The sequence below is a fragment of the Lissotriton vulgaris genome, chromosome 3_1 (assembly GCF_964263255.1).
Source record: "Lissotriton vulgaris chromosome 3_1, aLisVul1.2, whole genome shotgun sequence".
Classification (NCBI taxonomy): Eukaryota; Metazoa; Chordata; class Amphibia; order Caudata; family Salamandridae; genus Lissotriton; species Lissotriton vulgaris.
In genome coordinates, this window is record NC_141689.1 from 145,987,962 (window position 1) to 146,564,677 (window position 576,716).

General features: G+C 47.9%; 1 protein-coding gene across 1 annotated transcript; it reads right to left on the minus strand.

The window, feature by feature from the left end:
- Nucleotides 1–792: 792 nt before the first annotated feature.
- TESK1 (testis associated actin remodelling kinase 1) lies at nt 793–468,354 on the minus strand. The gene is made up of 10 exons (XM_086960220.1): nt 467,962–468,354; nt 197,257–197,378; nt 151,283–151,331; nt 146,128–146,274; nt 141,808–141,890; nt 85,928–86,018; nt 84,378–84,461; nt 17,666–17,755; nt 9,264–9,408; nt 793–5,470 (listed from the first exon to the last, which is right to left on the minus strand). The coding sequence occupies exons 1-10, from the start codon at nt 468,205–468,207 to the stop codon at nt 4,329–4,331; spliced, it is 2,199 nt and encodes a 732-aa protein (XP_086816346.1). The 5' UTR covers nt 468,208–468,354; the 3' UTR covers nt 793–4,328.
- Nucleotides 468,355–576,716: the final 108,362 nt, after the last annotated feature.

Sequence of the window (576,716 nt, forward strand, 5' to 3'; positions counted from 1 at the left end):
TTTTTCAATGGCGTTCAGCAAAACAGCAATTTATATGATGTATCATAAATTCATCGATATTATGCATGACACCATTCAGACTTTTTTTTCCTTAATTCATGATTATTCTTCTTCACAATCGGTTAAAACACGTAGCCAACACGTTTCGTCCTCTTGGACTTTTTCCAGGGCATTCGATATAATCCCTCCTATCTTGACTACACAATGTATATAACAATTCCTCTCTTTTGAACCCGTATTGTTTTAACCTCATAAGTTGAAGTATGCCCACTAATGAGAAGGGAGTTCATCCAGAAATAGGAGTTTCATCCAACATATACAGAATGGGTATTTCACTACAGTTGATGGAGTACCATAAATCCAGATTTAGGTCTGGCGATCAGTATGTGCAGAGGGTTCCCGTAATCGTGTAAGGCGCCTTACGAAGAATCATAAATAAAGGATCATAAAGTAAATATGTCTGAATGGTGTCAAGTATAATAACAAAGAATTTATGATATATCATCTAAACTGCTGTTTTGCTGAACTCCGTTGAAAATTAAATCATGTGTATACTATAATGATGGATGCTGGACCAAATTAGTGAATCTACCTGGGATTATTAGAGTGTAGCTAAGCACGGATCTGTTGTTAACACCATACACCGAATTCTACCATAATAAATGGGAAATTATACATGCTGTGATGGATAAACTAGGTGAATTCTTCTCTATATGTTTCATACCCTCTAATGCAAAGGACCAATGCTATCTTTTCTATGTCAAACGTATGATAAAAAAGTTACTCAATAAACATCGTGATACATTCATTTTTATTGAAATATCTTAAATAAGCTTTATATATTACTAGCAATAGTCTTTTCTGTAGCATTTAAAAAACAACAAAAAGGTTTGCGTTCACCAGTGCATTATATACGTTGTTTTTTTACAGATTCTTTTTTTTCCAAGAAACTTTATTTACAACTTTTAGAATTAAAGAAAACAAACCAGCAGCCATATTGGAAAAGGGACAAACCTTAATTCTCTTTTGGATTACCTAAAATTACATCTCGCCTGCTTCAGACTATGATGGGCCCTTTATGAGCAGAAAGGGCTCAGATTGTCCACTGGAACTCATTGAACATGGTGCACTGATCCGTCAGTCTGTTATTGTACACATTCTAGGTTAACTTACCTCACCTAAATCTCAAATCACGTATTAGCAGTAGACCTAATATGGTTTCCAGTATTTCTAATATACTTTTTAACCGATGCAAGATACAGTAACATGAAAAAACTTCTTGAAACATTTTTAATGGTCCTCTCTAGGACATGGGTAGAATGACACTTGGACTTGCTGTATACAAAACAAACAAATATATAATAAAACATAAAAAACACAGAAAAAAACTTGGTAGGTTAAACAAACAGCAAAACAGTGAAAGGAAAAGAACACCTCAAAAATAGATCGCAATCACTTGCTCAAAAAACGATGCCACACAGGGTCTTTTTTAATGGCATCTCTAGGGAGCTGAAAGGGTTAACTGAAATCAGTTTCACATTTATGGACTGGATTTCCACACTCTGCAAGAGATGGTTCTGTGCTACGATGGTAATTCAAGTTGGGAGCCTGTTTTAATGTGCACTTTATGTGACAATGCAGGCGGACGGCTAAAGGGTACAACCTTTGCTCAAATTACTGCATATGCATGGTAATTTCCTTGTAACAGGAATAAGCACACTGTTTGCAGGTACTCATGAGGGGCAAAATGTGGGTTCCAAAGCAAAGACAGGAAGAGTTTGCTGGTACTGGATTAGTAAAAGAGAACCAATGAGACTAGGTTGACTCTTTAGATTCTTCTGGTTGAAGATTGGCTGCAGTTAACTACAAAACACAGTCATTACCCAAGACACCATGGAGTCAGTGGAAAGAGCGGCTCCCGCCTTTACTCCTAGTGAATGTAATGAGTGGTTTACGAAGGCCCGACTGTAGACCTTGATTCAGAACAGGCACCGCGGGCAATCCTCTACTTCGAGGAGCATCTAGTGGGTAATGCTCGTCGACAATAGGCTTGTCTTCTTAACAAGAAAATGAGATGGCTTTAGGTACACATGCTGACTGAGTGACTTTGAAGGTCTTCTCCTTTGTTACCTAGTACGGGTTATGCTTCCAGTGCATTTACAGTTTCTAGCTTTTAAGCCTAGTGCCAATCACCAGTGCAATTTACTTATCAGTGCATTCCATCTATGCCTAATCGCACAAAGGTGCCCTTTCAGTTCTTCACCGTTAAATACAGGCACATAAATGATGCTATGCATGTAGCCATGGTATAATTGTATGTCTATAAATTTCTCACTTGGGCACAGTGGATAGAAAATTGTGTAAGTTAAATGCAAACTTCCTGGCCCCTTGCCAACATAAGGTCGATGGTCCCACATTCTTCACAACTTACTGACACCCCTCACTGCACCAAACACCAGATTCGCAAATCCCGCATTCGACCTCCAGAAAGCGATCAACTCAGAGTACTCTGTACATTTCCTCAATCCACCACGTTTCCGTACTAATCCGGTTGCAATCAATGAATTTATTAGGGTCTCGTATTGGCATGTTACTGCTGCAAACAATGGACCACGCACTCTTGTGAGCAACTCTGCATCCCAGTCCACAGTTAGAAATACTATGAGCTTAAGTGGACATGAGCAGAGCACCTCGGAGTTACTGAATACAAAACCAAATTATTGTTCTAATGTATTCACTTTTGTTTGGGGATTAATCCGCACATTCCCTCCATGGAAGTGGATAGATACAAATATCAGATTTATCGGGAAGAAACCTAGATCCAACTCACGTAGATTGCGATTAAAGCTTGACCCTTTCTCTTTGTGTTAATGCCGATAATCACAGCTTGAAAGATGGCAATTCTACTTATTTTAAATCTTACCTCCGAATACCCAAATTGAGCAGTACATTGCACCCTGGTGTCATCAGCTTACAGAAGCCTCAAGACAAGCCCAGAGGATGTGACCCACAGCTCCCCAATGATCCAGACAAAGCACAGGAGGCAGCAGCCACACATACTGCGATGCACTGAGTGCATGGATGAGGAACAAGCCATCCTTAGAAACAGGCATCGATATCTGGCAGGCAGGGGGTGGTTGTGACATTCAATTATCAGCTTTAAGATCACAGTGTGGGTGAACACTAGCACCACTTGGTGGTGCAGCAGAACAAAGTCACAGACTAATAGTGTGGCCAGTGGAAGAGGCCCAACATCTGTAAAGTTTAACAATAAGCCCCAATATGAGGTAGCCATAACCGCTAGTGAAGGGACGGTCATGTGAACCAAGGCCACCGCTGTGCCATATGGCTACATTGGTGTCAGCGAGAACAAAAGAAGTGTCAGATGGTCCACCTGGGCCTGTGGCAGAAGGGCCATCTGTGGCCCAGGCAGGTTCTAGCTCCTTATTTAATTGTTACGTTGATTTATGGTGGAATAAGTAATGAGCTTGTTAGAATAAATCTGCTCCCTCAAAGATCCCCTGTGACCAACTCTGTAGTGTGCTGTGCTCATTCATAAGAAAAAGAGAGAACGAGAGACAAAGACTGTGTGAGAGACAGAACCAGCAAGGAAGAGAAAGCAAAACCCAAACGTTTTCCTTTTCGTCTAGGTCTAGTGCTAAAAAACAGGACTCTCTGAAGGTAGAAACTGTTGGTGCTGTTTTTGTTACCCTGGGATTTATTGCACTTTCCAGTGAATCTAATGCGATTTGAAAAGGCTCTTTCGGAAGTTCCATAACTTTCTCTAACTAATTAGAACACAGTGGCAAACAGTTTATTTTATCTTCTCATCAGGGAGTTCACGAATCCCAAAGGCAGATCACCAAGCACCAAGGCTGAAACCACAGAATGACAGTAACACTGACGAGTTCTCCACCGCTTCCATGCAGATCATCAAAGCTGTGATGCAATATCTTCAGGCTGGTGACCTAGCGCCGGGCAACAGGCACTGGGGGGCAAGAGTAGAACCCTATCCTGGCAATGGGGAAAACACCAGTTTACAAACCTCTGGAAAATAAGTAAAGTGAACTTTTTTTTTACAAGAAAAGGAAAGCAGGCCATTCCCCTATCAGGAATTAAAAGCAACACCTCAAACATTAGGAGCGGTAACCAAGTAGAAGTACCATGCACCAAGGTTGGACCACCTCTCCATCTTTGGCTTCACCTCCAGAGACCCTCGCTACTCACACCAAAGTAACTTCAGGAAAGGCTGCCATATCATTGAGTCTGTTCCTTTTCATTAAAGCAAAATAAATCCCAAGCAGGTGGTCAATGCACTGCCGCTCTCCCTAGGACTGCGCCTCGGGCAGCTTCAGACTGGACTCTGCAAGGGGCCTGCTGGCTTTGGAGTCCAGACTCTTGTCCGTGCAGATCAGGCTCTTGGACTCACAGTTTAGATTTTGGTACCGGGAAGGGTTGGGAGAGGGCCGATGACACACAGACATGAAGCTGAAGCTGCCCAGGCAACAGCCTGGGCACGTGATGACCTCGTCTTGGTCCAACACGGAGGAAGAGGCATTGAGGGGGACTGTGCTGGAGTTCTCTGTCCGCTCAAACACCACTGAATTGGGGATACTGATTTCTGAGAAGCTACAATCCAGCCCGCCAACACCCGGCCTTGGATAGGGGAAGCCACCCCACTTATGTGGTTTGCTGACAATGACATTGTTATTATTGTACATCAATCCATTGGGAGGAACGACCTCTGGTGGCCACAGATTGGTGGCAGAGGAGGAAGTAGTGATGAACGCTCCATTCGTCAGAGGCTGCAATGGACCATCCAAGAAAACATTTCCCTCCACACTGTCGGGGCTGCTGGAGCAGTCCATTGGTTCCACATCTGCCAGTCCCCTGGGAGTCATGGAGTCCTCTGCTGTTCCAAAAGAGCTGGAGTCTAGGAGGCTTCCAGATTCAAAGTGCAAGCAGTCTTCCTCCTGGCGTCCACTCCGCGGAGGAAGGGTCTGCCGCCAGTCATTATTTGGTGGTCCAGGGTCCATTAATAGATATGCCTTTCGAGGAAGCTCGGGAGAGGATGGCAAAGAGTGGCACCTTCGCGGAGTGAAGTTCGGCTGGGAGAAGTCACACTGTGTTTCCATCATTGGCTCTGGGGTCACTGGACTACTAATCTGGTAGGACGGTGGCTGGGGCAGGTCAAAGGTCAGCGAAATCACGGATTTGCTAGGTGTATCAAAGAGTTTAATCCTGCCTCCATTCAGATCTTCACGCTGGGAGAAAGGGTTGAAGCGTGCTGGAGTGTCGATGTTCATCCCAATGCCCTGGTACGGATACCCCATCCGTAAAAGGGCCGGTGACTTTGGAGGAAACATGTCAGACTGGCTTCGGGACAGGCGCTGATCAGGCTGCAAGTGCGGAGAGCACAGGCTGCTTTTCCATTTATGACCAACTGGCGTTCCCTCATTGTCGTTCTCGCCTGTTCACAAAAAAAACAAAGAAGAATAAATTCAGCAGGTATTGCAATAAATATAACTATATTGTAATCTCTTACAAATATTAAGAAATTATTTTACTGTAACAATTTGTAATATGGCATCCTACACACAACACCTGGTGTCATGGAAACATCAGAAAGACATTTTTACATGTAAAGCTCTTTTCTGTGTAACATTTAGTTGGAATGCATGGCCCTAATGCCCTCTGCAGTGAACTGGCAAATGATGATTCGGCTAACAGTGGGGCAGATGTTCCAGGACTAGCTATCAGCAAACTGCCGACTGCCAGAGGGCCCCGGGCACCATTACCGGCAGAGAGCAGTCGGTCTTCACCCTTTTCCACATGCACAGTTAAGAAAATTAATATTTCTGGCACTAATCACTGATTTCTAATCAGTTTGTTACACACAATGTTACTTTCCGCTCTAATTTTAGTTGGTCTCGGAGTTCTACGAGAGCGTCAAACTCTGAAAGAAAATTAAAAGAGAATTAAATGTTTACACATGTGATGATGGATCTGCAGGTATAGAGAAAAACTTTGGGCAATAATTAAGGCACTGGCTTGAAAAAAACAACGCAGTTGTTCAATGTAACACGCTTAGTGTTGGGCGGTGAAAGAATGTCAACTGAGATGTTTCAATACCCAGATAAGCCATTCTTTCAACTCCTTTATTCCCCTGATTCGGTATCAAACCTCCGGTACAAAGAAAGCCCCCTTCCTGTCCCTGGAGTAGAATTTATTCAACGCTGAGGTACAGCACACCACACACAGTGGCGGGATATGTATGCAGTATGCAAACAAAAGCACCAATGAATAGATAAAATAATACGCTCTACTGACGTCAGTCCTGGAGTCAGCAAAGATGCACTATATACTGGTTCCTTGCACTTCCTCTTTCTGGTACTGTATGGCTGCTGTGATGCTTAGCTGGAAGGAACAGCTGCTCCCCTGAGAATTCTCTTCAAAGGGGTGGATGAATCAAAGAAAGCAAAGACAGACTCCCTGCACTGGACCATACCACAGCTTTGTGTGTATGTGGATGTGCCCATTGGAGGAGTGCGCCAGCGATCCTGTATGACCAATTCCTGCAGCTCCTGCTTTAGTTGCCGCAAACTCTACACACTTCCTACTATCACTAATCTGAGCAGAAGTGGGACAAGAACTAGAGTGGTTCATTTTGTTCCACCTGAACCTCCTGCTGAGTGAGGAAGGCCTAGGAGGAGGGTTGATCTTCCAGTTAGCTGAAGTGAGGAGACTGAATGTGGCCCGGTCTCTGCTGATCCCTCCCCCTACTCTGCACAGTCAGAGAATCTTGCAACATTGTTATGAGTTGTAAGGGATCACCTGCTCATGAGAGGGAAGGAAGCGCGACTCAATAGCAGGAAGCAATGCTTACCATGATCAACGGCCGAGTCTTTATGTAGCAATGATGATTTTAAATGACTCCAGTTGCCAGGCGAGAATCCTGAACGCCATTATTTAAAACACTTCAGTAGCCTCTTGAAAGTCTACCTGCCCGGATCAAGCTTGTGAGCGAGTCCGTGGAGGATTCCAGATGTCTGTACTTTTTTTTCATTTTGCTTAAACAGTGGAGGTCAAAGAATCAGCCTCATGGCCGAAACTCCATATTCCCACATGTGTTCTTTGACTAATATCGATGAACTGACTTCCATTAATGAGCTACAAACTGTCCTGTTGGGTGAACGAAAACTCCTCAAGGGGAATTGTAAAATAATGTTTTTCATTAAACACAGCCATTAACTTATTTTAAATATATTATTGTTTTGATATATGAAAAATATGGTTGTGTTGGGTCAGTGGTTCTTAGATATCATTTTTGTTTAAAGATTTGTGTTTTTGAGTAGAAGTTTCACACACGTTTGAGGGATCATTTATAGGCCCTTCTAGTATTGAATGTTTAATGAAAAACATTATTTTACAATTCCCCTTGAGGAGACTTCGCTCACCTGACAGAACTGTTTGTAGCTCATAACTGCATACCCGGGTCCTGAGTGACACAGGGTAACCCCATTACCGACTTCCATGGCATCTCTTTAAAATCACAGAGAAACACTTTCCCTTTTATTTCCTGCCCTTTTCATTAGCAATTGTAACATTACACGGCTATCGGATGGAAAATCACAGCAGCAGCTCAGGGAAACACCGGCAAAATGTAATTCTATTCAGTACCAGGAGTACAAATGTCACCTGTGTGCGCCGCATTTCTATCTCGTTCATCCAGATCTTTCGCATCTGAAGGAGTGGGTGAAGAGGTTTTGTTCACACCTTCATTGACTTTTCCTGTGTAAGGTCAACTAGACCAATGTCAAAGCATACCTAGTCGACATGAGGTGTGTTTGGGAGGAAGGTGCTCCTTTGGCGGTGCTGTGCTAATAACCTGGAAATCGGATACAAAGGCTTAGGTGGCACCAAGGTCACCATAGTCCATTAAGAAGTTGAACTTGATAGACAAGTAATGTCAAACAAGGTGTGAAAATCTCCTATAAAACTGATCTACCAGTGTAGTGATGCCAAAGCAAACTGGAAGTTGCCCCACGGGAGGGAGCGATACCTACAAAGGAAGGCAGGCAGAAATCGTACTCAGATACTCTTCTTCATCAATAAAACAATATCCAAGTCCACACACAAGGATCTGAGATGACTGGTGGTTCAGGTCCTGGGTTCAGGTCCTGGGTTCTCCTGCACCTCGGCCTCCACATTGATTGGAGACCGGTGCAGCATAATTGTTCTGTAGGTGGTACAAGACACAGATGAAGGGGCAGAAACCGAAGTGGCAGTGGACAGGAGGTTTATAGGTCATCGAAAAGAAGAAAGTAGTTGACTTGAGACCTCAATGTAGAGCACACCAACAAGAGCCTGCCAGACAACAAAGCCCTCAACAGTGTAGCAACTGAAGGGAGCGACTTTAACAATATGGTGGCAGTTGTTGCAGGAGGATTTCAAGGACTACGAAGCCCTTGCCGATCAGGCATTTATCAAGAGCACAGAAAGGTAGCTTTGAATGCTGCAAGACGTTTGGTGCCTTTCGGAGGAGCCGCTGACTTTGACAACAAGGAAGGGTGCTCTGAAAAGAGAGTCAGAAATTCCAAGCCAGGGATCCGAGTCATGTCAGCATTTTGTTAGCAATCGTTTAAATGTTTGAATCCATTTGCCATACTGACCATCCACAAAAAGGCAACATGTATTGCGAACCTCCGGATACTGTTCAGAGTTGGCGGAGCTACTAAAAGGTAGCAAAACAGGCTTTGTCCTCGCCTGCAGTCCAGAAATAAATCCTGAAGAAGCCCTTAAAGGCTGCAGCCGGGAGAAGGAAGACCCCGGAGCGAAGACGCCTACGGTTGAAGTAGAGGACACGTTGCAGCAGTTGTTGTGCTTGTCCGAATGCCGTCGACCAGTGCATGGTCTCAATATGAGGTAAATGACCTCTAGCTCATGGGCCGCCAGATGAACGAGCTGGCGAGGTGCACCAACACTACTACCTTAAATTGATGCTCAATAGGTATGACACGCTATACCAGTGGATCCTGGACTTCAAAGCATTTCAGTTAATCAAGGATCTAATGATGTACAATGTGTGCCTTTCTATACAATTCAAGAGCCTAACTTCATTGATGAACCATGCAGCGTAAAATACTTTGATTGTTTACAGTTATAGCGATTCATTTTTAGGCGTCAATTTATGATTATTTGCAAGCTTATTTCTGATGGCTCACATTCTTCTACTAACAGTGTACTGATGAATCTTAATTTACCCTTATCAGTCGCCACAGCAGTAGTTATCCCCTCGCCTGCATCACTGATTCCAAGGTCTAGGTCTGCACCCTCGGTATAGCGCTCAAGGAAGACTTCCAACCGCTGGACAACGTCACAGAACGAGGGTCGTGCTTTCTGGTCCATCTGGGATAAGGAAAAATCAGATCAGATCGATTAATGCGGTCATTTTTCAAATAGGTACCATGTATTTAATCCAGCCTTATCAAACATACAGATTAATTTTGGTTGATTATTGCTAGAGTGATTAATATCGGAACCCTTTATATGGGTTTTTCCCCAAAACCCTTGGGGCATTTGTTTCGGAAATTTCGAGTTTCATTTCACAATTAACTTTCACTTTAATTAATGTAATTAACCAAGGACAGCCTCTCCATCCTTTCACACTTATTCCCACTTTTTTTCTCCATTTTATATTAACTGAATCATTTCAGTGTTTCCATCCACATGCTTTATCAATTTTATTTTCAAACTTACCAATACTTTTAGTTTATGTTTTACACTATTATCCTTCATTCCTAATACTCCAATACCTGCCTATATCTTTTCTCTTTTTATGTTTAGAGTGTTTTTACCTCCAAAGTGTTGGTATCCGGAGGACAATGCCCTGACAGAACACATCAAACAATCACTTCTTAGTGATGAGCTCAAAGGGCAGAGGAGAAGGGACATAAGTACAGTATCCCTCTCTGGTCATACTTTTACTAACTTTGACTTACCAAGCCTTTGTTGCATTTACCTCTACTTGAAAGCCTCAGCAAAACAAACTCACTCAAATACTTTTTCTAGCTTCTTTCTGTAACTTAACAATTTTCAACAGTCCTTGCTGGTTCTCTTCCTAGTCTTCCAGTGCAATTCATGCTCAACCACCAAATCATGCTGTTGTATTCGATACACACCAGCAGCATGCACCGAAACCTCTAAAAGCGTTTACTTTTTCAGTGAATATCCAAGACGACTGATATAACTATTAAACCTAATGCTGTTTTGCTGCAGATACTCAGGAGATCGCTTACACCTCTCGGTACTTTTATCGCCAGGACACTAGCAAGGGTGGCCGGAACCAGCAGAGTTACCCAAACAGTCCTCGAATTCCAAGGAGGTCTGCCAACAGCCACAGATGGACACATTACACTTTGATTTGGTGCCAGCGGACTTGCACAAGATTCCGCTGACTTCAGCCAGCAGCCGCAGATAGACAAGTTGTGCTGTGATTTGGTGCCAGCAGCGTATTCCGTACTGTAAAAATCAGCATGAACAGCGCCGAAACTCTAGATGATTTTGTTGCTGCTCAAATAGATTTTCTACTCGAGTGTCAGCATACTGACCTCAGAAAGTCGTTACCGCCTGCGTTAGACAAATCTCACAGGATGTCCTCCTACTGACTGGAAATCACACTGGGGCACCAAATCTCACTCACCTATTTATGTTTTTGGAGCCCAAGAAAAACTTCTGCCAAGCGGACATTGGAGGAATTTGGTGTGAAAAATGTTACAAGAGTAATGTGGAGTCGGCAAAATTATCAGAATATTCCACCCACCCCAAGAAACTAGGTATCAAGGGTTGCTCATGCCAAATTTGAACTTTGCACCCAATTTAAAGGCCAGGTGTGTAGGTCGCTAAAGGCACAATGGACTTCCTCTCTGGTGCTCATTGTTTCAGGGCAGCCAGCCGTGGATAAAGCTTATTTGGTTATTAAGCACCCGCAATGAGCCTCTTCAGCACTTATGTTCCCAGGCAATGGGACTACACCCACAATGGAGGTTCAAACAAAGAAAGGGATATATAGAGGAAAAGCTCTGCGGTAAAGGCCTAGAAGAGCAGAACAATATGGAGCATTTTATTAAAATGAGTTTGAGGATACAAATTGTTGGAAACTGGCCCTCTTCATAGGGACATCCCCAAACATTTTGCTTTCCTCCTCCATTTTTTACTGAATTTGTTTTGGATGGCTTTAGGACTCTGCTAACCAGTGCCAACGTGCATGTGCTCTCTCCTCTAGACATGTAAACATTGGCTCATACCAAATTGGAATATTTAATTTACTCATAAGACTCTAGTAATGTGCCCAGCCACTGCAAATGAAATGCTACTAATTGGCCTGCAGCATTGCTTGTGCCACCCACTTAAGTCCTGTACTACTGCAAGGCAGATCTCTCCCATAGGATAACATTGGGCTCACCTTATTACATATTTAAGTGTAATTCCCAAATGTGAAGAGATAGACTTTTCAAGTTTGGTGTCTCTGAATTCACAATTTAGAATCACAACCTGTGGTGCAGTTGGATTTTAAATTGCAGTTCCAAAAGAGCAACTTTTATAAAGTTAACATTTTCTTACTTTAGCCATTGGGTGCCTGCTGTCTGTCTCCGATACACGCCTGGTGAGGGTAATAGCTGGGCTTTGTGCATTTTCCCCTAGACAGCCTCACAGAAAGTGAGCCTAGGGTTGACTTGATAGGCCAGCTACATCCTGATGGGATATCCTGGGCAGGATGGGAGGGAGGAGCAGGACATATTCTCACACTTACCACTGAATAGGCTGTGTCTTGTCCCCACACAAAGGGCTGCATACCCCCTGTAATGAGTCTGGAGTCAGGGGAGGAAGGGAGTACCTCTGTGTACCTCAAAGACTCAACTTCAAAGTTACAACTATATATATGTACTGGAACTCTGACACCACTTCAGTACACTTGTGGATCTGTAAAGAATTTGCCAGGAAAAGAACTGCTGTACTGCTGAAGGACTGTTACTCTGCTGTACTGCTGCTTTGCAGGACTCCAGCCTTGCTGATCTAACCCTTCTTCCTGCTATTCCCCTGGTTGAATGAGAACGACCAGACCTGCATCAATTTAACCCAGAGTGACTCCAATGGCATGCTGCCTGATCTGAAGTCTCAGGGACATAAAAGACTTCCATCCCTCCTGCACCTACACCTGGGCCATGCAAGCGTTGAGCCCTGCCAAGAGGTGCCACCCTAGTCCTAAACCCTTAAAAGTGGGCATAAGGAGTTTGCGCTATCGGAACAGACGCATCCTCTGCTACATAAGCAGAATCAACGCACCGACTCAAAGATCTTGGACAGGTTGGATAAAAAACTCTGCCTCTAAAGAAAAATAAATATACACAGAGGGGCCAAAAGCTTAAACCTTCATCAGCTTCGTAATGGAACCCGAACAAAACCTGAAGCAAACAAGAAAATGGGCCTCGTCTCAACCGGTTCCTTGATTTATGAAAGAGCTACACCTGGGTTACAATGGGCCCCTGACAACCATCTGGTATGGTGTAACTGTCTCTGCTGCACTTGTAAATGTATCAATCGCATAAGTTATGGTACACAATAGTGTTATATCTTTGTAGGTATTGTAACAATACATACTTTTCTCCTGGTGGTAGGAGGGCCATCATATTGCAACCTAAGTGCTGCAATGGATTTCCTTTAATAACCCATCTTTGGCTACTGCCCTGTTTCTAGCTGGAGATCTTGACAAGTGGAGACAGGAACACGAAGGAAAGTTCCCATAAATCTGAATTTGCGTTTAAGCCTAGCCTACTAGGCACTGCATTTGCTGACTGTTGCGAGGCATATTGTTGCTTACCATTAACATAGAGGGGCTTTGAGCTCGCCCACCAATATTTGGCTTTTATAATTACTCTCATTTGTCTGCTTCCTATTCATAGCCAGGCATATCAAGCTCATGTCCCTCCCACGGAGCACTGCCCGTTTTCCGTGTGTGTTTGCCTAGTCTCTGTGCTAAATGCCCGGGAACTACATTATTCTTTTTATGTAAGCAATCATCGAGAGTGCATGTGTTTTTGTGTCATCTCCCTCGTGTACTTCTCTACCCTGTCGTGCTGCTGAATGTCCCCGTCAGCTTCTCTATGCACCCTCTGTGCTGTCCTAAACATGTGTGCTTTTCTGTATTGTATTCGCTGCCTGCACTTCCAATTGTTGCTGCTGTGTCCCCCTGCCCTCCCTCTTTCACATCCGTGTCCTCCTGCCATCCCTGGTGTTGCTTCCAACCACACTGTTGCTTCCGCAAACACAGGGGCGCAACTAGGTCTTAATTTCGGGGGGGGGCTAACATGGCAGAGGAAAGGGCGTGGCTAATGTAAATTAATGGGGCGGAGCTAAAATGGCAGATAATCAGGATCGGTTAATGCTCAGGTCAAGCTGAGAAAAAAATGTGGTGAATTCTGCATTTGAAACTGGACAACAATTAAACCACACATTTTTGTTAGTTTGATGCATTGCCCCCCAAAACCCATACTCACCCTGAATCTTAAAATTACCACTGGCACACCAAAACACATACCCACGCTGAACCCTAAAATTAACCCCCTCACACCCTAAAACCCATACCCGCCCTGAAATCTATAATTACCCCTGGCACCCCAAAACCCATACCCATCCTATCCCTAAAATTATCCCTCCCCGGCACCCCAAAACCCATACCCACCCCACACCCTAAAATTACCCCCTGGCACCCCAAAACCCAATACCACCCTGAACCCTAAAATCACCCCCCTGGAGCCCCAAAACCCATACCCGCCCTGAACCTTAAATTACCCCTGGCACCCCAGAAACCATGCCCATGCTGAACCATGAATTCCCCCTTGCCCCCCAAAATCCAAACCCACCCTGAACCTTAAAATTACCCCAGGCACCCCAAAACCCATACCCATGCTGAACCATAAATTCCCATCTGGCACCCCATAACCCATACCCACCATGAACCCTAAAATAGCCCCCTGACATCCCAAACCCAAACCCACACCTGCCCTAAACCCTAAAATTACCCCTGGCACTATAAAACACATACCCACGCTGAACCCTAAAATTAATCCCATGGCACCTCAAAACCCACACCCACCCTGAACCTTAAAATTACCCCAGGCACCCCAAACCCAATACCCATGCTGAACCATAAATGCCCCCCAGCAACCCATAACCCACATCCTCCCTGAACCATAAATTCCCCACTGGCACCCCATAACCCATACCCACCCTGAACCCTAAAATTGCCCCCTGACACCCCAAAACCCACACCTGCCCTGAACCCTAAAATTACCCCTGGCACACCAAAACACATACCCACGCTGAACCCTAAAATGTCCCCTGGCACCCCATACCCACCCTGAACAATAAATTCCCCGCTGGCACCCCATAACCCTTACCCACCCTGAACCCTAAAATTGCCCCCTGACACCCCAAAACCCACACCTGCCCTGAACCCTAAAATTACCCCTGGCACACCAAAACACATACCCACGCTGAACCCTAAAATGTCCCCTGGTACCCCATACCCACCCTGAACCCTAAAATAGCCCCCTGACATCCCAAAACCCACACCTGCCCTAAACCCTAAATTTAACCCTGGCACCCCAAAACCCATACCTATGCTGAACCATAAATTCCCCCCCCCCCCGGCACCCCATAACCCATACCCACCCTGAACCATAAATTCCCCCCTGGCACCCCATAACCCATACCCACCCTGAACCCTAAAATTGCCCCCTGACACCCCAAAACCCACACCTGCCCTGAACCCTAAAATTACCCCTGGCACACCAAAACACATACCCACGCTGAACCCTAAAATGTCCCCTGGCACCCCAAAACCCATACCTACCCTAAACCCTAAAATTGCCCCCTGGAACCCCAAAACCCATACCCGCTCAGAACCCTAAAATTACCCCCTGGCACCCCAATCCGTAACCCACCTGTAACCCACCCTGAACCATAAAATTACTCACTGGCACCCTAAAACCCACACCCACCCTGAACTCTAAAATTACCCACTAGCACCCCAAAAAAAAATGAACACTACAAACTTACACTACATTTGCATATTTGGAGGGGACTGTCCTCTTTGACGTTTCTATGTATGTAAGTCAAGAACAACATTCACAGTAACCTAGATATGCAGGCAGTAGGTAATGCTGTGCTGAAAAATGCATTAAAGTTACTGGAACTTACACAAAAAACTGCTGCCTGCTCTTCTGATACTATACTGCGGAGTCTGGCTGATCAGCAGCACTGTGTCCTGGCATCCAGCCCCTCGAAGGTCTCACTGTGTAGATCAATGTGGGTCAAATGCACAGACAGCAGGGGGAAAGGGATGGCCAGTGCAGGTGAAGCTTTTCCTTTGCAAATTAATTCCTGCTGGCGTCATAGCCCAGGGTTTGCTGTCTGTGCACTTGTATGGAATACACATCTATACAAGTGCTCAGACAGCACACCCTGGGTTAAGATGCCAGCAGAAATTCCTTTACAAAGGAAAAGCATCACCTTAACTGGCCATGCCTTCCCCCTGCTGTGCACATCATCACACCCCATGCTCACAACCCATCAAGTGCTTAGGTGAAATCCCTGCCTTCAGGCAAGGATTTCACCTCTGCGCCCCTCTAAAGGAAAACAAGAGGTCAGGGCAGGGGGGTTCGTTCACTCGCTGAAACTGTTCAGTGGCTGTCTGGCTCGGGCTGCTGGGCCTCTCAGAAAGCATTAAAAAAATCACATTCTCGGATGCGCAGCCTTCTTGCACCATTTCAGTGCGTGTAATCTTAGCCCGGGCAGAGGAGGCGACGGGGGGGGGGGCTGAAGCCCGGTGAGCCCAATGGGTGTTGCGCGCCTGCGCAAACACCATGCCCAATTCAACTCGACTGATAAGCTGCACCGGCATTTGGTAGGAGCGTGTGCATTGAGAACGCTGTGCAGAGAGGGTATGGACACCAATCAGCACCAGGCCCTTGTGCTCCTCGATCTTTTAGCCGCCTTCGACACGGTTGACCATACCATCTTGTTGTCCCGTGTCGAGGCGGCGGGGATCGGGGGGACTGCCCTGGTCTGGTTGTCCTCCTTCCTGAGTGACTGCACCCAGGCTGTCCGTCTGGGTGATTTCACGGCGGACGTCCGGGGAGTGCAGTGCGGGGTTCCCCAGGGTTCTTCCCTCTCCCCCCTCCTGTTCAATCTCTATCTTGCCCCCCTTATCTTTTCCCTTCAACAGATGGAGGTCGCCGTATTTAACTATGCGGATGACCTCCAGCTTGTTTTCAATCTATCCTCTTCTCCCTCTTCTGTGCTAAATTTTCAATCTGTCATGCTTCACATCAGGGACTGGATGAACCACAACCACCTTAAACTCAACCCTGATGAGACCGAGTTGGTGTTGACGGGTGGTTCATCCAGCCCCTGGTCCTCTCTCTTCTGGCCCCCCTCTCTTGGTACTTCTCCTGCTCCCTCCTCCTCTGTTAAAACCCTGGGTATAAAAATCAATTCACAACTCACCCTTCACTCCCAGGTTAGCTCCGTGGTATCTTCCTCCTTTCTTTCCCTGCGAACTATTCGCAGAGTGTCTCGCTTTTTCACCTTCTCTGCTCTTAAGCTTATAATCCTGGCCATGGTGGTGTCCCGCCTGGACTACGGCAATGCTTTATATGCCGGCATCCCCGCCTACAGCTTGCGGCGTCTACAACAGATTCAGAACCAGGCGGCCCGCCTGGTCTTCAATCTCCCTAAATTCCACCACTCTTCCCCCCTCTTGAAATCTCTACACTGGCTCCCTGTGGGTGCCAGGGTCCAATTCAAGCTTGCAACCACGACCTTTCTGGCTCGACTTGGATTGGCTCCGGCCTTTATCTCGTCCGAGATCACTCCATACATTCCTACTCGGGAACTTCGCTCGTCTTATCAATCCCTACTCACTGTTCCCCGTTTCCGGAGAAAGAAGTGGGGAGGATCTAAATTCGCCACCCTTGCCCCGACCCTTTGGAACTCCCTTCCCCTTGAACTTCGTACCATTACACAGTACCCTCAATTCCGTAGGCACCTTAAGACTTATCTGTTCAAAAAGTCTTTTGACTAATTTTCCCCCACCCATCTCTACCTACTAGCTTTGGATCCAGTTAGAGTCAGCGCCAAGAAACCGCTGGTATACATGCGCTATAGAAATAATTTTAAATCAAATCAAATAAATCATGTGCAGAGTGGCTAAGAACCATTGGCAATGCCAACAGCAGCGGCGGCTTCTCCAAAATGGCGAAGGAACGTCACCCCACTGGCTTAGGGCCAGCAGGTAAAAAAGTTAAACAATATCTTATTATTGTTTTATTTTTTTAGCTGCGTGTGCAGGGAGGGGTGGGGTGGGTCATGGGAGGTGGAAGGAGTGGTATGTGCACTTGTAAGCCAGCATGTCAGTTTGGCAGGCCGTCTCAGGCTGGCCAAACTGACATGCGCACTTTGTTTTCTCCACCCCGGCTGTCCTATACACTTAGCTTTGCTGATGCTTGTTTTCCCCAGTACCTCCGCGCGCCCCTTCTTATAAGTGCCACGTGAGGGGTCTTTGATGATGCCACTCCGAAGAGCACCGCTCAGTCACACTTACATTGCAGCAGTGGAAAGCCAGCAGCAGGAAGGCGGACGGGCAGTCGGCGTTCACCATGTTCCGGAAGGTCTGCACGTCCAGGCCGAAGTCCTAAGAGACAAGGGAGGCAGAAGAAGAGATAAGTGGGCAGAACTGCTGAACATGTGTACCACTTTACAGCTCTGTCGCTACACAAGTGAAGCTAGAACACAAACACAGGGCTCTCTCGAAAAAAGACTCTCGCGACAGTACTGGATCTTCACCAGCAGGTGGCGATAAAGGCATGCAAGTGTACTCTATGGAGACAAGGTATCGGCTCTTCTCACAGCGCCAGAGTGGACGATGGATTCTTCGTGTTTACACTTCAAATGCACAGGTATGCTACATCTAGAGCCCTATACACGAGCAGGGGTCGTGGATATCCCAAAGTGCATACCTTATTAATAGGCAGCTAGCTCTGGATTCCTTTGGGGTGGGGCACTCTTCATGAAACAACCACTTGCAAGGCCAATAGGTCTACGTTTAACATGGTAGTGCATGCAAACGCAGTCAGCATGCACTAGCATATAAAAGCCAACCCACTGCCTGGCCTCTGCCGCATACTTCCATACTGTCCCAGGCCCAGCTCTCTGCTTCCTCCCGTTTTACCTAGTGCTATATCCTGCTTTTGCCTCGTTTCTAACTGCTTTCTCCATCTATTCCTCCGTTTTATCTCTCTGAATGCTTTTCCCCTGCTTTTGCCTTGTTTTCACTGCTTTCTCCCTGAAGCAGCTAGCAACTCCAGCATCTTGAGACCCTTATGGGTGATTTACAGCACTGTATAAACCCTGATCGATTAGTTGAAAGTGATAGTTTGCTTCAGGATTTTTCTCACACACATTTTAAACTTTAGTCTAGAAATGCTATTTCTGTTGCGGCCTGGCAATGCAAGCATTGGCAAAGCCAATTGATCTGGCTTTAATGCGCTAACGAACGCAAAAAAGGAAACGCAAAATGCTATTCGCATATTAAAGGCAGAACATTTGCTTCGAAGGGAAGGAGCCATGCAGTGAAACAGCCTATCAGGGTCTCATTCACAAGCTTTAATCATCAGCAATCATAAATAGTAAGGGTTCCAGAATGTCCCTTAGTGCAGCGATTGCAGGACCCTGCTGCCTCATTATTCACTGTCGCATCTTCACTGTGACAAGGCGTGCACACACATTCATGCACAAGTGCCATTGGCAGGGTTTACTGCAATCAAACCAGACCTAAAGCTCTACCAATGCTTGCTTTACGACTGATATTACACACAACGTCTCACACACTGACATTATACTCTGCTCTCTCTCTCACACACACACACAGATTTGTACAACACTGTCACTGTCAAACATGCAAGGCTCTACATGCAAGCATGAAATTCATCGCACTAGTAGAAGTATTAGTAGTCGGGACAGTGGTGGTAGGTGGGACGTTAATGGTGATAATCGTGGTGGTGGGAGCGGTGATAGGACAGTGGGGGTGTTGGGATAAGGGTGATATCATGGTGGTGGGAGCAGTGATAGTCGGGATGGTAGAGGTTAATGGTGATATCATGGTGGTGGGAGCAGTGATAGTCGGGATGGTAGAGGTGAAAGGTTAATGGTGATAATCGTGGTGGTGGGAGCGGTGATAGTCGGGATGGTGGCAGTGGAACATTAATGGTGATAATCTTGGTGGTGGGAGCAGTGATAGTCGGGATGGTAGAGGTGAAAGGTTAATGGTGATAATCGTGCTGGTGGGAGCAGTGATAGTCGGGATGGTGTCAGTGGAACGTTAATGGTGAGAATCGTGGTGGTGGGAGCGGTGATAGTTGGGACAGTGAGAGAGTTGGATTAAAGGTGATAACCGTGGTGATGGGAGCAGTGTTAGTTGGGATGGTAGAGGTGAAATGTTAAGGGTGATAATCGTGGTGGTGGGAGCGGTGATAGTCGGGATGGTGGCAGTGGAACATTAATGGTGATAATCGTGATGGTGGGGGCAGTAATAGTCGGGACAGTGGGCGTGTTACTTCAGTGGTGGTGGTGGGAGCAGTGATAGTCAGGATGGTGGCAGTGGAACGTATTGGTGATAATCGTGATGGTGGGGGCAGTGATAGTCGGGAGTGGGTGTGTTACTTTGGTGGTGGGAGCAGTGGTAGGACAGTGGGGCAGTTGGGTTAATCGTGATAATCGTGATATGGGAGCAGTGTTAGTTGTGACAGTGGCGGGGTTATGTTAGTGGTGATAATGGGAACAATGGTGGTTGCAGTAGTAATGGTAGTGTTAAGGAAACTGTGGTGGTGGTAGAGATGAGTTAACCCACCAAGATAGCTACCTTATAAGTGTGAAGGCAGAGTCAGACAGGCAGGGACTGAAACCAATGATCCGCAGCTCACACTTGGGCTTTTGTGGCAGGTGCACTAACCCACAGAGATACCATTCATAGGCATGGTGTGTATGACATACTACAAAAGACAATGTACATACCGCAAAACACACAAGCATTTGATTCAACAATGGGCCACTCTGGGTGCTGAAAAGGAGGGGGCATGCTGATATCTCCATGAAGATTGTTCTGTAATTAAGTTTGGAGGCAGATGGGAGAAAAGCAGAAAAATGCAAAAACAACAAATGATGGGCAGAATGCAGAACAAGGTCATACATTCAACCCAGTACAGAGATCTGGGCCTAAATCCATCTTCCAGTTTACACCCAGCCATATGCAAATCAGTCTTGACCCTGTGCCCAATGGGAACAGTCCTGGTCCTCCCTGGACTGCAAACAAACATCCTAGGACCGGTTTCTGGGTTTCACCGCTCATCAGCCAGGTTAGCTTGACTCCAGTGGTATGGAGAGCTCAGAACCCACGTCTGGGTATACCCGTCCCACTCTGGGTGACTAATGCAAAAACAATAATTGATGGACAGAATGCATAACTATGTCATACATTCAACACCAGTACAGAGATCTGGGCCTAAATCCATCTTTTTTTGCTCACCATGCCATTCCAGATATAACCCAGCCATATGCAAATCAGTCTTGACCCTGTGCCCAATGGGAACAGTCCAGCCCTAACTGCCAGACCGGGTCCTCCATGGACTAGAAACAAGCATCCTAGGACCGGTTTCGGGGTTTCACCCCTCATCAGCCAGGATTGCTCGACTCCAGTGGCATGGAGAGCACAGGACCCACATCTTGGCATACTCATCCCACTCAGGGTGACAAATGCAAAAACAACAATTGATAGAATGCAGAACAATGTCATACTTTCAACCCTGGTACAGAGATCTGTGCCCAAATCCATTGTTTCTTGCTCACCATGACATTCCAGTTTGAACCCATCATATGCAAATCAGCTGACCCTGTGCCCAATGGGAACAGTCCAGCCAGAACTGCCAGGCCAGGTCCTCCCTTGTCCTGATGCTTGTTTCCGATCCAGGGAGGACTTGGCTTGGCAGTTCGGTCTGGACTGTTCCCACAAGGAACAGGGTCAAGACTGATTTGCATATGGCTGGGTCCAAACTGGGGTGGTGTGGTGAGCAAAAGAATGATGGATTAAACCCAGATGCTTGTGAGCGGGGGGTGAATGTTTGCATTGTCCAGCATTCCGTCCATCAATTGTTTCTTTTGGCTAGGTCGCCCTAACTGGGAATGGTATGCCCGGAAGTGGGTCCCATGCTCACTACACCACTGGATTCAAGCTAGCCTGGCAGATGAAGGGTGATGACCTGAAACCGGTCCCAGGATGCTTGTTTTCGGTCCTGGGAGGATCTGGCTAGGCAGTTCGGTGTGAACTGTTTCCACAAGGAACAGGGTCATGAATGATTTGGGGTGGTGTGATCAGGGGCGGCTCTAGGGTCATGGCGGCCCTGGGCAGGGAGCGTAGGTAGGGGTCCAGAGAAGAGGAGGCCCCGCAAGAGGCGCAGAGGCCAGTGAAGAGGGGGGGTCAGGGTGTTTGGAAGTGGAACAGAGACGGAGGCCGCCAAATCCTTGCCACTGGAGCCGCCACACAAATATGTATCCATCCTCAGAGGATTATTATGTTAAGGATATATATTGGTGTGGGGGCCCCAGGGGTTTGGTGGCCCTGTGCAGGTGCACAGCTTGCACATGCCTAAGGCCGGCCCTGGTGTGATGAGCAAAAGAATGATGGATTAAACTCCGATCCTTAAAACTGGGGGTGAATGTTTGCATTGTCCAACATTCAGTCCATCAATTGTGTCTTTTGCATATAGAAAAGTAGAAAAAGACAGCCAGAAAAAGTTCTTAATGTGTCGTCTTGAACAGGACCTTCATATTTGTTGTTGTTACTAGCTATGCTCGTATTTAGGCACTTTCAGCCAAGCCCTGGCTCGACCACCTCTAACAGCAGGGAGGGTTGCAAGGAGAGCTCCCTGGAGTCAGGGGAAATGTTAGTCTTGGTACCCGAAGGGATGTCATCCGATAAAATAAAAAATATATATATATATATAATTTTACCGCACCAACGTAGAGTATAATCCGCTCAGCCCAGAGCTCCCTAACCACCGACTACGCAGCAGCATGGACAGAGCTGCCTGGTAGGACCCACTGCTCCTGGGAGCTGTGAGCAGCACTGTGGCTGCATCTCTCAGCACCGTTTCAGGCCAGTGACCATGTGGCTGCAACCAACAGGGCAGCAACTGCGTGGAAGAGTTGGGGGGCACTAACATAATAGGGTCTGGGGCATTGGTGATGCAAGGGCAGAGCTACACAATGTAGCAACACAAAGGACACATGCTGTTAACCTGTCTAAGTCACAGATGGATGTCCCGTACGAGCACTCCCATAAACTGCGCTACAGCAGCAAAAGGGATGCAGCAGATCGAGTTCAGGTCAGATTGGTCGGGTCTGCGAAGTGATTAATAACTGAACCCTCGAAAAACTCGGAAACGAACTCTGAAACTCCCTGAGCTCTCGCTTCTGGCTGCCAGTGCTGACCGATTTGCTTTCCTAATGCTTTTTGCTGCTGCGGTTCAGCTTCGGCAAAAAGATAAACTTTTTTCTCTTTATGTAATGAGTCATCCTGTAAGGACATGCAAGTGTCATAACGCGACAGCAACTCAGTGATGACAAATGCGTCACCACGCACGCACATGCCATAAAGCGGCAACCATTTTTTTAATTTACTGTTACAAGATGGTGGAAACAAATCTTGGCGCAGTATGTTGTAGCTTGGAAGTTGTGCGCATTCGTTGCCGTGTTTTGTTATATGGGGCCACCATATATTCTATGCATTGCAATATTTGTATATGTGCGTCTTCTGGGCGAAGTGTCAAGTTCTGTTCTCCTGCGTACCGACTTACTGCTCGCTGTCGCTTCGGCCAGTAAGTTGCAGGACAGCAGATTTCGAGGAACGATTGGAGTCAGGGCACGAGTCGGGGTACACGCGGGTGGACGGCGCTCACTTACTTTTTTCACAGGGTGAACGCCCTACACCCTGCCAAGAAATTGGCCCGCTGAATGTGCTGAACTGGTCCCGGTTTAATTTCCAAGCACTGGGACACTCAGCAGCGCCTGCATGTTGTCTACTTTCCATCTGCAACAACGTGAAGGCGAGGGCGGGGCTTTCTTACTTCACCTCTTCGCTGCTGATGACGAGCTCAGCTCGTCATCAGCCACGGTGGTCGTGTGCGGATGACGAGCTGAGCTCGTCATGTAAGGCAGCTTTTTCAAATTTGCCGCACACAGCGGGAAAAGCCGCCGCAGCGATGCGGTTAAGATTCTTGCTGGGCTCATAACGAAGGCCGAATTGAGGGGTTATCAGGCCTCCTTTTGTTCGGAGTCTCTTGGCTGGGAGCAGTCAGGAGCCTTACACCTGAATGCAAATGAAGTGGAGGGGAAACAAAGGATCACACCTTGTTAGCACTTCACATATACCGGAGAGGCAGCTTTTCACTTTGTTCAGTCCCTGTTGAGGAGATATGCATGCACTTTAAGAATTTCAGATTTGTTGGTCTTTCCCAGTATTTACACAAAGCAAACTGCATTTATATAGAGTTTACTACGCCTGAGGAGGTGTTGAAACAATTGAAGTACCACCTTTTTGTCTTGTATAGTCCTACTCATCCCAATGCTAGGTGTCAGAGCGCTTTACATCAACACGTGCATATTACATGTACAATAAATTATATACGTTTATAAATGAATGTATAGGATGTTTTACATAAAACTGGGGGATTGCAAGGTGTAGAAATCACATTATCATCTTCCAAAGCTCACTGTGCTATTATCCTCACAATGCGCTCAACCGCACACATGATAAACCTTTCTAAACATATATATGAAGGCTTTAGAACTGATATCACTTCTTGTGATGCCACTTCCTGCAAAGTCATGGCTTGCGATGCCACTTTCTATAATGTCAATTCCTGTGAAACCATGTTTGATGTCGTGCGCTGTGATGTTGTGGGCTGTGATGTCACTTGCATACTGCCTAATTAGGTTAGTTCCCCCACTTCTTTTTTTAGGATTGTGCTCTGAGATTGTGGATGGGCTTTTCAATTGAACCTTAAAAAGAATAAACTTCTCTGTGGATTATTTTTACCTTAGATCTGCTTCAATTATTCCCAAAGTATTTGCTACATATGTGGCGACAATAAGGGTTTTTGCTCTTCTTTAAGCGTCGGGAGCTCTACATCTGTAGTTTCCCGGGCGTTGATGGATTATTTTCGTGAATTAGCTCATCTGTTGTGTCTCTTCTCCTTTCTGCCCGCTTTTAATGTTGTGTTGTGCTTACCTTCTCAAAGCGCCAGGACGCCCCTTTGCTGGGGCATCTGTGCGCGGTACAAATAAAAATAACATAACAAAAAATAACCGCCACACAGGATTCCGGCTGCTGTATTTGGCATACACTTCTGCCAAATAAAAGACCTGAAATTTCAATTGTTGGGTGTTGGACAGGCCACATGAAGGGCTCGCTCCCTCCCCGCCTGACAGGGCCCGGACACCGGCTCGCCAGGTACGACCCACCGAAGCAACCCGCAAACCGTCCCCTACGGGACTTCTGCTCCCGGACATCTCTGTATCACTGTCCCGGGCCACCGGCAGCATCATTGCCCGGCCCAGCCGCCATCTTGGACACTGCACCACGAGGCCGCGTGGCCTCAGCTCGACCCCAACCCTGGGCCTGGCCAGGCCCCGAAATCCCGGCACCACCATCCACCCAGGAGGTGAACGGACCACTTGGCAGGTCAATGGGAGGAAGAAGTGTCGATGGCTCTCCCCCGCCAGGTGCCGATCGCCCCCAGCCTCCCCGGGCGCTGGCTCCACCCCCCTGCTGGGTGTCTGGACTCCCTCATCCCGGACCCCCCGACCTCCAAGTGCGAGGGTCCGGACATCAAAGGGCGCCAGACCTATAACTGGGGCAGCTCCAGAGCAGGAAGGCAGTTGTATCTTGGAGTCGAGAGACACCGTGAAGAACTCATCCTTGACGGACTGCTGGCGCTGCCGCAGCCCTGCCTTGTGAACTATCGTCCTGCCTGCTGGCGCTGCCGCAGCCTTCTGCAACCTTCATCCTCGTTGGACCTGCTGGCGCTGCCGCGGCCTTCTTGCAACCTTCATCCTCGTCGGGACCTGCTGGCGCTGCCGCGGCCCGTTCCTATCTACGACCACCTCGGGACCTGCTGGCGCTGCCGCAGCCCGTCCCTCTCGAACGCCGAGCTCGAGGATTGTGAGCTACCATCATCGCATCGCAGTACCAGATTGGTAACAAAGAATGTCCCGCTACCCCTTTCCCTGTCAAGAGACTAAAATTAAGAGGATCATCGTGTCCTGCTTCCATTGTATCATATCACCGTACTTCAAGAATTGCTTATAAAGAACGTTAACCTTATCCTTGTGTGGTGTCCATCTGTGGGGGGGAAGTTACTTGTCTGTACGATCGCTGGAGACGGCCCTCACCGGAGGCCTCTCCCCTTGTCCTCGGCCGACCCTCCCGGTCCCCGTCTAACATTGGTGGCCAGCGGCGCGATCCGAACCTACGCGTAATCGTACAGAAAGCAACTCACCCCACGACTAAACCACAATGTCGACCAAAGAGAGCGGATCTACAGAGAAATTCCAAATTGAAAAACTGGAGGAGTACAGCCATCGAGAATTAAAACAATTTTGTATGGAACTGGGCATTGCTACCACCGGTCTGAGCATAAAAGATGACTTTAAACACGCCCTGGAATCATGGGCAGAAGCAAATGCCGCCGGTCCCCGGGACCGACACATCGAAGCACCGGAGACGAGCACCGCTCCGTCCGAAGAAAGGAGAGTGGGTCTCTCCCAGGAAGAGATACAAGAGCGAGAAAAAAGCAGACTGCACGAATTAGAGTTGGCACGGCTCAAGTTGGACGGAGAACTAAAACTAGCGGAACAAAAAATGAACCTAGAACACTTACGGCTCCGAGAAGAGCGGGAAGAAAAGCAAAGACAAAGAGAGCTCGAAGAAAAAAGACTGGCATACGAACACGAGCGCAAACTGGCAGAGATAGAACTACGGAAGCAAAACAAAGACCTGGGGGTGCCCGAGCAACCGCGCACCCCAGGAGCTACAGAGCCAAAGGTCCACATCCCCAAAGATGTCGTCCGAGAGTATTACCGAAACGACGACATACAACAGTGGTTCAAGGCCTACGAGATCGCCATGACCTCCCACCGGATCGATCGAAGTGACTGGGGAGCCGGTCTAAGGGGGAGGTTCGTCAATGAAGGCCGCGATGCCCTGTTACAGCTCCGGGACCATCAAATGACGTCCTATGACCACATGAAGGCCGCCCTCCTCACTCGATATGGGCTTACACCCGAAATGTACCGCCAGAGGTTCCGCGACTGCACCCGAATCCCGGGTACAACTTGGGTGGAATATGTACACTATTTCAGCCGAGCCTTCGAGGGTTGGATCAAGGGAAGCCATGTAACGACCTACGAGCAGCTTTTTAACCTCATCGTGTGGGAGCACCTCTCCAACAACTGCTTCGTCGAGCTCAGGCAGCACCTCCTCGACAGTAAATTGACTGATCCACGGCAGCTCGCCGCCGAGGCTGACCGATGGGAAAGCACCCGAGTGGGCCGGGGTGGGCCGAACGAGCAGAACAGGAACAACCAAGGTCATCACCGTCCCCGAGGAGGAGGCCAGGGCCGGGGGAAAGACGCCGTCCCGGCCGCTCCCGTTACCAGCACCCCGCCCCCGGCCGGCCGGGGCAACCCCCCGATGCGCCCGGGATTCAGAGCCAACGTCACTTGTCACCGATGCCAGCGAGTCGGCCACTACGCCAATGACCCGAACTGCCCAAAGAACCAGACTCCGGGGCCCCGCCAGGTAGCTGCCGCCGCCCTAGGAGAAGAGCAAGTCTACGAAGAGCATGAAGAATACGAACAGGAGCAACCAGAGTGGGAACCGGCCGCCATGGTCCTGGCGTGCCTAGGGGGAAGAGACATGATCCCGCGGGCTCCCCTACCCGCCAACACCAGAAAATACAGTCAGTGGGTGAATATAAATGGGCACAAGGCTGAAGCCCTACGTGGCACGGGGGCCAGTGTGACGGCCGTCCGCTGTCACCTGGTGACCCCGGAAAAAATCCTACCGAACGTTCTCTGCCCCGTCCGTTCAGCCGACAATTCCGAGAGCCTGTGTCGGATGGCCTGCGTCCCATTTGAATGGGGAGGAGTATCCGGCCTGCTGAAGGTGACGGTCCGCGATGATGCCCCCGTGGACTGTCTCCTGGGGAACGATCTCGAGAGTTCCCCGCGGGCCGCCGTGGAAAGAAGAGAGCACCTGGGGATGTTGGGCCTCCCGGACTGGGCGTGCGTAACCACCCGGTCCATGGCAGCCCGCGCCATCCCCCGACCTGAAGAACCCGAATGGCCGGCACCTCCTCCTCCGATCGCTCCAGTGGGGGACGCCGACCACGCCGACCCCCCGGGACAAACCCAAGAAGGGCTCGCTCAGCCCCAGGACCTTCCAGACCTGGCTCAGTGGCGTCAAGAAGGGGAACCCACCCAGGAACAATTCCATCAAGAGCAAAAGACCTGTCCCTCCCTCGAGGGACTACGACAGCAAGCCCTCGCCCAGAGCGCGGGAGATAACGCCGGGGCCCACTGGATCTATTGGGACAATGACCTATTGTACAGCGAACAAAGAATCGCGGAGTTGGGGGCCAGTCGAGTGTTGGTGGTGCCCCTCCGTTTTAGAGACTTCCTGTTGAACTTGGCCCACGATGTCCACCTGGCTGGACACTTGGGACAGGACAAAACCTACAACCGCCTGGTGACCCACTTTTACTGGCCAAAAATGCGAAATGACGTCCTCAACCACTGCCGGTCCTGCCCCACTTGCCAGGCCAGCGGGAAGAGCGGCCGCAAACTCAAGGCACCCCTGCAACCATTCCCGGTGGTTACCACCCCGTTCGAAAAGGTGGGAATAGACATTGTGGGGCCCCTGGACCCCCGAACAGCACAAGGGCATCGATTCATCCTGGTACTGGTGGACCACGCCACCCGCTATCCCGAGGCCGTTCCCCTTCGAACTGTAACAGCACCGGTGGTCGGCCGAGCCTTAATGGGGATCTTCTCCCGGGTGGGCTTCCCCCGGGAAGTCGTCAGCGACAGAGGCACGAACTTTATTTCAAAATATATGAAATCCCTCTGGCAGCAGTGCGGGGTCACCTACCGATTCACAACCCCCTATCACCCGCAAGGAAACGGACTGGTTGAGCGGTTCAACCGCACACTCGAGGGAATGATTATGGGGTTGGAAGAGCCCCTCCGCCGCCAGTGGGATGTGCTACTCCCGTGCCTCCTCTTCGCCTACCGAGAAGTCCCCCAGAAGTCCCTCGGCTTCAGCCCCTTCGAACTCTTGTACGGACACCCTGTTCGAGGGCCCCTCAGCCTAGTCAAAGAAGGTTGGGAGATGGCCCCCCTGAAAACCCCTCCAGACGTCTACAAGTACCTCCTGACCCTACGCAATCAGACCAGACGATTCAGAGAGATCGCCAAAGCCAATCTTGAGGCCAGTCAGGAGGACATGAAGAAATGGTACGATCAGAACGCCTCCTCCATAGAGTTCGAACCTGGCCAGCAAGTATGGGTGATGTCCCCCACCGAACTGTGTGCCTTGCAGGATAAGTGGACAGGGCCCTTCAAGGTGATCGAGCGCAAGAGCCCCGTCACCTATCTCATCGACATGGAATCTCCCCGGAACCCCCTCCGGGTCCTCCACGCCAACAGACTCAAACCCCACTTTGTGCGCTCGGAGCTCAGCCTACTGATGGCTACAGACAGTGGAGCGGAAGAAGACTCCGAGCCCCTCCCTGACCTACTGAGGACCCGTGAAAAAGATGGTTCAGTAGACGGGGTCCGACTCTCAGATGCCCTAACCCCGGAGCAGCGCCAAGCCTGTCGGGCCCTCCTGCTGCAATTTGCGACCCTATTTTCCCTCACCCCAGGGGTCACCCCCTGGTGCTTGCACGACGTGGACACTGAGGACAGTCCCCCTATCAGACATCGGGCGTACCAGATCGGGTACGTGCCTGCATCCAAGAAGAAGTGTCAAAAATGCTCACACTCTGAGTCATCGAGCCCTCGGACAGCCCCTGGGCCAGCCCAGTCGGGCTGGTCCCCAAGGCTGCTGCCCCAGGCACCACCCCTGAGCTACGATTCTGCGTCGACTATCGGGGTCTGAACGCTGTCACCCGAACCGACGCTCACCCCATTCCCCGAGCAGATTAACTGATCGACCGCATGGGGGCTGCCCGCTACCTCAGCATCTTCGACCTGACAGCGGGCTACTGGCAGATCGGCCTCACCCCCAGGGCCCAAGAACGATCCGCTTTCTCCACCCCGGATGGCCACTACCATTTCAAAGTGATGCCATTCGGCATGAAAAACGCTCCAGCAACCTTTCAACGACTTGTGAACCAGGTATTGGCGGGCCTCGAAGAGTTCAGCGCCGCCTACCTGGACGATATTGCTGTGTATAGCCGCCACTGGTCAGACCACCTCCGCCACCTCCGAGAGGTCCTGCGGGCCCTCCAACAGGCCGGCCTCACCATCAAGGCCAGCAAATGCCAGATTGGCCAGGGGTCCGTGACCTACCTCGGACACCAAGTGGGAAGCGGTCTGGTGGCCCCCCTCCAGCTCAAGATCGCTGCCATCCAGTCCTGGCAGCCACCCGTCACCCAAACCGAGGTCCGAGCCTTCTTGGGGCTCACCGGATACTACCGGCGGTTTGTGAAGGACTATGGCAGCATTGTGGGGCCCCTCACGGCACTTACATCCAAGAACCAGCCAAAAAGAGTCGACTGGACTCCTGACTGTCAAGCGGCCTTCGAGAAGCTGAAGGCCGCCATGTGCACCGCCCCTGTGCTCCAGGCTCCCGACTACAGCCGGTAGTTCATCGTCCAGACTGATGCCTCCGACCATGGCATTGGGGCCGTCCTCTCCCAACTGAACCCCGAGGGAGTCGACCAACCAGTGGCCTTCATCAGCAGACGCCTACTGGCCCGGGAACAGCGCTGGAGCACCATCGAGCGGGAGGCCTTCGCAGTAGTGTGGGCCCTCAAGAAGCTCCGGCCCTACCTCTTCGGTACCCACTTTCGGGTGCAAACAGATCATCGCCCCCTGCAATGGCTGATGCAGATGCGGGGGGAAAATCCCAAGCTATTGCGATGGTCCATCTCCCTGCAGGGGATGGACTTCACTGTGGAGCACCGCCCTGGCCAGGATCACGCCAACGCGGATGGCCTGTCACGCTTTTTCCGCCTCGACGAGGAAAGTCCCCAAGAGGATGGGTGACTCTCCCCGCCTTCAGCTGGGGGGGACGCATGTTGGACAGGCCACATGAAGGGCTCGCTCCCTCCCCGCCTGACAGGGCCCGGACACCGGCTCGCCAGGTACGACCCACCGAAGCAACCCGCAAACCGTCCCCTACGGGACTCCTGCTCCCGGACATCTCTGTATCACTGGCCCGGGCCACCGGCAGCACCATTGCCCGGCCCAGCCGCCATCTTGGACACTGCACCACGAGGCCGCGTGGCCTCAGCTCGACCCCAACCCTGGGCCTGGCCAGGCCCCGAAATCCCGGCACCACCATCCACCCAGGAGGTGAACGGACCACTTGGCAGGTCAATGGGAGGAAGAAGTGTCGATGGCTCTCCCTCGCCAGGTGCCGATCGCCCCCAGCCTCCCCGGGCGCTGGCTCCACCCCCCTGCTGGGTGTCTGGACTCCCTCATCCCGGACCCCCCGACCTCCAAGTGCGAGGGTCCGGACATCAAAGGGCGCCAGACCTATAACTGGGGCAGCTCCAGAGCAGGAAGGCAGTTGCATTTTGGAGTCGAGAGACACCGTGAAGAACTCATCCTTGACGGACTGCTGGCGCTGCTGCAGCCCTGCCTTGTGAACTATCGTCCTGCCTGCTGGCGCTGCCGCAGCCTTCTGCAACCTTCATCCTCGTTGGACCTGCTGGCGCTGCCGCGGCCTTCTTGCAACCTTCATCCTCGTCGGGACCTGCTGGCGCTGCCGCGTCCCGTTCCTATCTACGACCACCTCGGGACCTGCTGGCGCTGCCGCGGCCCGTCCCTCTCGAACGCCGAGCTCGAGGATTGTGAGCTACCATCATCGCATCGCAGTACCAGATTGGTAACAAAGACTGTCCCGCTACCCCTTTCCCTGTCAAGAGACTAGAATTAAGAGGATCATCGTGTCCTGCTTCCATTGTATCATATCACCGTACTTCAAGAATTGCTTATAAAGAACGTTAACCTTATCCTTGTGTGGTGTCCATCTGTGGGGGGGAAGTTACTTGTCTGTACGATCGCTGGAGACGGCCCTCACCGGAGGCCTCTCCCCTTGTCCTCGGCCGACCCTCCCGGTCCCCGTCTAACATTGGGCAACAACTGTGCCAAGCAGGAGTTGGGATCGGCCTAACTGTTCTGGGCCAATCAGAGTGCAGCATTCTGTTGACATGCCATTCAGGGACGTGTCCCTGGATTTGCTGACTTGGTCAACACGCTGTACATGTCAGTACGTATATGGCGAGCGTGCCGCCATATTGAGATCAGCTGTTCTGACAAGGAGGTACCAGAAGGAGTATGCATCAAGTTTGCAGCGTGCCAGGGGATGTACGGTATTTTCTGCAGTCCATTGCTCGCTGAAGGATCAGCCAGAGGATTTGAGCCAATTGCTCTAAGTTGACAAATTTAAAGTATTGTTTGTAACTTTTGGCTAACATTGAATGGCAGTTTTTGGATCATATAATTCTGAAGCTACGCTTCTATTTTTTTCTCCTTGTAGGGAATTTGCTAGTAAAACAGATTGTAATAAAGTGGCATGTCGGGTGGTGGCAGTGGAAACATGCAACAACCTCCACATTTTCAAGAATTTCTTGTAAAAACCCATGTTAGAATGGAAACATTGGTAGTTCGGGCTGGACTGTTCCCATGAGACACAGGGTCAAGGCTGATTTGCATATAGCTACTGTCTGACCTAGGGTGGTGTGGAGTGCAAAAAAACGATGGATTTAGGCCCAGATCTTTGGACTGGGGTGAATGTAACATTAACAGTATCCTGAACGATTGGTGGACAGCAGGATTTCAACACAGAGCTGGCCTCCAGTCCAATGATGGATGGTGCACGTGCACTGATATTTCTCAACTTATCAAGGCGTGCTCCCTTCCTTGACTGCTCGAAAGAAGTGAAAAGAAGAGAGCAAACGCAGGTTGAAAGACAGGATTACTAGCGATGAATGGAGCTACGAAGGAGGATGTTTTCCTTGGCTCAGGCCAGGGTTCTACCTCGCCCTCACAGTGCTTCCTGGTGACATTCGGTATAGTCAATTAAATTACCACAACGTATCAGTCATTGAAGGTTATCCCAAAATCTTTCATTCAGTGGATACGGTAATCATGTTTGGAAGGAGTGCCAGCGCGTGGCCCTGAGAAAGAAAGGCGGGCTGATGCACTTAAGCATGTGGCAGGCGTCGCAGCTAAGCTGGGAGAGAGGATTAGGCAGCAGCCTGCGAGGGTGCCAAACCTGTGGAGCAGGCAGGGAGGTGTGAACGTGAGGCTGCACTTCTGGAGACAGCACCTTGAGGGAGAGGACACTGGGCTTTGAAAAGATAGGCACTGGGGAGCACGGAAGCATGGGGCCGCACCCTAGGATGGAACCACGCTTCCTGAGAGGGGGACCAGGGGTAAAGTGCACAGAGTTCAAAAGCCAGAAAACAGATAAGGCAAACATCTGTGAAGTGCTTGCTACATAAATCTTTTAATATAAAATATCTTAACTTAAAATTTCTCTTATTCTAATATATATATTTCTAAATTAACACAACATGCTTAATTGCGTTAAATATAAACGTCACATTAGCATTAAATATATTTAATTAAATGCAATCTTTAAAGATGAATTAATTTAAAGTTCTATAACTTAATTTTAATTCACACCTCACTGAACCCTAAAAAAAACCCTACTAGCCCTATACACTACTCATCGCTGGACCCTAAAACTCCCTACTACCCCTACCTACAACCCAATCGTGAGCCCTAAAAACTCTTCATTATCCCTATTCCCCACACGTCCCTACATCTAAAAACACCTTAGTGTTCCTATTCACTACACAACCGTAAACGCTAACAAACACTACTCCATTTCAGATTTAATTATATCAAAACGATTATAAAACTGAAATGATTAACCCATCTTTTATCCGAATTTTGTATTAAAAAATAGTACTTATTTAATAATGATTTACATGAACTTAAAATTAAATTAATTTTACTCACTCAAATTTAAATAGCACGAAGCAGGACGGTATATGCCTAAAAGTGAGTGACTTGATACTGAAGTGTTTTGACAATTCCCACTAAGGATTTTAATGCTTGGATATTGGGACACATGATAACACACACTTTGGAAGTAATGGGGTGTTGAGACTGCGAAGACCATAATGCTTTGTTGCATACACCCACTGAGGCAAAGGACACGTCCAGCCGGGCTGGATTCTTTTAAATAAACGCAGGTGATCCACACATGTTGTCCTTAGCTGATGGCTTTTGAACAAGGGTCATTCCGAAACGCGTCAAGCCAGCTATTGTGTAACGGAATGTCATGAATGCTGCGGTCTTCACTTTAAGAGGCTCTGGAAGGGCCTCCTCACACTGGGTATATATATATATCTATATATATATATATATATATATCTATATATCTATATATCTATATATCTATATATCTATATATATATATATATATATATATATATATATATATATATATATATATATATATATATATATATATATATATACATATATATATATATATATATATATATATATATATACACCCAGCCACAGGAACGTTTCTGTACACCCACTGTTTACATTGCGTAGTTTGCACATTACTGCAGCATATGCTTTGGTTATACAACAGCTGCTATTCATTCGGATGTTTTTAAGCACACTGAAAAACCCAGTATTAGAGTTTTTTATTGCTATACATTTTTAAACATTTGAGTGTAATATATGAACAATGAATATGTCAATATTTATGTATTTATTTATTTATTGACTGTTATTATTTATTATGCGGCTAATGTGGGGTTTACAAATGATGTTTTTAATGTTAATTTAACATTGAAAATAATTACGTTCCTATTAGTGTGTCTTCTGTTTCCATGCTAATGATACACAACACTGTTGCTTTAAAAGGGTGGCACTCCTCATGCGCGTCATGTGAGCAAGGGCACTGAGTTGCCCGAAACGAGTCATGGCGGTGGTGCAGGGCGAAATTGAATAAAACATATCTGCACCTAAATCTGGGTCTGCGTCCGTCCTTTGCATGGAAAAACTGCGAGCGGAACATTGAGTATATATAGAACATTGAGTATATATATATATATATATATATATTAATTACCTACTGGCGGTCGCCAGTAGGTAGTTATAGTTAGGATTGTTTTCCATAATAAATCCGCAACAATCTATTGGGAATAACTTTGGCGCCGGTTGAGGAATCTGCCTGAAAATTTCCTGACATTTGCCTCGCTCCACTCCTTCCCTGAAAGTTTGGGGGGGATTCGTTAAGCGGGGGCCGAGATAAAAGGGGGGTCCCAAAACGTGTTTTCCCCATGTTAATTTCCATAGGGCAGTTGGACTCACTTTTAGCCCGAAAGGCTGACTGGATTTCCACCAAACTTGGCAAAATTGTAGGGACTGGTAGCCCGATGTGCCTTTGCTATGTCTCAAGATATGTGCTCCAGTGGATTTTGAGTGATTTAAGTTCAAAAAAATATATATATCTATAAGTGCGCCCCAGGACGCGCTACGCGAGTTCGCGCGCGGAAAGCGGATTGGCTCTCGGGTGTGTCAACATTCCAAACAGTCCGGAGCGGCCGCCATCTTGTGTCTCGGTAGGATCGAGACACAAGAGGTGGCAAAAACAAAGGGGGAAATGATCAAAAGGGGGCAGAGTAGACCCCTCCTGACCCCCTACGTTTGATGTGGGGGCCATAAAAGGACCCCGCGGGGCAAAACATTTTTTTTTTTTAGATTTGCGCAGGGGGAGCGCCCAGTACGCGCACCGGGGAGCGAACCGGGGAGCTTACCATGGGGAAAAAAGAATGACAGATTTTTAAAAAAATGTAGCATTTTTTTTATAAATTGGAGGTAGTTCTAAAAAGAACTGTTTTTTAATTCTTTTTGTTGTTTTATATTTTTTTATTGTTTTTTGGAACATTTTGTACTTTTTTTGGCTTTTATGAACGATTTTATAATTTTTTGGGAGTTTTTATGGGGACAAACAAAAAACAGGGAATTGTAAACGGCTCAACTGGAGCAAAAAAAACTGTTTCTTTGGGCACTTGTGGTTGTCACCAGCACGGTTGATGAGTTTAACACTTTGCTCACCATAGCAAATTGTAGGCCCACAAAATATGCACACTATTTTGAAATTTCCAAACTGGGTTTGGATGTTTGGGACCATCCCCCTTGCCTATGGTCCCAATGGAGTGGGTTGGGTAATTTGGGAGGTGCTGGGAGAATATTGGCGAGGGTTTCTGGTCATTTCTCTGACCTCTGCCGCAGTATAGTTGTTAGGGTACCGGCGTTGCATGTGGCGAATCATGGTGTTGTTGCCAAAAGAATATTTTTTGGCAGGGTTCCGCCTGGAAAGTACAGTGCCACAGATCAGACAAGTAACCAATGGCGCATTCACTTTCTTGAGGTCCTTTGGGATTTTAAAAAACTCCCAGACAATGTGCTCCTTTGGCTTGTAGGGGGTAGTATCTTCAGGCAGGTACTGCCTCTGCTCCTCTTCCTCCTCTTCTTCATCTCCACCACTGTGGTGTTGTGGTGGTCCTTGTGGTGGTGGAGGTGGTGGCTGAGCTGCTCCTGATGCTGCTGCTACTGTAGCCATTTCTCACAAAAAGGTCTTCCTCAGTCAAAGAAAAAAGTGAGAATGAGGAAAACAGGTGGGGGCTTTCATCATTTGGAAAACAAAACTGTCCTGAACCAATGAAAAGTGTTATTTTCAGGTCACATGACCCGGGCTTTCATCATTTGTAAAGCAAAACTGTCTTGAACCAATGAAAAGTGTTATTTTTAGGTCAATTGACCCGACGCACTTACGCTACGCGCCCCTTGGTGCGCCCCGACGCGCTTACGCTACGCGCCCCAGGCCGCTTACGTAGCGCGATCGTATGCGCTCGAGTGCTTCCGGGTGCGCTTACGCCGTGCGTATCATGCGGACGCGGCTGCGCGATACGTCACGATGATGTTTTCCTTTGCGGCAATAGCGCAAACAGGACTCTCACCGGTACGCGCACCGGGGCGCGCCGCAAGACTGCGCTTTCCGGGATCGCTCCAGGGCAAAACGAAATAATTTTTTTTTTTTAAAAACATTAAGAATATACATAAAAAAGGGGGGCGTGGCTAGCAACATGGCCGGCTGAGACGTGCCCTGCCGGAGCTCCGGCCAGGCTGCCAATTGATCCATCGTTTATACCCCACACCGGAGGAAGAATCTCGCAACAGGTGGTGCCTATAAGCGCTCTCTGTCAGGGGCTTCCTTTCTGGCGCTGAATGTAGCGTGGATCTCCCGCAAATCCACCGAAATCGGCACCAGATCGGGTGCGCTCGCTCTGGTCAAGATGGCGGCGCCGGCATAGGCGGCGGCCGCGGACGAGAGAACCAGACCACAGAGTTCTCACCGGGTGCGGAGGAAGAGCCGGTTGCGGAGCGGAAAGGCTAGAACCCGACCCGAGGCCCGGGGCGGACGAGTGGAGCCCGCCCAGCACCAGGGAGCCCGCCCAGCACCAGGGATCCCGAGCCAAGCACCGGCAGCCTTTACCAAGATGGCGGCCGCCTGCAGAAAGAGCTGGTGAGCGTCGGCGGGGAGTGGGGCAACCTCGCCGGCAAACTGAGGCGTTGTGCGGTGGCGTGGCACAGGAGCGGGAGAAGTCCGGGGCTGTCTCCCCCCCTCTCCCCCCCCCTGCCCGGCGGCAAGGACCACGACCATCAGGAGCGGTGGAGCTCCCCCGCCCCCGCGAGGTGAACGGAAGCGGGAGCTGAGGAGGAGGTGAGCCCAGGGGGAGACGTCCTGGGGGTGAGGCCAACCAGAGAAAGGATTTGCAGTGGGAGCCAGATATTCCCCACCGGGCGCGAGACTGTGTCATCGGCGCTGAGGGCGACGCATCCTCCCCCCCCCCCCGGCACCCGCTCCGCCTGGTGCGTGGTGCGGCAGTACCGTGTGGCCCCCAGGTAGCGGGCCCGACGGCAGACGGCGGCAGCGGACGACAGGCAACGGCAGGCAGTGACTGCAAGCATATACTGCACCTGGGGAGGCGCGGCCCAGTAACACACCTCACAGTCGAGGGGACGGCGGGGGAGCCGGGCCTGGGGATACACTCTGGTCCCTGAGTGCTGCTCCCTCCCCGCGGACCGGAAGCTGAGCCCTGCGCTGGGGGTGGTGCAGTAGGGAATCATCGTGATTAAGTGTATGAGGAGAGGAGAGACCCCCCAGCGAACACCCCACTGTGGTCCTTCACAGGCAAGAGAGTACGCCTCGGACACTCTGGATGCCACAGAGGGAGCGGCAACCTGCTGTGACGCTTGGGATCTGACCCTGACATAGAAACTTCCCGGGTGGCTAGGAGGGGGCAGGACGAGGTGCCCTCAGTGGGGACGTGGGGTGCACAAACCAACAGCCACACGACGCTCACCCTCCCCCCCCCCCCTCCCTGGGAGCGACCCCCGAACTAACGGCGGCAACCGAACAAAAGGTCTACACGTGCTGGGGACAGCGTTAGGGCTACTGGCGCTCATCTCCAACAAGTCACAGGCGCCAGCAGGGATCGCGCCGAGATCACAGCCGGATACGCGGCGAGGGCAGCCATGGGGAAACGAAATCTGATCCCCAAACCAACCAAGCAAGGCCCCATGGACAACTTTGCGACATCTAGGCCAAACACGGAGCAGAGGATGGACACGCCGGGACCGCTCACAGAAACGGCAATGCTCCTGGCAGCCATCCAGGCATCAAGAAGTGATATCCAGGAATCGCGGGCGGCGTTGGAGGTAAAAATCGGAGAAGTGGGCTCAGAGATAACGCTGCTACGCCAGGACTTTTGCAATTTAACGGAGAGAGTAACACTGACTGAGAACAGAGTCACAGACAATGAGACATCGATTGCAGCGTTAAAAAAAAGGACATGGCAGAGTTACAGGCCTAATCAAGTATTGAGGTTAGAAACACTAGCCTCCAGACTGGGCGCCAAATTCACAACGAAAACGTCGTTTTCTCTTTAAAGTTCATATGTGTTTATTCAGTTCATTCAATATATTTCGAATCAATTCATTTATGCAACATTACATTGTCTTCCTTGCCAACATAATCGTCTTCTTATGTCGCAATGTTATTAGTGCAATAATCCACTTAATCGTGACACCCAATGCATTTCGGGTCAAACCCTTCGTCAGGGGTCTGCAAATGGAAATCAAACAGGACCAAATTAGTCACCCTCAATAATCCACAACTGTACAATGCTCTATGCCGCAATATCACTAACAGAAAAAACGGAAAGGAAAAGGAAAATAGAGTGCTGTTTCAAAAGTTTCAAATCACCAAAAGCAAAATACACATTATAATTATTTCACTGAGCAGGAGCGTACTACACCCTCACGATAAGTGAACCCATTATAATAATAGCGCTTACTCCCCTCCCAACTGCATTGCTAACCGATGACCCACATGTAAATAACTTACGAGTATTCGGACGCGTTCGCGCCTCCGTGGATTCTAAAGTTTTACCAACATAGTAACTTCGACAGTTCTAATAGGATAGAGACTAAGTCACATGATCGCGACCACAACCAATGGTGTTGCAGCACTCCGGTCATGTGAGATGAGTGCTATGGCTTCATAACAAGAATAATGATCACGTTACGAATGGAGATTGACAAACAAATAATCACAAAGAAAATTCCTCGTGTTTTAGCAACACGCTAAAAAATACACATGAAAAGAAACAATGCATGAGCATTAATACTAAATGTGCAATACGAACAATATACAAGTAGAAACTTGCCATCATCAACACCATACTATGCCAACATAAATGGGGAACAGGAATTCGCCAAAGTCAATGCTGTAGATCAGTGCATTATAAAACCCATGCATGTTCAATACGATCATTCAACCCACAGGATGGGTAGAGTTGAGTTTTTTGATCCAATAGAACTCCGCTCTCAGTCTCTGTTTTATAGGATCCATGTCAGGGCGCTGCTGGATTGACTCGATCACCATGAATTTCAGCTGCGAAATTTGGTGATTCATCTCTTTCCAATGACTCGCCACAGATGACTTTAAATTATTGAGTCTAATGTTACTCTTGTGCTCCGTTATACGGACCTTCAATTTACGTTCAGTTTGACCAATGTATATTTTGCCACATGGGCACTTGATCAAGTAAACACAATTAGCGGTGTCACAGGTGCTTGAGTGTTGTAATTCAATAGGAAAACCTTTGGTTGGATGCATCAATGTTTTACCACAAATGACATTATTGCAATGGGTGCAATTAAAACATTTAGACATTCCTTTCCATATTGTCTTCTCCTTAACAGGAGTGTTGAGGAGTTCTTTGAGATTTTTCGATCTTTGGTAAGCAAACAGAGACTGAGAGCGGAGTTCTATTGGATCAAAAAACTCAACTCTACCCATCCTGTGGGTTTGAATGATCGTAATGAATATGCATGGGTTTTATAATGCACTGATCTACAGCATTGACTTTGGCGAATTCCTGTTCCCCATTTATGTTGGCATAGTGTGGTGTTGATGATGGCAAGTTTCTACTTGTATATTGTTCGTATTCCACATTTAGTATTAATGCTCATGCATTGTTTCTTTTCATGTGTATTTTTTAGCGTGTTGCTAAAACATGAGGAATTTTCTTTGTGATTATTTGTTTGTCAATCTCCATTCGTAACGTGATCATTATTCTTGTTATGAAGCCATAGCACTCATCTCACATGACCGGAGTGCCGCAACACCATTGGTTGTGGTCGCGATCATGTGACTTAGTCTCTATCCTATTAGAACTGTCGAAGTTACTATGTTGGTAAAACTTTAGAATCCACGGAGGCGCGAACGCGTCCGAATACTCGTAAGTTATTTACATGTGGGTCATCGGTTAGCAATGCAGTTGGGAGGGGAGTAAGCGCTATTATTATAATGGGTTCACTTATCGTGAGGGTGTAGTACGCTCCTGCTCAGTGAAATAATTATAATGTGTATTTTGCTTTTGGTGATTTGAAACTTTTGAAACAGCACTCTATTTTCCTTTTCCTTTCCGTTTTTTCTGTTAGTGATATTGCGGCTTAGAGCATTGTACAGTTGTGGATTATTGAGGGTGACTAATTTGGTCCTGTTTGATTTCCATTTGCAGACCCCTGACGAAGGGTCATGGTTTTGTTTGACCAGAAATGCATTGGGTGTCACGATTAAGTGGATTATTGCACTAATAACATTGCGACATAAGAAGACGATTATGTTGGCAAGGAAGACAATGTAATGTTGCATAAATGAATTGATTCGAAATATATTGGATGAACTGAATAAACACATATGAACTTTAAAGAGAAAACGACGTTTTCGTTGTGAATTTGGCGCCCAGTCTGGAGGCTAGTGTTTCTAACCTCAATACTTGATTGATTTGTAAAGGCACGTTTTGGCTACGTGCGGCGACGAGGGTACCTTCCTGTAAATTTCTAAACTTGGATGAATATGGTTTAAAGAGTGCTCGAGATAACATTGTTTTTAGAGTTACAGGCCTCCCATCGGCACCTACAATGGAAGGTGGATGATGCCGAAAATAGATCCCGCCGCAACAACCTTCGCTTTGTGGGTTTTAGGGAGGGACTTGAGGGGAGGGATGTGGCCTCCTTCCTCCACGCGTGGCTCAAGACTACTTTCCCCGCAGCTAAGTTCTCCGAATGTTTCGTTATTGAGAGGGCCCACAGGGCGCTGCTGGCCAAACCGCCGGAGGGCGCAAGACCAAGACCGGTCATCGCTAGATTCCTAAATTATGCTGACAGAGACTTATTCCTTAGGGAAGCCAGGAAGCTGGGGGAGATCCGATTAGTAAATACCACCATTATGATCTTTCCAGACTATAGCCAAGAAGTGTCAAAACAACGCCGCTCCTTCGACTTAGTGAAGATGAAACTACGTGCCTTGAAATTAGACTATATGCTTCTTTTCCCGGCAAAACTTAAAGTCATCTATAAAGACAAAACCATTTTCTTCACGTGTCCGGAGGACGCCTGGCAATGGCTTGAGGAACGCCCGATTTTGAACAGTAGGGAAACAGCGGGAAGAGACGCCATGGACAGATCACTGAGGGAAAGGGCGCGGTGGGAACAGCCGAAGCCACAAAGACGAAGGTCCGGAAAGAACAGAGGACGTAAACCAGCGACGCTCTATCAGACCCGAGGTGCCGGCGGGAGGAGAGGGGGTAGATCGACGTCCCCGAATAACAACTCTGTGGAGGGCTCCAGGTTCAGCAGCCTACGAAATGGTATCCGCTCGGAGGGAGACGAGGACTCGGAGGGGCGGGAATCCGGGGGAGATGGAGAGAACAGTCGTGCAGAATCAGTCCACCCCTTGGTCACCGAGATACAGCTGCTGGAACAGGACTCTTCGGGTCTAGGTCCTGCGGCAGACACTCAGGACTCGCACTCATGAACATGGACTTCTGGGGGACACTGAGATAGCAGCCCGGTACCGGGAACACGCAAGTTGACACGCCTTCATATGTTGTTTTTCTTGTTTTTACAGTTGTTTGGTATGTGATGGGAGGGAATTGTGGGAGGGCGACAGGCCTTCTCCCGTGGATGGTTAGGTCCCTGGAAGGGCCGCGACTGGAAGGGGAGGGAGGTGGGGTGGGGGAGGCAGGGGGGACATGGTTTTTCTGCAATTGGGAGTTGGGGGATCAGGGGAATCGGGAAGGGAGGGGGACACAAGTTGAGAAACAGCGACTGCATGCCACTACGCACCTTACACTACACCACTTCAAGTGCCATTCCTGGAAATACGGAGGGAACACACAATGGCAGACCCACTAGATCACAATCACACTGGTGACACAGGCGTCACGATACTCTCTTGGAATGTGAATGGCCTTGGGTCAAAGATCAAAAGGGGCCTAGTGAATGCATATCTTAAGAGGCTAGCGCCGGACATTATATTACTCCAGGAGACTCACCTAAGAGGCACTCAGTGCGCTTTTATAGCAAGAGGCAGGCACGTGGTACTAGCGCACACAGGTTACACGGCAGATTCCAGGGGGGCGGCAGTCCTTGTTAAAAAATCCACACCGTTTGCTGTCACTCGTACATGGTTGGACCCACAGGGAACATATGCAGGAGTACAGGGAACATGGAGGAGGCGCAGGTACACAATCGTCTCAGTCTATGCCCCACCAAAACTACAGGCACGCACCCTCACTGCAGTCACTGCTATCCTTCTAGACACAGCAGATACGATTCAGATTGTGGGGGGGGACTTCAACGATGTAATGTGTGCCATAAGGGACAGATCGGGGTCCTCGCATGCAGCAGGACATGGTACGGCGCTGGCAAGACAGATGCACACTTTGGGCCTCACAGATGTCTGGAGATGGCTCCACCCGACACAGGAGGCATACTCCTTTTACTTCGGGGCTCACTGGGTCTTTTCCAGGTTAGATTATATATTTACTTCTGTGCAAGAAATCACGGTCAATGACTTAGCGGACTATAAAGCACGGGGAATCTCGGACCACTCCCCCCTGTATGTACATTTGGGACGAGGGAGGAAGGAAAAGACCATGGAATGGCGCCTCGCGGCATGGGACCTGCAATCACCGGATCTATTGAAGGGAATTAGAGCAGACATAAAGGTCTATGTGGCGGAGAATGAGGGCTCAGTAGAATCAGGGATCACGCTCTGGGAAGCATTGAAGCCAGTCCTTAGGGATCGTATATTGGGAGCGGCCAGGAGGGAGTTACAACATGAGGTAACGGATGAGGAGGCCACGATCTTAGCCCTCGAAACAGAATATCACCAGGGGAAGGAGGAAAGAATACTTAGGAAACTACTAGACACACAAAGGCACTATAGGGAACTTGTCACGGGGGAAGCGCGCACACAGGCTCTAGCGACACTCCACCGCCTATACGACGTGGGTGACAAATCGGGCAAACTTCTAGCATGGCTGAGCAGGAGAGAAAGGGCGGCACGATGGGTTGATAGGATTGAAGTGCTAGGGAACAGATCAGCCTGTACGGACGAGGCTATAACAGAGGCCTTTGCAGCATATTACGAGGACTTTTATAGAGCTAGGGCCTTGGGTGGCGAGGCGGAAGCCAGCCAATATCTGTGCGACATGGAGGTCCCGACACTGTCCCAAGAGGACGCTACGGACCTGGAAGCAGAGATTACACTAGAAGAAATAGAAGAGGCATTAGTGTCCCTGAAGCCGGGGAAGACGCCGGGACCCAATGGCTTCCCGGCGGATTTTTTCAAACGTACGGCGGACCTGCTGCAACGCCATATTAAAAAGCTATTTGTCGAGGCATTCCAAAAGGCGAGCCTGCCACCTGATCTAGCCACAGCCACTATTGTCCCTATACACAAGGAGGGTAAACCCAGAGACAAGTGTGCCTCCTACCGCCCGATCTCCCTCCTTAATATGGAGACAAAGATTCTGGCTACGGTACTTGCTCGGCGCCTGCGGAGGTTAATTTCTGATTTAGTGCACGCAGATCAGTCCGGGTTCCTCCCAGACAGGGCAACCAAATTAAACCTCCGCCGCACCCATAACTGGCTGCAGGAAGTCAGAGAGAGGAGCGAGCCCCACTGGTTCCTCTCGTTAGATGCCGAAAAGCCCTTCGATGCAGTCCACTGGCCCTTCTTGTTTGAGACGTTGCAGAGGTTCGGCTTTGGCCCTAAGTTTCTACAATGGATTAGACTCCTATACTCAGCCCCAAAGGTACGAGTGCGCGTGAATGGACGACTGTCGCGCGAATTCCGCATTAACAGGGGAACACGTCAGGGGTGCCCACTGTCCCCCCTCCTGTTCACATTGACGATAGAAATACTAGCAATCCGGATCCGACAGAATCAAGGGATTAGGGGGTTCACCTGGGGAGACTCGGAAGCTGCCCAGGAAAAAATCTCATTATATGCGGACGACGTCCTGCTGTTTGTGACGGAACCGGATGCCACGATCCCGGTCCTGTTCAAAGAGTTGGATGACTTCGGGGCGAGAGCTGGTCATACTAATAATTGGCATAAATCGATTCTGTATGACCCACAGGGCCGAGAGCGGAGGGAGTGCCTACCTGAACTCCTCATTCACACCACAGAGGGATTCCAGTATCTGGGGGTATTCATAACGCTAGACGAAACACTCTCCCTTAACAATAATGTGACGCGCATCGTGGCAAGTGCGAAGCTAGAAATGGACCGGTGGAGGCAGCTTCCGCTCACCCTATTGGGGCGCGCAGCACTCTATAAAATGGTTCTGCTGCCAAAGTTCCTCTATGCACTGCAAAATGAATACTACCCGCTCCCTCCCACAACCTTGTCCAAAATTCACGGTGATCTGCGAACATTCTTATGGTTGGGGAAACACCCGAGAATAGCCTTAGCCACACTACAACGCCACCAGTACAGCGGTGGGATCTCCCTTCCCAACCTAGAGGCATACTATTGGGCAGAACACCTTGCCCCGATAAATGAATGGTTGCATGAAGCGATAGATCACCCTCCTGCCAGCTCAGCGAACCCCAGCCAGGCCGCCGTTAACATCACGAAGTGGATCAGCAACTGCGCGGACGAACTCGCCCCGCTGAGGACCCCGCCCAGCAGACCCGGCAGCAAGAAGGCCCCATGGTTCACCGACGAACTCAAGAGCTCCAAGAAGAACTGCCGAGCCCTCGAGAAAGTCTGGAAAAGGGACCCGACACCGGACAACAGGACCTCCTACAAACTGGCCACCCGGAAACACCACCAGCTGATCCGCGCCGCCAAGAGAACAGCATTCAAGGACCGGTTGGACAACAACGCACACAACAGCAAGGAACTCTTCAACATCGTGAAAGAGCTCTCCAACCCCAGCGCAGGAAACAACGACATCACCCCATCGCAAGACCTCTGCAACTCCCTCGCCTCATACTTCCACAACAAGATCACGGACATACACAGCAGTTTCAACAACCAACCAACGCACACCACGACCGACCAGCCACCCCCCCCCACCACCACCCTCCACGCCTGGACCCCGATCAGCACAGAAGACACCATCCGCACGATGAACTCCATCCACTCCGGATCACCAACCGACCCCTGCCCTCACCACGTCTTCAACAAGGCCGACGCTGTCATCGCACCCCACCTGCGAGACATCATCAACACATCCTTCGACACCGCCATCTTCCCCGAAAGCTGGAAACACGCCGAACTCAGCGCTCTACTCAAGAAACCAACAGCAGACCCCACCGACCTCAAGAACTACCGCCCCATCTCGCTTCTCCCGTTTCCAGCCAAAGTCATCGAGAAGACCGTCAACAAGCAGATGGCCGCCTTCCTCGAGACGAACGGATCCCTCGACCCCTCACAGTCCGGCTTCCGAGCCAAACACAGCACCGAGACCGCCCTCATCGCCGCCACCGATGACATCCGAGCCCTGATGGACAATGGAGAAACAGCGGCCCTCATCCTCCTAGACCTCTCCGCGGCATTCGACACGGTCTGCCACCGCACCCTAATACGGCGCCTCAGCAACATCGGAATCCAGGACAAGGCGCTGGAATGGATCATCTCCTTCCTCGACGGAAGAACACAGCGAGTCCGCCTACCACCGTACAAGTCAGAGGCCTCCGAAGTCATCTGCGGCGTCCCCCAAGGATCATCACTGAGCCCCACCCTCTTCAACGTCTACATGAGCCCCCTGGCGGCCATCGTACGCAAACACCACCTCAGCATCATCTCCTACGCCGACGACACCCAGCTGATCCTCTCCCTGACCAACAACCCCGCCGCCGCCAGAGCCAACCTGCACGAAGGGATGAAAGAGGTAGCCGAGTGGATGACGACCAGCCGCCTGAAACTGAACTCGGACAAGACGGAGGTCCTCATCCTGGGCTCTTCACCCTCCGCCTGGGACGACTCCTGGTGGCCTCCCGCCCTGGGCACCGCACCCAAACCGACAGACCATGCACGAAACCTGGGCTTCATCCTGGACTCCTCCCTCTCCATGACCAGGCAAGTCAACAGCGTCTCCTCCGCGTGCTTCAACATCCTACGCATGCTACGGAAGATCTTCTGGTGGATCCCCACAGAGACCAGGAAGACCGTCACCCAGGCCCTCGTCACCAGCCGACTGGACTACGGCAACGCCCTCTACGCCGGGACCACCGCCAAGCTCCAGAAGAGACTCCAGCGGATCCAAAACGCCTCAGCCAGACTCATCCTCAACATCCCACGATCCAGCCACATCTCCGGACATCTGAGAGACCTTCACTGGCTCCCCATCAACAAGAGAATCACCTTCCGCCTCCTCACCCACGCACACAAAGCCCTACACGACCAAGGCCCGAGCTACCTCAACAGCCGAGTCAACTTCTACGCTCCCAAACGCCACCTCCGATCAGCCAACCACGCCCTCGCCGCCGTCCCCCGCATCCGAAGAGCGACTACAGGAGGAAGGTCCTTCTCCTACCTGGCCGCCAAGACCTGGAACTCCCTCCCGTCCGACCTGCGCCTGACCCAAGACCACCTCTCCTTCAGGAAGAAGCTGAAGACCTGGCTGTTCGAGCAGTAGCGGCACCCCCCCTCCCCAGCGCCTTGAGACCCAACGGGTATGTAGCGCGCTTTATAAGTGTCACTGATTGATTGATTGATTGATCACCCTACTTATGCGCTAGAAAGATCAAAATGGTCTCACACAAACGTTCTGTACTACCTATACGGTGGTCCAGCAGGGAGACACCTTCTGCCGGCTACTAAGATCATGCTGGCCGCGTGGAACAGGGCGACCAAACGCATGGGATGGGACAAATGACCCACCCGACAGACCCCACTATGGCACTGCAAGTGGCTGGGTGAACTCAACAAACTGACAGGCTTTAGACAGTGGGACACCATCGGCATCTCAACCATAGGGGACGTGATTGCCAGGGGAGAACTCAAAACATTCCACGCTTTACAGGAGGACTTTGGCCTGCACAACACTCAGTACTACAGATACTCACAGCTTAGACACGCCTGGAGGGCACAGAACATCGATCTGGCAGACATCCCAGAATACGCCCCGTTGGAGGGTAGATTACTGCAGGAGCAGATTGGGAGGGGGGCGGTGTCCCTTACATACAGAAAGCTGACTAACAATACATTAGGAACTCTACGAGACTTGCGTAACGGATGGGAGGCAGACACGGGGAGATGGAAGACCTGGACTGGGAGCTGGTTCTCATGCACCCTCGTGAGGTCGCGATTAAGTCCAGACTCCGTCTCATACAGCTGAAAGTGCTGCATAGAGCATACTACGATAGGGTGCGACTGTACAAAATGGGGAAGGTCATGGATACGTTATAGCGGGGGTTTAGTAGCGTGGCGCACAGCGATTTGGTTAGTGGTAAGAAAGCATTAAATACAAAAAAATCATCTTGAAACACTGGCGCATTTTGGCATCGGAACCTGACTTTGGCAACTTATTTGAGAATCCACCCATCTTCGCATATACTAGATCTGAAAATATAAAAGAAATCCTATGCAAAGAACCCATTCAACAAACCTCCCACACTGGCACGCGTCCGTGCCATAATTGCAACAATTGCAACAATGTCATCATGGGCAATAACATTAACCATCCAATGAGAGGATTCAACATCAAACTCCACGTCAATGCCACGTGCGATTCCACTAACCTAATATACCTACTGAAATGCCCGTGCGGCATGGTTTATGTTGGTAAAACAACCAGAAAAATAAAGACTCGTCTAAACGAACACAAGTCAAACATCCGGACTAAGAACCAAAAATCGAACATTGCCATCCATTTCAATGAACTCCACCACAACGTCGCCCAACTTAAGTTTTTGGTGCTTGAGCTGATCCAAAAAAAAGAAGGAAAAGACAACAATAAACTCCTTCTCCAGCGCGAAACCGCTTGGATATATAGACTACAGTCAATGAAGCCACACGGTCTCAATGACTGGTTAGAACCGAGTGCTTTCCTATGAATACCCCCTGCGGTACATGTGTTTCATGCCTCACCTTTTGTGTATGCTGTTTTCACACCTTCATTGTACATATTTGTTATTGCTACATTGCTACCCACCTTTCACTTATTTCCCTTCTTCAAGATGGCCGCCATCTTTACATCTCCCTAGTCCCTTCTTTATATCCATCACCCAACTTCGCGTAGTGTCATATACCGGCGGCCTCCACCGCCACTCTGTGAACTCTCCAGTCTACGTTCCGAGAATACATCAGCCGCCGCTGTTTGCATTCAGTCCCAAGTAAGTTGGAGCTCCTAGTGAGACCCGCGTTACCACGCTTAACGTCGGGCATTCACCCTGCTTAACCCACCTCTTCTTGTCTCCCCAGAGAGCCAAGCATACACGACCGTGACACGTAAGTGTTTCACGTTTACCTTATTACGTTTCCCCGAACTTTCACCATCCCTCACCCAGCTCACGCCATCACATGGGTTCACTTCTTTATATAAACCACCTGCTTGTTGCTAGTAACTATGCCATGTCGCTTGTTATGCAATACAAATATTGACGTTCTATGTTTTACCGTTTATGATTCGGAAGGTAAAAGAGTTTGTTTTGCTTTCAGAACTCCTTGATAAAGGGCAACACCAGCCCGAAATGCATCGGAGTATGGAATATCTCTCTGGAACATTTCTATGAATATGTTTGAAATTTTTGTGAAATCATGAACAAAAACTTCCTTTTGCAAAATTGATGAATAAATAATCAACTGCTAAAAATCTCATTGGAGTCTGTGTCCTAACGAACCATATTGTGTGCCCAAGTGCAAGGATGCGTCTACTCCCCATGTAACGCACACAACCAGTGAAGGTCATGGATACGACATGCTTTAGGTGCCACCAGCCAGAGGGAAATTTCTACCACACACTTTGGGGCTGTAAAATCATACAGACATACTGGGAGGACATATTTGGGGAATTAGAGGAGGTCCTGGAAACTACTCTACCACGTGACCCAAAGCTAGCGCTGCTGGGGTTGACGACCGAAGTCGACTTGGCCCGCCCTCTGACCATATTTCTAGTGCTGGCCCTAGTGGTGGCCAAGAGAGACATTGCTCGGCGCTGGGGAGCGGCCGAGCCGCCAGAAGTGGAGGAGTGGGCTCGACCTCTATATGGCGTCGGAGAGAGTGACGTATAAGGCCAGGGGTTGCCCAAAGAAGTTCCGGAGAGTATGGACAAAGTGGAGGCAATACCACGGACTAGAGTGAACCTACAGGAGCTCTAAGGGAGAGCGCTCCTATACCTGATGATTAATCCATGCATGATAGTGGGGGCGGAGGTTGGGCCTCTTAAACTGTATCACTGTGGAACCCTGTGTTTGTTCGATGGTGGTAATCTCATCAGGAAAGGGTGGACGGACTCTGGAGTGGGGGTGGGGGGCAGGCAGGGCAGGAGCTGTTTGTTAGGGGCTGTTTTTTCTCACTTATCTGCGTTTGTAACATGCTTTGCTTTGAATTGCACTGTCGCTGTTGATTGGTGGGTAATCCTCATGGGCAAAAGAAAAGTTGCGGAACTGACGGATACTGGCTGAATGTTGAAGCCAGCCCGTGTCCTCATGTATTCTCATATGATGCGCCTAGTGCAACAATAAAAATTTATTTGAAAAAAAAAAAAGAATATACATAAAAAAATAGTGTTACATAAATATACAATATAGAATTCATTATAAAAAATATATTACATAGCTATAGAAATTTGCCATAAAGAAACCTTTGAAACTCACTGAAAAAAACATAAGTTTGAGGCCCTATATATAGTTAGGAATTAGCATTTAAAAAACCTATGAAATTCACTGAAAAATCTATAGGTTTCACACCAGTTATAGTTAGGAATTTGCATTTAAAAAACCTATTAAATTCACTGAAAAAACCATAGGTTTGACACCAGTTATAGTTAGATGGAAATTTTACTGACATAAAACCATTGAAATTCCACGTTATAGTTAGTTGGACTCACCATAACTTGCACGCCTGCAATGCACTGCTGATGACGTCACATATTACATCACTCATGACATGGTCAGTGACATCACTCATGACATCACTGACTACACCATCCTTGTAACAGAGTGACGGACCTCCTTTCAGTGTAATGTAACCCTTGAAACACATATTCAAAAATAGAAACTAACATTTTCAAAAAAATGGAGATACCCATACCAGTTACAACAACCAATTCAGTAATTCCACCACCTATATACACATCCACTCATTCACCAACAGTTCTATATAGTCACTCATACATATACTCACTCATCATATGTAGTGATACACCTATACATCCTGTTACACACCGACAGTCATCCAAATGTTACTCACACACATACTCACACATGCAAATAAACTATTGAACATCCATTTATTTACATATACAGCTATACACACACTACCACCTTACGTCTAAGGAAACTTACACATACTTACTCTCTTAAACAATCACTTATAGAAAACATACTTATTTAAACAAGAACTCTTTCAATCTCTCACTCTCACAAACTCACTTATATACATCAATACTCACACATACTAGATTAAAACGTATGTAGTTACTGATAAAGACACTAGTGAGACAGTCATTCACTCACTAACACACACATATACACACTCATCCACCCATACAGTCCTGCACATATGCGGTCTTCAAAACACATACAAACAGTGAGTTAGTCATTGATGCATCTATGTGCTAAGTAACACCCCCACCAAACCATACAGACACTCATACTGATACTAAAAAACATCTAATAACACATTTACACACACATGTAGCTACTCACCAACCCATGCAGCCACTTATACACAAAGTGAAACACTGATACAAACATTTAAATATTTAAACAATACTCGCTAATTTATGTATTCACTAAGATACACTTAATAAGCCAGTTAACCAATCAATTTTTTTTTTAAAACCCATTAAGACACTTATTTAAACATTTATTTTTCCATCGACCTTTACAAATACATATATAAAACATTTATTTTTCAGAAAGACACACATTGACTGGATGGTGTCATGAGTGATGTCATGAGTGATGTCACTGACCATGTCATGAGTGATGTAATATGTGACGTCATCAGCAGTGCATTGCAGGCGCGCAAGTTATAGTGAGTCCAACTAACTATAACGTGGGAATTTCAATGGATTTATGTCAGTAAAATTTCCATCTAACTATAACTGGTGTGAAACCTATTGTCAGGTCCCAGATTCTTCGCAGAGGCAGAACTGATGCTGGCTCCCAATGCCCTATCCCTAGTGACGCCGCTTCACGAGCAATGGCACCAGAGACAGGGAAAAGGGAAGTGGACAGAAAAGAGAGGCACTCCAACGACAACTGGCACCCACTTGTCCTTCTATATTCTATTGGTGGTCAGGACTGCACTTGGGTTTCTAATGCACAGAGGAAAGAGAGAAAGACAATGCAGTAACTCCAACTACGCTTCCAGGACATATAATACTCAAATCCAGTTTATCCTACCAGTTGTCTTTAGAGCCTTGCCCCTCTCTGTATGTGATTGCGAGTGGTTACCATGAAGGAGTGGACAGTACTTCTTCAATGATAACGTTCCTTTCAAATGGGAGTCTGTTCACAAGATTGTGGAATTGGTCATGCAGTTCCTAGGAGACAGTCTTGATTACTTGGAAGATGCGCGCAAAAAGGAACCGGGAAGGAGAGAGAGGGAGGGAAGAGATAGGGCAGCGCAATGGGGGAGCTCTGGGGAAAACTAGAAGGTCTTCCAGGCGATTGGAAAGTTCTTACTTGGTCCTCCGGTGTATGCAGGCTTACTGTCACCGACGTTCGCAGCCTTGTCCACGCTGAAGAGATGGAACTGCAAAGTTGAGGATAATTCTCCTCAGGAAAAGTCCAGAAAAGTCTCTCACAAGAACTCCTCAGACTCTTGCTAGAATAGCTGTCAAAGCGCAACCTGCTTCTCGACGGACTTCTCTTCACTGAAACGTCGAAAGACGAGAACCGTTCACAGTCTTGGTTCTCACAGCTTACAACCAACATCGACTCTGGACTAAGATATTCAGGAACGGGACTATGAATTATTCTCACAGAAAACACTGAAGCTCGAAATTCCTGTGAGTGCCTTGAATTACGGCCACTCACGGTAAAGTCTATTTTGAAGTGCGCAGTTCTCTGCGCTCTCGCTCTTCAAGATTGCTGGAGACTAGAACGTCGCCGATATGTCACCACGGCAATAGCGGCGACCATCTTGAATTCCCAAACTAATTCACATTTACCCAGAAACTCACCATCCTAGGTTTCACCACAACCCTGGATGTCTTCTTGGAGCGTAAATGTCCTGCGTTGTATAGAGAACTGACTGAAAGATTCCTGACACCTATGGTTTTTTCAGTGAATATATATATATATATATATATATATATATATATATATATATATATCTATATATTACCTACTGGCGGTCGCCAGTAGGTATATATAGTTAGGATTTTTTCTCTATGGGATTTTTGAAAATTCTATGTCTAATAACTTTGGCGTTTGTGGACGGAATTGGCTGAAATTTTCAGGAAAATGGAACATTTTGTTTCTGAGCAGCCCCTGACAATTTGGGGGGGGGGTTTCATCAAGGGGGGGCCGAGAAAAAAGGGGGGTCCCAAAACGCGTTTTTCCCATGTTAATTTCCATAGGGCGGTTGCCCTCACTTTTAGCTCGAACGGCTGAATGGATTTGCACGAAACTTGGCAAAATTGTAGGGACTGTTAGCCCGATGTGCCTTTGCTAGGTCTCAATATATGTGCTCCAGTGGATTTTGAGTAATTTAGGTTCAAAAAAAGATATATATCTGGGCGGAGCCTAACCACACATCTGATCTGATTGGCTGTCAGCACTTCATCCAAGAAGTGTTGGCAGCCATCTTGGGACCAATATACATGATAGCACCTCATTAAAAAGCATTGTAGTTAATAGAGGGTTTTAGGACTTTAGTTACATTATAAATCATTTGTTGATGGTACCATACTCGTTTTAGGAATTGTGGTGGGTTCTAAGGTGATTTTACCATGTGAAAAAACCTTCTGCTGTGATATGAATATTGTTTGAAAGAAAACTAATCTCATGATTTTCCCACAGTGGTTTGGAAGGGGATCTATAAGCTAAACTGAAAGCATATTTTCTGTAAATTCACATTATCTTTCTCAGTCATGTGAAAATGAAGTCTGACATTCTCAGTAAAACATGTACATCCAACAAGGACAGAGACTGTCAGTTGATTCCTTTGTGTTCTACTGCAGCCTCCTAGAGTGTTCTAAAGAACAACTAGAGCGCTAACAGCCCTACTTATTACAAAGGTATGGCACACCTGAAGCCATCTTGATTGGAATAAAGTGGTAACTCTTAAAACATTTAATTTAAAAAGGAACAAAATGAGGGGGTATATTATGCAATAGAAGGTATTATTAATGCTGCAGAAAGAAAAATTAGGGCACATTTTGAGTGACTTTTCAAATCCTCTTCTATTTCATTAAAAAATTCTGACATGCAGTCTCCCAAAATGGCCACCAGAGACAAAAGAGCCCAAATGTAGCCCAAATATCACCCAGATGTAGCCCAAGTATAGCCCAATGACAGAATGTCCCAGAGTGTTCTAAAGAACAACTAGAGCGCTAACAGTCCTACTTATTACAAAGGTATGGCACACCTGAAGCCATCTTGATTGGAATAAAGTGGTAACTCTTAAAACATTTAATTTAAAAAGGAACAAAATGAGGGGGTATATTTTGCCATATGAATTATGATTAGTGCTGCAGAAAGAAAAATTAGGGCACATTTTGAGTGACTTCTCAAACCCTCTTCAATTTCATTAAAAAATTCTGACATACAGTCTCCCAAGATGGCCACCAGAGACAAAAGAGCCTAAATGTAGCCCAAATATCACCCAGATGTACCCCAAGTATAGCCCAATGACAGAATGTCCCAGAGTGTTCTAAAGAACAACTAGAGCGCTAACAGTCTTACTTATGACAAAAGTATGGCACACCAGAAGCCATCTTGATTGGAATGAAGTGGTAAGTCTGAAAACACTCAATTTAAAAAGGAACAACATGAGGGTTAATTTTGCCATAGAAAGTATGATTAGTGCTTCAGAAAGAAAAATTAGGGATCATTTTGAGTGACTTCTCAAATCCTCTTCTATTTCATTAAAAAAATTCTGACATGCAGACTGAAACATGCACTTTGAATACCAGCAGCAGACGTCCCTGGTGAGCAGTAGCTTTACTACAGTGATCTAACGTGCAACTAGAGTGCTAACATTCAGAATTTATGGCAAATGTGTGACACATCTGAATGCCTTCTTGATGGAACCAAAGTAAACAAGCATTGAAAATGCAATAGATCTCGCCCTCGTTTAAGTTAAAGCCATTCTGTTTGTAATGAGGTGGCTTTTTAGCTTTGCTTTTAATAGTGTTTTTTCAACTTTCATGTAAATAACATGCATCTGTATGCATATAAGTATATGTATGCATGCATTTATGTTTGTATTTATATAGATATACAGATATATGTTTATATATGTATGTATATATATATATTCACTGAAAAAACCATAGGTTATAGACCATATATAGTTAGGAATTAGCATTTACAAAACCTAGAAAATTCACTGAAAAAACCATAGGTTATAGACCATATATAGTTAGGAATTAGCATTTACAAAACCTTGAAAATTCACTGAAAAAACCATAGGTTATAGACCATATATAGTTAGGAATTCGCATTTACAAAACCTTATTTTACTCACACAAAACCATTGAAATTCCATATATAGTTAGTTGCACTAACTATATATCGCGCACCCGCAATCCACTGCTGATGATGTCACATATTACATCATTCATGACATGGTCAGTGACATCACTGATGACATCACTGATGACATCTCAAATGACATCACTGATGACATCACTGATGACATCATTCATGTGATAATACGATGAACCTCTTCAGACTCTAATATACTCTTCACATATATATTGAAGAATGAGTGGATGTATAAGTGTCTGGATGAAGGATTTAGTAGGTGCATGACTGACTGTATGAGTGAGTGATTAAATGTGTCTCATTGAGTGCATGGGTTAGTGACTAAACTGTCTTAATTTGTGAATCATTATGTCTGTTGTTCTGTAAACTGTTGCATGTGATAAGTAGCTATATGAGTAACTATATGGGTTATTGATTGGTTGCCCAAGTATTTGTATGGGAGACTGAGTGTGTGTGTGGGTGGCTGGGAGGTGTATGACTCTGTGCATAGATGTGTGAGCAGTTGATTCACTAGATGTATGGTTTCAAAAGTGCATGTGGAAACAGCTGTATGGGCGGTTGACTGTGTGCATAAGTGTATTGGTGAGTGAATGGATATCTCAGTGCTACATGTCAAAGTAAGTACATATGTAAAACACAGTACATGTGAGAGTTGACATATATAAATAACTGTGCATAAGAGCCAGTGAATGTGTGAGTGGCTGTATGGATCATTGTGAACTTGTATCAGGGATTGTATAAGAGAGTAAATATGTGTTAGTATATGTTTGAATAAGTAAAGTTTGTATAACTGTATAGTAGAGGAAATGGAGGTGTGATTGATTCTTAGCATGACTGACTAGGTGTGTGAGTAACTCCATGGATGAGTGACAGTCTGTGAGTGTCTGTTTACACTGATTGTATCTAAGGTTATATTAGAGTCTGAAGAGGTTCATCGTATTATCACATGAATGATATCATCAGTGATGTGATCAGTAATGGCAAATGAGATGTCATCAGTGATGTCATCAGTGATGTCACTGACCATGTCATGAATGATGTAATATGTGACATCATCAGCAGTGGATTGCGGGTGCGCGATATATATAGTTAGTGCAACTAACTATATATGGAATTTCAATGGTTTTGTGTGAGTAAAATAAGGTTTTGTAAATGCGAATTCCTAACTATATATGGTCTATAACCTATGGTTTTTTCAGTGAATATATATATATATATATATATATATATATATATATATATATATATATATATATATATATAATATATTATATATTTTTTGTAAAATTGATTGTATAACTGACTTATTAAATGTAACTTAGTAAATACATGTATTAGCGAGTAATGTTTAAATATTTAAATATCTGTATCAGTGTCTCACGTGGTATTAGTGGCTGAATGGGTTGGTAAGTAACTACACGAGTGTGTATATGGGTTATTAGTTGGTTTTTTGAGTATCAGTATGAGTGTCTGTATGGTTCGGTGGGGGATATTACTTAGCGTATAGATGCATGAATGAATGACTCACTGTTTGTATGTGTTTTGAAGACAGCATGTGTGCAGGACTGTATGGGTGGATGAGTGTGTGTATGGGTGGATGAGTGTGTGTATGGGTGTGTTAGTGAGTGAATGACTGTCTCAAAAGTGTCTTTATGAGTAAGTACATATGTTTTAAACTAGTATATATGAGTATTGATGTATATAAGAGTATATGTGAGAGTGAGAGATTGGAAGAGTTCCTATATAAATAAGTATGTGTTTCTATAAGTGATTGGGGACCGCAACGCCAACCAGATGGGAGGAGGCATCGCCATCATCCACAGGAACACCATCCGTCTCACGACCAGCACCGACAACACCTTGACCACCGCCGAACACCTGCATTTCCAGATCCACACCAACCCGAACACCACCCTCAGAGGCACCCTGATCTACCGACCCCCTGGACCACGCACACAATTCAGCGAGGACATCGCCGACTTAGTCAGCCCGCATGCCCTCCCCTCCGCTGACTACATCCTCCTGGGGGACCTCAACTTCCATCTGGAGAACAACAACGACCGCAACACCAGCACCCTGCTCGACAACCTCGCCAATCTTGTACTCAAGCAACTGGTGTCCACCCCCACCCACCTCGCCGGACATACACTGGACGCAGTCTTCTCCTCCAGCACAGACATCGACTTCAGCCACGCCACAGAGCTTCAATGGACGGACCACAGCTGCGTCCACTTCACCTTCAAGAGAACGACGACCCACCACCACCAGCAACAGGCCGCCCGCAGAAGCTGGAACAAGATCACAGCAGACCAGCTCGCCACCTCCCTGAGCCAGCACCCTCCTGCCAGCTCAGCGAACCCCAGCCAGGCCGCCGTCAACCTCACGAAGTGGATCAGCATCTGCGCGGACGAGCTCGCCCCGCTGAGGACCCCGCCCAGCAGACCCGGCAGCAAGAAAGCCCCGTGGTTCACCGACGAACTCAAGAGCTCCAAGAAGAACTGCCGAGCCCTCGAGAAAGTCTGGAGAAGGGAACCTACACCGAACAACAGGACCTCCCTCAAGCTTGCCACCCGGAAGCACCACCAGCTGATCCGCGCCGCCAAGAAAACAGCATTCAGGGACCGGTTGGACAACAACGCACACAACTGCAAGGAGCTCTTCAACATCGTGAAAGAGCTTTCCAACCCCAGCGCAGGAAACAACGACATCACCCCATCGCAAGACCTCTGCAACTCCCTCGCTTCATACTTCCACAACAAGATCGCGGACATACACAACAGCTTCAACAACCAACCAACGCACACCATGACCGAACAACCACCCCCCACCACCACCCTCCACGCCTGGACCCCGATCAGCACCGAAGACACCATCCGCACAATGAACTCCATCCACTCCGGATCACCGACCGACCCCTGCCCTCACCACGTCTTCAACAAGGCCGACGCGGTCATCGCACCCCACCTGCGGGACATCATCAACACCTCCTTCGACACCGCCACCTTCCCTGAGAGCTGGAAACACGCCGAACTCAGCGCTCTACTCAAGAAACCAACAGCGGACCCCACCGAACTCAAGAACTACCGCCCCATCTCGCTCCTCCCAGCCAAAGTCATCGAGAAGACCGTCAACAAACAGATGGCCGCCTTCCTCGAGACGAACGGATCCCTCGACCCCTCACAGTCCGGCTTCCGAGCCAATCACAGCACCGAGACCGCCCTCATCGCCGCCACCGATGACATCCGAGCCCTGATGGACAATGGAGAAACAGCGGCCCTCATCCTCCTAGACCTCTCCGCGGCATTCGACACTGTCTGCCACCGCACCCTAGTACAGCGCCTCAGCAACGTCGGAATCCAGGACAAGGCGCTGGAATGGATCATCTCCTTCCTCGACGGAAGAACACAGAGAGTCCGCCTACCACCGTACAAGTCAGAGGCCTCCGAAGTCATCTGCGGCGTCCCTCAAGGGTCATCTCTGAGCCCCACCCTCTTCAACGTCTACATGAGCCCCCTCGCGGCCATCGTACGCAAACACAACCTCAGCATAATCTCCTACGCCGACGACACCCAGCTGATCCTCTCCCTGACCAACGACCCCGCCTCCGCCAGAGCCAACCTGCACGAAGGGATGAAAGAGGTAGCCGAGTGGATGACGACCAGCCGCCTGAAACTGAACTCTGACAAGACGGAGGTCCTCATCCTGGGCTCTTCACCCTCCGCCTGGGACGACTCCTGGTGACCTCCCGCCCTGGGCACCGCACCCAAACCGACAGACCATGCACGCAACCTGGGCTTCATCCTGGACTCCTCCCTCTCCATGACCAGGCAAGTCAACAACGTCTCCTCGGCGTGCTTCAACATCCTACGCATGCTACGGAAGATCTTCTGGTGGATCCCCACCGAGACCAGGAAGACCGTCACCCAGGCCCTCGTCACCAGCCGACTGGACTACGGCAACGCCCTCTACGCCGGTACCACCGCCAAGCTCCAGAAGAGACTCCAGCGGATCCAGAACGCCTCAGCCAGACTCATCCTGGACATCCCACGAACCAGCCACATCACCGGACATCTGAGAGACCGTAACTGGCTCCCCGTCAACAAAAGATTCACCTTCCGCCTCCTCACCCACGCACACAAAGCCCTACACGACCAAGGCCCGAGCTACCTCAACAGCCGAATCAACTTCTACGCTCCCAAACGCCACCTCCGATCAGCCAACCACGCCCTCGCCGCCGTCCCCCGCATCCGAAGAGCGACTACGGGAGGAAGGTCCTTCTCCTACCTGGCCGCCAAGACCTGGAACTCCCTCCCGACCGACCTACGCCTGACCCAAGACCACCTCTCCTTCAGGAAGAAGCTGAAGACCTGGCTGTTCGAGCAGTAGCGGCACCCCCCCCCCCCCCCAGCGCCTTGAGACCCTACGGGTATGTAGCGCGCTATATAAGTGTCACTGATTGATTGATTGATTGTTTAAGAGAGTAAGTATGTGTACGTTTCTGTAGAAGTAAGTGTAGGTGTGTGTGTATAGCTGCATATGCAAGTAAAAGGATGTTTGATATTTGCATGTGTGAGTAACTATGTATGAGTGTAGGTGTGTAACAGGATGTATAGGTGTATGAGTACATATGATAAGTGAGTACATGTATGAGTGAGTATATAAAACTGTTGGTGAATGAGTGGATGTGTATGTAGATTTTGGAATTACTGAATAGGTTGTTCTAACTGGTATCTCCATTGTTTTGAAAATTTTAGTTATTTTTGAATGTGTGTGTTAAAGGTTATATTGGGGTGAGAGGAGGTCTGCCACTCTTTCACAAGGATGATGTCATCAGTGATGTCAATTGAGATGTCATCAGTGTTGTTATGAGTGATGTCACTGACAATGTCATGAGTGATGTAATATGTGACGTCATCAACAGTGGATTTTGGGTGCGCAAGTTATATTTAGCTGAACTAACTATAACGGGGGAATTTCAATGGTTTTGTATGAGTGAAATGTCCAGCTAACTATAACGTGTGAAACCTATCGTTTTTTCAGTAAATTTGCAAGGTTTTTTAAATGCCAATTCCCAACTAAACCGTGCCTAAAACCTATTGATTTTTCAGTGAATTTTATAGGTTTTGTAAATGCCAATGTATTAATTGGTATATTTATTTTTTTGATACCAACGCGTGATACCAATGAATGAAAAAAATAATTAGCATTTCACCCATATGATGAATATAAAAGACTCAATAAAAATATTTTGAAAACTTGTGCATATTTTTAAATACCTTTACAGTCAACAAACTTGTAAGCAGAGTACACAGTTTAAGTTAAAAACACCCTACCACAACTAGTTTTTGAAACGCATTGTAAAATAAAGTGCGTCACAAAATGGGCTACATACATGGTTAGTGTATCGTAACGTCACATAGAAAAAAAAAAGCTAATCAAAATTAGAATCAGGAAGGTAGACGTAACCACACAACAGACAATCAAATGTTTTTCAAAATCTGCGAAAGGAAAGGGATTGGTCACTAATATGTCTTCTTACAATGCTTCACAAACAATCAAAAAGAGGTGTTGAAAGTTTCTGTTTTTAACATACAAGCAAATCAGATAACCTTGCAAGTACATGCAGCTTGAGGCAATTATTAAAGATGACTTGCTTTCGCAAGACTCCGAAAGACTTCTTCCAGAATAAGTACGCACTTCACTGCCAGACCCCATTTAATGATTATCCAGGCTCTCAAGCCTAAACAAGTCACAAATCATCTCTCATCACTTTCTCTTCTTTTTTAGTGTATTGTGTGAGGCAGACCTCGTGACCCTATGCCTAGAGCCCTCGAAGGCCTTTGGGACTGCCACGCCCCAGGGCCAGTTCCTGCAGTGTCCGGAGCTGCGCAGCACTCCTCACAACATTTAAAAGCCCCGAGGGGTGGTGGTAAATTAATCGAGGCTGAATAGGTTAGTACAGCCCACTCCGCGTACAGCTCACTCCACTTACGCTACCAGGAAAACACAACACTACATGGCCCAGGTTTCCATTGTACTGATTTCTTAGTTCCAGGTTTAGTTGTCCGATCGGCATACACAGTCCCTCATGGCCGGTATATACCCAGACCACACTCATACAGCGTATCGGTGACAACACACGTGACACTACCTATAAAAAAGACGGGGCGCACGTGCTGTACGCCATTTTAGAGTTGCTCCCATCGCAAGCGCTGTGACGGCCCGTCCTGGTGGTTCGCACGCTTCATCTAGGCCCAAACTACAGAACAAGGGGGCCCACTACCATATGCATGGCCTCTTTGGTCACTTAGTGATACCTGAAGCACTGAGCGGGTGAAGAACCTGCGATGATGATGATGAAGGGAGCACGAGTATGATGTATTAACCATAGAGATATCAAGACTCGGCACCATATATGAGACTTCTTTGTGGCAGATCGAGACTACATGATGCAGAAGGAGTAGTTTCTGTCCTGTAACTCCAGTTCTGAAGTAGGGGTATCTCTGTTATAGTCATAATCTAGTGAATAGTCGCGCCCATGTGTGTGGACCCTGGACCAATCAAAAATAATCTCTTAAGTTGTTAAAAAATTGCATAACTGCAAAGACACTTAAGAGAGAATTTAAAGACAGATAATGCAGCCTATATCCACAGGCTACATTGTCCGGTACTTCAACTAGAAATTCCACCCAAAAAAACACACAAACAGCACAGCCTGCCCAGTTTCTTTCACAGAGAAACTTGCCTCTACCAGCAAAAGCCTCTGGAATGATAGAGAGGAAGATGGGGACAGACAAGCCCCGTAGGCTGCCATTGTGTGGCTCAAACAGGATACTGTGCCTTTAAGAAAACTTTCCAGAACTCTCTCAGTATCCCAGCATGCACAGCAAGTCCCTTTTACTTTCAGTTCTTTTTGAAGGCGTAACACGCCAGACCTGTAGCATTCCTTACATGAATATCTTTCTCCACTGGGGAGGAGGACGGGCGCTTATGACTATAACAGAGATACCCCTACTACAGAACTGGAGTTACAGGACAGAAACTACTCGTTCTGTAGTAGGGGATCTCTGTGTATAGTCATAATCTAGTGAATAGAATGGCAAGCCCATCCCCACACCAAAGCGGCGGTGGAGAAGCAAGACATAACACCACTACTGTGCGAACAGATTTCGCAGCGAAGCCTGCCCAACCTGAGCGTCTGTCCTGGCATCAGTATCCAGACAGTAATGCTTAGCAAAGGTATGGACTGACTTCCAAGTGGCCGCCTTGCAGATTTCTGCAATTGGAACATTACGTAGCAAAGCAGTCGTGGCAGCTTTGCCCCTGGTGGAATGAGCCTTAGGTTTACCTCCTAAGTTCTAATTAGCTTTTTGGTAACACAATTGTATACAGGACACAATCCACCTAGAAATGGACTGTTTAGAGGTAGCAAGACCGGTCCTGACTGATCCATAATTGATAAACAATTGGTCTGACCTACGAATATCTTTGGTTTTATCCCAAAAAAAATTCAACACACTCCTAATATCCAGGGAATGCAAAGACCTTTCCGCTGGAGATGAAGGATTCTGAAAAAGTAGGCAAAGTTATGGTCTGGTTGACATGAAAATCAGAAATAACCTTGGGAAGAAATTTAGGGTGAGTACGCATAAAAACCTTAGCAGCATGAAATACAGTATAAGGTTCTTGGCAACACAACGCCTGAATTTCACTCACCCTGCGGGCCGATGTAATGGCCACGAGGAACGCCGCCTTCCAGGACAGGTGCTGCAACGAAGCCTTATAAATAGGTTCAAAAGGCTCCTTCATCAATCTGGACAGCACCACATTCAATTCCCATGAAGGCGAAGGAAGCCGGACCGGAGGGAATACTTTCTTCAAGCCTTCCAAAAAATCTTTGATCACAGGGATCTGGAAGAAGGAAGTCTGTGAAGGGCATTTCCTGTAGGCAGTCAATGCAGCGAGATGAACCTTAATGGAATGAAAATTAAGGCCAGACTGCGCCAAATGTAGAAGATAAGGAAGGATGACATCCTCCTTACACGTCGTAGGGTCATAGTTCTTGGACTTGCACCAGCTGCAGAATCTCTTCCACTTGTAAGCATAAGAAGTCCTAGTGGAAGGTCGCTTAGCCTCCTTCAGTATGTCCATACAATCTTCGGGCAGATTCAAATGGCCATATTGCACTATGTCAGGAGCCATGCCGCCAAACTCAAAGACGAGAGGTTTGGGAGCACCATCTGTACCCCGAACTTCGTGAGAAGGTCCGGCCTGCACGGCAACCGTATGTGAGGAAAGAGAGACCGGTGAAGCAGTCCGTGAACCACCACTGTCTGGGCCATTCCGGGGCGATCAATATCATCCGCGCCCTGGACCGGGACAGCTTGATGAGCACCGCCGGAATCAGGGGAATGGGTGGAAAAGCGTACAGAAAGCTGTTCGACCAGTCTATCCATAGGGCATTCCCCAACGTCCCCTGTTGGTAGTACCTGGAGGCGAAGTCTCTGCATTTGCTGTTTTCGGCGGTGGCGAACAGATCTACGTCTAGAGTCCCCCACCTTGCGAAGACTTCTCCTATGGCCCATTCGTCGTTTTCCTGAATCAGTCTGCTCAGTGCGTCCGCCTGAACATTCTGCACACCTGGCAGATGGGTAGCCGTTATCGTCAGTCCTCTGGCCAGAAGCCAGTGCCAGATCGCCTGCGCCTCCTGCGACAGAGTGCGTGATCTCGAGCACCCCTGCTTGTTGAGGTAATACATCGTGGTCGTATTGTCCGTCTGTACAAGCAGAGAGTTGGTCTGGAAGGACGGATGAAAGGCCTTCAGTGCCAAGTGAACAGCTCTGAGTTCCAGGAAATTGATGTGGTACGCGGACTCCGACGAAGACCACGTCCCTTGAATCTGCAAGTCTCCGGAGTGCGCTCCCCAGCCGTGGAGAGACGCATCCATCACGATCGTCTGTGCGGGAATGTCCTTGTGGAAGGGAACCCCTCTGAGGAGATTCTCCGCTGAACACCACCACTTCAGAGACTGAAGAGCATGCAGAGACAGTCGTATCCTGTCGTCCCAAGAACCAGTCCTCTGATCCCACTGATCCTCCAAGCACTCCTGCAGTGGTCTCATGTACAGCCGTGCGTGAGGAAGATACAAGAGGCCATCGACCCCAGTAGAGAAGACACCGTCCCCACTGTTGTAGATGGAGCGGTCATAAGAGCCTGAGCCCTCCGAAGGAGTGATAATCGTCGCTCCTCCGAAGGAGACACGCTTGCTGACACCGTATGGATGGAGGCTCCCAAGTAATGTATGCCTTGGACCGGAGTCGGGACAGACTTGGACATGTTGATGTGTAACCCCAGCTTATTCAGTAGAACGCACGTCTTCTGAAAGTGTGCTTGAGCTTCCGAGAAGGAGGAGGCCTTGATCAACCAGTCGTCCAGGTACGGGTAGACAAACACCTTGTTCTTCCGCAGGTGTGCCGCTACCACTGCCATGCACTTCGAGAACGTCCTGGGCGCAGACTTCATTCCGAATGGCAGTACTGTGTATTGATAATGATTGGGGCCGACTTGGAATCGCAGGAACTTCCTGTGTTTCTGTGCAATGGGTACATGGAAGTACCCATCCTGTAGGTCTATAGCACAAAGCCAGTCTCCCTGCTGCAGCTGAGGGTAAATCTGCTGCAACGACAGAATGCAAAATCTCTCTCTGCGAATCCACTTGTTGGCTTGCTGCAAGTCCAGAATGGGCCTGAACTCGTTCTGGTCCTTCTTGAGGACCAGAAAGAACCGTGAGTACAGACTTCTTCCCCTTTGAGACAGAGGTACGTCTTTGATCGCCCTTTTCCTTAATAGGATGTCGGCCTCTGCCTGTAACTCACGCAGTTGAAACTGCGAGCTCACCGGCAGAATAGCTGGAGGTCACCTCTGCCCCTCTGGCGTTTCTGGAAGGGCTTCGGGAACTGCCGCTGCTGTTGTTGTTGCTGTCCGGAAGTCTGCCCTCGCCCTCTGCCTGAAGCTCCGGACCGTCTCTGGAATGGGCGGTAGTTCTTCTTCTTCTCAGGCTTCTCTAACCAGACAGCCGTCAAGGTTTCGGCTTCTGCTTTCCTACGAGCCATTTCATCGTCCGCATGCTTGCCGAACAGGGTTTCCCCCGAGAAAGGCAGGTTGGCCACCCGCTGTTGCGCCTCCGGTTTGAGTGAGGTGAGGCAAAGCCAAGCGTGACGCCGTTAATTAATGCCGTGGCAGTAATTAACGGCGAACGCCTCCTCGACGGTGAGGATACCCTCGACGCCGATTTTCTCCTCGCCGACAGCGAACAGTGGTGTCGCCTCGACGGCGAGCACCGACGCCGGGCCTTTTTTCGGACGTCGATGACTCGACAATGACATCAGCGATGATGCTGTTGACTGTCTGTTCAGCTCCTTCGACGCTGCTTCTCCCCAGAGCCCCGGGGAGATGGGGAACAGACCGTTGTCATACCCCTCGACGCCGCAGTCGACGCAATCGACGCTGGCGGAGTGTGGGGACGCTTGCTGGCCTTCCTGCCCCCGGGGAGCCCCCCAGAGACCTCAGCATGGGCAGATAAAGCATGCCCTGACCCACCTTGTGCCTTCTGACGTCTTTCCTTGAGGCCTTGAAGCCTGATCTTCCTCCTCTCTCTCAGGGTCCTGGCAGAGAGGGTTTTGCAGATTTCACACTCCTCTGGGATGTGAGAAGAGGGGAGGCAGACGATGCACACTCCATGTGGGTCGGATTTGGCCTTTTTTCTATCACACTCTGGGCAATTGTCAAATAAGCCAGGCATTTTGACAATACAGAGAAGAAAAAAGGGGCTTAGTACTTAACCACAAGCACTACACACAAGAAAAAGTGAAAAAATTAACAAATAAACCCTTGAAAGGGAGAGCTTAATGCTCCAGGGTCCTGCTTGCAGGAGCCGGATAAAAGAACTGGAAGTAAAAGGGACCTGCTGTGCATGCTGGGATACTGAGAGAGTTCTGGAAAGTTTTCTTAAAGGCACAGTATCCTGTTTGAGCCACATAATGGCAGCCTATGGGGCTTGTCTGTCCATATCTTGCTCTCTATCATTCCATAGGGGTTTGCTGGTAGAGGCAAGTTTCTCTGTGGAGGAAACTGGGCAGGCTGTGCTGTTTGTGTGGTTTTTTTGGTGGAATTTCTAGTCGAAGTACTGGACAGTGTAGCCTGTGGATAAAGGCTGCATTATCTGTCTTTAAATTCCCTCTTAAGTGTCTTTGCAGTTCTGCAATTTTTTGACAATTTGAGAGATTATTTTTGATTGCTCCGGGGTCCCATCCCCTACTACAGAAGGTGTCCTGTTCACGAAAAGGTGAGCAATGAGGCCTGGGTGCGCATCGGAGGGAGTCGAAGGGCTGTAGCAGACTGGATACAAAAAAGCTACGCAGCGATTTAGAAAAACGCAGTCCTATATAGTGTATCAAATTACATGTATACATTTTTTTTTTCCAATAGCAGGAACGTTTTTATAATCGCTCAAACGTCCGGAATATAAATAAATATGAGAAGGAACGTGTGTGAAAGGGCGATGTTATTCAATTCCACATTAAGATAGTAACAATTACAAATCATAACATCTTTCTTTTACTATCTTTTAGATATAGAGCTTCAGGGTGCATTATGTCCCGGCACGTAGTGAAAAATACACTGGTGACAGAAAGTTGAGCTGCGAATATTCTTTGTAGTCACTCTCTCACTTCCTTTCTCCTTTGATAAAAAAATTACACACAATGTTCACTTCCTTTTTATCTTACAGGTAGTGTTTCACAAACTCAATGTTCGACGATTTTGAGATGATGCGTGGCCATCGTACCAAATTTGGCACCGAGATTGCCCGATCACCTCACTATCCATTTCCCCTTGCCTTTGGTCAGATCATTCTCTGATCGCCTTCTCTCTATCCCCCCTCTCATTACCTAAGCTCACTCCTGCGAGAAATGTCTGGGCACGATCATGGAATCGCGTTGATGTCGAGGCCCTATCTACCACCCTATCCTCTTCCAGCCCCGACCTTACTGGGCTGCCATCCTCTGGACAAGCAGAAGCTATCAGCAGCTGGCCGAGAGCGGGCTGCGACACCATCGCCCCTTTAAGGCGCATTTCGTCCAAACGCCCCAAAGATGCTAACCGTTGGTTTTCGGACGATCTGAAGACCCAAAAACTTAATCTCCGCAAAGCGGAACGACAGTGGAGACGGAACTATTGTCCTGTTTCCAAAACCCGTTATACTGATCTTCTTGTACAATACAAGAAATCCATACTGGAAACCAAAAAAACCTACTTTTCTTCCAAAATCCAGTCCGCGGAGAACCGGCCAAGAGAAATATTCGCCATCGTCCAAGATCTCGCGTATTCTGACAGAGCCTCACTCAAACCTTCCCCTTCACAACCACTATGTGATTCCCTCAATTCCTTCTTCCTAGACAAAATCAGTAAGATTAAAGCTAAAATCCCCCTGCCTTCCCCGGCCTTCACCGACCCCTGCTGTCCACCAGCTACAGCACATCTCGACTCAATTCCTCCCTTCACGACCGATTCACTTTCCTCTATCCTTCCGCTGGTTAAATCCGGCTCCCCGTTGGATCCTTGCCCTGCTCATATTTTGAAGCAGATCCACTCTCACTGCCCCTCACCGCCCCTAACGCTTCTCAATAGTTTGCTGTCCCAGTGTATTGTTACCCCAGCACTAAAGTCGGCAGTGATCGTTCCGATCTTAAAAAAAACAGGGGCGGATCCTTCGGATCCAGCCAATTACCGCCCCATCTCTCTTCTGCCTTTCTTGGCAAAGGTATTGGAACGTCATGTAGTAAAAACCCTGAGTGAGTTTGTGGAAAGACATGGTGTTTTGGCCCAGAGACAGGCCGGTTTCCGCCCAGCTCACTCAACTGAGTCCGTAATAATATCTGTTCTGGATAACCTGCGACAAGGAATGGACACTAATCAACCTCAGGCCCTGATCCTTTTGGATCTTTCCGCCGCATTCGACACGGTGGACCATACCATCTTACTTTCACGTGTCGAGGCGGCGGGAATCGGAGGGACAGCCTTGCTATGGCTATCCTCCTTCTTGAGCGGTCGGACTCAGGCAGTTCGCCTGGGTGAGTACTCAGTTGAATTTCGACCCATCCAGTGTGGGGTTCCCCAAGGATCCTCTTTGTCCCCCCTCTTATTTAACCTTTACATTGCCCCCCTTATTTTTGCTTTACAGCAACTGGAGGTCTCTGTGTACAACTACGCAGATGATCTCCAGCTCATCTTTTCCCTCTCTTCCTCCCCCGACTCAATATCTAATTTTCAGTCCATCATGACTTTCATCCAGGACTGGATGAATTTCAACCACCTGAAACTCAATCCCGATAAAACGGAGTTGGTGTTGACAGGTGGTTGCTCCAGTCCCTGGTCCCCTTCTTTTTGGCCTCCTTCCCTAGGTTCCCCACCTACTCCTGTTTCTTCCGTTAAAACTCTTGGGTTCAAAATTAACAATCAACTTTCCCTACACTCTCAAGTCTCCGCCGTGGTATCTTCAGCCTTCCTCTCCCTCAGGACAATATGCAGTCTCACGATTCTTCTCCTCCGATGCGCTCAAGCTAATACTTCTGGCCATGATAACATCTCGCCTAGATTACGGCAATGCCCTCTATCATGGCATGCCTGACTACCTCATGAGGCGTCTTCAATTGGTCCAAAACCAAGCCGCTCGGCTGGTTTTTAACTTACCAAAATCACGTCACGTAACACCTCTCCTCTCCTCCCTGCATTGGCTCCCTGTCCGGCAGCGTGCCTTATTCAAGCTGGGCTGTACCATCTTTAAAGCCCGGACAGGCTCTGCCCCTTCCTTCATCAACTCAGCCATTCAAAACTACATTCCCTCGAGAGATCTCCGATCTTCCTCCCACCACCTCCTTGTGGTTCCCCCGTTTCAAACGGAAGAAGTGGGGGGCTCCAAGTTCTCGACCACAGGCCCAGCTTTTTGGAATTCCCTCCGAACCTTCCTGAGAACCTGCACCCAGTACCCTTTGTTCCGTAAAGGCCTCAAGACCTTTCTCTTCACCCAATCCTTCCCATCTTGAATGGTCACACTCCCCAACCTTCCTGCCCCCTGAGTAGCAGTAGCCAGGTAGCGCCATGAAACCGCTAGGTGTACAAGCGCTTTACAAAACCTTTTAAACTCAAACTCAACAACTTCTGAGAAAGCTGATTCGACACATAGTGCACCCTCTTTGTATCAGGCCAATGGCACAAGGTGACCAAAGAAGCTTGTTTCTGAAACAAAGACAAGTCATCAGTGAAAGGAGAAAGTGGGACTATACTATTACTAACTCTTTATACTATCTTTCAGATCACTAAACTGGAGGGTGCACTATGAACCAGCACGTGCTTGGACACACAACGGAGGCAAAAGGTGAGCTACGAGTATTTCCTCCAGTATTAACTGCTCCATCTATAACTTTCTCTCATCCATGTTTTAATGTCGTGTTTTCTCTCTTTCTCACATCGTTTCTTTTTCTCTTTTAAAGTTATGGACGCTGCTGTCCACTCTGCCGTGCACAACCTTAGCTAAGTACAAGTAGTGAACTCTGTTGGCTACAGCGAAGCCTGCTTCGACACGTAGTGCACCCTCTTTGAATCACGCCAATGGCACTAGGTGAGCAAAGAAGCTTGTTTCCGAAACAATAACAAGTTATCTGTGAAAGGAGAGAGTGGGTAGTGTCCAGCATATTCACTGCATCAAAATATACAATTACCTCCGAGCAGTGAGAATAGATAGGTTACAACAGTCTGACGAAAAGATCTACAAGCTTCTTGCGCCACCTTCTGTGTCACTTTTAACATGGGAAAAGCAGGGCAAGGAGCTTGTAAATCTGCCTCTGACTTCTCAAGAAAAACACTCACCTCCAGACTCTGCGAGTCAATGAAGTGCAACAGTCTAGGTACGCAGGGGCAGGTCTACAAGAAAGTGCCGCAGCGTGGCACCGTAAGCCCTTTGGCTGCACCACGCTGCGGTACTTTCAGGGCTTAGGAATGCGTCCTATTTACAAGAATATGTTGCATTCCTGTGCTTTCCCCTCCGCTGGTGCACAAACAGTGCCATGCACCGGCGCAGGCACCCTTGTGCAAGAATGCCTGCGCCAAGGGGAGATTGTTTCTGTGCAGGAAGGTGCCCCTTCCTACACAAAAACAATCACTAAAGCTTTTTCCTCTTTCAATGCGTGCGTCGAATGCAGCACGCATTGAAAGAGGAAAAAAACGAGGAGAAATGAAAGCATTTCTCCTCGTTGCGCCTTGCTACGCCACCTCTAGGGTGGCGTAGCATTCAGACGCATCTCGAGATTTACGATTTCTCGTAAATTTGGAGATGTGTCTTGTTCCATGGATGTTGCGTTGGAACACCCACAGCAACACCCATGAAACGTCCCTTCACCGCAAAGTGCTGCGCGTGAAGGGGCCATATTTACAAGGAGAGGAAAAGTCACACAGGGTGGCTTTTCCTCTCCTTGTAAGTATGGAGGAGTCCCCTGCGACACCAGTACGTCACAAAAAGTGACGTACTGGTTGCGCAGGGGGCTTGTAAATCTGCCCTGCAATATTGAGAACTCACCGCTATGCAGTGGGAGTGTATGTGATATACTACTATGGAAGAAAAACAGCGCACAGGCACCTCCTTACAGTGGAAGTTGAAAAAATACATTATTCTGAGTATACAAATAAATAAAGCGAAAATACGTGTGCAGTTGTAGGTTCTATGCTATTACCAACTCTATATACTGTCTTTCAGATCACTAAACTGGAGGGTGCACTATGAACCAGCACATGCTTGGACACACAACGGAGGCAAAAGGTGAACTACGAGTATTTTCTCCAGTATTAACAGCTCCATCTATAACTTTCTCTCTCCCACGTTTTAATGTTGTTTTTTCTCTCTTCCTCTTCCTCACTCACTCTCTCTCACATCATTTCTCTTTTAAAGTTATGGACACTGCTGTCCACTCTGCCGTGTACAACCTTAGCTGAGTACAAGTAGTGAACTCTGTTGTCCACAGTGAAGCCTGCTTCGACAAGCAGTGCACCCTCTTTGAATCACGCCATTGGCACTAGGTGAGCAAAGAAGCTTGTTTCCGAAATAACAAGATATCTCTGAAAGGAGAGAGTGGGTAGTGTCCACCACATTCACTGCGTAGAAATATACAATTACCTCCGAGCAGTGACAATAGATAGGTTACAACAGTCTGAGGAACAGACCTACAAGCTTCTTGCGCCACTTTTGTGTCACTTTTAAAATAGGAAAAGTGGCGCAAGGTGCTTGTAAATCTGCCTCTAACTTCCCAACAAAAACACTAACCTCCTGACTCTGCGAGTCAATGGGGTGCAACAATGTAGATACGCAATATTGAGAACTCACCGCTATGCATTGGGAGTGCATGGGATATACTACTTTGGAAGAAAAACAGCGCACAGACACCTCCTTACAGTGGAACTTGTTGTGATATAGTATCCTGAGTGTACAAAAAAATAAAGCAAAAATATACATGTGCAGTTGTATGGACTATTCTATTACTAACTCTTTATACTATGTTTCAGATCACTAAACTGGAGGGTACACTATGAAGCAGCACATCCGTGGACACACAACGGAGGTAAAAGGTGAGCTATGAGTATTTTCTCCAGTATTAACTGCTCCATCTATAACTTTCTTTCTCCCACGTTTTAATGTTTTTTCTCTCTTTCTCACTCTCTCTCACATTGTTTCTCTTTGTCTTTTGAAATAATGGACGCTGCTGTCCACTCTGCCGTGTAGAACCAAAGCTGATTTCAAGTGGTGAATTCTGCTGGTCACAGCGTTTACACAAGTTAAGCAGAGCGGCCTAGATATACAATATCTCCAATTAAATGCATTAGAAATAAGAGCTTATTTACAAACCCCTTGCGCCACTTTTGCGTCCCTTTCAACATGGGAAAAGTAACACAAAACTGTTGCAAGAGTCTTGTAAATAAGCCCTAAAGAATATTGTCCTGCATAATGACTTGATCTCTCACCTAATTCTGTATTATCTCTGAATCATTTTAAAGACCTGTTGATCTGTAAAGTAAAACTGACGCAGTAAGCACTTCCATACAGACACCGCTTGATTGCGGGCCTAGAACACAAGTGAAATGTACCAGGTACACTGCACACGTAAAAAGAAGGAAATATCGTCAAGTGTTACCTTGACTTGTAATTTTTGATCTCCTTTAGTCACATCAATCTAATTTTAAACACCAATTTTCATTTTTGTTTTGCAGATTACCTACAGTACGTCTATTGGAGGCCACATCACATTTTGTTTATTATATTGTTTTATTAAAGTTATGTTTCTAGTTCTTTATAGTATTATCCTTAAATTACGTTTCCGGTTATTTATTGTTGTTTTAATAAAAGTTTATTTTTTCAAAAAGTAGCGATCCCCAATAGAAATGATATTTATAATTTGAAGTATAATTCTGAGGCTAACTCTTTACCAGAGTCTATAGCTACGACTAACTATTCCAATTAGAAAAGTTTTAAAACTCCACAATAGTAACTTTTTTCAATTACCAACATAGTGTGGTGACCTTCTAACCTCTGTGCCCACGTAAGTGTTCCATAAACTGTTACTATGGTAACAGGCAGAAAGCCGTTTGGGGTAGAGTTGAAAGGTACAAAAACCGTTGTATTTACCCCTGGATCCTTTACAAGAGAGAATGGAAAGCAAAGTAACACAAAACACTGTGTACCAGATATACAACCCCCTTCCGCCACTTACGCGTCCAAGGCCCCCACCCCTACAAATTTAAAAGTGTGTGGGCCTCAATGAAGCCTCTCAAACCTCAGGAACAACCATACCCCGGAGAAATCTATATTGTGTGACGGGGGCTGCGTGTCCCTCCGCCTGGTGCCCTCGAGAGCCCTGGAGTCCGCCACGTCCAGAGCCGGATCCTTCAGTGTCCTAGGGTGCCTACCCCCGGGACACTGCTGTTTGCTATGAGAAGGCGGAAGTCTTCTGGCTCCCGCCCTCCCATAGCAAACTTGGGGCCATAATATCAAGAAAGGGTGATACATTATCACCGCTTTTATCGGCAGGAAACTGCTGCTAAAGCGGCGATAATGGGCTTGATAATATCTCCTTGTGAATTCCCATTGAGTCCCAGGTTCTGGTGAGCCCCCCGCACATATATTTTAAAAAAGCCCCCGGATGCTAATTATCACTAAAGCGGGCTTCGGTTTTTTTTTCACACGATACGCGTATCCCACGCCGATCCATGTTAAAAAAAACATTGGGGGTCCTTGTGGGACCCCCTGAGCAGGCCTAGGGGGTCAGGGTGTACCTACCCTGCCCCCTTTGCGTCTTTTGCGCACTTGTTTTTCATTTCTCTTGTGCCTCGGTTCTACCGAGACACAGGATGACTGCCAACACTTTCTGGTTTGGATTGTTGACTGACAGTTGACAGCCAATTAGCATGCAGCTCGAGCTCGTAAGGGTACGCGTATAATCCTCGGACGGTACTTCGTCCATAGATATATCTATGATTTTACTTTTGATTTTCTCAGGAACACCTGCACGAATTTACACCATTTAACAATAAGCGTCATCTGCGAACCAAATTCTACCTTTTTGCCAAATTTGGTGTAATTCCATTCAGCAGTTCGGGCTGTAGCCAGTCTTAAAGGTCCCCGGGGAAAACACGTTTTGGGACCCCCCTTTTTTCTCTGGCCCGCTTCACGAATCACCCCCAAACTTTCAGGGAAGGACCAGAGTGGAGCAGGCCATGTGAGAATTTCACGAAGATTTGTCGACCGGCGCCAAAGTTATTCCAAATAGAATGTTGCGGATTTCCGATGGAAACTAGGTCCTAACTATAACTAGCTACTGGCGACCGCCAGTAGGTAATATATTTCTATGAACAAAAACACCCAACTCCCACAGGGACTCCATGGAAAGCAGGCACGGACACGAAGTGGCATTGGATTCGGCATTTACTTTTCAGTGCAGGTCGCCTCAATCCTGAGCACGAGGAGATCTATATCTAGGAGTCCCTGGTCATTATTCAGAGCTGTGTGATCTTCAGCTTTACCCAAGGCTTCGTTACCCTTCTTTTAATCCAGAATTGGGGAGGAGAGCTAAGGGAGCTGGTCCTTATCCAGACGAAGGGGGCTGTGGCCTTAAGCCAGCTCTGAATGAATCTACGATTTAGCTACAGCTCTTTCATCCTGCTAATGAGATTGTGCTTGGTGTTGGCGGACAGTACATAGAGCAGAGTGGGGTTTGCCATTGTCAAGCGTGCATGTTCATTGCCTTTTATTTCGAGGAACAGTTTTTAACCTGTCATCTGGGGGCCCCTGAGAGTCTGCAAACCCGGGGGCTCATTAAGATCTCGGTGGACGGGTCACTCCGCGGCAGAGGGACCGCTCCTAAACCCGGGGGCTCATTGAGATCTCGGCGGACGGGTCACTCCGCGGCAGAGGGACCGCTCCCAAACCCGGGGGCTCATTGAGATCTCGGCGGACGGGTCACTCCGCGGCAGAGGGACCGCTCCCAAACCCGGGGGCTCATTGAGATCTCGGCGGACGGGTCACTCCGCGGCAGAGTGACCGCTCCCAAACCCGGGGGCTCATTGAGATCTCGGCAGACGGGTCACTCCGCGGCAGAGGGACCGCTCCCAAACCCGGGGGCTCAAAGATCTCGACGGACGGGTCACTCCGCGGCAGAGGGACCGCTCCCAAACCCGGGGGCTCATTGAGATCTCGGCGGACGGGTCACTCCGCGGCAGAGGGACCGCTCCCAAACCCGGGGCTCATTGAGATCTCGGCAGACGGGTCACTCCGCGGCAGAGGGACCGCTCCCAAACCCGGGGGCTCAAAGATCTCGGCGGACGGGTCACTCCGCGGCAGAGGGACCGCTCCTAAACCCGAGGGCTCATTAAGATCTCGGCAGACTGGTCACTCCGCTGCAGAGGGAGCGCTCCCAAACCCGGGGGCTCATAAAGATCTCGGCGGACGGGTCACTCCGCGGCAGAGGGACCGCTCCCAAACCTGGGGGCTCATTGAGATCTCGGCGGACGGGTCACTCCGCGGCAGAGGGACCGCTCCCAAACCCGGGGGCTCATTGAGATCTCGGCGGACGGGTCACTCTGCGGCAGAGGGACCGCTCCCAAACCCGGGGGCTCATTAAGATCTCGGTGGACGGGTCACTCCGCGGCAGAGGGACCGCTCCTAAACCCGGGGGCTCATTGAGATCTCGGCGGACGGGTCACTCCGCGGCAGAGGGACCGCTCCCAAACCCGGGGGCTCATTGACATCTCGGCGGACGGGTCACTCCGCGGCAGAGGGACCGCTCCCAAACCCGGGGGCTCATTGAGATCTCGGCGGACGGGTCACTCCGCGGCAGAGGGACCGCTCCCAAACCCGGGGGCTCATTGAGATCTCGGCAGACGGGTCACTCCGCGGCAGAGGGACCGCTCCCAAACCCGGGGGCTCAAAGATCTCGGCGGACGGGTCACTCCGCGGCAGAGGGACCGCTCCCAAACCCGGGGGCTCATTGAGATCTCGGCGGACGGGTCACTCCGCGGCAGAGGGACCGCTCCCAAACCCGGGGGCTCATTGAGATCTCGGCAGACGGGTCACTCCGTGGCAGAGGGACCGTTCCCAAACCAGGGGGCTCATTAAGATCTCGGCGGACGGGTCACTCCGCGGCAGAGGGACCGCTCCCAAACCCGGGGGCTCATTAAGATCTCGGTGGACGGGTCACTCCGCGGCAGAGGGACCGCTCCTAAACCCGGGGGCTCATTGAGATCTCGGCGGACGGGTCACTCCGCGGCAGAGGGACCGCTCCCAAACCCGGGGGCTCATTGACATCTCGGCGGACGGGTCACTCCGCGGCAGAGGGACCGCTCCCAAACCCGGGGGATCATTGAGATCTCGGCGGACGGGTCACTCCGCGGCAGAGGGACCGCTCCCAAACCCGGGGGCTCATTGAGATCTCGGCAGACGGGTCACTCCGCGGCAGAGGGACCGCTCCCAAACCCGGGGGCTCAAAGATCTCGGCGGACGGGTCACTCCGTGGCAGAGGGACCGTTCCCAAACCAGGGGGCTCATTAAGATCTCGGCGGACGGGTCACTCCGCGGCAGAGGGACCGCTCCCAAACCCGGGGGCTCATTGAGATCTCGGCGGACGGGTCACTCCGCGGCAGAGGGACCGCTCCCAAACCCGGGGGCTCATTGAGATCTCGGCGGACGGGTCACTCCGCGGCAGAGGGACCGCTCCCAAACCCGGGGGCTCATCGAGATCTCGGCGGACGGGTCACTCCGCGGCAGAGGGACCGTTCCCAAACCCGGGGGCTCATTAAGATCTCGGTGGACGGGTCACTCCGCGGCAGAGGGACCGCTCCTAAACCCGGGGGCTCATTGAGATCTCGGCGGACGGGTCACTCCGCGGCAGAGGGACCGCTCCCAAACCCGGGGGCTCATTGAGATCTCGGCAGACGGGTCACTCCGTGGCAGAGGGACCGTTCCCAAACCAGGGGGCTCATTAAGATCTCGGCGGACGGGTCACTCCGCGGCAGGGGGACCGCTCCCAAACCCGGGGGCTCATTGAGATCTCGGCGGACGGGTCACTCCGTGGCAGAGGGACCGCTCCCAAACCCGGGGGCTCATTGAGATCTCGGCGGACGGGTCACTCCGCGGCAGAGGGACCGCTCCCAAACCCGGGGGCTCATTAAGATCTCGGTGGACGGGTCACTCCGCGGCAGAGGGACCGCTCCTAAACCCGGGGGCTCATTGAGATCTCGGCGGACGGGTCACTCCGCGGCAGAGGGACCGCTCCCAAACCCGGGGGCTCATTGAGATCTCGGTGGACGAGTCACTCCGCGGCAGAGGGACCGCTCCCAAACCCGGGGGCTCATTGAGATCTCGGCAGACGGGTCACTCCGTGGCAGAGGGACCGTTCCCAAACCCGGGGGCTCATTGAGATCTCGGCAGATGGGTCACTCCGCGGCAGAGGGACCGCTCCCAAACCCGGGGGCTCATTAAGATCTCGGTGGACGGGTCACTCCGCGGCAGAGGGACCGCTCCTAAACCCGGGGGCTCATTGAGATCTCGGCGGACGGGTCACTCCGCGGCAGAGGGACCGCTCCCAAACCCGGGGGCTCATTGAGATCTCGGCGGATGGGTCACTCCGCGGCAGAGGGACCGCTCCCAAACCCGGGGGCTCATTGAGATCTCGGCAGACGGGTCACTCCGCGGCAGAGGGACCGCTCCCAAACCCGGGGGCTCATTGAGATCTCGGCGGACGGGTCACTCCGCGGCAGAGGGACCGCTCCCAAACCCGGGGGCTCATTAAGATCTCGGTGGACGGGTCACTCCGCGGCAGAGGGACCGCTCCTAAACCCGGGGGCTCATTGAGATCTCGGCAGACGGGTCACTCCGCGGCAGAGGGACCGCTCCCAAACCCGGGGGCTCATTGAGATCTCGGCGGACGGGTCACTCCGCGGCAGAGGGACCGCTCCCAAACCCGGGGGCTCATTGAGATCTCGGCGGACGGGTCACTCCGCGGCAGAGGGACCGCTCCCAAACCCGGGGGCTCATTAAGATCTCGGCAGATGGGTCACTCCGCGGCAGAGGGACCGCTCCCAAACCCGGGGGCTCATTAAGATCTCGGTGGACGGGTCACTCCGCGGCAGAGGGACCGCTCCCAAACCCGGGGGCTCATTGAGATCTCGGCGGACGGGTCACTTCGCGGCAGAGGGACCGCTCCCAAACCCGGGGGCTCATTGAGATCTCGGCGGACGGGTCACTCCGCGGCAGAGGGACCGCTCCCAAACCCGGGGGCTCATTGAGATCTCGGCGGACGGGTCACTGTCGCAACGTGGTGGATATCCCACCTGCCAACATTTAAATCAATAGGATATCATGGGATTTATATTTCGTCGGATGGGATCGATCCCCGCTGGGACGGAGTGACCCGTCCGCTGAGTTCTAAATCGGGCCCTGGGTCTGTGACATCGGGCCCGCACCCATGCGCTATGAATGATGAGAAGCTGCACCTCAGCTCAAAGCACACGCGTGGAGTCACCCGGGCCACGCCTTCCTTCTACAAGCTTTAAAAGTCTCGCCATGACATCATTAAAATTCCAAGAAGAAAATGATTTTTTTACGTTCAGCTGCACGGAATCCCCCCATTTCTCACACACCCTATATTCAGGGACACCCTGGTACAGAGAGCTTCGTTTTCCATTTGTGGATTTAGTGCTGTAAATATTTTATACGGATACAAAAAATCGAAGCTTCCCTTTTAGGATTTAGTTCTATAAATGTTTTATAAGGATTTTTTAAAACACTGAACTTCTGCCAAGTACACGAGTCAAAAGTGCCGCGACGCGCTCTCGTAGGCGCAGAATAATGGGCCCGAGAAACAGTCACAAACAACGAATCACGCGGTACCGTCTAATGCAACTTGGAAAGTTACAACCCCAGTGCCCCGAGTGACCCCAGCAGTGAAGCGGGGCCGTCCACTCGAGGTAAGACTCAACAAGCGCATCTCTCGGGTTTTTGAAGGCACTATAGCAACAGTGTCTTCAATAAAAGGGAGCGCCGCCTAACATTTACAATACCCGAGGCTGCTGCACTTCATGAGTAAATGACTCCTGCTTACAGCACTGTTGGACAATGAATGCGCAACTGTCAAATGCCCCGAGGCCGGCAAAGTGTGACTCAGTTTAGTTCATGATGTTTTAATACAAATCTCGCACCTACGAAAGAACCAGGCTGTGTGCTCCACGCTCCCTTCTCGTGGAACTGATGGAGACGGGACGGAATAAGAGTGCTTTTACAGCCGGGAACCTTTTGTAATGAACCATTTACTTACTTTCGGTAACGCTCTTTCTGGCAGAGTCTATCCAGCTGCAGACTCCTCCCTGCCGGAATACTCCCCACGCGTCAGAGACAACTTTTCTGCAAGAAGGGCGCATCACTGCTCTGTGAACGGAGGGCACCTCTGGGAGACGAAGAGAGCGCACAGAGCAGACACCCACTGGTGCAGCCGGGCTCGGTGCCAACACAGGCCACAGGGCCCTCTTGACTCACCCTCCAGGGATGCAATCAATGCCCTCTGAGGAAGGGAGCATCACTGCTCTGTGTGCACGGAGGGCACCTCTGGGAGAGGGAGGAGAGCACAGAGCAGACACCCACTGGTGCAGCCGGGCTCGGTGCCAACACAGGCCACAGGGCCCTCTTGACTCACCCTCCAGGGATGCAATCAATGCCCTCTGAGGAAGGGAGCATCACTGCTCTGTGTGCACGGAGTGCACCTCTGGGAGAGGGAGGAGAGCACAGAGCAGACACCCACTGGTGCAGCCGGGCTCGGTGCCAACACAGGCCACAGGGCCCTCTTGACTCACCCTCCAGGGATGCCATCAATGCCCTCTGAGGAAGGGTGCATCACTGCTCTGTGTGCACGGAGGGCACCTCTGGAAGACGGGGAGAGCGCACAGAGCAGACATCCACTGGTGCAGCCGGGCTCGGTGCCAACACAGACCCACAGGGCCCTCTTGACTCACCCTCCAGGGATGCAATCAATGCCCTCTGAGGAAGGGAGCGCCACTGCTCTGTGTGCACGGAGGGCACCTCTGGGAGACGGAGAGAGCGCACAGAGCAGACACCCACTGGTGCAGCCGGGCTCGGTGCCAACACAGACCCACAGGGCCCTCTTGACTCACCCTCCAGGGATGCAATCAATGCCCTCTGAGGAAGGGAGCATCACTGCTCTGTGTGCACGGAGGGCACCTCTGGGAGACGGAGAGAGCGCACAGAGCATAGACAACCACTGGTACAGCCGGGCTCGGTGCCAACACAGGCCACAGGGCCCTCTTGACTCACCCTCCAGGGATGCAATCAATGCCCTCTGAGGAAGGGAGCATCACTGCTCTGTGTGCACGGAGGGCACCTCTGGAAGACGGGGAGAGCGCACAGAGCAGACACCCACTGGTGCAGCCGGGCTCGGTGCCAACACAGACCCACAGGGCCCTCTTGACTCACCCTCCAGGGATGCCATCAATGCCCTCTGAGGAAGGGAGCGCCACTGCTCTGTGTGCACGGAGGGCACCTCTGGAAGACGGGGAGAGCGCACAGAGCAGACACCCACTGGTGCAGCCGGGCTCGGTGCCAACACAGACCCACAGGGCCCTCTTGACTCACCCTCCAGGGATGCCATCAATGCCCTCTGAGGAAGGGAGCGCCACTGCTCTGTGTGCACGGAGGGCACCTCTGGGAGACGGAGAGAGCGCACAGAGCAGACATCCACTGGTGCAGCCGGGCTCGGTGCCAACACAGGCCACAGGGCCCTCTTGACTCACCCTCCAGGGATGCAATCAATGCCCTCTGAGGAAGGGAGCATCACTGCTCTGTGTGCACGGAGGGCACCTCTGGGAGAGGGAGAGAGCGCACAGAGCATAGACACCCACTGGTGCAGCCGGGCTCGGTGCCAACACAGGCCACAGGGCCCTCTTGACTCATCCTCTAGGGATGCAATCAATGCCCTCTGAGGAAGGGAGCATCACTGCTCTGTGTGCACGGAGGGCACCTCTGGGAGAGGGAGGAGAGCACAGAGCAGTCACCCACTGGTGCAGCCGGGCTCGGTGCCAACACAGGCCACAGGGCCCTCTTGACTCACCCTCCAGGGATGCAATCAATGCCCTCTGAGGAAGGGTGCATCACTGCTCTGTGTGCACGGAGGGCACCTCTGGAAGACGGGGAGAGCGCACAGAGCAGACACCCACTGGTGCAGCCGGGCTCGGTGCCAACACAGACCCACAGGGCCCTCTTGACTCACCCTCCAGGGATGCCATCAATGCCCTCTGAGGAAGGGAGCATCACTGCTCTGTGTGCACGGAGGGCACCTCTGGGAGAGGGAGGAGAGCACAGAGCAGACACCCACTGGTGCAGCCGGGCTCGATGCCAACACAGGCCACAGGGCCCTCTTGACTCACCCTCCAGGGATGCCATCAATGCCCTCTGAGGAAGGGAGCGCCACTGCTCTGTGTGCACGGAGGGCACCTCTGGAAGACGGGGAGAGCGCACAGAGCAGACATCCACTGGTGCAGCCGGGCTCGGTGCCAACACAGACCCACAGGGCCCTCTTGACTCACCCTCCAGGGATGCCATCAATGCCCTCTGAGGAAGGGAGGGCCACTGCTCTGTGTGCACGGAGGGCACCTCTGGGAGAGGGAGGAGAGCACAGAGCAGACACCCACTGGTGCAGCCGGGCTCGGTGCCAACACAGGCCACAGGGCCCTCTTGACTCTCCCTCCAGGGATGCAATCAGTGCCCTGAGTGCAGGGAGGGCACCTCTGGGGCGATGGAGGCACACGGACCCGGGCAGAGAAAAGAGGAGACTGAGCAAAACTGACCAAAGGCTGCGAGTTAAACAATATACAGGAGACCCAGAGGGAGCCGGCCCGGCCGGACACACAGGGATGTGGGGTGGGGCGCTGGGACTGTGCCAGATGTAGGGCTCGAGTCGGGGTACCACGAGGGTGGATGGCGTCCCCCCACTTCTTTCGCCGGGAGCTTGATAACAAACTACTGCCAGAGTCTTAAGGTGTGTGCTTGTTCACGGCCGTAGTGACACCTCCTTTGATCTGTAAAATACAGTGCACATTCAGTGTCTCGGCTGTATGTCACGCACTCGCTTCTCTGATGCAATCGGGTCTAAGGGGTGAGCGAGGGGAGGCAATGAGTCAGCTGGTGCAAGCCACATTTTGTGACGTCACTTCTGGTCGTGACGTCAGCGTCCCCCACTTCTTTTTTCAGGACTTGTGTACATCTAGCCAAGACGTACACGCGCGGGGAGGGGTGGGACTGCACCGATCCGGGGGCAGGTGGACACCCCTCAGAGTCCGGGCTGCGAGGTACCGAGGGCTCCTGGGCAGCACTGCTGGGGCGCGGGGCCCTCTCCGCAGCTCACACACTGTCCGTGGAACGTGTGCGCGGAGCCAGAGATCCAAGTCTGCGTCCAGCATGCAGCTGGATCCAAAGCGTGGAGAGCCAACAGACTTACAGGGAGAGCAGTGCCGAGCCAAGCCAAGAGCCCTGGACGAGCCGAGCCCGGAGATTGTCGGCCGTGTAAATCACACAGCAAACATCACATACAATACGATAAACCGCTTCAAAATTTAAGAAATGTTATTTCCTTAACAGGTGAAACTTTTACCATAATAAATCGCCTCACAGCCAGGACCACTGGAGTTATGCGGCAGGGGAGGGCCAAACTGGGAGCAGGGCTGAGTAAATTATGCAGCCAGGAAAGTCTAATTATGCGGTGAAGTGCGCCATATTTTGTGATAGTATTACTTCATTATTTTGACATTTTTACACGTATGAACAGTATCTGGACATTGGATGCATCACATTAGTACCAGTTTACACCCAAATACAGTGATAAGCAGCATAAAGGCGGCCAGTCAACCTTTGCAAAGGGCCTTCCACTGCGCTGCAACACGCGATGCTGCACTCTTAGTAACTTTAAACCGTTTGAGCTGGAAACAAGCCTGTTTTGGTAAATTCCACATAATTCTTGTGGCCCTAATTATATTTTATTAAAAGTGATTATTTTAAATTTGAATCATTAATAAACAAAGGCTGCAAAACAGTTGTCATAAATACTGTACACAGCCCAGGTTATTACAGAGCAGCATTACAGTCTATTAAATCAAGCACACTAGGATTTTGTACAACTGGTATTCTGAACCCACATATTTGAATGTGCTTTCATACACATTATTGAAGAAAAAAGGTTTGGTGAAATAAAATATTTGCCGAAGATCACACAATTTAAGCGGGTAAGCTGTAATTCATCCAGGGTTTCTGTTTTCGCTTTGTACAAATCAGCCAGCAAATGGATATCTATTTTTATTAGGTAAAGGCTTTGTTTTTACCTCTTTGTGCATTTTTCTGAAATTTTTATATAGTGTGAACTGGAGCACAAAGGTGTTGGAGTGCTTTATATGAATGTTAGTTGCATTACACCAGGTCACCTTCATTGTTTATGCACAACTTTCCAAACTGTGTGTCGCAACATGTTAGTGTGTCGGCTGCCATGTATACGTGTGTCGGCTGCCCTGTGTAGGTGTGTCGGCTGCCCTGTGTAGGTGTGTCGGCAGCCCTGTGTAGGTGTGTCGGCAGCCCTGTGTAGGTGTGTCGGCAGCCCTGTGTAGGTGTGTCGGCAGCCCTGTGTAGGTGTGTCGGCAGCCCTGTGTAGGTGTGTCGGCAGCCCTCTGTAGGTGTGTCGCGGGACGTGGAGTAGGCGTCATGCAGGACAGTACTGTGCATGCTACAGACGCATTACCTGTTCCTGCGGAAGAGGAGGGGTCTCATGTGACGGGCAGCAAGCTGTGGTTGGAATTGGAGCATGGCTACTGCCGCTCTCCTGCAGACCCGTTGAAACATTTGGCTGCGGCTCCGAGTAAAGACTGCGGCTCCTACAGCCAGCGGCTACTGCAGTGCAGCTCTCGTTGCTGCCCCCCCTCCACCTCCCTGACCCCCACAGACCACTGCCAGGATCGTCCTTCTAGCAGTGAACTCCAGTGACATTGCAGGGCAGCAAGGCCCATGATCCAGCCCTCTTTGTGAGCCAGTCCTTCTCCTACCCACCGCACCCTCCATCCGCCCTCAAACTTCTGAACTCTGTCATGCAAAAACCATGTGCTCCCCTACCCAGGCCTTAAATGTACTCTAGGTATGTCAAGAGGGCTGCAATACGACAGACGGCCGATAACTGTAGGTGTGGTCTTCTAAAGAACCAGGATAAAGTGTGGAAAGATATACAGGGTTAGAAATAAAAAAACATTTCTGGTGGCAGACTCATGCGTATGGCAACAGTTTCAGCCCAAACCCATACATACATACATAATGCTGTTAATTGAGGACCCAAGAAATCTACTTTCAGTCTCCCACGAAACTGCCTAGCAACCATAAACTCATGAAAGCATCATTAATTTTGTTGCAAATGAAAACTAAAAGTGCTCTACAAACATGCCAGAGAAGTGCTCTGCGTAAGAGTAATGAAGGGTGGTACCTCTGTGCGGGGAAGGTAGTCCGGGTCCGCAGGTATCCGGGCGATCATCTCACACAGGATGATTCCGTATGCGAAGACATCTGCCTAGGGACGACAAACCAAGGGTCAGTACGACATGCACAATGAGGACCATAAAATGCAATAACTTCGACTCAATCATCAATGCCGCACTAAAACAAAGCAATACATGCAAGGAACTGGGATATGCGTCCAGGTTGACGAGAGCGCAAGCACGCCTGTCACTTCATACAATAAACTGACTGTTGGTGACAGACTTATTGTTTGAGGCTTTCTGATGGAAGATTATGTGGCTGAAGGAGATCGCTTCCAGACTTCGGCCGGATGTACATATTGTCGGGAATTATTCCCCTTGCAAGAGTGATGGAGTATGCTTATCGTCAATACAATGGTCTGCCTGCTGAATTTAGATGCAGGCGGATCTTTGATGTAACCACAGCAGAGACCACTCTGTCTCTGCCATTTACAGTTCCTGTAAATGACTAAAAGGGGCACTATTGGTTTCTAAACACTAGAAAGTGACTAATCTTTAAAAATTCACATCTCTGGTTCCCTATAGTGGATTTTTTTCGTTTTGGTGTCATTTAAAAGATAAAAATAATTCCTATGGTTATAAATTGGTGTTGGATTTATATTTTGTGTTGTCTTAATTATTTACTGAATTGGTGTTTTTAAATTCTTTACATACCTGTCTTTGAAGTTACACCAGTCTGCTTGCAGCCACGTTACCAAGGGTTGAGCATGGGAATAATTTTCCAAGACCTACTCTGAGCCCCATACTGTGTTAGTGGCCTTATTGCCAGTGGCAGACCTACATTTGCCCCTACCAATAATCCACTTCTCAATTGTAACCCACTGTAATATCAGTACATGATCGCGGAATGAAGAACTTGTCCTGAAGCATCTCCTGCATTACTCGCTCGCCTGCACCAGACCAGTGTACCTGCTTCACTTCACACCCACTACACTCCTTGCCCAGACTACCAACAGGGGCCATGCTGCGTGTAAAGATGAGATGGTGCAAACTCAAAGAGAAAGACAGCAGAGCACTGAGCCCTAGCCATACCCCGCTCACATCACTCCACATTCATCAGAACTCCCCTTCGTCTCCCCAAACCCACACAGGCCAGAACTGCATCACTCAGGCCCTGGTACCTATCCTCATCATCTCCATGACTCGAGCCTCACCTGTGCACACTGACTCACAATCTCACCAGAGGTCAGTGCCTTCCAAGTTAAGGATCATCCTACTTTGTCAAATGACAAGCTCAAGCCTATACAAAAAACGGATTTCCAGAGATTGTACAATCTTTGATACACAATACAAGGTATAAAAAAAAATCGGATATAATTTAAGCAAAAGAAAAAAAAAAAGCGCAAATCAGGAAATGTCCACCAGCGAGAAGAGCCTGACGGTCTGAGTGTACCCTACATGAACAGACTAGACACGTCCTCCTCATACCCGCAGACAGACAGAGAACTTCAAACCTATGGCTCCTTCACTTCCCAACCACCCTGCATGGAGTACTTACCTTTTCATCATACAACTCCCCTCGGAGAACTTCAGGGGCCATCCAGTATGGAGAACCGACCACCGACAAGGGCTCCTTCTCACCGCCTTCACTGGAAAGAGAGAGAACCACAGTTACAGCTAAAGACCTGCTGAACACAAGGCACGCACACACACACACACACCCGCCAGCACAGCCTTCAAGGCACTCTAACTTGGCTCCCACCAAACATCAACAGGAAAGTACACAATATTTAGTCCTGCAAACTGCACCTTTGAGTGTCGGCTGTGCCAACTCTATCTTTCATTACTCTGCGGAAGATCCACTGAGCGCCATGACCCTGGCTCCCAGTGAGACCTGTGTGAGGACATTCATCTGCCTCGTTCCCCACATATTTCACTCAAGATATCTCTTGGTTCAGATCTCTAGAGGAGCTCCGGCATCATACACAGACCTCTGGAACAAACGCTTTAATTAAAACGAACACAAACGTTACTGTGCTTGCCACACTGTAGGTGTGCCTAGGTTTAACATCAACTGTAGGTGCCAAGAGGTTTAGTATCATTATACACACTGAGGTTATGTGGTGTCAGGGTGAAGGGGAAACAACTGTCCCCTAACAAGTAACCAAGGGCTTTTGAAGCACAAGCACGCGGAAGCAAAGCAGCAGAAACGGTTTCCAATGTTAAACCTGGATTAAGTCCTATTAAAATCAGATCTACAACATATAAGCAACCAGGCCACAGATGATAGCTTAGCTTTCCTCTGAAGCTTTCTGGGAGTAATGATCAAGTTACCTACCTTGGGCAATGCTCTTTCTGGTGAATAGTCTCTCTAACTGCAGATTCCTCGCGGTAAGAGTCCAGTAGTGGAGCAAGAGTGCAGTGGGGCTGCTGCCAGCAAGATAAATGGGTGCCAATCCACTTGTTGGACAATAAAACACAGACATAATTTAGGTGCAGTGAGACCCCTAGTACCTCAAGGTGCCACTGAACCTGCAGCACTATTAATAGTCATGCCCCTGACTGGATCCAGAAAACGATTCTGCAGCAATGCTTGTGCACACCACTAACCGCATAACAGCACCTCCACTACACGCTGAAGTCAGGTTCTTGCTTCTCTCTTTCCATGCCCTCAGACGTGGAGCATGAGCAATTGTTAGTGTCAGTGTGCAGATTCCTAGCTTTGGAATTCTTTAGATGTTAAAAATAATCCACTCCACAGAACGGAGAGGTGGGAGGGCAGTCAATATTCTGCGATAAGACAGAGTAACCTCCAGAAAGAGCATTACCAAAGACAAGTAACTTTTTTTTCTGATGGACACTTCTAACTGCCGATTCTTGACCTTACACTAGATACCAGAGAGGGAGGGTATGTACGATGGACTCACAACCACCAAGTCGTGCAGAATCGAGGGGGTGAAATGTTCTTCCACCAGACCTGGCTGTCAAGGCAGTAGTGCTTTGTAAACGAATGCATAGATGCCCATGTCGCAGCCTGGCCGGTTTCAATGGCAGACACTCCATGTGTCAAAGTAGAGGTCAGAATTGTGGTGAAATGGGCTCTGAGGCCTTCTGGTGGCTGCTTAATAGCCAAAGCACAGCAAATCTTAATGCGGAGGATTATCCACCTCAACAGGGTCCTCTTCTGCTCAGCCGTCCCTTTCTTCGCCATGTAGAACACCACAAACTGATGATCACCTAGACTATGTTACTTGGCAAGATAAATATAAAAGCTTAAAGACTTCTTAAGATATAGCCGATGAAACCTCTCCTCTTTTTTTTATGGTTTTTGGAGGGGCTACGGTTGTAGGGGAGGGGCAAAGAACGTACACAAGGTGATAGATTTCCCGCCATGGATAGGAGTCATAACTTTAGTGAACAAGGTCGTCCGAGCTCTCAATGTTTGTCTGGATAAAAGATGGTGGGCAGGTCCACCGAGAGCACCTGAAGCTCAAACATGCAAAGTAATTGCAATGAGGAAAACAGGCTTCAAAATCAAAACAAACAGCAAGCGGCGATGGATAGGCTTGAAGAGTGTGCACTTAAGAAATGGTAAGACCAAATTAAGGTCCCAATGTGGGCATCCCACAATGTTTTGGGAGAAAAGTGTGTCAAACCTCATAATAACAGGTGATTTAAGCAAGGACAGGTGGTTCGACAAACTTAAAAGACCAAAGGGGCAGACAAATAATCTTTAGGAGTGACCACAGTAAGGCCTTGGTGGGCCAAAGGCAAAACAAACAAAACAACATCCTACAGTTTGGATTGTATCAATCTTATCAAAGGTCACTTTTGAGGTTACCACACCAAGCCACAAATCTGTCCTATTGCCCGGCTCAAATGGAATTTGTGGAAGGGTGTATGGCAGGGGGAAAGACATTTAGCACTTCCAGCAGCAGAACACACACAGTCAACTACTGCCGCTCAATCTCCATGCACAGAGGTGTAGATTGCATAGATTAAGATAGACAAACCTGCCCTGTTGCGGAGCCAGAAAGTACTCCTGATGTGGCAGTCAGATCAGAAGACGTGCTCATGCCCAGAAGCTCCGGAGGCCAAGCTCTTCTGGCCAAATCTGGGGTCCTTACAACGACTTGTACTGCATGATTCCTGATCTTTTTCAGAACTTGCAGCAGGAGGGCAGAGGCAGGAATGCATACAGGAGTCTCGAGTCGCATTCCTGTTGGAACGCATCTCTTAGTAAGTGCTCTTGTGGAAACTAAATGAACACCACTTTTGGCACTGTGTGTTCTAGCCAGGATTCTGCCTACTTCCAGAAGATGCCCAGCACCACCTCTGGATATAGTAGCTAATCATGAACTACCAGACACCATCGGCTGAGCAAGTCAGCTCTGGCCTTCAAGAACCCTGCAGGTGGTTCACAATCCGGAAGGTGCCCTGACGCCCCAACAAATTCCAGAGGCACAGACATCTTGGCACAGCGCCGCAGCCCCATTCTTCCCGGTCTGTTCCAATTCCACATGGCGGTGGTGCGGTCTATGAGAATTTGCACCAGCCTTCCACTGATGGATGGTAAGAAGGCCTTCATGACCAAGCAAATGGCTGGTACCTCCAGCAGTTTGATATGGAGTTGGGCTTCTATTGGAGACCAGTCCTCTGATCTCTACCCCCCCAGGTGACCTCCTCAACCCAAGTGTCACTACTGTAAACTCTGGCTGGAACAGGGAGAGGGGCTTTTCACAAGTACAACTGTGGTCGAGTAGCCACCACCGTAAATTGTGAGCAGTTTCCTTCGAAATCCGAACGGTATACAACAGATTTCCCCAGTGCTGAGTCCACTAGAACTTCAGGCTCTATTGCAGAGCATGGATATGCCACCTGATGTAGTGGGTAAGGAGGATACAGGAGGTTAAACGGCCAAGAACCTTCAGAGCAGCTCTCACTGAGATACAGGATGAGACGGAAATATCAGGATCTTAGCTGGAAAGGCCAGGACTCGTTGCAACAGAGAGGCCTTAGATTGTACCATGTCCAGGACCGTTCCGTTGAAAGGATGCCTCTGCAAAGTAGTTAAGTGTGACTTCAGCTCATTGATCCTGAATCCCAACAATTTTAGGAGGTTCACTGCCATCTGGTGGTCTACGACTGACTGTGGAGAGTAATCCTCAACAACCAGTCATTGAAGCAAGGGAAAACTGGCATCCCACCTTCGAAGATGGGCAGAGACTGCTTCCTTCCACCACACTTGTCGCACAACTTTGAGTATTCCACCGAGCCCAAGCATCAGAGTCACACGTTATGTGGGTGTGTGACCGACATTTGTTTCATATAGTTGCTGCATGGTTTGAAACCTGTAGTCTTAGGTAGGGACATCTCTCAGCTAGAGTCACCTTACAGGTTACAAGGTAGGGTCACAGATTACTCAACGGTGTCAAATGGACATCAAAAAGGAAAGCAGGGAATAAATGGTGCAAGTGAATGAAAGCATGAGGGCGAGAATCGGGAAAATAAATAACGTAATTGCTAGGGCTGAGCGGAGAACGAAAAGCAGGACATCATTCAGGAAGTGATTGTGAAAAGGCAATTAGAAATAGTATTATTAAGGACAGAAGAAAGGAAGAATGAAAAAAGATTTAAGACCTATCTTTGGACGCAGCAGTGGTACAACAATCCTAAAAGACCAATTTCAGGCGGCAAATGGAAGAGGATCGAGCCATGGAAGACATACTAAAGGAGAAAAGGATTAGGGACGAGAGATGAACCCAAGAGAGGGAGGATAGGTACCTCGAAAGAACAGAACTTTATCGACAAAAGGAAGACATGCCAGTCAGAATATGAAGATTAACAGAACCAAACACCACTAAAAGTCCCAGGAGAATGAAGTGAGAAGAATGAGCAGCTTTAGCCAAGCCAGAGGATCAGCTCCCAGGAAGTGGAAACAGCGATGGCCACAGTGGGACGGAAGAATGAGGCAGAAGGCACAGAGAAGAATCGAAAGCTACTGATGAACTGTGAGCATGGGGGAAAGGGGCATGTTACAAAGAAGCAGTACCAAGAGAAGACTTCTAAAGCCAAGGGATGATGATTCACATAATTAGGAAGTGGTCCAGAGGAAAAAGAGCAGGGCCCGTGATGACATAAGAAATGTGGGTTGAAACTGGGTACAAAGAAGTGGAAAGAAAACAGTAGGATTAGGCCTTTTCAAGAAGAACGGAAGCTCAGAATCCGAAACGAGCATGACAAGAGTGAGCGGCCAAGAAGTTTCAAAAGAGGGAAGCTGAAAAAGCAGAATACACAAGTACAATTGTAAAGGGGAAATCATCAGCAGTCAGGAGTGCAGGGCTTGGACACAAACCACTGACAATTGGTCCATAAATGACACAGCCAGAACAATCAAGGGACCTGGAAGAGAAAAACTACAGCAAATCAAACTGCAAACTAAGCCCACTAAGCTAGAGGTGAGGCTCGGCAATGCAGAGGAGACTTCTGCCTAGCAGAGAAGTACGGAGTGCAGCTTGTGAGTGCTCATTCCCAAACCATGGGGACCTCAGTGTGCGCTGCACCCAGACTGAAGTAGTAGTCCAACACCAGTCCAGCTCCAGCTCCAAGATCCTAGCCCTCATGCCTCAATCCGACACCTAAATGAGGACCAAACATTGCTCGACATGCAAGGACATGGCCAGCAGGCACCCGGCCACCCTCTTACATGGTGTGAGGGTGAGAAACGGTATCAAGGAATACCTCTGCGGTACTGGCAATCGTGGTATCTGGCAGCCTGCTGTGACCAGTGAGGAACAAGCGGCCATCTTTAGAGGACATGGGGAAGGTTTCAAGTCTCCTAAATGAGGAACTTGCAGACACTCACTGCCAAGACACTGAAGGCATTAATTATAATGGGGTGACCCAGTGACCCTCAGAACCTGGGTATTACGTGATATGCAAATATTGGTTCTGTCGGATTGTACTCAATCTCTTTGATTAAACAATTACTTGGCTCACTATTTTCTCATATGTACTTTTTCATGAAAAACAGAGATACTTTAAAGAAAAATGCACACACCAAACGTTTTTTTCTTGTACGCAAGTTGTAATTATTCAATCACTTTGCAAAAGATTTGTTCTTTTTAGATATTTAAAAAAAATTTCGGTTGTCCATATACATTGAAAATATAATGACAATAAATAAGTGCTGCAGTGAATAAACGTGATCTGTGAGTAATGGTGACTGTTATAGTGATTCCAAACCAAAAAGAGGAACGTAGAGGTACTGATAGAATCACCCTCCAAAACAGGATTCATATAACCAAAAGGATTCTATCAAAAAAAGTGAAAAGGTGATAGTTTTTTTATTTTTAATATACTTATAAGTGGTACTAGGCTCTCTCTTAGAGGTGGAAAGATGAGAGCACAATGTGCTTGTTAAAATACCCCTCACACACTAAAAACCGTTAGTGTCATGCTTCATCATAGGGGTCTTCCCGCCCCTATAACGGGACGAGGCGTGCTACGACCAGACGAAATACGCGGGAGCACTTAGATTGTGACAGAGGCTATGTGTGGGTGCATAGGTATCAGTGAGAGTGTAGGGACCTAACACTAGTGAGTGTAAAAAAGTGAAAAAAGTAGAAAAAGTTAAAAATTCCCTGGCTTAGTAGAAAAAAACAGATTTATTAGCTTCTCTAGCTGGGAACATTAAGAAGGGGTTGTGTGGTAGAGCATTAGCTTACCACCTAGTCGACATGTTTCGTAAGCAGTCCCCTACTGCTTACTCATCAGGACCAAATGACGATCCCTACCTATAGTACTCAGTTCTATAAAGTAATGCCTACTCTCCTACAAACAATCAGCAAAAATCGGCTGGCTGTTTGGGCTTCGGGGCATGAGTTGGCCCAGGTGAAGCAATACAATTAGTATAAAAAATGGACCTAATATGGTCTCTGTAAGGGAAAGGAAGAAAGAGAAAAACCAACATAAATGCATAAGTAAGCATCACGATCTGAGTGAAAATGCAGACAGATAATCATGTACCACACGCTAGTGGAAAAACCGCTTTGTATATCTGAAAGCGACAAAGCTCCTGTATGAAATTCAACAGGAAAGTGCGTAGCGTCTATCGAGGTTGGCTGTCATATTGCCAATTTATCTCGCTCCACACATTGTAGTGACCTCAAACTCTGGGTTCCACTACCATCTCCTCATACACACCAACATTCATGACTCCATGCACCACTCGCGAACCAGCAATTGAAAAAGAGAAGGGTAACTTCTATTGCAAAATTTTACACGAAGGGGAGAAGAAAACGATAAGCGTTTCAATCAACTCGAAATACTGTCAATACATTCAGTACATACTTATCTCAGTATTTTGTCAAAGCCCCATGAGTTTGCAGGCGAGGGGTGTTCTGCGCGGTTTACTGTAAGGAAAAACCGCACCTCGTGTTATTTGCTTAGATATATACGAGATCTTAGGATTGCTTTCGTTCCCCCGTGACCCATTATTTAAAGACTCGAGGTCAGAGTCTGTAACTCACGTGTCCGGCAGCAAGGGAAATCATTGTTCCTACCCCCGAGCTCCTCCGAGGATTTAACCGGGCTTGAATGTCAGTTGTATTTAGAGCCCTGCGTTTCCGCATTGTCATCTCCGTGGGTACCGCCTACTATAGAACGACTGAAACGCTGACTAACAAACATGGCCGCCCCATCTTGGCGCGTTCAGTGTGCAAAAAACGGAAGTCTTTCCGCTATGTCTATTCCTCTCATTCACAAGATCCCACAAAGTTTGATATTAATAGTTCTTTGGTCATGAGACTCTAACGATCATGGACATTCCACAAAGGAGTATCCAAACGACCATGGAGTCATCGTGGTACAAACACTTTTCCTCGCATACTCGACGCCACCTCTCCACGGTGAATGGCCCTCCCAGAACGGGACCCACAATAGCGGCCCACATCACCGGATGCAAAACACACAGATCACTCCATGGGTGATGACGATTAGACTTGACAGGCAAAAAGGAGTCCTCACAGCTGGCTCCACGGTATGTCGTCATTTAATCCATTTTTGTGCAATTGAATGCGGATGGAGGGAGGTTTAAAAAAACAGATTATTCTATGGGTGATGATGATTAGACTTGACAGGCAAAAAAGGAGTCCTTACAGCTGGCTCCACGGTATGTCGTCATTTAATCCATTTTTGTGCGATTGAATGCGGAACACCCATCTCTGTTCCTTCTCCAATAAGAATCTTTCATTACTGACTAGTTCTATTACAGTCCAATTGATTTCCTCTGGTTTATGGTTTTTTTCTAGGAAATGATTCGTTAGTTTTGTACTTGATTTCCTGCATTTTATAGTGCTCTTGTGTTCACCTATCCTGATCTTCACTGCCCTGCTTGTCATTCCCACGTATTCAAGGTGGCAGGGGCAGGTGATCAGGTATATTACGTTTGCGCTATTGCAGTTACTGAAACATCTCTGTTCCCAGACGGTGCCGTTATTGAAAGTTATTTTTTTGCTTTTCTTAGTAAGACTACAGGCCCTGCACCCTCCACATGGGTAGTGTCCCTGGACAAAGGTTGGATCTCTTTGTATGTTATTGTTGTAGGTTTTTGGTCTTGTATGAACCAGAACATCTCTCAAACTCTGTGCCCTTTTATGCGCAAACATAGGCTTTGGTATTTGCAGACCGCCACTGTTCAGGATTTTCCAATTTTTGTTGATAATCTTGGTCACTACGTTGGAGCTGGTATTATACGTAGTCACGCAAATTGGTCATTTCTCTTCCTCCTTTTGAGTTTTTTCTTCCAAAAGGCTTTCACGGCAGTTGTTCCTTGCCCGTGTGTAAGCCTGATTGATGATGCGGTCAGGGTACATTCTTGCTTTCAATTTCTTTTTGAGATCGTCTGATTGGGCTTTGAAATTCTCAATCTCTGTGCAGTTCCTGCGTAAACGCAGGAACTGACCGTATGGGAGGTTGTCCCGTAAATGTTTTGGGTGGAAACTATTGTACATTAGGAGACAGTTCTTTGAGGTGCTCTTAAAATGGGTTGTGGTCATCAATCTCCCATTTTTTGGGAATATGTTCAAATCAAGAAAAACCAAGTTACTTCTAGAGGTTATGCTGGTAAACCTTAAGAATTCATCTTGTAGATTGAGCCATGTCAGAAATTGTTCAGAGCCTCTTTCATCTCCATCCCAGAAGATAAGGATATCATCGATGTAACGTTTCCATAACTTGATGTTGGGTCTGAAAGGGTTGTTAGGGTTCAATATCTTGGTCACCTCTAGATGGTATACGTACAATCCAGCTATACTAGGGGCAAATGTACTTCCCATGCTGGTCCCATGCTTTTGTAGATATAGGGTGCCATTGTATTCAAAGAAATTTTCTTTCAACGCAAGTGAACAACAATTCATTACCACATTGCGTGGTGTTTGGTATTCCCAGAATTCTTCAAAAAGGACATCCTCTATGATCTCTAAGGTGGCTTGATGTGGCAGGCTAGTGTAAAGGCTCTCCACGTCACAGCTAATTAATAGCTGGGTATTTGGATCAAAACTCACGTCTTCCAATAGGTTTAGAACTTCTTTGGTATCTTTCAGATACGTAGATGTCTTTTGGACCATAGGTCTGAGAAATGCATCCGCAAATCTCGAGACCGGCTCTAAAATGGACCCAATCCCCGAAACTATAGGTCTACCAGGGGGGTTTTGGAGGCTTTTGTGGATCTTAGGAAGAGTATATAGATAGGGAATTTTTGGGTCTTTTTGACAAAGGAAATCCCCCTCCTTCTTAGTGATCCAATCATGGGCTAGCGCTTCCTCCACCATTGTACCAATCTTTATTTGTATAGTTGGTGTGGGGTCGGTATGGAGAACTTCATAATTTCTTTTGTCCTGTAACAACCGCATACACTCATTGTCATAGTTCTCTATAGTCTGTATGACAGTGGCGCCACCCTTGTCGGCAGGCTTGATTATCAATCTTTTGTTGTTGCTAAGATCTCTTAGTGCTTGCCTTTCTTCATTGGTAGTGTTGTGAAAAACACGTTTTTCCAGTGGGTTGATGTTTTCCAAATCTCTCATCACTGCCTTCTCAAAAGTTAGTAATTCGACTGGGAGGGTGTTATCCATGGGAGTGAACTTTGATTTGGGTCTTAGGTTTGTATCTCCATGGTCAACTTCATCCTCTTTGTCTTTGAAAAAAACCTGCAGCTTTAGACGTCGCATGAATTCCTGTACCTCTTGGCAGAGATGGAATTTGTCCATGCTGGCTGTGGGTACATATCCCAAACCTTTTTCCAAGACTCTTTTCTGTGGAGCCGTTAGTTCAATGTCAGACAGATTCACAACCAGACTTATTTCTGGGTCCTCGTGGCGCCTGTCATACTCCTTGTTGACACTCGAGGAGTTTCTTCTTCTTCTGTATTCCAATGGACTGTTGTCCCTCTCCGGTTCCTCCCCTTCGTCCGTCCTTGGCGCGCGGGGGGGGGACAACCTTAAAGAAGGAGACTGAGGTGTCTTATTCATAACCTCTGTGGGATGATTGTTCTCTCTTTTATCGAAGCGTGGTATCTTCGTAAAAGAATTTATCACCGTCCAATGACTCGTGAACGGGAGAGAGATACAGACGTCTGCTGTCATGCTCCTCAAGTGATCGCGGCTGCGGCACTTCAAACCCGAATTCGTCACCGGACGGTGATAAATTCTTTTACGAAGATACCACGCTTCGATAAAAGAGAGAACAATCATCCCACAGAGGTTATGAATAAGACACCTCAGTCTCCTTCTTTAAGGTTGTCCCCCCCTTTGTCCTGATGAAGACCCGAAACGGTTGCTAATAAACCGGCACCATACCGCTGGGTCGAAACATCGACACTAATCCACCAATTGGTCCTCACTACATCTCAATAGAAAAATATGATTTACAATACTGTTTGAGTACATTGAAGTTATTGCTGGACCAGTGTATCTAATTGGATTCTTCACGAAACTGTATCACTATAACAGTCACCATTAGTCACAGATCACGTTTATTCACTGCAGCACTTATTTATTGTCATTATATTTTCAATGTATATGGACAACCAAAATTTAAAAAAAAAATTTTTTTTAAATATCTAAAAAACAAATCTTTTGCAAAGCGATTGAATAATTACAACTTTGCGTACAAGAAAAAAATGTTTGGTGTGTGCATTTTTCTTTAAAGTATCTCTATGTTTTTCATGAAAAAGTACATATGAGAAAATAGTGAGCCAAGTAATTGTTTAATCAAAGAGATTGAGTACAATCCGACAGAACCAATATTTGCATATCAAGACACTGAAGGAGCAAAGAATCCAACTTACTGAACGATTGATGCCAACCATCACCAGCCCTGAATAACTGATGCCAACAATCACCAGCTAAGACCACGAAGAGGAAGTACAGAGGGCACCGGTCCCTGCTGAGAAACTGAAGGAACAAAGAATCCAACTCACTGAACGATTGATGGCAACAATTGTAGGAGAGTAGGGTCTGCTTCCTATGGTTACTCCCACTTTTTGCTGTGATTCTCTGGTTTTTCGACTTTAGTGTGGCTGTGGGCCTGCTAATCAGGCCCACCGCCCAGCCCAGCCCAGCTGTTCTCTCTCTAAAATGATACCATCTACTTTAGGTACATACCAGATTGGTTACTGGGTCACCCTTGTGAGCCCCTGTATGGTGTACCATAGGTACCAGGGCATAGGTACACCCTAGGCCTACCAGAGGCTGCAGCATGTATTGTGCCATCCCTGGTTTGCCTTCCAAACTGACACCACAGGTCTGTTCATACAGCCTGGGTAAGGTGGTGTAATCACCACTTACTTTGATATAGTATACCTATATCTATATATACATATAGACACATATACACCTATAAGTCACTCCTATGGCAGGCCTTAACAATCCTGGAGGCAGAGTGCTTGGTTTTATGTGAGAGGGTGCCCTGGCATGAGCTGAGTCCCTCTGCAGCTTTCAGAACCATCTCCTTATAGCTGTTCTATGATATAGCCATACCATATTCTCTTAAGTGCATTATAATCCTTGCGGTTAATGCTAACTTTGGTTTGACTTTATCAAAACATGTCATGTAAGGTGTCAAACACATTGGAATACTACCCCCCCGGCCAGTCCTGGTGGCGGGGGTAGCATTCCACCCTTCTAGAGGGAGAAAACATGTAGTTACTGGTTTACCCGGTTAAAGTTAAACAGAGCCTCAGCATCACAAAATGGATGCTGCCACAGACCTGTTGCTGGACGAAACTCCGGCAGGGGAGGCCTAGAAAATAGGTTTCCTGTCCAGGGAGGTGCCAGCACCTTCCCAGACAGGCTTTAATGTATTGGGGCAGGGAGGGCTGCATTCAGTGAATGCTTTCCAGACACTGCCTGGGGCACACAAGGTGCTCCATGCATTTCCTGGTTCAAACCGGTTGCTGGGGCACTCTTCCCCAGCTCTGGCGTTTAACTGGACAAAGGGAAAGGGGTGTAACCACCCCCTTTCCAGGTCTACCCATAGGAGGGACCTTTAGGGTAGTCCAGCCCCTAAACTTAGTATAAGTATAGGAGCCCAGTCACTAGGACTTTAGATTACCCTGGACGAAACTTTGAAATATAAATCCTGGACCTTCAACATTCCATTTCGACTGAAAGACGGAAGACATCTCCCTTGTGGTCAAGGAGTGACCACCCTGTTCAAACAGGCACCAACAGCAACTTTGCCGGTATGCATTTTCGAGGCTCCCACCGGATCCCGAAGAATCTGCGACACAGGACAAGGACTTCCAGACATCTCTGACCCCGACATTCGCTCACAGCAAAGCTGAGACTTGTGGCGGACACGAGAGAAATGGGTCCGGAACTCCTGGACATCCTGCATTTTGCAAGCTGTACTCATTTTCACGAGGTAACTCAAAGTCGTGCATTGTTGTGCTTGAAGCCCCAGACCGGAACACCATTTGCACCGAAGCTCAGAGGCCCCCACGCCACACTCCATGAGTGACCCGTGGGTCCCGCTTTAGCATTTCAGCTCGACGTGTCTTTGCGGTTCCTAGTCTGTTGGCTAGTGAGCCCCCCAAAGACTTTCTTTTGAATCCAACTTGCTTTCCTGGTTGCTCCAGGCTTGCTCCATCTTCCCTGCAAAGGAGAAGTTCCTCAGAGCTTGCTGGTCTGCACCAAAGCCAATGTCGACATCCTGCGTGGGTGGCGTTTGCCAAGACTTGTTGGGTCCAGTCCGGATACCGACACCGCAGTCAACTAGATCCTTGGTGGGACAGCTCTAATCCAGCTCCTGGTCGTCGTCGACCCCTCCTAGTCCTCGTGGCTGAAGAGATGAACTTCACATCTTCACCTGAAATCACCTGACATGTGGTGGCTATCTTTCTATCGTCGCCCTGGTCACTGTCAAGTGACCCAGACTCTGTCCCTTCTGCTTTCAGGTTATACAGATATTCGATCCACCCTTGGATCCACCCGGACACATTTTCTCTGGTCGCCTGCAGCACTTCTTTGCAGCTCTCCATTGAAAACGACGACGAAACCAGACACGAAAAGACACCTATGCACCCGGCTTCCTTGGGTGAGGTAACACGAGTACTCCGGTGCTCCTGTGGGTCTTGACTCCCGAAGTGTCCTAGTTTAAAAGGGTTCCATCGTAGTCCATCCGGAAGTGTCCTTAAATTGTATATTTGTAACTTCTAAGTTTCCCATAGAAAGTCAATGGTAATCTGCATCTGTGTTTAGACACTGCACGCGTCTCCTGTGGGCCTCCTACTTCCTAACCTTTCTTTGGTTGTTTAGAGTAGCTCAGCGATTCCACAGGCACCAGGCCTGCTTTCTAATTCTCTCGTGGTTCTTATACCACTATTTTAGTATATGGTTTGTGAGGCCCCTGGGGCATAACGTATACTGTGCAACTTATCGTATAGTAACTGAGTAACTTGTATTGTAGTTTTACCTCTGACCTCATTTAGAGTGCAGAGGGGTTGTGTTTAGAATAAATACATATATATTTGATATATACCTTGTGTGGTGTCCTTTCCTTTGATACTCAAGGTATTATAATTGGTAAAACAACTTGCTTAATACACTCTCTGAAGTCTTAGCCTGATGACTGCTGGTCCATGCTACCACTAGGATAGCTTTCTATAAGGTTGACTTTACAACCACCATCAATAAGGGTCGATTAGACTGGTGCAAGGTGCCCACTAGAACTAGTGGACATCATATGCCAGGCTAACGTCTCACAACAATCACCAGCCCTGAACGACTGATGCCAACAATCACCAGCTCAGACCACAAAGAGGAAGTACAGAGGGCACCGGTCCCTGCCAAGACACTGAAGGAACAAATACTCCAACTCACTGAACGACTCATGGCAACATTCACCAGCTCAGACCACAAAGAGGAAGTACAGAGGGCACCGGTCCCTGCCAAGACACTGAAGGAACAAATACTCCAACTCACTGAACGACTGATGGCAACAATAATCACCAGCTCAGACCACAAAGAGGAAGTACAGAGGGCAACGGTCCCTGCCAAGACACAGAAGGAACAAACTCACTGAACGATTGATGGCAACAATCACCAGCTCAGACCACAAAGAGGAAGTACAGAGGGCAACGGTCCCTGCCAAGACACAGAAGGAACAAACTCACTGAACGATTGATGGCAACAATCACCAGCTCAGACCACAAAGAGGAAGTACAGAGGGCACCGGTCCCTGCCAAGACACTGAAGAAACAAACTCACTGAACGATTGATGGCAACAATCACCAGCTCAGACCACAAAGAGGAAGTACAGAGGGCAACGGTCCCTGCCAAGACACAGAAGGAACAAACTCACTGAACGATTGATGGCAACAATTACCAGCTCAGACCACTAAGAGGAAGTACAGAGGGCAACGGTCCCTGCCAAGACACAGAAGGAACAAACTCACTGAACGATTGATGGCAACAATCACCAGCTCAGACCTCAAAGAGGAAGTACAGAGGGCACCGGTCCCTGCCAAGACACTGAAGAAACAAACTCACTGAACGATTGATGGCAACAATCACCAGCTCAGATCGCGAAGAGGCAATAAAGAGCACACTGGTCACCATCATTTGGCCACTGTGGCCTTTCAGTAATGAAGGGGTGACCCGCCAGCCTGCCTGTCCATCGTTACGATCAGGGTGACATACATAAAGCAGTATTGGCATTTCTCCTCGCTTCCTTCCAGGCAATAAAGCCCCTCTTCTTAATAAACAGACTTCCCGGAGGAGACGTTTTAATGGGAGCTGTAAAACGCGATGGCCTTTCACCACAGAGGGGGGTAGAAGCGAACACTGAATGCAGGGAAGGAGGCGGCGCAGGGAGGGAGCAGGGGAGACACCAAGCAGGGTTAGGAGCCAAGTACTGCGGTGGCACAAAGAGAGAGTCCATACGGAGAGGAAGGAACAACGACAAATAAAGGGGGAACCAGGGATTGTCCAGTTACAACCATGAGGCGCATAGCATCAGTCCTGCGCTCATGGTGGCCGAGTCCAAGGACCTCGAGGAAGGAGCTTGAATAGTGTTACACAGAACCTGAACTTTTGACAGCCTACATGCTACCACCCAGAGTGGCTCCCTGTCCCCATCTTGTAACAATACACACTCCGCCTCCTCTGCTGGAGCAGGGGGCCATGGGTTTGAGGAGATGGGAGGTTTTCATGAAGGCGGTGCCTCTGCAGGTGTGTTGAACCCTCTAGCCTCAAATGACCAGCTTGATTCCCATGGCAGTGCCCAGAGACCTCAGTGCCACGGGGGCAGGATGCAGATACTACTTGGAAACCACCCCGCGCCTGACTGAGTGGACCCTCAGCTCCTGGCCATAAACCTGTAAGCAGCATGTCTCTGCTGGACAGTGTGAGGGTGCTATGGACCTTCATGGAGCCCTGATGGTAAAGGCTTCCTCTGGCTGGTACCTCAGCCTCCTTCAGTCAGTACCAGCACCCCTCTCCACTCCCGAGACTACTGCCCAGCATTCCAGGCTCGTCTGCGGTATGACTTCAGATGAAGCTCTGAGCTCGCGACTGTTAATCATTGAAGCTTTTAATGTGGAATATCTCGAATGTGTCCCCAGGTATAGTCCTTATCTCGCCTTCTACAGGTGCCAGCACTAGGTGGAGAGTCTTTCCCTGCTCCTGCCAGAGCTGCATCTGTTCCATGCCAAGGACACATGCATTGAGGGCATCTTTCAATGCTGCGGCACATGCTTGATGCCCGGTCTGCCTGTGAAGGAAGCTTGCAATGATGAGGGTATGGGATTGGGACTGAGCAAGAGAAGACAGGCTGGCCCTGCTGCTGTCTGAGCTGCAAGTGTTCTGACTCATGGAAGCTTCTAAGGATCTGTATCAGAGAAGCTTGCGCTGTTGATGTACAGGTTCACTGCGTTTTCTGCCAGTGAGGGAAGCTTGCACTGCTGCTGTACAGGTTCAGTGCGTTTTCGGCCTGAGAGAGAGGCTTGCGCTGCTGATGTACAGGCTCAGCGCGTGTTCCCCAGTGAGGGAGGCTTGCGTTGCTGCCCTACAGGCTCAGCACATGTTACCCAGTGAGGGAAGCTTGCGTTGCTGCTGTACAGGCTCAGTGGGTGTTCCCCAGTGAGGAAAGCTTGCGTTGCTGCCGTACAGGCTCAGCTCGTGTTACCCAGTGAGGGAAGCTTGCGATGCTGCCGTACAGGCTCAGCGCGTGTTACCTAGTGAGGGAAGCTTGCGTTGCTGCTGTACAGGCTCAGTGGGTGTTCCCCAGTGAGGAAAGCTTGCGTTGCTGCCCTACAGGCTCAGCACATGTTACCCAGTGCGGGAAGCTTGCGTTGCTGCTGTACAGGCTCAGTGGGTGTTCCCCAGTGAGGAAAGCTTGCGTTGCTGCTGTACAGGCTCAGTGGGTGTTCTGCCTGTGAGGGAAGCTTGTGCTGCAATTGCTGTACAGGCTCAGTACGTGTTCTGGTTGAGAGAGAAGCGTGCACTGCTGCTGTACAGGCTCAGCGCGTGTTCATCTTGAGAGGGAAGCTTGCGCTGTTGCTGTACAGGCTCAGTGCATGTTCTACCTGTGAGGGAAGCTTGACCTGCTGCTGTACAGGCTCAGTGCATGTTCGCCCTGTTACGGAAGCTTATGCTGCTGCTACACAGGTTCAGTGCGTTTTCTGCCAGTGAAGAAAGCCTGCACTGCTGCTGTACAGGTTCAGTGCGTGTTTGTCCCGTGAAGGAAGCTTGTGCTGCTGCTGTACAGGCTGAGTGCATGTTTGCCCTGTGAGGGAAGCTTGCACTGCTGCTGTACAGGCTCAGTGCATGTTCTGCCTGTGAGGAAAGCTTGCACTGCTTCTGAACAGGCTCAGAGCGTGTTCTGCCTGAGAGGGAAGCTTGCCCGGCTGATGTACAGGTTCACTGTGTTTTCTGCCAGTGAGGGAAGCTTGCGCTGCCGATGTACAGGTTCAGTGCGTTTTCGGCCTGAGAGAAGCTTGCGCTGCTGATGTACAGGCTCAGCGCGTGTTCTGACAATGAAGGAAGCTTGCGCTGCTGCTGTACAGGCTCAGTGCGTGTTCCCCAGTGAGGGAAGCTTGCACTGCTACTGTACAGGCTCAGTGCATGTTCTGCCTAAGAGGGAAGCTAGCGCTGCTGCTGTGCAGGCTCAGTGGGTGTTCCCCTGTGAAGGAAGCTTGCACTGCTGCTGTACAGGCTCAGCGTGTGTTCGGTCTGAGAGGGAAGCTTGCACTGCTGATGTACAGGCTCAGTGAATGTTCTGCCTAAGAGGGAAGCTAGTGCTGCTGCTGTGCAGGCTCAGTGGGTGTTCCCCTGTGAAGGAAGCTTGCGCTGCTGCTGTACAGGCTCAGTGCGTGTTCTGCCTGTGAAGGAATCTTGTGCTGCTGCTGTGCAGGCTCAGTGGGTGTTCTGGTTGAGAGAGAAACTTGCACTGCAGCTGGACAGGCTCAGTGCATGTTCTGCCTGTGAGGAAAGCTTGCTTTGCTGCTGTACAGGTTCACTGCGTTTTCTGCCAGTAAGGGAAGCTTGCGCTGCTGATGTACAGGTTCACTGAGTTTACTGCCAGTGAGGGAAGCTTGCGTTGCTGCTGTACAGGCTCAGTGTGTATTCTGTCAGAAGGAAGCTTGCACTGCTGCTGTACAGGCTCAGCGCATGTTCATCCTGAGAGGGAAGCTTGCGCTGCTGCTGTACAGGCTCAGTGCATGTTCTACCTGTGAGGGAAGCTTGACCTGCTGCTGTACAGGCTCAGTGCATGTTCGCCCTGTTACGGAACCTTATGCTGCTGCTACACAGGTTCAGTGCGTTTTCTGCCAGTGAAGAAAGCCTGCACTGCTGCTGTACAGGTTCAGTGCGTGTTTGTCCCGTGAGGGAAGCTTGTGCTGCTGCTGTACAGGCTGAGTGCATGTTTGCCCTGTGAGGGAAGCTTGCGCTGCTGCTGTACAGGTTCTGTGCATTTTCGGCCTGAGTGGGAAGCTTGCGCTATTTCTGTACAGGCTCAGTGCGTTTTCGGCCTGAGAGGGAAGTTTGCGCTGCTTCTTTACAGGCTCAGTGCATTTCGCCCCGTGAGGGAAGCTTGCATTGCTGCTGTACAGGCTCAGTGCATGTTCGCCCTGTGAGGTAAGCTTGTCCTGCTGCTGTACAGGCTCAGTGCATGTTCGCCCTGTTACGGAAGCTTGCGCTCCGCCCCTCGCCCTTTCACACACTCTGCCTCTTTACACACTCCGCCCTTCACACACTCCGCCCCTTCACACACTCCGCCCCTTCACCCCTTTAGTTTAGTTTAGTTTAGTTTAAGGGGGTTTATAAAGCGCCTGGTGACGCCTCCCGGCGTGTCCCCGCGCTGTGGAGAGAGCATTTATGAGGAGAGAGAGAGGAGCCATTATGAAGTGAATAGAAACGTTTTAAGCCTCTTCCTAAAAGAGGCCTCATTGGTCTCAAGCCTGGTGTCCATGGGCAGGAGATTCCAGTGCCTGGCCGCTAATGAACGGAAGGATCTTCCTCCCATTCTGGCTTTCTTGGGGCAATAAGTTCTGAGCAAACCCATGCCTTTCGATCTGAGGGATCTATTAGGTTCATATAGGGAGGCGAGATCCGCCAGATAAGCCAGCGCTCTTTGGTGGATTATCCTATGGCACCATAACAGGGCTCTAAAAACAATCCTCTTGCTAATAGGTAGCCAATGGAGGGATGCTAGAGAGGGTCTCGAGGGGGCTCTACGAGGGAGCCTCAGCACTAGACGTGCCGCAGCGTTTTGAAGAACCTGTAATTTCTTGACGTTTTTGGCAGATGTTCCTAGGAGCAGCACATTCCCATAATCCATACGGGAAGTTATGAGTGCTTGCGTCATGGTACGTCTGGAATTTACACTCTCCGTCCATACACACTCTCTGCCCCTCGCCCCTTCACGCCCCTTCACGCCCCTCCACACACTCCGTCCCTCGCCCCTTCACTCTCCGCCCCTTCACACTCTCCGCCCCTCGCCCCTTCACACTCTCCACCCCTCGCCCCTTCACACTCTGCTCCTTTACACTCTCCGCCCCTCGCCCTACACACTCTCCGCCCCTCGCCCCTTCACACACTGCCACTCGCTCCCTTCACACTCTCCGCCCCTTCACACTATCCGCCCCTTCACACTCTGCCCCTCGCCCCTTCACACTCTCTGCCCCTCCCCCTTCACACTCTCCGCCCATCGCCCCTTCACTCTCTGCCCCTCGCCCCTTCACACTCTCCGCCCCTCGCCCCTTCACACACTCTGCCCCTCGCCCCTTCACACTCTCCGCTCCCGCCCCTTTACACTCTCCGCCCCTCGCCCCTACACTCTCCACCCCTCGCCCCTACACTCTCTCCGCCCCTCGTACCTTCACACTCTCCGCCCCTCGCCCCTTCACACTCTCCGCCCCTCGCCCCTTCACACACTCCGCCCCTCACCCCTTCACACACTCTGCCACTCGCCCTTCACACTCTCCGCCCCTTCACACTCTCCTTCCCTCGCCCCTTCACACACTCCACCCCTCGCCCCTTCACAGACTCCGCCCCTCGCCCCTTCACACACTCCGCCCCTCCACACACTCCGCCCCTTCACACACTCCGCCCCTCGCCCCTTCACACTCTCCGCCCCTCCACACACTGCCACTCGCCCCTTCACACTCTGCCCCTCGCCCCTTCACACACTCCGCCCTTCACACACTCTGCCCCTCGCCCCTTCACGCCCCTCCACATACTCCGTCCCTCGCCCCTTCACTCTCCGCCCCTTCACACTCTCCGCCCCTCGCCCCTTCACTCTCTGCTCCTACACTCTCCGCCCCTCGCCCTACACACTCTCCGCACCTCGCCCTACACACTCTCCGCACCTCGCCCTACACACTCTCCGCACCTCGCCCTTCACACACTGCCACTCGCCCCTTCACACTCTCCGCCCCTTCACACTATCCGCCCCTTCACTCCGCCCCTCGCCCCTTCACACACTCTGCCCCTCGCCCCTTCACACACTCTGCCCCTCGCCCCTTCACACTCTCCGCCCCTCGCCCCTTCACACTCTCCGCCCCTCGCCCTTCACACTCTCCGCCCCTCGCCCCTTCACACTCTCCGCCCCTCGCCCCTTCACACTCTCCGCCCCTCGCCCCTTCACACTCTCTGCCCCTCGCCCCTTCACACTCTCTGCCCCTCGCCCCTTCACACACTCTGCCCCTCGCCCCTTCACACACTCTGCCCCTCGCCCCTTCACACACTCTGCCCCTCGCCCCTTCACACACTCTGCCCCTCGCCCCTTCACACACTCTGCCCCTCGCCCCTTCACACACTCTGCCCCTCGCCCCTTCACACACTCTGCCCCTCGCCCCTTCACACTCTCCGCCCCTCGCCCCTTCACACTCTCCGCCCCTCGCCCCTTCACACACTGCCACTCGCCCCTTCACACATTGCCACTCGCCCCTTCACACTCTCCGCCCCTTCACACTATCCGCCCCTTCACACTCTCCGCCCCTCGCCCCTTCACACTCTCTGCCCCTCGCCCCCTTCACACACTCTGCCCCTCGCCCCCTTCACACACTCTGCCCCTCGCCCCTTCACACACTCCGCCCCTCGCCCCTTCACACACTCCGCCCCTCGCCCCTTCACACTCTCCGCCCCTCGCCCCTTCACACTCTCCGCCCCTCGCCCCTTCACACTCTCCGCCCCTCGCCCCTTCACACTCTCCGCCCCTCGCCCCTTCACACTCTCCGCCCCTCGCCCCTTCACACTCTCCGTCCCTCGCCCCTTCACACTCTCCGTCCCTCGCCCCTTCACACTCTCCGTCCCTCGCCCCTTCACACTCTCCGTCCCTCGCCCCTTCACACTCTCCGTCCCTCGCCCCTTCACACTCTCCGTCCCTCGCCCCTTCACACTCTCCGTCCCTCGCCCCTTCACACTCTTTGCCCCTCCACTCTCCTCTCCGCCCCTTCACACTCTCCGCCCCTCGCCCCTTCACACACTCTGCCCCTCCACACTTTCTGCCCCTCGTCCCTTCAGACTCTCCGCCCCTCCACTTTAGGCCCCTCGCCCCTTCACACTCCCCGCTCCTCGCCCCTTCACACACTCCGCCCCTTCACACTCCTCGCCCCTCGCCCCTTCACACTCTCCGCCCCTCGCCCCTTCACACTCTCCGCCACTCGCCCCTTCACACTCTCCGCCCCTTCGCACTCTCCACCCCTCCACACTTTCCGCCCCTCGCCCTTCACACACTCTGCCACTCGCCCCTTCACACTCTCTGCCCCTCCACACTTTCTGCCCCTCGCCCTTCACACTCTCCGCCCCTCGCCCCTTCACACTCTCCGCCCCTTCACACTCTCCGCCACTCGCCCTTTCACACTCTCCGCCACTCGCCCCTCCACACACTCCGCCACTCGCCCCTTCACACACTCCGCCACTCGCCCCTTCACACTCTCCGCCCCTTCACACTCTCCTTCCCTCGCCCCTTCACACACTCCACCCCTCGCCCCTTCACAGACTCCGCCCCTCGCCCCTTCACACACTCCGCCCCTCCACACTCCGCCCCTTCACACACTCCGCCCCTCGCCCCTTCACACTCTCCGCCCCTCCACACACTGCCACTCGCCCCTTCACACTCTGCCCCTCGCCCCTTCACACACTCCGCCCTTCACACACTCTGCCCCTCGCCCCTTCACGCCCCTCCACATACTCCGTCCCTTGCCCCTTCACTCTCCGCCCCTTCACACTCTCCGCCCCTCGCCCCTTCACTCTCTGCTCCTACACTCTCCGCCCCTCGCCCTACACACTCTCCGCACCTCGCCCTACACACTCTCCGCACCTCGCCCTACACACTCTCCGCACCTCGCCCTTCACACACTGCCACTCGCCCCTTCACACTCTCCGCCCCTTCACACTATCCGCCCCTTCACTCCGCCCCTCGCCCCTTCACACACTCTGCCCCTCGCCCCTTCACACACTCTGCCCCTCGCCCCTTCACACTCTCCGCCCCTCCACACTTTCCACCCCTAGCCCCTTCACACTCTCCGCCCCTTCACACTCTCTGCCCCTCGCCCCTTCACACTCTCCGCCCCTCGCCCCTTCACACTCTCCGCCCCTCGCCCCTTCACACTCTCCGCCCCTCCACACTCTCCGCCACTCGCCCCTTCACACTCTCCGCCCCTCCACTTTCCGCCCCTCACAAACTCTGCCACTCGCCCCTTCACACTCTCCGCCCCTCCACACTTTCCACCCCTCGCCCTTCACACACTCTACCACTCGCCCCTTCACACTCTCCGCCCCTCGCCCCTTCACACTCTCCGCCCCTCGCCCCTTCACACTCTCCGCCCCTCGCCCCTTCACACTCTCCGCCCCTCGCCCCTTCACACTCTCCGCCCCTCGCCCCTTCACACACTCTGCCCCTCGCCCCTTCACACACTCTGCCCCTCGCCCCTTCACACACTCTGCCCCTCGCCCCTTCACACACTCTGCCCCTCGCCCCTTCACACACTCTGCCCCTCGCCCCTTCACACACTCTGCCCCTCGCCCCTTCACACACTCTGCCCCTCGCCCCTTCACACACTCTGCCCCTCGCCCCTTCACACACTCTGCCCCTCGCCCCTTCACACTCTCCGCCCCTCGCCCCTTCACACTCTCCGCCCCTCGCCCCTTCACACACTGCCACTCGCCCCTTCACACATTGCCACTCGCCCCTTCACACTCTCCGCCCCTTCACACTATCCGCCCCTTCACACTCTCCGCCCCTCGCCCCTTCACACTCTCTGCCCCTCGCCCCCTTCACACACTCTGCCCCTCGCCCCCTTCACACACTCTGCCCCTCGCCCCTTCACACACTCCGCCCCTCGCCCCTTCACACTCTCCGCCCCTCGCCCCTTCACACACTCCGCCCCTCGCCCCTTCACACACTCCGCCCCTCGCCCCTTCACACTCTCCGCCCCTCGCCCCTTCACACTCTCCGCCCCTCGTCCCTTCACACTCTCCGCCCCTCGCCCCTTCACACTCTCCGTCCCTCGCCCCTTCACACTCTCCGTCCCTCGCCCCTTCACACTCTCCGTCCCTCGCCCCTTCACACTCTCCGTCCCTCGCCCCTTCACACTCTCCGTCCCTCGCCCCTTCACACTCTCCGTCCCTCGCCCCTTCACACTCTTTGCCCCTCCACTCTCCTCTCCGCCCCTTCACACTCTCCGCCCCTCGCCCCTTCACACACTCTGCCCCTCCACACTTTCTGCCCCTCGTCCCTTCAGACTCTCCGCCCCTCCACTTTAGGCCCCTCGCCCCTTCACACTCCCCGCTCCTCGCCCCTTCACACACTCCGCCCCTTCACACTCCTCGCCCCTCGCCCCTTCACACACTCCGCCCCTTCACACTCTCCGTCCCTCGCCCCTTCACACTCTCCGTCCCTCGCCCCTTCACACTCTCCGTCCCTCGCCCCTTCACACTCTCCGTCCCTCGCCCCTTCACACTCTCCGTCCCTCGCCCCTTCACACTCTTTGCCCCTCCACTCTCCTCTCCGCCCCTTCACACTCTCCGCCCCTCGCCCCTTCACACACTCTGCCCCTCCACACTTTCTGCCCCTCGCCCCTTCACACTCTCCGCCCCTTCACACTCTCCACCCCTCCACACTTTCCGCCCCTCGCCCTTCACACACTCTGCCACTCGCCCCTTCACACTCTCTGCCCCTCCACACTTTCTGCCCCTCGCCCTTCACACTCTCCGCCCCTCGCCCCTTCACACTCTCCGCCCCTTCACACTCTCCGCCACTCGCCCTTTCACACTCTCCGCCACTCGCCCCTTCACACACTCCGCCACTCGCCCCTTCACACACTCCGCCACTCGCCCCTTCACACACTCCGCCACTCGCCCCTTCACACACTCCGCCACTCGCCCCTTCACACACTCCGCCACTCGCCCCTTCACACACTCTGCCACTCGCCCCTTCACACTCTCCGTTCCTCGCCCCTTCAGACTCTCCGCCCCTCCACTTTAGGCCCCCCGCCCCTTCACACTCTCCGCTCCTCGCCCCTTCACACACTCCGCCCCTCCACACTTTCCACCCCTAGCCCCTTCACACTCTCCGCCCCTTCACACTCTCTGCCCCTCGCCCCTTCACACTCTCCGCCCCTCGCCCCTTCACACTCTCCGCCCCTCGCCCCTTCACACTCTCCGCCCCTCCACACTCTCCGCCACTCGCCCCTTCACACTCTCCGCCCCTCCACTTTCCGCCCCTCACACACTCTGCCACTCGCCCCTTCACACTCTCCGCCCCTCCACACTTTCCACCCCTCGCCCTTCACACACTCTACCACTCGCCCCTTCACACTCTGTCCCTCGCCCCTTCACTCTCTCCGCCCCTCGCCCCTTCACACTTTCCGCCCCTCCCCCTTCACACTCTCCCCTTCACATTCTCCGCCACTCGCCCCTCAACACTCTCCGCCCCTCCACACTTTCCGCCACTCGCCCCTTCACAGTCCCCGCCACTCATCCCTTCCTTGTTCTTTTCACACTTCCTCTGTCCGCGGGCCATGGGTCAGTGGAAGGCTGAAGTAAAACTTGTGAACAGAGTACCCAATGAACAGCAGATGTAGCCTCAGGATCGGTGAGCACATGGTGCACGGCGCAGCCAATGAACAGCAGATGTAGCCTCAGGATCGGTGAGCACGTGGTGCACGGCGCAGCCAATGAACAGCAGATGTAGCCTCAGGATCGGTGAGCACATAGTGCACGGCGCAGCCAATGAATAGCAGATGTAGCCTCAGGATCGGTGAGCACATAGTGCACGGCGCAGCCAATGAACAGCAGATGTAGCCTCAGGATCGGTGAGCACGTGGTGCAAGGCGCAGCCAATGAACAGCAGATGTAGCCTCAGGATCGGTGAGCACGTGGTGCAAGGCGCAGCCAATGATCAGGACACGTAGCCCATCCATACTCAGGTGGCAGACTCTACACACAGCATGGCTCACCCGTCCACGCTAAGGTGCAGACTTGTCATGCTGCATGGCTCACCAATCCTTCCTCAGGTGGTAGACTCCGGTCACACTGCATGGCTCTCCCATCCATGCTCACGTGGCAGACTCCTGTCACACTGCATGGCTCGCCTGTCCATGCTCGGGTGCAGACTCCTGCTGTCACACTGCATGGTTCTCCCATTCATGCTCAGGTGGCAGACGCATGACACATTGCATGGCTCACCCACCCATGTTCCAAAGTCACTGCGTACAAAAGATGAAAGGCAAGCCCGGGGACTGCTCAAGCTGTTTTTTTCCGCACAGATGAACACAGGACTCTACTCCGCTCTTCAATAATTCAAGGATGGCATTTGAGTCCAACTCCTTCGGTGCGCGTCACCGCTGCACTGCCTTTCAAAGCCTTAGAGGCAGACAGCTCCTGCCTCCAGCTAGCTCACCTTTGCCTGGTCGGGTCTTATTAGTAATAACCTACACCTGTCAGGGCTGCACGCGCACATCAAGAGATGATCTGCTGCTGACTAGTAAAACGCCAAAGGATGTCATCATCATGATCATCATCCTCCGCATCAGCATCATCAATGTGTTTTCCGCAGCAGGCACATACCCAGTGGGTGTGTGGTGCTAAAGCACAGGACGGAAATGTTCAGCTGAAGAGTGATGCAAGTCTGAGAACAGAGAGCTCTTCAGTAGTTCTCAGACTCGGATAGTAAGACACCAGTAGGAAGCTCCAGATCTCCGCTACCGCAGAGAAGGGACCGGTCATCCCCTGTGCTTTTGTGCACCTCCGGCAGGCCTAACAAACGAGCACAGCAAAGGGAGTGCAAGGTTTATCAATGCCGCCGGACTCTCTGCATCTACTACAAGCCTTTATATGGCCATACTCTTGAAAACAACGCAATTCGCAAATGAGGCAAAGGATGTTTCCCAAATTCAGCTGTGCAGCTTCCTTTATCACTGAAGGCGAGGCCTAGACTGAAGTCCACAAGGTAGGCCAGAACCCAGCGCAGAGATCCACCAGTCATTGGATGACACAGCTGAGGGTCTACCAGTAATCAAGAACCCAATCTAGTCTCCACCTAGCTTTAGGAACCGGCTCCTCAAAGTAGAAACCTTGGCCAGACAGGAACAACAATTACTTTGGAGGTAGGAAGGAGCCTGTCGAGCCGAATAATAACCTGGTCTGTGTCTGCGCAAATCATGACCTGCAAGCCACATGCGCTCATAATCTTAACCAGTGGAGCTGCGCATATGTTAAAAGGGGCTCAATGAGGAACCCTAAGCGAGCTCACTGGATTAGGAGGTAAAAAAGGCAAATCATGTCCCTGAAAAAACTATGATATCCATCCAGGCGCATTGCCAAGAGCTGCAGAGAGGTCCACAACACAGAAAGCCCAATGCCATGGTCAGCACAGGAACCTGCCTGGGCTGCATTCGAAACCAAGTGCTGGTCGTAAAAAGCAGACAACTGCCTGCTAGCTATGCTTTTAGTAACTGCGCCTGTTAGCTTCTCCTCCTGACAATGACTGTTAGGAGAGCAAGCTCAGGGCCATGGCTGATAGTGAAAAGTGCCTGTGCCTGTTATAAACCCCCAGATAACTGATGGTGAACTACCTTTTCAGTCATGTTGGCCATTACGGCTAGCAGAGATATGGCCCTATGATTGCAGAGGGCAGGTAGTTCGGCGTTTGGTTTGTTTTAGCAATTGAATCAGAATAGCATGTTTCCAGCAGGCCGGTACCAACCATGTTGAAAAAGAAGCGCTAGTAATACCTGTGACGATGGGCTCTAAAACGTCAATGACCAGGTGAAATAACATAGCAGGACACGCGTCCAGAAGAAAACCAGACCTAATAGTCGGTGCCACTGCCAAAGCATCAACTGGTGGAAACTCTTCATTCTGAAGTCATTCTTCTGCAGGCAGCCTGGCTAAGGCTCCATCAAAGGTGTCAACAAGGAGTTTAATTTTTAGAAGAAAAATAGTCCTGGAGAAAGGGTGAAGGAAACAGAAGAAGCTATAAAACATATTTCCTTGCTACTTTTAAACTCTTCCTTTCTGTGGTGGTCCACTGAGTGACTGCACAAGACAGGACAGCATGATAATAAGCACAGTAGTCCGGTACTTATTTATTGTACTACTTAAGGGCAACCTTACTAGAACAATCAAAGACTGTACACCAAGCTCCTTCAATGCCTACTCGAAGCACATCTGTATCCCATGCAGCAGGAGTGTTCCTGCAGGACTTTACAATCTTTAACATGCCAGTATTCAAAATGTTGGTCTCTCTGATAAGATCTTCCAGGTCATTATTCAAAGAAGGGGTCCCCAATGCACATTGCAGTACTCACGCTGGACCCCATCTTCACAGCCAGCAACAGAATTAACACCACACCACTGACCTCAACTGGTCTGACCACACCATCGTCGACTTCACCTACACACTGGCACCCAGACCAACCAGCACCACTCACTGCAGTTCAAACAGAATATCCAAAACCCAATAGACCAACGTATTCAAACCCCGCCCATCCCTGGATACCTCCTTAGACATTTAACAAGGCGTCATAAACTTCACCTCTTGGATCTCCGATAGCGCTGACAGAATGGCCCCAAGCAAAACCAACAAATCTAACAGACATGCTAAAGTAAACAGCTGGTACACCACTGAACTAACGATATCAAAAAGCAACTGCAAACAATTGGAAAGGAGATTGTGCCTCACCATGGAGCCCACCCATTGAACTGCCTGCAAGAACTCTCAGCTGGCACCACAGATTCCTAAGAGAAACCAAAAGGAGTGCCACAGCCAACCGCATCCAAGCCAGCTCCAACCACAGCTAGGAACTCTTCAGCATGGTCAAGTATTTGTCCTGACCCTCAGTGCTGGAAAATAGCCTCACCCCTTCCAAGACCTCTGTGACAACCTCACCAACTACTTCCACACAAAAAGATATCCAATGTCTACAGAAACTTTGCACCCCAACCTTCCACCAACGACAGACTCTTTGACCACACAGGCACCCCCGGAAGCCACAAGATAACCAGATGGACCCAGCTCCTCACCCAAAACACCATTGACATGCGCTCCATCCACTCAGAATCTCCTAAGGACCCTGGCCCTCACAACATGTTCAAACTCATCAGCAGCAAACTTACCAACATCTTCAACACACCCATCACTTAAGCTACCTATTTGGAGCACTGGAAACAAACCCCTACTCAAGGAACCCTCTACCGACCCCAACAAGCTCAAAAACTACCAACCGATCTCCCAACTCCCATTTACTGGCAAAGTCCTCGAGGCAGCGATCAACCAGCAACTCACAGAATACCTAGAGAACAAGAATTTTCTGGACACTCCTCAAACAGGCTTCGTCTCCAACCGCAGCACCAAAACCACCCTCATCTCCGCTAAAGACAAGATCAGATCCCTCCCGGATCAAGGAGAAACAGCGGCCCTCATCCTCCTTGACCCATCAGGTTTCAACACCATACCCCACCACACCCTAATAAAGAGGCTCTACCAAAAGCATCCAAGACAACGCCATCGAATTGATCGCATCTTTCCAATCCGACAGAACCTAAAGAGCCCTCCTGCCTCCCTTCTCATCTAAAACCCATCATCTGCGGCATCCCTCAAGGCTCATCTGTCAGCCCCACCCTCTTCAACCCCTACATGACTCCCGTTGACCAACATCGTCAGGAACAACAGACTCAACATCATCTCATAAGCCGACGACACTGACGGAGCAAGGTTTCGTAAATAAAGAAACTTGCTCGGATTCAAAACTCTCGAGTAATAAGTAATAATGTAAGCAACATGTTTTGTCAATACTAATAATTGCACCACACAAAATTTATTTCATCTAGGGGAAGCTTGTAAATGTGCTTTACTAACGAGTAATTCGAGTGTCTAATATGGCTGTCGAAAACACAGGAATCTTCTGCGCATGGTTCTACTGCATCTAGGTAGTATGACGTCTTTCGCTTTTGGTGGGAAATATTTGCAGCTGCGCAGTAGTATTAAAGATGGCCACTTTGAACCTCACATGCTAATGTACATGGTTATGCTTAAACTAAACCTTGCATGTCTTACTAAACTGCTAATGCAATAGTTTAAATTACTTAAGGGGATTAGAGTATGAATAAGTGGTATACAGTGTGTTAGACGGACCGGGAGGGTCGGCCGAGGATAAGGGGAGAGGTCTCCGGGGAGAGCCGTCTCCAGCGATCGTACAGACACGTAACTCCCCCCCCCACAGACGGACACCACACAAGGTTAAAGTTCAACGAGACTTTATAGGCAATTCTTTAAGTTACGATGGAATGGTACAAGGAGGTCTGGACTCAGGGGTCCCCTCGGTTCTGGTCTCTGGCTTGGGAAAAGGGGTAGCGGGACAGTCTTGTTACCAAAAGATGAAAGTAGCTCTCAATCCTCGAGCTCAGTGTTCTAGATGATCGGGCCGCGGCGGAGCCAGCAGGTCCCGAGATGGACGAAGGAAACGACGGTCCGCGGCGGAGCCAGCAGGTCCCGATGAAGATGATGGTTACAAACGGTCCGCGGCCACGCCAGCAGGTCCCGACGAAGATGGTGGTTACAAACGGTCCGCGGCCACGCCAGCAGGTCCCGACGACGATGAAGGATATGAAGGTTACGAAGGTTGCGGCAGCGCCAGCAGGCAAGACGATGGTGCACGAGACAGAGCTATGGCAGCGCCAGTAGTCCGTCAAGGATGAGTTCCTCTCTGCGTCTCTCGACTCCAAGATACAACTGCCTTCCTGCTCTGGAGCTGCCCCAGTTATAGGGCTGGTGTCCTTTGATGTCCGGACCCTCGCACTTGGAGGTCGGGGGGTCCGGGATGAGGGAGTTCAGACACCCAGCAGGGGGGTGGAGCCAGCGCCCGGGGAGGCGATGGGCGAGCGGCACCTGGCGGGGGAGAGCCATCGACACCTCTTTCCCCCAGTGACTTGCCAAGTAGCCCGCTCACCTCCTGGGTGGATGGTGGTGCCGGGATGTCTGAGACCTGGCCAGGCCCAGGGTTGAGGTCGATCGGGGGCCAGGCGGCCTCGTGGTGGAGTGTCCAAGATGGCGCCCAGGATGGGTGCGCAGGCCGGCAGTGGATCAGGCCCACGAGGTCGACATGTTCGAGGGTAGGGGTCCCGGAGGGAACGGAGGACGTGTAATGGTGGTGTGTGATACCTGCGTGACCGGGCTCGGGCCTGGTCGGGCCGGGGGAGAGTGGCCCTTCATGTGGCCTGTCCAACACAGTGCATTCATTTACTTTTGTATTCTAATATGTTTTTCTTTGAATTTGTTATTAGTTCGTATTTGGGCCTGGAGAGTGACTAAAATCTCCATCCTGCCTGGTTGTGCGCAGGTGGGTGGGAATCAGTCAAACTTCGAGCTGTGACATTGAAGCTCTGCCAAGTACAGTTTCACGAGAAGAAGCTCCTGGGAACAGCACCCTTTGACCCGAAGAGGGGAAGGAGAAAAACCTAATTGTGCATACAATGTTAAATACTAATGTGAAATATGGGTGGGAATTAAAGCATGGGAAAATAAGTAAGGGGAGGGAACATAGAACAATAAAGTCTAAGAAGATGGCATTACATTAGTATGGTGTGATGACCTCTCCCCATCTCATTGTCCAATCACCAGTAGGGGATTCACGAACATTGAAACATTGGGGGGTGTACATACACTCAGAATAGTATGTTTATGTTTATGTGTTTATTTTTATATAGCGCATATATCAACGTTCGGTCTCAGAGCGCTTGCGGGGAGCTGGACTAGAGATAGACAGACAGGGGGATTTTATCAATTTAAAAGAGCCAAGTTTTAAGATTTTTATGAAACGTTTTTTGGTTATGGTCAGTTCTGATAGACAGTGGTAAGGTGTTCCAAGTGGTGAGGCCTACTTTAGAAAAGCTTCTATCCCCATTTCTGACTGTCCTAACCTTTGGGACTTTTAGAAGATGTTTATTGGATGAACGTAGGATCCTTCCCGGACAGTAACCCTGAAGCTTTCTCTGGAGGTACTTGGGTCCCAGTCCATTTATAGACTTATGCACCAGGCAGCATATTTTAAATTTGATGCGTTTTCTTATTGGGAGCCAGTGGAGTGTCCTAAGGCCTGGGGCTGAGGGGGTGCGGGGTCGGAGGTCAAGTATCAACCTCGCTGCAGAATTTTGCAGGGTCTGAAGTTTCGTTAAAGAACCTTCGTTCACATCAGCCAATAGCACGTTGCCATAGTCAAGGCAACTGATTATAAGGCCCTGAATAAGGGGTTTCCGAGAAGCAAGTGGAATCCACTTGAAAAAATGTCTGAGGCTTCTCATTAGCCCAATGCTAGTGTGAACCACTTTATTTATGTGTTGGGACAAGGACAGTTTGTCATCGATAATGACTCCCAAGTTCCTAACTGAGTTTTTCGGGGCTGGGCAAGGGCCTAAAGACGGTGGCCACCATTCGTCCGTCCAGATTTTATTGACCATACCAAATAGAAAGATTTCTGTTTTTCCAGCATTTAACATTAAATAGTTGTTGGTCATCCATTATTGAATGGAGATCAAACACTGTTGGAATCTCACTTTGGCATCTAAGTGGTTGGGGCCTAAGGTTATCAGAATCTGGGTATCATCGGCGTAGGATAGCGTATCAAAGCCGTAGGCTTTGATTACCTTGGCCAGAGGTGATAAATATACATTAAATAAAGTTGGGCTTAAGATTGAACCCTGCGGGACACCTTTATCATTTTCCACATAAGGCGAGGAGAAAGGACCAATTTTAACCTTTGACCGCCTCCCTGTCAGATAGCTCTGTATCCATCTGTGTGCTTGACCTCTAAATTATAATTAAGGTAGGCTCAGTCAGTTAGATTGTCAGACTTGTCACCGACCCATCATTGCAGCAGAAAACGGCAGATGCCACGGAGGTGAGAGACCCTGCTCGAGCACTGACAGAAGAATCGAGAATGGAGAGATGGAGACAGAAGAGTAGGAGAGATTGCTGAGGGAGAAGAACCTGCCCATCTAGAAAGGGAAGAATCGAGGAGAGGGGTGCAACGCTGACGTTGCACTTAGAAGAGGCTACCTGTCCTGATCTGTTGGCTCCTGACTACTCGGGAGTCCCTTTCCAGCTCCTTGGCCAGAGGTTGGTCCTCACACCATTCTAGGTAAATATGAATCTGTGTGGTATGTCCTCGTGCCGCTTCTATTCACTCTTCCCAGGTACCAATGTCATGAGATTTTACTAAGTTTTTCATATTTTACTTTGATCATTATTTCTCCTTGAAAAGTTGGTGTTTGATATGTATTGGTATTTGACTCACAAAATTATTATCTATAGATAAAGTTTTTAAAACTCTCCTGAGTCTGTGGTCATTCAAAGAAATAAAGGTAAATGTTATTTATGCCTAATATGCTAACAATCTGATCTATCGACCAGAGGAAATGAAGAACTAAGTGTTAAGGATTGGTAAGAATTGGTGTACAGGTAAAATTATTTTACACGGTAAACTGAGTCCTGTTCTCTAGCAGATGATTGCCAGTCTATTGTATGAATGATTTATGGGCCCAGGTGAGTATGGTATTTTAGAATAACCCAAGCTGGTAATCTCGCTGCATCAACACCCAATTCATCTTCTCGCTATCCAAAGCCCCATGCACTGCGAAGGCCAACTTCCACCTCTGAATGACCAGCATCGCCAACTGGATGCAAGACAACTGCCTCAGACTCAACACACACAACACTGAAGTCATGACATTAGGAAGCACCACCTCACCACTGTACTCCTCCTTGTGGCCCGCCACCCTGAGGACCCCCCCTCAATCCCAGGGTCCAAGCCTGAAACCTTGGCATTATCCTGGACAACAAACTCCTCAAGGAGAGTCAGATCAACGCAATCTCCTTGGTGAGTTTGTTGCAAGATCTTCAAGTTGCTCCCAGTTTCCACTAGATGCACGGTCACACAAGCCCTCGTTACCAGTCGCCTGGACTATGGCAATGCTCTGTACGCCGAATTACATCAAACCTCACTGAGCGACTACAAATGATACAGAACTCAGTGGCTAGACTCAACCAGAAACCTCCCCTGAAGGACCCACATCAACCCCCACCTAAGGAAATTCCACTGGCTCCCTGTACACAAAAGATGCCAAGTCAGGATGCTGACACACGCCTGCAAAGACTTTCACTATAAAGGACCAGCATACCTTAACGACTGCCTCAGCATCCACCTCCCCTCCAGACTCCTGTGCTCCGCCTCCCTCTCCCTCACCCCCGCATCCATCACTGCAAGTGTGAAGCAGGCCCAGACTGGCCGTTGCGGGCACCGGGCAATCCCCCGGTGGGCCGCACGGGTGGGGGCCGGTTTGGGGCCCCTGGGGGCCGTTTTTGCAGCATAGCTGCAAAAACGGCCCTGTAACAAAATCGGCTGAAAACCGGCCCTGGCAAAGAGCGTGGCTGGCCCCCCCTCCCCCCGGATGGAGGGGAGGGGGGGCCGGCCGAGCACTTTGCCAGGGCCGGTTTTGGTTCCCAGTCCGGCCCTGGTGTGAAGGCCACTCCTTTTCCTCCTACCTTGCTGCGATTTCCTAGAACAAACTCCACATCCACCTCCGAACAGCACCAGTTCTCCAGAAATCCAGAAAGGGGCTCAAGACCTGGCTCTTTGACTGAAACACCAAGCAGCCTGACCCAGCGCCAGGATACTCTTACAGGTGATTAGCACGCTATACAAATCCTCATTGATTGATTGATTGAGGGATGAAGTAAACTTATACGGGGGAGCCCTAGAAAAGAAAACTTTCTTTTGATGACTGCTACCAGGCTTTTATGTGGGGGCTGACCGCCCCAATCAAAGAAACCTTAAACATAATTAGGTGATGGTCAGTTCAACATGGAGGTTTATTAGTCAAAAGAGTAACAAAATAGAAATTGGTAAAAATATAAAATCTATACCTATAATCTATAGTTGGAAAGTTGATCAGATGAGATAACCATGAGCTATTACAAAAGTCGATAAGACTTTGTGTTTCAGAGACAGACAAATCATCTACCTTGAAGATGAAATCACCCAAAATTAACAAATTCGAAGCGGAAAGAACTAATAAGGCTATATGTTCAGTAAAATCAGAGCTGAAGGGAGCCAGAGGACCCTGCAGCTGACAGACGACCACCACTTCCTCCGTAGTAGGTGATAAAGTGAATGATGACGGCAAAAACATATGCCTGAATACCTTAAGATGGTGCTGAAAAATGACAGCTAGACACCCGTCCCCTTGTCAGTGTGTTCCACTAACAAGCAGGGGGCATAGTAAGCTGTTCACGGAACCTAACATGTTTGCAATTCACAACTAGATACATTACTATGCAAAATATAAATGATTAAAACCCTCTCAAATAATCTGAATAGACAAACGAGATGCACACAGAATAATCACTATTGAATTTCACCCCCAGTTTGCGTCCTTGCCTTCCCCATCAGAACACATTTAAATGACAAAGGCAGATAACAGTCCTTAATGCTAAACTCCGCAGACAATACCTTTCATTAGTCACAGCTACTCACAAGAGCAAGCAGACAACCAAAAGAGGACAGCCAAAGAGCTGAACAAGGGCAGACCGGAAGGCTGGCATGCAGACTGGCTGCGCCTAGAGCCAGGACCCTGTGTGTGGCAGGTGGCTGCCTGGGGAATCATGCAGCAGTCAGGAGTACCAATGCCAGGCAGAGGAAAACATGATCTACAGCAGCCAGAAACACTGCAATGAACTCATGCCACTCACATGGCATTCAAGTGCTGCACCAAAATGGTGGAAGGCCAGCCATGAGATGCACACTGGTACACAAAGTTCAAATAATTGTGAGATACTCATACTTTCTTCCCTTGTGCACGTCCTCAATCATATGTTTAACACTTTGTAAAAGGGTTTACCTAGATGTGTCCGTTTTTAACAAACTATAAATACGAGGGTACCCTGTCCAAGACGATGCCTTTGCCTTTGTACATGGTCAAAGGCAAGGTGAGTGAGAACATAAAGCTGCGGGACCATTTCTCCCCAGTGCCAAATCATGTATTGGGCTTCATCTAGTTATCGAGTTTCATGGAAGAGGTGTTCAGTGTCCAGAAGGTGGTCTACTATGGGCCAAATCTTCAATTGCTGCGGAGACGCTGCTATGTAATGGGGTTGAGTTCCCCTGGTAACCATATACATATTTAAAGAGCTTCCAAAGAAGGTTGGTGGGTGTAGAAAACATGTTGCTGGTGGTGGAATCCAAGGGGTCAAATTCTTCCACCACCCTTTGTTTCTTTTATTTAGAGTGTTTTATAAAGTACGTACATGAACCAGGGGTATCAGAGCGCTGCACATAGGCTTGAATGAACAAAATGATCGCTATGGACCGGTACATTACAAGTAAAGAGCCACGGTAGGCTGTTGTAACAAATATCACATAAAAAACCCGTCGTCAATTAATATTGCCCTAGTCTGCATTGCTCTAGCATCTTCATGGTGGTTATTTGCTGCTGCTCTGAAACCATTCACATCCAGGTACCCAGGGAGCAACGTTTAAAGGGTTCACCTGTAAACTACGTGCTTCTGACTGATCTAGAAAATGCTGCCATTGGGACGACCCTTGCGCCCTGGAGAGGGGCTCTCCGAGAGCCCATGCAAGGAATCTATTCATTAGGATCTTTACACAGATGATGGGTTTGAGCGCACCTTGGGTGGTAAGAGGTTTCAGATCCTTGGGGTCGCCCTGGAGAAGGAGTGTGTAAGTTTTTTGTTTTGGGAATCTAGGAGGTTCAAGCCTGAGAGAGTTAGCACTTCTTAGGTGGTGGCTGCCACCGCAGATTCGAATCTTTTCTGCCAGGTAACTTAGTTTGTTAAAATGTAGGGCTTTGTGTGCGAGGCGGGCAATTTTCAGATGGGTTCTTGCCTCAAGAGGCAGCCAGTTTAGATACCTAAGTGAAGGGGTGAAGTTGTCAAAGTGTCTGGTTACTGTTACTAGACTCGCTGCAGCATTGAGCCGATTTGAGTGGAGCTGTTCTCTCTTTGGGTAGCCTTTTTCTAGTCTGGAGACCACAAGTGATTGTACTGCTTGATTGAAGTCTGAAGGTGGCAGAAATGGTTTCAATTTCTTCAGTAATCGGAGTTGGAATGTCACACTGCACGTGGTACCACTGATGTGAGCTCTGATGTTTAGATTCTTGTCTAGTGTTATTCCAAGGGATTTCTTGGAGTCAAAGATGGTAGGTTTGCAATCGAGGGCGTGTAGGTGCTTTAGCCAATCTTGGATGAATGTGGAGCGTTTTACAAGTAGAAAAGAAGGAATTAGGTTTTCAGAGTTCAGCTTGAGGTTGTTTTGAGATAGCCAGGACTGAGTTTTGACTAGTGTGATATTTAGTTGAATGACGTCGTCCAGGGAGGAAATCTAAGTATAGTTGAGTGCCCTCTGTGTACATGTGGTATGCATTGTACGTTTGATTGTGGATTTCAGTTAGTGGCTCCATGTATAGGTTAAAGTGTGGGGGAAGCGGTCGACCCATGGGAGACTCCGCACCTCACTGGTGAGGCATTAGAGAATGAGTTGCCTAGTTTGATGCATTGTGAGTGATTCTGCAGGGAGGAAGTGAACCAAGAAACAATTTCCCAGACAACCCCCTTCTGTGTTCTAATACTTTTAGTAGGATATTGTGATTGACGGTGTCAAACGACGATGAGACGTCTATGAGGAGGAGTAGGCACAAGTCATTGTCTAGTATCTAAAGGGTGTTGTCCAAATATGTGCACAATGGCTGATTCAGTGCTGTGCCCTGTTCTAAATCCTGCTTGAAATTTGTTGAGTAGGTTGAATTGGTCAATGTGTCCATGCACGCCACCATGCAAAACTAGCTTCTTGTCACACAAACACTGTTTCTTCAAGACAGTTTTGTCTATCCCTTCATAGAGCAAAACATAGAAGAAAGGCTACTATAGACAACGTGTGGTAGGAGACGACTCACAAAAGCTTCCAGATCAATTTAATACAATAATGCAGTATTTTATGATTACAATATGGACAAAACACTGGGGATTTCTTTCAGTAAAGAGCACCAACTCCAGGCTGTCTTTTGACAGGCCAGAGGGGCTGGAAGCGAGCCAGTCATCTTATGAAGGCAGAGTTCACAGGTTCTCAACTCCACAGTAATTGTGAGGGTGTCTGTCGCTCGCTTGGGTCTCCATGGCAAATAGAGCCTCTGGTACTTCCAAGTCTGACTAGACCACTAGATGCTCCCTTCTTAGCGCCATGTACGGTTCTTGTTGTGGACACCCACTTCCTTGCCTTCAACTAGGGAGCTTTTGCTCCAGATACCACTCTGCAGTGAGTGGAAGTTGACTACGTCACTAACTTCACCGTTTGTACAACAAAACTTGTCCAAGTGCAGTGCCAGACCAGTTACAAGTGATATGCTTCAGAAAAAGAGACTTTCAGGTACTTTGGTAGTCTTTGGGAGCTACCAGCAGATCAGGCCACTCTGATCTTTTCGCCGACAAAACACACTGTTCTTGATTAGGGGTTGTCACATTTCGTCCCACCGATCAGCAGTCTCTCATCACCTCCAAGTCCTGCACCAGGTAAGTTTGAGGGTCTACATAGCTTCGTTATGTGTTCCGACTTTCAGCTGTGTTGTGCCTCTTGGGAGCCTCGTTAGAAATGCGGGTCTCTAGTTGGTAGTGGTGTGCACCTTGACCAAGTAGGGACCCTTATTCTAGTCAGGATAAAGGGATTACACAGCTAACATAACCTTTGCTCACACGCTTGATAGCTTGGCACGAGCAGTCAGGCTTATCTCTGGGGCAATGTGTAAAGCATTTGTACCAACACATGGGGTAACACAGTGAAAACACTACAAATAGGCATCACACCAGTTTAGAAAAATAACCAATCTTTATCTAAGTGAAACAAGAGCAAAACAACAAAAATCAAACATACACAAGCAAAGATATTACTTTTAAAAGGTTCGAAATAGTCGATAGGAAACTATGGATGAGTGAGTTATCACAAAGTACCTGGGATGCATCAAAATCAAATATGAATGCAAGTGCAGGGGAGGTGAGGCAACGGAAAAGCATAGCGATGCATTGGTTCCTTACTCCTAGAGGAGAAGATGTGTTGGTTCCTTACTGCCATGGGAGGTGATGTGGTGGTTCCATTCTGCCAGGGGAGGTGAAGCGTTGGTTCCTTACTGTGAAGGGAGATGATGCATCGGTTTACGGACACGAGGCCTCTGTTTTTTTACTGCTGTGCAACGTCGAAGTAGAAATTGTGGCACAGGTGCAATGTGTTGAAAATCCAGACCCACTGAGTCGATGCAGGGTGGGGAGAGGAATTCATATCTGTGCATAGATCGCCGCCTAGTGTTGGGTCCGGATGATTGCACATTGTTGTCCTGGAAGAGTCTTCGAAGTATCACGAGATAGGTGGCTCCTCCCCTGTACTACAGTGCGCATGGGCATCGCCTCCATCCCCAGATTGTTTTTAGCCATTGGCAGAGATGGAGTGAAGTATGTGAGTGATGACCATGCTATGAGCATATACATATATACATATGAATGAAATACTGCAGCTGCTACAGGCACCGGGGAGGAGGGTGGGCCATATGAATGTCCCACCCTCTCGTTGCATTCATAACATTTCTCTTTATGTGCTAAATATTTTCTCGCTGTTTTTTGTGCCAGAGTAATCCCTGTTTCTGATCTCTGCATCTCTATGGCCACTAAAATCTGTTCAATAGGTTCTTGTTTTTCTATTGCTTCTACTAGCATGGGTCTACCTCTGGAAGGCTATGGAGTGGGCTGGTATAGGGCGAGGATACATAAAGGCAGTCCAGGCATTATATAAACACCCTAGTGCAAGGATCCGTATTAATAGATCTTACTCTAATGCAGTGCAGATTAGACGAGGGACCAGGCAGGGCTGCCCAGTCTCACCATTACTATTTGCAATATATCTTGACCCATATCTGAGAAGATTGTCAACAAATAGGAGGATTACCCCAGTTATATTACACGGGAAAGAATATAAATTATTTGCCTACGCAGATGATGTGGCTGTCATAACACCGACGCCAGAGGAGTCACTGGTTGAAATCGAACAGGAGGCTAGGAAATTCGGTGAGGTGTCTGGATATTCAATAAATAGGGGGAAAACACAGGTCGTTCAGAATATATACACTACATTTGTAGACGCAAGGGTCGTCTCAGATACAAAGTATTTGGGCATCAGTGTGACGGCAGACCTTGAAAAACTAGTAGAGATAAATTTGGAACCACTGCTAGCCAAAGTTAAAAGCAATCTGGAGAGAGTAAATAACTTACACTTGACTCTCATGGGTAGAATCAACTTTATCAAAATGGTTACTTTTCCGAAATTTTTATATTTGTTCAGGGCAATCCCACTCTTCTTTGAAGGGATTTGGTTTAATAGAATAGAATCGGCTGTAAATAAGTTAATTTGGGCACAGGGGAAGACACGCAGAGCATATCGGTTTTTAACATTACCACGTGAGAGAGGAGGCTGGGGTGCACCTGATTTTAGATTTTATTACTGGGCGGCAGCTCTACAATACTCCAAAGGTCTATTAGGTGGAAGTGATCAGGAGGAGGGGATGGGGAGGAAAGGGCCGGCTATTGTATATAAAGCAATCCTTGGTGACGCGGCGGAAAACGCTTTGGTAGCAACGGTGGACTTTGCATATTTTAAGCACACAAGATTCAAGACACTGACTGCGATATATAAAGTTTGGAAAGCGATAAGGAAAAAATTGGGACTGGGAAGGTACAATCGATATTTAAGACTTTATAGAAATGATAGCCTCCCGATAGAAATTTTTTGGGATACAGTTATGAAAGAATGGGACGAGAAAGGGATTAAGAAATTGGGAGACTTAATGGATGAAGGGGGTGCAATCTTAACGTTCCAAAATGTACAGCATAGGTATAAAATAGCTGGACATAGCTTCTTTAAATACCTACAAGCGAGGAGCTACTTCTATACAAAAACGGGGGGTGCAGGAGGGATGGCGAGATGTAAGATAATGGATTATTTGGGAAGTAATTTATCATGCTCAATAAGACAGCTGTATGCAGAATTACAAGTCTATAAATCTGATGACAGAGAGAAATACAGCAGTAAATGGAGAGAGCAGATAAATGCAAGACCTGAAGATTTACAGTTCTCCTTAGATCTTGGTAGAACTATTTTATGCTCCGCTGCACTCCAAACCCAACACTATAAAACAGTTTATTCATTATATTATACACCAGCCAGAATTGCCAGTTGGGGAGGCTCCACGGGAATAACGTGCCCAAGGTGTAATTCAGTTCAAGCTAATATAACACATATGTTCGTACAATGTCCACAATTATATACTTTAAAACTGGCAATAGAAGAGTTTCTGGAGAATTCACTGGATATAAAAATTAAATTATCTGAAGAGTTAATAATCCTGGGGGTTAGCTCAGAGGATAATATAGCCTTCCCAGAATTCTTATTCATGGCCGCAGCAGTATACAGGATAATTGTCGCAAAAGCATGGTAGGACAAATCTGCACCGTTATTCCAGACATGGGTTGCAAGATTATTATCTACGTATAATTTGGAGAGGGCAATTTATGACAGAAAAGGAAGGAAGGCAAAAGCTATGGGGTGCAAGATATGGCTTCCCATTGAACAGTGGAAGAATAGGAAAAATGAGGTGCGGCAATAATTGAGAAATGTGTTGAATATATTAGGTTAATAGAGATGTTTTGTTATGTGCCATATTAATGTCTTTGAATTTACGCCTTTGAATATGAGTACTTTAAATCTGCATATTACTATCACTATTATTTAGCAGTACAAATCTGTATTCGTTATAAAAGAATATGTAAATGTATAAAAACACACTGGTTGTAACAGAAAAATGGGGGGGGGGAAATTTTATGAATAAAGATATTTAAAAAAAAAAAAAAAATCAATTGAAAATGTGCTTTTAATAGCAGTGCATTACCCACCAGCCATGCTGAACAGCAGCAGTGCTTTTGTAGAACATGGCTAAAACACTTTGGCAAAGCTACTTGCTGAACGGTTCTGTCAGCAAAACTCTGGCTGGAGTAAACTGGCAGTGGGTGATCATCCAATGGACATTCCCACCACCTCTGCTAGGTGTTGTACATGATGGTGTTTCAGAATTGTCAGATTTTGCAGAGGCATTCTTCTGATGTCTGGCATGTGCACTTCCGCGACACAGACCAACCCGACCAGAAGGAAGTAGTAGGTATTTGTGTGTGACCACCGAGCCCAGCGTTATGAGGCTTATTGGGCCTGGCACTTTTTGCACCGTTATCCCCACATTTTTTGCCTTCTTGCTCCTATTTTCAATGACCTATTTTTGTTGGCTTTAGAACTCTGGGCATTATATCACTGCTGATCAGTGCTAAAGTTGATATGCTCTCTATCTAAATTGTAATGGTGATTGGTTTATCCATGATTTGCATACTTGGTTTACTAGTAAGTCCCTAGTAAAGTGCGCTGCGTGCGCCCAGGGCCTGCAAATCAAATGCTACTAGTGGACCTGCAGCATTGATTGTGCCACCCATATCTGTAGCCCTACAATCATGCTCAAGCCTGCCACTGCAGTGTCTGTGTGGTCAGTTTTGAAAGGCCATGTCGACCTGGCAAGTGCACCCACTTGCCAGGCCCAAACCTTCCCTTTTACTACATGTAAAGCACCCCTGAGGTAGGCCCATAGTAGTCCCCTGGGTAGGGTGCAGTGTATTTAAAAGGTAAGTGACATGTACTGGTGTGTTTTACATGTCTTGATGGTGAAATACTGCTAATTTCGTTTTTCACTATTGCAAGGACTATTTCCTATAGGTTATCATTGGAGCTGCATTGTAACATCTTACAAGTGTAACATCCAATTGGGACAGATAGAATTTTTGAGTTTGGGGTCTCTGATCTCACAATTTAAAAATACATCTTTTAGTGAAGTTGGTTTTTAAATTGCACATTTGAAAATGCCACTTTTAGAAAGTGGACATTTTCTTACTTTACCATTCTGTACCTCTGCCTGTGCAATCCACATCAGTGGTTGGTTGACAGTTGGGCTGTTTGTGCATTCGCTCTAGACAGTCTCACAAAGGTAGCTGAGTTGTGCCCTGCATATCTTGATGGCCCATCACCAGGCTGATTGGTCTTCCTGCGCTAGACTGGTGGAAGGAGTTGTCACTGACTCCTGAATATGGCTGTGCCTTTCCTCACACGAAGCTGTCTCCACCCCCGTAGTGTGTCTGGAGCCAGGTCATGGAAAGGCAGGGTCTTGTGAACTACACAGACTTTCCTTTGAAGTTTGCCTACGTCAAAGGCAGAAACTGGTAGAAGTACTGGAGCTGTGACACCATTACTTCAGAACACTTCTGGGCTAAGAGGAGATTCTTCCAAGAAGAGCTGGAGAAGCTGTAAGAGGGGAACTACCACTCTGCTTGTTGCTGTGTTGTGCCGGCCTACTGTTTGCTGCTTCTGTCTTGGGCAGTGGAAGGACTGGACTTAGCTTTCAGTATCCTGCTTGTATCCTGCTTGCCAGGATTCTTCAAGGGCTTGTGGGTGCTTGCCTCCTCAGGGCATCAAAGACTTCACCTGCAGCCCAGAACACCAATGCTGGGTGTTCTGACCTGCCAAGTGGTGCCAATTCCAGTTCTGGACTCTTCGCGGTGGCTTTGTTGCAAAGGACTGAATAAAATCTACGCATCGACCTTCAGCACCTGTTTTCCCTCCAAAACAAGGATGTGCTGTTGAAAAACGAATGCATCGCTGCAGTGCGGCTGAAGAATAGACGCAGCGCTTGCCGTGCAGCTGAAAGATCGCCGCAGCCAGAGTCCTGAGCAGCAAATCTCCAAAGTCTTAGATACCCACTCAGACTCAGGGCCTGCTGTACAATTGAGGGAATCAGCACATGACCTGCTTCACGGCTAGAAAATCAACGCGGCGCCTGTTCCATATGAATGTCAGCAGCCCTACATGCCAAGAACAGATGCATACTGGTAAGTAGCATTTGCAGTTCGAGGCATGTGGGCTGCTGAATTCATATCTGTGCATAGAATACATAGCAGTCCCTCCATTAGCGGCGGCCGCCCGTGCCAGCTGCAGCAGTCTGAAAAAGTGTTTTGAGAACAGCCTGACCAACAGCTGCCTGCTGTTTGGAATGCACGTCTACACAGTAGTGTTTAGTGAAAGTATGTGTGGTAGACCATGTGGCTGCTCTACAGATATCTTCTAAGGGAATGTTACCTAGGAAAGCCATAGAGGCCCCCAACTTCCTGGTGGAGTGGGCCCTTGGTGGGATAGTGAAAGTGCGCTTAGCTTTAGCGTAACAGATCTGAATGCATTTCACTATCCACCTAGCGATCCCAGCTTTGGAGATAGCGTTTCCCTTGTGATGTGTGGCAAAAGCAACAAAAAGCTGCTTGGTTTTGCGAAAATCTTTTGTCCTGTCTACATAGTACATCAAGGCTCTCTTAACATCAAGGGTGTGGAGCATCCGCTCCGCCAGCGTTTCTGGGTTTTGGAAAAACACCGGCAACTCAATTGTCTGGTTTATGTGGAATTGAGATACTACCTTGGGTAGGAATTTAGGGTTAGTGCGGAACACCACCCTGTTAGCATGTACTTGGAAGAAAGGTTCTTGGATGGTGAGCGCCTGCAGCTCGCTAACCCTCCGTAGCGATGTAATTGCTACTAAGAACGCAACCTTCCAAGTCAAAAACTGAAGCTCACAAGAGTGCAGTGGCTCGAAGGGAGGACCCATCAGCCTTGTAGGAACCACATTGAGGTTCCATTCTGGAGCTGGTGGGGTCCTTGGTGGAATGACTCTTTTGAGTCCTTCCAGAAAGGCCTTGATAGCAGGGACCTTAAAGAGTGACAGGTGTTGCCTATTCTGGAGGTATGCTGCCATAGCAGACAGGTGAATGCGGATGGAAGAGTACGCCAGATTGCATTGATACAGATGGAACAGGTAACAAATGATGTTTTGAATGGAAGCATCCAGCGGGTCAATATCGTGGTTAACACAATAGATGACAAACCTCTTCCATTTAGCCGCATAACAAGCTCTCGTAGTGGGCTTCCTTGCTTCCCGAATGATGTCCATGCAATCGGGAGGAAGATTGAGGTAGCCAAACTCTAGGACTTCAGGAGCCAGATCGCCAGGTTGAGCTGTTGCGGATCTGGGTGCTGAATGTCGCCATGGCTCTGCGTCAGAAGGCTGGGAGTGAGATGAAGCCTTTGATGCGGTACCACGGACAGTTCTAGAAACGTGGTGTACCATGGTTGGCGAGCCCACGTCGGAGCAACCAGGATGAGAGTCATCGAGTGCTGCCGGAGCTTGCGTGCCACCAGCGGTATCAGAGGTGCTGGGGGAAAAGCGTACGCAAATCTGCCTGACCAGTTCATCCACATCGCATTGCCCTGTGATTGCGGGTGTGGGAATCTGGCGGCGAAGCTTTGGCATTTTGCGTTCTCCTTTGTGGCGAACAGGTCTATCTCTGGATGACCCCACCTTTGGAAGTACGGTCGGAGTACTGATGGATGTATCTCCCACTCGTGCATTTGATGACTGTGCCTGCTGAGCAGGTCCGCCATCTGGTTGTCTTTGCCCGGGAGATGCTCCGCCATGAGGAAGACGTTCCTCTGAATGGCCCACTTCCACATGCTCTGAGCCAGATGAGACAGCTGCGGAGAGTGTGTGCCTCCCTGCTTCTGAATGTAGTACATGGCCGTCATGTTGTCCGTCCGGATCAACACGACTTTGTTGCACAGATGTACTTTGAACGCCTTTAAGGCCATGAAGATTGCCATCAGTTCCAACACATTGATGTGCATCTTCCTTTGCTGTAGTGTCCAGAGTCCCTGCACTGTGTACTGGAGTACATGCGCTCCCCATCCCTGGAGAGAGGCGTCCGTTGTCAGGATAATCTGTGGCACAGGCTCTTGGAATGGTCGGCCCTTGCAAAGGTTTTGTGGATTCCACCAATGCAGAGAGTTGTATGCCCGACCGCTCACCAACACTAGGTCTGTCAGTTGCCCATGAGCCTGAGTCCACTGACGTGCTAGGCACTCCTGAAGCGGACACATATGTAGTCTCGCGTGCGGGACAATGGAGATGCAGGAGGCCATCATGCCTATCAACTGCATGAACACCTAAGCTGGAAGCGAGTGCTGAGGTCTGAATCGTTGGATCAGCGTCTGGATACTGGCGATTCTCACTGAACTTGGCTGCGCAGTGGCCGCCAGAGTGTTGATTGTCGCGCCCAGATACTGTCGCACGTGGGCGGGCTGGAGATGGGACTTTGGGTAGTTCAGAGAGAATCCCAGATCGTGCAGGAGATGAATGGTGCGTGACACGTGGTCGACGCACTGCTGTTCTGTCTTTGCTTGAATGAGCCAGTCGTCCAAGTAGGGGTAGACGTGGACGTTCTGGCGACGGAGATGCGCCGCCACAGTCGCTAGGCACTTTGTAAACACCCTCGGCGCCGTGGTGACCCCGAACGGCAGAACCCTGAACTGGTAATGCTGGTCCAGAATCGTGAATCTGAGATACTTCCTGTGGGAAGGATGCAGGGGGATATGAAAATAGGCATCTTTCAGATCCAGCGTAGCCAGGAAGTCCCCTTGCTGAAGCAGGGGAAGCACTTGCTGTAACGTGAGCATATGGAAGTGCTCCGAGAGGATGTACCAGTTTAGGGGCCTGAGGTCCAGGATGGGCCTGAGGGATCCGTCCTTTTTGGGGATCAGAAAATACAGGGAGTAAACCCCTGTTCCCCGCTCTTGCAATGGAACGAGCTCTATCGCCCCTTTTTGCAGCATGACTAGAACTTCTTGCTGCAACAAGGTCAAGTGCTCGCCGGACATAGGACAGCTCCTTGGGGGTATGTTTGGTGGAATGGAAGTAAGTTCCAGACAGTACCCGTACTGGATAAGAGACTTGACCCACCTGTCCGTGGTGATGGATTTCCACGCTGGCAGGAACTGCTGGAGTCTCCCCCCGACCGGTGTTGTATGGTCGGGGAGCAGTGACAAGGCGTCACTGCTTGTTGTCGGTGGCGGACCTGGAGCTGTTGTTTCCACGTCCCCTGCCCTTGACGTTATTGCCTCTGTAACCACCTCTACCCTTGTTGTTGTACGAGGTTTGGGCGTTACTTTTGTAATACTGGGTGGACTGCGATGCCTGACCCCTTGAGGTGCCTCTGGAGGTGGAGCGGCGAAAGGAACCACCCCGAAACTGCTGACTTTGTAGGGCCCCCATAGACTTGGCAGTTTCCGTATCTTTTTTCATTTTTTCCAGTGTCGCATCCACCTCAGGGCCAAACAGGTGGTCAGGATTTATTGATTCAGTATTGTAGTTTGGATGTCGGGTTTGAACCCTGAAATTCTAAGCCAGGCATGCCGTCTAAGCAACACACTGGTATTGATCGCCCTGGAGGCCGTTTCTGCCACATCCAGTGCACATTTTATGGATGCATTTGTAATGAGCTTTCCTTCCTGAATCAGCATTTCTCCTGCCTCCTTGTACTGGTCAGGTAAGTGTTGCAGTATTGCCTCTAAGGTGTCATAATGAGCCCTATCATAGCGTGCAAGTAGGGCTTGTGTGTTAGATATTCTCCAGATATTAGCTGCCTGTGCAGCAATCCGTTTGCCTGAGGCCTCAAAGATCTTGGACTCTTTGTCTGGGGGAGAAGCGTCACCAGTAGTTTGTGAGTTCGCCCTCTTCCGAGCGTTGGAAACAACCAATGAGTCCAATGGCAAGTGTCCCTTGATATATGTTGGATCCGAGGGCGCTGCCTTATATTTCCTGTCGATGCGAGGGTTGACCACACGCGCCCGGGTGGGCTCCTTGAAGACCTCCGTTGCATGTTTAAGCACCCCTTTAAGCATCGGCAGCGTTTTGACTGACTTTTCAGCTACTGAGAAAGTGTCAAATAAGAAGTCCACATCCACGGGGTCCGAGTGCAGCTCGACGTCGTGGTTAGCCGCAGCTCTCTCGATCAGAGCGTTAAAGGCCGCCGAGTCCTCCGTCGGGGACGTTTTGGCCGCAAAAAGTTGCGCGTCTTGGCCCGACTGAGGGTCCTCTGGGTCGCCTCCGGCGGACCAAGGTTCGTGCTCCTCCTCCGGATCCGAGTACGCCGGATAGTTGTACTCAGCGTCTTCCTCGTCCACATCGCCTGCGGCGGAATGCGTCGGCGAGTGTCCTAGGGCTTGTGGGGACACAGGTTCCACCAGAGCCGAAGAGTCCGCAGAGTCTCTTTTGTTTTTGAGAGGGATCTTAAAATGTTCCAACGCCGGCTCCGTAGTGATTTTCCTCTTAAGGAGAGACAGTTTCCCGGTGTTGGCGTCGATGGTTACCTCACGACGTTCCTCTTCAGCAAGCGGCTGGAGCCGAAGCTTCGACACCACCAAGGCAGCTTTCGGTGTCAATACCTCCTTCGAGGTTCCGCCCTGTTTCGGCGCGAAGGCCTTGGGCGCCAACTTGGGTGGTAGGGTAAAACGGATAGGCATTTGCTCCTTCGCAGGCTTAGGCGTGAGCTTAGGCGTTACAGTGTCCTGAGCGGGAACCACACTGTCCTTCCGTATCCGCTGCAGGGATTCCGCTACCTTCTTCGTCAAGGCCGGAGAGGGCTTGACCGGCTCGAGCGACCTCTCGGCATCGAGAGCCTGATCGCCTGCAGGCACTTTCTTCGAGTCCGACGCCCCATGCCTATGCGCGTCGTCGCCCTGACGCTTCTTTGGAGCCATCTTCGGGTCCACGACCCCTTTCGGAGCCGACGCAGCCGCGTCGGACGACTTCGCCTTCGGCGCCGACCCCGAGTGTTTCGGGTCGGCCATCTTGGCGTGGCTCTTCAAGTCGGCCATCTTGAATTTCTTGGAAGTTGACGCCTCCAGAACCTTCTGCACCAGCGTAACTTTCACTTTCGGTTTCGCATCCCAGGGTGCGTGGCCAGACGGCTTCACTTTCGTTTTCTTCAACGTTAGTGGCTTCTCATAAATGTCCGTGACCGGGCCCGGAGGCGGGGACGTAGGACTCATAAGTAGATCTTGGGTAAGGCCCGAAGGCGATCCCTCGACCTGGGCCGTATGAAGGGGAATAACCCCTGAGTCTGATTGGGGATGCTCCTCCTCCGAGCTATCCCCCACAGTGGCAAAAGCCAGATCGCCGTCCCCTACCTCGTCGGCGACTTAGTCAAAGTTCTCCTCACCCACGTCGTAGGTCTCCTCCTCGGACGCGGGACTAGAGTCCGAACCTTGCACATCGTCTTCGCCTTCAACAGATTCCTGGAATATGTCGTCTGGTGGGGGCGCCGCAGTAGCCGATAACATAGCCTGGAGCCTATTGGCCCGGCGAATCTTCAGAGTCTTCTTGCACCGGAATTTCGAACACGCCATGCAGCTGTCTTCGTCGTGATCCGGTGACAAGCATGTATTGCACACAGGGTGCACGTCGAGGTGTGAATATTTGGAGTTACACACCGGGCACTTCTTAAACGGTGTTCGCTCCATAGCAGAAGTGTAGTGTAGGCCCGTCCGCGCCGAAAGCACGTGGAAGGGCAGCAAGAGATCAGAGCTGAGAGTCAGACAAGAAACCCGTACGCAACTATACCGACGCTCAGCCTAAAGACCTTTTGGTCTCGAGTAGAAGTAGAACAACTATCGGTTCCGACAGAGGGAACCGAAACACATCCGAACCCAATGGCGGAAAAAAACAATCTGGGGATGGAGGCGATGCCCATGCGCACTACAGTCCAGGGGAGGAGCCACCTATCTCGTGATACTTCGAAGACTCTTCCAGGACAACAATGTGCAATCATCCGGACCCAACACTAGGCGGCGATCTATGCACAGATATGAATTCAGCAGCCCACATGCCTCGAACTCAAATATTTAGTTCCACCACACTTCAGAATGTTTAAAAAATTTGCATAATTTGTGCTTTCCTAATCCGGATATATTCTGAAATATTAGCATGGTTAATTTATAGACATTTAAATTTTGTTGTGTGCTAGGAAAAAAACTTTTTCTTTCTTGTCCCTAGTATCCAGCAAGATTGTCACATAAATCCTCTCACTTGAAGTCAGCAAAAGAAAAGTAAACACCAAACTCCTTCGGATGACAGAGCCTGACATTTGGTATATGTCTCTGAATTCATAGCAAATTTAATTGGCAGTACTGAATCACTAGGCAACATAGGTCAAAGAACAGTGAGAACAGACCTAAATTAGAAAACTGATGGAAAAACAACTTAATGGAAAAACAACTTAATGTACAAACCAGTTATAAAAATATATCCTTTTAATATTACAAAATATTTAAAAAGGTGGCTAGACTTCATCAAACAGTGAGTCAGACATTTAGAACAATGGCAAATCAATATACCAACGGCTTCTCGGATTGGATGCCTGTTAGTGATTTTCTAGATCTCAATGTTGTTTTAAGAGTCTAGACAACACCTGATGTGCATGAAAATATTCATCACAATGCAGTAGATATCACAAAATATACAGACAGTACACACAAGTCTTCCGAAATACCCTTCATTTGTTACTCGAATAATTAAGTATCCGTCTTGGCCCTACGATTTCTACCACCGACCACACCTATGCAAGGCTTAACGACTGCCTCTCACTTTATTATTAACTTGCCTTCGACGAGTTACAGAGGCCTGATTCTTGGCAGGCATTTACATTATACGCCAGTCAATGTTCAAATTTTAAGGGACCGTTTATAGAATTGTTGATTCGCCCTACACGATCCTGTGCTTGGTACCTTAAGTTGTTTTTCCATCAGTTTTCTAATTTAGGTCTGTTCTCACTGTTCTTTGACCTATGTGTTTTCTAGTGATTCTGTATTGCCAATTGCATTTTCCCTGTCCTAGGAACATTCATTAGTTACAAGGGGTCCTTCTTTTTGCGCTATACATAGCAAATGTAACAAGATAAGAACAAAATGTAAACAGTTGTTTACAGAAAGAGTGTACTTGCGGAAGAATACAAGGAGTAATAGTAATCTGGCTATAGTCCACAAGAGTGGCAAAGATATGATGGACAGCCTAAAAAATATTAAGCCAACAAATAGAAAGCAAACAAATGTGAGTTACTCAGGACTGTGCAGAGTGAATAAAAATGTGTACAACTTTCTAAATATATTTAATCTTTTCACAGGTTTTGCATTAACCAACAGCACGCTTGCTTCAACATTAAACAAAGATAAATAGACGCCTATTAAAGAAGTATAAATTGTGAAAATACATTCTCAGCTTGTTTTGCGAATTAGTCCTGTCATTTTTTATTTGAGGACAAACAAATTCAAAGTACCGTCAACGTGGCTATGTTATAAGGAAAAATGTTATGCATTTCGTACAGCTTAACATAAAAAAGTTACAAAAATTTGCTAAATTCCTAAATGAAACAAAAATGGCCTTAAGCACTTCCATGTTTATTTTCTTCACATTTAAGCACAAACTCTGGTTCTGAATTGAAGGACTGTCTTCCGCCCAAAATGCCTTACTCTAGTATTAAGAGCTGTGCAACACAGAGGGGTCTGATCATGCTGCCCCATGTTGACTCCCTTAATTAGTGTTGCGGAGCCGGAATGAGAGGACGTGCAGGAGACATGTCGCCCTTTCTAAGCTTCTACCTGACCTTCGCTAGAGCACGCCTCTTCATGGTTATTTCTACGCTTCTACCGGAGCATAGTTAGAGCACGCCTCCTCATAGTACTTTCTAAGCTTCTACCCGACCATAGCTAGAGCACGCCTCTTCATGGTACTTTCTAGGCTTCTACCGGAGCATAGCTAGAGCACGCCTCTTCATGGTAATTTCTACGCTTCTACCGGAGCATAGCTAGAGCACGCCTCTTCATGGTACTTTCTAAGCTTCTACCCGACCATAGCTAGAGCACGCCTCTTCATGGTACTTTCTAAGCTTCTACCCGACCATAGCTAGAGCACGCCTCTTCATGGTACTTTCTAAGCTTCTACCCGACCATAGCTAGAGCACGCCTCTTCATGGTACTTTCTAAGCTTCTACCGGAGCATAGCTAGAGCACGCCTCTTCATGGTAATTTCTACGCTTCTACCGGAGCATAGCTAGAGCACGCCTCTTCATGGTACATTCTAAGCTTCTACCCGACCATAGCTAGAGCACGCCTCTTCATGGTACTTTATAAGCTTCTACCCGACCATAGCTAGAGCACGCCTCTTCATGGTACTTTCTAAGCTTCTACCCGACCATAGCTAGAGCACGCCTCTTCATGGTACTTTCGAAGCTTCTACCGGAGCATAGCTAGAGCACGCCTCTTCATGGTACTTTCTAAGCATCTACCCGACCATAGCTAGAGCACCCCTCTTCATGGTAATTTCTAAGCTTCTACCCGACCATAGCTAGAGCACCCCTCTTCATGGTAATTTCTACGCTTCTACCGGAGCATAGCTAGAGCACGCCTCTTCATGGTACTTTCTAAGCTTCTACCGGAGCATAGCTAGAGCACCCCTCTTCACTGTACTTTCTAAGCTTCTACCTGACCTTCGCTAGAGCACGCCTCTTCATGGAAATTTCTACGCTTCTACCGGAGCATAGTTAGAGCACACCTCCTCATAGCACTTTTTAAGCTTCTACCCGACCATAGCTAGAGCACGCCTCTTCATGGTAATTTCTACGCTTCTACCGGAGCATAGCTAGAGCACGCCTCTTCATGGTACTTTCTAAGCTTCTACCGGAGCATAGCTAGAGCACGCCTCCACATGGTACTTTCTAAGCTTCTACCGGACTATAGGTAGCGCACGCCTCCTCATAGTACTTTCTAAGCTTCTACCCGACCATAGCTAGAGCACGCCTCTTCATGGTAATTTCTACGCCTCTACCGGAGCATAGCTAGAGCACGCCTCTTCATGGTACTTTCTAAGCTTCTACCGGAGCATAGCTAGAGCACGCCTCCACATGGTACTTTCTAAGCTTCTACCGGACTATAGCTAGCGCACGCCTCCTCATAGTACTTTCTAAGCTTCTACCCGACCATAGCTAGAGCACGCCTCTTCATGGTAATTTCTACGCTTCTACCGGAGCATAGCTAGAGCACGCCTCTTCATGGTACTTTCTAAGTTTCTACCGGAGCATAGCTAGAGCACACCTCTTCACTGTACTTTCTAAGCTTCTACCGGAGCATAGCTAGAGCACGCCTCTTCGTGGTACTTTCTAAGCTTCTACCGAAGCATGGTACTTTCTAAGCTTCTACTGGAGCATAGCTAGAGCACGCCTCTTCACTGTACTTTCTAAGCTTCTACCTGACTATAGCTAGAGCACGCCTCTTCATGGTAATTTCTAAGCTTCTAGCGAAGCATAGCTAGAGCACGCCTCTTCATGGTAATTTCTAAACTGCATAGATAGAGCACGTCTCACCATGGTCCTTTGTAAGCTTCTCCCGGACCATAGCTAGAGCTCGCCTCTTCATGGTACTTTCTAGGCTTCCACTGAAGCATAGCTAGAGCGCGCCTCTTCATGGTAATTTCGAAGCTTCTACCAGAGCATAGCTAGAGCATGCCTCTTCATGGTACTTTCTAAGCTTTTAACAGACCATAGCTAGAGCACGCCTCTTCATGGTACTTTCTAAGCTGCATAGCTAGAGCACGTCTCACCATGGTCCTTTATAAGCTTCTACCGGACCATAGCTAGAGCACGCCTCCTCATGGTACTTTCTAAGCTTCTACCGGAGCATAGTTAGAGTACGCCTCTTCATGGTACTTTCTAAGCTTCTACCAGACCATAGCTGGAGCACGCCTTTTCAAGGTTCTTTCTAAGCTTCTATTGGACCATAGCTAGAGCACGCCTCTTCATGATACTTTCTAAGCCTCTACCGGAGCGAGCATAGTTAGAGCACACCTCTTCATGGTACTTTCTAAGCTTCTACCAGACCAAAGCTATAGCACGCCTCTTCATGGTACTTTCTAAGCTTCTACCAGACCATAGCTAGAGCACGCCTCTTCATGGTACTTTCTAAGCTTCTACCCGACCATAGCTAGAGCACGCCTCTTCATGGTACTTTCTAAGCTTCTACCGGACCATAGCTAGAGCACGCCTCTTCATGGTACTTTCTAAGCTTCTACCGGACCATAGCTAGAGCACGCTTCTTCATGGTACTTTCTAAGCTTCTACTGGACCATAGCTAAAGCACACCTCTTCATGGTACTTTCTAAGCCTCTACCGGACCATAGCTAGAGCACGCCTCTTCATGGTACTTTCTAAGCTTCTACCAGACCATAGCTAGAGCACGCCTCTTCATGGTACATTCTAGGCTTCTACTGAAGCATAGCTAGAGCGCGCCTCTTCATGGTACTTTCTAACCTGCATAGCTAGAGCACGTCTCACCATGGTCCATTATAAGCTTCTACCGGACCATAGCTAGAACCCACCTCTTCATGGTACTTTCTAAGCTTCTACCGGAGCATAGTTAGAGCACGCCTCTTCATGGTACTTTCTAAGCTTCTACCAGACCATAGCTGGAGCATGCCGTTTCAAGGTTCTTTCTAAGCTTCTATTGGACCATAGCTAGAGCACGCCTCTTCATGGTACTTTCTAAGCTTCTACCGGAGCATAGTTAGAGCACGCCTCTTCATGGTACTTTCTAAGCTTCTACCAGACCATAGCTGGAGCACGCCTTTTCAAGGTTCTTTCTAGGTTTCTATTGGACCATAGCTAGAGCGCGCCTCTTCATGGTACTTTCTAGGCTTCTACCGGACCATAGCTAGAGCACGCCTCTTCATGGTACTTTCCAAGCTTCTACCGGACCATAGCTAGAGCACGCTTCTTCATGGTACTTTCTAAGCTTCTACTGGACCATAGCTAAAGCACGCCTCTTCATGGTACTTTCTAAGCTTCTCCCGGAGCATAGTTAGAGCACGCCTCTTCATGGTACTTTCTAAGCTTCTACCAGACCATAGCTGGAGCATGCCTTTTCAAGGTTCTTTCTAAGCTTCTACCGGACCATAGCTAGAGCACGCCTCTTCATGGTACTTTCTAAGCTTCTACCGGAGCATAGTTGGAGCACGCCTCTTCATGGTACTTTCTAAGCTTCTACCAGACCATAGCTAGAGCACGCCTCTTCATGGTACTTTCTAAACTTCTACCAGACCATAGCTGGAGCACGCCTTTTCAAGGTTCTTTCTAAGCTTCTATTGGACCATAGCTAGAGCGCGCCTCTTCATGGTACTTTCTAGGCTTCTACCGGACCATAGCTAGAGCACGCCTCTTCATGGTACTTTCTAAGCTTCTACCGGACAATCGCTAGAGCACGCTTCTTCATGGTACTTTCTAAGCTTCTACTGGACCATAGCTAAAGCACGCCTCTTCATGGTACTTTCTAAGCTTCTCCCGGACCATAGCTAGAGCGCGCCTCTTCATGATACTTTCTAGGCTTCTACCGGACCATAGCTAGAGCACGCCTCTTCATGGTACTTTCTAGGCTTCTACCGGACCATAGCTAGAGCACGCCTCTTCATGGTACTGTGCTGTCAGCCAGCCGGTGAGGTGGACCACCAGGCACTTGCCACCCCTCGAGAAGAGATGGGCCTGCTTTGAATCTGAAGGACAAGCAACTTAAAGGTGGTTACTGCGAATTGCCCTGCTGGTGCCAATCCTTCCACAGAAGAAGTTGAACTGACGTCACAAGGTTCTCGTTGTAGGTACTACTCTAGTGCTCGACTGTAGCGCTACCTCCTGCTGGCCGGGGATCACCTACTCAATTCAGCTTACCTCCCTCAGCCACAAGGTGGTTACTGCTGAAGTCATAAGTCGGTGGAGGCTCTGGGTCTCCATTATGGGCTCAGTTCAAATCAATTGGGACAAGGAGTAGATACTACAGACAATGACAGATATGCAGGGCTTACTTCTGAAAACAAGCACCTTAAACCCATCCTTTGTGAGCTCACATACTGTACCAAGGGTAGAAGAGTCCTTCAACAATCGCAGTAAGAACACTACTGAAGGTATCAATGAGAAACGTATGAGAACTTATATCAGAGGTTTAAGATGAGGTATCACCTAAGAAAAACAGGCAATGAGGGTCTCCTATGGAAAGGAAGAACTGGTGCATGTGTGGTGATGCCAGCAGCATGACATACCCAGGTACTGTACTTCTAAAAATGGATCAATGTCCCCTTAGCATGAAAAATAATAATCATGAATGAGGATTCACACCAAAACACCCCCCAAGGAGAGGCAAACCTCCAAATGATCCTGTCTAAGGCCATTGTTAGTTAATGGAGTAGCAAAACGGGTCCAAGTCCACAGCAAACAAGATAGATCACTTGCTTTGTCAAAAGATGCTTCTAGAGGTGCAGCACCAGGCGCACTCTAGGCACCATTCGACCGCTACAGAAAAAGAGAAATAGGATATAGAGCCTTATAATTCGATAGCGAGAGGTTTGATTCCCCCACCAGCCCAGAAAGATTATTACAGAAGCAATGCTCTTCAGGAAAGTACCTCCAAATGCATCTTTCCAATGACCAGCGAGGAAGGGAGTCGGGCACATCTTTGAGGCCAATAAAAATATCCAACCCATTGTTTTGACTCAGATTGAACACAGTAACAGAGCAAGAGAGATGTGTGTCTGTACCTCTAGAACTATTAACTGCTTACAGGACCCTGAAACTCCACCCATGAGCAGTCACAGCAGAACCCAGATCCATCAGGCAGCTCTCGCTTATAATGTCCACCCTACTGCACAGACAGGGCAGGTATTAGATTAACATATAAGGCATGGAACATACCACACCAATCAGCCATGCACGTTTTTAATCTGCACACAGTGGGGTCTTGGGAGGCCCAGGACGGCGCAGCACGTTCATCACTTGTGGACTGGGGGGGTCTCAAGTCAGCGGCCGAGCACTCGGGGCTCTCACTCTCACCTGTAATCTGGGATCTTTTCTGCCAGTCCGAAGTCTCCCACCACCGCCGTGTAGCCGTCCTCCTCGCACTTCACCAAACAGTTCTGCAAAAAGAGAGGCCATCGCAGTGGATCAGTATGGGACCACCATCGCAGTAGATCAGTAAGGGATCCTGGGACCACCATCGCAGTGGATCAGTGGGGGATCTTGAGACCACCATCACAGTGGATCAGTGGGGGATCTTGAGACCACCATCGCAGTGGATCAGTGGGGGATCTTGAGACCACCATCGCAGTGGATCAGTGGGGGATCTAGAGACCACCATCACAGTGGATCAGTGGGGGATCTTGAGACCACCATCACAGTGGATTAGTGGGGGATCTTGAGACCACCATCACAGTGGATTAGTGGGGGATCTTGAGACCACCATCGCAGTGGATCAGTGGGGGATCTTGGGACCACCATCACAGTGGATCAGTGGGGGATCTTGAGACCACCATCACAGTGGATCAGTGGGGATCTTGGGACCACAATCACAGTGGATCAGTAGGGGATCTTGGGAACACCCTTGCAGTGGATCAGTAAGGGTTCTTGGGTTCACCTTTCCACTGAGGCTTCACTAGCAGCACTAGGGCGTCCACTTAGGGGTACAAACCCTGAAGGTAAACACAGGGCTCGTTATACCTAACCCACAATGGGTCCATGTGTGAGTCTTTTCACTGTTCCACCCTACGCTAACTAACATTCAGCTCCCCGCACCTCTGACTTACACTATCCGCGGAGAGTCTAGTTGGGGAGCTCTTCCTGGTTAGCGTGCTGGCACTGCAGTTGGGGGAGCTCATCCTGGTAAGCTTGCATGCACTGAGGGGAGCTCTTCCTGGTAAGTGGGCAGACAGAAGTGAGGGGAGCTCTTCCAGGTAAGTGTGCTGACACCAGTGAGGGGAGCTCTTCCAGGTGAATGTGCTGACACCAGTGAGGGGTGCTCTTCCAGGTGAGTGTGCTGACACCAGTGAGGGGTGCTCTTCCAGGTGAGTGTGCTGACATCAGTGAGGGGTGCTCTTCCAGGCAAGGGTGCTGGCATCAGTGAGGGGAGCTCTTCCTGGTAAGCATGCTGATACTGCACTGAGGGGAGATCTACCAGGTGACGTGAGCTCTTCAAAGTAAGTAGCCTGACACTGCAGTAACGGGAACTTGGTACGCGTACATGTAGTGAGGGGAGCTCTTCTAGGGAAGCGTGCATGCAGTAAGGGGAGCTCTTCTAGGGAAGCATGCATGCAGTAAGGGGAGCTATTCTTTGTAAGCATACTGATACTGAAGTGAGGGGGCTCTTTGAGGTAAGCATGTCCACACTGTAGTGAGGGGAGCTACTCTTGCGAAGAATGCGGACGCTGCTGTATGGGGAGCTCTTCCCAGCAAGCATGCTGACACTGTAGTGAGGGGAGCTCTTCCAGGTGAGCATGCTGACCCTGCAGTGAGGGAAGCTCTTCTTGGTAAGCGTGCATGCAGTGAGGGGAGCTCTTCTTGGTAAGCATACTGACACTGCAGTGAGAGGAGCTCTTCCTAGTAAGCGTGCCAACACTACAGTGAGGAGAGGTCTTCCAGGTAAGCGTGCTGACACTGCAGTGAGGGGATCTCTTCCTGGTAAGCAGGCTGACACTGCAGTGAGGGGAGCTCTTCCAGGTGAGAGTGCTGATACTGCAGTGAGAGGAGCTCTTCTGGGTAAGTGTGCAGACACCAGTGAGGGGAGCTCTTCCAGGTAAGCATGCTGACACTAGTGAGGAGAGCTCTTCGAAGTAAGCATGCTCACATCACACTGTAGTGAGGGGAGCTCCTCTTGGGAAGAATGCAGACACGACAGTGAGAGGAGCTCTTCCAGGTAAGCATGCTGATACTGCAGTATGGGGAGTTCCTTCAGGCAAGCATGCTGACACTGTGGTGAGAGGAGTTCTTCCTGGTAAGCGTGCTGGCATTGCAGTGAGGGGAGCTCTTTCTAGTAAGCGTGATGCAGTGATGGGAGCTCTTCTTGGTAAGCATGCTTACCAGGAAAAGCTTCCTAGTAAGCGTGCTGACACTGCAGTGAGCGGAGCTCTTCCAGGTAAGCATGCGGACACTGTAATGAAAGGAGCTCTTCCAGGTAAGCATGCATGCAGTGAGGTGAGCTCTTCTTGGTAAGCATGTTGACACTGCAGTGAGGGGAGCTCTTCCTAGTAAGCGTGACCACAATTTACTGAAGGGAGTTCTTCCTGGTAAGAGTGACCACAATGCAGAGAGGGAGATATTACAGGTAAGCATGCGGACACTGCAGTGAGGGGAGATATTCAAGGTAACCGAGCTGAAACTGCAGTGAAAGGAGCTCTTCCTGGTAAGTGTGCGGACACAGCAGTGAGGGGAGCTCTTTTAAGTAAGCATGCTGACAATGCAGTGAGGGGAGCTCTTCCTGCTAAGCATGTTGGCACTGCAGTGAGGGTAACTCTTTCAGGTAAGCGTGATAACACTGTAGTGAGGGGGCCTCTTCCTGGTAAGTGTGCTGACACTGCAGTGACAGGAGCTCTTCTGGGTAAGCATACTGATAACGCAGTGAGGGGAGATCTTTCTGGTAAGCATACGGACACTGCAGTGAGGGGAGCTCTTTATGGTAAGCATGCTGACACTGCAGTGAGGGGATCTCTTCCTGGTAAGAACGCTGATACTGCAAGTGAGGGGAGATCGTCCTGGTAAGCGGGGTGACACTGCAGTGAGGGGAGCTCTTCCAGGTAAGAGTGCGGATACTGCAGTGAGCGGTGATATTCCAGGTAACCGTGCTGACACTGCAGTGAGTGGAGCTCTTTCGGGTAAGCATGCAGACACTGTACACTGTAGTGAGGGGAGCTCTTCCTGGTAAGTGTGTTCACACTGTACACTGTAGTGAGGGGAGCTCTTCCTGGTAAGTGTACTGACACTGTAGTGAAAGGCGCTCTTCCTGGTAAGTGTGCTGACACTGCAGGGAGGGGAGCTCTTCCTGGTAAGCATGCTGACACTGTACACTGTAGTGAGGGAAGCTCTTCCTGGTAAGTGTGCTGACACTGTAGTGAAAGGAGCTCTTCCTGGTAAGTGTGCGGACACATCAGTGAGGGGAGCTTTTTTAAGTAAGCATGCTGACAATGCAGTGAGGGGAGCTCTTCCTGCTAAGCATGTTGGCACTACAGTGAGGGTAACTCTTTCAGGTAAGCGTGATAACACTGTAGTGAGGGGGGCTCTTCCTGGTAAGTGTGCTGACACTGCAGTGACAGAAGCTCTTCTGGGTAAGCATACTGATACTGCAGTAAGGGGAGATCTTTCTGGTAAGCATACTGACACTGCAGTGAGGGGAGCTCTTTCTGGTAAGCATACAGACACTGCAGTGAGGGGAGATCTTTCTGGTAAGCATGCTGGCAGCGCAACGAGGGGAGATCTTTCAGGTAAGCAGGCTGACACTGCAGTGAGAAGAGCTCTTCCTGGTAAGCATACTGACACTGCAGTGAGGGGAGCTCTTTCTGGTAAGCATACAGACACTGCAGTGAGGGGAGATCTTTCTGGTAAGCATGCTGGCAGCGCAATGAGGGGATATCTTTCAGGTAAGCAGGCTGACACTGCAGTGAGGGGAGCTCTTCCTAGTAAGCATGCTGACATTGCAGTGAGGGGAGCTCTTCCTGGTAAGCGTGCAGACACTGCAGTGAGGGGAGCTCTTCCTGGTAAGCATGCTGACACTGCAGTGACGGGAGCTCTTCCTGGTAAGCATGCTGACACTGCAGTGAGGGGAGCTCTTCCTGGTAAGCGTGCAGACACTGCAGTGAGGGGAGCTCTTCCTGGTAAGCATGCTGACACTGCAGTGACGGGAGCTCTTCCTGGTAAGCATGCTGACACTGCAGTGAGGGGAGCTCTTCCTGGTAAGCGTGCAGACACTGCAGTGAGGGGAGCTCTTCCTGGTAAGCATGCTCACACTGCAATAAGCTGATATCTTCCAGGTAACTGTGCTGAAACTAGTGAGGGGGGCTCATCCAGGTATGCATGCTGGCATTGCAGTGAGATGCGCTCTGCTGGGTTGAAGGGGTGGCTGCGTGCTAAGGGGATCAGGGTAAAGAACGATGAATGTATGCAAGTGATGGAAAGGTGGTATGCTGGGTACACTTGAGACCCAGGATGCAGTGGCTGCAGGCGGTCATATTTAATTTTGGAGGAAGCCACTGTAATTACCTTTACATATCTGTGTCATTTCTGGGGAGTTTACAGCAGCAAAAGTCTACCCAGGGACAGAAAAGGAGGAGTACTGAACAGATGTCTGCTGTTAGTTGAGATGGTGATGTGCGAAGGACGCTACCCTACCTTGGAGGTGAGATCCCGGTGGAAGACACCTTTGGAGTGCAGGTACCGTAAACCCTTCGCAATGTCCAGTGCCAGGTTGATGCGCACAGACCATGAGAGCGGCTCTGGGCTGTCTAGAAGCTGCTCCAGGTTCCCTCCGTTGATGTACTGTGAAAACAAGCATGAACAGTGAGCTGAAGTCTGGCAAGCAATGGTCAGAGCTCTGAAATTAGGCATCAAGTGTCAGCTAATTGCTATAGAGTGCTCGGCATTATTTAGAACTCTGAAAACAAGCCTAGAGTGAGAGCTGGAGGCTGGAGGCTGGTTAGCATTATTAATGGCTCTGAAATTAAACATCAAGTGCAAGCTAGATGCTAGACAGTGGGCAACCATTTTTAGAACTCTGAAAGCAAGCATGGACCAGGAGCTGCATGCTGGTCAGGAAAGTTCAGAGCTCTGAAATCAAGTCAAAAGTAAAGGCTAGCGTGAGGGCAGCCATATTTATAACTGAAAATAAGCATGGAGTCTGAGCTGCAGGCTGGCCAGCAAGGATCAGAGATCTAAAACCATGAATCAAGCAGTGAGCTAGATACCAGAGCACGAGCATCCAGATTTAGAATTCTGAAAACAAGCAAAACGGGTGAGCTAGAGAATGGCCATCTGTGTCTTCGAAGCCGACCACAAGCATAAGGAAGTGCTAGACACCTGCCAACCAGGTTTACAACTAGGAGAACAAGCTTAGAGGGTGAGACAGGTCAGCATTGTTACAACCCTGAAAAGAAGCATCTAGCATGAGCAGGACCCTGGCTAGTCATACTCATAGCTATGAAAAGATGCATCGAGCGGGAGCTAGATCCTGGCTAGTCATATTTATAACTATGAAAAGCAGCATCAAGTGTGAGCTATGCACTGGTTAGTCATGTTCATAACTAAGAAAAGCTGCATTGAACATGAACTGGACCCTGGCTAGTCATATTCATAGCTATGATAAGTTGCTTCAAGCGGGAGCTAGATCCTGGCTAGTCATATTCATAACTATGAAAAGCAGCAACCAGTACGAGCTAGACATTGGTTATTTCATGTCCTTTAGGCTAGTCCGGTCATGTATATCCCATTTTACACACATTGTCCCATCCACACAACAATAACAATTCTGAACCGATGACCTTTTACCTAGTAGCTTGCTCCTGTCTCTTCCACACCAGGCTCTTAATATTCTATTATGATCCCTGTACCTTACATACATAAACATGTCCTCAGGCACGGAATAATTGTTCTGCATACGGGTCACCACTTTTTTAATCGATGGCCAACAGCCCGCTGTGCACGATCGCATTTGTTTGGAAAAACACTCTGATTGTTTTCAAAATATTTATGATGGTTTTCAAAACATATTGATTCTAGAAGAAACCCTGGAGTGACCACTCTAGTTTAACCTTTTCCATGCGTCGGACAGCCCCCGGCCGTCCGACATCACAGTGGGCGTCCGATCTGCGCACCCGTCAGATTCAGCTGGACCCCGGTGGAATGTCTGCCACGGCAAAGCGGATATAAGACCTTTATTTCCCCTGCAGATCAGAGGAGAATTCCTTCCAAGCTGACACAGGGTCCTGCATGCCGAATCTTCAACAAGCAGCGGTCTGACATCCCTTGTGTGGTGTCATCTTTGAAGCAGAGACAGGGACTTTCATTACCAACCATCAGGTGAGGGGGATGGTTCATCCCTAGGGGTTTCTTGGCTACATATACATGCTACATATACAGATCTAGGCTAGGTACATTTAGGCAAATTACTTAGGGCGTGCATTGTAGGAATATACAAGTGCTACTGTTTTTATCTGAACTGCTTCTGTTCAGCTTATTAGCATTATGGTAAAAATGTAACTACTGTTTACTATATTGGTACTTGCAATCTCTTTCATATGCTTCTGTCACCTAATGGTCACAGCAAATACGTTTTACACAAAACTGACGCTGGACCAATAAATACTTATTGAAACGCCCAAATCGCTATCTTGTGTATTTTCTGAGAATAAGCAAGCATGAGTGACTGAGCGAAAAGTACTGTACTGTTTTCCAAGATCCTGGAAGAATCAGGGTTGTCATGTTCAGTGGTTGCCAGAAACTACCTATACCGCTGTAAGATACGGGGTTGGTAGTGGCACTATAGAGGCCAGCTGGTCTAACGGCTGACCTATCCTGTGGGGGTGTTCGGAAGCGGTTGGGACACCAAACCTTCAGTTTAGGTCATCCAAAACGTGCAGGTCCTAGGGATTCCTAGGAAGTACCCAACAGTTAGTCATGTTTATAACTATGTAAAGCAGCATCGAGAGCTGGACACTGCTTACTCATGTTCAGAACAATGAAAATCAGCATGGAGTGTGAGCTAGACCCATGCTAGTCATGTTCATAACAATGAAAAGCAGCATCGAGTTTGAGCTAGACCCGTGCTAGTCTGGTCATAACTATGAAAAGCAGCATCGAGCATGAGCTAGATATTGGCTAGTCATGTTCATAACTATGAAAAGCAGCATCAAGCGCAAACTAGACCCTGCCTAATCATGTTCATAACAATGAAATGCAGCATCAAGTGCGTGCTAGACTCTTGCTAGTACTGATCATAACTATGAAAAGCTGAATAGAGCGCGAGCTAGACACTGGTTAGTCATGTTCAGAAATATGAAAAGCGAAGTCGAGCGCGAGACGACTATTGCTAATTATGTTCACAACTATGAAAAGAAGCATCTAGTGCGAACTAGACATTGGCTAGTCACGTACATAACAATGAAAATCAGCATTGAGTGTGAGCTAGACCCATGCTAGTCATGTTCATAACTATTAAATTCAGAATCGAGAGCGAGCTAGACAATGGCTAGTCCAGTTCATAACGAGGAAAATCAGCATCGAGCGTGAGCTGGACCCTGGCTAGTCATGTTCATAGCTATGAAAATCAGCATCGAGCGTGAGCTGGACCCTGGCTAGTCATGTTCATAGCTATGAAAAGCAGCATCGAGCGTGAGCTGGACCCTGGCTAGTCATGTTCATAGCTATGAAAATCAGCATCGAGCGTGAGCTGGACCCTGGCTAGTCATGTTCATAGCTATGAAAAGCAGCATCGAGCGTGAGCTGGACCCTGGCTAGTCATGTTCATAGCTATGAAAAGCAGCATCGAGCGTGAGCTGGACCCTGGCTAGTCATGTTCATAGCTATGAAAAGCAGCATCGAGCGTGAGCTGGACCCTGGCTGGTCATGTTCATAGCTATGAAAAGCAGCATCGAGCGTGAGCTGGACCCTGGCTAGTCATTTTCACAGCTATGAAAAGCAACATTGAGTGCCAGCTAGACACTGGCTAGTCATGTACATAACTATGAAAATCAGCATCGAGCGTGAGCTGGACCCTGGCTAGTCATGTTCATAGCTATGAAAAGCAGCATCGAGCGTGAGCTGGACCCTGGCTAGTCATGTTCATAGCTATGAAAAGCAGCATCGAGCGTGAGCTGGACCCTGGCTAGTCATGTTCATAGCTATGAAAAGCAGCATCGAGCGTGAGCTGGACCCTGGCTAGTCATGTACATAACTATGAAAAGCAGCATCGAGCGTGAGCTGGACCCTGGCTAGTCATGTACATAACTATGAAAATCAGCATCGAGCGTGAGCTGGACCCTGGCTAGTCATGTTCATAGCTATGAAAAGCAGCATCGAGCGTGAGCTGGACCCTGGCTAGTCATGTTCATAGCTATGAAAAGCAGCATCGAGCGTGAGCTGGACCCTGGCTAGTCATGTTCATAGCTATGAAAAGCAGCATCGAGCGTGAGCTGGACCCTGGCTAGTCATGTACATAACTATGAAAAGCAGCATCGAGCGTGAGCTGGACCCTGGCTAGTCATGTACATAACTATGAAAAGCAGCATCGAGCGTGAGCTGGACCCTGGCTAGTCATGTACATAACTATGAAAATCAGCATCGAGCGTGAGCTGGACCCTGGCTAGTCATGTTCATAGCTATGAAAAGCAGCATCGAGCGTGAGCTGGACCCTGGCTAGTCATGTACATAACTATGAAAATCAGCATCGAGCGTGAGCTGGACCCTGGCTAGTCATGTTCATAGCTATGAAAAGCAGCATCGAGCGTGAGCTGGACCCTGGCTAGTCATGTTCATAGCTATGAAAAGCAGCATCGAGCGTGAGCTGGACCCTGGCTAGTCATGTACATAACTATGAAAAGCAGCATCGAGCGTGAGCTGGACCCTGGCTAGTCATGTACATAACTATGAAAAGCAGCATCGAGCGTGAGCTGGACCCTGGCTAGTCATGCTCATAACTATGAAAGGCAGATTGGAGTGCAAGCTAGACCCTGACTAGTCATGTTTATAAGTATTAAAAGCAGCATTGAGCCGAGCTGGACATAGGCCAGTCATATTGATAATCCTTAAGGTATTAATTGTTTGCTGCACAATTTTGAATATACAGGTTAATAATTATCCCAAGAAAACACAACTACCGCCATGATGGAGCGCATTACCAGTTTTTAAAAAAGCACACAGACATTGAAAAGATGACCGTAAAACAGAAGCACAACAAACAGCAGTAGACAAGGCAGATGATTATATAAGTGACAGGCTGCTCTTCCGTTCTGGGTCTGCCTAGCTGTACAGATGTCTGCTGGACTTACTGTTTCCAATATACAGAGAGTGGTCCTAGATCAGCAGTCTTCAGCCATTGCTTTGAGACAGTCTCAGTACCTTCCAGGATCAGCCGCAGCACATACATGACTCGCCACAGGCTACTGGCTGTTTAGCTTTTCACTCCACCTCCAACTAGTTCCACTGGAAAGCACGAGGGGCATTTTTTTTTCACGTAAAAGTACACTCGAACTTCCCTCTTCTTCACATTCACTTATTTAGCGCATACACACAACGGGCTGGACAAACCTAGCACCCAGGGGCAGCGCACCCAGCCCCTGCATCCGGGCCCTGGCCGAAATACAGATTCAGCAAGGCCCACAGCTCTGGCAAAGCCAACAGGTCTGGGTGAGATGTCAATATAAAAAACAGTTGGATAAAGGCGGCTAAAACTTCCGAGCAAAGGCAGAGACAAAAAGACCTTACAAGCAGGAGGTGGGGAACCACGACAGATGCCGGGCCTGCTGTTACCCCAAACTTCGAAGCGCCATCTCACCTCTGTCAGAGCGTGCAGCTGCCCCTGGTGGACGCAGACCCCCATGAACCTGCAAAGACAAAACGAAACGTGTGGATACCGTTTCTGGAACCCATCATCTGTCCACTCACCCCAGCCACAAGTCACAGCAGTGATGCTCAAAGTACGGCCCCTGGGGAACAGCAGCACCGGGCTGTTAAACTGACAGAGCACTAACATGCAGACAGTTCTTAAATAAATAGAAAAACATTTCTTCATACATTAACAGAAGTAAAAGAAAAGAAGCAAATGGAGTGCTTAAGTTTGGAGACACGTACATTTTAAAAGTCCTCTTGCAACAAACATGTAAATATAATATAGGCGCTACACATTTTTAAAAAGTGCATTTCATCAACAAACAGAAGCGATTCATCTTAGTACATCATACTTGATCAGTGCATCGAGAAGTAGTTTTAAAATGCTCGTTTTCAAACATTCATGCCCCCGACTCTGTCTACAACGTCATGGGGAACAAAGACAAGTTGTCCCGTGGACCCCTCGGGGTACCTGGGTTGTTATAGATGAAAACATTAGAGTTTCCTAAATCAAACACCAGAGAAGGGTTTGTACAGCACACATCCCCAACTCGTGTATTTCCAGGCGCTCTCGTGTGAGAATGGAGAAAAATGAGGCAGAGTGAAATTAAAGAACTACCTGTGACCACACAGTTTGATCTTGAGGGGAAGCCAGGAATTATTGCATATTTTGTAATTACACATTATGCAATTCATCCACTGAGAAGACTACCGTAGGGTCAAATCGATGACTCTTCTGGCACCAGGGGTTTCAATTGTAGGGCAGGATGCAATGAACCTCTCAATAACTCCAGGACAAAGAGTCCACTCATACACATGCATTGCCCCCTCATGGTATCAATGCAGGAGTCGCTGCACCCTGCTGGCACCGAGGCAGGTGTGGCCGCACCCTGCTGGCACTGATGCAGGTGTGGCCGCACCCTGCTGGCACCGATGGAGGTGTGGCCGCACCCTGCTGGCACCGATGCAGGTGTGGCCACTCCCTGCTGGCACCGAGGCAGGTGTGGCCACTCCCTGCTGGCACTGGTGTGGCCACTCCCTGCTGGCACCGATGCAGGTGTGGCCACTCCCTGCTGGCACCGAGGCAGGTGTCGCCACTCCCTGCTGGCACCGAGGCAGGTGTGGCCACTCCCTGCTGGCACCGAGGCAGGTGGCGCCACTCCCTGCTGGCACCGAGGCAGGTGTGGCCACTCCCTGCTGGCACCGAGGCAGGTGTGGCCACTCCCTGCTGGCACCGAGGCAGGTGTGGCCACTCCCTGCTGGCACCGAGGCAGGTGTGGCCACTCCCTGCTGGCACCGAGGCAGGTGTGGCCACTCCCTTCTGGCACCGAGGCAGGTGTGGCCACTCCCTGCTGGCACCGATGCAGGTGTGGCCACTCCCTGCTGGCACCGATGCAGGTGTGGCCACTCCCTGCTGGCACCGAGGCAGGTGTGGCCACTCCCTGCTGGCACCGATGCAGGTGTGGCCACTCCCTTCTGGCACCGATACAGGTGTGGCCACTCCCTGCTGGCACCGAGGCAGGTGTGGCCACTCCCTGCTGGCACCGAGGCAGGTGTGGCCACTCCCTGCTGGCCCCGATGCAGGTGTGGCCTCTCCCTGCTGGCCCCGATGCAGGTGTGGCCACTCCCTGCTGGCACCGATGCAGGTGTGGCCACTCCCTGCTGGCACCGAGGCAGGTGTGGCCACTCCCTGCTGGCACCGAGGCAGGTGTGGCCACTCCCTGCTGGCACCGAGGCAGGTGTGGCCACTCCCTGCTGGCACCGAGGCAGGTGTGGCCACTCCCTGCTGGCACCGAGGCAGGTGTGGCCACTCCCTGCTGGCACCGAGGCAGGTGTGGCCACTCCCTGCTGGCACCGATGCAGGTGTGGCCACTCCCTTCTGGCACCGATACAGGTGTGGCCACTCCCTGCTGGCACCGAGGCAGGTGTGGCCACTCCCTGCTGGCACCGAGGCAGGTGTGGCCACTCCCTGCTGGCCCCGATGCAGGTGTGGCCTCTCCCTGCTGGCCCCGATGCAGGTGTGGCCACTCCCTGCTGGCACCGATGCAGGTGTGGCCACTCCCTGCTGGCACCGATGCAGGCGTGGCCACACCCTTCTGGCACCAATGCAGGTGTGGCCACTCCCTGCTGGCACCGATGCAGGCGTGGCCACACCCTTCTGGCACCAATGCAGGTGTGACTAAACCCTGCTGGCACAAATGCAGGTGTCACCTCACCCGGCTGGCACCAATGCAGGTGTGACTAAACCCTGCTGGCACAAATGCAGGTCTCACCACACCCTGCTGGCATCAATGCAGGTGTGAGTAACACCACAATCCATTCCTCCTGGCCCCTGTGAACATGTTTGCGAGGAGCCATGTACCAGAAAATGCGCGGGCATCCATTCTTCACATGCTCAGTGCGGTCTCCGTCACTTCCTTTTCTCAGCGCAGTGCAGCTTCTGTGAGCTGTTCTGGGCTTCCTTCCACTGCGAGGAGGAGTAATGCTACAAATACAGAGCATTAGCACTTCGACACGTGCCCCACACTGCATAACCAAACACCACATACCTTCCTTACCAAGCGTGTACTCTAGCCTAGAGCACCCTGCAATGTCTACAGCACAGAAACAGCATCAGCCATGCACCCTCTGATCCCATCTGTGCACCCAAGGATCCAGAACCCTGCGTCCTAACCACGTCACTTCCTGAGCGCCGCCGAGGTGCTCAGAATCACACTGCAAATGCAACACTACAGTGGTATGTCCCCACAACACTGCAGTGATTCGGTTCATCACAATTACAAACCTGCATTCATCAATGAGACCAAGAGACATGCTCCTGGCTATAGAACCTTCATCTAATTCTATTTATATGATATACTCTTATATCCATGGGCTTCACAGAGCTAGGAGGTTGGTGAAGCGAGCACTGTTCAGTAGCCATGTAAGGTAGGAAAGGTGTGATTTACAGAGTCACATGGGCACAGCTCATGCGTAAACTATTCCACAGTTCAGGGCCCTTCACACGACATGGCCACCAACAACCACAACGGGCCTTTAACAGAGGCGGGGAGGAAAAGAATTCACTGGACGGTCCGGGCCAGGGTCCGGCTTGGCTCTAAGGGCCCAAATACAAGCCGAGCCCAGAAAAAAAATCAGCATGGAACCACAAAAATTTAACTTACAGCATCCAGCCCCGCAAAAAAACTAAGAAGGAGCAGGGCAGGCTGATTATAATGTAAATAACACAGCCGTCCCCCTGGGGCACTGGGCTAGGGCTTCGGGAGTCCAGTAAACGGTTTGCCCTGCTGATGTGCTAGAAGGCCATGCAGGCAGATTTGAATGTAATTAACACTGCCCTCCCCGGAACATTGGGCTGAGGGTCCAAGGTGGTCTACAGTTTCAGCACAATGCTGCTTTTCAGACGGTAAAAACCAGCATTTATTTTTTTTGCAGTTTTATAAAACGCGAACTCGACCAGAAGGTATTGGAAGGAGCGCTTTACATGAGCACCGGTGACATCACACAAGTTGCCATCATTTTTTGAAGTGATTTTCCCAGAATCCCAGGATGTTGAGCGACGCTGGAAGGATGGCAGGTGTCCAGTGAATCGGCCGTTCTTGTGTTCTGTACCTTCGTCTTGAGATCTATGATGTATTATTTGGAATACCTACGCATATACAGCTGTGCAACCCTTGTTTGGCCTGTTAAACCGGCGGGTCACCACTCTACAATGTACAAATGACAACATGTTTGTAATAAAGAGGGACTAACAAGCCTCATAATCAATCAGAAGACAGCATTTACGAAGGACAAAGACAAGCCAATGAAAAATATAGGCGTGGCACACCTCACGTGCTGAACTACAGCAGATCTTCACCAGAGCCGCGCTTGCGTGACGACTCTAGGCTCGACCTAAAAACACACTAACACAGGCCCACTGTCTTTTAGATAGAGTTGCTAAAAGGCACTGCATTTGTGTTGGGTGTTTTGAGTAGTAACAAGGTCCTACTTTTCACTGCTCGTGAAAACCAATAAGCTGTTGCAACCTTAAAAAACACCAACAGGGTCACATTGTCTATTGGTAAAAGATGGCAATAGGCAATGTCAGTGTTTGATCTCCTTGAATCAGGGGGAGGGGCTGGGCCCATATTTTGTTGGGCTTGAGAGTCTATGAGGACCCCGAGCCACACTCGAGAATTAACAGGCTCGTCCACCTCCAGCATTTAAAAGGGACACTGAGGGGCAATTAACGCTGAGCCAGGTCACACAGGTCATTTCTGTACACATACTCACTTACCTGTCATATGCCACGATTCCCTTTGTAACTTATTCCATGTTCTAGCATCTTGGCCTTTGAGTTCCAACCAACACAACTAGTGGCAGTTGAAACTTGGAGGTCACAGGAGCTGGACCTGCTGGACATGGGCTCCTACACTTAAAGAATAAAGTCACTTTCTTAACCTGCTTGTGGCTTGGAACTTCTATCATAACAAACCGCTGCAGTGCTGGGTGTAGCATCCTCCCCAGCCCAAGAGCATGCAACAGTCCAAGCCACACAAGGAGCACGGGTTTGCACGTTTTTATTCTTCAGCATACAACTGTTAACTGAACGCACAGTCACAAACTTTATTAGCCACACCCAACAGATTACGTTGTACTTATAAGGTGTCTGCTGTGGATAATTTGAGGGCGCGTACACACAAACACAGGACACATATCCCCCGTTGTTGAATAAAAAGTACTTACGAATATATACACATTATAACTTCGACGAGTCGCCGAGGTGCTCACACCAGTCTTCCAGATCTAGTTGCTCGAGAAAGAGGAAGGGGCGCCTTTATCTGGCATCTCTGGAGAGGAGTTGGATGCTTCCCTTGAGCACTCAGGTGGATTTGCCTCACTCGTGAGGTCTGGAGCCGACAAACATTGAGGCAAATGCTTAAAGTGTGACGAGTCTCAGGTTATGGATTTTCCGGGTTGTTGGGTAGTTACCTTATGTCCTTTGCTTGCAACAACTCTTAGCGGTTCAGCATCAAATCGAGCATCAGTCTTGCATGTCGCTTTTGCTTGACAAGAATTCGGTCTCCTTTATCTAAGACCGTGCTTATTAGTGTAAGCCTTCATTTTGCATTTGTGGGAGGTGTCAGTGACAAGAATCTTGCCAGGTCTATTGACTGACCGGTGATCCACTGTGGTATCTTTGTTCCAAGAGCGCTCCCGAACAGCAACGTGGCAGGATTGGAACAGTAGGCACAAAGGGCTGGTTGTAAGGCTGACTTGAGGTCGATTCCTTCCAGCGCAGCACACTGACCACCCTCTTCAAAGTACTCATACATTTTTCAACAATACCATTTGCCTGTGGCCAAAGAGGTATACTTTTCTGATGTTTGATGTCCAAACAATTAAGAAAGTCTTTGAACTCTCTGCTAGGGAAGGGTAGACTCTTGCTAGATTTGAGAATTGAAGGAACACTCCAGTTTGCGAAAATGTAATCCAGCCTCTCGATGACGGTCATATATGGATGATAATTCTTTTACAAGAGGAAAACATGAGTACTCATTGTCAGCGACCATGAGATGAAGTCCATTATCGAGGGTTGCAAAGAAGTAAACCGCAATCCTCGCCCAGGCCGGCTTAGGAAGATCAGACATGTTCAGCAGGTGCAGAGTCATTTTGGGAGACAGGCAGTTGCACAGATGCCAAGCTTTAAGCTTCGTTTCAACTCGTTCATCAAGACGCAGAAACCACACTTGATCCCTGAGGGCTCTTATAGTTGCAGCAATGCCACAATGTCCTTCACGTGCCAGTTCAATAACTTGTCGTCTGAGGCTTTAAGGGATAACTATCCTTGCACCTCTTCGTATGACACCATCATGGGGGAACAGAATGTTGTTCCTGAACATGCTTGAATTTCTGGTACTCATCATCATCTGTAAGAGGTCGAGTTTGTTTCCTCCACGATTGCATTGCAATGATTTCTTTAAGCTCAAGCATGTCTTTGCCAGTACAAGTAGTTGTCAGAATCTGTTCAATAGAAAGAGCTGCATGCGCACTTGATGCAGGCCTCATCCGCTTTGGACATTGAACTATGACGCTGCAACGGCACTTGTCCTTCTCCAGTTTGTGCACAATAGTGTAATCCTATTCCTGCAGATGAAACCCTCACCTCTCTCAGCACAAGGGGGCTTCCTGGCTTTTGGATTTCCAAAAATGGTGAGCAACGCCTGATGATCCGTGACAAGGGTAAAATGCATTCCGTAGAGAAACGCATGGAAGTGTTCACATGCTCAAAGTACAGATAAGCTTTCTTTCTCAGGTTGATAATAGGCACGTTCAGTCTAAGATAGACTCCAGCTAACATAGGTCACAATATGTCTCCGAGCATCAAGCTGTCCATTATCGCTCTAAACCCCATAGGGCTTGTATGCACAACAATCTCGGTATGCAATTGGGATCAAAGTAAGCCATTTCAGTTGCATTTTCAACTGTTTGTTTTATTTTCTTGAAATTTCTGTCACATTCCGATGACTATTCAAATGGAACATCTTGCTGTGTTAGTTCTCTTAACGGGGCACTCAGTGACAAAATCATTAATGTACTATAAGCAGTAGATGGCCATGCCTAAGAATCATCCCAGCATGGCCAGATCTTCTGGAGGGCAAGTAGATGACAATGCTTGTACCTTTTCAGGGTCAGGAGTTATTCCCTTTTCAGAGAAAATATGCTCAAAGAATTTAAGTCGGTGTTTATGAAACAGACTTAAATTCTTCTGCATTTAGTTTGAGGCCTGCATCAGCAAGCAGACAGCATACTTGTACAAGTGCTTTATCATATTCCTTTCGTGTAGCCCCAGACTTCGGCATGCATCACTGAAGTTAAAAGCATGATTGACAGGCTGAATTATTTGACAAATGGCATTCTGAAAAGATTTCTGTAGCAGACAACACAAAAACTGAGTCTTTTATATCTGAACAAGCCAACATCAATTGAGAAAGTAGTAAGGTACCTACGGTTTTTTTCCAGTTCAAGTTGATGGTAGCCTTTGTTCAAATCAAGGCAGGAGAAAACGTTGGCACCATTCAGCTGCATGACCATGTCCGCAGTGTGTGCACATGGATGTCTTTCTCTTTTGATTGCTTTGTTGATGTTGCACATGGCCCCTTCTAAAGAGAATTTAGCTTTTTTCTCCTAGTCTTCGCATGTCCTTCGGAATCTGGGCCCCTTCACACTGTACTGCAGAGGGAAGGTGCGCACAACTGCCTCGCACGCATTGCACTGGAATAGCTAAACTTGAGGGGGGCCCTCTGCAAGGCACGCGGAGGGGTATCCTACAGACTAAATCAGGAGATCTCAGACCAGAGTACTGTGCTGAAGGGGGCCCCTCGGAGCTTGGTGGCCCCCCCACACCGCAGGGGCTGCGGGGGCCTGTGTTACGCAACTGCTGCATTGGGCAGGGCATGCGTATGCAATGTGTTTATGTGCCCTGTAAACACGTACCACACGTACGTGGGGAGGGGTACGGCGCTGGCTAGTAGTGGGACGCAACACTGAGTGTACCACCCACCGGATAGCATGTCTACACTGTATTGGGCCTGCCATGAAAGGCCTGTGGGGTGCCATTGAGCCCCTGACCAGGTTGGCATCACTTACTCTTCAGCCAACTCTGAGTGGGTTGTCCCAATCATGAGAGCGCCCTCCTCCCAGGGAAACCCTGACGGGCACCAATAGGCTAATGGCTGGGCCTGCCCAGGTACTGAGGAGCCCTCCATGTGAGGCTTCCCCTGCTTGAGAGTTCGGCCTTTTCCCAAGGGATACTCCTGGGGTGTTGCAGGTTCTCCTGCATGGCCTCACGCCCCTCAGCACATCCTCACTGTCAAGACAGTGTAGCAGTGCATGCGCCATCCTACACAGGCAACGAAGAGTCGCAGACCCAGTGGTCGGAACTATGGGCTGGTCTGCCATCGCACACGAGTGTGCGCCACGGCCTTTATGCTGTTTTGAATACGTATCCTGCCGCTGCAGGCTGAAGGATGCGCCCTCGCATCTTTGGAATTTTGGATAGGTGCCCGGCTTGCCATCCCGCGCTGGTGAGCGTATACCTGCAACCCCGGTGTTCTAACCTCCAGGTCAGGCCTGCTGGTGCAGGCCTTTGTCCACCCGCTTTCATCCATGGTGCTTTTTCCCATGTGCCCGGTCTGCAGTTGCTCGCTGGGAGTGTGCAATGGTACCTGTAAGGAGGTTCATCCATGTCCAGCTGGTCCAGGCAGGGTGGTGTGCGAACACTTGCACCATAAGTGCTAGGGCCTGGATAAGTCCGGTGCCAGGTCTGTCCTTGCCGCGTAAAGGGTGTGTGCCCTTCCTACCCGTGTGTTGGGAAGTGGCGCTGATTCATTGCTCTTAAACCTGGGCCGATCTGTCATTGCAGATAGGTGGCTGCCCACTAGTATCTACAGTGAGTAAACTCATGAGCAGCTTGCCATTATAGGCCGCTGTATGTGCGCACCCGCACCTATAGTGCCTGAGACTGCATGTGCCTCCTGCAAACGCAGGCTTGTGCATGCACAAAGGCACAAGTACTAATTAAACCCGTGCCCCGTCTTGCTGTGCATACTTGGGCGGGTGTACTGGCACCCCCAGTGCTGGGAACTATATGTCCAAATTGCCAATGTAGGTCTGTGTGCACAATAGCGCACGTGAGCCCTGGTAGTGAGGGATACCTATGTGTTTTCATTACCTCTGAGGCCTGCTCTTACCATATGTTAACATGGGGAAGTGGTTGACATTACTTCAAGATGCAATAGTGGATTTGAGTGGAGCAGCCTCATGATGTTTCCTCTCAATGGATTCTCCATGCCAAACCCTTTGCATAGGTAAAGGGGTTTTGGCATAACTTTCTTAGAAATGCAGCTTATAGAATAGGACTCAAATTGGGCAACCCAATAAACCCTTGGAGGCTTGGGTAACAAGAAATAAGTATCAGGTAACATTCCCTTCAAGGGATTCCATTTAAACATAATCCTGCTTAATTTATCAAAAACAAATTGTGAGAGCCCAAATTAGTGGCCTCAGATATATGAATGATTGAAATGAATTAAGGAAATCACAAAAGAATATATCAAAAGAACAAACTACGGGTGTATACTTTTTAGGTAAAAATTTATGTAATTAAATAATTCAGAAAAACGGTATAAAATAACATTCACATAAACAAAAATGAATGAGATAGATTGTATTATGCGGTTTTGCTTCAGTCCGGACGCTGATCTTCAACGGTGTTACCGACATTTGACAACACAAGTGTCGACTCTCTTAAATAAAAACTGTACAAACTCTATCCAGATCGCCAAGTCAAATCTAAATATATCATTGGCAAATTTTCTTCTGAGGCATCCATTATCGATCCGGACTAACTGTTCAAAGGTCAGTAGCTAATGTTATCTTGAGGGTCTTCAGTCTATATTGAGCTTTTAGCTCCTAAAGATGGTCTTCTAGATGTTTCACAAAACAAGACCGAAACGTCGACATATCTAACCCATTTTCCCAAAAATTGTAAAATAGGAATTAATCACTGTATGTACAATGATAATTTATTTTTGTCATTAAGTGTAAGAAATGGGTTACTCACAAAAGTGATTATGAGACTAGACTATTCATAAAACAATCGATCTCATTCATTTTTGTTTATGTAAATGTTGTTTTGTACCCTTTTTTCTAAATTAATTAGATAAACTTGTAAAAAAAAAACATACACCCACAGTTTCTTTTTGATATACTCTTTTGTGATTTCCTTAATTGATTTCGATATTTCATATATCGGAGGCCACTAATTTGGGCTCTAACAATTTTTATTTTATAAATTAAGTTGGATTAATTTTAAATGAAATCCCTTGAGCACAGAGGCAAGATGGCGTCCGTTGCGGACGCATAGGAGGATCGTTCTTTTGCCCCTACTCATGGCTACTTTCCAATGATCGCTATTCTGTTGCTGCATTGAAATACTGTTGGGTTTACTTACGGCGACTCTGTGTCCTTTGGAACTGCGACAGGGGGGGGCTGTGATGACGAGCGCGGACATGGACGCTGTGTGATCGGAGGCGCTGCGTGATCGGAGGAAAGCTCGGTGTGCCGGAGCTTGGTGCTGGCGTTTCGGGACTTGGAGGCTAGTATTTCACTCCAGGCGCTTCCAGCGGTCACCGGTGGATGGCTTGACTCTCCCGCTTGGCATTGGATTCACTTTGTCTGTGGGGGCTGAGTGTGGACGGCGCTCTGCCTTTCAGAAAGTTCTAGGAGGAGTTGTTCCAAAGTACTCGGCAGAGTCAACGGACATTACGGTGCTTTCAGACGCCTGTTTGTGATACCCCTGTGATACCCTTGTGGCGGCGAGATCGACTGTTGGGAGTTAATTTCTATATAATATTTGAGAGGAGGTTAGAATAAAGATGCCCCCAAGGGAGTGCGAGGAAGACCCCGGGCACCTGATATAGATGATGTGAACACTAATGGCAGCAGTGCTGGTGTGGAGGCACTTGATACCACAGGTAAATACTCTGGGAAAGCGGGGAAGAATCTCGGTGCTGGTATGGGGTCTGGATCAACTAAATGTAAGGACAAAGATAAAGTGGGTGCAGAGAAGAAAATACCAGCAATCTTTTTCGCTACAAAGGAGAAGCGCAAAGGTAAATTATCCTTCCCCTTCCCAATGACTATGTACAGTTGAATTTAGTTGTGGATTCTAGTTCTGAGACCTGTCTGCAGGGTAGTGATCTTCTTAGTGGCGCATTGATAAGCACTGGACAGGGTAATGATGATTTAAATTGTGTAGGCGATACAGTATGGACAGAAGGGGTCAGTGCAGAAGTGGAGGAGACTACGGCTTGTCTCTTACAAACTTTACCTGATGATCAAAATGTGATACCTGATACAGAGTCTGGCGACTTTTTTTCATTATCCGACCAATCTAATGTATCAGAGGATGAGGCGGAGTTGCAATACGCAACTCAGATGAACATTAATAATGGTATCTAGCAGAGCAGCTCATTCCTTGAGGATGCTACCGCCCTTAATGAAGGACAATCTTTGAACGAAAAAAAATTACGTCAAATGAGGATAGGGGTCCAGAGTACTTTGAGAATCCACAGCTGTTAGGGGAAGAGAGATGATCTTTCTGTCTCTTATTTAACAATCCAACAGGTCTCACCGGGCCGAAACTCATTAAGAGAGTCAGCGAGTTCCGAATATATGTAGGAAGTTACAGAACTCTGTACGCCAGATGTCTAAGTCACAGGCTGATTTTGTCTTCAGGGTAACTGAAGCTGAAACACGGATATCCAATTAAGAAGATTAATTGGCTCAGCAAAAATCTAAAACTGCTGCTATTCAATCTGTTAAGCCGATTTACAATGGAAGATGTCCGATATTGAGAATCGCGCTTGGCGTAATAACCTGAGTGTGATTCAGGTTCCCGAGGGGAAGGAAGGACATGACCCACGGCGCTATATAGTTGAACTTTTTACAAACTCCTTCCCTGAACTGTCCAAGTGGGACTGGGACCGTGAAATTGAGAGAGCGCATCGCTTCCCATTTAATAGGCGCTCTGTGGCTGCTGTTAGTAACGCTCAACCGGAGGAACGTCCAAGAGCTTTCCTAATTGCATTTAATAGTTTTTTAGCACAAGAGGATGTGTATCGCTCTGCACGACTTAACAAAAAAAGATCAGGGGGTGATTGAGTTTCTTTGTACAGCCAGATTTTTGTAAACAAACAGTTGAGCTTAGATGGCAGCTTCGCGAGATGATCCCTAGATTGATAAAAAATGCACAGGCGTATTTGCTGAATCCAGCAAAATTGAAAGTAATTTTTAGGGATCGCACATATTTTTTCTCCAGTGAGAGCTCCGCCAATGAGTTTTTTTGAATCAATTTAGTGGCTGGTTCACTTTAATAAATTGGTAACAATGTAGCGTTAGTTTGAATTTTGGTTGGTTGATCGAGCGATGTTGAAATTTTAAATTTTCTGTATTACTGTATTTAGATACAGTCATGAATAGGGACAAGGAGGAGTGCGATCACCTGCATCTACAGGGCCTTGTTCAGGGGGTGGTGGGTGAGTGGGGTGGTCTGGGTAGGAAGGGGATGGGCTGATGGGGGTGTGGGTCACAGAGGTGGGGAAACAGGGATCAAAAAATCACAGCAACTCAAGGAGATAATAAAGTTTAAATTTATTAGTTTGGTTTTACAAGTAAAATGTAATGAAGGCTTGGTTGATATGACAGTGTTGAACTATTATTATGATGTCTAAGGAGGTAAAGATTTGCTCATTTAATGTCAGGGGCCTAAATAATTGGCATAAAAGAAATGGAATTTCTGCAGAGCTGCGTAGTATCTATCCAGACTTGATTTGTCTCCAAGAGACTCATATCCCTTGGTCACAACGCGTAATTTTAGAAACGTTTGGGTATTCATAAATAGTGGCTTCTAAACAATCCTCACTGATCACGGGGGTAGCGATTCTGGCTAGACTCAATTTAGTTACAGTAGGGCGAAGCCTAGCTGATAAAGCTGGGAGATGGGCCATTGTGGATTGTTTGATCGGGAAGATTATATTTACTCTCTGCACAATATATGGCTCCAATTTAGATGATGCTTCTGCTTTAATAGAACTTAATAATGAATTAGCAATGTGGGGGACGCCACTCTTGGTTTGTGAGGATATTAATATATCTTTATCCATTTAACAATACCGTCGAATTGGAAAGGGAATACGCGCCGAAAATCACTTTCTTGTGAAGTTGATCTGGAGCGTCTCGATCTTCATCCGAACCCGATGGCGGAAAAAAACAATCTAAGGATGGAGCCGATGCCCATGCGCACTACCAACCAAGGGAGGAGTCACCAAGAGACAAAAGACTCTCCAAGAGAAAAACAAAGTGCAATCATCCGAGCCCAACACCAGATGGCGATCTATTCATAATGTACCATCTGCAGCCCATATGCCTCGAACATTAATATATCTTTATCCATTGGAGAATTAAAGAAGGGGCCTGGGTTTACAAGGGACGCAAGCCAAAAGTGTTTAAAGCTTTGTATAATCTGGTAATGGATCACGGTCGAGTGGACGTCTGGGGGCATTTGAATGTGGTATATCCGATATACTTAGTACTCTTTTCCCCATAAAAAATGTGTGCGACTAGACTATTTCTTTGTCTCGGGTTCATTAACTGCTGATGGGGCTTCAATGCAAACTTTATTAAGAATTACATCTGATCATTCTCCAATCATCCTTGGAGTTCCAGCTCTTGCTTTTTTACCTCCAATTCAAATATTTTCCTTCGATCGGAAATTATGTCTGAATGAAGATTTTTTGGGATGCATGTCGGAGTGGATCAGGGAATGTTTTTCTATTAACCGTTATTCTACACAATGTTCTACCGTATGGGATTCATTCAAGGCATGTTTTAGAGGGGAGGTATTAAGTTTTGTGAGTCATCAGAATAGGAAGAGAAAACAGGAGATGTTGGAGCTACATGCAAATTTGAGGGACGCGGAAAAGAAATTAATTCAGGGGATTCTTTCATGCGCAGGCAATCTGTAAATACTAGAGGAGTCTGTGGAGGTAGCTAGGTCTAAAATTAAAGGAGTCTGAAATGTCGATAATGCCAGGAAATATCTGGTTCATAAAAAACAAATTCATGAATTTGGCGAATCTGTCGGCAGGTGTTTGGCGCTTCGCCTTCGTATGAAAGAATCTGGGCGGTGTATTGTGGGTCTTAAGAACAATGCTGGAGTACGATGCCAGGACCCAAAAGGGATCTTAGCTATTTTTCAACAGTTTTATTCAGAACTATATACGCAAAAACTATTTTCAAGTGCACCTACTTTATATAGTAGGGATTAGCCTGTATTACAGCTTGATAATAATGAAAGTTTGAGGCTAGATGACCCAATTACTATGGAAGAGCTGGAAACAGCTGTTAATGGACTAGCTTTGGGGAAAGCGGCTGGACCCGATAGACTTCCGGTAGAAATTTATAAGGTATTCTTCAATGTTTTAAAAAATGTTATGTTATGTACGTTTAGGGCTGCCCAGAACGGTTCCGCCCCTAAATCATGGGCAGAAGCCACGATTGTGGTTTTTGGGGAAAAAGGTAAAGACCCTGAATTGTGGTCTCTTATAGGCCAATTTCATTAATAAATTACGATAGCAAGATATATTCTAACATTTTAGCTAATCGATTGTCCCAAGTCATAACTCCTTTAGAGTCACCAAATCAACATGGTTTTACTCCGGAGCGCAGCACAGTATCACACGTCAATAAGGTGGTGACGTTGTTTGATATAGCGCAGACCAAGAAGCGGGAACTAGGCCTTATATTAGCGGATCCAGAAAAGGCGTTCCACCGTGTGGAGTGGTCTTACTTGTGGCAATTGATGTTAATGATGGGGTTTGGTGCACGGTTCATAAAAGCCCTACAAGTTCTGTACACTTCACCGGTCGCCAAGATTGCTGCAGTGGGCCTACTCTCTGAAACGGTTCGAATTACCCGAAGTACAAGGCAGGGTTGTCCCTGCTCCCCCCTCCTTTTTGCGTTATCTATAAATCCATTTTTAGAACAACTAAGGAATAATTTGTTGATCAAGACTTAAGGTTTACAATATCTCTTATTCAGTATTTGCATACACAGACGATATTGCTGCAACTACTTCTGACCCCGTTGTAGAGCTTAAAGAGATTGAGCGGATTGCTTTTTCATTTGGGCAAGTCTCTGGATACAAATTAAATGTTGCTAAGACTCAGGTTCGTATTACTAATCAGGTGAATATGCAGGACCCTCGTGTGGTAAAACAAGTTGTGTATCTTGGTATCAAAATCAGGGCATCTATGGATGAATTGGTTACGGTCAACTGGGTCTCGCTATTACGTAATATTTATGACTCCCTGGATAGATGGTCCAGAATGCAATTTACTTTGATTGGTAGAAGTAACATTATTAAGATGAATGTTTTACCTAAGGTGTTGTATCTATTTCAAGCAGTTCCGCTGGAAATCTCTGTGGCACAATTGCAGCACCTGCAGTCTATCTGCTTTAAGTTTCTCTGGGCCCCTGGTAAACCAAGACGAGCAATGAGATTCATGACTCTACCTATTGATCGGGGGTGCTTGCTATTCCGGATTTTCCCTTCTACTTTTATGCTTGTTTTTTGTTAAAAATGTGTATTTTAATAACTGGAAAAGATGTTAGTAATAGGGCCGAGGCCCAGTCTATGATCCAGGTTCTGTTGGGACCTGTGGCACGTCAATGCTTTTTTAAACAAATTGACGGTAGTTATTACAAGCGCACAAGGTTTAAGTACTTATATCAGAATTTAATGTCTGGAAAAGAATGCGTAAGCTTTGCTCAGTTGAGAAAATTTCCCGGTATACTCCAACAAATGCTGTAAATATTCTTCCTTCTATCTTCTGCGATACTACTGCTTATGGTTGGAGGGGAAAGGGCGTTGTTCAACTGGGGGATTTTTTTTGTAATGATGGCTCGTTGATGTCTTATGAAGCATTATCACGAAAGCATAATTTGCCCAAAAAACAATTTTTTACGTTTCTACAATTAAGAGATTTTTTTCTCGGAAAAAAGTTCGATCGGATTCTAGTTTAGTAGTCACTGCTGTTCAAAAACAGGTTAAAATTGGGGTGTTGTACCAAGTACTGTTATCCTGTAGAAAGGATGATCTAGATAAACACAGTGTTAAATGGGCCGCGGTCCTGGGCATGGAGAATTTGAGCTTAAAGGATGCTATTATTAGATCCAGGGAGACTCTGTTGTCCGCGAACCTGAAAGCTTAATGTTTTAAAACCTTTTTCAATGTATATTATACCCCTGCACAGATGTTAACATGGGGGAATGGGCAAGATGGAAAATGCTTTCGATGCCGGGGGGATGATGCAGATATGTTACATATTTATTTTCATGTGTGTGTTTGTCAAATTATATCCAACATATGGAACAATTTCTGTCTAGAGTAATAGAAGTTCAATTTGTTATAACACCTATTATGATGTTTTTGGGTATTGGACCAGATGTTGGCAAGGGCACCCCTTTATACAAACAGATATCTTTATTGCAATGTTGCCCGACTCTGTATTGTGGCCGAGTGGCTACAGGCCGAACCTCCCTCCTTTGATCGATGGAAGGCTAAGATGTATAATCTATTTTTGTTAGAGCAAAGCTTGTATTCTGTTAAGGGGGTTAAGAAACGTAAAATTGGGCTTGGAATTGGGGGGGGGGGGGGGGGGGTTCTGATTATATGTCTTCCTGAATCGTTTTTGTTATTTCTGTACTGACTCATTGGATTGCTGTGGAAAAAACAAATAAAAATAAATGAAATCCCTTGAAGGCATGGTTAACTGATGCTTATAGAATGTGGACATTTCTATGCCTCAAGAGATTTCTGGATCATGGTGCCTGGCTCCAGTGAACACAAGGGGTTGAGGAGCACATCTGTGCATTCCCCAAGCAACAGCCATAAACCATGGGCATCCCACAAGAACAGCAGAACTCTGCCATGTGAGGGCCGAATGGGACATACTGGAGAGAGAGGTTTTGACACTTAATCTTTAATGGGGCCACGGTCCGGTCCCTAGAGGCTAAGATCTGCATTCCAGAGTCCCACGGCAGACAGGCCTACAATTTAAAACACAAAATGTGGAATCCGCACCCATCAAAAAGTATCTTCCATAGTCTTTAGTATCCTTCAGTCAAAAATAAAATTGATTCCAAATGAACAGGTCCGAACTTGAATGTAGTTAGCTTTCAATTCTTTATTGTAGTATTCAACAGTAGACAAAAATGATCCAATGTTACAGCAGATTTTTCTTTTTTAGCCTCTTTTTTAGCCAACGCGTTTCGTCTCATGAATGAGACTTCTTCAGGGCTTATAAAACTGTCATAATGGAATTAATACAAATAGAAAGGACCCTTAGTTCAAGCACAATTTAGGTGATCTTTCAATTCAGATTTGTATCCTGAAGAGACGAAAAAAGGCATGGTAGCCTAAGAAACTCGATCAGCAAACGTAATGCAGCATTTCAAAGTCACAGACTAGAACAGGTGCAGGTCTCTTTGCCTCAACCCTTGTGTGTATAGGCCTACAATTTAGGCGAGAAAACTTTGGATCAAAAGAAGACCCCATGAACCAGCCCGAACTTCAAAGAAATATGACAGTGGAACTATGGGTGCCATCTTTCAGCAAGGGGTGAGATACGCTTGCCAGGACATGGGAACGGAGAACCTAGACTGCATGGTGCACACTACCAGAGAACTCTGTTTTGCACATGGAGGATAACTGTTTGAATAGTGGCTGGCCTGGGCCGAGGACAGCTAAAGTGTGGGACCCTGAAGTGTAATCTCCAAGAGCCAGACGAGGCTCGCGGTTCACCTGGAGATCTCAGGGGCATATAACATCTCATGCGAGGGACCTACACCATCTACATCTGACAAATAGAGAGTGGTGCCCTCTCAAGTGCTCACATCAGCTACTGAATCCCAACTGGTAGCGTGATGTGAGCATGGAACTAAGACTTGTGTCTGGAGACAGGATTGTCCAGTGTGGAGCTCCAGAAATCTTGCCCGCATTCAAGGCGTGTGGTTCCTTTACTGCAGGGACCCTGGCACTCATGAGCGTCTAGTTGGTGGTGAGCAGATTCACCAATTGTGGGACCCTGCGTGGCCCGTTTCGTTGTTCGTGCCACATCTTCCTTGTGCAACATGCAGACTTCATACTGATTATGTGTGGTGTTAGATTCACAGGGTCCTCCGAGGTAGGAGTCTATCCATAGTAGGGGTTCATTCTACCTCATGTGGCTCTGTTGAACTTGTGCCTGTGTGTGCACGACCGTACTTGTCTGGGGCAACCTGATCATCATGCACCGGACAGGTTGCCTCATTTTCAGGGAGGTAATGAATTGAAACTCTTTGCTATGTATGGGACAGGAATTGCCTGGTGCAACCCATCTCAACGTGCACTGGCCATTGTGCCTCATTTCCAGGGAGGTGCAGAATTTGCAGTTCATGTTTGAAATCTGAAGTGCCTGGTGCGACTCATACCATCAAGCACCAGACGCTGTGCCTGGATATGACCCGGATCATTGCATACCGATCCGGGCACCTCCTCCCATTGAGAGGCTCCTCTGTGTTACTCCCAATTCATCTGTTAATCCCTTTTGACCCTCATCGCGGCGGACAAACTGCCCTCTCCACACCTGGCCCCTCCCAAAGACATATTTGCACAAGGTAGTAGCGACAGATTGACTGGGTTGAAGGAACGCCTCTGAGACAGTTTAAAGGAGGGCCCAGAGACGGACTCCTTTGTGTTTTGAGACCTGTGGGTGAACTTCCAGAGTTGCTAAACTAACCTCGTTTACATCGACTTCCTAATTAGAACTGCTACATATTCCCACCTGCTTTCCAAGGAACCAGACTAAGTGTGACTTTGGTCATGTGCGGCAGAGTGCCCAGGATGCGGGGTTGGTTATCCTCCATCCGGTGGTATAGGACAATTGAGGTGAACTAGAGGGTGGAGTGAGGATTGGGCCACTGAGTCTGCAGATTATGAACCATTGACCTGTTGGGTACCAGTGGCACTGCATTAGGGTGCAGAGTGCATATGTATGTATGAGTCTTCCGTACAGCCTGGATGATACCTGCCGCAACACGTAACGGTGCAGATTGACAGTGTATTAGTGATTGTGTGTGGACCGCCTGTGATTCACAACACTGGTCGGTGGTGCCACTTCATACATTTATTATACGCCAAAAGCACAATACATTTGACATTGGGTTTACCCACGTGGCTCCGGCCCGCGGTGCTGCCAAAAAGGGTTCTACTTTTGTATAAAGACATATTTTTTTATATTGTGCACCGCTTACAGGTGCTCTCTCTCAATTGGGGGAGGGGGGTTAGATTGGGAACTGTCAGTGTGCATACTATTGACATAATAGCAATGCAAGTTGGCCTAGTAATGCTAGTAACATTCCCAAATGCGTTTTATGCCCAAAAAGTATATGATGTTCATGTCATAAGGACTGATTACGAGTTGAATATAAACACGTTTACATATATCCTGCATGAAGTCTTTTTTGTGACCCTCCGTGTATTTATCGCGAGTGACTGCTGCGCCTTTGCTTTACACATTGCCTCTGATATCAGCCTGACGGCTCAGTACAAAGCTACCCAAGGGTGAGCACAGGTTGTACAGTAAGTGTAATCACCTTCACTTGACGGGAGCGGTAGGGTCTGCATGGCTGGGGGCATCCCTTCAGCCAACTAGATACTGCCCATTCCAACAGTCGGCCTGTCTCATATCAACACAAATGCACACTGAACTTCCATTGTCCTTTTTTGGCACAACCACAAAGGGTGAAACTCTTGGCAGCAGAACAGTAGAGTGCTCGATTAGGTCATGTGTTAACAGTGTTTCTAGTTCTTTCTCAACTGCTTCCTGTAATTGAAAAGCAATTTGACTGCGTCGCTGTGCAACAGGGCGAATGTCTTCATTAATGTGAAGCTGCACCTTCATTGTCTTAAGTTTCCCCAAGTCAATGAAACAATGCTGGGAATTGACTCACTATTTGAGAATGGGAATTAAAGTTGTAGTTAATAGGAATCAGTCCCATGTCAGCAGCAGTATCGAAACTTAATAAGCATGCACTCAAAGACGTACCTTGGAGGATATGAATTGCACAGTTATTTTCTTGTGCGACATGGTCGCTACAAAGGATCCTGGACTCTGAAAGGGTCTTGAGGCTGCCCAGGTGTGCACCTTTGTAATAGACGGTGTGAGATGTGGTATAGGAGATAATTTATTATTTTTCTGCCAGCATGTTGTTTATAGATGCACCACTGTCTATGATAAAAGTCATAGAGCAATAATTCACCTTGAGCGTGATTGTAGGACAATGCCCAAATGAACTTTGTTGCTTCAAGTGGTGATTCTTTTTATGTTCTTCTTTGCAAGCGGCCAATCCTACATGCGCACATCGGTCTCTGACTGACACCCCTATCGGACATCTATCCTTCTCACTGTCACTGGATATTAACGAACCTTAGGAAGATGAAGTTAAAAACGATCGACTTAGTATTGTTTCCACTTGCCTTAGCTTATACTGTTGTTTGGTCTTGTGGAAGTGACTAGAGTGCTTCTGGTACTTTCTGGTGTCCATCTTCTAGTCTCTCCGTGACGCACTTATTTTCTCTATTGATCTGCAAATCGTCATGAAATTATTTTCTTTCCTGTAGACTTTGCATATCTGTCAGATGGTGGGACATTTACCTTCATGTGGAAAGAAGAAACCACAGCAGAAACACAATTTCTTTTTCTCACATTATCTTTTTCTATGGGTCTCTGCCTTGTGTTTTTGCTTACTTTTCATACTCAACTTTGGGTTGTGCCAGCTTCCCTATCAGCAACTGGTCGATCAACAAGTTCCTACGCTCTCGCAGCCATAAGCACTTTCTCCAAACAGAGCGTTTCTCACACCATGCTACGTCGGAATGAATCAGAGAGGCAACCATCAACGATGCATAGCTTCTTCATCTCACCCATCGTCTCATCGGGTTGCTGTCTGCCTTAGTTGAAAATGTAGCTTTCATAGTCTACATTCAGCTTTGGATTAAACGTAGCTTCCAACGTCTTCCTTGATTTGACGTATGATACTTCATCAGCCTGTGATAGCTTTTTACCACTTTTTTTACTTCGCCATCTACAAGGTTCTTTAACTATATGATGATCTTTTTGTCATCAGCTTCTTCTATAGCATCTATGAAGTAACTGAACGTTTCAATCCAGGCTGTCCATCAGCTTTTTGGCTGTATCAAAGGGTGATGGTTTAAGGAATACAGAAGTATTGTATTTTGTGCTGTTTCCAATAGATATTGAGAGCATCTGCTGTTCAGGCTGCGTTTGACATTTAGCTGCACTTGGCCCGGTGGCACCTCTGCAAGCATAAGCCTGCTCACTAGTACTCGGGTCATCGCGCCCAAGATGAGGTCGGCAGGTACCATCTTCCTTTTTCACAGTGAGTAATAGTTTCGTTTCATGCACGTGCTCTTAACCGCTCTCGACTTTATGCATATTACCTGGCAATCACCGCTTGTTAGACCTGGCATCATTGGTGTGAGTCTCCCTTTCATTGTTGACGGATTGCCTCCTCTGTTTTGATATGTTTTTGCTGGTTATATGCTTTGGGCACTGTGCCACTGCTAATCAGTGCAAGTGTTCCCTATGTTAAATTAATGTACTAATTGGTTATTCCATGATTGGGTTACTTGGTTTATACGTCAGCCCCTAGTACAGTGCACCATGCTTGCCCAGGGCTTGTAAATCGAATGCTGCTGGTGGGCTTGCAGCACTGGTTGTGCCACTCACATGAGCAGCTTGTAAAGTGTGTCTCAGGCCAGCAATTATATGGCCTGTGTGCAGTCTAGCACTGCCATGTCGACTTGGCCAAGTGCACCCACTTGCCAGTCCCTAAACCTTCCCTTTGCTTCATGTTAGACACCCATATGGTAGGCCCAAGGGCAGGGTGCATTGTAAGTATAAGATAGGACATGCCCTGATGTGTGTAGCATGTTCTAATAGTGAATTACAGCCATTTTCGTTTTTCACTATTGAAGGCTACCTGTTCTCCATAGGTTAGAATGGGCAGTTAGATTATTACATTCTTATAATCCTAACTGACTCCGGGAACATGGTAGAAACTCGAATTTAGTATGCCTGAACTCAGAATAATAAAATACATATTTTAGTAAAGTTGGTTTTAATATTCTGTGTTTGAAAATACAACTTTTAGAAAGCAGATATTTTTTGCCTAACTATCCAGGCCTGCCTCTGCTAGGTTGTGTATTCCTTGTCTGGGTTTGTGAGTGACAGGGCTGGGGGATTCCAGGAGACAGGCTGGGGCAGCCCGGTGGTGAAAAGAGGGATCTGCATCTAGATGGGAGGGAGGAGTTGCACCTGGGACCTGAATAGGGCTGGGCCTTCCCTCTACAAGGCTGGCTCCAGCTCCTGTGGCTTGTCTGATGTCTCTGCCCTGCACTGTGAGAGGAGGAATCATGTAAACCGAGTGATCCGGAGTTGTATCTTCCCTCCCCTGTGCTGGCTCCACCTCCTGTGGGGGGGGCTGATGTCTCTGCCCTGCACAGTGAAATGAAGAAGAGAGTCATGTAAACTAAGTGCTCATGAACTGTTTTGGACTAGGCAGAGGCCTCTCTGCCTTCAGAGAACAAAGGATTTTGGGGTATAAATATTGGGACCCTGATCCCAAGAAATTAGATCACTTCTGGATAAGAAACCTTTCTGCCGAGGAGAAGAACCAAGGAAGCTGCAGGAGTTGGACTGCCCCTCTGCCAGTTGCTGTTTGCTGGGTTGGCCTGCAGTGGTTGCTTCATTGCCAAGGGAAAGGAGAAGGAACTTTGTAAGGACTTTCATCTGCAGAATATTCTCCAAGGGCTTGAAATGTGCGTGCCTCCTGCTGAAGTCTCAGGGCCAAAAGACTTCACCTCCCGCTACCCAATGAATTTCCTTGCTGAGAAATCTGAATCCAGACACTTGCGTGCCGCTGGAAGCGAGCCTTCACCGCATCTTCCTGAAAGCGTGTGTTCATCGTAGCTGCCTGCTGTCGCATCACCGGAGAAGCATGACGCCATCGTGAAAGTCGCCATCGCATCACCGAAGAAGCGTGTCGCAGGGCATGTCGCAGGTCCAAAGTACAGAGTTGTTGCAAGGCTGCCAGGGCGTCATCGCATCAAGGGCGCCATCATCCGCATCGCAATCGAATAGCATCGCATCAAGGCGTCATCTTGCGCACTGCAACGGGCCCGCAGGCCGAGAATCCATGCATCACCTTCGCACCAGTAAGAATCACGACATCTCCTACTCTGGGCAAGCATTGAGTCAGAACACATCCTCTCCCCCGGATCACGGAACCGATGTATCTCCCATTTTGCGAGCCTTTTGTTTACTTTGCATTACGCATCTAGGTACTTTGTTGAGAACTTTGCCGCATTTATCATCAACTTGAACTACGTAACTTTAATCATCTTTTAAGTAATCTTAAGTGTAGTATTGTGGATTTTTGTCGTTTGTGGTCTTGTGTTTAAGTCTATATAAAGAATACTTATTTTTATAAAAGCTGTAGTCTTTTCAATGTATTTCTGTGTATATTCACTGCCTCTGAGATAAGCCAGTCTACTCGTGCCGAGCTACCAAGGGGTTGGAGCAGGGGTTATTAAGAAGTGTAATCCCCTTATCCTGACTTAGAAGTAAGGGTCCCTATTTGGACAAAGGTGAAAACAAATACCAACTAAAGACCCCCAGATCTAACACTGCCTTTAGTGTTTCTCTGTGCCTGGTCGTCTTTGCCTTTAGAGTTTCCTGCACCAGGCAGTCGCTGCCTTTGGCGCTTCTTTTAACCTGGTTTTCACAGTCTTTAGAATTTCTACTTTGTATCAGTGGTGGCTCTATATAATGCTGTGGTGCAGTGTCTTCTTTCGGCCTTACCAGTAGATTTTTGTCAGGCTTACTGACGGTGCTACTCCGTAGGGCCTTCACCTTCTTTGAGGGTGTCTCCAAAAGATTGAGTTAAGCTTTGATTCTACATACGCCAACTGTAGACCGCTTCATGGGACAAACATGGCACGCACAAGCAGTTTGCTGGACCACAGCAAACTCTCAGGGAGAGCAGTCTTATCTCGTCATCAGTTGTAGCGTCCTCAACCCAGGAGTATGTAACAGACCACGCCTGACATGGAGTTCTGGTTTCGAATCTTTATTTTACAGCATGCAACTCTTAACTGAATGCACTGCGGCACAAGCTTTATTAACCACACCCGATTCAGAAAAGGGGGTGGTGATGAACAGTGTCTGAATTAAGCAGACCACTCTTACCCAGTCCAAAGATCAGGGGCTTGATCCATCACCGTTATTTATCTCACTGCACCATCCCAGCTCAGAACCTGGCTATATGCAAATCAGTCTGTCCCTGGCCCAGTGCATCATGGGAACAGGGCAGACTAAACTACCAAGCCAATTCTTCACCAGAAAGGAGACAAGCTACCGGGGACCGGTTTCTGGCATTTCAGCCGTCTTCGGCCCGGCTTGCTTGAATCCTGATGGTGCAGTGAGAAAGGGACTCATGTCTGAGTATACCCTGCCACACCTATAGTGGCCAAAAACGATTCAGAAAAGGGGTTGGTGATGAACAGAGTGTCTGAATTAAGCAGACCACTCTTACCCAGTCCAAAGATCAGGGCTTGATCCATCACCGTTATTTATCTCACTGCACCATCCCAGCTCAGAACCTGGCTATATGCAAATCAGTCTGTCCCTGGCCCAGTGGATCATGGGAACAGGGCAGACTAAACTACCAAGCCAATTCTTCACCAGAAAGGAGACAAGCTACCGGGGACCGGTTTCTGGCATTTCAGCCGTCTTCGGCCCGGCTTGCTTGAATCCTGATGGTGCAGTGAGAAAGGGACTCATGTCTGAGTATACCCTGCCACACCTATAGTGGCCAGAAACGATGCAGAAAAGGGGGTGGTGATGAACAGAGTGTCTGAATTAAGCAGACCACTCTTACCCAGTCCAAAGATCAGGTGTTGGATCTAGCCCTGATCTCTTGACTGGGTGAGAGTATTCTGCTTAATTCAGAAACTCTGTCCATCACCACCCCTTGTTGTTAAATATTTTGTCCACCCTAAGCGTGGAAGGGTATACTCAGATGTGAGTCCCTTGCTCATTGCACCATCAGGATTCAAGCAAGCCGGGCCGACGACGGCTGAAATGCCAGAAACCGGTCCCCGGAAGCTCGTTTCCTTCCCAGTGTAAGAATTGGCTTGGTAGTTTGGTTTGCCCTGTTCCCATCATGCACTGGGACAGGAACAGACTAATTTGCATATAGCCAAGTTCTGAACTGGGATGGTGCAGTGAGCTAAAAAACGGTGTTGGATCTAGCCCTGATCTCTTGACTGGGTGAGAGTATTCTGCTTTATTCAGAAACTCTGTCCATCACCACCCCTTGTTGTTAAATATTTTGTCCACCCTAAGCGTGGAAGGGTATACTCAGATGTGAGTCCCTTGCTCATTGCACCATCAGGATTCAAGCAAGCCGGGCCGACGACGGCTGAAATGCCAGAAACCGGTCCCCGGAAGCTTGTTTCCTTCCTAGTGTTAGAATTGGCTTGGTAGTTTGGTTTGCCCTGTTCCCATCATGCACTGGCACAGGAATAGACTAATTTGCATATAGCCAAGTTCTGAGCTGGGATGGTGCAGTGAGCTAAACAACGGTGTTGGATCTAGCCCTGATCTCTTGACTGGGTGAGAGTATTCTGCTTAATTCAGAAACTCTGTCCATCACCACCCCTTGTTGTTAAATATTTTGTCCACCCTAAGCGTGGAAGGGTATACTCAGATGTGAGTCCCTTGCTCGTTGCACCATCAGGATTCAAGCAAGCCGGGCCGACGACGGCTGAAATGCCAGAAACCGGTCCCCGGAAGCTTGTTTCCTTCCCAGTGTAAGAATTGGCTTGGTAGTTTGGTTTGCCCTGTTCCCATCATGCACTGGGACAGGAACAGACTAATTTGCATATAGCCAAGTTCTGAGCTGGGATGGTGCAGTGAGCTAAAAAAACGGTGTTGGATCTAGCCCTGATCTCTTGACTGGGTGAGAGTATTCTGCTTAATTCAGAAACTCTGTCCATCACCACCCCTTGTTGTTAAATATTTTGTCCACCCTAAGCGTGGAAGGGTATACTCAGATGTGAGTCCCTTGCTCGTTGCACCATCAGGATTCAAGCAAGCCGGGCCGACGACGGCTGAAATGCCAGAAACCGGTCCCCGGAAGCTTGTTTCCTTCCCAGTGTAAGAATTGGCTTGGTAGTTTGGTTTGCCCTGTTCCCATCATGCACTGGGACAGGAACAGACTAATTTGCATATAGCCAAGTTCTGAGCTGGGATGGTGCAGTGAGCTAAAAAACGGTGTTGGATCTAGCCCTGATCTCTTGACTGGGTGAGAGTATTCTGCTTAATTCAGAAACTCTGTCCATCACCACCCCTTGTTGTTAATATTATTAACCACACCCACCAGATTAAGTTATAGTTGTAAGGTGTCTGCCGAGGCCCACAAGAGGCTTAGAACACACAAACAGAGGACACAGCACTGGGCAGGAGTGACAACGGATGTAGAGCTGGGCGCGAGTCAGAATGGCTGATGTGCTGGGCAGGAGTCAGAAAGGCTGATGTGCTGGGCAGGAGTGAGGATGTCTGTGTGCTGGGCAGGAGAGAAGATTTGTGCACTGCTGGGCAGGAGTGAGAACAGCTGCTGTGAAATTCTGTGAGTGAGATGTGGCGTTCAGGGGTGGAGTGGTGAAGGCTGTTTGGCAGGAGCGAAAACGGCTGCTGTGCTTAGCAGGAGCGAAAACAGCTGCTGTGCTTAGCAGGAGTGAAACCGGCTGCTGTGCTTAGCAGGAGCGAAAACGGCTGCTGTGCTTAGCAGGAGCGAAAACGGCTGCTGTGCTTAGCAGGAGCGAAAACGGCTGCTGTGCTTAGCAGGAGCGAAAACGGCTGCTGTGCTTAGCAGGAGAGAAAACGGCTGCTATGCTTAGCAGGAGTGAGGACAGCTTCTCCGTTCTGGGAAGGAGGGAGGAACACTGCTGTTCTGTTCGAGGAAGGCGTGAGGACAGGTGTTGTGCTGGGAAAGAGTGATGACATGCTGGCAAAGAGAGAATGACTGTTGTGCTGGCAGGCGTGAGGAAGGCGGCTGTGCTGGGCACAAGCAAGAAGGCCACTAAACTAGGCAGAAGTGATGACAGCTGCTGCGCTGGATAGCAGTGAGTAGGCTACTGGGCAGGAGTGAGAAGGACTGCTTTGCTGTTCTGTGCAGGACGGAGGGCGGCTGCTGTGCTGGGCAGGAGGGAGGGCGGCTGCTGTGCTGGGCAGGAGGGAGGGCGGCTGCTGGGCAGGAGGGAGGGCGGCTGCTGTGCTGGGCAGGAGGGAGGGCGGCTGCTGTGCTGGGCAGGAGGGAGGGCGGCTGCTGTGCTGGGCAGGAGGGAGGGAGGCGGCTGCTGGCCAGGAGTGAGGGAGGCGGCTGCTGGCCAGGAGTGAGGGAGGCGGCTGCTGGCCAGGAGTGAGTGAGGCGGCTGCTGGGCAGGAGTGAGGCGACTGCTGGGCAGGAGTGAGGCGGCTGCTGGGCAGGAGTGAGGCGGCTGCTGGGCAGGAGTGAGGCGGCTGCTGGGCAGGAGTGAGGCGGCTGCTGGGCAGGAGTGAGGCGGCTGCTGGGCAGGAGTGAGGCGGCTGCTGGGCAGGAGTGAGGCGGCTGCTGGGCAGGAGTGAGGCGGCTGCTGGGCAGGAGTGAGGCGGCTGCTGGGCAGGAGTGAGGCGGCTGCTGGGCAGGAGTGAGGCGGCTGCTGGGCAGGAGTGAGGCGGCTGCTGGGCAGGAGTGAGGCGGCTGCTGGGCAGGAGTGAGGCGGCTGCTGGGCAGGAGTGAGGCGGCTGCTGGGCAGGAGTAAGGCGGCTGCTGGGCAGGAGTGAGGCGGCTGCTGGGAAGGGCAGGACTGAGGGTGGCTGCTGTGCTGGGCAGGACTGAGGGTGGCTGCTGTGCTGGGAAGGACTGAGGGCGGCTGCTGTGCTGGGAAGGACTGAGGGCGGCTGCTGTGCTGGGCAGGACTGAGGGCGGATGCTGTGCTGGGCTGGAGTGAGGGCGGATGCTGTGCTGGGCTGGAGTGAGGGCGGATGCTGTGCAGGGCAGAGGTGAGGCGGCTGCTGTGCAGGGCAGAGGTGAGGCGGCTGCTGTGCAGGGCAGGGGTGAGACGGCTGCTGTGCAGGGCAGGGGTGAGGCGGCTGCTGTGCAGGGCAGGGGTGAGGCGGCTGCTGTGCAGGGCAGGGGTGAGGCGGCTGCTGTGCAGGGCAGGGGTGAGGCGGCTGCTGTGCAGGGCAGGGGTGAGGCGGCTGCTGTGCAGGGCAGGGGTGAGGCGGCTGCTGTGCAGGGCAGGGGTGAGGCGGCTGCTGTGCAGGGCAGGGGTGAGGCGGCTGCTGTGCAGGGCAGGGGTGAGGCGGCTGCTGTGCAGGGCAGGGGTGAGGCGGCTGCTGTGCAGGGCAGGGGTGAGGCGGCTGCTGTGCAGGGCAGAGGTGAGGCGGCTGCTGTGCAGGGCAGGGGTGAGGCGGCTGCTGTGCAGGGCAGGGGTGAGGCGGCTGCTGTGCAGGGCAGGGGTGAGGCGGCTACTGTGCAGGGCAGGGGTGAGGCGGCTGCTGTGCAGGGCAGGGGTGAGGCGGCTGCTGTGCAGGGTAGGGATGTGGCGGCTGCTTGCAGGGCAGGGGTAAGGTGGCTGCTGTGCAGAGCAGGGGTGAGGCAGCAGCTGTGCAGGGCAGGGGTGAGGCGGCTGCTGGGCAGGGGTGGAGCGGCTGCTGTGCAGGGCAGGAGTGAGGCGGCTGCTGTGCAGGGCAGGGGTGAGGCGGCTGCTGTGCAGGGCAGGGGTGAGGCGGCTGCTGTGCAGGGCAGGGGTGGGGCGGCTGCTGTGCAGGGCAGGGGTGAGGCGGCTGCGGTGCAGGGCAGGGGTGAGGCGGCTGCTGTGCAGGGCAGGGGTGAGGTGGCTGCTGTGCAGGGCAGGGGTGAGGCGGCTGCGGTGCAGGGCAGGGGTGAGGTGGCTGCTGTGCAGGGCAGGGGTAGGGCGGCTGCTGTGCAGGGCAGGGGTAGGGCGGCTGCTGTGCAGGGCAGGGGTGGGGCGGCTGCTGTGCAGGGCAGGGGTGGGGCGGCTGCTGTGCAGGGCAGGGGTGGGGCGGCTGCTGTGCAGGGCAGGGGTGGGGCGGCTGCTGTGCAGGGCAGGGGTGGGGCGGCTGCTGTGCAGGGCAGGGGTAGGGCGGCTGCTGTGCAGGGCAGGGGTGAGGTGGCTGCTGTGCAGGGCAGGGGTGAGGCGGCTGCGGTGCAGGGCAGGGGTGAGGTGGCTGCTGTGCAGGGCAGGGGTAGGGCGGCTGCTGTGCAGGGCAGGGATGGGGCGGCTGCTGTGCAGGGCAGGGGTGGGGCGGCTGCTGTGCAGGGCAGGGGTGGGGCGGCTGCTGTGCAGGGCAGGGGTGGGGCGGCTGCTGTGCAGGGCAGGGGTGGGGCGGCTGCTGTGCAGGGCAGGGGTAGGGCGGCTGCTGTGCAGGGCACGGGTGAGGCGGCTGCTGTGCAGGGCAGAGGTGAGGCGGCTGCTGTGCAGGGCAGGAGGGTAAGCTTCCATCTTGTTTGCTCAAGCAGTGGAAAAACACATGCCCCGTTCTATAGAGGTAATGTGCAGCAGAGAGATTCCCATAGGTCGTAACTGTGAAACAACAAAATAATAAGTATGCTGCTCCGTCATTACCAGGTTACCACCTGCTATTTTAAGAGGCTCGCTGTATAATTTAGTGCGGGAAGAACATGAGACGGATAAACAGCCAGCCAGGCAGAGAGAAGCTCTCGGGGCGAGCACAGCCCTGCACTGCTGGGCCAGAAGCGCCCAGGTGCTGGAGGGGGTTGGAGGACGCACAGCTCAACACCAAAGAGGAGTGGGTCCGAACCTTTAAACGTCTGTCCCCCAATCAATGAATACTGAACTCTAGGGACTCCCTCGTGATTCCTTTCTCGAATCCTGGGTCTCCTACTTGATCATTACTGGAGTCCAGGCCCCCACCAGACATTACTTGAAGCCAGGGACCGCCACTTAATCATTACTGGAATCTGGAGAACCCCAATGAATCGTTATAGGAATCAGGATTCCCCACTTAATCATTACTGGAATCCAGGGACACTCACTTGAGCATTACAGGAATTCGAGGAACCCCAATGATTCTTTACTGGAATCAGGGCAACCCAAAGATTCATTATTGGAATCCGGGGAACCCCAATGTCTTATTTCTGAAATACAGGGACACCCAATGATTCATTACTGTATTTCAGAGAACCCCAATGATTAATTATTGGAATCAGAGGAACCCCAATGATTCATTATTGGAATACGAGGAACCCCAATGATTCATTACTGGAATCCGGAGAACCCCAATGATTCATTATTGGAATCCGAGATACCCCAATGATTCATTATTGGAATCCGAGGAACCCCAATGATTCATTACTGGAATCCGAGATACCCCAATGATTCATTATTGGAATCCGAGATACCCCAATGATTCATTATTGGAATCAGATGAACCCTAATGATTCATTATTGGAATACGAGGAACCCCAATGATTCATTATTGGAATACGAGGAACCCCAATGATTCATTATTGGAATCCGAGATACCCCAATGATTCATTAGTGGAATCCGAGGAACCCCAATGATTCATTAGTGGAATCCGAGGAACCCCAATGATTCATTATTGGAATCCGAGATACCCCAATGATTACAGGAATCCGAGGAACCCCAAGGATTCATTATTGGAATCCGAGGAACCCCAAGGATTCATCATTGGAATCCGAGGAACCCCAAGGATTCATCATTGGAATCCGAGGAATCCAGTGCCGTTGAGCGGAGGGCGGGTCAGGCAGAGCCAGGTCACTTCCGCTAGCACACAGCGGTTAGCGCTCTAGTTTGCTGCACGGTGGGAGGTATTTAGCCCCCTCGTCACAGCAAGCGCGCAGCGGTCGCGCGCAGCGGTCGCGCGCAGCGAAGCGCCGGAGAGGCGCCAGAGAGAAGCCCGTCTGCGCCCGTCCGCGACAGGACGTGGCTAGGGGCTATGGCACTACCGCTGGTAGCCGCTACGCATACTAGGTTAGTTTATTCTTCTCATGCACTACATTTACTACGTCCTGATTTGCATTCACCCACCTGTCTCCCTTCTTCATATTTTCTCCCTGAAGGGCCTTTTTCATGTAGGTCTTGTCATAACCAATTTAGGACATGTAACGCTTCTCTCCAGCAATGCTCTGATTACATTTCGACCACTGCACCTCTTGGAGGCAGCAACCTATTGTGTAATGTTAGATCTTTAGTTAAACATTCCACTGAGGTCTGGGATCTTATCTCTACTCATAAACCAGATATATGTTTCCTGACGGAAACTTGGCTTAAACCACACACTACCCCCGCTATTACCCTTGGCATACCAGTGGGTTATAAGATCGTCCGACTGGACAGACCTAAAAAAACTGGTGGAGGACTGGCAATCGTTTTTAAAGACGATATATCTATTTCTGTTTTGGAGCAATGTTGCAGTCCTGATTTTGAGATGCTGACGTTTAGGATTGATTCATCCTCTAAATGTGGTAGGAAAGGAGCCCTGGTCTACCGCCCTCCTGGCCCTTTAAAAAATATGTCCAAATTGTTGGTGGAAGCTTTAGCACCACATATAAGCCCTGATAAAGACTTTTTACTACTTGGGGACTTCAATATCCATAGTGAGGAGAAAAATAACAGTGAGGTACAATCTTTTATGACCGATATCTCTCTTCTGGGATTAAAACAAAACAATAGTGGACCTACACATCAAGCAGGACACACTTTGGATATGATAATAACCAATTTCCCGGGCACCGAATGCAAGGAACCTAAACAATATCCCTGGACAGATCACTTCATGCTTGAGTTTTTTATGCCAATAAATGGCCCTCGACCCACTCCTCATGTCCACATCCCATCTAAACGAAGGCAGTGGCATAAAATTTCTAATCCTGTCTTTGAACAAACTTATATCTCTCCTTCTGTTGTAAGCACAGATGACATAAATAGCGCCCTTTCTAAGTGGGATTTAGCAATTAGTGACGCAGTACAACAAATTGCCCCGATAAAGACTTTTAAAACGAGTCTTACTAAGAAACACGAAGTCTGGTATTCGGAGGATTTGCGTACTCTTAAACGAACAGTTAGGAAGTTCGAGAAAACCTGGAGAAAATCTCACTTGGAAGGAGATAAAACTAACTATAAGAGGGCTCTTTATACATATCACAAAGCCATACGTTCCACTCGCAAGAACCACATCACCGCTCAGCTAGAGGCAGCTGGTAATGATTCTAAGACCTTATACCAGATTGTCAATACTTTTCTGAAGCCCTCAGCCTGCGAAAGTGCTGATATGGCGTCACAATTTCTTTGTGATAGTATTTCAACCTTCTTTACTGACAAAATTGATGCCATCTATAGGAAAATAGGGACAACTAACATTGATAAAAGCAATCAAGACAACTCTGCTTTGATACAAATGGCATCTACTAAAGCTACCAACTCTCATTCCTTTAATGAGTTTCCGGAAATATCACTAAGTGAGGTCCAAAGACTACTCTTGGATATTAAAAGTGGAAGCCCTGCAGACTTGCTACCTGCCAGACTTATGGGTCCACTAGGGAGCACTCTGGGCCCTGACGTTCAGAGGCTAGTGAACCTCTCACTTACATCTGGAGTTGTTCCTCAATGTTGGAAAAAAGCTCTCGTTAGACCTATCAGGAAGAATACAACTCTTCCCTGGACTAATTTGTCTAATCTCAGACCTATTTCCCCGTTACCATTCCTAGGGAAACTTATCGAAAAGCATTCCAATAAACACCTATCCACCTATTTAGAGCAATCTGGCAGCCTCGATCCATCTCAGTCAGGCTTTAGGCCAAAATATAGTACCGAAACGGCCTTGCTGTCGATAATTGACGATCTTAGGCTGTACCAGGACAAAGGCTATTCAGTGATCCTGGTGCTGCTAGATCTATCGGCAGCGTTCAATACTATTTCTCATAACATCCTTATCGAACGCCTGTCTGGGAGTGGAATCGGTGGTACAGCACTGGAATGGATCAGGAGCTTTCTCTCCAACCGCACCCAATCTGTCACCATGGGTGATTTTAGGTCGGAGGAAGTTGACATCACCAAGGGGGTCCCTCAAGGTTCATGCCTTAGCCCGACCCTATTTAATAGCTATGTGGCCCCCTTGGCAGATGTAACTAGAGCTTTTGGTTTTCATCCAGTGTCATACGCTGATGACACGCAGCTGCTTTTCCCATTTAAACATCTTACTCCGGAGATAATACAATCCTTCTCCGAGGGGATGAAGGCAGTTGCAAGGTGGATGTCCTCCAATTTCCTCCAATGCAACGTTGGAAAAACGGAGGTGATGCTTTTCGGGGAAGTAAAGGTCCTTTGGTCTCCTGACTGGTGGCCTCTTGATCTGGGCCCAGTCCCCGAGCCCAAAACAGTAATCAAGAATTTAGGAGTCAGATTAGAACCAGAATTGACAATGGAACATCATGTCACCACTACAGTAGGAACTTGTTTCCACGTAATAGGTCTTCTCCGGAGGATCTTTCCTTTCCTCCCTGACTCATACAGGAAAACCTTAGTCCAGGCTCTTGTTATCAGCCGTCTTGATTACTGTAATGGACTTCTGATGGGAGCAAACGAAGAGGTTCTGGACCGCCTACAGGTGGTACAAAATACAGCAGCTAGGTTAGTGCTTAATGCACCTCCTATGTCCCCTTCGAAACCACTTCTTCACAAACTGCACTGGTTGCCTATTCGGCAACGAGTAAAGTTTAAGGCCTGCTGTATTATTCACAAAGGCCTTAATGAATTGGGCCCAGAGTACCTGGCTACTAAATTTGTTCCATATGCTCCCACTCGTAGCCTCAGGTCTAGTGATCAGCTGCTGCTAAACATTCCTAAAATAACTAAAGCTAGGCTAGGAGGCAGGGCTCTGTCTGTGGTTGGCCCTAGTCTCTGGAACTCTCTTCCGCTCTTCTTAAAACAATGCAGGAATCATCTCAAGTTCAGAAAAGGTCTGAAAACCTTTCTGTTCAGCTCATTTTAATATGCATCCTGTTGGATCTGTATAAATCCCCGGATATATTCTTCACTACTGTAGCCTAATACCTGCTTTATACCTGGTGTCATCAGCGCGGAGATACTCCTCCGGGAGTTTATTCACAGCGCTATATAAACCTATAAATAAATAAAATAAACCCTACTGTTTCATTACTGGAATTCGAGGAACCCTACTGATTCATTACTGGAATCAGAGGGACCCCAAAGATTCATTACTGGAATCGGCTTCGGTGAAGGCAGAGGGAGTTCCTGCCGCCTGGAGGGTATACCCTGGTATCAGGGTGGTCTTCCAGCAGGTCATCTTTGGACGTCCCTCTCCTGACCTGGAGGTCAGTCTGCCACTCTCTAAAGGAAGCCCTGTACTGGTCCTCTCCTCTTCTCCACCAGGATGCATGTTTGGATTCGCTGGCAGACTTGCACCCCATATTCTTCTGGGCTTGCGTGAAGGGAGCATGAACCTTGTGCACTCCACAAGGTACGGTCTGACTAAAAGGACTTTTAGACCCAATTCGGATTAGCTGGGTCCAGTTCAGGATGGATGGGCACAGTCTAGTGGCCCACACATTCTTTGGCCTCTCCCTGAGTATTTAAAGTAGCATTGTGTGGTCAAGAACTATATGCCACTTAAAGGTTGAGGCGTACTAAACGGATGCAGCATGAAGGGATGGAGCAGCCATTACTACAGAGATAAATCCCAACAGAGGCAGAGCCGCATGGGACATACATATGCCAAAAGTGGAATGCAAACCCTGGGGCCAGGATAGGCAGGGGGAACCTTCACCCTCAGGATACAGGAGAAGCACACTCTCAATTAGTCATCATGAACTGGTGCAAGACCTTCTGGAACCAAACAACCCGACCAAAGGACTGACTGGCTTAGCAGACCTCGCCTTGGTAAAGCAGAGCTCTGAACATTCATCAGTAGAAGGGAGAAAGGATCAAGTGCTTACACAAGTAAGCTTGGCCAACCACCGTTTGAGGCATGTGGTTCAGAATAGTAATGCAAAGGTGCCTCAATTGACATGGCAAGAGCAGATGCAGCAATGAGGAGCGAAGAAGGAAGAAGCCTTTCCTCCACTTGTGACTTACCCAGAAACAGAGGAAAATGCAATTCCGCCTGTCCATTTATAGGTGGGAGAACTGCGAACCTGCCCAGTTGGCACTTCAAACATGGTGACACTAGAACTGCTCCTATGGAGGGCTAGACAACAAATTGTTTTATAAAGTTTTCGAATGGTGTGCAAAGAACTAGTTGCTTGCCTTCCGTAATGTCTTATCTGGTAAAGACTCTAGCTAGCCACAGATTCCTTACTTTAAAATTATCCCCAGCCGTCAGTGGATGCAGAAATTTTTTGTGATCAGTACCACTGTGCCTGGTAGGTGGTGGTGTTCGGCTCCACCTGGCGTCATCTATGCAGGAAGTGTTGTCCCTGGTGCCTAATTAGGCGCCACCCAAGCATGCTGACAGTTACTTTTCGCAACATTTTACGCCAGAAGTGTGAAGCCATGAAGAACACTGACCAGTGGTGTGAAAACCTAGGGCCCCGAAAGGAGTCGGCTGTGTACCTAGAAATCAATTCACAGAGCATGGAGGATAGGGTCAATAAGAAATCTGAAGCTAGATAGAGTCTCTCCCAGAGAAGGTGTTACTAAAGGTAAGTAACTTGTTCATCTGATAGAAACTTCTAGCCGCAGAATCACATGAGGAAGTCCTGCAGGACTGAATGGGCTAAGTGCCCATACCGACGACCTGATTGTCACAACAGTGGTGTTTGGAAAACGTGTGCAGGTAAGTTCACGTTGCTACCTGGCAGATGTCCAGGACTGGAACTCCGTGAGCTAATGCAGTAGTAGCAGCTTGAGTGCTGGTGGAATGAGCAAGCAAACACTCAGGGGGTTGCTTCTTAGCCTATGGGCAGCAGATTTTGATACAGAGTATGATCCATAGTGAGATGGTCCTCTTCTGTACTGCCCATCCTTTCTTTACTTGGTCATCTACCTGGGATGCTTTCATGCATTTCAAGTTAGAACAACAACGCTCTTTTTGGGTCCAGACAGTGAAGTCGCTCCTCTTCCTTGGAGGTATGAGGCAGAGCGTAAACAGTAGGTAGGGTGATGGTTTTGCCTACGTGAAATGGAGTGACCACTTCGGAAGAAAGGAAGCTCTCGTACGAAGCACCAGTTTGTCTAGGTAGATGCTAACATAAGGAGGCTTGGATGACAAGGCCTGAAGCTCACTGACCCTCAATGAAGATTGTATTGCCACCAGGAAGGGCATGCTGATGGGAAGGAGCCTCAGAGGACTGTAAGGGCTCAAACGGCGCACACATTAAGAATGTCAGGACCAGATTAAAGTCCCACTGAGGCATAATGAAAGGAGACGGAGGAAACCTGTGTTGCAAATTTTTCAAAAACCTTTGTACAATAGGGCATTGGAAAAGGGAAGGTTGGCCAGGCGACTGTAGAAAACAGATTGCAAAAAGATATCCCTTAACAGTGCCTGGAGCAGAGCACTGCTGAGCAAAGGAAAGTATGAATAAGGAGAACTTGAGAAAGGGGATCTATTTGTCTTTCTGTACACCATGCCACAAGTTTTGCTTGAAGGCAGGCCGTAAACCATCTTGGTAGAGAACACCTGGCTGCCAAGATAATGTTACAGACTTCAGAAGGAAGGTCGAAAGTGGTCACTGTCACTACTCAATCTCCACGCAAGGTTGCAGAGAGGTGACTGGTTTGGGTGGAGAACCCTCACCTGCTGCTGCGACAGAGAACCTCACGAAGGGGCAGCCTGATCAGAGGACCGCTGGTCATGCTCAACTGCTCAGTATACCAGATTCTCCGTGCCCAGTCTGGAGCCACAAGGATGACTTGGGCACAGCCAGTCCTGATCTTCTTGAGAACTCTGGGCTGTAGTGGTATGGGCAGAAAGGCGTACAGGAGGCCAGAACTCCGCTCGAGCCAGAAAGAGTCTCGGAGTGTGAGCCTCCTTGGAAACGTCAGTACGCAGAACTGCTGATATTGCGTGTTCTCGTCAGTGGCAAATAGATAACACCAAAGCTTTCCCCACTGCTAAAAGAAATTGCACTACCTCTGGATGGGGACACCATTAGTGATCTGAAAGGCAAAACCCATCAGGTGCTGAACCACCAGGGATATCCCCTGCTGTTCCAGCCATATCCAGAGACGCAGGGCATCTTGACAAAGGGTGCCCAGTTTGTTGTAGTACCACATGGCGGAGGTGTTGCTTGGGAACACCTGCCCTAGGCTTTCCTGGATGGAGGGTAAAAAGCTTTCAATGCCAATAAGACCACTTGTTGCTCCAACAGGTGGATGTGGATTCTGAATTCCACTAGAGACCAGTCTTCTGATCTCCAACTCTTCCAGATGGCCGTCTTATCACAGGAGTGACGCATCTGTCGCTTCTGTGAGATCTGGTTGGGGAAAAAAGAGGGGTCTGCAGCTGACCCAAATGGTGGTTCATTACCACCACTGCAGATCTTTCGCAGTTCCCACAAAGAGCTGGACCATGTTACAGACATTCCCCTGATGCTGTGCCCACTGGAACTTCAGGTCCCTTTGCAGAGCTTACCTATGCCACTGGGCATATCTCACCAGCAGAATGTCATGCGCCCAGCAGCCCTAGAGTCAGTTTCACAGAAATCCAGGATAGAGCTGAAACCTCGGTATCATAGCCCGAATATCCCGCACTCGTCGTTCAAGGGGAATTGCCAAACCTGCTCAGTGTCCAGAACAGCCCCAATGAAAGGGAGCATCTGAGAGGGAGTCAGGCGTGACTTCATCACATTGATAGAGAACTTCAGTGAATGCAGGCGGTCCGCCGCAGGCTGGAGATGGGAGACGACACCCTGGGGCGAGCCCGCCTTCAACAGCCAGTCATCCAGATAGGGGAAGACTGGCACCCCAGATCTCTGCAGATGAGCTGCAATCACCGCCATCACCTTGGTGAATACCCAAAGGGAGCTGGTGAGGCCAAAAGTGCTCATGGCCCACTGTGAATCGCAGTTCCTGAAAGTCCTACGCTACCATCCACTCTCCCAGAACCAGGGCAGACAGGGCCTGAGCAAGAGTGAGCATCTTTTATTTCTACTTCTTGAGGAAGAAATTGAGAGAGTGCAAGTTGAAGATAGGACGAAGGGCTCTGTCCTTCTTGAGCGCCAGAAAGTAGAGGCCGCTTTCTGGCGTTGCCACTCTCTCTATGGCTCCTTTGGCCAAAATAGTAGTCACTTCCTGTTGGAAAAGAGAAAGGTGGTCCTCCGTCGGCCTCTCGTAAGTAGATGGCAAGGAAGGAGGGGTGGTCTGGAAGGGCAAGGAGTAGCCTCTTCCGACAATCTGAAAAACCCACCTAGCCGATGTTATGGACTAATAACGTGGAAGGTGATGGTAAATCCTACTGCCCACAGGGTCCTATGATGGTAAACAGGCAGTCTAGGGGGGGTTTGGAGGCTGCAGCTGATAAGTTGGGACACAGCATCCACGGCCAAGCTGGAAAGCTTGCGCAATGTGGTGGCTAGGCGGTTAAGGACACAGCTGTATGCCCCTTCTGTGGTTATGAAAGGAGCTAGCAGCCGATTGAGGGTGGACAAGGAGCCATGGATCTGGCCTTAGCCCTGCTGTCCTTAAAGTGCTCAAGTACCGAATCGGCCTAGTCTCCAAAGAGACGGGAGCCATCAAAGGGTGTGCTGTGAGTGATGTCTGGACATCTCCAGAAATGCAGGTAGTCTTCAACCAGAAATGCCTCAGGACCGGCACTGGGGGAAGGCGGACATGGCACGACCAGTGCCAATCCAGACCCATCTGTGGATCCTTGGGGCTCGACTGGCACCAGAGCCGCTGACATGGATTCAGTAGGGGCACCTTCTGAAACCCGCAGGCCTGAAGGAGAACCAGAGGTTACAGGCTGCTCAAATAGGAGGCGCATGGTCTCATAAAACTCCTGTATTTGAGGGCGTTCGCTCCGGCTTCCAGAAATGTGAGAAGGTGCAGAGTCAGCCCAGTCGCTGGCTCAACCATGGACCAGGCCTCGAGGACAGAGACTTACCCGAACGACTTGGAGTGGGAGGATGACCTCGAACTCAGCGACCACTCCCGGGACCTTTCTCTCAACCGGGACAGTCGAGCCGCTAGGAACCTGAGGGATCGCTCCCTCAAGGCCTTCAAATACATAGCGCAGCAGTTGGGGCAGCGCTTTAGGTCCTGGTCCCATTTGAGGTACCACAAGCAAATAATATTCATGTCGGCCACCAACATCTAGCGGTGACAGGTGCCGTAGGGCTTTAAGCCAGCCTTCTTGGAGGACATCCCTGCCACACTAGGAGGTATAAGCTAAAAATAGACTGACAAAATGTTGACCAAAGCTTAGTCAAAACGAGGCTAAGGAGTGGCTCTTCTTAGATCTGCACTGGCTGGTGCGAAAAGAAAAAGAACTGACGCCAGCGCGCATGGGTGGCGCCTATGTGGGCACCGGGGACATCACTTTTGGCGCGAACAACGCCACGCAGAGCCGAACAATGTAACCTACCGTCACGCAGGGTTACTGCTCACAACAAAGTTCTGGATCCAGTCTGATGCAGAGGAAATTTTTAGGGTAATGAATCTGCAGCTAGAAGTCTCTATCAGATCGGAATAACAATAGACTGCCAAGAGATTTTTCTAAACATCCAATACGAGTTGGAACACCTACACTTACTGGTGAAGATCCAATGAGGAGGCTCGTTGTCCAACAGCTAGCTGTAGTAACTGCATCTACTTCTACATCAAAGACTGCATTGAAGACAACATATCATCAAGGTAGGTTTTTTAATAGAATTTACATCTGCCTTTACATTTTTTTACCCTTAAACGTTTTATTGAGTCAAATAAGGTTTTTGTTTCCCTATAATAATGGATTTATGTAGAAATGTTGCATTCTTAAGAATAAAATATAAACATACATGTTAACTCACCATAACCAAACCTGATGGGTAACCCAGGTGAAAATGTATTCGACCTTCAGATTACCTTTTATAATTTAAATGAATAGATTTCATATACAAAGAAGCAAAACATGTACAGATCCTGTTAATCTTAAACACTGTTGGCATATACATTAACTATTAAATAAAGGGCAACTATCTAAATTGGCAACACTGCTGCAATAAATTAAAATGCATTGAGTTGCAAATGTGTGTATATCCACATGGTTAAAGTCTACTAGCCCCCGCTTGTCCTGTGCCCCCCTGTATAGGGTCAAACATTTACACCTGTATCCAACTGAAATTAATTTAAATTCTACTCCAAATAAAATATATAAATATGATCTCCGGAGATATGGAAGAACACACTTATTTAATTAAGCTGTATGTGTTTTGAACCTTTTAATGTACTTGTTAATTTTAACTAATGCTTTTTTCAATTTAAAATAACATTTGAAAATTATTTAATCTGAGGGATGCCTTGTTCTTACAAATAAATCCACTCAGTAAGTCACCCTTCAGTCAATGAATGTATTATTTTATATTGACCCTTAACCTTCATGAAACCCTGTTACCTACCTTCATCAGGGCAGTGGTCATCAGTTTAGTGCTTCATCAATGTAATGACCTTAGTGTTGTGCCTCCTTGATAAAAGGACCATGAGCTACATTCTACGGACACAGACCTAGTCCGACACCTTCACAGAAATGCGCTCATTTGGTGATGTAGGTTCACAGTATTGCTAGAGGTCCTCCGTACACTTAACAAGTTCTAGAGGTTTTTACAGGGTGAACGGGCCATATACGTCTTTACACTGATCTTGTTTCTATTTCCCCCTTGGTGTCTAAACGGTGCTTCTTCACTAGATGATCAAAGCCGGGCTCTTGAGTACTCTGGAAGCTAATCAGATACATTTGCAAGGAAAAGGAAGCTCTTCTTATTTGTGATCTCCAATGCCAGAAACACTCACCAGTGCAGTGGCTCGCGTGCAAAAGAAGCCTGATCTTACTTTAACAAGCATTTGCAATGCAATAGGTCTCGCATTAGGAAAGTTTGAGCTATTGGTCTTGTAAATGACAATTTTTTTATTTATGTGTTGGTTTTGAAAATAGCTAAATTAATAGCTTTGTCATTTAAAATGCCAATAGTTATAACTTTCGCAAATGTGACACCTATAGCATCTGTAATGCAACATGCTTTGTATTTACGTGACTTAGATGTATTGATAGTACAAAAAACAATGGCTTTTAATTTTCTTAAATAATTAATACTTAAATAAAAGTGATTATAATTTATAATGGCAATAGCTTAAACTTTTGTAAATAACGTTTGTGAAAATTATGTTCAGTGTATTTTATTGTGACGAAAATCCAAGAACAGAAGTGAAATATTAACATCTTTTTGTGACATTTGTAATAAAGCTTGAAACATTGAGAGAACATATTTGAACCAGTTGAATGGTTGCACAGATTGATGCTGGATGGCGCTGAGTGATGCTGTGGTGATGCTGTGGGGATGCTGAGTGGTGCTGTGGTGTGATGCTGTGGTGGTACTGAGTGGTGCTGTGGTGGTACTGAGTGATGCTGTGGTGGTGCTGAGTGATGCTGTGGTGGTGCTGAGTGATGCTGTGGTGGTGCTGAGTGATGCTGTGGTGGTGCTGAGTGATGCTGTGGTAGCGCTGAGTGATGCTGTGGTGGTGCTATGGTGGTGCTGAGTGATGCTGTTGTGGTGCTGAGTGGTGCTGTGGTGGTGCTGAGTGATGCTGTGGTAGTGCTGAGTGATAATGTGGTGGTGCTGAGTGATAATGTGGTGGTGCTGAGTGGTGCGGAGTGGTGCTGAGTGATGCTGTGGTGGTGCTGAGTGATGCTGTGGTGGTACTGAGTGATAATGTGGTGGTGCTGAGTGATAATGTGGTGGTGCTGAGTGATGCTAGGGTGGTGCTGAGTGATGCTAGGGTGGCGTTGAGTGATGCTAGGGTGGCGTTGAGTGATGCTGTGGTGGCGCTGAGTGATAATGTGGTGGTGCTGAGTGATGCTGGGGTAGCGCTGAGTGATGCTGGGGTAGCGCTGAGTGATGTGGTGATGCTGAGTGATGCTGTGTTGGTATTGAGTGAAGCTGGGGTAGCGCTGAGTGATGGTGTGGTGGTGCTGAGTGATGGTGTGGTGGTGCTGAGTGATGCTGTGATGCCTAGGAGAAGATGACTGGGAATAAAAGAGATGCCGCAGGCTGGTAAGAGAGGTGTCAAAATAGCCTTGTTACGGTAGTATAAGTGTGTGAAATATAGTCAATGGAGGGCTGGTCTCACGCAAATATCACACATTTTCTGCACACAGATAATGCAACATTTCTTTCACACATGTATTAAATAAACCACACATTTCAGCAGAGCTAAATTATCACACATTGCATGTGCACATGAACTGTACAATGTTTGTGTCCAACACAGACCTACAATAGCAGCGTACGAGGCTTACTAAGGAGGTGCAAAGCAAACAAAAAAAGCATTTGCAATGCAACAGGTCTCGCAGCACTGAAAGTTTGAGCTATTGACGTTGCAAATAATAATGCAACGCCAATAGCTCAAACTCTCAGTAATGCGATACCTATTGCATTGCAAATGCTTCTTATTGTAGCATGTGAGATATGTAAAGATTTGCAATCGGTGAGTCCAGAGTTGCCTTATTTTGGGAAAGGACACTAAGTTCGAAGTGACTGGTGCCAATAACTAGCCACCCATAACAATTTCTCTTATAGGTTTCAACCAGACAAGATGACAAATAATCAAGATGATGGGTGGAGGGAGGAAGTCTATTACTTGATTATACAATTGACAAATAAAAAGGAAATGAAACACAAAGAACTAAACAAATAACTTGAGGAACAAATGAGGACACAGGTGATACAGCTAGACTGATGGCTCACTTGCAGGATTACTGATGCTGGAAGCAACTGGTAAAGGGTCCTGGCTTTAGAACGCAGCACAAGAAATTAGATTCCGCTAGTGACACCGTTAGAACTTTGTTACATAGAGTTCCCTTTAATGAGTTAGTAATTATGACATTCAAGAATCAGGAGAACAGCACAGAAGACATGCTGGGCATTTTTGTGCATCATTAACAACGTGCAGAATGAAGTTATACTCATGATTATTTGTGTACACTCTGATATTGTAAACTAATGCAGAAGTGTATTTTCCCGTGTGAAGGTCCTTTTATTACGCCTCTGTGCCATATTCGTTCATAATAGTTTGCTGTTTTCTTATTTGTTCTAACATCTACAGATGACATTATCATATAATGGGTAGAATAAATATTCATGTTCTAGGATAGGGGTAAGGTGCTAAGGTAATATGACGTTTAATAAAGCTCTGTTCTAATTTTCAGAAAATGTAACACTTTATATCATACCACAGTGATTCTACAGTTTTGGTGATTTAATCGGCAAGAATAGTGGGGGGAAAATATCTGATTTTGGGGTTCAACCAGAAGACTTTTCAATTCTCCTAGGGATGCTGTCTGTGCCTTTATTGACTTTGCTGCCAACTTGGAACTTAGAATATTTCGGATGTTGCACTTCTCTGATATGTTGCATGACACACAAGTCGTCAAATTAAACCTGGGCCCCACCATACGAAATATGTTGAGGAGGCTGGATAGAATGGCTGTACACATTCGGCCTCTAGAACATGATAGGCATTATGTATGTTTTTTTCCACTGGAAAAACATCCATACGGGAACAACTGTTACACATGTACGCCAAAATCCAGACAGCATAAAAGTGAATGCTTCAACACACTGAAACCACTCACCATAGCAAAAAAAAATGTCCGGGTCGGGAGATATTCTACTTTGTAACATTGCAAATCTCACAGAATCAGAAGACAATTTTAAAAAGACCGAGGTGAGGCCACACAGATGGGTATCATTAACAAGCTGAAGAAGCAGTGTCGCCGGCGGGGGCGAAACCAGTAGGTCAGGCATCCTTGCCCGTGACATGGGCGGGGCCTGTGACTCGGCCGGAAGAGGCCGGTGTTGCTCGTTGATGCGGGGCTCCCATCATGGAGGGAGAGCCCTGCGGTAGCGTGAAAATACAGTACAGAGAAGTGCCCCGCGTGTGGAGATGCGCCGGAGAAAAGGAGCGCAGCGAGGCGACGCCACAAACTAGCACGGTGAGTGGAGGGGGGGATATGTGTGTCTGTGTGTGCGCGTGTGTGTGAGCGTGAGCCCGTGAGTGGTGGTGGTGGTGGTGGTGGTGGTGGTGGTGGTGGTGGTGGTGGTGGTGGTGGTGGGGGAGGGGGGTGCGTGCGTGTGTGTGTGTGTGTGTATGCCTGCCTGCCTGTGTGTGTGTGTGTGTGTGTGTGTGTGAGAGAGGGTGTGCGCGTGCCTGCCTGCGTGTGTGTGTCTGTGGGCGTGCCTGCGTGCTTGCGGGGATTCGGAGCCAAGGGACGGGCAGCCAGATACAAAAGCGCGAAGCGCGCTCACCCGGACAAATCTGAGACAGCAGAGGCTCGTGGCCTAATGCTGTCTCAGATTCCCACGAAATTAAAAACAATAGGTCCTGAGCTAGACAGCGCATGCTACGCATGCGCAACTCTACGCTCGACCTAAAAACTTAGGAAGCATGTGCATTACTTCAAGGTCACATAATTGATGCAGATAGATCTCCGAGCTAGAACCCCAGGAGGAACACCAGAAATCCTGTAGAGAACTTACTGTGTTTGAGGCTGTGCAGGTTAAGAATGGTAAATTGAGGGCCAGAAGCTTTATTCAGCAGAAACAGTTGCATGAGACAGCACTGATCTGAACACTTGGGAGTCAATTTCGGATCAATCACCATCAGACTCCCATCAACTGTGGCCAGAGTTAGTGATCCCAGAGCAAAATAATTTCTGTCTTAGAACTGCTGCGTGACTTTAGTGGCCTTCTGGAAGCTGTCAGCTCTAGTAGAACTTCTCGAACACCCACAAAAGTTTCAAAAGGATCAAGACACTTATCGCCATCATTCACCTTCTTCCTCAATTCATCCAAAGTCCAAAGAACTAGTGTTGCCATAGTCTTGTACGCGCAGAAAAGAGTCTGGAAGGACGTTTACACTACTGCACCAGGTCCAGGGTCTGCACCGTCACACTGCTCTCTACACTACCTGGGAGCAGAGACTAGGCTACAGGGAGAAAACTGACCAAACTAACTGGTTGGAAAGTTAACTTTACTTTAGTAGCGTCATGATAAATGACGTCCGTGCACACTTCGACCCGCACTGTGGGCAAGGGCTTCCTGTTAGACTGGGTGGAATCCATTTTGGAAGCTGCACACCTCCTCCAAAATATTCTGTGATACAAAGAACTGAAGGAAGCAAGAGACTGGTGCACATCGGGGGATGCTGAGATGTGACCGAGGGTTCGCGAGCCGCTGCTCTCACAAGATGTTCAAAAGCAAGGAAAAAACGTAATGCGCGAGCTTTAAACATGAGGATGCTGGGACATGAGAGGCCATCATGAGATGAACCTCCCTCAGTATTTTTGAGCGCAAGATAGTCAGCTGAGGATTTCAGAAAGGCACCCCCGTGCTCAGGTGCGAGAATGGAAAGTAGTAAGAGAGGGAGCTGCACACCTGAGGCTGTTGGAGAGAAGATCAGGGGGAGCTGCAAACCTGAGGTTGTTGGAGAGAAGAACAGGGGGAGCTGCAAACCTGAGGTTGTTGGCGAGAACAGGGGGAGCTGCAAACCTGAGGTTGTTGGAGAGAACAGGGGGGCTGCAGACCAGAGGTTGTTGGAGAGAACAGGGGGAGCTGCAAACCTGAGGTTGTTGGAGAGAAGAACAGGGGGAGCTGCAAACCTTAGGTTGTTGGAAAGAGCAGGGGGAGCTGAAAACCTGAGGTTGTTGGAGAGAAGAACAGGGGGAACTGCAAACTTGAGGTTGTCGGAGAGAAGAACAGGGGGAGCTGCAAACCTGAGGATGTTGGGGAGAAGAAGAGAGGGAGCTGCAAACCTAAGGATGTTGGAGAGAAGAAGAGATGGAGTTGCAAACCTGAGGATGTTGGAGAGAAGAAGAGAGGGAGCTGCAAACCTGAGGATGTTGGGGTGCGAGAGGCGGTTCATGAGCCTCCATCAGTGTGCTTGGGCATGAGACACAAAGGAGAGAAGAAGAGAGGGAGCTGCGTACCTGAGAATGTTGGGATGCGAGAGGCGGTTCATGAGTTGCACCTCCCTTAGCATGTTCGCTCTGTTACTCATCAGCTTATTCATCTTCAACACCATGATCTGCCCAGATTGTCGATGCCGCACCTGAGGGGGACAAACAGAGATACCAAGGTTAGCTAAGTGAGAGGGCATTGACCTGTACAACTGTCTTTGTAAGAGAAAATGCTTCTAGTTCTGAGCTCAGCACCAATCTAAACATCTAATACTGTCCTGCAAAGCCCAGAAGAGCTACACTGTACTTGTGGTGTCAAGTATACAGGCGGCCACTACTTACTACCTGGAACTAAAAACTGTTCTGAGCTGTATCTACTCATAATAAACAATGGCAGCAAGAACGGTCTGTCCATGGACCAACAATATGAGGCATTAAAGCAGGAAGAGAATCCATTATAATATTGCAATGGTGTGCTAGTGTAGCCTAATGAAGTGATGATAGTGTCTAAATTGACTAGAATAACAAACATTGGCTTTGCCAATAGGTCTTGCCTAAGAGATGTATTGGCTTTGCGGCCGACTTCCACTCAGCCGTGTTGTACTCAGCTCAGCGTGGCTAAAAGTTAGTGGCGCAGAGTGGTGGAGAAGAGAGGGATGTAGGTTAGAGTAGAGTGTAATGGAGTAGAGTAGAGTGGCATAGAGAAGAGTGAAATGGCGTAGAGTAGAATGGAGTGGAGTAGAGAGTGGAGTGGCACAAGTGAGAGTGAAGTGGCAAAGTGGCAGTCAAGTGGCAATGTGCAGTGTTGTGTAGCATGGTGTTGCATTGTGTAGCGTGGAGTGGCACTGTGTGGCGTGGCGTTGCATTGTGTGGAGTGCATAAAATAGGTAACTATTTATCTAGTAATTATCTCGACCTGCTATCTATGTAAACATCTGATGCCTTTGATACGATGCAAGAGTTGTTAGTGTGTACACGCTTCTGTGAGAACTGTGACAAATGTGTTTTAGACCGGGAGGGTCTAGTGGACGAGGGAGCAACATATGTCGTACACGTTGGGGATAAAGGAGCTGAAACTAGAATACGGCAGTGAAAGACATAGTAACTGAATTTGAGCGCAATCACTGGTCGGACACTAATTAACTTGAATTAATCTGTGCTTAGTCCATGCTCCAGAGAAAGAAAATGAAGAGATGCCTGAAATACACTTGCTAATTAAGAGGCAGCATAGAAGAGGGAGAATGAAAGGTAGACACACAGAGTTTCAGATACAGGACACAATCCTGGATGCAAGTAACCGCACAGGAGCAACAGGGAGAGTTGCAAAACCAGAGCAAGAAAGGTGGTGGAAATGAAGGAGCTGTGAGAGTTTGGTTGAGAGAAAGATTGGCCCTGCAGAAATAGGCATACAGGATGGAGAGAGTCAACAGAAAAACAGAATACTTCCAGCTCACGAGAAATAATGTTTCAGCTCCAGACACTTCCAACCCACAATGTCTATGGTGTTTTAACTTTTAAGCAGGGCCGGTACTAGAATTTTTATATACCTAAAGAACAGGTGATGTACCGGCCCTACCGGTGTAAAGAAGACACATTTGATACATTAATCTACCGCTCCTATTGTTGGTGGACTAAACAGCTGCCCTAGCACAGACCTTTATTTGAAAATAGTTCTAGCAGCAATGAGGAGAGAAGAAAAGTACCCTGGCTGCCACATCTGTATCGACCCTGTGAGTGAAGTGAGTGTCTGACCATTAGAAGGGTTTGTGGAGACCATATGTAAATGTAAATGTAAATTGATACTTTTATAGGGCACTACTCACCCGCAAGGGTCTCAAGGCGCTTGTACGAATACCGCTATGGAACCCATCCTGGCTTTCCCTGTGAGGCGTCCACTCCTGGGCACCCCCAAGGTGGAGGCCATGCATCTTTAGCGTTGTGGGGGCCGTTTAAGCAAGCTATTGCCCAGAGTTGCAGAGTGGGACTCCATGATTGGAATAGGCACAGAGGTGAGAATTATCAGGTCCGTGGAATTTTTTGAGCCCAAGACCCGCCAAGGCGGGGAATTGAACCCTGCCGCTCTAATCATTGAGCCACACTTCTCCACCATGGAGTGGAAGCAGGAGGAGCTGGAAGATGGAGATGGACCTGGCAGTCACTCAAGGTAGTGGCCATCTTAGAGAGGAAAGCCCACGCCCAGCTCTCTGCAGCGTACCCAGCTCATGCAAGCACACCAGAAGCAGGAGGAGGTGGAAGATAGAGGTGGACCTGGCAGTCACTCAAGGCAGTGGCCATCTTAGAGAGGAAAGCCCGTGTCTAGCTCACCACAGCATGCCCAGCTCTTGCAAGCACACCGGAAGCAGGAGGAGGTGGAAGATGGAGGTGGACCTGGCAGTCAATCAAGGCAGTGGCCATCTTAGAGAGGAAAGCCTGTGTCTAGCTCACCAAAGCATGCCCAGCTCTTGCAAGCACACCGGAAGCAGGAGGAGGTGGAAGATGGAGGTGGACCTGGCAGTCAATCAAGGCAGTGGCCATCTTAGAGAGGAAAGCCTGTGTCTAGCTCACCAAAGCATGCCCAGCTCTTGCAAGCACACCGGAAGCAGGAGGAGGTGGAAGATGGAGGTGGACCTGGCAGTCAATCAAGGCAGTGGCCATCTTAGAGAGGAAAGCCCGCGCACAGCGCACCACAGCGTGCCCAGCTCATGCCAGCACACCGGAAGCAGGAGGAAGTGGAAGATGGAGGTGGAAGATGGAGGTGGGCCTGGCAGTCACTCAAGGCAGTGGCCATCTTAGAGAGGAAAGATCGTGTCTAGCTCACCAAAGCATGCCCAGCTCTTGCAAGGAGGTATTGGAGAGGGTGGTGGCAGCACTCCTGAAGACCCGCTTGAGCACTCACGAGTCAGACTGCGATTGGGAAGCAACGCACAGCTCCTCCTCTGCCTTTTTTTATCTTTGTGATTTTAAATAATTCCGATCAATTTTGTCGCACTTTGCACATCTTTTTAAAACTCATTGCACCTACCTCATCTCTGGCCTGACTACTCCGGGTGCAGCGCGGGTGATCTAATACCCGCCCCCTCCTCTGCCCCGGTCCATCACGGCTGACGTGCCGCTTGTTGCGGAGGGTAGGCGCCATCTTGAGTGAGTGCCTGGATCTTGGCGGTGCCGCTTGCCTGCCTGCGGTCTAGCTGGGGGTGGGGCTCATCCATAAATTCAATGACCGGCCGGAAGCGCAGCGGACGAGCGCAGCGGGCGCGACTGAGGCGCGCCGAAGGTACGCCTAAGGTCAGCCCATCTGCGCCCGCCCGCGACCGGTCGGAACTAGGGGCCGGCCATGCTGCTCATTCTACCACCTTTGCCGCATCTGAGCTACTTAGCATGCATGCCCGGTGGCCCCTCCCCACGATGATCGCCCCTAGATTAGGCTCGCTTGGACTTTATTGCCCTCGTGACTCTTTTCCTGAGTTCGAATCCTTGCCAGCGCCCCCTTATACCCCGGCTGCCCGGCCTTTGGTAGCTGCTCCCCTGGCACCTAACATTAGACCTACTAGCCCCAAACTCCTAGTGAGCTACCTCAACACACGGTCGCTGGTCAAGCACCAGCTAGAGATCTTTCAGTTGCTTGACGCAGAACACCCTGATATTCTTTTTATCAGTGAAACCTGGCTTAATGAAGAGTCCTCTCCAGACATACTAGCTGCGGTTCCGCCCGGCTACTATGTCTTGCAAACAAACAGAGCATCTGGTAAGCCAGGCGGGGGGGTCGCAGCCTTCATTAAACATCCCCTTAGATTCTCTGCCCTAGAAGGGACTTGTATTCCCTTAGTTGATTCTCTTATAATTAGGTTGGATTCCCCTGTGGCCCCCCTTCTGTGCGTCTTGGTTTACAGGCCCCCTCAGACCATGCCCAATTTCCCTTCTTTGTTTGGTGTCCTACTATCTCAACTGGTCATCAACAACTCCAAAATTTTGATCCTTGGAGATTTCAACTACTGGCCGTCTGATGACAGAGAAACGGTTTGCTCTTCCACCTTCTCTGATCTTCTGAGTGGCATGAACTGTGCCCAACATACCAACTCAGCCACGCACATTAAGGGCCACACTCTTGACCAGGTCTGGACGTCCAACCTGGACATCACCACACCTTGCATTGTTCCGTGCACTTGGTCAAACCACTTTATTATTTCCTTCTCCTTCTCTATTCCTTCCCATGCTTATCGCACTTTAGAGGGCGACCTTCCTGCCAGAAATTGGAATAGGGCCGACCTTGGAGAACTTGTCTCCCTTCTCAAAGCCTCTCCCCCACTTATAGGGTTTTATTCCCTGGACACTCAGGCATCCAACCTGCGGTGTTGGCTCGAATCCGCCAGTGACATCATGGTTCCTCTTAAGCTAGTTAGGCTTAAACGCCTCCACGACGCGCAGAGGTGGTTTTCGGGGGAGCTAAAAGATTGGAAGCTCAAACTTAGACAGGCAGAGCGGTGTTGGCGGCGCGATTACGCCGCCGACAAAAAGCTGACATTCACCTCCCTGCTCAAGGACTACAAATCAGCCATCCTGCAAGCCAAAACACTTTACTTTTCTAAAAAAATCTTAGACTCTGCCTCCAAGGCTAAAGTTATCTTTTCTATTGTCACTGAACTTTCTAACCCAGATAGGGTCACTATTAAGCCTCTCCCTACCCAATTCATCTGATTCATTGAATTCTTTTTTTGACAAAATAATAAAAATTAAAAATAGTATCTCCTGCCCGGTTCCCACCACCCCCATTACCACATCTGCTAAAGCTAATCCTCAAAGCATCACTCAGATAACCCCAATTTCTGAGGTGGAGTTCTTAGCCTTATTAAATAAGTTCACCTCTGGCTCCCCCACTGACTGCTGCCCTCCTCACGTCCTTCGAGAGGTGTTCTCTGCTTGTCCTGCCTCCCCTCTGACCCTTCTCAATAACTCTCTCAGAGAAGGCCTGGTCCCCAATTCCTTTAAAAGCGCCAAAGTAGTCCCCATCCTTAAAAAACCTAACGCTGATCCCTCGCTAATGAGTAATTTCCGCCCTATCTCCTTACTCCCCTACCTGAGCAAGGTCCTAGAGGCTCACGTCACCTCTGTCCTGAGCCCTTTCATCGAGCACTCGCAGTACCTCGACCCCCAACAGGCCGATTTTAGACCCGCCCATTCCACCGAGTCGGTCATTCTCTCGGTGATGGAGAAGCTGCGGAGAGGAGCGGACTTTAACATCAGTCAGGCTCTGGTGCTCCAGGATCTATCGGCGGCCTTTGACACGGTTGACCATGATATTTTGGTTGGCCGTGTCGGGGAGGCCGGTATCCAGGGGACAGCCCTCAACTGGGTCCGCCCATTTTTGAGCAATCGTCACCAGGCCGTCCACCTCTCTCAATTCACCGCGGACCAGGTTGGGCTATCATGTGGCGTCCCTCAGGGCTCTTCCCTCTCCCCCCTCCTCTTTAACCTTTACCTTACTCCTCTGATTCGGTCCCAGCGAGAAAGCCATGTCACTGCTTTCAATTATGCAGATGACACCTTCGGACCAATCAGTTGATAATTTTCAGTCTACTCTGCGCCACATCAGCGACTGGATGGGAGCAAACCACCTGACACTGAACCCCGATAAGACCGAGCTGGTTCTTATCGGGGGGCCTCCAATCCATGGAATTCCAATTTCTGGCCCTCTGACCTCGGCAGTCCCCCTTGCCCTGTCGACTCTGCCAAAAGCCTCGGAGTGATTATTTCTAAAGACCTGTCAATGAAGGCGCAGATTAATTTTGTGGTGTCTTCCAGTTTTTTCCATCTTCAAACTATTCGGAAGATTGCCCGCTTTCTCACGACCGAGGCACTTACCCTGGCCCTCCTGGCCCTGGTTATATCCAGAGTCGACTACGCAAACTCCCTATATGTCGGGATCCCGGCCTACCAACTGAACCGGCTCCAGAGGGTCCAGAACCAGGAGGCCTGACTGATCTTTCACCAGCCCAGACATCAGCACGTCCATCCCTTGCTAAAATCCTTGCACTGGCTTCCGGTGGCCGAGCGCTGTTATTTCAAACTGGGCTGCATCGTCTTCAAGGCGCTGGCTAGCCTCGGCTCTGCTTTTATTTCTTCTCTCTTGTGCAGCTATGTCCCCTCCCGCAACCTCAGGTCTTCCCGCTTGGCCCTGCTTACTATCCCTTCCTTCAAACGCAAGAAACATGGGGGCTACGATTTTCTTTCCTTGCATCTTCATTTTGGAATGCACTTCCACCCGAGTTCGGGCTCACATCTTCCTATACTCAGTTTAGATCTTCTTTGAAAACCTTCTTGTTTCGCAAGGCCCATGATTAGCCTTTCCTTTTGGCTGTCTTCACCTTTTGTTTTTCAAACCGTTTTGTTCTCTGGATGCTTACCAGCGCCAAGACACCGCATGGTGAAAGTGCGCTTTATAAGTTTTTATACATAACATAATATAACACCGGAAGCAGGAGGAGGTGGAAGATGGAGGTGGACCTGGCAGTCAATCAACAGTGGCCATCTTAGAGAGGAAAGCCCGCGCGCCCAGCGCACCACAGCGTGCCCAGCTCATGTCAGCACACCCACAGCATGTAGTGTTCGCAGCTGAGGAGTGTGGGACAGACAGTCTGTGCCGGACTGGACACGGACTGCTGCTAAGGGCGATATCACATGCTCCTCTTTACACACACTGGTGTTCTTTCAGAGCTGGGAATGGGAATGTTCTACCAGGGGTCTGCTGAGGACATAGTTGCTGGAGGCATGCTGACTGGCATGACGTCAGAACGAGTTCCGGCTCGGGCCACTTCTGCTCCTTCAAGAGCTGTGGGCAACATTTTATCACTAGGCGGTTTTTCAACGGCGCTGCTGCATCTGAGCGCCTTTTACACAACACGGGATAGTTTACATTTAAAAACTACTGATCAACTGTGGGATTTGCACCGAGGTGGATGGGTAAGTGCAGGGGGCGAGGCGTGGGGGTACTGGCCAGCTTGGCTTATTGCGCGTTTACTCCAGTAAAGAGCGCAGAGGAGTGCTCAGCAGGTTTGTGTGTTCTCAAGGCAGGGGTTGGAAAGGCTGGCTGCCGCACGAGAAGACGATAAATGCCACAGACGTTAGTTTTTCAGGGGTATTGTTTTTGGGGTCATTTATCTTTACCCAGATAGGTTTAGAGTCGGTATTAAACCACCTTAACTTTTGCATGGCCTTTTAGGCCTTGGGACTAAAGCACGCTGGTCCTCACAGGAACCCAATCACACCACCACACGGTTTACAAACAGGACTCCCCCACTCTAGCGCTGGAGGGAGGGGTTCAAAAAACACAGCGACTACACCCAAAGGCCCAAAAGTCTAATAAAGTTGTTAGTCCATTTGTTTCACCAATCAACAACTTTTTAAAAAAGCGGTTACATTTATTTGAAGGAAATACACTAATAATTTAGCAATTTTGATAAAGAGTATTTTGATGAGAGAAACCTATTAATCACTAACAGCATATCAACTGGTAAGACATTGTCAGTCGTATGTAAAGTGCCAGGAATGGGACAGCCTATGGCAAAGCCCCACCATCCACTCGGAGTCACATGGATGTAGCCAGCACTTCCCCTAAACTACCAAACTTACAAAGTCTGTCTCTGTCAGCCCTACAGACATTACCAAGGAGCTCTAGACTTAGGACAGACTATCCCCCAGCCCTACATGCTTCCAGGGGCCCTGGCATCACAACAGCCTTTTAGAGGCAGTCCGAGCATAGGCAGCACTATCCTCCGGCCATAAATACTGCCTGGGGCACTGGTATCCATCCCATGTAACAGCCTTTCAGAGGGAGTCGGAGCACAGAAGGCACTATCCCCAGCCCTACATGCTTCCAGGGGCCTTGGTATCAACTGTAATAGTCTCTCAGAGGCGATCCAGGCATGTGGCGCACTAGCCTCCAACCCTACATGCTTCCAGGGGCCCTGGTATCAACTGTAATAGTCTCTCAGAGTCGATCCAGGCATGTGGCGCACTAGCCTCCTGCCCAACATGCTTCCAGTGGCCCTGGTATCACATGTAATAGTCTCTCATGAGGCGATCCAGGCATGTGGCGCACTAGCCTCCAGCCCTACATGCTTCCAGGGGCCCTGCTACCACTTGCAACAGCCTCTCTGAGGGAGTCCGAGCACTGTAGGCACTATCCCCTGGCGCTACATGCTTCCAGGGGCCCTGGTATCACATGCAACAGCCTCTCTGAGGGAGTCAGAGCACTGTAGGCACTATCCCCTGGCGCTACATGCTTCCAGGGGCCCTGGTATCACATGCAACAGCCTCTCTGAGGGAGTCCGAGCACTGTAGGCACTATCCCCTGGCGCTACATGCTTCCAGGGGCCCTGGTATCACATGCAACAGCCTCTCTGAGGGAGTCCGGGCACTGCAGGCACGATCCTCTGGCCCTACATGCTTCCAGGCTGTGCTTGCAGTTCGGATAAACAAGGCCCTAAAACCGATGCAAGCACACTAGCCGTAGGCTAGAGAGGCACCCCAGCTAGTATGCGTTAACTTGCCATGTCGAAGGAGCACGATCCATCAGGGTTTGAGCTCATTAGGTCGAGGCACACAGCACTTATCAAACAGGACTAAATATATCACGGTAAACACGAATGTCCTCTGTTTCCCCTGATCGTCTCTGGAAGACCATAAAGGGATTCCCAATTAGCAGAGCCATATCCAGCCCTTTAGGCGTCTTCATCCGTTTCCAATCAGAGAATCCGTCCAGCAGTCCGAGCCGGACAGACCCGGGGATAATCTCGATTTTCAGTAGGGACAGCAGACACTGACCAGGAGACCGAAGCAAAGGCCGATGGAGAAGAACTTTAACACTTTTGTCCCATATGGCATTTTGTAATTTCAAACATGTAATGGATTTACAAGCTGCCTTTACTGATGTGGCGCTTGACACATGCACTGTACAAATATAAAAATAAAAATAAATAATGAAGTAAGGTACAGGAGGACCACCTAAATGCCACAGATAACACTGTTTCTGAGGCTGGAACAATGAACCACTCTTTCCTGCTTAAGATGGTTACCGTTTCTTCCTAGATCCCGGTCTGAGACAGACAGACACACATATACACACATTCTTAAGAATAGCACATTTCTACTTACCTAACTACTCAATATGTTGGTCCACAATATCTGTGCAACAGTATTTTTGTTCCACAATAGTTTTGCCCTCAATGCTCGGTCATTCAAATACTTTGAACTGACTAGGTCACTATTAAAATACTAAATAATATTAGTAGCTCTGGATGATTTTCATTGACCATTAGCAGCTCTTATTGCAATAGAGCTTGGAGGCCCCTGAACTAGGGGCTACTTTTCCTTAGCCACAGTTTAGTCCTTCCAGAGACCTAGGAAGACAGGTTCATAGCTTTGCACAGAATGAAACGCAATGTAATGTAGAGACTAACAGGATACAGGTCTGTGGTAATGGTGCCACTAGTTCAATTTTGGCTAGAGAAAAAAAATGTCCTGCCATAGACCGTTCGGGTTCATTCCTTTACAAACACCCAAACAGTAAGTATTTTCAAAGTTTTGACCTTGCATTGAAAAGTTCAGTAACTAGCGTGAAACGCACACATTTCGCAGCTAGTCTGTGAGCTCCGCCATCTTAGTGACCGATGGAGAGAAGCTAGGTGCCGCATACAGATCAATCACCCTGGTCCTCAGATTCACACTTCTGTAAAAGACCAATGCCAGGCAGCCCTGCAGAAGACCCAACCCCAAGAGATGTTAGAACCACCTCCTGAGACTATACTTTTAGGATGCCTTGTGTACTCAGACGTGTGGCAGCAACATAGGTTAATCAGTGGGAGCCACACCAGCATCTACCCAGGGTCTGGTCCAGGGTTAGTTATGTCATCGTTCTTAAGACCACCCAAAAAGAGCGATCGCCAACTGCTAACACTTCCACGCTGCTCCATGAGGCAGCCTTTCTCTCTTCCCTTAGTCAGAGAAGACCATTAACCGCAGCGCCAACTATGAAGCTATCATCACACAACCCAAAATCCCTTGCTTAGAATAAACCTGGCAGTGCCCCAGTGCAAGAATCCTAAATCCAAACTAAACATAAGAATTCAACAAAGCTCAGGCACAAGGCCATCGACCAACCACTCTGCCTGAACTAAGCAAACATTTCAATAAAGTTCAAAGCAAACATTCAGGTGCTAAAATAGTTTTTTTTAATACCTTTCTGAAGTGCTTGCTCTCCTCTGATGAATATGGAGTATCATGTAGTGGGGCGTCTCACGTCTGTAAAGTATAGTGAGGCTGATCGAGTCAAGGGACAACAGTCTTGGTAAAGCCAAAACCATACAGTCGCGCAATCCTCTCCCCAGCTGGTTGGCGATGGAGACTGCAGGATGGACGGGCCCCAGCAAGAGGGTCCATGGAGGTCCTCAACCATTTTCCTAAGACTCTTACTTATGATGCATTATTTTGCGCTTACATTTTCCCGCACTGTTGTGGGTAAAAGCTCATGCTTTCTCAGTTTAAAAAAAAAAAAAAATGAAAAGAACACAAAAAAAAAAAAAAGGAGTACATACAAACACTGTCTACATACAGGAACCCACTCACTATCCAGGGAGCTACAAGTAGTGGAACTAAGACCTTGGTCTCTACAGTCCAAAACCAATCTTGCACCGGATACGTGTACATGAAATATTGGTTCCGAAATATACAATGACAACATTGGTTGGGTGGCAATAATTCGTAAAAATGTAATATGTCTTTTATAATTCTTCTGATTATGTGCTGTGGTATTTAACAGGTTTATGTCTGTGCGTTTATATGTATTTTTTTTTAAATAAATTGATAAATGTGTAGCAAGAGTACTTTCTTTGCATAGTATTATGGACCAGTATTGATTTGTTTAGCATTGTTATGTTTGCTATGTTTACCCCGCTCACGATCCCAGGGAACTACAAGTAGTGAAACTATGTCCTTGGTCTTTACGGTCCAAAAGCAACCTAGCACCGGATAAGTGAAAATGAAATATTGGTTCATCAATATACAGTGACAATATTGATTATGAGGCATTAATTCGTAAAAATTGAATATTACGTCTTTTATAATTCTTCCGATTATGTTTTGTGGTATGTAATAAGTTTATGTATGTGTGTTTATATGTATTTCTTTAAATAAATTGATAAATGTGTGGCAAGAGCACTTTTTAGCATAGTATTATGCACTAGTATTTATTTAGCATTGTTATGTTTGCTATGTTGAACCCATTCTATATCAGGAGACGAAGAATTCGGATTATGCTCCTTTTTAAAAACAGCTAATAAGTGGAAAAAAACACATTTCCCATGAGCCCCAGTAGTCCGGTCTCCAACAATCATTGGGGCATACAGTATATATACATTACAAACCGATGTAACCATATCACTTACTCTTTCGTTGTTGCTGCAGCAGTGGAAGTTAAGTCATTTGCTTTCTTTATTTTTATATATTGAACTGGGCTTTATTGAACGCTACTATTGCATTGGTATTTTGATCAAAGTATACACTGGGGCAATGCCACCTGCTGTGCAATTGCGGTGGAGCGGGAGGAGGACGTGCGGTATACGCGCTAGTCAAATCCTGTCCTCTTGTTGCGGCTGACTTGAGCATGCGCAATAAAGCCTAAATCGGGATAATTACAGATTGGTTCAACGCACGCCTGCAGGGAGAGAGGCGGAAAACTTATACACTTATAAATCCCAGTGAACGCCCAGCGAGGCGAAACAAACTATTACAAGCGGAGAGTGCAAAAGACTTTTGGCATTGGCATTTTTGCGGTCAGAATCAAATTTCAGTGACGGCAGAATAAATTCTGGGCTCGTCCAACGTACGAGCAGATTGGAATTCCCGTTTCCTTCGAGACGCCAGCAACTGGAGACTGCATCCACAAGTGTTTCAGGTCCTGAATTTGTGTCGGAGTTCATGCTCAGTGGACCTATTTGTCTCTCGACTAAACGCACAGCTTCCACGATTTTACAGTTGGAGACCAGATCCTCAAGAAACGAGGTTGGATGCTTTTCTACAGGATTGGTCGGGGGACCTGTCATACCCCTTACCCCTTTTTTTCAATGATTCAGAGGGTTCTGGCACAGGTGGGCAGACAAGTAGCAGAGGTGGTGCTAGTTACTCCGCTGCACAAGGTGCAGTCATGGTTTCCAGTGGCGATGGAGTTATCCTGGGTCTTTCAAATTCACATTCAACCTTGAACAGACCTCCTAACGGATCCAATGTACCTCATGTTGTGGCAACTTTAAGGAGACGTTGGCAAATGCCAGTAGTTTGAGGATACATTGTTTTTCTTATCCCAATCTTGGGCCCTCTCTCACCACAAGCGTTACAGATCTGGCTGGCGTCGCTGGGTTACTGAGTGAAGTGAACAGGAGGTGTATCCCTTGGGATCCAGAGTCCATATCATTGTGAATTTTTTGTCGGATTTGGCCACTCAGGGTTTGGCCTAGATAACGGTGAATAATATCCGTTCCGCTCTTTCAGCGGGTCACCCTCATTTGGATGGTAGACCAGTGGGAGAACATCCCCTGTTGTGCAAGGTCTTAAGAGGTATAAGGATGGGGCACCCCCACAACCAAAATATTCAACCTTCTGGGACGTAGATGTGGTCTTGCGCTTTATCAGCGATTGGCCGGCTAATGAAGATCTTTAGCACAAACAACTATCAGCGAACATTACCTTCCTGTTATGCCTTATTCCCTGCAGAAGGGTGTCAGATGCTTGAGCCGGTACTGTTCACTCCTTCGGGGGTGTCCTTTGCCATATCAAAATGTACTAAGACCAATTTGAGATGCATTGTTTATCCAGCTTTTCCTCATCACCAAAAGTTATATGTAGTAAAATGTATAAGATGCTATGAAGAACATCTCTGTGAATTAACAGACCATGCAGGTCAATGGCTTAATTCTTTACAGAAACCTTTTTGCCCGGTCACATCGCAAACCTGGCCCACTGGGTCAGATAGATTCTTGCTGAAGAGGGAATTTATGTCTCTCGTTTTGGAGCACACTGAGTCAGGGGAGCTATGGCATCTAAGGCATTTTCTACTGGTTTCTAATTTGGAAGACATTATGGCCACAGCATACTGGTCTTCTGATTCAACTTTTAAAGTATGTTATCGCAGACCAGTGGTTGATGTTGCCTCTAATATTGTAGCACAACTTTAAACCAGCATAATCTGAAGCCTCCGTCTCCTGACATAGAATAAAAACATTCTAACTATCGCACCAAGATTTTTCAATTCTATTAAGGACACGGAGGCGAGGATTACCCCGCCCCATGTTGGTAGTTTGGGCATGACTGATTCCTATTGGATCATGACATGATGTTATTTCTAATATTAACTCAGTCCTAACCAGTAAATGTGTTCGCACCTTGTGAGACGAGTTATGGAGTTGGCGAAGGCTGCACTATTGCTTTTCTTTTTGTACAGGCGCAGAAGCTAAAGCAACGTGAAGCTTTGGATGTCCTTTTGTTCAGTTCAGAGGCTTATCTAAGGATAGGTTGACCCTTTGCAGTTCCTATTCTTGACATGTTAGGAGTATGAAACTGGGTTCCGGGAGGATTCAAGATCTGGAGTTCGCAGTGACGAGAACTGTTGGAAATGACTTTTGAAGATTAATATCGAAGAAAAAGGAAGTGATATTGTTACATCGAGTTATATAAACTGTGTGCACCAATAATTGGTGGAGACTGGACTACTGGGGCTCATGGGAAATTAGTTTTTTAATTTGTTTAATGTTGATAGGCTGCTGGTATTACGTCAGTAAAAGAAAAAAGCATAATCCTCTTCTCCGTGTCCTTAATAGAATTGAAAATTCTTGACAACATAGCTAGAATTTTTTTACTCTCCTTCTTTAAAGAACCTGTGGGAATTTTTAAATGTCAATAAAAAGTAAAGCATATGAAATTACAGTCACATTTGAGAGCCGCAGCAGTGGCCCAAACAATCTAAGGTAGAGACAAATAATCTATAGTACAGACAAATAATATGTAGTGCACACAAATAATCTATGTTACAAACACAATCTATGGTAAAGACCAATACTATCTAGTACAAACTAATAATATAAAGTATAGACAAATAATCTATGGCTCTGGCAACCTATGTTACCGACAACTAATCTACGGTAAAGACAATCCATAGTACAGACAAATAATCCATAGGAAAGACAATTAATCCAGGGTATAGACAAATATTCTATGGTACAAACAAATAATGGACCATCTTCAACATAAAATACATAATTGTCAATATAAATATTCATAGGAGAAATGAAAGGCTTAGTTTACAGTTTGAGATTACCTAGGTTTATATGACAGGCACATCGGATGAAGTCAGCCTTCAAACATGGTCCCTAACTCAAACCAAGATTATTCTATATAAATGGCATCAAAACATTGACACTGAATGGTTTGACACTACCTGTGATTGCACAGAACATCAACTGACCTGAAACCTGTGAGACCCTTCGGAGTGGGCAACTCCTCCAGAAATGCTGAAGACAACAAATTAAAACGGTCCTGGAGAAGCGATCACAACACTGGAAGGGGCAATGATCTCTTACTAAAGTTCTACATGGCTAGACAGTAAGAGAAGACAGCGAGGAGGAATCTGGACGCCTACTGAGGAAGGTGAGTTAGTAGAACAGGGGTAAAGCAGTGGTGGCAGGAGGCAACATTCATTGGATTGTGTCCAATTGGCATCCACTGACACAACTAATAACTTCCAATGATCTACAGGACCCTTATATGGCCTCCCCCTCACAAGCACCCAACCTTTTGTAAATGTACAGGCTGTATCTAGGTGAAGTTGTAGGAGCATCGTGTATTTCACTATGTATGGCTTGGGGAAAGCAGGGGAGGTGTTGAATTCTCCTTGGAAACTGTGCAGAAAGTACTAAAGTTATGTCCGATGAGTGAGTGGTAATCAAGAAGCCCAAGAACTTTAGTACAGAGTCTGCTTTGGGTCACTGATGAGTAGGATGTACTGCCACTAAGATCAGATCCATCTGACTTATTTTCGGTAGGCCAGTCGCCAGTTTAGAAAATGGATGCCACTATTTTAGATCACGGAGATTCTCCATTTATGCAGAATCATTGTCATGCATGCCATTTGACGCAGATGCAGACTGGCCTTACCTTTCTAAGAACTGTGAAAGTGTCAGGTCGTTCGACTGATGACAGATATAAAAGCTCATACAACATCAGTCTGGGTCAACTGTACTTATCACAGCATCTAAGTCAAACAAGAAGTAGTACAGACATCAGTCAAAATAGCATAGTATGTACTGACGTTCTCCTTGGTCATAAATTCCAATCTCTGATAAGATTCAGTATATAAGGACTGACACTTGGTCACCTAAGTGATAGGTCCTTCTCCTAGATTATCACCAGAGATGCTACCAGAAGACAGTCACACCTACTGCTGGCGCACTTCGAAGATGCTACATCTTGCTCAGAGCTGAAAACCCAAGTCCTTGAGGTAGGCTGCTACCTAGAACATGTGTGCCCTTCGCAAGAAACCCGGTCTTCATGCATCCACTGATAATGATGGCATTTGCTGTCAACAAGGTATGCAGTGCATCACTTCTCCCTAAAACTCTAGACTGCAAGTTGCTCTGGTTTCCATGCTCTCTCAGTGTAGCACATAGAAGTAGGTTTTAGGTTTTCTATGATATTTTAACCATGTCAGAAATGTTTGTTTTATTCTCGTTGTTCATCACATGCCTTCTTGATGTTTTTTTTATCATGTCCTGGGTAGTTGTTTTAGATGCACTAAGAGACCGGTTATTCCTGTCATAATAAATAGGTCACACAGTATATTGGGGTCCGATATTCTCACATTTAAATAAAGCCCAAAAACTGTTTCAGTTTGTAGGCCTGGTTCAACCTTTCCCTAATAGGCCAAGGTGGGACTAAAATCTTTATTTTCCACTTCCACACACTGTACTGTGGGCTTACAATGCACTATTTAGGAGTGACTAATTAGCATACATATAAAACATTTTAAGTCAGTTCCCCTGCCATGCTCCACTGCAGTGCAATTAAACTACATCCTAGCCAGAACACAGTGGTGCTTCAGGAAGAAATGCATTTTTGATAAGTGGCTGGAGTAAATATACTTTGCAGCCCACATGACATTTAGCTTTCCATTCCAAAGGCGCACTTAGACACTATTTACAATGGCCTTGAGGGAAGTTAAAGAATCCAAACACGGAGTTCCAATGTACAGCACGATTTAGAGGGGAAGCGTAGGTACTTTGATACTGTTTTGCAGTGGTAAATGCACTCAGTCCTAAAGCCATCAAAACTTGATACAGAAAAAGGGACAAAATCTGACCTACCCGTGCAGAAAAAGTCAAATTTGCTACAGTGACCTTTTGTTTGCTTCCCAGCAACAATTTTTCATTGGGATACGCACAAGGGCTTGTAGCAACAGATCAACGTCAGCAAAATATGGGTATTATTTTCTACTTTATACAAGAATGGCTTGTCTGCTGCAGCATTTAATCATCCCTACTCTTTCCTCTAGCTGCTGGCCTTTCACAATCTCTAATTCCTCGTGCATTGAACGGGGCGTGGGAGATCAAACCCCTCTTCTTTCTTCTCCTTCCGTCCTATATTAATCCAGAATCCACTTAATCACTCAGATTCACCAAATGTCAGCTAATATACAGAGTACGTAAGCTGTTCTCCCATCACACACGTTGGGACTCTACACTTGCATCACTTACTACACCTTAACACCAATTATCCAGTATTAGATATCTACAGGTGTAAGTCATTTTTGGGACTTAATATTTGGGAGACTTTCTACGAAGAAGGACTGAACGCTTTTATCAAACCTTCATGGAAAAATGTGATCTACAAAGTGCATTCAGTCCGCATGTTTTGATGGTGTTAGACATTCTGATGTACTATTCCAGTAACCTGAGAATGGCAGGCCTTTCTGTAGATGTAGCTTGCACGTAGGTATTTTATTATTAGTATGTACATTTTTAAAACTCATTAAAATAAATGCCACAAGACAAAATCTAAATACAAAATATATAAATACAAAATATGCAACTTCTTTCCTTCTAAATAGGTTAAAATTATGTAAATACATAAAATATACATGAGCACATGGAGTAAGCGAAAACTTGGGGGAGTCTTGATATAAGCCATAATGGACTACTTGTTTTAAGATCAATTGTAGTGACCTAGTTGGCCAAAGCAATGGCTTGCTGCTTACAGCCATCAGCAGTTTTAAGTTTGTGGTATACTATATTCCAAAACGTTGTCACATTCCAAATAAAGTTATTAGTATGTAGGAAAAAAAGAAAGAAAGAAAGAAAGAAAATGTCCTAAAAGTTGGTAGCAGATATTTACAACGAATGGCACCAGCCAAGGGCAGAAGCATAGAATATGTTCTAAGGTTTCATGAGTATAATTAGAGTCTACAGGTTGAATGAAGAGGTTTGTTACTCCAGGACCCTTCAAACTGTTTAAAGAAATATAAATAAAACAAAATCCAAAAATAGTTTTCTTTTCTAGTAGCCTTCGAATCAGAGTCAATGTACTGCTGTCTGGACTTGAAGTAAGACTCCTGTTGACATCAGGACAGTTTATAAAAGGGCACATCCATCCAGACCCCAATTCGAAACAAACCATTTAGACCCTCCCTGATTATCTTCGATTGGGAATAAATTGCATTCCTTGATTGGAGCAACATCAGAGAAAGAAAATGCGGAAAAATTTAGAGTATTCTTTACTAGATCCTGATTAATGATGCCTTTCATAGAGTCCTTATTTGAGATTGCACAGTGACAAATAATTAATTTTATAGGATAGATGAAACAATTTAAGAGAGGAGATTCGGCGCTAGACAAATCATTGAAGAGGGGTCGAAGTGTGGAGGTTGAAGAGTGATCCCATGGGGTATATACATGATTTCCAACTTTTTAAGACGGTTTATTAAGTGGAATAGACACAGGTTAAAACTGGATTGAGTTTAGCATTCAAAGCTTAGATTGTTGGGTTAATTGCTCTTTAGTTACGGTGGATGATTTAGATTTTAATTCTGCCAGATGCCGATAAGCTGTTACTTGGCGTCCCATACAAAGGCTAGATAGTCATAAGTGTAGATGGAGTCAATTTGTTGCTGACCTATCAATCAATCAATCAATCATTTGTAGAGCGCGCTACGTACCCGTGAGGGTCTCGGGGCAAGCTTCCATTTACATTTTCTTGTTATATTCCCAAAGGAAAGCTTTTTTGAGATTGTAATATGAACTGTAAAGCCACTTATCTGGATACTTTCATTTAAAAATGTCAACTGATTCTGAAGTCCCACTGGCTTTTGTGAGCCAATAGCACGGTTGTCAGCATAAGCTAAATGACTTATCTGAGGATTCCCCAACTTTTGAGGAAAAAGGTTTGTTTTAGGAACATAAGAGTCAATATCTGGAATATAGAGGGGAAGAAAGTGGTGCAAGAAACCACCCTTGGTTAAGTCCCTTTTCTACTATCACCTTTTGAGAAATGACACATTTGTCCGACAGCTTGACCTGCGGCCATGAATAGAATATAAAAGAATTACAAAGTGTAACAAAGACATAAGCTTGGTCAACAGATGGTTTTTAATTTGTTGAATGCAGCAGAATTCTCGACAAAGCAAACATATAATGACCTTTTCTTATGTAGCACCTTGCCAGCAAGGAGTGTTTGTGCCCTTATCTTTTGTTCTACATCCGGGTCTAAAACCTGCCCGGAGGTCTGACTAAAGATTGTAATTAGTTACCCAGTCGGTTAAAAGGACCAGCAGATATTTTGAAACTAATTTCCCTTCTGCATCCAAAAGGTCTATGAGGCGGAACTTAGCTGCATTGCTTTGAGATCCTTTTAAACGAAGCCGCTGAGTTATTGACCCTTGCCAGGAACAAGGAACCTGTACAGACGGATGAACGTCAAGTCAAGTCAAATAATTTATATAGCGCGCTACATACCCAGAGGGTCTCAAGGCGCTTGAAGAAGGGTGGGGAATTACTTGTCGAATATCCAAGTTTTAAGTTGCTTTCTGAATGCTAGGTGGTTCTGAGTGAGGCGAAAGTGAATGGGAAGTGAGTTCCAGGTTTTAGCTGCCAGGTAGGAGAAGGATCTTCCTCCCATGGTGGTTTTGTTGATGCGAGGTACAGCAGCAAGGGCTTGGTTGGAGGAGCGTAGCTGGCGGGAGGGGGTGTAGAAGGAAAGTCGTGTGTTGAGGCATTCAGGTCCAAGTTCGTAAAGTGCTTTGTGTGCGTGGGTTAGGAGGCGGAATGTTATCCTCTTATTGACGGGGAGCCAGTGGAGGTTTTTCAGGTGACTAGAAATGTGGTCTTTACGCAGGATGTCTAGTATGAGTCTGGCTGATGCGTTCTGGATGCGTTGGAGTTTTTTCTGAAGTTTTGCGGTGGTACCGGCGTATAGGGTGTTTCCGTAGTCCAGGCGGCTTGTAACCAGTGCGTGGGTGACCGTTTTTCTAGTTTCGGTGGGGATCCAGCAAAATTTATTTTTGAGCATGCGGAGAATGTTGAAGCAAGATGATGAAACGGCGTTGACTTGTCTGGTCATCGAGAGTGAGGAGTCCAGGATGACGCCCAGGTTCCGTGCGTGGTCCGTCGGGATGGGTGCTTTTCCAAGGGCCTCTGGCCACCAAGAGTCATCCCAGGCGGAGGGGGAGGTACCTAAGATAAGGACTTCTGTTTTGTCTGAGTTCAGTTTCAGACGGCTGTGCTTCATCCACTCGGCTACTTCTTTCATCCCTTCATGTAGGTTGGTTTTGGCGGTGTTCGGGTCTTTGGTGAGTGAGAGGATCAGTTGAGTGTCATCAGCGTAAGAGATGATGTTGAGGTTATGTTGGCGTGCGATGGCCGCGAGGGGGCTCATGTATACGTTGAAGAGGGTGGGGCTGAGTGAAGATCCTTGTGGCACGCCGCTGATGACTTCGGTGGCCTCTGACTTGAATGGTGGGAGGTGGACTCTCTGAGTTCTTCCGGTAAGGAACGAGGTGATCCATTCCAGTGCTTTTCCTTGGATTCCGATGTTTCTGAGGCGTTGTAACAGGGTGCTATGACAGACTGTGTCGAAGGCTGCGGAGAGGTCAAGGAGGATGAGGGCGACTGTGTCTCCATTGTCCAGTAGAGTTCGAATGTCATCTGTTGCTGCGATGAGTGCGGTCTCAGTGCTGTGTTTTGCTCGGAAGCCGGACTGTGAGGAGTCGAGGGATTTCGAGGAAGGCGGCGAGCTGGTTGTTGACAGCTTTCTCAATGACTTTGGCCTAGAATGGGACGAGGGAGATGGGGCGGTAGTTTTTGAGTTCGGTGGGGTCAGCTGTGGGTTTCTTCAGAAGGGCGCTGAGTTCGGCGTGTTTCCAGCTTTCCGGGAAGGTGGCGGAGTTGAGGGAGCAGTTGATGACGTCTCGGAGGTGTGGTGCTTTGATGGAATCAGCTTTGTTGAAGATGTGGTGAGGGCATGGGTCTGTGGGGGATCCTGAGTGGATGGAGTTCATCAGGCGGATGGTGTCCTCAGTGGAGATTGGGTTCCAGTCATTAAGGATGTTCAAGAGGGGTGAAGGTACGGCAGGTGTTCAAAGTTTATTTTTTACTGTTCTTTTTGTGGGGTGGATCCCTACTTCTGTATTTTGAGTAATCGATTGCTCTCCATTTATGGATTCATTACAGAGTAGGCCAGACATGGCTTCATGCCAAGCACAGGCCCAGGTCATTGAAATGACCTTTTGTTTTTAATGATAAGCATGTCAGTGGCTTGAGAGTGGATATGTGGGTCCTCCCTCGCTTAAACAGTCACTCTCTGAACTCGAGGGGTTTAAGACGGAGCCGGTTGAATCCTTTGTTTTCTGCCCTGGTTATCAAAGGCCGTCGTTCCACTCCGAGGAATTGGTGAGTTTTGCGGCATCGGCCATAGTTGTGCTCTGCATTCCCGCTGTTCCGGTAACTTCTGCAGAAAGGGAGTGATTGACGTGTTAGCTTAAACTTCCGATTGTGGGGATGCAAGCTCCAAGCAGGCCTTCTTTGCTGTTTGTACAACAGCGTTGTTTGGTTAAGACAGGTAAGTGACGTCATGTCATCTCCTCTTAACACTGAAGTAGACGGAGAGAAAAACAGTTTGGGCTCTCGATCCTCAAAGCCCCCAGGTCTAGATGCTCCAAATGTTCTTGGCAGCTCGGCCAATTCTGCCCCCCTCCCCCGGGATGTAAGTTGGGGTTAGGGGGGGGGGGGTGGAGGGGGATACAGTTTTACTTGGAGGGCTTTTCTTGAGTTTGCCTCTTAAGCTTTGGTGTCGGTTTCATATTGTACTGCGCAATCTTGATGGGTTTTCATTTTATTCCACAATGTTTTGTATTGACGTTATTAATGGGGGAAATGAAGACAATCCTCAGCTACCAATGCTGCTATTGAACCCCGAGGCCGTATTTTATATCCTCAAGGCTTTTGCCTAGTTCCTTACATTTGAAATCTGCTCCCGAACCTTAATCGGCTGAAGAATCAACAGATCTCCAAATGATTATAACAGTGATAGGATAAGCTGGTCCCCTTAAGTCGAAGTTAAAGACTGGGGGGTAAAGCACTGGGGCTGCTCCACGGTTTCTGTAACAGTGGCTCAAGCTTCACTTCACTTAAGGGGCCCAAAAAGATCCAAGGTATTCTGGGATTACTCAAGTATTGGTTCAGAGGGACTAAGGCCTAGCTGTTCAGGTTCAATGTAAGACCACCCTTAACTCTGCATACTGTTACTTCCTGCTTCAAATAGCACAATAAGCAAGAAAAGAAAAGGGGCAAAAAAATCAGTGTGTTGGCAAAACCAATAAGTCTCGCCTATGTGAGGCCTTTTGGTTTTGTTGAAGTGCAGTGCAATGGCGTGCACTGTGTGACTTAAAGAGGAGTGGCACTAAGTGGAGTGGCATAGTGTAACTTGGAGTGGCACTGCATGGCATGGAGTGGAATGGCGTGCAGAGTTGCACTCTGTAGAGTGACATTGTGCAGCCTGGCGTGGCATTGTGTGGAGTAGACTATGAGGCGTGGAGTGGTATTGTGTGGCATGGAATGGCACTCCATGGCATGGATCTGCATGGCATGGATCTGCATGGCATGGATCTGCATGGAGGGGCACGGAGTTCCATTGTGTGGAGTGAAGCAGAGTAGAGCGGCACTTTGTAGAGTGGAGTGGAATTGTGCAGAACGGAGCGGCACTGTGTAGAGTGGAGTGGAATTGTGCAGAACGGAGCGGCACTGTGTAGAGTGGAGTGGAATTGTGCAGAACGGAGCGGCACTGTGTAGAGTGGAGTGGAGTGGAATTGTGCAGAACGGAGTGGCACTGTGTAGAGTGGAGTGGAATTGTGCAGAACGGAGTGGCACTGTGTAGAGTGGAGTGGAGTGGAATAGTGCATAACGGAGCGGCACTGTGTAGAGTGGGGTGGAATTGTGCAGAAAGGAGTGGCACTGTGTGGAGTGGAGTGGAGTGGAATTGTGCAGAACGGAGTGGCACTGTGTAGAGTGGAGTGGAGTGGAATTGTGCAGAACGGAGTGGCACTGTGTAGTGTGGAGTGGAGTGGAATTGTGCAAAACGGAGTGGCACTGTGTAGTGTGGAGTGGAGTGGAATTGTGCAGAACGGAGTGGCACTGTGTAGTGTGAAGTAAAGTAGAGTGAAAAGGAACTGCTCATTCCATGTTCGTCACCAAAAAAGGCTTTTTGGGAAGGGATGAACAAAGCCTAACGATGGACCTCACTGAGGATCTCAATGTCCATTTGATTAAGCCACTTACTCAACTCAGATTATGAATACCTTGAATTGATCTGGTTAGATCTCCACACTAAGTGTATAAGAAATGTAAATAATGTTGAGCCCTTGCGTAGTTCAAAATGTGATTGAACAAACACGCTGGCTGGACTTTACGTATGGACAATTGATGTTATGGAACACAAGAAGAATAGAAATATCGTAAAAGCTTCCAGAGAATTTGTGGGCTATCATATTTCCGGGTGCACCATTCCATGTATTGATTTGATTTCTGCTGGGCAGTGGTACCGAGCGACGGCAGGCACCTGGATCGACATACACGGCATCCGAATTGATTGGAACTGTGTGCGGTGCGGATCTCTGTTCATTATAGAGGGGGTCTCAGTCTAGCGCCGAGCAGCATTCTGTGAGGGCGCTGTGTTTAGCAGTGTCGCACTGCCGAACTCCAACTAAGTAACCAAGCCACTACACTGGGAGGCGCAACTCCAGGCGTAGTCAAGCCAAGCAGCTCACTCTAGACGTTTCTAAGGGGTATACAACTGTTACAACGAAGTTTTTACAATGCACTACCATTACAACGCAGGCATTACCACGCATACCATTACAACGCATTGCGCTGGGGGCGCTCTAGGATAGGGAATAAGTATAATTTTATATCCAACACCTTCCCTAGTATCCACGGGGACTGGAGTTGGAATATAAAATTATACTTACCACTATCCAGCACCTCTAAGCGCTATGCGTTGTAACGGTATTCGTTGTAAATACCGCGTTGTAATGGTATGCGTGGTAAAAGTATGCGTTGTAACGTCATACATCCTTTCTAAGGATTACAACCTCAAAAATAAATTATAACTAATGACCGTTCTACATACGCACAACACACTGAACGGTCTCGTATCTTCAAAAAAGAAGTCCGTTCGTGGGCAACTGCCTATTACTGTTTTCAGCACTCTGAGGAGTGATTGTGTGTGTGCCCACTGTGGCGCAGCATCTTCTGTAAAATCATATATGGTGATTTAGGGAGCTTTTTAGAAGCGGACGCGTTTTTATGCCTTACCTCTGCATTGACGTTCTAAGGGATGTCGTTTTGATTCTCGCATGACCTGGTGTTACAGTTAATGATTCATGCGGTACAGTACTTTTTTTTTTTTTTTTTTTTTACATATAAGCCTTTCTATTTCACATGTGTTGCATATGTGTTTAAACCATTTTCTACATGGCCTCAAATCAACCCCCCGCTGTGTTCTGTTTTCAGACAGCTGGGAGATGAAGCCACTGCCCGCGGAGACTCAACCTGTGAGTGTTATTTGGATGCAGCGAGTCAATCAGCGTATCGTATCGGGAGATGAGGCGAGAAGAAAAACTTTCGGTACAAAACATCGTACAAAACGGAATAGAGCGGTGGAAGCAGTAAAACGGGCACGAGACTTTACTGGTACATCAAGACCCAGCATCTCATGTATAACCCCATTCCGCTCTATGTCTCCAGTGCACCTTAACCTCCCACAGTATGGTGAGTGCAGCCTCCCTCTACCCGTGGCAGCCAGCTGCTCCAAGTAGCACACTTTGGCCCGTTGATGGCAATCTTACATAAATACCTAAATAGGCTTTAGCATCAGACATCTTAATATAATACAAATGAAAACATACCAGTTGCCCCAATCAAAGGTAAAAACACTGCCCCTTTCCTCAAACTCAACATCAACAAACTAAATGACATATGAAAGGGTGCATTTTGAGGCTTGTGGACACAGGAAGTAACAACTGCCGCGCTGCACACTGAACTTAAGCGGCCGCCCAATACAACTCTCTTAACTGAACCAGAGACGTGCATTCTATTGTCTGCACGTCCAGTGACATATGGAATAAATAGCCAATTGTTTACCCGATCAATAAATCGGACCAGGATGCAAGTGTCCTAATCCCTCAACTTTCAGAATGAAGGTTTCTGGCCAGAAAATACCAAATGAAAGTAACATTGCGCCTTGAAAATGAAATGAAAATAGGTATTTATTACAGCGTGCGGCTACTCACAAAGAGTGTCCCGGCGCTAAACCACCGAAGAATGAGCTCCAGCCATACCCGCCAGAAAGGTATTGCTGAAACAGCCAGGGTTTTAGCTGCTTCCTGAAAAGTAACAGGTCATGGGCCTGTCTGAGATCCAACGGCAGATCATTCCACATTCGTGCCGCAAGAACCTTCAGGCAGGACACACAATTGGTCCTAAGCTAGACTGGCAGTGGTTACTTCACTCACTAGAACATCTCACATTTAAATGAGGCTGCCTATCAATTTCCCTTCATCAGCTTCACACAAAGTACAACTAAATCCGAGACTAATGTAATAATTCTTTTGTCACATTTCAAAGCTAGTAAATGTATAAATGTACGTAGCTATTTGAATGTGCTTGTAGTACTGTCCTGCATGTAATGCACTATGGGTAGGGTGGATTTAACATATCTTATGCAGGGTTCAGTACCATATGTGACCAAAAGAGGTTCCCTTTCGGCGACCTATGGCACTGCACCATGGTTAGGTAAATAAAAGTACCATTTATAATGTCAATAACTCAAACTTTGTAGACATGCAGTGTTGGTGCCTTGCTCGCTAGGGACCTCTAGGAGCAGTTTGCTGTACTGCACCTATACATGCAGTGCTGGTGCCTTGCTCACTAGGGTCCTTTAGGAGCAGCTTGCGGTACTGCACCTATACATACAATGCTGGTTCCTGGCTCAATACGCAAGCATTTGCAATGTACTAGGTCTCGCATTACTGAAAGTATGAGCTATTGACCTTGCATTATTATTATTTGCAACACCAATACCTCAAACTATCAGTAATGCAAGACCTATTGCATTGCAAATGCTTGTGTCCAGAAAGCTTCTTTGCCGTTCCAGTTTCCCACACATTAAGGAGGAGACTCGGGCCGCTAGAGCATAGCGGCCGGCCCCTTGAGATTCATGTGGTATGCTTTATCACATTTACATATGCATGTATAATCACGCTGGCTTTATGTGGTAGAGATCTCACAGATTTTCTTTATAGACGGTCAGGCTTTTTACCCCAAGATGGTGGGTGATTATCAGTATACCCCCACCTGACCAGTTTTCCACAGTCATGCAGCTTTTCCTTCACGCACGGAGACCCGTCAAGGCACCCTCACGCGCCGGAGCCCAGTGAATTCTTCCCAGTTGGTTCTCCACTTCATCACCAACGCCTTTTTCTGATTTAATTTGACTTTGACCCTAAGAAGTAAGAACCAACTGGACTGGACTGGCCTTGCTCATGGTGAGGAAGTTCCAATTTGATGAATTACTTTTATGGGGTCGTGGTGCCGCATATGTTTTTTTTTTCTTTTCCGGGCAGCGGCAGTTTGTGGCACCGTGGATATGAATTTAATTTGTGGTTGCGATGCACCACATTATTATTCCACATTATTCTTAATTACAGTGGCTGCTTGATTAAACTATTTGCATTTGTATACAGCACAAAGTAGTCCCAAAGGTCTTGAGTGCTTTGCATAAGCACCAGTTGCATTACACACAGACACGACGCCCAGTGCCTGCGGGGAAAGGCTTATAATGTATACATTGTTTTATACAGCGCAATGCCAACCAAAACTTGTCAGAACGGCCCTGCCAATAATGTCCCCTAAACACCAAAGCTTCTGAAAAGGGTCTGAGATCAAAATATCAGATTTAGCAGCATAACTTAGATTCATACAGGAGCACTTTATATTTCCACCCATTACTGCACAATATATTGCCTTTCTTAATAAACAAGTCATAACACTTATGAACTTTATTTAAATGATATGGCAAACCTGCCCACCAAGCTAAAACGGACAACAGCAAAAAATATATAATTAATGACACAGGGTAAACGTATTGCATTTACCAATGTTTTTTTTTTATTTGGTAGTTCTATATTCCATGAACTGGATACGCTTTACATGAGCACCAGTTGTATCACATAAGGACACATTCATTTTTGGGAGCGTAAGTGATGTGCCTAGAATCACAGGATGTTGAGCCGACGCCGAGACTCTAACCGGGTTTCCCAGTTGCAAAGTCGGCAGCTCTGGTCGTTACGCCACGACAGCACACCAGACCCCAGCCTATCCCCAGACGCCCGATCTCTGAATTCTTGACAACTTGGGTCAGCCTGTGCTCTGCCGCTATTCCCTTTTTTGTCTAAACTCGGTCCTGTCTCCCGAGCTGCCTTTGGGCAGCTTCCATCCCGCGCTCTGTGCTGGGATCCCTGGCCTGGGCCCAGGCTCACACCCCTGTGCTCACTGGCAGGCAGCCCGGGCTGCACTCGCAGGCCCTGGTGTTTGTTTACCAGCAGTGGAGGCGGGGCAGGATCAGGGGCAGACTGACAGAGAGCACACACACTACCCAAGACATGAGCCCAGGGCAGGGGGGGCGAGAGAGAGCAGTGCTGACAGATGGAGGCCACATTTAAAGAGAAGAGTGACAGAGAGAGAGCAGAGCTCTAACACAAACACACACTGAGCCCAGATAGGAGGCAAAGATCTAAAGAGCAGAGTGACAGGGCTGGAGGGGTGGGTGGGCTATGAGGGGAAGAATGAAGAGAAGAGAGAAAGAGAGAGATCTAACACAAACACACACACACCTGAACCAGAGCACAGGGCAGGAGGAAACAAGGGAGCCATAGATTTAAAGAGCAGAGTGCCAGAGAGAGCAGGGTGAGAGAGAGCAGGGTGAGAGAGAAAGCAGAGAGAGCAGGGTGAGAGAGAAAGCAGAGAGAGCAGAGTGTGTGAGAGAGAGAGCAGAGTTACAGAGAAAGAGCAGAGTTGCAGAGAGAGAAAGAGCAGAGTTGCAGAGAGAAAGAGCAGAGTTGCAGAGAGAGAAAGAGCAGAGTTGCAGAGAGAGAAAGAGCAGAGTGCCAGAGAGTAGAGAGCCAGAGAGTAGAGAGCCAGAGAGTAGAGAGCCAGAGAGTAGAGAGAGCCAGAGAGTAGAGAGAGCCAGAGAGTAGAGAGAGCCAGAGAGTAGAGAGAGCCAGAGAGTAGAGAGAGCCAGAGAGTGTAGAGAGCCAGAGAGTGTAGAGAGCCAGAGAGTGTAGAGAGCCAGAGAGTGTAGAGAGCCAGAGAGCGTAGAGAGCCAGAGAGAGTAGAGAGCCAGAGAGTAGAGAGCGCCAGAGAGTAGAGAGCGCCAGAGAGTAGAGAGCGCCAGAGAGTAGAGAGCGCCAGAGAGTAGAGAGCGCCAGAGAGTAGAGAGCGCCAGAGAGTAGAGAGCGCCAGAGAGTAGAGAGCGCCAGAGAGTAGAGAGCGCCAGAGAGTAGAGAGCGCCAGAGAGTAGAGAGCGCCAGAGAGTAGAGAGCCAGAGAGTAGAGAGCCAGAGAGTAGAGAGCCAGAGAGTAGAGAGCCAGAGAGTAGAGAGCGCCAGAGAGTAGAGAGCGCCAGAGAGTAGAGAGCGCCAGAGAGTAGAGAGCGCCAGAGAGTAGAGAGCCAGAGAGTAGAGAGCCAGAGAGTAGAGAGCCAGAGAGTAGAGAGCGCCAGAGAGTAGAGAGCGCCAGAGAGTAGAGAGCGCCAGAGAGTAGAGAGCGCCAGAGAGTGTAGAGAGCCAGAGAGTGTAGAGAGCCAGAGAGTGTAGAGAGCCAGAGAGTAGAGAGCCAGAGAGTAGAGAGCCAGAGAGTAGAGCGCCAGAGAGTAGAGAGCGCCAGAGAGTAGAGAGCGCCAGAGAGTAGAGAGCGCCAGAGAGTAGAGAGCGCCAGAGAGTAGAGAGCCAGAGAGTAGAGAGCCAGAGAGTAGAGAGCCAGAGAGTAGAGAGCCAGGTAGAGGCAGAGGGTTGGGGAGGGGGGGATAGTCAGGCCGGTAGAGGCAGAGGCGGGGGTGGTCAGGCCGGTAGAGGCAGAGAAGGTCAGGTTGGTACAGGCATAGAGGGTCAGGTTGGTACAGGCATAGAGGGTCAGGCTGGTACAGGCAGAGGGGATGTCAGGCTGGTACAGACCGAGGGAATGTCAGGCTGGTACAGACCGAGGGGATGTCAGGCTGGTACAGGCAGAGAGGGATTAGGGTGGTACAGGCAGAGAAGGTCAGGTTGGTACAGGCATAGAGGGTCAGGTTGGTACAGGCAGAGAGGGTCAGGTTGGTACAGGCAGTGAGGGTCAGGCTGGTACAGGCAGTGAGGGTCAGGCTGGTACAGGCAGAGAGGGTCAGGCTGGTACAGGCAGAGAGGGTCAGGCTGGTACAGGCAGAGAGGGTCAGGCTGGTAAGGCAGAGAGGGTCAGGCTGGTAAGGCAGAGAGGGTCAGGCTGGTACAGGCAGAGAGGGTCAGGCTGGTACAGGCAGAGAGGGTCAGGCTGGCGGTATAGGCTGGGTAGAGGTGGGGGGTGGGGTCATGAGACCGTGGGAGCGGCTTGCATCCGGTGCACTCTTAAGAAGCTTGAGAAAAGGGCCTGTAGGAGCCGGGAGTGGGAGAGGTTGTGCGGAACATGGAGGAGCAGGAACAGAGTGGGAGGCACAGTTCAGGCGAGCATGGTGGAGTGTAGCGCTCCATGTGCGAGGAGAGGGTGTGAGGCGCTGCAGGGCACACATATCCTACTGTCACTGAGATGCGTGCATGGAGACAAACTGCCAACAGCTAGTAGGAGCACATCTAGAGAAAAGACTACACAGGCATTAAAAAGATGTAGCTTAAAAACTGTGTAAACACAGCTTAGCCCCCCAAAGCACAACAGTACCCCAATGTCAGAGCAGGGCCACTTGTATTCTGTTGTGGCTGGCACGTGCTAATAAGGGGCTCATTTAGAGAGGTCTTCCATGCTGCACTCTGCTGGGGTCACCGATGCAACTGCTCAGAGAAATCATGGGAGGGGTTTTCAAAGAAATGCCGCAATATGAGCTCAAAGGAAACATCAAGTAAGAGATTACAGAAAATAAACAGACATGGAAGGGCACAATCAGGTAATGATTCAGAGAAACCACCAAAAAAGGACTCAGAAAAATGATCTATTAAGGGCTCAGAGAAACCATCTCAAACACTAAGAGAAAGCAAACATGGAAGTCAGAGAAGTCATGAAGAGCGAGGGTTCAAAGAGCCACTGAAGGAACACCTCATAACACCAACAAAGACTACCTCAGAGAACCCATGAAGGTAGAGCTTAGGGAAACTAGGATGGAAGGGCTCCGAGTGGCCATTTAAAAGGGTCCAGAAAATCACCTGATAAGAGCTAAAAACATTAAGGGAGGGATCAGAGAAACCATCATGGAATTGCTCAGAGACACAATCATGAAATGGCTCTCAGACTATAATGAAAAAGAATTTAAAGCAATTATGGATGAAAAGCTCATGCAAATGAGCTCTGAAGGTCTGAAAGAAAGTTAGAGAAAGCCTAAAAAAAACAATGAGAAAGGCTCAGAAACACAACAAAAAAAGTGCTCAAGAAACAATGGTTTGCAAGGGATCTATTAGAGAAAAGTGCAGACCAAATTTACGAAAGGGTTCAGGGAAATTGCTGCAGAAAGGGTCATAAAACCTGTTTGGGAACGGTTCAGAAAAATTGTTTGGGAAGGGATTGCAGAAAAATTGTTGGCGAAGGGTTCAGATACACCACTATTAAAGTGCTTGGAGACTGCACTTGAGGCTAAGAAACCACTTGGAAAGTGGTCGTAGACACCACTGGAGAAACACACACAGAAGATCTCAGTGAAACGACTGAACGTCTCAGAAGACCCATGAAGGGTGGTCCTCTGATAGCTTTCGACAGACAACTTGGTTGGATTTTAAATTACCACCCGAGTAGTGTGATCGTAGGGTTAATTACCTTCATAATGACTGCGTAGAAGAAAAGCCGCAGAACTTAAAAGATTACAGACCTATTGGTGAGGTCAACAAGGAGGTGATGCTGAAGAGCATCCGGACAATCACTGAAGTGGATTAAACACACCATCTATAGATTACAACACGCAGGGTCCATGATACCTCGTTGATTATGCAATTTCCGTTCTATAATCTATGAGATATCACAGATCCTAAGTGTTGAAATTTATAGACAGCGTGTTTAATCAACTTCAGGGAATGAAAACAAGGGTAGAGGACAGGGGGGGGGGGGGGTCAATGAGAAGATCCTCATTAAAGCTTGTCTGTACTTAGTACAGATTTATCATGGCTTCTTTGTGCTGCCTTAAACGTCTGAAGCACCAAAAGGATCTAAAAGACCCACACGTATATGGCGAACTCCGTCTCCATTAGTAAGGAGCATATATGCTTTTAATTATTTTTCATAATTTTAAATAAATCCTCATTTTCATCCAACGATAAATTGAGGAAGTGATCTTCCTTAATTTATCGTTGTATGCAGGGGTATCTCATTCCATAATTACTTTCACGACCAATTAAAATATGGTCGCATGGAGCAGCCTTGTAGGGGCCGCTTCCAGTGTTCACAAGACCTAGGCTGCGTTATAGACCTCAGACACTGGTGTCGGATCCAACACCAGAGTCTCTAAGGCTCTGCATGGCCAACACCGGTGCCGAGCTGACTCACTCTTTGGAGCTCTCGAATAAATATACTGAGAACATAAAAGGCATTGGGTACACCAGATGTTACACGCCCAACTCTCCGGGACGTAGCCCTGCCGGCATGGCCAAGGTCAGGCCTGGAACAATGGCTCTGAAGGCATCATTCTAGGCAGGCTGTGTCTGCATGGACTTATCTTCCCTTACAATGCTTAGGTTGTGATGTTGCCCTGTAGATGGCTTCTGAACTGTCAGAGGGAGCTTGGTCAGCAATCATTTATTACTATACAGCAGAAATATATGCATTCTAACTATGCCAAGAAGATTGACAGTATCTTTCTTTAGAGTTTACAGGCTTTATTGTCTTTTTACTTTCAGAGTACTGTCCCCACAGAGTCCCCTGCACATAAATAAATAACACTTGCCACTTGCAATCTTGCAATCTTGAGCCTACCCCTCGAAGGGGTGGTTCCACGCTTCTCTTTAGCACCAGGATGGTTGATTCAGGGTTTTGAAAGGCCTGCTGATACTTCTCCGTGTGTTTGATAAACATGCCTGACCCCGTTGAAAAATTGTCCTCAGTCAAGCGCAGCAGCGTGAGGCTCCCGGAGAACCCTGGAAGTGTTTACAGCCTGAAGACTGATCTAGGATTTAGCAAAGCTACCGCTGTGGCTGCCAACTCCGTGCCCACTAGCCTGCCAGGATTGCGAGCAGTGCCACCAGTAGCCGAGCAGTGCCACCAGTAGCCGAGCAGTGCCACCAGTAGCCGAGCAGTGCCACCAGTTGCCGAGCAGTGCCACCAGTTGCCGAGCAGTGCCACCATTTGCCGAGCAGTGCCATCAGTTGCCGAGCAGTGCCACCAGTTGTCGAGCAGTGTCACCAGTAGCCAGGGTTAGAAGGGGCACATGGACCACGGTGCGGAACATGAATGTCTTCATTCTTATGCCGTCCTCACCAGAGGTGGCGTGGAAGACCTTTGCAGCAGAGCAGATGGGGACAACATCAGGCTTGGCACACTCACGTCAGCAGACCCCAGACTATGAAAATACCGGGAGGTTGGCCAGCGTCAATCAGACAAGTGGCACTGGTGTGGGGCACTTAAAATCAAAACCAAGATCACCACAAAAGCAGTTGTGTCAGGAGAGATCTCACACCACTAATGTAATCCTGAGACACACTTGTGTCAGCAGACCATAGACTATGGAAATACCAGGAAACTGGCTAGTGTCAGGAGAGACCACCTAACCAAGGAACCCGACAAGTGGCACTAGTGTGGGACACTTTAAATCAACACCGAGATCACCACAAACGCACCAGTGTAAGGAGAGATCTCACACCACAGACCTCTCAGGATGCCCGCTCATTGAACTAGTCCACATGAGACCTTAATATACTAATCAAGGCCCGAAACTTTATCGACACACCTCGTAACAGACACACAGGAACTGTGTTTGTTGTACTCCATTATTGTAGATTGTGTTGTGATCCCTAGGAGTTGTCGGATGCAGTGATAAAAGCCATCACTTATTTTTGGATTGTGGTGAAAAATTTTGGGCTTGAAGGCTGGGGGCACAATGCACAAAGGGTAGGTCTATTATTGTACTGTTTCTACTATTTTGGTTGAAGCTTGAATGACAAATAAAATGCCAGTTTTCTTCATATCAAACGTGGCCTTTTGTGTCCGAATTTGTAATTGCTCTTTATGTAATTGACGGCTTAAGACCATTGAGTTTATTTAATTGACAAATTATTTTGTAAATGCGAATACTTCACTGCTTACAGCAGATCAGGACATGCTACTTCATTGCTTAGAAAAGATTAGGACATGTTTCTTCATTGTTTACAGCAGATTAGGGCAGGTCTCATTACTTTCATTGCTTACTGGAGAACGCCTCCTTCGACGAATGGAAACACGCAGAGATCAACCCCCTCCTGAAGAAGCCCTCGGTAGACCTCACCGACCTCAAAAAACGACAGCCCCATCTCCCTGCTCCCGTTCCCAGCGAAAGTCGTCGAGAAAGCCATCAACAGCCATCTCTCTACCTTCATCGAAGTACATAACATCCTCGACCCGTCACAATCCGGCTTCAGAAAAAACAGCACAGAAACCCCCCACCTTGCTGCTACAGACGACATCCGCTCCCTACTGGACAAAGGAGAAACAGTAGCCCTCATCCTACTCGACCTCTCGGCGGCCTTCGACGTGGTATCACACAGCACCCTAATATGAAGACTCCACAACGCAGGTATCCGGGGCAAGGCCCTCGACTGGATCTACTACTTCCTCTCCAGCAGAATGCAGTGGGTAAGAATCTTCCCCCCCTTCCTCTCGGACCCTACACCAACCACCTCCGGAGTCCCCTAGGGGTCCTCCCTCAGCCCAATGCTCTTAATCGTCTACATGGCTCCCCTCGCCCCATCGTCAGAACCTACGGACTCAACATTGTCTCTTACGCAGTCGACACCCAACTCATCCTCTCCCTTTCCAACGAAGCCAACACAGCCAAGAAGGCATGGAAGCAGTCGCCAAATGGATGAAAAGCAGCTTCTTACAACTCAACACCGACAAAATAGAAGTACTCATCATGGGTCCACATCCCAAAGCCTGGAATGACACCTGGTGGCCCATTGCCCTCGGCAGCCCACCCACCCCCACAGACCAGGCACGCAACCTTGGAATCATCCTGGACTCCGAGCTCAAAATGGACTGACAAATCAACTATGTCACATCCTCCTGCTTCCACATCCTCCGCCTCCTATGCAAGACCTTCAAATGGATCCTCCTCGAGCAGAGTAAAACAGTCACCCATGCTCCCGTCACCAGGAGTAGACTAGACTACGGCAACGCACTCCATGCCGGAATAAACAAAACCCTCAATCGCAAGCTACAAAACATCCAGAAGGTTGCCGCAAGACTGGTCCTCAACTTACCACGACACTGCCACATCTCCAAACATCTGCACACACTCCACTGGCTCCCCATAGAGGCAAGAATCACCATCAAGATCCTCACCAACACACACAAAGCCCTCCACAACACCGGACCAGCATACCTCAACAGCGGTATCAACTTCCACGTGCCCCAAAGAATCCTACGATCAGCCCAGCTCTCCTATTCCATGGTCCCCCACGCCAGAAAGCCAAGATCAGGAGGCCGCTGCTTCTTCCTCACAGCCAGTGCATGGAACGCCCTATGGCTCCACCTCAGGCAGACAACATCACTCCCCACCTTCACGAGAAACCTCAAGACCTGGCTCTTCGACAGACCCCCTCCTTTATGGACTGAAACCCGCACCTCCCCTCCCCCGAGACCCATACAGGTGAGTAGACTTGTTTAAACAAACCCATGATTGATTGCTTACAGCAGATTAGGACATGCAACTTCATTGATTAGAAAAGATTAGAACATGCTCCTTCACTGTTTACAGCAGATCAGGGCATGCTCCTTCACTGTTTACAGCAGATCAGGACATACTTCTTCATTGTTTAAACAAGATCAGGGCATGCTACTTCTTTGTTTACAGAAGATCAGGACATGCTACTTCACTGTTTACAGCAGATTAGGCAGTGGCTTGCCATTTACAGCAGATCAGGACATGCCTCTTCACTGTTTACAGCAGATTAAGACCTGGCTGGTCATTGTTTATAGCGGATTAGGACACATTTTGTAATTGCTTACAGCAGATTAGGACATGATTTTTCACTGATTACAGTGGAGGCCGCATGCTTTCTATAATAGCAGCCTAGAGGGATGTCAGAGCCCAGTATAGAGTCTGCATAGAATGAGCACATAAAGCGGTCCCATGGAGCTCCCTATAAAAGCCTCGGAGCACCTGCATTATTCATGGGATCGCTGGAAGCTACAATCTCCACTTCCAGGCAGAGAGGGGTCTCTCAGCAACCACTTTCCATATCCTATGTTAATGCATTTTATTTTTTTGAAAGCATGTATACAACCTGAACCTTCAAGCACAGCACACAGAGAGTAGGGCTATTTACAAGCAGAGCCTGTACTCTAAGGGCGAGGAGAGGGAAGAGAGCTGTGGGGTGATTTGAGTGTTTATATCCTTCCTGAAGCGCTGTAAGGCGGGAGTAGGAAGGGGTGCAGTGCTAAATCGGTTTTAAAAAAACAGGAAGTTCAGAGCTCTAGTCAGGACGCCACCACAGTATTCACCACCCATTGCCAATGCCTGTGTTGCCAATGACAATGCCTACACCATGACTACCAAGAACACCGCTACAACTTCCACTCCCAAACAATACTATGCTAACAAATCCATCTTATAAAACATATACATCAGCACCTCCTTTCACTACTCCTCAAAAACAAAACGTATCACGCACACCAGCACAACAAAATCTCAAGCGCAACACCTTATAATACTTACTATCACAAACTACAAATATACACCCACCTTTCAAACTACACAAATGAACAAAATCCAATTCCAAGCTTTCGCTCTTCCACCACACCTAACACATTACAGCAACATTGAATCTCTATTGACCACCTCTCATCCATTGGACGATTTAGAACCTTACTGCATGACCCACAGACTGCACCACCCCTAACTCATACACCTTCCACCCTAAAGGCACGCAAACAAAATAAGACACATGCCACACCACACAACTTTGCTTCTCCGGGTCTACTGCACAACAAGTTTACACCAAAAAAACAGCACAAGGCATCAACTCACTCTCAAACACCATCTCCACCACCTACTCACGCAGACCCATCAACATGCCTTCTTAGCCTGCTTGATGATGAACACAATACAGAAAAGCTACACGATTGCTATCCTCATTTACCTAATACCAACACTAAGGAAACACCTGCTGCAAGTCGATAAAACACTGCTCACTCCTCTACAAAACAAAGTCACACTATCACCAAAGTACATTCTCTAACCTGTCTACTAATAAATGCTAGATCGCTCTCTAACAATAAACATCACATCTACGACCTTCTCACTGTTGCAAAACTAGACATACTAATTATAAAGGAATCATGGTTGGGAGATGATATGGCTCCAGTCCTATATGAAGCCGTTCCTCTAGGCTATCAAACGATCACCCAAAATTGTATAGGCAAAAAAAGGAGGTGGCCTAGCTGTTGTGTTCAGGCAAACAATACATATCACTAAAGTTGAGGACGTCTCCATAAAAGATTGTGAGGCCCTCTACTCCAGATGCAATCCTACACCCTCTTGTAACTTCCTGCTCCTTTTCAGACCTCCACATAGCAATGCAACATTCCCAGACACACTTCAAGACACAGTTTCAAACCTGATGATATTACACTTCAACCAATGCGTTGTGGGTGACCAACATTTGGTTTGACAAACTCATTATGCCTCTTCCCAAAGCAATCACCTCTGGCCTAGACGCACTGCTCCTGCATCAGATCATCCACAAACCCACACACATCGCTGGACACATCCTAGATGTACTTTTTGCTAATATCGAACTAGTTACCTTTCACACTATAACTCTGGTCAGCTGGTCAGACCACCATTTGCTTGCCTTCCAACATAAAACACTAAGCCACGCACCTAAAACCACCTAACATACATCCACCTATCGACTGTGGAACAAACTCAATTTATAACCCTTAGGAACAAAACTAACATCCAGTACAGTTGTAGAAACAAATTCTGTTAAAAAACTATACGAGTGGCTACAGGAAACTTTTTATATCCTGCTACCATTAAAAAACACACAACCTGAAGATATGATGCTCTGCCCCCGTACAGTCCTCACTTTCCTATGTATTGTATTTGCCTTGCTTGTTTATCTCAAATAAAAAGAAATTAAAAAAAAAAAAACACAACAGAACAAAAGAAAAGAGTACCTTGGAGAAATACTGAGATAAAAGAGATAATAATGTATTAGAAAGCTGCAACGTGCCTGGCTCAAAACAAATGCCAATCAAGACAAACTTCGCCTACAGAAAATAAACAGATAAGTCAGCTGTCAAATAAGTAAAGAAAAGATACTATTCAGACAGAATTCAAAATGATAAATATGCAAATAAGAATAAGAATTGTATAAAAGCCTCAATACATTTCATAAACTAAACTGTCTGAAATCTTGAGTAACGGGATGAGCTTCTTCTATGCAAACTGGGAAATGCTTATACAGACAAAGCAGACGTGTTGGACTCGTACTTAAAACAAAGACAAAGCATCAGCACAAACTCTTTTACAAAACAATCCAAGAATACTCAAACGCATTTCACACAAAGAATTTATGGACCTGGTCAAAGCAAGCAGGCCTGCCTGCAGCCCTTCTGACCCGTGTCCACCACAAACCTTCAAGACAATTCTTCTAACAACCTCTGCTGCCACCCCAGTAAGTAGAATCAACAACTCCGTAACTACTGGAATATTTCCAGAAGAACTCAAAAAGTCCTACATATGTCCATTACTGAAGAATAACAAACTTGGACCCGCTAAACCCGGACAACTACAGACTGATTACAAATGAACCTTTCCTGGGCAAACTGATAGAAAACTGATAGAAAAAGCAACGTTTGCCAAGATGTCACAATTCATTGAAGAAAATGCCATACTTTCACATTTCCAGACAGGATTCCATCCAGGAAGAGGCACAGAATCTGCCTTCCTTGCCATCTGGAATGACCTTAACAACACAGTTCACCGGAACGGGTTTGCTGTACTACTTCTTTTAGATCTCGCGGCTTCCTTGGACACGATTGACCATAACACTCCGATAAAAGAAATTGTACATAGCAGGCATAGAGAGGACTGGTCTAGACTGGATCCCATCCTATCTTCGCAACAGAACTAATATCATCGATACCGCCCCCTTTCTTGTCCAAACCGTGCTTCACAAAAGCAGGGGTACCTCAAGGCTCTTTCATCTTGCCAATGCTTTTCAACATGGACATGAAGTCATTACCAGCACTGATCAATTAATTTCAACTCATGTGCTATAACTACGGAGATGACACACAAATACTCCTTCAATAGGAATGCCCCAAAGACATTGGAAACTCACCAATTTTCAGTTCTCAGAGCAGTGGATCAATGGATGATGTGGAGCCATCTAAAATCTAATGCTTTCAAAGCGGAAATACTCATGTGTGGCAATTGGAAACATTATGACTAGCTTGCCGCGTGGCCTGATGATCTGGGACCACTGCTTAAAGTATCAAAGAAAGTAAGAAACCTCGGAATGACCATTGACTCCAAGCTATACATGAATGCCGAAGTAGACAAACTAGCAAGATGAAGTTTTGTAACTATAAAAACTCTGCAACAAATCTTCCCCTGTTTGGGCTTTCCACACCATCTCCCTTGTTCTGTCCAAACTTGATTACGCAATTAGCCTCTAACACTGGATCACCTTTAACGACCATGAAAAGACTACAACCGATTCAGAATTCGGCTGCCAGACTACTCTTACATATAAAACCTCAAAACCACATCTCCACTGCCTTGAAAGTCCGGCATTGGTTACTAGAAGATCCATGTTCAAGCTGCTTTGTATCACCCACAAAGGGATACATGCAATGGGGCAACTCTTCATCAGGAATAAAGTCACCAAACACGTTCAACACAGCAGAGTGACATCTCACCTCAAAATCCCAAGATACAAGAAAAAAACCGTGGGCAGCACATCATTCTCTGTTCAAGAAGCTAAACTATGCAACTCTTTAGCCCGCAACATAAGATCCACGCTTAACCACCTTAACTTCAGAAAACTACTGTATTGGCTCTTCCCCACATGACCATCATACACAAACGGAAATATATAGCATATCTCTGTATATAAGCATTTAGTTGTACTAAAGATATGTACCTATATATGTTTATTGCTTTGTATAAGCTTGTAGAATAATTAGGTTTAAAAAATAGATATTAATTAGTTCTGCTTAACAAATGTACATACTACTGCTAGTTACATTATTCTAGGTTTTTAACATGTATATAAGTGACTGTAGATAAATAGTTATGATAAAAGATGTACTTCTTTATGCAACTACTTCACTATTGATTTACAAAAATAAATATAAATAAAATGAATTGTAAGTACAACAACACTTGAAAGCAGGAGTTTGTTTAATGCATTTTAATCAACTTTTCTTCGAATTCAGCAAATCTAATGCGCTAACCTATTTTTCACCCTATACCCCTCTCAATATATCCTCAACCGACTCCTCTCAAACCTATTTCTACTACTCTTTCCAATGCACTACCCTATACCTTTATCAATATATCCTCAGCCTCCACTCTCTCATTCATCCCAAACCCCATACCACAACTATGATCTCCAAAATAACTCTTTGTAGGCTCTTCCCTACTCTACCCCTTCTTGCATCCTCTAATACCTTTTTAGGTTTTGCCTAGCAAATGCGTACGCAGTACGAAGTACGCATGCGCTAGGAAAACCTTATGTTTTTCTCTGTGGGGTCGGGTATCCGCCCCCTCCTCCCATTGGCCAATCCTGGCGCGGCCGGCCGGAAGTCCCGCCCCCGCCCGGAGACGCATGGAGCCCCGGAGGAGAAGTGCTGGCTGGTGTGGGACTCCCGTGTGCTGAGGGAGCCCCGGGGGAAGAGACAGCAGGAGCGGAGCTGTGAAGCTGAATGCGTGCAGCCATTCAACATCGTGCAGCCGGTCTGCGTTTTGGGTTAGTTATCCCAATAACTGAGGGGAAATCTGCTCTATCCGGCCGAGAACCAAGATCTGGACCTCGGTATTCTTAAAGGTACAGTGAATTTCAATTGCCATGTATTTATTTACACCGCAGCGCTCTTTGCATTTATTGACATTCATCTAAAATGTATAAAGATGTATGCAGCTGCTTCGAATGTGGTATGAGAAGGTGGGAGATAAAACCACACATGTAAAATAGTTTACTTATTCCTCAAGTTTACAAAGGCATATGTGTACTATACAAACGCCAGAAACGCAGGGGTAGGTATTGGAAGCAAACTAGCCACATTTGGAATTCGTTACATCTCAGTATGTGTGTGTAAAATGTTTGTTTTACATATTAATGCCAGTGTCTTCGAAATGCAAGCATGTGGTTTAGTAATGTGGCAAACACTGGCACATGCCGCATTTGCGCGTGATGTTTTGTCAAGAGACTTTTTGTAGCCTTCCCATACTCCATGTATGTGTGTAGTGTCGACTGTCGAGAATTTGCTTGGACCCATGCACAGGAAGGGCCACTGTCGCACCACTGCCTTCTGGGGGCTTTCAGGGACATAACATGGATTTGGGGAGACAGTGGACACCAAGCCCAAGTCTTTTGTAAATAACATATGTGATGTCCCTGGCTGAGTTCTTGGTGTTGACATGCTGGTAATCTTAGGAGACCAACAAAAACTTCATGCGTAGGGGTCAGAGTGCATTTTTCGTTACGTCACTATGATTTTATGTCCAACAGGAAAAAACGTAATCTATTTTGAAGATCGACGCCGTGTTTCCATTGCCAAAACAGACAGCTCTGTTTTCATAATCAGAAACAGACATGTTTCATGTATGCCGGCAGTCTGTATCTGCGCCTCAGACTGCATTCAGAGAAAATACATTTTAATCTCAGTGAAACCGAGATTCTGGGAATAATGCATGCAATTAGGGTAAAAGAGGTTTGTAAATGTCAACCGAACCTTACAATGCAAGAGAACCATGGCCAGTTGTATTATCTTTCCGGTTGCAAAAACGTTGCTTTCTGTCGTTTAGTGTCCGGGCCTGTTTTTAGCGCCCGGTTCTCCTCCTGCCCACACCGGTGCCTCACTGCTTTAGGATGGGGCTGCTCTCCCGGCTCTTGGGCTGGCTGCGCTCGCTCTTCTGGCGGGAGGAGATGGAGCTGACCCTGGTCGGGCTGCAGTACAGCGGCAAGACCAGCCTGGTGAACATCTTAGCGGTGAGTACTGGAGTTGATGGGGAAGGGAGATGTGTTTATTTTTGGAAGAGGCAGATGAGAGTGATGGTTGGAGGCTGGAAGGGAGCAAGTGGAGGCGGATGATGTGCTTTGAGCAGGTGGAGTGGTGTTTACATATGTGACTGTGTTTCTACTTGGCGTTTATCAAACCAGCGAGTGCATTCTGGGTGCTGTAGTCATGGTTTAGTTTAGTTGGAACAGCTATCTTTGAAACAATTATATGCCGAAGGAAAATGCTATTGGAAAACATGTGTCCTTGGCGACTGCCATCTGGTAACCTCAGGGAAGAGTGGCTCATCAGTGTCCGTTCTCTCTATGTTCTTTCTTTGCTTTTTAGTATTTGTAATCGATACATGGATTTCCTAACGTATGTATGCTGCTTTTTATTAATGTTAATCGGAGGAACCCGAGTAAGTAATGTAGATGCTGCAGAAATCATTGTGCACCCCAGGATCGAAAGCTGATAATATTTAAATACTCCAATTCTGACATCTCCGCCCAAGATTTGAGAATGATGGGCTTTGGGATGCTTTGAATGGCATGAAGGAAATGAAGCAAGTGGGGATCCATGTCACCTCCTACTGTGTTCATGCCACTAAGAGCTTGTGAGGGACTAGTTTCAGATACCCAATCTAGTCCCTTTTTATGTATTTAAATATAACGTTCCTTACTTGTGTGGTATATTCAAAATATGTCCAGTGAATTTTCATCCAACTAATTTGTATGTCCAGATGCTCTTCTGTCGCTTCTTTGATTACCTTGTCCCGCCTGCATGCCCAGTCTAAACATCAGATTGCCAAAATTCTACAATAACTTCCACGTCACATTCTGCATTTGACAATTGAGTGGTCTTTAAGGCGTTCAGAGATTACAGATTTGCTAGTCCACCTCAATCAAATTTGAATCCAATAGTTGACTTTCCTTTTTTTTATTTTTTATTTATTTATTGCAAGCAGGTCAGGATAGGTTCGTGCCGTCCACCCCTCCAGCCACCTACGAATGCACCGTGAATAATGGTGTTTGTATATACACTTTTGAGCGTACTAATACATGTGTGTACATACTTATGTGTGTATGTACTATGTGTATGCACCTGTGTGTTTGTGCGCGTGTCTGTGCGGGTTTCTTCATGTGTGTACGTCTGTCTGTGCATTGTGTGGCTGAGTGAGTGTGCCTGTGCGTGTCAGCTCGTCCGTCTGCATGTCTCTCAGTCTCTCTGCATATGTGTCTACGTGTTGAGTATCAGTGTGAGAGTGTGTATTGTGTGTGTGTGTCCGTCTGAGTGTGAAAAAATGTGCGTGCAGTGGGGCGGGCACACATTGCACAAGGGCTGTCGTGACGCCGTCCTGCCCCAAGAGGAGTGCACTATCCCAGGACACATTCTGTGTGTGTGGGGCTCGCAGTGTGTGGGGGGGGGCTCTGTGTGTGTGTGTGTGTGGGGGGCTCTGTGTGGCTGTGTGTGTGGGGGGCTCTGTGTGGTGTGTCTGTGGAGGGCTCTGTGTGTGTGTGTGTGGGGGGGCTCTCTGTGGGTGTTTGTGTGTGGCATTTGCGAGAGATTAAGCTATTGGCATTGTAAATGACAATGCCATTTATTTATGTTAAAAAAAAATTTAAAAAATAAAATAATGTCAAGAGCAATGCCAATAGCTCTTACTTTAACAAAGGCAAAACCATTGCATTGTAAATGCTTGTTTACTATTCAGATTCCCCCAAAACAAGCCTTTCTAAACCCTTCTCTCTGACTTTTCCCCCTCCATCTCTCTTTTACTCATCCCAAGCCTCAAGCCTGGAGAAGTGTGGTTAGAAGAGGCAGACCATGAAGCAGAGGTCAGACCCGGGACCAGGGTTCAATTCCCGACGTGGCAGGGTCTTGAGCCCAAAATGTCCACGGACTCCATAATTCTCGCTTCGGTGCCTGCTTGAATCACGGGTTCACACTCGGCAACTCTGGGCAATAGCTTGCTTAATCTCCACCATGGCCCCCCGCGGCGGGATGCCTGGCTTTCACCTTGGGGTGCCCAGTACCGGTTATCTCACAGGGAAAAACCAGGATGGGTTCCCAAAGCAAGCGCTTAGAGACCGTTGGTGATAATGCGCTATATAAATATAAATTACTAATCACAAATTACAAATCCTAATGCAATGAGCTCAAAAACAATCAAAAAAAATATTTTTAAATCCTTCCCTCGTCCATCTCTCCAATATCCTTTTCAATCCAAAAAACAGCCTAACAGGTCGACCACTAAAATGTATTTCATTTTTCACTATACTAATTCGCCTCTAATCCTTTAGGGGTTCCAGAGTAGCGTGCTACTCGCCGAAAAAGCGCTATATAAATACAAACCTTTTTCCCTCTTCTATTCTTCCACTATCCTTTTCAATGAAAATAACTGACTAACCTGTCCAGCGCTCAAATTACTTTCATTATTCACTATACTAATTCACCACTAATCCTTTATAGGTTCCGGAGTAGCCTACTACTGGCAAAAAAGCGCTTCAACGCCCGTGATGGGTAATAAGCACTATATAAATGCAATTACAATACAAGTGCAACAATTTAGACTATTTCAGGCCTCCAAAGCTATAAAAATGCCTTGGGCGGCAGGTAATACTTGTTTTATTGTATACTGAACTGAATTATTAAACAATTGCTGTTCTTCTAATCTCTAAATTATACAAACAGCACCACCATGTGGCAGACTGTCATAAGTGCCAGTGCTAACAATTAAATGCCTGTGCCAAGCACTGGTAACCACAGGCTCAAATTAAGCACTGAAGGAGTGGCCTGTGTGCAGCTTTATTCATGTAGATTCTGAGCAACTTGCTGCTGCACGCTGGGATATACAAACCAGGATTGGTATCACCACGGGGATTGGAGTGAGAGAGTTGCTTCAGTTTTGGGACTGTGGGAAGGGTGGAGCAGGTAATACTTCAGGGTGGTCTATTCGGAGGGGATGTCCTATTTATGTAGGACTGAATGGCAGCCTGGGCTGTGGAGCAAAAGTAGTGGTGTCACCCTGCCTCACACAGGAAGTAGCAGCCATGTCTCCAGCATAGAACACTACTCCATGTATCCGTACAGAAACTGTGCGGTGCGGCCCATCTCTCCTACATACAGAACAATCCTCACCGTTTCACAGGAAGTACCATCGCCAGTGTTTTACCAAAGACACTGCTGGTAAATTCCTTACACAATCATGTACATTGTTAATGAGCATAGGGAGTTCTGCTCAACACTCCATAGAGTCCATGACTTATGTAAAAGTGCAGTACTGCCAACCGCTGCAGAACACTGCCCACTTGTTTATTCCTCAATGCTGCCTATCCCTGCCCCAGCACAGAACTATGTGCACTGGTTCATTCCTTAATACTGCCCATCACAGCTCCAGTACAGCATACTGCTTACTGGTTCATTCCTTAATACTGCCCACCACAGCTCCAGCACATAACACCAACTACTAATTAATTCCTCAAAACTTCCCGTCACTGCTCCAGTACAGTGCAATGGCACTGGCTCATTCCTCACTACTGCCCATTACTGCTCCAGCACAGAACAATGCCCACTGGTTCATTCCTCACTACTGTCCAATACTGCTCCAGCACAGAACAATGCCCACTGGTTCATTCCTCAATACTGCCCATCACCGCTCCACCACAGAATAAAACCCACTTGTCCATGTAATACTGCCCATAGAACAATGCCCACTGGTTCATTCCTCAGTAATGCCCTCACAGTAACAGCACAGAACAATGTCCACTGGTTTATTACTCAATACTGCCCACTGCCCCAGCACATAACAATGCCCACTAGTTCATTCTTTAATACTAACCAAATAATACTGCCCTAATAACATTGCCCAGTGGTTCATTACTTAACACTGCCCACTGTGCCACACACAGGTCTGCCCATCACATCGACAGAGCGGCCCACTGCTTGCATCCATACAGCCTACTTGCACACCGCTCCTTGGCAATGGTCGTCTTATATTTGCTCTGTATCAGTGGCTAGTCTGTTCATCTAAGAGCTAGAAAGGCTGAAGTACATGAGCATCCTCTATAATCTGATAACAAGCTGCCTCCACACCAGTCCTAAACAAAGATCAACCACAACCACCTTCTCTGTAATTTTGGAACCATAAATCAGACATGGCCAGAGACTTCACTGCAAGGTGGGCACAAATCAAATGTTCAAAGCCTCACTGAAGCCATGGATCCAAGCGCACAATTAAGAAGCAGACACACACACTAGTCAGGATTAGCACATATTTCAGGAATACCAGGAGCACTCAGACAGTCTGGAGCGGGCTGATCAAGAGGAGGCTTACCATATGGGGCAGGACAGCTCTCCACATAGCAGCTCGTCCGAACAAGCATACAGACACTGCAATGCCTCACGTACAGTCAAATGGATACTGCAAACCCTCAAGCAGAGCAATACAGATACTGCAATGCCTCACATACAGCCACACAGATACTGCAATGCAGCATGTAGAGCCACACAGATACTGCAATGCAGCATGTAGAGCCTCACAGATACTGCAATGCAGCATGTAGAGCCACACAGATACTGCAATGCAGCATGTAGAGCCTCACAGATACTGCAATGCAGCATGTAGAGCCTCACAGATACTGCAATGCCGCATGTAGAGCCTCACAGATACTGCAATGCCGCATGTAGAGCCTCACAGATACTGCAATGCCGCATGTAGAGCCTCACAGATACTGCAATGCCGCATGTAGAGCCTCACAGATACTGCAATGCCGCATGTAGAGCCTCACAGATACTGCAATGCCGCATGTAGAGCCTCACAGATACTGCAATGCCGCATGTAGAGCCTCACAGATACTGCAATGCCGCATGTAGAGCCTCACAGATACCGCAATGCCGCATGTAGAGCCTCACAGATACCGCAATGCCTCGCGTACAGCTACCGCAATGCCTCGCGTACAGCTACCGCAATGCCTCGCGTACAGCTACCGCAATGCCTCGCGTACAGCTACCGCAATGCCTCGCGTACAGCTACCGCAATGCCTCGCGTACAGCTACCGCAATGCCTCCCCGTACAGCTACCGCAATGCCTCCGCGTACAGCTACCGCAATGCCTCGCGTACAGCTACCGCAATGCCTCGCGTACAGCTACCGCAATGCCTCGCGTACAGCTACCGCAATGCCTCGCGTACAGCTACCGCAATGCCTCGCGTACAACTACTGCAATGCCTCGCGTACAGCTATCGCAATGCCTCGCGTACAGCTACCGCAATGCCTCGCGTACAGCTACCGCAATGCCTCGCGTACAGCTACCGCAATGCCTCGCGTACAGCTACCGCAATGCCTCGCGTACAGCTACCGCAATGCCTCGCGTACAGCTACCGCAATGCCTCGCGTACAGCTACCGCAATGCCTCGCGTACAGCTACCGCAATGCTTTGCGTACAGCCGCACTGATACTGGAGTGCATCACATCCAGCTACACCAATATTTAATTGCCGCAGATACAGCCACATCAGTATAGCAATCCCTCACATACAGCCACAGAGATACCACAATCACTTGCATGCTTCTATACCGATATGGCAGCACTACAAACAGTCACACAGATAAAACACATTATATTGGGCATCCACAAAAAAAATCACTTAATGGCAGTCACATATATTTATAAGGGCAGCCAGAAAGACAGGGATACCCCAATAGAGTCTCCTACAGATCTAAGCCTATTCAAGGTGTAATCGCTAACCAGGTATCTTGGGCAGTTACAAGCGTGCCAAACCATACATAATATAAAAGACCAGTACCAAATATTTAATGACGAGGCAGATCTAACCGTGGATAAAGTGAAAGTCACATATATTTACTGAAGTCTCACTGGCACCGACTGCTCTAACCATGCTCAAAGGGGGAAATTTCATATGTAAAGGGACTGTTGGCAGATAGATCGGTCCATTAATACATTTAAGGTTTTATGGGTTTAACAAGGTCTCTTGGGCAATCAGACAGACCTTGCTAATGAAGCAGAAGATGCATATATTTAAGAAGGGTATCTTTGGCAATTAGAAACATTTAATCATACTTAATGAGGCAATCACAGGCATTTAACAAGGTGTCTCAGAGACCACTCCAACTATATATATATAAAGAGTAGTTGTGCTTTATAAGAACATAATGAGTGTATATCTATCTATCTATCTATCTATCTATCTATCTTTCTCTCTATCTATAGATATAGATATAGATATAGATATATATATTTCTACCAACACGATGGGTCCTTCTGGGATCCTCACTCCCTCGTCAGGTGGCGCATGAGTTCGGCGGACCTCCCAGCCGAAAATTTTAAATCCATACACAATATGCTTCAAAGCAGGATGTGCACTCAAGGAGTTACAACCAAAACGAGTTTATTTCTGGTTACACGCTATGCGTTTCGACACCACTCGTGCCTTGATCACACATATGAAACGTATGTATGGATAGATATATATAGTTAGGATCTACTTTCCATAGGAAATCCGCAACATTCTATTGGGAATAACTTTGGCGCCGGTGGACAAATCTTCGCGAATTTCTCCAAGAAAACGGCCTGCTCCGCTCCGCTCCTTCCCTGAAAGTTTGGGGGGGATTCGTCAAGCGGGGGACCGAGATAAAAGGGGGGTCCCAAAACGTGTTTTCCCCATGTTAATTTCCATAGGGCGGTCGAACTCACTTTTAGCCTGAACGGCTGAATGGATTTAAACCAAACTCGGCAAAATTGTAGGGACTGGTAGCCCGATGTGCCTTTGCTATGTCTCAAGATATGTGCTCCAGTGGATTTTGAGTAATTTAGGTTCAAAAAAATATATATATCTATGGCAGCGCCCCGGTACGCGCACCAGGGAGCGCTCTGGGCGCGCCACGCGACATGCGCACGAAAAGCTGATTGGCTCTCGGGTGTCTGTAAACATTCGAAACAGTCCGGAGCGGCCGCCATCTTGTGTCTCGGTAGGATCGAGACACAAGAGGTGGCCAAAACAAAGGGGGAAATGATCATAAGGGGGCAGGGTAGACCCCCCCCCCGACCCCCTAGGTTTGATGTGGGGGCTACAAAAGGGCCCCGCAGGGCAAAAAAAAAAAACCATTCGTTTTGCGCGGGGGAGCGCCTGGTACGCGAGCCGGGGAACGGACCGGGGAGCATACCATGAGGAAAAAAGAATGACAGTTTTTTTTAAATGAAGCCTTTTTTATAAATTGGAGGTAGTTCTAAAAAGAACTGTTTTTTTTCTTCTTTTTGTGGTTTATTTTTTTAATGTTTTTTGAACATTTTGTACTTTTTTTGGCTTTTCAAAACAGTTTTATATTTTTTTTGTATTTTTTTAGGGGGAGAAACAAAAAAAAAGGGAATTGAAACTGGCTCAACTGGAGCAAAAAACAAAAAACAGAAAAAATTACTTCTTTTTGGGGCACTTGTGATTGTCCCCAGCAAGGACGATGAGCTTTACGCTCTTTTCACCATAGGCAATAAGCTTGCCACATTCAGTACAAGTGATTTTAAAATCAGCAAATCGTTGCTGAATACAAGGCATCATCTCTGATGTTTCTGGTCCCGATGAAGTGGGTTCGTTTCTTTGGGAGGTGGTCCTTGAAGACTGGGGGAGGTTACTGGCCAGTTCCCTGAGCTCTGCACGAGAATAGTTGTTAGGGTGCTTACGGATCATATGTCGAATCATGGTATTGTTACCAAAGGAATACTTTTTGTTTGGGTTGCCCCTTGAGAGTTGTTCTTTACAGATTAGGCAAGTTACCTTGGCCGCATTCATTTTTTTCTTGCCCTCTGGGAGTGAAAAAAACTCCCATACAATGTGTGACTTGGGCTTGTATGGTGTATTTTGTTCAGGCAGCCATCTACTCCCATCCTCCTCTTCCTCTTCCTCCTCCTCCTCCTCCTCTTCTTGACCACCAATGTACTGTTGTAGTGGTCCTCTTGGTGGTTGTGGTGGTGGTGGTGGTGGCGGTGGTGGTGGTGGTGCAGATGCACCAGCTGCTGCTGCTACTGAAGCCATTATATAGATGAAAAAGGTACAGAGAGGTACAATCAGGTCTTCCTCAGTCAAAGGACAAAGTCAGAATAAGGAAAAAAGGTGGGGTCTTTCATCATTTGGAAAAACTGTTCTGCACCAATTAAAAGTGTTATTTTCAGGTCACATGACCGACGCACTTACGCGAAGCCCGCGTAAGCGCGTCGGAAGTTTACGTTGCGCGATCGTATTCGCTCGAGTGCTTCCGGGTGCGCTTACGCCGTGCGTATCACGCGGACGCGGCTACGCGATACGTCACGATCATGCTTTCGTTCGCGACATTGGCGCTAACGGGACGCTTCCCGGTTCGCGCACCGGGGCGCTTCAAACGAGTACGCTCTCCGGGGCGCGCCCCGGGAGCGCTCCAGGGTCAAAAATAAAAAAAATTAAAAATTTGTTTAAAATACAAATAAAATATAGGATTCATTCATTTTCAAAAATATTACATTTCATAGCTATAGACATTTGCTATTAACCAAATTTTGAACTTCAAAGAAAAAAACTAGGTTTGGGGCCTTATATATAGTTAGGAATTAGCATTTAAAAAACCTATGAAATTCACTGACAAAAACCATAGGTTTCACACCAGTTATAGTTAGCTGCAAATTTTACTGACATAAAACCATTGAAACCATGAGTGATGTCACTGACCATGTCATGAGTGATGTAATATGTGACTTCATCAGCAGTGCATTACACGCGCAAGTTATAGTGAGTCCAACTAACTATAACGTGGAATTTCAATGGTTTTATGTCAGTAAAATTTGCAGCTAACTATAACTGGTGTGAAACCTATGGTTTTTTCAGTGAATTTAATAGGTTTTTTTATATGCTAATTCCTAACTATAACTGGTGTGAAACCTATGTTTTTTTCAGTGAATATATATATAGATATATATACATATCTATATATATATATATATATATATATATATATATATATATATATATATATATACATACATATATATATATACATACATATCTCTATATATATATATATATATATCTATATATATATATATAGATATATATATATATATATATACACTAGCAGCCTGTCCCGACGTTGTCCAGGTATGAATTGCTGCCGGCCAGTAGTATATTGTTTTGTAGGATTTCGTTTTGATGGCATTTCTTATCTGTGACAGGCCTGTGAAATGCTCCGATTCACAGTGCACTGCTGATGCACTTAAGAGTGCGCGTTCAGTAGTGTGTGAACTCGAGTTTCTCTACTTTATTTTTCCTTGCAATATTATATAGTGAAAAATCAACAACATGGCATGAGCACAATTTACATTACAGAAGAACACATTCATTTGTGGTAGGCAGGGGGAGACAAAGCGATTTGCCTGGAATCACAGGATGTTGAGCTGATGCAGAGATTCGAATGTAGCTCTCCAGCTCTAAAGTTCGCAATTCTAGAACTTGTGGCGGAAGTTGTGTCTAAAAGTGTATGTCGGTGCTGGCCATCAATGAGAGAGACCTGTGCATTTTTCAAATGGGTCGTAAAAAAATATGAGTATGTTGCTGGGGATGTGAGCACGGTGTTGAGCGGACGCCAAGATTCAAACCGGACTCCCCAGTTTCAAATGTGGCAGCTCTGGTCGTAGCACCATACTCTCTACCCGATAGTGGTGTGTGGTGGGAGGTACTCTCTGCCACAGGACAAACTTGCCCAAATGTGGGAAACAGACCACTGCTCTGAATGGGTCACAGCGGGGAGGGAGTCACACTCGCCTCATGACAAGCTTCTCCATAAGTGGGTGCTCTGCGAATCTTTGAGTTTCTCATATCATCTGGCTCCCTCTCCCTGGATGACTCCACATTCACTTTTACCTCCCGATGACCTTCCAACCTCATCGTCCCTCATGTACATCACCCTTAGAACATCCTTCATTCACCCTTCTACTACAATAACCACCTCTCTGATATAAAGCCACATTCCTGAAATTCCACCGCTCTCCGTTGTCCAAAAGTACAAATAATTTGCTCACCCTGACCACTTGAAAGGGATCTTTGAGCTTGGAGAGTCCTTTCAAGACTCTACCCTATTTCACCTTAACCCAATCGCCAACCCTAATCTAGACTCTCAATACCATCATTCCTAAGTCTTCCATACTCAATTCAATTCAAATCTTTTATTCGATTAACCGTTTTGCAAATCATAAAAAGTACATCATAGTTAAACAAAACATAAAATCACAGTTGTTATTGATACATTTTAGGAATACAGTTTTTGTTCATTTACAGCACTAATACTGATAATCAAGCAAAGTTCATTTCCAGAGTTTTACGAATGGCTATACAAGTTTTCAGAAACACAGCTAGATTCTTTGCCACATATTGCGAATCGAGCTGTTGCAAGGCTAAAAACGCCGGGCGACAGGTCCTCAACCCCATTTGGCGTAGCAAAGGTAGAACCCAGCGCCAACGTGTTACTGCATAGTAGTGACAAAACAGTACTACGTGCATTGTTGTTTGAGGGGAGACCTTGTCGCATGGACATTTATCCAAGTCATGTGACCAGATTAACATTTTAGGAAAGGTAACTAAACGAAAAAACAAATTAAACCGAAACCTCGTTAATAGGTACTTTTCATAGTTGGATATGTGATACGATAAATATGGTTGTATACCTAGGGACATCTGAACCATCAGAATATGGGCATTAGATTGTTTAGATACTTCACCAGACATACGGAGTTCCCTTAGATGAGTAAGACAGTGAACTTTCAGGGTTTTTCTACTCATCTCGGTAATGGCTGAAGGCTCGATGATGTACTGGGTAAGGTCAAGGTCTTTCAGGAAATTGACCACGTAAGACAGCCATGGGATGTTTTTCCAGGCCGACATCTCGAGACAATCTGAGATCAGGGCACGCGTAAGGTGGCACTGGGGCTTTGTCCATATGCGATGCCATAGGAGCATTGGTTGACACCTAACATAATCTGTTAAATAGTCTATCCCAAGCTCTATATGGCATCCAAAAGAGGGGGCGCTCCGCGGGAGAGCCAGGAGATATTTTACGAAGCCATTTTGTATTTTTTGCAGATCATCTGTTTTTACGTAGCCCCAAACCCCGGCTCCGTAGGTGGCGATGCTCAGGCATTTTGCTTGGTGGATTTTAAGCAGTACGGAGGGAGATGGTTTACCCATTTTTCTGGAAAAGGAGACGAGGGCAGAAGTTGCACGTTGGTAGAGCAGTCTTCTATTTACCATCGCCCTTTTCCATGATAATTTATCGTCTACAAGGATGCCCAAGTAAGGGTATTCCGTGACGCGTTCCAGTTTTGATTGGTCTATGCAAAGATGTTTCGAGCTTTTTATCTTGGGCCCTGATTGCATGACAAAGGTCTTGGTCTTGTTGACCTTTAGCCCAAGTGAAAGCATAAAAGTGCAATACTTGTCTAGCTGTTTCTGGAGCTGCACTAGGGTCCTAGCAAAAATTACGGAGTCGTCCGCATAGAGGAGTGCTGGTATCGGGCGCTTATTGATGGTAGGTAGATCCCGGCTCCCCTCCAGCATGGCCGCTTCCAGGCCGTTGGTATATAAGTTAAATAAAAAGAGGGCGAGGACGCAGCCTTGTCTTACTCCGCGGTTTATTGGAAAAGATGGGGTCAACTCTCCACCTGTACCAAATCTTACGCGAGCCGATGCGCCAGTATAAAGCTCCCGCAAGAATTTGAGAAGAGGTGGGTCAACACCCAACTTGTCCAAAATGGACCAGAGCTTAGCATGGATTACACAATCAAACGCCGCACTGAGGTCGACGTAGACCATAAAAAGGTTTCCCCGTTTAACTCCAGCATATTTCCCTATTAGAAGTGTTAGGTTTAGTGTTTGTTTGACAGTGCCCAGTCCCTCCCGGAATCCATACTGTAGGTCCGTTAAGATGTTCTTTTCTGTCGCCCAGTCCTGGAGGCGGTCCAAGATTAAACGGCCCGCGACTTTACCCAGTGAATCCAGGAGGGAAATGGGCCTGTAACACGTAGGGTTATTTCTCTCCCCTTTTTTAAAGATTGGGAGCAGTATGGAGGAGGACCAAGAGTCCAAAAGTCCATCTTTTAGTACTGCAGCGATTAGCTGGGTGATTATGGGAGACCACAACTCGATGTTAAAAAGAAATATATCTAGTGGTGCTCCATCAGGGCCAGGGGCTTTTCCGGGTTTTGAAGAAGTTAGTGCGCTTATAACTTCATCAAGAGAGAAGTTAAGGTCAATAGGATATTCCCCTTTCTCAATGGGCTCGGGTACAAAGTTTGGATGAGCGACGCTTTCTGCGATGGGGTCACTAAAGATTTTTGAATAGTGAGACACCCACTCGTCCGCAGAGACAGCTACATCCAAATATTGATGAGAGCTACCCTCGCTCAAGAAGGGAGATTTTACCGTTTTCCAAAATAGAATGCTGTCTTTTCTATTACAACTCTCGTGTAGTTGGGCCCATAAGTCGTTCTTATGGTCTCTCCTACAGCTATGCTCAGCCTGCTTATATTCGAGTCTTAGTTTAGCTATTTTTACTTGGTCCCTAATTGGATTATGTAGCTCTTTTTTTAAGGCGTTTAAAGCTTTTCTGCAAGCCGTATTGAACCAGCCTGGCTCCTTGGAACAGCCTTGTTTACGAGTTCGAGAGAGGACCTTCTGGATGACTAAGAATTTCCCCAAAACTGGTGATAATTTGCGCTGGGGAGGATGTCTCATTTAAGCATGTATTAATCCAAGGGAGTGCATTTGAAATCACAGTGGTTGATGTTTCAACTGGTTCGATTCTTGACCATTTCACACAGTACCCATTATTTTTGGCCATGGACAATGTTTCTTGGGCCAGAAGGCTTTTCTTAAGAGGTTGAGGTGCACTCGTAGATAGAGATAGTACTATTGTGTTAGGGAAATGGTCTCCAGAAATTTCAGATCCTGTGCTAAACTGGGAAACAGTACCCTTTAATGAATAAGAGCATAATATAAAATCTATGGTGCTAAAACAACCCCTTCCATGAAAAGTGGGATTAAATTCCACGGGGGGGTCAGTAAGTTCATTAGCAAAAGTCAGTTCCAATGACATCAGACTACCATTAAAAGAATCTCCTACTGAGGAGTGAGTAAAATGTGTCATAGGGCAATCGTTTTCGTCTAGGAGGCCACAGTCAGATTTCATGTAGTGGGAACACAATTGTGCGTTGAAGTCCCCTCCCCAGATTACATTACATGTAGTTGATGCAAACCTTGCACGTAGATCGCCTACATAAAGTGAAATTTCAGAGACAATTTTAACACATTCTACAGGTAAAAGATTATTATAAAAATTTATAAAACAATATGAGATACCATTTTTAAAAGTAATCAAAAGAATCTGGTAATACAAAGAAGTACACTGAAGGGAAATTTTCTTAACTTCAAGCTTATTGGATACATATACCGCCAGACCCCCCCTTTGGTCTGCCATGTATTGAGGGACTAGCGGGAGAGTGGAATGTTACATAACCTTGTATGTGCAGTGGATCAGTTATCCATGTCTCCTGAAAGCACATTATCGTGTGAGAGGTAGCAAAAGCCAACCATGATGCCGATAGCAACCTGGGTCGCAGACCAGCTACGTTCCAGAATAATATCGGCAGTGAGGTGGTCACTGGTGGTCCGTTGGCAAATGCTACCCGTCCATTATGGAGTTGTTTGCCTTGTGTTGAACTCGGGACAGTGCTGGGAGACAGGGGCAAACTTTCATGATGATTAACACACAGGTTGTTGGAATGAGAGTAAGGCTGAGAGCCAACATGTTGGAAGGTACAAACATCCTCTGAGACAGGTAACATAACTGGTAATGATGGGGACGTAAGTATGGGCGACAGTTTTTGGATGGCAGAGGAAATTACTGGCGTCGGGGGTAGGGAGTCTAAAGTGGAGGGGTTCCCATCGGCCAGGACTTTGGCTGTTGGTGGTCAGTCCACCATCTCTAAACAGTCAAACCTGTTAGACGTGGGGACTCCTCTCCAATCCAAAGAAGGCATGATGTTTCTGCCTCCTTGTCCTTGCCAGTTTATCCAGTCCGCGTTTCTATGCCGGTTCCCTACCCGAGTCCAGTTCCACTCAGGGGCCGGTGGGAGGAGATTGACTGGGGGGTAGAAGAAAGCTAACCTTTTCGTGCCAATTCCTTCCGAAGAGGTTTGGGCACCCCATGGGCAGATATATTCTACGATTTGGGGGTCTTCGAAAGTTATTATGATGCAATCACCTGGGATGGTTTTTTTTTCCTTCCCTACCCAGGGAACTCTACGGACTGAGACAACGCATTGTTGACAAATGGGGGAAGTGGTCGGTTCAACGACAACCAATGAAGAACCTTATTTTTTAAGGACCAACCGGGTTCCTCGGAGTTGACATGCAACGCTGGAACCCCGGTCATAATAACTACGTACGGAGTTGCTTCTGGAGGGAGGTGAGCTGAGCGGGGGGCATTGCGCCTTATGTTATAGGCCGCGTTTTTATTGACTGGTGTTTTAGCTGCGGGGCGTACTGGTGGTGGACCGGTAGAGGTGGCCTTTTGTACAGGGGGACCGGGCACAGAAGGAATAACAGGTTGTTTTGTAACTTGATTAGATGAAGTTTGCTGTGGGTTGAGGCTGGTTGTGTGAGCAGATTTCTGATGAACCACCGCTGTGGTAGTCACCACTTTGGGAACTTGTAAAAGTTGTTTGGGGAGAGTGGCCCCCGACTTTGTCGGTTTTGAGATGGGTATTGAGTTGGGTTGCCGGTTCGATGAAGCTGCAAGCGTGGTGGTCGTACTGGTGTTAGTTTTTAATTCAATTGTCAATGTAGCTAGTGATTTTTCAATCTTAGATAGAACCGATTTAATGGGGTTAAGATGAAATTTAATTAGAGCCTCTATGGAGGCTAAAGTAGGCGTATCTTGCGGCAGAGAGGTTTGCCCATTGCCTGTGGTACCTTCCGGGACAGTGCTACGATTATCAGATGAAAGATCAATTATTTCTGGCAGCGTTAAGATGTTAGGCTGATTTGAAATTTCCGGTAATGATAGAGGCTGAGTTAATAAATGTGAATCATCGTTAAATTGGGGCTGAAGAACCTGTTGCGAGTCAGTGGTATTCGGGGGAGGGTTATTATCTTTTTGGCCCTTTCTGTTTCTTCTGTTTTTCGGGATTGCACCTTCCCTTTGGCCCCGGATGTTCGGGGATAGAGGATTCTCCTCCAAGTTGGTAAAAAGTATAGGAGTTCTCTCAATTGATCTTGAGGGGTGAGGTGCAGAAAGCTGGGATGTTTGTGTTTCCGAAAGGTCAATGGATACTGATAAATCCACTGTCCCTGGTACTGACGGAGTTTCATATTGAGAGTCAGGCACCAAGGGACGTTGTGGTGTTAAAGCAGAGGCCAGTAGGCCCAATGAAGAGCGCCTGGCCATAGCAAGATCTTGAGAAACCCTTCTCTCTAATAATAACACACCTTGGTTAATAGCGTCATTAGCTTTTGCAATGAATTGATCTATAGGACCTATGATCTGGGCGGCGTGCGCAGCTTTACTATTTTGGGTGATTCTAGGAGACATGCTTATACTATACAATAAATTCAAGTGCACAACCAGAAATAATATTAGGAAATCAAGAAGTCCTGAGTGTACAGTGACAGATGTGGAGAAATGTTAGTGGGGTGGCCCAGTCCAGTCTTACCCGGTCTGGAACGGGCTAAAACTGGCCCGCCCTTGGCCCGGGCTTCGCCCGGCGTCCCGCTCGCGTCCCGCGAGACGGGGGTGACGCGCTATTTCAGCGCCTCCTGGCGCGCTGGTGATGCGGAGTGCGCCGCTCGGGATGCTGGGGGTTGTAGTTGTCGTTCCCCCCCCCGTCCCACGCTCCACTCGGCTGCCGGGACTCCTAGATGGCAAGGGAGTCAAGCAGCGGGAGGCGGGAGTGCACTCTACCGAGGGCGATGTAGGCAGGTAAAGCAGGTAGGCGTCTGGGCACAGTGGCGGCAAGAAGCTTGCAGAAGTTAAATGGTTCCCCCCCCCTCAACTGGGGTGACGCGCTATTTCAGCGCCTCCTGGCGCGCTGGTGATGCGGAGTGCGCCGCTCGGGATGCTGGGGGTTGTAGTTGTCGTTCCCCCCCCCCGTCCCACGCTCCACTCGGCTGCCGGGACTCCTAGATGGCAAGGGAGTCAAGCAGCCGGAGGCGGGAGTGCACTCTACCGAGGGCGATGTAGGCAGGTAAAGCAGGTAGGCGTCTGGGCACAGTGGCGGCAAGAAGCTTGCAGAAGTCAAATGGTTCCCCCCCCTCAACTGGGGTGACGCGCTATTTCAGCGCCTCCTGGCGCGCTGGTGATGCGGAGTGCGCCGCTCGGGATGCTGGGGGTTGTAGTTGTCGTTCCCCCCCCCGTCCCACGCTCCACTCGGCTGCCGGGACTCCTAGATGGCAAGGGAGTCAAGCAGCGGGAGGCGGGAGTGCACTCTACCGAGGACGATGTAGGCAGGTAAAGCAGGTAGGCGTCTGGGCACAGTGGCGGCAAGAAGCTTGCAGAAGTCAAATGGTCCCCCCCCCTCAACTGGGGTGACGCGCTATTTCAGCGCCTCCTGGCGCGCTGGTGATGCGGAGTGCGCCGCTCGGGATGCTGGGGGTTGTAGTTGTCATTCCCCCCCCCGGCCCACGCTCCACTCGGCTGCCGGGACTCCTAGATGGCAAGGGAGTCAAGCAGCGGGAGGCGGGAGTGCACTCTACCGAGGGCGATGTAGGCAGGTAAAGCAGGTAGGCGTCTGGGCACAGTGGCGGCAAGAAGCTTGCAGAAGTCAAATGGTTCCATACTCAAAATCATTGCTCAACAAAAAGGTACTAATTCGCTACCAGGCATCCTTCCCAGAATCTCGACAAAAGGAATTTTATGGGTGACACTATAACTAGTGGTCCAATGCAACCATACCATCTAACTTACCACTTTCAACACATCGCACCAGTTAACCACAGCCAACTGCATCATCCCTTTAACTAAATGGTTAACCCTCTCCACAATTCCATTACCTTGTGGGTTGTAAAGCGAAATGCGCAAGTGTCTTACACCGTCCTGTTCAAAGAAGAAAACCATCTCATGAGCAGACAATTGAGTCCCATTGCCGGTTACCAATACAACTGGAACACCTTCCTCTACAAAAATCTTTTATAATGTTGAAATTGTGCTTTTTGTGGGGATATCTTTCATGAACTTGACACAAATCCACCTGGAATGAACATCAACAACCACCAAGGCAAACCTGAACCCTCCCTGAAGATCATCCATGGGACCAATAAAATCCATACAGTTGGTGTGCCCCGGCTTCCCAGGATACTCAATGTGTCCACACACACTCTTGCCATCCACTTTTAACCTCTTCACTTTTTTTGCAAAAGCAATACGCCTCCCACGACTTAATTTGATCATCAATACCTGGCCACCAAAGTTCCTCTTTAATCCTTCGTCTTGTTGATCCCTGACCCAAATGGCCTACGTGTGCCATATCAAACAACCTTTGTCGCAGCCCAACAGGTGGCACATCCCGATCACCTTGCATCAGAACACTCTTACTATTCATAGACCGTTCATCCAACAACGTAAAAAATGGCCGCACTGCAGGGGACAACGTACTTTCTCGTGGCCCGACACCGAACGATAACCTCCACTTCCTAAAGTACCCCCTCCAATTTCATTTCATCCATCCATCCATTCATTCCTTCAAGGTGAACGCTCCTGACCCCCACTGCACAGTATATTGGACCAATGCCACAGCTTCCTCCACTTCCTGATCCCTAATAGCTACCCCGTCAACCTCCTCCCAAAGAGCCCCATAAATAGATGCATAAGTATTTCACGCCCCAAGCTGCAGCCAATGCCTTCCTTTCAATGACAGAGTAGTTTCTCTCCAAAAGTGTGAGTGTTCGAGGCAAAGACAACTGGTTTCTCTCTTCCCCCACGTACTTGAGATAACACCACACCCAGACCAATTGCACTCACATCCACAGTCAAAATCGATTTAAGTTTGTCGAACAATGATAGAACTCCAGCCTCACATATCTTGATATTGTCAAACAAACTTTGATAATTTTCCCATTTAAATAATTTCGCACCCTTACGCAACAATCTCCTAAGACCTCAGTTTTGTCTGCAAATCTTTCAACACATTTTGTGTAATACTCAAAGCCCTGAAAAGGACCTCAACTGATCTTTATCCGAGGGTGTTGGTGCTAACTTTGAGTCTAGCAGTGAGCGTTTTGGTCTGACACCATCCACCGAAATTGTATAACCCAAGTACTCAACCTGTTTGGTAAGGAATGTGCATTTCTCTTTGTCGAGTGTCAAACCCAAACTTTCAAACACCTTTTTAGGTCTCGCCCTGGAATTCGCATCCGAAGGATGCGTCCAGGGCGGAGACTTATAGTCGGCTGACACGGGGGAATGAGGGACACAAAACTGTGACGAGCGTGGATTGAGCTGCGTGCACGCGCGTCAACATTCACGCATGCGCACATCACAGCCACACGCATACACAGCACTCACGCATGCGCACATACACACGCATACACAGGCACACCCCCGTCACCTACACGCATACACAGAGACCCCTCCACACACACCAGCCCCTCTCCTCTCGGCTCCACACACACGCACACGCATTTACACTTACACAGACACGCAGGCACCCAGACAGGCAACCCCCCCCCCTCACACACACGCATACACACAGACTCCAGGACACATACACATACACACACACATGCACGCTCACACACATACACAGTCCGCCGCCGCGCGCGCGCACACAGATGCCCCCCGCCCCCCCCAACAAGGCGACGCCCCACTCACCGGCATCCTCAGTGCAGCGGCTCCCACCGGCAGCAAGACTCTTCTTCCCTTCTTCGGCACCGGGGCGCAGGGTAGGCTCCTGCCTGCTCCGGTGCGCCAAACAATCGCGGCTCTTCCGTGGGAGGCGGGGTAGGCTCCCGCCCTCCTACTTCCGGTTGTCCCGCCCGGCCTGCCTGACTTCCTGGTAGAAGACACGGAATGTTCATGGCAAACAGACAGACAAAAAGTGTCTTAAGAATCTTTCGTGCGCCGGTAAAGTCATCGCGGTGCTGACCAGCAGAGGGAATGCACAAGGTAAGCGGCTCGCAAGGAGGTGGTGGGGGTGTGAGGCGAGGGACGTGATCTCGCTTAATTTAGTTTCGAGTAGAGCCCCCTGCCTCCCTCAACCGTGCCCCCTCCCCCGCTTGAAGGGGCCTGTACTATGCCCCTGGTGCCCATTTGGTTTGTATTGTAAGTTCGCAACTCATTATATAACACACGTTAGAGTTGCTCCCTGAGCCTATTCTTCAGGACATTGACACAGTTTAATTCCCTCACAGGTGGCCCGTGTGTGTGTTAATGTGTGTATATGACGTTGCACCTGTAGTTGTGAATGTACGCACGTCTGACTGGCGCGGAGGTGTGCATGCATACGTGTGCATCTATCTCTGGATGCGGGCAAGAGCAGAAATGTCCTCTCTCTATGTGTGCTTCAGTGGCCAGCCACTACTGCCTCTCCAAAGGACTTGCGGATTGCCTTGTGTTGCGATCAAACTCACTTCCGGATTTCAGTAACGCTAGGTGTTACCTGCGCATTATCAGGCAAGGCCTTTCAAGGGATGAGCTCCGGAGCTCATCTTTCTAACAACACGATCCGGCTGGAGCAGCGGGGACGGCTGAGGTGCTGAGAGGACTCGGTGCATCAGAACACTGATGCTGCAATGCAGGTTTTCTCTGAGCACTTACAGTCACTGTCACAACCGGCTTTCGTTTTCACTGTTAACAGCACATATTTCTTTTACAAGTGGGATTAAAGGAGGTAGGCAGAGGACCGTGTTCAACAAAAAGAGGGGACACGTATTGCATGCAATCCTCCAGAATTGGCACCGCTTTTACAATATACGCGCTGCTGTGATTTGAGGCCCTGTTGAACAGCTCCAACATTCACCAGACATCATTTCCTTCATGTAGAGACATGAAGAATGGCGGAGAGGGAGTTTTGAATATGAGGGACTATGTTAATGTAAAAAGGGCATAAAGTACACCCTGCCGTAATTCTGGTGCAGAGTGACTGCAAATCCTCCAGTGAGCCCACACTGAAGGCCAAGATTTGTCTGTGAGATACGGGAGACTCAGGGGCCCTCTTCAAATTCTGCCTGTGGGCCCCCTCCATTTTGCATTGCGTCATAGAGTGTAATGTGCTGTAGGGCACAAGGCGGCTGTCTGCTGCACATGGTACCTTTGTATATTTTCTTGTCTAGAACCAGATATTCCTTAATACTTCCCGGAAAATCTGTTCTTCTCGGAGGAGCTAGTGTGTCACCGAACAGGATGTGACACAGGGGTATCGGAGCTAGGGGAGTCAGAAACGCTAACATCATGGAAGGGCCTTTAATGGTGCAGGTTTGATGATGGAATACCTTTCTGCTCTTACATTATTTAAGGAAATGTGCTCCCTGTGCTTTCCAGTGAGGAGTGTTGAGTGTCCGGTGTAGTACAGAAAAATGGACATGCATCCTCGGATCAGATTGTGGCAGCTAGACATGCAGCAGAAGTTCGTTGTCACTCGCTTCCATTTCTGCACATTCAAGCACCTTGGACCGGAAAACGTACGCTTGTCCCTAATGTAACAAGCGCGAGGCCAGGTGCTGCAGCAACATTACAGTACTCCATTGCCGTGGGCCCAGAGCCATGAACTAGGTTTAAACCTTCTCTAATCTCAGTTCCTTCGTTAATCAGATGCACCGACCAGAGCCGTAGCCTCCATTAGCGCAGCAGGAGCATTGGTGCCGGGGTTCAGAGGCTCTATGTAGACACCCAAACACACACACACGGAGTGACAGTGAGTGCGAAGTGACAGTGAGTGCGGAGTGACAGTGAGTGCAGAGTGACAGTGAGTGCAGAGTGACAGTGAGTGCAGAGTGACAGTGAGTGCAGAGTGCGTGCAGAGTGACAGTGAGTGCAGAGTGACAGTGAGTGCAGAGTGACAGTGAGTGCAGAGTGACAGTGAGTGCAAAGTGACAGTGAGTGCAGAGTGACAGTGAGTGCAGAGTGCGTGCAGAGTGACAGTGAGTGCAGAGTGAGTGCAGAGTGACAGTGAGTGCAGAGTGACAGTGAGTGCAGAGTGACAGTGAGTGCAGAGTGACAGTGAGTGCAGAGTGACAGTGAGTGCGGAGTGACAGTGAGTGCAGAGTGCGTGCAGAAACAGTGAGTGCAGAGTGCGTGCAGAGTGACAGTGAGTGCAGAGTGACAGTGAGTGCAGAGTGACAGTGAGTGCAGAGTGACAGTGAGTGCAGAGTGACAGTGAGTGCAGAGTGCGTGCAGAGTGACAGTGAGTGCAGAGTGACAGTGAGTGCAGAGTGACAGTGAGTGCAGAGTGACAGTGAGTGCAGAGTGCGTGCAGAGTGACAGTGAGTGCAGAGTGACAGTGAGTGCAGAGTGACAGTGAGTGCAGAGTGACAGTGAGTGCAGAGTGACAGTGAGTGCAGAGTGAGTGCAGAGTGACAGTGAGTGCAGAGTGACAGTGAGTGCAGAGTGACAGTGAGTGCAGAGTGACAGTGAGTGCAGAGTGAGTGCAGAGTGACAGTGAGTGCAGAGTGACAGTGAGTGCAGAGTGCGTGCAGAGTGACAGTGAGTGCAGAGTGACAGTGAGTGCAGAGTGACAGTGAGTGCAGAGTGACAGTGAGTGCAGAGTGACAGTGAGTGCAGAGTGACAGTGAGTGCAGAGTGAGTGCAGAGTGACAGTGAGTGCAGAGTGAGTGCAGAGTGACAGTGAGTGCAGAGTGACAGTGAGTGCAGAGTGACAGTGAGTGCAGAGTGACAGTGAGTGCAGAGTGACAGTGAGTGCAGAGTGCGTGCAGAGTGACAGTGCGTGCAGAGTGACAGTGAGTGCAGAGTGACAGTGAGTGCAGAGTGACAGTGAGTGCAGAGTGAGTGCAGAGTGACAGTGAGTGCAGAGTGAGTGCAGAGTGACAGTGAGTGCAGAGTGAGTGCAGAGTGACAGTGAGTGCAGAGTGACAGTGAGTGCAGAGTGACAGTGAGTGCAGAGTGACAGTGAGTGCAGAGTGACAGTGAGTGCAGAGTGACAGTGAGTGCAGAGTGCGTGCAGAGTGACAGTGAGTGCAGAGTGACAGTGAGTGCAGAGTGACAGTGAGTGCAGAGTGACAGTGAGTGCAGAGTGCATGCAGAGTGACAGTGCGTGCAGAGTGACAGTGCGTGCAGAGTGACAGTGCGTGCAGAGTGACAGTGCGTGCAGAGTGACAGTGAGTGCAGAGTGACAGTGAGTACAGTCACTCAGCACCACCACATTATCAGTCAGAACCACCACAGCATCACTCAGAACCACCACAGCACCACTCAGCACCACCACAGCATCACTCAGCACCACCACAGCACCACCATAGCACCACTCAGCACCACCACTGCATCACTCAGCATCACCACAGCCCCATTCAGCACCACCACAGCATCACTCAGCACCACCACAGCACAAATATGTTCTCTCAATGTTTCAAGCTTTATTACAAATGTCACAAAAAGATGTTAATATTTCACTTCTGTTCTTGGATTTTGTTACAATAAAATACACTGAACATAATCTTCACAAAAGTTATTTACAAAAGTTTAAGCTATTGCCATTATAAATTACAATCACTTTTATTAAGTATTAAAAAAAATTAAAAGCCATTGTTATTTGTAATATCAATACATCTAAGTCACGTAAATACAAATGTTGCATTACAAATGCTATAGGTGTCACATTTGCGAAAGTTATAACTACTGGCATTGTAAATGACAAAGCTATTAATTTAGCTATTTTCAAAACCAACACATAAATGAACGTTTGGTGAATTTCCATTAAAATATTTGACTTTTTTACTAAGATATTATTATACTGTTTTATGCAAACAAAATTTAGATACTGCATAAATAACTTTAATAAAACATATTTTATATGAAGCTTTTTATGTAAAAAAAATATATAGCATAAAGCAAAAAACAATTGCCATTTACAATGCTAATAGCTCAAACTTAAATAATGCGAGACCTATTGCATTGCAAATGCTTGTTTAGAGCAGCATTGTTTTGCTCCACTGTCTCCCTCATAATTAAGACATCTTGAACAACAATCTGTCAATGTAACGTTACGGTACTGATAATAATATCCATAAAGCATAAAGATGTATGGTGTGCTGATTACCGAAGTCCAAAACGCAGCACTGTGCTGATCACCGAACCTTCATGGCTGCGCTCGCCTCTCATGAAATGTTGTGCAGATCTCCGGACTGCACTCTCCTTCACAGACGTCGCCACTCACAAGATGGCCGTATGTTGCGTGCTATGCTGCGTTCCAGCAGCGTGAAGTCAGCGAGAGGTGCATGTGGGTGCGCGGCGATAAACAGCCTCGAGCTCGAGATGCACTCCGGCAGCGTGATGCTGAAGCAGCTAATGACGTAGCGGAGCGTGCGAGCGTGGGGAGGTGAACTCCCTCCTGCTTAAGACACTGCGATGGTTGAGAGTTAAAATATGCACAGTACCTCAATTTTTTTCCATGAAACTCTGTCACTTTGAAGTCTGATTCTCTCCGCCCGACTCTCGACTCAGCTGGGCTCCTTGGCCAACACTCACGTCCTCAATCGTGACCCTCCAGGGCACCCAGGCTGTGTTTACTCGCCTCCAATGTCCGGAAATCACTCGGAAATCGTCGCCAAATTCTAGAGAAGGATGTTGGCTCCATATACCGGTTGATGTAAATAAGTAACGCGCTTTATTGAGAGAACACAACCTGGCATCAGTCCTCCACAAGGTGCCAGGGAAAACTGCCAACCTTGGAATTCTGTTATGTTGTGTAATTTCTGTACCTTTAAATATGTTTGACATGCACGCCCTCCATAGAACATGGAACGTGAGGTAGGCTCTCTGTGTGGCATTTAGATGAGAAGACCGCTTCTATACAGGCTGCATACCTGCTTGCTTCCACAAGAATAAATCTTATTTAAAGTATAAATATGCGTGGATTATCAATTCAACAATTGGCGACGATCGGGATCTGAACACCTCTGGCCACCGCATAATTTTATCGTTTGGATTTTGACAAGCAGAGACGACGTGAGGATCAGAAATGGAGGCATTTTAAGTTTATTGGACATTGGCATGGCGTTGTAAAAAGCTAAAGGAGGCATCGCTTGGTGAGCGCAACGATTTTATTAACATTTCAAGCGTTTTTAGCGTGTCACATAGCTGCTATTCTTAGTGTTTTAAAAGACGCTGCTCTAACGGTGAAATGAAAAATTTCCTAGCTATCGTAACGGAAAGTTTCAATTCTATTAAGGACAAGGAGGCGAGGATTATGCAGTCCTTTCTTCTCTTTATTTAAAACAGCAAATTTAAAGTGGACCAATCAGAAAACTTTATAAAAACTTCAACTCCCATGAACACATGGGCCACAGTGTCCATAACAGCCGCCATCCAATCACGATGTCGTCCACTGTATAACTGGTCCTGACGTCCCTTCCTCTTCCTCTTCTTCTCTGTGAGGAAAGATCCCGAGGACGTTCATCAATCTTTCTGGTCGTGTCCTAAATCAACACAAGACAAACCGTTATCCTGATCCCTTTCCGTGTACGGAAGCATAGAAAAGCGACACAAAGAGATCAATACCAGATAACACTTGAGTAAACATGTCATGGGGAATTTAAGGTTAAAAACACATGCGAACAGGCCTGGTCATGAACCCCATATAGCAATAGAAGCCTGACAGAGCAAGGCACAACATGATAACATATTCAAACCCCATTGTAAAATTTACTTACTGGATTTACGGAGGTCCTGGGCCGGGCGAGACCAGCAAGTCTCGGGGGGGATAATCCTCGCCTCCTTGCCCTTAATAGAATTGAAACTTTCCGTTACGATAGCTAGGAAATTTTTCATTCTATGTCAGGACGGAGGCGAGGATTATGCAGGTTTAAAGCCTTTCCACCACCAACTCCGCAGCGCCATAAATGGGTTTGAAATAAAACTTCTTGAATGTGGATTCGGAAGACCAATCCGCCGCGGCCATAATGTCTTTTAACTGGCCGCCGACCTGAATGGCCTTAGAAGCCATTGCTCCCCTCGTGGAATGAGCTCCGAATCTGGTCACATCCGCCCCCGCCTCGGGCATGATCCAACGGACCCACCTGGCGATGGATGGCGAGGAAACCGCCTTAAACGGCTTCTGCAGTGCAATGAGGAGTAGACGTTCCCCAGGAGGGCGATATTCCGACGTCCTGTCCTCGTATGTCTTGAGTTACCTCACCACACAGAGTTTGGGCTGATCCAGAAACATAGGATAAGATACCGACCTGATGTTAGTCTTGGTTCTCTTAGCCACCGTGAAGGTGACCCCATCTGGAGTATAGGTCCGTGCAGTAATGATCAAGGTCCTCGCGTCTGAGACGCGCTTGCAGGAGACCAGACCTAGCAAGATCGACAACTTGTCAGACAACTCCTTCCTGGAGAGATACTGGTTGTCCGCCCAGGAGCAGAGGAAAACGCAGAACAACATTGACGTCCCAGAGGAATACGTATCTGGGTACCGGGGGCTGAGACAGTCTAGCACCTCCCTTAGTTTGCAAACCCAAGGGTGCTCCCCCGCTGGCCTCCCATCGATGAGGGCATGCCCCGCCGAAATGGTGGATCTGAGAGAATTAATAGACCGGTAGGCCAAACCTGAGTAAGCCAACTCCGCTAAAAATTCAGAATGTGGCTAACGTCTGCCCCCACGGGGATGGGCGTGTCTTCCTAGACACCAACGACGCCATCGCTGCCAAACCGAGCGGTACCTCTTAACAGTTTCCGGAGCCCCAGGCTCTACGAATGAGGTCCTCAGCGTCCGCCGAAAGGCGTCCGTCTTGCCAACGTCCCCTGAAATCCTCCATGCAATTAGGTGCAAGGTTTCCTGAATCACCAGAGGACCCGAAAGCAATGAAGGGAGCAAGGGCAACCGAGTCGGATAATCCCATGACAGCTCCAACAGAGAGGGAAACCACGCTTGAGCCCTCCAGAAGGGCGCTACCAGGAACATGGAAGCTTGTTGACGGCGAACCTGACCCGCCACTCGTGGTATCATGAGAAAGGGGGGAAACGCATACACCCGTTCCCGCGCCCAATCCTGCAAGGACGCGTCGACCGCCGACGCCTCCGGGTCCGGTCTCCAACTCACGAATCTTGGGAGTTGTAGACGCAAACAGGTCCAACGAGCATGGACCCCACCTGGCCATCAAAGCCTGGAAGATCGATCGTTCCAGACACCAGTCGCTGAAATCTTGGAAGTGCCTGGAGTGCCGTCCGCAATCGAATTCTGCCTGCCTGGGAGATACTTAGCCGACACTGAAATCTGTTTCTCCCGGCAACAATGCTAGAAGTCCTTCGCCGGATTTGCCAAGGCCCGAGACCGAGGTCCGCCCAGGCGAGTGATATACTGTACTGCTGACACATTGTCCATGCGCAGCAGAATGCAGCACGACACTTGGGTCTGAGTCGGGGGTCTCACCGCGAAAGAACCCGCCAGGAGTTCCAGACAATTGATGTGAAGTTGAAGCTCCTCCTCCGACCATCGACCTCCATCGATATGTCGCCACAGCGCGCGCCCCTTTTGCACGCACACCTGTGTTCGATCCACCAACGCAACTCCGTTGTCGTCTCCTCCGTGAGGGAGATGAGTTCGGAGTACGTGAGGCCCTTCCTGAGGTGTTGCGCCTTCAGTCGGTGAAGGGCCCTGTAATGTAGGGGTCCCGGGAAGATTGCCTGGATCGAGGAGGATTGGAGACCCACGATGCGAGCCAGTTGCCGAAGGGAAATCTGTCCTTGCGGCGGACTTGGGAGAGTTCCTTGCGGATTTTGGTTACCTTCTGAGGGGGGAGATTGAGGGAGGCTGACTCCGAATTGATCAGGCATCCCAGAACGTGATCTGAGTTGATGGTCGAAGTTCGGCCCTCTGGGCATCTATCACAAAGCCCCAGTCCTGGAGATGCGCCATAGTCATATTTAAGTCTAGACAGAGCCGGATTGGCGACTGATTCAAAATCAGTATGGTCGAGATATATGATCAACCGAACGCCCCTCTCGCGTAGGGTCTCCACCGGTCGAAGGAGTTTCGTAAAGCACCATGGGGCCGATGATAGGCCGAAGGGCAGAGCCTGAAGCTCGAAGACTGTTTCGTTCCAAAGAAAGTGGAGGAACCGCTGATAAGGCGGGAAGATCGGTACTGTGAGGTAGGCGTCTTTCAAGTCCAGACGAACCATCCAGTCCCCCCTGGAGGAGAAGGTCGCGGAGCCGATGGCTTCCCTCCATCTTGAAGTGGCGGAACACCAACCACTCGTTTAATTCCTGTAAATTTAATACTGTGTGAAAACCCTTGCCTCTGAACTAAGAAGATGTTGCTTCAGAACCCCGCAGGGCGCAGCATTGCCGTGCAGACCGCTCCCTTCCTGAGGAGATCTGACACCTCGATGTCGATCAGAGCCCTGTCCTCCGAAGAGAAAAACGAGGGGGCGAGGACGAGTCCTTTGACGGGGGTACCGTAGAACTCTATCCGGAACCCTCGTACTGTCTGGAGAACCCAAGGGTCTGAAGTGATCCTGCACCAGTCGTGAAAGTGGTTCTGTAACCTCCCCCTCAGTATGGAAAAAACTTTTTAATCGACGTCTGAGTCCTGCCTAAGGCGGAAAAAGTAGTGACAAACTTATTTAATTCCTTGATAAAGGGATCACCAAACAGCTTGTCCTGTGCAATAGGCCCTGCTTCTGAAGTGGCTAGGTCGCCGAGCTTAGGGTCAATCTTTTTGAGGAGTGACCTCCTTCGCTCCGCCGCTAATGCGTAGTTCTCATTACCCAAGAAGTACAGGGCTCGTTGTGCCCAACCTGTCACGACCGCTGTGGAAATCGCCGTCCCCGACTCCTTGGCCCTCTCGGCCAACTGGATGATCTGAGTCAAGGGGCCCACAGCGTCCTGAAGCGTATCCTAACAGTTGCGCCATGAACGACCTAAGCCCTTCTTAGGATCCTTCATGAACTTCGCAAAGAACGCGCAGAGCTTTTCGTAAATGTCCGGGTGACAGCCACCCTGCCCTCCAATTTCGGGCGAGGGCATTCACCCCGCATGAGCGTCCAAACCTCCCTATCCAGGGGTTGGCAAACTTTACCCGCGACATACGCCGCCATCTTAGGGTCAGGGATCCAGTCCGACGATCTAGGGTGGTAAATCCCTTGTCGGGTCAACATGACAGAGGTCTTATCGTCACTCTCCTGGGCCCCCTAAAGGCCGATCGGAATACTCCTCCTCATCCTCTGAGGAGTCTTCATCAATAACACCCTCTCCCTTCACGGGGAAACCATCCTCCTGGTCCGTTTCCGGGGCGACCTCGTCGCCATCCTCTCCGGGGAAGAACCCCTCCCGGCAGGGTACATGTGTTAACGTCCGCGCACTCCTACTGAAGGAGTCCCTCAAGCGGTCAACTCCTCCAGGTGCCCCGCGTGACGTTCAGCAGATTTCTGTCTCTCACCCTGCGCGCCTCTAGGTCCACGATCGACGGGCACTGTGGTACCAAACACCCCGGGAAAACTGTGGGCAAGAGCGACCACTCTTTCCCGCCAGGGCGTCAGCACCGTGACAGAGCCTGTGAAAGCGCGCGACCCACCTCCGGCGGCAAGGGCTGGGAGATGCATAAATTGTCCGCCTCCTGAGTGGGGGTTTGCCTGCTCTGAGGTTAGCATAATGTGAGGGTGTGAGCACCAAACGCCCTTATCCTAAAATACAATAGGGCAGCTCCCTCGCCGATGCTCTCGCAGCCTAACTGCCAAAAAAATGCAGGTGCAGTACCTGTTTCCGCCACCAGATGGCGTTGCGCCGCAAAGCGTGGTTAAGAATCACCTCAAAGGGTGTCAGGCGAGGGTTGGTGAGGCGAAAGGTATATCGCCTCAGCGCGCCGCAAAGTGAGAAGAAGACCGCGAGCGCAGCGTCTCCTCACACCACGGCGCCCCACAGAGCCGGGAAAAACGCGAGGGCGCGTCTCACACGGTCTGCGATGGAAGCGGCAATAACGGCGCAAGCAGCGCCTGGCGCACGTCAATCTGCCGGCTCAGCAGTGCTAGTAAGCACACTTCAAGAAACAATCAGTAAAGCACAAGCACAAATCGCTTAACGAATCTCTAACAATAACATATCACAGAAGTCAGAAAGATATGAAATCTGTCGACGTAACAGCTCTAGTAAGCACACTTCAAGAGACAAACAGTAAAGCATAAGCACAAATCGCTGAACGAATCTCTAACAATAAAATACCACAGGAGTCAGAAAGATATGAAATTGACTTATCTGACGAGCAGAGAAGGAAGAGGAAGGGACGTCAGGACCAGTTATACAGTGGACAACATCGTGATTGGATGGCGGCTGTTATGGACACTGTGGCCCATGTGTTCATGGGAGTTGAAGTTTTTATAAAGTTTTCTGATTGGTCCACTTTAAATTTGCTGTTTTAAATAAAGAGAAGAAAGGACTGCATAATCCTCGCCTCCGTCCTGACATAGAATTTGAACCAGCTTACTGTGTACTGCTCGTGATTGCTTCTGAAGCCACGTCACTATCCAGTTGATTCTTGCGTCAGACGTTCAGCACGAACGTGGTGTCACATGACACAGAGCAGCCATCTTGGATTGGGAAGGCCTAGTCGATTATCGGATAGTGTTTCAGGAGTTATCAGATTTTGACAGTATAGAAAACGGTTTTTCTCTCGTTTACTAACTAAAGTACTGCACATCGTTTTTTCAGAGCTATTGGATTTGAATCTACAAACTATATTAGTGGTGAAGAAAGGACATTGTTTTAATTAGAGTCACACTGAACAATTCCACTATTAATTAGAGTAACACTGAACAATTCCACTATTCACAGCTATTTCATTGTTCCTATTTGATTAACTTGGGCATCAATATTACATATATTTTTTTTATGTATTATTTTTGTCCAAATTCACAACATGAGTCAACAAACTTTCTCTTTGAGCAACCCTCAGGATTTTTGGTCAAAAGGATCGGAACCTGATTTAAAATGGCTAGAGTGGAAAGACTATTTTCTAAATTACATTGAAACTGTGGACTCAGATGGTAAAATGTCACCTGAACAAAAGAAGCGCATTTTGTTACATTCTTTAGGCCCACAAGGACTAAAGTGTTACAATCAAATGAACAAACCTATTGTTGGTGGTTGTGACAGTAATGTTTTCACTGATGCTTTATCTAATTTAGATAAATACTTCGCCCCAAAGGTTTGTATGGGCATCACACGGTACAAATTTTTTCACAGGAAGCAGTTAAAAAATGAATCCGTAGATGACTGTGTGAGTGAGTTAAGGAAAATGGGTAAAGATTGTGTGTTTGGCGGGTTATTGGAAGATTTAATTTGTGATCAGGCGGTCATGCATGCCAACAATATTGCCATTCAGGAACATCTATGGATGAATGGTGACGCCTCTCTCAATGACATTCTTGCTTTAGTCCGCAAGGCAGAAACTTCTAGTAGAGGTGCTAGTGCTCTGAAATCTGATAGTGTTAACAAAGAAATAGTTGGAAAAAATAATTCCAATTCAAGAATGAGTGGTAATTTCAAACAAAAAAGTGATACATGGGTAAAATTTAAAGTAAGCAATGAACCTCCCAAATGTTACAGATTATTATTATTTTTTTTTTGTGAGGTCTTATATAGCGCTCGACTTACCCTTGGGCATCTCGGCGCTTGCATTGGGAACCCGTCCTGGCCTTTCCCTGTGCGATAACCCGTACTGGGCATCCCCAAGGTGAAGGCCAGGCATCCCACCGTGGAGGGGCCGTTGTGGAGGTTAAGCAAGCTTAATGCCCAGAGTTGCAGAGTGTGAACCCATGATTAGAGTGGGCACCGAAGCGAGAATTATCGAGTCCGTGGACAATTGGGCTCAAGACCCTGCTGCGTCGGGAATTGAACCCTGGTCCCGGGTCTAACCTCTGCTTCAGGGTATGCCTCCTCTAACCAGTGAGCCACACTTCTCCACCAGATGTGGAAGTTTGGAACATTTAGCATTTGCTAAATCGTGCCCTGCTAAGAAAAGCAAATGTGGTGCATGTGGATTATATGGCTATTACACTAAAGCATGTAGGAGAAAAAAAAAATTGTAAAATGCGTTCAAGGGGACACGGTTTCGGATGGCAACTCTAGTAGTAATGATGAACAAGTCTCTGAATGTTCGATTGGTTTAAAAAAGAAACTTCTTCTCAACATTAGTGATGGATGTTTGTTGATTAACAATAAACCTGAGTTATGGGTTCACATAGGTGGAGTGAGTGTGAAGGTATATGCAGATTCTGGTTCACCATATACTATTGTCAACAAAGATGTTTGGGAAAAGACTTTTGTTGACAAGGTGTGATCAAAATTATTTCCTCCAGATATTGACCCAGAAGGTTACGGTGGTGAGAAAATTGACATAATAGGTTTTAGATGGTTTAAATTTGAATTTAAGAACCGTAAATCTTATGGCAAGTTGTATATTTCCAAGAATGGACCATCAGTTTTAGGATGGAGTGATCAGGGAGAGTTGCAAATAATTCTTGACCCCAACTCTGTGGAAAAGGTACTTGTAATGGACGAGGGCACCAAAACTGGTGAGGTACTTAAAAAAAAAATCCTTCTGTGTTTCAAAGGCAAATTGGGAAATTAAAAGATTATGAGCACAAGATAATTTTAAAAGATCATGCTGTGCCAAAAATCCATAAGGTCAGAAATGTTCCAATTGCTTTAAGGAAAGATGTAGCTTCTGAACTTGATAGACTAGTATCTTCTGATATAATTGAACCTATCGAAGCCTCGGCTTGGGTTTCTCCCTTAGTCGTCGTAAAACCGAGTAATGGAAAATATTGTGGTGGATCAAATTCCATTACTCAAAATAAACAAAATGTTGGCTCTACTAGATGGTGCCAAATGGTTCACCACAATAGATTTATCGGCTGCATACCACCAGATTCCTTTGTTCAAAGATAGTAAACAGTATACTGCTTTCATAACACCGCAGGGTTGCTTTCAATTTAAAAGGATGCCTTTCAGCTTGGCATCCGCTGCGGCTGTTTTTCATCGCTCAATGCACAGGTTATTCTCCAACATAAAAAATACCAAATTTTTTCAGGGTGATATCCTTATTTTTGGGAAAAATGGGAAAGAGCATATTGTGGCATATGCATCTAGGTCATTGTCACCCGCTGAGGAAAAGTACTCAACAATTGAGAAAGAGACTTTAGCATGTGCATGGGCCGTTAACCATTTCCGTGCATTTGTGTGGGTAGGCAATTTACATTACGCTGTGATCATAGACCGTTACTTAAGGTTTTAATAACTGAAGGGACAATAAACACTTCTGCTAGAGTTGCTAGACTTGCTATTAGGTTACAGGATTTTTTTTACAGGATGGAGTATTTACCTGGAAAGAAAAACTGTATAGCTGATTTTCTTTCTAGAATGCCTAAACAATTAGAGAAGTGTGAAGATGAAATTTGGAATTCTTTTCAGATTGCCTACGTGCATGACTTAGATGGTGCTGGGATTATGAAAGAGAACTAGGATGATGAGGACCTCAAAGATCATGAATTGTCGCAAGTTAAATTACATATTGCACTTTCCTGGACAAGAAAAGTAGACAATAACCATCCATTAAAATCTTTTTGGGAAGTCAGGTTTGATCTTAGTGTTCAAGGTGAAAACATTTGGCGGGGTGAAAAAGTTATACCTCCCAAAACGTTACGTTCATCTATAATTGCTTTATGCCACAAAGGACATTTTGGCATTGTCCGCTCTAAACGCACAGTGAAAACTTTGTTTTGGTGGCCGGAATGGATGCTGAAATAGAGGCATATGTGAGAGGTTAGAAATCTGCTGGTAAGTCCCTTGTTATTTGTAAACCTCCTTTGGGTACCTTTGATGGACCTAGTTTGCCTTGGGAACACACTGCTATTGACATCATGGGTCCAATTGGTAATGATCAAAAGTACATATTGGTGTTAATGGATCTATTTTCCAGATGGCCTTTTGTCAAAATTGTTGACAAAGCTGATACTGTTACTGTTCTGCAATTTCTTGATAAGTCATTTACCACTGGAGGTATTCCTTCTGTTTTATTGAGTGATAACGGTGTTCAATTCTTGTCATATAAAGCCAAAGAATATTTCAAGAGGTTATGTATTCGACACAAAACTACTGCCTTATATAACCCAAACAGTAATGGCATGGTTGAGAGCTTTAACCGCGTTATTAAAAATACTATTCAGATGTCTGCTAAAAGTAATGATTGGGAAACGGAGGTTTTGAAAATGGTTTTGGCTTACAGAATTTCTATATGTGAAGCCACGGGTTACTCACCTTTTGTTCTCATGCGAGGAAGGTATCCCAGAACCAAATTTACTCCTGGTTGGCTGTTTAAGTCAAATGTTGTGAATTGGTCAGAAGATTTAGTTAAGGAAAGAAGTGATGCTGCTCATCTTAAGAGTAAAGTTTGGTATGATCCTAAACATGGTGTGAAGAATGTCAGCATTGATGTGGGACAATGGGTAAGAGTAAAAAAAAAAAAAAACAGGTAAAACTCCTAAAGAAGACAGTCGTTTTTATGAACCCATGCAGGTTGTGGAAATTTTGATTAATGCAGTACGTCTCACTGATGGAAGGGTGTGGAATCTTAAAAGAATTGCTAAATGTTCAGCACCTTTAGAATCCTCTAACAAATCTTCCTATTTATATGATTTTGAGGATTCGTTATGCAATATTTCTTCTAATATCAATTCTAACATCAATTCTCAAGAGGTTGTTTTGGATGATTCCAGTATTGCTGCTCCAAGTACATCAGAAGTTACAACTCAAGATGATTTTAATGTTTCTGTTAGGAATACTAAACGTGAAAAAAAGACCCCCAGTATGCTTGGCAGATTATATTTCTGATAGTTTTCCATTGTAATAAGATTTTGTATATTGTATTCCATTTTTTGCAAGTTTTTATTTTTCTTATTTTTAATTTTTTTATTTATATAATTGCTTAATTTTTTTTTTTTTTTTAAAAAGGATGGGGACGGCTTGTATCCTTTTTATGTTATTTTTTCAATTTGTATTCCGAAGGGGATGTGTTATGTCGTGTAGTTTCTGTACCTTTAAATATGTTTGACATGCACATACAGAACACAAGTAAATGACCAAGACTCACAATAATGCTAACATCATAACACATTCCTCCACAGACCACTGCTCTGAAAGGGTCAGGGTAGAGAGGTAGCCACTCTCTGCCTCATGACAAGCTTCACCAGATGTGGGGGAGCATTACACCAGGGACCTAACCCTGCAATGAGATATCCCAAATGTCCCAGTTTGCTAGAACAACAATCAACTAAGTCCGGAAGCAGGAGAGCGCGGGTCGGGCTGAGTTAAAAACATGGGAGCAGGTGGGTACTGCTGCAGGGACACACTTATGTACAGGAGGCATTGTGGCAGGTTTGCGGTTTATGCTACCAGAGACTACCTGCCCTCGGGTGGTGCCTGCTCAGCATTCACAGTGGCCACCACCGCAGCACGGTTCACAAGTGCCCCAAGTGTAGCTCAAACTGCTCAAGTGTACCACTTTGTTCACTATATACTTCATGAGGCAGATTCTTTCTCTGATGAGTACCCGACATAACCGGTTTTATTTACTGCCCCCACAATACAACTATTTATTTATCCCATGTTTTAAAGAGGAAGATGATTCTTCATTTTACTGCTCCAGGCCTGGATCTAGGCAATGGTGCAGAACTCTAGCAGGAAACAAGACTGCAGGCAGTGCTCCTGCCAGTCCCACAGCGCCACTGGCGCGGGGGGGCACAGGCAGGAAGGGGCATGTCTCGCCATGAGCGATGCTGTCCCGACCGGTGGCCGAGTACGATGCCAGGATGCCAGGCTACCAGCGCTGACCTGACACCCATCAGCCCACCCTGGTGATCCTTAAATGACAATTACATAGTGTGTGACACATACAGGGGGCACTGCTTTAGGTCTGTCCCCTTCCGCGGAAGAGGGCAGGATTGCCTGGCAGAGGGTGTTCACTGTCACAGGAAGTCAGGCACCACAAGTTCACCCAGTGCCCTGGCATGGCAGGCAGAACTGAGTCCTTCTGCCCAAGTGGCCTCCGCCACGGAGTGAAACTGTAGACTTACACAGTAAAGTCACATGTACATCTGCTATTAATGCCCAGTGATGACGATTAACCCTGGAGGCTCTAGAGTGTTCCTGTACTTTTACTATTAATGCCCTGTAATTACGAGTAACCCTGGAGGCTCGGGAGTGTTCATGTACTTCTACTATTAATGCCCCATGAGGACGAGTAACACTGGAGGCCTGGGAGTGATCATGTGCTTCTGCTATTAATGCCCTCTGATAACGAGTTTCCCTGGAGGCTCTGGAATGTTAATGCACTTTTGCTATTAATGCCCTGTGATGACGAGTAACACTGGTTGCTCTGGAGTGTTCATGTGCTTCTGCTATTAATGCCCCGTAATGACGAGTAACACTGGAGGCCTGGGAGTGATCATGTGCTTCTGCTATTAATGCCCGCTGATAACGAGTTTCCCTGGAGGCTCTGGAATGTTAATGCACTTTTGCTATTAATGCCCTGTGATGACGAGTAACCCTGGATGCTCGGGAGTGTTCATGTACTTCTACTATTAATGCCCCATGAGGACGAGTAACACTGGAGGCCTGGGAGTGATCATGTGCTTCTGCTATTAATGCCCTCTGATAACGAGTTTCCCTGGAGGCTCTGGAATGTTAATGCACTTCTACTATTAATGCCCTGTAATTACGAGTAAACCTGGAGGCTCAGGAGTGTTCATGTACTTCTACTATTAATGCCCCATGAGGACGAGTAACACTGGAGGCCTGGGAGTGATCATGTGCTTCTGCTATTAATGCCCTCTGATAACGAGTTTCCCTGGAGGCTCTGGAATGTTAATGCACTTCTACTATTAATGCCCTGTAATTACGAGTAACCCTGGAGGCTCGGGAGTGTTCATGTACTTCTACTATTAATGCCCCATGAGGACGAGTAACACTGGAGGCCTGGGAGTGATCATGTGCTTCTGCTATTAATGCCCTCTGATAACGAGTTTCCCTGGAGGCTCTGGAATGTTAATGCACTTCTACTATTAATGCCCTGTAATTACGAGTAACCCTGGAGGCTCGGGAGTGTTCATGTACTTCTACTATTAATGCCCCATGAGGACGAGTAACACTGGAGGCCTGGGAGTGATCATGTGCTTCTGCTATTAATGCCCTCTGATAACGAGTTTCCCTGGAGGCTCTGGAATGTTAATGCACTTTTGCTATTAATGCCCTGTGATGACGAGTAACACTGGATGCTCTGGAGTGTTCATGTGCTTCTGCTATTAATGCCCCGTAATGACGAGTAACACTGGAGTCCTGGGAGTGATCATGTGCTTCTGCTATTAATGCCCTCTGATAACGAGTTTCCCTGGAGGCTCTGGAATGTTAATGCACTTTTGCTATTAATGCCCTGTGATGACGAGTAACACTGGATGCTCTGGAGTGTTCATGTGCTTCTGCTATTAATGCCCCGTAATGACGAGTAACACTGGAGTCCTGGGAGTGATCATGTGCTTCTGCTATTAATGCCCTCTGATAACGAGTTTCCCTGGAGGCTCTGGAATGTTAATGCACTTTTGCTATTAATGCCCTGTGATGACGAGTAACACTGGATGCTCTGGAGTGTTCATGTGCTTCTGCTATTAATGCCCCGTAATGACGAGTAACACTGGTGGCCTGGGAGTGATCATGTGCTTCTGCTATTAATGCCCCGTGATGACGAGTAACACTGGAGCCTGGGAGTGATCACGTGCTTCAGGTATTAATGCCCGTGCGAAGGATTAACACTGGAGGCTCTGGAGTGTTCATTTGTTTCATGTGCTTCTGCTATAATTGCCCTGTGACAAAGAATACCACTGTAGGCCCGGGAATGTAAAATGCACTTCTGCTAAAAATGCCCGGTGAAAATCCATGCACTTGTACGAATGATGCACTGTGCAGATGATTAATAATGAATGCTCAGAAGTCTATGTGTCTTCTACTGCTAATTTCTTTTAATGAGGAACATCTGAGGCTCAGAAGTGTATGTGTATATCTGCTATTAATGCTCTGTGGTGAACAATAACACTAGCATAACAAGCACTAGTAAAGGCTAATAGGTGTGGCACTGGTAACCAGCCTGCTGGGTTTATCAACCTTAGGTTTGGTATTTATTTATTGGGTTTTTTGTGGGGGATGTGGGGGGTTATTGTTAGGGAACCTGTCGCTCCCTCAATGTAAAATAAAGTATGCCTAAAAACAAAAATTTGTTTTAAGTCTCATATTTCCATAGTGGTTGCTCCCTGGAACTTATGGGAACCAGTTGGTGTGTGGCTGCGCTCCGAGTGAAGGGGCGGGATCAATCAATCAAAACATTTATAGAGCGCGCTACTCACCCGTGAGGGTCTCAAGGCGCTGAAAGGGGGGGGGATGCTACTACTGCTCGAACAGCCAGGTCTTGAGGTGTTTCCTGAAGGAGAGATGGTCATGGGTCATTCGTAGGCGTGCGGGGAGGGAGTTCCATGTTAGGGCCGCCAGGTAGGAGAACGATCTTCCTCCGGCGGTGGTTCTGCGAATCCGTGGGATGGTGGCGAGGGCCAGGCTGGTGGAGCGGAACTGGCGGGTGGGAGTGTAGAAAGTGAGGCGGATGTTGAGGTATTCGGGCCCATGTCGTGGAGCACTTTGTGTGCGTGGGGGAGGAGCCTGAATGTGATCCCCTTGTTGACGGGGAGCCAGTGCAGGTTTCTCAGGTGGGCGGAAATGTTGCTGTGGCGAGGGATGTCGAGGATGAGTCATATGGAGGCGTTCTGTATGTGTTGTAGTCTTTTCTGAAGTTTGGCGGTGGTTCCTGCGTGTATGGCGTTTCCGTAGTCCAGTCGGCTGGTGACGAGGGCCTGGGTGACCGTCTTTCTAGTTTCGGTGGGATCCACCGGAAGATCTTTCGGAGCATGCGCAGAGTGTTGAAGCATGATGACGAGACGGCGTTGACTTGCTTGGTCATTATGAGAGAGGATTCCAGGATGAATCCCAGGTTGCGTGCATGGACCGAGGATGTCGGCACTTACACTGAAGATAGACTATGACTGAGCTGGCTGCCCTACTGCTCCACACAGCACCCTTAGGGGGCCAAATACAAACGTGAATGACATAACACACCAATGGACGAAGAGGACTGGTCGAAAGCCCTTGGTAGGAGAAAGATCATATATTTAATGTTAGTAAAATTAAAAGGTCTTGGCTAACGCCAGACCTCAGAATTTTCTCTGGAAAAAGTCAGCTGTTCCTGCCAAGTAAGTGTGCATTAGAACAAGTATCTGAAACCTAAAATAAATGGCGACAACAGCCTTTGTGCTTCATCCTTACTCTGGATCTTGTACCCACTCTATCAGCTTCAGCGGGGGTGCGGCTGGGGCAGATTGTATTATTTTATGGTCCTTCCCAACGTTGATCTGTGGTTCATAGGTCATAGCAAGACACACATAAAATAATAAATCCTGCAAGAATAAATGACCATAGAACAGTGGGGGCAGGAGTAAAATAATTATTAAAAGTCAAAGTGAGAGGCAAATGGATCAAAATTGAGTGAAGGAAGGAGAGCACGTAGAATGCACATATGAAAAGAAAGGTGGAAAGAAGACAAATAGAAAAGCAGTAATGAAATAATGACACAAAGGAAGAAAAAGAAGAACACAGTAAGGAAGGAAAGATTGGAGGGTTGATAAACAGTAGTGTAGGAAGAAAAAATTATGCAAGGAACAAACACTTAAAAGAACAAGCATTGGCATAGCCAATAGGTCTCGCCTTTGGGACCTTATAAGTGTTTAGCCATACAACAGTTAATGTTGTTGCAGTAAGGATATTGTGCTGCATAACTAAATACTTATAAGGTCCCAAAGGCGAGACCTATTGGCTATACCAATGCTTGTTACATGTTTTGCATGCACACATGAAATGTGTCGCATTAAAATAAAAGTAGTCTCTCTGGCTTTGCCAGAGTTCGGGCAAAACTATCAAAAAGAATTGCTTTCCGCATATAATGCATATGGATGATAAATAACTGGATATGACAAACAGCATGGTGATTTTTTTTAGATGAATTACACAAAAGCCAGTAGGAGTTAAGGCACAGGTCTGCACCTGGAAAGAGAGTAGGGTTCAGGTGTAGGCTTATTTAAATAATGGTATGACTGCTAACCATTTAAAACAGAAATTATAGATTTTGATGAGGAGATATTGGTTAAAATAAGGGTGAAGCAGGAACAGACTAAAGGAAGAGCAGAGGTTTGATGGTTTAGCGCATGGAAGGGTCAACAGGAGCAGAAGCAATGCTGAGGGCTTGAGAATGGGAAGGAACACCAGGCAGCTGTAGGTGAGAAGATGGTGCGGCTGGCAGCCTGCAGTGGAAAGGGATTAGTGTGAGTGTCAAAGGGGTGGTTAGGGTAATACTAAGAGGTTTCCTTCGGAGAGTGATGTAAGAGAAGAATCAGGAAACACAGTCAACAGCAGTGAGGCAGGTCTGTGCCAGGGTGATTTATTTGAGGGGGGGGGATGAAAGTAGAAAGCTGATGTTTGCGTGACCGCTGTGGAGTGTGGGATGCAGAGACGAGATGCTCTCTTGGAAGAACACTGCTGTAGCAGTGTCAATGACACACTTAAGGCACTGGAAGCTTTTCACAGATTTGAAAGTGGCTGAGGGTTCAGGATTTTCGCCATCTGCAGAGAGGAGTGTGAACTTGTGTCTTTAAGACATGGGGACGGTCATCCATGGCTGGAGAGGAAATAGATTGCTTGAGGGAAAGTTGTGAGGAGAGGGTCGAGTGTCTGATGGAAGACACAAGAACTGGTTCATCTGAAGAAGAGAGGTGGGTGTGAAAAGGGAGATGCGAGTACAGATTGTAAGAGGGAATGAGTGATGGCTGAGTGAGATGGACTCGGAAAGAAGGCAGGGCTGTGTGGGTGAGACAATTGCTCATAGGGCCATGGTATCACAAAGATGAGTGAGGTGGAAGCAATAACGACCGAGAGTGAGAGGGAAAGACAGGGCAGAGTTGGAAGTACAGAGAACGAGAAAGGAGAGAGGTCTGGAAGAGAAGACATAAGAGTGGCAGACTCAGGTGAGAATGCGTGACAGAGAGGGGGAATTGAGTGAGTACAAGAGAGAAGGATACAGAATGTGCATGCTTGTCACAGTAAAAGAAAAACACACTGCTGGCACTGCAATCATGTGTTTGCTGTCCCGGGAGTGGTGCGTACGTGTACGTGTGTGTGTGTGTGTGCGCGCGCAGTCTGCTGTTTTTCAAAGCACATACTCATGCTTGTGACACGCCCCTGCACGTTCCCGCAAGGTGGATGCCGCCACAAGCACAAGTACGTGCTTCAAAAAACAGTAGAGCGACGGCTAAAGGTCTCCTATACAGCTCATGAACGCTGCATAGGCGAGACCTAAAAATCTTCGAAGGGAGAGAAATAAAAGAAAGAAAACAAAATGGAAACAATGGAAAGAAGAAACACGAGACAGAAAAAGGATAAAGAATAGAAAATAAGAAGGGAGAATAAACAACTTTTAGACGGGGACCTGGAGGGTCGGCCGAGTACAGGGGGAGAGGCTTCCGGTGAGGACCGTCTCCGGCGATGGTACAGACAAGTAACTTCCCCCCCACAAATGGACACCACACAAGGATAAGATCTGCACACTTTATATAGGATTCTTGAGGCAAGGTTTATCAACGATACAGTGGGGGCAGGACACGAGGATCCTCCCAATTCTAGTCTCTGTAGGGTAAGGGGTAGCGGGACAGTCTTGGGTACCGGTCCGGTACAAGGGCGGCCAGAAGGAGCTCACAATCCTCGAGCTCGGAGGTCTGAAAGGTCGGGCCGCGGCAGCGCCAGCAGGCTAGGATGAAAAGTCTCGGCAAGGAGGGCCGCGGCAGCACCAGCAGGCCAGGACGATGGTTCTCGGTACGGTGGGCCGCGGCAGCGCCAGCAGGCTACGATGATGACTTCTTTGCAGAGGGACCGCGGCAGCGCCAGCAGGCAAGAGCGATGGTTCACAAGGATGGGCCGCGGCAGCGCCAGCAGGTCCAGCCGAAGATGCACGTTGCAGAGGGCCGCGGCAGCGCCAGCAGGCTTCAGAGATGGTTCACAAGGCAGGGCTGCGGCAGCGCCAGCTGTCCGTCAGAGATGAGTTCTTCAAGGTGTCTCTCGACTCCAGGATACAACTGCCTTCCTGCTCTGGAGCTGCCCGAGTTATAGGTCTGGTCTCCTTTGATGTCCGGACCCTCGCGCTTGGAGGTCGGGAGGTCCGGGATGAGGGAGTCCAGACACCCAGCAGGGGGGTGGAGCCAGCGCCCGGGGAGGCCGGGGGCGATCGGCACCTGGCGGGGGAGAGCCATCGACACTCCTTTCTCCCATTGACCTGCCAAGTGGTCTCCTCACCTCCTGGGTGGATGGTGGTGCCTCGATGTCGGGGCCTGGCCAGGCCCAGGGATTGGGGTCGAGCGGAGGCCACGCGGCCTCATGGTGCAGTGTCCAAGATGGCGGCTGGGCCGGGGCAATGGTGCTGACGGAGGCCCGGGTCAGGCGATGCTGGGGTGTTCGGGAGCAGGTGTCCCGTTGGGGACGGGTTGCTTCGGTGGGTTGCAGGGGTGGGGCTTTCTGGGGACACCGGGAGAGCCGGCGTCCGAGTCTTCTCATGCGGGGAGGGAGCGGGCCTTTCACGAGGCCTGTCCAACAACAACAATAGTACAAGAACAAAGCAAGGAACAATAAAAGAATTAAGGAATGGGAAGAAGGAAGGAAAGGTGCAAAGGAGGGCAGAATAAAATAGGAATATAAAGGAAAGATTAAAAGAATGAAAAATGGAACAAATAGAAGGGCAGAGGAAACAAAGATGGCAAGGAGTGAAAAGAGGAAGGAATAAGAAAGAAGAAAGAGGAAGTTAGGTTGCTTTTTGACCACAATCTTTTAAAATCAAGCTGTAAAATACATCGTCTTGCACCATTTCTTGCAAACTTTTCTCGGAAGAATAATTTGCACTGGCTCTCACAGGAGGGTGGGGGTCGCTCACTTGGCTCTATCAAACTAGGGAGTATCTTATGCCCCTGGCCAGGCTCCTGTCTTTAGTGGTCGGGATCAACAGGGCGCAGTGTGCCTCTACTTTTTCATTTTAATAGAATCCGTTGCCCTACTTGTTTTATTTAAAAAAATGCGTCCCAGGACGGCAGAAATAACCATGGCCTATAGATATGGCTCAGCCGTTCCGGGACAGACTGGGTGGGCACACAAGGACTCTGTCCCTGGAGAAGACCAGGGCAGTGTCCATTTCTCCTGGTCTGCTGATGTCCGCTGCCCTGCTCTCTCTTCCTCTTCTTCCCTCCCTCTCTCTCTCTCTTGTCATGTGTCTCGCCCCTCCTCACTTGCTGAAAACCGTGACTTCAAGAAACGTCTCTTACCCTCTTTCCTTGCCTACATTTGTTCCCCAGTGAAATGGATTCAAACGAGAAAGAAACTCTTTTGCTGAAAATGTCGTTTTTTCAGACATTTTTCTATTAGAAAGTGCAGATTGGGATGGAGAGAAAAAAAGGTTAAAAATAACTAAAACAAGGCAGAGTGGTTGCAAAGTGGCTAGATTGATTTTATTCACACGCAAACACATTAGCGCCACTTTACAGAGCTTGCCAGAAAGCGATATTTTCGTTTTCTCGCCTTTCTTTGAACAGCATGGTTTTCCTTGTGTAGGGAAGAGCACCTTTCCTGGAGGTACTGCAATGCCTAGTTGATGCATGGAGTGGAAAACGTTTAATGTGATCCTTACCAGATGTTTTCCTTATTCTAATTTATAAAAAAGTGTACAGTGGCACTGTGTTAAGGCATGTGGTATTTTTAAAACCATACTGCTTACGTTTTGTAAGGATATAAGCAATGGACATCGAAACAAGTCTCTTCCGGCCCTGTAGTCTCGTCCTTAACTTTTCAGGCAAAAACACTCATTGATTTCTGAATAGCGAGTGTAAAAGCATTAAGGTGACATGTTGTTCCTGCTTACATCGCACATGCTTTACTTAATCTTGCAATCCCTATCAGCGTTTGCTTTTTTCCAGGATGTATTAACTGTTTTGTTTTCACCAGCATGTTACGGTCTAGAGCATAGTTTGAATTGAGTTGCATCCAGGTGTTTATAGCAGGGCACAATTGGGTTGTAGCCGAAGTCAGTGCCACTTTCTCTCAGTGGGGCGGGACAGTGCTCAGTGGGGGAGAGGATGTGGCACTATGGCCAGAGCTTTCCGAATTTGGAGCTGGTGACCCAGGTTCCGCCTTCATGACCAGTCCATCAGATCACTCTCCTGAAAGAGCACATTCCCATGCTAGACCTAAGAAGGCCCCCACTAAACCTTAGAAGCCCTGGTGTCTTCGCACCGTCAGGTTTACCCTAATGGTGGCAAGTGTGGGTTATCCCTGAAGGCCTGTTCACCACAATCCATACTGAAGTTTACCTCCAGTCTTGCGGGCAGACCTGCGGAGCGCCACACCCTAAAGCGACAGTGACTCTGTCACTGAGGTCACAGGACCCTTGAGGCCAGTCCACCTCACCCATTGGTACCTCCCTCCCTCAGCCTTGTTTCAGCAGTCAAAGTGCAACTCACCAGGGACCGGCAATGCAGAATTTGTACCAACAACAAACTAAGTTTGCAAACATCATGGTCTCGCTGTTTCATGCACAAGCACTTTTAACATGGGCTGCCTGCTTTGGGGTCACTGGAATTATACAGCAATGGAGGACAAAATTATGTTGCAGTGTTGACTAAATAATGCAGACAAAAAGGTTGCAGCATAATGCAGTACATTTTCTTATATTGTATTATTTTGACATTTTTACACATACCAACAGTCTCTGCAAATATTTTGCCTCATTAGTACCAGTGTAATATGTAAATGCAGCGGTGACAAGTCAACCTTTGCAGAGGGCCCCAATTCGCAGCAATACAAGTCACATTTTTTAGTAACGTTTAATCCATTTGAGCTTCAAACAATTTTTTTGTTAAAATTGTCAGATTATTCAGAAGATCATGCAGCAAATAAAGCAGAGCCGTAATTATGTGGAAGACATCTGCAAACTAGGATATTTTGCCATTCATGTGTGAACAGCGCTTGTGGAAAAAGGGAGCAGTGCTGATGACAGAATCGGCATGGCTCGGAAACAAATGATTTGTGATTCCACTTTCAGTGTATTTGGGACATTCTGTGATAGAAATGCATTCACAAAGTGGGATGAGTGTCCAATGTCAATAACTTGTGTTAAACCTTAAATAAACATGTGTATCCATCGGTTGAATTAAATAACGTGATAAGCTGTAACTGGTCAGTGAAATGCCAAACAAATACTATACTATAATTGGGACGTTTTGCTCTTTCTGGCCGGACCTCTGTCTCCGCCCACCGACCCAATACTCTGGTTATTCCAGCCCTCCAATTCTCCGCCCATAGTTCCCCTACTTTTTAGGTCGAGCATTCGCGACCACTTATATATACTTTAGTATATACTTATAGCTGTATGTACTTTGTGGGCTCTGGAGATCAGCTCTAGGACTTGTCTGCTTCGGGACTTTTTTTGTTCATCTGCCTCTATTTAACTGTTTTGATAGAAAACGACCAGCCGAGGTCAGTAAAATACCAGAATTGCTTGCTACGGAGGGACTTTCTTTTTTTTACTTTTTCTGGCAACTGCCTCTAATTAGCTTTCTTGATCGAAAACGAGCAGGAGAGGTCAGTATAATACCAAAATCACTTTAGCATTCTCTAGATTTAAGTCCATAGATATGGTCTTCCACAAGCACCTGTAGACAATAATACTTTTTTCAAATCTTGTATTTTCAGTGATATGAGCACCGAATGCCTTGCTTTTATATTAAAAACAGTGCTTTGGACTTTACAATTTCCTGCTGAAAGGCAATATTTCTCTCCAGGTGTTCCCATACCTGGTGTGTCACGTTTGGTGCTTACTTTCAGTCCATTTGAAAGAACAGTAGATGTTTTAGCACCCAAAAGGCGAGACCGATTGCATTGATAATGCTTGTTTTTTTCCCCCACCACTTCGACCAGTGACTGGGCCCGAGGCTCGGTCGCAGCAGGCGTGTCTTTATCTAAGGTTCTGGCCATAAACCTTCCTGGCTGATTACAATTTTCGTGTTTAAAATGACTCCCTGGAGCGGAGGCAGCGAGGTTCCCGACTGGTGCATCAGCTGATCACACAGAACTCAACACGGGGACACAGACCGTAACGCGAGAAAATACAGCTTGTAACCCGAGCTTGCTGGTGTCATACTGCGGCCATAAACGCAAACTGTACTTATCAGATCATGACGTGAAGTGTCCAGCCCTCTGCCACACGCCATCCGAGTTTCCTCATCAATCAGTCCGGGACATTCCGATCTTTGGCCTCTCAGCTGAGCCTGCACGCACATGGCCAGGCACACTCGGCCTTCTCCAATACAGCCGCACACGACCTGCGGCTCTCTCCCACACAGGTGGCCAGCAGTCCCTCACCTCTGGCACCAGTGCCCAGCACCGCCATCTCCACACAAGAGCCGCTGTTTGCTTTGGATGAATGACAAGTATTTCAGAAATGCGACGGGGCCACTCTCCTTGGAGGCGGTGTGTTTGTATTGAGGTATAGTGCATGTGACAACGATGCACCGCACACACCGACGCCTTCAGTGCACCAGGTAACCAGACCTGCACAGGACCAGGCTGCAGGCGGCTAGAGACCTGGTGTCAGAGAGGCTGCTGCGTGCCTAGAAGGAGGTGTTTGTACTGAGGTAGGGTACATGTGACAACGGAGGGGGGGGGGGGGGTAATCACAGCAGCACTCTCTTAATGATCAAAACAAGTAACCAGCTCAAGTCACTGGTCCGCCCTCTGTTTCCTAAGGGGACTGGCTCAAAGACTTATGTTTTAGGTTTGCTGATGTGATCACACCAGCTGCTCCCTGGTAGAACATGAGAGAGAGAAGAGACAAATATAGCTCTAATATCATTGGCCTCTGGTGCCAGCCCACCCTCACTTAAACAACGTGTCCCACTTGTTGACCTCACTACATCTCTGCACTGAAATAGGATCAATAAAGTAGCTAGAGGCGTGGCAAGGCCACCCTTCCCCCTTCAGAAACAAAACACCAGGGCAGCTTTGTCCAGATAAGGACCACTCTTGGATGGGTCTGAAAGTCCGTTGAAGGGGTGTCCAAGGAACATTTCAGAATCTCAGAAGACTAGCTCTGTATGTCGCATCAGCATGTAATGACAGAAACGTTGTGGCTCCTGATGGAATTCGTAGAACTGTGACATTAAGCATTAGAGCGTAGTGAATTGAATGCAGGTTTAGAATGGTGAGTTCATGGTTACATGGTCCAGCAAACTGCTTGTGCGTTGCAAGTGTGTCTCCGTCGAAGTGCGGGATCAACGCTTGGCATACGTTGAGTCAACTCAGTTCTGTGAAAACCATGTGAATCGAATGAAAGCCTCACTGGACAGTCTACAAATCAGTGGCCGAGAACCTGCTGAGAAGGCCACACAGAGGTACTGCACTACCATGCAATTTAAAGCCAAACATTCATACAGAGTGACAACACTATAGGCAGATGTAACCAGGTATCAGGCAACACAGAAATGCTTAAAGGCAAAGTGAAACAAAAAATGGTCCTCTGCTTACCAGTCCTGAGTGAAAAGAGCTCTTGCCACTGGGCCGGGGAATCAACACCAGAGAAAGCACCCAGGGTTGTGTTTGCAGAGCTGTCCATACTCGAAACGGCATGCCATCAAAGCTGAAGTTTGTCTCAAACTGAACGTGCTTACTCACAACTTGAGAAAGAGCTTAGCAGAGGTGTGGGCTTGTGAACATTTCCATATAGTCTTGTTTGGGAAGCCTTTCAGGATTGTGACAAATCATCAAGCATTGTTGAATATCTTTGGCAATTCAAAGGCAAAAATGTCTCTTTGCATTGATCATAGGGGCCTGTGATTGAAAGAGTACATTTACACCATCATGCATCGTCCAGGGAAAGATTAGACCCTGCTGACTATTTTTTGCGAGTGCCTCTGCAATGCCCTGGCACCCATTCATAAATTGCTGAAGCTTAAATAAAGTTCACAGTAAAATCAAGAACTCCAGCTGCCATTTCAATAGAACAATTTATCACTGCCACTAGTCAAGATAATGACATGCTGAACCTTAAAGACATTACTAGACATCTGTCTTGGTACCAGCACTCTTAACCTCTTACTAGCGATAGTGACTATCAAAAGTTAAAGAATGTCAAAGTGGAATGGTCTGTTACTCAGGAAGGTATTATTCTATGATGGCCGAGAAATGCAATTCCGGAGAGTCTGCGACAACAGATAATTGAAGAGGCCCATGAAGGAATGGTTGCCACCAAACGAGCTCTCCGAGACCGAGCATGGTTTCTCCATCTCAATGAAAAGGTTGAAAAGGAATTAAAGGCATGTCATCTATGTAACTGCTTGTCAAAGAAAACCACTGAACACCTGGAAAGCATGTCAGAGTTGCCAAGGCGTGTATGGGAAAGAACTGCAGTGGACTTCTTCAATCCTCTTGACAACAGATATCACCTGATGATGATCGGTGATAAACATTCCTGTTTTCTATTGGTTGAAGATCTCTCATCTATCCCTCAAGAATGTGGAATTGAGAGCTTAGACAACATTTGTGACCTGGGATGTTCCTGCGATTTTAAAGTCTGAAAACGGCCCACCTTTCAACAGTCGGGAATTGAAAGACTTTCTCAGCCATAATATGAAGCATCAGAAGAACTCCTCTGTGGCCAAAGGACAATGGCCGTGTCGAATGTTTCATGATTATTCTAAAGAAAGCTGTCAAGCATGCAGTACTAGAAAAGCTCGAACGTAAAGGTGTTCTAAATTCTACTCTTCAAGCTTACCCCTCACTCGAACACAGATGAAAGCAGTCAATCTTCATGTTCAGGAGAGCCATGCAGACAAAGTTACCTCAATGGACCAACAGAAGAGCAAGCAAATATGGAGGAAGAAACATGCATGAAAGACTTGGGTTTTTAGAGGAAAATGAAAGCACATGCAGACCAACGTTAACGTGCACGGGATGTCACCTTTACAATAGGAGATAGAGTTCTTGTTCATCAGCATAAACAACACAAGTCTGATGCTGTTTTCAATGCAGAACCATTTCATGCTGTCTCCAGTACAGGACGCAAGGTGACTGCCCAGCATCTTGGAAAGTCCAATATGCAAGATTCCTTGCAATTCAGACATGTGGCTCATCGCTCGTCAGGCACCAATGTCATTGCCGAGACTGGGTCATGTTAAGTTCGTTCTGGATTCAACATTGTTTTTTCCATGTAGTCCATATTCTTCCTAGCTAATTCCTCAATTTTTAATAGCCTTTGCTCAATTAATGTCAATCTTCCTTCAAAAGGCTTTAGTGAGGATAATATAACTGTACTCAGTTTTTCCAACAACGATTCTTCAGTTGAGGAAGGTATAGATTTAGTATTAACAACTTGGACAACGTTACTCGCTGGAAGGTGCCCTTTCTCTGTTGATTCTACAGTGGGGGGTCCCTTGGAATTATTGAATTTTGGCTGCTTGGGCTTCCTGCCACGTAAGACTGCACCCTTCCGCTTCCTTTTAGGGATAGCTCCTTCATTACGGACGTCAGGGTCAGAAATAGTTTCAGCCTCTTCGATGGCAAGCGACCTATTTAAGGCCAGATTAGACGACAAACGGTCGTTCAAATCTGCTGTGTTTGCAATATCTTTACTTGGTATTCCTGAACCCCCAAAAGAGCCTATCGTGTGAACCTCTGGTTGAGCATGGTCTGGTGTACGGGCTTGAGCAAAAGGTCCCAGTGAGGATCTCTTAGTGAATGCCGGGTCCAAAGAAAGACGGCGTTCCATTATGGCTATTTCATGTTCCAGAACAGATGACGCACGTAAAATAAATTGGTCCAATGTCCCAGCTACTTTTCCTCCCGTAGTCGTTTTCATACCCCTTCGGGCCGCCATTATCCCCAATCAGTACAATTTAAAATGTCACAGTACTTACAGCTCCATTGCTAGATGTTAGAGGGTGGGCCCGGTCCGGTCTCTTCCTGGCTACAACGGGCTTAAACAGGCCGCACTTGGCCCGGGCTGCCCACGGCGCGCGCCCGTGCACGTCCCGCGGAGCGGGAGCAGCGAGGTCCCTAAATCAGGCAGCCTGGTGCGGGCGTGGTCAGTGGCCCCCTGGGACAGCGAGTCAGTTTGTGGCAGGTAGGTGTGCGTGTAGTCTCCCTCAGGCGCTGCAGCTCCCTGACAGTAAAAACACAAAACTGGCGGTCTTACTGTGAAAAGACTGGGTTACCCCAAAGGTGAGTACAGGGTTACACACTGAACCCTCAGCTGTGCTAACTCCTGAAGAGTGCAACCAAAGATGATACACCATGGTATCAATTGCTTGCACTAAGCCTGACTTGATTCTCAAGTCAAAATTAATGTAACATGTCGCAGTGTGAAACTTCTACAAACTTGCCACTTGTGTTGCCTTTAATCTCTTGTGCCCTTAACAGATGCAAAAAGACCCTGTCCCCAAAACAGGTTTCTGTCCTCCTACAGAAGCGTGCTAAAGACTGTCAGAAAAGAATACAGTAAAAGCTTGCAGTGGAGAGAGGTGTTACCTCCCTCCTGCAGGAAGCCACACAGTTGTTGGCCTAAAAGGCAAGCTTCAATGGAAAAGCCGCCTTTGAAGGGTGTTAGACCTGGCATCATTGGCGTGAGTCTACCTTCCATTTTTGACGGATTTCCTCCTCTGTTTTGATATGTTTTTGCTGGATTTATGCTTTGGGCACTGTGCCACTGCTAATCAGTCAAAATGACGGATTGTTGCCGTGCACAGCTTTCTGGTAATCAATAGGTTAAAGGCGTGGATCGTGCTCCTTCGTATACTCCCTGCTGAGGAGTATATACAATGAATGAGGATTGCGCTGGCACTATACAGTGCTAGTGTCATAAAGGGCACTGATTGTAGTTTGCTGGATTTACCAGCCAGATTCGAACAATAAAGTTTTCAACAAATTCGATTTACTGTTCACTGAAGTATTTTATTCATACTTGTGCAAGTATTTTCAATTTAAAGATGATCAATGATTATACTTTATATCCAACTTCTTTTTCAAAAATACATTCCATGTGTTCCAATGCATTTCGGCCTAATGGCCTTCATCTGGGAAATCTATGAAACAAAAGTGGTATCTGTCACTAACTATAATTAAATATACATTCAAAACAATCCATAGCTTGGTAACTCATTCCTGTCACATGTTATCTAACGTTGTTAAATGCACTCTATGTAATACTAGATAGAAAGTTACTGTTTACCCTCTAAACTTACACACTTTAAAATACTGACGGGTTTATGGTCAGTTAAAATACATGCATTCTCCGGTTTTCGGAGCAACATTGTAACATGACCCCTAAGTGTAACATTCGAATCGATCAAGCTATTCTGTGCATAGCGCGTTAAAAAAGAGGCTCGTTAATATTTCCAAAATGTTCATTTTCTAAATAATGAACGTTCACAGGCTGTCTCTAAGAAGCTGTAAACACAGCTTGTTCTTACCGGGAATGCAGAGGTCTGGGTTCTATCCGCGTTGGAAGCAACTGCTCTCACCGCGATGCAGGTCGGCGTGTGACGCGTATGGGCTGTACTCTACTATTTAAAGTGCGCGCGCATTTTGATTAAAGGGCCAGATCTAACTATAAGGGTGTGTGTATAACCCTGTGCGTAGTGACTGATATATGAAGTTACTCTAATGGTTAACTCAAAACATATACAGCACCATGAAAAAATGCACATGATATACAACATGATTTATAAATAACAGCTAAATTCAGTCCGTTCATTGATCCCCTGAGGGCGCAGGGTTTGCAAATAAAATATCCAATGATTTTCGCGTTTGAGCAAAGCTTTTCTGTTATCTCTTTCTTCATTCTTTTCCACAATTTCCAATATACATGCTCTTATTTGATTGATTTGATGATTATGTTCAATGAAATGGGTAGCAACCGCTGATTTTGACACTTTTGTTCTTATATTACTCTTGTGTTCGGTCAACCTTGTTTTAAGTTTGCGTTCCGTTTGTCCGACGTAAGCTTTGCCGCATGGGCATTTTAACATGTATATGATGTTTTTCGTGTCACACGTGCCATTCACTTGTAACTTGATTTTATTACCCCTCATGGGGTGGGTGATGGTGTTACCTTCCATGATGTTGTTGCAATTGCTGCAATGTTTGCATGGGATGGTGCCTTTGAATGTTGTTTGGGGTTTCATGAGCATAGGTTTCTTGATGATTTCTCCTAGGTTTTTGGCTCTGGTGAATGCGAACAATGGTTCGTCCTGGAAAATGTTATTAAAATCACGTTCTGTTTTGAGCATGCACCAATGTCTTTTGATGATTTTCTTGAATTGAGGGCTAATTGTGGAATATTTACTCACACAAGTAATTCTGTTAGTCTTTTTACTTTTTTGTGAAAAGAATTGTCTCAGACCCGGAGGAATCCAAGACGCAAGCACAAATCATGATTAATAAATTCAAAAAAAGAGGATATCCAAATGAAGTGTTACAAGACGCTCTAAAAAGAAAGACTTTCTGTTCTTTGTTGTGGCTCTTTTTAGAGCGTCTTGTAACACTTCATTTGGATATCCTCTTTTTTTGAATTTATTAATCATGATTTGTGCTTGCGTCTTGGATTCCTCCGGGTCTGAGACAATTCTTTGCACTCGGAGTAATTGGGAGTAAGGTAGGTGTTGTTTGAGGGGGTGGGGTGGAAGCTCTGGTAGGCAAGCAGATTGTTACGATCTGTGGTCTTGGTGTAGAGAGTAGTTGCAAAGTTCTCGCCAATTTTTTGAATAGATACATCCAAGTAGTTAATTTGACTATCATGTACTACATAGGTAAATTGTACCCTTTGGTCAATCAAGTTAAGTTGTTGTATGTTGGTAACCAACCGTTCTTCAGTGTCTTTCCACAAAATAAAGATATCGTCTATATATCGCAGATATAGGCGTAACCCTTGTTGCCATTGTGCATTTTGTAGAATGTGTTTGTTCTCATACTGATGCATAAAGATGTTCGCGTATGATGGAGCTGCCGGGTTTCCCATGGCGGTACCAGACTTTTGTAGGAACCATTTGTCCTCCCATTTGAAATAGCTATGCATCAACGTAAAGTTGAGTAACTCTAATAGGAATATTTTCATGTTTTCTTCATATTCCATCTGGAGCAATGCTGCTTCTACAGCCTCTATCCCCAAGGAATGCGGTATAGAGGTGTACAATGCTTGTACATCTATAGTGCACATAAGTATCTTCTCATTAGAATTCAATTTTACGTTGTCTAACTTAATCAAAAAATCCGTGGTGTCTTTAATGAAAGAGTTCATAGTAATGACATAGGGTTGGAGGTATTTGTCAATTAGTTTGCCAACTGGTTCCTGAATGCTGCCACAGGTCGACACTATAGGGCGACAAGGTGGTTGTTGAAGATCCTTGTGGATTTTCGGTGTTAGGTAAAACCTAGGTGTTTTAGGGTGGTCCATGATAAGGTATTTTTTCATTTTATCATCTACGCATCCCTTCGTAATACCTTCTGAAATTATGGTTTGGAGTACCGCTTGTATTTCCTTAGTAGGATTAGTATTGAGTTCCATGTAGGTGTTCTCATCTTTAAGGTGCACTTGAGCTTGTGAGTAATAGTAGTCTTTATTCATAATGACCAGAGCTCCACCCTTGTCCGCTCTCTGACAGATGATGTTGGGGTTGGCCGCTATGTTTTTTAGAATTGCGTGTTCTTTTTGGGTAAGATTTTTGCATTTAGTCTTTTTCCGGTAATTGATTTTACTTAAATCCTGTTTTACTAGTTGTTCGAACAAATCCAAAGTCTTATGGCTGATGGGAGCCATATAAGTACTGGTGGTAGTGAGACCTTTTAGGGAATCTTCCTTACTGTCTTGTTGGTCCTGTTGTTCCCCTACAACGTTGGAAAAGAAGTGTCGCAATCTAAGCTTTCTCATAAGTTTAAAGAAACTGATGTTAACTTCTAGGTGATTGGTGTGGGCTGTAGGTACAAATGACGTGCCTTTTTGGAGAATTTTAATCTGTAGTTTAGTGAGGTGGACATCAGAAATGTTGATAACTAGGTTATCTATTTGGTCTTCTTCTTGTCTTTCTTGGACACTGTGTTCCGAGTTTGCGGAGGGTCTCTCTCCTTCACTTGTTCTTGGCTTTCGTCTTGACCTCCTCGGTCGTCCCCTTCGTTGGGGCTTACTCCTAAAAAAGGCTGAGCAGAAGTGCTCGCTGTGACTGTGGATGTTGGTCTAGCAGGTCTTTTTCCAGAAGAATCTGATGTGCCATCTGTATCAGAAGAAGTATCTGTTTGTTGTGTGTATGGACGGTTTTGTCTTTTTTTGGCATATACCTCTGCCCAATTGTACACTTCGTTCAACTTATAGCCGATGGTATCACGACGGTATTTGCGTAATTTTCTTTCATTAACTTCCTCTGTGTGTTTTGCCAATTGAGTCTTGGTGTCCTCTAATATTTTGTTTAATTCCTCATATGTCATAATTTTACCTAATTCTTCTTTCACTATTGTTAAATCATTCTCCAGTTCCTCAAGTATTTGAGACAATTCTTCAATGATCAGCAGGATGAGGTCTAAGGAGCATTTATTCAGGATTGCGTACCATTTATCAGTGAATTTTTTCGAATTTTTACACAAAGATGGTTTTAATAGTATTCTCAGTCCCCTTGGGATTCTAGACGCTTTGTGATATCTAATCATGGTGCTTGCGTGAAGACGTTGGTTGATAATTTTACGTGACAGGTACAGCAGTTGTTTCATTTGTTGGTCTTTTGATTTCGTTGTTGTATATTCAAAGGTTTCTTCTTGAATGAGTGAATATATTTTGGCGGACTCTTCGCTGGAGTGTGCGAAGGTGTCTGCTTTGGTCTCCGTAAGTTTAGTGATTTCATCGTATTGCATATTGCTTAGTTGCGTGCTACGGCTACGGAGCAGGAGTTCACAAACAAAATGACGGATTGTTGCCGTGCACAGCTTTCTGGTAATCAATAGGTTAAAGGCGTGGATCGTGCTCCTTCGTATACTCCCTGCTGAGGAGTATATACAATGAATGAGGATTGCGCTCGTTAATATTTCCGAAATGTTCATTTTCTAAATAATGAACGTTCACAGGAATGTATTTTTGAAAAAGAAGTTGGATATAAAGTATAATCATTGATCATCTTTAAATTGAAAATACTTGCACAAGTATGAATAAAATACTTCAGTGAACAGTAAATCGAATTTGTTGAAAACTTTATTGTTCGAATCTGGCTGGTAAATCCAGCAAACTACAATCAGTGCCCTTTGTGACACTAGCACTGTATAGTGCCAGCGCAATCCTCATCCACTGCTAATCAGTGCCACAGTGCAAGTGCCCCCTATGTTAAATTAATGTACTAATTGGTTATTCCATGATTGGGTTATTTGATTTATCGGTCAGCCCCTAGTACAGTGCACCATGTGTGCCCAGGGCTTGTAAATCAAATGCTGCTGGTGGGCCGGCAGCACTGGTTGTGCCACCCACAGAAGCAGCTTGTAAAGTGTGTCTCAGGCCTGCCATTGCAAGGCCTGTGTGCAGTTTAGCACTGCCATGTCGACTTTGCCAAGTGAACCAACTTGTCAGTCCCTAAACCTTCCCTTTGCTTCATGTTAGACACCCCTATGGTAGGCCCAAGGGCAGGGTGCATTGTAAGTATAAGATAGGACATGCTCTGATGTGTGTAGCATGTTCTAATAGTGAATTACAGCCATTTTCGTGTTTCACTATTGAAGGCTACCTGTTCTTCATTGGCCAGAATGGGCAATTGGATTATTACATTCTTATAATCCTAAGTGACTCAGGGACCATGGTAGAAATTCGAATTTAGTATGCCTGAACTCAGAATAATACAATACATCTTTTAGTAAAGTTAGTTTTTTATATTCTGTGTTTGAAAATACCACTTTTAGAAAGTAGGTATTTTCTTGCCTAACTATCCAGGCCAGCTGGGTTGTGTATTCCTTGTCTGGGTTTGGGAATGACAGGGTTGGGGGATTCAAGAAGACAGGTTGGGGCAGCCCAATGGTGAATAGAGAGATCTGCATCTAGATGGGAGGGAGGAGTTGTACCTGGGACATGAATAGGGATGGGCCTTCCCTCTACATTGCAGGCTCTACCCCCTGTTGCTGGTCTGATGTCTCTGCCCTGCACTGTGAAAGGAGAGGAGGAATCATGTCAACAGAGTGCTCCAGAGCTGTATCTTCCCTCCCCTGTGCTGGCTCCACCTCCTGTGGGGCGGCTGATGTCTCTGCTCTGCACAGTGAAAGGAAGAAGAGAGTCATGTAAACAAAGTGCTCAGGAACTGGTTTGGACTAGGCAGAGGCCTCTCTGCCTTCAGAGAACAAAGGATTTTGGGGGATAAATATTGGTACCCTGATCCCAAGAAATTAGATCACTGCTGGACAAGAAATCTTTCTGAAAAGGAGAAGAACCAAGGAAACTTCAGGAGTTGGACTGCCCCTCTGCCAGTTGTTGTTTGCTGGGTTGGCCTGCAGTGGTTGCTTCATTATTGCAAATCAAAGGGGCGGGGGGGCACCCTGGATTACCTTTGCACTTGTAATCCAGGGCGCCGTGGGAAGAGTGGGAACAAGTCGCCGCTACCTAATGCTACAACAGCAGGTATAAAGCGCCCGCCGGCCCCCTTTTGAAGCCCGTAATACCAGACTGGGAGAATTAATTTACTCTCCACAAAGAACGGAACCTGAACTGTTCCAGCAGGTACTCGTGTAAAACACAAGTTAACCCCACTTTCTATTGAGGTCCTCAAGAAAGCCCCAACGACCTTCCAGGCGTATATATAGGGCTGAAACATGTCGACCTACTTTTTGGACACTAATATTGCATAGGACAAGTAACTCGTCCACACACACACCACGTTGTTTTTACTACTTCTTTATTCCCGACTTATTAAAATATGGTCAAGGACATACAAGTTTTTTTTTAAATCTCACTTCACTTGAGCACTTTCACTTAATCTTCAATCACTACTGCAATAACCAGTGGTATTCCTCCAGGTGGAGGTAAGCAAACTACAACAAGCATTTATAATGCAATAGGTCTTGCATTAGGACATTTTGAGCTATTGGTATTGTAAATGGGAATTTTTTTTATTTCTGTGTTGGTTTTGAAAATAGCTAAATTAATAGCTTTGTTATTTACAATGACAATAGTTATAACTTTCGCAAATGTGACACCTATAGCATTTGTAATGTAATATGTGTTGTATTTACGTGACTTGTATGTATTGCTATTACGAATAACAATGGCTTTTAATTTTGTTAAATAATTAATACTTAAATAAAAGTTATTGTAATTTATAACAGCAATAGCTTAAACTTTTGTAAATAGCTTTTGTGAAGATTGTGTTCAGTGTATTTTATTGTGACGAAAATCCAAGAACATAAGTGAAATATTAACAACTTTGTGACATTTGTAATAAAGCTTGAAACATTGAGAGAACATATTTGAACCAGTTGTTGTTCAATGGTTGCACAGATTGATGTTGTGATGGCGTGGAGTGATGCTGTGGTGGCGATGAGTGATGCTGTAGCGTTCAGTGATGCTTTGATAGCGCATAGTGATGTTGTGGTGCCCCCGAGTGATGTTGTGGTGCCCCCGAGTGGTGCCCCCGAGTGATGTTGTGGTGCCCCCGAGTGGCGCCCCCGAGTGATGTTGTGGTGCCCCCGAGTGATGTTGTGGTGCCCCCGAGTGATGTTGTGGTGCCCCCGAGTGATGTTGTGGTGCCCCCGAGTGATGTTGTGGTGCCCCCGAGTGATGTTGTGGTGCCCCCGAGTGATGCTGTGGTGGTGCCGAGTGGTGCTGTGGGGGTGCCGAGTGGTGCTGTGGGGGTGCCGAGTGGTGCTGTGGGGGTGCCCAGTGATAATGTGGGGGTGCCCAGTGATAATGTGGGGGTGCCCAGTGATAATGTGGGGGTGCCCAGTGATAATGTGGGGGTGCCCAGTGATAATGTGGTGGTGCCGAGTGGTGCTGTGGTGGTGCCGAGTGGTGCTGTGGTGGTGCCGAGTGGTGCTGTGGTGGTGCCGAGTGGTGCTGTTGTGGTGCCGAGTGGTGCTGTGGTGGTGCAGAGTGGTGCTGTGGTGGTGCAGAGTGGTGCTGTGGTGGTGCAGAGTGGTGCTGTGGTGGTGCAGAGTGGTGCTGTGGTGGTGCCAGGTGGTGCTGCCGAGTGGTGCTGCCGAGTGGTGCTGCCGAGTGGTGCTGCCGAGTGGTGCTGCCGAGTGGTGCTGCCGAGTGGTGGTGCTGCCGAGTGGTGGTGCTGCCGAGTGGTGGTGCTGCCGAGTGGTGGTGCTGCCGAGTGGTGGTGCTGCCGAGTGGTGGTGCTGCCGAGTGGTGGTGCTGCCGAGTGGTGGTGCTGCCGAGTGGTGGTGCTGCCGAGTGGTGGTGCTGCCGAGTGGTGGTGCTGCCGAGTGGTGGTGCTGCCGAGTGGTGGTGCTGCCGAGTGGTGCTGTTGTAGCTCATAGTGATGTTGTGGTGCCCCTGGGTGATGCTGTGGTGCCCCTGGGTGATGCTGTGGTGCCCCTGGGTGATGCTGTGGTGGTGCTGTGGTGGTGCTGAGTGATAATGTGGTGGTGCTGAGTGAGGCTGTGGCGGTGCCGAGTGATAATGTGGCGGCGCCGAGTGATAATGTGGCGGCGCCGAGTGATAATGTGGCGGCGCCGAGTGATAATGTGGCGGCGCCGAGTGATAATGTGGCGGCGCCGAGTGATAATGTGGCGGCGCCGAGTGATAATGTGGCGGCGCCGAGTGATAATGTGGCGGCGCCGAGTGATAATGTGGCGGCGCCGAGTGATAATGTGGCGGCGCCGAGTGATAATGTGGCGGCGCCGAGTGATAATGTGGCGGCGCCGAGTGATAATGTGGCGGCGCCGAGTGATAATGTGGCGGCGCCGAGTGATAATGTGGCGGCGCCGAGTGATAATGTGGCGGCGCCGAGTGATAATGTGGCGGCGCTGAGCGATAATGTGGCGGCGCTGAGCGATAATGTGGCGGCGCTGAGCGATAATGTGGCGGCGCTGAGCGATAATGTGGCGGCGCTGAGCGATAATGTGGCGGCGCTGAGCGATAATGTGGCGGCGCTGAGCGATAATGTGGCGGCGCTGAGCGATAATGTGGCGGCGCTGAGCGATAATGTGGTGGCGCTGAGCGATAATGTGGTGGCGCTGAGTGGTGCTGTGGTGGTGCTGGGTGATAATGTGGTGGCGCTGAGTGATAATGTGGTGGCGCTGAGTGATAATGTGGCGGCGCTGAGTGATAATGTGGTGGCGCTGAGTGGTGCTGTGGTGGTGCTGGGTGATAATGTGGTGGCGCTGAGTGATAATGTGGTGGCGCTGAGTGATAATGTGGTGGCGCTGAGTGATAATGTGGCGGCGCTGAGTGATAATGTGGCGGCGCTGAGTGATAATGTGGCGGCGCTGAGTGATAATGTGGCGGCGCTGAGTGATAATGTGGCGGCGCTGAGTGATAATGTGGAGGCGCTGAGTGATAATGTGGAGGCGCTGAGTGATAATGTGGAGGCGCTGAGTGATAATGTGGAGGCGCTGAGTGATAATGTGGAGGCGCTGAGTGATAATGTGGAGGCGCTGAGTGATAATGTGGTGGCGCTGAGTGGTGCTGTGGTGGTGCTGGGTGATAATGTGGTGGCGCTGAGTGATAATGTGGTGGCGCGGAGTGATAATGTGGCGGCGCGGAGTGATAATGTGGTGGCGCGGAGTGATAATGTGGCGGCGCGGAGTGATAATGTGGCGGCGCTGAGCGATAATGTGGCGGCGCTGAGCGATAATGTGGCGGCGCTGAGCGATAATGTGGCGGCGCTGAGCGATAATGTGGCGGCGCTGAGCGATAATGTGGCGGCGCTGAGCGATAATGTGGCGGCGCTGAGCGATAATGTGGCGGCGCTGAGTGATAATGTGGTGGCGCTGAGTGGTGCTGTGGTGGTGCTGGGTGATAATGTGGTGGCGCTGAGTGATAATGTGGTGGCGCTGAGTGATAATGTGGTGGCGCTGAGTGATAATGTGGTGGTGCTGGGTGATAATGTGGTGGCGCTGAGTGATAATGTGGCGGCGCTAAGTGATAATGTGGCGGCGCTAAGTGATAATGTGGCGGCGCTAAGTGATAATGTGGCGGCGCTGAGTGATAATGTGGCGGCGCTGAGTGATAATGTGGCGGCGCTGGGTGATAATGTGGCGGCGCTGAGTGATAATGTGGCGGCGCTGAGTGATAATGTGGCGGCGCTGAGTGATAATGTGGGGGCGCCGAGTGATAATGTGGGGGCGCCGAGTGATAATGTGGGGGTGCCGAGTGATAATGTGGGGGTGCCGAGTGATAATGTGGTGGTGCCGAGTGATAATGTGGTGGTGCCGAGTGATAATGTGGTGGTGCCGAGTGGTGCTGTGGTGGTGCTGCCGAGTGGTGCTGCCGAGTGGTGCTGCCGAGTGGTGCTGCCGAGTGGTGCTGCCGAGTGGTGCTGCCGAGTGGTGCTGCCGAGTGGTGCTGCCGAGTGGTGCTGCCGAGTGGTGCTGCCGTAGCTCATAGTGATGTTGTGGTGCCCCTGTGTGATGTTGTGGTGCCCCTGGGTGATGTTGTGGTGCCCCTGGGTGATGCTGTGGTGGTGCTGAGTGGTGCTGTGGTGGTGCTGAGTGATAATGGGGTGGTGCTGAGTGATAATGTGGTGGCGCTGAGTGATAATGTGGTGGCGCTGAGTGATAATGTGGTGGCGCTGGGTGATAATGTGGTGGCGCTGGGTGATAATGTGGTGGCGCTGGGTGATAATGTGGTGGTGCTGGGTGATAATTTGGTGGTGCTGGGTGATAATTTGGTGGTGCTGGGTGATAATGTGGTGGTGCTGAGTGATAATGTGGTGGTGCTGAGTGATAATGTGGTGGTGCTGAGTGATAATGTGGTGGTGCTGGGTGATAATGTGGTGGTGCTGAGTGATAATGTGGTGGTGCTGAGTGATAATGTGGTGGTGCTGAGTGATAATGTGGTGGTGCTGAGTGATAATGTGGTGGTGCTGAGTGATAATGTGGTGGTGCTGAGTGATAATGTGGTGGTGCTGAGTGATAATGTGGTGGTGCTGAGTGATAATGTGGTGGTGCTGAGTGATAATGTGGTAGTGCTGAGTGATGTTGTGGTGGTGCTGAGTGATGCTGTGGTGGTGCTGAGTGATGCTGTGGTGGTGCTGAGTGATGCTGTGGTGGTGCTGAGTGGTGCTGTGGTGGTGCTGAGTGGTGCTGTGGTGGTGCTGAGTGGTGCGGTGGTGGTGCTGAGTGATAATGTGGTGGTGCTGAGTGATAATGTGGTGGTGTTGAGTGATAATGTGGTGGTGCTAAGTGATGCTGGGGTGGCGCTGAGTGATGCTGGGGTGATGCAGAGGGCAGAAAGGCACAAACAACGAGTCTAACAGGGGGCAGAAGGGCAGAAAAACAAGGGGAAAAAACGAGTCCAACAGAGGGCAGAAGGGCACAAAAAACGAGTCTAACAGAGGGCAGAAAGGCACAAAGAGCTATTGTCGTAAATTACAATGTTTTTTCATTTTTAAAGAAAAAAAGTGTTCCAAAGCCATGTGTGCTCCTTTGAGGTGTCAGACAAATTGTTTGTCTTGCATTTAAAATGGGGTACTGAAGACAAAATTACCAGAATGCAACAGGGGAACTAGAAACTACACTATTAACACAAAAGAGCGTGGTTTCTGTTTCCTTTTGTGTGCATGCACAGCAGGTAACTATGCACTAACATACAAGCAGTGTGCATACAGAGAAATCATAGTTTACAGACATGGCACACATGGAGTGTGCCAACAGCATACAGCGATCAATTACCCTGTTCACCTACTTGGGGCATAGATGCTTCATGCCAACGCATAACGCAGAGTACAAGACATAATGCTTGTGGCATGCACCCAGAGCAGATGGAGCATAAACACACACACAGGAGACTGCATGTACAGCATTTACAAAAGGTGTGCATGTACATAGTACATATGAGGTATGCCTAACACTTGACGGAGTGAACACACACAAAAACACACGCAGAATGCATTCCGTTAGAGTAAACCCTGCCAGTAATCACAACAGCTGCATGAGAGCTATCGATGACCAGCGGAGGCCCTTACTTTTTTGAGCCATGCAAATGACTGTTTCCATGGAGGCCTGGAGTTGGGTGAGCCGCGCAGAAGAAAAGAAATACGCGGCTGCCGTTGTTGAGCTGAAGTGCGGCGTGCAGCAGGGCTGCCAGCCATACCAGCCTTGCTATGGAGAGGGCCAGAAAGCCCATGCCAGTGAGCGACCTCCTCAAGGTGTCATGATTAGTGCATGGTTGGGGCTCAGTGTAGGGGAGTGGGAAGGGGTCAGTTGGGGAGAGAAGGAGGGCTGTTACATGGGCGAGGAGTCAGGATGAGTGAGTAAAGGACTAAGATAGAGTTTGGCGAGCAGCGCAGAAAAAAAGAAAGTCATGGCCGCCGTATTGAAGCTAAATTACAACATGCCGCACTGTTTAACAAAAACATAAAGCGCGGTGAACAGCGTGGTTTAAAAAAAAAATTTAGATTGTGTGCAGAATCAGAACAACTGCAAGAAGACCTACTGATGATTAGCAGAGGCACTTACTCTGTTAAGCCATGCCAATGACTGTCTCCAAGGTGGCATGGAGGAGGGTGTGCCGCCATTCTTGAAGCGGAAGCACGCCACAAGGCTTAAAATAAACATAATGTAAAGCACAGCGTGCTGTGCTGTTTAAACAAAACATAAGATAAAGCGCGGTGTGCTGCGCTGCTTACAAAAATATATTAGGTTGTGTGCAGCGTAGAGCTAAACTGCATCATACCACACTTAACTTGTTGAGCCATGCTCATATCGGTCTCTGGGGTGGCATGAAGTTGGGTGAGCCACGCAGAAGTAAAGGAAGTCGCGGCCACCATTGCTGAAGCTGAAGCATGCTGCAATGCTTAAACTAGACATTATATAAAGCACAGCATACTGCGCTTCTTAAAAAAGAAATGTTAGGTTGTGTCCAGCATATAGAATAAAGCTTGGCGTGCTGCGCTGCTTAAAAAAAGCATAAGATAAAGCACAGCGGGATGTGCTGCTTGAAATAAAGAGACACGGCCTGGCTGCGGTGAATAATTAGGGGGGAGGAGAAATGCGAGACAAGGCCTGGTGGCCGTGAACGTGGGAGGGAGGCTGATTGCTTTGATGTGGACATGTGGAGGAGAAATGCCTGAGGCCGAGCGAGCGCATGCTGGGGGAAGCTTCAGAAGCCTGTGGGAGTGAGGCTGATTGCTTTGATGTGGACACGCTTTCCGCTACAGTGCACCACACAAACTGTATGAAATCTGCGATGGTTTCAGAGCTTTTTGGCCCACTATACTCTCGTCTATTAACCCTTGCGGGATTAATAGGCGAGACCTAAAAAGGAGCCCAATGATGATGCTTACAGGTTTTTTAACTTGGCGGAGAACCAAGACATACCACCGCACGACCTTGCTAAACGTGATTGAGGGCTTTTTAATTACAAAGTTGCTAGCCCTGATTACTCAAGTCGAGTGGTTGCTTCATTGCCAAGGAAAGGAGAAGGAACTTTTTTAAGACTTTCATCATTTACAGAATATTCTCCAAGGGTTTGAACTGTGCTTGCCTCCTGCTGAAGTCTCAGGGACAAAAGACAATCTCCAGCTCCCCTCTAAATTTCCTTGCTGGGAAATCTCAACTCCAGACATTTACTTGTCGCTGGGAGCACGAAGCACAACGCATCGAGAAGAAGCTTGTCGTCGCCGCAGTTGAAATAGTCGCATCACCGGAGAAGCGAGCCTTCGCCGCATCTCCCTGGAAGCGTGCGTTCATCGAAGCTGCCTGCTGTCTCATCACCGGAGAAGCGTGACGCCATCGTGAGTCGCCATCGCATCACCGGAGAAGGGTGTCGCGGCTCCAAAGTACAGAGTTGTCGCAAGGCTGCCAGGGCATCTACACATCGTCATCGCATCACCGCATCAAGGGCGCCATCTTCTCGCACTGCAACCAGATCATCGCACGGCATGAAGGCGCCATCTTGCACACCGCAACGGGCCCGCAGGCCGAGAATCTACGCATCACCTCTGCACCGGTAAGGATCACAACGCATCCCCAAATCTGCACAAGCATTGAGGCACGACGCATCATCTTCCTCGGATCACGGAACCGACACAGTTGACTAGCCAGCTGGTGTAGCGGACAGAGCTATCTATATAGCGGAGGAGATACAAATCAACCCGCCCCTCTAAATAAGGTACAGTCACCCTTCCCAACCAACCTCCTACTGAAGAGACAAGACTGGCCCTGGGACTTAGTCAACCAACCTCTCTAAATAAGGACCATAGTCAGCCTTCTCAGCCACCCACCTGCTCTGCAGAAGAGACAAGACTGACCGCTCTGCGTAATGGACACAGTAGAAGACCAGCTAAGCGCATGACTGCATGAGCCGGAAGAGTTTATTTCTGACTGCAGCACTACTATTCCCCACAACAATTTCGCTATAAGTTATAATCCCATAACCCTATTAGAAACACTCGGGTTCAGACAAGCTATGTCAACAAAGTCCTCCGTCTCACGCAATCACCTTGGACAGAGAGCAGGTTTTTAGTGACTATCCCTAAAAAGAGGCTTGCAAGACAGATACCCTAGACAAGGGCAGGATCAAGAACTGGGCATGTGGCCTTTCTCTTCAGTGACCTTGACAAGAGCCTGTAATGTCATCATCAAGTTGCGCCTGCGTTTATGCACGCCTTACACTCCCTCCCTGTGCTGCTTTCTCCTTAATGCAGTAATCCTGTTTAGGCTGGGGATTAAGGCAGGCTACTCCTAATGGCATTACTGAAAGTCACAAAGCCAAAGGTCTAGGGGAGGCAGCAGGACAGGCGCACACCTGCCCTCGGTGAGCCTAACCCCCAGGAGGAAGAGGGTGGAAAACAGCAGCTTCCACTCTAAAGTACACATCACCAGCAGTGCCCAAGTGCCCCACCCATTCCCAGGGCAGAGACTGATGGAAGGGGCACGCCAGCCTGCATCTCTGGCACACAGCACCTAAGAGGGAAAGGTGGGGTGGATCCAGCACTCCATGGAATACTCCACCCCTAACAGGAAGCAGAGGAGAGATTCGGGCACTGTGCCCAGACCTCCAGGGTATACTCCACCCCTAACGGGGGGGAGAGTGGATCCGGATCTGCACCCTGCACTCTATGGTATACTCCACCTCTAACAGAAAGGAATGGATCGGGAACTGCGTCCAGCACTCCATGGTATATTCCACTTCTAACAGGGGGTGGGGGGATTCAGCTCTGCCCAGCACTCTAGGGTATACTCCACCCCTAACAAAGCGGAGGAATGGATCCGGCACTGTGTCTCCCACTCCAGGGTACACTCGACCACTAAAGGGAATGGAGGGATGGATCACGCTCTGTGGTGCACTCCACCTCTATATGCAAAGGGAGGAATGGATCCGGGCACTGCGTCTCACTCCATAGTGTACCCCACCCCTAAAAAGAAGAAATGCATCTAGCACGGTTGTCTACGCTCTGGGGTACAAGCCACCACTAAAAATATGGGGAGGGATGGATCGGGCACCCTAGCAGGTCCAGGCAGCCTGCATAGCTTCATCAGCCTGTAGTGCCTGTGAGAGCATCCTTTTGAGCAGACCGGTTTAGACACCGCAGAAGCAGCTCTACAAGAGCACTAAACTGGAGGTGTCCGCCTTATGCCGAGGAGGACCGGACATAGGCCAGGTTTGCATGATCACCACTGCGAAACTATTGATACTAGCGTGCATTACATGCATGCAGTCCAGGAGGATATCTGGGAAACGTTTAATTGTCGCAGCTCTCCTGCACTAACCCATCCCCTGGAGCCCGGACATTAAAGCCCCACTCTAGTAAGGTTGAATCGTCTCTCGGAAGAAACGCTGCCCTCCGGACCCAGGCAGAGCCGGAGACAAGGGGTCCCAGCTCCGTGCGATTCATTGCAATGCATCCACTGGGTCCCCAGGGAGCCCTCCGGGACCTCTCGCCCGGCTGCTGCACTCGCCGGCTGTCTCTCTGTGTGATTTTACACACATCACCCTGATTGAGAGCGCCTGAATTAATAATGAGGCAACATGCCCCGGGGTCTTAGCGGGGCGGGGTGGGATGTATGTTGCCAGGGAGACGCCAGCCACACTCCAGAAGCGCGACTTAATTACAAAACAAAACGTAAAGACTTGAAAACTTTAAAATTGCTCTCTAATTAGGAAAAACGATTGTGCTGCCCTAATCACTAATGGAGTCAAAATGAGCTGCAATTAGAAACAAGCATTGGAAATGCAATAGGTCTCGCATTAGGAAAGTTTGAGCTATTGTTATTGTAAATGACACTTTTTTAATGTATGTGTTGGTTTTGAAAGTAGCAAAATTAATAGCTTTGTCAGTTACAATGTCAATAGTTTTAACTTTTGCAAATGTGACACCTATAGCATTTGTAATGCAATGTGTGTTGTATTTACGTGACTTAGATGTATTGATATTACAAATAACAATGGCTTTTAATTTTGTAAATAATTAATACTTAAATAAAAGTTATTGTAATTTATAATGGCAATAGCTTAAACGTTTGTAAATAACTTTTGTGAAGATTATGTTCAGTGTATGTTATTGTGACGAAAATCCAAGAACATTGCATTTGCACCTACAAACACACAGAGCCACACACATAGATGTGGTGGTGGTGGATCTGGGGGATATGGTGGTGGTGGAGATGGTGGATGTGGTGGTGATGGTGGTGGATGTGGGGGTGGATGTGGTGGTGGATGCGGGGGTGGATGTGGTGGTGGATGTGTTGGTGGTGTTGGTGGTGGTGGAGGTGGTGGATGTGGCGGTTGTGGATGTGGTGGTGGTGGTGGATGTGGTGGTGGTGGTGGATGTGGTGTTGGTGGATGCGGTGGTGGTGGTGGATGTGGTGGTGGTGGATGCGGTGGTGGTGGATGCAGTGGTGGTGGATGCGGTGGTGGTGGAAATGGTGTTGGATGTGGTGGTGGATGTGGTGGTGGATGTGGTGGTGGTGGATGCGGATGCGGATGCGGTGGTGGAAGTGTTGGATGTGGTGGTGGATGTGGTGGTGGTGGTGGATGTGGTGGTGGTGGTCGATGTGGTGGATGCGGTGGATGTGGATGTGGTGGATGTGGTGGTGGTGGATGCGGTGTATGTGGATGTGGTGGTGGATGTGGAGGTGGATGTCATGGTGGATGTGGAGGTGGTGGTGATGGTGGATGTGGTGGTGGATGCGGTGGATGTGGTGGTGGAGGATGTGGTGGTGGTGGATGCGGTGGATGTGGTGGTGGATGTGGTGGTGGATTTGGTGGTGGATGTCATGGTGGATGTGCAGGTGATGGTGGATGTGGTGGTGGTGGATGCGGTGGTGGTGGTGGATGCGGTGGTGATTGTGGATGCAGTGGTGGTGGATGGGGTGGTGGATGTAGGACAGTGGAAATACACACTTAAAGCCCACTAAGATCAGAAACTGCTAGGAAATATGCTAAAATTAACAGCGCGTGTTGAAATAATAGGAACATTGAAATATTTATCTTCACGAGTATCACTACAACTGATGGTATAACTTGGGTGACAAAGATGATCAACAAATAAACACACTCCACAGAAGAGTTGGATTATGCCTTGGATTCATGAGAAAGCGGAGCTCTCACTAGATTTTTCACGGTCACATTAGAGACAGCAAAATTCAGGATATGCTTGGAAACTGCAGACAACAGATTATTGACCAGCTGGTGACACGGCTGAACACAGGCCCGGCTCCGTACAGAGGGCAGCTGCCAAGAAGCTGTGGATACACTCTATGGCTATGCGTACCATTTTGTAAACATCAGAGCTATCCCTCAAGCTAGCACATATGCCGCAAGCCTATGCCCCCGAGACCAGCGATATCGTAGGATAATAACCCGGCATGGCCTAGGTTGTAAATAAATACACAGTACAGTGAAAGGTTTATTATTAAATAATTTTTTTTTCATATTGTACATACTGAGAATTGATGCCCTGTGGCAGAACAGTTATACTGTACTGTAGCATTTATATATTTGTAAAGTCTTGCGGCGCTCATGTAGCAAAAGTGAGTAAGTATCCTGTAAAATGTTATAATACTTTTGCCAACAAAAACTCCCCTTATAAACGTACCCCAATAATAAATAAAACAGCCGTCAGATTGACACCATGCAAATTTAGAATTATATACACAATCACTAAATGGTCGATCATTTATGTATTAAGCTATGTTTCCATTCTGGAGTCCTTCTTCTACAAACCAACAAAGCAACCAATAGCACCAAGTCGATTTTGATCCCAACAGAATACAAAATATATATAGGATTATTTAAAAATATAGGCGTAGAGTTTTTTTAAATTCACTTGTAGTGCTCAGTACACTCCAAGTCTTTCAAGGCGCTAGTCCGGGCTATGCCTTCTTTTGCTCTGATGTTCTGTGAAACCTGCTGCAATAATACATAACATACAGCGGCTGTAAGATGGACACAACTGCTCACGTCCTGGTTTAAAAAAAAGACAATAATGGAAAAACAGACAAAAATCTTCTTTGCATCCTCATCACAAAATGAGGAACTACATTTTTTTGGGAGGGGGGCGGGTAGAGGGACTATTTCTAGATGGCCAACATTTTTGGCTGCCAAACTTGCGATTAACATTTCCTTCCTCGCTATCTAGCAACCAAAATACTAACTCTAGCTAACGCAGCAGCTCCTCGACTAGCGAAAGACGAAAAAAGGTACGCGAGCAGAAGGGCTCCTAAAAGCAGCCGGCCCCACCTTTTTTTATTTCAGAGCTCCACCGAGAGAGGAATGTATTGTTCCAGCCTGCCGATATTTAAATCTCATGAATATGCTCATTTATTTATGTTTATGATATTGCGCCGCCATTATATTCACAGTCGCCCTTTACAGATTGTGTGGGGCTGCTGAAAGGGCAGCAGGGAACCGGGTCTGTGACGTTTGTTAATTTGTCGGGACAATGTCGATTTAGACTGGATATACAGTGGATGGACGCTTTCTTTCTGTGCTGGTTATCAATACAGCTGTATTGTTAAACAGTACGTCAGGAAGAAATGGCGAGTAAAAACAAGGTGGGAGGGTTACACTAAACAAGACGGAGGGGGAAGGCAGAGAAGGGGAAGGGGGAGGAGAAATGCGACACAGCGGGCAGGGGAGGGGGCGAGCCCGAGTGTCGCTTTACAAAACAGCAAGACCGGCTGCACACATGCCGGGAAACAAAACAAAACCGATCCGTGGAGAGAGGGGCACTGCGTGACAGCAACCGGCAATAAAATGAATTTCAAAAGGAACAGAAGAAACCAAAACTCCAGCGGCATACCGTCATCTGTTTTGGTCTGGGGATACATTTGCCAATTTCTGCCGATGTAACTGCATCGGCTTGGACGGCTCTGATAAATAAAAAATGCATTGCAGGGCGCTGGAGGGAAGAGAGAGAAGGGGAGGGGGGAGGAGAAATGCGACACAGCGGGCAGGGGAGGGGGCGGAGCGGGGAGAGGGAACAGACGGAGAGAAGGCAGATAAGGGGAGGGGGGAGGAGAAATGCGACACGGCGGGCAGGGGAGGGGGCGGAGCGGGGGCCTGGAGTGCGGCTGAGGGAACTGATGTGCACGCGCTTTTAAGCTCAATGCGCATGCGCATTGAGCTTAAAAGTCACGGGCACTGCAAGGAATCGCCACGATTCCTTGCAAGTTGGTTCAAGAGTGGATAAGCCCCCATAGTCTCGCAAGCTCGATGCGCATGCGCATCGACAGGCGAGACCTAAAAACACCCGTAGCTGATACACAGGGCTTTAAGTGGGATGAAGAAACTGGGGGGTCTCTCAAAGGGGCGTGGCCACTAATTAGGGGAGTGGCTTTTAAACACTTGCGCTAAAAATCTGTGTTTAGTATAGTGTGCCGTCCAACTTGTATTTTGCTGTTTCTGTCATTGCATCCAGATATGTGATACAAGTACCATCATACCTACAACAAGTCAGGACTATTGGCTTTCTCAATGGTTATTAGTTGCATAAGATAAATAAGCTGCAACTATATCTTGTTACATATAATATTGAAAAAGCTTCCAATTAAAGCCCTGGGGACCCTACCACAATGTTGCTGCTCTTGCGTTTTAGAAAGAGAAGGGAAATCCAGAGAAAATGACTCTTTAAAGGATTTCCCTAACCCCCCACAAAGCCCCCCTGTCATGACGTCATGCTATAACTTCTCCACTAGTGAGAGAGAGTAGTGTGAGCAGCGCACATCCATGTGCTTGTTGTCTCGAAACCGGTCTCCATCAGGCTGTTTGCGCCCTGGCACTTTTTTTCCGGACTACAGTGACAGTAAACTGCTGTCTCTGCAGTCTGGAAATAAACGGACTGCCTGTGCCAGGGCTCGAAACAGAGCCCGATAGAGACCCGTTTCGAGGCCTCTTTCAAAAAACTCCCGGTGCTCAGAACCTCGAGACCCGGCCAACTTAAAGCCCTGCTGATACAGTTAATCTAGCTGCTAAGAATGTGGAAAAGGGCCTGTGTGAAGACAGGCAGTTGGAAGTAGAGGGGCGGGCCAATAAAAGCTGGAGCCCGAAGCCTGGCTCTGGCTCAGCTCGAGTCCGGCTGGACCCTGGAGCCATAACGAGCCGAGCTTTCACGTGGCTTCTGCCTGCCTCCCTTTCTCCACCCAGGGTGTGGCGCTAGGGCCAAAGCCGCAGACTGTGGAGCTGGGGAACCACGATCGAGTCTCAGCGTTGGCTCAACATCCTGTGATTCCGGGCAAATCTCTTCATCTTCCCATCCCTGTAAGCAAACAACGGTGCACTTGTGGAATGTCACTGGTGCTCCTTGTAAAGGGCTCCAATACCTTTGGGTCGAATTCGTGATTTATTCAAACTAAGGGTCCAATACCTTTATAAAAACTGAAGAAAAATGCACAAAAAGCTCAAACAAAACCTCAACATAAGGAAATACGGATACCTATTAAATGGCAGAACAACATGAAATCAGAAAACATTGATAAATCGCGGCTTCCTTTTAAATTGTGTGATCTTCGGCAGACATTTTATTTCACCCAAACTAGTTTTTCTTTACTATGGAGAACGAAAACACTGAAATATGTGAGTTCAGAATACCAGTTGTACAAATGCCTATTGTGTTTGATTCAATTGAGTGTAATGATCCTCAAGAATATTCTGGGGCATGTACATGACGACTGCCTCGCCTCTTAGTTGATTAATGGTTTATGTTTAAAACATGACCCTTTTAATAAAGTACTTCTCAGTGCAGAGCCTTAAAAAGTATCAATGTCAAGGAATCCACGTGTTAAACAAATAAGATTTTTTTAATTAACTTTACCATATTGTACACGATGTTTGTTGTATGATTAACATAGCAAACATTTTCAGGGCTCGGCTCATGCACGGGCTCGAAGTTCTGAGACAGATCCTTGGCTCGGCTCTCCCTGTTAATTTATTACCCCCCCCCCCCCAACCCAAGTTAGAAGGACCAACGTGTGAACAGCAGAGCAAGGCGGGAGTTCACTCATTCAGTCCAGGGACCACAAGCACGCACTAGGCCCAAGTACAAACTAAGGACCGGAACGGCGTGCGCTCCTTCATAGAACGGTACCAAGTGTGAGCGCACTAATTCATGGTACAGCCCAAGTGTGCTCACACTCGATCATAGCAAAGATCACGCGTGCTAGCATCCGTTCAGTGGCACAAACAAAACACTGATTGAAGGGATGCTGGAATAAATCTCAACCCCTGGGAATCTCTACAGGAACAGTTCAGTCAAAACTGCCTGGCCAAGTCACCCCATAGGGGAGCACAAGCAACCACAGACCAAATGTTCTATACTTGGGGGTCGATGCACACCTTTTCAGAGCATTGACAAAGTGTGCTCGCAATCATTCAGAGAACAGGCCCAGTGTGCTCTCAATCATTATGAACACGGGCCCAGTGTGTTCGCAATCATTCAGAGAACAGGCCCAGTGTGTTCGCAATCATTCAGAGAACAGGCCCAGTGTGTTCGCAATCATTCAGAGAACAGGCCCAGTGTGCTCTCAATCATTATGAACACGGGCCCAGTGAGCTCGCAATCATACAGAGCACGGGCCCAGTGTGCTTGCAATCCTTCAAAGCATGCGCCAAATGTGCTTGCAATCATTATGAGCACAAGCCCAGTGTGCTCTCAATCATTATGAACACAGGCCTAGTGTGCTCTCAATCATTATGAACACAAGCCCAGTGTGCTCTCAATCATTATGAACACAGGCCTAGTGTGCTCGCAATCATTCAGAGCACGGGCCCAGTGTGCTTGCAATCATTATGAGCACAAGCCCAGTGTGCTCTCAATCATTATGAACACGGGCCCAGTGTGCTTGCAATCATTATGAGCACAAGCCCAGTGTGCTCTCAATCATTATGAACACAGGCCTAGTGTGCTCTCAATCATTATGAACATGGGCCCAGTGAGCTCGCAATCATACAGAGCACGGGCCCAGTGTGCTTGCAATCCTTCAAAGCATGCGCCAAATGTGCTTGCAATCATTATGAGCACAAGCCCAGTGTGCTCTCAATCATTATGAACACAGGCCTAGTGTGCTCTCAATCATTATGAACACAAGCCCAGTGTGCTCTCAATCATTATGAACACAGGCCTAGTGTGCTCGCAATCATTCAGAGCACGGGCCCAGTGTGCTTGCAATCATTATGAGCACAAGCCCAGTGTGCTCTCAATCATTATGAACACGGGCCCAGTGTGCTTGCAATCATTATGAACACGGGCCTAGTGTGCTCGCAATCATTCAGAGCACGGGCCCAGTGTGCTTGCAATCATTATGAGCACAAGCCCAGTGTGCTCGCAATCATTATGAACACGGGCCCAGTGTGCTCGCAATCATTATGAGCACAAGCCCAGTGTGCTCGCAATCATTATGAACACGGGCCCAGTGTGCTTGCAATCATTATGAGCACGGGCCCAGTGTGCTTGCAATCATTATGAACACGGGCCTAGTGTGCTCGCAATCATTCAGAGCACGGGCCCAGTGTGCTTGCAATCATTATGAGCACGGGCCCAGTGTGCTCGCAATCATTATGAACACGGGCCTAGTGTGCTCGCAATCATTATGAGCACAAGCCCAGTGTGCTCGCAATCATTATGAACACGGGCCTAGTGTGCTCGCAATCATTCAGAGAACAGGCCCAGTGTGCTCTCAATCATTATAAACACGGGCCCAGTGTGCTTGCAATCATTCAGAGCACGGGCCCAGTGTGCTTGCAATCATTATGAGCACGGGCCCAGTGTGCTTGCAATCATTCAGAGCACGGGCCCAGTGTGCTCGCAATCATTCAGAGCACGGGCCCAGTGTGCTTGCAATCATTCAGAGCACGGGCCCAGTGTGCTTGCAATCATTATGAGCACGGGCCCAGTGTGCTTGCAATCATTCAGAGCACGGGCCCAGTGTGCTCGCAATCATTCAGAGAACAGGCCCAGTGTGCTCTCAATCATTATAAACACGGGCCCAGTGTGCTTGCAATCATTCAGAGCACGGGCCCAGTGTGCTTGCAATCATTATGAGCACGGGCCCAGTGTGCTTGCAATCATTCAGAGCACGGGCCCAGTGTGCTCGCAATCATTCAGAGCACGGGCCCAGTGTGCTCTCAATCATTATAAACACGGGCCCAGTGTGCTTGCAATCATTCAGAGCACGGGCCCAGTGTGCTCTCAATCATTATAAACACGGGCCCAGTGTGCTTGCAATCATTCAGAGCACGGGCCCAGTGTGCTCTCAATCATTATAAACACGGGCCCAGTGTGCTCGCAATCATTATGAGCACGGGCCTAGTGTGCTTGCAATCATTATGAACACGGGCCTAGTGTGCTCGCAATCATTCAGAGCACAAGCCCAGTGTGCTCGCAATCATTATGAACACGGGCCCAGTGTGCTTGCAATCATTATGAACACGGGCCTAGTGTGCTCGCAATCATTATGAACACGGGCCCAGTGTGCTTGCAATCATTATGAGCACAAGCCCAGTGTGCTCGCAATCATTATGAACACGGGCCCAGTGTGCTCGCAATCATTATGAACACGGGCCCAGTGTGCTTGCAATCATTATGAACACGGGCCTAGTGTGCTCGCAATCATTCAGAGCACGGGCCCAGTGTGCTTGCAATCATTATGAGCACGGGCCCAGTGTGCTCGCAATCATTATGAACACGGGCCTAGTGTGCTCGCAATCCTTATGAGCACAAGCCCAGTGTGCTCGCAATCATTATGAACACGGGCCTAGTGTGCTCGCAATCATTCAGAGAACAGGCCCAGTGTGCTCTCAATCATTATAAACACGGGCCCAGTGTGCTTGCAATCATTCAGAGCACGGGCCCAGTGTGCTTGCAATCATTATGAGCACGGGCCCAGTGTGCTTGCAATCATTCAGAGCACGGGCCCAGTGTGCTCGCAATCATTCAGAGCACGGGCCCAGTGTGCTTGCAATCATTCAGAGCACGGGCCCAGTGTGCTTGCAATCATTATGAGCACGGGCCCAGTGTGCTTGCAATCATTATGAGCACGGGCCCAGTGTGCTCGCAATCATTATGAACACGGGCCTAGTGTGCTCGCAATCATTATGAGCACAAGCCCAGTGTGCTCGCAATCATTATGAACACGGGCCTAGTGTGCTCGCAATCATTCAGAGAACAGGCCCAGTGTGCTCTCAATCATTATAAACACGGGCCCAGTGTGCTTGCAATCATTCAGAGCACGGGCCCAGTGTGCTTGCAATCATTATGAGCACGGGCCCAGTGTGCTTGCAATCATTCAGAGCACGGGCCCAGTGTGCTCGCAATCATTCAGAGCACGGGCCCAGTGTGCTTGCAATCATTCAGAGCACGGGCCCAGTGTGCTTGCAATCATTATGAGCACGGGCCCAGTGTGCTTGCAATCATTCAGAGCACGGGCCCAGTGTGCTCGCAATCATTCAGAGAACAGGCCCAGTGTGCTCTCAATCATTATAAACACGGGCCCAGTGTGCTTGCAATCATTCAGAGCACGGGCCCAGTGTGCTTGCAATCATTATGAGCACGGGCCCAGTGTGCTTGCAATCATTCAGAGCACGGGCCCAGTGTGCTCGCAATCATTCAGAGCACGGGCCCAGTGTGCTCTCAATCATTATAAACACGGGCCCAGTGTGCTTGCAATCATTCAGAGCACGGGCCCAGTGTGCTCTCAATCATTATAAACACGGGCCCAGTGTGCTTGCAATCATTCAGAGCACGGGCCCAGTGTGCTCTCAATCATTATAAACACGGGCCCAGTGTGCTCGCAATCATTATGAGCACGGGCCTAGTGTGCTTGCAATCATTATGAACACGGGCCTAGTGTGCTCGCAATCATTCAGAGCACAAGCCCAGTGTGCTCGCAATCATTATGAACACGGGCCCAGTGTGCTTGCAATCATTATGAACACGGGCCTAGTGTGCTCGCAATCATTATGAACACGGGCCCAGTGTGCTTGCAATCATTATGAGCACAAGCCCAGTGTGCTCGCAATCATTATGAACACGGGCCCAGTGTGCTCGCAATCATTATGAACACGGGCCCAGTGTGCTTGCAATCATTATGAACACGGGCCTAGTGTGCTCGCAATCATTCAGAGCACGGGCCCAGTGTGCTTGCAATCATTATGAGCACGGGCCCAGTGTGCTCGCAATCATTATGAACACGGGCCTAGTGTGCTCGCAATCATTATGAGCACAAGCCCAGTGTGCTCGCAATCATTATGAACACGGGCCTAGTGTGCTCGCAATCATTCAGAGAACAGGCCCAGTGTGCTCTCAATCATTATAAACACGGGCCCAGTGTGCTTGCAATCATTCAGAGCACGGGCCCAGTGTGCTTGCAATCATTATGAGCACGGGCCCAGTGTGCTTGCAATCATTCAGAGCACGGGCCCAGTGTGCTGGCAATCATTCAGAGCACGGGCCCAGTGTGCTTGCAATCATTCAGAGCACGGGCCCAGTGTGCTTGCAATCATTATGAGCACGGGCCCAGTGTGCTTGCAATCATTCAGAGCACGGGCCCAGTGTGCTCGCAATCATTCAGAGAACAGGCCCAGTGTGCTCTCAATCATTATAAACACGGGCCCAGTGTGCTTGCAATCATTCAGAGCACGGGCCCAGTGTGCTTGCAATCATTATGAGCACGGGCCCAGTGTGCTTGCAATCATTCAGAGCACGGGCCCAGTGTGCTCGCAATCATTCAGAGCACGGGCCCAGTGTGCTCTCAATCATTATAAACACGGGCCCAGTGTGCTTGCAATCATTCAGAGCACGGGCCCAGTGTGCTCTCAATCATTATAAACACGGGCCCAGTGTGCTTGCAATCATTCAGAGCACGGGCCCAGTGTGCTCTCAATCATTATAAACACGGGCCCAGTGTGCTCGCAATCATTATGAGCACGGGCCTAGTGTGCTTGCAATCATTATGAACACGGGCCTAGTGTGCTCGCAATCATTCAGAGCACAAGCCCAGTGTGCTCGCAATCATTATGAACACGGGCCCAGTGTGCTTGCAATCATTATGAACACGGGCCTAGTGTGCTCGCAATCATTCAGAGCACGGGCCCAGTGTGCTTGCAATCATTATGAGCACAAGCCCAGTGTGCTCGCAATCATTATGAACACGGGCCCAGTGTGCTTGCAATCATTATGAACACGGGCCCAGTGTGCTTGCAATCATTATGAACACGGGCCTAGTGTGCTCGCAATCATTCAGAGCACGGGCCCAGTGTGCTTGCAATCATTATGAGCACGGGCCCAGTGTGCTCGCAATCATTATGAACACGGGCCTAGTGTGCTCGCAATCATTATGAGCACAAGCCCAGTGTGCTCGCAATCATTATGAACACGGGCCTAGTGTGCTCGCAATCATTCAGAGCACGGGCCCAGTGTGCTTGCAATCATTATGAGCACGGGCCAAGTGAGCTCGCAATCATTATGAGCACGGGCCCAGTGTGCTTGCAATCCTTCAAAGCATGCGCCAAATGTGCTTGCAATCATTTAGAGCACGGGCCAAGTGAGCTCGCAATCATTTAGAGCACGGGCCAAGTGAGCTCGCAATCATCCAGCACACGGGCCAAGAGTGCTCGCAATCATTCACAGCATGGACCCAGTGTGCTAGCATGTGAGGGAAACAAGAACCCCCTGGGTAGTAATCCAAACTCCTAGGGCAGGGTAATAACATATGTGAATAAAACCTAGGCAGTAAAACAGTGAAGTGAACAATAAACCTACACCAGTCGTTTAAGGAGCAATCAAGGGAGTACAAATTTATATAAAAAACATGTTTTTAATTGACATATTAAAAATCATATAGAAACTGAACAAAAATCAGACTATATGATGAACACATATATGCACAAATAAACCTATACAAAAATAAATAGCAGCATGCATACAAATGTTACATAATCTAATTAAAAGTACATAAAATCAATATCAGACTTGCTGAAAAACACTAGAGAACTCACTTTTTTATATAAATTTGTACTCCCTTGATTACTCCTTAAACGACTGGTGTAGGTTTATTGTTCACTTCACTGTTTTACTGCCTAGGTTTTATTCACATATGTGTGCTAGCAATCATCCATAGCACGGGCCAAGTGTGAAAGCAATTATTCAGAGAACGGGCCAAGTGTTTTTGCAATCATGCAGGGTACAGGCCAAGTGTGCTCTCAATCATTCAGACCACGGACCAAACATGTCTGCAATGCCCATACCAAAATGTGGTAAAGACTGCCTCAGACGCGAAGCTGGTCTGAACGGAGGTAAGCTTTATTGGAGCTGCAGTTAAACAGTTGTCGCTCAGTTTAAAAATTGCCGACCACCTTTGAAAATCAGCTTTTGAATTGACCTGCTGGGGCACCTCTGGGGAAATCAGCCGCCACTGCCGAGACTCACCGGGGGCCATATTATCGCGGACGGACGCCGGAGGGGAGGAGGACTACACCTCCCAGGGTCCCTAGCGCCACGCACGCCCAATCAGAGTGCCAGGAGGCAGATAAAAGGAACCATGACCTCCTGCAGCGCGGGGCGTGCGCTGGCAGCACCGGGAGAAGCCCGGGTCAAGGGCGGGGCCTTCTTAGGCCGTCCCAGGCCGGAGGAGGCTGGGCCGGGCCACCCCTCTAAGAAGCTGGACTTGGTACTTTTTTATTAGTCTCGTGGTACTGTTTAAATTTACTGTTTATTCCCTGTATACTATTGCCTAAAGTATGAATAAGAACAATACCCCTAAAAGCAGGTCCGTGGTTGGGACCCTAGATGCCTTTTTATTAAGGGCAGAAACCGTTCTGAACCACGCATTTGCGCGTACTGAGCGAAGACGGTCTCTTGAACCCCCTTCCCCGTCCAGTAGACGCTCTGACACCTACGGTGCTGGCATTGAATGTAACAGTCAATGATGAGTCCCCCTCTTTAATTGCTGGTTCTCCAGGTCAGGTGGGTCTAGATTCCCCTTCAAGTGCTATTTCAGTATCGTCACCAGGGCATAACAATGCAAGTATACATGTAATAACTAGAGGGCAAAAGGCGAAATGTAAACGCAACCATATAAATAATGAGGAACCCTACTTAACACCTTAGCTGCTATGGAACGTCCAGCTCCAGTGCTGAACGTTCCATTGCGCAGGTGCAGCTGGAACGTCCAACGGCCGACGGCAGCACTCCCGAGGTAGTGGTGCCGTCGGCCGTTGGACTGGGCGCAGCACTTATGAGGTTAAATAATCCTAAAGAGAAGGTTAATCCAAATCAACGTAAAGCTGTTACTAACCCTCCGGGAAGGAAAGGGAAAAGGGGTACAAATGCAGGCAGACCCAAGGGCCATACAGCTAGTCCAGGTAAACCTGAGGAGGATGCAAATTTTTGGGGAAGAATGGAGACATTGATGTTAACTCTTTTAGAGCCTATGCACTTAAAAATCACTCTAAATCCACATGCCCCAAACCTAAGAATCCTTCAGCCCCAATCCTAACTACTAAGCCCAAACTTCCACAAGTTCCCTGTAAAGGAACTGCCGCAAACCAATTGGCACCAAACATCATTGTCAATCAAAATGCTAACCCACATACGATCAAGGTAGCCACACAGTCAGGGAAGGGGCAAAATACTGCCCAGAGTAATCTAATCTAACTGATAATTCTGTTTCAAATCCCCAAAGGGCTCAGCCAGTCCAAAATGTGGCATCTAATACAAGGCAGATACCTCCACGCATTAGCCTGCCGCCTGAATGCGGGGCGTATGTGTTGGTCCTGGTCAATGTTCCGAAACTTAGGAACAACCAGGATGAAACCCCTACATCCCTTAAGAACAAGACCCTACATTGGTTAATTGCTAATTGCAATTTCCCAATGGAAGGGGCAAGGGAGATTATTCATACCCAGAGAGTGGGCTGGGTAGGCCCACTGAGGAAAAGTTCGAGGGGGATTGCATAACTAAATTTTAAGAACCCCCAATGGGCCGAAAAAAACTTGGGCCAGTGCACCCCCACCCTCTACATGGGAATTTAACACCACCCTTCCCCCACTGGGTTATTTTTATAGACATCTGATCTCCCCAAAGTTGAACATGGCGAATAACCCCGCTGTGCCCTCCCACGACCCACACTTTTTTACTAAAATTAAGTCTTCATTTCTTCACCAGAATCAACAATCTAATCACCTGAATGGCCCAGCCCAGTGGGACCACGCCCCAATTCAACCATATCCGACACACCATCCTTACCCTCCCACAATGCCCCAGTACGATCATAGAGATGACAATTGGCGGCAATCTCATGTGGAACTATGCAATTTCTATAATATCCCCACTTACAACAGATTTAATGTGTTATCTGGGCTGGATTATAATGATTGACTGAACTATGACCAGAGGGCAGGGGATAACATGTGCACTATAAATATAGGAGAAACTTTAAAAGAAAAAACCTAGCAACAGGGAATGTATTCCCGGTATCTACTCTTGGAACAGACACCATAACTACTTCGGGTCAATACCCCCTAGTCGAAATCGATAAATCACCAATAGTCCCCATTAAATCTATCCCATTGGACAATTTACAGGCTCAAACGACCCTATTTCATTCCAAACCATCTGACTCCAAGCTACATCTCACATTTTGGAACATAGCAGGCTTACTTGCAAAACACACCAATAATAACTCGTTAAACCAATCAAACCTGAGCAATATAATCTGCTTCCAGGAAACCTGGGATAGTGAGCCGATACATATACCTGGATATAAGACATACTTCTCCGAAGCTAAGAGATCAACCTCCGGTAGAAGTAAGGGTGGTCTAATTACGTACATCGCAAATACTATGCAATGTGAGCCTACCTCCCCCCTGAAGTTAGAAGAGAATCACCAACTAATAATATTACAAAGAAGTAGACAAGTGGTCTACGTAATGGTAAACTTCTATAACAACCTGAACTCAAATGATTTAACTAACCTAATAAGCGAGATTGCCCTTTTTTTGCAAGACCTCCGGACAAAGTACATAAAGAAATCACTCACATTAATTTGGGGTGGAGACTTCAATCTGCACTTATGCAGAAATAACAACACTGATAACTGTGGGATCAACGACGATGATGAAAATAATATAACGCATTTTTTACATACAACAGAAGGTGACAAAATAAATAAGATCATGATTGAGTTAGAGTTGGGTTTTGCAAACGAGTTAAAGATTTTGCCAGTCACATTTGTCCTAACATTTAATGACAGGGGCCAAGAAAGCTTGATAGACTATGTCTTGGTGTCTATATGTAAAGCATCAAACATTGAAACCTTTGAAGTGATAAAAAATCCACTTAGTGACCACTTCCCCATTGCTATTGCTTTATCTGAACCAAAACTTTTTGATGGCCAAGAAAAAATTAATTTATTAGACCAGCAAGAGTTAGAAATAGACCGCTTAAATGGCCTCACATTAAAATGGGGAAAAATTAACCAGTGACTAACTACTATAATAATAGTTAGACAAAGCCAACAAGCTATAGTAAAATGTCTTGATTCTCTCACATCTTCAAAACAGGTTCTGGCTAGTTATGATATTATTTCAGAAAATATAAGGAAAGAACTTACTAGAACACAGAAACAAAATAGACAGAAAAAAAAGGGCTGGTTTAGCCCAGCATGCACTAAAGCTTACTCACAGTTAAAGTAGGCAATGACTAGAGAGAAGAGAGACAGAGGGGAGGTTGTCAGATTAATTAAAGCATATAAGTCAGCCATAAAAACAAGGAAGAAGGAATTAAAAGCTGACCTATGGAACCAACTGTGCAAAAGTACAGAAGTAAAGGATAGCGCAGCCTTCTGGCAAATAGTTAGATCCCCTTTTTGTCAGAAAGGGCAGATTCACCATCCCTAGACGTCGCTATTGATGCCAGGGAATGGGTGAATCATTTTTCCCAAGTCTTTAGTAATGAGAATGTGCAGGGAATTGAACTTGTAGATCCCCTGCTCCAGGTCAACTACCCCATAGCTTTACAATTCTCGCATGACGAGGTAGTAAAAGCAATAAAAGACTCGAAATCAGGTAAAGCACCGGGACCAGATGGGGTCCCAGTGGACCTCTTCAAATATAATCTAGATCTGTGGTCCCCAATACTGACAAATGTCCTAAATGCCACTAAAGAGGAGGGTTTAATGGAATCATGGTCAACGTCGATACTGGTCCCTATATTTAACAAGCATTTGCAATGCAATGGTCTCGGCATCATTAAAGGTAGAGCTATTGGCATTGCTCATGACATTTTTTTTTCTTTAAATCAAAAGATTCTGCACTCACTACTCTGCACTCACTACTCACTACTCTGCACTCACTACTCACTACTCTGCACTCACTACTCACTACTCTGCACTCACTACTCACTACTCTGCACTCACTACTCTGCACTCACTACTCACTACTCTGCACTCACTACTCACTACTCTGCACTCACTACTCTGCACTCACTACTCTGCACTCACTACTCACTACTCTGCACTCACTACTCACTACTCTGCACTCACTACTCACTACTCTGCACTCACTACTCACTACTCTGCACTCACTACTCACTACTCTGCACTCACTACTCACTACTCACTACTCTGCACTCACTACTCACTACTCACTACTCTGCACTCACTACTCACTACTCACTACTCTGCACTCACTACTCACTACTCACTACTCTGCACTCACTACTCACTACTCACTACTCTGCACTCACTACTCACTACTCACTACTCTGCACTCACTACTCACTACTCACTACTCTGCACTCACTACTCACTACTCACTACTCTGCACTCACTACTCACTACTCACTACTCTGCACTCACTACTCACTACTCACTACTCTGCACTCACTACTCACTACTCACTACTCACTGCACTCACTACTCACTGCACTCACTACTCACTGCACTCACTACTCACTGCACTCACTACTCACTGCACTCACTACTCACTGCACTCACTACTCACTGCACTCACTACTCACTGCACTCACTACTCACTGCACTCACTACTCACTGCACTCACTACTCTGCACTCACTACTCTGCACTCACTACTCTGCACTCACTACTCTGCACTCACTACTCTGCACTCACTACTCTGCACTCACTACTCTGCACTCACTACTCTGCACTCACTACTCTGCACTCACTACTCTGCACTCACTACTCTGCACTCACTACTCTGCACTCACTACTCTGCACTCACTACTCTGCACTCACTACACCTGTCCCTTTAGTCTAACTAAATATAATCTCCGATACCAATATGCCCGTGGGTATTATATATGTTTAAAGCCGCATTGCGTGTTGCTTGTCGGTCCATTAAACCAGCACGGCACTCCACTCTCTGCAATGGCCATGGCTGCGCTCGACAAACTTTTAAAATCAACTGTTTTACCATTTAAAAAAAAAAGTAATATTACTGCCAGTTTGGTCGTGATTGGGAAAACAAAAGCCGGTGCGCCCCCGACCCGCAGCAAGCGGCGTGACGTGAGTCTGATAATGCACTGGAAAACACATTCTCCTTTTCAGCAAGTAAAAATATGTGATAAAAAATAGAGACCTAAAAATAGAAAGGAAATGGTTAGCACACATAGGGTTGGTGCGAATACAAGGCTCCATTCGACCACTTCCAGAAGTGATGCAAAGCCACCACATGTCCTGTGGCACCAACTACCAGCATGTGGAAATAGTTGCTTAAAATCTGCAGTTAGAAGTATCCATTAAAAATATCCGTTTTAGGTGTTACTTACTAGACAGATGGCTGCTAAAAGTATTGATCCCAAATATTCCAACTGTATCAATTTCTCCACCCAGAGCAGCACTGCCCGCTCACCTCATGCCACTGGTGGCTTGGTTTGTTACTCAGCTTTTAAACTATTCCAGTAGAATGCACGATGGGATATTTGCAATCTAAAAAATGAACTCAATCATCACGCTGCTTCCCCCACTCAATTCTTTAATTTCTTAAATGTATTCTATAGATAAAGCAGTCCTTTTTGGCTCTTTTTCCGCCGCACTGGCAAAGCTAACAATGCATTTGTTAATGTAAAATTGAGTTTGTACATGGGGCGCATGTAAACTGCATTTGTGAATGCCTTTATATGCATTGACCCTTTAAACCCGACCTACTGGCTTTGCCAATGCTTGGTATGTATGGTAAGCGGTACTTTATACCTTATAATACAAGCCAACACTATGTTTAATCTAGTTGTCTACTCCTGCTGATGAAATCGAATTATCCACTTGAAAATAATGTATAGATGTTTAGCTCCATAATGCTGACGGGTGCACTATTAACAAACAAGCTTTCCCTTTTGCAGCAAGTAAAACATTTATGATAAAAAATGTGTTTAGTACGAGGATACAAACCGAGCCGACACCGGCCCAGCAGACAGACGAGCTGCAAGCGAAACCTATCGTGGGGCGGGACTGAGAAAACGAAACCTATCGTGGGGCGGGACTTCCGTTTTGTGAAGCCCGCGCCCACGGAGTGCCTGGAGGAGCACCGAGGGAGAGCCCCGCGGTCGGAGGGCCTTTGACCGGTGAGCGGAGCGGGGGGGGGAGAGAATGCCTGTATGTCTGCGTGTCCGGAGGGCCTTTGACCGGTGAGCGGGGCGGGGGGGGGGGAGAGAATGCCTGTATGTCTGCGTGTGTGTGTGCGACGGCGGAGGGGAGGGGTGGGGGGCGGGGTGCGACGGCGGAGGGGAGGGGTGGGGTGCGACAACGGAGGGGTGGGGGGGGATGCTCGGTGCACGTGTGTGTGTGTGTATGCATGCGACGCCGGGGGTGGGTTCGCTGTATGTGTGGGTGCGTGCGTGAGCGCTCGTGTGTGTGTCTGTCGCTGTTTCTGCGCATGCGCGTGTGGTGTAGCTGCTTCCCAGGAGACAGCAGCTGAGCGCGTTCGCGAGCGCGTGGCCAGCGGAAATCGCCTCCTTGAAGAGGCAATGCGCGTGGCCAAGGCTGTCTCCTGGGAAGCATAGTCCCTGACAAAAGATCTCGGCGGAGACGCGCTTCCGCGCGTTGACGCCGAGACCTAAAAAAGGGGACCGAAACAGTTATCCTGTTATCGACCCATCTCACTCCTGGATTCGCTCGGGAAGATGGCTGGACGCATTCTTCTCGACCGTCTCCAGGAGTGGACAAACAACCAGAACATCATCTCGGAGATACAATATGGGTTCAGGGACGGGTTAGGTACAGTGGACCAGGTATTGAATTTGACCTTGCTGGCTAGAAAATATGTACAGGCCAAGGGGACCGCAGTATATATGGTGTATGTGGATTTAACCGCAGCATTTGGCTGTCATACACTCAAAGTTGTGGAAAATCATCCTTCAAATGGGAGTAGACCTCCCAGTTGTGGACTTCCTACGTGAACTATATACAGGAGCAACTGGAAGAGTGAGATTCGAGATCAAGGGGCAATTAACGGACAGTTTTAAAGTGGAAAAGGGGGTCAGACAGGGGTGTGTGCTGGCCCCCTTCTTATTTACCCTGTACACGAATGGGCTTGAGGCTGCTATGCTCGAGGGCAGTAAAGACCTTCCTGCAATCGGTCGTCGGCAGATACCAGCTTTGTTATATGCCGACGATACGGTTATTCTCGCCAGAACTCCAGTCGAGCTACAACGAGTCTTGGATAAGTATTGCGCCTTTATGGCAAGCCTGAATCTTAAAATAAATGTAAAAAAACTTTCAATGCATGCTGGGAAAAAACCTAGAAAAGTTAGGAATATTTATGTGAATGGTGTGGCATTAGACAGAACTACAACCTATTCATATCTGGGGATTGTAATTGATGAAAAATTTAAGTGGAGAGAAGCAATTAATGCAAGAAAACTGGCATTTTTAAGGGCAAATACAGCACTAAAATCGTTTGCACAAAAATTCGGTAAGAGACCGCCAGCGGAATTGCTGAAGATCTAGAACGCGAAATATGTTAGCACTGCCATATATGGTGCAGGGGTTTGGGGAACTGTAAACACAGACAAACTGCAGAAAATTGAAAATTCTTTTCTAAGATATTTACTTGCAGTCCCGAAGAGCTCCACCACATACGGGTGCCATCTTGAGCTGGGGTTAGATTATATATCTGACACTATAAAAACTCAACCAGTTATGTTATGGCGACGCATTTAGGTAACGGAGCAATGCCATCTAACAAGATCAATTGTACAGGACATTATGAAACTTGATAACACGGGGAAGATACAATGGTTGGCATATGTTAAGGCTTTTCTGAAAGATCTAGGCCACGAAAAATTCTTCTCTGAACTGTCAACAATAGCAGAAATCTCAAAGTCAGACTTGAAGAAAACCGGTCTGTCACATCTGGGGCAGCTGCGTTTGCTAAAAGAGATAGGGAAACATTCAGTCCAGCAGGGTCTTTTAGTTCAGACTGTTTTTTCTATTGAACCATACCGGTTATATAGATTAAATCAGTATGAAAAATCGTTGTTGCCCCGTTTCAGATTCAATACGTTTCATCAAATTGTATCTTTCCCCTCTCAAAATGACTGGTCATCAAACTCGCCGCCCTGCCCCTGTGATTCTGTTTCGGCACAATCCACCATGCATGTAATCCTTTTTTGTAAGTTTTATAGTATACCACGTAGACGATGGATAGTGCCTTTACTGAGAATTTCGGGGATGCGCCAATGTCATCCAGCTTATCTGGCGCTTCAGTATCTTGAAGATGGAAGTGTAGCAAAAACGATAGTGCGTTTTCTTAAACTTTGTATTCGCCATCGCACCAATCTCTGATAAAAACAAATATCTACTTCAAATCCTAGGGTGCTGATTGATCCGAACAGGAAGAGATAGTATACCAAAAACACACGTAGATAAAAAATTAATACTGAAATGGCATATTATGTTCTGGTAATTTATGTATGAATTGCGAATTATATGTAAATGGTGTTTTTAATTGTATAGTAAAATGACAAACAGATTTTAACCGATTAAAAAAAAATTGTATAAATAATGTATTTTATGAACTTTTATGGTATTTCTACAAATATGAAAAAATGAATAAAGTTGGTTTTGATTTGATTTGATTTGATTTGATAGATAATCCCAATGGTATGACTTCGGTTATGGCTAACCCCGGACAATCAAAAAGCAGGGAGGCTAATACCATACTAGAACACAATAACCCAGCGCGTAATAGTGGAACCAGGGAGGCAAATCCAGAAGGGCCAAACGGTGGGCGGTACCACGAATGGTAACATTAACAGTGCTATAGGCAGAGACCAACTTGGCCAAAGGGAAAACCCAAACAACAATTCAATAACTTTAAATTTACCATCAGAGGCCACGCCATATACAGTTGTTTTAGCTAATGTTCCAGTTTCACCCACCAATGTTTTTGAACACTGGTCAACGCTGAGAAACAAATCCCTTCATTTCCTAACTACTAGGACAGGATTTAAAAACTCTCTATTTTTGGAATTTAAAATGGTTAGAAGGGTTAGCTGGGTAGGTACATTCCCAAATCCATAAATGGAGACTGTGTTGTCTTAACTTTCATTGCCCCGCATTTTGTACGTAACATCATTGAGCGGGGTTTTAATGGGGCGGTTGAGACCGATGATATTAACATCCTACCCTTGGGTTTCTTTTATCGCCCCATGGACTCTGTAATGTACCCAGGCCCTCAGCGTCTAGCCGAAACCTACTTGGGTGCTATACAAGTAAGATACCGTATACAGATATCAAACCACTTTGAGGTTTTGAGTGGCCTGGAAACTAACGACTTACTGCAGATAGAGAACTTTGTTAAACTACCTAGTGAAGTAGTCCAGCATAAAAATATGCTTAATCAGGGGGATTTTGCAAATGAGAGGGTGGAGGAGCCTAGGATTGCTTGGATTGAGGGTACCAATAATGGGCAGGCGGTTCTTGAAGCCGCCTCTGAAATAGTGCAAATTAATGGGTCTTTACTAGAAGGTGCTAGTTCTCCCGTATCTGCTCCAATCCCTGTTGAATCCTCACTATGCCATATTGTCTCCTGGAACATTGCTGGAATTACATCAAAAATTTGAAATTCACTTTTGTGGAATTTTATACAGTCCCAAGAAATGCTCTGTTTTCAGGAAACTTGGTCTAAGGAACTGGTCCATCTAAATGGGTATAGGATGTTTCACACTCCGGCTGTTGAGGGCGTGAGAGGGAGAGCTAAGGGGGGGGGGGGGGGGAGGGGGGAGTGTTTATCTCTCCAATAATTTGAATTTAAAACTGGTTACAGAGCCTGTCAAAGATGTTCACTTTCAACTTCTAGTACTTGATTTGGACTGTTACCTCTATTGCCTTGGTTAATTTTTATAACAACATCCCCTTGAGGGAAGTATGGATTGTAATTAACAATATGTCTAAAGTATTGTCCTGTCTGGTTAAAAGTAGAAGGAAAGATGTGATGATACTTTTGGCAGGTGATTTTAACTGTACTCTATGCAAAAAGGCTGAAGATAATCAATGCGGAGCGTTATGGGAAGAGGGCATGTGTTCATCTCATTTCAGTTATACTGCTCTGGGTGAACAACTAAATGAAGTACTTAATAACTTTGATCTTGGTTTTGCAAATGAACTATGTGTATTGCCATCTCCTTTCCCTCCAACATTTAATGGTAGGGGTTGTTGTTCTACCATTGATTATGTTCTTGTCACTAATTATCATGCTCATAGAATTCATTCTTTCAAAGTCTCTGGCAATCCACTTAGTGACCATTTCCCTCTATGCCTGGCCATCCTACTGCCAACAAAGAATACTATAAGGATCAACAAAAGAGATTGAGTTCGAGAGAACTTAGCTATTGGTACTACCAATGGTTATTCCTTTACGATGGGCCATGGTTGATCAACCGGAAATACTTAAAACAGTAATTGGTAAATATATGTCAGAGTTTACGATTTGCTTAGGTGTTGATACCGCCCCTGTAACTCTTCTTGCCTCTTTTTTAACAATTACTAATACAATGAGGAATTCTCTTATTTGGCAGAATAAAAATAACAGAGCTCAAGGAGAATGGTTTGATTTTAAATGCACCCAAGCCTATGCACTCAAAGAAAGAACTACATAAAAATACAAGAAGTACTTCTGAGGTGAGGAGACTGAGGAATTTATATAAATTAGCAGACAGGAAGAACACGATAAAACAAGAGGCCTGGGATGCTTTGCATATAGCTTCTGTAAATAACGACAGTGCAGGCTTCTGGAAGATTATTAGAACTCCCTTTTTTGCTGAAGAGATTGGCCCTAAAATTGAGATAGATATCCCAGAAGCGGACAGGATTAGACACTTTGCTCAGGTCTACGAGGGAGAGGAACTATCATTAACACCTGCCTCTTGTCCCACTACTCTTTATCATGAATCAAGGAACCTGGTGTTTACCTTGGAGGAAGTTGAAAGGGCCCTCCATGCCAGCCAAGGTGGTAAGACGCCTGGCCCAGATGGTGTCCCCATAGACATATTTAAGGCAAGTATCTCTCTGTGGGGGCCCCTTCTGGTCCAGTTGCTTAATGCAAGTTGTAATACTGGATTTTTATCTACCTGGGTGGAGTCCATAATCGTGCCTATCTTCAAAAAGGGGGATAGAAACGATCCGGGATGCTATAAACCTATCTCTTTGTTGGATTCCTTTACAAAGATTGCTGGGCGGATAATTCTGGAGCATCTCCTGGATTGGGCTGACGATAACTCCATTTTATCTGATTTACAATATGGATTCCGGGCCGGCCTAGGTACAGTAGAGCAATCTTTCAATGCTGGTTGGAAAGTACACAAGGGCTAAGAAAGGAAATCTATTTTTAGCTTTTGTGGACCTCTCGGCCGCTTTTGACTGCGTGGTACACTCTAAATTATGGAGTTTGCTAGGACATTTAGGGGTTGATGAAAATATAAGGAAAATGTGTATCTGCTGCTATTTATGGGAGTGGGGTATGGGGGGTTGCCAACTCTACACCCATCCAGGTAGTTGAAAACTCTTTTCTAAAATATATTTCAGCTGTTCCCAACAGTACCTCAGGGTATATCTGCCATGCAGAATTAGGCCTTCCATTCATATCGGACTTAATTAAGCTTAAGCCCGTGCTATTATGGCACAGGCTGTGGACAAAAGAGGAAACACAGCTGAATAGGGATATTCTGTTAGATATTTTGAAATTGGAAGGAGCAATGAGGATTCCCTGGTTGAGATATGTGTCTAAGTTTTGTATGGACCTTGGTAAACCAGAGTATTTTTCCAATCCTCTTACTATCTCGGCAGTAACCAGAAAAGACCAGAGGAAAGAGGGCTTGACTATGCTGGACATCATAAGAATGACAGAGATCTTAAAACCATCTGTCCTGCAACGTCAATTGTTATTAACCACTTTTAATATTCAACCCTATTTGAATTTTGTTCCTGGCAATTATGACAGATTTTTATTAACTCTCTTTAGGATGTGAATCTTCCACAGATTAGTTAGCTTCCCAACTATTAATGACTGGTCGCAAGACCTCCAGCCTTGCCCCTGTGAATATATGTCCCCACAAACCATCATTCATGTTATTCTATTCTGTAAATTTTATGCTACTGTTAGGCGCGGGATATGGGTGCCTTTTTTTAAACAGATGGGATTGCACCAATGTTGTTCAGCCTTGTTAGGTTTGCAATATTTAAACAATGAAAGAGGCGTTTTAAAAATGATAATCTTCCTGAAAAAAGTGGTATATTGGAGAAAAAGCATGGTTATGTAGCTGCACTTTATGTATAGTGATGATGGCCTGAGTTGAAACCAGGTATTAATGAAATGTTGTACATATTTTTAATATATCTTCTTTTTAAATATTGTGATTTTATAATATGTAACGAAATGTGGTAATTTTAATTGTATGCTTTTATGATTGCTATTTAACAATCGAATAAAGCTATTTTTTACTTTTGACAGTTGTCGCTCCCTTGCTGGCCAGGCGCAACTGACCAACACGTAACATTCCTTTTGACAAAGGTATACAACAATACCCATGTACGAGGGAAGAGGTCTTGTGCAGAGTTTAATGCATAAAACAGAGGGCACACACTGAAAGACCAAGGGTACTCGTACTCCAGGAATAGAAAACAAAGTGTTCTCACACTAAGTGAGCAAAAACCAAGGCTGCCCTCATATTTCTTCTCGGACTGCAAAGGCTATACCTAAAATTAAAGAACAGAAAACCATGAAAACCTAAAATGCTTCAAGAAGAAAAGGATCCATTGTTTCATGACTTCAAAGCCCCCTATGTACTTTTCTTGTAAAATACTTAAGTACTAAGAACAGTGGCAGAGCTATCAATAGTGCTTAGACACCCAGAGAACATGGGTGTTTCTATAGTGCACAATGGCCGGAAAGGGCAGCCGCACACCTGACACAGCAACATTTTAATTTGATGCTCACATACACAAACTACTTTCAAAGTAAACACTGAATAAGCTCAACTGGCCGAACACAGACACCCACAACAGATTGTCGGTTGATGGAGCTCTCAGATCCGCATTAAAGGGGAACCAACTTCAGAGATCCTCGTTACGAGTCGCCGGGACAGGTATCCCTCTTTCAATACCGCTCTGGGGGATTCTGTGTGGGCCGTGTTTCCGAACCCAGAATTAGATGAACTGCAAATGTAGGACAAGGTAATTCCGGGGGCAGAAACACCATGACAGGTCTCATCATGGCGAATGCAGACCCAGTGAAACCGCAGGCAGGGCCTGTTGACAGAGGCACAGCCGAAACCTGTCCAGCCCCTGCATCACTGGTGGAATCAGGCAATGCTGCCTCCCACTGCCCTAGTGTTCCCTCCCTCCATCTCCAGACCTGTAACCCACAGTAATCCACCCACTGCTGTTTACTCTGGGTAATTAATGGCAATGCAAAAGTGCTCGTTATTCGTCGCCGTTACTGTGGAAAATAACCATGTACTCCCAGGTCTGCAAGTTATTATCCATTCCTGGTGCAATAACTACCCATTATTTGACATGGATGCGGTTTGTAATGGAAGACTCTAAAATTCATCTTCTAATGAGGCCATCTGAATAATACAGTCCCATACCAAACGCAGCAAGCGTTATATAAATACGAGCAACATAGCACAGCAAAATGGTACAGACGTTGGCTACAGGTGTGCGCAGGGAGAGTTCCTTACCTTATGGGAACGTCACATATAAAGATGTGTGAAGTGAGAAAAGCAGGAGAGCTCAGGCCATGGGAGGCAGGAAGGTGGTCAAGTGATGGGTTTTAGGGAACAGATGGAGGAGCCGAGCAGTTTATTTGCGGCACATGCAGAGAAGATCGGTTAATGTGTCGGTCTTCGACTGTTTCTGAAAATTCAAGCTGGTCATGGAAGCGATGCTACGAAGGGTATAATCTGGTTTGTTTGTGTGGGTGGGCGCCAAGAGGGAACACCAATGACCTTGTTTCTGAGTGAGGATCATGCTCCATGGTCAACCATCGCTTACCACTGGTTAGCTTTATTCTTACTCATGTCCTTGCTCCTATTCCTGCTTTCTCTCTCTAGTGTGCATACTGTGACGGGGCGCGCAAGCATTCCGACATATGCACGCACCAGCGGAATGACATGACTGCTTCTGTCGATTGAGTCATTATGCCTTTTTTTATTTTTTACGGTTGAGCTTAGAGGTAGCGTGAGTGCACTGCTCGCTCTGCAAGGCATGCAGTGTTAAGAGTATGCACTGGAAGCCCCGACCACTCGCGGCCCATATTAGTCATTGGCTTGGGTCATTGTCCTTCATTAATGCTGGCTTCTGATTCATAAATAGGCTGGTTAGTCCCTCCTTGGTTCCCGTCCAAAACGACTGGATTTTTTACTTGGCTTGTCTGCATTATAAGTGGGTGAGCACTAATTGTGTTTATTGACACTGATGGGGACAACGGTGGCCCCTTTTCATAAGGAGCACTTTGCCGCTCTAACCTGCATGCTGAGCAGGGTGCCCGTTTCGGGGATACTGCGCTCGCTTTGTTATTTCTTTCAAACTTTAAGAATGAGCACGGCGCTCAGCAATACAATAGATATTGCTTTTGCAAAACTTTAAACTATTGCTATTGTAAATGACAATGCCTTTTTTAATATTATAAAAGGCATTGTCATTTGCAATTGCCATTAGCTCAAAAACTCGCAATTGCGAGACCTGTTGCATTGTAAATGCTTGTTTTGTCAATGCTGTACAGTATCACCAAAAGCAAATGGCAAAATGACCAGGTCCCAAAGGCATGTTACTCTTTGGTTATCCGACTCAGGACTCCATGGTGGAAAGAGGGATGTCAATCTACAGAGCACCGGCCTGTCCACACAAGACAAAGACTAGATGCGGCCAGTTGTTCAGAAGGTATGCTGTGCTCATGCAGAGGCCAATCTGGAAGCAATGACACTGAACGTTGTATCGGACATGGTCTTTCAGGGAGGTTTTCGCTTTTATGTGAACATCAAGATGAGGTATGGGAGGAAAAGGATGGAGAGAAGCCTTCTATACCCATACTCCTGAGTGAGGCTAACATCTGCAGCCAGAGACGTTTTTTTGTAGATTAGGACTAATTCTGTTTTAATCGGTTTGAGATTAAGGCAAACGGGGATAATCCAGATTTGAAATGTGGCGTGGCAGGTTAGGAGCACTGGATGTGGCTGCACAGGACACTCTTGGGTGTGGTCAGGTCATCAGCATTCTGGTTTGTGGTGAAGTCTTGAACATGTGTATTCAAGTGCATTGGCAAAGAGGAGCATTATTATTTATATTAATGCGATGACTAACGCCCATTGACTAACATCTTTTAATTGGACAAAGTCGGCTTTGTTCATTTCTTAGGCAGCGGTAGCCTTGCCAGTGCGCCAAAGCTGGCTGGAGGAGTCGATTTAGTACAAATTAGTCTAGATCCTTCAGACTTTCTTTGTGGTGCTCACTAATATATTGTTTTATTGCATATTAATTGACACATCCTTGTGTACACCGCAAAGGGCAAACATTTCAACTAACTCTAGTGCGATTTGTGTTCTACTGTCTGTGGCTCCAACCTTCCCTTAACTTCCGGTGAGCTATGGTTTGGCTGCTCCATCACAGCTACCACTGGAGAGTAAGGGACTCAATGCAGTCCTTTTACCCAGGTCCAGGACGTGAAATGAGAATGTGCAAAATCTGCTTTTAGGACGGTCTTAGAAACAGCACCATCAGGTGAAATAGCCTGAAAAAACCGACTTCTACAAACGAATTCCCAGAGCCATCTTTATCATTATTTTGCTGGGCCCAGGTCACAAGCACAACCTTTGCTGGAGAAATGGTTCTATGCAGCACACGCCTCAGACGTGCTAAAGCTCCATCTACATATTCACTAAGAAAATGAGCCCAGAGAAGTGTAGAATGAACAACAGAAGAATACCTGCAGGGAGAGAAAAGTAAGAGGTCATGAGCCATTTTCCCTGGGCACAAACCATTGCTAATCAACCGGTTCAGGCTTTAAAAAGAGAACTACTTTAAAAAGAAACTGACTAGGGCCACTGTCTAAAGCACCGTATTGCCTAGCATCAGTTTAACTATTTACCATACTGGAAGGTCCTGGTAGAAGCAAAGAGTCTTGACATGTTGAAGCCGGTTCTGTGCATCCATGTCCCACTTCTGTTCCCGTCCTCATTCAGATGTCCAGACTTTAATGCTTTGCAAAGGTGTAGAGCGTGTTCTATTTAGCTGCGTGACAGACTTCCACAGTTGGCATTCCAGCATGGATGTTCGTATGGCAATGCCCTTCCTTTGGTGGGATGCTTGGCATCGCTTTAAGCCAAGCACCTCTACTCCTTCCCATGTGTAAAGGCTGATCACGTCTGGTGATACTTTGTTTGCTGATACCTTGTTGGACAGTCCGTTTGCTTTGGAGACCAGTAGTAACAAAGAGCTCCCTTTGAATCCAGTGGACAAAGACATTGTTTTCTACATAAATAAATTTGTTCTGATAGAATGTACAAAGGGTACCAAAACCTCATGCACCTTCGGTGCCAGAATTAGAACCTCCCTCAGATTCGATTGCCTGGAGGTCTACGGGCATTGCAGGTTGGACATCCGAGAGTTGAACCTTCATGCAATCCAATATTAGGAAGGGTTAAGGGTGTTGCAGATTGGACCTTCGAGGTCTAAGGGCATTGCAGGTTGGACCGTCAAGAGTGGAGATGCCCACGTATTATTACTGGATTAAGCTTCTGGATTCAATGGTAGCTCCTGGAATTGTTTATTTAATGAGGGAGCTACACATCCAACTTCCATCACACATCTCTACTTTTCGCCTGCTCCACAAATCCAGCATCTGGACGACTATTCTTGCTCCCATCTCCTCACAGACAAGTTTGGAAGGAATGGACTCAAAATGTTGACTCAGGTTTCGGTGGATAATGTTGTTCCAGACACCATAGGACTTCTGTACAATATGCAGGAAAACACGAGACAACATCAAAGTCACACAGGAGCAGAAAGTAAGTGATCCCCATTTTCTGCTCCTCATTTCTTTTGTCGGAGACAGAACCAAAAAGCCATTCAGTCAGAATTCTGACTTTGAGATGCCATCTCATTTATATTCGGTCATCCTAAATCCTCCGTCTGTTATGGGGCACTCGAGAGGGTGGATGGCCTCTCAGGCTCGGCCAGAGCACAAAGTCTCTTTCCTAGAGATCGCGGTGCATCAATGGCCCTCTCCTTCATCTGCAGTATTTGCATCAATCATGGTTCCAATAGGTTTCAAATAAGTAAAAGTCAATTCACTAGAAGACTATGCCAACAAGACAAGGCAGATGGACAGGAAACACTTTGTAGAGGAGGGAACACTTGCATCATGCTTTTAAGAACTTGAGATTGGGGGCTCAATAGGCATGGGAAGGCTGGTCCCTGGGGAAGCTGCCTCTTCTCTCCAGTAGCCTTGCATGCAGGCAGTGCTTGCTAACAAGAGAAGAACATGGAACGAACATTTATTTCAATACAATAAAAAGTACAACAGCTGGAGAGATCATCGATTGAGCCCTAAATAATAGCACACAGGAGTGTAAACAGGGAGGACACAGGCAGGATGCGGAGCACTGCCTGGAGCACCCCCCACCCCGCAGATACCTCCTAGAGTGCCATGGAACACTTGGGTTCTAGAAGTGGCCATGTTTGGGGTTTGCATAAACATCTGTGATCAGAAACAAGACAGCACTGTTCGCCACCATAGGGCGCAGGGCCTGAAGAATGCTTAAGATGGCATCATTTGAATCCAGCTTGAACATAAGTGTGCAGCTTAAAGGAAACCGCGAGCGTTATTGCCTCATCGGGGCTTGTGGTCAGCACACATCCAGCTCGGAGGGTTAAGCTTGCAGCAGCCAGCTGTCCACTCGCCCACAGATTCAGATGGGCCAAGACGCGGCCAGCTTCTGTCCAGCTGGCTCACACATCTACCCAGAGGAAGCTCTGAGGTCACAACAGCTTCCCAGGCACCCTGCTCCCGTTACAGGGATCCTGAAATAACAATCTGCCCCTCACCCGGCCCAGAGTCCCCTGGACCTTACACAACACAGCTGCTGATGCAGCACAGCATAAAATGTTAATGCTTCCACGAACTGCACAGGGCAACCCTCGTAACCAGCGGAGAAAGGCTAAAACCACACAGCTGATGCCTGGAGGCTTGCCCCATCAGCAGCATGTAATCACAACACAAACAGAGCAGAAACCACTCCGCATGAACAGGGCCAGCGAATGCACCACACAGGGCCCAGGGGAGCAACCCCTCACTGCATCTGGGCCACCCAGCGAAAGCACCTCACACAGGGCCACACTCCATGAGCCAACCAGTGAATGTAACTCAAATAGGATCCAAGTGAGAAGCACCTCACTGCATGTGGGCCACACAGCGAAAGCACCTCACACAAGGCTACACTCCATGAGCTAACCAATGAATGCAACTCAAATAGGATCCAAGTGAGAAACACCTCACTGCATCTGGGCCACCCAGCGAAAGCACCTCACAGAGGGCCACACTCCACGAGCCAACCAGTGAATGCAACTCACATAGGATCCAAGTGAGAAACACCTCCCTGCATCTGGGCCACACTCCACGGGCCACCCAGCGAAAGCACCTCACACAGGGCCACACTCCATGAGCCGACCAGTGAATACAACTCACATAGGATCCAAGTGAGAAACACCTCCCTGCATCTGGGCCACACTCCACGGGCCACCCAGCGAAAGCACCTCACACAGGGCCACACTCCATGAGCCGACCAGTGAATACAACTCACATAGGATCCAAGTGAGAAACACCTCACTGCATCTGGGCCACACTCCACGGGCCACCCAGCGAAAGCACCTCACACAGGGCTACACTCCATGAGCTAACCAATGAATGCAACTAACATAGGATCCAAGTGAGAAACACCTCACTGCATCTGCCAAGCGCGAGGCTCAACTAGCACGCACTTAGGGCCCGGCCTCTCGGCTCCTCGCCACGCCCTTAGGAGAGTAGGCGGCCGGCTGGCCCGATGGGCTACTGGCCGCGATCCATTTCCGGGTCGCCGGTGACGCACATCCGGTGCGGGTGAGGACGGAGACGCGGGCCTATTTAGGCTCTGGGAGTCGTGGTCCCAGCCTCTTGCATCTCTTGCGCCGGACGTGCGGACACCTCACCGCACCTACTTAGTTTAACTTAAATTTGGTTGGCTTTGACTTAGTTTTGGCTGTAGTTTAACGCACCTCACACAGGGCCACACTCCATGAGCCAACCAGTGAATGCAACTCACATAGGATCCAAGTGAGAAACACTTCCCTGCATCTAGGCCACACTCCACGGGCCACCCAGCGAAAGCACCTCACACAGGGCCACACTCCATGAGCTAACCAGTGAATGCAACTCACATAGGACCCAAGTGAGAAACACCTCCCTACATCTGGGCCACACTCCACGGGCCACCCAGCGAAAGCACCTCACACAGGGCCACACTCCATGAGCTAACCAGTGAATGCAACTCACATAGGATCCAAGTGAGAAACAACTCTCTGCATCTGGGCCACACTCAATGGGCCTAGCCAGCGAATGCGCCCCAGGCGAGTCACGCCTCACCGTATCCGAGCTTAAACTCCATGGTGAGCAGGCAGCCCATGCTAGAACAGACACCCACACTCAAAGGAATTCAAGCAAGATTCTTATAGAGCGAATATGTTAAGTTATACATATTTCTAAAGCGCAGCGGTTACCAGAAGATGCTCGGGCGCTGGTACTACAATCTGAGCTTATTTATTTATTTATTTATAACACTTAAAAAGCGCGCTAATACCACCGGTGTCCTGGCGCTAAAGTGGTAACTCCCTGAGATTGAGACTCCCGGGCTAGAGGGTAAAGAGCCATGTTTTCAGGTTTTTTCTGAATGCTAACAGATTGGTGTTTAGTTTGAGGGTCAGGGGGAGGGAGTTCCATGCCTTTGCTGCTCCCCTCACAAAGCTCCTGCCCCCAGCGTGCCTTCCTGATCCGAGCTGTTTTAGATTATTGTGAAAATACTACACGTTAAAAATCCAGGTTTTTAGTTCCTTCCTAAATGCCATCAAGTCAGTGGCATTTCTATGATGGAAGGGAAGGTCATTCCATCCCTTTGCAGCGCAAATGATAAAGTTTCCCCTCCCCACGTGACTTTTTTAATGGGGGTTCTGTCACCATCTAAGCTCATAGGCTTTTCTACCCAGAAACCTGAGCCCAGACACACCCAGTCACATACATGAATGTCATGGATTTATGGGAGGGTACCGTTCACACATGTATTTAGGGTGAATGTGTGGGTCAGAAACCCCCACAGCCTATGGGGAAAACTAGATCTTAAAGTTAAAAACAAAGTAAATGAAAAGCTATGCTGAAAAAAATAATATTGGCTGTCTTAACCTACCCCACTCCCCCCCACCCCAACTCCTCCTGACTTGAACCTTCACATCCTAATTCACTTTCAATGACCAAACTGCATGGCTGTGTTCTGACCAATGTATGTTCAAATGCTGTGGTACATCCAGGGGACTAACCATGCTGTTCTTCATCTCTTTGGAAACAGTGAAGGTGGAAGCAGTGCTTGGATCCTGGTACCAGCATCCCTGTCCTCGCACCAGCACCCTGCCCTCGCCAGCACCCGGTCCTTGCGCCATCACCCTGCCCTCGCGCCAGCTCTCCTTACGACAGTTCACCTGTCAAGCTTGCCCGCAGTCCGCTACCCACTACTGCCTGTCTACCTGCTGCTTGTGTGTGTGCCTCCTCTGCTCGCTCGCTGCTCTGTTTTGCCTTTTCTGCTCGTTTTTCTGTCCTCTTCTGCTCCATTTTTTCCTCCACTGCTCATTTCCTGCTCGGTTTTTCCTTTTCCTGCTAGTTTTTCTGCCCTCTTTTTTCCTTCTCTGCTCAGTTTTACCTTTCTGCTTATTTTCACTGCCCCCAGTTTTGCCTTTTCTGCTTGATTTCTGCCCTCTATTTGCCTTTTCTGCCTGTTTTTGTGCCCTCTTTGGCCTTTCTGCTCGTTTTTCTACCCCATCTTTTTTCCTCTAATGCTATTTTTCACCTTCCTGCTCCTTTTCTGCTCGCTAGTTTGCCTGCGGCTTGTTTTTGCCTTTTTCTGTTCGTCTCTTTCCGCCGTTTCCTTAAGCCCTGGCTTTTCAACGGAGACCTTGCACACCAGTGCCCAGACAGTGACGCGCCCTACAAATGCTGATTGATTGATCCCTGTAACCTTGCTGAACCACACCAGGGGGAAAAGGCGTCCAGTCTGTACTTGCGTTTCCAGTCCACTATCTTCCAATGCTCAACAGCCTTATTTTGATGGCTTAAATACTTTGCAGAGAACGTGTAAGAAATGTGGTGATGGGGTGATTGAGAAACTACAGCGGTATAGACAACATGCATTGGCAAATCCAATAGGTCTCGCCTATTCAACAGATATTGCTTCGCCAATCTGTTTTAGCCTTGTTGTACATCGGCATTGCTTCTATCCAGCATGGCTAAAAGTTAGTGGCATAAAGGATAGTGTTGTGCAGTGTCGTCAAGTGCAGTAGAGTGTAGTGGAGTGGCTAAGAGTGGTGTACAGTAGAGTTGAGAGAAGTGGAGTGGAGTGTCATGGAGTTGCGTGGAGTGTTTTGCAGTGCTGGGGATCAAGTAGCGTTTCGTAGAGTGTGATAAAGTGGAAGGGCGTAGAGTGGAAGAAAGTTGAGAGATGTAGAGTAGTGAGTCACAGTGGAATGGCAGTGTGTCATGTAGTGTGCAGTGGTGTAGAATGGAGTAGAGTCAAGGAGCATACAGTGTTGGAGTGGAGTAGTGTGTCATAGAACAGAGTGGAGGAAAGTGGCAGGGAGTGACAGAGGAAGTTGAATAGAGCGCAGAGTGGAGTATTGCTGTAAAGTGGCATAGGCAGTAAAGCGTTGCAAAGAGGAGTGGCATACAGTGGAGTAGAATGTCGGAGTAGAGCATTGTGGAGATTCGCAGAGCGTAGTGTACGAATGTAGTAGAGTAGCCTAGTTTGAAATGACGTCAAGTACAGTGGTGGAGAGCAGATTATCCTAGAGTGTATTGGTGCAGAGAGCACTGGTTTTGAATAAAGTGGTGTAGATTGCAGAAGCTTAGAGTAGATTGTTTCAGTGTAGAGTGAAGAGTCGTAGAGTAGATTGTTTCAGTGTAGAGTGAAGAGTCGTAGAGTAGATTGTTTCAGTGTAGAGTGAAGAGTCGTAGAGTAGATTGTTTCAGTGTAGAGTGAAGAGTCGTAGAGTAGATTGTTTCAGTGTAGAGTGAAGAGTCGTAGAGTAGATTGTTTCAGTGTAGAGTGAAGAGTCGTAGAGTAGATTGTTTCAGTGTAGAGTGAAGAGTCGTAGAGTAGATTGTTTCAGTGTAGAGTGAAGAGTCGTAGAGTGGAGTGGTGCAGGGTAGAGTGCAGAGGTCTACAATATAGTGGAGTAGAGTGCAGGGGAGGAGTAGAGTGCAGGGGAGGAGTAGAGTGCAGGGGAGGAGTAGAGTGCAGGGGAGGAGTAGAGTGCAGGGGAGGAGTAGAGTGCAGGGGAGGAGTAGAGTGCAGGGGAGGAGTAGAGTGCAGGGGAGGAGTAGAGTGCAGGGGAGGAGTAGAGTGCAGGGGAGGAGTAGAGCGCAGGGGAGGAGTAGAGCGCAGGGGAGTAGAGTGCAGGGGAGTAGAGTGCAGGGGAGTGGTATTGAGTAATGCAGAGTGTGGGAGCATAGAGTGCAGTAGACTGAAGTAGAGTTGAGTGGTGCAGCCTAGAGTGCAGTGAGAGTTCATTGGTGGAGAGTGCAGATTTGCTGAGTAGTGTATCATAGAGTGTAGTGGTTTAAAGTACAATGGTGCCTAGTAGCATAGAGTGGCGTAGCGTAGCGTGCAGTGTCGTAGAGTGATACAGGGTATGGTAGCGTAAAGTGCAGTAGTGCAGAGTAATTGGCGAAGTGTGCAGTGGCATTGAGTGCATTTGTTTTGAGTAAAGTGATGTTTAGTGCATCGGCGTAGAATGAAGTTGTTTAGAGTAGTGTGTAGTCGGCACCGTTGCACTCTGCTCCACTTCATTCTGCCACACTCCATTTTACTCTGCACCACTCTACTATTCGCCATTCCACTTTATATCCATGCACTCTACACAAATGCATTCTCCGCCAATCTATTCTGAACCACTGCACCACTATACTCGACAACACTGTACTATATACCACTGCTCTGTACGCCACTAGGCCACTGCACTCCACGCCAATGCACTCTATGTCACGCTATTATACACTACTGCACTCTATGACCGCCTACTCTGCAGCCTTAAGTTCTCTGCTGCTGCACTCTGCACCACTTCACTTTGCGCCACTCTACTCTTGCTTAAGAGTAGAGTGGGGAGACACAGAGCACAATAGGAGTGGTGAGATGCAGAGCAGAGCGGAGCAATGCAGAGCAGAGCGGAGCAATGCAGAGCAGAGCGGAGCAATGCAGAGCAGAGCGGAGCAATGCAGAGCAGAGCGGAGCAATGCAGAGCGGAGCAATACAGAGAGAGCGGAGCAATACAGAGCAGAGCGGAGCGATGCAGAGCAGAACGGAGCAGAGCAATGCAGAGCAGAACGGAGCGGAGCAATGCAGAGCAGAACGGAGCGGAGCAATGCAGAGCAGAACGGAGCGGAGCAATGCAGAGCAGAACGGAGCGGAGCGATGCAGAGCAGAACGGAGCGGAGCGATGCAGAGCGGAGCGATGCAGAGCAGAGCGGAGCGATGCAGAGCAGAACGCAGCGGAGCGATGCAGAGCAGAACGGAGCAGAGCAATGCAGAGCAGAACGGAGCAGAGCAATGCAGAGCAGAACGGAGCGGAGCAATGCAGAGCAGAACGGAGCGGAGCAATGCAGAGCAGAACGGAGCGGAGCAATGCAGAGCAGAACGGAGCGGAGCAATGCAGAGCAGAACGGAGCGGAGCAATGCAGAGCAGAACGGAGCGGAGCGATGCAGAGCAGAACGGAGCGGAGCGATGCAGAGCGGAGCGATGCAGAGCAGAACGGAGCGGAGCGATGCAGAGCAGAACGGAGCGGAGCGATGCAGAGCAGAACGGAGCGGAGCGATGCAGAGCAGAACGGAGCGGAGCGATGCAGAGCAGAACGGAGCGGAGCGATGCAGAGCAGAACGGAGCGGAGCGATGCAGAGCAGAACGGAGCGGAGCGATGCAGAGCAGAACGGAGCGGAGCGATGCAGAGCAGAACGGAGCGGAGCGATGCAGAGCAGAACAGAGCGGAGCGATGCAGAGCAGAACAGAGCGGAGCGATGCAGAGCAGAGCAATGCAGAGCAGAGCGATGCAGAGCAGAGCAATGCAGAGCAGAGCAATGCAGAGCAGAGCAATGCAGAGCAGAGCAATGCAGAGCAGAGCAATGCAGAGCAGAGCAGAGCGATGCAGAGCAGAGCAATGCAGAGCAGAGCAATGCAGAGCAGAGCAATGCAGAGCAGAGCAATGCAGAGCAGAGCAATGCAGAGCAGAGCAATGCAGAGCAGAGCGATGCAGAGCAGAGCAGAGCGATGCAGAGCAGAGCGATGCAGAGCAGAGCGATGCAGAGCAGAGCAATGCAGAGCAGAGCAATGCAGAGCAGAGCAATGCAGAGCAGAGCAATGCAGAGCAATGCAGAGCAGAGCAGAGCAATGCAGAGCAATGCAGAGCAGAGCGATGCAGAGCAGAGCGATGCAGAGCAGAGCAATGCAGAGCAATGCAGAGCAGAGCGATGCAGAGCAATGCAGAGCGATGCAGAGCAATGCAGAGCGATGCAGAGCAGGGTAGAGCAATGCAGAGCAATGCAGAGCAGAGCAGAGCAATGCAGAGCAGAGCAGAGCGATGCAGAGCGATGCAGAGCAGAGCGATGCAGAGCAGAGCGATGCAGAGCAGAGCGATGCAGAGCAGAGCGATGCAGAGCAGAGCGATGCAGAGCAATGCAGAGCAATGCAGAGCAATGCAGAGCAATGCAGAGCAGAGCAATGCAGAGCAGAGCGATGCAGAGCAGAGCAATGCAGAGCAGAGCAATGCAGAGCAATGCAGAGCAGAGCAGAGCAGAGCAATGCAATGCAGAGCAGAGCAATGCAGAGCAGAGCAATGCAGAGCAGAGCGATGCAGAGCAGAGCGATGCAGAGCAGAGCGATGCAGAGCAGAGCAGAGCGATGCAGAGCAGAGCAGAGCGATGCAGAGCGATGCAGAGCAGAGCAGAGCGATGCAGAGCAATGCAGAGCAGAGCAATGCAGAGCAGAGCAGAGCAATGCAGAGCAGAGCAGAGCAATGCAGAGCAGAGCAGAGCAATGCAGAGCAGAGCGATGCAGAGCAATGCAGAGCAGAGCAATGCAGAGCAGAGCGATGCAGAGCAATGCAGAGCAGAGCAATGCAGAGCAGAGCAGAGCGATGCAGAGCAATGCAGAGCAGAGCAATGCAGAGCAGAGCAGAGCAGAGCAGAGCGATGCAGAGCAATGCAGAGCAGAGCAATGCAGAGCAGAGCAGAGCGATGCAGAGCAGAGCAGAGCGATGCAGAGCAGAGCAGAGCGATGCAGAGCAATGCAGAGCAGAGCGATGCAGAGCAGAGCGATGCAGAGCAGAGCGATGCAGAGCAGAGCGATGCAGAGCAGAGCAGAGCGATGCAGAGCAGAGCGATGCAGAGCAGAGCAATGCAGAGCAGAGCGATGCAGAGCAGAGCAGAGCAGAGCAATGCAGAGCAGAGCGATGCAGAGCAGAGCAGAGCGATGCAGAGCAGAGCGATGCAGAGCAGAGCGATGCAGAGCAGAGCGATGCAGAGCAGAGCGATGCAGAGCAGAGCGATGCAGAGCAGAGCGATGCAGAGCAGAGCGATGCAGAGCAGAGCGATGCAGAGCAATGCAGAGCAATGCGATGCAGAGCAGAGCGATGCAGAGCAGAGCGATGCAGAGCAGAGCGATGCAGAGCAGAGCGATGCAGAGCAGAGCGATGCAGAGCAGAGCGATGCAGAGCAGAGCGATGCAGAGCAATGCAGAGCAGAGCGATGCAGAGCAGAGCGATGCAGAGCAGAGCAGAGCGATGCAGAGCAGAGCGATGCAGAGCAGAGCGATGCAGAGCAGAGCAGAGCGATGCAGAGCAGAGCGATGCAGAGCAGAGCAGAGCGATGCAGAGCAGAGCGATGCAGAGCAGAGCGATGCAGAACAGAGCAGAGCGATGCAGAACAGAGCAGAGCGATGCAGAGCAGAGCGATGCAGAACAGAGCAGAGCGATGCAGAGCAGAGCGATGCAGAACAGAGCAGAGCGATGCAGAGCAGAGCGATGCAGAACAGAGCAGAGCGATGCAGAACAGAGCAGAGCGATGCAGAACAGAGCAGAGCGATGCAGAACAGAGCAGAGCGATGCAGAACAGAGCAGAGCGATGCAGAACAGAGCAGAGCGATGCAGAACAGAGCAGAGCGATGCAGAACAGAGCAGAGCGATGCAGAGCGATGCAGGACAGAGCAGAGCGATGCAGAACAGAGCAGAGCGATGCAGAACAGAGCAGAGCGATGCAGAACAGAGCAGAGCGATGCAGAACAGAGCAGAGCGATGCAGAACAGAGCAGAGCGATGCAGAACAGAGCAGAGCGATGCAGAGCGATGCAGGACAGAGCAGAGCGATGCAGAACAGAGCAGAGCGATGCAGAGCGGAGCGGCGCGCAGCAGAATGGAGCCGAGAGACGCGCAGCAGAGTGGAGCCGAGAGACGCGCAGCAGAGTGGAGCCGAGAGACGCGCAGCAGAGTGGAGCCGAGAGACGCGCAGCAGAGTGGAGCCGAGAGACGCGCAGCAGAGTGGAGCCGAGAGACGCGCAGCAGAGTGGAGCCGAGAGACGCGCAGCAGAGTGGAGCCGAGAGACGCGCAGCAGAGTGGAGCCGAGAGACGCGCAGCGGAGCGATACACAGCGGAGCGATGTACACGCGGAGCGGAGCGATACACAGCGGAGCGATGTACACGCGGAGCGGAGCGATGAACAGCGGAGCGATGAACAGCGGAGCGGAGCGATGCACAGCGGAGCGATGCACAGCGGAGCGATGCACAGCGGAGCGATGCACAGCGGAGCGATGCACAGTAGAATGGAGCGGAGCCACGCACTGTAGACTGGAGCGGAGCGACGCACAGCAGAATGGAGCGGAGCGACGCACAGTAGAATGGAGCGGAGCAACGCACAGTAGAATGGAGCGGAGCAACGCACAGTAGAATGGAGCGGAGCAACGCACAGTAGAATGGAGCGGAGCAACGCACAGTAGAATGGAGCGGAGCAACGCACAGTAGAATGGAGCGGGGCAACGCACAGTAGAATGGAGCGGGGCAACGCACAGTAGAATGGAGCGGGGCAACGCACAGTAGAATGGAGCGGGGCAACGCACAGTAGAATGGAGCGGGGCAACGCACAGTAGAATGGAGCGGAGCAACGCACAGTAGAATGGAGCGGAGCAACGCACAGTAGAATGGAGCGGAGCAACGCACAGTAGAATGGAGCGGAGCAACGCACAGTAGAATGGAGCGGAGCAATGCACAGTAGAATGGAGCGGAGCAACGCACAGTAGAATGGAGCGGAGCAACGCACAGTAGAATGGAGCGGAGCAACGCACAGTAGAATGGAGCGGAGCAACGCACAGTAGAATGGAGCGAAGCCACGCACAGTAGAATGGAGCGAAGCCACGCACAGTAGAATGGAGCGAAGCCACGCACAGTAGAATGGAGCGGAGCGACGCACAGCAGAATGGAGCAGAGCGACGCACAGCAGAATGGAGCGGCGCAACGCACAGTAGAATGGAGCAGAGCAACGCACAGTAGAACGGAGCGGAGCAACGCACAGTAGAATGGAGCGGAGCAACGCACAGTAGAATGGAGCGGAGCAACGCACAGTAGAATGGAGCGGAGCAACGCACAGTAGAATGGAGCGGAGCAACGCACAGTAGAATGGAGCGGGACAACGCACAGTAGAATGGAGCGGGACAACGCACAGTAGAATGGAGCGGGACAACGCACAGTAGAATGGAGCGGGGCAACGCACAGTAGAATGGAGCGGGGCAACGCACAGTAAAATGGAGCGGAGCAACGCACAGTAGAATGGAGCGGAGCAACGCACAGTAGAATGGAGCGGAGCAACGCACAGTAGAATGGAGCGGAGCAACGCACAGTAGAATGGAGCGGAGCAACGCACAGTAGAATGGAGCGGAGCAACGCACAGTAGGATGGAGCGGAGCAACGCACAGTAGGATGGAGCGGAGCAACGCACAGTAGGATGGAGCGGAGCAACGCACAGTAGGATGGAGCGGAGCAACGCACAGTAGGATGGAGCGGAGCAACGCACAGTAGGATGGAGCGGAGCAACGCACAGTAGGATGGAGCGGAGCAACGCACAGTAGGATGGAGCGGAGCAACGCACAGTAGGATGGAGCGGAGCAACGCACAGGGAGCAACGCACAGTAGGATGGAGCGGAGCAACGCACAGTAGGATGGAGCGGAGCAACGCACAGTAGAATGGAGCGGAGCAACGCACAGTAGAATGGAGCGGAGCAACGCACAGTAGAATGGAGCGGAGCAACACGGAGTGGAGCGGAGCAACACGGAGTGGAGCGACGCACAGTAGAGTGGAGTGGAGCAATGCACAGTCGAGTGATGCACAGAAGAGTGCACAATGGAAGAGTGGATTGGGTGAGTGCACTGGCGCATAGTGGAATGGTACAGAGTAGAGTGCAGTGGTGAGGAGTGGCGAAGAGTGCAGTGGTGGATAGTAGATTAGTGGGGTGGAGTGCTTTGGCATAGAGTAGAATGGTGTAGAGTAGAGGCGTAGAATTAAGTGGCACAGAGTACGATGGTGCAGAGTAGAGTGCAGTGATGCAGTGGAGAGTGGAGTGGAGTGGCGTATAGTGGAATACGCATGGTGTGGTAGCACACTTCCATAACAGACAACACATCTTCAATTAAAATGACCACAACATCGTACAATGTTACCGATAAAATTATACAGCGCACAAACAATGTATGGAAATGTGTACCGATAGAATTAAAATATTTGTTTCCACCACACTTCAGAATTGCCAAAAGATGTGCTTCATTTGTGCTGGTCTAATTCTGAAATATATGCACAGTTCATTTACAAACTTTTAAATGTTACTTTGTACTAGGAAAAAAATTACTTTGTACAGTCTTTTTTTAAGCACTTCACAAGTAGCCAGCGTGATGGTCTAATAAATCCTTTAACTCCGAAGTCAGAGAAAGCAAATTAAATCCCAAGCTCCCTGGAAGACAGAGGCAGACAGTTGACCTCTGCCTTTGAATGCACAGACAATGTGACAAGATCAGAACAAAATCTAAAAGCCTGTTTACAGAAATCCAGCATTGGTCGAAAAATACAGTAAATAGAGCTTGGGCACGGGAAGGGATGCAAACCTGGATAGCCTAAAACAAATATAGCCAACAAATAGAAAGCAAGCAAATGTGAGTTACAAACAACAAAGCCAATGGTAAGCAATGGGCGGAATGCATTTCCAGGGAAGCTTTCCGAAAGTCCCCATGATGTTGTTAGCAAACCAGACAGGCTTCAATCAAGAGTCACTGGGGCTGCCTCTTTGGCAGCAGGAGCGGGAAGGACCTCCAGTCTGAGATTCAAGGATGAGAAGTGGCAAGTAGGTGATGTGAGGCTGAGAGTTGAAGTAAAATACTACAATGTGATATAGAAACATCAAAATAAGGAATACATAGTAATAGGGAACTTTCAAAATTTCGATTTAGTTATTTCAAGTTCATGTTTTACCATGCACCTCCAGACCAGAAGCAAAACCATCCAAGGAATCCAACTCCGACCTCAAGAGCAGAATACATTGAACACAAGCCCTGCAAGTTCCAGGGAGAAGAGGAAAAAAGAAAAACAAGCCCTGGCTAAGTAATTGGTCGCGCCTTTTCAAACATATGACTTGTCAATGTTTTTTGACAATGGTCTGCAGTACTGGAAAAAGTCTTCTGAAAAAAAAGAGTTCGATAATGAGCGTACCAATGCCAGGTGTACACATTATGACACCTATAGTGGCCATGAAGGATGGCAATACACCTATACTGCATGAAATGGCGCCATTTTAATTATTGGTCTTATTTACCATTGCACGGTTGTGAACTCCACCTGCATGGTAGGTAAATAAAAAAAGATTTTAAAAGATGCACAAAAACACTGTAATAAACAGAGGACCAGCTAGCAAATGAAAGCTGTCGGGCTATCCAAAAGGAATGATTTTCTCTATTTTAAGGACTGTGAAAGGAGGAGAGCAATGGAGCAGCGGGAGAGGGGAGAAGTTAATGCATGGGGTCAACAGGTAGTGGGAGGGGTAACAGAGGAGCCTGAGACAAGGGAATAAATAAAAAGCAAAAACAAACAGTGTGGATAATCAAGCAAAGAACACGTTATGGGAGGAGGAGGAGGGCCAACATGTAGCACCTGAAGAGGGGGCTGTATTTCAGGAGTGAAGCAAGCGAGGAAGATAGCAGTCCACTAAGTTTATACAGTGGAAGGTTACAAGTCACGTAGTCAAACAATGTAAAACAAGAAGTTGCAATGCGATCAGTCTCGAATTTGTCAACGTTTGTGCTATTGACATTGTAAATAGTTGTTATATTTATGTTTTTTGTTTGCAGTGGAGTAACATAACAGGTACAGCAGATGACTTTGGAACTGATGAACTAAGTTTGAGTTTTGAGGATGGTTGAACCGTATTGTATGCACAGCAGGTGAAGCAGTTTAGCTCTTGGTCTGTTGAGCCTCATGTCTGTGTGTGCATAGTACTTATGGTGCATGTTCTGAATTAAATGGAGAAGGGAGGAGGAGGAGGGAGGAAAGGAGGGAGGAAAGGGAGGAGGGTGTGGGGAGGGAGGAAGGGGAGGAGGGTAGGGGGAGGAGGGAGGAAGGAGGAATGGAGGGGGAAGAATAGAGGGGGGGAGGAATGGGGGAGGGAGGAGTTATATATAGGTGCATGCGTATACGTAAGCTCTGTAAAGGTAGAGGCACCATTTAGTATGCATCGAATAATGCAATGGGCACGGTTAAGAGACACCCAGGAACATACACTAGAAACAAAGAGGGGTCACTGGTTGGCAGAGCTGTGCACACAAGTAGCATGTGACTGTGCAGAGGTGCAGAATGATACAGACTATGTTGAATTCCTAACGCTGTACCAACTGGCAGTGCTTACACTGGAGGACAAAAGGTGCCTGGGAAGCTGCATATGTATGGCTCGGGGCGTCTGCCGCCCCACAAGATCGCTTAAAGCACAACTGGTATTCCGTTTGTAAATTGGTGTTGGAGGGTGTGAAGTGTTGGGGGGCGATGGGGGGCAGACAGGAGTCAAAGCTGTGAATTCATGCAAAACAGGATGCCTCTCTGTGCGCAGGGTCTAGTGAGGAAGGTGGATGTAACACTTCTCTATGGAGTACAGTGGAGGGGCAGAGGGGACACACTGAATGTAAACAAACAAATAGTGGGCATAATGTGCATGTGATATCATCGGGACCATAAGTTCCCATAAGGCTGTGGTATGTGCACTGCTATCCCGACTGCTTCTCTGCCGCTCTTTATCAACGCAGCGGAAGTCTCAGCTTTAGAGGCACAAAAAGAATAGAGATAGAGACCGGGGGCTAAGGGAGAAGCTAATATGGCACACCATGAGTTGTTTTAATCAGCCGTGCATATGCGAGTCAGGCAACGGGCAGGTGCTTGGGTTGAGGGGGGCGGGGGAACACCCCCCAGGAGTTACGGCACTCCCCGTTTATTTTTTTGTATCCGCTGTGCATGTCGTTAAGAGGCGCGCCGCCTTCAAATAACAAGCAGGGAGGAAGGGAGCAGCCGCAGCTGAGGAGACTAGGTGAGCGGCAGTATCAGGGGAGAACTAGAGAGCAGGAGGAGGAGAGTGGGAGCCAGCGTGGACGCGAGCAAGTTCCTGAGCCTAAACAGGCAACAATAAAAAAGAGGGCTTGTAAAGTAATACATTAATTGAAGAGTAAGAGCACAAGTAAAAGGGGCAGTCCTCATGAGAGGTATCAAAAGTAGAGAAGGGGGACTACTGAGGATATTACCCAAAGAAAAGCAGCCATTTACGAAGAACAGTAAAAGGAGCCAATAAGAAAGATGGGCGGTGCTTAAAGCACATATTCTAGATACAGGATGTCTCGAAGAGACAGTACAAGCGTTGCCTGGACGAAAACTAAATATGTGGTCCTGGAGACAGAAAAACACAAGCACTGGCTATGACAATAGGTCTCACCTGTGCAAGAGCTATTAGCTTTGCCAATTTTTTTTTGCCATGTTGGACACCAACATAGCTGCTGTTCATCATGGCTCAAAGTTAGGGACGTAGAGGAGAGCGCCACTTCACTCTACGACAGAGTGGAGGGGAGTAGAGCTGAGTGGTGTGGCATAGAGTGGATTGGCGTATAGTGGCCTAAAGAGAAGTGGCGCAGAGTGCCACTGAGTGAAGTACAGTGTCAGAGTTGAGTGGATTTGAGTGTAATAGAGATGAGTGGTGTAGAGTATCAGAGTAGAGTGGCACAGAGTGCTGTAGAGTGCCAGAGGGGGTAGGGGGTGTAGAGTGGAGAGGAGTTGAGCGGAGGGCACAGAGTGAACATGCGCCGAGCGGAGTAAAGTGGGGTAGAGTGGACCGGGGTAAAGTGGCGTAGAATGGAGTAGAGTGGCCTAGAGTGGAGTGGCGTAAAGTGGAGTGCAGTCTGGTGGATAGCAGTGTGATGGGGGTGGGGGGGGGGGGGGGGTCATATCACAGAGTGGAGCAGAGTGTCGTAGAATGAACTAGCATAAAGTGGAGTAGAGTGTTGTAAATGGAGTATGCATGGTGTGGTAGATCATTGCCATTACTGACGACACATTTGTATTTGAAATGACCATTACATTTGCACATTGTTTTACTAATAATATATAACACACAAACTATAATGTCTGTAAATGGTATCACCTAGTGTATTGATTTGTTTTGATCATATGAACATATTTCTTTCCACCACACTTTCGAATTACAAACAAATGTGCTTCATTACTTCACAGTTCAGTTACAGACATTTCAATGTTGTTGTGCGTTAGGAAAAAACGTTTCTTTCCCAGTGCCATCAAGATTGTAACATAAATCCACTTACTTTGAACTCAGAAAAAGAAAAGTAAACACCCAGCTCCCTTGGAAGACAAAGACTGACCTCTGACCTTTGTCTTTGAGTGCACAGCAAATATGACAAGATAAGAACAAAATGTAAATGCCTGTTTATAGAAATCGATGACTCGTGGAAGAACACAGAGCGATAGTTAACTCAGGAGAGACAAAGACATGCTGGACAGCCTAAAGCAAATAAAGCCAATAAATAGAAAGCAAGCAAATGTGGGTTGCAAGCAACATAGCAAATAATGAGCAATTAATGCATTCCCAGAGAAGCTTTAAAAACGCCCACAAGATGTCATTTCACAACCAGACATTTGCGCAGTCTGGTAAGATTCAACCTAAATACTCTAGCAAGCATCCAGTTAACGAAGTAAAGTATAAACGTGATCTCAATGCATGAGAGACAGCGTAAAGACGTACTGTGTAAACTGTCTCAATGTATGAAAGGTGGTTAAAGAGGTACTGTGTAAACTTGATCTCAATGCCTGAGAGACAGCGTAAAGACGTACTGTTTAACTGTGTCAATGTATGAAAGATGGAATGAAGAGGAACTGTGTAAACTTGATCTCAATGCATGCAGGTGGAGGAGTGTGGCTCAATGGTTAGAGCGGCAGACCCTGATGCAGAGTTCTGGCCAGGGACCAGGGTTCGATTCCCGCCTCGGCGGAGTCTCGGACTCAATTTCCTCGGACCTGTTGATTCTCACCTCAGTGCCTATTCTAATCACGGGCCCCACGCTGCAACTCTGGGCAATAGCTTGCTTAGCCTCCACACCGGCCCCAACAGCGCTAAGGATGCCTGGCTTCACCCTGGGGGTGCCCAGGAGTAGACACTTCACAGGGAAAGCCAGGAGGGGTTCCACAGCAGTATGAGTATCAGCGCCAGGAAGCCGAATAGGCGACACCGCAAGGTGACCGTCTGGTGACAGTGCGCTCTATAAGTACCAAGACATTTGACATGTGACATGCATGAAAGGTGGTATAAAGAGGTACTGTGTAACTTTCAGAAGAGGCAGTATAAAGAGAAACTGTATAAACACCTCAATCCAAGAGGTGGTATTAGAGGCACAGTGTATTTTTTCTCAAATCATGAAAGGCTACTGCCTTTTTTAGGTCTCGCCTAGCGTTGCTGCGCACTTGCGCAGCTCGCTCTGCGAGATTTATTGGTAATGACGAGTTTCAGTAGAGGGTTTGAAGCCCGCACCCTCATTTCCATTGGCCGGCCTCACCGTTTATGCTGAAAGGTGGCCTGCCATTGGAAATATGGGTTTTTGGTTGCCGCCCTTTGGCCTGCGATCCACACTGGGTCGACTGCTTCACGGCTATCATGAAGCACTTTCTGATCTATATAGGGCCATGTGTTTAAACACATGGCCCCATCAAGACAAGAGATCGATGCTTGGATTTAAGAATAGCCTTCACAAACATGGCTGCGCAGTAATGGACGTTGGCACCTCTTAGGGGAGACAATGTGGTAAACAAGAGTACCCTTTAAACTATATCTTCTGTGTGGGACTAGAGGCTACAGAGAGAGAGAGTCCCGGCAGACCCTCTGATACAGTTTGCTCTTTTCTCAGCCAAAGGTTCCATTTAAGAGCCAAATGTTCACATTACATTGGTTACAAAACCTAGAGGCTCGAGACTTGTAAATAAGCCCCAGAATTCGGAGGCAATTTCTGCGCAGAAACTCTGCACGTACGTTTGGTCTTGCGAGAATGCACCATCCATGCCGTTTGCACTAATTATCTGCAGCGGCTCATCTCAGACGGGATATGCAGGCCTGCTCCAGAACGGTAAGTGCCCCCCTCCCGCACACACACAAATACTTCTGTGTCGGAGGTACCTGGCTCCATTGAGGCGCTTCAACCATACAGCGGCGAGCACACTGGGTGAGGGTCAAACCCCAGGATGAGAGAGTATCTGGGGTAGGAGGAAGTGTCGCTCTGAGGGAGAGGGATTTGTATCAATTGTGCAGCGAGTGCAGTCGCACCGGGATCCCAGTGTCCGAAGTGCGCAATGGATCTCAACTATGACCAAATAAGAGGATGTGGGGGCCATTCCATAGGTTGCACTAGAACGTACAGCATATTTGCTTCGTCAATTTGGCATGGGTCTTACTGGCGGGAATAAGTAGCACCTGGTGAGGGAATTGCTCTCTGTGAACTGTATCCTCCTCTGATAAATGAGGGCACAGGGTAAAGTGGTGGACACTCCAATAGGGGAGCATCTTGTTTAGGTAAGCTGTACCCCTAGGCAGAGGAGCATGCTAGGGGGCTAGGGCTACCGCTTGCCCTCTATGAACTGTATCCTCCTCTGATAAATGAGGGCACAGGGTAAAGTGGGGGACACTCCAATAGGGGAGCAACTTGTTTAGGTAAGCTGTACCCCTAGGCAGAGGAGCATGCTAGGGGGCTAGGGCTAGGGCTACCGCTAGGGCTCCAACAGTTTATGTTTTCACTGGTGCTATTTTATGAATAATTCTCAAATTCTGCGGAAAGCCAGAAGGAACTCTCCGGTGGTAGCACTAGCAGTTATCACACCTTTTGGCACGTCAAGGCAGAGACCGGTGTTTGGCACATCCTTAACCCTTTCCTCACCTGGGAGTCTAAGGGCGGCTGGCACCGCTTTCGTGGACAGTCCATGGTCCTCTGAACAGTGTTGGGCCCCGCCTAAGAAGACATGCAACAAGGTTTTGCACAGCTGCCAACAGGTTTGCAACTGGAATCCTGAAGCAGCAATACCAGCAGATTTTGATTGAACCCTACTGAAAGGGCTGGGGCGATACAGAGGCCGGCGAGGGACAGCAGACCACGCAGTCACAGTCTAAATTCAAGGCCTGTGATACACAAGGCTTTAATGCGAAGTTAATGCCCTACACTGACTCTCTGATGAGAGGCTGGACGTGGGGCGGGATGAGAAGGCCAGAAAGGGAGACACTGACACACCTCGCACCTTCAACCGTGGGGCCGTGAGGTGCACTGAGTGTAACCGAGGCACTCAGTTATGGGGGTCTCTCGATATCGCTCCTGTCTGCCCCCCCATCCGTTCCATCTTTTCTTTCTCACTCTGAAAGTCTCTCTCTCCCCTTCTTTCCCGCTCTCTCTAGTGTCCACCTAATGAGTCTCTCACTCGCCCTCCCCCCTCTTCAGCCCAGAGTCCACCCTCTGTCTCCTCCTCTCGCATTCACCTTTCCTCACCCCCATCTCTACTCAGTCTGTCTGCTTCTCGTTCGTCGACTTCCTTTCAGGCTCTCTCACTCATCTCATCCTCCTGGTCTCTCCACTTCCCTCCCCTACTCTCCTCACCGCCCTCTCCCCACCCATTTCCCCCAGCTCTTTCTCCCTCCACGACCAGTAAAAATGTGCCAGAGAAAAATACCGGAATAGAAACCAGCATTGGCATAGCCAATAGGTCTCGCCTTTGTAACCTTATAAGTGTACTTTTTTGTTGGGCACGGGGAGATGAAGTGATTTGCCCAGAATCCCAGGATGCAAGGGTATCCAAGGGAAAGTTATTTGTGGGTTGGTAATACGTTTTTATTACAGAGTGTTGCCAGGGGGTCCTAGTTCAGAGGGGGGCTCCGTCCCAGCCAGTGGTACCCCCACTGTGGTACCCCTAGTTTGGTTCCATGTCAACCTGATTTAGTTGCAAATCTAGCGGCAGTGCTCCTATGGCTAGCCAAGGCAGGGACTGTAATTCCTTCTGCGGACAGAGGGGCCCTGTTAGCTGAAGGGGATACAGTGGAGAGGGTCAAGAGTTTGGTAGCACAGGTAGAAACGGCGAAGAAGGTGGTGCCACAGACGGTTGAGACAGGCACACCAGCAGTGGTAGGGCTGGTCAGCGGGGCAGGGCAAAAGACTGCAGAGGAACGGAGCACGCAAAGACGCAAGCAGGCACGTCTGCAGGTACAGACCAACTGTTACCTGGTTTGGGGGAAATGCGCACGCCCAGAGAGCGTCTGGGAAGGCACATCGCACAGGATGTGAAAGAGCAAATCTGGAAACGGGAATATGTGAACATGTTTTCTTTGTTAGGGGACAAGGTTGAGAGGGAGGAGGCTAAAAAGTTGAGGGACTGGGATCACCCAAGGGATTGGGGCAATTGGCCCACTACGAAAAATATTGATGACACCTCAATTAAAGGCATTTTCAAACTTCCATACAATAATGGTGGTGAAATTCCCTGGGCTGGGGTCTGAATTGGTGTGCTATCAGAACAGGATCACATAAGCACATGATGAGTACGGGGGAATGTGTTAGAAGGAATATGACAAGGGATTTAGGAGGGCAAAGACCTCTGGCCCGGCTCTAGAATGGGATCAAATGGATGTAATTCTGTGGTTGAGGCACATGAAAAGCACGGGCCAGGACGCACCAAGAAGGCAGTCCTTTCAGTACACCCCATAGCGGGGGAGGGGGTAGCAAGAAGGGAGCGTGTTGGGATATCAACCAGCAGACATGCAAAAGGCCCGATGGTTCATGTAAATTCAGGCATGCCTGCTCTTGCTGTGGTATATCCTACCACCCTGAATCCAAGTGTTTCAAGAAATCAAAGGACAAGGGAGGAAAAAAACAGGAATGAGGATTTATCACTTACTAAGGCACACTCACTCATAAATACAATGGCTTTGATTCCCTGGCTAAAATACTGCTGCCCAAACGCAGCCCAGTTGTTGTTGGAGGGATTCAAGGATGGTTATACATAAAGAGAGCTCAACCAGGAACGCCATAGGCTTAAAAAACAAATCTGAGATGGGGGTTTAAAGGAAATAAAATTGGATTTCCCCAGTAACCCACTCTCAAATAATGGCCTTCACTGGAACATCCAGAAATAACGGTGAGTTGGAAAAAAGGTGTAAGCGAGAGGAGATGGGCTGGAAAAATAACCTTGTGATAAGCTGTCTAAACACGTGTGACCTGTGACCTCTTAAGTACCCCTGGACCCTGCAGCCAAATCGATAACACGTCATCCTCTGATAGATTAAGAAGAGTGCCAGTGGAACCGCCTGGAGGCCCCCAGGGGCACGGGTGTCCGCAAGGAAGGTGGGGGGGGGGGGGTGCAGAGACAGCCTCTAATGGAACAGAACAGACCCCCATCAGGATAGCATGCATGGGCGGCTGAGGTACAGATGCACCGAACACAGACCCCAGCAGGACAGCCAGCATGGCGGCTGTGGGACAGATACACTGAACACACGGCAGACCCCAGCAGGACAGCCAGTATGGCGGCTGAGAGAGGGAGAGCAGATGTACTGGGACAACACAAGCCCACCAATGAGCACACGGCAGACTCTAGCAGTGACCCGAGTTCTATGGAGGTGGGGGAGAGGTAGAGGTGCAATGGTGCGGGACAAAGGACGTGGCTAAAAGACCAGAATATTTCTTAACTATTCTGTGGGTCTTTCTTCTTCAGGTAACGGATTATAAAATAACACACACTGTAAACAGAAAAATAAATAGGAGTTAAAAGTTATAACAAGCACTATTATACGTTGTGAAACCTCTATTGGTTGATGCGATACCTGCAGCTGTCAGTGTCTGTGACCAGAGCCGCAGAACTGAATCCTGATTGGTGCAGAGGGGAGCAGTGACTAGGTTCCAGCACTGGGAATCTGGGTGTCGTTATTTAAAACTTGCATTGCACACAGCATGAGATAGAGCACCACAAAGTGTGGACAAAGATAGGTTAAGATAAAAAAAATGCTTCCAAAATATCGATTTGAGTAATACGCAGACTGTACCTAGTGCAAATATTTGTTATAACAGCACATTAAAACACGCACTCCACAGTTCAAAGGGCCACCCTACAACACCTTTCAAAAAGTATACTCTTTTACATTTGCAGATTTAATACATATTTACATTTCTTTCATGCAGCAGGCACCCTGGCACAAAGGCTTACTTCTTGTTCAGCTGCCTGCTTCACTCTCGTTTAGATCCACAGTTTCGGGTGAGCACACAACAGACCCCAGCAGTGACCTGGCAGGAATATGGCCGTATTACGGAAGTGCCCCGGAGGTGCAACAGGCGTTTGCACCCGCTCTGCGCACCGTTAGACCACTTTGGTATTACAGAAGGGGCAGCAGACACTTGTGCACATAAAACACCAGAGCTATTATCAGAAGGTGTTTCCTGATTTGCACGGTGGCATGGCCCCATGCAAATGAGGGATTACCTTTGCCTCTGCGTCCGCCCCGGTATTATACACACGAGCACAGAGGCATAGAAGCTGTCAGGAGGTGCACGGTCAGTGTACCACTTGATGGCAGCCTTCTGGAGAAGGGAAAGGGGGTCCAATGTAGCCTCCCAGGTATCCAGGCAGGTGCGTTCACTCACTGCACCCACCTGCAAGGGGACATCGAATCCCCCTTCAAAGTGTAAGCAGGTTCATGTCTTCACTGGGAAACATGGATTGGCTTCAAAGCAGCGGCTCCGTTTTTCACATGAAGTCGCTGTTCTCAGGGAAGCGCGAGTTCATGGCGGTCCTGGGGCAGCACATTCATCCTGAAGAAGCGCAATTTCCTAGTTTGAGCGACGCGCACCTCTTAAAACAAGGCAAATGTGCTATATCTGTGATACGGCCCCTGGACTCCTAGAGGAGAGCTGTGGAGGTGGAGGAGACGCAAAAGTACTGCAAGAGCCCGGCACACAACAGACCCCTAGAGTAAGCCGGCAGGCCTGGACCCTCAGGAGGGGTGGGAGGAGACGCAGGAGTACCAGGAGAGCCTGGTTATGAGCACACGACAGACCCCAGCAGTGAGGCAGGGGCTGGACTCACAGGAGGCAGAACGTATCATAAGACAAACCATGGCTGAAGCGGAGAGGCAGAATCTAGAATTGTGACTATACAGACCGCGAGGAGCCAGGAAGGCTGGAGAGAGATTGAGCAGCAGGCAAATGGTCGTACTGGACAGCCCTAGCAGCACATGACATGCCTGGGCAGTGGTGCCAGCAGGACTGAGCGCACGTGGTAAAACTAGAGCCCTGAAAGGGCACAGGATAGACCCTTGCAGTGGCGTCAGTAACAGAGAGCTCACGTTGTGAAAACGAGATCCTTCCAAAAGGCACAGGCTAAATGCCAGCAGTGACGTGGGAAACACTGAGCTCACATGCTGAAAGGAGGATCCTTAGAAGCTAGACTCAGCAATGACGTGAGAAACACTGAGCTCACAAGAGGTTAGCAGGCCTATACACTCAGAAATGGGAGTGGATGGGCTAGGCCCCAGTAGTGGCGAAATAAGCACAAAACTCACATATTAAAAGATGAGAGCCTTAAAACCCTCACATCACAGACTCCTGCAGTAAGTCAGTGCCAATGTGCTCCCATGGTAAGACATGCCGGAGCCTTAAATCCATAGCAAACACAAGGAGATGATCGACAGAGCGCTGAAACGGTTCATACCCTCACCCCCAGTCACAGATCTGGGTTGAATCCATCATCGTTCTTTAGGTGACTTTGCCACCTCAGGTCAGACCCAGCTATATGCAAATCGGTCTTGACCCTGTGCCTCATGGGAACAGTCCAGTCCTAAGTGCCTAGCCAGGTCTTCCATGAACTGGAAACAAGCAGCCTGGGATCGGATTCAAGGTAACAGGCTAGCTTGAATCCAGTGGCAAGGACCCATATCTGGGCATACCCTGCCAACTTAGGGCAAACAAAGCAAACACAAGTAGATGATGGACGGAGCGCTGAAATCCAGCACATCACAGACTCCTGCAGCAAGTCAGTGCCAATGAGCTCCCATGTAAGACATGCCAGAGCCTCACAACAGGCACAGGACAGACCCAGCATCTGAACCCAGAGAGGCTTCTGAGATCTGGAGCAGGTAGGGCTACCAATGTCCTTTTTCCTGTAAACTGAAAGTATCCAATGCAGTGCCAGCCTATAACATGGGGGAGCCCTCCAGGTGTCACAGGTAAAGGGGGAGTTGCCAACAGACCCTGGATGCACCCTGAAATTGTAGGAGTCACACAACAGGCACAGGTTAGACCCCAGCAGTGGTGTCCTACCCACATGCTATAGGTACACCAGGCAGGGTTACTAAACTAAGCACCCGAGCCAGAGTCTTTCCAATCACAAATCACTGCATTATGGCTGTTGCCCGACTGTTCGGGTGAACATAAACAAGTTGGCAAATATGCCTAAAAGCTGGTAGCAGTGGTGGAACCCCGTGCTGGGCACCAACAGACCCTCGCTGCAGCCCTCCGATCATGGCTGACATGGTTACAGTTGGAGCATGGCAGATGAAGAAACGGTTAGTGTATTATAATCTGCCTTGCTTGTGATGCATTCTTTGCACGCCTCCACTGTCCCATGCTTTGCTCAGCAGTGTGTGATGACATGGAATGCTGGTGTGTGATTGGTTGGCAGTTAGATAGCGTGAGCTGTGCAGAGAGGATGGTTCTCCTGGTGGATTATGTAACTTCTCCAATAAACCATCGTTATGTTAACTTACTGTTAACTGCTACCAGACTTCTGCTTATGAAGAGAGTATTTATATAGTGCTGCACCGGTACAGGCTTGAATGGGCACAGGACAGACTAATCTGACGGCTGACGCCTCAACTCCATGGTGGGAACAGTGAGGGAATCTTCTGATGGCTTCAGACAAACCGCAGCAGCAGCTCTGAAACGTTGGCTGGCAAGAGTACCCCGGGGCAAGGCAGGATGAAGCCGAACTAAAGAGCTCTGTGATGGGTATGGGATGAACCCAAGAACCACGATCATTGGATGCACGCCCATGTGATCGTTTGGGCATTATCAAGGATTTTAAAAAAATGTCCTCAAATGCCTGACAGGTTTCAGCAACATCTTCATAAGAGAATGTGTTCCCTGTTGCAATAAACCCCGCCCCTCCCTTGCACAAGGCACATGCACCTACATGATGAAAAAAATGTTTGACATTTTCCCAGCACCTTATGATCAAATCTCTCACCGAAACAATACTTTACAAAATTGCTATGTTGGCATGAGGAGTGAAAAAAGTATGCCAAACAAGGCACCTGAGCAATGCAGCGCACTAGACAAGGGATACAGGTTCACACACAAAGGAGCCTCTTTCGGATTTTGTGAGTGTCTCCTTGAAAGCCCAATATTAACTTTTCTATAAAGCAACCTATGCGAGAGGAGGCCACCCAGGGGAGTTCAGGGTGGTGTGACGTGCCTAGATCTCAAAGATTTTCCTTACCTAGAACCTCTTCCAACCCTCAAACATTGACTTAATACACACATTTTCGTCACGTTTCTGTGAAGGGAAGGCCCGGAAACTGCACTGACGCACAACATTTTTATCACCCAGCGTTCCTACACTCCTCCAGATAAAAACATTAGCCAACTTGTGAAGGTGGGCCTAGCTCCCCACTTCCGAAACAGAGCAAACCAGGGAACATGCACAGTTCATAAATGTCTGGGTTTGGTAGGTTTCTCTGGGTGGAAGCCAAGCTCGAAGAGTGCAGCTACTCTGCATGGCAAGTGGAACGAAATTTGGGGATGCTTTATCCTCAGGGGAGCAGAGAGACTGTTAGCTTTAAGGGTGGCACTAGATGTCAAGAAGGGCCACACCCCACCGCATTACTTCATTAAAAATAGGTTCCTGGCATCCTTTGAGCTCTGTTTTCCAAGTGGGAGGGTGGGCAAAAGGTCTGGGTTGTCCATTTTGGGGTGGGGGCATGGCCCAATACCAGGGTAGGATGACACACCTCCTTTGCTTTGTCCAAATGTAAAATCCCTGGTGTCCAAATGGGCCATCTACCCCAGGCAGAGATTAGGGGCAACCCCCAATTAGAGCAAACTTATCGGCCTTCCCAGGGGGCAGAAAGACTCTATTGCCCCTGCTAGGATGGGGCATATCGCCAGTTGCCAGGGTGGGATTACAATGAGCCTTCACTCTCCTTTTATTTTTTCGTAGTGTTATTTTGTAATCCCTGTTGTCCAGTGGGGGTTCTGGCTGCAGGGGGCAAACTGGGGGCAATCCCTCACTCCTGTCGTGGCAACGCTCCTATCTGCCCCCCCTGGGAATGTGTCTGAAAGTCTGTATTGTTCCTTTTTGGGATGAAGACATGGTCCTATGCCAAGGTAGGCCATCACACTCCTTTCCTGGGGGCTAGTGGGCACCCCGGGATTGCCTTAATCTGTCTCCCAGGGGTTACAAAAACAGTATTGCCCCATTTGGGATGCGGTTATGGTTCATGACAGAATTGAATGCCCCACAGCGTTTTTGCCCCAGTGTAAAATCACTGATGTCAAGTAGGCTTCCTACCCGCCTGCTTCCCCTGGGAGAGATCAAAGGTCAACCCCTATTTGGACCGTTGGAGACAGACAGACTCCTTCTGGCGTGAGGGTATGGCCCAATGCCAAGGAGGGACGCTATCATCCTTTTCTTGAATACCATTTTGAAATCACTGGTGTCTACAGGGTTTTTCATACCCTGGTGGAAAGTAAATTGGGGCAACCCCTGATCTGCATATGCCCTCCCATGGGTGGGGAGGGGCCAAAAAGACTGTTGCCTCTTGATGTAGGGCTAGGACCCAGCTCCAGTGTGGGACCCGCCTAACCAATTTCCCCAGTGTAAATTCCGAGTCTAGTGTGCTATTCTATCGCGACCACTGGTGGGGGAGATCCAGGAGAACCTGGTTATGAGCACACAACAGACCCCAGTAATGAGCCGGAAGACCTGCACTCACAGAAGGAGGGGGAGAAGTACCAGGAAAGCCTGGTTATGAGCACACAACAGACCCCAGTAGTGAGCCCGAAGACCTGCACTCACAGGAGGAGGGGGAGACGTACCAGGAGAGCCTCGTACACAACAGACCCCAGCAGTGAGCACACAACACACCCCAGCAGTGAGCCGGAAGACCTGGAGGACGGGGAGACGTACGGGGAGAGCCTGGTTAATGTATAGTTAATGTATAGGTAGCAGTGAGGAAGAGGAGAGGGTGGCCAGACGTACAGGGAGAGCATGGTTATGAGCCCCCAGATCCCAGGAGCGAGCCAGGGCTGGACTCACAGGAGTAGGACGGTGGGGGTGACGCAGAAGTACCGGGGGAGCCTGGTATGAGCACATGACAGACCCCAGCAGTGAGGCAGGGATGGAATCACAGGAGGCAGAAAGTACCACATGACAAACCACAACAAAGGGGAAAGATAGAGGTAAAACCTAGAATCAGCACCAGACAGACCCACAGGAGCCAGAAGGGCTGGAGAGAGATTGGGGAGGAGGGGGGCACAGAAAGTTTACATGCCCTTTTGGGGTGGGACTATGGCCCTATGGCAGGGTGGGCCACCCTCATCCCGTTTTTAGTTTTAATTTCAATTCCCTGGCAATTAGTGGGCTTTTATGCTCACCAGGGGGCGACTGGGGTTAAAGAGCCCATGCCTCCACCCCCCTCAAAACCCAACAGGATAGAAAGACATTGTGCCTACTGGGGGCTGGGTGGTGCAACAATTCATGAAAGATAGCACTTAAGATTGTTTTCTGTCTGTATTTATCTGTAAACATCTATGAAAACAGGAAACAGGGAGCCTTAATTATATACAACATGGCAAACCCAAATTAGTCGCAATTCCAAGTTTCAAATCTAGGACCTGCTAGTTACAGACAGGCCTTGGCCACTAGTACTTTACTCCGAGAAATCCAACTGTCCATGGCGGCCTCTCCATTGATGTACACAACAATCTTGGATTTAACAAACTAAATTCAAAAGATTGCAAATGATTAGCAACGAAAACAGCTAATGGTATGCTGTGGGCGGGTGGTAAGCCCAATGAACTGTAAACAAAATACTCGCAGCACAGCGCATGGGCTGCGCAAGCGAAACTTGAAAAGGGCGAGCAAGGCTCCCCGGCTAACCATGGACCGATAGCATACAAGGAGCATGTTATGCCAAGGTGCCACTAAAGGAATTGGAAACATGGGCCACTAACGATAGACGATTACCTTTTTTCCACAGGATCGTGGTTTGAGGATACGCTCATTCATTGGCAATATTCACACAGGAACTGACTGAGACCGAGCAAAATTAAATATACTGCCCTTATCTAGGTTACACCGCATTCCGATTGCATGGACGGCTGTAAATTGTGGGGGGGGATGTCACATTGGGGCATCTCTGGTATGCTCTGGAGAGAAATCGTCAGCCTCTGCTCAAATGCTCCTGCTCGGTTACCAAGGAAAAGGCTGACATGAATACATGTTTGAGCTCCTTTACTTTTCAAGGTGAATGCAGATGAATTGGAAAGCAAACTCATTTCCCTCTAAACTTACAGGCCAGTTATTGGCCACACTGCAACACGCCAATGGCTCTGGGTTTCTGGACTAGACATTTATAGGGCTCCAGAGAGCTCTGACCACTCTAGAGGAGCATCGCACAAACAATTTAATTATCAACAAGTACGAGGTGATCTTCAGCTGCAAGATGCAAGAGAAAGGGCGACGGCTGCCAGAAAATACCAAAACGTTAACTCTGATGGCTACAGATACCTGGCTTATGGTTGGACCAACGTGGAAGCATTAAAATGCACTTAAGACAATGAGCACTACAAGCTCCGCTTCATGCCCCCTTTCTGGGTACAATCAACCAGTTATCAGGTCTGGTCCTGAACCAGACTCTTTGTAATAAGGCGTAAAGCGATGCCTGCCGTAGTACATGGCCTGGTGACGCTGCATGGGAAGAGGTCACTCTGGCTGGGTATAGTGCAATGCCGCTCCTAAACAGCATCCCAGGAGCCCAGGTGCGCTGAGAATGTAATTTACTCAAGCAAACCACCATCTTTAGCGCTCCCTTTGTTTCATGCTGCTCTAAGCGCAGAGAGGAGGAACAATGAAGGACCTAATGTGGCAAGAAATAAACAATTCCCAAAACTTGAATCCTTGGGGCTCTTCTCAGACCCTGCAGTTTAACAGCATGTACATCAAAGGATTCCCACCACCACAAACTAGAAACATTAGCTGTAAAGCGAGTAAAGCCCACTCAGCTCGCCGAAGACCGAGCAGTCTTTGGCCCAAGGATGCACGAGTCCATGTGAGGCAAACATACCTGCAGTTACCACCGAGCAAGAGAGGACACCAGTACTAGCATGGTTTGGACGGCTTCAGTTAGAGGCTAAGTGGTGAAACACACACCAAATGTAGACGTGTTCCATCGGATATGGAGACCCTGATCGACACATTAGACATCTGCAGGACACTGGCCCCGCTGAGGCGACAGCTCCAAGGACCTCCATTTCACACCCTCAACCTCGCTCCTCGAACAGATACTCGACATCAGGTTTGCTAAAGGATTCAGAGTTTGCATGCGTGTACCTCCCTATGGCAATGATTGAAATTAATTGAGCAGTACATTTTACTATTACTGGTTAGGAACTCCATGCACGAGTGTGTTCATTGAAGTTGAGAAAGTTCGATTAACAATCTGTGTTATCCATCTCTCTTTACGCATTTGTGCTTTTATTTGTGCCTTTTTAGGTCTCGCCTAGACGAAAGCAAAAGCGAAGCTTTTGCTGTCTATGCGAGACAACTTATGTTGCCACTTTTCTGGGAATATTGTGGACATCAGACTGTTACGAGCTTTTTCTGCTGTAGTCAGGCTGTCACGAGCTTCTCCTTTGGAGATTTGACCTCGTGAGCGCGCCTTGACTGCATCTAATGGGCCGTGCGCTTCCTTTAGTCAGTTTCACTTTGACCTGCACTTTCAAAGTGAAATGAAACAATGTGTCTGGTAGTTGTTCATGTGGAGTGCCTTCTGACCTCCTGAGCGCGCCTTGACTGCATCTAATGTGCTTGGCTTTTTTTTTTCAACGTGGCCCTGGCGCTTGCTTCAGTCAGTTTCACTTTTAAGGTGCAGGCTCAATGGGTCTGGTACTTGTTTTATTTCCATTTAATGCTCTTTGGAACAACAATTTTATATTACTTGTGTGTATTACCACTGGCCAGAATTTCAAAGACTTATATTCACGCAGGTGAAATCATACTATTGTGATTAGGGCCGATTTTTGGAGTCTGACCGTTCAGAGTGCAGAGTGGAGCTTCAGAGTGGAGCTTCAGAGTGGAGCTTCAGAGTGCAGAGTGGAGCTTCAGAGTGGAGCTTCAGAGTGCAGAGTGGAGCTTCAGAGTGGAGCTTCAGAGTGCAGAGTGGAGCTTCAGAGTGGAGCTTCAGAGTGCAGAGTGGAGCTTCAGAGTAGAGCTTCAGAGTGCAGAGTGGAGCTTCAGAGTGGAGCTTCAGAGTGGAGCTTCAGAGTGGAGCTTCAGAGTGGAGCTTCAGAGTGCAGAGTGGAGCTTCAGAGTGCAGAGTGGAGCTTCAGAGTGGAGCTTCAGAGTGGAGCTTCAGAGTGGAGCTTCAGAGTGGAGCTTCAGAGTGGAGCTTCAGAGTGGAGCTTCAGAGTGCAGAGTGGAGCTTCAGAGTGGAGCTTCAGAGTGCAGAGTGGAGCTTCAGAGTGGAGCTTCAGAGTGCAGAGTGGAGCTTCAGAGTGCAGAGTGGAGCTTCAGAGTGGAGCTTCAGAGTGGAGCTTCAGAGTGGAGCTTCAGAGTGGAGCTTCAGAGTGGAGCTTCAGAGTGGAGCTTCAGAGTGGAGCTTCAGAGTGGAGCTTCAGAGTGCAGAGTGGAGCTTCAGAGTGGAGCTTCAGAGTGGAGCTTCAGAGTGGAGCTTCAGAGTGGAGCTTCCGAGTGGAGCTTCAGAGTGCAGAGTGGAGCTTCCGAGTGGAGCTTCAGAGTGCAGAGTGGAGCTTCAGAGTGGAGCTTCAGAGTGCAGAGTGGAGCTTCAGAGTGGAGCTTCAGAGTGCAGAGTGGAGCTTCAGAGTAGAGCTTCAGAGTGCAGAGTGGAGCTTCAGAGTGGAGCTTCAGAGTGGAGCTTCAGAGTAGAGCTTCAGAGTGGAGCTTCAGAGTGGAGCTTCAGAGTGGAGCTTCAGAGTGGAGCTTCAGAGTGGAGCTTCCGAGTGGAGCTTCCGAGTGGAGCTTCCGAGTGGAGCTTCAGAGTGGAGCTTCAGAGTGCAGAGTGGAGCTTCAGAGTGGAGCTTCAGAGTGCAGAGTGGAGCTTCAGAGTGGAGCTTCAGAGTGCAGAGTGGAGCTTCAGAGTGGAGCTTCAGAGTGCAGAGTGGAGCTTCAGAGTAGAGCTTCAGAGTGCAGAGTGGAGCTTCAGAGTGGAGCTTCAGAGTGGAGCTTCAGAGTGGAGCTTCAGAGTGGAGCTTCAGAGTGCAGAGTGGAGCTTCAGAGTGCAGAGTGGAGCTTCAGAGTGGAGCTTCAGAGTGGAGCTTCAGAGTGGAGCTTCAGAGTGGAGCTTCAGAGTGGAGCTTCAGAGTGGAGCTTCCGAGTGGAGCTTCCGAGTGGAGCTTCAGAGTGCAGAGTGGAGCTTCAGAGTGGAGCTTCAGAGTGGAGCTTCAGAGTGGAGCTTCAGAGTGGAGCTTCAGAGTGGAGCTTCCGAGTGGAGCTTCCGAGTGGAGCTTCCGAGTGGAGCTTCAGAGTGCAGAGTGGAGCTTCAGAGTGGAGCTTCAGAGTGCAGAGTGGAGCTTCAGAGTGGAGCTTCAGAGTGCAGAGTGGAGCTTCAGAGTGGAGCTTCAGAGTGGAGCTTCAGAGTGGAGCTTCAGAGTGGAGCTTCAGAGTGGAGCTTCAGAGTGGAGCTTCAGAGTGGAGCTTCAGAGTGCAGAGTGGAGCTTCAGAGTGGAGCTTCAGAGTGCAGAGTGGAGCTTCAGAGTGGAGCTTCAGAGTGCAGAGTGGAGCTTCAGAGTGGAGCTTCAGAGTGGAGCTTCAGAGTGGAGCTTCAGAGTGGAGCTTCAGAGTGGAGCTTCAGAGTGGAGCTTCAGAGTGGAGCTTCAGAGTGCAGCTTCAGAGTGGAGCTTCAGAGTGGAGCTTCAGAGTGGAGCTTCAGAGTGGAGCTTCAGACTGGAGCTTCAGACTGGAGCTTCAGACTGGAGCTTCAGAGTGGAGCTTCAGACTGGAGCTTCAGAGTGGAGCTTCAGAGTGGAGCTTCAGAGTGGAGCTTCAGAGTGGAGCTTCAGAGTGGAGCTTCAGAGTGGAGCTTCAGAGTGGAGCTTCAGAGTGGAGCTTCAGAGTGGAGCTTCAGAGTGGAGCTTCAGAGTGGAGCTTCAGAGTGGAGCTTCAGAATGGAGCTTCAGAGTGGAGCTTCAGAGTGCAGAGTGGAGCTTCAGAGTGGAGCTTCAGAGTGCAGAGTGGAGCTTCAGAGTGGAGCTTCAGAGTGGAGCTTCAGAGTGGAGCTTCAGAGTGGAGCTTCAGAGTGGAGCTTCAGAGTGGAGCTTCAGAGTGGAGCTTCAGAGTGGAGCTTCAGAGTGCAGAGTGGAGCTTCCGAGTGGAGCTTCAGAGTGGAGCTTCAGAGTGGAGCTTCAGAGTGGAGCTTCAGAGTGGAGCTTCAGAGTGGAGCTTCAGAGTGGAGCTTCAGAGTGGAGCTTCAGAGTGCAGAGTGGAGCTTCAGAGTGGAGCTTCAGAGTGCAGAGTGGAGCTTCCGAGTGGAGCTTCCGAGTGGAGCTTCCGAGTGGAGCTTCAGAGTGGAGCTTCAGAGTGGAGCTTCAGAGTGGAGCTTCAGAGTGGAGCTTCAGAGTGGAGCTTCAGAGTGGAGCTTCAGAGTGGAGCTTCAGAGTGCAGAGTGGAGCTTCAGAGTGCAGAGTGGAGCTTCCGAGTGGAGCTTCAGAGTGGAGCTTCAGAGTGGAGCTTCAGAGTGGAGCTTCAGAGTGGAGCTTCAGAGTGGAGCTTCAGAGTGGAGCTTCAGAGTGGAGCTTCAGAGTGGAGCTTCAGAGTGCAGAGTGGAGCTTCAGAGTGGAGCTTCAGAGTGCAGAGTGGAGCTTCCGAGTGGAGCTTCAGAGTGGAGCTTCAGAGTGGAGCTTCAGAGTGGAGCTTCAGAGTGGAGCTTCAGAGTGGAGCTTCAGAGTGCAGAGTGGAGCTTCAGAGTGGAGCTTCAGAGTGGAGCTTCAGAGTGGAGCTTCGGAGTGGAGCTTCAGAGTGCAGAGTGGAGCTTCAGAGTGCAGAGTGGAGCTTCAGAGTGCAGAGTGGAGCTTCAGAGTGGAGCTTCAGAGTGCAGAGTGGAGCTTCAGAGTGGAGCTTCAGAGTGGAGCTTCAGGGTTGAGCTTCAGAGTGGAGCTTCAGAGTGGAGCTTCAGAGTGGAGCTTCAGAGTGGAGCTTCAGAGTGGAGCTTCAGAGTGCAGAGTGGAGCTTCAGAGTGGAGCTTCAGAGTGGAGCTTCAGAGTGCAGAGTGGAGCTTCAGAGTGGAGCTTCAGAGTGGAGCTTCAGAGTGGAGCTTCAGAGTGGAGCTTCAGAGTGGAGCTTCAGAGTGCAGAGTGGAGCTTCAGAGTGGAGCTTCAGAGTGCAGAGTGGACCTTCAGAGTGGAGCTTCAGAGTGGAGAGTGGAGCTTCAGAGTAGAACTTCAGAGTGGAGCTTCAGAGTGGAGCTTCAGAGTGGAGCTTCAGAGTGGAGCTTCAGAGTGGAGCTTCAGAGTGGAGCTTCAGAGTGCAGAGTGGAGCTTCAGAGTGGAGCTTCAGAGTGGAGCTTCAGAGTGGAGCTTCAGAGTGGAGCTTCAGAGTGGAGCTTCAGAGTGGAGCTTCAGAGTGGAGCTTCAGAGTGGAGCTTCAGAGTGCAGAGTGGAGCTTCAGAGTGGAGCTTCAGAGTGGAGCTTCAGAGTGCAGAGTGGAGCTTCAGAGTGGAGCTTCAGAGTGGAGCTTCAGAGTGGAGCTTCAGAGTGGAGCTTCAGAGTGGAGCTTCAGAGTGGAGCTTCAGAGTGGAGCTTCAGAGTGCAGAGTGGAGCTTCAGAGTAGAGCTTCAGAGTGCAGAGTGGAGCTTCAGAGTGGAGCTTCAGAGTGGAGCTTCCGAGTAGAGCTTCCGAGTAGAGCTTCCGAGTGGAGCTTCAGAGTGGAGCTTCAGAGTGGAGCTTCAGAGTGGAGCTTCAGAGTGGAGCTTCAGAGTGGAGCTTCCGAGTGGAGCTTCCGAGTGGAGCTTCCGAGTGGAGCTTCCGAGTGGAGCTTCCGAGTGGAGCTTCCGAGTGGAGCTTCCGAGTGGAGCTTCCGAGTGGAGCTTCCGAGTGGAGCTTCCGAGTGCAGAGTGGAGCTTCAGAGTGGAGCTTCAGAGTGCAGAGTGGAGCTTCAGAGTGGAGCTTCAGAGTGCAGAGTGGAGCTTCAGAGTGGAGCTTCAGAGTGCAGAGTGGAGCTTCAGAGTAGAGCTTCAGAGTGCAGAGTGGAGCTTCCGAGTGGAGCTTCAGAGTGGAGCTTCAGAGTGGAGCTTCCGAGTGGAGCTTCCGAGTGGAGCTTCCGAGTGGAGCTTCCGAGTGGAGCTTCCGAGTGGAGCTTCAGAGTGCAGAGTGGAGCTTCAGAGTGGAGCTTCAGAGTGGAGCTTCAGAGTGGAGCTTCAGAGTGGAGCTTCAGAGTGCAGAGTGGAGCTTCAGAGTGGAGCTTCAGAGTGCAGAGTGGAGCTTCAGAGTGGAGCTTCAGAGTGCAGAGTGGAGCTTCAGAGTGGAGCTTCAGAGTGCAGAGTGGAGCTTCAGAGTAGAGCTTCAGAGTGCAGAGTGGAGCTTCCGAGTGGAGCTTCCGAGTGGAGCTTCCGAGTGGAGCTTCCGAGTGGAGCTTCCGAGTGGAGCTTCAGAGTGCAGAGTGGAGCTTCAGAGTGGAGCTTCAGAGTGGAGCTTCAGAGTGGAGCTTCAGAGTGGAGCTTCAGAGTGGAGCTTCAGAGTGGAGCTTCAGAGTGGAGCTTCCGAGTGGAGCTTCCGAGTGGAGCTTCAGAGTGGAGCTTCAGAGTGCAGAGTGGAGCTTCAGAGTGGAGCTTCAGAGTGGAGCTTCAGAGTGGAGCTTCAGAGTGGAGCTTCAGAGTGGAGCTTCAGAGTGGAGCTTCAGAGTGGAGCTTCAGAGTGGAGCTGCAGAGTGGAGCTGCAGAGTGGAGCTGCAGAGTGGAGCTGCAGAGTGGAGCTTCAGAGTGGAGCTTCAGAGTGGAGCTTCAGAGTGGAGCTTCAGAGTGGAGCTTCAGAGTGGAGCTGCAGAGTGGAGCTGCAGAGTGGAGCTGCAGAGTGGAGCTGCAGAGTGGAGCTGCAGAGTGGAGCTTCAGAGTGCAGAGTGGAGCTTCAGAGTGGAGCTTCAGAGTGGAGCTGCAGAGTGGAGCTGCAGAGTGGAGCTGCAGAGTGGAGCTGCAGAGTGGAGCTGCAGAGTGGAGCTGCAGAGTGGAGCTGCAGAGTGGAGCTGCAGAGTGGAGCTGCAGAGTGGAGCTGCAGAGTGGAGCTGCAGAGTGGAGCTGCAGAGTGGAGCTGCAGAGTGGAGCTGCAGAGTGGAGCTTCAGAGTGCAGAGTAGAGCTTCAGAGTGGAGCTTCAGAGTGGAGCTTCAGAGTGCAGAGTAGAGCTTCAGAGTGGAGCTTCAGAGTGGAGCTTCAGAGTGGAGCTTCAGAGTGCAGAGTAGAGCTTCAGAGTGGAGCTTCAGAGTGCAGAGTGGAGCTTCAGAGTGGAGCTTCAGAGTGGAGCTTCAGAGTGGAGCTTCAGAGTGGAGCTTCAGAGTGGAGCTTCAGAGTGGAGCTTCAGAGTGGAGCTTCAGAGTGGAGCTTCAGAGTGGAGCTTCAGAGTGCAGAGTGGAGCTTCAGAGTGGAGCTTCAGAGTGGAGCTTCAGAGTGGAGCTTCAGAGTGGAGCTTCAGAGTGGAGCTTCAGAGTGGAGCTTCAGAGTGGAGCTTCAGAGTGGAGCTTCAGAGTGCAGAGTGGAGCTTCAGAGTGGAGCTTCAGAGTGGAGCTTCAGAGTGGAGCTTCAGAGTGGAGCTTCAGAGTGGAGCTTCAGAGTGGAGCTTCAGAGTGGAGCTTCAGAGTGGAGCTTCAGAGTGGAGCTTCAGAGTGGAGCTTCAGAGTGGAGCTTCAGAGTGGAGCTTCAGAGTGCAGAGTGGAGCTTCAGAGTGGAGCTGCAGAGTGGAGCTTCAGAGTGGAGCTTCAGAGTGGAGCTTCAGAGTGGAGCTTCAGAGTGGAGCTTCAGAGTGGAGCTTCAGAGTGCAGAGTGGAGCTTCAGAGTGGAGCTTCAGAGTGGAGCTTCAGAGTGGAGCTTCAGAGTGGAGCTTCAGAGTGGAGCTTCAGAGTGGAGCTTCAGAGTGGAGCTTCAGAGTGGAGCTTCAGAGTGGAGCTTCAGAGTGGAGCTTCAGAGTGGAGCTTCAGAGTGGAGCTGCAGAGTGGAGCTGCAGAGTGGAGCTGCAGAGTGGAGCTGCAGAGTGGAGCTGCAGAGTGGAGCTGCAGAGTGGAGCTTCAGAGTGCAGAGTGGAGCTTCAGAGTGGAGCTTCAGAGTGCAGAGTGGAGCTTCAGAGTGGAGCTTCAGAGTGCAGAGTGGAGCTTCAGAGTGGAGCTTCAGAGTGGAGCTTCAGAGTGGAGCTTCAGAGTGGAGCTTCAGAGTGGAGCTTCAGAGTGGAGCTTCAGAGTGGAGCTTCAGAGTGGAGCTTCCGAGTGGAGCTTCAGAGTGCAGAGTGGAGCTTCAGAGTGGAGCTTCAGAGTGCAGAGTGGAGCTTCAGAGTGGAGCTTCAGAGTGCAGAGTGGAGCTTCAGAGTGGAGCTTCAGAGTGCAGAGTGGAGCTTCAGAGTGGAGCTTCAGAGTGCAGAGTGGAGCTTCAGAGTGGAGCTTCAGAGTGGAGCTTCAGAGTGGAGCTTCAGAGTGGAGCTTCAGAGTGGAGCTTCAGAGTGGAGCTTCAGAGTGGAGCTTCAGAGTGGAGCTTCAGAGTGGAGCTTCAGAGTGGAGCTTCAGAGTGGAGCTTCAGAGTGGAGCTTCAGAGTGCAGATTCAGAGTGCAGATTCAGAGTGGAGCTTCAGAGTGGAGCTTCAGAGTGGAGCTTCAGAGTGCAGATTCAGAGTGCAGATTCAGAGTGGAGCTTCCAAGTGCAGATTCAGAGTGGAGCTTCAGAGTGGAGCTTCAGAGTGGAGCTTCAGAGTGGAGCTTCAGAGTGGAGCTTCAGAGTGGAGCTTCAGAGTGGAGCTTCAGAGTGGAGCTTCAGAGTGGAGCTTCAGAGTGGAGCTTCAGAGTGGAGCTTCAGAGTGCAGATTCAGAGTGGAGCTGCAGAGTGCAGATTCAGAGTGGAGCTGCAGAGTGGAGCTTCAGAGTGGAGCTTCAGAGTGGAGCTTCAGAGTGGAGCTTCAGAGTGGAGCTTCAGAGTGGAGCTTCAGAGTGGAGCTTCAGAGTGGAGCTTCAGAGTGGAGCTTCAGAGTGGAGCTTCAGAGTGCAGAGTGGAGCTTCAGAGTGGAGCTTCAGAGTGCAGAGTGGAGCTTCAGAGTGGAGCTTCAGAGTGCAGAGTGGAGCTTCAGAGTAGAGCTTCAGAGTGCAGAGTGGAGCTTCAGAGTGGAGCTTCCGAGTAGAGCTTCCGAGTAGAGCTTCCGAGTGGAGCTTCAGAGTGGAGCTTCAGAGTGGAGCTTCCGAGTGGAGCTTCCGAGTGGAGCTTCCGAGTGGAGCTTCCGAGTGGAGCTTCCGAGTGGAGCTTCCGAGTGGAGCTTCCGAGTGGAGCTTCCGAGTGGAGCTTCCGAGTGGAGCTTCCGAGTGCAGAGTGGAGCTTCAGAGTGGAGCTTCAGAGTGCAGAGTGGAGCTTCAGAGTGGAGCTTCAGAGTGCAGAGTGGAGCTTCAGAGTGGAGCTTCAGAGTGCAGAGTGGAGCTTCAGAGTAGAGCTTCAGAGTGCAGAGTGGAGCTTCCGAGTGGAGCTTCAGAGTGGAGCTTCAGAGTGGAGCTTCCGAGTGGAGCTTCCGAGTGGAGCTTCAGAGTGCAGAGTGGAGCTTCAGAGTGGAGCTTCAGAGTGCAGAGTGGAGCTTCAGAGTGGAGCTTCAGAGTGGAGCTTCAGAGTGGAGCTTCAGAGTGGAGCTTCAGAGTGCAGAGTGGAGCTTCAGAGTGGAGCTTCAGAGTGCAGAGTGGAGCTTCAGAGTGGAGCTTCAGAGTGCAGAGTGGAGCTTCAGAGTGGAGCTTCAGAGTGCAGAGTGGAGCTTCAGAGTGGAGCTTCAGAGTGCAGAGTGGAGCTTCAGAGTAGAGCTTCAGAGTGCAGAGTGGAGCTTCCGAGTGGAGCTTCCGAGTGGAGCTTCCGAGTGGAGCTTCCGAGTGGAGCTTCCGAGTGGAGCTTCCGAGTGGAGCTTCAGAGTGCAGAGTGGAGCTTCAGAGTGGAGCTTCAGAGTGGAGCTTCAGAGTGGAGCTTCAGAGTGGAGCTTCAGAGTGGAGCTTCAGAGTGGAGCTTCAGAGTGGAGCTTCAGAGTGGAGCTTCAGAGTGGAGCTTCAGAGTGGAGCTTCAGAGTGGAGCTTCAGAGTGGAGCTTCAGAGTGGAGCTTCAGAGTGGAGCTTCCGAGTGGAGCTTCCGAGTGGAGCTTCCGAGTGGAGCTTCAGAGTGGAGCTTCAGAGTGGAGCTTCAGAGTGCAGAGTGGAGCTTCAGAGTGGAGCTTCAGAGTGGAGCTTCAGAGTGGAGCTTCAGAGTGGAGCTTCAGAGTGGAGCTTCAGAGTGGAGCTTCAGAGTGGAGCTTCAGAGTGGAGCTGCAGAGTGGAGCTGCAGAGTGGAGCTGCAGAGTGGAGCTTCAGAGTGCAGAGTGGAGCTGCAGAGTGGAGCTTCAGAGTGCAGAGTGGAGCTTCAGAGTGGAGCTGCAGAGTGGAGCTGCAGAGTGGAGCTGCAGAGTGGAGCTGCAGAGTGGAGCTGCAGAGTGGAGCTGCAGAGTGGAGCTGCAGAGTGGAGCTGCAGAGTGGAGCTGCAGAGTGGAGCTGCAGAGTGGAGCTGCAGAGTGGAGCTTCAGAGTGCAGAGTAGAGCTTCAGAGTGGAGCTTCAGAGTGGAGCTTCAGAGTGGAGCTTCAGAGTGGAGCTTCAGAGTGGAGCTTCAGAGTGGAGCTTCAGAGTGCAGAGTGGAGCTTCAGAGTGCAGAGTGGAGCTTCAGAGTGGAGCTTCAGAGTGGAGCTTCAGAGTGGAGCTTCAGAGTGGAGCTTCAGAGTGGAGCTTCAGAGTGGAGCTTCAGAGTGGAGCTTCAGAGTGGAGCTTCAGAGTGGAGCTTCAGAGTGCAGAGTGGAGCTTCAGAGTGGAGCTTCAGAGTGGAGCTTCAGAGTGGAGCTTCAGAGTGGAGCTTCAGAGTGGAGCTTCAGAGTGGAGCTTCAGAGTGGAGCTTCAGAGTGGAGCTTCAGAGTGCAGAGTGGAGCTTCAGAGTGGAGCTGCAGAGTGGAGCTGCAGAGTGGAGCTGCAGAGTGGAGCTTCAGAGTGGAGCTTCAGAGTGCAGAGTGGAGCTTCAGAGTGGAGCTTCAGAGTGCAGAGTGGAGCTTCAGAGTGGAGCTTCAGAGTGCAGAGTGGAGCTTCAGAGTGGAGCTTCAGAGTGGAGCTTCAGAGTGGAGCTTCAGAGTGGAGCTTCAGAGTGGAGCTTCAGAGTGGAGCTTCAGAGTGGAGCTTCAGAGTGGAGCTTCAGAGTGGAGCTTCAGAGTGGAGCTTCAGAGTGGAGCTTCAGAGTGGAGCTTCAGAGTGGAGCTTCAGAGTGGAGCTTCAGAGTGCAGATTCAGAGTGGAGCTTCCAAGTGCAGATTCAGAGTGGAGCTTCAGAGTGGAGCTTCAGAGTGGAGCTTCAGAGTGGAGCTTCAGAGTGGAGCTTCAGAGTGGAGCTTCAGAGTGGAGCTTCAGAGTGGAGCTTCAGAGTGGAGCTTCAGAGTGGAGCTTCAGAGTGGAGCTTCAGAGTGGAGCTTCAGAGTGGAGCTTCAGAGTGGAGCTTCAGAGTGGAGCTTCAGAGTGGAGCTTCAGAGTGGAGCTTCAGAGTGCAGATTCAGAGTGGAGCTGCAGAGTGGAGCTGCAGAGTGGAGCTTCAGAGTGGAGCTTCAGAGTGGAGCTTCAGAGTGGAGCTTCAGAGTGGAGCTTCAGAGTGGAGCTTCAGAGTGGAGCTTCAGAGTGGAGCTTCAGAGTGGAGCTTCAGAGTGGAGCTTCAGAGTGGAGCTTCAGAGTGCAGAGTGGAGCTTCAGAGTGGAGCTTCAGAGTGGAGCTTCAGAGTGCAGAGTGGAGCTTCAGAGTGGAGCTTCAGAGTGGAGCTTCAGAGTGGAGCTTCAGAGTGGAGCTTCAGAGTGGAGCTTCAGAGTGGAGCTTCAGAGTGGAGCTTCAGAGTGCAGAGTGGAGCTTCAGAGTAGAGCTTCAGAGTGGAGCTTCAGAGTGCAGAGTGGAGCTTCAGAGTGCAGAGTGGAGCTTCAGAGTGCAGAGTGGAGCTTCAGAGTAGAGCTTCAGAGTGGAGCTTCCGAGTGGAGCTTCCGAGTGGAGCTTCCGAGTGGAGCTTCCGAGTGGAGCTTCCGAGTGGAGCTTCAGAGTGCAGAGTGGAGCTTCCGAGTGGAGCTTCAGAGTGCAGAGTGGAGCTTCAGAGTAGAGCTTCAGAGTGCAGAGTGGAGCTTCAGAGTGGAGCTTCCGAGTGGAGCTTCAGAGTGGAGCTTCAGAGTGGAGCTTCAGAGTGGAGCTTCAGAGTGGAGCTTCAGAGTGGAGCTTCAGAGTGGAGCTTCAGAGTGGAGCTTCAGAGTGCAGAGTGGAGCTTCAGAGTGGAGCTTCAGAGTGCAGAGTGGAGCTTCAGAGTAGAGCTTCAGAGTGCAGAGTGGAGCTTCAGAGTGGAGCTTCAGAGTGCAGAGTGGAGCTTCAGAGTAGAGCTTCAGAGTGCAGAGTGGAGCTTCAGAGTGGAGCTTCAGAGTGGAGCTTCAGAGTGGAGCTTCCGAGTGCAGAGTGGAGCTTCAGAGTGGAGCTTCAGAGTGGAGCTTCAGAGTGGAGCTTCAGAGTGGAGCTGCAGAGTGGAGCTGCAGAGTGGAGCTGCAGAGTGGAGCTGCAGAGTGGAGCTGCAGAGTGGAGCTGCAGAGTGGAGCTGCAGAGTGGAGCTGCAGAGTGGAGCTGCAGAGTGGAGCTGCAGAGTGGAGCTTCAGAGTGGAGCTTCAGAGTGGAGCTTCAGAGTGGAGCTTCAGAGTGGAGCTTCAGAGTGGAGCTTCAGAGTGGAGCTTCAGAGTGGAGCTTCAGAGTGGAGCTTCAGAGTGGAGCTTCAGAGTGGAGCTGCAGAGTGGAGCTGCAGAGTGCAGAGTGGAGCTTCAGAGTGGAGCTTCAGAGTGGAGCTTCAGAGTGGAGCTTCAGAGTGGAGCTTCAGAGTGGAGCTTCAGAGTGGAGCTTCAGAGTGGAGCTTCAGAGTGGAGCTTCAGAGTGGAGCTTCAGAGTGGAGCTTCAGAGTGGAGCTTCAGAGTGGAGCTTCAGAGTGGAGCTGCAGAGTGGAGCTGCAGAGTGGAGCTGCAGAGTGGAGCTGCAGAGTGGAGCTGCAGAGTGGAGCTGCAGAGTGGAGCTGCAGAGTGGAGCTGCAGAGTGGAGCTTCAGAGTGGAGCTTCAGAGTGGAGCTTCAGAGTGGAGCTTCAGAGTGGAGCTTCAGAGTGGAGCTTCAGAGTGGAGCTTCAGAGTGGAGCTTCAGAGTGGAGCTTCAGAGTGCAGAGTGGAGCTTCAGAGTAGAGCTTCAGAGTGGAGCTTCAGAGTGGAGCTTCAGAGTGGAGCTTCAGAGTGGAGCTTCAGAGTGCAGAGTAGAGCTTCAGAGTGGAGCTTCAGAGTGGAGATTCAGAGTGGAGATTCAGAGTGGAGCTTCAGAGTGGAGCTTCAGAGTGCAGAGTGGAGCTTCAGAGTGGAATCTTCAGAGTGGAGCTTCAGAGTGGAGCTTCAGAGTGGAGCTTCAGAGTGGAGCTTCAGAGTGGAGCTTCAGAGTGGAGCTTCAGAGTGCAGAGTGGAGCTTCAGAGTGGAGCTTCAGAGTGCAGAGTGGAGCTTCAGAGTAGAGCTTCAGAGTGCAGAGTGGAGCTTCAGAGTGGAGCTTCAGAGTGCAGAGTGGAGCTTCAGAGTAGAGCTTCAGAGTAGAGCTTCAGAGTGCAGAGTGGAGCTTCAGAGTAGAGCTTCAGAGTGCAGAGTGGAGCTTCAGAGTGGAGCTTCAGAGTGGAGCTTCCGAGTGCAGAGTGGAGCTTCAGAGTGGAGCTTCAGAGTGGAGCTTCAGAGTGGAGCTTCAGAGTGGAGCTTCAGAGTGGAGCTTCAGAGTGGAGCTTCAGAGTGGAGCTGCAGAGTGGAGCTGCAGAGTGGAGCTTCAGAGTGGAGCTTCAGAGTGGAGCTTCAGAGTGGAGCTTCAGAGTGGAGCTTCAGAGTGGAGCTTCAGAGTGGAGCTTCAGAGTGGAGCTTCAGAGTGGAGCTTCAGAGTGGAGCTTCAGAGTGGAGCTTCAGAGTGGAGCTTCAGAGTGGAGCTTCAGAGTGGAGCTTCAGAGTGGAGCTTCAGAGTGCAGAGTGGAGCTTCAGAGTGCAGATTCAGAGTGGAGCTTCAGAGTGCAGATTCAGAGTGGAGCTTCAGAGTGCAGATTCAGAGTGCAGATTCAGAGTGCAGATTCAGAGTGCAGATTCAGAGTGCAGATTCAGAGTGCAGATTCAGAGTGCAGATTCAGAGTGCAGATTCAGAGTGCAGATTCAGAGTGCAGAGTGCAGATTCAGAGTGCAGAGTGGAGCTTCAGAGTGCAGAGTGGAGCTTCAGAGTGGAGCTTCAGAGTGCAGAGTGGAGCTTCAGAGTGGAGCTTCAGAGTGGAGCTTCAGAGTGGAGCTTCAGAGTGGAGCTTCAGAGTGGAGCTTCAGAGTGGAGCTTCAGAGCGGAGCTTCAGAGCGGAGCTTCAGAGCGGAGCTTCAGAGTGCAGAGTGGAGCTTCAGAGTGGAGCTTCAGAGTGGAGCTTCAGAGTGGAGCTTCAGAGTGCAGAGTGGAGCTTCAGAGTGGAGCTTCAGAGTGCAGAGTGGAGCTTCAGAGTGGAGCTTCAGAGTGGAGCTTCAGAGTGGAGCTTCAGAGTGGAGCTTCAGAGTGGAGCTTCAGAGTGGAGCTTCAGAGTGGAGCTTCAGAGTGGAGCTTCAGAGTGGAGCTTCAGAGTGGAGCTTCAGAGTGGAGCTTCAGAGTGGAGCTTCAGAGTGGAGCTTCAGAGTGGAGCTTCAGAGTGCAGATTCAGAGTGCAGATTCAGAGTGCAGATTCAGAGTGGAGCTTCAGAATGCAGAGTGGAGCTTCAGAGTGCAGATTCAGAGTGGAGCTTCAGAGTGGAGCTTCAGAGTGGAGCTTCAGAGTGGAGCTTCAGAGTGGAGCTTCAGAGTGGAGCTTCAGAGTGGAGCTTCAGAGTGGAGCTTCAGAGTGGAGCTTCAGAGTGGAGCTTCAGAGTGGAGCTTCAGAGTGCAGAGTGCAGATTCAGAGTGGAGCTTCAGAGTGCAGAGTGCAGATTCAGAGTGGAGCTTCAGAGTGCAGAGTGGAGCTTCAGAGTGGAGCTTCAGAGTGCAGAGTGGAGCTTCAGAGTGCAGAGTGGAGCTTCAGAGTGCAGAGTGGAGCTTCAGAGTGTCAAGAGCAATGCCTATAGCTCTAACTTTAACAAAGGCAAAACCATTGCATTGTAAATGCTTGTTATTTTACCGAATCACATGCTCATGCTGCTGCCTGGTTTGTCTACATGCACACAGGCAGAATCACTCGGTACAAAATGGCTCCTGTTCACTCGTCAGTACGGTCTTGCGCCTCCCCACCTTCCCCCTGCCAAATACATTCATTCCAAATACTGCTTATTTTCATATCAGACTGACTTCTCACATCTGGGATAGCAGGGGCACCTTCCACAGTGATTAGTGCTTCACAAAAAATAATTCTCGGCTAGCGCTCAGAAGCCTTGAAGCTTTGATTGAATGACACTGCAGTTTGATGCCCCGCTCGTTTTTTGATGCTATGCGTTCCAGACACTGATTTTATTAAGACTCACTTGGAGCTCTAAACTGTCACTTGATCTTTCTTTGGGTCATTTCGTTTGCCCGGAAGGACTAACATATCTGCAAAACCCTCTTCTTTTATAGTTTGAGCATCGTCTTCGTTTAGCAGGATAACATTATACATTTGAAAATACAAATATCCGGGAAGAGCAGAGAGCAAATCTCCGCGATGTTGGGCATTCTCCTATCATAAAGGAAGCGTGTTGGTGGGACCTGTGGCATCTAACGCATCATTTAACCCTATATGCGTGGGCACCTACCACAATAATGTATAGGATGAGTTTGTTCCGTTCCCGTTTTTAATTTGATGTAAAACTCAAATCACTGCACACTCTCTACTACACACTCTCTACTACACACTCTCTACTACAGTCACTACTCTCTACTACACACTCCCTACTACAGTCACTACTCTCTACTACACATTCTGCTACACACTCTCTACTACAGTCACTACTCTCTGCTACGCACTCTACTCTCTACTACACACTCTACTACACACTCTCTACTACACACTCTACTACACACTCTACTACACACTCTCTACTACAGTCGCTACTCTCTACTACACACTGTACTACACACTCTACTACAGTCACTACTCTCTACTACACACTACTACACACTCTCTACTACAGTCACTTCTCTCTACTACACACTCACTACACACTCACTACTACAGCCACTACTCTCTTCGACACACTCTATACTAGACACTCTCTACTACACACTATCTACTACAGTCACTACTTACTACACACTCTACTACACACTCTACTACACACTCTACTACACACTCTACTACACACTCTACTACACACTCTACATTACACACTCTACATTACACACTCTACATTACACACTCTACATTACACACTCTACATTACACACTCTACATTACACTCTCTACTACACACTCTCTACTACACACTCTACACTACACACTCTACTACACTCTACTACACACTCTGCTACACACACGCTCTACTACACACTCTACTACACACCCTCTACTACTCTCTACTACTCTACTACACATTCTCTACTACTCTACTACACACTCACTACTTTCTACTACACACTCACTACTTTCTACTACACACTCACTACTTTCTACTACACACTCACTACTTTCTACTACACTCTACTACAGACTCTCCACTCTCTACTCCACACTCTCTACTTCAATCTCTCTACTTCAATCTCTATAATTCAATCTCTATAATTCAATCTCTCTACCTCAATCTCTCTACCTCAATCTCTCTACCTCAATCTCTCTACCTCAATCTCTCTACCTCAATCTCTCTACCTCAATCTCTCTACCTCAATCTCTCTACCTCAATCTCTCTACCTCAATCTCTCTACTTCACATTCTGTATTACACACTCTCTACTACACACTCACTACTCTCTACTACACACTCTCTACTACACACTCTACTACACTCCCTACTACACATTCTCCTACACACTCTACTACACACTCTACTACACACTCACCACTCTACTACACACTCACCACTCTACTACACACTCACTAGTCTCTACTGCTCACTCTCTACTACACACTCTCTACTACACTCTCTACTACACACTCTACTACACACTCTCTACTACACACTCTCTACTACACACTCTCTACTACACACTCTCTACTACACACTCACTACTCTCTACTACACACTCACTACTCTCTACTACACACTCACTACTCTCTACTACACACTCTACTACTCACTTACTACTCTCTACTACTCACTACTACTCTCTCTACTACTCACTACTACTCTCTCTACTACTCTCTCTACTACTCACTCTCTACTGCTCATGACAATGCCATTTATTTATCTGTTTCCAAAACCAACACATAAATAAAACATTTGTCATTTACAATGCCAAAAGCGCTAACTTTTGCAAAGGCGAGACCGTTGCATTGTAAATGCTTGTTTGATTAAAGAAGGCTAAAGACACTGAAGCTGTGCCTAGCACACTCAGACCTAAAACTATGTGTAAGATAGCTAGAGGGTTTGCGTCCGCGCTCTCCATCCATAGGTCGGATCGGCTGTCACTCACAAGTTGCTTCCACCTCCCGAAGCACGCAGCATGGGATGGGGCAATGGGTCAGCCTGCTTCAGCCGAGGCTCTCTTCCACGGCAGTGATGTAATTGGTCTGATGACAAATGCTCTGGCAGTGAAGTGCCTTTCACTGCCAGTGCTGGCTGGCCGCCAATATTGAAAACGTCAGCGCTGCTTCTTTACACGCCTTTTTTCTAGGCATTCTTGCGTGTTTAAACTAAGTATTCAGGGTTACAGTAACTCACAAGCTATAAGTACCTTCCCTTTGCTCCAGTCAGTACCATATTTTCCTAGGATGCGCTTTAAAACTAAAGTGGTTCTATACATACCTGCCTGCTACGGACTACCCAGGCAGTTGTTAGAATTGTGTGGTTCCTATTTTTAGACGGTATGTTTTCCTTTACGCGCCGCACCACTCTGCTGAGGCCAGGCCAGTGGCGGCTGGTGACATTTGAAAGTGGTGGGGCAGAAACTCGGCAGCATACTGCACCGAGAAAATTTTGAAAAAATAGTGAAAAAATGGTGCCACCTTAATACCACTGGTACAGCACCTTTTGCAAATCCACACTTGTAGTTCAGTCCCTTCTGCAGAAACATGCTGCTACGAGCCAACTAACCCCACTTGTATGACTGTCGCCTAATGTGGCCATTTTCAAAACTTGCCTGCGACTGTGAAATCTCCCCACTTGACCAAATTCTGGGATCCTATCCAAAGCATTTTAATACACTGAGCATTATTTTGATTGATTGTTAGATTAAAGTGCACCTTGGATAAATTCAGTTTGGGATGTGCTCTAAATAGAAAAAACACTCTTGCGTATCAATTACTAAACAACAAGGTTGCTCCACTTAGCACAACATTGGCTTGTGTATACTGTACATGAAGAGCTGACATATCTAGGCTCACTCAAAGCATAATGTCAGGGCATGGGGGCCCATGTTTAAAAGCTTAATTTTAATATTTGTTAATGCCGGGAGGACAAACGAATGTAAAACAGAAGCATTCAAAAATAAAAAAAACAATTTGAAATAGTATATTTTTACATGATATTTGCTGTCTTTTACATGCTAAAACCTTTGATGGCGAGACTCGTTGTTTTAGCTCTTAGAAGTCAGGCCACACTAATGGCTAGGCTCGACCCCATGAATTGCTGGCTAGCCCAGTTCTAATAGCCCCCAACACACTAATATTGGACTGTTCCAATTTGCCAACATGGGGCTAAATCCCCAAACATTTCATGTTACAGGATACACAGGTGTGTACATCCACCTTTGGCATCTAATAGTTCTGGAGATAGACGGGATCATTCAGACAGTCTTCTGGTTGAGAAGGACTCCTCTAGTAGCTGTGCAAATGGCATCAGACCCGTACTATACACATGAATGCTCGATGGGCCCATCCCAGAATACTAGTATTAGTCTTTAATCCATGAATACCCCTCACCCACTGATGTGCGGCCCACCTCTCCCTTCCATCTCAGCCTCATGTACTGTTTGTACGTTTATATGCATGCCTAGTTATGCGTTTGCCCTCTGTTAAAAAGTAACTGATCACATGTCTTCTGCTGCAGCAACTTTGTTTTTGGAACCCCCAAATGCACATTACAATGAAATCCAACTGATCACAGCTTCAAAAAAACAAGCCTTTATTGCTATCAAAATTATTTCATGTACAATGCTCAAATTATCAAATTGCGGCTGGCAAAATTCTAGTGCTAATATGCGGCATTATACAGATGACTTTCCGAAAGAAAAAAGCAGCCGGTAGTTTGCACGCGCGTTGCCTTCAACCTTTACTTAACACTGTCGGCAGAAGACAAGCACATTCATTCTGAGAATCTGACACCTTCGGGTAAAGTTCGCGCTATATAAAATCGAATAAGTAAATAAATAAATGTAGGCCTCGCTTTGCTTTGGTGCACTGAGAATGTGTATGTAGCCCGCAGTGTGTTCCACTGACAATGTTCTTCACAGCCCTCAGAGAGCACGACAGTCAGTGCACTGATCCTTCGTGCGGCCATCAGACAGTGCACGGCGCAAACGTTTTGAGAGCACGGTGGCCGGGGCCTATTTTCTAATGCATTTTTTAATAGTGCTTTGGATACCCACACACATGCTATGCCTATTCGCCAAGATCTTGAAACAGATACACCAACACTGGGACCCTTCCTTCGTGTGCGTGTCCGACACTCAGATGGGCCAGGGCTGAGCTGAGGCGCCCTGCAGTGCAGGCCTGAGGCCTGCTGCACTAAATGGGCCTGCACTGCAGGGCGACAGGTCGGACAGGAGAGAGGTTTCTTTTATGCATCCCCCCTTTTGTTACATTGCACAGCCCAGCAAAGCCCACGCAGCCTCCCTGAAACCCTGAGCGCGTGACAGCAAGTAGTTTATCTGTGTACATTTTGACCATTTGGTATTAAATTGGTCCGCTCTGTTTTACCCGGGCACTCCTCGCCAGTGCTTAGATAGTAATTACGCAGAAAAAGTAATTGAAAAGTTGGGAATTAGCACACACAAAACGGGCGCGCAAACATGTGTGCCTATGACGCCCCCACCCCCTTATTTCCGGCAGCCTGTACATTGGATTCCAAAGACACCCTCAGTGACGGAGGCTGCCATCTGCGCCAAGGTGCTCTGTGCCCGAATGTACACCTAGAGAATGAATCCATGTAAGGATGTCTGAAGGGTAGAGGCCTGGCTGGGTGGTCCTTGACAGGATGTGCAGGTCACAGCTGATGTCAGCAGCGAACACTTAGCCTGCCGCCGTCGTGCAGGACATATAGAACATTGTTTTTTTCACAAATTAGTCCCAGGACTACAAACGTGGGAGAAAAGTGCGAAAAGGGGGGAGACATTGAGACAAGTGCAACTAGAGTGTAAAATGTGAATTCTGGGGTGGTTGTACAGTGTACATACAAGTAGTACTGTAATAAGATAATAATGTTGCACTTACATTAATTTGCCATACGATACGACGAGTGAGTCAGGACAGGAGTCAGTCACCGTCACGCACTTGGATCAACTGGTCTGTCTCAGTGGTCACCTAGTCTGGAGTTCAACGTCGTCTTCTAGAACCTTCCTTCGACTTTCAGTTGCTCACGCGCGGTCACGTCACTGTAGCTTATGGCCAATCACCTCAACTTGGCTTGATATAGCCATATGTGATTGGCCATTACTGAACTAGCAGCAAACACCCAGGCGCGGCACCCCATGATCCTGACCCCTGCTCTACTCAGCCAATCCTGGCGCAGGCTTAACAGCGCCACTGCGCCAGGATTGGACTACGAGCAGGAGAAAAACTGCCCATATTGAAACCGGGGCCCCGGGTCCCTGCCATGTCTCTCAGTGCTACAGGGGGGGGGGCGAGGTTTATTCGGTACTACGCATGCGCAGGCCAGTCTCAATTATGAGCACTCCTGGCTGTTACATGCGTAGCTAGTCACCCTGACCCCGCTGCAGGTGCTTACGCTCTGGCTGCCTGCCTGTGTGCGCTGTCAATCACAATCACTCTCTGCCGCAGCCCCGCCCCCCACGGCCCACTTCCATACGCAATGCCCGATTCTGTCGGGCTCGTCCCGGCCCTGTAGCGCTGTGCGCTCTGATTTATTGTAAACACAAAAGGAACTTTAAATAAAAATACTCATACTGTAAATATGTTGCTGGCACCAGCGGCGGGCGTCCATGGCTAGTGGGGCAACGCCCCAACGCCCCCAATGGACGCACCGCCACTGGGCCAGGCCTGTTGTCTTTGCCAGAGGCAGTCAGTAGAGGCAGTTTGATCTTGATTCCCTGTTTGGATGCGCACAAGCAGAGGAGGCCAGCTCTCTCTGACCCCACAGCGCGCTCCAAGGAGCTGCTTTTGTACAGGACTGCAGGTGGCACTCTCGGTGCTCCCCAGTACTACACTGCCATCGGCAGTACCCCTTATAGAGAGCGTCCCAAGCCCGAGGCCCCTGGAGACGGCACTAACAGCACCGTGTATCCAACAGCCATTCGCGGACATCCATGCGGTTACCTTCTGACGTCACGGCTCAGGTTAAGAACCGGGGCAAAGTTCAAGTGCGGGTTGAAATTCTAGGCCAATCTCTGTCCGTGGAATCACTAGGGACCCACAACACGCAGACAGCCACGGAGGATGCAGCGCAGTACGACAGTGACCGAGGAAGAGTACACAGATAGTGACCGAGAAAGGGTACACGGATAGTGACCGAGAAAGGGTACACGGATAGTGACCGAGAAAGGGTACACGGATAGTGACCGAGAAAGGGTACACGGATAGTGACCGAGAAAGGGTACACGGATAGTGACCGAGAAAGGGTACACGGATAGTGACCGAGAAAGGGTACACGGATAGTGACCGAGAAAGGGTACACGGATAGTGACCGAGAAAGGGTACACGGATAGTGACCGAGAAAGGGTACACGGATAGTGACCGAGAAAGGGTACACGGATAGTGACCGAGAAAGGGTACACGGATAGTGACCGAGGAAGGGTACACTGATAGAGACCGAGAAAGGGTACACGGATAGTGACCGAGAAAGGGTACACGGATAGTGACCGAGAAAGGGTACACGGATAGTGACCGAGAAAGGGTACACGGATAGAGACCGAGAAAGGGTACACTGATAGAGACCGAGAAAGGGTACACTGATAGAGACCGAGAAAGGGTACACTGATAGAGACCGAGAAAGGGTACACTGATAGAGACCGAGAAAGGGTACACTGATAGAGACCGAGAAAGGGTACACTGATAGAGACCGAGAAAGGGTACACTGATAGAGACCGAGAAAGGGTACACTGATAGAGACCGAGAAAGGGTACACTGATAGAGACCGAGAAAGGGTACACTGATAGAGACCGAGAAAGGGTACACTGATAGAGACCGAGAAAGGGTACACTGATAGAGACCGAGAAAGGGTACACTGATAGAGACCGAGAAAGGGTACACTGATAGAGACCGAGAAAGGGTACACTGATAGAGACCGAGAAAGGGTACACTGATAGAGACCGAGAAAGGGTACACTGATAGAGACCGAGAAAGGGTACACTGATAGAGACCGAGAAAGGGTACACTGCAACCGAGAAAGGGTACACTGATAGAGACCGAGAAAGGGTACACTGATAGAGACCGAGAAAGGGTACACTGCAACCGAGAAAGGGTACACTGCGACTAGGAAGGGTACACTGCGACTAGGAAGGGTACACTGCGACTAGGAAGGGTACACTGAGACTAGGAAGGGTACACTGAGACTAGGAAGGGTACACTGAGACTAGGAAGGGTACACTGAGACTAGGAAGGGTACACTGAGACTAGGAAGGGTACACTGCGACTAGGAAGGGTACACTGCGACTAGGAAGGGTACACTGCGACTAGGAAGGGTACACTGCGACTAGGAAGGGTACACTGCGACGAGGAAGGGTACACGGATAGTGACTGAGGAAGGGTACACGGATAGTGACTGAGGAAGGGTACACGGATAGTGACCGAGAAAGGGTACACGGATAGTGACCGAGAAAGGGTACACGGATAGTGACCGAGAAAGGGTACACGGATAGAGACCGAGAAAGGGTACACTGATAGAGACCGAGAAAGGGTACACTGCAACCGAGAAAGGGTACACTGCAACCGAGAAAGGGTACACTGCGACTAGGAAGGGTACACTGCGACTAGGAAGGGTACACTGAGACTAGGAAGGGTACACTGAGACTAGGAAGGGTACACTGAGACTAGGAAGGGTACACTGCGACTAGGAAGGGTACACTGCGACTAGGAAGGGTACACTGCGACTAGGAAGGGTACACGGATAGTGACTGAGGAAGGGTACACGGATAGTGACTGAGGAAGGGTACACGGATAGTGACCGAGAAAGGGTACACGGATAGTGACCGAGAAAGGGTACACGGATAGTGACCGAGAAAGGGTACACGGATAGTGACCGAGAAAGGGTACACGGATAGTGACCGAGAAAGGGTACACGGATAGTGACCGAGAAAGGGTACACGGATAGTGACCGAGAAAGGGTACACGGATAGTGACCGAGAAAGGGTACACGGATAGTGACCGAGAAAGGGTACACGGATAGTGACCGAGAAAGGGTACACGGATAGTGACCGAGAAAGGGTACACGGATAGTGACCGAGAAAGGGTACACGGATAGTGACCGAGAAAGGGTACACGGATAGTGACCGAGAAAGGGTACACGGATAGTGACCGAGAAAGGGTACACGGATAGTGACCGAGAAAGGGTACACGGATAGAGACCGAGGAAGGGTACACGGATAGTGACCGAGAAAGGGTACACGGATAGTGACCGAGAAAGGGTACACGGATAGTGACCGAGAAAGGGTACACGGATAGTGACCGAGAAAGGGTACAGGGATAGTGACCGAGAAAGGGTACAGGGATAGTGACCGAGAAAGGGTACACGGATAGTGACCGAGAAAGGGTACACGGATAGAGACCGAGAAAGGGTACACTGATAGAGACCGAGAAAGGGTACACTGATAGAGACCGAGAAAGGGTACACTGATAGAGACCGAGAAAGGGTACACTGATAGAGACCGAGAAAGGGTACACTGATAGAGACCGAGAAAGGGTACACTGATAGAGACCGAGAAAGGGTACACTGATAGAGACCGAGAAAGGGTACACTGATAGAGACCGAGAAAGGGTACACTGCAACCGAGAAAGGGTACACTGCAACCGAGAAAGGGTACACTGCAACCGAGAAAGGGTACACTGCAACCGAGAAAGGGTACACTGCAACCGAGAAAGGGTACACTGATAGAGACCGAGAAAGGGTACACTGATAGAGACCGAGAAAGGGTACACTGCAACCGAGAAAGGGTACACTGCAAATGAGAAAGGGTACACTGCAACCGAGAAAGGGTACACTGCAACCGAGAAAGGGTACACTGCAACCGAGAAAGGGTACACTGCAACCGAGAAAGGGTACACTGCAACCGAGAAAGGGTACACTGCAACCGAGAAAGGGTACACTGCAACCGAGAAAGGGTACACTGCAACCGAGAAAGGGTACACTGCGACTAGGAAGGGTACACTGCGACTAGGAAGGGTACACTGCGACTAGGAAGGGTACACTGCGACTAGGAAGGGTACACTGCGACTAGGAAGGGTACACTGTGACGAGGAAGGGTACACGGATAGTGACTGAGGAAGGGTACACTGATAGTGACTGAGGAAGGGTACACGGATAGTGACCGAGGAAGGGTACACGGATAGTGACCGAGGAAGGGTACACGGATAGTGACCGAGGAAGGGTACACGGATAGTGACCGAGGAAGGGTACACGGATAGTGACCGAGGAAGGGTACACGGATACGGATAGTGACCGAGGGAGGGTACACGGATACGGACAGTGACCGAGGGAGGGTACACGGATACGGACAGTGACCGAGGAAGGGTACACGGATACGGACAGTGACCGAGGAAGGGTACACGGATACGGATAGTGACCGAGGAAGGGTACACGGATAGTGACCGAGGAAGGGTACACGGATAGTGACCGAGGAAGGGTACACGGATAGTGACCGAGGAAGGGTACACGGATAGTGACCGAGGAAGGGTACACGGATACGGATAGTGACCGAGGGAGGGTACACGGATACGGACAGTGACCGAGGGAGGGTACACGGATACGGACAGTGACCGAGGAAGGGTACACGGATACGGACAGTGACCGAGGAAGGGTACACGGATACGGATAGTGACCGAGGAAGGGTACACGGATATGGACAGTGACCGAGGAAGGGTACATGGATACGGATAGTGACCGAGGAAGGGTACACAGATAGTGACCGAGGAAGGGTACACGGATAGTGACCGAGGAAGGGTACACGGATAGTGACCGAGGAAGGGTACACGGATAGTGACCGAGGAAGGGTACACTGATTGTGACCGAGAAAGGGTACACGGATAGTGACCGAGGAAGGGTACACGGATAGAGACCGAGAAAGGGTACACTGATAGAGACCGAGAAAGGGTACACTGATAGAGACCGAGAAAGGGTACACTGATAGAGACCGAGAAAGGGTACACTGATAGAGACCGAGAAAGGGTACACTGATAGAGACCGAGAAAGGGTACACTGATCGAGACCGAGAAAGGGTACACTGATAGAGACCGAGAAAGGGTACACTGATCGAGACCGAGAAAGGGTACACTGCAACCGAGAAAGGGTACACTGCAACCGAGAAAGGGTACACTGCAACCGAGAAAGGGTACACTGATAGAGACCGAGAAAGGGTACACTGCAACCGAGAAAGGGTACACTGCGACTAGGAAGGGTACACTGCGACTAGGAAGGGTACACTGCGACTAGGAAGGGTACACTGCGACTAGGAAGGGTACACTGCGACTAGGAAGGGTACACTGCGACTAGGAAGGGTACACTGCGACTAGGAAGGGTACACTGCGACTAGGAAGGGTACACTGTGACGAGGAAGGGTACACGGATAGTGACTGAGGAAGGGTACACGGATAGTGACTGAGGAAGGGTACACGGATAGTGACCGAGGAAGGGTACACGGATAGTGACCGAGGAAGGGTACACTGATAGAGACCGAGAAAGGGTACACTGATAGAGACCGAGAAAGGGTACACTGATAGAGACCGAGAAAGGGTACACTGATAGAGACCGAGAAAGGGTACACTGCAACCGAGAAAGGGTACACTGCAACCGAGAAAGGGTACACTGATAGAGACCGAGAAAGGGTACACTGATAGAGACCGAGAAAGGGTACACTGCAACCGAGAAAGGGTACACTGCGACTAGGAAGGGTACACTGCGACTAGGAAGGGTACACTGCGACTAGGAAGGGTACACTGAGACTAGGAAGGGTACACTGAGACTAGGGAGGGTACACTGCGACTAGGAAGGGTACACTGCGACTAGGAAGGGTACACTGCGACTAGGAAGGGTACACTGCGACTAGGAAGGGTACACGGATAGTGACTGAGCAAGGGTACACGGATAGTGACTGAGGAAGGGTACACGGATAGTGACCGAGAAAGGGTACACGGATAGTGACCGAGAAAGGGTACACGGATAGTGACCGAGAAAGGGTACACGGATAGTGACCGAGAAAGGGTACACGGATAGTGACCGAGAAAGGGTACACGGATAGTGACCGAGAAAGGGTACACGGATAGTGACCGAGAAAGGGTACACGGATAGTGACCGAGAAAGGGTACACGGATAGTGACCGAGAAAGGGTACACGGATAGTGACCGAGAAAGGGTACACGGATAGTGACCGAGAAAGGGTACACGGATAGTGACCGAGAAAGGGTACACGGATAGTGACCGAGAAAGGGTACACGGATAGTGACCGAGAAAGGGTACACGGATAGAGACCGAGGAAGGGTACACGGATAGAGACCGAGGAAGGGTACACGGATAGTGACCGAGAAAGGGTACACGGATAGTGACCGAGAAAGGGTACACGGATAGTGACCGAGAAAGGGTACACGGATAGTGACCGAGAAAGGGTACAGGGATAGTGACCGAGAAAGGGTACAGGGATAGTGACCGAGAAAGGGTACACGGATAGTGACCGAGAAAGGGTACACGGATAGAGACCGAGAAAGGGTACACTGATAGAGACCGAGAAAGGGTACACTGATAGAGACCGAGAAAGGGTACACTGATAGAGACCGAGAAAGGGTACACTGATAGAGACCGAGAAAGGGTACACTGCAACCGAGAAAGGGTACACTGCAACCGAGAAAGGGTACACTGCAACCGAGAAAGGGTACACTGATAGAGACCGAGAAAGGGTACACTGATAGAGACCGAGAAAGGGTACACTGCAACCGAGAAAGGGTACACTGCAAATGAGAAAGGGTACACTGCAACCGAGAAAGGGTACACTGCAACCGAGAAAGGGTACACTGCAACCGAGAAAGGGTACACTGCAACCGAGAAAGGGTACACTGCGACTAGGAAGGGTACACTGCGACTAGGAAGGGTACACTGCGACTAGGAAGGGTACACTGTGACGAGGAAGGGTACACGGATAGTGACTGAGGAAGGGTACACGGATAGTGACTGAGGAAGGGTACACGGATAGTGACCGAGGAAGGGTACACGGATAGTGACCGAGGAAGGGTACACGGATACGGATAGTGACCGAGGGAGGGTACACGGATACGGACAGTGACCGAGGAAGGGTACACGGATACGGACAGTGACCGAGGAAGGGTACACGGATACGGATAGTGACCGAGGAAGGGTACACGGATATGGACAGTGACCGAGGAAGGGTACACGGATACGGATAGTGACCGAGGAAGGGTACACAGATAGTGACCGAGGAAGGGTACACAGATAGTGACCGAGGAAGGGTACACGGATAGTGACCGAGGAAGGGTACACGGATAGTGACCGAGGAAGGGTACACTGATTGTGACCGAGAAAGGGTACACGGATAGTGACCGAGGAAGGGTACACGGATAGAGACCGAGAAAGGGTACACTGATAGAGACCGAGAAAGGGTACACTGATAGAGACCGAGAAAGGGTACACTGATAGAGACCGAGAAAGGGTACACGGATAGTGACCGAGGAAGGGTACACGGATAGTGACCGAGGAAGGGTACACGGATACGGATAGTGACCGAGGGAGGGTACACGGATACAGACAGTGACCGAGGAAGGGTACACGGATACGGACAGTGACCGAGGAAGGGTACACGGATACGGACAGTGACCGAGGAAGGGTACACGGATATGGACAGTGACCGAGGAAGGGTACACGGATACGGATAGTGACCGAGGAAGGGTACACAGATAGTGACCGAGGAAGGGTACACGGATAGTGACCGAGGAAGGGTACACGGATAGTGACCGAGGAAGGGTACACGGATAGTGACCGAGGAAGGGTACACTGATTGTGACCGAGAAAGGGTACACGGATAGTGACCGAGAAAGGGTACACGGATAGTGACCAATGAAAGTAGGTGTCATGCAAAATATGGCAAGGCAAAACAATTCTCTACTTTGCAAAGTTGCATCAATTTCAAAGACCGCTGCGAATGATGGAAAACCAAAAATAACTTTGGGGCCGCGCATAACAACTATTCAATTCAATTCAAAAGTGCTTTATTCGAGTATTACTCATAAAAGCAGACAAACAAACACATAATAAAATACAATTAAATGACAAGATCGAATATGACTTAAGCACATTACACATTAAAAAGACAATTAAAAATATATTTCGTCCTATTTTATACAATCCAAGGTGCAAAGTTCATAAAAAAACGGATTAAAAAAAAGCAATCCAATATCACTATTAAAAATCAATATGATTTTTAAAAAATTTTCATCAGATAAGACACCTTGCATGGGAACAGAGAATAGATAATCTAGCAGTCTCTGTTCAACTAAGCAGAGATTAGTTACCCTACTAGCAGTCTCTGCCTAATTACCCACGCCCACCCCAAATACTTTGCAGTCGCTATTATAATCCAGTTTAAGGAGGTAGATTTTACAATGCGTAGAGCTACCATACTACTTTTAGTACCCAGGTTTCTACACATAGGAGCCAGCCAAACACGTCTAGGAGCGGAATATGCATGACAAGAGAACAAAAAGTGGCCCAACGTTTCCTTTCCTTCCCCACATACTGGGCAGGTAGCTGGACCTCCATCTCTCCATTTTGATGTTAAGTTACGTAGAGGTAGAGAGCCAGCCCTCATTTGGAAAAGCAGCTTCCTATCCATGGGTTTCGTTATGAAATCCCAATACATTTCGTACGTAGGAAACAGCTTAGCTTCAAGGAAAGCAGTCGTCATAGACCCATTATTATTGCTAAGCAGACTCCTATTTTCAACCTGTTCCCAGAAAAGATTTTTTATAAATAACTTAGATGGAAAGGATGACCCGGTTGGATCGGACCACAGTTCGTTTAACCCTAGTTCACATAATGCTGATTTTAATGATCTGAACCATCTGATTTTATGAAATCGGTCTGCTTTGATGACATCAGCAAACCCCGCTGCATAATGTGACAACTCAGGGGTGGTCCAGATTCTGCGCCAATATAATATCGGACGAAGTTTGCACATTGCCGAGATTTCTTTCCTACCAAGGTCATATCTGAGAGGCAAAAGGGGGCTGCTCTGTGGGGTGCCTGTTAGTTTCCGAAGGAAGTTATTCTCTGATGTCTGTAACTCCTGGAGATTTTCTTGCCCCCACATCTCTGCCCCATACAATGCTGACCCTATTGCCTTTGCCTCATATGTGATCAAGGGGGGTTTGATTGGTTTGGTCAATGATTTACTGTGCTCCTTAATGATGGTACCAGCCAATTGTTTGTGTCTTAGCACTGCAATGTTTAAGTGTTCGTTCCATCTATTATCATTAGAAATGTGAATCCCCAGGTACGTAAAAGAATTTACTACTTCGAGGTAACGCCCACTCATGGATATTTTAGATTTAAAATTTCTACAGGGATTAAAAACCATGAGTTTTGTTTTAGCTGTGTTTACCTCCAAGCCGTGGTCGCTACAAAACTTGTCAAAAATTACCAGTGCCTTTTGCAGACCGCTAGGGGATTTCGATAAAATTAGGGTGTCGTCTGCGAACATTAAAATAGGAACTTTTGCACCTGCAAGGGAGGGAGCATCCAGAGGCTGGGATTGCATGCGGGAAACAATTCCGTTAATAAAAAGTGTAAACAATGTTGGTGCCATTGAACAGCCCTGTCGAACCCCACGCTCAACAGGGAAATCGACAGTGTCATTGCCGTAGCCACCCCATTGAATTTTAGCATAAGTGCCCTCATGGAGTCTCATGATCAAGGTCAGAATGGTCATTGGGACCCCCAGAGCTGCCAGCACCTCCCACAATTTTGCCCTCGGCACCAGGTCGAATGCAGCCCGTAGGTCAACAAATGCTGCGTAAAGACTGCATCCACCCAGTACCACGGTCCTCCACTGTATCAATTGGAAACGGAAGACCTGGTCCACAGTGCTTGTTGCTCTGCGAAACCCGGCCTGAAAAGGAGATAAAACATTCTGCTCCTCTGCCCAATCAAGCAAGTTGTTAATAATTACACGCCCTACAACCTTTTGAACCGTGTCAATTAAGCTGATTGGGCGGTAATTGCAGGGTTGGGCACGGTCTCCCTTTTTATATACTGGGATAATAACAGCACCCCGCCAGGATGCCGGAATTTCAGCGCCCCTAGCAATGTGGTTTAGTAAAAGGCAGATGTATTTACTCCACCTGTCGGTGTCATTTAAAAAGACATCCGCAGGGACTCCGTCAATACCCGGGGCTCGGCCACTATGGACAGATTTCAGGGCAGAAAGTACTTCACCCAGAACAAAGATGTCATCGTCTGCAAACATGTAAGTAGGGCAGGAGCTGTTAACAAACTGGTCCCTAGAAGAGTACTGCTCGCTAAAAAATTTAACCCATGCATCATGAGAGACATCATTATTAGGAGCTTCTGGAGAACTATCGTGACCCCATTTGACAATATGCCAAAATAGTCTAGAGTGTTTGCGATCACTTGCACATTTCAGCTTCTGCCAGTGGGCTTCGTCCCATTCTCTTTTTGCCCTAGCAATGCAGTTTTTATAGTGCTTCCTGGCAGATCGAATCTCACCCAAGTTGTTACTTTTGATCGCAGCTCCTAGATTGAATCTTGCTGCCCTACAATCTTGATTGTACCACTTTGCTGCTTTATGTGGGCAGGCCCTCTTATTATGTACAGGTTTTAAGAAAAAACTTTTGACTTCGTTAAAAAGAGTCATGTGTACTTTAGTGGTATCTTCATATCCCTGTGTAGACCCAACTACACTCTCCAGTGCCGTAATGGCCTTGTCTGTCGCTTCGCCTATTTTTTCGAGGACCTGCTGATCTGACTTGACACCCGACCACCTTAACCGACGCATATTATTAGATGGAATGATTGCCGGGAGCACAAGTTGGTCACAAGGGGTTGGTGCTATTTCATTAAATGTCCACCAGTTATGTGAGACACAAAGAGGGTCGTGGTCACTTTCTGGCCTAGCTGTTACTACCATGTCACTGAGAGATGACCATATAGATATGCTACAAATGACATAGTCAATGCGACTTTTGTTTCGCCCATTATTAAAAGTCATGGCAGGGACACGATCTGATTTAGTGCGACCGTTCAGGGCTCGCAGCCCATGCTCCAGACACATTGCATTTAAGCCTAGAATGTCAGCCGTCCAGCGAGTTATAGGTGGAGTGTCTAATGTGGGGATGTCCCAAAGCTTATCTTCCCCTGCTCCGAGAGGAGAGTCGCCAGTGATGAGAGGTTCAAAAGTGCGATTTAAATCGCCTGCAATTAGAATGTTTTTCCCTGCAGAATGTGTCTCAAGAAGATTAAAAAGACTCAAAAGAACCTCTGATTTACCTTTGTTTCCACCTCTAACATAGATATTGTAAATATCTATGGAGATGGATAATTCGCTGGTCAATCTGATGAGCTGAATATCTTTTTGGTCAAGCTCCACACATTTTACAACAGTTTTTAAAGACTGCCTGATCCATATAGTAAGACCCCCCATCGGCCGCCCTTTAGGGCCCTTAGTAGCAGGAACATAATAATTTATATACCCCAAGGCAAAGATAGGGTCACACGCCCAAGTCTCTTGAAAGATGCAAAGATCATACTTATTAATAAATCCAAACCAGTCAGCACAATCCAACTTGGAACATAGTCCAGCCACATTCCAAGACAAGAGATTCCCTGAGTTAGATTTCATAAGAGAACAAGGGTTTGTAATAGTCTCGTGTCATCCTACCCCCAGTGACCTGAGTAATATTTTCATTAGATGGGCCTGCTAAATCATCAAAGGGATACCCCTGAGTACAATCATTAGTTGAATTGCTGACCACACCAATAATTCTTTCGTCGCAGACAATCAAAGGCATAGAGTTACAAATAGGTGGTTGTCAATCACAAGCATTCAAGTTAGATAATGCAGAGAAACGATTTTCCAGCCCCAAGCCCCGGTCCACTGAAGCAACATCCTTCCTCCCCCTCTTAGTCAAAATGTTCCATTTGGTTCTCAAGATACTTGAATTTGGACCACTTCCCTTTCTTGGATAGAAGAAGTCCAGAGTCAATGGAACAATTGAGGTTGATCTCCGTTGTGGTGGTAAGATGTTGGGTAGGATGTTAGGCAAAACCCCTGGGTCAGAAAAGTGGAGGACAACACACTCCCCCTTAAACTTTTTCACCCTGTCCCCAATCCACTGAACCCTTCTTGCGTTTACGAGCTCTTCAGAGAGTTGCTGCTTTCCCCACGGAGAAATTACCATATTGTTGGTCAACCATGATAGAGATTTATTTATTAAGGAAGATGTTGTTTCCCGCTCACCTTGGGCCAAGGGAGGAACATTGGCAAGAACAAGTACCAATGGGGAAGCTTCAACTACGAGCTCAAAAGTCCCTTTTTCAGTGATTGGGTCATCAACAACAGGAACTGGGATGGAGGCATTAGGAGCATCACCAGGGAAAATACTCTTGGGTGCCATTTGAGGGTTTGAAACAGGGGTAGGGATTAATCCACTGTTAGCTACAGTGACTGGTTTGCTCAGAGTAGCCTCAATCCTAGCGGAAACGTTTTCTGGGATTTTACCCATCTCACCCAAGGTTTTTTCTAGTAGACCTTCTAGTCGGTTGACCTCCGAGGTTAACTTATCTATTTTACTGACCAGAGGTTTAACCACACCTTTAATTTTGGTATCCATCAGAGCCAGTAGTTTATTAAATTGGGCGTTTGAAAGTGTAACATAAGCCTCGTTAGTCAAATCAGACTCCTCTTCCTCTGAATGTTTCCTCGGGGGGTTTGCTACTTTGTTCTTGGCTGACCTTAGACACTCCCGTTTCCCCGGAACTAAAATGGGAGCTGGAGGGGAGATTAAGGGCTCGTTACTAGTGGGTATCTCTATCAGAGCTTCATTAACGCTAAGGTCTTCAATTCCAGCAACAGTACCGCTAGGCTGAATAATAATAGTATCTGGAAGAGAATCAAGTATTTCGCCATTTGAGCTACTATTAATCTGAAGGCCAAAGGGATCATCTGACTCAGTATCAATAAGGGGGGATTGGGTGGATGAGTCTATTCCCAGGGATGTTCTCCTGTCGCTATTGATTCTTTCTACAACGTGTACAAGATAGTTCTCAATTGAGTTATTAAGAGTAGCCATCTTTTTCGGCGGCATATTTCTCTATGCACACGTCCACAATTGAAAACACGTAAAAGAATAGCCAGACTGTGAAATCAACTGAAGCAACGTTTGCAACACAACAAACCAAGAGACCAGGCCCAACCCAACCTTGGCCAACCTCGGACGGCCTCAGACGGCCCGCCCTTTGTCCGGGCGTCCCGCGAGACGGGGGAAACGCGCTATTTCAGCGCCTCCTGGCGCCTGATGACGCGGCGTGCGCCGCTCGGGATGCTGGGGATTGTGGTTTGTTTATCCCCCTCACACCGCGCTCCACTCGGCAACCTGACTCCAAGGTGTCAAAGGAGTCGGCAGCGGGAGGCGGGAGGGCGAGCAGCCGAGGGCAAAGGTCTCCGAAGTTCTGGTCAGCAACAAAGCGAGTGGCAGCAAGGACTGTTTGCAAATCTTGAGGAGGTATGTGGGGATATTGCTGAAATCCACCGTCAACTTCAAAAGGAACCGAGCCGAGAACTCGCCAGTCGCGTCTTCTGCTCGAGCGCCACAAGGTTCGAAGAAACAGGTCTTCCTGACGGCGAAATTCTGTGAATGCTCAGCGCGCAAGAGAATTCTGGGTAATCGTCATCACGCCAACATAACATAACTATTTACCTGCCCAGTCGCTGCCCAGAGGCTCTACCAACGCTGCTGTTTTCCCTCGCTGCTGCTGTTAGATCCACCGCGGCCGCCGAGAAGGAAGACTACAGCTCCCAGCATTCCCTGCACAACGGTGTCCCTGTGTCCCGTTCATCCCTCTGTGCATATATTTGTATCTTGTCACAGTGTATAGCCTTTATACTTTGTTCATTGCCTAAAATGGGGAGGAAGAGAATACAGCCACTTCCCGCAGATACTTGTAATACCACAGATAATTATTTAGTCAAAGCAGTTAGCGCATTGACTAAGGAAATTGACCGCACGGGAAGGTGCCTCTCACTGGGGCCAATTATAATACCGAGTGAGCAAGTTGAGCCAAGCCCCCACTCGAGAACAAGCCCTGCAGTCACTTCAGGTTCTGACCGAGAAGAAGGTGCAGCCAATCTAGATGAAGACAGCTCGCGTATTTCAGTGACCCCTAATTTATCACCAGCTGTTACCCCCCAACACGGTTGTGCCAGTTGTAAGAAAATCTAAGGGGCCTAAAAGGGGGTGCCAGAAAGGCAAGAGAGTGAATAGGGATATCAGTAATCCATCCCAAGGCAATATGGTTACAACAAGGTCAAAGCTTATTAGATCAGCACCCTTAAGTACTATAGACCTTGAGGCTATTTACGACAAGTTAATTGTGTTAATGAAACCTATTCACGAGAAAGTCAATAATATTGCCAGGGAGGTACACAAACTTAGAAACCAGATAGAGAAATCTAGCATTGCAGCTCATTCGGAGGCCCCCAAGTTATCCCAAAATATAGGCAGTACATTAGTAAATGTGTGCCAAAGTAGTACGAGTGTATCCAGATTGGCAACCATTCACCAACCTGCCCCTGAGGAAAGACCAACTATAGACCTGGCCTGCAGGGGCCCTGGAGGGACCAGGGGCTTAGGGACAACCATCATAGCTCCCACTTCGGAAAATTTACCTCCTAATGGTCCTAATGCCACCTTAAGGAAGACAGTGTTGCGAGAATGTAGCAAGCAAGGCAACTTAGAATCTAATAATTCATGTAGATCAGAGTCTGCGTGCAAAAATTTGAATGCAGTCCCAGCTGTGATAAATTTACCACCTGAATGTGGCGCTTATGTAGCAGTCCTCGCGAACATACCGAAACTAAAGCCCACCCAAATTGAAAATCATGATATGCTCAAAAACAAAACCCTGCATTGGCTTTCCAAATATTGTAGTTTTCCCATGTATGGGGCAAATCAGATAATCATGACCCAAAGTACAAAGTACAAAGTAATTTATTGTGATGATTATTTAATATCTTACAACATTACACAAAAAAAAAAAAATTCAAGCATATATTCCAAGATAAAATCACATAAAATGTCATTTCGTGACCTTACAAACAGTTAAGAATTTGCGATGATTACGTCTCAGAGTTTCCTTTTAACTAACAATAGGAATTTTTACAAAGGAAGCGTTTAAAACAATATCATTTGAGGCCATACACTTAATCACGGCCTGCCCGCATTTCCGTATGCCGCTTGATTTGAGCGGAACCTTAAGCAATGTTTTTCTCTCTTGGAGAAGTTCGGGGCAAGTACACAGAAGATGTTGGATGTTTTCCTCTCCCATATTACATAGTCTACATTTCGTTTGGGTTTCTTGGAATTCCCATGGGGGGAGATGCCCTGGCATGGATCCAAATCTCGCTTTAAGGAGCACCTGCTGGTTTCTTTCCGTCCACGGTGTTTTCAGATACTGTTGTATCTCCTTCTTTTTATAGCCATTTAGCACCGTCCAGGCATGTTTTCTCTTGGTAAGGGTAGCCTTGTCGTTTAGAATGGATAGATGGTCTGCGATAATCATGACCCAAAGAGTAAGCTGGTTGGGCCCCCTTGAAAAGAAAATTGAGGGTGACTGTGTAATTATCAACTTTAGAACACCAGACTGGGCAAGGGATTCCATTATGAATGCACCTCCCACGTCCAAATGGGAGTACAATACAACTCTACTCCCATTAGAATTTTTCTATAGGCATCAGATAGGCAATCCAAATAAAGTACGTACTAATGATCGTCCCAGTGCCAACCATTACACCAATGTCCATAACTTGTTTCCCTTGTCTAAATTTCAGGACTGTTTTTCCATTCCAACTTTTAATAGATACCAGGCTTTTGAATCAATTGAGGATATTGATTGACTTGCGGGACACTACGATCAGATGCATGATGTCGATACTATAAGCCCTGAAAAGGGAGTGGCAGAACAGGCTGGTATAGTTAATTCCGCCTAGTATTAAAACTTATTCCAAGTCGGCCAGACCATATAGCGTAGCAAGGAAATCCCAGGTGGTGGTTTTAAATAATGATATACAGAAGGTTGCAGCTATGGTACAAAATAACATTCTACCGCTAGCCGATACTAATTTATCCAACAGTTTAACAATACACCAAACTCAACCCATCTCATATGCCACTATCGAGGAAGGCCTCAATATTATCACCTGGAATATAGCGGGTATTGGTGGGAAGCGGTTTACTCCATCCTGGAAGGATTTTATCACACAAGGGCACAATATTATTTGTCTCCAAGAGACTTGGTATAAAGAGCCAATTTACGTGGAAGGCTATACATCTTACTGGGTAGATGCAGTGAATTCAGCTGCAGGCAGGGCAACAGGTGGCCTCCTAATTCTGATATCGACTAGGTTAACTGAGTTTAAACTTAAGAGTCACTCCAAGATTGCCCATTATGCACAGTTACTACGTTTAGAGCATCATAAAGGTAGAGATTTGGTTATAATCAACTACTATAATAATATCTTTGATGCAAGCAGGGGATCCATAGTACAGGACATAGGGAGGGAGACAGACGAAATCCTAGCTCAGTCAAATGACCAACCGGTCATTCTCTGGGCTGGAGATTTTAATATACAGGTTTGCAGATTTGCACAAAAGGGGACCTGTGGTTCCTTGGGGGAGCAGGACCCCAGAATGAGTGCTCCATATAACCATTTCCCACATAATAATTATGGAACTGCACTGAATAACCTAGTAGCCAAATTAGATTTAGAGCTATTGGATTGCACTATGAAAAAGGGTAACATTAGATGCCCAACCTTTAAAGGAGGGGACGCCCACTCTAATATTGACCATATCCTTGTATCCTGCGGCACGGCCTACTCTAATCTATGGATAGTCGAGCAGGCTGTAAGTGATCACAACAGCATTTCCCTGTCATTATTGTGCTGGGGGTATAAATCCCATAATTTTAGTAGCCCAACTAGGGACATTGCTGCAGTAAGACCTAACGGTATGAGAATCAAGTGGGTTAAAGTTAATTCTGACCGACTTTTGGAGGATGTTAAAGTTAAATGCAGTGCACAAATAGGTTACTGCTTAAGCAATGAGGTAAACCCTGCTACATTGCTCTCTAACTTTTATAAGATAAACATGGTCATAGAGGGCTTACTGACGGGCAGGAGTCGGAAACAGAGGACTACACAGGCCGGTTGGTTTGATAAAAATTGCATCCAAGCTCTATCTAAATTGAAATCTGCTTTAGCTGCCAAACCAAGAGACCCAGCACAAATTAGGGACGAGCGCTACAATGATAAGATCGCCTTGGAGGCGTGGAAAAAAGAACTACAAAATGAGGCCTGGTCCAACCTTGATCTGGCAGCGGCTACAAAAAATAATAAATTATTTTGGGAGATTATCAATTGTCCCTTTTTAAAGAATGACAACAGCCCTGAACTAATTTCCCATGTAAACTGCAACACCTGGATAGACCATTTTACAAAGATTTTTAATATGGATGGGTTGATTTTAGATTTTTTTTTTTTAATAACAAATCCACATGGCCTATTATACCGTTACTCATTAGCCTGGATGAGGTATATGAGGGGCTAGCAAAGAGTAGCGGAGGTAAAGCCCCGGGCCCCGATGGTGTGCCAGTGGACATATATAAGCATGAGATGAATTTATGGGCACCAATTTTAACACTGTTTTTTAATGCTGCTATTGAAGGCAACCTTCCATTGACTTGGGGCCAATCTATAACTGTCCCCCTCTTTAAAAAAGGCTCTAGGTCAGAGGCACGTAACTATCGTCCTATCTCCCTCCTGGATTCGTCGATGAAAGTCTTGAGTAGAATTCTCCTAAACAGACTAGAAATATGGGCAGAGGAAAATGCCATCTTATCGCCTATAGAGTACGGGTTCAGAAGGGGGATAGGTACAATGGAGCAGTGTAAACCTCAATCTTATTATCAATAAATATACTACGGTTAAAGAAGGAAACTTATTTTTATGTTTCGTCGACTTAAGTAGTACCTTCGATTTAGTTGAACATTCTCTTTTATGGCCTATTTTATCGGAAAAGGGAGCGTCAAAAGAGATCATACACTTCCTGGCAAGACTCTATGAAAGATTGTCTAGCAAAGTGCGCTCCGGGCCTGCCGGCGAATGTACTCCCTTTTTTAAGGTTAACAGAGGCATCAGGCAAGGTAGCGTTTTAGCACCTCTTTATTTTCTTTATTTATTAATCAAATTGACACAATCCTTAGAGAGACCCCAGTGGATGCCCCCTTAATAGATGGTAATCCCTGCTGTACGCAGATGATGCGGTCCTCCTATCACAAACTCAAATTGGCCTCCAACGCCTTATTGACAAATTTCAGTTGTTTACGGACAGTAGGAAACTGCTAATTAATAAAGAAAACACTTTTGTAATGTCATGCGGGAAGAAGACCAAGGAAAATAGGACCTTCCATTTAGATGATGTTAAAATTGAAACCGTTAAAACGTTCTGCTATCTTGGCATAACATTTTCCGGAGATGGAAGGTGGGTCAATGAACAGGAGAATGTGCGCCTCAACATGGTTAGGAACACCAATAGCGTTTTTAGATTTGCTGCCAAACTGGGGAACCGAAGATTTAAGGATATGGTGTCAATTTACAATGCAAGGTGCCTATCATCTGCATTATATGGGGCGGGAGTGTGGGGTCACCATACCCATAGCGGCAAGCTAATTCAATACGAGGAAAACTTATTCCTGAAACGCTTGCTGTGCGTCCCAGCATCAGCCTCTACTGAGATAATCCACAGGGAAGTGGGCCTAAATTATATTAAGGACCTAGCAGCCTTGCGTCCGTTGGCACTATGGCGGTCTATCTGGTCTAAAACCGAAACAAAATTTACACAGAGTGTAATCAATGACTGTTTAAAGCTAAACCATTGCTCACGCATCCCATGGCTCAGACATATTCAACATTGGTATAAGTTACTCTCCGATCTAGACCCTTTTCTGGAGACGGATCAGGTTGTATCTATATCAAAAAAAGAGCTTAAGGAATCCTTTTTAGAATACACAAGGAATGCCAGAGCTGCTGAATGCGAGAAACAATGTACCCTGACTTTTTATCTTGAGCATAATGCAAGCGAAGGTTTTCAGCCCTATTTAACAGAAGTCACAAGAAACTCCCATCGTTTCGTATTAACACGTTTAAGACTAGGCACTGTCCACCATCTTGTGGCATTCCCTCACATTAGACGGAATAGTACCTCTCCATGCCCTTGTGACAGCATTTCCAAACAAATCTGTTGCCATTTTATGTTGTTTTGTAAATTTTAATTTTTTTTTAAGGAAATTCTACCTAAAACCCATGTTTTTAAAATATAAGGTACGATCCACCAAGGCTGCGATGCAGATAATGTTTACTCTGAGAAGTTCCGATATATGTTTTTATGTAGCTACATACATTTTAAGATGTGAGACTGCCAGGAAATCAATTATTATTTGAACATTAAGTATTCAGCAATTAATATATGTAACCTTTAGAAGGAGAGCCGAGCGTCTATTTTAACCCTTGCAAGGGCAGAAGCATCACTGCCAGGAACACTGTCTCTATGTGATTTCTGGTTACTAGCACGCATCACTTTACTTTTGCGAGTTTTGCACATGCGTTGCAAAGGAAATTGCACTTTATTAGTCGTGTTTTGCATTTATAAAGTACTGAAGCTCCTGGACATATTTATTGCACTGCCTTTTTGAATTACTGTACATCAGACTTTTATTGAAAATTTAGCTCAGACTGTGGACTAGGCATTTTGTATGGATATTGCAAGGCTTTAAGCACAAAAATTGCATTATATTCACAGTGCGCGTTCTTATGTTTTATGCTTTATGTCTGCTATATGGTTATGTATATATACCGAATAAAGCATTTTGAAACTGAAACTTAACTTTGCCACTTGTTACACCCTTGCTTTAGAGACCAGGAACCGTGCCCATGAACTGCTTGGAGGACTTGTCAGTATTTCACCCAGGTCCCTGTCCCTATGCGTGAAGGGCAGCGCACACTTACATTTTACAACCGACTGGGGCACGAGAGAGCTATGGATTGTACTAGCTGTTGGTGACTCTGCATCAAATAGCTCAATTAAGGGGCACGTTCTGTGCTTTCAGGCAAGGACTGGATTTCCCTCATAGGGCCACGCTTCTAGGGAATATAGAGACAAAAAAGCTAGATTGGAACTGCACCAGCACTCATCAAAAAAGTCCATGAAGAGTTATCTATAAATATTGCAGAATCTTAATTCAATGAAGGAAGTCGCTGCCAATGCAAAATATATGATGTTTTTCTTTATTTTTCAATTTGTACAAAACCATGGGCTGATTTATGGATAACGCTTCGTGGACTTTTCTGATGAGTGGTGGTGCAGTTCCAATCTAGCTTTTTTGTCTCTTATTCCCTGGTGAGGGGAAGTGCTTCTGGACAGGGGGCACATTTTGGAATTTGCACATGAAATTGTTTAACATCGAAAAATGTATTGGTAATTTACAGTACTGGTGCTGCACATGTTCTTTATGGTCCACTGTTCACTTCTCGAGTTTTCTAGTCATTGTATGTATGTATGTATGTATGTGGCATTTTTGTACCGGGAACATAGGCACAAGACAGCAGGGCGCTGAACATGGTCAAAGGCAAGTTTAAAGTCAGTGATGAAGAGGAGATGGGCTGGGCCACTCCTGTGATGAAGGCCACTGTTCCTTCAGGAGGAGCATCTCCAACTCTTCCTTACATTGGAGCAGCGTTGGGTGGTCCTGATAGACACTCGCCTGTTGTTCCAGATTCTGGGGGCATAGAGGAAAAGGTTTGCTGCCTTGTTTTTCCTTTTTAGGTCTTGGCCTGCGTAGGCTGCGCTTGCGCAGTCTCGCCGGCGAGATTTTATGTTTTGGAGTATGGGGCTTAAACCCACCCCTCTTCTCCAATGGTTGGCTTCCTAAACGGATGCCAGCCATTGGTGAAGACTGGCGTCTGTCCATTTAAGCCCCGTCTTTTTGGGATTCGGTGTGTTTTTTTTTATTTCTTTCTCTCCTCTTCCCATTGGCTGGAATTTTACAGAAGAGGAGAGAAAGAAAAACACATACAGCAGCATGGCGCCCACCGTAGTCTTAGATTTTAGGTGGCACTCTAGTTCTCTAATAGACCGTTATGCCAGGAGAAATTAGAGAAATTACTTGTAGTCGTCCTGCTTTCGTGTTGTTGCTCTTCCGATAGTCCTTCATCCAGGTCTTTCTCTAAAAGGGAGGGGGTGGCTAAATCCTGTGAAAAATTGTCTATTTTCTAAGTCTACCGGCCGTCTGTGTTAGACCGTAGAGTGCCAGCGGGTTTACATCAGCCTCAGAGACGCCACATTGCTGTGGCTGCGCAGTGAGGGGCAGGCCAGGGGCGACGCTGGGTGTTGCCAGCTCCAGAAAGGAAGAGGCGGTGTAGGAGGAGGAAGGAGGATGGTGGCCGAGACCGATCTCTGAGAGGTGAGTCCAGAGCAGGCGCCTGCACCTGCGCTGTGCGGGGGCAGCAGGAGAGGAAAGACGGGGATGGAGGGGTAGCTCTGTCTGCGACCACAGCATCTCCAACCTCTCTGTTTGTATGAGTGTTTGAGGTGTCAGCGCCAGTCCTGGGCCTGCAGTCAGACAGCAAGGGTGGGGGTGTCTTATCCTTAGGGCTCTTGCGCGAGTACATCTGTTGTATAGGATAGCCTTTGCTGACATCTGGAGTCGAAACTAGGGTGGCAAAGGGAGGTTGGTGAACAGGGGCTGAGACTGAAGCTCTTGCACCCGTTCTGAGACATAAATGATTGTGCACTTGTCTACCATGGCTGGCCCTGGAATGTCAGACCCGTGGTGAACAACGGCACTATGTCTGAAGTGTTAGAACCCATTATACGATACATGTTGCTTGGACGTCATGCACAAGCTGGGGAACGATTCATGGTAGTGGTGGTGAAGATGTATTATCCTCATTGGTGTTGGGTCTTAGAGATGGGTGTGGAGCTGCCTTGGGTCGCGAGTTACAATTATCATGCACACTGCGGTTACGAGGTAGCTCCGTAGTTGATAGTGGGCTTTCATTAGTTCTGCTTCTCTCATTCTCCTAAGCAATATGGGGATGGAGGTTGTGGTCTCTGTAGCGGACTTTTAGCGTGTCTACTACCATTTTAGCCCACCAGTTGCATGCGGAAGGACAAGCTGACAATCTAAATACTGAGTCCAAATACTGGGAAAACCGGATGAGTTAGCAAGAAAGTTGTTCGTGCAAACCTGCGCGTTTTGCGTTAGGAGAACTTCTTCTCACTGTGGTTCCAGGCAAAAAAAGGATCAACTTTGCACACAAGGGTTTTTCTTCCAGTGTGTGTTTTAATGTCATGCATGGCTTGAACTGCATTGCTGTTGTGCATCTGTGATGGTGGTGACCGTCTAGTGCAAACGCTGTGCCTGGATCAAGAGTAGTTTTTTTTTGTCTACTTACTCTGATAGACCCCTTTGATGAAAACATGTTGCTTTTTATCCAGAATACCCTAAGTCAGTACCCTCTCAGTCAATATAACAAATGCCAAATATCTGAAATAAATTACATATTTGACCGTATACTGGAGTGGTTCTGCGTGTGGTTCTGCGTGTGGTTCTGCGTGTGGTTCTGCGTGTGGTTCTGCGTGTGGTTCTGCGTGTGGGGCTCTGTGTGGGGCTCTGTGTGTGCGTGGGGCTCTCTGCGTGGGGCTGTGTGCGTGGGGCTCTCTGCGTGGGGCTGTGTGCGTGGGGCTCTCTGCGTGGGGCTGTGTGCGTGGGGCTCTCTGCGTGGGGCTCTCTGCGTGGGGCTCTCTGCGTGGGGCTCTCTGCGTGGGGCTCTCTGCGTGGGGCTCTCTGCGTGGGGCTCTCTGCGTGGGGCTCTCTGCGTGGGGCTCTCTGCGTGGGTGTGTGGCTCTCTGCGTGGGTGTGTGGCTCTCTGCGTGGGTGTGTGGCTCTCTGCGTGGGTGTGTGGATCTCTGCGTGGGTGTGTGGCTCTCTGCGTGGGTGTGTGGCTCTCTGCGTGGGTGTGTGGCTCTCTGCGTGGGTGTGTGGCTCTCTGCGTGGGTGTGTGGCTCTCTGCGTGGGTGTGTGGCTCTCTGCGTGGGTGTGTGGCTCTCTGCGTGGGTGTGTGGCTCTCTGCGTGGGTGTGTGGCTCTCTGCGTGGGTGTGTGGCTCTCTGCGTGGGTGTGTGGCTCTCTGCGTGGGTGTGTGGCTCTCTGCGTGGGTGTGTGGCTCTCAGCGTGGGTGTGTGGCTCTCTGCGTGGGTGTGTGGCTCTCTGCGTGGGTGTGTGGCTCTCTGCGTGGGTGTGTGTGTGGCTCTTTGTGTGTGTGGCTCTTTGTGTGTGTGTGTGTGTGTGTGTGTGTGTGTGTGTGTGTGTAGCTGTGTGTGTGTGTGTGTGTGTAGCTGTGTGTGTGGCTGTGTGTGTGGCTGTGTGTGTGTGTGTGGCTCTGTGTGTGTGTGGCTTTGTGTGTGTGGCTCTGTGTGTGTGTGGCTCTGTGTGTGTGTGGCTCTGTGTGTGTGTGGCTCTGTGTGTGTGTGGCTCTGTGTGTGTGTGGCTCTGTGTGTGTGTGGCTCTGTGTGTGTGTGGCTCTGTGTGTGTGTGGCTCTGTGTGTGTGGCTCTGTGTGTGTGGCTCTCTGTGTGTGTGGCTCTGTGTGTGTGTGGCTCTGTGTGTGTGTGGCTCTGTGTGTGTGTGGCTCTGTGTGTGTGGCTCTGTGTGTGTGTGGCTCTGTGTGTGTGTGTGGCTCTGTGTGTGTGTGTGTGGCTCTGTGTGTGTGTGTGGCTCTGTGTGTGTGTGTGGCTCTGTGTGTGTGTGGCTCTGTGTGTGTGTGGCTCTGTGTGTGTGTGGCTCTGTGTGTGTGTGGCTCTGTGTGTGTGTGTGGCTCTGTGTGTGTGTGTGGCTCTGTGTGTGTGTGTGGCTCTGTGTGTGTGTGTGGCTCTGTGTGTGTGTGTGGCTCTGTGTGTGTGTGTGGCTCTGTGTGTGTGTGTGGCTCTGTGTGTGTGTGGCTCTGTGTGTGTGTGTGGGGGGGGTGTATGTGTGTCACTGTGTGTGTATGTGTGTCTGTGTGTGTGTGGCTCTGTGTGTTGGGGGGCTGTGTGTGGGGGGGCTCTGTGTGTGGGGGGGGGCACTGTGTGTGGGGGGGCTCTGTGTGTGTGGGGGGCATTTGCGAGAGATTAAGCTATTGGCATTGTAAATGACAATGCCATTTATTTAGCTGCTTTCAAAACCAACACATAAATAAAAAAAATGTCATTTACAATGCCAATAGCTCTAACATTTGCAAAGGTGAGACCGTTGCATTTTAAATGCTTGTTTACACTTCACGGAGGAGTGATGGTGCCCTGGATGCGGCAGGTGTGCACGAACCCCCAGAGATGTGAGCCTTTCATTCCTCAAAGAGAGAAGGCTGAAAATAAAGTAACATCCACTCAAATAAAAATGACAAAAGGGGCAGTCCTTCAGGTTTGCTCACGCAGCAAACTATTAGTCGCAGGTGAACATTTCTGCCACAAAAACATTTGTACCAAAACAAAATGCCTCTGCGTATGCTTCTTGACAAAGGTTTGATCCTATAATTGCGTTTTACACCGGGAGTCGGAGTTCAGCTTGTCTCACTTTTTAAAGCACTCACTGATGTAGATTTATTGAAAAATACTCAACAAACGCTAACTTCATGCACTGTAAATCCAAGGCCATATTTGGACATTTTCCTTTCCTTCGTTGCCCGCTCATGTCTCAAACAACTATTTGGTGGCTCCGCACCATCTCCGGACTCCTCTGCCTGCCATGCAGGGTTATTTAAAGCGGGATGATTTCATGTGCATGGTATGAGAGCCTGTAAAGGATTCATGGGAGCAGAGGCCTCTGCACGGTGTGGGCTCTACCTGTGTGCACTCAGGTACCGTGGACGCCCAGCCCAAGTCCCTGACTCCTCTACCTGAGTGCACTCAGGTACCATGGACGCCCAGCCCAAGTCCCTGACTCCTCTACCTGAGTGCACTCAGGTACCGTGGACGCCCAGCCCAAGTCCCAAGTCCCTGACTCCTCTACCTGAGTGCACTCAGGTACCATGGACGCCCAGCCCAAGTCCCTGACTCCTCTACCTGAGTGCACTCAGGTACCGTGGACGCCCAGCCCAAGTCCCAAGTCCCTGACTCCTCTACCTGAGTGCACTCAGGTACCGTGGACGCCCAGCCAAAGTCCCTGACTCCTCTACCTGAGTGCACTCAGGTACCGTGGACGCCCAGCCCGAGTACCTGACTCCTCTACCTGAGTGCACTCAGGTACCGTGGACGCCCAGCCCAAGTCCCAAGTCCCTGACTCCTCTACCTGAGTGCACTCAGGTACCGTGGACGCCCAGCCCAAGTCCCTGACTCCTCTCCCTGAGTGCACTCAGGTACCGTGGACGCCCAGCCCAAGTCCCTGACTCCTCTACCTGAGTGCACTCAGGTACCGTGGACGCCCAGCCCGAGTACCTGACTCCTCTACCTGAGTGCACTCAGGTACCGTGGACGCCCAGCCCAAGTCCCAAGTCCCTGACTCCTCTACCTGAGTGCACTCAGGTACCGTGGACGCCCAGCCCAAGTCCCTGACTCCTCTACCTGAGTGCACTCAGGTACCGTGGACGCCCAGCCCAAGTCCCAAGTCCCTGACTCCTCTACCTGAGTGCACTCAGGTACCGTGGACGCCCAGCCAAAGTCCCTGACTCCTCTACCTGAGTGCACTCAGGTACCGTGGATGCCCAGCCCGAGTACCTGACTCCTCTACCTGAGTGCACTCAGGTACCGTGGACGCCCAGCCCAAGTCCCAAGTCCCTGACTCCTCTACCTGAGTGCACTCAGGTACCGTGGACGCCCAGCCCAAGTCCCTGACTCCTCTACCTGAGTGCACTCAGGTACCGTGGACGCCCAGCCCAAGTCCCTGACTCCTCTACCTGAGTGCACTCAGGTACCGTGGACGCCCAGCCTGAGTCCCTGACTCCTCTACCTGAGTGCACTCAGGTACCGTGGACGCCCAGCCCAAGTCCCTGACTCCTCTACCTGAGTGCACTCAGGTACCATGGACGCCCAGCCCAAGTCCCTGACTCCTCTACCTGAGTGCACTCAGGTACCGTGGACGCCCAGCCCAAGTCCCAAGTCCCTGACTCCTCTACCTGAGTGCACTCAGGTACCATGGACGCCCAGCCCAAGTCCCTGACTCCTCTACCTGAGTGCACTCGGGTACCGTGGACGCCCAGCCCAAGTCCCAAGTCCCTGACTCCTCTACCTGAGTGCACTCAGGTACCATGGACGCCCAGCCCAAGTCCCTGACTCCTCTACCTGAGTGCACTCAGGTACCGTGGACGCCCAGCCCGAGTCCCTGACTCCTCTACCTGAGTGCACTCAGGTACCGTGGACGCCCAGCCCGAGTCCCTGACTCCTCTACCTGAGTGCACTCAGGTACCATGGACGCCCAGCCCGAGTCCCTGACTCCTCTACCTGAGTGCACTCAGGTACCGTGGACGCCCAGCCAAAGTCCCTGACTCCTCTACCTGAGTGCACTCAGGTACCGTGGACGCCCAGCCCGAGTCCCTGACTCCTCTACCTGAGTGCACTCAGGTACCGTGGACGCCCAGCCCGAGTCCCTGACTCCTCTACCTGAGTGCACTCACGTACCGTGGACGCCCAGCCCAAGTCCCTGACTCCTCTACCTGAGTGCACTCAGGTACCGTGGACGCCCAGCCCGAGTCCCTGACTCCTCTACCTGAGTGCACTCAGGTACCGTGGACGCCCAGCCCGAGTCCCTGACTCCTCTACCTGAGTGCACTCAGGTACCATGGACGCCCAGACCCAGTCCCCTACCTGCCCTGCAGGGTTATTTTAAGAGGGATAGCGCGTGACAAAGGCAGACGTTGACACTGTGGGAGGAGCGCCTGGGAAAGGGCTCCCGTTCTCACCAGCCTGAGTCAATTGGTCAGCATTACTTTTTTATTTCACTTGTTGTTTTGTTTTACTCGATCTCATTCACGCCGCCATTTGTTTTTAAACCTTCACTGTTGTTTTGCCTACCTGCACGGAGTTCCCGGTCCAACACCAATCTTTCGGTTTGTGTGAAGAGACGGAGACGTGCTAGAGGAAAGAATTACAACTACCGGCCGACGATCCTGGACCTTTGGTGATGCTCCAGCAGAGGCCACTGACCCCTCCCTCACAGCTGCTGAGAGTACGAAAGGGTGGTTGACATGGTCATCTCTGCACTATCCCAAGCGCCTAGAAGGCTGGCACGTGGGCACTGAATGCCCACCGGCACCAGAGAAGAAACTCTACCTAGACACAACGCTGGCTGATGCAGGACTTCACTGCAGAACTCGTATTTTGTGGACAGAGTTGAATGCAGACTGAACGAAGCTCCAATTTGTAACAATATTGTGAGCTCTATAGTCATTTCTCAGTTAGTAGAGGCCAGGCCATTACCACTCTCCCAACCTTGACAAACCAGGCGCGAGGGTCCCAAGGGACGGCTCAGACAGAGCCCAGATGTGTACATCAGATGCCCCATACGTGACCCTTACATCACATTCATTTATTTATTTATTTACAGTATTTGTAGAATGCACTGTGACCAGCCTGGTATCCTGGCGCTAACAGCAGTAATTGTCTAGATGGAGTTGAAAAAACAGAGAAAATGTTATCATTACAGGCACCTATTAATGAAGGAATAACCAGGCCTTCAAACCTTTCCTGACTCTCAACAAGTCCATCAGTGGCTCGCAGACCAGTGGCTCCTATAACATCACTGTGTGTGTGTGTAGGTTTCATTTGCCGCCCCCTGGCGATGGCTGGGTCCCTCAGACACCAGTGCGGCTTTGGGTCACTGGTGAACTGCAGCATCTTAAGGCCTCCAGTAAAGCAGACAAACTGAAAACTGGCAGCGAAGCCTGAGCGGCGTGGGAGGAGCCAAAAATATCAAGACACGGAGGAGCTGGTGATGCACAGGATTCCAGGAAGAAGCTTCTATCAGTCTTCGCTGAGCGGCTGCTGCTGCCTCCCACTCTGCCACACACAAGGGTCCTACATGCTGATAGGATTGGGCACTGCAGCCACTTCCACTTATCCTGCTGTGCCATCACCAGGAGCGAGTGCCCGTGAGACTCCGCTTCCAACAGGTGGGAAAAGTATATTCCAAGTCTGCTTGGAATGGGCGGCAACTGAGTATACCAATTACCCCGAGTCATCACCGGAGGGCCCTATCTTTTAGACTACAACCACTCTGTGTCATCACTGGAGGGCCCTATCTATTATACTACAACCACTCTGTCATCATTGGAGGGCCCTATGTGTTACAATGCAACCACCCTGCGCCATCACTGGAGAGCCCTATCTGTTACAATGCAAACATCCTGTGTCATCACCGAAGGGCCCTATCTATTACACTACAACCACCATGTGTCATCACCACAGGTCCCTATCTGTTACAATGCAACCACCCTGTGTCATCACCAGAGGGCCCTATCTGGTACAATGCAACCACACTGTGCCATCACCAAAGGGCCATATCTTTTATACTACAACCACCCTATGCCATCACCGGAGGACCCTTTCTGGTACAATACAACCACCCTGTGTTAACACCAGGGAGCCCTATCTTTTATACTACAACCACCCTGTGCCATCACCGGAGAGCCCTATCTGGTGATAACACATAGTGGTTGTGTAACAGAGGGCCATATCTTTTATACTACATCACCGGAGGACCCTAACTGTTACAATACAACCAGCCTGTGCCATCACCGAAGGGCCCTATCTATTACACTACAACCACCATGTGTCATCACCGCAGGTCCCTATCTGTTACAATGCAGCCACCCTGTACCATCACCGGAGGACCCTAACTGTTGCAATACAACCAGCCTGTGTCATCACCGCAGGGCCCTATCTATTACACTACAACCACCCTGTGTCATCACCGCAGGGCCCCATCTGTTACAATGCAACCACCCTGTGTCATCACCGCAGGGCCCTATCTGTTACAATGCAACCACCCTGCGCAATCACCGCAGGGCCCCATCTGTTACAATTCAACCACCCTGTGCCATAGCCGAAGGGCCCTATCTATTACACTACAACCACCCTGTGTCATCACCACAGGGCCCTATCTATTACACTACAACCACCATGTGTCATCACCGCAGGGCCCCATCTGTTACAATGCAACCACCCTGTGTCATCACTAGAGGGCCATATCTTTTATACTACAACCACCCTGTGTCATCACTAGAGGGCCCTATCTGGTACAATGCAACCACCCTGTGCCATCACCAAAGGGTCCTATCTTTTATACTACAACCACCCTGTGCCATCACCGGAGAGCCCTATCTGGTGATACCACAGGGTGGTTGTACTGTAACAGAGGGCCCTATCTTTTATACAACATCACCAGAGGACCCAAACTGTTACAATACACCCAGCCTGTGCCATCACCGGAGGGCCCTATTTGTTACACTACAACCACCCTCTGCCATCACCAGAGGGCCCTATCTGGTACAATGCAACCACCCTGTGCCATCACCGCAGGGCCCTATCTGTTACAATGCAACCACTGTGTGTCATCACCAAAGGGTCCTATCTTTTATACTACAACCACCCTGCGTCCTCACCAGGGGGACATATCTTTTATACTACAACCACCCTGTGCCATCACCAGAGAGCCCTATCTGTTGATAACACAGGGTGGTTGTACTGTAACAGAGGGCCCTATCTTTTATACAACACCACCAGAGGACCCTAACAGTTACACTACAACCACCCTGTGCCATCACCAAAGGGTCCTATCTTTTATACTATAACAACTCTGTGTCATCACCACAGGGCCCGATCTGTTACAATGCAACCACCCTGTGCCATCACCGGAGGGCCCTATCTGTTACAATACAACAACCCTGTGCATAGCCGAAGGGCCCTATCTATTACACTACAACCACCCTGTGTCATCACCACAGGGCCCTATCTGTTACAATGCAACCACCCTGTACCATCACCAGAGGACCCCAACTGTTGCAATACAACCACCCTGTGTCATCACCACAGGGCCCTATCTGTTACAATGCAACCACCCTGTGCCATCACCGGAGGGCCCTATCTGTTACAATGTGTGAGAAGTTGGCCTGATATGCAGTGCTCACTATTCTAGTGATCACTATGTATCAGTCCAAACAACCCTTATTGATGATTGGTTGTAAGTCAACCTGATAGACCAGCTATCCTAGTAGCATGGACAAGAGCAGTCTTTAGGCTAAACTCTACAGGGTGTGTTAAGCCAGCTGTTATACCATCACATATACCCCTTGAACACTAAGTGAAAGGACACCACACAAGTTGTTATGAAAATAAAAGGATATTTATTATAACACAACAGCCCTGGACTCTTTATGAGGACAGGGCGCTAAGCACAATACAAAGCTCTTAAAGAAATACTGATAGTCGCACAATTTACACAAATGCCCGAGGGGCACAAAAAACCATATACTATGGAAGTGGAATGCGAAATTACTAGCAGGTAAGTACTACTCTCATAGACTTTAGAAACGCTGGACCTACAATGCTGAACCCTTAGATTAGAAGCAGGAGGCCTAGGGACGTCGTGTGCAGAGTGGGAACTCTCACGCGTAATGCGGGACAAAGTCTATGGTTGCTAGAAATTACAAAGTTAGTGTTCTCGGGCGAACCCGACTAGGTAGGTCAAAAACGAAAGTGGATCTAGACACTTAGAGAGTTGGACTACGCTGGAGCACTGTGGTACTCGGTTTACCTAGCCCAGGGGCTGCGGCTGCATAGGTTCAAGTGTCGTCGGGTTTCTTCGTTGACGAACCAGGAGCCTGAAGTGGAAGTTGCTGGCAGGCGACCAGTGAAGATGTTCCGGGCCGATCCAAGGACTGGATCAGCTGAAGAGAGTACCTGTAAGCAGAGAGGACCAAGTTCTGAATCACTAGCCAGTGATTAGATGGGCACCATGATGGCACCGGATAAAGTCACCTCGACCAGGTGAGTGGGCGACGCGGGGCTCTGCAGTCTCTCGGACCAGGAGGCGTTGTCGGCGACCAGGATGGAGGTGCGAGCTGTCCCACGAAGGTATCTGCTGTCGGCGATGCTGGATCCAGGATTGGGGCAACAACTCTTGGCAAATGCAAGCCCACGCGGGGGACTCAAAATGGCGTCTGGAGTGGACCAGGAGGGCCCGGGGTGCTCCTCTGTTGGAGGGGAGCAAGGGCTAGCCTGGAGCAACCAGACCAGCGATGGAAATGTCGTCGTTCATCGTCAAGAGGGCTACAAGCCAGCAGGCAAGTGGCCGGACAACGCGGTGAGCAGCAAAGAGCAGAAGGGCCCCACGCAGATCTCGTGGATGCTGGGGGGCTGGACTTTGGTGCTGGAGCTGCTCAGGATTAGGGCTTCTCAAACCCCAAAGCACTCACTCGAGGATCCCTCGGCGGTCGTGCTGGGTAAGCGTAGTGCAGTTCTGAAGATGGCCGGTCCCTCGAGGTCTCGTCACACCCACGAATCTCAGCAGGGCTGATGATGCAGGTAGAGGTCAGAGGTGCCAGGGAAGCCGGGTCTCGTCGTGCTGGTCGGTCTGGTTCCAGAGGAAGGACGTGCAGCAAACCGCAGGTTACTTAGTTGGTGCCCGCAGATGCAGGGTGACTACTCCTTAGTCACAAGGGAGAAATCTTAGGAAGAAGTCTTGAGTTCCTTTCGTAGAAAGTAGTTTCAGGATTCAAAGATGATCTATTTTGGAAGGGGCCCCGCTCCCACCTTTATACTAAAGAAAGGGGCTGGTACGGGACTAGGTCCTGCCCATGGGTGGGACCAGGAAGGGGGGTGAATACACCCCTCTCCCATGCCGGACTTTCCCCAGCTATGGGGCTGGTGTGCCCCTGGAACTGGTTCTAGCCGGCCTATGCATAGTGAGCACCGGGGTGCAATTTGCAGTCACCTTCCTATTCAGCCCTGCCTACCCAGGATACACAAAACCCTGTCTGGGATGGTGCTAACACCGCCCCTGACAGGAAACCCTTTGTCCAAGCTATCCTCGCTGGAAGGACTCCCAGCAGCAGGAGGTCAGACGTGTGTCTGTGGTGGCAGCATCCATTTTGTGATGCTGAGGCTCGAGTTAACTTTAACCGGGGTTCACAGTTACACACATGTCGTGTCCCTCTAGAAGGGTGGAATGCTAACCCCGTCGCCAGAATTGGTGAGGGGTTAGTATGCCAATTCGTATGACACCTTACTCGACATGTTTTGATAAAGCGATACCAAAGTTGGCATATAACAGCGAGGATTATAATGCACTTAAGTGTATATGGTATGCGTTATCATGGAACAGCTATTAGGACTTGGTTCCGCAAGCTGCAAACGGGCTCAGCTCATGCTAGAGCACCATCTCACATGATTCCAAGCACTCTGCCTTCAGGATTGTTAAGACCTGCCATAGGAGTGACTGATAGGAATCTATGTGTCCATTTTAGGGTTAGATATAGGTATACTATATCTAAAGCAAAGGGTGATTACACCACCTTGCCCCAGCTGTCGTGGAGCCAGTTGTGTCAGATTTAGATGGCCAGCCTGGGGTGGCATAATACATGCTGCAGCCCCTGGTAGGCCCTGGGTACACCTATGCCCTGAGTTACAGGGTCTGATAAGGTGGCCCAGTACCAATTGGTAAATGCACCAAAGGTAGATGTGTCAATTTAGTGAGAGAACAGCTAGGCTGTGGGTCTAATTAGCAGGCCCACAGCCAGGGAAGTCGTAAACCAGTGAAGCAAAAGCAAAAATCAGGGGTGATCATAGGATTGCAGACCCTACTCTCCTACACAATGCAACCACCCTGTGTCATCACCAGAGAGCCCTATCTGTTACAATACAACCACCCTGTGCCATCACCGGTGGGCGCCATCTGTTACAATACAACCACCCGGTGTCATTACCGGAGGGCGCTATCTGTTACACAATAAAATCACCCTGCGCCAACACCGGAGAGCCCTATCTGTTACAATGCAAACACCCTGTGTCATCACCGCAGGGCCCTATCTGTTACAATGCAAACACCCTGTGTCATCACCGCAGGGCCCTATCTGTTACAATGCAATCACCCTGTGTCATCACCGGAGGGCCCTATCTGTTACAATACAACAACCCTGTGCCATAGCCGAAGGGCCCTATCTATTACACTACAACCACCCTGGGTCATCACCACAGGGCCTTATCTGTTACAATGCAACCACCCTGTACCATGACCAGAGGACCCCAACTGTTGCAATACAACCACCCTGTGTCATCACCACAAGGCCCTATCTGTTACAATGCAACCACCCTGTGCTATCACCAGAGGGCCCTATCTTCAATACTACAACCAGCCTGTGGCATCACCGGAGAGCCCTATCTGTTACAATACAACCACCCTGTGCCATCACCGGTGGGCGCCATCTGGTACAATGCAACCACCCTGTGTCATCACCTGAGAGCACCATCTGTTACAATACAACCACCCTGTGTCATCGACGCAGGGCCCTATCTGGTACAATGCACCCACCCTGTGTCATCACTACAGGGCCCTATCTGTTACAATGCAACCACCCTGTGTCATCACTGAAGGGCCCTATCTGTTACAATGCAACCACCCCGTGTCATCACCGGAGGGCCCTATCTGTTGCAATGCAACCACCGCGTGTCATCACCAAAGGGTCCTATCTTTTATAAAAAAAACACCCTGTGTCATCACCACAGGGCTCTATTCATTACAATGCAACCACCCTGTGCCATCACCGCAGGCCCCCATCTGTTACAATGCAACCACCCTGCGCAATCACCGCAGGGCCCCATCAGTTACAATTCAACCACCCTGTGGCATCACCGGAGAGCCCTATCTTTAATACTACAACCACGCTGTGCCATCACTGGAGGGCCCTATCGATTACAATACAACTTCCCTGTGCCATCACCGGAGGGCCCCATCTTTGATACTACAACCACCCTGTGTCATCACCGGACAGCCCTATCTGTTACAATACCATCACCCTGTGCCATGACAGGTGGGTGCCATCACAGGTGGGCGCCATCTGTTACAATGAAACCACCCAGTGTCATCCCCGGAGGGCACTATCTGTTACACAATAAAATCACCCTGCGCCAACACCGGAGAGCCCTACTGTTACAATACAACCACCCTGTGCCATCACCGGAGAGCCCTATCTGTTACAATGCAACCACCCTGCGTCATCACTGGAGAGCCCTATCTGTTACAATACAACCACCCTGTGCCATCACAGGAGGGCCTTATCGGTTACAAATTATAAACTTATTTAAGGCAAGTAATGATGCTGATCTGTCCTTTGTGGTTACTCAGCCAGATGTTGCGTTGAATCAGTGCTCTTAAGAAAATATGGAGCAAAATAAAGGGCAGAGATACCCATCAGATCCAGCATTGTATCTGTTTCACTGACAAGGCAACATCAATTATAACTTAACTTGGGTTGGGTTCGATAATTTAAAAAAAAAAAATGATTGCAACAACGGTGTGCACTTCCTTCTACCCAATGCAGGCTACATATTATTTGGGGTCAAGGGCAATGAGTCTTCTGTGTTATTTTGTCCACTGGACAGGTAAGGCTCAACCCTTGCAGCACAGGCATTTCAGCTGCCAGTTTACAGTGCAGTGCAACAGTATGACTGCCTGAGAGAGGATTGTCTCCTTCGAGGCAAGGTATGGATCCATTTTAATGAAAGGTATTCAAAGATACATGCACTTTTCTATACTACTATTATAAAGAGAGAACACAAACCTCTGAGCCAGGTAAACTCGGGAACCACAGCGCCAATCCACACACCCGATACATCGTTGAAAATGTCAGGGTGTGCAGATGGACATAGGCTATATAAAATAAAAATTAAATGTAAATTTAAAAATGTAACTTTAAAAAAAAGTAGTCCCCTGGAAGTAGCGCCGGCCGCGACGTAGCGCTGGCTGCGACGTAGCGCTGGCCGCGACGTGCGTGATGACGAGGAGGAGCGGCGGGCATGAGCGCGGGGAGGAGCGGCGGACAGGCGGGGGAGAGGAGAGGAGCGGCGGACAGGCGGGGGAGCGGAGAGGAGTGGTGAACTGGCGGGGAGGAGCGGTGACGAGCGGCGAGGAGCGGCGGTGAAGTCAGGAGCGCAGGGAGGAGTGGCGGCTCAGTTAAGGCAAAGGGACACGTAAAATGTCGGGCGGAAGGTGGCTCCGGGACACGGACAATGTCGAGGAGGGTGGGGGCTGTGGCGGTTGGGGGCCTAGGCGGGCGGTTGGCCCTGAAACCTCATTGCCCCCAGACAACGTTGGGGCGGGCTGCTAGTCTTTAATAGAAAGCCATCATTATTTGGGCAAGCGCTTAAAGGAAATACAGTGAGGTCCAATACTGGCAGTGATGTAAACAAACTAGCAAACTATAATCATTTGTAGATATTTGGAATACCACAATGCTCCTTGATTAAGGATAATACAAGCAGAAGGCTGTAAGCAACATTGGAGATTATTTGATGTCAAAGCAAGCAGTGGCAAAGCCAATGGCTCTTGCCTCTCAGGAAAAAAAACGATTAAGCAGCCGCACCATCACGTTGAATTTTGCATGCTTACAAAGCGGGTTTTTATTTTTACCAAGATGGACTAGTAAAAAAAATTAAAAAGCGGAAAAACACCAATTTAAAAATGTGGCACGAAATCACTTTTAAAAAAAAGTCAATCAATGAATGAGTCGATTTTCGGAATAAGTCTGGGAGGAACCAGCAGTTGGGGAGAAGTTACAAGTTGGAGTGAACATGGGCGAAAGAGAGCAACGTGTAGCGCAGGGGGCAGAAGTTCACGAGATAGAGAGAGCAACACAAGTGCGGGTGGGGAAAGTGAAGCGTTTGGGGGTTGGGCGGGGGGGGAACACATGGGAGCGACAGCTGGAAAACACATTCATGCTCATGGAGGGAGTAAACAAAAAGCTTAAAGAAAAAGTATAAGTAGTTCCCTAAAAGCGAGCAGATGAAGCACAGAAGCCAGCTAATCAAAGACATGGCAAGAAGCTATTATCTTTGGCCGGGGTAGACACAAGAATGACAAAAAAGCTGCCAAATAGGAAGCTGCAAACAAAACAGGTGATTGACCGAGTGTGGATCAATGTCACACACTCACCCCAGTCCGAAGATCTGGGCCCAAATCCATCGTTTTTTGCACTCCACACCACCCTGGTTAGACAATGGCGATATGCAAATCAGCTCTGACCCTGTGCCCCATGGGAACAGTCCAGTCCGAACTACAAAAGCCATGTCCTTCCCAGAACGGAATCAAGCATCCGAGGACCGGACCGGTTTCGAGGTAACACCTCTCATCAGCCCGGCTAGCTTGACTCCAGTGGTGTGGAGTGCCTGGGACCCACGTCTGGGCATCCCCAGCGCACTTAGGGCGGAATATGCAAACAAAACAGGTGATGGACCGAGTGTGGATCAATGTCACACACTCACCCCAGTCCGAAGATCTGGGCCCAAATCCATCGTTTTTTGCAGTCCACACCACCCTGGTTAGACAATGGCGATATGCAAATCAGCTCTGACCCTGTGCCCCATGGGAACAGTCCAGTCCGAACTACAAAAGCCATGTCCTTCCCAGAACGGAATCAAGCATCCGAGGACCGGACCGGTTTCGAGGTAACACCTCTCATCAGCCCGGCTAGCTTGACTCCAGTGGTGTGGAGTGCCTGGGACCCACGTCTGGGCATCCCCAGCGCACTTAGGGCGGAATATGCAAACAAAACAGGTGATGGACCGAGTGTGGATCAATGTCACACACTCACCCCAGTCCGAAGATCTGGGCCCAAATCCATCGTTTTTTGCACTCCACACCACCCTGAATAGACAATGGCGATATGCAAATCAGCTCTGACCCTGTGCCCCATGGGAACAGTCCAGTCCGAACTACAAAAGCCATGTCCTTCCCAGAACGGAATCAAGCATCCGAGGACCGGACCGGTTTCGAGGTAACACGGTTCGGACTGGACTGGACTGTTCCCATGGGGCAACAGGGTCAGAGCTGATTTGCATATCGCCATTGTCTAACCCAGGGTGGTGTGGAGTGCAAAAAAACGATGGATTTGGGCCCAGATCTTTTGACTGGGGGAATGTGTGACATTGATCCACATTCGGTCCATCACTTGTTGTTTTTGCAATTGCCGCCCTAAGTGCGCTGGGGATGCCCAGACGTGGGTCCCAGGCACTCCACACCACTTGGAGTCAAGCTAGCCGGGCTGATGAGAGGTGTTACCTCGAAACCGGTCCGGTCCTCGGATGCTTGATTCCGTTCTGGGAAGGACATGGCTTTTGTAGTTCGGACTGGACTGTTCCCATGGGGCAACAGGGTCAGAGCTGATTTGCATATCGCCATTGTCTAACCCAGGGTGGTGTGGAGTGCAAAAAAACGATGGATTTGGGCCCAGATCTTTTGACTGGGGGAATGTGTGACATTGATCCACATTCGGTCCATCACTTGTTGTTTTTGCCAAATAGGAAGCAGCCAAATGAGAGTGAGTGGAAAGCCAACCAACGACTGCAGGCTCTTGGATATGTCTTTTGCAACCAGGATCTTGCCCTGTCTGGTAGACTCGAACTTTGAAGGAGGGATAAGGCTGCAGATAGTTTTGTGACATTTTGCGCAGTTTATTCGCCCTCTAAGTAACATGTACTCAAAATGCATCTGCAACTTGACAAATAAAGGTTACAGACAGTTTGTTAAATGAATGTGCACATTTTAAGGACACTTTAAATACAACGTCTCTAAGGCATCATTTAATAAAATGTTTTTGATGCATGACAATATTTTTAAACTAAAGTATACGAAAAAAGTGATGAATGGAATGCTTGATTTCATTACAGCCACTAGACTCGCTCGGGGCTCATCCAAACCCATTACTTTTACACACCAGGTCACCTCAGATTGTACCCAGCTACATGCAAATCAGTCTAAAACCTGCGCCAATCTGAAGCGTCCGGCCCAAACTGCCCAGCCAGGTCCTCCCTAGAACAGAACGCAAGCCACCCAGGACAGGTTTCGGCCTAGTAAAGGCTCGTCAGTTCGGGCTGGACAGTTCACATTGGAGAGGGGCAAGACTAATTTGCACATAGTTGGGTCCAAAATGATGTGGCATGATGTGCAAAATAACAATGGAATGGAATGTGACCCTGAGAAATAACCTGTGGATGAAATTGATTCATAAATGTTTCCATACCTTAAAATTAGCATTGGCAAAACCAATAGGTCTTGCCTTCGAGACCTATTGGTAAAGCCAATTTGCCTAACCACTTTAAAAAAACTAAAGGGGAGGAAAACTACACAGCGTGGTGGATAGGTGGGCGGGCAGATGAAGCAATGGAGGGGAGGGGAGGATGTCAAGCAAAGGCAAGGGCAGGAGGGCACAAAGGAATTGGAGGAGGATAGGCAGAAAAAGCAAAACGAGTGAGGGTGGGCAGGTACTAAACCACAAGAGAGGAATGGTGAGGAGGCTCGAAGCGGCTAAAGAGGAAGGCTGGGCTGGTACAAAGCAGCAACAGATTATGAAGCAGCAACTGAAGGAGGGTGGATGTCTACTACGCGCCACCATAAGAGGGTGGGCAGGCATAAAGTACCAGAGGCAACAGAGGAAAGGTAGGCAGGGAAAAAGCAACAATGAAAGTGCAGGGAAAGAGAGAGGGTCTGAGGACACTATGCAGAAGCGGCAGCTGAGGCAAGGTCAGTAAGAGAAAAAGCACCAGCAGCAACAAAGGGAGTGTGGGTAGACACTATGCAACAGCTGCAAGGAAGGGTGGGTGTGTGGAGGATAAGCAGCAGAGATAAGGGGGCAGTTAGAAGCTTCAGGGAAGGAAAAGACGAATGTGGAACGTGGATTTAAAACACAGGTGGGGAGCACACAGGAGAGGAAAGAACTTGGAGCACTGTGGGTGGGAAGAGAAGCACACTAGGGAAACAGCTGAAAAACACATGCACTCTCATGGAGTACTTCATGACGAGGAATAAATTTGTTCCTGAAGAGTGGACTCTAGTAAAGGCATCAAAGGAGCCAAATAGAGAGATGGTAAAAAGGCTATGCTGCATGGGAGGGACGAACACAAGCTACACAAGTTAAACCAAATAAAGTCAGCACATAGAAAGCAAGCAAATGTGAGCGACAAAACAGAAAACCTATGGTAGGCAATGAGTGAAATGCATTCCTAGGTAACTTTTCGCATGTCCCCAATTTGACTTCGCTACCACAGAGTGTCCGTTAGCCTACGATCTAAAAATCAGTAATGGAAAATTTGATATTTTTATTTGATATTTATGAGCATTTGTAAAGCGCAAGCGTTCGCTCCCAGGGGAGCATCATGGCGCTGGGCGAGCTGCAGAGGGATAACTGAAAGAGTGGAGTGGATGGAAGAGAGAACTAAATGGCAGCCAGGACAGAGGAGTCTGGTAATTTGTAGACCCATGTCTTGAGGAGTTTTCTGAAATTGTTCTCATTGTCTATGGCTCTAAGATTGGCGGGTAGGGTGTTCCAGGCTTTAGCTGCCAGAACATTGAAGGATTTTCCGCCTTTGGTCTTATATTTGAATCTGGGAATTTGGACGTTTCGGTCTTTTTTGAAGTTTTCATAAGACCATCATCAGGTCAAAACTAGTTGTATATACAATTGATGACCCTTTTTACTTAGAAAGCACCGAAACGTCGACTATTTTAGTCCAACTCTGCACTTTTGATCTTATGTCATCTTTTGATTTTCTTCTGATTTTTAAGTTGAAATCAATGAACTATTGTGCTTAAGCAGTCTGGACTTAATATTTGGATATGTCAAAGGAGGAAACAACTAATACCTTGAATATCTAAATAATATCCATGCATGTACCCTATTCTACATGAATGCTCATCTTTTTTGTATATAAATATATTTTTCTGTCTTGAAAACAAATAATAACTTTCAGACAACACAAAATCTTGGTTTTTCGTATTTTATTGATCATTTATTGTATATATGGTGTTAGTGTGGCAACACTTTTTGTTCTGACTTTGTGGAACTTTTCCTAAAAATTAATAATATAGAACAGCCACTGATTAATCTCAGGTTTAGGTACTTTGATTATTTAAAACCGGTCCCAACAGTGCTGAGAAATAGGAAAACAACAAAACCCCTTGCTGGCCATTTTCCTTATAACAAGTCATTCCCAACAGTGGCCGTCAGTGGCCATATACAGCGTGCACATGTGGACGGAGAACTGGGCACATGTGGATGGAGAACTAGAAACATGTGGATGGAGAACTGGAAACGAGTGACTGCTTTTCACCGCAGGGCTCGAAGAGACACTTACATTCCTCGGTGGGAAACACCCCCGTTCCCACAGTTACCCACCTATAGTTAATGATATATGCTGTATAACGAGATACCGCAGCAAGATCTCCAAGTAATGGCAACACATGCCACGGTTTTCAAACTAAGCACTGCCCTCAAGTTATCAATCTCTTAACGATGAAAGGCTGACTGGCCTCACACGGGTCTGGACCAATGGCCCACAAGCAGCACACAGTCTTCTGGCAGTAGGCCCACGGGGCTAGCTTAGATAATAGCCATGGGGCTCTGAGGTCCAATATTTGTGACACAATCATGGTCCAGTCTAGTCCTCTGGCACTGTATGAAGTGCTCCTATTAGGGCTTTCGTGATTTGTTTTTCTTTGGAGTGTTTTTTTTTCGTTTGCTTACATTTTCTCTGGGCTGTGTAGATTAGCAGAGGTGGTGTGAATGACAACATGAAAATAGTGCAATTTTGTAACCAGCACTTTTCTTGAATGCCTTGCGATTTACATGTTGGCCTACAATGCTGACTCGCACCCCATGTGCTTCTGGTGAATGGGCGTGAAGGTATTGCTGGTTTTGGTGCAATGTGCTGATGTCTGACAAATGCTGCTCTGATGAGGTATTTATTATTGTGGACGCGTTAATCCTGCAACAACTGCGGGCAACGAAAGGCGAATCAATGTTGTGACAGTGAAGCATTACTGCCGCATTCGAGATCCGTTTCCCTCATCAGCAACTCTACTTGGAAGAACACAAACAAGCGTTGCAAACACAACATCTCGTTTAGAGTTGCAAAGATAAGGGTGGGATTGCTGACTTAGAGTGACATACTATAGGTGACCTGAGGAGGAGCTCTGCTGCATCTGACGTGCTTGAGCCGTGGAACTTCGGGGATGCTGTGAAGGGGAGGTGCAGCTCGAGAGACTGCCTCTGCCTGAGCTGTGAAGGTGAGGTGTCGCTCGAGAGATAGCGGAGCTGCCTTAATTGTTGTTGACCTCTGTAACCCGAAGGATAATTCCCCCGACTTCTGTATTGTGTTGTGCAGCTCCAGAGAGAGTTCCTCTGCCTGAGCTGTGAAGGTATGTGCAGCTCGAGAGTTCCTCTGCCTGAGCTGTGAAGGTATGTGCAGCTCGAGAGTTCCTCTGCCTGAGCTGTGAAGGTATTGTGCAGCTCGAGAGAGAGAGTTCCTCTGCCTGAGCTGTGAATGTATTGCGCAGCTCGAGAGAGAGAGTTCCTCTGCCTTAGTTGTGAAGGTGCTGTGCAGCTCGGGAGAGAGTTCTTCTGTCTGAGCTGTGAAGGTATTGTGCAGCTCGAGAGTTCCTCTGCCTTAGTTGTGAAGGTGCTGTGCAGCTCGAGAGAGAGTTCCTTTGCCTGAGCTGTGAAGGTATTGTGCAGCCCGAGAGTTCCTCTGCCTTAGTTGTGAAGGTGTTTTTGCAGCTCGAGAGAGTTCCTCTGCCTGAGCTGTGAAGGTCTTGTGCAGCTCGACAGATCTTCTGCCTGAGCTGTGAAGGTATTGTGCAGTTTGACACTTCCGCTGCCTTAGTTGTGAAGGTGTTGTGCAGCTCGAGACTGCCGCTGTCTTAGTTGTGAAGGTGCTGTGTAGCTCGAGACTTCCCCTGTCTTAGTTGTAAAGGTATTGTGCAGCTCGAGAGAGTTATTCTGCCTGAGCTGTGAAGGTATTGTGCAGCTCGAGACTTCCGCTGTCTTAGTTTTGAAGGTGTTGTGCAGCTCGAGAGATCCGCTGCCTTAGTTGTGAAGGTGTTGTGCAGCTCGAGAGATCCACTGCCTCAGTAGTGATGGCCGCAAACTTGTTTTTCAAATGGTTCGCCCCCACTCAATACTTAACAATGCAACACACCACCAGGTCTTACTCCGCAAAGTTCTTGTTTTTAACAAGGTTAGATTTCTAGCCCTGCGTTTACCCAGCGCAGCCAGTCTCAGGAGCAGGAGTGCTGGAAATATCACCTGCGGTACAAAAGGGGGTGGTGATGGACGGAGCATCTGAATCAATCAAACACTCACACCCAGTCAAAAGATCTAGGTTTAATCCATCACCGTTCTTTAGCCCACTCTGCCACCCCAGTTAGAAGGCTGGAATGCCAGAAACCGGTCCTCGGAAGCTTGTTTCTGCTCCAGGGAAGACATGGCTTGGCAGTTCGGGCTGCACTTTTCCCATTAGGCACAGGGTCAGACTGATTTGCATATAGCCATGTCTGAACTGGAGTGGCAGAGTGGGCTAAAGAACGGTGATGGATTAAACCCAGATCTCTTGACTGGGTGTGAGTGTCTGATTGATTCAGAAGCTCCGTCCATCACCAACCCCTTTTGTACCGCTTTTGGACGCCATAAGTGTGGCAGGGTATACTCAGACGTGAGTCCCTTGCTCACTTTGCTACTAGATTCAAGCAAGCCGGGCTAAAGAAGGCTGGAATGCCAGAAACCGGTCCTCGGAAGCTTGTTTCCGGTCCAGGGAAGACATGGCTTGGCAGTTCGGGCTGCACTGTTCCCATGAGGCACAGGGTCAGACTGATTTGCATATAGCCATGTCTGAACTGGGGTGGCAGAGAGGGGAGTTAAAGAACGGTGATGGATTAAACCCAGATCTCTTGACTGGGTGTGCGTGTCTGATTGATTCAGAAGCTCCGTCCATCACCAACCCCTTTTGTACCGGAAATATCACCTGGGCAGGTTTGTTATAACAAGCATTTGCAATGCAATAGGTCTCGCAGCATTAAAGTTTGAGTTATTGGCATTGTAAATGACAATGCTTTGCATTAATTTTTTTTTAATTTGCAATTGGTATATAAATATTGTTGGTGAATGGCAGCGGGAGGCAGAGACAACTGCACACGAGAGAGGCTGAGAGGGTGAACACGAAGGAGGGGGCAGATTGTTGCACACAGAGGGACGGGGACAGGTGGTGTAGAAGAGGACACAGGAGGGCCTAGGGAGGCACAGAAGTCACACGGCGGAGGGAGATCGGAACGCACACAAGCAATTCTGAGTGGTGCAACACGAGGGATGGGGCAGACAGGGACTTAGACGGGGGTGTATAGGTGCACACAGGAGGATACAGGAGAGTCCAGGAGGAGTGCAAAGGGAGGCACCGAGGTCACACAGCTGGAGGCACAAAAGAATGCACACAAGAGAGGCTGAGAGGTGTCACACAGGCACGGGGGAGCAGATTGGCACACACAAAGGGAAGGAGAGAGAGATATTGAGCACATGGGGACAACCCAAGGCAGGGGGCGGCCCGCTGCGGGAGGGGAACCTGGGTGCCCCCAATCCAACCAACGAGGACCAGAGAGGCAGGCCGGCAGTGGAACTCCCCTGCTCCCAGGGGGAGTGACTGCTCCCGCTGGAACATATTTTGGGGGTAGCGACGCAGCACTGCGGAGGGCTAAGGGCCCACCTTGACTGGGCGGGGAAGAATCCAGCCCGCCAGATTCCTATGGCAGCACTGCTCCACCAGCCAAATAAGTGATGTTGCCCCTGGTGAATACTCTTCCAGTTGGCGTTCCTTTACGACCACTGGGAATCTCTGCGGGCACGTAGTGTGCCATATCGGCAGTTAGCACTGGTTTCCCCTGGGCGCCCCAGTGCGCAGTAGGCCATGCGGCAGGAGCGGAGTGGGCACCATTAATGCTGTGGGGTGGCCTGCAGCTACAACAGTCAGACGGTGGCCAGTAGCTGGTCGAGTGTGCCCCAGATCCACTCAGCAGAGCCTGAGAAGCAAAAAAGCCTCAGAACCCCTGAGGTAACACAGCGATTGTGCCCGCTGGGATGTCTCGGGGGTGTAGCAGCACGGCATTGTGGAGGCCTGGGATCATACCCTAATTCAATAGAGCAGAGCCAGAACACTCACTTGGGGCAGCTGGGGACTCTTGAGACAGCGCTGCACCGTCAGCCAAGTAAGGACATCTGCCACTAATACGCAGCTACCTTTTTAGCCAGCACTCCCCTTGTAGGAAACAGTGAATTGCTGAGGACACTGAGCGGACTGTAGCAGCATATCTGATGCTCCCGCTAAAGCGCATTTCTGGGTCAGGTCCTAAGCTAATGTCACGTTTTATTATTTGAATTTTTGTCTACTATTTTGTTATTATTTTCTTTTGGGGGAGGGGATGAGGTCCTGCCAGCTCCTGGCGCACTGCTAACATCCAATCCCTTCTGATCTCTTGCGCCTTCTCTTATGTCCCCCAGATAGCAGGCACTAGCCAAACTCGAAAGTTAAATGTATAGGTGCAAAGCAAAATGTGACCACTAAGTCAGAATAAAGTTTTTGTTAGGCGCTGAGTTGTTCAAGAATGTAAACTGTTATTCCCGAAAAACCAATAAACTTTGTATTAAGCGCCGACCAAGCGCATTTCGAGTTAGTAACCAATTAACAGAGTACTTTGAAGCTAATTCCGTAGTTTAGTAGTTACTCGTCTACCTACACAATGTTAGTCTGCTCCCGCCACTGTGTATTTAAATCCCAGAGTAGCATGTTATTTGTATTAGTGAATTGTCTATTCCGATAATAGGGGAAAAGATTTGTATTGCCAAATAGTATCTATTGTTGGTTGGATATACGCTTGGCTTTTGGAAGCACATTCCCCAAAAAATAAAAAATAAATCATGAATAAAATCAACGACAAAAGAACTGTCCAAAGACGCACCGCTAAGTATTACAATTAGACCTCGTTCCCCCACCCTCTTTCCGCTTCAATATTCAGTTTGAAAGTAAATGCTAGAGTTTATCAGTTACTTTTTAACCTCTGAAAAAGGTTGCCACTGCCATCATGGGTTCGTATCCCAGTAGAAGACTTATTTTTTATTATCATCACTTTTGTGGCTCTGTGAATAGTTCATATTTTTTGTAACATGCTTGCAGAAACTGATCGCGGACTGTATATAGTAGCACCCAGGCCCTTACTACCGGATGTTGCTGCTGCCCTCTGCTGCAGGTCTCTTCCCACCAAGGCCTCGGACTTTCTCGCGTCATGCTTAGGGTCTCACCTATCGCTCTCTCTCTCTACTACCATTAGAGATGTATTACTGTGGCCACGTCTCTCCCTCATCACCTTCTTGCTTTCCTTCCTACCACCCCTCCAATCCAGCTCCAAGGCTCCCGTCTCATACTAAGAGGAATGGCTGTTGCTGCATCCATGTTCCAACTCTTCTCCCACTGCTTCCGTTACCCTTCTGTCTCTTTTCCAGGTCTTTTACTCTCTTGCACCTTTGTGTCTCCCTTTTCTCCCTCTCATTTTCACTCCTCCAGATGTTTTGCACTCTCCCTTTTGTAGCCCCCCCCACCCACCCCGAGAGTGGGCGCCAACCTTCTCTCCAAATTTTAAAGCAAACTCATTCATTGTGTCCCTACATTTGGGGCTGCTTATTCCAAGAATGAAACATGTTATTCCATAAAATCCATGAGTTCACATAGGATTACAGTAAACTGTTCATTGTGCACCTACAGACCATAGCTTTCATTAATAACCCTATTTCAGGAATGCCTTTAAAAAGATAATGCTATACCTTAGTGGTTACTCCTTTGATTCTGAAATGTCAGCTAGCTGCATTACGGGAAAAAAAGCTTTTTCTAGTTTCAATTAGTGTTCTCACTTACCAAGACGAGTGCTTTCTAAAAAAGTCATTTATTTGGAATACGCAGTACCAGAAGCGGAGCAAACTCTCACGAGCCCCTCTGCTGCCTCTCGTCTCAGACAGTGCGGGACTTCCGGCTTCGGAAGCCCGCGCACGTGAATGCTATAGCTTAGCGGTTACTCCTTTGATTCTGAAATGTCACCTAGCTGCATTACGGGAAAAAAACTTTCTCTAGTTTCAATTAGTGTTCTCACTTACCAAGACGAGTGCTTTCTGAAAAAGTCATTTTTTTAACATACGCAATACCAGAAGCGGAGCAGACTCACGAGCCGCTCTGCTGCCTCTCGTCTCCGAGAGGGCAGGACTTAGGACTTCGGAAGCCCGCGCACACGCCCACGGAGAGAAGCCGCGCCTACGGAGAGAAGCAGTGTTGGTGACGTGGCGTTCCCATGCCCTAGAGAGAGCCCCACGGGGTGGCTGAAGTCTGGAGTGGCGGTAAGTGGGCGGGGGGCGCTTGGTGCACGTGTGTGTGTGTGTGTGTGTGTGTGTGTGTGTGTGTGTGTGTGTGCACGCGTGTGTGTGTGGCGTGTGTGTATGCGACGGAGGGGGTGGGTTCTCTGTATGTGTGGGTGCGTGCGTGCGTGCATGGGCGCTCGTGTGTGTGTGTGTCTGTGTATGCGCATACGTGTGTGGTGTTGGAGCTTCCAAGGAGACAGCAGCTGAGCGCAAGCTTGTGGCCCGCTCAAATCGCCTCCTTGGAGAGGCAATGCGCGCGGCCAGGTGCTGTCTCCTGGGAAGCAGACTCAGTGACAATAGATCTCTGGCGGACACATCGCCTACGCGCTGTTAAACGCCACAAGACCTAAAAAACCAGATAGAAAGAGGCGCGTGAGCCGGACCTTTACAGCAGAAAGCATCCATGAAACACAGGGAAGGTGTGGTGGGCAGAGGGAGGGGAGAAGTGGTGGGCAGAGGTGGTGGGTGGGGAGACGAGGTGTGAAGAGGGAGGCGAGACGAGGTGTGAAGAGGGAGGCGAGACGAGGTGGGCAGAGGGAGGCGAGACGAGGTGGGCAGAGGGAGGCGAGACGAGGTGGGCAGAGGGAGGCGAGACGAGGTGGGCAGAGGGAGACTAGGTGGGCAGAGGGAGACTAGGTGGGCAGAGGGAGACTAGGTGGGCAGAGGGAGACTAGGTGGGCAGAGGGAGGCGAGACGAGGTGGGTAGAGGGAGAAGAAATGTGGTGGGCCGAAGGGGGAATGTGGTAGGGTGGTAGGCGGGGGATGTGGTAGGCAGGCAGTGGGGTGGGAGGCAGGCAGTGGGGTGGGAGGCAGGCAGTTGGGTGGGGTGGGAGGCAGGCGGGGGCATGTGGTAGGCGGGAGGCATGTGGTAGGCGGGGGGCATGTGGTAGGCGGGGGGCATGTGGTAGGCGGGGGCATGTGGTAGGCGGGGGGCATGTGGTAGGCGGGGGCATGTGGTAGGCGGGGGGCATGTGGTAGGCGGGGGGCATGTGGTAGGCGGTGGGCATGTGGTAGGCGGGGGGCATGTGGTAGGCGGGGGGCATGTGGTAGGCGGGGGGCATGTGGTAGGCATGGGGTGGTAGGCAGGGGGTGGTGTGGTAGGCAGGTAATGGTGTGGTAGGCAGGCAGTGGTGTGGTAGGCAGGCAGTGGTGTGGTAGGCAGGGGGGTGTGGTGGTAGGCAGGGGGGTGTGGTGGTAGGCAGGGGGGTGTGGTGGTAGGCAGGGGGGTGTGGTGGTAGGCAGGGGGGTGTGGTGGTAGGCAGGGGGTGTGGTGGTAGGCAGGGGGTGTGGTGGTAGGCAGGGGGTGTGGTGGTAGGCAGGGGGTGTGGTGGTAGGCAGGGGGTGTGGTGGTAGGCAGGGGGGTGGGGTGGTAGGCAGGGGGGTGTGGTGGTAGGCAGGGGGGTGTGGTGGTAGGCAGGGGGGTGTGGTGGTAGGCAGGGGGGTGTGGTGGTAGGCAGGGGTGGGGTGGTGGTAGGCAGGGGTGGGGTGGTAGGCAGGGGTGGGGTGGTAGGCAGGGGTGGGGTGGTAGGCCGGGGTGGGGTGGTAGATCGGGGGTGGGGTGGTAGATCGGGGGTGGGGTGGTAGGTAGGGGGGATGTGGTATGCAGGGGGGGTTGGCGGGGTGTGGTAGGCAGAGGGTGGGATGGTGGGCGGGGGATGTGGTAGGCGGGGGATGTGGTAGGCAGGGGGTGGGGTGGTAGGCGGGGGATGTGGTAGGCAGGAGGTGGGGTGGTATAGGGGTGGGGTGGTAGGCGAGGGGGATGTGGTAGGCGAGGGGGATGTGGTAGGCGGGGGGCATGTGGTAGGCGGGGGGGCATGTGGTAGGCGGGGGGCATGTGGTAGGCGGGGGGGCATGTGGTAGGCGGGGGGGCATGTGGTAGGCGGGGGCATGTGGTAGGCGGGGGGCATGTGGTAGGCGGGGGGCATGTGGTAGGCGGGGGCATGTGGTAGGCGGGGGCATGTGGTAGGCGGGGGCATGTGGTAGGCGGGGGCATGTGGTAGGCGGGGGGCATGTGGTAGGCGGGGGGCATGTGGTAGGCGGGGGGCATGTGGTAGGCGGGGGGCATGTGGTAGGCGGGGGGCATGTGGTAGGCGGGGGGCATGTGGTAGGCGGGGGGCATGTGGTAGGCGGGGGCATGTGGTAGGCGGGGGGCATGTGGTAGGCGGGGGGCATGTGGTAGGCGGGGGCATGTGGTAGGCGGGGGGGCATGTGGTAGGCGGGGGGCATGTGGTAGGCGGGGGATGGGGTAGGCGGGGGATGGGGTAGGCGGGGGATGGGGTAGGCGGGGGATGGGGTAGGCGGGGGATGGGGTAGGCGGGGGATGGGGTAGGCGGGGGTGGGGTCGGCGGGGATGGGGTCGGCGGGGATGGGGTCGGCGGGGATGGGGTCGGCGGGGATGATGTAGGCAGGGGGATGATGTAGGCAGGGGGATGATGTAGGCAAGGGGGTGATGTAGGCAGGGGGGTGATGTAGGCAGGGGGGTGATGTAGGCAGGGGGGTGATGTAGGCAGGGGGGTGATGTAGGCAGGGGGGTGATGTAGGCAGGGGGGTGATGTAGGCAGGGGGGTGATGTAGGCAGGGGGGTGATGTAGGCAGGGGGGTGATGTAGGCAGGGGGATGATGTAGGCAGGGGGATGATGTAGGCAGGGGGATGATGTAGGCAGGGGGTGGGGTGGACAGGGGGTGGGGTGGACAGGGGGTGGGGTGGTAGGTGGGAGGATGTGGTAGGCAGGGGGTGGGGTGGAAGGCGGGAGGGATGTGGTAGGTGGGGGATGTGGTAGGCAGGCGGTGGGGTGGTAGGCAGGCGGTGGGGTGGTAGGCAGGGGGTGGGGTGGTAGGCAGGGGGTGGGGTGGTAGGCAGGGGGTGGGGTGATAGGCAGGGGGTGGGGTGATAGGCAGGGGGTGGGGTGGTAGGAAGAGGGTGGGGTGGTAGGCAGGGGGGATGTGGTAGGCAGGGGGGATGTGGTAGGCGGGGGGGGGGGGGGAGAGTTAATCAGCGGCCCTGGTAACAAGCCGCTTCTTTCAGCAGTACAGCTTTAATACAGCAGCGCAGGAAGCAGGCCGACGAGCCCAAATTAGACGGATATTTCTGCAGTGTTAAAACCCTGCAATCCGATTACAGTCTGAGGCGTGCAGGTGACTATTACCGGCCTCATTCCAGCAGACTTCACTGAAGGAGTTCCGTGGATCACCCGCGCCCTCACACCCGAGCTCCGGGCCCCACAGCAGCAAGGAGGCCAGCTCAGCAGAGACACACAGGGCCACACCTTCGGATCACCCGGGATGGCACTGGGGCAGCCACCACAGCACAGCATTACTAGGAAAACACAGGAACCCACTGAGGAGCAGCATCACCAGAGCACAGCATTACTAGGTACACACAAGAAGGCGCTGAAGAGCAGCATCACCAGAGCACAGCATTACTAGGTACACACAGAAAGCTGCTGAGGAGCAGCATCACCACAGCACAGCATTACTAGGTACACACAGGAAGCCGCTGAGGAGCAGCATCACCACAGCACAGCATTACTAGGTACACACAAGAAGCTGTGGAGGAGCAGCGTCACCAGAGCACAGCATTACCAGGTACACACCGAAAGCTGCTGAGGAGCAGCATCACCAGAGCACAGCATTACTAGGTACACACAAGAAGCCGCGGAGGAGCAGCGTCACCAGAGCACAGAATTACTAGGTACACACAGGAACTCGCTGAGGAGCAGCATCGCCACAGAACAGCATTACTTGGTACACACAGGAAGCCGCTGAGGAGCAGCATCACCACAGCACAGCATTACTAGGTACACACAGGAAGCCATGGAGGAGCAGCGTCACCAGAGCACAGCATTACTAGGTACTCACAGGAAGCCGCTGAGGAGCAGCATCACCACAGCACAGCTTTACTAGGTACACACAGGAAGCAGCTGAGGCACTATATCACCACCAGAGCTCAACATTACCATGTACACACATGAAGCCATGGAGGAGCAGCAGCATCACAGCACAGCATTACTATGTACACACAGGAAGCCGTGGAGGGGCAGCGTCACCAGAGCACAGCATTACTAGGTACACACAGGAAGACGAAAGAGGCGCAATGCTACCATCAAGGAAGATGAAAGAGGCGCAATGCTACCATCAGAGAAAAAGAATGACTACGTATATCCATGTGCCATACAGTATTAATACGTATACACAGCGTACCAATGAGGTTCAGCATTACCATCAGACCCCTGATTTATTCGGTACACACAGGAAGGTGCTGAGGTGCACCGCTAATATCAGAGCCAAGAATTACTAGGTAAACCCACAGTATTAATATGTATACACAGCATGCCACTAAGGTGCAATGGTATCATCAGTGCAAATCATTACTCAGTACACACAGAAAGATACTGAGGTGCATCACAGCAATCAGAGCACAGGATTCACAGGTACATACAGCACACCTCTGAGGTGCAACACAACCAACAGAGCACCGTGGTAATAGCTATACACAGCGTGCCGAGGAGGCGCAATGCTACCATCAGAGCCCAGTATTAATAGATACACACAGGAAGAAGATGAGGTTCAACATTACCATCAGAGCACAGCACTAACTGATACACACAGGAAGACACGGAGGCCCTGCGTTAAAATCAGGGCGAAGTATTATTAGACACACAGGTAGCCTCAGAGGCGCCACATTACTATCACAGCACAGTAATAACAGATGCCCAAAGGAATCCACTGAGGCACAATGCTACCCTCAGAGCACAGTATTAATAAATACACACAGGAAACCATGGAGGTTCAACATTACCATCAGAACACAGTATTAACAGGTATACACAGGAAGTAGCTGAGGCTCAACATTGTCATCAGAGCACAGTATTAACAAGCATACACAGCATAACGCCAAGGCCCAACCTCAAAAGAGCAAAGTCTTAAGTACTCACAGGAAGCGACTTAGGCGCATTATTACCATCAGAACACAGCTTTAACAGGTATATACAACATACCTCTGAGGTGCAATGCAACTATCAAAGAAGTAGTAGGTATACACAGCGTGCCAAGGAGGCGCAATGCTACCATCAGAGCACAGTATTAACAGATAAACACAGTAAACCGCTGAGGTTCAACATTACCATCTAAGGACACCACTAACAGATACACACAGAAAGACACAGAGGCTTCGCATTACCATCAGAGCAGTTTTAATACACATACAGGAGGCCTCTGAGGCCCCACATTACCATCAGAGCACAGTATGAATAGATACACACAAGAAGCCATGGAGGTTCAACATTAACATAAGAGCACAGTATTACCAGGTATACACAGCATAACACCAAGGCTCAACCTTAACAACAGAGCACGGTAGTATTAAGTACACACATGAAGCGGCTTAGACGCAATGCTACCATCAGTGTAACGTATTAATAGCTATGCCCAAGATGCCATCGAGGAGCAATGCTGCCATCAGAGCACAGTACTAATAGATACACACAGGAAGCCACTAAAGCGCAACATTACCATCAGAGCAGAGGAATAATAGGTATACATAGGATGCCATCAGAACAATATTACTAGGTATTATGTGCATCACGTACAAGGTATACAAATAATGACGATGTACACAGTATTACCAAGTTTACACAAGATGCACAGAAGAGGTATACAAAAGGATGCTAACGTGATGTTGTGGGTGCAGTATTCCCATCGGGATGCAGTATTACGGGGAAAACACAAGACACTATCAGGTTGCAGAATTCCCACCAGCGAACAAATATTACCAGGTATACACAGGATGCATTTTGAGAACCATTACTACTATGAAAACACAGTATTACCAGGTATACACATGATGCTTTGATTACACATTATTACACAAAAACTTATGACGCTACCAGGGCGCAGGATTACCAGATATAGATAATATGCCACCAGGGCGCAGGATTACCAGATCTAGATAGGATGCCAGGGTGCAGGATTACCAGTTATTTACAGGAATTCCATGGAGCAGCAGTAACACCATCAGAGTGCAGTATTACCAGGTACACACAGTGCTACCAGAGCACAGTATTAGCATCAAGACATAGTGTAACCAGGTATAAGCAGGATGTCAGTGAAGCACAATATTACTAGGTTCAGCGGATTCCATCACAGTGGACCATTATCAAGCATACAAAGTATACTTTAAGGGTGTAGCAGTGCATGGTATACTTCGAATGCTTTCAGGGCGCCGAATCATCAGGTATACACAGGATGAGAAGAAACGTAATACTTCCTTCAGAGGGCAATATTACCATGTACACATGATGCCATCAGTGCGCAGTGTTGCCAGGCACTCACAGGATGTCACTGTGGTGCAGTATTTCCAGGTATAGACATGATGCACAGAATGCCACCAATGGGCAGTATTATCAGCTACACACAGAATGCACAGAACACCAGCAGTGTGCAGTATTACCAGTGAAGCACAGGATGCACATAATGCCATCAGTGTGCAGTAAGTAATAGTAGGTATACAAAGAGGGTCACCAGCGTGCAGTATTACAAGGTATACACAGAATGTCACCATGGGGCAGTATTATCAAGTTTACACATGAGGCACAGAATGTCATCAGTGCGCAGTATGACCAGGTATACACAGAATGTCACCATGGGGCAGTACTGTCAGGTTTACACAAGATGTACAGGACGCCAAAATTGAGCAGGATTACCAGGTTTAAACAAGATGCACAAAATGCCATCAGGGCGCAGTATTATCAGGTTTACCCAAGATGCACAGAATGCCATCAGTGCGCAGTATTACCAGGTTCACACAAGATGCACAGAATGCCGTTGGTGTGCAGTATTACCAGGCATACGCAGAATGTTGTTGTGCAGTAATAGCAGGTTTATACAGGTTACACAGAACGCCATCAGTGTGCAGTATTACAAGGTATCTAAAGAATGGCGATGTGCAGTATTACCAGGTTTACACAGGATGCACAGAATGCCATCGGTGGGTAGTATTACAAGGTATACACAGAATGTTGATGTGCAGTATTACCAGGTTTACACAGGATGCACAGAATGCCATCGGTGGGCAGTTTTACTAGGCTTACACAAGATGCACAGAACGCTATTAGTGTACAGTATTACCAGGTATAAAAAGGATGTTGGTGTGCAGTATTACAAGGTTTACACAGGATGCACAGAATGTCATTGGTGTGCAGTATTACAAGGTATACACAATGTCGATGTGCCGTATTACCAGGTTTATACAAGATGCACAGAATGCCATTGGTGTGCAGTATTACCGGGTTTACACAGCACGCAGAGAATGCCATCAGTGTGCAGAATTATAAGGTATACACAGAATGTCGATGTGCAGTATTACCAAGTTCACACGAGATGCACAGAATGCCATCAGTGTACAGTATTACCAGGTTTACACAGGATGTTGGTGTGCGGTATTATCTGGTTTGCACAAGATGCACAGAATGCCATCAGTATGCAGTATTACAGGGTATACAAAGAAAGTCGACGTGCAGTATTACCAGGTTTACACAAGATGCATAGAACGTCATCAGTGTGCAGTATTACGAGGTATACAAAGAATGTCGATGCGCAGTATTATCAGGTTTACACAAGATTCACAGAATACCATCAGTGTGCAGTATTACCAGGTATACACAGAATGTTGGTGGCAGTATTACCAGGTTCACACAAGATGCACAGAGCGTCAACAGTGTGCATTATTACCAGATATGCTCAGAACGCCATCAGTGTGCAGTATTACCAGGTATAGACAGAATGTCAGAGTGCAGTATTACCAGCTTTACACAGGATGCACAAAATGCCATCAGTGTGCAGTATTACCAGGTATACACCGGATGTCACCATGGTGCAATACTACCAGGTTTACACAGTATGACACCATAGTGCAGTGTTACCAGGTTTACACAGAATGCACATAACGTCAGTGTGCAGTATTACCAAGTATACACAGAATGTCGGTGTGCAGTATTATCAGGTTTACACAGGATGCACCGAATGCCATCAGTGTGCAGTATTACCAGGTTTACACACGATGCACAGAACACCATCAGTGTGCAGTATTAAAAGGAATATACAGGATGTCACCATGGTGCAGTATTACCAGGTTTACACAGAATGTCCGTGTGCAGTATTATCAGGTTTACACAGAATGTTGTTGTGCAGTATTATCAGGTTTACACAGGATGCACCAAATGCCATCAGTGTGCAGTATTACAAGGTATCTAAAGAATGTTGATGTGCAGTATTACCAGGCTTACACAAGATGCACAGAATGCCATCAGTGTGCAGTATTACCAGGCTTACACAAGATGCACAGAATGCCTTTGGTGTGCAGTATTACAAGGTATACACAGAATGTCGATGTGCAGTATTACCAGGTTTATACAGGATACACAGAACGCCATCATTGTGCAGTATTACCAGGTATACACAGAACGCCATCAGAGTGCAGTATTACCACGTTTACACAAGATGCACAGAATGCCATTGGTGTGCAGTATTACAAGGTATACAAATAATGACAATGTGCAGTATTACCAGGTTTACACATAACGCCATCAGTGTGCACTATTACCAGGTTCACACAAGATGCACAGAATGCCATTGGTGTGCATTATTACCAGGCTTACACAAGATGCACAGAATGCCTTTGGTGTGCAGTATTACAAGGTATACAAATAATGACAATGTGCAGTATTACCAGGTTTACACATAACGCCATCAGTGTGCACTATTACCAGGTTCACACAAGATGCACAGAATGCCATTGGTGTGCATTATTACCTGGTTTACACAGGATGCACAGACTGCCATCAGTGTGCAGTATTACCAGGTTTATACAAGATGTACAGAATGCCATCAGTGTGCAGCATTACAGGGTATACACAGAAAGTTGATGTGCAGTAATATTAAGTGTACACAAGATGCACAGAATGCCATCAGTATGCAGTCTTACAAGGTATACACAGAAAGTCGATGTGCAGTATTACCAGGTTTACACAGAATGCCATCAGTGTGCAGTATTACCAGTATACACAGAATGTTGGTGTGCAGTATTACCAGGTTTACACAAGATGCACAGAACGTCAACAGTGTGCAGTATTACCAGATACACAGAATGGTGTTGTGCAGTATTACCAGGTATACACAGAATGTTGTTGTGCAGTATTACCAGGTATACATAAAACGCCATCAGTGTGCAGTATTACCAGGTTTACACAGGATGCACAGAACCCCATCAGTGGGCAGGATTACTGGGTTCACACAGGATGCACAGAACGCCATCAGTGTGCAGTATTACAAGGTATACACAGAATGCGCATAATGCCATCAGTGTGCAGTATTATGAGGTATACACAGAATGTGCAGAATGCCATCAGAGTGCAGTATTATGAGGTTTACACAGGATGCACAGAATGCCATCAGTGTGCAGTATTATGAGGTTTACACAGGATGCACAGAATGCCATCAGAGTGCAGTATTATGAGGTTTACACAGGATGCACAGAATGCCATCAGAGTGCAGTATTATGAGGTTTAGACAGGATGCACAGAATGCCATCAGTGGGCAGTATTATGAGGTTTACACAGGATGCACAGAATGCCATCAGAGTGCAGTATTATGAGGTTTACACAGGATGCACAGAATGCCATCAGTGTGCAGTATTATGAGGTTTAGACAGGATGCACAGAATGCCATCAGTGGGCAGTATTATGAGGTTCACACAGGATGCACAGAATGCCATCAGAGTGCAGTATTATGAGGTTTACACAGGATGCACAGAATGCCATCAGTGTGCAGTATTATGAGGTTTAGACAGGATTCACAGAATGCCATCAGTGGGCAGTATTATGAGGTTTACACAGGATGCACAGAATGCCATCAGAGTGCAGTATTATGAGGTTTACACAGGATGCACAGAATGCCATCAGTGTGCAGTATTATGAGGTTTAGACAGGATGCACAGAATGCCATCAGTGGGCAGTATTATGAGGTTTACACAGGATGCACAGAATGCCATCAGTGTGCAGTATTGTGAGGTTTAGACAGGATTCACAGAATGCCATCAGTGGGCAGTATTATGAGGTTTACACAGGATGCCATCAGAGTGCAGTATTATGAGGTTTACACAGGATGCACAGAATGCCATCAGTGTGCAGTATTACCCGGTTTACATAGGATGCACAGAACGCCATCAGTGTGCAGTATTACAAGGTATACACAGAATGTTGATGTGCAGTATTACCAGGTTTACACAGGATGCACAGAATGCCATCAGTGTGCAGTATTACCAGGTTTACACAGAATGCCACCAGAGTGCAGTATTACCAGGTTTACAAAGGATGCACAGAATGCCATTAGTGGGCAGTATTACCAGGTTTACAAAGGATGCACAGATGCCATCAGTGGGCAGTATTACCGGGTTTACACAGAATGCACAGAATGACATCAGTGGGCAGTATTACCAGGTACACACAGAATGTCAGTGTGCAGCATTACCAGGTACACACAGAATGGCTGTGTGCAGCATTACCAGGTACACACAGAATGGCAGGGTGCAGCATTACCAGGTACACACAGAATGTCAGTGTGCAGCATTACCAGTTATACATAGGCTGTTTCTGGGGAGATGCACATGCTGTGTTACCAACAGAGAGGACTGCTTCAAATCACAGTGTTGCCAGGTAAACTCAGATTGCCATCAGCGTGCAGCATCATCAGACAAACATGATCCTAGCAAGGTTCAGTATGGCAAGGTATTCACAGGACGCCATACTGGAGTAGCCTTTACTACACACAGAATGCCAAGAGGTGTTTGTACTACCACAATGAACAGACCTGGATTGAACGGTCCAGCTGGGGACACACGTATGCACTCAAGAACTCCTAGGAAATCTAACAAGCAGATCGGAGTTGCTAGCAAGACTCACTGCTGAAGTTAGGGGAAGCATGGTCGTTACATGACTGTGACCACATCCGGAGTGGGAAACTGCCGAGCCAGAAACACAGCTGAACAGAGTCCTCAGCGCACACTCTTTTTAAAGATGTGCATGAGTTGCTCGCAGCCAGCACATGAAGCAATGCTGGAGCATCCGTGCAGAAGCAAGACTGCAAAAGTGTTACCTGCAGGCAAGCAACCAGCTGTAAACACTTGGATTCTTGCAGACAGCTTCATATTAGCCAGTCATTTTGTGCGATCGGCAAAAAGCGTCATGCGGAATGTGGCGACAAACATTTCACCCATTAGTTGCCGACCTACAAAAGGTAGAATGCATAAAGACGCTATTGTCAGCATTGTTCAAAGCCTCACAAAGCGGTCTTTTTTCATGTCTCAGAGTCAGCGGCTCAGGAGACAGGTGAATCCACTGCAGGGGTCTGTGTTTGATAGGCACAGGTTCAAATCTCAGCTGGTGCCCCGACTCTTTCATCACCCGAACTTGTTAAAATGAGTACCACAGAAATGGGTAACAATGAATCTGGTATCTGAGAAGAGATCCACGCAATTCCTCAGAAAAGAACATGTCGGTTTTGTTCCCGCATTTGGGGAGCTGTGCGCAGGGATACCCATGTTGGGATTAGCGGGCTGGGCGCAGCCTAGGAGAACAATGCCTCGCTCGAAGGCCCTTGAACTCCTGTCCTAACCACGAACTGGGCAACTTGGAAAGGAGAGCCGTGGTGTAATCATTGCACAGCGAACTTTACAAGGGAAGCAAGGGTTCATCCGCAGAAGGTCCCTTTCCATAGTCCTTTCTGGCTAGCCCGGTCCCAGCTCTATCTGTGCCCGGGGAGCTTGAACCACTGGGACCTTCTGAAAGACATACACCTCTTGAAGACTTGTCCATGGGATATTTTATTAGGTCAGACTTGACTATTGCAAGACCTGTCCTAATCAGCAGAAAAATTACTTTCAAAAGTAATGCAGAGAGTGGGGCTTCGGCCCCACCCACATGTCGATTGCCTCGAATACAGCACCTGAGTGGGAGGATGTTCTGTGCTTCCACTGAAAAAGAGTGCTCATGTCGCACTTTTTTGCCATCTCCGACAGTGCTCAACATAGCGGACTGTTTTGGTTCTGGAGGCAAGCCACTAATCAAGACTATAGGCCGAATTTGTTCCTTATGAAAAACGGAGACAAAGGCAGTGGGTGGGCCTTGCATTTTTATTGCAAACATACACACAAGTCAATGGGCATTGAAGGGTGGATTGTTGTTTCTCTGTAATACAGCTTGTAGAGAAGAATATGGTTATCAACAGTTTCAGGAATTACTATATAGTTAAAGGTTTCGGTTACCTCTCTGACAAACTAGGGACAGAAGGCAGAGTTGGATAGGGATTCAAAATCGTCCAGGTGACGCTAAGTAAAAGTGGCCCACATTTGCATATTGCCTTTCCTCAAAACACTGCTTCAGCGAAATTTTATTTTAAAAAGGGGGGGGGTTGGGGGGGGGGAGAGATACAAAAAATTGACTGATTCATTGACACTGGTGACTGAAAACGAGTGAGGCCACTTCTGCTCAGGCCCCCTACCCCGCTAGGTATGCATACATTAATGGGCCGGCCCAGAGAGAAAGGGAGCGTCACCTCTGCATGTTGCTAAACGTGAGCTAATTAACTCCCATCTGCCTCCAGAAAGGCCACTCAGGCACCCACTGGGCCGCTGGCTGTATCCCAACAACAGCGACACCGCCCAAATCTGACCCCCAGACTGCTCCAAAAGCAGCCATAGTTGGAACTCGGCACCAGCCCCTTGGGCATTGCCAGAGTGCCCGCGTTACAATCCGACGCTGACAGAAGGTTTGCTACATGAGGAGCGACAGTATTTACTTTAGCTAGCTGTAATTTTAACTATATTTCTAGTTTTAGCACTGTACGCCTGATGGGCATTTTGGGGGAATGCTTAAGCAGAATACAAGAGGCAGTAGTTGGTCACAGTGAAATGCCCGAGTTAAAGACCATATATCGGATTGGCTTGTTGGACAAATGTATGCTGATGCCACAGTACTGATCTGTTCAGTATGACAAGTGATGACAAAGGCAGTGGGACCGGCTTACAGTGGAAAGCTTTCATTAAACCCAATAAACCTATGTTGGGGAATTGACATCACACGGACGTAGGTTGTATACACGTATTCATTCACATGAAATCTCCCTGGTTACAAACGTATGCAAGGGTTTTGGTGTTGGTCACACCTCCGGCAAACCCTAGGAGTAGAAGACTGTTGCGGTTATACTTTTTACTACGCACTTTTGATAGGGGTTGCATACAGTGGCGGCTGGTGACATTTGAAAGTGGTGAGGCAGAAACTCGGCAGCATACTGCACCGAGAAAATTTTGAAAAAATAGTGAAAAAATGGTGCCACCTTAATACCACTGGTACAGCACCTTTTGCAAATCCACACTTGTAGTTCAGTCCCTTCTGCAGAAACATGCTGCTACGAGCCAACTAACCCCACTTGTATGACTGTCGCCTAATGTGGCCATTTTCAAAACTTGCCTGCGACTGTGAAATCTCCCCACTTGACCAAATTCTGGGATCCTATCCAAAGCATTTTAATACACTGAGCATTATTTTGATTGATTGTTAGATTAAAGTGCACCTTGGATAAATTCAGTTTGGGATGTGCTCTAAATAGAAAAAACACTCTTGCGTATCAATTACTAAACAACAAGGTTGCTCCACTTAGCACAACATTGGCTTGTGTATACTGTACATGAAGAGCTGACATATCTAGGCTCACTCAAAGCATAATGTCAGGGCATGGGGGCCCATGTTTAAAAGCTTAATTTTAATATTTGTTAATGCCGGGAGGACAAACGAATGTAAAACAGAAGCATTCAAAAATAAAAAAAACAATTTGAAATAGTATATTTTTACATGATATTTGCTGTCTTTTACATGCTAAAACCTTTGATGGCGAGACTCGTTGTTTTAGCTCTTAGAAGTCAGGCCACACTAATGGCTAGGCTCGACCCCATGAATTGCTGGCTAGCCCAGTTCTAATAGCCCCCAACACACTAATATTGGACTGTTCCAATTTGCCAACATGGGGCTAAATCCCCAAACATTTCATGTTACAGGATACACAGGTGTGTACATCCACCTTTGGCATCTAATAGTTCTGGAGATAGACGGGATCATTCAGACAGTCTTCTGGTTGAGAAGGACTCCTCTAGTAGCTGTGCAAATGGCATCAGACCCGTACTATACACATGAATGCTCGATGGGCCCATCCCAGAATACTAGTATTAGTCTTTAATCCATGAATACCCCTCACCCACTGATGTGCGGCCCACCTCTCCCTTCCATCTCAGCCTCATGTACTGTTTGTACGTTTATATGCATGCCTAGTTATGCGTTTGCCCTCTGTTAAAAAGTAACTGATCACATGTCTTCTGCTGCAGCAACTTTGTTTTTGGAACCCCCAAATGCACATTACAATGAAATCCAACTGATCACAGCTTCAAAAAAACAAGCCTTTATTGCTATCAAAATTATTTCATGTACAATGCTCAAATTATCAAATTGCGGCTGGCAAAATTCTAGTGCTAATATGCGGCATTATACAGATGACTTTCCGAAAGAAAAAAGCAGCCGGTAGTTTGCACGCGCGTTGCCTTCAACCTTTACTTAACACTGTCGGCAGAAGACAAGCACATTCATTCTGAGAATCTGACACCTTCGGGTAAAGTTCGCGCTATATAAAATCGAATAAATAAATAAATAAATGTAGGCCTCGCTTTGCTTTGGTGCACTGAGAATGTGTATGTAGCCTGCAGTGTGTTCCACTGACAATGTTCTTCACAGCCCTCAGAGAGCACGACAGTCAGTGCACTGATCCTTCGTGCGGCCATCAGACAGTGCACGGCGCAAACGTTTTGAGAGCACGGTGGCCGGGGCCTATTTTCTAATGCATTTTTTAATAGTGCTTTGGATACCCACACACATGCTATGCCTATTCGCCAAGATCTTGAAACAGATACACCAACACTGGGACCCTTCCTTCGTGTGCGTGTCCGACACTCAGATGGGCCAGGGCTGAGCTGAGGCGCCCTGCAGTGCAGGCCTGAGGCCTGCTGCACTAAATGGGCCTGCACTGCAGGGCGACAGGTCGGACAGGAGAGAGGTTTCTTTTATGCATCCCCCCTTTTGTTACATTGCACAGCCCAGCAAAGCCCACGCAGCCTCCCTGAAACCCTGAGCGCGTGACAGCAAGTAGTTTATCTGTGTACATTTTGACCATTTGGTATTAAATTGGTCCGCTCTGTTTTACCCGGGCACTCCTCGCCAGTGCTTAGATAGTAATTACGCAGAAAAAGTAATTGAAAAGTTGGGAATTAGCACACACAAAACGGGCGCGCAAACATGTGTGCCTATGACGCCCCCACCCCCTTATTTCCGGCAGCCTGTACATTGGATTCCAAAGACACCCTCAGTGACGGAGGCTGCCATCTGCGCCAAGGTGCTCTGTGCCCGAATGTACACCTAGAGAATGAATCCATGTAAGGATGTCTGAAGGGTAGAGGCCTGGCTGGGTGGTCCTTGACAGGATGTGCAGGTCACAGCTGATGTCAGCAGCGAACACTTAGCCTGCCGCCGTCGTGCAGGACATATAGAACATTGTTTTTTTCACAAATTAGTCCCAGGACTACAAACGTGGGAGAAAAGTGCGAAAAGGGGGGAGACATTGAGACAAGTGCAACTAGAGTGTAAAATGTGAATTCTGGGGTGGTTGTACAGTGTACATACAAGTAGTACTGTAATAAGATAATAATGTTGCACTTACATTAATTTGCCATACGATACGACGAGTGAGTCAGGACAGGAGTCAGTCACCGTCACGCACTTGGATCAACTGGTCTGTCTCAGTGGTCACCTAGTCTGGAGTTCAACGTCGTCTTCTAGAACCTTCCTTCGACTTTCAGTTGCTCACGCGCGGTCACGTCACTGTAGCTTATGGCCAATCACCTCAACTTGGCTTGATATAGCCATATGTGATTGGCCATTACTGAACTAGCAGCAAACACCCAGGCGCGGCACCCCATGATCCTGACCCCTGCTCTACTCAGCCAATCCTGGCGCAGGCTTAACAGCGCCACTGCGCCAGGATTGGACTACGAGCAGGAGAAAAACTGCCCATATTGAAACCGGGGCCCCGGGTCCCTGCCATGTCTCTCAGTGCTACAGGGGAGGGGGGGGGGGGGGGGGGGGGCGAGGTTTATTCGGTACTACGCATGCGCAGGCCAGTCTCAATTATGAGCACTCCTGGCTGTTACATGCGTAGCTAGTCACCCTGACCCCGCTGCAGGTGCTTACGCTCTGGCTGCCTGCCTGTGTGCGCTGTCAATCACAATCACTCTCTGCCGCAGCCCCGCCCCCCACGGCCCACTTCCATACGCAATGCCCGATTCTGTCGGGCTCGTCCCGGCCCTGTAGCGCTGTGCGCTCTGATTTATTGTAAACACAAAAGGAACTTTAAATAAAAATACTCATACTGTAAATATGTTGCTGGCACCAGCGGCGGGCGTCCATGGCTAGTGGGGCAACGCCCCAATGGACGCACCGCCACTGGTTGCATATTGTTTTGCCAACTGTAATTTTGTACATATTTGTATGACAGCATGCCACATAGCTGAAAGCATAAGCACAATTTAGTAGGCCGTTGGTTATGGTAATAATCCAAAGGCAAAGGCTGTAACTCCTTATTCGTTCATTGAGAAAAGTTGTCACGTTCCATAGGTGCGAGCAGTTTACTATGAAAGGTTAGGAGAAAGCTAGTAGATCTGGCTTACCTACTGTGAAAAGTGCGTGTTATGGCCGAATTGTTTTTACACTCAGCTAAAAAGGTAACCAGATATTTTCTTATATGGAAACACTCTAATTACTACAGAGGGCAAGGGTGTTGGTGGCCCATTCAAACAAACCCTGAGAACAGAAGGCACTCCTAGAAGGGATTTTATATTATTTGACCACTGTAATTTTGCACATATTTGTCTTATTATTTATGCACGGTGCACACACACACACACACACACACACACACACACACACGGGCATACATCAGCCCTCTTTTGCCACTAGTATGTAAGAGTGTCATTTACACTCTGCTTCCGCCTGTGACGCATACAGAATGGGACAATGGACAAGTAAACGACAGCCACTGACTATTGCCATGCGAGTGACTGCATTGGTCTAATGACATGTGCACATCGACCTAAAAAGGAGCATGCTTCAGTGCCAGGGCTAGTGGGTCAGTAATCTTCTCCTTTTATATGATCCCCTTTCATTTCTCTACTTCTCTTCTTATTTTAACTTGTGCACCACAACCCAAGTAGCCACTACCTCTAAACCATGCAACCAGTGTATAATGGTATTGTCCATTGTGTCTCATTGTTTCACCATTACAAGCTGGCCAATACATTGGTTTTAAACCTGGCAGCCATCTGAAACTTTACAATGACAATACACTATATACTGTACTGCATGCAGTGGACACTGCTAGGTTGGATTGGATTTGTTTTTGCAAACCTACGCAGCATATGTTTTTTTTGTTTACTTGTTTTGTTTTAATTTATCTTGCATAGGTTGCTAAATGTGTGTATTTTGTTTAGCAGTGTAAGTGGGTGAATATAATAATGTGTCGGTGGATGAATGGATGAATGAGTGCAAGGATCAGTAACCGAGTCATGTATGATGACTTACTGTGTGCCTAAACATACCAACGACTGACTGACATTTATAAGCCAGACATACTGACATTCTCAAAGCGTGTCTAACTTTGACCATTTCTGGACATTCTCTCGGACGTTTCTGCATTGTGGCCAAATAGTTATGATTATTGTTGTACCCAGAGCTCTTTGATTTTCTCTCTACACCTCTGGGTGGCATTTAGCTAAAGCAAGCGCAATGAATGTGTTTTTGATAAGTAATTAAAAAATGTTTAACGGATCCACACTCGTGGAGTTTTTGTAGGAGCCTGACATTTACTACGACACCTTTTTCCTTCTTCTCCCCTGCGCCCTTTAAAAAAAATTAGTATTAATAATATTATTATTATTATTATTATTATTAACAACAACAACAACGACCTGAAGGGAAGCCCCTCTCGAGTGGAAGACCACTTAGAAGCAGATTCAAAAATAAGCTGCCCTATTGTACTTTGACTTATGAATCAACTTGTGAGGGTATAAACGGGAATCTAAAACTTGAAGAACAAGTGTGCAATCTCTGAAAAACAAGCACCCAGAAGTGTGCCAAGAATCCAGAAGCGTGCCAAGAATTGAGCAACCTTCACACCACTAATCGGAGAGTTGCAATGCAGTCATTAAGTTAATGAAATTCGAAATAATGTGTGACCGAAGCATGTTATGCCACGTCGACTGGGTGGCTTTGCCAAATAGTAGTAGTGTTGAGCACGACTCTGAATGAACTCACTATGATCTCAGTGTACCAAGGAAGCACAGAGTTCACACCAGGGATGCTCTTCAACAGACTTCTTGACAACTTGGATTGCACCACTTACAAACCGTGGCCACAGGGCTCCAATGCTTGTAATGGGAATAGGATGAAGCGAGTATGGCTGTTCATTGTTTAAGCCCGCAAAGCGAGAAAAAATCTAGCACTCTTAATATTTACATGAAGCGTTAATGGTGTTATATAAAATTGTGTTAATGTTACGGTACAAAGCTGACGGCGAAAGGATATGTTGAGTGTTTAATAAAGTGGAATGAGATATTGAATACGCAAAGGTCTCCTGGAGGGTTTAGTGTCAGAGACGGAGTGAACATGAAGAGATCAACGAAGGGAGGTTGGACAGCAGTTCCTTGAAGACACCAGTATGGTAGCAACATTTAAAGTTACATTCCTCTCTAGGGCAGAATTACTGAAGGTCAACGAGTGGTGTGGGAGGTCGGGGTAGGACACAGCTTCCTTTAGTCAGACCTCTGATTGCTGACCTAAGCCCGAACTGTGCCAGAAGTGGGTACCACCAAAGCCCAGCCTACAACGTCCTGCTCCTCCCAGTACAAGTGCCTGTGTAGCAGTATGGTTTAGCCAGTAACCAATGATAATGTAGCAGATGTTAGCACTCCAAAGAAGCAGCAGGACTTCCCAAGTTGCTGATTTCACCAAGGGTGCCACAGACAACAGTCTTGATCCTCCTTACAAGTGTACCAAAGTGGTGGACGAGAAGAGTTGGAAAACAGCTCATCAAATTCCCATCAGACAAAAAATAAAATAATGGAGGTTACTTTTATAGGTCTCGTCTGAGCCAATGCGCTTGCGCCTTGCTCCGGCGAGATTATAATAAGCGGAAAAGAAAAGTCTACCAAAACGGCTGCGGGTCGCATACAGTTCATGTGATCTATGCAAGTGCACAGAGCCAGCCACATAACACACCACCATTTGTCTGTGCCTCGGCATCAGACTTCAAAGGCTGTCGCTCCCCCGCCCCCCGCATGCACATCGTGCACCACCATTTGTCTGTGCCTCAGCATCAGACTTCAAAGGCTGCCGCTCCCCCGCCCCCCACGTAAACATCCAACACTACCATTTGTCTGTGCCTCGGCATCAGACTTTAAAGGCTGCGGTTCCCCCCCCCCCGCCTCTTCCCCCCCACCCCCACCACAGCAATGCCGAAAGCATGTTTCTGGACAAAAGTGAAAGCCTACCATGCTTGTTTACAGTAGCCTTGCTCCTAAAATGCTGTTGCTGTGTTGCCATCTCTCTAGGGACACTCCGCTTGAAAACACTCGACTTGCTAGCTGCAATGTTACATCCACTATGCTTTGCCTCTAGACACGTTGAACCCTCGCAGACTGTGCTGACTCAGCTCCTCCTGATTCTGAAACTGACCAACGCAGTCTTCACGCAGTCTCTTCTCTCTGTCTTATGATGTCTGCCCTGCCACCATTTACTTCGGACTCTCATCCTCACACCTCCTTACCCTCACACCCCCTCACCCTCACACACCTTCATCCCCGTCACCCTCACCCTCACACCCCCTCTCACACCTTCACAACTCACTCACCCTCACCCCCTCACACACCACATCACCCTCACACACACATCACTCAGGAACACCACCACATCACTCAGGAACACCACCACATCACTCAGGGGCACCACCACATCAATCAGGGGCACCACCACATCACTCAGGGGCACCACCACATCACTCAGGGGCACCACTCAGGGGCACCACCACATCACTCGGGGGCACCACTCAGGGGCACCACCACACCACTCAAGGGCACCACCACACCACTCAAGGGCACCACTCAGGGGCACCACTCAGGGGCACCACCACATCACTCGGGGGCACCACTCATGGGCACTACCACACCACTCAGGGGCACCGCCACACCACTCAGGGGCACCACCACATCACTCAGGGGCACCACTCAGGGGCACCACCACACCACTCAGGGGCACCACCACACCACTCAGGGACACCACCACACCACTCTGGGACACCACCACATCACTCTGGGACACCACCACATCACTCTGGGACACCACCACATCACTCTGGGACACCACCACATCACTCTGGGACACCACCACATCACTAATGCACCACCATATAACTCAGCCCAACCAAATCATCACTCAGCACCACAACAGCACTGTCCTTGCTTGCTACCAACAAGCATTGCCATAGCCAATAGGACTCGTATTAGGAAAGTGTAAGCTATTGGCTTTGTGAATAACAATGCTATTAATTTATATATTTTCAAAGCCAATACATATTAAAAAAATTGTCATTTACAATACAAATAGCTCACACTTTCCTAATGCGAGACCTATTGCATTGCAAATGCGTGTTATTTTTTTCCTCCAAGCAAGGGTAAGGGGCAATGATCTATCACATGATTAAATTGCTTTAACGAAGGACAATTACCAAACTGCGGAAAAATACAACAAGTACTGTGAATCGTGCATGTTTCGAGGAGACTAAACAAAAAATGTTTTCCAAAATCAACAAAGCAGACTTAAAGAACAACCGGATCTTAAAGTAGCAAGGCACAGGCAGCTCTGATCACTAGAAGTTTCGAGAGCCTGGCGCCTACTCGCAGCCATGTAATGCACATGCACATTCTTCCTACTGGTTATTGATCAGAAACTGCCACAAGATTTGCGGATGTAAAACATTTTACAGTAATTCATTCTTTAGCCTCTTGTAATTGCAGTTAGACGCACTGGAGTGAATTGCTCACACTTGAGTGATCCATCCGCGACTATAACCACTCCGCAGACCTGCAGCGCCCAAGCCAAAGTCTTCTGATTACTGACTTTAGGGATTCGGGCAGGAATGCCTTATTAGGTGGAGCGGAATCTTTTGGGAGCGAAGGATTTAAACCTACCTCCCAAGGAACAAAAAGTCAAATGTCAAACATTATAGCTATGGAACTTTGTAACTACAAACATACAGTAAATTAAAATAATTAAGTCACATAACTGTTCTATGCCGCACATTTCACCGAGTGCTTTCTTTACTAGAGGTATGAAATTTAGAGTGACTTAGGGAGAGTCTTCACCTTTAAAGATTAAACCAGCGGTCAACTACACACAGCTTTAGAGACTTCCAACTTCACCTCAGTCAAGATTCTTTTTAGTTTTCACGGTCATAAAGCTTTAGCTTGAACTGTATGTTGTTGAAGACCTAATGTCACTAATTGTTAGATCTCTGGTCAGTACCACAATAAAATATATACAAGGTCATCCCCTTGCTCGGTTTAATTTCTTGCCCACCTCGTTTCCCTGCTTCTTATTCAAGGACTGTCTTCCATATTCTTTATTTGTCCCACGTCTGGGACATTTCTTCTTCACTGTTTTTTGACTTGATGACTCCTATCTACCCACTGCTTGCATCCTGGGAACTACTATTTTATTTTTCTTCTAGCAGTACGTGAGACTAAGGTGTATTGTTGCTCTCTCTCATGTACTGCTTCAACCTTCGAATTCACCCTCCCACTATCGGAGTTGATCCTCACGCCAGATGCTTTGAACTCTCGCTCTTCCTTGCCTGGGCAAACACCTACTAATCACATTGATCAGCGGCATTTACATCCTCTTCCCACCCGATCCACCATTTCTCCTACACCCCCCTCCAATTTGTTTTAATTTTTTCTTCTGAGGGAGGTATAAAAGCTGCAATTTGCTGCCAGGCCACAGCTTTCTGCACACATTGTATTCATTTTTATTTAGCACTCTTAGATAGGCGACCATCTGCCATCTTGGAAAGGAAATTAAATAAATGACAGTTGTACCATGTTGTTCGCACTTTTAAAACTTTTGTGCACAATAAGCCTATGCCAAAGGACAAGTCGCATGAGTATATTCTGTTGAGTGTAGTGCACCCATTGGAAATATATGTCCTGCGTAGATTTCAAATAATATTTGTAGATTTTTTTATGGTTTTGCCAATTGGTCCACAGGAATCTATGTGATGGCAAACTATGCCATTACAAATTGCCCTGAGCAGTCTTAAAATTAACGAGGTGCATAATTACTTTGGAAAATCATACAACGTGACATTTTCAGCTTATTATCATCTGTGCGTTTGCATGCACAAGCAGAGACATTGGGAGACAGCATACAACAGAACGAGTTGAACAGCTATTTCCAGATTTTAAGATTATGATACAGTATGCACACAATACCGCTAGTGCCTCTCTCAGTAAGTAATGTACTGAATGCTGGAAGAAGAACAAGGGCCTTTATGTTCCAACAGGTGGATGGTAGGCACTTAATACATGGCCTTGGGCAAAAAGATGCATCGACACTCCAAATCTGTAAACATAAGCAAGATATTGCATTAAGCAGGGTGGTAGATTTGGTGACCTGAACAACAGCAACCACCAACATAAGATACACTTACTTGCACTGCCTCCTCATTGCAGTACAGCACAAACAGATTTATTGATTAAAAAATGAGGAAGGTTTATTATGTGCAAGACCGATAACAGATCTGCTCAAACTACACCAGCCCAGACAGAATACTTTCACTGTCAATTTACCATTTCACATGTCTCTGCACCAAAGCTTGATGTCACCCCACAGAAACCCAATGGCTTTCATTCGAGGTTGTTAAGACATCTCATAACCTCCCCAATAGGAAATTACATCAATTCGTACTGGCAGAATTCAATGCCCATAAGAAGTCTCTCCACAAACCTGGTCAAGGCCGACAGGCACGCTAAACACTAGCCCACCCTCAACAGCATCATACAAGGTGTGATTTTTAGGTCTCGCCTACGCAGCACGGAAGCGCTGCATAGGAGGGCCTGTAGCCGCCGCTCTGCTAATTTTCAAGCACACATTTGTGCATGTAGAAACATCCACCTTGCGTGAGCGAGTAGCAGCGCGCATGCTAATTGGCTGTTGCTCGCTCCCACAAGGCGGATGGTGCCACAAGCATGAGTGTGCTAGAAAACAGCTGCATTAGTCATTCCCTCGTGCACGGCTCTCTCTCCTGAAACCAGACATATTGACTCGCTTTGATGTCCTACTTCGAGCCCAGAGACACCGTAATTCTGCCTGATAGGACGTGGCCGTAAACCCCTCCTCCCATGTTACTTGTTCTCACATGCACTGTACAGTGGTTTTATTGTTTATGTAAAAATGTGCGTCTTTTTTGTTTGTTCACTGCAGTCGACACTTAATTTTTTTTTTTATATTACCAATTTTAAATAGGTTTGTTGTTGGTTTTGTACAGGAGGGACTTACAAAAGGAAACATATTTTACCATATAGAAAATGGACTCCTTCCTCAGTGATCGCGTATATAATTTACAAATTTGCACAGTGTCCGTCTTGCAGCCGCTGTGTTTTATGTGTTATTGCACAATGTTTCGCAGAACATCAGAGCAAAAGAAGGTTTAGCCTGGACTAGCGCCTTGAAAAGGTTCGAAGTGTACTGTGTGCTACAATTTACTTCAAAATACATCATTGTAACATTCTCGTCTGTGTGTGAAAGGCAGTACGAGTGTCGGTGCTTAGCAGCAAACTATTGTGTATGAATTTATGCCCATTTTTTAAAACAATCTTTTTTTTGTTATTTCTGTTAAGGTCAAAATTGTCTTGGAGCTATTGGTTGCTTTGTTGTCTGTTTTGTACAAGAAGGACTTCAGAATGGAAACAAAGCTTACTAGATAAACGATCGACCACTTCCTTAGTGATTGTGTACATAAGTTCTACATTTTTACTGTACTATGTATTTTAGCTGATTCCAATGTTGTGTTTATATGTATTTAGTTACAACCTAGCCCATGCTGGGTGATTAACCTACGAAATCTATGGTCTCTGGGGCATTGCCTGGCGTCATATGTGCAAGCTTGAGGGATAGCTCTTTGGTTTATAACATAATACACAGAGTGTATCACAGCCTCATGACAGCTGCCCTCTGTACGGAGTGGCGGCGGTATTCAGCCATGTGTCCAGCTGGTCAACAATCTTTGTCTGTGCAGTTTCCAAGCATATTCTCAATTTTGCGGTCTCTAAAGTGACCATGAAAAATCTGATGATAGCTCTGCTGTCTCATGAATCCAAGGCATAATCCAACTCGTCAGTGGAGCCAGATGATAGTACAATCTGTGTTTATTTGTTGATTTTCTTTGTCACCCAGGTTATCAAAAGCGTAATTCGTACACATTTATTGTATAGCTGCTCTCTCCTGAATCAAACGGCACCAAGCTCTCCAAATTTGTAGTGATAGCTTCATTGTATAAAAAAGTCTGACTGCACAATATGTGAACATTTAGAGGCTAGGTCTGCCGGGTAATGTGTCAACTTTAACTATCCGCGCTAGTTGTTGGGGGAAGCGCTATCTGGGGCATTGGCCTTTACATTTGTGCACATATATGGATAGCTTGGTTGCTTGGGGATCAGCCTGCACATATAGAGCAGAGCTCTGCTACTTGGTGTATTAGCCTGTACATTGCTTGCACTTGTATGAGATACTTCTGCTGTCTAATTAATAAGCTTGTCCATTCTGTGAACACATACCAATAGCTCTACTGTCTAATGTATTAGCCTGCCATTGTGTGCACACAGAGGATGGCTCTACTGTCTAATGTTAGAGTCTGCAAATTCACCTGCCTCCAAACCTGCACCCCGCCCACCGAACACGGCAACAGCAACAACCACCTCAAGTGCATCCTGCTCAACACCTGCTCCGTCCACAAACACGCCGTCGAACTTTGGGAACTCCTTGATACCACAGCACCAGACGTTGCCTTCCTCACGGAAACCTGGATGAACACCTCCTCGGCCCCTGACATCGCCATAGCCATACCAGGCGGCTACAAGATCACCCGGAAGGACCGCATCAACCAAACTGGAGGAGGAATCGCCATCCTCTACAGGAACTCCATTAGCATCACGATCAACGCCGAAGACACACTCACCGCCGCCGAACACCTACACTTCCAGATCCACACCGACCCCCGGACCACCCTCAGAGGAACACTCATCCACAGACCCCCGGGCCCACGGACACAATTCAGCAAAACCATCGCCGACTTCATCAGCCCGCAAGCAATAGCCTCACCAGAGTACATCCTCCTAGGGGACCTGAACTTCCACCTGGAGAAAAACAACGACAACAACACCACCACCCTGCTCGACAACCTCGGACTCAAGAAACTGGTGGACACACCCACCCACCTCGCCGGCCACACGCTCGACCCCATCTTCTCCGCCAGCAACCATGTCTCCTTCAGCCACTCCACCGGACTACACTGGACCGACCACAGCTGCATCCACTTCACCTTCAAGAAGACCACCTCCCACCACCAGACGCTACAGATCCCCTGCAGATGCTGGAACAAAGTCACCGCAGACCAACTGACCACATCACTGAGCCGGAACCCACCTGTCGACACCCCCGACACTAACGACGCAGCATACAATCTTGCACAATGGATCACCAACTGCGCCGATGACCTCGCACGTCTGAAGAAACCCCCAGGCAAGACTAGCAACAGAAAAACCGCATGGTTCACAGACGCCCTCAAAATCGCAAAGAAATCATGCCGTACCCTCGAAAAAGCCTGGCGCCACAAACGAACATCAGAAAACATGACAGCCCTCAAGAGCGCCACCCGTGAATACCACCAGATGATCCGCACCACCAAAAAGACATCCATCAAAGAACATCTGGACAACAACGACCACAACAGCAAGGAACTCTTCAACATCGTCAAAGAGCTCTCCAACCCCAGCAACAACGACATCACACCATCGCAAGACCTCTGCAACTCTCTCACCACATTATTCCACCGCAAGATCGCAGATATACACGACAGCTTTGGACCCCAGACTCCGCCTCCAGCCACCAAACCAACGACCCCCACCACCAGCCTCAGCGCATAGACCCCCATCAGCACTGAAGATACCACCAGCGTCATGAACACCATCCACTCCGGCTCCCCCTCCGACCCATGCCCTCATCAAATCGTCAACAAAGACAACACCATCATCGCACCCCACCTCAAGAACGTCATTAACAGCTCCTTCACGTCAGCCACCTTCCCGGGAAGCTGGAAACACGCAGAAATAAACGCCCTTCTGAAGAAACCAACAGCAGACCCCAAAGACCTCAGAAACTTCCGCCCCATCTCTCTTCTCCCCTTTCCGGCTAAAGTCATCGAGAAGATAGTCAACAAACAGCTGACTGCATTACTCGAAGAAAACAACTCGCTTGACCCATCCCAGTCCGGATTTCGAGCCAACCACAGCACCGAGACCGCCCTCATAGCAGCCACCGATGACATCAGGACCCTGATGGACAACGGAGAGACAGACGCTCTCATCCTCCTGGACCTCTCTGCAGCCTTTGACACCTTCTGGCACCGCACCCTAATAACCCGCCTCTACAACACTAGGATCCAAGGAAAAGCCCTGGACTGGATCACATCATTCCTCTCCGACAGAACCCAGAGAGTCCGCCTCCCTCCCATCCGCTCCAAGGCCACCAAAATCATCTGCGGCGTACCCCAGGGCTCCTCACTCAACCCAACTCTCTTCAATAGCTACATGAGCCCCCTCGCCACCATTGCACGCAAACACAACATCATCTCCTACGCCGACGACACCCAACTGATACTCTCCCTCACCAAAGACCCTCTCACCGCCAAAGCCAACTTCCAGGACGGAATGAAAGATGTCGCAGGATGGATGAAGCACAGCCGTCAGAAGCTCAACTCGGACAAGACTGAAGTCCTCATCCTCGGGCAATCCCCATCCGCCTGGGACAAGTCCTGGTGGCCCACAACGCTGGGCACCGCACCGACACCCACAGACCACGCAAGAAACCTCGGATTCATCCTGTACTCCTCCCGCACAATGACCAAGCAAGTCAACGCAGTCTCATCCCCATGCTTCAACACCCTGCGCATGCTCCGAAAGATCTACCGGTGGATCCCCACCGAATCCAGAAAGACGGTCACCCAGGCTCTCGTCACCAGCCGACTGGACTACGGAAACGCCCTGTACGCAGGAACCACAGCAAAACTTCAGAAACGCCTTCAACGCATACAGAACGCCTCCGCAAGACTCTTCCTCGACATCCCTTGCCACAGACTCATATCCGCCCACCTGAGGAACCTGCAGTGGCTCCCCGTCAGCAAGAGGATCACGTTCAGGCTGCTCACCCACGTACACAAAGCGCTCCACAACACGAGCCCCGAATACCTCAACAGCCGCCTCTCGTTCTACACTCCCACCCGCAAGCTTCGCTCCACCAGCCTCACCCTCGCCAGCGTCCCACGAAGTCGCAGAACCACCACCGGAGGAAGATCATTCTCCTACCTATCAGCCAAGACATGGAACTCCCTCCCCGCACACCTACGACTGACCCAGGACCATCTCACCTTCAGGAAGCACCTCAAGACCTGGTTATTCGAACAATAGCAGCCCCCCCCCCCCCCTTCAGTGCCTTGAGACCCTCACGGGTGAGTAGCGCCCTTTAAAAGTGTATTGATTGATTGAGTCTGTCCATTGAGGGTATGCTACTTTTTGTCCCTTCATTCCTGGCTGAGACAGCAATCCAACATGTAAAAACTTCAGCATCACTCATCACCACACCACTTTAGCATCATCGGAACACCACCGCAGCATGAACACAGCCCCACCTTAGCACCAGTGCAACACCACCTCAGCAACAAATCTGCATCAAAGCAGCACCACTTCAGCACCAGTCACTGTCACTCAGCAATACTTCTGCATCACTTGGCAGCACCACCTGAGCACCATCTCAGCCCCAACGCTGTGCCAGTACCGCACCATCTGAGCACCAGCACCACCTCAGCATCAGTGCAGCATCAGCTCTGCACCAGTGCAGAACCACTTCACTACCATCATTGTTTGTCTCCTCCCAATAACAAAACAAAACTTTAACAAACAAGCATTAGAACAGGCAGGAAGATTTAGCCTGCACTGCAAGGGAAAAAAAACTAGAAGACTTTTTTTATGATAATTCTCTTTTTAATAGGGTTGTTTAGTTGTACATAATCTTTTTGGTTATATAATATACATTTTTATAATATATATTTTTGGTATATTTTATATCAAAATGCTTATAATACTTTATTATAACTTTTCAACATGCTGCATACCAGACACACTGCTCTACAACATAGCATAAAGACATTGGCTAAACCAATAACTCTCGCTAAACATTTATAAGGTCTCAAAGGCAAGACCTATTGGCTATGCCAATGCTTGTTGCTAAAAGCATTGCAGTGAACAGATGCACTGCAGCCGAAACACCAAGTGGGACTATTCTCACGTCCTCCATTCCACCAAAATCTCTTCTGAAACATTTCAAGAGGTAAAAGAATTCACAGAAGAAGCGCCCAATTACAATAACTTACAGCAAGAAAGACCAAAAACCACATTGTCAGGAATCAATATAACAGCCACAGAGAAAATGTCCAGGAGCAAAACAGATGGTGCATCTAGGACTCAGGGAGGACTCCCTCTGCTGGAACTGTAACAAAGAGAAGGGGACCTAGCACACCTTATCTTCCACTGCCCAATACTCAAGGTATTCTGGAGGAAGATCTTTGATGTAATTAATGTGTTTTACCGCAAACTAGAGATGGAATTATCCTCCCTCGTCACGGAGTTTATACGCATGAATTTGAGCTCTTTTGGAGCGGGATAAGGACCTAATAGACCTCTTACTGACAGCAGCTGTTAAATTGGTACTAATCAACTGGAAAGACACAAGCAAAACTAGCTACAAAGGATGGATCAACGGGGTCACACATCTCAGAGGAGGGGACAGCATTGCGCTACAGTACTCACCCTGGAAAGCGTCCTCAAGGGTGATGTGGGACGCTCTGGACACGTACCTAGACCTTTATGAACCTCCATAAACAACTGGCCTGCACATTTAGTGTACCAACCCTCAAACTAAATGTGTGGAGCACAACAGAGCCCGGGTGGACTCGCAGGCCGACTCAAGCACCCTGAATGCCTGAAAAACGTAATGCAGTTTGTAAAGCTGTTGCCAATGTAATGCCAAGCGACTGTACTTCCCTGTCCCATCCCTCTTTTGATTCACCTCTAATTTGTCTGTCCTTTCCTCCTTACTTCTCTTACACTGTCAAAATACAAGCAGTAAGGGGTAACTACATATGCATCATTGTAAGAACGACTACTGTTATTCGTGGCTAACCCTGCAACAGTACTTGTGATTGTATACTGTATATAAGAATAATTAAATAAATGAATAAACGTGTCTAAAAGCATGAGAAGGGAAGTAACTTTGAGGTCAATCATAAAACATTGATAAAAAACAAATAAATCATTATACATGAGTCAAAGTTCTTCATGCCTCATAACATACTAAACAGGCTCCTCCGAACTTATCAGCCCACCAAGAGCCATCTAAAAATTAAAATAATAGGACAACATTGGTGACTGCCGAACGGGCTTAGAAGTGGACAAGACGGCAAACAGTTTTTTGTTGAAAAGGTGGAGGCCATTCATAGATCATTTTCTCAGCTTCCCATCAGGGAGGAAATGTCTACATCTTTGGCTCTCAAACCATTGCTAACTATCCCTAGTCCAACCCGGGATGAGTTTTTAGCTTTGACAACAAAAGTTAAATCCGGTTCTCCGGATGATCCCATGCGACCCGCTCAATTCCAGGAACTTGCTGAATGTTGCTATCCTGCCCTACACGATCTCATCAATCTGTCCTTTAGTTCGGGCAGTGTTCCCAAGGCCTGGAAACAGGCGATGGTCATTCCGATCCTTAAAAAACCCGCCCTCGATCCGACTAAGCCAGAACACTATCGGCCCATTTCCCTTCTTCCTTGGCCAGCCAAGCTAGCGGAAGCACATGCTAACCGTATTCTATCTGCTCACCTGCAAGAAATGAATCTACTGGATATTTCCCAGAACGGATTCCGTGCAGGTCATAGCACCGAAACTGCTCTTTTGGCTGTGGTGGAACATATTAGGAAGATGTTGGATCAGGGTCAGACGGCGGCACTGATCCTTTTGGATCTTAGTGCCGCCTTTGATACGGTGTCCCATCAGATTTTATGACAAAATTGTAAGAGGTGGGAGGTGCACAGCTTGGTGGTTGGTATATTACGGTGAGAATTTGAGCTGGTTTTAGGGTGCTCTCAAGGGTGGTGCAAACCGTCCATGCACCAGATTTTAAGAAGCTGAGTTGTGTATACAGAAAGCCTTCTGATACATCCCCTGTTAAGGCACACCAATGGCGTTCATAGAAATGATTCGCAGGAGGGTTGGTTGAAAGATTCAAAGTTTTTAACGTTTTAATGACATTTTGTTCATACCAGAACCTCCAGACGAACACCAGCATCCAGGTCACCCCCAAACACCGAACCAGCCAGCACATCAGCAACCAGCCAAGACCAAACCTCATCGAGCCATTTTTTAGAGGTAGGCCCGGACCAACTCGACGACTCAGGCGGAGCCAGACCAAAGGACAAAGAAAAAAGTCCTCCCGCCACACGGAGCATGGTGGCGAAGAAAGACCTAAAACCCAAAAAGACCGTCTAGTCATTAACATATCTGATATAAACGTATCTGATTATCAGATGGACTTATTAGAGAAAGGTACATCCTTCATCCCAACCACTCCTACCAATCTTTTAGAACTTGAAGTTAGCACCTTCAAATTCACAAGAAAACTAAGGCTACGCAATTTTTTTGACAATACACTTCCGCCTACCACCACGGCTAAAGAAGACGAGCTCTTTGGATTAAGACCCCCCAGCTCTTTTCAAGCACCGAGCAGCCATAAATGTATCGACCTATTCGAAACCCTCGTACGTAACGACATACAAAAGATCAACTTCAAGGCCTCTAGGAAGACACAAAATCTCACCAAAAAAGATCGGGACAACCTGAAAGCACTTGCCAATAATCCACGCATTAAATGCGTTATGGCTGACAAGGGAGGAGCCCTGGTGATCCTCAACACAAGCATGTATTCCCAAAAACTGCATGAACATATCGAAGACACGACGACCTATATGGCTCTTAACAACAACCCCACCAGGGACTTTCAAAACATCTTGAAAGCTATTGTCAACAAAGCCCACCAAGCCGGTACCATTCAGGAACGCACCAAAAACGACTTATTGATTGAAGATCCCAAAAGCCCTACCATCTACATGTGTCCCAAAATACATAAAAACCTATTGGACCCACCCTTCAGACCCATAGTGTCAACGAGAGGATCGATACATGAGACACCTGGCAAGTTCATTGACAAGTACCTGCAACCGCTAGTCATCAAATCAGCTAGTTACATCAAGGACACAACCAACTTCCTGTTGAAACTTTCTGAATTAAAACTGGCACCCAATGAACCTCTTGTCCTCTGCACCGCAGACGTGAGCTCCCTGTATACCTCAATACCCCATCTTGGAGGTATTGAAGCAGTGGAACAAATACTACTGCACAGTGAAATTGACGTAACCAAACAGGCATTCATCATGGAACTCATGATGTTTATTTTGTACCATAGCTATTTCAGACTAGACGATCAATGGTTTTTGCAACTCTCAGGAATGGCGATGGGAAACTGCGCTGCCCCTACGTACGCCAACGTATATATGGAGAATTTCGAGAAACAGCACATATACACTGACCGGCGTTTCCAAGACAAATCTAAGATGTACGTCCGCTACATCGACGACCTGTTTTTCCTATGGTCAGACACTAAAGACACACTTGAAAACTTCCTATCAGAAATCAACACCAAAGACTCACGGATCAAGCTCACTTGGCAAATAAGTGATACCAGCATCTCTTTTTTGGATGTTCATATCAAAACTTCACCACAAGGCCTAGTGACAGATTTGCATAGAAAAAGCACAGACCGCAACAATACTTTACATTTTTCAAGTTTTCATCAGGGTTCTCTGAAGAAACATTTACCTTACTCGCAGATGTTGCGAGTCAAACGTATTGTATCAGACGAGTCCATATTTGACACACGCATCAACGAAATGCACGAAAGATTTCGTAACCGAGGGTACCCGGAAAACATACTGCAAGAAGCACGAACCCGAGTCCAACAGATACCAAGAAAAGACAGCCTACTAAAAAGTCACAAGGAGAAAGAAGATCGCATGGTTCTAGTCTCCAAATACTCCACCGTCAGCCATATCTATAAAAAGATCATACACAGGCATTGGCCTATACTGCAGATGGAGCCAGATTTTCAGGGCATTTTCCAAAATCCCCCCATATTTGCCCACACAAGAAGTAAAAATCTACAGGAGATTTTAAGCAAACCCAGTGACACCACAGTACAACACCGAGGCACTCAACCGTGCTTTAATTGCAACCATTGCAACAACATCATCAAGGGAAATTCAATACAACACCCCATGAAAGGCCACAAAATTCAATTGCAAGTGGATGCAACATGCGACTCGATGAATCTGATTTACGCCCTAAAATGTCCCTGCGGGAAACTATACGTTGGAAAAACCGAACGTAAAATCAAGACCCGCTTAAACGAGCACAAATCAAACATAAGACTCAAACTTGAAAAATCCAGTGTAGCCATGCACTTTCTTGAATCCCGGCATACCATCGCCCAGTTGAAATTTGTCATATTGGAAACTGTCACTAAGAAAGAAGGAATTGACCTCCACAAGCTACTATTGAAACGTGAACTTGAGTGGATTTACCGCTTGCAGACCCTTAAGCCTTTTGGCTTAAATGACCGTAGCGAATTCAGTTGTTACCTGTAATTTTACATTTAATCCATGACATTGTTTACATTGCTCCGCTATGTTCTCACCGTTCTCACTAACATCTCACTGCCTTTTACAAATGGCCGCCACCCTAACCTCCTTTACACCCCCTGCACCTAGTCCCTCATTAATTTCTACCATCACGTAAACGCGCCCGCTAGCCACTGCATGTATACTACAGACTCACTCACATTCACGTCAACGACCTTCGAAAGGATTGAACTACCAGGCACGCTACTCGTAGCATGAAGTAAGTTTCCAGATCTCCTCGCCTTCTGCCGTTACCTTCGTAATTGACACATACATCCCGTATTGTGTCACACACACGCGTTAGAATCCCACACCACCCTTCCTTCACGTATTAAATCCGCCGCACTAGCGCACTCGAGCCGAGTTATTTAACAGAGCACAACCCTTCACTCAGCTCACGCTTAAAACCCAACCCCCACGTTTTTCCATTAACACAGTTACTTATCACGCTTTATTCTCTTCCTCTTCAGACTCCGTGATCAAGGGCACTCATGCCCGAAATGCATTGGGACTAACTTTTGCATCAACCTAATGAATTTGCATCGTAACTGATATGTTGTGAATATCAGCATGAACAAAATGTCATTAAAACGTTAAAAACTTTGAATCTTTCAACCAACCCTCCTGCGAATCATTTCTATGAACGCCATTGGTGTGCCTTAATAGGGGATGTATCAGAAGGCTTTCTATATACACAACTCAGCTTCCATCAGATTTTATTACATCGTCTGATGGAGGCTGGAGTTGGAGAGATGGCACTTGAGTGGTTCCGCTCTTTTCTTGAGGATCGAGGTTTCAAAGTGTCTACACCTCCTTTTGTCTCTGCTTCACGTCCTATTCTTCAGGGCGTTCCCCAAGGTTCGGCTCTTAGCCCCACTTTATTTAATTTATATGTTCAGCCTCTGGCGGAGGTAGCCCATAGTTTTGGTCTTTCCTTAGTGTCATACGCCGATGACACACAGCTGGCGGTGGCACTGAACGGCGACTCTAACATGGACGCCCCCACCTTCCAGTCAGCGTTAAAAGCTGTTTCTGGCTGGATGGCGAACAACCGACTTCAACTTAATGCCTCTAAGACCGAGGTCATTATTTTTGGTAAGGAAAGTGGCCTATGGGGAGATCAATGGTGGCCTACTGATCTTGGCCCTGCACCCACCCCCGTGAGTGAAGTCAGAAACCTCGGGGTGTGGTTTGATGACAAGCTTTCATTTACCTCCCATACTAAATGCGTGGCTGACGTATGTTTAGGTACTCTGCAATGTCTGAGACCCATCTTTAAATTTTTTGACGCTGAGACAAGACAGATTATGGTCCAGGCTCTGGTTCTTACCAGACTGGACTATGCCAACTCTCTGTTCTTGGGCTTAAATCAGGCCGAACTGTCCCGTCTTCAGAGGGTCCAGAATGCGGCGGCTAGGATGCTTGTCGGCCTCCCGAAATTTGTCTCAGCTCGCCAAACTATCCGGAATCTCCATTGGCTACCGATTGAGCAAAGAGTTAAGTTTAAAGCCCTCTGCTTAACTTTTAAAATTCTTAAACTAGCCTCCCCTCCTATTCTTTCACAGACTATTCTGCACTATGTCCCTGCTAGAGCTCTTCGCTCTGCTGGATTGAACCTTGCCACGGTGCCCCGTTTTAAACGAGCTAGAATGGGTGGACGCTCGTTCTCAGTGTTGGCGGCTGCCCTCTGGAACTCTCTACCAGCTCCACTCCGTTCAATCCCAGACCTGTTTCTTTTTAGGAAGGCTTTGAAGACCTTCCTCTTTTCCACAGTTTAGTTTGTCTTCTTGCCTTCGCCTTCTCATACGTGTTGTGTTATTCAGATCTCCAAGCGCCGGGACGCCTCTTAGCAGCGGCATCCGTGCGCTATACAAAAAATAAATAACATAACATAACATGAGGCATCACATTTGACTGTCCATTAACTTGAGCAGTACAGTTGTAGCAAACAGGTCATTATTTAAACAATCCCTTCCCTCTCCCCCAATATCAGCAATGCACTTTAATGATACAATTTGGCTTAGGAACAAAAAGTATAATTTTACTCCAATCATCTAAGAATTGATGCACGGGAATTCAAAAACTTCCACTTGGGTTAAATTATCAGAGGGTGAAAGGAAAACCAACAAAATAAAAAAAAGGTACGTTTAAGCACCAAATTTGCTCATAAAACATGCCCTCCAGGGTACACCACTAGTGTGGGAGGGAATCTGGGACTAGTAATATTATGAACGGATGGGAATACTTCGGTATATTTATAAACCAAAAATAAAACATTCTAAAATGATGGGCTGAACTGCAAGTGTCCAATCCAAATTGGTTGAAATGTTTTGGGATCGAACTCTGAAGGGCCCAGTGAGAAATAAAGAAAGGTAGTTCGGTTTTAATTTCTATTGCAGTAGTTAGGGTTGCGGAAAGATTAAAATTCACCAACTCAATTGGAAGTTTAAAACACAAAGCCGACAAAAAGATGTCAAGCACAGACTAGAAGTCACAGACAGCAGACAGAAATCGTCCACCCACTGCCTGTGTCTGAAGGGTACTAAGAGAGCGGCATCATTTTCAGTCAAAGCTTCAGAGGGGGGCATCACCTCCATAAAACCCAGAAGCGTCATCTGATCACTCGTCAGCAATATACCTTGCATACCTCCTCGTCGGTAGCTACCACCATGCTGGTAATCAATAAAGTGCAGACTTAAGCAAGGCACAGGACTGGTTCATACCGCCTCCTCCTGTAATGGGGCACAGCAGCTCCGGCTGGGGCAGTTCCACGTCCCCGCCTGAAGGGCACATAATACATGGAGCTCTAAGGAAGCCTAGTGGCGGGACCTGTGCTCCTAGACACAAGAGGGACAGCGCGCTTCTAGAGAATTGGGTTGTTCTCACAAGCTAGAAGTGGCAGTAGAACATTTGTCAAGAAAAATTAAGTAAAATCAAGGAACGATCCAAAACTAATGTACACTATTTCAAATAAAGCAGGAGACATATTGGCAATTACTGTATGAAACAAGGGAAACATTTTAAGATTAAATAGAATCCATCTCACATGGAAACTACACTCTCTTAAGACTTGGCTCTGGAGTAATCAACGCAGAATTTAAAGACAAATATTCCGAAAAGTAAATGTTACTTAATAAATGGGGACCACTCCCATCCATTCTGCTCCTGTTTCAGTGTGGCCTTATTTATTAGGCATTACAGTTTGGTAAAGCATGTATTAACTTCTCTAACTACAAGATAAGGAACAAAAACGCATGTTTTCATTTAAACTACCTCCTCGTTTGAACTTGGAACACGAATGATGACCCAGTGGTAGGAAACCTCAAGGAGAACCATTATAGTGTCTTTGTCTTCCTAAATCAATCCTAGGAGGTGTGAACATTCTTCTATAGTCAGGGATTTAAAGGACAGATCTAGGAACTAAGGTTATCAGAGAAAAAAGTAAACTGTGTTGGAAGCTCTCCAGTATCTACGTTTTACCCTCCCCAAAGCAGCTCTGAGGTCAGACAGGGCCAGGGTGTGCAGGGAGGATTCTGGGTGGGTGTGGACAAACAAGGCGCACACTCCTTTGGGAAAAGCACACGCCCAATGAAAGGGGGGTTTGTATTATTTATACCTGGCATTGTCTCCTCTGCACAGAGAGGCGTCGCACCCATGTGCTTTGGGCAGAAGGTGTAACAGGTGACGTGGGTGAGCACACACAGCGAGATATCCAGCAGGACGCCCCTCGGAGCTCAGCCATGCAGCCAGCCGGAGATCTCACAAGTGTGGGCTGGGAAGGCCCATCCAGCTCTACATGACACTAGCACGCAACCTTCGGCGCGGTGTCTAAATAAATAATATTATGTAACTCACAAGGGCTCCACAGCGGTTCAGCAGACACTATCATTCCAAACACTACGGGAACGAAGAAAAAAAACACAGAGCCACCCTAAAAACAAAGATGTCAAGTATTTGTAGCTCGTATTTATATATAGCGCTTACTCCCGCTGACGAGGCGCCACAGCGCTTTTCGGCGAGTAGTGCCAACTAAAGTGTAATTCTTCTGGTGGCGCGGCCTTGAGCATGGTCCAGGCGTGAAGGGTCAGCTAGACAAGATAAAGGACCCCAATAAATCCACCCTAAACTGCCGATGTTCGAACTGGGCTGCCAGACCAGTTTTAAATCCGTGCCAAGCCCGCTCTTTCCCGCACACTGGAATGTTTATTCCACAGACCCTCGGGTAGAAAGTTTCTAGTTGTTGAAGTCTTTAGCATGCGATGAAGACGAGTGGCTCTCCTCACCGGGTGCTTATGTCATGTGCCAGGGGGCATGTCCTGGGACTGGGCACCGAGAACAGCCAGTCTGGCAATAATGCGTGCCCGCTTATTAAACTGGTTTCATCTCTCACCACCTTCTGCCGATGGTGTGGGGGCACTGAAAAAAATACAACAAGTGGTCGATATGCAGAGAAGGCTTTGGCTGCTTGGGCACACACGAAGAATGGAGACTTCCAGACGTGTCATCGAAAAGATGTATACTGAGACAGCGAACCGTGCAGGGAAATGTGGGGCCCACGAGAAATCCACCCCCACACATGGGCACCCCAAACCACGCCGGCTCAGCATCTCATTTCTACTAAATCTGCATCCTGCAGGGAGAGAGGGGACCGGACACAAATCCACATCCCACACAGAGAAACCCCACACCAGGCCGGCTCAGCATCTCATTTCTATCATATGTACCCAGTTTGAAGTTAAATATGAATGCTGTTCTTCCACTACAGACTTTGTTTTATGTGTGTTTCCGAAGCAGTGCATGTCTGTATTTGTGACCTTAACTAATGTATATAGTACCCAATCTTGTAAGGTTTGACATTTTATGAAAATATAACTTCTGTGACGTGAAGCGCCTCGACTAGCCTTTGAGGGCCTGGTGGCATTGCAGTAAAAACTCTAAACATGATGGGGTTGGTTGTGAAGCAGCCACTCGGACAAATTTATGAAGAATGTTGGTGTGGACACCCGCTTCGAAAGGACATCATGTGTCGCCGGTTCAATGACCAGGATTCTGAATGCATCAATGTGAAGCGCTGAAGGTGGGCTGTGTTGACACAAAACACACTGGCAAAAACTCTGCAAAATCCTTGGTTTGTAAAAGAGCGACCGTATTCTTTTTAGGGATCCCACCTACGCAACACGATGGAATCCATTCTGGACGGCGGAAAAGAAATGAGCAGCTCTTAAAAAAAAAAACCAAGAGATTCAAACACACCAGTACAAAAATAAAAGATGTTGGCAAGGAGTTTGTAGTAATACACTTCCAAGAGCCTTGTGGAAAGTCGAGCATGGTTCTTACTTTACTGGAAGGAAATCCATGGATGGGCATGCAAGCGGCAAGGGCGGTTTATGAGGAGAGTTGGACCCAACATAGGTTAAGTACCTTTCAATATACAAATTTAAATTATAATCTTAAAGTTGAAAACAAATGGCGGAGGACTAGTCGACACCTGTCCAGGTTAACTCCTGCTTCTTGCGTCTGTGAGGGAAGTGCGGCCACGATGCCTATCTGGACCACTCCATAATCATCAGGTTGTGACATTTAGACAAACGTGTTACCATTAATATTCTAAGAGGCCATCTATTTGAATACAGTGTGAAGGCCGCAAGAAGGAGGCCGATAATAACCAATCAATAAACCTCAAATTAGTTTGTCTAGTGATAGATCATTCTATGACCAATTTGGGTAGTTTTGCAGGGATTCGCCAAGGTTTGCCTGCCAGACTGCAAATTGTCCTGTCAAATACTTTTAAAGCATTAAATAAAGAGAATTCTGCGTTGAATGTACAAGGACTGCAAAACGCTTACAAACATTTCAGGTAAGGGGTACGGAGAAGGATCAGAGAATTCCTGGTCAACAGAGCATCCACAATGCAATGGAAGGAAATATGGACCAGCTTGGCAAGAGTTCTTAACTATCAGTGTGAACATCCAACACGCAATAAACCCATGTCACATGGCTTATTTTTGACATCTCATTGACACCTCAAGTATCACTCTTATCGTCCGCAAAGCTTACCTTGAAGACTTCAGAAAAGAAACCGGAGCCAATTTTCTCACAGTAGAAGTCATCAATCCGGGCCAGGGTAGACACCGCGCTCCGCAAGGCCCTATATGATGATGGCCGAAGACGACCATATCCCTGTCCAGAGGGTACCAGCCCTGGTCCCACGCCCCCTCCAGGGGGTTCCCCATCAGGGTCATCCAGTCTGTCTACACGCAGCGCCAGGCCTGTCCGTTTCTCTGGGGCCTTTTCCAGCTCCATTTTGATAAAGCCAGGAACAACCAATGACAATCACATCCTTGGCGGCACTAACAATGGAATTTTCGCTGGTGCCATGTTGTTGCTCACAGAAGTCTGCTTGGACCAAACCCGTTGACCATAAGACAGGTAGAGAAGAATAAACACAACTGGCCCCATCTGGGATGCTTTACTGCCTCATGCTTGAAACAGGTTTGGTCAGCCAACCACGTAGGGATGGCTTGAAGGCCATGGGACCTCCAGGCAGTGAGCTCACACGGGTTGATGCCCACAGCAGAGCACCTCTCCACAGACAGCCACAAGACCAAGCCTAATCCAGCTCATCACATAGCATGTGGCACCAGAAGACTGCAGCAGCAGAGGAAGGGGCTCCTTGGGCAGATGGTGGAAGCAGAGGCGCGCTTCTCAAAGGGTGTGATGATCCTTGTAGAGGATAGCCATTGGTAAAGAAAGAGGGTGCAGGGGGCGTCCACAAAAGTTTGAGGATCTCTGAGTGAAGTGTCTGAGATGGATGGGGAGTTTCACAGAGGGATGGGGAGTTTCACAGAGGGAAGGGGAGTTTATGTGAAGGTGGGAGAGCCCCAGAGCACACTGAAATGAGTCAGTGCTTGATTAGTGTGGGAAGACTCAGTGCCTGAGTGGAGGGGGGATTTATGCGGGTGGCAGCGACCTACGAGGCGAGATAAAGAGGGGGTGGGGAGCTCCTTGGCGAGGCTAATTCAAACTGCCCACAAGGCAGTATTCCTGCCACCCAGGGCAGGGGCAGCTCTGAGGTGGACCCTTTACCAAAGCTGTGGGGTGGCTGCTCGGTGGGATGGTACCCCTGGGCTCAGGAGAGGGGCAGTTGTAGGCAGGGGCAGTTCCTGGGGGTGGGTACGTTTCAGAAAGGATGGGAAAGTTCTCTGGGGGGTCATTTCCAGGGGGCGGGGCCGGACTTCGCAGGGTGGGCCGTGGTCAGGCGCTGGGGTTACAGGACGGGCCAGCTCTGCCTCCTTCGGGCTCGGCGCTCAGGCTCCTGGCCGGTGCCGCCTGGGATGTCACGGGCCGCGCTCCCGCCTTCCCAGCACTCCGAGCTCTCCCTCACCAGCCTCCGTGGACGCTGCCGCACCTCTGTCCGGACGGTGCTCCCTCTCTGCCTCCGCCAACAGGGCCTCTCCAGGCCGCGGCCTTCTCTCCTCTGGGTCTTCGAGCCGCACACGACTCCAGCTGAATCCACTACTCGGCGTCCGCCTCCGCCGCCTGTCACTGCGGACTGAGCAGGCCTGGGCGCGGGGGGCGGAGCCGCGCGGGAGGGGCGGGGCTACAGTGTAGGGGCGGAGCCGCAAGGGAGGAAAGGGCGGGCCTACGGAGCAGGAGGTGGATCCGCATAGGAGGAGAACCCGGGACTAAAGAAGAGGTGGGAGGAGCCGAACAGGAAAAAGGCGGGACTACAGGTACCAAGGCGTGGTCATGCTAGAGAGACAGCTCTTTCTGTCAGTGCGTGCGAGGAGCCGTGAACATGGGGGCGGGGCTTCACGATGTTTAGGAAGAACACTCGCTCGCTCTCCAGTGCAGGATGGACCTGCGGAGGGCGGAGCATTAGAAGGGGCGGGGCGTTTGCTGGAACGTTTTTCTCCTTCTGCATTGGAGGAAATATGCAGGCGGGGTTTGATGCGAAGAGGGCGGGACTCTGTGAGGCAGAAGGCGCGCGCTCCTTTGGAGTGCCGCTGCTTACTGACAGATTGGCAGGCGCGTGGCATCGCTCGGGGGCGTGGCTGCTGTGGGTGGGAGTTCTTCAAAGAAGGGAAAGCGTATCATTGTTTATTTTCTGGATAGTGTATACGGCGCTAGCAAGTGGCTCAGGGTGATGTCTTTCTGCACCCTGGCCCAGATCAGAACCCCTGCTTTAAATGGTCAAAAAGAAATGCAGGTAAGTTATGATGGAATCACTACAAGAAGACCCACTTCAAGAGATTTTACTGAGTATTTAATCAGGAACAGGTAGAGGCAGCTCAGCTTCCACCCCAAGACCTCCGATAAACGAATGTCATTGATTGGAACCTGTCTGCAGAATGCAACATGCATTCTATGCCTCGCTCCAAAAGGTGAATACAGTAACACAACTGTAATGATGTTATTGTGTCCCCCACACAGCGCTCTGAGTCAGGTTATGATTGGAAACAGCTTTATTCCACAAAGTAACAAATGATAAGCACATAGAGCGCCGAGCGTCTAACTAGCGGGTGCTCCGGTCGCCAACTGCCGTTCCGCTTTCGCGCTCTCCCTTTTTCCTTCACTGCGCATGCGCGCATACTCCGCTCTCGTCTACAGCGTGACGCGTCATCGCGTTCACGCTCGTAGACTAGAGCGCAACACCACATATCTCCCCCCCTTTGACACACTAAACTTTAAGCAGTACTATAGTCCATCTCTAATGTCCACTCATATCAAAGTCTCTATATCTTGAGGGCAAGGTGACAGTTCTGCCCAAGCGGGTACGCCTTACCAGGTTGCTCTCCTCACCGTCGCTTCCTCCGGGAATTTTCTCAGTGTCTCTCTGATCCTCCCTCGCTCCGTCGGTAGCTGGGATGGAGTGGCCTCCCGCTAATTCCGCTGTCTGCGCATCTCTTTCTCCTCCTTCTTCTCTGTCTTCTGATGATACTATCTGGTCCTCTCCGCTAGTGAACATCTCTTCTTCTCCCCCTATGCGTATCTCCTCTTCCTCGGACTTGGGCCATCTTACAATCCTGTTGACTTTCGCCATGCGGTCTTGGGACCACACCTTGCCATCGCTAAGTAGGGCGGCTCTGCCTCGTACTTCCTTGACTTGTAGGGGTTGGCTATACTTGCTCTCTCCTTTCTTTTGCAGGGTGGGAAGTTTAACTCTGACCCATTCTCCCTCCTCCAGCGCGGTTTCTTTAGTGTTGTGCCGCCTGTCGTAATGGGCTGCATATACCCTCTGTGCCTTCTCTAGGTTGTGCTGCACCACTGCTGGGGACCATTTGCTGGTTACAGTTTTTTCTCTCCACACCACGTTGTCCCGGGTGAACGGGAGACGGCCTCTCAAAATTTGAAAGGGGCTATACCCTACAACTGTGGGGGTGATCCTGTAAGCCCACAACATGCTCTGTACTTCTGCCTCCCAGTCTTTCCCTTGCATGATGGCCGCTTGTATTGAGCCCATGAGCACTCGGTTAAACCGCTCCACTTGGCCGTTACACGCTGGGTGGTAGATGGCGGTGTGTTTCGATTTGATTCCATTCCTCTTCATGAACCGGGTCCATTTGTCTGAGACAAACTGAGGTCCGTTATCACTGAGTATTGTCTTTGGTATTCCTTCCCTTACGAACAGGGAAGTTAGGAACTTCAACACTGTTTCTGTGTCCATGGACTCTTGCACATCAACCTCCGGCCATTTTGAATATTTGTCGATGACCACACATAAGAATTTATTTATTCCACGGTTGTCAAGCACTGGTCCTAAGAGCTCAATGGCTAAGTCTTCCCACGGGTTCTGGGGGTTCTCGAATTTCCCTAGCGCTGGCCTGAGGGGACGAAGTATTTTGTCAGCTCCTAGGCATTGTTCACATTCTCTCACCTGCCTTTCTATCTGGGTGTCCATGCTAGGCCACCAATACATTTGTTTCACTCGGGCTTTTGTCTTTACGATGCCCAGGTGTCCTTCGTGCAGTTGGTTCAATAACGTCGGTACAAGGGCTTCAGGTGGAATGACTCTCTCACCTCTGTACAGGAAGACTCCCGAGTCGCTCAAAGACAGTTCCTCCCAAATCTCATAGAACTTCCTCACCTCCGCTGTGAGCCTCCGTTTGTCCGGCCATCCTGACGTGAGGTGTTGTTTGACCTCAGACTTCTCCGAGTCTTGCTCATACGCTGCTGCCCATTCTTGTCTGCTTATTGTCATCTCGTTGTCAGCCATGCTCGCTACCATCTCATCCAGGTCCGGTGCGACTTCCGGAGCATCCTCCATGGCGGACGCTCTACTGAGGTAGTCAGCTACCCTGTTCTGGGTTCCTGGTAGATATTCAACATTTCTAAGTGTAATCCAGTAGCTTGAGCGTCATTTTTGCAATGCGCGGGGTTGCAGTGTCATGGCCTGAGGACGTCAGGACTTTGACCAATGGTTTATGGTCAGTTTGGAGTTTAAACCTGGTGCCCCAGATGAATTGTCGGATGTTGCACATCGCCCAGGTGACCGCTAGCATCTCTTTCTCTATGACGCTATATCTTTGTTCCGTGGGAGAGAGAGCTCATGAAGCAAAACTGATAGTCTCTACTGAGCCATCCGCCCTCTCCTGTGCTAGCACCGCGCCCAGACCTTTGTCACTGGCGTCCGTGGTCAGAATCGTGCTGCTTGAGGGGTCGTACCCTTGCAAGGGTATGGCTTCACTGATGTCTGTCTTTACGGCTTCAAATTCACTTTGCGCTTCAGTGTCCCAGTCGAACTTTGACTTGTCTCGGATGAGCTGGAGCATGCTGTGCGTTTTGGTGGCAAAATGTCTCACGAATTTACTATAGTACTCGGCCATGCCGAGAAACGACCGTACCTCTTCTTTGGTTCTCGGGGCATTGGCTTCCTTGATGGCTCTCACGTTCTGTTCCTTGGGAGATATGCCGTGCGTCCCAATCTCGTGTCCCAAGTAGGTGACTGATGACCTTCCTATTTTGCATTTGCTCCATTCCGCCGTGAGTCCTTTGTCTTGCAGCACGGTAAGGACCTTGGTCAGCTTTCCGTCGTGATCTTCCTGGGTGGACCCCATTATCAGGATGTCGTCCTGGAAGTACTGGACTCCTGGTATTCCTCTGAACAAACGGTGCATCAACTTTTGGAAGACCGCGGCTGCCGATGCCAGGCCAAAAGGCATGCGGCGGAATTGGTAGCACCCAAACGGCGTGATGAAGGAGGTGTATTTTCTGCTAGTGGGATGCAGGTCGATCTGGTGGTACGCCGACGTGAGATCAATTGTGGAGAAGTGGGTGATGCCTTTTGTTCTCGCCAGCATTTCCTCAATTCTAGGAAGGGGGAACTTTTCCACAACTAGACACTTATTGAGTTCACGGAGGTCCACACATAGACGGACTTTGCCGTTGGGCTTCTTGGCTACAACCAGGGGGGCCAACCACTCTGCACTGTCTATGAGTTCTATGATGCCCTGTCTTTCCAGCCTTTGGAGTTCCTGTTGTACAGCCTCAATGGTGGCTAGGGGGATGTTCCTGACCTTGTGGGACACCGGTGTCGCCCCTTCCTTGAGTATTATCTTGTGGACGAATTTGTCCAGTTTTCCTACTGTTCCGTCAAACACCTTGGGGTAGGTCAATTTCCACTCTTCACCGTTGGTGGTGCGTAGTTCTTCTGTTAGGAGGATTTGTTCCTTGCCGCCGGGGTCTAATTTGATTCCTAGGTCTCCAGCATCTCTCCAACCGAGTACAGAGGGACCTCTTTCGGCCACATATAAGTTGCAGGTTGCTGATCTCCCTCTGAACTCGACCTTCAATGGACGAAAGCCTATCATGGGAATGGTGTTTTCGGTGTATGATATGGCTCGGATGTCCGGTGGGCGCAGTTCGGGCCCTACTACGGGTACAAAATCTCCTTCCCAAATGGACCGTTGCACAATCGTCCAGGGAGACCCCGAGTCAACGGCCACGTGCACTTTTACTCCGCCGATGAACATGTCTGTGCGTGGTTTGTCCGTGCGTTTCCCAGTAACGTCTAGTACCTGACCTTCTATACACAGCACCATGTCTCCGTCCTCCAGATCGTCCTCCGCACAGATTTCCGATGGTGCTGACTCCACGCACTTTACTGTGGACCTTTTTCCCTTTTTGCGGCATACTTTCTCAAAATGGCCAATCAGGCCACAGAACGCGCATCTGGCGCGAAATGCCGGGCAACGTTTGTCCTGAGCTGAGTGAGCTGTGCTTCCGCACCTGTAACATGAAAACTTGCTGTCTGCAGACTGTCGTCCCATCTGCTTTCCTGCCCCTCTGGGTTCCTGCCTCTGGTCTCCGTATGGTCCTTTTTGCTTGTATGTGGTCGAGGCCTCATCGATCCTGTTGACCATCTGCTTCTGTGTGCTTTCTCGTTTGGCTGCGTCTGCACAGCGTTTCGACATCTCGGCTTTTTTCACCATGGCTATGACGTCCTTAAGCGATGTTTCGCTCTGTGCCCATAGTTTGTCCTGGACTGATTTGTTGGTAGTATGCATGACTATCTGGTCCTTTATATACTCATCTTGCAGTGTTCCGTACTTGCACGTGATGGCCAGACGTCGTAGTGCGGCCACGTAGTCATCTATAGATTCGCCGGCTTCCTGTTTCCTTTGCTGGAAATTGTAACGGTCTATGGACACGCATACGGCTGGTCGAAAGTGGTTATCTAGATCTTCTAGCGCATTCTTGAAGACGTCGTCCTCTGTTGCGTCGCGTTCCTTGGGCACTATGTTGGCGAAGACCCTTACCCCTTCGGGACCTAGATTGTGGAGCAACAACCTCTTCTTCCGTGCTGGGGCGTACGGTTCTCCATTCTCATCCTCTAGCGCTTCTATGTAATTCCTGAAGTACTCCCTCCAGTCTTCCCACTTCATTTGGGGTTCACCTGGTCTGGGTAGGAAAGGGATAGGAGCCATCAACGCTGAGGACTGGTTTGCCATCTTGGGTTCGCCTCTGGGTGCTTCTACTTGGGCCCTGGGGCTATTGGGCGCGCTGGTGGCCTCCGCTACACCTGCGGCGTCTCCTTGGCCTCTGGGGCTGCCTGGGGTGTTATCCCCTGTCCCTCGCGGTGGGTTGGTTGACTGCTCGCCCTCCTCTGGCTCCTGGTCGGTGCCTTTAGTTGCCAGTGTGCTGGCTGAGGAACCCCCTGCTTCTGGGACTGCACTGACCTGAGGGTTGTCTGTGACTGCACCTCTGCCGAGTGGTGGGGGTGCGCTGCTGCCACGCTCTATGCTTCCACGTTGGTGCTGCTGTGTGCGCTGCTCTTTAGGCCTGGGGTGGTCTCTTGACGTTCAGGCTCAACTCCCAGTTTGGCTGTGTGTGGACAGTGGGGTGATCCCAGTCCTCGTCGCCACTGTAATGATGTTATTGTGTCCCCCACACAGCGCTCTGAGTCAGGTTATGATTGGAAACAGCTTTATTCCACAAAGTAACAAATGATAAGCACATAGAGCGCCGAGCGTCTAACTAGCGGGTGCTCCGGTCGCCAACTGCCGTTCCGCTTTCGCGCTCTTCCTTTTTCCTTCACTGCGCATGCGCGCGTACTCCGCTCTCGTCTACAGCGTGACGCGTCATCGCGTTCACGCTTGTAGACTAGAGCGCAACACCACAACAACACACACCCAAACACAACAATCATTGGAAATGCAATAGGGCTCGCATTAGGAAAGTTTGAGCTATTGGTCTTATAAATGAATTTTTTTTAATTAATGTGTTATTTTTTAAAATAGCTAAATTATTAGCTTTGTCATTTACAATGCCAATAGTTATAACTTTCGCAAATGTGCCACCTATAGCATTTGTAATGCAACATGTTTCGTATGTACGTGACTTAGATGTATTGATATTACAAATAATGGCTTTTAATTTTTTAAAATAATTAATACTTAAATAATTTATTTAATTTGTAATGGCAATAGCTTAAACTTTTGTAAATAACGTTTGTGAAGATTATGTTCAGTGTTTTTATTGTGACGAGGGCACACTGGGTTTTTCAAGGCTGCTCTTTTTGTATATAAAGCGCCATTGGTTTTCTGCTAATTGCAAGTTTATCCAAATGATTGGGAATTGTGCTTCCCTCGATATCAAGGCGCGATAAGCTAGAGGAAGAGCGAATGGAAGCATTTGTTCTCAGCATTTACTATTACCTAGAAAGATCTTTGGCAGTAGGAGGGCTTGGGAATCTGCACGATGGCCGCCAGGTAATGTGACTGGTGGAGAAATTGAAGAGATGTTGTTGTCAAGGAGCGATAGGGATTCACAGAACGAGGCAAGGCTGCCACAAATCTAAATGCAGCCTAAGACTTCTATAAGTCTGTGTTGATTCACAGTTCGTCACTTTGCCTAAGCACTTTCCCACATAATGTGACATGCACATGATCTAATGGGTTTACGTTTGTTTGAGCACATTTCTGAAGTAAATGAAAAAGCTTACAGTTGTGAGAGCTATGAAATAGTATTGTTTGTTCTAGGAATAAACCAGGGCCGTGGAGTAATCATTAAATAATCCGCTCATTGGTCATAGAAAATGCCCTTGTTTCCGGTTAACAGCAACCGTTAAAACTCCTGACAGTGATTAGTCTGTTCATGACACAGTACCTTAGTCCGCTTTAAACGATCTCTGACACATCGTTACACCCACCACCACCTCCCCTGTGAGCGGAAAGAAGAAACTACAGATTGTCTGTGAACCCAGAAAAATCATACCCCTGTATCCGATGCAGCTAAAATGTAGAAGTAACGTTTCTTCAAAGTGGAGCATACAGAAAACGTTGGTGGTATCCATGGACATGCGAGGGTCCTGTTAGCCAAGCTACTGCTCACCAGTAGGCGGGCTGAACTACAAAGGGGGCATTCTCCATGTTAATTTAACTAATCACCCAAAAAAATAACAAGATGATTTTTTCCAAAAACGGGACCTACATTACAAAATGCCTTCGATTTCCGTGCTCATACACTTGTGCCAGCTAGATAGGAAAACAAAGCCAATCGAAAGAAGCCTTAAAAGAATAGAAACTGGAACGGGGAGAAGTGTACACAAAACACCTGTAAAAGCTGTTCTACAGTTTGCCTACAATTATTACAAGGATTAGAAGTATTTTTTTAACAAAGCACAAAACCTCAAACACACAGGAAAACCTGTTTGCACAACCGGAAAGGAATATGCGGCACTAATTCGAACAGGAACATTTCCACCTACAAGAGTCGAATTTTTAACACCTTCACCCTTACCCCAAATTACTGGGCAGATTCCAGCTACATAGACATGATAATAAAAGGTGCAAATACGGAGAGTGATACAAAATCAGAGACAAGCGTTGGCAAAGCAGGCAAGTCTTCCGTGCGCCGTGCTGAAAGAGAAACCAGCCCTCGGCATTGTTGTGGTGGGGGAGGAGGGGCGGGGGAGAGGCAAGAAGGGAACAAGTTAAACAAGTTTTAAAAGGAGACGAAACTGAAAGTACGGCCGGCCGGCCGGCCGGCCGTGAATAATTAGGGGGTGAGAAATGCGCTGGGAGGGCTGCCTTTGATGTGTTAATGCGAGGCAGGCAGGCAGGCAGCTGGCGGCATTGTGCACGTGCTTTTTAGTGCTTGCGCAATGACCTAAAAAGCACATGCACTGCAAGAAATCGCCAGTGGAATGGCCAGTGGTGGTTAAACACTGGATAAGCCATAATAGAGCTTCGCCAGCTATGCGCAGAAGCGCATCAGCAGGCGAGCCCTAATAAAATGATATAAAAGTGATGTATAACAAAAGTAACAATGAAACTGAATTACAAAAATAGTATAGGGAAAACAATTACATGGCATATTCATTACATATTCCTTCAACCATCCAGGAAGAACCCTTTTCCTTTTGCCACCATTTCTAACACCCTCTTCCACATCCGTAGGGTCATTCACACCAGATTGTACCACCTCCGATGCAACAGCTCCTTCCAAGACTCCCCTGGTTTCACCTCCCTCTCCTCAACAACCCCCTCCTCTACACTATTGACAACTTGATCAGATGCCAAACTGGATTGTACAGCACTCTGTTAAAAAATATCTACCACCCAGTCCTGTACAGGTCCCATTGCCACGCTTTTTAGGTTCCACACGTTACCATCTCTCAACCTCACAGCGTTGTGAAGAACCTCCACAACCTCTTAAAGTGCTCCAAACTGACTCTCACCTTTAGGAATCTTACCCCGTTTCTTCACTCACACCCAATCACCAACTCTCACCTGCACTTCCCTCACCCCATGGGGTTTGTCATAATATACTTTACTCTTATTGTGCGTTCCATCCAATCTGTCTTTCCCGGCTTAGGCTGACCATTGCTCCACCATTCCATTCGAAAGCCATACCGGAGAAAATTAGCATCTAGGTTTCCTACCTGTCATAATGACAAAAGGAGACAATCCAGTTGCATCATTGGTAGTCACCCTATTGGCCCAAACAACCTTTTGTAAGTTCAATTTCCAGTCCTTTTCTTACACATAGCTGCCTGAATGACACCCTTTGACCCCCGTTAAAGCGTTCATTAGTGCCTATACCACTAGGGTTGTAAAGGGTTGTGGTCTTATGCTTCACTCCATCCCTTTCAAAAGACCACTTTGCACTTTTGGATGTAATTTGCACTCCATTATCACTTAGTAAAATGACTGGCAAACCTTCCATCACAAAAATCTTGTCCAGAAAATTAAGAACAGTATTAGTATCCACCTTCTCCATGATTTCCACCACTGGCCACTTGGAAAATAAATCAATGGCAACTATGTTTGTGGAAGATGTGTGGCGCAGCTGCCAGGGCGACTGACTCTAGAACCCGGGGGCTCACGGTTCGATCCCCGGTGCTGGCGACAGATCAGCCCAGCACCATGTGACTTGGGGCAGTAGCTTGCTTAATCTTTCTGACAGCCTCCAGCACCTTGACACCTTTGGGTAAATGTTCGCGCTTTACAAATGCTGGACATTTATATTATTTACATATACCATATTCCTAACATTCTCCTACTAGGCCAAAAATATCCACAGCAACAAATTCACACGGTAAATCCGGAATTAATCCCTCGCTCATTCGTGGTCTTAAAGTCTTCAAAGACTTGTCCGCTGAAGAACATACTTCACATCCTCTCACAAGCCTCCCCATGGCCTATTCCACACCTGGCCACCAGAAAACACCCTTGACAATAGTCTTGGTTCTAAACTCTCCAAAATGCCCTTCATGGCAAAGTTGCACAACTCCGGTGGCACAACTCTGTCCCCTCTTATGACCAAATCTCTGTCCACAGACAACTCTATTCTAACCTCCCATAAAGTTCTCAACTTTCTGCCACGCCCTCCTTCCTAGGCCATCCTCTGCACAAATAGCCCAAAACATCTTGTAAATTTTTGTTCTTCATTTGTTCCTCAAACCACTCTGTCTTCTTGATTGCTGGCTCCCCAGAATTTTGAACAAAAGCAATCTTAAAATCCCCACTGGGTCATCCACACCTTTCCATCGGAACTGGCATCCTGGAAAAACAGTTTGCCACAACATTTTCTTTTCCAGGCACGTATACCAACTTGTACACATACTCCTTCATTCTCATCAAAAGCCTTGCCAGCCTGGCAGAGGGTGCCACGCTTCCCTCAGTAGTGAACATTTTCACCAATGGTCGGTGATCAGTTCGTATGGTGACAGACTTGCCGCAGACAAAAGTATAGAAATGTTCCAAAGCCCAGGAACAAGCTAACGCTTCTTTTTAATAATTTGATATCTACCCTCTGTAGGAGACAACGACCTAGATGCAAACAGATTGATTTTCTCACTACCATCTACATATTTCTGTGATAAAACTGCTCCCAGCCCTTTGTCGCTGGCATCAGTCATCAAATAACATTCCAAATCTGGGTCAAACCTGCTCAAATCTGTCACTCTTTCCAAATCAGATTTGACCTTCGGAAACTCTGCCTCACAATTAGTGATCCACTCAAATGTTGTATTCTTCTTCAGAAAGAAACATACGTTAAACACCTTACTGGCAAAATTGGAGATAAACTTTGGGCAATATTCTGCCGTACCCAAAAAGGATCTCACTTCGTCCTTACTTGTCGGTGCAGGTGTGCCAACGAAAGTATCTACCAATGAGGGCTTGGGTCTCACACCTTTCTCACATATTATGTGTCCCAAATAAAATACACTCCTCTGCACAAACCTGCACTTACTAAACTCCACAGTCAAACCTACCTCTTACAACACTCCCAACAATTCCCTCAACTTGCAATCGTGATCCTCCTTGTATTTAGCGGAAACCAAGATGTCATCCTGGAAGAAACTCACTCCACCCATTTTCCTAAACAGCCTATGCATTAGCCACTGACACACTGCAGCCGCTGATGCAAGGCCAAATGGCATACTTTTAAATTGATATCAATCATATCATGTAATAAATGCTGTTAGTTCCCTGGACTCCGGCGTAAGCATCACCTGGTGGTATGCCCCCGAAATATCAATGGTGGAAAACCAAGTTGCTCTCTTGAGAGATTATACCATCTCATTGACCTTTGGCACTGGAAACCTTTCAATGACAATGTTTTTGTTCAAGTGGCGCGAGTTAATGCATAAACACATTTTTCCTTTACTCATGCCTGCTACCACCACCGGAGAAATCCATTCAGAGCTTTCCACCTCTTCAATCACGTCCTTTTCAAAAAGCCCTTCCAATTCTTTTGCCACTTCATCTCTGATTAAGATCGGAATCCCACTCACCTTGTGCACTTTGGGCTCAGCATCCTTTTTCAGCACAATTGTATGCTTGAACCCCTTCAGCACACCTAATTTTTTTCAAAAGCCTTTGGAAAAGCCTTATTCATAGCATTTCCCATCCTACTCTCTTCATCCACAATCAGTACTTTCTCCTTGCTATTGGGGTCCAGAATAATATGCAAATTCTTCTGGTCCGTCCAATCTAAAAGTGATGGCCCCAGTTTGGCCACATAGAGTTTCCCTCTTGCTGGCCTCCACTTGAATAAAAACGCTAACCATCTAAAACCCAGCATATTATTTTTCTCTCCCCTGAAGCTCACTGTGTTAACTTCAGTGAAAGTCAACTGTTGTCCAATTTTAATTACAAATCTTCCTTTCCAAACTTCTTCGCTTACTATTGTGTATGGTGATCCTGAATCTGCAAACATTTAAACAGATACTCCCCCTATCGACATGTCACACACTGGTTTCCCTTCCATTGAGCTATCGGAGATGTTTATCCAAACATTCCCCTGCAAACTCTTCACACACTCTCATTTTGAATTCTCCATCTTAGCTTCACTAGCTTCAGGACTGTCCTTCTCCAACACACATTTAACATTACCTTTCTTTCTCCTTCAGACCTTACAAAAATGGCCAATGAACTTGCAAATACTGCATTTTTGTTTTGCTGCAGGACAATATATTTTTTTTTTGGTGTAAGAGGTTTATTTGCACTTGTCACATAAGAAAACACTTTACATGTGATTCGCCTACAACCATTACTGGCCGGCTGCATTTGTGTGTGCCCGAATGGGCTCGCTTGATCATGTACACAGCCCATCAGCCGACATCCTGAGGACCGGCGGCATCTTACAGTGTGATCACAGTACTAGTTTCCAGTGCTATATTCACTCGTAACCATGCCAGGGTTCTTACTTTTTTGGTATAATTTTCTCCCAACTGTAACTGAATTTAACCGTCCTTTAAATTAACTCAGTAGTGTCTATCAGCAACGAAATTTCTGTGTCACAGCATCCTCCCTCCCGATCCATACCATGTTATTAGTGTTCAGCAGATTAACACCCTCCACACTTCGTTTCTAGTTGTTTTCATTTACCTCCCCTTCTGCCTCGTGCTCCAATAAATAGTCTCTGAGGTACTCCCAATAGTCCCTGGGCCTTGACCTAGCTGGTAGCTCCTCCTCATATGTGGTCAGAGTATCGTGACAGTACGCCATATCTTCCAACCAGCTTTTAACCACCGGACCTCTTCTACTGTTCCAGTGTAGGAACACCCTCCTTTTGGCCAGTAACAACGCTACTGCGCAGAACTTACGCTTCCTTGCTCTCAATTGTGGCTCAATACCTAAGAGGCAAAGTTTGGCATCACATAGTAGGGAAGTACCCAACATTTCATTCAGCGTTTGCACCACTTGTTCCCAGTAACCCGCCACCTTGCGACAGTGCCAAGCGAGGTGCATGAAGTCCGCCCCATCCTGTTTACATCTTGTGCACTTTGAGTCCTCCTTCAACCCATACCTGAATAGTTTGTGAGGCGTATAGTACACCTGATGCAGATATTTGTAATGTATGATTCTTAAGTTTCCATTTGGTGTCAGCATGTTGGTTAGCATGCACGCAGATGCCCACTCTTCCTCAGTGAGGGGTGCCACTAGGCCCTCACTCCACCGGATCCTTGCTTTGTCAGTGCCTCCCCCTATCGCTCCCTGCAAGCTTGTGTATAATTTGGACACCAGGTGTGATGCTGTGGGCGTGGTGAGTAGGAGTTGCAGCGGCGCTAGTGGCGTCGGTTCCTCCGGGTGTGCTGGGTAATGCTCCTGAAGTGCCCTCTGTAGCCTATAATAGTTAAACCTGAATAGGAGGGACGGGTTACTTATGTATTGCATCGTGTCTAATGTTTGAAAGACCCCATTTTGATACAGGTCACCCATTTTATCTATGCCTGCCCACCTCATCAGATTCATGCCTGCCTGTTCGTGTGTAACCGAGATATGTGGGTGATGGGCCAGTGGAAGTGCCGGAGCGTATAGCGGCAGAGCGTTAGCCGCCTTACCCATCAGTCTCCAGGCCTCCGTGGTAGTGTCCACAGTGTTGATGTCTCGTTCATGCAGTCTGGGGCGTTTGTGTAGTAATATGTTTGCCAGTGGTATCGGGTCCGTGTCCCCTGCCTCCACCGCCACGTGTGTCAAGAAGGGAACTTCGTGGTGCCAGTAATGCGCGAATTGCGCCTGGGCGCACAAGTAGTACAGATAGAAGTCCGGTACCTTGAAGCCCCCCTTCGCATATGGGAGTGTCATAGTGTGCAACTCCATTCTCGCTTGCTTTCCGGCCCAGAGCAAACTAAGCACCAAGGTGTTTATATTGCGGAACACTGCCGCCGCCGGCTTAATTGGGATGTTGTTGAATAAGTATAGGAACTTGGGCAGGAGCACCATTTTTACAATGGCGGCCCGGTCCGCTAGGGATAACGGGAGTTTATTCCATCGTTTTATTTTATCCTCCAAGGCCGCTATAACTCGCCCATAGTTAGTGCGTATGACTATTTCTGGGTCCCTGTGAAACCATACCCCTAAGTACTTCCTAGGGTCTTCCTGCCATTCTAGCGGGTAGTCTAGGGGTATAGGACGTGTGCTGTTAGTGCTATGATGAGTGATTTGTCCCAGTTGATTTGTAGGCCTGAGTGGCTCCCAAACTTGATGTACTCCCTCATCAGTGGATTTAGGTTTTGTGCTGGGTTTTTGACATAGAGCACCATGTCATCCGCATATAACGATATGTGTATGGGGCGTGATGGCATCTGTATGGCCGAGTAGTGATGGTGTTGTCTGATTTTACAGGCCAAAGGCTCCAGGACTAATGCAAAAAGCATCGGCGAGAGCGGGCAGCCCTGCCTAGTGCCTCTGCATATCTGAATAGGCTCTGAAATATGCCTATTTATTCGGATTCTTGCCGACAGTTTGGTATATAACATTGAGATCCATTCAAGGAACATCAGGGGGAACCCCATGCGCACCAGAATCGCCTGAATGAAGGACCATCCTATGGTGTCGAACGCCTTGGCAGCATCAAGTAACACTGCCACTGCTTTCGTGTCGGGGGACAAGTAGTGCGCCTGGGCAAACAGTGTGCGAGTGTTATGTGTGGTGGCTCTGTCGGGTATAAATCCAGATAGGTCCGGCCTGATTAAGAGGGGCATAAGTGGTTTTAGCCTATCTGCAAGCAGACTGGCGATTATTTTTGTGTCTACATTTAGTAGGGACAGGGGGCGATACGAGTCGCATTTATCTTCTTCCTTACCCGGCTTTAAGAGCGCAATGAGTAAGGCTTCTCTCATGGATTCTGGCAGGGTTTGGGCCTCGTGTGCAGCGCCATATAGTCGCACCAAGTGAGGCGCGAGCAGATCTGCATATTCTTTGTAGAATTCTGTCACGTATCCATCTGGCCCCGGTGCTTTGTTGTTCGGCAATCGCTTGATAGTGTCAGTAACCTCCTCCACCGTGACAGGCCGCGCTAAGTAAGCTCTGTGGCCATCTGACAGCCACGCTAATTCCACATCTTCCATATAAGCGAGCAAGTCTTCCCGTGTGGGCGAGGGGCGTGCTGCATACAGGGCGCCGTAATGTGTCATGAATTCCATTGTAATCCCCTTAACGTCGGTCACCTTTTCCCCCGTGACCCTACAGATGGCTGTTATGTTTTGAGGGGCCCTCCCCGAACAAATCTTGTCTGCTAGCGCCTTGCCTGGTCTGCCGCCCTCTCCATAGCGCCTGGCCGTTGCCCGTTTTGTGACATATTTGAGTTCGTCAGAGGCGAACTGTCTGTGTTCAGTCAGAAGGGTCTGTATGTCTCCGAGTACCTTAGTGTCCCCTGTGTGCGTGTATATTTGCTCCAGCTCCTGTATGGCCTCTTCGCGTGTGCGTAGTTGTTGTCGGATGTCCTTCAATATACCCGAGGACGTACTAATGCATACCCCCCTGATTGTGGCCTTAAACGCTTCCCACAGAAGACACGGGTCGTCCGTTGTCGGGCCGTTTATGTCAAAGTAGTCTACGATCGCTGCGTGTATAGAGGTGACGTACAGTGGGTCTTTTAAGGCAGCCGCGTTGAAACGCCAAGTGAAAGGCGGCGGCTCATATTGCGGGAGCGCAATTTTTAGCAAAACTGGGTTGTGATCCGATAGTGTCCTAGGCAGATGTGAAACGTGTTTAACCCAAGACAGCACTTCCCGTGTACCCAGCCAGTAGTCTAGTCGTGCCCAGCTATTGTTCGCTGCATTAATGTGAGTCGCAGCTGTGACCCCCGGGTTACCACCCCTCCATATGTCAGTCAGTTGAAGGTCTTCCATCGCGTCCTCCAACATGTGCCGTGCATTCCCATGGTGTTCTGTAGTATGTGCAGCTCGGTCTAACTGGTCTTGCAGCGTTACATTAAAATCACCTCCCCACAGTACATGGTCTATATGTTTGTCTGTGATTGTCTGCCACTGTTGTCTATAAAACCCCGGGTCATCTACATTGGGGCCATATGTGTTCAGCAACAGGACCCTCTGCCCTCTGATCCTTCCCTCCACCATAACACCTCTACCCTCCGAGTCTCTTTCCACGCTCGTGATTTCAAAATGCGACCCTTTACGTATTAGGATACTGACCCCTCTGGAGTAGGTTGAGTAGTTCGAGCTTGTGACCGATTCTGCCCATCTGTTACCCAAGGTAGGCGTGTGCGTGGTGGCCTGATGTGTTTCCTGTAAGAACACTATATCTACATGCATCCTGTCAAAATAAGCAAACATCTGCCTGATCTTTTTCGGGTTGCCTAGCCCCCTAACATTCCACGTGAGAAGGGCCAATGTATTAACTCTCGACATCGTTACTTGTACTCATCAGAATATATCACTTGAAGTGTAACCGCCTTATACGGTTCTGTACAGACATTGAACAATGGAGCGTGTGGTGCGTGATCCACATCAGATCGGTGAAACTGAAATAAGAACCTGCATGTTTAGGTATGGCCAAGGAGGTCGCCATGCTTCTCAGACACAGAGTTTGTGATTCGGACAACCCCGGTTCCCCCTCTACCCCCCCACCCACTTTAGCACCCGAACTTTGCCAAAGCCATCCCTTAACAAACTGTACCCTCTCTTGAAAACTTAGTGTGGGGCGCACCCGCTTGGGGGTGTCGCCAGGTTCACACATCTCCATCCACGTAGTGGACGTGGACAGACGCCTATTACGGCTTCAATGTCGCGCGTAATATCTTTCACCCTTCTCCTTCCATCCGCCATTTTAAGTAAGAGTATGGCATCTAGTAACCTCAAACAACTTAAGTCGAATTACCTCAATCTCACATGGCAGTAGAAGTTCGAGGCAGTGTCGGCAATAAGGTCCAGCCCAAGGGCCTTCCAGTGTTCGCACCCCCAGTACATTTTCAACTGCCAGGGGAGCCAGTTAGTCCACCGATCATGTAGTCTCTCTGTGCGCCTTCCAGAGCCCACCTGCCCTTCAAATACTCACTGCGAGGCTGTTCATCTCGGGCTCTTACGCTGTGAAACTAGTCTGCAAGTCGTTGTAGTCCCACAGTGTCTGGCTGAGCGCCTCGGGGCAGGCCAACGTTTGCTAGCCACATCATCCTGGGGCCCAGTGGAGTCCCGAAGCTGCTTCGGGGGCATCGAGGTATCATGTCCGCACCACTCGTCATTCCACATCGCTCGTCGATTCCGTTCTGTTCTGTTCCTTCCTTCGCTTCCCTTGCTGTTTGACAAAGTCATGCGCTGCCTGTACCGTCGGCAAAATTACCGGCTTGCCCAAGTTCGTGATTTTGAGTTTTGCAGGGTACAGCATGGCGTACTCGAGACCCAGGTCTCGTAACTTCTTTTTTACCGGTGCAAATTCTTTCCGCGCCAGCTGCACCGCCATGGTATGGTCGAGGTAGAATCCAAGAGTATTCCCCTGATGTGTGATTTTGCCCATGTATCTAGCGAGCCGAAGGACTGTGTCTCTGTCCCTGTAGTTAAGTGTACGTGCTATGATCATTCTTGGGGCAGCCCCCGGTTTCGGTACAGGCGCCAGTGAGCGATGAGCCCTTTCGATCAGAAACACCGAGGACAGTTTGTCAGCGCCAAATATATCTTTCAGGAGTGTCTCGATATAAGTTTCCATCTTTCCTGTGTTGGTGGATTCCGGCAGGCCCGAAATTCGGAGGTTGTTTCGCCTGGACCTAGCTTCCTGATCCTCCACCTTCGCACGTAGGATCTCCACAGTTTTCTCCAGACCTCCGCACACCTTCGATGTGGTTTTATGCTCGTCTTCCATTTTAGAAATCCTCTGTTCTGCCTCTACGATCCGCCCGTCGTGGTGCTCTATTTTGGCCGCCATATTATCCACCCTCTGCATCACATTGTCGAGTTTTCCGTTCATTTCCTGCAAACTCTGCTGGATTGCGCGGAGCACCGATTCCATGGCTGACCCTTCCGCCATTTCTCCGTCGCCCTCAACTTCAGGGGTGGTCGTCACATTTTTAGGCTGTTTCCTCGTTTCAAAGGGGAGCTTGGACTGTTGTTTCTCCGGTTTCCCCATGGTCCGCTGCGGCAGAGGCGAGGGGTTGCCAGCCGTGCTTGGGCTGCTGGCCGTCTGCGTACTGTGTATCACTGGTGTCTGGGCCCCCCTCCTCGAGGTACGTCTGCTCATCGACGTGGGTGGCGGCCAGGAGCGTTTTCGAAGGTGTTGTCCACCTGTTTGGAAAGTAGTGGCAGAGTCCGTAGCTGGATCGCGCAATGTTGCGGCTTATTGCTGGGTGCGGGCTGGCTGTGGAGCGTTGCACAAGCCTTTAGTGCCTCATGGGGATCGCCATGTGCTCTAGTGACATTGGAGCCCGACACTCCTTCCCCGAGCGCGCAGAGCTGTTGGCGCGCGAACCAGGGGGGGCAGCGGCCCGATTACAACAGAGTCAATCGTTGGGCTGGCTCACCTCGTGTGTGCTTACTCCGCTGTTCGCTGTTGTGCCTCCGTGTGCTGAGGCTTCATTACGCCTGTCCCGGGGGCGGTCAACAGTGCCGGTCTTATGCGTTCCAGCGCCACCGCCATCTTGAATCTGCTGGAACGCATCGCTAAAATCACCGCATTGTGCCTCAGCCACCGATAACCGCGGCCCCGCAGTCCCGCAGTCCTCTCAGCATCGCCAGTCCGCCTTGCCACCGGCTCGTTGTAGTCCTCAGCGCTTGGCAGGCGAAGTTCCTTCTCACAGCCGGTGAACGCCAGGCGCGGCCATTTTGAATGCGCTCCGGCGGTTCACCGCTTTTCCGCTTTTTTCTCGATGTATGGCTCGCAGACAGCTACCACAGCTATATCATCGTGTCGGCTTTACATTCCGACATCAGACGCTGTCATTAGGTCAGAGGTAACGGCAGATGTAAAGGTCGAAAGGGCCGTTATGGTCGCGTCCGTCCGGCGGAGCCGACAGTTCAGCCAGCCATCCCGCAGTGCATCCTCTAGCGCCCCCTGCTGCAGGACAATATTTGCTGAACTCCAGGTGTTCTCTACTGTCGCATTGATAACATCTTCTCTCCTCTGGTCTCTTTTCTTTCCAGGTATTTTTATGCGGCTTGCTTTGTCGTTTGCCTATACAACGGTACCTTCAAAATACCCCCAGTATCCTTGTCTGATTCATTAAGTTATGCGCACATCTTCGAGACATTTCTGCTTCCCACACTATTGTAAAACATCTTCCAATGGAGCATCCCCATTGATCCACAAATGTTCCTGAATCGCTGAATTATTACAATGCATGACCAAGTTATCACGTATAAAGTCATCATGTAGATTCCCAAACTTGCAAGAAATAGCCCATTCTTTAAATTCATCTATGTACTCGTCCACTAATTCTCCTTTGTTTTGTTTCCTTTGAAAGAATTTGTAATGCACAATGGCGATGCAAACCTTCAGTGCAAAGTAATTGTCCAGCTCTTTCAAAGCTGACTCAAATTACATTTGCTTCTGCACTGTAACCATCTTTGGCATGCGAGTATAAGTTTTCAGTCCCACTGGCCCTAGTGAATGCAACAACATTATTTTCATTTGTTTCACACTCATCTTACCAGCCTCATCCATAGCCCTGGTAAAGTTCACAAAATAGTCCTTCCACTCCACCTACTTCATTCCTGGTTGTGGACCAGCCACCCACAATGCATGTGGAGGGCTCATAGTGAAATTCTGCTGGTCCATGTTCTCCTCAGGTACGTAATCCCCTTGTTCCATACAATTACTCAGAATAGCTTGTACTCAACTCTCCTAACCTCCAAAAGGTTTGTTAAATTGTCTCCAAAAATAACTTTAAATATCATACAAAAATGGCCTGCACTCAAAAAACATGTAGCTCATTAGTAAAGGCAATTTATTGTCCATAATCAAATAGAGAAATGAGTTTGTATCTTCCCAAAATGAAAAATGCAATAGTCGGATTTGATTGTAGAAAAGTAGTTCCTTTTATTCCTTAGAAAACTTCTTAAAAGACACAACTGCTGACGCGTTTCGTCCTCATAGGGACTTCTTCAGGGCTTTATATATCATTGAAATGTATCAGAAGTACTTTGAAGTGTGGCTCTTACAAATGCAAACAGATCAATAGTACTACCAATCAGTAAGTAATGGATCCCCCAATCACGTACAGCAGATTCTCGATTCGGTATCCAAGGGAATCCAATAATGAAGGATGCACAATGGTAAATTCTTTTGGAGTAACAATACAGGATATTTATTTCCTGAGTAGCTGTGGTGGTGTCCGGTTTAGATAATAGAATAACTTTAAATATCCTAAAATCAGCCTGCTACCCCACCTGGCACAGGTTGTAATATTATGTCTAAAAGAAACCAACCGACTTCCTCACCTGTTCCCAATCCGTGTATTGACCAATTTCTGTAAAGCTTTGTCGTGTGCATTTCTGTTGCACCCGTGACGCATCACTGATGGCTTCACTCCAGTTGTTGCTAAGTAATTGGAGACTACTGCGGTGACAAAGGAAATTTTAAAAAAATGGCCGTCACGCAAGGTCACGCTGCGCGACCTCACGTAGTGACGTATAACTGTCAAATCTTCTCCTGCTTCCTCCACGTGCAATGTAAAGGGAAGCTCATGCTGGTACACGTCATTGCATCCTCCTAGACATACCTCTTGCTGCAACGCCTGGAACACTGCCGCTGCTCGAATAATGCAGCCGATCGGCAGTTACACCAATTGTTTCCCAATACTCTGCTTGGCCAGGTAACCCAGTAGTGCTTCTTCCCAATATCCTTCCCACTTCAAGTAGTTAAAACAGCAGTTGACCACTCACTGTTTAAGGTCCCATTTCGACAGTTAATTTTTTTGTTCCTGAGTAAAAAATAAATAAAACTTAACACTCCGTTGCGCTTCCAGCATAGTCCATCCCAGCTGTCGCCAATTGTTTTGTTGGAATCACTACAAGAAGATCCACTTCGGGAGATTTTATTGAGTATTCAATCAGGAACAGGTAGGAGCCAGGCAGCATAGCTTCCACTCCAAGACCTCCGGTAAACGAATGTCATGGAGTGGAACCTGTCAGTAGAATGCAACATGCATTCTATTCTTCGCTCCAATAGGAGAATTCAGTAACACAACAAGGAACTCACCAAATTGAGCAGTATTCGGGTGGGGTCAGGAAGCAAACATTAATGAGATTAAGAGTTTCTTGGTGTAGATTTGTGTATGACAATACATAGGTATGTTTGCGATTTGTAAGGCACTCAAAGGTTACATTGAAATTTTTTTAAAATTTCACATCTGGATGTTTAAAGCAAGTATGAAGGTAAGTGCAGAGTGGAAGAGGTAAGCATGTGGAAGCAAGGGTTGCAAGGCAAATGCAGGGTGGGCGAGCAGAGTGCCGGTTCGGGAATGTGAGAACATGGTTGTCCGTATGAGTACAGGTTGTGTAAGCACACATGGTTGGTCTGTGGAAGAGGCAAGCAGAGCTTACATAAGTTAAACACAAGCTGTGCTAGGAAAGTACATACTTGATAAGTCCAGCACAAATTAGATTTTAGAACATTTGAATGACATTTTGTTGTTTCTTAACACAGAGGTCTGAAAATAGCATAACTCTGAAATGATGCAAAAGGATGTGGCACTTGTAGACATTGGCAAACATTTTGAATTTCAGAAAAGAGTTTCATGCGCAAGAAGCTAACAACAGAGATTGTTCGACCACTGAATCTCCTCTTTGCAAAAAGGGACAAACAACAAAGGGTTGCACGTCCACCTGACTTCCTTAGACAAAAAGAAGCTGACTATCCTAGCCAGGTGTTCGAAAACTGCATTGCTTTTCATTAAATGTAATGAAGTTTTGCTACACTGCAATATAAGTCCAGGTAGAGCCAGCTCTGTGCCTTGCATGCTATAATTAAAACAATTCTTGAGGGGTCCATACAGTAAATAATGTCACAGTAGCTCTAGTAGTAGGGAAGAGGAGTTGGCCTAATGGCTAGGGTGGTCGACCATGAATCTGGGGAACTGGGTTTGAGTCTTGGCAATGACGTTCAACATCCTGTGATTCTGGGCAAATCACTTAATCTCCCTGTGCCTTACAAAAAATGAATGTATCCTCATGTAATGCAACTGGTGCTCTGTAAAGCGCTCTGATACCTGATTCGGGTCAGGTTCGCGTTATACAAAACTCTGTTAAAGAAAAAAAGATCTCAAATAGTAGAGAGCAACGTGGCTAGCCCTGAACGTCATCATATTTTCAAAAATATGACTTCAAAATTAGTGCATAATCTCTTGGTGTAAGAGCAACTTGCTCAAGTTTGCTTATGGCGTAGGGGTTCAATTAAAGCAACCATTTTTAAGCAGCTTTAAAAAAAGAGATGAAAAAGTGTCAAGTTTCTACTTGTGTTGCATGCATATCTCTATGCAGAGCTCAAGTTCATAGTCGCTACAATGAGTTCTCAAGTCACATCATGCCATATGTGCATTGTTATGTATAGGCTTCACACCGTGAGCCATCTCTGTATACTGTTATAAGCAATTGATGATGCTGTTAGCCAAGTGTACCATCCCACTGATTATTCAGGCCACATTACACTTTGTAAAACAGTTGTCTGGGAGGTAGCTATACCTCACAGACCCCTTCAGAGTGCCACACAACCATATGTTCAAATACGAAATGGGCAGAGGTTCCACTTTTCTGTATTGAACTGATGGAAATGTGAGGGTTATGGGGGAGAAGTGGCCTCAGACTGCAGACAGCAATACCTGACTGTGGCAGGCAAACTGATGTACAAAGTAATGTCCCTGCAGAGCTGCTGATCCATGAATGTTCTCAGAAAGAGTTATCTGTACCACTTGCAGGCCTGATAGCTGTTACATGGACAATATGCGGCATGGTAACTGAGGTGATCCCCTGACCTAATACTTCTTTCCATTGACCCACAATCTCAATGTGTGTCAGTCACTAATGACTGTTCCCTTACATGCAAGTCTGTTGACACCTTTCTAATAGTGTAGCTTCCACCGTATAGGTCAATTGCACATCTGAGTAGGCCTGGGAGGTAAATTCTGTTCCGCTCGTGGAATTTGCGGAATTTGGGTAATTTCGCAAGATATTTCTCCTCGAACACGCAAACAGCGTTCGCGAACAGGAAAAAAGCATCCCGAACAGGCAGAACAATAAATTCTGCGTGTTCACGATACTTTTGCGTGCTCGCAGAGATTTTTAACTGTTTCCCAGAACTTTGCGTAGCACGACAACGCAAATTCCGCCCACCCCTACAGTGTAGATAGGGGCTCACTTTGGAATAGATATGGAAAAGTGAATAATCTGCTTGGCTGCAGTGTTCCCTATCACACTACACATACATGTGTTGATTTGTTATCCCTGTCACACTGCCACATATGGCAAAAGGGGTGTGATGGCAGTACAAACAACACAAACATAATATTACTTACTAGGCTATTCAAATAAGTAGTGCACATGTCCACAAAGCCCCCGGGAAGGTAGCTCTCAGTGTCACACATACCAGCCCTTACATTGTGACCTTAATCTTAGGCTGTTTGGTAACCTATAGTTTTCTCCTCTGTGGACCATATGCATCAATGCAATGGGCCTGGCAGTAAATGTGTCTGGGCAGTTATGCACAAGTAGTTTACCCTTCAGAAGGTTAAAATGGTGTGTTTTGTGTCATGGTACCTCACATCACATTTAAGTATGGGCGAAATTTGCGAATTGGCAATCCGCGAATTGGTGCGAAAGCAAACTCGCAATTCGCAAAATTCGCGAATTCGTGCGAATTTGCGAATTAGCTGTTTTTGCCAGTTCGTGAGGGTTTTGTACAAGTTCGGGAACGCAAACTTACTTGTGTGGTCGCAACGGTCGCGACCATGTTGTTTCTACGTGTCCAGCCTGTTTGCGACCCTGTGGTTCATAGCGGCCGCCCTCCGGTTCATCACTGCCACCCTCTGGTTCACCAATGCCACCCTCTGGTTCGCCACTGCCACCCTCTGGATCATCACTGCCACCCTCTGGTTCATCACTGCCCCCCTCTGGTTTGCCACTGCCGCCCTCTGGATCATCACTGTCCCCCTCTGGTTTATCACAGTACCCTCTGGTTCATCACTGCCATCCTCTGGTTCATCACTGCCACCCTCTGGTTCATCACTGCCACCCTCTGGTTCATCACTGCCACCCTCTGGTTCATCCCTGCCATCCTCTGGTTCATCCCTGCCATCCTCTGGTTCATCCCTGCCACCCTCTGGTTCATTACTGCCACCCTCTGGTTTGCCACTGCCACCCTCTGGATCATCACTGCCACCCTCTGCTTCACCAGTGCCACCCTCTGGTTCATCACTGCCACCCTCTGGTTGATCACTGCCACCCTCTGGTTCAAGGCTGCCACCCTCTGGTTCATCACTGCCACCCTCTGGTTCACCACTGCCACACTCTGGTTCATCACTGCCACCCTCTGGTTTGCCACTGCCACCCTCTGGATCATCACTGTCCCCCTCTGGTTTATCACAGCACCCTCTGGTTCACCACTACCACCCTCTTGTTCACCACTGTAGCAAAGCACACCTTCCCAGCCTCAACTGAGATGAATTCATTTGGGGCTGGTTAATGTGTCACTGAATTTGAGCTTTAAGTCTGGCACCTGCTTCCTTAGCTGTAAGTGCTTCCTGTTGCGGTAAAAAAAAATTTACAGGAGCATTGTGCCATTCTTGTAACTATTCTCTGACCCTGCTTTGAGGGTCAGAGCAGGGTCAGAGAATAGTTGCAATCAGGCAACTGAACTCTGGAGGGGCCCCTCAGGAAGCACTACAGGGAATGGTTACAAATTAGCTCGAACTTTTGCACCTGCTAAGTGCTTTCAGTTTTGGAAAAGTCGTTTTTCTGCAATTTCGCGAGATTCGCGGGGCGCAAATTCGCTCGAAATCGAACTTGCAATCCGCGAATTCCTGCGAATTTGCGGATTTCTTTTTTTTGCATGTTCGCCCGTATTTTTGCTCATTCGCGGACCGCATGCAGCGCAGCGACCGCGAGGTTGCTTATGCGGTCATACATGGGCGCGGCCATCTTGTGCGCGTTGCGTATTTCCGTTTCCGGGCGCTATTGACAATGTCGCGTTGTGTGCGGGGCGCTATTACCAGTTTGCACGTGTTTTTGCGTACTCTCACAGTGAATCGCGTGAACTTACCCAAGCGGACCTCAATGGGCGCGGCCATCTTGTTTTTCATTCATTGCTATGGTTCTGTGCATGCTTTCTAATCCTCCTTTCATCTGTGCAATCCTTTGTTTCTTTGGACTTTTTTGATCTTTTCTACTCTATTTTCTATATCTATATTTTGTGTTGTTTTCAACGTTTCGTTACTTTTAAAGCTACTTTTTAAAAAAAAAAATTTTACTTTACTTTTTCCCTATTCTTTCCTTTTTTTTTTCTTTCTGCTGAACAGGACCATGGCAAAGGGAGCCGGCTCCCATGCGGGCGATTGCGGGGGGAGCTAGTCACAGCCCGGGAGGTCTTCAGTGCGGAGGAGGTGGCCGCTAGGGGTGAGCGGAAAATCCGTTACGCTCGCGGATTTTGCGGACTTTTGGGAAATCCGCAATCCGCAAATTTTGCGGATTTCCCGCAAAATCCGCAAAAAAAAATCCGCGAACGTAACGGGTTCAAAAGTTGAACCCCCACTCATGCAACTATTTTACAATGGCGCCAGCAAGCTGCCAGCGCCGTTGTAAAATAGTTACAAAGTTAGCTTGCACAGGAACCACTAGATAAAACGAAGCAGGTGCTGCTTTATTTTATCTAAGTGCTTCCTGTGCAAGCTAACTTTGTAAATATTTTACAACGGCGCTGGCAGCTTGCTGGCGCCATTGTAAAATAGTTGCATGAGTAGGCTCACTCAAGGGACCCCTGCGCCCTTCGGGGCGATTGCATAGTAATAACACACACATGGTCGCTCGAACTAGTTGATGCTCAAATTCAGTGACTCATTCATTAGCCCAAAAACTATCGTGAGCATCGTTGAGGCTGGACAGGTGTGCCTTCTTCCCAAATCTACCGTGGAAAATCAGCTGTGATGCTGGATAGGCTTTGCATCCTTGACTTTCACGAGCGCAATACCCCTGCTGTTCCTGTGACCAGGAGCTTCTTTCTCTTCGTCTGCTGAACTGATCTTTCTCTGACCTTTTATTCACACAAGAGGCACATACCCTACTGGGCACATTGTGTTCGCACGGGTTTCTGCAAGTTCGCACGCGTTTTGTACAATTTCGCAATTTGCGAAATTGTACAAAACCCTCGCGAACTTGCAGAAACCCGTGCGAACATAAAAAAAAAAAATCCGCGAGGATTCGCGGATTTTGCGGATTTTCGCAATCCGCAAATTCGCAAATCCGCAAATTCGCGGATTGCCAATCCGCAAAATCCGCTCATGCCTAGTGGCCGCACTGGTTTACTATGTGCAGCGCCGCCTCCCCAATACCATCACGGCAGGCAGCAGGATCGCGAGATCACAGGCTACGGGAGCGTCGGAAGCGGTGGGAAAAGGTGTGTCGGGCCATGTATCAACACTCCCTGGTCCGGCGCACCTACAACCAGGCCACGCACCGGTGGTCCGACCTCCTGGACTGAGAACGCGACCTGATAGGCATCGAGATCCCCGGGCTTGGTGAGTAGTAGTAGCTATTTAATCACTACTTTGTTTTCTCCTGCTCTATGTGTTATCATATTGCAAATTTTTGTTTTTTCCGAAGAGCAATAATGCTGCCGATTAGATTGTAGTAAATTATGTTTCAAAATGTTCTGTGATTGTATTTCTGGTAGACTGCTCTCCTGCTCAGTGGTGGTGCTACTATGCTTATTTGTTTTATTTTTTTGTGCTCATTTCATTGGCCTGAGTAATTATGTATGAGTGTACTTTACAGAACTGCGTAATGCTAGACACTAAGGGGCAGATTTACAATTACTGGCGCATCCCTGCAAATTGGTGGAGCCAGTAATTGTGCGCCACGCCTCCACCACCCATGGTGCGCCGCATTTACAATGCGGCGCACCATGGGGCAAAAACGACAGAGAAGCGTCACGCATCTGTGCCCTAAAGGCAACACATTGCTGGAGTTGCGTCGCAACCACGACACAGCTCCAGCAATGCTCCGGGTGCCCTATCTCCCCAATGCTGTGTCAAGCCGTACGTCTGCTTCAAGCAGGCGCAGGGTTTTGACTGAGTGATGCTGCATTTGCCTAAAAGTGACTGAGTGAAATCTTGTAGATTTCACTCAGCCACTTTTAGGATGCGTTCCTGCGCAGGAACGCACTCCCTTGTGCCGGAACGCCCCCTGATGGCGCAGGGCTTTACAACGTGATGCATCTCCCAGATGCGTCACGTTGTTAATATATACCGCAACATGGCGCCTCTTTAGCGCTGCCGCTGCGTCACAAAAGTCACGCAACAATGGAGCAAAAGAGCCGCAAGGGACTTGTAAATCTGCCACTAAGAAGAGATAGTGGTGGTGGATTGATAGTTTGAGTATTTTAATGACAGGTTATGTAGTAGGAAACTTACTTTTTAGTGTTCTCACTGGTCTGCAATCACGATGGACTTTGTCTGTCACTTCGCGTGCTGCGTAGTGCTGCCTGCCAGTCCTAGTCGAACCTTTTTATAGTTTGTTTAGTGAGTTACATAACTTTCCAAGTCGACGGTCCGCGAATCCCGCAATACTAATATCCTAGTAGACCACATCAGATAGGTCAATAAATGTAGTGCAATTGTTGTCTATTTGCTATTTCCCCGAAATAATTTGTTATTGTTCTTTTGAAATGTTTGATTTGGTTGACAACAATCATCCATGTTTGGGTTTTTCTTTCATGTTGTACATCAGCTCCACCCTGGGGCAAGAGGACAGCGGAGGTGGTAGCGGCGCCGGCGGCCGAGGACCAGGAAGGCCAGGATCGGTCAGGCGAGGGCTCCTCTGCCGGCCCCAGTAAGTTTTCATGTTAATATTAATAATTATACTTCCCTATCTTTTAGAGTACCTATTTTTTACTAACGTTCCACATTCGATTTTTCCTACATCGTCTTTAATCTTCTTGTAGACTGTTTCTAAATTCTTATCCTGCCTCTACTATGACTCCCTGTGGTACTACTCGATTATTATTATTAGTCTGTGTAGCTAACTAAGCTTGCACAGTTGGCAAAAGGTGTTAAACGAAACTCCCATTCTATTCAGCAATAGCTTTATGCACTGAGTGCAGTCCTCTGGGTTGTCCGTAATGTCTTTTGAAGTCTTCTAAATGTTTTTGCTTTGACAATTCCCAACGATAAACTGTCAATGACCACCAAGAAAGAATAAGATACTAGTTTACTTTTTGATTGGATAGGAGGGCAATCCAAGCGCCAAGAAACCGCTTGGTATTAGAGCGCTTTACAAAACTCTTTCAATTTCAATTTCAATTAATTCATACTACTATTGTTGCAGGGACAGAACTATGGACACTAAATAGTGCATTGTTTATCAATTATAATAGGCGCAGTTAGACTTTCCACATACCTCAGTCATAACAGAATTTGAACCCCCAATCTCCTTACTGACTAGCTAGTGTGACAGAGTCATTTAAATCCCTAATTCATCGTTGATTGATCCCCAATGATGATTATCCAACCCAGGACATAAGACTACGGAGTCAGAATCCTGAACTGTCAGAGCCACGGACTCTTGCTTGCAAATTGCAAACCCTTTCGCTCACTCACTCATGACTAAAAACCTCAGAGGCTATGTAAGTTTTAAAGCTTTATTAAAAGTAAAAACATTTATTAAAATCAAGTTCACCATACAACATAAACGGTGGATTGAAAATGGAAAAGTGCTTAGTGATCTCACACATTAATTGTGGGCGAGCCCTCACCTGGTTGGAACTTCAAATCTTCTTTGTGGTGCTGAATCGTTGCTTACTCAGTCCTACTGATGATGATCTGATATTGCTCTTGTTTTTAGAAGGGAAGCTTCTGTCTGTTATGAGAAAAACGGTGCATGTTAAAAAGCAAGCATTCATCAGTTGTGCCAAAAAGTGTAGCAAGAGTCAAGTCAAGTCAAGTCAGAGAATTTATATAGCGCACTACATACCCAGAGGGTCTCAAGGCGCTTGAGGAGGGGTGGGGAGTTACTTGTCAAATATCCACGTTTTAAGTTGCTTTCTGAATGCTAGGTGGTTCTGGGTAAGGCGAAGGTAAGTGGGAAGTGAGTTCCAGGTTTTAGCTGCCAGGTAGGAGAAGAATCTACCTCCCATGGTGGTTTTGTTGATGCGAGGTACAGTGGCAAGGGCTTGGTTGGAAGATCGAAGTTGGCGGGGGGGGGGTGTAGAAGGATAGTCGTGAGTTGAGGCATTCTGGTCCGATTTCGTAGAGTGCTTTGTGTGCGTGGGTTAGGAGCCGGAAAGTGATCCTCTTATTGACAGGAAGCCAGTGGAGGTTTTTCAGGTGACCAGAGATATGTTCTTTACGCGGGATGTCTAATATGAGCCTGGCTGAGGCGTTTTGGATTCGTTGGAGTTTTTTCTGGAGTTTAGTGGTAGTACCGGCGTAGAGGGTGTTTCCATAGTCCAGTCGGCTCGTGACCAGAGCGTGGGTGACCGTTTTCCTAGTTTCGGTGGGGATCCACCGAAATGTTTTTTTGAGCATGCGAAGAACGTTGAAGCAGGATGAGGAGACGGCGTTGACTTGTCTGTTCATTGAAAGTGAGGAATCCAGGATGACGCCCAGGTTCCGTGCGTGGTCTGTCGCGGTGGGTGCTTTTCCAAGGGCTTCTGGCCACCAAGAGTCGTCCCATGCGGAGGGGGAGGTCCCTAAGATGAGGACTTCTGTTTTATCTGAGTTCAGTTTCAAACGGCTGTGCTTCATCCATTCGGCTACTTCTTTCATTCCTTCGTGTAGGTTAGTTTTGGCGGTGCTAGGGTCATTGGTGAGTGATAGGATCAGTTGAGTGTCGTCGGCGTAGGAAATGATGTTGAGGTTGTGTTGGCGGGCGATGGCCGCGAGGGGGCTCATGTATACGTTGAAAAGGGTGGGGCTGAGTGAAGATCCTTGTGGTACGCCGCAGATGACTTCAGTGGCCTCTGACTTGAATGGTGGAAGGTGGACTCTCTGGGTTCTTCCGGTGAGGAACGAGGTGATCCATTCTATTGCTTTACCTTGGATTCCGATGTTTTTGAGGCGCTGTAGAAGGGTGCTATGGCAGACTGTGTCGAAGGCTGCGGAGAGGTCGAGGAGAATGAGGGCGACTGTGTCTCCATTGTCCAGTAGAGTTCGAATGTCGTCTGTTGCTGCGATGAGGGCGGTCTCAGTGCTGTGTTTTGCTCGGAAGCCGGACTGTGAGGAGTCGAGGGATTTGTTGGCTTCGAGGAAGGCGGCGAGCTGGTTGTTGACAGCTTTCTCGATGACTTTGGCCGGGAATGGAAGGAGCGAGATGGGGCGGTAATTTTTGAGTTCGGTGGGGTCCGCTGTGGGTTTTTTCAGAAGGGCGCTGAGTTCAGCGTGTTTCCAGCTTTCCGGGAAGGTGGCGGAGTTGAAGGAGCAGTTGATGACATCTCGGAGGTGTGGTGCTATGATGGAGTCTGCTTTGTTGAAGATGTGGTGAGGGCATGGGTCAGTTGGGGATCCTGAGTGGATGGAGTTCATCAGGCGGATGGTGTCCTCAGTGGAGATTGGGTTCCAGTCATTAAGGATGTTCGAGGGGGGTGAAGGTCCAGCAGATGGTTGGGTGGGTTGGTCTACGGGTTGGTTGTCGAAGCTGTTGTGGATGTCTGCGATTTTGTTGTGGAAGAATGAAGCTAGGGAGTCGCAGAGGGCTTGAGAGGGGGTGATGTCGTTGGAGTTGGCCGAGGGATTGGTAAATTCCTTGACGATGTTGAAAAGTTCCTTGCTGTTGTGGGCGTTGTTATCTAGTCGGTCCTTGAAGGCGGTTTTCTTGGCCTTTCGGATCAGTTGGTGGTGTCTGCGGGTGGCGTTTTTGAAGGCGTCCTTGGTGCTGGTGGTTGGGTCTTTTTTCCAGGTCTTCTCAAGGGAGCGGCAGAGTTTCTTGGATTTCTTAAGATCATCGTTGAACCATGAGGCCTTCTTGCTACCAAGTTTGCTTTGTCGTTTTTTCAGTGGTGCTAGGATGTCGGCGCTGTTGGATAACCAAAGACAACACCCTTCTCTGAAAAAAAGTGCAATTTTTACTTTTGACTAGACAGTCACAAATTATTACATTTGTTTGTGTAGTTGTAGTGACATTTTTTCATTCCTAGACAAAATACTAGGAAGTGGTGTATATGGCATCTAAGAATCTGAAATGTATTTTCTAGGCGGAACATCAGCACAACCATCCACCGGTGCCGGGGCCAGCGCGGAGGTGGACACTCCTGGGGCGGAGGCGGTGCAACAGCCAGCGGAAGCTGCTGTGGGGGATGCCACGGTAGTGGCGGACAGTGGTAAGCTATTCTATTCCTTACTTATTGAGATAGCAGACTGCAGAGTGTGCTCTCTGCACGGGTGTAGTATACGTTGTACAGTACAAGTATACTATACTGTTAAGAATACTTGCAAATTTAGAACTAAGTTTTTATTAACCAGGTAGTAGCCTCCTCTAAATTTACTTCAACTCAGCTGTGAACGTTTTTTCGAGAATCCAAGTCAGATCAGAGATGAACTTAATGGATGGTATGAACGAAAAGGGAAAGAAGGGTGTAAGTAAGTGTGGAAGGACGTGCGAGTTAAAAGTAATGATGACTGGCAAAGAATGATACATGTTTTTGAATGCTGCCCGAGGTGGCTGGGAATATGATGCATGTCCGGTTGAAGGATGAAGCAAGGATGGGTGGAAGGAGAAAGGAAAGAGGACTGCCTGGGTGGGTGAAACAGAAACTGTATGTGTGCGCAATATATCCTTTGGTTGAAATTCAAATGCAAGTCATGCACGGATGCATGGCTTGCGGTTTCCAAAATAAAATGAAAATGTTGTTTTCCCGTGAGAAAAAAGTAAGGTTTGTCCACTTGAGACATTAAGAAGAATGATTGACATTTTCTTTGAATGGATGGATGCCTGGATCATGGTACTATATGACTCATAGATAGCAAATGTGTATGTAGAGAGAGTAGACGATCACTGGATGAACTAAGTGTTACTTTGAAGAGCATGTAACACCGCACCCGCACGTCCGTTCCAGTATAGGAAAGGCAAGGAAAAGAAGTTGTAATTTTTCTGAATACTACCATGAATAGTAGCAGTACTTTGTATTGCAAGCACAGCATATATCCGGCGATTACGGGGGCCACTCACTACCTCTGTTAATAATTTTAGTACAACTTTGTCATTCATGTATGGCCTATCAGTGTTCGCTCAATAAAAAAATTAAGCACCTAAAGTCATCCCATATGTAATCAAATACATATCCTGTGAAGGGATAGATAATCATATTATTTGTCTTCTTCATTTTCCTTTTCTAGTAGTCATTGGCACTGTAGGGTGAAAGTTAAATTAATTAATCAGTAGCCCTTGTAACAGAGTATTCTCAGTGCTACCCGTAATAGAGAAGTAAGATCTTCACCACCTGCATGTACTGGACTGGTACAGTAACGCAAGCCTGTGTCATCATGGCGTGCAAGTTGACTGCGCTGGCATTATGCCGGCTTCCAGAAGTTTACGTACCAATTTCGCTAAACAAGAGAGAAGAAGAAGAATAAGACTGGTGTACTGTCATAGTCGACTCTCATGTACTGAGTCCATAGTGCTCATAGAATTGATTCCTGAAACTCCCACTAATGTTAGAGCAATGCTGAAGAAGTGGGAGGTTAGATAGATACAGGCCACAAATGTTATGTACTGTGCTTGCAAGTTGCTAGTTCTACTGTGACACAACTTTCTGCTGAATTATTTTGTGTTAATCTTAAAGAGCATTGGTTACAGACTATGTTTTTCTTTCATAAACAAAAGGAATCCATTAGGAAGTGGGAAGGAGGTGTCTCTACGGTGGGTGGGTATACACTAGGTGTTTTTGGGTACCCCTCACACACCAACAGGCCCCTTGGTGTCATGCTTCATCATTGGGGTCCTCGCACCCCTCTACAGGATGCGGCGTGCTGCGACCAACGGTTACGTGGGAGCACCTATATTGGCTATGTGTGCGCCACCTCCTACGTGTGTGTCAACATGTTTCGGTGTCAAAACACCTTCTTCAGGACTGGGGTACACAAATCTATTTTCTATTTTTTAGATTTGTTATATTCTAAAAAAGTGGAATTTATAATTGCAGGTATAGTAATGTACCTACCTAATAACAGCGGCTGGTGGCCCAGGAGGAGGAGGACACGCAGTCGACCACAACATCCACAGAGACAGCTGCATTCTCCTCCGCGCTCCCTGGGTCAGCCAGTCAGCGCAGGCCTCCAGCGGTACGGAGCCGTGGTACCGCAGCCACCCGCCACCGCCAAGCAGCAAAAAAATCAGCTGCCCCCACAGCAGGTGCAAGGCACGCGTGCACCGCCTAAACCTCAGGGTGTCCTACCTTGACCAGGAGCAGAAGAAACTGAGAATCCTGCTCAAGAACCTCCGCAAGGAGCATGACCACCTGGCCCAAAAAGTACGCCGCCGGCGGCATTAGAGAAGGAGAGACTGTCCCTTGCCCCTTTTTAAAAGACTTTTGGGGGGTGAGAATTGGGAGTTGGGTTTTTTGGACTTTGGGGACTTTATTTATTTCATGGACATTCGTTGGGGTTAGGTGGTGAGGTGGGTCAGCACTTGCGGGATAGTTTATTTTTGTTAGGGATATAAATAATTATTACTTTCAACTTAAACATAGCATACGTGTTTTACTGCAGTTGAGGCTGGAGGGGTTGGGTTAACTGTAAGTTTGTTTTCCTGAAAATTAAGTGGCTTCTTGATTTAAATTGGGTAAGTAATTGCCCAAATGTTTACAAAAGTAAGTGCCTCTCACAGAGTCAGTGAATTCAATTGTCCTAGGACTTTACAAGTACTACAGCCAGTCTCTCGTCTCTCGTCTCTCATACTACTCCATTATTCTTCCTCCCCCAAGGGTTGGCTGCATGGCAAATGGCCATTAAGGATGGCAATCCTGGGTGGTTGAAATGGCATCATTGCGCTGGTACTAGTCGTGGTACACAGTGGCAGTTGCAGCATATGAAAAAAAGAAATTGAAACCTTGATTGGCCTGAGCGGAGCATTAGAACGGTACGATAGATACTATAGCACGTGACAGTACACTAGAACAGTGCCAAAATGTAGCCTTACAAATGCTAAAGTATTGACAGTATAGCTACTACTTGCGTGGAATTAGACATTGGCTACTACTACAAGAAATAGTACTGAAGGTGAAGGACACAGCAGCATAATCATTTGCCACGTGTAAGTGGAGGATGTTCTTCTTGATCAATCCAGTTGATGGCGCCCATGAAAATCTGCTTTGATTTGCCAATGGTCATGGGTCTGTGCCAAGCTGAGTAAGAAAATATCCTTCGATTCCTTCACCAGCCTTGAAATGTATTTCATTTTCAGTTGCTATGACCTTATCCTACCCAGCAAGTGTGTGGAATTATTACTGTCATTTACTCACACATCAATGAAAACCACACAGCCCGGGGGAAGAGGGTTAGGGTTTTGAAATTGGATGGGAATGGTTTTTTTTAGAAAGTTTTGCTGAGAGAGAAAAAAAAACACAGTATGGAGAAACAACAAATGAAGATAAACAAATCTTTGGATACAAAGATATCCATAAACATTTTAAGGGACATAAAGGAAGTGCATGTAATTCTGCAGGCATAAAGTGGATTGCTCAATGGATGGTTAGGTTACTTAAACTAAGTAGTGCTTTCTAATGAATGAAAGAATGCGACAGTACAGGCCTGCACTAATTATGCATTTTTAGGTTTCGCCTATTATCATTCGCTTGCGAATGTAATAGGCGAGAATTCAAGTGCTCCATCGACTCGTCAAACCACTGCGGTTTTTTCACAGTGCATGTGAGTCACGTGACCACAAAAGCGGGTCACGTGACCACACAAGCACGCGCATCTCCCTAATCCGCCTGCCACACTTCTCCTCCCCTCGCTCACATTCGCGCTCCCCCACCAGGCTCTCCCGCCCCCATCCGGCTTCGCTCCGCGCATCTCCCTAATCCGCCTGCCACACTTCCCCTCCCCTCGCTCGCAATCCCGCCCCCCCACCAGGCTCTCCTGCCCCCATCCGGCTTCCCTCCGGCCATTTGCCAGCATACTTTCATTTGAATTAAAGTATCCAGTTTACAATATCCAGTACTTTCATTTGAATGTCGTTAGGCGGAAAATAGACCCAGGCTCCAAAATAAATGTAGCCCCTATTAGAGGCTTAGATAGCTAATAAGGGGGCCAATGTTTGCAGACTGGGTCAGTGTAGAACTTTTGAAGATACGCTGTATACGTGTTTTGTGCCCTAGGAAGACCATGCATTTGAGCTTGCAGCAGGCAATGTGAAAACAATGGAGTAAAACCGGCCTAGCAGATCACCGAACCGTCCCACAAACTGCCCAAAAATAGTCCCACCTGTAAGACTAGTCCTTCGGGCACTACTCGATTGCCCTATAGGCCAGTCTGATCCGGACTGTTGTGATGTCATAGAGTTACGAATAGGTGACAAAGACGTCACAAAGCTGTGCCGTTCCAGTCCGTCCGACCCGTTCAGAATAAGCCTTGATTAGTTACCGAAAGGTTTGCCACGCGGCGGCTGCGTTTACTAAGTCCGGAGGAAATGCGAGCGTACATTGCGGCGGAGGCTGGGGTGCAAGGTAAATATATATATGTGAAAGGTTCGGGAGATGTTACTGTTCAGTAGTAGGGGCTTTCCGTTGTCTGCCGTCAACACGGCAGTTTGAAAGATCCCACAAGGACAAAAAAATAACAAGCACTGGCGTTGCCAATAGGTTTCGCATTTGGAAAGTTGGAGCTATTGATTTTGTAAATGACATTTTATATTTATATATCATTATTGGCATTGTCAATAACAATATATAAATATAAAATGTCATTTACAAAACCAATAGCTCCAACTTTCCAAATGCGAAACCTATTGGCAACGCCAGTGCTTGTTGCCTGTCTCAGCACTCAGAGAAACACTGTGTTCAGTAAAATAGTTTGAAAAATAACAAAGTAAAACTATACAATGGCTGGAGGGATGGATTTAGAAGCAGAGAGCAAAGAAATGCAGAGTCACACTCATAGACGTTCACAGCAATAACATTACTTAAAAGATAAGAAGAAACGAATGGATACTGTTACTGTATGTTGCTGTACTTGTCCTGTTGAATTTGGGAAGTTGCATGCATCAAGCCATTCTTCTTATTTGCGGTACTCCTCCGTTCCATCTGACGCTCCGTCGATCAATGTTGGTGACCACCAGAAGACACCCTGTCCACTGCCTGCCTGGTGGATGCTGAATTGCATGTCGCGAATGTGAAGCCTGACTTCATCCTTATTTCCATTGCACAAGGTGAAAGCCGCCCTGTAAATGTTGATGCAAAAACAGGAAGTGATATTAAAAAAACACTGAGAAAAAAATATAAGGTACGTATGCTGTGTAGTGCAATAAGTCACACTTTCAGTTTCAGAATCGACAGTACAATAGTTTCGAAAGGGCATACTCTGAGTCTCCTTTTGAAGGATAAATAAGTATGGGTGAATTTTGCGGATCTTTCCCCTCAAGCTAGGTGTAGTGTAAACTACGATTTTAGAACAAAATTAGACCTTCCCAGCAGTGCTCCCAGACCCTTAAACACAGACGCTAAAATGTAGATTACCCCCAATCAGACCACAAAAAACGTGCGATACTGCTACCTGTCTGAGGCCTAGTGGAAAATGGTGACAAAACGTACTTTGAAAGTAAAGTAGGCCCAAATCCCCCCTTTCCCACCATGGATTTTCTTCAAACCACTTGCAACCAAAATTAGACATTTCTCGAAAAGTGCTCAAAGAGTAGACCCCAGAACCCAGTTGCCACCATGGATTTCTGTCAAACCTCTTGCAATCAAAAGTATCCATACCCAGCGTTGCTACAAGACCCCCCAACCCCCCAAACACCAGGAACCCCCCCAAGCAGGCCTCCGAAAATGCTAAAGTGAGCGAAATTCCAGAAAATGGTAAAACTTTTTCACCTCCGATTTTCTCCAAACCACTTTTATCCGGTATTAGACCTTGACAGCAATGCCCCCAGACCTGTCAACCCAGGCGGAAACAAGTTTAACCCCCCCAAACAGCCAAAAAGCAAAAACAGAAAAATGGTCACAGACATATTTCTGCATATTTCCCAGATCACTCCGTGCACGCTCTGCAGCTAGGCCCTAACTCCCCTTTGTCACCATGGATTTCCGTCAAACCACTTGCAATCAAAAGTATCCATACCCAGCGCTGCTCCAAGACCCCAAAACCCACCCACAAGCACCAGGAACCCCCCAAACAGCCCCACAAAAACGCTAAAGTGAGAGAAATTCCTGACAATGGGAAAACGTTTTCACCTCCGATTTTCTCCAAACCACTTTTATCCGGTATTAGACCTTGACAGCAATGCCCCTAGACCCGTTAACCCAGGCGGAAACAAATTTAACCCCCACAAACAGCCAAAAAGCAAAAAAGGAAAAATGGTCACTTAGACATATTTCTGCATATTTCCCAGATCACTCCGTGCGCGCTCTGCAGCTAGGCCCTAACTCCCCTTTGCCACCTTGGATTTCCGTTAAACCTCTTGCAATCAAAAGTATCCAAACCCAGCATTGCTCCAAGATCCCAAAACCCACCCACAAACACCAGGAACCCCCCCAAACAGCCCCCCAAAAACTCTAAAGTGAGCGAAATTCCTGAAAATGGAAAAACTTTTTCACCTCCGATTTTCTCCAAACCACTTTTATCCGGTATTAGACCTTGACAGCAATGCGCCAGACCCGTCAACCCAGGCGGAAACAAGTTTAACCCCCCCCCCAAACAGCCAAAAAGCAAAAAAGGAAAAATGGTCACAGACATATTTCTGCATATTTCCCAGATCACTCCATGCGCGCTCTGCAGCTAGGTCCTAACTCCCCTTTGCCACCGTGGATTTCCGTCAAACCACTTGCAATCAAAAGTATCCATACCCAGCGTTGCTCCAAGACCCCACAACCTACCCCCAAAAACCAGGAACCCCCCCAAGCAGGCCCCCGAAAACGCTAAAGTGAGCGAAATTCCTGAAAATGGAAAAATGTTTTCACCTCCGATTTGGTCCTAAACACTTGATTCCGATATTAGACCTTCCGAGCTATGGCCCCAGACCACTGCAGCCACCCGCCCAAAAGCAGAACACCCCCAAACAGGCAAAAAGCAAAAATGGGCCTACCTTCGATTCAGTCCAAATTCGCTGTGCAGCTAGGTCATAACTCCACTTTTCCACCATGGATTTCCTGAAAAACAAATGCAATCAACATTAGAATGTGCCAGCAGTGCTGCCAGACCCCAAAACCCACCCACAAAAACCTAGAAGCCCCCCAAACAGCACCCCAAAGACAGGCAAGTGAGTAAAAATGCAAAAACTTTTTCACCTCCGATTTGGTCCAAAACACTTGATTCTGATATTAGACCTTCCGAGCTATGCCCCCAGATCCCTGCAGCCACCCGCCCAAAAGCAGAACACCCCCAAACAGGCAAAAAGCAAAAATGGGCCTACCTTCAATTCAGTCCAAATACGCTCTGCAGCTAGGCCCTAACTCCCTTTTTCCACCATGGATTTCATGAAAAACAAATGCAATCAACATTAGACTGTGCCAGCAGTGCTCCCAGACCCCAAAACCCACCCACAGAAACCTAGAAGCCCCCCAAACAGCCCCCCAAAAACATGCAATACTGGTATAGTCAAAAGATGGCAAATTGTGCTGTTCACAAAACATTGCTGTTTTCAGCACTTCCACTACTTTGATCCTCTTGAAACTCACCTGGACAGTCACTTGTTCCAGCGATTCACAAGAACCTCAGCAAGGCAGAACAAAATCGAACCACTGCGCTCTTTGAAGAAGAAGAAGAAGAAGGAAGGTCTACGACTAGTTTTCACTTAGTTTTCACCCAAACACACGCACCTGCAAAACACCCAAAAAGGCCAAAATTCTGCCAATTCTGGACCAAAGAACACCAAACCCCCCTAAAACATTGCCAACATCATTATGAACGAGCCAATGTTAGAAATGGGATCCCTGGGCGGCCAGGGCTTGCGCCAAAGTCAGTCAGAGACCACCACTTCCACGTCAGGGCAAGGGAGTTACGCGCCAAGATAACCCCTGCTCACCCCCTTGGTAACTTAGCACGAGCAGTAAGGCTAAACTCGGAGGCAATGTGAGTTAAGTGTTTGTGCATGCACCCCCAGCAAGAACACCCAAGGCCCACCACAAAGGAAACTCCACACAAGGTTATGTATAAAAAAAAATAGCCTTTGTATTACTCCAAAACACATTAGATAAAAACACACAATTCACAATGTGCCAACAGGCACGGGCAGAATTTATAGGGGATATGTACAAGACAGGGCCACCTGTAGCACTGTCAGGAATCAGCACTTTTATAACTAGAAATACTGTTAGAATTAGCACTTCAAACATAGAGTATAAATCACTTTAGCACACAACCAATAACTACTGGTAACCGGTAAGTACCACCTACGCAACCCTAACCACCTTAGGAGAATATTACGCAGGGAACCAGGACCTCACAGGGAACACCTGTACTAGGAGAAAACAACCAACTAAATATCTCCGTACATTTAGGGGTATAGGCCTGGGAACAAAACACATGATGCATAAACATACATTCAGTGGTGTAAGAACAAGGCACATGATGCATAAAACACATTCAGAGGTGCAGCACAGGAGAACCCATGATGCATAAACAACACATTCAGAGGTGTAAGAACAAGGCACATGATGCATCAAAACACATTCAGAGGTGCAGCACAGAATAATTCGCAGAAATTACACTTACATCAATGTCCAGGTTGCGCTACTGCACCAAAACCTAAACGTAGCAGCTGCCCACTACTTGCTGGGCAGCTGAGGACAGGGACAGAACAGGGCCTAAACGCTGAGGGAAATGGATAGGGGGAGTCTGGAGGAGGAGTATAAAGGAGCATGATTGAGTTGTGAGCTTGTGAACCTCAGGAATGCAGACTGAGGCACCTTCAAATCGATAAGGAATATAAGATGAAGACAGTGCTGCTGATGGACTTGTTGTGATTAGGTGATTATAGTTTTGTTGTGATAAAAGTTGCAAAACAAAGAAAGACACACAGGAATAAAAGTGAATAAGGACGAAAAAAAGGAAGTCATTTTCAGGGCTTGGTGTCAGGGAAGTAGAGCTTGTCCTCCAACTCCATGATTTGAGACGGGAGTAGGTCAGGTAACAGAGAAGAACTTCCGTCACCTAAGTCGGTGTCCTCTTCTTCCTGCGTGCATTCACGTACTCTGTAATCTGGTGGTATCAAGTGCTGATTCATCTTGATCAGTGTTAACCTCTCCACATTTTTGACCGAGAGCCGGGACCTTTTTGAAGTTACAATGGCACCAGCAGCACTGAAAACACGTTCAGAAGACACACTTGCGAGTGGGCAAGACAAATAATTTAGAGCCAGGTTGGCGATCAGTGGCCATAGAGCCATTTTCCTGTACCAATACAGCAATGGGTTCGTATGAACAAAGACCTGTGTTGGCTCATCCAGATAGGCCTGCACCATCAACTCAAGGTTCTCCACGGTTGCTCCACTTTGCGTACCATCTGTGGCCTCCTCAGCACTGGAACAAACAAATCCTTGATGAGTTAGCCAATCTGCTTCCGACAATATTATGGCTGGGCCTGGTGCAGGTGAGGATGATGATAGGGTTGCTGCTGGTGTCGTTAGCGGCTGTGAGGGAAAGTGACTCCCTTCGGCCACATATTCAGAAGTGGAACTTGACACTGGATCGCCTGCTAATTCAGTTGGACTTCTGACGGCTCCTTGAATTCTCGGCCGATCTTTTTCGAACCGTCTGGCTGACACAGCTATCCAATGTTTGTACTTTGAAACGTCTGCCTCATCAAAAGGAATGAATGCTTTGCTGGCCACTGCCTTTTTTGTACTGTGGATCCAGAATAGTGGCACAAATGTAATGTTGTTCTGTATGTATTTTTTGAAGCCTTTCATTGGCAACTAAGCGGCTTAATAAGTTCTCCGCCAACAGATATGCAGTTTGCTTTCCACCATCATCTCTCAACGTTGAAGACACCGCCTTCAGTTGGTGCTCTAGCATGCGCAACAATGGGATAGCTTTGCTCAAACAACAGTCCTCCCTGCTGACTTCACGCGTGAAGACCTCAAAAGGACGAAGCATGTCTGTCAGGCTTTTAACTAGCTGCCATTCCTCCAACTCTAGCCTCAGGTCAATAGAACCTACTGTAAAGATATAGTCATTGATTACCATGCACTGCTCATACAGACGCTCAAGCATGTAAAAGGTTGAGTTCCAACGTGTTGCCACCTCCTGGATGAGTCCGTTGACTGGCACTTTACGTGCATGTTGAAAGCTCCTCAGCTGCTTCCGGGCCTTAAAAGAATGGCTGAAATGTGTGCAGATTCTTCGGCACATAGACAGTAACTTCTTGACTTGGGGTTCAGTTTTCAAGAAATCTTGAACAACCAGGTTTATACAGTGCGCCAAACACGGCACTCTGAAATAGTCACCGTCCTGCATGGCCCTAACTATATTACTGCCATTATCCGTGGAAACATAACCAACTATGCGGTTCTTGGTTCCAGCCATTCAGAGACCTTACTTTTAAACTCATCCAAAATGTTTTTTGCAGTATGACTTTTCTCCATGGCAAACATGGCTAACGTTGCATGTTTCCGAGAAGCTTGAAAAACTGTGTACAGCTCAGCAACTGCACTTGACTTGTCTCTAACCCCTGCAAAAGACCCTGCAAAAGAGACCCAGTGTGCAGTGATGCACATGTAATCAAGGGCTTGGCAACTGGTCCACATGCCTGTTGTCAAGTGGATAGTGTGAACAGCACTCTTCTGCAAAGCTGCCCCAATCACCTCCAGCACATCTTGATGTAGTGCTGGAACCGCAACTCTGGCAAAATAGGACCGGCTAGAAACCTTCCATTTAGGGCAGACTGTTGCCACTAATTCTAGAAACCTCACCCCTTCCACGAAAGAAAAAGGGAGAAGGTCCAGCGCTAGCATTTTAGCCAGCTTCGCGTTATACAGACGTACCGTTGGGTGGTTGCGTTCAAATGGCGCCTCCAACCAAAGCATGCTTCTAATGGTGGGCTGGATCCTTTTACGTGATGATGATGATGATGACCTCTTCAAACCAGTTAGGCCCATTGATGTAGTTTTTCGCATTGGTGTTTCTCCAGCACTCTTAGTGTGCCTCATATATGTTGCAGGGGTAGAGGGTGTGGGCGATACCACTGCAGTGCTGCTCCCAGGGGTACTGGGTGTACCATAAAAATGTCTGTCGCTTCTTCACTTCCCCCCTGCACAATCAGATTCTCGTCATCATCAGATTCAATATCAAGGGATACATTTGGATTTTTTTTTCTTTTGGCTTCCTCGATCTTCCTCATGTGTGCTTCCCACTGGATAGGGTGGTGTAGCTTGAGATGACCTCTCTGGCCTCCGGTACTCTAGTTGGTACCAAGCTTACCCCTACTAACTGATGTTTTACAAATCATACAAATGACCACGTTTTCCGCCTTTGTGCTAACAGTAAAGAAGTCCCAAACTGCAGACTGGTGATGTCCGCTGGTGGTGGAGGTGCTACTTTGACTTTCTATGCCAGATGAAGTGGAGGATGGGCTTGGCTGAATTTGTTTCTGTTGTTCACTTACAGCACCACTACTTGAGGTCGAGCTGGATGGAGGTCCATGCCGGCCCTTCTGACTAAAAAAGATGGAAGCTGTAGGTCGTGTTGGTGTTGTAGTTAACACTGGTGGTACCAGTGCCACGCCGCCCATATCCCGCTCAGCAGCCATCCGGGCTAGGGTTAAAATGTCTGTCTGCTGCAAGCCTGCTGGGGCTGGAGTGACGACTGTGATGACTGGGTCATCGTCAGACTGTTCATCAGCAGCAGAACATACCACTTCTTGTTCGTCGTCATCACCCATAAGTGAAAGCTTTGCGGGAGCCTTCCTTTTAGGCTTAGCTACCTTTGTCGGCTCATCATGGGGTGACTCACTCTCAGACTGCATTGGTGGGTTCCAATCAACATCAGCATCATCAGAAGGAAGGGGGCAGAGTCAGAGTGGGTTAATTGATATCGAAGCAATATCCGGTACGATGAGGCACTAGGCAGGGGTGCTCCCTTTCTCCCCTCTTGTTCGCTTTGGCAATGGAACCTTTTGCAGCGGAAGCCAGGTCTGGCCGCCATTACACGGGGCTGATATACAGGGACAGGCCGCATGTCATCTCCTTGTACGCGGACGACCTACTGATGTTCTTGGCTGATTCGGAAGCGGAGTTACTGGGGGCGAGACGTTTGTTGGAGCTGTTCGGGCGGCTGTCGGGCTTGAGGGTCAATTGGCCCAAATCTTGTCTATACCCTCTGAGACAGGGAGAGCCGTGCCCTCTCACGGTGCAGGAACTCAGATGGGAACCGCATTGTCTGCACTATCTCGGCGTTTACATCTACCATACCCCAACGGATATGCTGGATGGCAATATTAATCGCTGTATTACTGCCCTGAGAGGGTGTATGGATTTCTGGGCCACTCTCCCACTCTCACTGGCTGGTCGGGTATCCCTACTTAAGATGGTGGCTCTGCCCAGGCTGTTGTATTACTTTAGGACTCTTCCGGTATGGATTCCGGGCTCCGTCTTTCGACGCCTGAGATCATTGACCATAGCGTTTCTCTGGGGCACGGGCAGGCGACGAATCGCGCTGGATACCCTCTTGCGACCCAAGGATGAGGGAGGCATGGCGGTGCCCGATTTCGAAGGCTATTATCTGGCGGCTCAGCTGCAGACTTTCACTCAGGAGGTCGCGAGGGTGTATCGAGGCCCGAAGCATTCTAGAGATGAGGGCACCCCGCGGCATGTGCTGGCATACATCATGCTGCATCAGAAGCTCTTGGTTAGAGATTTGACAGTGGAGGAACAGACGTTCCGACTTTGCTGGAACCGGGCGCGCAAACGAGCAGGTATCCGACATATGTATGCTCCGGAAATTCCGCTGGGAATGGTTACAGCCTTGCCTCATGGTGGGGACTGGTCGCGATTGCTAGGCTGGGAAGAGGCTGGGGTTCAAATGCCGGGCGACTTGTATGAGGATGGTGCGTTGCTTCCGTTCCAGGAGTTGCAGGAGCGGTTCGACCTTCCGCGAGGAGATTACTTGTTACATGCGGCGGTAACAGGCGCCATGCAAGACCACTGGGGTGAGGGTTTGCAGGAACCTGCGACATCCATGGCGTGCCAATATACGATGATGGCAGCCGGGACCTTTAAGGCGGTAACCTGCCTGTACTCCAGAATGTTGCGGGAGGCCTTGCAGCCGCTCGCAGCTTTGAAAGCTAAATGGGAGTTGGACCTCCAAATGGAGATCCCTGATACAACTTGGGGTCAATTGCTGCGAAGGGCGCGGAAAAGCTCAAGGAACGCTAGGTTCCAGCTCATACACTTTTATATTATTCATCGGGCATACCTCACACCTGGGAAAATGCGGCAATACTTTGGGGTGGAACAGGCGGCCTGTCCCAGGTGTAACACAGTTGGGGCAGATCTGGGTCACATGCTGTGGGACTGCCCTGCCTTGGGGGAATACTGGCAGGAAGTTGGGAGGGCCCTGAATAATGCCACAGATAGGGAAATACAGTACACCAAAGCAGTGGGGGTCCTACATTGGTTTCCACACACGTCTAAAAATAAAAATACCAGCCGATTTATAGATTTGGGGCTGATCCTGGCAAAGAGGGAAATAACGAGGAATTGGAAGTCAAAAGTGGGACCCACGTATAAACGGTGGTATGGTGAATGTCTGCGGTGGGCAGCCTGTGAAAGCACTTTGAGGTACCAGATGGCTAGGAGGACTGATGATGAGAAAGCCATGGAGAGGGCTATAGCGTGGAAAATGATGGTGCAGGCGCTCCGGGATGATAATGATGAGGAGGAAGGAGAGGAGGTGGACTCGGTAGCAGCTGACCCCACCAACACACCTGGGAACACACCTTAGTGAATGTATAGGACCTCCTTGCACACACCAGACCTTAATCTAATCTGACTGGGATTATCACACAGCGCTGCCACGGGGGGGGGGGAGTTCGGGACTGTAAGAAGTTGGGGGGAGGGTGGATGATGGGGGTGGGGGAGGGGCGAAAATTACAAAAGCAGTCCACTTCTTCCTGTAAATGTGACCACGGACATTGACCTGTGCAGCAGGGAATGGACTCAGCACGATGGCAGTTTAGTCTTCTTTCTGGAGACGTGCCTGGTATGGTGGGGGGAGAGAATTGATAATGTGACTTCCTGCTATGCTTAATGGATATGCCATAAAGATATTGTCTGTACAATTATTTTGGTGCTGCAATAAAAACGATGTTACAAAAAAAAATCAGAAGGAAGGGGGCTTGGAGGAGAACTTCTAGTATCCCTCCTTGACCTTTTTCTTGCTGGGGATCTGGAAGACAATGAATAATCCTCATCAGGAGGAGTGGCTTCGTCGGATACCTCCTCTTGAATAGCAATTTCCTGATGTGCCCCAACTTCTGGAGGAACAAGCGTTGTAGGCAGTTGTGCCGCTCCATGAACCTCGAGTCGCACATCTCCATGCACCTGTCCATGCGCCTCTCCTTGCGGCTCTCCTTGCGGCTGTACTTGCGCCTCTACTTGCGCCTCTCCTTGCGCCTCTCCTTGCGGCTGTACTTGTGCCTCTCCTTGCCCATGTACTTGCGCTTGTACTACTTGCACCTGTGTTTGTGGCTGTGGTTGTTGATTACTCGTCAGCTGAGTTACACCCGGCGTTGATTGGATGGTACTTTCTTGTGATGAGCGAAGATCACTGATCGATGGCGATTCAACAACTAAACTGGCAGCCGCAGCAGCACTCATTGTGGTCTTGGACCTAACTTGGCGTGGTGGCACTGAGCCCAATGAAGCGGAGATGCTGCTTTGGTCCCCGGCGGACACCGCTGCTGCTGCAGGCGTAGTTTTTTTTTCCCCAAAAAGATGTTGGTGGGCACACCAGTCTCCTTGGTAGGTGGTGCCACTTGCTTCTTCTGCTCCTTCTTACTGGCAGTGGCACTGGCGACTTTTTTCGCTGAGGTGCTACAGCCAACTTTCTTTGGGGCCATCTTCTTGAGATGTCAGAACAGCAGGCCACAATTGCACGAGTTGCAGAGTTGTCTTGTCTGTGGCCACACGTGACGTTGTGCTGCACACACCGCTGCAGGACTTCCTCCTGGCACTGGTGGTTCTCTTGTGCACCTAAAAGCAATGGAAGCCAGAGGAACATCAGTTATACACCCCAAAAAAGTCGAAAAACACTCAAAATCCCCACAATCCAATGCCATCCATGCCCTCAATGATGTTTAAATTCAAGACACTCCAGAGAAAGACTAGGCCCATGCACCACTGAGTAGCCCTTGGGCATAATGGTTGAAAGCAAGGCAAAGTGGGTGCAGGCCTGAGCACACTGCCTGCGTTCAAAATGGCCCCTTGACCCCCACCACATGGCCAGGCCCTGCCTGTACCAGCCCTCAAGATGGCCCCCACCCACATGGCTAGGCCCCAACACCACCCCCAAAAATCGAAAAAAAACTCAAAAATCACCACAATCCCATGCCATCCATGCCCTCAATGATGCTTAAATTCAAGACACCCCAGAGAAAGACTAGGCCCATGCACCACTGAGTAGCCCTTGGGCATAATGGTTGAAAGCAAGGCAAAGTGGGTTCAGGCCCGAGCACACAGCCTGCCTTCAAAATGGCCCCTTGACCCCACCACATGGCCGGGCCCTGCCTGCACCAGATCTCAAGATGGCCCCCACCCACATGGCCAGGCCCCAACACCACCCCCAAAAATCGAAAAACACTCAAAAATCACCACAATCCCATGCCATCCATGCCCTCAATGATGTTTAAATTCAAGACACCCCAGAGAAAGACTAGGCCAATGCACCACTGAGTAGCCCTTGGGCATAATGGTTGAAAGCAAGGCAAAGTGGGTGCAGGCCTGAGCACACTGTCTGCCTTCAAAATGGTCCCTTGACCCCCACCACATGGCCAGGCCCTGCCTGCACCAGGCCTCAAGATGGCCCCCACCCACATGGCCAGGCCCCAACACCACCCCCAAAAACCGAAAAACACTCAAAAATCACCACAATCCCATGCCATCCATGCCCTCAATGATGTTTAAATTCAAGACACCCCAGAGAAAGACTAGGCCCATGCACCACTGAGTAGCACTTGGGCATAATGGTTGAAAGCAAGGCAAAGTGGGTGCAGGCCTGAGCACACGGCCTGCCTTCAAAATGGCCCCTTGACCCCCACCACATGGCCAGGCCCTGCCTGTACCAGGCCTCAAGATGGCCCCCACCCACATGGCAAGGCCCCAACACCACCCCCAAAAATCGAAAAACACTCAAAAATCACCACAATCCCATGCCATCCATGCCCTCAATGATGTTTAAATTCAAGACACCCCAGAGAAAGACTAGGCCCATGCATCACTGAGTAGCCCTTGGGCATAATGGTTGAAAGCAAGGCTAAGTGGGTGCAGGCTTGAGCACACTGCCTGCCTTCAAAAAGGCCCCTTGACCCCCACCACATGGCCAGGCCCTCCCTGTACCAGGCCTTAAGATTGCCCCCACCCATATCAGTTTCAGTTTTTAACGTCTTTATTTCGAAGATTTCTTCATAAAAGACAACAGATAAGAATGCATACAATTATACAACATGGTTAATACAAATCTTAAAAACGGTTCTATGTAACCATCGATACACTTTAAAAAATTGATTAAATAGCATCACAAGACGTTTTTAGAGGTCATTAAAAAAGATTTACAATTCGCAGTTCATTCATTTAATCAATGAGTGACTACACTGAGTGTATTCCCACTTATACAGTTATCATATTGATCTCAGTTATCTTCCTGAAAGGTGTCTACCTCTGATGGTCCACGCCCATCCAAGGTATTTCGCCATACCTATGGAAATCCACTCAGCTGTATTAAATCTCAAAATAAGCAACGCTTCTTCCCACACCCGTGTATTGACCCTTCTGCAGATGGGTTTTAGCCATTTCCGTCGTGGTGCCCAGTACGCTGGACAAGCAAAAAGAAAATGGCCCATAGTTTCCTTTTGCTCACTACACCAGGGACAGTGCAAAGACGGTTGATTATGCCATTTGTTGGTAAACTCCCTTATTGGTAACGTGCCAACTCTAAATTGGTGATAGAGTTTCCTATCTGCACTTTTAGTAATATTGTCCCAATATGTCTCAGTGTGAGAAACCACTTTGTGGAGCAAACAAATGCCTGTCAGGTTGTGATTCTGTGAAAGCAAAACCAAATCTTCTTTGACTGTGGCCCAAAACAGTAGTTTAAATTCTTTTTTCGACGGGAAAGCCTGATTTCCCGGATCTGACCACTGCATATGAAGACCCATTCTATAGAGAATTGCCTTCACGTTTTTAAACCAGGATAGATTCCCTGACCCTGATATCGATCTCACATCCAGAATTTCATTTGCAAACATGGAAAGTTCTGGAGTGAACCAAATACGTCTCCAAAGGGCTACCATCCTATATTGTGCCTGGTTTTTAATGGATTGGCAGCCCATGTCTAACGTAAGGGGGAGTGATGATGTCGATAATGGGAGACCTACCAGACTACGGAAAAACTTGTTCTGTATTTTGTCTAATGAGGCAAGATCTACATGACCCCACAGATCCGAACCGTAGAGGATGGCTGAACTAATTTTGGCATTGAAAATTTTTTGTGCTGGCAAAACTCTTTTGGTTTGGGAGCAACGCTGTTCTTTAACAAGGCATCCTGATAAACGGGCAAATTGTAAGTAGAGTGCCTCGATCTGCTCCTTCCAGCGCAGCCTGTAGTCTATAACCACCCCTAGGTAGGTCATCACCCCTACTTGTTCCAAGATGGTACCGTTCATGGTTACATGACCCCTTAGTGGTTAATTCTTGGTCAGAACCATGAATTTGGTTTTTGAAACATTAATTTCAAGGTCATTTATTTTGCAAAACTCCACAAACTTGTTTATTGCAGTCTGGAGACCCACCTGTGTTTTTGGCAAAATCAGAGTATCATCGGCAAAAATTAAGAGGGGGGATCTTGTCCCACCCAAAATTGGCGCATCTGTCGGGGTAGATGAAAGAAACTGTACTACTTGGTTAATAAAGAGTAAGAACAAGGTTGGTGCCAGGACACAGCCTTGTCTTACTCCACGGGTCACTGGGAAGGGCTCCGTCACCTGGCCCTGGCGTCCCCATCTAACTCTGGCAAAGTTAGATTCATGTAGCCTGATGGTGAGCTCAAGTAATTCGGGCGGCATACCCATTATCTTTAGGGCTACCCACAACTTCTCTCTGGGGACCAAGTCGAGCGCAGATTTAAGATCCACGAACGCTGCGTATATAGTGCCTTCTCCTAGATGCACTGTCTTCCAATAGATCATAATAAATCTGAGCACTTGGTTGACAGTGCTTATACTGGCCCTGAAGCCAGCTTGAAGCGGGGATAGGATATTTTCTTCACTCATCCAAAACTGGATTCTACCCAGCAGCATTCTGACAATTACTTTCTGCAGGGTGTCGATAAGGCTTATAGGGCAGTAATTCCCCGCAAGGGTCTTATCACCTTTTTTAAATACAGGGAGGATTTCAGCCCCTTTCCAGGAGTCTGGTATTCTAGCTCCTCTGGTGATAGCATTAGCTAGAGTGGTTATATAAGGAGCCCAGTTTTCTAAATCAAGCTTAAAAAGATCCGCAGGAACGCAGTCCATACCAGGTGCTTTGCCATTTTTAATCTGCTTTAATGCAATCTCTGTCTCGTTTTCTTTAAAGACTACGTTCTCACAAATAGCTACAGGAGTGGGAGGCAGGTTACTCTCCCCAACATTAGGTCTTCCTGTCACCATGCCACAGAATTGGGCTGAAAAATATTCAACCCAGTCCTCGGCTGAAACGTGGTTAACTGGGGTTTGCAAGTCCCATGACCCTCCCCACTTCACTACCTGCCAAAATTTAAGCTGGTTAGTGGACAGACTAGCCTCATAAAGTTCCAGCCAGCGTTGGTCGTCCCATGCAGTCCTTGCTTGCTTTAACACTTTCTTATATTTGGCCCTCTCTATTTTGATGTCCAATGTTACCCTGGTTTTAATAACAGCTATCAAAGAACTGTGTGCTATGCGGCAAGTCTTATCGTACCATTTAGCACCCCGGGGTTTCCTATCAGTTTTCGATGAGCCACCCTGTTTTGTAAAGAAAGATTTAATTTTAGCAAAAAGGGACTCATGGATTGAGCTAATTTGCTCCAAAGACCCCATTTTATCCAATAGTGGTTTCACTTTTTTAGTCGCAGCTACTACTTCCAGTGTTATTCTTTCAATAGTGTTGGGGACTTCCAGAACCTGATCCCAGCGTACCCTACGACAGTCATTGGCGAGGAATGTCTCGGCTGTGGTATAATTTTTTACGTTTCTTCTGAGCAAGCCGCCATCCACTTTCAGGTTTATTGAAAGGGGGTTGTGATCACTTTCTGGTCTATCGATTATTTCCATATCCCCTAGCAGACTCCAAAACTCTACTTTAATAAGGAAATAATCTATGCGGCTGGTACTATAGCCATTATCAAATGTGGCTTTTCCCGCCTTGTCAGATATAGATCTCCCATTTACTGCCCTTAAGTCCCACTCCAAACATAACCCGAGCCACTGCAGAGCAGCCTCAGTAACCATTTTGATTGGTGATAAGGCCAGGCTGGGAATATTCCATAACTGGTCTGCCTCGCCATAGCAATTGTCTTCCAAAATTGGTAGGGGTTCAAACGTGCTGTTTAAATCCCCTGCCACTGTTACACACTTGTCTCGGCCAAGATTGTTCAGTAGGAGTTCTAAGTCCTCTTTTTTTTTTTTTTTAAAGTTTTATTGTTTTATTGCAAGGAAATACAGCAATACATAATAGACAAAATAACACAATGTGTTCTAAAAATATATAACAGATTTTGACAAATAAAGGAAGAAAGAAAAAAAAAAAAGAAGAAAAAAAAAAAAAAGAAAGAAGAATGAGTCAAACAGTAAAATAAGTTAGATTAGATCCACTCGGCAATTGGTGCACACATTTTTTCCCCCATGGCTCTTTTTTTAACCCCCTTTAACTTATATATAGCAGATTTAATGTTGTACATAAATAATAATTTTTCCCGCCACATAAAAAACGTGGGGGGATCCGGGCTGATCCATTCCTTAGTGATACAAGATCTGGCTGCAGCCATACAGAGAAAAAGAAAGTAGGAAATTGGTCTTGGCCTAATAACAGTATGGTCTATACCAAGTAATAACAATTCAGGAGTTATCTTAATCTCACATTTCAAAATAATAGATAAAAAAGTTTCAATATGTTGGTACAGCATTGAAAGTTTAGGACAAAAAAAAAACATGTATAATTCATCAGCTGCATATAGCCCACACCGACTACAGGTCGTACCTGCCGTCGTGCTCCACTTAACAATTTTGCTTGGAGTGTAATAAAGATTATGGATACACATAAAATGTTGGGATTTCATCATCCCGGTTATAAGACAATCTGCAGCCATTTTAATCGACAATAAAGTATCAACATCGGGTATACCTAAACTGTTAGCCCATTTCAACTGACATTGACCTAAGTCATCCCCATATTCCTGCATTAAACTTAAATAAATAATTCCTATACAGGGTTTTTTTTGCAAGAGCTCTAACAATGGAGTTTTAACTGGAGGAATTAAAGGATGGTTCTGCAGGAAGCTACGGAGTTGAAGAAATTTAAAAAAATCATTTCTTCCCACAGAGAAATTATTCATTAGATCCTGAAATAAAACAATTAGGTCATTATAAAATAAATCACCCAGATACCTTATTTCTTTCTGCTGCCATCTATACATGGTTAAATCATAGAAAATTTCTGGTAATAGATCCTTTGATGTAAGGGGAGTGTAAAAATTTAATTTCCTTCGTTTTATATGTTTTCGGACTTTTTGCCAGACTCCAAAAGCTGACTTCACTATCTTATATTTAGTTTTCTTGTAATAACTGGGCTCTACCATCCTCAAAAAGCTGCCCTTAACTTTCTCACCCATGATCATTTGAAAAATTGATGGAGTCTGGCAATCAAGCAGTTCCACTCTATCTCCCATAATTAGGGGGCTAATGTATTGCAAAGCGGCAGAAAAATAATAAAAAAGAAAATAAGGAACATTCCATCTGCCACATTCATTGCTAAGTATCATTTTCTTAGCAGCTTTCCTATGGCGTTTATAGCCCCATAGAAATCGAAAAATAGTTCTCTCTAAATTTCTAAAGCAAAGCAGTTGAAAATCTAATGGTATTGTGCGAAACAGATATAATACTTTTGGTAGAATCAACATTTTTAAAATGTTAAGTCTGCCAAAAAGAGATAAGTGTAGGTGATCCAGGCGCTGCAGTGAAGTATTAATTTGAGTTACTATAGGGTTTAAGTTACGTTCTGGTATCTTCTCTATGGGTAATGAAATTTTGATTCCTAAGTATGTGACTTCTAGAGTAATAGAAATGTTTACAGGTGGATTTTCTCCTGAGCAAGGAATTTGTGTTTTTTCCAAATTGAGTTTGTAGCCAGAAAAAAACCCAAACTGTTTAGCTATCTCATCAATAGTAGGTAGAGCTGTTTGAACGTCCGTAGTAGTAATCACTATATCATCGGCGTAGGCTAAAACTTGATAAAGGAGTTCTAAGTCCTCAATAATTCCGGGACTCTTACCTCCTGATCGACCCCTTGCATATATATTAATTAAAAACAAGTCCCGTTGGTTTGCTCTGCTAAGTTTAAGTCCCTGTAAGTCAGCACTTGGGACAGATAAATCATGGGTCCTATAACATAGTGATTGTTTAATCAAAATAACAAGCCCCCCAGACGGGCGACCCTTTTGCCCTTTATGTGCTGGTTTATAAAAATTCAGATAACCAAGGCGAAAAACAGCGTCAATTGACCAACTTTCTTGAAATACAACAATATCAAATTGCTCTATAAAGGCCCCCCATTCTATCAGGTCCATTTTCCCCTTCAGCCCTGCAATGTTCCAAGATAATATCCTGAGTATATTAACAAGAACTACCGATGACTCATCAAGTGAAGCTACATTCCCCCCACTTTTCTCATATAATAAGGGGCTACCCATACATTCCTCTACCGAATTTGTTACATTAGAGCCATTTCTTGTCTGATCTCCCAAAATAACTTCTGCAATATTACTTGGGCTATCGGTGCTACTGTCCATCACCTGAGTGCTTAAGAAATGAGGGGACATTTTTTCAATAGACAATCTGGGCGCCCTTTTATCCTGTTCCACTAACCCCCCATTATGTCAGTCAACACCTTCCAGCCCGCATAACGGTGCAAAACGGTTTGAGAGATGAGGCAGAAACATAGGGTCAGTAGCCACTTCTGGGGGGTGTCTTCCTCTAAATCTAATGTTTTGGTTGGGATAGTTTTGTCGGGGATAATCTCTCCCTAAACTAAGTTTGGGGTAGAAATAGTGCAGGGACAAAGTTTGGACATCACCCACTCTTCCAAATCTTGGTTCTCTGCAGATAAAATCTGTTACCCATGGCTCCCTAAAACTGATGACAACACAATCCCCTTCAAGGTCCTTTTACTAAATCCCACCCAGTCTACTCTCCTAACAGTAAGGATTTCAGTTTTAGACATTGGTGGGAGAGGTCGGTTCTTGTTTAACCAAAATTTTACTTTATTGTGTAGATCACTATGAGTTTCCACCCTACCCTCTCCCAATGGGGCTACTCCAGTTAGAATTACAGTATATGGCAGTGATTCAGGAGGGAGATTCACGCATTGTTTCCTAGGCTGAACAGTTTTCCTAGCCTGAGTGTTTTGATCTATTGTGCGGGTTGGTTTGGGTAAGCCTTTAGAGGTGGGCTGTGGGTTGTTACCCAAATCAACATTACGGGATATAGTCGTCTCAGAAGTCTGCTTATTTTTATCAGTGGCAGGCTTCTGCTGAGGGGCTCTTGAGGAAGATGATACAGGTTTAACCGTTTTCCCCTTGTCCCCATTACTCAACGCCTTATTCTGTGCACTCGTTTGTTCTAACCCCTTAGAGGTAGTAGATTGTTGTAACTTTTTCAAAATGCCCACATTTTCCCTCACTAAGGTTTCCATAAGGTCCATTTTAACGTTTAGAAGCCTAGTTCGTTCAAATAAGGGCAAGAGGAGAGATTTAATCAGCACCTCGATTTTATCTAAAAGTGTACCTTCTGCATCATTATCTATGTTAATATTACTCACTGGGGGGTTTGAAGGCAGGTCTGTTGTACTATTTGGGGGCGAAGTTGTATTATTGGTTTTCTGAAACTTTTTATTACCCCCCTTCTGTGACGAGTCTTCCCGTTTCCTTTTACTAGATTTATGCGTGTTCCTGTTCTCCAGAATTGGTGGTCGTGTTTCAGGCTCTGGACTTAAAACAGTGCTAGAGGAAGCCGAAACATCGGTCTCAATATTGACTAAGTTGTGGTATAGAGAACTACCTTCTGATATAGAATCTAGAGTGTTTTTATCAGCACCCCCCTCCAACTCCAACTCATGGTCAACAGGCACAGTATCTGTAGCTGTAGCATTACTGGCCGCGGAATCCAATTGTGTTAGGGGGACTGGGGAAACAGCTTCACGAGTTTTCCCTAATGAAGAGCGCTTACCCGTGACTAAGTCAAGCGATAAGCGTTTTTCTGCGAGTGCGATTTCTTTTTCTAAGATACATGTTGTACGTTTAAAAAATTGGTCAATGGTGCCTGTGAAGACTCCATTTGTGGTGGATACTTGGACCTGTCTTTCCTTACCAGAACGTAGGGGCATTTTGTGTATGTATACTTGGCCACGCTTTAGGCAGACAATATAAAAATGAAACAATATACAATAAAACAACCACTATGTATCCAAAGTTCTTACAATACCGGGTAACTTAAATTGGAAATGAAAGGGGGGTGGCCCGACCCGACCCTGACCGCCCGCCCTTGTCCCGGGCTTCTCCCGGTCGCTCCAGCGCAGCGGGACTGTGTTGGTGGGGAGGAGCAGGCAGGGAGAGCGGCCCAGGTGCTGTCGATTCGGGCTGGCGGGTGCTCCTGGGAATTGTAGTCCCGGACCCGCAGCTCGCTCGCAGCCCTGCTCGCTTCACTTGCACCCACTGTCCGTGTTCTGATGACCCACAAGCGAAGTCCTCACAAGCATTAAACAAATGCCCCCCACGAAGCGGGACCCGCGAAGCGGGTTCCGCAAAAGGTAGCAGGTAGCAGGTAGCAGGGGTGTCAAAAGGGTAACCAAAGGCACAAAGTCCCAGCGTTTTCCAGCAGGTAACAGCAAAAGCGCCCCAGTTTGCTTCCTTAAGAGTTGTGGCTTATGTGCTCGTTGGTGGGGAGGAGCAGGCAGGGAGAGCGGCCCTGGTGCTGTCGATTTGGGCTGGCGGGTGCTCCTGGGAATTGTAGTCCCGGACCCGCAGCTCGCTCGCAGCCCTGCTCGCTTCACTTGCACCCACTGTCCGTGTTCTGATGACCCACAAGCGAAGTCCTCATGAGCATTAAACAAATGCCCCCCACGAAGCGGGTTCCGCGAGAGGTAGCAGGTAGCAGGTAGCAGGGGTGTCAAAAGGGTAACCAAAGGCACAAAGTCCCAGCGTTTTCCAGCAGGTAACAGCAAAAGCGTCCCAGTTTGCTTCCAAAGAGTTGTGGCTTATGTGCTCGTTGGTGGGGAGGAGCAGGCAGGGAGAGCGGCCCAGGTGCTGTCGATTCGGGCTGGCGGGTGCTCCTGGGAATTGTAGTCCCGGACCCGCAGCTCGCTCGCAGCCCTGCTTGCTTCACTTGCACCCACTGTCCGTGTTCTGATGACCCACAAGCGAAGTCCTCACGAGCGTTAAACAAATGCCCCCCTACGAAGCGGGACCCGCGAAGCGGGTTCCGCGAGAGGTAGCAGGTAGCAGGTAGCAGGGGTGTCAAAAGGGTAACCAAAGGCACAAAGTCCCAGCGTTTTCCAGCAGGTAACAGCAAAAGCGTCCCAGTTTGCTTCAGAGTTGTGGCTTATGTGCTCGTTGGTGGGGAGGAGCAGGCAGGGAGAGCGGCCCAGGTGCTGTTGATTCGGGCTGGCGGGTGCTCCTGAGAATTGTAGTCCCGGGCCCGCAGCTCGCTCGCAGCCCTGCTCGCTTCACTTGCACCCACTGTCCGTGTTCTGATGACCCACAAGCGAAGTCCTCACGAGCGTTAAACAATTGCCCCCCACGAAGCAGGACCCGCGAAGCGGGTTCCGCAAGAGGTAGCAGGTAGCAGGTAGCAGGGGTGTCAAAAGGGTAACCAAAGGCACAAAGTCCCAGCGTTTTCCAGCAGGTAACAGCAAAAGCGTCCCAGTTTGCTTCCAAAGAGTTGTGGCTTATGTGCTCGTTGGTGGGGAGGAGCAGGCAGGGAGAGCGGCCCAGGTGCTGTCGATTCGGGCTGGCGGGTGCTCCTGGGAATTGTAGTCCCGGGCCCGCAGCTCGCTCGCAGCCCTGCTCGCTTCACTTGCACCCACTGTCCGTGTTCTGATGACCCACAAGCGAAGTCCTCACGAGCGTTAAACAAATGCCCCCCACGAAGCGGGACCCGCGAAGCGGGTTCCGCAAGAGGTAGCAGGTAGCAGGTAGCAAGGGTGTCAAAAGGGTAACCAAAGGCACAAAGTCCCAGCATTTTCCAGCAGGTAACAGCAAAAGCGTCCCAGTTTGCTTCCAAAGAGTTGTGGCTTATGTGCTCGTTGGTGGGGAGGAGCAGGCAGGGAGAGCGGCCCAGGTGCTGTCGATTCGGGCTGGCGGGTGCTCCTGGGAATTGTAGTCCCGGACCCGCAGCTCGCTCGCAGACCTGCTCGCTTCACTTGCACCCACTGTCCGTGTTCTGATGACCCACAAGCGAAGTCCTCACGAGCGTTAAACAAATGCCCCCCACGAAGCGGGACCTGCGAAGCGGGTTCCGCGAGAGGTAGCAGGTAGCAGGGGTGTCAAAAGGGTAACCAAAGGCACAAAGTCCTAGCGTTTTCCAGCAGGTAACAGCAAAAGCGTCCATCCATGCCCTCAATGATGTTTAAATTCAAGACACCCCAGAGAAAGAATAGGCCCATGCACCACTGAGTAGCCCTTGGATATAATGGTTGAAAGCAAGGCAAAGCGGGTGCAGGCCTGAGCACACTGCCTGCCTTAAAAATGGCCCCTTGACCCCCACCACATGGCCAGGCCCTGCCTGTACCAGGCCTCAAAATGGCCCCCACCCACATGGCCAGGCCCCAACAACACCCCCAAAAATCGAAAAACATATAAAATCACCACAATCCAATGCCATCCATGCCCTCAATGATGTTTAAATTCAAGACACCCCGGAGAAAGACTTGGCCCATGCACCACTGAGTACCCCTGGGCCTACTGGCTAGTGAGGCTTTACAGGAACCCCAGAATTAAAACAGTGAGCTAAAATTCCATGACATAAATGAGAATTAAGTTTAAAAAAAAGCACAGAAACAGTTGTATCATGCACCCATGACTAACCCTGGGCCTACTGGATACTGTGGCTAGCTACCCACCACAATATATATTTTCTTAAAGTTGTGAAAAAAGGTTTAGAACTGGAGTTGCCTACTGCAATGCCCCAAACAAACAACACCAACTTACTTGTAAAATCTCAAGTCCAAAAATGATCCAAACTCCAAAGTCCAAAAAGTCCTCAAATACAAATATCCACCATCAGCCAGAAAAAGTAATCCTTCCAGCTGAACAGCCAAATGAAAAGTGATCAGAACATGGACAAAGCACTGCTGGACAGGAACAGGAAGTTGGAGACTCTGGGGCACTTCCTTCCTCCCACCCACCCCCCAAAAAATGGACTCCTGCACCAAAAAGTGCAGCCAAATGTCAATCTGAGGAGTTATTCTGATCAAAATCATCATTTTCACAAGGTTTATGCTTCCTGTGGTGGATTTCTTGTGCAGAAGTGTAATTTTTGCAATTTCGGGAACGCAATCTGTTCAAACCTCCCGCCGAAAGTCAGCTGCGCGCCGTCGCTGGTCTTTATGACGTACTTGCGTTGTCAAACTCTTGCCGTGCAAGATGGCAAGCCGCGATGATGTAATTGCGTTCGAAAAACTCTCGCGCGATCACGCAGCAAGATCGAAAATGGCGCAGCACGCGCAAAACCGGGAGAAAAACAACATGGCAGGCTCAGAGTCAACGTCGTGCGCGCAATATTGTATTTTTCAATTGCGACCAAGCAAAATAATTCGCAGCTTGCGAATCTGCGGATTATTGGGTAAATTCGCGCGATTCGCGAAATTGTCAATAATCCGCAAATTCGCCCGCGAAACGGATTTTACGCCAACGCTTAATCACATTCCATGTAGGATGGGCCTGTCCTACATGATGTTAGTGAGCTGCCTTAGTCAATGTAGATAATGACCAGGGTTGAGGTTAGTAATCAGATGACCACAAAAGTGTTTATCCATGCAGTTGTTGTGCTTAGCATGTGACATGGACACATGGATGTGATATGTTGACTCTTGATGAAGGTTTGTGCTAGATGTCAATGTAATGTGTATCAAGCTGACCGGTATGCTCAAACTCCCAGTTACAAACTGTTCCTAAATGTACTGCATCCATACAGGTCAACACCCTTCAGAAGAAGGCCATTTGACCAGTCATCACCTGGATGGTGCGAACTGTGGGTCTACAACCGGCGTAGTGCCCACTGCAGAAAAAGGTGGGAGAACCTGCGGCGCCGGACCCAGAAGAGGAAGATGGAAGGGGCGCACGCCGGACCCTGACCCCCCCTGATGGCCCCCAAATTGTCGGTGGCCTACCCAGACCATGATTGGCAGTTGAGGGTCCAACAGCAGCAACAAGGGGGTGAGTCCTGGCTAGAGTCATACATGTCATATTGCCAAATTTGAGTTACAGGCAGGCATTTGACCAACCATATTGTAGGTGGCCCATGTGCCACACACAAGATGAGTCTTTGTTAGTGTAAGTGTGGTAGTTGGTGCATGCTGTTGTGCTGTGGCTATTGTCTTTTTGACCTTAAACACAGCTTAGTCCTGTCCACATCTATTTCTCTTTTATTAAGCAGGCACCAGGCTGAGTGAAGTGAGTAATCATCTCATGTACCCAGTAAATCTGGGTGACAATTGTACCACACATGCAACTGGTCTTGCTTGTGTGATGAGGGACGTCCCCTCACTACTGTATTTCATCTGATGGTAGCCTTATTGCATGTGGCATGACTTGAAGTTCACAGTGAATATAGTGACTGAACAACAGTTCAATTTGGTAAGTACTGGTTATACAGTGAAATGAGAGTGCAAACATCACTGGTGCCGTCAGCAGGAGTGCCTACATGTTTAGCGCCGAGACACCCAAGGGTAATTGTTCGCGCTCTATAAGTGTCAGAAAATAAATAAATAAATAAATAAATTGGCCAGTGTGGATTTGCCAGTTGATGGTTACTCTGCAATAGTGTTTGAAAACACTAATTCACTTGCTGGTGACATGTATGAGGGAGTGAGATGTAGAACTGTCTGGATAATAAGTGAATGTCTACACTGATCCTTAGAAGATAATCTGAATGAGCAATACCAAAGAGTGGTGTGATGTGCCCATTGGACTCTAGTGATTCCACATTCTCATGTCATAGATGTTCGAAACCTTTAGAGGTGTATTCACTTGCAGATATAAAATATGTGACTGGCGTCATCACCAGTACCAAGCTAGATCGGGAATTTTCAGAGTATCTATCTCCCAAATGTTTGGGCCTCAATGTTTTCTGAGAATTGTATCTGCTAAATGTGATTTATAGATAAACTACATGTGTACAACTGTCATTTGACTTTTCAGGTAGTGGACATATGATGTAATTTGGTGTTCAAAGTGTCATCAGTGTGGAATGAGGATTTGCATGTGACATGATGTCTGCCACAACAATAATTGATTGTACGCTGGTGTACAAGACACCTTCATAACATGCTGATGTGTCATGAGTTAGATACATTTTATTCTGGGCCTTGTGTGAGCATTGTGCACATCTCACACTTGCATCTATTCAATGGTATGGAATGTAGGAGAGTAGGGTCTACTTCCTATGGTCACCCCCACTTTTTGCTGTGATTCTCTGGTTTTTCAACTTTAGTGTGGCTGTGGACCTGCTAATTAGACCAACAGCCCAGCTGTTCTCTCTCTAAATTGATACCATGTACTTTAGGTACATACCTGTTTGGGCATTGGGTCACCTTTATGAGCCCCTGTATAGTGTACCATAGGTACCCAGGGCATAGGTGCATCCAAGGCCTACCAGGGGCTGCAGCATGTATTATGCCACCCCTGGCTGGCCATCCAAACTGACACCATAGGCTGATCACTCAGCTTGGGTAATGTTGTGTAATCACCCCTTACTTAGATACAGTATATCTATATCGACCTTATATATAGACACATAGTAACCTATAAGTCACTCCTATGGCAGGCCTTAACAATCCTGGAGGCAGAGTGCTTGGTTTTATGTGAGTTGGTGCCCTAGCATGAGCTGAGCCCCTCTTCAGCTTTCAGAACCATCTCTTTATAGCTGTTCTATGATATCGCCATACCATATACTCTTAAGTGCATTATAATCCTCGTGGTTAATGCTAACTTTTTTTGGCTTTATCAAAACATGTTGTGTAAGGTGTCAAACACTTTGGAATACACCCCCCCCCAACCCCACCCCCACCAGTTCTGGCGGTGGGGATAGCATTCAACCCTTCTAGAGGGAAAAGACATGTATGTTACTGCTTTACCCGGTTAAAGTTAAACAGAGCCTCAGCATCACAAAATGGATGCTACTGCCACATGCATGAGTCTGACCTCCTGCTGCTGGGGGAAACTCCAGCAAGGGAGGCCTGGACAATAGGTTTCCTGTCGAGGGAGGTGCTAGCACCTCCCCAGACAGCCTGTAGTGTATTGGGGCAGGATGGGTTGAATGAAAAGATGCTTTTCCAGACACTGCCTGGGGCACACTAGGTGCTCCATGCATAGCCCCGTTCAAACAAGTTGCTGGGGCACTCCAGCCCCGCTATGGCGCAAAACTGGACAAAGGGAAAGGGTTGTAACCACCTCCTTCCCAGGTCCACCCATAGGAGGGACCTAGCAGGTAATCCAGTCCATTTTATTTAGTATAAAGATAGGAGCTCTGTCCACAGACTTTAGATTATCCTGAAACGAAACTCTGATATGAAACTCTTGGACCTTCGATGTTCTATCCTGACTAGAAGACTGAAGATATCTCTCTTGTGGTCAAGGAGTGACCACCCTGTGCAAACAGGCAGCACCAGTAACTTGCCAGTCTGCTTTGTCGACGCTCCCGCCGGAACCCGAAGACTCAGCGACACAGGAACTGGACTCTCAGACTTCTCTGACTCTGACCCACATCCACAGTAAAGCTGAGACCCGTGGCAGACATGAGAGACGTGGGACCGGACACCCTGGTCATCCTGCATTTTGCTAACAGTGCAACTACTGAGGCACCCTCGCAGTTGTGCATTGGGGTTCGAGAAGCCCCAGACCTGTCAGGATTGGACTCAGGTCAGGCAGCTCTTCGCAGATTCCCTCCATCAGCAAGTATTCCCCCCCTTCTCTCAACTGGACTTTTCTAGTGGCGACTTATCGTTGCGCCTTGGAACACCCACTTCCTTGTTGCCATTGTCAGGGGACCGGTTAGCGTTCTAGTGTTTTCCTTAGAACGCCGTCTCTGTGACTTGGAGCGCGAGCGTTCTAAAAACGGCGCACTTCAACGGTATTATCCCTGAGAGGCGAACGTATTCTTTCGCGCTCTCTGTCATAGTATTTATTCATAGCTAAAGTAAGTTTTCAGTCAGGATAGGTGTTTCCTTAGTTCCTATCACCTTCCTGAGCATTTTCCTAGAGTTCGGCGGCTTTCTCGGCTGCTCCCTTCCCTCACGTTTCATTCGCTTGAGCCTCTCGGACTTTAGCGAGGCATTCCCTTTTCCTTCAGCTTAGCTAGCAGTTCACCGCCCCTTTGTCCTCACGCTTCGAAAATTGGTGTCTTCACCTGGGCGCCTGGAGCGACTCGCCTGGAGCGACTTGCCTGGAGCGACTTCCTCATTCTTCAGTCAGCTGTTGCCTGTGCGCTGAGTGAGTCAGAGACCAGATCCTGCAGAGCTGTCAAGCGACAAGCAGCCTCCTGTTGGTGAGCTCGAACCAGTTTGGTTTATTCTTGAACTGTATTCCAGTTGCTGAGTTTCAGTGTTCTTATGCTATTTGAAGACTTGCGCTTGTAGTCAGCCATAAACTTCCATTGCCTTCTTGGAACTCCCTGTTTGAACAGTCGGAGAAAATTGTCAGGAGCAACTACTCTAATTCAAGGACAGTACTTCATGTAGATGAAAATATATATATATATATATTCTTGTGTACCTCCAACTTCTCCTGTGCAGCGGGACAGTTCACTATCTTCAACTTCTCCTGGTCAACTGGTCAGTTCTACAATCTTCACCGAAACAGTAAAGATATAAGGTCTATCAGAGAGCAGCAAAAGCTCACATTCCCACAGGTAATTGAGGTTAGGTGTTCTAGGAGAGAGTTTAGGAACCAGGGTATTGAGAGGTCAGAACTTAGTAATGTTGTCCTTATGTTTTACAGAATAATCTACATCATTCCTTGAGCGGGAGAAGATATTTGTGTGAGCAGTCTCTCTGTTTGTTATCCACTTCCCCTTTCCCTGTTATCACTGTTGCAAGAGAAATCCGGCACAGTGGTGAAGGGGAATTGGGAGCTTAGCATCTCCTTGGGTCTGATACTCCAGCGGAGCCAGAATCTTCAGGTACCTTCTGACAGATTGAAGTGCCAGCTGAAATTCCGCTTGGGTGTCATGGCCGAAGGACTCGACCTAAAGGCTTTGGGATCCATCTTAGAAGATTTGCAAAAACAGTTAATAGAAACCAGAGAGGAGGTTAGGAAATCTAATCAGGAGACTAGTTTTCTTCGTCAAAAGATAAATGAACTCACAGTTAGTCCCAGTCCTGATTTTGGGGGTCCTAAGTCACAAACCTTTAATCCTTCGCCAGCCACCAGTGACTTTTCCACACAGGTAGTGCATGCCATGTCCCCCACTATTCCATTAGCCCCTCCCGAGAGATTTCTGGGTGACCCAAATAAGGCACAAGTTTTTGTCACTCAGTGTTCTTTGCACTATCTCTGCAAGCCAATAATTTTCAAAGAAGATCAGTCCAAGGTGGCGTTCATGCTGTCGTACCTGAGTGGAGATGCCGCTTCTTGGTCATTGCCTTTGGTGTCTACTAATGATCCTGTGTTGTACAATTTTCGGGAATTCAAGGCAGAATTCTTACGAATTTTTGACAGAAGAGCAATCTCTCAAACCACAGATAATGAGTTACTGGATTTAAAGCAAGGAAATCGAGAGTTGGTGGCCTACTTAGCGCAGTACAATAAGCTTATTGTGGAGACTAATTGGCCTTCAGAAAAAAGAGCAGCAATTTTCTACAGAGGTCTACGTGACGAACTGAAGGATGGACTCTCCCAGATTCCTAAGAGGCCTACCGACGTCTCAGAACTCATAGACTTAGTACTTCAAATTGACCAGAGGCAATCGGAGAGACGTCAGGAGCGACGAAAAGAAACTCGGACCTTTCCTCCAAGATTTGATCGCATGCGGCCTGAGAGTGTTAAGTCCAAGGAAGAAGTCACAGTAGAGGAACCAATGCAAATTGGAACAGTCCGTGGACCGCTTAGTACGGAGGAACGGGAAAAGAGAAGACAAGGCAAGTTATGTATGTACTGTGGTGGTTCTGGGCATTTCGTCAAGGAGTGTCCACGAAGACCCAAGACTTCGACGTGGGTAAAAGACAAGCTTCACCAGTAGACGGGGTTGCCCTGGTGGAAGCCGAATGTAAGACAACTCCATTAATTCAGTCATTGTCAAACACCATGCAGTTATCGGCACCGCATCTCATCCTATCTTGTCAAATAATATTTGGAAAGGAACAAAGTGCCAATGTAGCAATCATGATTGATTCGGGAGCTACCGGAAATTTTTGCGATATTCTGTTTGCAAAAAGATTGGGCATTAACTTTGTTAGGAAGGAAAAGCCGGAACCTGTGCGAGCCGTGGATGGTACCCCGTTATCCTCCGGACCGATAGCTTTCGATACAGAAACCATCTCAGTTATTGGCCCTGGAGAGCATAAGAGTTATCTTCGATTCAGTTTAATTGATGCTCCGCAATTCCAACTGATTTTGGGTCTGCCTTGGTTAACAGAGCACAATCCGAAAATTGACTGGACTAGGAGAACTGTAGATTTGACCTCTGATTTTTGTCTGGAACATTGTTTCCACTCTCATCCTGTGAAGACGGAGTCGAGTGACAGGTACTGTTTGGCCAATCAACCACAAGTAATCTGTTTGGTGGAACTCCCCGAAATTCCTGCACAGTATCTAGATTTGAAAGCAGTTTTTGATGAACGAGGAGCGCAGAGACTTCCTCCCCATCGGGAATACGACTGCAAAATTGAGTTGGAACCAGGAGCCTCGCTTCCTTGTAGTCGTATATATGCTCTTTCGGAATCTGAAAATCTGCATTTGAAAGAATACCTAGACGAAAATTTGGCTAACGGATTCATCAGGCCCTCTCAATCCCCAGTTTCCTCTCCTCTTTTCTTTATTCCGAAGAAAGACAAAAGTCTGAGGACTTGTATAGACTATAGGGCCTTGAATCTGGTGACCAAGAAGAATCGATACCCATTGCCACTCATCTCAGAACTTTTGGATCAGGTAAAGGAGGCCCAGATCTACACTAAATTGGATTTGAGGGGGGCTTACCACTTGGTCCGGATGGCAGAAGGAGACGAGTGGAAAACGGCTTTCAGAACTCGCTATGGGCTTTTCGAATATCAGGTCATGCCTTTTGGGTTGTGCAATGCGCCAGCGGCATTTCAAAATTTTGTGAATGACATCCTTCGTGAATTTTTGGACCGCTTCGCAGTGGTGTATATTGACGATATACTTATTTTTTCCAAAAGTACCGAGGAACATATCCAGCATGTACGTACCATTTTGGAATGTCTGTTGGAGAATCAACTCTTTGTGAAGTTGGAGAAATGTGTGTTTCATGCAACCAAGGTGGAGTTTTTGGGATACATACTCTCCCCAGAGGGAGTTTCCATGGATGAATCCAAACTCAAGGCGATCCGAGATTGGCCAGCTCCAAGTTCAGTGAAAGAAATCCAGAGTTTTTTAGGGTTCGCCAATTTTTATCGGCGATTCATCCAGAATTTTTCAGAGAAGGTGAGCCCCATTACTCGCTTGCTGCGGAAGAACGAAAAATTTGTATGGGGAACCGAGGCAGAAGGCGCTTTTCAATTCCTCAAAGAATCCTTTGTCTCGGCACCCATCTTGCAACACCCGGATCCGTTGGAACCATTTTTTGTGGAGGCAGATGCCTCCAATCTGGCCATTGGGGGAGTTTTGTCCCAACGCCATAAGAAGACGGGGCAACTTCATCCAGTAGCCTTTTACTCTCGAAAACTTTCTGCAGCCGAAATAAACTATGCTATAGCTGACAAGGAGTTGCTGGCAGTAAAGGTGGCGTTTCTTGAGTGGCGACATTATTTGTTGGGAGCCCGGCATGTGGTAACTGTGTTTACAGACCATAGGAATTTGCAGTTTCTTAAGTCGGCGCGAACCTTGACCCCGAGGCAGCTTCGGTGGTCTTTATTCTTTGCTGATTATGATTTTGTTCTCACATACAAGCCAGGTGTGACCAATGGAAAGGCTGATGCCCTCTCTCGACTAAATGTGGGAGAGAATTCAGAGGAGAAAATTGAGAAGTTCCTCATCCCTGCGGATAAGATCGTTGCAGTGACTGTAGAGGACGAGATGGAAGAGAAGATAGTCTTGGAATTCAAAAAAGAAGAATACATGAATTGGGAGAATAAGGGTCCAGATCGTCTTGTGGAAAATGGGAAACCTTATTTTCAAGGGAAAATGTTTGTCCCTGGAGAGAAATTACAAGAAGAGACCATTCGAATGTTCCATGATCAGCCCTTGGCGGGCCACAAGGGAGTTTTGAAGACTTTGGAGCTGGTAAAACGAAATTTTCTTTGGCCAGGCATGGAAGCTCAGGTTCGACAGTATGTAGCCACTTGTGAACTGTGTTTGAAAGGGAAAAGTCTCAGGCAATCTCCACAAGGCCTTTTAATGCCATTACCAGTCCCACCTTATCCTTGGCACACCGTCTCCATGGACTTTATTGTTGAGTTACCATCTAGTCAAGGGATGTCTGTCATTTGGGTGGTGGTAGATCAATTTTCCAAAATGAGTCATTTCATTCCTCTCAAGGGTCTCCCTAATGCTACTGATTTGGCCACTCTGTTTGTTCAACACATAGTCAAGTTGCATGGAATCCCCAAAGTAGTGATCTCAGATAGGGGGTCCCAGTTTGTGTCCCGATTTTGGAGATCTTTCCTAAGAGGTCTGGGGGTGGATTCTCGTTTGTCAACTGGTTATCATCCCGAGACCGATGGACAGACGGAGAGAGTGAACCAAGATTTAGAACAGTACCTGCGTCTGTATTTGCTGGACCAGGAGGGAGATTGGCCATCTTTACTAGCTCCAGCGGAATTTGCCTATAATAACTCAGTGCATACCGCCACGGGGTTTTCTCCCTTTTTCTTGAATTCTGGTAGACATCCCAATATGTTGGTGGGCAGAGTTGTAGGGGATGTTCCTGCTGCTGAGGAAGTTATCCATAAGTTACAGATTGCTTTGCAGTCAGCAACTGCAAATTTGGTCAAGGCTAAGGCAGCTTTTAAGCAGCAAGCAGATAAGGGTCGCAAGGCAAATCCAGTTTATCTTCCTGGGGAGAAGGTTTGGGTTTCCACGCGCCACATGCGCTTGCGGGGAAATCGGAAGTTTCAACCCAGGTATGTGGGACCCTATTCAGTGGACAGAATGATAAATCCTGTTAGTGTGAGACTCCATTTGCCAAACACATTGAAAATTCATCCAACATTCCATGTATCCTTGATTCGGAAAAATCCACCAAATCTGCGTAAGGTCCTTCCACCCGTCCCAGTTCAGGTAGACTCAGTGGAGGAATATGAAGTTAAGAGAATTCTAGACTCTAAGATCAGGAAGGGACAGCTTTTCTATTTAGTGGACTGGAAAGGTTTTGGTCCCGAAGAACAATCCTGGGAACCCAGCTCTAATGTTCATGCAGCCAGACTAGTGAGAGAGTTTCACAAAACTTATCCACACAAGCCTAGGAAGGGGGTTTTGGTGGGGGGTACTGTCAGGATTGGACTCAGGTCAGGCAGCTCTTCGCAGATTCCCTCCATCAGCAAGTATTCCCCCCCTTCTCTCAACTGGACTTTTCTAGTGGCGACTTATCGTTGCGCCTTGGAACACCCACTTCCTTGTTGCCATTGTCAGGGGACCGGTTAGCGTTCTAGTGTTTTCCTTAGAACGCCGTCTCTGTGACTTGGAGCGCGAGCGTTCTAAAAACGGCGCACTTCAACGGTATTATCCCTGAGAGGCGAACGTATTCTTTCGCGCTCTCTGTCATAGTATTTATTCATAGCTAAAGTAAGTTTTCAGTCAGGATAGGTGTTTCCTTAGTTCCTATCACCTTCCTGAGCATTTTCCTAGAGTTCGGCGGCTTTCTCGGCTGCTCCCTTCCCTCACGTTTCATTCGCTTGAGCCTCTCGGACTTTAGCGAGGCATTCCCTTTTCCTTCAGCTTAGCTAGCAGTTCACCGCCCCTTTGTCCTCACGCTTCGAAAATTGGTGTCTTCACCTGGGCGCCTGGAGCGACTCGCCTGGAGCGACTTGCCTGGAGCGACTTCCTCATTCTTCAGTCAGCTGTTGCCTGTGCGCTGAGTGAGTCAGAGACCAGATCCTGCAGAGCTGTCAAGCGACAAGCAGCCTCCTGTTGGTGAGCTCGAACCAGTTTGGTTTATTCTTGAACTGTATTCCAGTTGCTGAGTTTCAGTGTTCTTATGCTATTTGAAGACTTGCGCTTGTAGTCAGCCATAAACTTCCATTGCCTTCTTGGAACTCCCTGTTTGAACAGTCGGAGAAAATTGTCAGGAGCAACTACTCTAATTCAAGGACAGTACTTCATGTAGATGAAAATATATATATATATATATTCTTGTGTACCTCCAACTTCTCCTGTGCAGCGGGACAGTTCACTATCTTCAACTTCTCCTGGTCAACTGGTCAGTTCTACAATCTTCACCGAAACAGTAAAGATATAAGGTCTATCAGAGAGCAGCAAAAGCTCACATTCCCACAGGTAATTGAGGTTAGGTGTTCTAGGAGAGAGTTTAGGAACCAGGGTATTGAGAGGTCAGAACTTAGTAATGTTGTCCTTATGTTTTACAGAATAATCTACATCATTCCTTGAGCGGGAGAAGATATTTGTGTGAGCAGTCTCTCTGTTTGTTATCCACTTCCCCTTTCCCTGTTATCACTGTTGCAAGAGAAATCCGGCACAGTGGTGAAGGGGAATTGGGAGCTTAGCATCTCCTTGGGTCTGATACTCCAGCGGAGCCAGAATCTTCAGGTACCTTCTGACAAGACCCGAGCGCCATTTGCACCGAAGTTCAGCCCTCTACACTCCACGAGTGCCACATGGGGCCCGCTCTTGCATTTCAGCTCAACGCGTCTTCCTGATTGCTAACCCACTGGCTGGTGAGCCCTCCGAAGACAAACCTTTGAAACTAAACTACTTTCCTGGTTGCTCCAAGCTTGTTCCAGCTTCGATGCAAAGGATTAGCCCCTGTCGGGATTGTAAGCAGCGCAAGAACAGCAGCGCGCCACTAACCTTATGTATCTGGCCAGCAGGAACGATGGGATGAAAGTCCCCTCGACTTGTCTGAACACAACACCCAGTGGTGATGTATTAATCACCTTCTGAGCGTTTATTGCGAGAAGCCGTGAGGTGATAAGGTGTAGAAGAGTCGGGGTTAGCGGTACTGCCTTCTGGGTCTGGTCTGAGTTATCCACGAGATCTCGGTTGAGGGACGTACTGCAGCGTGGAGAGACAAAGGGCAGGAATGAGTACCTTGTCTGATTAATGTCAATCCCCCCCTGGCCCCGGGTTACTACACTTACCAGATGTAACGCTATATCATCGTATAGCGTAATCGTGCAGTTCCTAAATCCGAGAAAACTGGATATTTGTGATGAGAAAGTTATCGTCACTTTCTTCAATAGAGTATATTCCAGTGAGACTCTTCTACCCTCCGATACTGAAAAGTGCTTTTTATTTGTTCTAGGACACCCCCGCGCCGCACGGCCACCAGCTGCTGCGTGTGCTTCCCCGCTCTGTGCCTCGCTGCCCCGGCTCCGCCGCGTGACCACGCCCCCTGCCACCGAGCGGCGTGGTCTGTGCCAGCTTGTGTTCCTGTCCCTGTGGTTGTCATTGGATTGCATTGAGTTGTTGTGACTTGTTCCTGTATTGTTTTCTTTCCCCCAGTTGTGCCTGTTTTTCCTCTGTTTTTTGCCGTCCCCGTCTCTTCCCTCCCTGCTCCCCGCTTCCCGCCATCTCCGCTAGCCCCGCCCCTTTCTTTGTGTACCCTCCCCGCTCCCGCCTCCCAGCTGCTCCGCCCCCCCGCGCACTTGGCCATATATGGCGACCGTGCGACGCAGGTGAGTGTGACCTAGTTCTAGGACACCCCCGCGCCGCACGGCCACCAGCTGCTGCGTGTGCTTCCCCGCTCTGTGCCTCGCTGCCCCGGCTCCGCCGCGTGACCACGCCCCCTGCCACCGAGCGGCGTGGTCTGTGCCAGCTTGTGTTCCTGTCCCTGTGGTTGTCATTGGATTGCATTGAGTTGTTGTGACTTGTTCCTGTATTGTTTTCTTTCCCCCAGTTGTGCCTGTTTTTCCTCCGTTTTTTGCCGTCCCCGTCTCTTCCCTCCCCGCTCCCCGCTTCCCGCCATCTCCGCTAGCCCCGCCCCTTTCTTTGTGTACCCTCCCCGCTCCCGCCTCCCAGCTGCTCCGCCCCCCCGCGCACTTGGCCATATATGGCGACCGTGCGACGCAGGTGAGTGTGACCTAGTTCTAGGACACCCCCGCGCTGCACGGCCACCAGCTGCTGCGTGTGCTTCCCCGCTCTGTGCCTCGCTGCCCCGGCTCCGCCGCGTGACCACGCCCCCTGCCACCGAGCGGCGTGGTCTGTGCCAGCTTGTGTTCCTGTCCCTGTGGTTGTCATTGGATTGCATTGAGTTGTTGTGACTTGTTCCTGTATTGTTTTCTTTCCCCCAGTTGTGCCTGTTTTTCCTCCGTTTTTTGCCGTCCCCGTCTCTTCCCTCCCCGCTTCCCGCCATCTCCGCTAGCCCCGCCCCTTTCTTTGTGTACCCTCCCCGCTCCCGCCTCCCAGCTGCTCCGCCCCCCGCGCAATTCGCCATATATGGCGACCGTGCGAACGCGCAGCGGTCACGCACAGCGGGCGCGCCAATTGTGCGCCAAAGGCGCGCCAAAGGTAAGCCCGTCTACGCCCGTCCGCGCCTGGACCGCGCCCAGTGCCAGGACCCCTGGCTCTCGAAGACCCCGGCCGACCCGCCTGACGTACACCGCCGCCAACCTCAGCGCACTCAACGCCGGTCGACTCCCAGGATGCTACCAAGCCACACCACGACGCACCCACGGACCCTTCAGCTGCCACGCCTGCAAGTTCACCTGCATCCGGACCTGCTTCGCACCAGCACCCGCCAAGTCGAACACCAGCAGCACCCACCTCAAGTGCATCCTGCTCAACACCCGCTCCGTCCACAGACACGCCATCGAACTCTGGAACCTCCTCGACACCACAGCCCCTGACGTTGCCTTCCTCACGGAGACCTGGATGAACGCCTCTTCAGCACCCGACATCCCAGAGGGCTACAAGATCATCCGGAGGGACCGCACCGCCAACCAGATGGGAGGAGGCATCGCCATCATCCACAGGAACACCATCCGCATCACGACCAGCACCGACAACACCCTTACCACCGCCGAACACCTGCATTTCCAGATCCACACCGACCCGAAGACCACCCTCAGAGGCACCCTGATCTACCGACCTCCGGGACCACGCACCCAATTCAGCGAGGACATCGTCGACTTCGTCAGCCCGCTTGCCCTCCCCTCCGCTGACTACATCCTCCTGGGGGACCTCAACTTCCACCTGGAGAACAACAACGACCGCAACACCAGCACCCTGCTCGACAACCTCGCCAATGTTGGACTCAAGCAGCTGGTGTCCACCCCCACCCACCTCGCCGGACACACACTCGACGCAGTCTTCTCATCCAGCACAGACATCGCCTTCAGCCACGCCACAGAGCTTCAATGGACGGACCACAGCTGTGTCCACTTCACCTTCAAAAGAACGACGACCCACCACCACCAGCAACAGGTTGCCCGCAGAAGCTGGAACAAGATCACAGCCGACCAGCTCGCCACCTCCTTGAGCCAGCACCCTCCTGCCAGCTCATCGAACCCCAGCCAGGCCGCAGACAACCTCACGAAGTGGATCAGCAACTGCGCGGACGAGCTTGCCCCACTGAGGACCCCGCCCAGCAGACCCGGCAGCAAGAAAGCCCCATGGTTCACCGACGAACTCAAGAGCTCCAAGAAGAACTGCCGAGCCCTCGAGAAAGTCTGGAGAAGGGAACCAACACCGGACAACAGGACCACCTTCAAGCTTGCCACCCGGAAGCACCACCAGCTGATCCGCAACGCCAAGAAAACTGCATTCAAGGACCGGCTGGACAACAACGCACACAACTGCAAGGAACTCTTCAACATCGTGAAAGAGCTCTCCAACCCCAGCGCAGGAAACAACGACATCACCCCATCGCAAGACCTCTGCAACTCCCTCGCCTCATACTTCCACAACAAGATCGCGGACATACACAACAGCTTCAACAACCAACCAACGCACACCACGACCGAACCACCACCCCCCACCACCACCCTCCGCACCTGGACTCCGATCAGCACCGAAGACACCGTCCGCACGATGAACTCCATCCACTCAGGATCTCCGACCGACCCCTGCCCCCACCACGTCTTCAACAAGGCCGACGCTGTCATCGCACCCCACCTGCGAGACATCATCAACACATCCTTCGACACCGCCATCTTCCCTGAGAGCTGGAAGCACGCCGAACTCAGCGCTCTACTCAAGAAACCCACAGCGGATCCCACCGAACTCAAGAATTACCGCCCCATCTCGCTCCTCCCGTTTCCAGCCAAAGTCATCGAGAAGACCGTCAACAAGCAGCTGGCCGCCTTCCTTGAGACGAATGGATCCCTCGACCCCTCACAGTCCGGCTTCCGAGCCAACCACAGCACCGAGACCGCCCTCATCGCCGCCACCGATGACATCCGAGCCCTGATGGACAACGGAGAAACAGCGGCCCTCATCCTCCTAGACCTCTCCGCGGCATTCAACACTGTCTGCCACCGTACCCTAGTACAGCGCCTCAGCAACGTTGGAATCCAGGAGAAGGCTCTGGAATGGATCATCTCCTTCCTCGACGGAAGAACACAGAGAGTCCGCCTACCACCGTACAAGTCAGAGGCCACCGAAGTCATCTGCGGCGTCCCTCAAGGATCCTCACTAAGCCCCACCCTCTTCAACGCCTACATGAGCCCCCTCGCGGCCATCGCACGCCAACACAACCTCAACATAATCTCCTACGCCGACGACACCCAGCTGATCCTCTCCCTGACCAACGACCCCGCCGCCGCCAGAGCCAATCTGCACGAAGGGATGAAAGAGGTAGCCGAGTGGATGACGACCAGCCGCCTGAAACTGAACTCAGACAAGACGGAGGTCCTCATCCTAGGCTCTTCGCCCTCCGCCTGGGACGACTCCTGGTGGCCTCCCGCCCTGGGCACCGCACCCAAACCGACAGACCACGCACGCAACCTGGGCTTCATCCTGGACTCCTCCCTCTCCATGACCAGGCAAGTCAACGCCGTCTCCTCGGCGTGCTTCAACATCCTTCGCATGCTACGGAAGATCTTCTGGTGGATCCCCACCGAGACCAGGAAGACCGTCACCCAGGCCCTCGTCACCAGTCGACTGGACTACGGCAACGCCCTCTACGCCGGTACCACCGCCAAGCTCCAGAAGAGACTCCAGCGGATCCAGAACGCCTCAGCCAGACTCATCCTCGACATCCCACGAACCAGCCACATCTCCGGACATCTCAGAGACCTGCATTGGCTCCCCGTCAACAAAAGAATCACCTTCCGCCTCCTCACCCACGCACACAAAGCCCTACACGACCAAGGCCCGAGCTACCTCAACAACCGAATCAACTTCTACGCTCCCAAACGCCACCTCCGCTCAGCCAACCACGCCCTCGCCGCCGTCCCCAGCATCCGAAGAGCGACAACAGGAGGAAGGTCCTTCTCCTACCTGGCCGCCAAGACCTGGAACTCCCTCCAGACCGACCTGCGCCTGACCCAAGACCACCTCTCCTTCAGGAAGAAGCTCAAGACCTGGCTGTTCGAGCAGTAACGGCACCCCCCTCCCCCCAGCGCCTTGAGACCCTACGGGTAGGTAGTGCGGTCTATAAATGTCTTTGATTGATTGATTGATTGATTTGCGGGCGCTTTGCTCTCAATGATTCTTGGGAACAAACAAGATGTCTAATGGTTCAAAGAAAAGTATATTAAGTAAGAACCCTTTCTTACTAAGTCGGGAATCTCTGGTGTGATAAAGGAACAAAGAACGTGTAACACGCGGGATAATATCAAGAAAGTAAAAAAGAATTGGAAAGAAGAACGAGCCCGTTCTTCTTTTGTGTACTTGCGACTGCAGCAGGAAAACTTCTCGAATCCTCTGACCTCGCAGGCTTTTCATCGGCGTTGGCTTGAATCCTCTGACCTCGCAGGCTCTTCGTCTGTGCTGGCTTGAATCCGCTGACCTCGCAGGCTCTTCGTCGGCGTTGGCTTGAATCCTCTGACCTCGCAGGCTCTTCGTCTGCGCTGGGTTTCTAGGGTATACATCCGACAGGGACAACACCTTCCGCCAATACCAAAACCACAATAAACAATTGTCAAGCAACTACCTGCTGCAGGGGAGGAGCTTATATAGGCTCAGCCTTTTTTCCTGCCTTCCATAGCCGCTTTGCCTTCTGGGACATGTAGTCCGTTTGGAGAGAGCGCGCTATTCTACATCTCTTTCTTCTCGCCGTGGCGGCGAGAGCGATCGCGACAGCCCCTCAGACCTTGCTGGTCTCACCCGAAGCCAATCTTCACTTCCTGCGTGGATTGCGTTTACCAAGACTTGTTGGTCCAATCCGGATACCGACACCGCAGTCAACTAGATCCTTTGTGGGACAGCTCGAATCCAGCTTCTGGTCATCGTCGATGCCTCCTGGTCCTCGTGGCTGCAGAGACAAGCTTCACCTCTTCACCTGAGATCATCGCGACATCGTCTGGTTTCTTCCAGGTTCCTTCCTGGTCACTGGCTAGTGACCCAGACTCTGTCCACTCTTCTTTCAGGTTCTTCACTTCTTCGATCCACCCTTGGATCCACCAGGACACTCTCCCACTGGCCACCTGCAGCACTTCTTTGGCAGATCTCCATTGAAAGCATTGACGAAACCCAACACGAAAAGACACCTATGCACCCGGCTTCCCTGGGTGAGGTAACTCGAGTGCTCCGGTGCTCCCGTGGGTATTGACTCTCCAAGTGTCCTAGTTTAAAGGGGTATTGTCGTAGTCCATTCGGAAGTGCCCTTAAACAGTAACTTTGTAACGTCTCCGTTCTCCATTATAAGTCAATGGTACTGATGATGGTTCAGTTGATGGTGTAGCCTGAATGAAATTAATGAATGAAATTAAACTTATAAACGCACAGCTTTGCCCAGAGGCATCAAGGCGCCTACCAAAGGAAATCAGAAAAGGAAAGAAACGCAAAACCAAAAGCTAAGGGTATGCTTTACCAAAGAGCCACGTTTTCAAAGCTTTTCTAAAAGATTGCATTGAGGGTGAAATCCTGATCTCTAGGGGAACTATGTTCCACTATCTTGGAGCCAGGTTGGAGAAGGCTCTGCCTCCCCATTTAACTCTTCGCACTCGAGGAACACTAAGGAGCAGTTTCGCCGAGGAACGAAGGTTCCTAGCAGGAGAATACGGGGAGGAGGAGATCTTTTACGCCTCCAGTCTCTTTCCTGTTTAAGGCACCATACACCAGGCATAACACTTTAAATGAAATCCTGGCGTCAATGGGGAGCCAGTGCAAAGATTTCCTGGCGGCGGTCACTGACGACCTTTTCGGAAGGTCCAGGACAAACTTCGCCGCAGCATTTTGCACCGATTGAAGGCCTTGCAACTGGCAGGCAGCATCACTGAGCAGCAGCAGGACTGCAGGACTTCAGACAAGTTCTACAGTCCTACAGACATATGTTTTCTCTGACTCCAAGTCAGACTAGCTGGTGCACCCTTGAGGTGGACACTGGTGACAGTCTGCCTGTGAAGAGTAAAATCTACAGGCAACCTGACCATGTCAGGGACTGTATCAGGACAGAGGTCCAAAAGATGTTGGAGTTGGGAGTCATTGAGCCCTCAGAGAGCCCTTGGGCCAGTCATGTAGTCCTAGTGCCTAAACCTCACACCCAAAATGGTAAGAGAGAGATGAGGTTTTGCGTGGATTGCAGAGGCCCCAATGCTGTCACTAGGACAGATGCCCACCCAATACCAAGAGCAGATGAGCTCATTGACAGATTTGCTTCTGCCAAGTTTATGAGTACATTTGACTTGACAGCTGGCTACTGGCAGATCAGACTAGCTGATGATGCAAAATCCAAAACAGCATATTCAACCCCTGGAGGTCATTATCAATTTGTGGTAATGCCCTTTGGTCTGAAGAATGCACCTGCTACATTCCAAAGGTTGGTGAACCAAGTCCTCTCAGCTCTGGATGACTACTGTGCAGCTTATCTTGGTGATATTGCTGTCTTTAGCTCCACTTGGGAAGATCACCTGATCCACCTGAAGAATGTTTTGGAGGCCCTGCAAAAGGCAGGCCTAACTATCAAGGCTACCAAGTGCCAGATAGGGCAGAGCAAGGTTGTTTACCTGGGCCACCTGGTAGGTGGAGGTCAGGTTCAACCATTGGAGAGCAAGATCCAGACCATAAAGGATTGGACTGCTCTCACCACCCAGACACAGGCCAGAGCTTTCTTGGGCCTGTCTGGGTACTCAGGAAATTTGTTAAGAACTATGGGTCCACTGTGACTCCTCTAATGACCTAACCTCAAAGAAAATGCCAAAGAAAGTTCAGCGGACAGTAAGCTGTCAAAAGGCATTTGATGACCTGAAGCAGGCCATGTGCATTGCACCTATTCTGCAAAGTCCAGACTACTCCAAGGAATTCATTGTTCAAACAGATGCTTCTAAATTGGGTGTGGGTGCTGTTCTTTCACAACTGAATAAAGAGGGTCAAGACCAGCCAATAGCTTTTATTAGCAGAAGGCTGACCCCTAGAGAGAAACGTTGGTCAGCTATTGAGAGGGAGGCCTTTGCTGTGGTTTGGGCCCTGAAGAAGCTGAGGCCATACTTGTTTGGTACTCACTTCAAGATTCAGACAGACCATAAGCCCCTCTTGTGGCTAAATCAAATGAAGGGTAAAAATCCCAAACTGCTTAAGTGGTCCATTTCCCTACACAGGATGGACTTTACAGTGGAACATAGACCTAGGACTGACCATGCCAATGCAGATGCACTTTCTAGATATTTCCACTTAGAACATGAAAACTCAACTGGTCAAGGTTAGTTTAATGCCCCTCGTTTGCGGGGGGAGGGGTTGTGTAGGAGAGTAGGGTCTGCTTCCTATGGTCACCCCCTCTTTATGCTGTGATTCTCTGGTTTTTCGACTTTAGTGTGGCTGTGGGCCTGATAATCAGACCACCAGCCCAGCTGTTCTCTCTCTAAATTGAAACCATGTACTTTAGGTACATACCTGATTGGGTATTGGGACACCTTTGTGAGCCACTGTATAGTGTACCATAGGTCCCCAGGGCATAGGTGCATCCAAGGCCTACCAGGAGCTGCAGCATGTATTATGCCACCCCTGGCTGGCCATCCAAACTGACACCACAGGCTGATCACTCAGCTTGGGTAAGGTGGTGTAATCACCCCTTACTTAGATATAGTATATCTATATCTACCTTATATATAGACACATAGTAACCTATAAGTCACTCCTATGGCAGGCCTTAACAATCCTGGAGGCAGAGTGCTTGGTTTTATGTGAGAGGGTGCCCTAGCATGAGCTGAGCCCCTCTGTAGCTTTCAGAACCATCTTCTTATAGCTGTTCTATGATATAGCCATACCATATACTCTTAAGTGCATTATAATCCTCGCGGTTAATGCTAACTTTGGTTTGGCTTTATCAAAACCTGTCGTGTAAGGTGTCAAACACTTTGGAATACTACCCCCCCTCACCAGTTCTGGTAGTGGGGGTAGCATTCCACCCTTCTAGAGGGAAAATACATGTATGTTACTGCTTTACCCGGTTAAAGTTAAACAGAGCCTCAGCATCACAAAATGGATGCTGCTGCCACAGACACGAGTCTGAACTCATGCTGCTGGGGGAAACTCCAGCAAGGGAAGCCTGGACAATAGGTCTCCTGTCGAGGGAGGTGCTAGCACCTCCCCAGACAGCCTGTAGTGTATTGGGGCAGGGTGGGTTAAATGGAAAGATGCTTTTCCAGACACTGCCTGGGGCACACTAGGTGCTCCATGCATAGCCCGGTTCAAACTAGTTGCTGGGGCACTCCAGCCCTGCTCTTGCGTGAAACCAGACAAAGGGAAAGGGGTGTAACCACCCCCTTCCCAGGTCCACCCATAGGAGGGACCTAGCAGGTAATCCAGCTCATTTATTTTGAATAAAGATAGGAGCTGTGTCCACAGACTTTAGATTATCCTGGAACGAAACTCTGATACGAAATTCTTGGACCGTCGACGTTCTATCCTGACTAGAAGACTGAAGACATCTCCCTTGTGGTCAAGGAGTGACCACACTGTGCAAACAGGCACCACAAGTAACTTGCCGGTCTGCTTTGTCGACGCTCCCGCCGGAACCCGAAGACTCAGCGACACTGGAACTGGACACTCAGACTTCTCTGACTCCGACCCACATCCACAACAAAGCTGTGACCCGTGGCGGACACAAGAGACATGGGACCGGACACCCTGGACATCCTGCATTTTGCTAACAGTGCAACTACCAAGGCACCCTCGCAGTTGTGCATTGGGTACAAGAAGCCTGAGACCCGAGCACCATTTGCACCGAAGCTCAGCCCTCCACGCTCCACGAGTGCCGCGTGGGGTCCGCTCTTGCATTTCAGCTCAAAGCGTCTTCCCGGTTGCTAACCCGCTGGCTAGTGAGCCCTCCGAAGACAAACCTTTGAAACTAAACTGCTTTCCTGGTTGCTCCAGGCTTGCTCCAGCTTCCCTGCAAAGGAGAAGCCCTTTGCAGGGCGGATGTTGCCAAGATAATGCTCTCTCTATCTATGTCCATAGGCTAAAATCTGCAATAAGATATTATGATGGAAAAGGACAAAATAAAAATAAAAAAAGGGAACTATCAGTAATTATTATTATTTTTTTTTTTGTTTTGTTTTTTTCCTTTTCCATCATAATATCTTATTGCAGATTTTAGCCTATGGACATAGATAGAGAGAGCATTATCTTGGCAACATCCGCCCTCTCCATAAGTAATTAGGTAAGTGACTCCTCGCTTTTCAAGTTCAGGTCCAATGACCATTTGGGCCTTTATTTAGGCCTCTTATTTAAAAATGTTATTAGTTAGAATAAGAAAACTCCACCTTAATTAAGGTTGTTAGCTAGATAGGCTGGTGACACTTATTTTCATACTCAAAGATTCAGCCACTATCGCCGAATGTACAAGGAATATCACATCACCTCCGTAGGATATGTACATTCCCCTATAGTTAGAGCCCATTTATTAGTTTGGCTCCCTAAGAACAGATCATTCCCCTTTTTCCCACCATTGGCTTGCTCTTCTGGGATTATCACTTCCCACAATTACTACGGCTCAAATATAAAAGTGTTAGTTTGTACCTTGATTAGCTGCATTCATTCAGCTATACAAGTAGGGAGTTATTGTCATTTAGGTATTGTTTTGTTCATTGCCAGTATTGGTTTTTATACTTTGATGTGATTTAAAATGTAACCTGTGAACTAAATAGTTATATATGTGTTTTGATTATTTACGAATTAACTATGTTTTTCAGATATTATCTGTGGGTCCTGAGGAAGGCGTTCCCCATAACGCCGAAACGCGCGTCGAATAATATTGTTTGCCACTGTTATAGAAGCTTTTTACATGTATTTTTTATGTATTGTATGATAACTGTATAATTTGGTTTTTGTATAATTGATTTATATTCATGCTTTTTATTAACTGTTTTTAATATGAACATTCATATACTTATTAAATGAAACATAGTTTTTATAATTATTTGGTTGTGTTTCCTTCATGCAATTTCTCCCTCCCACTGTGTTGATATTTTGCCAATATTTTTACACTGTTTATTTCCCTGTACCACGAATTGACTTTTCCAACAGGGGGTCCTTGATATTTACATTATTATTCCTGTTAATCTCCAGTTGTAAACCACCCGGTCCCAAAATACAGTTGGAAAAAATGTTGTAGCTGCCAGAGGTGTTTACCATGATATTTTCTCGAACCCACACATTTTCCTGATTACTTTCCATATTTTGTATGCCTCCCCCAATGCCTTGAATCTAGTGCGCTTGTAGTAGCTCCAATCTAGATTTAAAAACAAGCAATTTTTAGCTTTCACTCCCAATAACATCTGATATATAGAGGGACACTCCGCAATATCAAGAGGGCCCACCCCTGTAAGTAGTATATTCATACTTTGGATCATACATGCGTAATAGTACAAAGTAACAAAGAAGTCAAAAGGATGGTGGAACCTTCTTTACCAATGCACCTGACCACAATAACCAAAATAATATTTTCCCTTTAAATCTGAGGAAGGGAACAGTGTGCACACTGAAATCCACCCACCATCACAGTGATAGTTCTATACAGAACATAAATACAGTTAAATTTATAAGCACAGGTGCACCACATATAGAAGTTGTGCAAACTAGGTCACAAGCTTGACACAAGAGAAACCAAGAATCAATTCCAAAACAGTTTTTATCAAAAGGGTCTTTTCTTTATTAATCCATTTGTCAAAGAAACACAGCCGACGCGTTTCGTCCCATACGGGACTTCTTCAGGGCTGTATTGTAACAAAAAACAACACATATAAACAAGTCATTAAAACTATGCATCATCTGTCAACTCAGCCGAGTTACAAACAATTACATATTTAAAAACAACTGAATGTCAGTGTTACTTTATCTTAATCATATTTTCTACATCAAGAGGGAGACATATGGCATCAGGCCTAGATAATGAACAAAGCTTTCACAAACCCCTTGTTAAAAACAAATGCAGGCTGGAAGTACCATTCACTATTACCATCATTCATGGGGCATGGTCTAATAGATATCTATTTACAAATGTCGGTCAGCTCCATTAGACAAGCCCACCTCAGGGTCATCATATCATGTTTTATTTATAATTCAATGCATTCGATAAGATCATATCAAAAGGAATCCTGTGCACAGTGTATAAACAATGTCATAAGGAAAGCAAGAATCAAGGGACAATTTAAACTATGAAATGCATGCTGAGCCATTACGCAACCGCAGGTAGAGCATAAGGGATGTAAGAATTGAATAAAGAAATATGGAGACTTACCAAAAATAAAGAGAGAGAGCTCCTTAAGTCAAGCAGCGACTCGTTATCCGACGAACAGATGCGCAGCCGATAGCTGTGTTGTGTACAGTCTAAAGGTATCTATACCAGAAATTGGCAAACAAGAAGAGCAAGGCAACGTTTATTAGTACTAGTATGTCGTTGTTCATAATGAACGGCCAGAACAAAAAAAAAGGGGGGGGGGGGGAGATGTAAGAAAGGGATGTGGGAAAAAGGTGTAAGAAATTACACTTACATGTAAATGCATGTTATAATCACTAGGGGGACCCAATTTCTGTAAATATTCCCACGAACGGCAAATTCGAACTGTAAACGAGAAGAATAATGCATATAAAATCTATTTTCTATAGTGGGATCTATATGTCCACGTTAACAGGTGGTCTATCATTGTTGATTAACTGTTTAAAGTTTGGGGAAAGCATTATTCTTCATTGAAAGCTCCAGATCTGTATTGTCGTCACATAAATGTCCCATATTAAGGCTTTGTCAGCCCCTAGAGGGAGCTCCCGAGACGGCTGTAGTGTAGTCTCGCTTAGTTCGAAATTTTCTATGTAACAAGTTAACAAGCATGCTTGACTAAATGCTTTTCAAAGTTTTTCGAGTGGGCGAACTAGTATGGTAAGAACAGTAGCCATGCTTATGTGAGAGAACCAACACCCCATCTCACTCGTGTCCTAGCAGTATACGAAATCATGAGTCAACCGTAAAGCTTGTCCACGCACATTATGCAACAAAAGAGTGGTTTATATAGCCACGAATAGTCTGACATTGACATACCTGGTATAATTTCCAAGCAAGAAAAACAGTGTTTGTATGCGTCCAAAGATTCAACGCCTCGATATATATTCCTTAATGTACTGTAACATGAAAAGCGTAAAGCGTGAATAGACTACTAGGGTAAACTCCAAAGGTACACATTTAACAGCATGTCAATTACTTTCAAAGACGAAATGAATAAATAATCGGTTTTACCTGAGCCTTGTTACAATGGCTCCGATCGGCTGTCCCGTGCTTAGGACCCAATATCAACCAGAAATCCGTGGCCGACTCTAAATGTTAAGTATAAATATAAATGAAAAAATATCTAATCAAACCTAGGAAAACTTCTATATAAAAATAGCCAAATGAAAAATGAATTGTACATAAACTAATCGGTGGGCAGATTCTCATGAGGCGCGAGGCTAGAGTGTAGGATCACCAAAGATCTCTGTTAAAAATTCCTCCAGGTGTGCCAATAGTCTAGCTAATGATGGGCACGCAAAAAAAATATGTACATCATCTGCAGAAGGATACCCACAGCGGAAGCATTTCCCAGTTTTATCCCCACTCCATTTTGAGACCTTATCTGGGGTATAGTAAAGATTAAAAACTGATTTAAAGTGTTGGACTGAAAGTTTAGCAGACAAAAATAATTGAGTAGCCAATTCAATAGAGGTCTCAAGTCGTATATCCTGTCGCCCCAATCTGATCCCCCATTTACGATTCTGCTCTTCCAAATCATTAGACTTAGTACTAAGCATAAGGCCTTATAAAGTGCCTATTCTTGCTGATTTACTGTTTGCTTCTACCAGGGGATTAGATTGGATAGTGCCACACGCGTTCAACAAATAATGCCTAATTTGTAAATACTTGAAGAAATCCGCCCTAGGCAGCTGATAATGCTCCCTAAGTTGATCAAATGATTTGAGGCCTTCTTCCGAATACAAATCTCCCACCAGTTTTATTCCTTTTAATCTCCAGTTGTAAACCACCCGGTCCCAAAATACAGTTGGAAAAATTTTTGTAGCTGCCAGAGGTGTATACCATGATATTTTCTCGAACCCATACATTTTCCTGATCACTGTCCATACTTTGTATGCCTCCCCCAATGCCTTGAATCTAGTGCGCTTGTAGTAGCTCCAATCTAGATTTAAAAACAAGCAATTTTTAGCTTTCACTCCCAATAACATCTGATATATAGAGGGACACTCCGCAATATCAAGAGGGCCCACCCCTGTAAGTAGTATATTCATACTTTGGATCATACATGCGTAATAGTACAAAGTAAAGTCAGGTACGGACCAGCCCCTTGACAATCTAGGTAGAACCATATATCGCATAGCCCGACGGGCCTTCCCCCTAGACCACACAAATCGCATTCAGATAGATTGCAGTTGTGCCAAACTCGACTTTGGGATTTCTAAGGGCACGCATCTAAATAAATAAAATATTGTTGGCAGTATCATCATTTTTAGTAGGTTATATCTCCCTACAAGGGAGAGATGTAAACATTCAGCCCGGTCTAACTGTCTCCTTACCCCCATCAAAAGACCATCCCAATTTGTTTTAACTAAGGCAGTTGCTGAGACCCTAATCTTGACACCCAAATAAGTAACCTCTTGACACGCCCTTGAATCAGAATAAGTCGGTAGGTTAGCACATAGCATCTGAGTTTTAGCTGTATTTAACTTGTAACCAGATACTGCCCCGAATTCTGCTGCCAAATACTCTATTTCCTGCATCGCCATAGTTGGTCTAGGCGTGACACGGCAACGTCGTCCGCATAAGCGAGGACATTAAACTGATAGTTCTATATATTTATTGGTTGTATCTTGAATTCTTGATGCTTGATTCCAGCATTTTTTTAAACGGGTCGATATATAATGAGAAGAGCAGTGGGGAGCACGGGCACCCTTGTCTAGTGCCCCGCTGTATAGAAACTGCCTCCAATGTGAGTCCCATGGTGCAAATGTGAGCAACGGGTTGTTGATGCAGTGTCCACACCGAAGTGATAAACTCTGAACCAAAACCACGCCGCTTCATCACTTCCCATAAAAAACACCATGAGACTCGGTCGAAAGCCCTCTCGGCATCTCATAAAATTAGGCACAGCGCCACCCCAGTTATATTAACATGATCAAAAAATGTTATTACCTGACTTACGTGATTTGTCGTACCCCGATGCGGAATAAAGCCATGCTGCGTAATAGAGACTAGTGGGGAAATGACAGCTGCCAACCTGGTAGCCAATATCTTTGATTAAATCTTCCCATCCGCATTTAATAGCGATATGGGCCGATGTGAACCGGGTAAATTTGCAGGCTTGTCTTTTTTGTGAAACACGACTATGCACGCTTCGTCTTAAGACTTGGGGGCAGCGCCTTTCTGAGCCGCTCTAATTGTTGCTAATAAATCCAGCTTCAGTACATTGAAAAACTTTTTGTAAATTTCCAAAGGTAGTTTATCTGGGCCTGCCGCCTTGCCCACAGCTAACCCATTCACCGATACTACCAATTCCTCAAGCGGGATTGGAGCTTCCAACCTTTCCGCCTCACCCACAGGGAGGTCTGACGCACAATATTGGCGAAGGAGCATACCCGCCCTATCCTCATCGTAATCGTCTCCATGATAAAGTGTATCGTAAAACTGTTTAAACACCTCTAGGATATCACTCATACTCTCAATAGCAGACCATTCAGGTCCAAGATGTTATCAATTCTTTGAGCTGCCTCTCTTACTCTAAGTTTTTGGGCGAGGCACCTGCCACTTGCCTCCCCATACTCATAGTGCAATTGCCGTTTAATAAAAACAAATTGCAGCTTCCTGAGACCAGTTAAGATGTATCCTTGCTTTGAGCCGTGCTACTGCCGTTGTAAAGGGGATTATATGAGTCCCGGTGTGGATGCCCTGCATGAGCAACTCTTCAGCCTTTATAAGACCCTGATATAGCTCTTGGAGTTTTGCCGCCTGCTTTTTTTGGTTATATAATCCAACACTCAGAGCTTCACCTCTAAAGGCGGCCTTGAAGGTATCCCAGACACACCCAACATTAGTGCTCACACGATTTATACTAAAAAAGATAGTAATCCATTCTTTCATATGTTCCACGAATTGCTGGTCTAATAGTAGTTTACGGTCAAAGGAAAACCCCCTAAGCTTACTAACTGTTGCGATACCTGTTATAGAGATAACCACTGGACCATGATCTGATGTAATTTGTGGATACACCTGGATAGATGCCTGATTCAGAAACAGTTGTGGAGCGAAAAAATAGTCAAGTCTCACTAACTTTTGGTGAGGAAAGGAGAATAAGGTATATCCAGGGTCTGCCCCCCGAAGAGAGGCCCAAACATCTACCAACCCATGTGCATAGAGTAATGATTGCAGAGCTTTGAAGACACGCGGTTTCCTACCATTATACATCGCATTCTCATTGCATAATACATTTGGAGACAGATTGATATTCAGGTCCCCACACAGGATCAAAGGTGTAGACCAAGTCGCAAGCTCCACATTTGAAAAATCTAAAATGGCGGCTTCATCTATATTGGACCCATATACTGCACAGATCGTAAATTTTGTAGCACCTATGAAACATTCTGCGATTGCCCACCTACCCAACCCGTCAGTTAAGGTTCTACCGGTATTGCCGATATGTTTTTTAACCATGATTGCAACTCCTCTAGTCGTACAAGTGTGTTTAGTTCAAGCTAACAGATTGAATCCCAGCTCTTCTAGCAGTTTCCTTTTTGCCCAAACTATATGGGTCTCCTGGAGACACATTACATCACAACAGAGCAACCGTAGTTCCTGTGCCACCCGCCGTCTTTTATCTAAAGCATTCTAACCCCTCACATTCAGCGTGCCTATCCTAATACCCCTAACCGCGATCAATTTGAACCTGAATTCCCACCGCTAGCCACACATACTGGGAAGAACAAACAAGCAGATACCACGCAACACTCAATTCCATACTGTACTCATGTATTATTTTCTTTTTTCCCCCACACCCCAACCACCAACAACCCACCTACCCTACCCACCATCTACCCCCACCCTCCACCCAACCACCACCACCCAAAACAGGGCTTGAGGATCTTGTTCTCTGTGATGGGAAATGGTTGCAGACCGCCCCCCCGACTCCCACTAGGCTACACCCTCACCGCATAATTTCTTCCAGTATATTCTCTGATCCCCTCCCTTATATCCCTTTATCAAACAATCCTGATATAAAAATGATTAGAACATTTTAAAAAAAAAGAAAAGAAAAAAGACATGGAAGATTAATCTTCTAGTTTTAAATACCTTCCTCCAGGTATAAGTCAATACACTACAAATACTGCCTACATTTTACAAAACACTCAAATTAACGAATCAGGTATTATGATTCCTATAACGAGGTGTTTTCCTGCATACTCTTGTTCGACTACGATATGCAAACTCCACTCCATGACTGAACACTGGTATGCCCCACAGTTAACCTTGACATATTATATCCACATTTACCAGCAGTTTTACAATATATTCTTGCCCAAACTAGACTATACCTGATTCTCCCATCATTAATAACTCTACTTAGAGAGCCAAGAGATATAAAATCAGTGGTAGGGAGGAGCACTGAATATAGCACAGGAAGCACCCCAAATTTTTTTTAAAAAAATTGTACAGGTCCCAAACTGAACAACTGAATAAAATAGGGGAGGAAAAAAAAGCCCCAAAAACAGTCCAATCCGTAGGAAGAAAGGTCTTATGTGCCTTTAACAATTTTCTTACTTCGAGCAGCTTTAGAAGATATAAACTGTTCCATTACTCGCTATTACTCACTGCCCAGAGTCTTCAGATAATCTAATGCCAACATTTTTGAGGAAAAATATCGAGTTTGCTCATTGTGTATTTTAATTTTGCAGGATTAAGGAGAAAAGCCGTCGCACCCTTAGATTGGAATGATGAGATCATCTGACACAATTGCCACCTTAGCTGAACAGTAGCTGGACAAAAATCCGGGCGCACAAAGAACTCACATACCATGCCCTGACGCCGCCTATCTGGGCGGGCCAGATCGTATATTGCCTCGCGAAGCAGATAGTTATTGATGCAGATGAGAATAGCCCTGGGAAATTTGTTATTGTCAGGACTCAGATCACCTTTTCTTTTGCCTAACACAATAGGGAATCTGTGTGCCCTTATTATTTCAGTGTCCCAATTCCAATCCTTAAGTTCTGGAAATGCCTCTTTAAACATAACCACAATGAATTTCCTTGAGCCCTGCCCCTCTTTAGACTCTGCTACACCCAGTACTCGCAAGTTGTTGCGTCTAGATCGATTCTCTAAATCAGTCAGTTTCCAATCAACATCCTGTTTAGATTTTGCAACATCTCAATAGCTGATTGTTGTTTAGCCAGAGAGCCCTCAGCCCCAGAAATCCGCTCCTCTGCCTCCACTACTCTTGTATTTATTTCTGCAGATGTTTTTATCACCCTTCTGACTGAGTTCTGTAATTTACGGACCGTCCCCTGCATGCGCAGGCTCTCTGCTTTTGTCTCAGCTCGATGATCCATGATACTCTTGTAAATTATTTCCAGAGTTACTGGAGTCCTGTCCGTGCCTGCATCTGTACCTACATCTATGCCTACATCGTTGTTTACTGAATTTGAGGTGTCTTCAGTTAATGTATGAGCAATAAGGTTATGGCTTGGTGTGACCTGACTAGGATCCCCAGTGTCCTCTCTAGGAGCAGCCTTAGCCCCTTCTGGTAGTCCAGCACAGTCTCAATGAAGAAGACTGTTGTCTGCCCACATCCATGCTTCAACTTCCTGAGACAATGACGGTCTCTCTGCTTATCCAACAACAGGGCTCTCAGAATATAATCTTCAAAGTTAAATGCAAGTCCAGCTCTAGCCATATTCATGTGATACTTTGGTTAGGTGTTCACTGATGGCAGCATCTGCAGAACTCGTATGGAACATGAAGCATTTTCAGAGGCAGTACCATACGCTAGGCTGCTCAGCAGTGTAGTGTTGTCATTGTGATCAGCTGACTGGCATTGTCCTTCTGGGCACTTCTTTACCTCTAGAGGGCTGAAAGGTGGTCCTGGTATTCAGCTCTCTGACCTTCTTTTGCTTCCGGAATCATCTGCTCTCCAGAAAAGCATTTTGGATATACAAACTTATATCACATCATTTTAAGAACAAAAATATTGCTCTAGACAAATATTGTGAAAAGGATCTCAGGAACTAAAATAACGTGTTTATATATATTTTATGCAAACAAAAAAAATACTGAGACAAAAATATCATGGACCAGAATATCTTCAGAAAACAGGTAAGTATATGGATTTTAATATATATATATATAAACATTGCATTTAATTTAAATACAGAAGTTTAAAATAATAATAGAATTAAAAACAAACAAATGAATATAATAAAAAAATACAATTGAAGAATATACTGTAAAAAGATTAAAACATTATTTAAACAATAACAAATTAATAAACACACACATATTTCACATATATTTTTTACCTACTGGCGGTCGCCAGTAGGTAGTTATAGTTAGGACCTACTTTCCATAGGAAATCCACAACATTCTATTTGGAATAACTTTTACGCCGGTGGACGAATCTTTGTGAATTTCTCCAAGAAAATGGCCTGCGCAGTTCCGCTTCTTCCCTGAAAGTTTGGGGGTGATTCGTCAAGCAGGGGCCAAGAAAAAAGGGGGGTCCCAAAACGTGTTTTCCCCATGCAATTTTCCATAGGGACCTTTAGCCAGGGCTACAGCCCGAACGGCTGAACGGAATTACATGAAATTTGGCAGAGAGGTAGAGTTCTGTTCGCAGATTGTGCTTTTTGTTAAATGGTGTAAATCCGTTCAGTAGTTTCTGAGAAAACTGCAAGTAAAATCTTAGCGATATCTAGAGATGGAGTTCAGCACGCGTACGAAAATCTGTTCAATTACGAGCGCGAGCTGCATGCTGATTGGCTGTGAACTGTCTGTCAACACTCGAAACCAGGAAGTGTTGGTGGCCATCTTTGCCTTGCTAGAACCGAGTCACAAGAAAACAGTAAAGCAAAGTTGAGAAATAAGGGAAGGGGATAGGCTAGAAACATTCTGACGCTCTAGGCTTGCTCAGGGGGTCGTACATGGATGTTTAGGCTCTATTTTTTATTTTTATTTTTTTTTAAATGAAAATCGAGGCATACGCGTTTGGAAAGACGTACAATTACGAGCAAGAGCTGCATGCTGATTGGTTGTCAATACTCCAAAACAGGAAATGTTGGCAGCCATCTTCTTTGTCGCGAGAGCCGAGTCACAAGAAAACAGTAAAACAAAGTTGAGATATAAGGAAAGGGGGCAGGGTAGAAACATTCTGACCCTATAGTCTTGGTCAGAGGGGTGGTACATGGATCTTTAGGCTCAATTTTTATTTAAAAAACAAATAAAAATGGCGGGGTACTGGTGCAGTACTTGTACACGGTTGGAAAGGTGAAAAAAAACTAGAAGTCCGTTTTGTTTATTAGGTACCGGGGGGGCAAATTACGGGGGCAATTTTTAGAGCTATATTTCTATGACAGTATGTAAAACTTTCCGTTTTTTTTACTGCATCAGTTGTACTGTCTATGCATGCACAGCCTTGTTTGCAAGTGCACTTTTTTTTCTTTTTTTTCAAGTTCGCCAAGCAAACCTCTCCTCATTTTAGGTATTAAATTTGACGCTTTGTTTTCCCGGGTCATGTGTGTTATCCTGTGCTATACTTTTGTAATATATTAATAAACATATTGTATGTATATTTATTTGCAATGTAGTGTTGAGGCGCTAAACGTTGATTAAATACTCCATCCAACTGCCATTTTAGTAGTTTTCCTTCGTTATTTTTATTATACCTGTTACTTTCATTTTACCCTGCGTATATTTTCTCTGTGATCAATGAGATTTGGTGCCACAGATACCACTGTGTTTGTCCTTGGCCCCCTATCTTATTCGAGTTGGTCACACGTATACCTAGAAACTAAGGACGTAAGGCACAGGCATTACGACACGTGTTGGTCAACAAAAAAACATTATTAAGATTATGCATTTATCATGTGTGGTAAATGAATACCAGTTGTAAAAGCATGTGTGGAAAAGCGATATGCGTGCTAATGGTTTTGTGGTGACGATCACGCGTGCTTATGAACCGGGTCTGGGCGTGGTGGAGTCTAGGGTACCAGGCGGAGGGGCGCGCAGCTGCACTCATACAATATAGAAGTAATAAATGATTCCATAATTATCCTAGATTAAGTCTTCTGTTAGTATGTTCATTAAATACATGAATAAATGTTTTTAAACAATTAAAAACATTTGCGTCTTTTTTGTACGGGGTGCCGTACATGAATTCACACGGAGGCTTGTATGCGACGCGTAACCTCGAAGCGTATTCGTAGAGTATGCTGAGAATGATTAGCAGTATAAACTATGGTGCGATCACTCTCTCACTGTCAAATCAGAGCACAGGGCGCGCTATGAGAATGGTTAGAAGTGGTCACTCATTGGAGATCCAATTCAGGTGTGTGGCTTATCCACAGTAAAATAACGTTATTTTTTAACCTGGTTAAGTTTGTGGTTTGCATGAAATACTATGCTATAGGCAGATATGGATGTTTTGGCAGCGCTTATGTCTATGAAGCTTGGTTATTACCATTTACATATAGGTGCCTGAGGGAGGGAAAAGAAGTCTATGTGAATGGCGAGGATTGCACAATAGTACCAGATCACTCCTTAATTTGTAGACACATACAGTTGCATGGCTCTTGTATACAAGATGCGCCTGATTTGGACTGAGTTTTGAAAGGTAGTCCGACACCTGCTATCATAACAACGTTCAGTTTACTGGAAACAGGAGTTATTTACTTTGAAATAATGGAGATTGTTATGCAATGTTAGCAAGCATCGCTTACATGATTACGGTAACTGAGCGTGTGGTTTGATTAAAAAAAGTTGTGTTAACTCCTCTGGATGGGAAGCTGGATGTTTCATCTGGCGGTCGATTTCAACCTTGAAAGCAGAGTCAACCAAATGAGTCGTATAAGAGCGCTATTGTCTCAAAAAGAGGTCACTCTTATATCTGGTACAGAAACATTTGTCCTTTATGTAGCAAACACCCGCACAGAAGTGCATGATTTATTAAATACAGACAAGCTCTTGAATTTTGGGGAGTTAATTTAGAGTATCTTTAATGTGTCCTTGACTACGGAGTTACCTTACTTTTTTTAAGTTAGAAGCAGTGGCCTTGTGACTTCTGTAGAAAGTATATTTGGTGTCTTTTGGGGATTTTTTCATTCGATTTTTTCCAGCATCTTTGGTGGATTACGCTTAATACTCGCATTAGTTGCCGGTGTGCTTTTATTAATTTGTTTACATAAATATGGATGCAAATCCTGCAGCAGACGATAATATGTCCCGGCTCTTGCTGCTCCACAACCAAATGCTTAGTTACTATGGAGCGCTGTCTCTTGCAACGTTGAGTGCAGTTTATGGATTATCGTTTCGATTTTCCTTTTTCACATGCGTTCAACCTGTGTTCCATTGCCTGAGCTGCGATTTCGACTGGGCCCTGGATTTGTGTCTCTGCAGTACGGTGTCTCCCAACGCGGATTATGACCAGTTGATGAGCCCCTTAGTGGTTCATGACTTGCTCTGTTATGGCGGCGGGATTATGGCCTTAGCAGCGACACATGGAATAATGGGACATTAGAATGTTTTTGCAGCGGTGCTTGAGTTCTTGGCACACAGTTACATTGAAGATGACCCGAGTTTTCCTCCGATGGTGATACAGGCTCCGGTTGTTGAGAAACATGTATGTTCATTCTCACTATTGAATTGGATGGCTGAAATGTTTTCAGATGAGAACAATGACTTCCACTTGGAGGCTGTTGCTACATACTGTGCTTACACGCTGTTGGATTAAGACTGTTTGATTTTTCTACGTATTCTTTATTATTTAGTTACTGTTTTCTATCAAAGAGCGAAGAACTTTTTTTTAGAAAAGTAAACTTGACTCTGCTTTTTAGGCTTGGACTGTGCGTTCCTAATTCGCCCATGTTTATATCACGTGCTTTGATCAAGAAAGGGTGCCGTAGGGCTGAGCGTTGCACTCACAGCCTGTTAAGTTAGCATGGGTTTATTAGAAGCTTACACGCTATTTTTGCTTTCCTGCTTTGCTTTGCACACGACACGTACTTGTGATATTGTTTAGAGAAGGCTGAGTATTTTGCTTTATATGAGAATAATTTGGTATGCTAGATTAGTAAACTGCCTCGCTAGTTTTGTGTGTATAGTGAGTGCATGGAACATCAAGGTTATCTTGAATACTGTGTCTGTTATTCAGAATGATCCTCGCATGTTTGAGACATAATACATATGGAACTGTGGGCATCTCTGATACTTGCACGTTTCATAATCCATTGTGGAGGCAAAGTTACACACAGTTGGAGAACATTCGTATTTTGACAGTTTGTGGAGCACTGAATGTGATCCACTACTGCTGACTACCAGAAGTATGGGTGTCCCCATGTAATCCTATGAGACTTTCTGTAGTTATAAACTAATCTGCTAGGTAGGGAGGGTGAAATGTAGGTATATTTTAAATGTGTTTACCTTTAGCATTATAGGATGCTTTTCCCGTTTGTATTTTATAGAATAGTAACAATGCTGACAACCTTGTTTCTGTTAATATGTTTGGTTGTATTTTCTAAGGTACTGTGCATGAGATTATGGTGTTAGAAATGAACATTTCAAAGTTGCACGTGTCTTTATTTACATCTAATTTTTGACTGGTGTAAGAGTATACGCTGACGACACCCAGCTGATCCTCTCCCTGACCAACGACCCCGCCGCCGCCAGAGCCAACCTTCACGAAGGGATGAAAGACGTAGCCGAGTGGATGTCGACCAGCCGCCTGAAACTGAACTCAGACAAGACGGAAGTCCTCATCCTGGGCTCCTCGCCCTCCGCCTGGGACGACTCCTGGTGGCCCCCCGCCCTGGGCACCGCACCCAAACCGACAGACCACGCACGCAACCTGGGCTTCATCCTGAACTCCTCCCTCTCCATGACCAGACAAGTCAACGCCGTCTCCTCGTCGTGCTTCAACATCCTGCGCATGCTACGGAAGATCTTCCGGTGGATCCCCACCGAGACCAGGAAGACGGTCACCCAGGCCCTCGTCACCAGCCGACTGGACTACGGCAACGCCCTCTACGCCGGAACCACCGCCAAGCTCCAGAAGAGACTCCAGCGGATCCAGAACACCTCAGCCAGACTCATCCTCGACATCCCACGACACAGCCACATCTCTGGACATCTGAGAGACCTGCATTGGCTCCCCGTCAACAAAAGAATCACCTTCCGTCTCCTCACCCACGCACACAAAGCCCTACACGATCAAGGCCCGAGCTACCTCAACAACCGCATCAACTTCTACGCTCCCAAACGCCATCTCCGATCAACCAGTCACGCCCTCGCCGCCGTCCCCCGTCCCCCGCATCCGAAGAACGACAACAGGAGGAAGGTCCTTCTCCTACCTGGCCGCCAAGACCTGGAACTCCCTCCCGACCGACCTGCGCCTGACCCAAGACCACCTCTCCTTCAGGAAGAAGCTCAAGACCTGGCTGTTCGAGCAGTAGCAGCACCCCCCCCCCCCTCCCCCCTTGAGACCCTCCGGGTAAGTAGTGCGCTCTATAAATGTCTTTGATTGATTGATTGATTTTTGTTATCCACTTTACTTCATGTAATCTAAGTCGCATGTTCTGGGTTGACTAGTCATTGGTGTTTTTGCTCTTGGGTGAAGAACCAATGAGTCACTGATTGCTAGTTTGGTAGGGAGTTTGTGTAGTAAGGTGGGTTTTGGTACACCGTAATTCACTGAGGTCCTAAGTCTTTATGCACAGTTTTGTGTATGAGCAGAATTCCTGGAATAGTAGTTACAACAAAAAGGCTCGACTAAGGGCTTGCACTTTGAATATGAATATAAAATAGTTAGTAGAATAATAGAATAATTGATAATCACAGCTAAGGAATGCAGCAATTAGATGTGTGTATGTGTGGATGATGTGTAGATTAAGTAGAAGATGAAAAACGTGAAAAATAAGATAGGTTGGAGAGACGCAAACTACCCACTGCATTGTCAGTGAAGTCGATCTTTGGATTTCCAGGTCTTACACAGATAGGGTGTTGGAATCCGCAGTGGGAGCAAGAGAAACTAGTACAACAACTAAGGAAGAAAGCTAGTGCATAAAGTACACACAGTTGGGCAGATTTACAAGGTCGTGGGAAAAATGATGCAAAAGTGGCGCAAGGGGCATTTAAACCTGCCGCAGTGTGTGGTAGAAAAGACGCAAGAAACGACAGAAGTGTGCAAATTACCCACTGCTATTCACGGGTAGTAGTTACCAAGAAGGCTGAATAAAGGGCCTGCACTTGAATTTGAATTAAAGAAGAATAATTGATAAGCTTAGGCAAGAATGGTAGCAAGTAGGTGTGTGTATTTGTGGTTGTTGTGTTGATTGAGTGGAAGATGACTAAGGTGAAAAATTAGAGAGGTTGCAGAGATGCAAACTTTCCATTTCTTTGTAAAGGAAGTGGGTGTTTAGTTTTCCAGTGCATATATAAATTCACTGAAAAAAACATAGGTTTCAGGCACGTTATAGTTAGGACTTAGCATTTAAAAAACCTTAAAAAATGTACTGAAAAAACCATAGGTTTCACCCATGTTATAGTTAGCTGGACATTTCTCTCATTCAAAACCATTGAAATTCCCCTGTTATAGTTAGTTCAGCTAACTATAACTCATGCGCCCGCAATGCACTGCTGATGATGTCACATATTACATCACTCATGACATGGTCAGTGACATCACTCATCACATCACTGATGACATCTCAAATGACATCACTGATGACCTCACTGATGACATCATCCTTGTGAAAGAGTGGCAGACCTCCTCTCACCCTAATATAACCTTTGATACATACATTCATAAATAGAAACAACATTTCTTTAAAAAAAAATGGAGATACCATTACCAGTTACAACAACCTATTAGGTAATTCCAACATCTACATACACATCCACTCATACAGCAACAGTTCCATATAGTCACTCATACATGTACTCACTCATCATATGTACTCATACGTTCCATGTTTAGTAAGGTTGGGAATGTAACAAGGAAGGAAACAGGTGGTCGGAAAATGAACTCCACGCAGAGTATGAGAATGATCCTCATAAATGCGCGATCCATGGTCAAACATAGTACGGAATGCGCCACCCTGATTGAAGACCTAGAGGCTAAAGTGGCATTTATTACTGAAGCCTGGACGGATGATGCATCCGGACCGGATATAGTTAAGGCTTCACCTCCTGGCTTCTTATGCCATACAGTTAACAGGCAGGGTAAGAAAGGAGGGGGGTTGGCAGTAATTTATCATGACTCTATTAAAATTATAAAATTTAAAACAATCACCAAGGGGGGTTGTGAAGCCTTGAGCTTCTGTCTCTCCCTCTCGTATAAGGAGAGTTACAGGCCACTATACCGGCCACCAGGACCGAGGAAATCCTTCTTTGACCTAGTATGCAATTTGATGGATGAAGGTATAAGTGACAGATCATTCTCCATTCTGGGTGACTTCAATTTCCACCTGGAAGATCTTGGAGACCCAGACACAAAGGAGTTACTGGATCTCTTGAACGGACTTGATCTCCCACAAATAGTTAAAGGAGCCACCCACACAGCTGGTCATACGTTGGATGGGATTTTTCCAAACTACCCACAGCTATTGGTGACGAATATATATCCGGTAGTATGGTCGGATCACTCAGCCATTCTATTTGAGATAGCCCCTGTGGTGAATCAAAATAATGCAAAAACAACAATTACCTGCTCATGTGCATGGAATAATCTTGAAGCGAAAGAACTATCAGATTTACTGGAATCTTCCCTGCCATCCTTGTCTGGTGAGGTGGATGTAGCTATTGCTAGTTTTAATGAGTGGATCGATAAAGCCTGCAACAAGCTCGCCCCTAAAAAACGTTTTGATGGTAAAAGGACTCATCCTTCTGCCCCTTGGTATACTCCCAATTTAAAAGCGCTGAAATGTCTATGGAAACACTCTGAGAGAGAATGGAGGAAGAGTTATAAGACAGGGGAGAAAACTGAATATAAAGACTGCCTATGGGCATATAAACAACTGCTGGTGACATCTAAGCAAGAATACTTTGCGGCCCAAATTAAGTTAGCAGAAAACTCAGCAAAGGAACTTTTTAAAATTGTCTGTCAAGCGGCCAATCCTCATCCACCTAAAGTATTAGAGAGCCAGGAACTCTGTGATAAAATTGCTAAATACTTCTTAGATAAACTGGAAGATCTTTTTTCAATTTTTAATAATGCTAACAATAATCTGTCTTGTGATTCAGGTACGGACCTAATCCTAACCCCGCAAACACAATATGCTTTAGTGCAATTTCCCCTGCTGAGCGACACGGACACAGCTGCGCTTCTGCATAAGGTGAAATCTGGGTCTTCTTATGATCCCTGCCCTGTCAAAATTGCTAAAATACCTTCTCAGGTAGTTACGTCAATGCTGACGCCCCTTTTTAACAGGGTATTGGAGGAGGGCAGTTATGCAGCACACTGGAAGACGGCTTCCCTGATCCAGCTGCTAGAAAAACCTAACTTGGACCCCACAGATGTTCGTAACTTCAGGCCTATCTCTCCGCTACCTTTTCCAGCCAAAATGCTGGAAAAATGGATAAACAAATATCTGAGTAGCTACCTATATGAGGCGGAGGTGCTTGACTGTACGCAATATGGCTTCCGGGATGGTCATAGTACAGAAACGGCTCTACTTAAATCAACTGATGAGATAAGGAAAACGTTAGATCAGGGAGGTAAAGCAGCAATGATCATGCTTGATCTCTCCGCAGCGTTTGACACAGTCCATCACTCATTGTTGATGGACCGTTTGTCAGCCTGCGGAGTAAAGAACGCTGCTTGGAAGGTTCTAAAATCTTTCCTGTCTGAGCGGAAGCAGATAGTGGCCCTCGGAGATTTCTGTTCAACTCCATTCCAACTGCCTTGTGGGGTTCCTCAGGGATCATCACTAGGTCCAACCTTATTTAATATGTACGTATCGTCCCTGGCCCCATTGGTAAGATCTTACGAGTTCCAACTTACATCTTATGCGGACGATACGCAGATAGTGGTATCCCTCCTCCCTGGATTAGATGGAGCAGTTAGCCACAAGTTACATGATTGTATGGAAGCTGTTGGACTATGGATGACCAGCAATTGTCTAAAATTAAATTCAGACAAAACTGAGGTCATCCTCTTTGGTAATGACATCAATATCTGGACACCAAAATGCTGGCCAAACTCCCTGGGTCCTTTACCTGTTCCCTCCCCACAGGTGAAGAACCTGGGAATCTATCTAGACGACAGATTGGATATGAGAAAACAAATAAATGCGGTGGTATCTTCCACGATGTTTACTATTAGAACCACTAAGAAAATTCTCCCCCTTGTGCCCAAGGAGAGTCGGCAGACGGTGGTTACTGCACTTGTCATGTCAAGACTTGACTACTGCAACAGCCTCTATTTAAACATCCAAGAGAGGCTGTTGCAGAGGTTACAGTTGCTGCAGAACACAGCTGCCAGGCTGATTTCTGGCATACCCAAATTCTCCCCCATCTCTAGTGAAATTCATAGACTGCACTGGTTGCCGGTAAGACAACGGATACATTTTAAAGCTCTGTGCCTTGTCTTTAGATCTCTTCAGAAGCAGGGCCCACTCTATCTCCAAGATCACTTGCAATGGTACTCACCATCTAGATCTTTGCATTCATCAGGGCAAAGATTGGTAAGAGCACCACTGGGGAAGAAGGCTCGGTGGGGGGGTAAGAGATTTGTGGTTGGGGCAGAAAACCTTTGGAACCTGGTACCCGTTCATTTGAGATGCTGTACCGAATTACTCCTGTTCAGAAAAATGCTTAAAACCTGGTTATTCTAGATCTATGTTTATGATTGTGCACCCTACTTCTCCCTAGGGACAGCAGATAGCGCCAGGACACCCTCGGGTAACAGAAGCGCTTTACAAATCAATTAACATAACGTAACATAACATACACCTATACATCCTGTTACACACCGATACTCATCCATAGAGTTACTCACACACATACTCACTCATGCAAATAAACTATCAAACATCCATTTACTTGCATATACAGCTATACACATACTACTACACTTACTTCTACAGAAATGTACACATACTTACTCTCTTAAACAATCACTTATAGAAACACATACTTATTTATACAGGAACTTCTCCAATCTGTCACTCTCACATATACTCACTAATATACATCAATACTCATATATACTAGTTTAAAACATATGTAGTTACTCATAAAGATACTATTGAGACAGTGATTCACTCACTAACACACCCATACACACACTCATCCACCCATACAGTCCTGCACACATTCTGTCTTCAAAACACATACAAACAGCGAGTCAGTCATTCATGTATCTGTGCGCTAAGTAATACCCCCCACCAATCCATACAGACACTCATTCTGATACTCAAAAAACCAACTAATAACCCACATAGACACTCATGTAGGTACTCACCAACCCATGCAGTCACTTATATACAAAGTGAGACACTGATACAGATATATACATATTTAAACATTACTCGCTAATACATGTATTCAATAAGGTATACTTAATACGTCAGTTATACAATACATTTTACAAAACAAAATCCATTTAGAAACTTATTTACCCATTTATTTTTCCATCAACTTTTAGATATATATATATAAAAAATATTTATTTTTCAGAAAGACACACATTCACTGGATAATGTCATCAGTGATGTCATTTGAGATGTCATCAGTGATGTGATGAGTGATGTTACTGACCATGTCTGTGACGTCATCAGCAGTGCATTGTGGGCGCGCGAGTTATAGTTAGCTGAACTAACTATAACGGGGGAATTTCAATGGTTTTGTATGAGAGAAATGTCCAGCTAACTATAACATGGGTGAAACCTATGTTTTTTTCAGTACATTTCTACGGTGTTTTAAATGCTAATTCCTAACTATAACGTGGCTGAAACCTATGTTTTTTTCAGTGAATATATATATATATATATATATATATATATATATATATATATATATATATATATATATATATATATTCACTGAAAAAACCATAGGTTTCACACCAGTTATAGTTAGGGGGAAATTTTACTCGCATAAAACCATTAAAATTCCCACGTTATAGTTAGTTGGACTCACTATAACTTGCGCGTGCAATGCACTGCTGATGACATCACATATTACATCACTCATGACATGGTCAGTGACATCACTCATGACATCACTGATGACATCTCAAATGACATCACTGATGACAACATCCTTGTGACAAAGTGGCAGACCTCCTATCAGCATAAAATAACCTTTGACACACACATTCAAAAATAGAAACTAACATTTTCTTAAAAAATGAGAAACCAATACCAATTACAACAACTTATTAGGTAATTCCAACATCTACATACACATCCACTCATTCACCAACAGTTCTATATACTCACTCATGCATGCACTTACTCATCATATGTACTCATACACCTATACATCCTGTTACACACTAATACTCATCCATATAGTTACTCACACACAAATTCATACATGCAAATTAACTATCAAAAAACCATTTACTTGATTATACTGCTATATACACACCACTACACATACTTCTTCAGAAACGGAAACATATTTACTCTCTTAAACAATCAATTATAAAAACACATACTCACTAACCCACCCATACACACAATCATCCACCCATACAGTCTTGCACACATGCTGTCTTCAAAATACATACAAATAGTGAGTCACTCATTCATGCATCTGTGCTCTAAGTAATATCCCCCACCGAACCATACAGACACTGATACTGATACTCAAAAAACAACTAATAACCCATATACACACTCATATAGCTACTCACAAACCCATGCAGCCACTTATACACAAAGTGAGACACAGATACAGATATTTAAATATTACTCGCTTATATATGTATTCACTAAGATACATTTAATAAGTCAGTTAACCAATCAATTTTACACAAAAAAACATCCATTTGCACATTTAATTATCAATTTATTCTTCCATCAACCTTTAGATATACATATATAAAAAATATTTATTTTTCAGAAAGATACACATTCACTGGATGATGTCGTCAGTGATGTCATGAGTGATGTCATGAGTGATGGCACTGACCATGTCATGAGTGATGTAATATGTGACGTCATCAGCAGTGCATTGCACGCGCAAGTTATAGTGAGTCCAACTAACTATAACGTGGGAATTTCAATGGTTTTATGCGAGTAAAATTTCCACCTAACTATAACTGGTGTGAAACCTATGGTTTTTTCAGTGAATTTAATAGGTTTTATAAATGCTAATTCCTAACTATAACTGGTGTGAAACCTATGTTTTTTTCAGTGAATATATATATATATATATATATATATATATATATATATATATATATATATATATATATATATATATGTATATATATATATATATATATATATATATATATATATATATATATATATATATATATATATATATATATATATATATATATATATATATATAAGATTTCTATGGCAAAATGAAACCCCTCATTTTGTTCCTTTTCAAATTAAATGTATTAAGTGTTACCACTTTATTCCAATCAAGATGACTTCAGGTGTGCCATACTTTTGTCATAAGTAAGACTGTTAGCGTTCTAGTTGTTCTTTAGAACACTCTGGGACATTCTGTCATTGGGCTATAGTTGGGCTACATCTGGCTGATATTTGGGCTACATTTGGGCTCTTTTGTCTCTGGTGGCCATCTTGGGAGATTGCATATCAGAATTTTTTTAATGAAATATAAGAGGATTTGAGAAGTCACTCAAAATGTGTCCTAATTTTTCTTTCTTCAGCACTAATTATAATTGCTATGGCAAAATGTACCCCCTCATTTTGTTCCTTTGCAAATTAAATGTTTTAAGTGTTACCACTTTATTCCAATCAAGATGACTTCAGGTGTGCCATACGTTTGTCATAAGTAAGACTGTTAGCGCTCTAGTTGTTCTTTAGAACACTCTGGGACATTCTGTCATTGGGCTATAGTTGGGCTACATCTGGCTGATACTTGAGCTACATTTGTTTTTTTTTGTCTCTGGTGGCCATCTTTGGGCTACATTGGGCTACATTGGGCTACATAGGGCTACATTTGGGCTCTACATATATATAGCCCAATGTAGCCCAATATATATTTTTTCAAAGTTAATTTTCGTAAAAGCCACTGGAGCATATATCTTGAGACATAGCAAAGGCACATCAGGCTACCAGTCCCTACAATTTTGCCAAGTTTGGTGGAAATCCATTCAGCCGTTCGGGCTAAAAGTGAGGTCGACTGTCCTATGGAAATTAACATTGGGAAAACACGTTTTGGGACGCCCCTTTAATCTCGGCCCCCGCTTGACGAATCCCCCCCAAACTTTCAGGGAAGGACCGAAGCGCCGCGAGGCAAATTTGAGGAAATTTCCAGGCAGATTCCTCAACCGGCGCCAAAGTTATTTCCAAGAGAATGTTGAGATTTTGCATTGAAAAAAATCCTAACTATAACTACCTACTGTCGACCGCCAGTAGGTAATATATATATATATATATATATATATATATATATATATATATATATTACCTACTGGCGGTCGACAGTAGGTAGTTATAGTTAGGATTTTTTCCCTATGGGATTTCTGAAAATTCTATGCCTAATAACTTTGGCGTTTGTGGACGGAATTGGCTGAAATTTTCAGGAAAATGGCACATTTTGTTTCTGAGCAGCTCCTGGAAATTTGGGGGGGGTTCGTCAAGGGGGGGCCGAGAAAAAAGGGGGGTCCCAAAACGAGTTTTTCCCATGTTAATTTCCATAGGGCGGTTGGACTCACTTTTAGCCCGAACGGCTGAATGGATTTTCACGAAACTTGGCAAAATTGTAGGGACTGTTAGCCCGATGTGCCTTTGCTAGGTCTCAATATATGTGCTTCAGTGGATTTTGAGAAATTAACGTTTAAATCAAGATATATATCTGTAACAGCGGTCCGGGCAGCGATCCGGTTCGCGTACTTTTCGCGTAACGGAACTTTGCGCACGGAAAGCTGATTGGCTCTTCGGTGTTTGTCAACATTCTAAACAGTCCGGTGCAGCCGCCATCTTGTCTCTCGGTAGGATCGAGAGACAAGAGGAGGCCAAAACAAAGGGGGAAATTTCCATAAGGGGGCATAGTAGATCCTCCCTGACCCCCTAGGTTTTATGTGGAGGTTTTAAAAGGGCCCAGCAGGGTCAAAAAAAAATTATTATTTTTTTTTTTTGCGCGATGAGCGCCTAGTACGCGAACCGGAAAGCGTTCTGGGCAGCGTACTATAAGGATAATAGAATGATACTCTTTTTAAAGACTGTATGTTAATTGTTTGTTGTTTTTTTTTTTTTTTTTTGTTTTCTTTATTTTTTTTGTTTTTTTTTTATTTTGATTGTTTTTCATAATTTATTAAACTTTCTAACATTTCAGTGTCTGAAATGTCATTATTTTCTTGAAATATTGTTTGCAATCTGTGAGGTTGTAAAATGTTCTCATTTGCAAGGAGGGCATCTACTGCTTGGACACATTGCAGCAGTTCATTATCCAAGCTTTCATCCATAAATTCCATGTCAATTTGTTCAATCAATTCCTGGCTGCTCTCTTGCAGGTCCATTTCAAAAGAAACTTGGTTTTCGCCTTCCCTTTTGCCTGAAATTTGGATTAAAAAAATATATATTAGTAGAGATAGGGCACTGTTGGGATTAATTTTAGATAGGCAGTTTTTATCAGTGAATTTATCTTTTGGCAGTGTATAGTATCAGAGTGGAAATAGGACTATAAAAAAGTGTCTGTGATTTAACCAAGACAAGCCTAACTCCATTCATAACTATAACAGAGAAGTCTATCTAAATACATTACTACTACAGAGGGATAGTGTATATCTAGCAGAAAAAGTCTACTATATTAAGTTATAGTGCACAATATATTTCGTTTTTAAAAATTATAACTTACCTTCACAAAGAAGTTGAAGTTTTTGGAAGCTATTGAAATGTGATGTACAACAAGAAGTAGTAGTCAAAATGGCTGTGTTTTCTTCTCCTCCTTTATATATATACAGGTATATAACCAATCAAATGTCAGGTAATAAAAGTAGAAAATGAAAGTAACATTTTCATTGGTTGTCAATTCCAACAGTTCAGATGTGTTTTGTGAAGTAATTTACCTCACGGTACTTGGAGAGGTCTACAGGCTAAATGGCTAAATGAAATTTCAATCAAATTTGTGAGAATGAAAGGGATTGTTATGTAGTATGAGCTAATTTATATTTGGTGAGAGTGTCTGTAGTCGTTTTTCTGTAAATTACTTTCCCACCTTTTTTTTGGACCGCTTCCCGGAAAGCGGTCCGGTCCGCGAACTAGGAGCGTAACGGGAGTCCACCATTTTGTGTTTCGGTCGAATCAAGGTATAAAATGGAGGGTAAATAATGTTCTGAATGGGTAGAAGGGGGCATGGTACAAGTATTTTGCCCCCCTACATTTTCTGAGGGTGGCTGAGGAGGACTATATGTGCGAAGATAAAACTTTTTTTTTGAAATTTTGCGCGGTTAGCTTCCAGTTCGCGTACCGGATAGCGCTCTTTGAGCGTAGTTTGTTGAAAATTACAGAAAAAAGTTAGAAAAAAAATAATAAAAGTGTGTGATCAGATGAAGGGTAGCTCTGAGAAGAGCTTTTGGGTTTATGGTACATTTAGGTACTTATAAGTAGGTACCAATGCACAGTCTTAAATTCAGAATGAAAATTCTGTTGCCCTCATCTGAGAAGTGAACTCCATCTCCTCTGTAGATATCTTGCATGTAGTAACGCAAGTTATTGTTGTACAGAGAGCCCATTCCATGGTCTCTCAGGAAAGCTGAAACAGATTTGTTTACATGCTTCCTCGCTTTCTCAATTTGTGGACAAAATTGGTTGGACCACCTCCATTTCTGTCTTTGGCATATATTGGAATATACCAAGGCAGTTTGAGGAAAAAGTGCCATTAATTGCTCAAAGGTGTCCTTCAAAAGCATTTCCAGACCTACCCCTGTCAAAGTGCCCAAATCATTACCTCCACAGTGCACTATTAACAGGTCAGGTTTTGGCAAATGCATAAAGGTTTTCACCAATGGTATCAATTGGTGACATTTTAATCCTCTTTGGCCCAACCACTTACTTTCCACATCCTGTAAATTGAGGTTAGGTAAATTTCTGTTCTCAGCATACCTTTGAGCCCAGTGGATGTAACTATGTCCAACAATCCAGACCTTAAACATGGTGGGAGAAGGTTGTTCTGCAGTCAGATGAAGTGTGGTAATGAAAGGGCAGTTGAAACAGTAGGAGTTTCTAAAGAAAAAAAACTGTGGATTTCCAATGCTAATGAATCATTAGCAGTGATTGGTGCATTTCCATTTCTGAAAACAGAAAGTTAGGGTGCATGGATGTGTTCTTTGAAAGATGTAATTTGAATGGTCAAGGAAGAAACATTTAATGAAAGATTGCACTGGATACGCAGGTGCACTGAGAGTTCAGAGTTCAATTGAAACATTGTTGTGTGAATTTGCAAACATGAGAGGTCTTCCAGGAGGTGGTTGCTATGGAAAAAAGGCAGAGAGGGCAGAGGGGGAAGGGTTTTGATTTGAAAAAAGTGAGGGAAGAGTTATGATTGGCTAATATGAGAGATATGTGAAATGAATATCTGTATTTCTGTGCTTTCAATAGCTGCAGCCTCTGGAGTGCATCCTTTTTCTTCTGCTGAAGACAATTTGGTGTATTTCTGAGACTGTTTTCAAAACTCAAAAAGTATTTGCTAAGGTGAGAAAAGATTTATTTAAATTAGATAGAGAATAGTATGATTTAAGGAGAAAATGATGAAGAAAGCTGTGTTTTTAAAATGTGGTTTTGTCTCTAGTGATATACAAATAGAATTAGTTTCTTTGAGAAATTGTAATTGCATATTCGGTGTAGCATTCTGGCATGCAGTAACACAAGTTATTGTGGTACATGGAGTCCATTCCATGGTCTGTTATGTAAGCTGAAACAGATATGTTGTTTTTAAAAACGATTTTAGAAATCAATTACATTTCTGGATATGTACTGCTAGAGCTTCATAGGTTGTTTTGGGCCATATTTATAAGGCATTTGAGTGTCTTTGATGTTATGTTTTCCTTTTAAAATGGAAAGTGTTCCTCATGGGGCAAGTGTCTTGTAAATACGCTCCCACTTGTGCTTTGCAAATTTAGATTTTGATTATGGGAGTTACATAGCCATGTTAATAATGTCCAAACAATGGTGGTAGGGCATTCAAGAAAACGCTTTCCTGTGTCTCTAGGACATTTTCAGTCCTTTCCTTTTGAAAATAGGTATACAATTGATTTATATGCTGTGTTTAAAAACGAATTTTGAAATCAATTACATTTCTGGATATGTATTGTTAGAGCTTCATAGGTTGTTTGGGGTCATATTTAGAAGGCATTTTAGTGTCTTTGATGTTATGTTTACCTTTTTAAATGGAAAGTGTTCCTCATGGGGCAAGTGTCTTGTAAATACGCTCCCACTTGCGCTTGGCAAATTTAGATTCTGATTATGGGAGTTACCTAGCCATGTTAATAGTGTCCCAAAAATGGTGCTAGGGCATTCCAGAAAACACTTTCATGTGTCTCAAGGACATTTTCAGTCATTTCTTCATGAATGCAGGTATACAATTGATTTATATGCTGTGTTTAAAAACGATTTTTGAAATCAATTAAATTTCTGGATATGTACTGTTAGAGCTTCATAGGTTGTTTGGGGTCATATTTAGAAGGCATTTTAGTGTCTTTGATGTTATGTTTACCTTTTTAAATGGAAAGCCTTCCTCATGGGGCCCTGAGCAGTTCTTAGCCATGTTATTTAATGGGAAGTGGATAACATGGCTAAGAGCATTTGCTGGAAAATGTATGAATATCGCTGACTTTTCAGCGATATTCATGCATTGCGGCCGTTTTTTTTCGCATTTGCGAGCAGTTCTTAGCCATGTTATCCAATGGGAGGTGGATAACATGGCTAAGAGCATTTGCTGGATAATGCATGAATATCGTTGACTTTTCAGCGATATTCATGCATTGCGGCCATTTTTAATCGCATTTGCGATAAATCTTGCTAAGGAGAAAATGATGAAGAAAGCTGTGTTTTTAAACTGTGGCTTTGTCTGTAGTGATATAGAAATAGATTTTGTTTCTTTGAGAAATTGTAATTGCATATTCGGTGTACCATTCTGGCATGCAGTAACACAAGTTATTGTTGTATATGAAGCCCATTCCATGGTCTCTTATGTAAGCTGAAACAGATATGTTGTTTTTAAAAACCATTTTTGAAATCAATTACATTTCTGGATATGTACTGCTAGAGCTTCATAGGTTGTTTAGGGTCATATTTATAAGGCATTTGAGTGTCTTTGATGTTATTTTTCCTTTTTAAATGGCAAGCATTCCTCATGGTGCAAGTGTCTTGTAAATACGCTCCCACCTGCGCTTGGCAAATTTAGATTTTGATTATGGGAGTTACATAGCCATGTTAATAATGTCCAAAAAATGGTGCCGGGGCATTCCAGAAAACGCTTTCATGTGTCTCAAGGACATTTTCAGTCATTTCCTCTTGAATGCAGGTATACAATTCATTTATATGCTGTGTTTAAAAACGAATTTTGAAATCAATTAAATTTCTGAATATGTACTACTAGAGCTTCATAGGTTGTTTGGGGTCATACACCATTTTTGGGAAATTATTAACATGCCTATGTAACTCCCATAATCAAAATCTAAATTTGCCAACCGCAGGTGGGAGCGTATTTACAAGAAATTTGCACCATGAAGAACGTAAAATAGCATAATAGACACTCAAATGCCTTATAAATATGACCCAAAACAACTTATGAAGCACTAGCAGTGCATATTTCCAGAAATGTAATGGTTTTCAAATAATGACTTACTTCATTGGTAGGCCTTCACATGTATTTTCTCCTTGGTTTTTTTCAGTGAAAATCTTATCTGCAACCATGTGTTGGCCTCACCTCAAATAAACAAAACAGGTGATGGACCGAATGTGGATCAATGACACACATTCACCCCAGTCCAAAGATCTGGGCCTAAACAAACCTTTAGATAGGCTACATCTTATCGTCATCCTGAATTAATCATTTAAAATATTAGGGAGTGATTTATGATTGTTCTATGCCTGTTTTGTACCATTGAGTGTCATTTTTGTGATGCAGTGCTGGTGCAAAAGATTTGCTATGTTAAATAATTAGTAGGGCATTAAGTTTTAGATGACTGTTATTCATTTACTATTTGGTAATAGTGGTTAATAACATTTTTTATTATATTTTTCCATAGATTCAACTGCAGATTCTTTCATAGTTTGGAAAATGCCTACAAAAAATAG

Coding starts and splice junctions, on each gene's coding strand:
- TESK1 (XM_086960220.1), bottom strand. CDS start 468,207: ATGGAGCTGGAAAAGGCCCCAGAGAAACGGACAGGCCTGGCGCTGCGT. Junction 151,332..197,256: donor TCGCATCCCAACATTCTCAG/GTACGCAGCTCC, acceptor TTGTCTTTGCAG/GTTCATGGGGGTCTGCGTCC. Junction 5,471..9,263: donor TGCTGTGGCGACTGATAAGG/GTAAATTAAGAT, acceptor TTTTGTGAACAG/GCGAGAACGACAATGAGGGA.